We start from the raw sequence: 576,716 nt of genomic DNA on the forward strand, positions 1-576,716 counted from the left end.
GATGCAGTACATTTGAGGGGTATGTAGAGGTTGCGGTCTTACAATATCTTGAGTGTGGCAGGGTGACAAATTGTCCATGGAAGCCAATGTTGTCATTTGCCAAGTGTGTGATGTTCTTCCTAGTAGGTTGCCTTACATGCTTACCTATTGTTATTTGGAACGTTCAGCATAATATCTGCATATGTCCAGGTAGTGGGACAATGGCCATGTCCTCCACCATAGTACAGGTTCTGTACTTTCTTGTTGTGTGGGACTCACCAGCCCTGGTAATTTACGGATGAATAATAAAGCATGCCGACTCACTTGCATGTGGTGTGTTCCTTTGTCCCAAACATTTGTTTCATACACTTTTTATTCTTGTCAGTTTTGGCCTTCATTTTTGTCCTTTTAACTGGTGAAGGATCTCTCCCTCAATTCTTTGGACCTTGGTTATTCCAGTGAGACTAAAATGAACGATGGTTTATATATTGATTACAACCAATAAATTGTTTCTTCAGTACCTTTGATTATTCCTTTCCCCCATTTTCAATTTTGAACAACTGATGGTTGCTCACAAACTGTTTTGTCCTGATGATGACCAGATAATTGAATATGGTTGAAACGCCGTTGACGCCTTCATTGGCAAAAACAAGAGGAAGCATTGAGTGTTGTTTGTCTTTGTGATCCCACAAACCTACTTTTGTACATAATTTTTTCCTTTTTTGCCTTGATTACTATTTATGTTACACTTTAGTTTGTCCTTTTTTTTTTACATATGTTGGTGTAGCCTTTGGAGCACCTTTTGTATTATTGAATATTGGAATTTCTTATTTATGAAAAATATAATTTTTGATAATTGTTTAAGGGTACTGAATTATTGAATCATTTGAAGTTGTAAATGTTTTGTTTTTGAATTGGGAACCTGAACCACTGTAGCGTTCACAATGTCCTCCACCATGGCAGCATGCTAGTTGACTATCCCTCATCACATTAGACTGGTTTCTGGGGCCCACAATGTCTTGTCGGATGTCACCATGACCAAAATCAGGGCACAGGTTTGCACACGCTATACATGATTGAGCAAGGGAGATTGTGGCAGATGTATTTGACATCCCATGCTTGAATGCCATATGTGGCAGGACTGGCATTGTATGGACAAAGGAGAAACTTAACAACAGTGGCAACATTTTATAATTCTATAATAGGCTACGATTGTGAATCAGAGGGTTTAGGAACTGTGACCCACAAAACAAGAATTCTGAACACTTGATGGATATCCTTTTGTTGGTTACAAAGCCATGGCAACAACAGGACATAAAAGCAGGACAGAATGATGACAGCCTGAAAATGAGTGTGAAACGTAAAGTAATTGAAGCTGGATAGACCTTGACTGCACATTCATCATAGGTCATGGTTTGATGATACAAGTGTGAGGGATGTAAAAAGTCAACTTCTAAATATGGATTGGATCTTAGTGCAAATATGATTTAATGTGATAACAAAACAAATGAGACAGAGTAATTTAGAAAGCAGAAAAATTAAGATTTAACATGGAACTCAGTAATGGGTGGAAGGGCAAGAGAATGAGCGTAGGCAAAGTAAGATTGGATGAATGGAGGGGAAACTAAAATTGATAAAAGAAGGCAAGAAGGGACGATGGAAGGGCTGGAGGTAGATCATATGACTGGACAAGCCAAGTGGGAATAAATAATTCATTGTGAGGCTGATCAGATTATTTGAACGTGGACAATGAGCAATACCGAAAGCTAGGAGGTGAACACTATGTTGAGGGAATGGACCAAGGTGATATTTGACTGAAAAAAGATTCTGCTGCACATGGGATTAGTTGATATGATTCAAATGTTGTTGGGACATCCATATTTGGAATAGGTGAGGTATGTAGTGATCAAATGTCACTGCTGAATGTACACTTTTACCACATTACTTAAAATGTACAGCTGCAATATCCAACATTGTGAAGCATTGGAATAATGGGGCTCAGTTACAAGCCTCTTGCGCCGCAGGTGGGTCACTTTTTGTGATGCACCAGCAAAGCGACCTGCTGCCCCCTACTTACTGGGACATGTAAAGCTAACCTGCATGGCTTTTCATGACCTTGGAAATATGGCACATTTAAACATGAAACTTTGCATGTTAGGGCCGTGCCATGAGTGTTGCTATAGGTGTTCCCACACAACACCTATGCATTTTGCAACATATCCAGCTTTATAAGAAATTGTAAACCTGGAAATGCATCAAAATGATATGCCTCACCAGGGGAGGCGTTGGGATGCGCAACAAGAAGATATGTTTTCAATTCTCCGTGTTTTTCCTCTTTCTATGCATTCTGCAACAACTCATTGGAAGAGAAAATCACCTCTTGTGATTGTTTTTGTGCACAAAAACTATCATCCCCGTGACGCAGGCACCCTTGCACCATGGTGCAAGGGTGCCAGCATTGGTGCATGTCAGAGCAGAGTTATCCATCATTTTGTTGTACATATGAAGCATACCTTTGCTTCAAACTTAATGCAGCACAGCGCAGCCAGATGGCTTGTGGCACTGCACTGCATTAATTGCTTGTAGATTTAGCCCAATGAGTTCTGGAAACAATATATGCACCATGCAATTTCCTACATGTGCATTTTAAGGTTGTTGACCTACATGATTGAGTGACTTGAGGTGTGTGGTGTGTTCAGTTTGTACTTACCAACAAGCAGTCCATTTCCACAGATACCATTCTAGAACCGCTGGTTGAGGACTGATTGGCGGAAAATATATGAATCATAGACACCGCCTGGGTACTTGGCTATGACATTCAGGAACACACCAAGATGGTCGACTATTGCCTGCACATTCATGGAGTATGTGTGCTTCCTATTTCTGTAGATGTGTGCAGTGTCCACAGGAGGCACAAGTTGCACATGGGTGTAGTCTATTGCCCCCAACACATGCGGAAAACCAAAAATGGATAAAAGCCTTGCTTGTTGGTGAGTTGTTCTTGCGCAGTGGTGGGAAAGCGGAGATACTGCGGTGTCAGGCTGATGATGGCATCCAGGACAGTGGGGAGGAACCTGGAGAAGGATGCATGGGAAACTCTGGCCACTCTTGAGGTGGTCGGTTGGAACGTCCCTGAGGCCAGCATGTGTAGCCCAGCAAGTAGCTTTGTCTGTGGAGGGATGTTTGTGCTGCGCTGGGATGTGGCCTGCAGTCTTGGTGCAGTCTGGTTGAGGAGGTGTCGAATGGAGGACCTTTTTAGCCTGTAATGGGCTCTGACCTCATCAGGCCAGAGGTCTGTGAGGGTAATCCTCTGGCAGTAGACCCGCTCTCTTCAGTGGCACTGCCTCTGTGGTGGTGGTGGTCTTCTTGGTGCTCAAAGTTGAAGTAGCAGAAGCTCCAGGGCATCGTTGAGATTGCCAGTGATGATCTGGGATTGTCTTCCTTGCACCATTTTTAAGACCAGGTAAGTATTGACATTAGAAAACTGCAGCTATTTCGACTTAGAGGCAGTCTTCTGGGTTTTGCGACATACTAAGGATTCCTTGTAATTGTCGCGTTGTGTGTTTTGCAGGAGTTTGTATGCTGGAACACCTACCTTGCATCTCTTTTTTTGTAAGTCACACAAACAAAAGTGGCGATGTTGAAAACTCCAGTTTACGCAAAATAATTGCAGCTAACTTGAGTTATAGGTAAATATTAAATACGACAATAAAAAAAAGCTGTAACATCAAAAAATTGATGCTACTGAGGCGTTAAGTTCTTGTAAATATGCCCCACAGTGTGCACAGGGCTAGAGAGGTGTTAACTCACAAACACAAATTTAGTTTGTGCCAGTGTTGGGATTGTTTGCTTTCTCACGTTTCCACACCCAGTGTATGCAGGTATCCTGAATGGGCGCAAATCAAGCTCACTGTATGTACCTCAATGGCAGGTACACACACCGTGTGTTATACACAGTTATACACACGGTGACTGTGCGCAAATCAAGCACCCACTGTGCAATGGCAGGTACACCCACAGTGCCCGCATGTTTCCTGCGAGTGTGAACATTTGGGGCAGCGGCAAACCATTACTAACCACACAGAAATTGTACACACAAAGCACTCTGAGAAAGCTGCCTCCCCTAAAACATTGTAAATCAGTGTACTTGCATAATGATTTGCATACAGCTCGTGTTCATACACTGAATACGCTAATTATTGCAGTGGATCGAGTGGGCAGGAGGCAGGGCTTCTGTTTAGGGTGCTTCTGTGACAAATCTGTGCAGCTGAGAAAGGGGGGCCCGGGGTTAGGCAAATGTATGTTTTATTTCGGTGGTAGATGGAGCACGACTAAACCCTGAAATATCTCCGTACTCTTTGGCACCCATACACAACACTGTGTATATTTAACAACGCACACAATCTTCATCAAAAGGATATTTTCTGCATTCTCTGTGCACAAACAACGCATGCACACTCATAGATTACCAGAGACTAACGCAGACAACGAAAAACCAAATATACTCAACAGCACCAATGACCTGGCACACATACGCATGCATGGATAGAGTCTTCTAAAGCAATTATCACACGCTGCTTGCACTAATAAACACAAGCGGCATCACACATTACATGAACTTGTAAAGCAGCATTCTCCACTGGTATGATGGTGCTGGGTGTCTTGTTTAGTGATACCCAACTCCATGGTACTTAATTTATCGACTTCAGAAGGATAACATACTGAATGGAATCTCCAAGATCCTAATCTGTGACCATATGGTCCAACACAGATTACAAAAAAAGGATGCATTAATCCAGTGAGCGGCGAGACTGATCCTTAGCTACTCGTCTCACAGTGTGCCCCCAGAAGCTGCCTCTAGCATAACAAATGCACACATGTGCTAACCGATGCACGCACATATATTGTGAGTGTACGCATTCAATTTGTATATGTAGCCATCTCTCTATAGTTTGAACTACTTATTATGTGCTGGAAAGGGTGTTTTAGGGGGCATTTACTAATAAACAATGGAGGGAGTAGCAAACCTTGTGGTTCCTTAATTCCAATTTCCAAGGTGTATGTTAAAAGGGTACGCGGCTAATAATGAGTCTACCGACTACTAGCTCTTTGGCTAAGGTAACGAATGTTGGATGTGATGGAGCAGGTAAAACAAAATGTTGTATATCTCCCCTAATTTACATTAAATTAATTACGTAATCTTTCTAAATCTAACTTGTACTAATTGGTTTGAAGTGAAATTTACTAACCAACTTTTACACCTTGATAAACACGAGATACACGTGGGACTAAAATGCTAATTGCATGGCAGAACAATTAATTAATTAACTATGGCACGCAAACTAACTTTAGATTGTGGTGAAATAGAAAATTGCATGATTTATGTTGCTTTTGTGATTGTTTGGACTTCCAGAATTACCAAATGGTGAGTATTTTCACTTTAAATGTCGTTACCGCTAGGGAAATACTAATATATATTGGGATTAGTGTGGGTTTAAACATTAGAATCTCCATTTCTATATTTTAATTACTGTTATGTCTGTTTTTGCTTAAGTTGGCATTCGGGCCTACTAGGCTGCAGTACCTAAGATGGAGTATCCCCCGTGAACGCCACCATGTGAGCGCGATGACTTCTGCGCAGAATCGGATGGCTCTGGAGATCTCCAAATGACCTCAGATCTGTGACACCGTGTTCCTTGTCAAGGATGAACGTGTTTGGCTGCCAACTGACTATGCTGTGAGAACAGCGAAGAGGAAAATACAGAACCTGTACTGAAATGCCTTCTCTTCTTCTAAACATTACATTTGCAACATTCGCCTGGGAAGAAAAGGGATATTATACAATTTGCGCCCTCCTATTCCATGTCTCATGGAGAACCAGTTTACCCTGGGAAACTTTTAGAAAACTTGTAGATAACCCCCCACTGTCCAATCAGAACATTTCTATACCCCTAAATTTGTTGCACGTTAGCATGAAGTAAGAGGGAAAAGGGATATAAAATGCACTAATCCGCCAAAGGGGGGTGGTCATCGGGCCGATCTTTCATGGCGTTGGGTCTGCATTGAGCTGGTGAAGATTTCTATGGTTTGCCTTGGATTTCTTTGATTTTCGGGAAGTTTTTTCCTTTGCTGTGGGTCGGACATTTTATCCCGGAGATTGTACCAGAGAATATGGATAATTCTCTGTTTGCTCAGAGGGTCGCCAACGTTTGCTAATTGGTAATTATTAAATGCGCTTTCTAAATCTATGCTTATTTACCAAATTTTCGATTTCTCTTTGAAATAAACTGAATTTATACTATGACCTGTAGTGCATAAATGCTAATGCAGAGAAAATTATTATTAGATAAACAAAAATTTGATTAATAAGAAATGAATTTGTGGTTCTTTAATTGATTACAGACAATAATCAAATGTTTCCTAGGCTTTAATTGTGTTTTAGCTGGTTCTAATTCACCATCGACCAAGTGGTGGAGTGCCTTGATGTTAAGGTCAGGATTCTGTAGGTGCACATGTATAAAATGTATATAATGTAAAGAAATGTAATCCTGATAGGTAATAAGGTACCCACATGTCCAGCGCTTTTTCTCTGATGTACGGATTCGAATGAGACGAGTGCGTGTTGGTGTTATGGGCACCACCAATGGATGAGTGTATGGATGAGTTGTTGTGATTACAAATCTATGACATAGGGAGAATATGTAAATTTTGCCCCTTTGCGCTGCATCAGATTTCTTGGTAGCAGATTGATGGTTTTATTGCATTGGTTTGGTGATTATTGATTTATGTTTAACACTTTATGTTGAGTATTGTCTACGTTAAATGTAGTCGGAAATTTTGTGGCAAGAGAAGTCACATTGAATTGAACATTGTCTGGTTTCAAGAATTGTGATAACACAGAATTGTGTTGTATTAGGGAAATCTCTGTGTGAATGTGAGTGAGTGGCATGGTAATAGGTTCTCTTGTGAAACTCTGGCCTTAAATCTCAGTAGCATTGTAGTCTCCACATATATTTTATCCCCAGAGAAACAGTTTACCTTTTGCTTGGTAGAAGGGTAAGGTAGAGGGAAGTGCTACTTTATCGGCGTAACGGAAAATTCTGTGGTAGGGTAGAGGTAAGCGCTGCCTACTGGAAAGACAGAATTCTTGTGTAAATGAACAAAACTATCTCTTTGGTTTAGCAAAACAGGCAATGGAGATGTTTTATGTTGTTACTAACAGATTTTGATTAAAGAAAACTTAAGAAAAGTTTGCCGATAACATTTTGTAAAGGAGGGGCCAGCAAGAGGAGTAGCGAGAAAGGCTGACGTCAGAAAGACCGCGCTGGGATTGGTCAGCTGTAGAGACACGAAGCTTTTACTAATTTGTGCGTTAGTGTGAGATGCGCTGGGAGTGGAGAAATTACCGGTGTGACGTAGACGCCCAGGATTGGTGCGTTAGTGTGAGTCGCGCTGGGATTGGAAGTTTTCAGGAGTGACGTAGACGCCCAGGATTGGTGCGTTAGTGTGAGTTGCGCTGGGATTGGGCAGAATACGGAGAAGCCGTGAAGGAAGCGATTTGCAAAGCTTAGTGGAATAAGAACTTTGAAAAATAAAAATTATGTACTACGATCCACCTGAGAAAGAGAAAAAATCATGGTTTGGGAAGATTAAAGACCTATTTAAGCAGGAAAAGCAGATTGTGACTAGGGAAGGACAGATACTTCCTCCACCGAAATCGTCTGCATCTTTTATTGTAGTGAAATATGGTTATCATACATGTATTTGGTTAGAGAATTGGGCAAAGTATACCATAGAGGATGGAGTACTAGCATTTCCAGAAAATGGTTCATTTAGTTTGGCAGTATTACAAAATTTAAGAGATAGGATGATGAGGTTAGAACCGAAACCCAGTCCTACCCAATTCGAGGCTTTGACTGAATGGGAAGAAGAGATGTATGAAAGGGAAAGGTATCGGAGTGGGAGAAGGTATAATTACATGTTTGGAAGACATTGTGGTCAAGAAAGTCATGATGACAGAGTGAGAAGATGGCGAAATGCGAATATGACTGATGGTATGTTTCCTCTGAGAAATGCTGAAGAGACGAGTGGCAGGAAATGTACAGAAAAGAGAAATAACACAGGGTCAGAAAGTTACAGATATGGAGTGAGTGAATCAGAAGATGAAGTGCTGGAAGACAGGTTTTATAAAAAGCCACCTCCATGTCAACAGAATTCCATGATAATGACTCCGAGTGCACCGCAAAAGGAGACTATAATGGATAAAAATTGAGCAAATGCCACCTAATTTGGAAAAAATTAATCCATTTAAAGATTCTGAACTGTCACAACCCGTTAGAATTGGAAATGAAAATTCAGCAGAGTTAGCTAGAAGTACACTGGAATTAACTGAGAAAATTAGAGAATTAACTAAGAATATGGAAGCAGTGACAGTACCTGTAACTATAGGACCAGTGATACCTGTTTTTGACAAACAAAAAGATAGTGAGCATTGTTTAACAGTCCCATATAATTGTGGTATGCAAAAGGAGAAAGAAAGGAGTGGTTCTGGAGGAAATGAATGGAAGGGTATGGCAGGTACATCAGGATTAAGTACCCCTAAAATTTTTACTGTAAATCAAAGTCCAGCGAGTAAGAAACCTATGACGACAGAATCCGCAACCGAAACCCCAGAGAGAATGATAGATAAAATAAGAACAGAGACAACCCCTGTAGAACCGACATCGGAAGAATTAAGTGATTGGTTAAGAAGTTTACAGAAAAAAGATACAGGACCACAACCTTTAGATGTAAAAATTAAAAGCATACCAAGATGAAGAGTTGATGTTTTTATGTAAAAGCATAACTTGGAGAGCAAGGACTTTGCATGAAAAGTTAGAAGAGGCAGCAAGTGAAATGGGAATCGATTTTGAGAAAATAAGGTCACTACAAAAGCCATACAGGGTAGATTGTTCTGAAAAGGATATTGAAAACTTGAATACTACAGGGAGATTGACCCAAATTATAGAACTGATTGCATTGCTAAGGAAATGGGGTGATGTGGATCAATGGAAAAGTAGATGGTTCAGAAAGAGAAAGGAAACTACAGATAAGGCCTTTTCAGCATTCCCAGTGAGAGAAAAAGAGCCAGTGGTAACAGAATGTCCCATGAGAGAAATTCCTGGAGGAGGATATGTGCATGTTCCATGGACTAGACAGGATATTTTGTCATTTACCAATGATTTTCCAAAGTTAAGAGAAAAACCAGTTGAATGGTACCGACAGGTAGAAAGGTTTGTCAAACTTTCAAAGGTGTTGTGGATATATCTGAATGGTCTTTTTGATATAATTGTACCTGCAGATTTATGGGCAGAATGTAAAATTACAATAGATTGGCCAACGCAAGAGTATCCTAGGGATACTAAGATAGGAGCCCCTGATCCGGAAGTAATGAAAAAATATGATCAGGTAATTACTTTTTTGAAAAATAAAGTACCTCCGAAAGAAACTGACTGGGTAAAGATTAACAGAACTCACCAGGAGGCTAAAGAAACAGTACATGCGTATTATGAAAGGTTATTGTTGGCTTTTAAACAATACAGTGGAGATGAGAAATTAAGTGAAAAAGATTTGAGTCATTTTGTGGACAGATTTGTTTATGGTTTAAAGCATGAGGTTAGTGAAATGATTAAACAGCATACAGTGGATTGGCAGAACAAAAAGATAGATGAAGTGTTACGACATGCAAAATATTTTAGTGATGAAATTGAAGCTAAACAGCGTAAACTGAAAGAAAAGGCAATGTGGGCACAGGTTAAGGTAGCCGAACGACAAGAAGCCCAGTTGATCGAGCAAGCTAATGGTATGGGACAAGCAAAACAAAAGCCTAATATTGGAAAAGGAAAAGGACAGATCAGCATAGAGGAAGCTAAAAAGAAATGGCCACGTCATAATTGCAGAAAATGAGGGCATTGGAAATCCGAGTGTAAATTGCCACTGAGAGCTAGTGGTGATAATTCATCATTGAATCCACAGGTGCAGAATGAGGTGAGTTGCCAACCGCCGCGACAGCAGCAGGTTGTTTCCCAACAGTGTCAGGTGCCAAAGCCACCTTTTCCACAGAATGTAAATCCTCAAAGATGCAGTAATGAGACAGGATTCTACACCGAAGAACAGGTAACAAAGCTACCGCGCGCTGGTGCCGTTTCACAGTATTGGCTGCAACGCGATGAAAGTGAGTCAGCAGAGAATTATTGCCGGTGCCTAGGAGAGGAAGAGGAGTGCGTACTTGGCGCAACTCTAGAGGTAGACTAGACAGGACCCTTTGTGGATGGAAAGGTGAATGAAGTAAACATTACTTTCCTAGTGGATACTGGTGCTACTCGTTCAACTGTTATATCAGCTGAAGTGAAAAATCTTCCTCTCTCGGGTGAAACAATCCAAGTAGCTGGAGTTTCAAACAGACAAATAAAAGCTTATCTTACTGATCTTGTAAAGGTTAAAATAGGGAACTTCACTGATATGCATTGATTTGTCGTATGCGACACTAGCCCTGTAAATCTGTTGGGGAGAGATTTGTTGTGCAAGATGAATTGCACCATCTTTTGTACCCCTGATGGTATAGCTTTTGAAACCCCCAATGAAGACGTACTGTATAGAATGGCAATGGCAAACTTAGAACCTGAAATTACTGAGGCATTTGTTGTATTTGATCCGGAAGGGTTGCCTCAAGAGTTGAAAGAAAGGGTAAAAACAGAAGTGTGGGATTTCACAGGAGAGGATGTTGGATTAATAAAAAGGGTAGAACCTGTGAAAATAATTATAAAAGAAGGAGCAAATTACCCGAATATTCCTCAGTATACATTAACACCAGAGATAATTGCAGGAGTAACGCCTGTAATAGACAGAATGATTGAACAAGGAATTCTGAGAGAGATAATGAGTAGTCCATGTAACTCTCCAATCATGGGTTTGAAAAAGCCAAATGAGACTTTTAGGATACTACAGGATTTGAGAAAGGTGAATAAAATTGTTGTTCCATGCTGTCCCATTGTGCCGAGCCCTTCAGTAATTCTATATCAGATTCCCCATGATGCAGAATGGTACACAGTCATTGACTTGTGTCATGCTTTCTTTTCTATTCCATTGCACCCTGATAGCCAACACATTTTTGCGTTCCGGTTCGGTGAGCATATTTTGGCATGGTGCCGTATCCCTCAAGGGTATACAGAGAGTCCATCAATATTTAATCAGATTCTAAAGAAGTCACTGGAAGATTTAAAAATGCCAGAAAGTTCAGTGCTTGTGCAATATATCGATGACCTATTGGTGGCATCGAAGACGCGAGAGGCATGCGTGGTTGAAACAGTTGCACTGTTGAATCATTTGGCCGAAGGAGGACTCAAAGTATCCCCATCAAAATTACAGTTTTGTCAGAAAGAAGTACAATACTTAGGTCATAAGATTGAAAAGGGCCTGAGAAAAGTGACTGTGGACAGAATTAAAATAATAAAAGGAATGAGAGCACCAATGACACAGAGAGAAGTCAGAATGTTTCTTGGAATGGTGGGATATTGTCGACAGTGGATCAGCAACTTCTCGCTGATTGCAAAACCACTGGTACGTTTGACAAAAAGTGATGTGAAAGATCCCCTTGTGCTGAATAAAGAAGAGATGAAAGCTTTTAAACAACTAAGAGACAGCTTGTGTGAAGCACCAGCTCTTGGAATGCCTGATTACGAGAAAGAATTCGAGCTCTATTGCAGTGAGAGAGATGGGTGTGCTCTCTCCGTATTAGTGCAGAGACATGGAAGATTGAGACGACCGATTGCGTATTTTTCAGCTGTACGATGCACTAATGTGAACCCATCGACATTACTACCTGATGCAGTGAATGCGGAGGTGAAGGATGATGTTGATCATGATTGTTTGGAAGTGCTTGATTTTTGCACCAAACTGCGTCCGGACATAAAAGATGTGCCTCTGAAAGAGAGTGACTATGTGATGTTTGTGAATGGGTCATGCCTAAGAACTGGAGAAGGGATTTTGAGTGCTGCATATGCTGTGTGTACTGTAGCGACTGTGTTGGAAGCATCCTGTTTGAGAGGAGTACGATCTGCTCAAGTTGCTGAGTTGTTTGCACTGATTAGAGCATGCAAGTTGGGAAAAAATTTGCGAGTTACTGTGATTACTGACAGTCAGTATGTGTTTGGATTGGTGCATGACTTTGGGCAAATCTGGTCCCAAAGACGTTTCTTGACGTCGAGTGGAACTCCAATCAGAAATGCAGAAATATTTGGAAAATTACTTGAGGCGATACAGCTGCCTAAACAGATCGCTGTTATAAAATGTGCCGCACATAAAAAGGGAACTGACTGTGTCAGCAGGCAATGAGTTTGCCAATGACCTAGCACAGTATTGTGCACAAACCCAAACTTCATTAAATCGTAACAGGGAGAAGGAAATGGATTTATGTCCCTTGCTTTTTACTAACACCGTAGGTACATGGGATGAAGTGAGAGATACAGTGGATAAAATCAGAATGTGCACCACGAGAAGCAGACAGAGTTTGGGTTTACCGTGATGGAAGACCAGTAATGCCTAATAGCATGATCTCAACCATGGCACGGATGTACCATGGGCAGGCTCACATAGGTAGGGATGCCATGATTAGACTTTTTAAACAGACCTGGTATAATGCAAAGTTTCGGCTTATAGCTGAGAGCCTTTGTCAGAGATGCCTTATATGCCAGCAATTTAATCCAGGAAGGAAAACTGTGGTGAGCTAGGGAACCATAGGACGGGAGGGAGGTCCTTTCACTCGAATGCATCTTGATTTCATTGAAATGCCCTCATGTAATAGGTTAAGATATGTACTGGTAATTGTCTGTCTGTTTTCACGTTGGGTGGAGGCTTATCCGACCCGAAGGAATGATGGAGTTACTGTAGCAAAACTCCTACTGAGAGAGTTCATTCCTAGGTTTGGTTTCCCAGTAACGATTGAAACAGATAGAGGAACTCATTTCCAGAATGAAATTATAAAATTGATTTGTGAAACATTGAATGTACAACAAAAACTGCATTGTGCCTACCGACCAGAGGCTTCTGGAGCAAATAAATGGCACCATAAAGAACAGATTGGGAAAAATGTGTTTGGCCACAGGTCTAAAATAGCCAGATGTCTTGCCTCTTGTTCTCATGACAATTAGATCAATTCCTGATAGGAAGACTGGTCTGAGTCCCCATGGAATTTTCATGGGCAGAGCAATGAGACATGTTTTCATTCCTGTCAACAAACTACTGCCTATATCTGATGACTTTGTCTTGGATTATTGCAAAGGATTGGCTAATATGGTATATTCTGTGTTTCATCAGGTTGGACCAGATGCGACCACTCTTGAAAAGAAGCCAGCTCATGACTTAAGTCCTGGATATTGGGTACGCACCAAAGTACACAGAAGGAGAAATTGTTTGGTTCCACGCTGGGGAAGACCACGACAAGTGATTATGACAACAACAACTGCTGTGAAGTGTGCAGGGGTGAAGAACTGGATTCATGCCAGTCACACTCTTTGAGTCCCAAATCCGGAAGATCAATATGAAGAGGAACAACGAAAAGTATCAGATACCAGTTCCGAATCAGAATCAGAAGAAACGAGAACAAGACAAAACCCAGAAGCAGCAAAAGCGGGTTTAAGGCAAATTGTTGGGCAAGAAAATATACCACTAAGAAGACGCTTTGAAATTTATGATACCAGTTCTGAATCTGAGACAGAACCAGTGGGAATACAAAAAAGAATAAATGAGAATACTGGAAAAACTGAACAAGTAATCTTTGGAAAGGAAGTCCCGAGTACAAGCACAAGAGAAATTCCGCCCGAAATCATAGAGATAGAAGGTGAGGAATTAGATACAGAGGGTGAGTTAATTGTGAAAGACCCCCAAGGAGGTGTAGGGACACAACACACACAGGTAGATAAAGGAACATTTAGCCAGCAGGAAGATCACGTGGAAGAAACATGAGGAGGGATACCTGAAGTCTTGAGGATAAAATCCAAAGAAAGTAAAATCCAGACAGATACAGAATCTGAAGAAAGTGAAGAAGAAAGCAAAGGTGGAAGAACTTTAAGGAAAAGAGCTTGGAAAACAGAGCGAGAAGGGATAGGAACAAAATTAAAAAGGCAGTTGAAAGAAGATATTTGGCCCAACAGAATCAAAAGATTGAGATACCGACTAACCAGAATAAAATCTGCTAATGCTGAACAAGTGAATGAAGTGTCTAGTCAAGAAAAACAAGAAGACACTGATCAGAAACACTTGCAAAGAGGATAAAGAAACCGAACCAGAAGTACAAGTCACCGGAATGGACATATGTGGCACTTCCTGATATACAAGAGGAAGCTGATAGGGTAAACAACCTTTACAACGCAACTTTTACAACGCACTACCATTACAACGAAACTGTTACAACGCAAGTGGATTTACAACGCATGCCATTACAACGCAAGTCTTTACATCGACTTGCGCTAGATGGCGTGCTAACATTACAAATAGTGTAGTTTACTATCCCAACCCCTTCCCTACTGTTAAGTGGACTGGAGTTGGAATAGTAAATTACACTTTTCTAATGTTAGCACACCATCTAGCGCAAGTCGATGTAAAGACTTGCATTGTAATGGCATAGCGTTGTAAATCCACTTGCGTTGTAAAAGTTTTGTTGTAACAGCACGCGTTGTAACAGCACGCGTTGTAACATCATACATCCGCTGATAGCCAAGAAAGTCTAAGAGTGACTGTGGAGAAAGTGGACGAAGGAGAGGAAGATTCAGAAATCCTGAGAGTTATCTTGTCTGACACCAGAGAAGAAACGGATGATCAGGAAATTCTGAACAAGGACTTTGAACCTAAAGAAAAAAACGATTCATACATGGACTGAGTGGCAAAGGAGAATCAAAAGGAATTAAATCCCTGACAAGACACATGGCCAGAAAAGAACCAAGTAGGCCACCAAAGCCTTAGGTTTAGACAAAGGTAAATTGTTGAAGAAAAGAGGCTAAGTCAAAAGACACTGATAATGACCAAAATGGCAAACAATGAAAATAGAAATTCAGCATGTGGGTTTCTCCGAAGATGGTGTAAAATGTGTTTTTATTGTACAGGATTATTAATGCTTGTTTGGATCATATTAGCAATAACAATTTCATTTAGAGTAACATTTGCAAATATAGATAAACATACAGTAAACGGAACTAATAGTGAAAAGGCTGATGAAAGTCATGTTACAAAACTGGTAGATAGAACAGAACTACACAAAGATAAGTCCATAAACAATTTTTCTAATAATGTTTTTTCAAAATTACTGTAGGAATATGTGAAAACAATGGAGGTTAGAGACTGTTATGTTTGCATGCAGTTACCTGCATCTGTATCAGAAGGTGTTACTTATCATCACAATCCTTTGACATATGGGATAACTTGTAGGGTCCTAGCTAGTTTGTTTTTATAAAACAGGAAAATTAGAATACTATTACACTGATGTAGATAATATTTTCTCACAGATTCCTGTAGTTCCTGAATTAAACAAAGTGATTCCTGGTAGAATACTAGGTGAGTTTTTCCTGGAAACAAGAGAATTAACTTTAGAAGAAGTGTTTAAGAATAACCTTACGTGTAGTTTAAAAAGAGAAGAGAACATTTTCCTGAACATGATAGAGGAGAGGAGAGTTAAAATGCAAAAGAAGGCGTCTGGGGGAAAGATGGAAACAACATTTTGGGATGTTGGGAAGGAAAATCATTTAAAGGTAGAAACAAATCCAGCAATGGCTTTAGATTGGCCCCAGCCAGGGAAGTTGTGCATTAGTAGAGATAATACTGTATATGATAATTATTTTGTAGGTGCAAGTGAATGCCATGACTTATATAAAATCATGGGAGGATGGGGATTTAAAGGAGGAAATGATCCTGTATTCCCTGGAATATATTACATCTGTGGGAACAGAGCTTATTATAGGTTACCAGACCACTGGTACGGGAACATGTTACCTAGGCCTGGTCTTTCCAAAAATATTTCATGTGGAAAGGGGAGATGACGGTTTGCATGAAAAAGGTAGACAACTAACACGTAGACGGGGAGAAAGTTGGTCAGAAGTTATTGGCGATATTTTTGGAGCACTGATATCGGCAGTTGGAATATCTCGGAATGGACATAAAATTAGAAAATTGTCTACAGTTGTGGATCAGTTATCAACAAGCACAGCTGGAGGGTTCTTAATGGTGAATACCGAAATGGTTGCCATGAGAGCGATGATTATGCAAAATCGACTTGCCCTTGATATTATATTGGCCAAAGAGGGAGGAGTCTGTGGAATGCTTAAAGTGCATCATAGTTGTACTTACATTCCTGACGAAAGTTAGAGCCTAAAGAAATACATTAAGAATATAACTGATTTGCATGAAGAAATTGTTCCACTGGAGGTTGAAGGTGTATGGGAGAAACTTGGTAAGGGTTTTTCCACTATTAAGAATTTATTAACAAAACTAGGTAGCTCCTTTGTGGGGAAAATACTGATACATGTGACTTTTGTGATTGTTTTAGTGTTAATATTAAGATTAGGATGTGTGTGCATAAAAAGAAGAAAAATACAAAAGAAGATAAAAAGAGGAAATAAGAAAAGGAAAGAGAAAGAAATAAGAGAAAGAGAGATAGAAGACATAGAACTAGAAGAGTTACAAGATAATATGTACAAGAAAACAAAAGAGAACGATATGGGAAACACTATGATGTAACCTAACAAATGCAAGTGGGACTGAATATATCCATTTCCATAGAGAAATTTAGAAAATGTAGTGATTAGTGGTGATGTTAAAAATCCCCAAAGGGGGGATTGATGGAGCAGGTGAAAACAACATTTTGTATACCTCCTCTAATTTGCATGAAATTAATTATGTAATCATTCTAAATCTAACTTGTACTAATTGGTTTGAAGTGAAATTTACTAACCAACTTTTACACCTTGATAAACACGAGATACACGTGGGACTAAAATGCTAATTGCATGGCAGAACAATTAATTAATTAACTATGGTACGCAAACTAACTTTAGATTGTGGTGAAATAGAAAATTGCATGATTTATGTTGCTTTTGGGATTGTTTTTGCTTCCAGGATTACCAAATGATGAGTATTTTCACTTTAAATGTCGCTACCGCTAGGGAAATACTAATTTATATTGGGATTAGTGTGGGTTTAAACATTAGAATCTCCATTTCTACATTTTAATTACTGTTATGTCTGTTTTTGCTTAAGTTGGCATTCGGGCCTACTAGGCTGCAGTACCTAAAATGGAGTATCCCCCGTGAACGCCACCATGTGAGCGCGATGACTTCTGCGCAGAATCAGATGGCTCTGGAGATCTCCAAATGACCTCAGATCTGTGACACTGTGTTCCTTGTCAAGGATGAACGTGTTTGGCTGCCAACTGACTATGCTGTGAGAACAGCGAAGGGGACAATACAGAACCTGTACTGAAATGCCTTCTCTTCTTCTAAACATTACATTCGCAACTTTCGCCTGGGAAGAAAAGGGATATTATACAATTTGCGCCTTCCTATGCTAATTCTCATGGAGAACCAGTTTACCCTGGGAAACTTTTAGAAAACTTGTAGATAACTCCGGACTGTCCGATCAGAACATTTTTATACCCCTAAATTTGTTGCACGTTAGCATGAAGTAAGAGGGAAAAGGGGTATCAAATGCCCTCATCCGCCAAAGGGGGGTGGTCATCTGGGCTGATGTTTCATGGCGTTGGGTCTGCATTGAGCTGGTGAAGATTTCCATGGTTTGCCTTGGGTTTCTTTGATTTTCGGGAAGTTATTTCGTCTGATGGTTTCATCTTTGCTGTGGGTCGGACAGTTTATCCCGGAGATTGTACCAGAGAATGCGGATAATTCTCTGGTTGCTCAGAGGGTCGCCAACGCTTGCTAATTGGCAATTATTAAATGCGCTTTCTAAATCTATGTTTATTTACCAAATGTTCGATTTCTCTTTGAAATAAACTGAATTTATACTATGACCTGTAGTGAATAAATGCTAATGCAGAGAAAATTATTATTAGATAAACAAAAATTGAATTAATAAGAAATTAGTTTGTGGTTCTTTAATTGATTACAGAACATAATCAAATATTTCCTAGGCTTTAATTGTGTTTTAGCTGGTTCTAATTCACCATCAACCAGCCCAACTAATTGGTCCATCGACCAAGTGGTGGAGAGCCTTGATGTTAAGGTCCGGATTCTATAGGTGCACGTGTATAAAATGTATATAATGTAAAGAAATGTAATCCTGATAGGTAATAAGGTACCCACATGTCCAGCGCTTTTTCTCCTATGTACGGATTCGAATGAGACGAGTGCGTGTTGGTGTTATGGGCCCCACCAATGGATGAGTGTATGGATGAGTTGTTGTGATTAAAAATCTGTGACATAGGGAGAATATGTACATTTTGCCCCTTTACGCTGCATCAGATGCAACGGAATCTCACCTGCCCCCTCAGCTAAAACAGAAAATATGCTCCTACCAAGCTTCGCACAGCACCATATGTTCCAGAGTAGCGTGCTACTCGCCAATAAAGCACTTCAAAACCCCATCAAGGGGTAGCAAGTGCTATATAAATACAAACCTGTTTCCCTCTTCTATCCCGCAACCTACCCTTCTCTATCCAAATAACTGAATAACATATCCACCACTCAAATTACTTCATACTTCACTATACTAATTTTTAACACTAATCCTTTATGGGTTCCAGAGTAGCGTCCTACTTACGAGAAAAGTGCTTCAACACCCATCAGGGATAACAGGTGCTACATGAATGTAAACCTTTCTTCCCTTTTATCCCTCCGCTACACTTCTCACTCCAAATAACTGACTAATATCCACCACTCAAATTACTTTCATATTTCACCATACTAATTTCAGCACTAATCCTTTATGGGTTTCCGGAGTAGAGTGCTTCAACACCCCATCAGGCGTAACAAGCGCTATATACATACAAATCTTTCTTTTTCCCTCCTCTATCCTTCTGCTATCCTTCCGAATCCAAATAACTGACTAACCTATCCACCACTTAAAATGTTCTTGCATGTTTCACTATACTAATTCAACACTGATCCTCTATGGGCCCTGGAGTAGCGTGCTACTGGCCAAAAAAGCACTTCAACGCCTCGTCAGGGGTAGTAAGCGCTATATAAATGCAATTACAATACAATACAATATGTCACTTGGAAAGGTTCTTCTCACTCACCCCTCGACCGGACCTCAGACTCAAGGCTAACATTTTCGGCAAGGTCGACAGGTCCATTGGACACAGTGATGCAGATCAACAACACCAGCACTTCCGCATACCCAGGTGAATGGTACGTCTCTTCCTTTCCAGCTTGGAAACCAAGGTTTACTGCACCCAAACAACACAGCAATCCCCTAATGACGTATGAGCTGTTTTTTTTCTAGATGTAGGCGGGACCTTAAGAGAGGCAGGATGAATGTGGCAGAGCCTGTTCTCTCCGCTGAAGTACATTTTAAAATGATCGAGTAACACTGTGCATGGTTTGCCCCGAAACCTGCTTTTCTGCCATACGTCCACATTTTAAAAGTGGTGATAAACTGCACTAAGTGTATCAACAGAACCAAAACTACTGAATCCGATCCCTTGATGTGTGCTGTACGTTCACATTTGAAGAGGCAATAAACTACATTAAATGCACAGAGGCAAAACTTTACTGAATCTGACCCCAGATGTCCAGAGCAGGAAATAGAAAAAGTAGTCCCCAAAAGAACATATCAACACCTGCAGAGTAAGGAAACTGTAGTTGCCTGGTGCTCCTGAGCGAAAAACTGAAATGATGTATCGAGAGCACCAACCAATGAGGAGCCAGCAAAGAAGAGTGGTACAGGAGTCAGCCTATGGTAAGTAGCAGATGGCATTACATGCCGTATAGTGACTATATCAGTTCTTGCAGACAGCGCATGCGCGCTGACGCTCGACCAAAAATACGGCTCCCACACTGATCAGTGATGTCAGTCCCTCGGACACTGCCTGATTACCCTATAAACTAGACCGACGCTGCTGTAAGGGTTGCTGGTTTTTATCCCTTGTGACTTTATCATCATGGTTCGTCATTTCTGCAATCCTTTGCCATCCCCCATACTAATCATGGCCAATAATGTGCCATGTATACTGCTTCTATGAACGCATCCTTGTTGAAATGCTTCTGAACATAAATGAATCACCTAATTTGTTCATCAATACAGCTCTTGATAATGTGACTAGAACTGTTCAGATATATGCAGACAAATGGATCTTTCAAACCTCAGGCTTTCATTTCACAAAGTCCTGCATTCTGAGAGTTGTAGTCCATGTTCATTTCAGTTAAACAAATTCCACAGGACATGAAAGTAATGATTTGTGAAAGGAAAGCCCAGAAGCTGTGCTGTGACTGCATGGAGCGATCTGCCAACTTGAAACCATAACCGATGTCACTATTTTGTTTGCCAAGATCCAGGCCAGTTCATCCACCTCAGCCAATGATTTGTATAGCGATTGGATTCAAAGTGCTAGGAAGCTAGAACAGAAAACTTCAATCAACGAAAACTATATCACAGATTGAATTTTGCCAAGTCCTAGTGAATAATTATTTATGAAGAGAAAACCAGAAAAAAGAATGGTCCTAAAAAGTAACACTTGAGAAGAATGACATCTGGATAAAGCACAAGGAGAATGAGGACTGGCTACAACAGTGGGACCCTCATTATGAGTGGCTCGATAGTTCTGCTGGGGCCAGTAAAGGCAGTTGCTGGTACCTCTGAAATAATGGGGTCCACAGAAATACAGTGAATATGTGGCGTTTCACATAGCTAAAAGTGACTGAAATGTCTGGTAAATCATTGGGACAATATAACATAACATAACATGTATTTGTAAAGCGTACATTCACCCGTAGGCATCTTGGCGCTGAATAACAAATGTTTATTGTTACCCAACTCAATGGTACTCATTGTATTGATGTAAGATGGATGAAAGGCTGAGTGGACCCACCAGGATTTGAACCTGTGACCTTGAGGTCAAACACAGGCCCCTGCAGTGGAGGCATTATTCCACTGAACCCCCCAGACCCAGCTAATATGAGTAGGGTGATCAGATAGCTCTATTTTTTGCATAAACCTTTTTTTTTTTCAGATACAGACAGAGTATACATCTTACATCATCATTTGCAATTGTTTATCTTTTAGTGCATAACATTGCCAGGATAAAGTGCAGTTAAGTTGGCTGAGTGTCTGGGTGTGCATTGTCCGGCATACATAGCCTGTGTGTTTAAGAGAGGTCTGGTCTTATAGCAAACTATTTGGTTCTTGAGCTTCATTAGTGTAATTCTGCTGTTGTTGTAGCATAACTGTAGGTGTAATTTTCAATAAACCAACAGAGGGTATAACTTGGGGAATGGGGTTAGGGGTGGGGGTTTTCAGGGCTTATAGCACCATGTTGTTTTCGCTGGTCTGAGTAACTCCAAGTGTATCTCTCCCACCAAGGCACGTGTGGAGCTCGAGTAGAGGTAGGTGGGGGGTGGGACCCACTTGGGTGGCTGTTTGTGAGGTGTGGGACGGTGTGGGGCTTGATGCCATCTGAGTAGCTGCCGTGGATTCCGTGGGGGTCATGTGTACCTGTTTAAAACCATTGAGGAGCATCGTCCACTCCATGGATATAGGGTGACGCCGCGTGCCTCCTCTAGTCTGATTCTTCTGTGGCTCCCCATTTCATGACTGCCCCCTCCATGCTTCTATCTGAGGACCTGTAGGTAAGCGCCAATGTAATGTGATGCTTCGTTTCGCTAGGAGCAGGGCCAGTACCGCAAATCGTGTCTCTATCTTTTTCTTTTTCTGGCGTTTAAATATCCCCAGGGCACTGGCCTCCCATATGTCTAGGCCTGTCAGGCCTGTGATTGTCTGTATCATGGTGTGTACTTCTGCCCAGTAGGTCTGCAATGTGGGATAAGTCCATAACATATGCACAAATGTGGCGTTGGGTAGGTGGCAGCGTGGGCATTCAAACTGTGTTGCGGGATAAAAATGTTTGAGCCGTGCCAGTGTGAGATACGCTCGCTGTAGTATGTTAAACTAAATGGTTGCGCAAAATGGTGCTCTAGGGCTGTGAGCCATTCATTATCGTGCAGTGCCCGACCGAATTTCTCCTCCCATTTGCATCGAAGCCATGTCAGCGGTGTGTTCGTGAGGTCTATGATAGATCTATAGATCCATGTGATAAGGTGGCGCCCTGCGCCCATATTCAGTATTGCGTGCAGTGTGGGGTGCGTTTTTCATTTTCCGTTCGCCAAGTCCAATGTTTTCCTACAGTCGGATATGAGTTGTTTGTGAAGGAGTAACTGACCAGAGGGTATCCCGCTACCTTCAGTCAGGCTTTCAAAGGTTTGCAGGTCCCTGGATGTATAGTGTTCTCGCCCCTTGGGGAGGGCCGCCAGTGGCAGTAGTGGGGAGTATAGCGGTGTAGCGCGAGAGACGATGACGTCTTAGCATGCAGGATAGGGCAGCCTTCACCAGAATGGGATGGGTTGAATTGGGTTTGGGACCGGGAGTAGGATTCGATGTATCGCTGGGACCGTCAGAGGCCCTGATTGTGTATCCGTTTCCTCCAGGTGACACCTGGCTGTCCAGTGTGAGAGCCATTGCAGCTGTGCTGCGAGGAAGTAGGCTTCAAAGGAAGGGGCGCCTAATCCGCCTCGGTCCATTGGGAGTTGCAATGTTGCTAGAGCCACTCTGCGCATCCTCTTTCCCATATCACCGATATGAGTAAGGAATTCAGCTCCCGGAAGAAGGGCTTAAGGAGGGATCACTGGGAGATTTGCAAAGTAGTAGAGGAGACGGGGTACCACCACCATCTTTGATAGGGCCACCCTCCCTATAGGGGCTAAGGGTAACGTTCGCCAGAAATTGATCTGGGTTTTAATACTTCTCAGGGCTCTGTAGTGGTTGCCCTCAAGGAGATCTCTCGGGGTATGGTATAATCTAATTCCCAGGTATATTGGGGTATCCCCATTCCACGCCAGTCTGGCCTCCCCTGCATTTATTTCCCGTAGGGGTGCATCCGAGTGAAGAGGGTAGATAGTAGATTTTCCCCAATTCACTTTCAGTCCCGCCACCCTCACGAAGTCATCCAGTGTGGCCTAGAGCGGAGTGAGGTCCATGGTAACATCCCTAATATAGTTTAGGAGATCGTCTGTGTATTAAGATATGCTATGGGTATGGCCCTCTAGTGGAATGCCCCAGAGTATGCCTCCCTCCCTGAGCTTAATTGCTAGCGGCTCCATCGTGAGGGCGAACAGTAGGGGGGAGAATGGGCATCCCTGACGTGTTCCGCGGGTCACCCGGAGAGGGGGCAAAATATGTCGACCTATGCGGACCAGGGTCGTGAGGTCAGTATACAGCAGTTTGACGTACGCCATAAGGTGAGGGCCTATCCCCACCCGCCGCAAAACCGCGAATAAGTACTGCCACGCGAAGGTGTCGAAGGCCTTCTCGAGGTCCAGCACTAGGCACACAGCGTGCGAGAACCCGCCCTGTACAACGTCCTGGACATGGAATAGCCTGCGAATGTTCTGGGAGGTGTTCCTCCCGGGCACAAACCCACATTGGTCGGGGTGTACTAGGTGGGGAAGCACCCCAGTGAGTCTGTCCGATAAGATCCTGCCCAACACTTTTTAGTCCGCTGTGAGCAAAGTGATCGGCCGGTATGACGACCTGAGCAAGGGGTCCCGATCTGGCTCGAGTACGTTATCAGTGTAGATTCACGCATTGACATAGGGAGTGTTCCCTTTTCTGAGGTAGCTTTGTAGACTATGTCTAACTTCTGGGCTAGTTGGGAGGAGAATGTATTGTAGTATTCTAGTGGGAAGCCGTCATGGCCGGGGGCTTTGTTTTTGGCTAGGTGATGGATTGCACTTTTAATTTCTGCCGGCGTGAGGTGTTCGTCTAAGGAGGTCCCATCGTCATCCGCCACCTGTGTCATGGTGATAGAGTGTAAAACTGCATGGATGTGTTCCTCCCTGTCACGCATTGGCTCGCTATAAAAGTCTGTGTAGTACTCGTGGAATGTTAGCATAATCTCCGCCTGCGTGTAGGTGAAGTTGCCTGCCGCGTTTCTTATGCTGGTGAGAGGTTGTGTGTCTAGGTTCTGCCAGATAAGCCAGGCAAACAGGGTCCCGGCTCGGTTCGCCTCTCTGTGGGCTCTGGCAGCATGGGCTCGAAAGTTGTATCTTCCCAGATCTGCGCAGGCTTCTGCATACGTGGTCTTGGCTTTTGCTAATTGTGTGGGGGGTATCGCGTGTCTGCTTGGCTGTTTGTATCATCTGTTCTAGTGTTTTACGTACTCCCGTGATTTGCCTTATGCAGGCTCCCCTCATGACCAACTTAAAGGCATCCCATTCTAGTGCCCTGGGGTTTGTGGTGTTTGCGCTGTAAGAGAAATAGTTCTGTATGTTTTCCCTTTGTACATGTTGGAATACCGGGTCCTCAAGGCTGTCCTGTGGGTGCTGCCAGGTGGGGATTAGTGGCAGAGGAGGGCGCCATTTGAGGGTTATGACATGTGCATCATGGTCCAAAAGCACCCTACCCAGGTAGTCCGAGTGTTAGATCATGGGGAGAATCGTGTGCGTATGCAAGAACCGGTCCAGCCATACTCACAGATCATGAGGGATGGAGTGTTTAGTTGTCAGCAACCAGTGATTAGACCATGTTCCAAAGCGGGCTGTTTGTGCATGGGCGTGTGAGGTCGGGCAAGGAGGGTGGGATCTATCTAGGTTGAGATCTAATGTGCAGATGTAGTCCCCTCTCAATTGGTAAATTGGGCCAAGCTGTTCGATAAGATCTCCCAGAACGCTGTTTGCACTGTGTTGAGTGCATAGATGCTACCTAATAATATTGGTTTGCCGACTAGAAGATCCTCTAGCAGAGCGTATCTCCCTTCGGTGTCTATCTTTCTACCAGTCTCCAAGAAGGGAATCCCCAGCCTGAGCCAAATAAGTGCTCCCCGTGCGTACGCTGAGTAGGTCGTGGCACAGAATGTGCCTGCCATCGCTTTTGAAGCTTTTCAAGTTCCCCCTTTGTAAAGTGTGTTTCTTGTAAAAGTATGACCTGCGCTTGCTGGCCTTTGATGCAGGGCTGGACTGGGAACAAAAACCGGCCCTGGCAACCAGCTCGGCTGGCCCCAATGGTGGGGGGGAGGGCCGAGCTGTTTGCTACGGCCGGTTTCGGCCGATTTTGTTACAGGGGCTGAAATTTCAGGCCCCCCGTAACAATGACGGCCCCCAAGGGCCCAAAACTGGCCCCCAACATGGCAGCCTACCGGGCAAATGCCTGGTGCCTGCCACGGCCAGTCCGGCCCTGGTTTGATGTACGCATGGATAGCGTAACGCTTCCGAACTGTGTGTATACCCCATGCGTTTAGAAAGAGGAATTTAATGTCTGTCGGGGGTGGTCATGGTGGCTTGTGAATCGCACAATGGTGGGGGTGTTCTGGGGGTCCTGATTGGTGCTCCATGGGTGGGGTTGGATGCACACGGTGTGAGGCCTGGGTGTGCCTGCAAGTGCTGTAGCCCTTCATGTCAGGGTGGGTGCGGGTTGGGGTGCGTTGAGGGGTTGAACCATAACTATTTAGGGTTGAAGACCCAATACTAGGGATCTGCTGCAATGGACAGCACATCCAAACTTGTACTAACGAGTATCCTCTACTGTTTCGTGAGGGGGGGTGTGCCTGACTCGTGCGTACCTCGAGGACCTCCGCGTGGAACGGGTCCCATAGGCCAGAATGTGTGGTCAGTAGAGGCCATGGGGCACAAGCAGATTTGGGGCATCCGTGATGTGCATTATGTGTTGGTGGGCTAGGTGATGAAGCTTTACTATTGTGGAGGTTCAATGTGCGTATTGTTACGAGTGGACTTTATATAAGTGTGTCTGCTGTTTGCGGAGTGAATGTTGGCAAAGTCCCTGAGTTCCCGTCGGAGTTGCTTCATTCGTTGGGGGTCTTCTCCGGGCGTGAAGATGTTTGGTCTATCTTCATTGTCCGAGGCTGAGAAGTTCACCCCCAGCTCCTCCACCGCCTGGATAGCCTTTCGACGCTCCGCTATGATTTGCTCCAGATCCAGTAATTTCAGTGTCTTATTCTGCAGCTGTGTTTCTGGTTGGTTTTGGGCGCTCTTTCCTCTACGCCTTGGGGTCCTGGAGGTTTTTAGCTTGAGTGTTCGGGTTTTCCTCTGGCTTAGATTAGTTTGTAGGTTCAGTTCCATCCAGTCCATAGTTTCCTGCGGGTCAGTGAAGAAGATTGAGGCGTCATTATGAATAATTTTGAGGCGCTTCGGGAACAGCAGGGAATATTTAACATTCTGGTCCCTCAGCAGCCTCTTCACTTCAAGGATTGATGACCTTCTCCGTTGTACTGTCTTGGAGTAGTCGGGAAAGAGCATGACTTGCTTGTCCTCCACCGCAATGGGTCTATTCTGTCTGGCAGCTCGGAGTATGGCATCCCTGTCGCAAAAGTGGAGGAGCTTTACTAACATGAGTCACAGGAGTGAGCCCCGAGGCGGTCGATGTGCCCTTTCAACCGAGAAAAAAGCGGTAAGTTCCTCGCGTGGTGTGAAGGACCGGAGCCAGGTTTCTGCATATTCGATGGAATCTTTTCCTTAACAGATTTAAAATGTGCAGGTTGTTTCGCCTGGAGTGGCCTTCCAGGTCATCTGTTTTTTCCTCTAATATCACTACTCGGGCTTTGAAATCTTTCATGGAGTCTTGCTGTGCTTTGGCCTGGGGTTGCAGTGTGGATAAGGCTTTTTCACAATCTGCTACCTTGTCCACTAGTCTCCTGTGGTCGTCACGCAACAGGTTGCGATCCGTGGCTAGGGTACCAAATCACTCCTCCATGGTGACGCGTGAATGCTCTATGGCCGCTAGGACCCTGTCAAGCTGTCTGACATGGCAGCGTTGGACTTTGGGTTTGTGTCCTGGGCTTCTTGGGTTGGGGACTTCGATCTTGTCTGGTTCGGGGACTGCGGTCCCCAGGTTGATTTTGGGCATCCCATAACTGTGGGTTGGTTGCGTGGTCGCCATTCCCCCTTATACTGCGGTCTTGGGGCACCTGTGACGTTCTGTTAGTAGTCCTACTCAGGCGAGAGATGGCTACCGAAATTCACCTGGTTGGTTTGTGGCCACCAGGTGGCTCATTCCAGCGACTGTGTGTGGGAAGGGCCTGACTTCTCTGACTTTTCCGTGGACGCACTACCAAGTCTCCTTCGTATCCGTCTAGTGTGGGCATAGGTTGTTCCCCTTCTGTGCGTGGGCGCTGTTATTCTTGGGGGGAGAAGAAGGCAAGAGGGGGGCAATGTAGTGTCTGTTCTGAGCCCTCTTCTGTTCTTGCGTGCTCCCCGTTCAAGGGCACTGTGCGTCTGGGTGGTTGAAGGCTCTTGTTACTCGCCCTATTGGTCTGTTGCCAGCAACACCAATTTTCTAATACACGTCCCCTTCACACTTTCTAATTGCTGATGGCTGCGGTCCTGCCTCCCGAGATAGATTGCAGGCACTGGAAATGGGGAACCGAGGGTCTTGCTCCCTGCCACTCTCCTCACCCCATCCACGTGTTCGAGGGCCCCCCTCTGAAGTTCCCCAGTTTCTATTTAATTCTTGGCTTCAAGTACTTCTGGCGTCGAGAGTTGTGAGGATGGGGTAGGAGGTTGTTATTGCAGGGTCTACTAGAGAGGCGGCTGGAGAAGTGTCGGGGCACCCCGGCAGCTTGTTGGTTGAGCAGTCACTCCGCTCCCTTGACCTGGACCCCGGAGGAGCCCCCTTTTGTCTTATCCAGTGTCTATTCGGACCTCCAAGCCACTTAGTGTTACAAGGGATCCCCCCCCCCCTCCTCTGCCTACTCCTCCATGACCCTCTCGATGAGCAGTGTGGCCTATTCCGTCCGGCAGCGGGATCTGGGGTGTGTTGCCACTGGTGATCTATTATCCGTTCCTTCCTCACGTTCACCGGTTCTTCGCGGCAATTCCTCGGTGGCCGCGAGCCCCCCTTGGAGTCTCCCCCCGACTATTTAGTACTGGGGCTCTAGTCCTTCTGTCGCCCACAGAGTCGTAGGGGGAGGGGGGGGGGGGGGGGGTTTGTTGATGCAGGGCCCATCACCCGGGCAACTGGAAGAGTGTTGGGGCTCTCCAGCTGCTTGCCACTTGAGTCAGCTCGTCGCGCCCTTGGCCTGGATCTTGGAGGGGCCCTCTTCGCCAGGTGCAGTGACTGTTCGGGGCCTCCAGGCCACTCTGTGCTACTAGGGGCTCTCTCCTCCGCTGCCCATCCCACCAGGCCCTTATTAGCAAGCTGTGTGGCCTTTTCCCACCAATGCACCGGGTCTGGGGTGTGTTGCTGTTTACTGTCTGCTCTTTGTGCGCTGCTCACACTTACCAGCACCTCGGCGGCGGGGTCTCCGACTCCTGGCCCTCCGCTCCTCACTCGGGGGTCGTGTGCACGTCGCCGGCCCCCTGCTATTGATAGGCTGTGTCTGCCGCTGGTCTGGGGTCACGGAGCTCTCCGATGCCGCTCGATCCACTTCAGCAGATACTGGGGGCTGCCATTTTGGGGTCAGGCATCCCGACCTGGCGGCCACCCCAGTGCGGTTAATCACCTCTTTCGTTCCTTTTTCACTGTACTGCTCGGTGCCCGCTCTATACAGCTCCCTGGTCCTTTTCAAAGCCCCCACAGCTGCGGATGGTTGACGCTTGTCTGGATAACGAGCGGAGCCTAAGAGAAACGTGTCTGCCATTGTGGCTGGTTAAGCCACATCCCGACCAGATAGATCTATGTCATCGGAACACCACTTTTCCATTCTTGGATTTTCCTGGACTTTGCTCTTACATGTTAGTGTATTCTGGGAGTTGAAGTCCTTGTTCATTTTAATTAAGCCAATTCGGCAAACACTCCTGATACCACTGATATGCAAAAGCTAAGTCCAGCAATGGAAAGGTGGTGCTCTAGTGACGGGGAGCCATCTGCTGACTCCAAGACCAGGGGATTCTGAGGTGAAATTACAGATTCACCAGTAATCGCACATTCCCTAGGGGATTTTCAAGGTTCAACTAAAAAAACTTGGAGTTGGCAGGATCCACATATAGAATTATAGATGGGTAACATTGAATTATGGGGATGTTTTTCTCCGAGCGGTTCTGAGTGACATCAAATAGACAACGAGAGTGAAGCTTGAGTTGTCTATGATGTCACATAGAACACTGAAGTGAAAAAGGATGTATGACGTTACAACGCATACTTTTACAACGCATGCACTTACAACGCAATTTTTACAACGCAACATCCACTACAACGCATTCCATTACATCGCATGACACTGCAACGCATTTTTAAAAACTACCTTTACAACGCATTCCATTACATCGCATACTACCTTTACAACGCATACCATTACAAAGCATAATATTACATTGCATTTAAGGTAAGTATTGGATAGTATAGGGGTAAAAATTACTATTCTTACTCCAGGGGGTGCAACAGTAGGGTAAGTGTTGGATAGTATAGGGGTAAAAATTACTATTCTTACTCCAGGGGGTGCAACAGTAGGGTAAGTGTTGGATAGTATAGGGGTAAAAATTACTATTCTAACTCCAGGGGGTGCAACAGTAGGGTAAGTGTTGGATAGTATAGGGGTAAAAATTACTATTCTTACTCCAGGGGGTGCAACAGTAGGGTAAGTGTTGGATAGTATAGGGGTAAAAATTACTATTCTAACTCCAGGGGGTGCAACAGTAGGGTAAGTGTTGGATAGTGTAGTGTAATATTATGCGTTGTAATGGTATGCGTTGTAAAGGTAGTATGCGATGTAATGGAATGCGTTGTAAAGGTAGTTTTTAAAAATGCGTTGTAGTGTCATGCGATGTAATGGAATGCGTTGTAGTGGATGTTGCGTTGTAAAAATTGCGTTGTAAGTGTAGTGCGTTGTAAAAGTTGCGTTGTAAAGGTTGTTCCCCGGTGAAAAACATCTCCATAATTCACTCTTTACCCATCTATAATGTTATGTTATGTATGGCCTCCAAAATCATCTGCCAATTGGCAGATTTCTGAAATGCAAAATCAAATGTAGTTCTTGCCCTTTTGTGCTTGTAGCAGTCAATGTTTAAACAGTCCACCCAGAGGATGAGAGAGCAGAGATAGCCTTTAAAATGTAGATGTGAATATCTCACTTCCAATGGGATGACATTAACACCCTTTAGATAAATAAATGGGCTTGCTAAAAATGTATTTACCAGAGGAAAGCAAAAGCAGCAGCAAGTGAAGTATCTGTACAGACACTGATAAAAGAAAAAGAACGTGCTGGCACCCCTTTTCACCCTTCCTCAGTGTAGAGGCTGTGTGAGGAACATAGGACTGGAGATAGAATTTTCACAGCTGCACCTGAATGTAAAAATACCAAAGGATTTGGGAGCGTCTAAAAGAGGGAGCATCACAGAACACAGGAATGTGCTCCAATTTAATGCTGGAAGAAATACAATTGGATACAAACTACATAACAAGCATTTGGAAAGCCACTAGGTCTCACTTATGCAAGAGATACTGGCCTTGCCAGTGTATTTTGGCCATGTCGTACAGAAGCACAAAAGGGCTAATAGAAAGATGCTTGTTAGTATGTTGTGCTGTTCTCATAGTCATATTGCAAAGGAAAACCTTTACAAATCTCAAATTACAGAATGTGTGTCATACACAGTGAGTCAAAGGGGAAGTGGCTTCTTTCCAGAGAAATTGCCTTTGTGGTGAGGTCAGAATTTCCAGGAAAACATCTGCTGAGTCACAATTAATGCACTGCCTTCATCTGCACAATGAGTTTGCATCTTTTTACTTACCACTGTGAAAGGAAGTCCTGCAAGTGGCTATTGTTTGTAGCTGGTGTAAATCTGTGATTCATTTATCACAGGTTGGAGTGGATTTCCCCAGCAGCGTCAAGCCAGCAAATGGGAATCACATGAGGTGTAGTACAAAATAGATGGTGTCTTTAATTACTACAATGTCGAATGCAACCCTAAAGGGAGTAAGCAAATTTCAACAAATGAAAGGGAGAGGGGTGGGGAAGGGGCAGTAACAATAGGCAAGGAGCGACAGGGGTGGGGGATAGGGGAAAGGGTGAACTGACAATGGAGGAACAAGGAATAACGACGACGGAAGCAACAGCAACAATGACAATCGACGATGAAGCAACAAGGACGAGGAAAGCACCAAAGGACACTGATAAATGAACCAGTACTTAGGGCCCAAATTACGAGTTTGGTGGTCTTGGAGCAGGCAGCCACGCCAGCGCCCTGCTCCAAGACCGCCAAACCCGTAGTCAGCCCACCCGCTGTATTCCGACTGGAATACAGGTAGGCTCTGTAGAGCCATGAAAACTGTGGTAGTGAGGAAACTTGTAATCTGCTTCCCCGTGCCGCAGAGCACTGCCAGCATATTGTGGCCTGAGACCACTGCAAGATCGTCGTCGGATCAGAGATCCACGGCAATAGCAGCGTTCTCATGGTGGTCTGACCGCCAAAGTCGTTATACAGCAGGTGGCCCGCCGGTGCGGCAGTAGCTGCTCTGCCACCACGGGTTTGGCGGCCCATCGGACTGCCAAACTCGTAATTAGCCCCTTCATCTGTGCTCCATCATGGGACAAGCATGCGGAGAAGAAAGAAGATGAAAGTGAAACCAGGAAGCGCTGACCAAAGCAAAGCACAGAAATGAACATGACGATGAAGCCAACCAATAGTAAGTAATGGGCGGGCTCTAAGCCCTTTTTTAGGCATTTTTCTTGTAAACAATAGGATCGGCGGCGTGGCCAAGATGGCAGATGGGTAAGATGTCTAATTCCGTCTCTCCATCCCAGTCGCTGATATAGTCGTCCAACTGCACTTTGGCGGCCCTGGGGGAGCTGCAGCAGGTACCTGAGGCCCTGGTCGACCCTACAGATGGACTGTTGCCCAAAAATTGAACCATGCCTGCGCCTAATTTAGAAGCGTGGCTGCAGGCGCTCTACCCGGGTAGCTCCACAAGCCTGACAACCTGGGTCAGCCCTCCATCAGATAAACAAACCTCGGAGGCCAGAGAGCAGTAATGAAGGGGCCCGCGCCTTACGGCGCAGTTATCAGGTTGCGGGAGAGCTGCTGAGCGGGGTGTGGTTGCGGACCGGACTGCCCTGGGATTGGCAGCTGCCTGCCCGCCCGAGGAGGGGGCCCGGCTGTGGTGCCCTGCAGCTCTGCAGCTCCCAGTCGCGGTAGCTCCGTCAGGCATGCCCCGAAGGAGGAAGGCGATCGAGGCACCGAGGGCCAAGAAGAGTGGGCCCCCAACACGGAATGCTAGATATGGTGATGCCTACAGCAAAGGTATGACAGCCCAGCCACCTCAACTAGGCCTCAAGCACCCTGCCGTGGGCCCACCTCTCTTGTGGGATCAAAGGGAGGGACCAACGAGTGAGCTTGCGCGCTACCAGAGGCAGCAGATCCCCTAACCATCCCAGACCTGGACCACTGCCACGCTGCCGCATGGGCTCCTGAGGCAGCCGAGGACCATCAATGCACCACCACCACCGTCTGATGGCCCCTGAACACGCATGGAGGGGCTAGGCCAGCTGCTTCACCCTGGGGATGCAGCCCTGGATCAGGCTGACACCCGCCTGTGCATCGAAGGGCCTTTAAAGTGGGCTCACTTGAAGTGGACCCTCATACAGTACAGATTGGCGGGGAGACAGGGGACTGGGAGAATTTACAGCTACAACATCCCACAATGAATGCCCTAGAGCTAAAGAGGAAGAAACCGGTGGAGTTAGGGAGATAGTGGCGGCTCGCACCAAAAAAGATCGCACCATCAAGGATATGCTCTCGAGGGCCGCTATGGGCCCAACGGGAGACCGCAGTGCTCCCCCTAATTCTCTGCGGACCCAAGAGGAAGCTAAGGCGGAGGAGCCGGTGGCCCACTCCTTCCTGGAATCCCTGTTTATGTCCCTCAGGGATGGCTTGCAGGCAGTCAAGCGGGACTTATCACAGGACATCAGAGAAGTCTGGCTGGACCTGGACTCGCTGGGGACTGGAGGAGCGGGGGGATGGCCGGGAGGAGGAGATGGAGTCTTTACATCAAGAGGTTATCCGACTTCACGAACAGCATCTGTATGGCCCACGCTGATGATCTGTAAAATAGATCCCGTCGAAATAATATTCAGATAAGGGGTGTGGCATCCAAAGCCAAAAGCAAAGACATTTTCACCTACGTTGGAGACCTCTTCCGCCATATTTTGGGGGCATCTCCAGAGACAGTTGTTAAAATTAATTGCGCCCACATGGTAGGTAGTGTGCGTCCTGAGGTGGCCCCTCTAGTAGACACTCTAGTCTGTGTTCACGATTTCCCTGTAAAGGAGGAAATATTGTGCAAGGCCCGGGAGAAGCACCCTCTCCGCTTCCGGGACCAGACACCTACACTCTTCCAGGACTTGGCAGCAATTACACTGCAGTGATGATGTGAGTTCAGACCGGTCACACAGCATGTACAGAACATGGGAGTGGCCTACTCATGGGGACACTCCTTCTGCATCATCTTCCACCTGGAAGGAAGACTTCACCAACTGCGATACTTGACAGAAACTTGCCAGATCCTCGGCATTGACCTCGCCATGTTGGGATGGTTGCCTGCGTCCTGCCCTTCCCGCATGAGGAATCACAGAAATCGTAGAAGGGGCTGCGGTGTGGAGAGGGGGCGACGTGACAGGACCCCGTGGAGATAGCAGAGGTGCAGCAAGCAGAGCTGAGGTCCATTGCAGAGGTCCTGGCCAAGACGGATGAACCGTAGGGTAACAGGCAGTTATTGGCATCTGCCTTGCATGAGGTCCGGGCGGGACAGAGTGGAGGTTGGGACTACTGGCCTCATTTTGGACCCCATCTCTGACTCTTTGGAATTGAGAGACTGTCACCCATTTCAGCGACTCATGTTTCAAATGTTTGTTATTTCTGTTTATATCTTGTTGGGGTCTCCTGGTTGGGGTTTGCACTCAGGTTCACAGTGGACACATCTTGCACCCTGCACAACACTTTTGCGGACACAGATGCTAGAAGCTGGCTCATGTCTTTGACATGTGCAGTCTCACGCGATACACCCTACACTCATCCCCAATGCCAGCTGCGACTCTTTTTTTTCGATATTCAAGTTTTTATTGTTTTTAAAACACATAAAACAATTCAGCAAATACACGGAAATCATTGGTTTGAATTCATTTTTAAAAGCAGTGCAACCCACTATCATGACCCCTATAAGACATGCACATACAGGAGAGGAGACCGGGCTAATCAGGACCCTCCACATTGCCCAGCCACTTCCCCCACACTCTACGATATTTCTTGGCGCACCCCTTGGCCATGTAAAGGGTTTTCTCCTGGGTCGCGCACCGGTCCACCCCTCTGCGCCACCTCCCCAGGTCGGGCGGGTCGGGGCTTTTCCAAGCCGCCGCTATGTCCCGCTTGGCCACCATCTTAGCAGTATTAAACAATAACTTTTTGTTTCTGGACCCGCCCAGCCCGTCCGTGATCCCCAACAATGAGTGACGTGGATAATGAGGAACCTCCCAGCCCAATACCTCTGTTAGCTCCACCTCAATAGATCCCCAGAAGTGCTCCAGGCGGGGACACAACCAAACCATATGGAGGAAGTCAGCCAGGGCGTGAGTGCATCTCGTACATGATGCATCTGGGCGCAAGTCCGCTCGATAGAGGCGCAGGGGAATGAGATACGCAGTATGTAGGTAGTAGAGCTGAATCAGCTTGAGTTTGGCAGAGATGGTGACTGTTCTGGGGGCCATGAGGGCATCACGCCAATCCACCTCGTCAAGGGGGCCCACCCATTGAGCCCTCAACTTATCTAAGGAGGTGGGGGTGTTGTTAACTAGGGTGCGATAAATGCAGGAGACCCCTACCTTACCTAAGTCGCCCATCATCGTCTGAGCCTCAGAGGGGCTATATTCGGGCAGCCTTGTGTCGTCCACCATGTGCATATGGAGGGCATGTCTCAGTTGCAAATATTTATAGAATTGGGACGAATGTAGGGAGTAACGGGTTTGGAGCTCCTGGAAGGACATCATATGCCCCCTAGCCCATACGTCCCCTAGCTGTGAGATGCCAATAAGGTCCCAAGTTTTAAACCCCGGTAGTCCGCTAACCTCCCGGAGCCAAGCCCCATGCCAGAGGGGAGTACACTGGGTCAGCTTACATGTCCATCCGGTGTGTCGCAGCGAGGCCCGCCAGGCCAGTAGCACGAAGCGCGTCACATCAGGCAATCGGGATGAAATGGGCCCCCAGTACATCATGGCCTGGATGCCAGCTAGACCAAGTTTGCTCAGCTCAAGCCTGTAGGCTGGGTCAGACCAGCCCCCATTGAACCAGTCGTGGACTACCAAGAGGCGTACCGCCAAGAAATACAGATACAAGTGCGTCATCCCCATACCCTCATCATAGGAGGTAATCCGGCAAACAGACAGAGCCACGCGGGCCCTACCTCCACTCCAGAGGCATTTGGTAATTAGACTATCTAGCTCCCGGAACCAAGTCCTGGGAAAACAGAAAGGGGTGTTCTGTAGGACGTAAAGGAATCTGGGGAGGATCATCATTTTAAACAGGGCCACCCTCCCCAGGGGATTTAAGGCAGCGCCTTCCATTTATGGTGGTTTTCCTTGGCCTTCTGGACCAATGGAGCCACGTTGAGGGACCAGCCCAGCTCGGGAAGGAGGGTAATCCATATCCCCAAGTATTTAAAGGATTGACGCCGAAGTGGTAAGTTGGACTGCCAATCAAAGCACTCCCTAGAGAGATGCAGGGGGACCAGAACAGATTTCCCGGGATTTAGCCGCAGCCCTGAGGCCTGCTCGAAAGAGTGCAAGATCTGGAGGCAATGTGGTCCGGAAGAGGCTGGGTCCGCCAGGAAGACCAGGACGTCATCCGCATGCAATGCAATCTTGTCTGCTTCAGTGTTGGGCCACTCCCATCCGTGGAGACGATCCTCAGCCCGCACCAGGGAAGCCAAGGGCTCCATCGCCAGGGCGAATAGCAAAGGAGAAAGGGGACACCCCTGTCTAGTGCCCCATGCGATGGGGAAGGCCTCTGACAGTACCCCGTTAACCAGCACCCGTGCTCTCGGGTGAGCATACAGGACACGAACCAAGGAACGGAAGTGGGGCCCAAACCCCATCTCAGCCAGCACGTCCTGTAGGTACGCCCAGTCCACCGAATCAAACGCTTTTTCAAAGTCTATGGAGAGGAGCGCTAAGTTTGGGGTAAGCAGGTGCCGGTGGGCGAGAGCCAGCTGCAGCCTCCGAAGGCAGTGGCGGATCCCACGCTGAGGCATGAACCCACATTGGTCCGGATGTACCAGTAATGTTAAGTAGGGTTTCAATCGCTGGGCCAGAATGGAGGCATATAGCTTAATTTCAGTGTTGAGGAGGGAAATGGGACGGTAATCTGCACATCTACGGGAGGGCGGCTGGGATTTCGGGAGAACCACGATGGTGGCAATGTCTGTTTCCCATGGAAAGGAACCTCTCTCCACAGCTTCATGAAATAAGTTGGCCAGGTGGGGCGCCAGGGTTTCCCGGTATGCCGCATAGTATTCCAGAGGAAGGCCATCTGGGCCCAGGGTCCTACCCGGTAAAGCCCGGGTGATCGCCTCTTCTATTTCTTTCAGTGAGATGGGGCGCTCCAAATCTTTCTGAGCAGTCTTATCCAGTCTAGGGAGACGCACCCTACCCAGGTCAAGGAGAGCTGAGATGGACAGCTCAGGGGAGAGCGCTGTGTACAGCCTCCGATAATAGGCAGCGAAGGTGTTGGCTATTGCCACGGAGGCACGCTACACCACTCCAGCTTTGTCAACCACCTCTGGGATAATACGATTCAACCTGGGATATGTGGCCAGCCTGTGCAGGATCGTGCCATTGTTGTCCCCCCAACCGTAAACTCTTGCCACCGAAGACCACGAGAGGAGCTTAGCCGCATCCAGGGACAATTGTCGAATTTCATTTCGAATGTGGGCAAGTTGTCGGGCCTGGGCAGCATCCTCTGGTGTGGATAATAGCTGTTCCAAGCAGAGCGCCTGCGCTTCCTTGGAAGAAATCTCATGCAACTGTGATTGCCTCTGGGCCTTAAGCTTCCCTTTAGCAACACCCCGTATAGTCGCCTTCCCTGCCTCCCATAGGGTGCCCGGGGAGGCAACAGAACCCTCATTAGTAGCGAAGTATTGTTTAAGTTCTTTCCCCACCACCTTCTTAAATTCTTTGTCTTGGAGAAACCAAGCATTCATCCTCCATGTTTAGCGGGCCGAAGGAGGGGGGGCCCCTGTGCTAAGGAGTATTGGAGAGTGGTCGGAAATGCCTCTAGGCAAAATCCAAACGTCTAGAGTCTTGGTAAATTCGGGCGCGGGGACAAAGATCGCATTGATGAGCGCTTGGGTGTGGTGGGCCGCAGAGGTATGTGTAAATTGGGTGCTGCGGGGGTGCCATGTGTGCCATGCATCGCTGAGTCCCAGGGATTCAGACCAGTTCTGCAGCTGTTTCGCACTCGCCTTTCGGCACCTGTTATGTCGAGGGCCGGGGCTAAAACTGCATTGAAGTCACCCGCAATAACCATGTTGCCGGTGGGCTCATTATTCAGCAGGGCAGCAGTGTGTGCAAGTGTGGACGCAAGCATTGAGGGGGGAGCATATACAGACATGAGAGTGAGGGGAGAGCCAGCCAACGATCCGCAAACTGTCACAGATGAGCCCTGAGGATCATGAATCACTTGGGAGAGGACGAAGGACAGGGTGCGCCTAAGGATGATGGCCACCCCTCACGAGCCCCTGGAGAAACCGGAGTGCCATACTCTATCGTACCCATAGCAAGCTAAGAAGAGGCATCAGTTCCCTAAGAGGTGCGTTTCCTGGAGCATGAGGATATCTATGTGGAGGCGCTGTGCATACCTTAGGACCGCCGTGCGTTTGTGCGGATCCAACAGGCCAATGATGTTCCACGACAGCACGTGGAGGGAAGCCCTAGGTGAAGTGTTATCAGTCATGATAGCTGTTACCTGGCCTGGGACGTGCGTATTGACGTGGGTGTGCATACGTGCTTGGGAGTCCGCGGTGGTGTGCGCATACACTTGCTACGGGGGCATGCCCTTCCCTCCCATTAGTGGTTTGTGTCATTCCATGGTAGCTGAAACAAAAAACAGCAAAAAACATAATAACGTATGGGAAAAAACCATCCCAACCCCCTCCCATACCCCCACCCCCCACCCTACACTTCAGGAACAGAAGCATCTGTCGACCTCCCATTAGAACAATACGCAAATTTACAGGGTGAACAACCAAACTAAAACGCTTAGGACTGGGGAAGCGTGGAGGACCCCTCCTCATGTTTGGATGCATATTTACGAAACCATCGGGAAATTGGGAACTGTTCTGGGCCAGGGTGCTGTCTCCGGCCGCGGAGAAAGGCCCGTTGGGCAGAGACCGGCTCAGTCAGGGTCCTTCTGGAGCATCGGGCTACGTGAGAGGTCCGTGTCCAGGAGGTCAATCATGGGAGACCGGGGCGAGGCACCTCCGCCATCTTGTCGGCCGGAGGAACCAGAGCGCCTCCCAGACCATGCTCCCTCTTCAATTCGGATTGATTGCTGTGAGTGGCCCGGCAGGTAATCCGAGTGGGCCCGCCTCCGGTCATGGCGCCTGCGGGATCGATTACACGGAGGCTGATGAGCAGAGGGTGCGTGACGGCCAAGTCTGCCCTCCGCTCCCCCCCGGTCCGGGGCGTACTCTCCAGCCCGCAGAGGGCGCTCTTCCGTTGCCCAGGTCCAAGCTTCCGTCGGGCTGTCGAAAAACAATGTCTTGTTTGCGTATACCACTCGCAAGCGGGCCGGAAAGAGGAGCCAATACTGAATGTTAAGTGCCCTCAGCTTTTGTTTAACTTTTCCAAAAGAGCGACGCTGGCCCTGGACCTCAAGGGTGTAGTCAGGGAAGATCATGATGACACAATTTTCATGGAGGAGCCGCTGCTGCTTGCGGGCTTCAGACAAGGTGGCATGTCGGTCTTTGAAATTAAGAACCTGCATTATGATGGGGCGGGGAGATGCACCCGGCTTTGGTTTGGGGGCCAGGGACCGGTGAGCTCGCTCAATCGCGAACCAAGGGGATAGGGAATCCCCGGGGACCCATGACCTCAGCCACTTCTCCAGGAATTCCACCGTGTGACCCTGCTCCACTCCCTCCGGGGAGCCCACCAGACGGAGGTTGTTGCGTTGGGCCCTGTTTTCGCCATCCTCCGCCCACAGATGCAACTCCTGAGTGTGGGACTGAAGTCGGGCCACCTGCCCCTTGAGTTGCTGCACGTCGTCCTCCACATTGGAGATCCTGGTCTCAGTCTCTTTAATCCAGTCATTCGCATTACGGAGGTCCTGCCTGATGAGAGTCATGTCCACTCTCACGTCTGCGATTTTGCCCTCCACGGAGGTCTGGGATGCGTGGATGGCCTGAAGAATGGTGGCCAGGTCCGCGGACGGAGGAGCCCCCTGCCCAGTCGCTCCCCCAGTCGCCCCTACGTCCGGGGTGGTAAAGCGGTCCATTTTTGTCTGGGTGGCGGGGACCTTCGCTGATTTGTCTGTTCTACCCATGATCAGCCCCTTGGAGGCGCGTGTTCCCCAAAGACCCCTTAACCGGCCCCCACAATAGGAAGCCGACAAAGCAACATAGGCGGGCTAGGGAGCCGTCAGATATGAGCAGCTGGCACGAAGACCCGGGACGGCCCAAGCCGCTGGACAAGGGGTGCGGCCCACGAAGAGGGAGAAAGGACAAGAGTCGTGGACAAGGGCCGTATGCTGGTCCCCCTCCGTCACAGCCACAGAGCGGTCCGCCAGGGCAAACTCACAGCCGACGAGGAGATCCAAGAAGGGCAGTGGATCCCTGACTGGAGGGTCGATGCGGACAGTTCTCCCCAGGAGTATGCTGGCGGCCCAAGGAAGAGACTGGAGGTCCCTCAAGTCCCGTGGCTCGTGACTACAGCCAAAGCTCCCAGAGAACCACCAGACCGCCGTTCACTTCCCTCAGAGTGACACCGCCACCGAAATGGCAGCCGAGAGGAGAAGCCCATCAGTCTACGCCGTCACCACCACTGCCCGGAAGTCCTAGATGGCACGCCAGGAGTGGGGAGCAGGGGAAGGGGTGGGGGGGAGAGGAGTCCCGCGAACCAGGGCCCCCCCCTCACCCCACCTGCTGCATGGTAGGCAGCCGAACCCACGCCCCAGGACCAGACACCACCGCATCCCCCACTCCTTCCCTGCAGGTCGGTTCACAGGATCACACCCTCAAGTAGACGATGACCGGCGGAGCCCACAGCAGCGGCCCCGATCGCAGGACACAACAGGAGCACAGGCAGGCCTTCCCCACGTGAATTCTGACGGGGGCCCGTGGCACCAGTGATGTCCCTCCGGGGCCCAGAGGCGACTGGAGAACGCCACGCCCAGAAGGCTGCCCCACCGGCGGCCGACCACAGCACTGGTAATGATCTTGTGGGCCTCAGTGTATTCAAAAGGCCGTCTCCTCAACAAGCGGCCCAGCAGATGTAGGCCCACCATGCCACCGACCCCCGTCCGGGTCTCAAGGGGGCAGTAGGAGGGAGCCGCTGCCAGCAGACCCTCCAACCAGCACGGGCCTGAGCCCCAGGAGTGACAGGGGATCAACCCCCCAGCAGGCCGCATCCACACTGGGGCCGCGGCATCGGCAAAATCGGCTAGAGTCCAAGTCAAAAAGGACCCCCACGGCCCACCACACGCAACGCTGATGAGGGCCCGTGGCGCTGACAACGCCAGGCCGCGCAAGCAGAGGCTCACCGGCAGTACTCCACACCTTAGTAGGGGCCAGCAGCGCCGGATGCAGCAGGCCAGGCCTCGGGCAGCAGGAGGATCCAGCAGGGTCCACAGGAGCGTTACAGGCGGCCCGCGAGCACGGAAGCAACTCGCGGGGCCGCGGTGCCTCAGCCACCTCGATCCCGCCTCAGGAGAGCCAACCAGCCCAGGTCAGCTGCGCCGGACCTCCACCGTCTCCCTCCGGCTATGTGGGGCAGCAGGCTCGGGACCGGCGGGTCACGCAGGGGGAGCGGCAGTCCGATCCAGACGGAGGAGAGCCCACCGAAGAGGCCACATGAAGAGCTCCCCCACAGGCAAGCAAGGCCGGTCACGGACTGCGGACTGGGAATGAACCAGGTCCCTGCGTGGCTGCAGCCGCCATCTTAAGGATTACTCGCGTCATGTCGGAAGGCCAGAGCAGCTCGCCCCACTCCAACAGCAGCGCCCAATGGCTCACGAGGAACTTCAGAGGCCCCCCCAGCATCCAGGTATGCGATGCAGGGTGCCAGGCGGTCCCGATGGCAGCGGATGACCGAGCGGATGACGGAGGGGTCTGGAGCACACCTAAGGTGCGACCGCCATCTTGGCGCTCGTAGCCACGCCCAGTCACCAGATGCGACTCTTAAGGTACTTACTCTTCATGCATTAACAGCCTGGTAAATGGCAAAGCAGTTCTGTCATGTTTCGAGAACTCAGAGGCAGATATAGGCCTGCTCCAGGAGACACATCTCCTTTCAAAGGATTGCCATTGGCTCCGCTCTGGGGCATTTCCCCACCAGTTCTTTTCCTCCGCATCTTTCAAGATGGCAGGAGTGGCCATCTTAGTAGCATGCTCCTTTACGGGGAAAGTGGGTCACACGGAAGGGCAGATTGCTCACCTACCAGTTCACACTTGGGGATAGGTCTTTTATAGTAGGGTCTTTATACGTGCCGAATGAGGGACCGGAGCACTTTCTGCACACAGCGTTTGTCGAGGTGGTCTCCATCACAGACAAAGAAGTTCTGTTGGGGGGGACCCTAATCTAGTTTTTAACACCAGTTTAGATAGGTCAGCACTACAACACAGGAAGACCGGGGCACTATCGAAGAATGGGCATGGGTGGGTGGGGGAACTGGGGCACTGAGATCTATGGAGGGATTTCCACCCAGAAGCGCGTGAATACACCTTTATCTCCCATGCACACAAAACATACGCTAGATTAGATTACTTCCTTGGCACAACGGATGTACAGGGCCTGGTCACGGGGACTGAGATTGTTCCTGTGGCACTCTCCGACCATTCTGCAGTCACGCTCTCACTGTCCTTAGCTCCAATGGACTCTCCACATGGAGCCTACGTGAAACATTCTTGAATCGTCCCGAAATGGTATCCCAGGTTTGAACAGTGATCATGACATATCTCACTCTTAACCACACACCAGAGGTCTCCATCGCGACTCTTTGGGAGGCACTTAAAACAGTCATTAGAGGGGAATTAATAGCCATCTTGGCCGCCAAAAACAAACTGCATAAGGAAAAGAGAGATAGTCTTTCTGCCCACATCAAAGAACTTGAACACGTACACCAACGCACTGGTGTGCCGAGAATATGGCACAAACTAACTGCACTGCAATCCCAGCTGGCTGGCCTAGACCTTGACCGAGCGGAGTATGCGGCACTCCGCCTTCGTCATTCCTACTATGGCGGGGGGCAAATACAGCCAGCTTCTGGCCAACAAACTGTGTGCTAAGCAACAATCGATTGGAATACCCTTTTAACATACCCATGATAAAGGACATATCACGAATAATAGGGACATAGCTGATTCCTTTAAAACTTTCTACACGTAGCTTTTTACAAGGCAACACCTAGACCCTGCGAATAGCGCTGCCTATCTTCAAAGAGTGAAGACATCTGGCCTCACACTAGACTAAGTGGAGGCACTAGACAACATACCCCCTGAGGAGGTCATATCTCTCGGTTAAAACTTTCAAAAGCACCGGGCCCAGTTGGGTATCCCCCATCTTTTATAAAACATTCTGCCACGCTCTGGCCCCCATCCTCACCAGACTTTTCCACTCCTTTGCAGAGCACGGTGCGATTCCTATGCAGATGCTGACTGTGTCTGTTACTCTGATCCCCTAGCCCAGCAAGGACAAGCAGCAGTGCAATTCCTACCAGCCTATCTCCTTGCTGAATGTGGACCTTGAACTGTTAACAGGTATTTTAGCTGGTAGGCTGGGCCCACTTATGCCCTCGATGATGATAGACCAGGACCAGGCTGGGTTTATTCATCACAAGCTAACAGGCGACAATACAAATGCATTCTACACATAATCGAGAAGGCAGCACGGACCCCAAGCAAGCTCATGCTTTTAGCGATTGACGCTGAGAAGGCCTTTGACAGAGTGCACAGTTCTTTTTTTAGAGCGAGTCCTAGTCCCTTTCGGCTTGGGCAAAAAATTTAGAATGCGAGTCTTGAACTGCTACCATTCACCCACTGCGACAGTATGGGTCAACGGCTATATTTTTTATTCCTTCTCGATAGGTAGGGCACGCGGCAGGGATGCCTGCTGTTGCTCCTTTTATTCGCCCTTTATATAGTGGCCCTAGCCCAGAGAGTAAGAGATGGCACTCAGATCACCAGAGTCATTTTTGGAGGGGAGCAACATACAATAAGCCTATACGCCGATGATGTCTTGATGACTATACATTAGCCCGCCACAGCCCTCCTAGTATACTTGGAGAAATTAAAGGCATTTGGCCGAGTGTCAGGCTTCCAGGTCAACGTAGAGAAATCGCAAGCGTTACGCTTCTTGATAACCCCAGATTTGGTAACCCACCTAAAGACAAAACATCCCATTCAGTGGAAGGCCACTGCACTCCCATAATTGGGGATTAAACAGGCGCCCACTCTTCAGCTCACCTCACCTCCTTTGTGAATTATCAATCCTTCTATCGACAGGTCAGAAGCAAGCTAGCCGGCTAGGGACATCACCAGATATCTTGGCTAGACCGATAGCAGCAACCATACTCCCCAAGATACTCTACCTATTTCAGACACTGCCGCTTGCCCCACCGAAGGGAATGCTTACTAAACTACAGACAGAACTACTCCACTTCATCTGGATGGGGAAGAAACCCCGCATGAGCCAATAGCTGAGCTTTCTCCCACCCGAGAAGGGGGACTTAGCATCTCAGATTTCCAAATGTATTTCAGGGCAGACCAGATGTGGTATCTGGTGGAATGGCACCAACCCGAATCTGAGAAACACTGGCTCTTCTAAGATAGGGCGATTGCAAGTACCTCTCTCTGGAAGGTCCCCTTCCTTAAAAAAGTACACAGACTGGGAAACTTATATCTCTCCCCTATCACACAGGTGACATTGGAAGCATGGTACCAAACGAATATCAAATGTGGTCTGACCTCCTTCCTCTCCAGATTTCACCCCTGGGCTTGAACCAGGTAGCGTTCACATTATGGAGATGTTCTGAGTGTCGCTCAATGGGGCATCTGCTAGATGAAGACGGGGTGATTCCCTTCCACCAACTAAGCATAGACTTTTCCCTCCCTGAATCGAAATTTGCCTAGCATAGTAACGGTAAGTTTCAATTCTATTAAGGACACGGAGGCGAGGATTATGCTATTTCCTTCTTCGCTTTAATAACATATTTTTTCCACAGCAGCCAAAAATAGAAACAATCAACATTTCTATCCTCAAAACAAGGAAAACGATCTGGAGAGAGTAATCACGAGCACAACCAAAGTTCGTAAGACTACAGCTCCCATCAGTCACAGTCTCATCCAAACGTAGTCCTTCCTCAGTGTTAGCCTCCAGTAGAAGGTCTGCCACATCCGTTGTCCCTCCTCTTTCTTCGCGCGAACGCCTCCACGCTATTGGTCTTGTTTGGAACCATCATTCCCTAGAAGCAAAGTACAAGGCGTAAAGACCCTGAAACTGCATAATGCGTCACCACAGCATTGTGAAACAGCGAGCAGACATGACAACATCATGCAGTGTAACAAAACATCTTACTTACTGCCATACGGGAGGGTTCGCACAGATTGTGCCAAGGGAGGGATAATCCTCGCCTCCGTGTCCTTAATAGAATTGAAACTTACCGTTACTATGCTAGGCAAATTTCGATTCTATGGCAGGACCGGAGGCTCCGATTATGCTAGTTCAAAGCTTACTTACCACCAAATGTGCTAAATCCACCACCGGTTTAAAATAAAACCGTTTAAAAGTCGAATCCGAAGACCAGTCCGCAGCTCGCATTAAATCCTCCAAGCGAGCCCCCAGGGAGAATGCTTTCGACGCCATTGCTCCTCTGGCAGAATGAGCACCAAACTGCTTTGTGTCAATCCCCGCCTCTTGCATGACCCACCGCACCCACCGAGCAATGGTGGGTGAGGAGACTGCATTGTGTGGTTTTCGTAATGCAATGAGAAGTTGTCTCTCGCCCGGAGGGCGTAACTCAGAGGTTTTATCCTCATAAGCTTTCAAACAGTTCACGACACAAAGTTTGGGCACCTCTAGAAAGGCCGGATACGATATTGACCTTGAAGCGGACTTCGTTCGGCGGCCAATTGTAAAAGTCACGCCATCCGGAGAGAACACTCGCGCCGAAATGTCCAGCGCACGCACATCCAAGACCCTACGACAAGAGACTAGACACAGCAGCATGGCTAGCTTCGCCGAGATCTCCTTCAAGGAGAGGTACTGATTCGACTGCCAAGATAAGAACAAGTTAAGAACCACATTGACATCCCATAAGACGGAATAACGAGGTTCCGGGGGCAAAGACAAACGAATTCCCCTCAAAAGACGACAGACAAAAGGGTGTTCACCCACCGGCACACCCTCTATAAGACAATGGGCCGCTGAGATAGCCGAGCGCATTGCGTTAATGGTTCGATATGCCAGGCCGTCCGATGCCATTTCGGCCAAGAAATTCAGAATGGGAACAATGCCCGCGACCACGGGATCCAAACCCCGTCAAAGACACCAACGAAACCACTTTGTCCAGGCGGACCGATAGTGTTTGGAGGTGCTTGCGGCCCAGGCCTGTGACAAGAGGTTCTCAGCCGATCCCGAAAGGCCTGGGAGCGACCAGCGTCGCCGGAAAGCCGCCATGCCATCAAGAGGAGAGAACCCTGAGCGATCAGGTGGTGTTGTTCCCCGTTCGGATTCAGAAGAAGATGAGGAAACAGGGGGAGTGGGATTGGAAAATCCCAAGAAAGTTCCAGAAGAACTGGAAACCAAACTTGGTACCTCCAAAACGGCATCACCACGACCATCTCCGCTTTCTGCCGGCGAGCCCGCGCCGCCAACCTCACAATCATGGAGAACGGAGGAAACGCGTAATACTGTTCCTGACTCCACTCCTGCAGAAAAGCATCTGTTGCCTGCGCCAGAGGGTCCGGCCTCCAACTGAAAAACCTCGGAAGTTGATGGTCCAGACGGGACGCAAACAGATCCACCGAGAACGGGCCCCAAAGGGTGGCTAACCACTGAAAAACCTGAACATTCAGCTTCCATTGACTGGAATCCCGTAAATGCAGGGAATGCCAGTCTGCCACCTGATTGGCCTGACCCGGCAGGTACTCCGCCGTCACAGATATGTGATGATCCAGACGAAACCCCCAAAAGTCTTTCGCTAGGTTTGCCAGAGCCTGCGACCGAGGGCCCCCCAGGCGGTTGATGTAACGAACCGCGGAGATATTGTCCATTCTCAAGAGGACGCAGGAGCGAACCCTGTCTCTGGTCCAACACTGGATCGCGAACGACCCTGCCAGAAGCTCCAGACAATTGATATGGAGCCTCTGCTCTTCTAATGACCAAGCGCTGCCAGTAGAGAAGTCGCCGCAGCGAGCGCCCCACCCCGACCTGCTGGCGTCGGACTCTATCACCATGTCGGGGGCGGCACCGAAAATGGCTCTGCCATTCCAGGCATCCATATGGGCGAGCCACCAGGACATTTCGTCCTTGACCTCCTCTGACAGAGACACCTTCTGGTCGTACGACACGCCCCTCCGAAGATGATGTGCTTTCAGGCGCTGTAGCGCACGATAGTGCAGGGGACCCGGAAAGATAGCCTGGATGGATGAGGAGAGAAGACCCACCACCCGGGCAATCTGACGGAGGGAGGTGTGGGACTTGGAGATAGTCTGTCGTAACAGGTGCCGAATCTTGGCCAACTTCCGCTGGGGAAGGCTCAAAGACCCGTGAACCGAATCTACTACGAACCCCAAGAAGACTATATTTTGAGTCGGGTGTAAGATCGACTTGTCTCCGTTGATGATGAAGCCCAAGCTTTGCAAGAGCGACACCGCTTGACGCAGATGAGAAAGTAACCGCTGCGGGCACTGTGCCATGAGAAGGATATCGTCCAGATATACGATCATCCGCACCCCTTGGCTTCGCAGCAACTCCACTACCGGATGGAGCACCTTCGTGAAGCACCAGGGTGCCAAGGACTGCCCGAACGGAAGGACGGTAAACTCGTAAACGTGCAGTCCCCACTGAAATTGCAGAAAACGGCGATGAGGAGGGTGGATCGGGACAACCAGATACGCGTCTTTTAAATCCAAGCGTGCCATCCAGTCTCCCTGAAGGAGCACATCCCGAAGGAGGTGGATTCCCTCCATCTTGAAATGGCGATATATCAGCCAGCCATTGAACTCCCTTAGATTGATGACCGGTCTGCGCCCCCCATCTGTCTTCTCCACAAGGAAGATATTGCTCAAGAAGCCCTGGGGATGCAAAGTTGACCGACAGATTGCCCCTTTGCGGAGCAGAGCGGAGACTTCCTCGTCTATCAGACTGGCATCGGCCGCGGAAAAACTTATAGGATGCGGAAGGCCTGCCTGGCGGGGTGAATCGTAAAACTCTATGTGGAATCCCCGAATGGTCTGCAGAACCCAAGCATCGCTCGTAATGGCTCTCCAGGCCTCCCTGAAGTGCGCTAGCCGGCCCCCAATTTGAACTTGGGAAGGGGAAATCAGACTTACCGCCACATGCGGGTCCTCCGGCGGTGTTCTTGTAGCCTCCACGACCCCGGAATTTCTGTCCTCTGGTCGGGTAGAAATTGGTAAAGTTGGCGGAGATGTTATATTGACCTCGTCCGGAGCCTTGTCCCCTACCAGGGTTCTGCTGTGCGCCACGGCTGGTCGCGCGGCCCCTGCCACGACTGGCCCCGCCAGAAAAACGAGACTGAAAGACCCGCTTAATATTGGACTGGGCCTTGTCCAAACTCGTGAAGGTGGCCACAAACTTGCCCAATTCCTTCACAAAAGGCTCGCCAAAAAGCCCTCCTGCTGCGACCGCCCCTGCCTCGGACGAAGCCAAGTCGCCTAGCTTGGGGTCCAATTTAATCAGGAAAGAACGCCGACGCTCCGTCGAGAGGGCACAATTGGCGTTGCCCAGAAAGACCACCGCCCGCTGTGCCCAGTTCGAAAGAACGTCGGGAGAGATGGAGGAACCTGTCGCCTTGGCCTCCTCGGCCATATCCAAAATCTTTGTCAAAGGCCCTATCACGTCGAGGAGCTTATCCTGACAGGAGCGCCAGGAACGGTCTATGCCCTTACGGGGGTCCTTCATACACTTGGCCAGGAAGGTGGCCATCTTGGAATCTAATTCCGGTGTAAGGGCCACCTTCCCGTCCAACGACGGCCTAGGGCACTCCGCCCTCAGACAACTCTTTCTCTAAGGGCTTCCGGAGGCGACTCTCTACAAACTTCGCCACCTTGTCACCGGGTGCCCAGGCCGCCGACCGCGGATGAATTATGTCATACGGGTTCAGCATGCCCGAGGCATCCTGCGGCAACTCCGCAACAGAGCAAGTAGGGCGCCAGGACTGCGAAGACCCTTCTTCTTCGTCAGAATCCGCCAGCGAACCTGCGTCCGGGGAGGGGGAGTCCGGAACTACGGACGCTGCAGGAGTTGGGACCGGGGATGGCGCCGGGGGCGACAGGGGCGCCTTCGCTAGAAACGCACACTTTAGACGGTCAAACGCGTCCCTGTCTACCCCCTGCGGCTCCCCGGATCCTCCCTCCGTGCGACCCTTTTTAGGTACAGGCGGCCCCTCCCCCAGGGAAGGGGTAGAAGTGGAACCCTGGGAAAAAGCCAATTTTGCGCACTCCGCAATAATGCGGTTAGAGAGGTGCTCTTCTATAGGCCCCATCACATCATTCACACATCTATAAATGGAATTATCCACCGCCTCAAAAAACTGGTCGTCCAGGGGCAAGTACTGAACTTGCTCCTCCTCTACAAACTCCGAGTGGCTCATAGCAGCTAGGCAGCACCACTTCGTAGCCCACCGCCCAAGGAACCGGGCGGCAATCACCCTTAACGTGAAGACAGGGCAAGCCTCCCCTTGGAGTATCAAGGGAGTTCAACAATGGGGGCAGGAACCCCTCGGTGGTATGTGTGCAGCCTGGCAACTGCGTAAAGATTTGGGCAGTGTGACACACCGCAATAGAGGCCGCACCCGCCTCACGCGCGCAGCCCCCACTCAGTGACGGGGCCCAACCGCCACCCAGCGCGCCAAAAGCTCCGAAGAGCGAAGTGCGGATAAAATGTATGCCCGCAGGCAATCACCGCGGCACTGCCGCTATACAGACCCCCGCCGGGGCGTACAATTATAATTGCGGGAATAATACGGACCCCCACCGGGGCGTTCAGGTGTGGCGGCGCGGGGGACAAGGCTCGTCGGACCGCTGGTCTCGCTTTGCGCTCCGTCAATCAAGGAGACGCGCAGCGGGACCAACGAGACGCGCGAGCTCCCTCTGGTGGCGGTAACTATCTACCGCAGAGGTGGAGTGTCCGCGAAAGGAGCGAAGGCGCTCCCGCGGCACCAGGGAATCTGAAAGAAAGTCATATAACGAAACCCCGACAAGGAGCCTGAGAACCGCTAGGAAACGGTCCCGAAACCACTATGAAAACACTTTTAACACACCAAACCGGCGAGGAAAAGAAAAACGACTTATCTGGTGCTGCGGAGCAGCGAAGAAAGAGGAGGGACAACGGATGTGGCAGACCTTCTACTTGAGGCTAACACTGAGGAAGGACTACGTTTGGATGACACTGTGACTGATGGGAGCTATAGTCTTACGAACTTTGGTTGTGCTCGTGATTACTCTCTCCAGATAGTTTTCCTTGTTTTGAGGATAGAAATGTTGATTGTTTCTATTTTTGGCTGCTCTGGAAAAAATATGTTATTAAAGCGAAGAAGGAAATAGCATAATCGGAGCCTCCGGTCCTGCCATAGAATCTGAAAAACTGCACTACCTACAACTCTGTCATTTGCTGTTACACCCCAGCAACAAACCCAACACCCAGAGGTACCTCACGCCATATGAGAAATTACTAATCACCCACTCTTCAGGGAAACATATCATCTCCGAGATTTACACAATCCTGATCCAACTCCATAAATGTGCATATAAGGCCAGCCAATACAGGTGGGGCGAGAGCTAGGCCGGCAGTTGAGCGAAAGGGAATGGATCGACATGTATTACAGGGCAGGACATACCGCTAGCAACACCTCTCTCACCGAAATCCTTGTTAAAGTCACTTCAAATTGGTACCTCACACCAGTCTGACTACATAGAATGAACCCAGACCGTAGTGCTGAGTGTTGGAGGGGCTGTGGAGCGCAAGGGACCGTAGTACACATATTGTGGGTCTGCCCTCGGCTCCATTTACACTGAACCCAAGTTATTGATGAAATCGATGCTCACCTTGAAACAGAAATATCCAGATTTCCCTCCTATTTTCTGTTATGCCTACCAAACCCCCTCACATACCCCTTGAGGTCCAGACGTGGCTGCCCCGAGAGCCCTGGCTCTAGGGGCAGCAATACATAACACTCTAGCACTCAGGGGCACACTGCAAGCACCTACACACACGGGTTGGCTACACCGGTTGTGGCATATTCTTGGCATGGACAGAATTTCTTTGACGCTCACAAACCAAGGCGCATCCTTTGGGAAACTATGGCGCCCCTATCTGTCTCTCCTCGCACAAGACTTCTGGGAATTGACATGCCCTAAGTATCTTTGTCTTTTACGATTGCCAGAAATTAACTATAATGCTTAACTGGCCGTGGTTAAAGGTTGTGTTGATTGTCCTCTTGCACCAATGCACATGTGAATTGGATTTAGGGGGGGCGGGTGTGGGGATGAGTTTTGGGAATATATTTTTTTCCGTGTACATTAAAAAATGCCTCGATATGAGCACTGATCTTCACTCAGAACACACGTTATGACGTAATTTCACTGTCAATGGCATTATTTGAAATAAAAGATTTGAACCATAAACAATAGGATCTCGCAAGAGACCGCGCATGCGCGCTGTCTGTCGCAAGACCTAAGAAACGATTCATCTGCTCTTAAGCTGGACAGAAAAGCAAGAAAGTATGTTAAAGGACTTCATAATACCCCCACAAGGAGAGAATAAATGTAATAAGCATTGTGAAAAGGATGGAAGACAATTCGCTTAGGGGCATTTATGTAATATTGGAAAAGAAAACACAATGGACTTTCAAAAATAAGCAACAGAAATTGCTGTCTCTAATTACAAGCAAATGTTAGTGTTACATTGCGGGCCCAATTAGTGGAGGAGAACTGAAACTAAACAAAGAACCAGAACGTGGACTGGAGATCGATTTTTCAAAGCTGTACGAGACTGTAAAATACCGAAGCATAATGTTCAGTGCATGGAACAAAGCTTAAATGTACAATAAAGCACTGTGAAAAGGTTATAATACAAAGCAATGCAAATAAGAAGGCAACAGCTGACCAAGGTCAAGCACCTCAATTCCAATAATAGCGTATATCAAAGGTCAAGTGCATCAACTCCCCGCATCCGCTTTTGGAAGATGCCAATCAATAGAACAGTTCAAACAAAAAATGGAAGGTGCACTCTAATGGAAGTCAAAAGATAGAAAGTATACTTGAAGTCCAAAACGATTCTTCTTTTATTCGCAGTTGTTTTACTAAAAACGGCACACAGCCAACGTGTTTCGTTCCCTAGTGCCACGGGAACTTCGTCAGGGCTGTAACAATCACAAAGACATTTTTTATACATAAATATACATTAAAAAAATATACGAAACAAATGACCAAACCACAATGCAACACGTAAAAAAAGATAAAGTAAAAAGATAACATTAGTTCATAAACATATATATTTTAAAGAAAACACAACAGTTACTATAGATAATGGACAAAGCTGTATAATTGAAGTTCACGAAGAAAGAACATGTAATCGTGAATATTTAATCCAAAGGTAATACTCGAGAGATAGTACAGGTGAAAGATAGAGATGAAAGGAACATGATAGGAATAAAACAGAAAAGTAAGCAAAGAAAAAGTGAAAGATACAAATCAGCCCAAAAGTCAAAATTAGATTACACATCGAAAAATAACCAATACGTGAAAAAAGAAAGGCAACGAACAAGAATAACACAAAGAACAAACAAGCCAAAGGGTCGTGACCCATACGACAGATCAGAGAGAGAGAAGTGACCAATCTCAAAAAAGAAAGAAAAAAGAATAAAAGAAGAGAAAAGGAAAACCTAAAGTCGTCTGAAAAGGATAGTGAAATAGATCTTTAAATACTGAATAGAATCAAGAATCTTCTAAAAGTAGTAAAGGAGGGCATCTCACCTTACTAAAAATATCAGAACACTTTCAGAATGTGCGTCAAAATTCAATTTCAGTGCTTATGGCGTATGGAAACACTAATACGGATATTCAAATTCAACCAAACCAAGTTTTCCTAAAGAGATTTTTGTGGTAAGTTATCACGACAACAATAGTAATAAATGCAGAAAGGCACAAGTACCAATAACATAGAGAAACCCAATATAATATGCCTCACCTGGAGAGTAAACCAGTGGTAGAAAATAGTCAACTCATATCACGAAAATGTTCCTAATAGTCAAAGGTGGCAGATGTGTATATGACATTAGATGATCCCTGAAATGATTAAATTGAGTAATTACCCAAAAATCAATATATAATAAAGATTAAAAAATGCTAGTTTGATTCGCAGAGTGTGCATAAACCAAGCAGCAAAGATAAAACACCTCACCTTGATGAAGGGGGAATACAGTACAGAATAAGTCGCCGATACAGGAGCGGTAATATTCACTCAAGTAATAGTGATAGAGAACCATTTGTTCCCACTATCAGATTTCTGAAAGATAGATAGGGTCAATTAATAAAACCCGAATCATCCAAATATGGACAATTCAAAAGTAAAAGAGATAATCAAAGGACCTTATTAAGGAAATTGGAAAATTATTAAGTCCTTAGTAAAACCTAATTCGTTAGCACCTTAAAGGTAAGGTATAGAATAAAGTCCCATATCTAAGGTATACATTCACATGTGCTAACAACAACAGTAAAATTATGATCTCAGTATCGTAATTAGTAGCCAAGGTTTACATGTAACATGTTATGAGTAAAAGTGCACAAGTGCACATATGAGCGACAATCACATTCCTATTAAGCGAGGTTTGCATAGTAATTGTCCGCAATAAGACAGAATTGTTCTTCTAAGGAAGCAATTTAAAGTATGGCCAGAGTACTATAATGAGATAACAAAGGTCAGCTTAACGAAAGGAGCGAGTAGGGATATAAACGGGAAAACAACCCGTTTCTGAGTGTACCACGCAAGTTACAAAAAATAAGGAAAACAGTATAGTATGTAACGCGCAATTTAGAAGGGCGACAATGGAGGCATTAACCAACAAATATTACGAGGCAAAAAGACAGCGCGTCTATGTAAGCAAGCACAACTGACCCCGGCAATTAGCACAGGTCAGATTAATGAGAGGAACAAGTAAGAATGTAAACGGGAAAGCAACCCGTTTTTAAGTGTACCACGCAAAATGCAAAAGATTAAAAAAAAACACAAAAGAGTGTGTAACGTGTAATTTAAAAGGGGGGCAGTGAAGGCATTAACCAACAAATATTACGGAACAAAAGAATAGCGCGTCTATGTAAATAACCACAACTAAACCTAGCAAATGTAGTTTACCTCGTCAGCAAAGGGAAGTTAAACAGCCTGATAACCGTGGACGGCGCGGATCAGTATAAAGGAACCCGCAACTTCACATCCAGTTTAAAAAGAACCCGCTGTCAGAATTAATGGCGTAAACGCGCTACAGACAAGTATGACCATAAACGCAGGACCAAAAACCGGTAATGGAAGGTATCCATATCATGGCGGCCATATTAGAATGCCCAAATATTCCGTTCTCACTAGTGACAACCTGGTAACTGAGGACAGTACGAATTAATATAGGGAACGCCGCAACTTCACATTTAGTTTAAGGAGAATGCGCTTTCAAAATTCATGACAAAAACGCGCTGTAAACAAGTATGACCATGAACGAAGGACCAAAGATCGGTAACAGGAAGTGTCCATATCATGGCGGCCACATTGGAATGCCAAAAAAAATCCATTCTCGCTAGTAACAACAGGGTAAAAGACTACCAATTAAGATTGAAGATCTGATATCGGAAAAAATCTTGCCAATTTGGTAGGCAGAAAAATAAAGATTTGGTCATGAATATTCGGGAATTTATCCCAATGGTATAAACAACGATGTATGTTAAAAGGACATAATGAAACGAACCTAGAAAAATGCAAATTTAGGTCCTGTGGGGGCCCTATTTGGAATGTGTAGATATTGAGTAGCATGAATAAAAAGGGTATGCTAGACTATGTTACAAAGCAAAAAGTCTCACCCATTACAGGTATCTATTCAAAAAGTTGAATAGATGGACCATAACCATCTTCCGTCAGATAAGATACAGACAGTATACACTATAAAGATGTATTAGTAGTGTGCATATAATATAACCATAAGAAATGTAGTTACTCAATATGCTATCTCGCAATGGCCCAGATGAAAAAATATAGTAGAGAATTGCAGAAAAAGAGCCAGAATAGGGACAGAAGGGGCAAGATGAACAACATTGAGATACTGTTAGTATACTTCGTAGGATAACATCTGGTCTATAGTATGCAATTTTCCGATAACATTCCTTTTTATGTTGCTAAGTAAGGAAATAATGAAATTCAGTTTTAGTGTTATGACCCATCTGGGTCGCTTTCAAGCGACAAATCCATGTTGCCTCCCTCTGTCTAACTTGTAGCCCCCGATTTCCACCCCTAGCCCCAAGGGGTATATGGTCAATACGATGAAACCAAAAAGAGTTGTCCTTAGGATGGGTTTCCCTGCAATGTTCACTTACAGGGTAACGGCTATCTCCGTTGAGTATTGCCCTGCGATGTTCTTGAATTCGGATCTTTAGTGGGCGTACTGTACTTCCCACATAAATAATATTGCAATTGCATCCCAACACATATATTGTATGTGTCGTGTTGCAGTTGATAAAATGTGCAATATTGTGTGATTTAGTGGTATTGTAAGTGAAATTGGTAGTTTTGTTTCTCCCAAACAGGCATACATTACAGGACCCACAGGTGAAAAAACCCATTGGTTTTGGAGGTAACCAGGTAGGACTTTGGTTGGTCACATAGCTAGGGCACAACGCGTTGCGCAACGATCTGCCCTTACGATAGGTTATGGAAGGTCTATTGGATAGACATTTGTTGCAGCTAGGAATGTCTTTAAGGAGGCTCCAATTCTTTTTTAATACCGTATAAATCTTATTGCTGTTGGTATGATATTGAGTGACAAACCTAACTGTCTTGTCTCTATGGGCAGTGACATTTATTTTAGGTTTGTCACGCAACGTGTCTTCCCTTTTGAGTTGTTGTGCCCTTTCAATTGTCCTGTCCAGTACTTTTTGATTGTAGCCTCTTTTCAGAAATCTCCTTTTTGAGTCAAGCACATTCTCATGGTAGGTATTTTCCTCACTGCAGTTCCTTCTTAACTGTATCATCTCCCCATAGGGAATATTGTTAATAACTGACCGTGAGTGTGCACTTTCAGCATGCAGGACTGCATTGCAGGCAGTTTCTTTTCTGAAAAGAGTACTTTGTATAATCCCTTCTTTTATGTAAAACTGTATGTCGAGAAAATTGTTTTTCATTGTATCATGTGTCATAGTCAGTTTTACATTAAAAGTATTGTCATTTAGATAGATGTAATATTCATTTAGCAGTTCAATGGATCCAGACCACAAAATGATGATATCGTCAATGTACCTCCCCCAGAACACGAAATGTTCGGTCCAAGGGGAGGCACGTCTGTGCCAGGCATACTCCCTCTCAAACCACCCCATGAAGAGGCATGCGTAAGAGGGAGCAAATTTTGAACCCATGGCAGTCCCAAGTATCTGATGAAACCAAGAAGTACCATGTAAAAAGAAATTATTGCTTAAGATGATATCAATCATTTCTAACAACATTTCGTTGTAATCAAAATGATCCGCACCTTCTCTATCCAGAAAAGAGCGTACAGCCAATATTCCAAAGTCTTTAAGTATACATGTATACAAGCTTTCAACGTCAAAAGTGACAAAGCAAAGTTCATCAGACCATTGAAAGTCGTTAAATTTGACCAGAATGTCTTTGCTGTCCCTGATGTACGAGGGAAGGTCTAAAACATGTTTTTGAAGTTTACGGTCAACAAATTCTGAGAGTTTTTCAGACGGAGAGTCAATTCCAGAAATGATAGGGCGGCCAGGTGGAAAGGTGCCGCCCTTATGAATTTTAGGTAGGATGTAAATGCAAGGATATTTCGGATTATCAATCCTAAAATATATGAACTCATCTTCGGACAATAAGCCAACATCTCTCCATTCACATAATCTCATATTAATCATAGTTGTAACTTTCTTGATGGGATTACTGGCAATTTGCTCATAGCAAAGAGTATTACTCAACTGTCGGTCAATCTCAGACATGTAATCGCAATAATTCATGACCACAACATTACCACCCTTGTCTGCTTCTTTTATAACAATCGATTTGTCTGATTGTAATCTATTGAGCGCTTTTCGTTCACTGGCAGTGATGTTGTGGCTGATACGTTGTATACGGCTAGCAGGTGTCTCCAGTTTGTACAAATCTTCACTTACTTTATTGTAGAACATGTCAATGTTTGGATGATAATTAAAAGTGGGCACAAATTTAGATCTTGGTTTCAGACCACTATCAATATTGGAATTTTGTTCGATTTCCAAGTTATTAAGTAAGGTCGGCATATCATAGTTATCATCATCCAAATTGAGCAAGAGTTGTATATTGCGTACATCCGCAATAGTGTGGGTGGAACGCTCTTGTCTGATCAAAGGTGTTGTCTTTGGTGTTTGTTTAGAAAAAAAATCTCTTAATTTCAAAGCTCTTACAAATTTGTACAGATCGATATGTACTTCAGTCATGTCCCCAACCTGGGTGGGGCAGAAATTCAAGCCTTTACTCAGAATAGCCATTTCATCTTTGTCAAGAATTTTATTGGACAGATTTACAATCTTAAGTTCAAAATCATTATTGATATCATCTGGTCTCATGAGAGTACATAGTAAATTCCCATTCTCGGTTAAGGTTTTGTTGATGTGTTCAGTTTCTTGGTAGGCCCTCGTCCTGTACCTGCCCTTTGACCTCCTACCTCCCCTCCTGATTTGGGTTGTTCTCTTTTTTGTTGGAGTCTGCTGCTGATCCTGAGTTTCGCGAGCTCCTTCTGAAAGGAAGAAGCTCCTTCTCCTAAAGGGACTTCTTGCTGTACATTGGAGGCTACACTGCTCACGGAGGAGGAAGAAACGCTACTCACGGAGCGCACATCATCTCTCTCTTCCCGATCATCCCTAGTTCTTTTTTATCTTCCCCTCCCTGGACATTGTCAAATTTTTTCGCGAACGTGTAGATGCGTCCGTCATTGTAATCCCTATCATCTCTCTTGATTTTTTTCAATTTCTTTTCTTTCAAATAGGTCTGATGTTCGTCCATTACCCTTTTCAAAATTACAAAAAAAAATTCAATAAGATCTTTTTCCTCCATATCATTAGTTTCTTTTTCTAGGGCTTCAATATCCAGCACACAGGGGCATCTGTTTCATTTTGGAAAGGGACACACGAAGGACTTCCAAAAATAAGAAACATACAGAGCTTGGGGAAAAGCTTGAATATATGATAAAGCACCAGAAAAAGGAAGCAACACAAAGTGCAGGGAATACATGTGTTTATAACTAGAAAGGAACACACAAAGGAGGAAGCAATAAAGCAAGTACTGTCATTGAGTGCTCAAAGAAAAAGAAAAATGTTCCCTGAAATTGAGTAGTGGAAGGATCGAAGGAGGAAAATCAGTGAGATGGTATAGATGTTATAGTTCAGAGGCGGGACAAACACAAGCTTGACAAGTTGGGACACAAAAAGCCATAGAATAAGAAGCATGCAAATGAGAGTGACAGTAAAGTCAACCAACAGTAAGCAATGGACCAGCTACAATCGGCCTGTATGTTCTTGGTAAGCCCACATTACGGGGCATATTTACAAGCCTCTATTGCCACAGGGACGTCACTTATTATGACGTTCCTGTGGTGAAAAACCCCTTTGCCTTATTTACAAGGCCGCATTAAGGCACTTAATGTGGCTTAACGCCGCCTTATAAATACAGCCCCCTTACACACTACACTTAGCGTTTAAGGGGCGTGGAATGGGTGTTGCACTGGGCGTTCCACTGCAACACCCATTGATTTTGACATGCCCCCTATTTACAAGGGAAACCCTGGTCTTAACATGGCAAAAAGAGGAGAAATGCTGAACTATTCCTCGTTTTTGCTATTTCTATGTGTGCTGCATTGTGCAGCACACATAGAAACAGCAAATCGCCATGAATGATTGTTCATGTGCAGGGAGGTGTCCCTTCCTGCACATAAACAATATTTAAGAAATGACAATTTGCAACTTCTATGTGTGCTGCACAATGCAGCCCTGAAGAAGCTGAAGCCATACCTGTTTGGCACTCACTTCATTGTTCAGACAGACCATTAGCCCCTCCTATGGCTAAAGCAGATGGAGGGTGAAAACTCCGTGGTCCATTTCCCTACAGGGGTTGGACTGGACTATATAGTGTAACATAGACCTGGGAGTAACCATGCCACTGCAGATGGACTCTCCAGATATTTCCACATAGAAAATGAAGACTCTCCTTAGGTTTGGGGGAGGGGTTGTGTAGGAAAGTAGGATCTGCTTCATATGGTTACCCCCGCTTTTTGCTTCATGTGATAGTGTTTTTGACTAATCTGGCTGGGATCCTGCTAATCAGGACCCCAGTCTACATGCTTTCTCCTCAAACTGTTATGTAATGTACTTAGGTACACTCCAGATTGGTTACTGGGGTACCCTTGTCAGTCCCTAGTATATGGTACCCAAGGCATAGGTACCCCAGAGGCCTCCCATGGCTGAAGCATGTATTATGCGACCCATGAGAGGTCATGCAAAATGGAACTACATACCTGCCATTACAGCCTGTGTAATATGGTGTGTGCACCACTTACTTAGATAGGTTTACTATAGCTAAGGGTCACTATGCTTAAAACCTATAAGTCATCACTATAGCAGGCCTTGACAATCCTGAAGGCAGGGTGCTTGGTTTTAAGTGAGAGGGTGCCACTTCATGAGCAGGACAAACGTGCAGCCTACAGAGTCCATTCTCCCGGGTTGTTAGTGCTACATCAATTTACAACATATAGAGTGGCATTATGCGACCGTATGATAACCAACTCTAAAACGGCTGAAAGTAACCCTATCGTGTTTGGTGTCAAACATTGTGGAATGATACCCCTGCACCAGTAACCGGTGTGGGAAGTATGATTCCAACCCACAGAAACAAGCTTTGTGAGGTCCCTGGTGTTCCCAATACCAGCCTTCTAGTCATGGACCAGAGTGGAAATGGGAAGCAACAATGATCTGTCTAGGAGGATAAAGTTTTAAGGCAAGGCATATTAGCTCCACTTTTGTTTTCTATCTATATAGACGATTAGCCATGCTTTAAGCAAGGCTTGCTGATTTCCACAGCAACTTGGTGCAGAGGCTTATTCTTCGTTGTATTATGCAGATGATACAGTTTTATTAACTCGTACTCCTATAGGTCTTCAGATACAATTAGATACTTTCTCAGAATGCTGCAGAGTGAATGAGTTGATAATAACTGTTTCTAAAAAAAAAAATGATTTTTTTTCCCAACAAAACTATACAGAACAAAAATCAGAAGTGGTGGCTGAATGGTGCACAATTAGAGGTGGTAAAGGAGTATAGGTATTTGGGTTTCCTTTTTAAATATTTTTTTATTTTAAAGCACATGTTGATCAACAGGAGCAAAGAGCAAGGTCCATAGCGGGTGCATTGCATAGAATGGACTCGAAACAGGCCCAGACTGGCTGTACCGGGCATCGGGCATTTTCCAGGGAGGCTGGAAGGGTGGGACCCGGTTTCCCAGTGATGGGGGCCGGTTTTGTTACTGTGGGCCGGTTTTGCAGTAGTGAGATAATACTGGCCCCCAGTAACAAAAGCAGCAGTGTTTCACACTGGGGCTGGTCCGCCAAAATTGCCAGAGCTGCTTTCAGTGGGGAACAGCCTTTACAGCGACATGATTACCTCGTTGTGCCTTTACCATGCATATTTTTACAGCGAGTGTGCATTTACAACGCATGCCAATACCATGTATTTAAGGTACGTTTGGGGGGTCCCCCCACAAATACATTGTTTTTAAATCTAAAAACAATGCGTAGTATTGGCATGCGTTGTAAATGCATATTCACGGTACAAACGTGCATGCTAAAACATGTGTGGCAAAGGCACGAGATGTATTTACCTGCGTTGTACTGTCGTACAACCCTTTGGGTTCCCAATCTGGCCCTGACTCTAAATTGGGGCATAACTTCTTTGTAGTTGTTAAACAGACCTATGACTAAAATATGGTGAATTTGCTCTTGTGTGGTTGTGAAGTAGTCCTGGAGAAAAACCCTAACAGCTTTCGTATAATAGAAATTACAATTTAGAAAAGATGGTTAGGCCTTCTGAGTGGTACAGTTAATAGTGTACTGACGTTGGAGCTGGGCTTGACAAATATAGTATATAAGTATCAGCAAAGGATTCTCAATTATGGGGCTTGTGTCTTTAATGCAGCTGTGGGTTCGCTGAGGTAGTTGATTAAAGATTATTTACAGCTCAATAAAACAGCACTATGGATTGTAAATGTACAGAATACTAAGGACAGTCTTGGTTTTTTGACATCTTTCGATAAACAGTGTATATGAGCAACCCAAGGAAAGAGTGCACTAAGGCAAGTAGTTAAGGACAAATCCAGACACTGTGATTTAGAGGATGTGGGTATAAGAGTTAAGTTGTCCCATTTATTGGACACTGATTACTGTGGTGCTCCACAATATTACAGAGTACTTTTGTTAGAAGGTGGTCTTTGATGATCAGGCATGGCCAGATGTCAGCCTTTATACAATGGAGAATCTCTGAAATCATGTTAGAATGGATACACTTCTATGTTCTTTTGCTAAACTCTTTCCGTTGACCTTGTGTCACCTAATTGTTTTTTGCAGAACTCTTCTTATGGAGAGAAGTTTGTTACTCCCAATTTCAGAGTTTTATGTTTAAATTGTTTTATTGTGCGCTTAAAGACATCAATATATATTCCTGACTCGGCGTCAACATTCACCCTTGTCAGGTGCATTGCAACATTTTCATATAGTCAAACGAACTTATGTAAAATAACGAACCCCCCTAACTCCACCTCCCCCACCCCCCCCCCGAGCCCTTCCTTGTGGGCCTGCTTGTTTCGGATTCAAAGAAGATTTAAGTATCGTCTGCTGCTTTTGATTCACTGGGGGTGATTCCGGATTGAGGGGTTCCCATCAACCTCAACACTCTAAGGTATCGGGGCATGTAATCTCAGTGAATTCTTGCGATAGAAGGGCAAAGAACGGTCCTCATAGGCCAGTAAATGTATCATCCCCTGGGCTCAATGCTGAGGAGAGGCGTTCCATCCCAGCAGACCTCAGATCCTATGTAGCCAGTCTAACCTGTGTGGTATTCCGTCAGTGCCCCAACACGCTAGAATTGCTTGATGTGCCCCTCAGAGTGCTAATGTGATTTGCCTATATCGTCGGGATTGGAGTGGATATGTGAGTGGATTTAGGAGTCCCAACACAGTGTATGACGGAAATCTAGGTAACTGTGTGGAGAAATATGTATCAATGTTAGCAAGTACCTTCTCACAGAATTGTGACAACTTTGTACGACCTCACAGTATTTGTGTGAGTGTGCCACTCTCTGTGAGGCATCTCCAGCATTTACCTTCTCGTGTAGGATCTATTTGATGGAGGGGAGCTGGGGTCAAGTACCAATATGTGGCTATTTTCACTGCTGTTTCTGTGCTTGCTGTGTTACCTGTTGTACGCCTGGTCCTGTGGTAGATATCCCCCCAGTTCTCTGCCCAGCTCTCTCTCCCATCTCTGTTGAGAAGCAGACTTGCCCCCCCGGCCCAGGGCCTAGTAGCATTTTGTAGAGGTCTGACACTAATCGTTTGTCTGAGATCCTGCTTAGGATTAGGAGCCACTCCTTATATATAGTGAGGTGTCATCGCTCTACTTCTCTAATCCTGCGGCTTAGGACCCAGTGCCTGACTTGGGCATATCGTAATCTCTCTTTTTCTGGTAGTATCCCCTCCACCCTCAGGAAGCTAAACGGAAAGGGCCCATTCTCATCAAAAAGATGTCCTATGGATCTGCACCCCTCCTGTTGCCAGGCCCTGAATTTCTGTTGCTGCATCCCGGGTGTAAAAGCTAAATTCCCCACAATAGGGGTCAGTGGAGATGGCCTTCTTCACCCCCACTAGGTCCCAAATCCTGAGAGTAGGAGCCGCCACAGCAGATGAATATAGACTAGGTGCGCACCTCATTTTATACAGAAAGGGGAGTTTCCACAAAATGGTACCAGCCAGATACCTGTCCATAAACAGCCAAGTCTTCACCAATTCCGGTCTAGACCATTTGACCAAGAATCGTAGCTGCGCCGCTTGAAAGTAAGTGACTGTGGATGGAATCCCCAGGCCTCCCTCCATGGGGTCCCTGATACTAAGCTCCCTCCGCATTCGGGGCTTTTTATACGCCCACATAAAGGAGTGGAACGCCCTCTGGAGCTCCTGCAACACCCCAGGTGGGGGCCAGAGCGGTAAAGTTAAGAATAGATACAATATCTTGGGAAGAGCAGTCATTTTCAGCGCTGCAACCCGCCCCAGCCATGAGAGCGCATAAGGGTGCCATCGGGCCAAGTCCGCTTTAATGCGACTTACTAAAATGGCATAATTAATTTTCGTGGTTTCGGGTATGGTTGGAGCTAGGTGGATCCCTAAGTATGTAATGTCTTCCCACCATGCAATGGAGAATGTATGAGACAGATAAGTCGGAGTCTCTGGGGTGACCTTTAAGCTCAGTGCCTGAGATTTGGAGATATTAATGCGAACGCCCGATACCTCGCTGAACTGCTCTTTTTCCGCCAAAAGTGAGGGCAGCGTCGACCTCGGATCGTCCAACAAAGCAATGACATCATCTGCGTATAGGGTAATGCTATGATCTTCCCCCCAAAGCGCATACCCCTCACCGCTGGATTATCGCGGATGCGCTGAGCAAAGGACTCCATATACAAGGCAAATAGCAACGGCGAGAGGGATACATCTCTGCCTTGTACCTCTCCTGATGGGGAAAGTGTTCGATGACCTGCCATTAACCCTGACCGAAGCAGTTGATAGCTCATAGCCACTCAGCACCCACAAGTAGAACCTGTCCCCTAACCCAAAGTGCTTGAGCACTGCTGTGAGGTACGGCCAGTTCACCCTGTCGAATGCCTTCTCAGCATCGATTGCTAATAACATCCATTTCTGCTGTGTGCGTGGTGCCTTGTCAATCAAATCCAGGAGGTGTTTGGTGTTATCTGCGCATTGTCGATTGGGGACGAAGTCCGACTTGTCCGGTTCGATTAAACCTGGCATGAGAGAGGAGAGGCGGGTCGCTAGAATCCCAGTTAGTAACTTAGCATCAATGGTTAATAATGAAAAGGGTCTATACGACCCGCACGCCATTTTATCTCTACCTGGTTTCGGTATAACCGTGATAGAGGCCTGAAGTATAGAAGGTGGGAGTGTGGCTGCGCTCACATCTGTGTTAAAGAATTTGGTCAGCAGAGGAGCCAGAAAGGTGCCATATGTTTTATAAAATAATGCAGAAAACCCATCTGGGCCCAGGGACTTATTGAGTTTCAGCTTAGAAATGGCAGTTATGACCGCCTTCGCACCTGCATTCAAGACCTGCTACATCCAAATCAGTCAGGCTTCATGCCACAGCGCTCCACCAGACACAAAATCAGGCGAGCCCACAACGCTTTTGCGGAGGCCCCCCACCTGGGTCGCCCCGCGGTGGTTCTGTTGGAGGATATTGACAAGGCGTTTGACTCGCTGAGCTGGACTTACCTTTTTAACTCCTAGAGGCTGTTAACCTGGGTCCCCGGTTCATAGCGTATGTGAAGCTACTGTATACGGATCTCACCGCCTCGGTTCGTGCGGCCGGATGCTGCTCGGCCCCCTTTCCTTTACATAGGGGTACACGGCAGGGGTGCCCCCTATCCCCGCTCCTATTCGACTTAGTGATTGAGCCCTTAGCCGCATGGGTGCGCCAAGACCCCCTCATTAGGGGTCTGGTTGGTCCCCGGAGCACTCTGACAGGATTGCGCTTTATGCAGACGACGCCCTGTTTTTCATGTCAGACCCGTGGGCCTCGGGGCCCGTGTCCTCCAAATTCTCTGTATCTTCGGGGAGACCTATCCAAATCTACACTGTTTCCCATTCACGGCGAGCAGAGGAGTCAAGCCTGGGCTTCAAAGCTGATTATCGCAGATACGGGCTTTAAGTACTTAGGGATCTTTGGTTCGCGGTGTCCCAGCGATGCCTGGACGCACAACATTGCCCCGTTGCTCCCTGCCGTTCGGGACTAAATGATGATTTGGTCCCAACTACCCCTATTGCTGTACGGCAGATCCTCAATTTTTAAAATGGTGACCCTGCCGCGCTTACTTTAAAGGCTCCAGAACTACCCATACCCTATCCCCCGTCATGGTTTACCCAAATCAATGCACTCTTGAATAGATTCCTCTGGCAAGGAGGCGCCATCGGTGTGGTGCTCACAACATGTATACAGTCCACGTATTGTGGGGGTATTGCGGCAGCAGTCGTCTGCGCGTACTACTGGGCCTCGCACCTCCTGGTGATCAACGAGTGGTGGTACAGTTCCCAGACAGACCCGGCCTACGCAGTGGAACTGATGACCATGGCGGGTACCCCTCTGCTCCATCTCCTATGCAGCAGCTCTTCCCTGAATGCACTTCCCCCGCCTTGCCGGATAGTCGTTCAGACATGGAGATGGGTGGTTTGGTCCACGGGTTGGTGGGGTAACTTGACGGGCGCCACTCCCCTCTGGCAGGGAACTCATCTTTGGGCGGTTTCGGCGCTTGTGGGATTCCGCAGGTGGGACAGTATTGATATATCTACGCTCGGGGACATTATGCAGGGGACCACACTTAAATCCTTTCAACGGCTGCAGGCTGATTTTGACCTTCACAAATCGCAGTACCATCACTATCTGCAGCTTCGTCATGCCCTGACCCCCTGATTTGGCCGCTAGAGTCTCTACCAGAGTTCCACCCACTTGAGGGCCGCCTGCTGATGGGGATCTGGGGACCACAAAATCCGGCAAACTTACCAAACACTCACTACACATTCCAAGACCACAATTCACAAAACCCGGGAGGCATGAGAAGCAGATCTGCTGGCCCTCACGGACGACGACTGGGCCGAGGCGTTGGCTAGCCCTCGGTACGCCGCCGTCTCTCCTAGATATAGGCTAATCCAATTTAAATACCTCCATAGGATATATTACACTCGTCTCCGACTCTGGAAAATGGGGGCAATCCATTCCCCGGTATGTCTCCGTTGTGGTGTAGAAGAGGGGCTGTTCCTACATACGGTGTGGAGTTGTGGGACACTGCAGCTCTTTTGGTCCGGCGTGCCGTCCTGTTTGGGGCGAGCCCTGGCGTGGGATATCCCGTCGGACCCCAGACCAGCGCTCTTACACAGCACGGAAGATATCAGGGTAAACCGGTATAAAAGACACCTCTTATTTATGGGTCTCACCTTAGTTAAGCGGGACATAGCACAGCATTGGAAGGACGCGTCCCCACCCTGTATATCTAACTGGAAAAAGGCTCTGGACAGGTCTGCGGAGACTGTGGTATTTCGGGCGAGGGGGTGTCCGCAGAAACATGGGAAGATTCGGTCTCGGGGGGCCACGTACAGAGATATAGATCTGCCTCCAATGTCGCAGTCCGCTGACCGAGATCCTATTGAACGGTTGGTGGTGAATAATTTCCCTGTCTAATGTACCGATGTTAAAGAGACGTGGCTGTGAATTTTCTTGGCTTATATATGCAATGTTCCTTAAGTATGTATGGTGGCATTAGGGAGGTGGAGGGGGGGGGTACGTGTTTTTCGTGGTCTGATGTTCTGCAGACTGTTGGGGAGGGTTTTATACAGTACCCAGAGACATTCTATTGTGCATTTCCTCTGTATTTTGCTTGGCGGGCTCCGCCCCTCTGGTACACTGAAAATTCAATAAAATTTGTTGTTAAAAAAAAAAATGGCAGTTATTACCTCTTCTATTTCAATCAGACGATCAAGAAAGGCCACCTGTTCGGATGTAATCTTAGCCGTGTTAGCGGTTTCCAAATAGGAGTCTATAGAACGGAAAAGGAAATCCTGGGCCGTGTATAAATCCCTATAAAAGGTACCAAAACTATGTGCAATGTCTTCGTCTTTGGTAACTGTTCCCCCCACTGCCACCTTCAGCTCTTCAACGGTGTTGGCTTGTTGCTGTCCCCTTAATTTGGAGACTAGGGCCGCCCACATCTATTCCCTCCCAATTAATAAGCATGCTTAAGCCTCAATAGAGTATTCTGTGTAGTCCAGGTCTAGATCTGCTAATTGCTTCCTCGCGACTTCCAGTTGTCTCCACGCCCAGGGCGCTGCAGTGCGGTAGTGTATGCGCTCCAATTCGCTGACTCTAGTCTGTAATTCCTCGCGCTTCTCCCGTCTAATCTTTTTAGCTGCCGCTGAGATACCTATGAGGACCCCCCTAATAACAGCCTTTAGAGCATCCCAGACAAACGCAGGGGTAATATCTGGGTGATCATTAAACTCTAGATATTCTGCAATGGCTTTCCCCACTTGCTGAACTGGCTAGAGGCGACGGAGCATGGATTCCCTTAGTCACCAGACCCCCAGAGGTTTCCGGGTGGGAGGGAGGGTTAGGTCCACCTGCACCGCCGAGTGATCCAATAACGACAGAGGCTCTATGGTTATCGCCTATACCGCTTGTTGTGTCTCCCTGGTGCCTAAAAATGTTTCCAGCATTGCATAGGTTCTGTGTGCATGCAAGTAAAAGGTATAGTCCCTCGACCTAGGGTGGGCCTCGCGCCACACTCCACGAATGCCTACGTCTCCTAACCACTGAGCCCCCTCCTAGCTGATCGACCCCACCACTCTCCGTCTCTGCAGCGACTAATCCAAGGCATTATCAAATACTATATTCAGGTACCCTCCAACCAGTATCCGCTTACTTTGAGCCTGCAACACCCCCCTGCAGACCTTTAACTAGAAAGCGTTCCTGCCCTTCATTAGGAGCATAGATTGGCCCAATAAGGAAGGTGTCAGCGCCCATGTAATGTGGTATCCAAGAAGACGGCTCTTAACTTCTATTGCTTTCGTGCCAACTTTCCCCTAAAAGGAACTAGAGAATAAAATGGCTACCCCAGCAAACTTTGTGGCTAGGGAGGAAAAGAACTGTTGAGGAAAGGCTCTGCTCTTCAGCCTGTGCCAATTCCCCCGCAGTAGATGTGTGTCTTTAGTAGATGTGTGTCCTGCAAAAGGCACACATCAGCTCCAGTACTGTCCAAATAAGAGAGGATCGCCTTCCTCTTAGTGGGGTTGTTCAGCCCTTTAACATTTAAAGTAACAACCCGTAAGGTTCGTGGGTCCCCCATTGTAAGTGTGTGTATTTTAGGACAATCCAATCACCATGCGTAGGCCTCCCGGGCGTTGTCCCTCTCCCCCCGCAGGCATGATTAGATGAATTTGAATGCTTTGGAATAATGCAGTTAGCAAGCACCCAAAACATAACCCCAAAATTAACCCTGTAGTAAACCAAAGTCTCTGGGTTGAGAACAGCATCCAAGTGGTCATCCCTACCCAACAGAAAAATGTAACCGCAGGGGACATTGTGGAACCATTAAAAGTCCTCCGCTCCACCCCAGCCCCCTCCCGCCATGTTACCCTGTATGCTCAGTTGCCTCATGCTGGGTCTGTACTGTTCGTGTCTTCTGAGAGCTTATCCAGCAGAGATTTTGCGATGGTGGCTGGGTCCTGTCCTGCCCCATTGCCACTCATAGGCACCGTCTTCCACTTTTCTCTAGTGTTGCGGCTCTGGGGACCCTCCTGCAGGTCGATGTGAAGGAGTTAAGCAGCCGTCGTAAGGGAGCGAATTTGCTGGAGTTGGCCTTGCTATTTAAAGATTAATCAAAAGGGGTGGCCCCAGGAGTAGGGGACCTTTTGATCTCGTAGAAAGCTGGTGATTGGCGGGAACTCTCTGTGTTTTAACAGTGTCGACACCGCAAGATCCTGATATAGACAGATGGTATGACCCCTAAATTGAATATCTGCTTGGTCACGGGCCTTCTTCAAGATTGTTTCTTAAGGTTGAAAGCTATTCACACATGTGAGAATGTCCAAGGTCCGTGCCTTCCCCGAAACCCAGCTCTCAACTCTGTGCGTTCTGTCGAGTCAAATGGGTGCAGTCGGGGGGCCCCCAACATGTGCGTGAACAGGTCGATCACAAAGGCCTCTATATCCTCACCCTCGCATTCCTGGGGACCTCCTTTATATGGATGTTGTTCCTTCGGGAGCGGTTTTTCAAATCCTCCGCATGAGCCTGAAAATCTAGTTGTTGTTCCGAGAGCCAGATAAATTCCTGCTGCAGTTGTTGGATCTCTTTGTCACACGATGAGCCCTGTTCCTCCAGATCGTCCATCCTCTGACCGATGTCCATTACGGATTTTCTGTAGGTCACTGGCGAGGTCCCGTTTAAGCACCTGGAGATCGTCCTTGAGTCCCATAAAGAGAGCCCCCATGTAGGATCGAGTGACCGGTCCCTCCGGATCTTCAGGAGAATGGGTAGGAAGCCCTGGTCCGTTCTCCTTTAGTCTCCCCATCCTGTGGAGGTCTGGTCTTAGCAAATAGGTCCTTTATTGAGCCTCCCTTCTTTCCTCTACCAGACGCCATCTTGCCCTCCTTCAGCCTCCTCCACGTGTCCCAGGAGGCCTGCGATGCTGGCTCTCTCGCCTAAGTGGGACCAGCGCTGGATATGAAATGTGATACTGTCCTCTGCAACTAAGTTGGTTCCAGACTCTAGTTTGGCCAGTCCACTCCCTGTTACCCCCTTCAGCACGTCAAGGGGTGCTGAGTAGTTCAAATGTGCCTGTAGCCGCTGACCCATAAGCCGCTGTATCTCTGTGGGAGTCGTGTTAGTTTGTGACCCTTCTTCTTTTTATCTGGGGGTGTCTGCTTGTATCTTACCAATTTCTTAGGGGGGAGGGGACAAATGCGAACCTTCTAGTCCCAGTAGGCCCTGCTATGACTCAGCGTGCACCCCAAAATGCAGCACCCTGGGCGGGGCTTACCACTCCACTGCTCTGCCTTTGATCTGCGTGTCCCTGTCACACATCTGCAGGGCCAGGCACGGGCCTCTATATATCGGCCGCCAAGGTTCAGTAGCCTTGGTTGCTGCAGCAGATGGTGTAGGTCGGGATAGGAGCACTGGGGGGCCGCCGTCCTCCTCGAATGCTGGTGCTGCTCACTGCTCAGTGTCTCCTGTGTGGCAGCACCGGGAGACACGCTCCGTCTTCGCTGCGCTTGCCGCCCTCGTCTCTAGGGTGACCAACCGTCCGTAAATTTCACGGACAGTCCGTAATTTCGGCCGTCTGTCCGTTGTCCGTGAAGGATTCTTTAACGGACGCCATTTGTCCGTAATTTTAACCGGTCGCACCACCCTGAAGCCGGCACAGCTTCCACCCACCTCCCTTCTTGACTGCGATGCTGTACAAAAGCTCAGATATCCAGCAGCATTGGAGAGGCACAGCGGGATGGCAACCCTCACACCTTCCGCCGGTGATGAGCTGTTAAGAGGTGTTTGAAGGTGACTGAGAGGAGGGGCTGCAGCGTCAGGAGCAGGGGCATCTATTCAGATGCAAACAGCCCTGAATGCGTCATGTTTCTGCAATTTAGAGGGGCCTCACACATTCCCTTTCTGCCCAGGGCCCCAAACATCCTAGAACCGGCCCTGATTACACAGAGGCAGCAAGTGGTTCAATTACTGACACTAAATTGTAAGCAAACCTCGGTTCTTCAAACATGCAGTCTATAATGTAATTTAAAAAAAAGAAATGGCACAATCGCACCCACACTGATTAAGTATGGAGGACAATCAGTTAAATCAGTTGTCTTGGAGTATCTCCTGTAAGTACTGTACATCACAGTGGGGGATGGCAAAGCTAACATTTTGGAAAGAGAGCCTGTCTTTTCGTTGTCCTGTCCAGGAGGGGGTGAGGAGCCCTATACCACCCTGGAAGAGACCAAGATGATACTAGAATATTGCATGCCCACCCCTGCGCCCACCCTGGTGTATCCTGTTTTCCCTCCTGTGATGGCTCCTGCCCGCCCAGTGATGGCTCCTGTCTCCCCATGTGGTGGCTCCTGTCCCTCCCCCCCCTGTGATGGCTCCTGTCCCCCCTGTGGTGGATCCCGTCTCTGCCTTGGGTGGCTTCTGTCCCAGTCCTGGAATGGCTCCTGCAGCGAGGGTGAAGTTCTTGATGGGCAACTTCTCAAAAAGGCTCAGCTCAAAATTAATATGAAAAGTTGGGCGAGTGAGTAAGTGAAGGGATGGGTGGATGGCTGGATGAATTATTGAAAGGGTGAATGGATGAATGAAAGATTGAATAGATGGATAATAAGAGAGGATGGATGGATTGATGAGTGAGTGCAAGGGTGGATGAGAGAAAAGGTAAATAGCTGAATGTATGGGTGGAAGGGTAGCTGGGTGGGTAAAAGGGTGGATGGATGAGTGAAAGGATGGATGAGTGAAAGGATGGATGAGTGAAAAGGTGGAAGATGAGTGAGTGGGTGGATGGATGAGTGAAATGGTGGATGGATTGATGAATTGATAAGTGCAAGGGTGAATGGATGGACGGATGAGTGAAAGGGTGGATGTAAGGATGGATGAGTGAGTGAGTGAAAGGGAGGGTAGATGGACAAAAGGATGAATAGATGAGTGAAGGATTGAAAGGATAGATGGATGAGAGAAAGGATGGATGAGTGATAGGGTCAATGGATGGATTGATGAGTGGATGAGTAGATGGATGGGTGGGTAGATGGGTGGAAGGAAGGATGGCTAAGTGAAAGGGTCGATGGAGAGAGAAAGGGAGGATGGATGGATGACTGAAAGGGTGGATGGGTGGAAGGATGAGTGACTGGGTGGATGGATGAGTAAGGGAACGGATGGCTGGATGGGTGAAAGGGTAAATAGCTGGATGGATGAGTGAATGGATGGATGTGTAGAAGAGTGGATGGATGAGTGTACAGATGGATAGGGTGAAAGGATGGATAATGGATCCTAGATATAGGCTAATCCACTTTAAATACCTCCATAGGATATATTACACTCGTCTCTGACTCTGGAAAATGGGGGCAATCCATTCCCCGGTATGTCTCCGCTGTGGTGTAGACGAGGGGCTGTTCCTACATACGGTGTGGAGTTGTGGGACACTGCAGCTCTTTTGGTCCGGCGTGCCGTCCTGTTTGGGGCGAGCCCTGGCGTGGGATATCCCGTCGGACCCCAGACCAGCGCTCTTACACAGCACGGAAGATATCAGGGTAAACCGGTATAAAAGACACCTCTTATTTATGGGTCTCACCTTAGTTAAGCGGGACATAGCACAGCATTGGAAGGACGCGTCCCCACCCTGTATATCTAACTGGAAAAAGGCTCTGGACAGGTCTGCGGAGATTGTGGTATTTCGGGCGAGGGGGTGTCAGCAGAAACATGGGAAGATTTGGTCTCGGGGGGCCACGTACAGAGATATAGATCTGCCTCCAATGTCGCAGTCCGCTGACCGAGATCCTATTGAACGGTTGGTGGTGAATAATTTCCCTGTCTAATGTACCGATGTTAAAGAGACGTGGCTGTGAATTTTCTTGGCTTATATATGCAATGTTCCTTAAGTATGTATGGTGCGCATTAGGGAGGTGGAGGGGGGGGGGTACGTGTTTTTCGTGGTCTGATGTTCTGCAGACTGTTGGGGAGGGTTTTATACAGTACCCAGAGACATTCTATTGTGCATTTCCTCTGTATTTTGCTTGGCGGGCTCCGCCCCTCTGGTACACTGAAAATTCAATAAAATTTGTTGTTAAAAAAAAAAAAAAAAAATGGCAGTTATTTCCTCTTCTATTTCAATCAGACGATCAAGAAAGGCCACCTGTTCGGACGTAATCTTAGCCGTGTTAGCGGTTTCCAAATAGGAGTCTATAGAACGGAAAAGGAAATCCTGGGCCGTGTATAAATCCCTATAAAAGGTACCAAAACTATGTGCAATGTCTTCGTCTTTGGTAACTGTTCCCCCCACTGCCACCTTCAGCTCTTCAACGGTGTTGGCTTGTTGCTGTCCCCTTAATTTGGAGACTAGGGCCGCCCACATCTATTCCCTCCCAATTAATAAGCATGCTTAAGCCTCAATAGAGTATTCTGCGTAGTCCAGGTCTAGATCTGCTAATTGCTTCCTCGCGACTTCCAGTTGTCTCCACGCCCAGGGCGCTGCAGTGCGGTAGTGTATGCGCTCCAATTCGCTGACTCTAGTCTGTAATTCCTCGCGCTTCTCCCGTCTAATCTTTTTAGCTGCCGCTGAGATACCTATGAGGACTCCCCTAATAACAGCCTTTAGAGCATCCCAGACAAACGCAGGGGTAATATCTGGGTGATCATTAAACTCTAGATATTCTGCAATGGCTTTCCCTACTTGCTGAACTGGCTAGAGGCGACGGAGCATGGATTCCCTTAGTCACCAGACCCCCAGAGGTTTCAGGGTGGGAGGGAGGGTTAGGTCCACCTGCACCGCCGAGTGATCCAATAACGACAGAGGCTCTATGGTTATCGCCTATACCGCTTGTTGTGTCTCCCTGGTGCCTAAAAATGTTTCCAGCATTGCATAGGTTCTGTGTGCATGCAAGTAAAAGGTATAGTCCCTCGACCTAGGGTGGGCCTCGCGCCACACTCCACGAATGCCTACGTCTCCTAACCACTGAGCCCCCTCCTCGCTGATCGACCCCACCACTCTCCGTCTCTGCAGCGACTAATCCAAGGCATTATCAAATACTATATTCAGGTACCCTCCAACCAGTATCCGCTTACTTTGAGCCTGCAACACCCCCCTGCAGAGCTTTAACTAGAAAGCGTTCCTGCCCTTCATTAGGAGCATAGATTGGCCCAATAAGGAAGGTGTCAGCGCCCATGTAATGTGGTATCCAAGAAGACGGCTCTTAACTTCTATTGCTTTCGTGCCAACTTTCCCCTAAAAGGAACTAGAGAATAAAATGGCTACCCCAGCAAACTTTGTGGCTAGGGAGGAAAAGAACTGTTGAGGAAAGGCTCTGCTCTTCAGCCTGTGCCAATTCCCCCGCAGTAGATGTGTGTCTTTAGTAGATGTGTGTCCTGCAAAAGGCACACATCAGCTCCAGTACTGTCCAAATAAGAGAGGATCGCCTTCCTCTTAGTGGGGTTGTTCAGCCCTTTAACATTTAAAGTAACAACCCGTAAGGTTCGTGGGTCCCCCATTGTAAGTGTGTGTATTTTAGGACAATCCAATCCCCATGCGTAGGCCTCCCGGGCGTTGTCACTCTCCCCCCGCAGGCATGATTAGATGAATTTGAATGCTTTGGAATAATGCAGTTAGCAAGCACCCAAAACCTAACCCCAAAATTAACCCTGTAGTAAACCAAAGTCTCTGGGTTGAGAACAGCATCCAAGTGGTCATCCCTACCCAACAGAAAAATTTAACCGCAGGGGACATTGTGGAACCATTAAAAGTCCTCCGCTCCACCCCAGCCCCCTCCTGCCATGTTACCCTGTATGCTCAGTTACCTCCTGCTGGGTCTGTACTGTTCGTGTCTTCTGAGAGCTTATCCAGCAGAGATTTTGCGATGGTGGCTGGGTCCTGTCCTGCCCCATTGCCACTCATAGGCACCGTCTTCCACTTTTCTCTAGTGTTGCGGCTCTGGGGACCCTCCTGCAGGTCGATGTGAAGGAGTTAAGCAGCCGTCGTAAGGGAGCGAATTTGCTGGAGTTGGCCTTGCTATTTAAAGATTAATCAAAAAGGGTGGCCCCAGGAGTAGGGGACCTTTTGATCTCGTAGAAAGCTGGTGATTGGCGGGAACTCTCTGTGTTTTAACAGTGTCGACACCGCAAGATGCTGATATAGACAGATGGTATGACCCCTAAATTGAATATCTGCTTGGTCACGGGCCTTCTTCAAGATTGTTTCTTTAGGTTGAAAGCTATTCACACATGTGAGAATGTCCAAGGTCCGTGCCTTCCCCTAAACCCAGCTCTCAACTCTGTGCGTTCTGTCAAGTCAAATGGGTGCAGTCGGGGGGCCCCCAACATGTGCGTGAACAGGTCGATCACAAAGGACTCTATATCCTCACCCTCGCATTCCTGGTGCTGCTCACTGCTCAGTGTCTCCTGTGTGGCAGCACCGGGAGACACGCTCCGTCTTCGCTGCGCTTGCCGCCCTCGTCTCTGACCGGCAGCCCCGTCGCATCAGCCCCGGGCCCCTGCTGGTAACCACGAAAGGTGGGCCTCCGCCCAGGGCCCGGTAGCTATTTACGGCCGCGGAGACCAGGCCATTACCTCGTCATCCAGTCCCTTCTCATGGGGCCCGACCCCCTCTGTCTCTCGGTGCCTCGTATGGGGGCACACCACTCCGCCGACGTCCAGCTCCAGGTGGCATCAGAACCCCCCCCACTAGGCTGCGTCTCCAGCCAAGTCCGTCACCGCTGCTCTGTCAGGTGCTTCAGTCCACCAAATCAGCGATGCCGGTCGCGGTCGCTGCACCCAACACTCGCTACTTGCTGGTCGGACCCAGTGCTCAATATTCGGCGGGAGGTAAGTTTGGGCTCGGCAGGAAGGAGCGGAGGAGAAAGGCGACTCACTCCGTCGCCATCTTGGCCACGCCCTGCAATTTTTAGAGTTTTAAAGGTAAATTATGCTTGTGACCTTTTAAAAATAATCTTAGTCTAATTATGGAATAGGAACTTTTTTAGACTTTGTTTTCAATCAGCTGGAAAAATTGACTGAGTTGGTTTTAGAAAAGCTACTTTTCAATTTTAGATTGATAATATGTTATGGATTCTATGCACCATGGAATGATCATAGAAGGGTGATACATTACTGAATAATGTACTGTCATTTTTGTGTTTTATTGAATTGATCTTTATATGTGGGTATTGGGTGTAGCATTGCGCTACAAATAATCACAAGCACTACTGGTGGTTGTAACTGGAGCTTTATTCTCTGCATCCAGCCTCAGCCCTGTCCCTACTCTAACTGCCCTCATCCTGTCCTGACCCCTCCTCTTCCCCTCAACCCAACTCGCTCCGCCCCCAACTACTAGACTGCTAACTTCATTACATCTCCCCTTTTCTTAATAAACAAACAAACAGTGCTTCAATCCATCTCTACAATGAGTCTCTTTGGTGGCTGGATATCACGACGTGGCCGCAATGACATGTTCCCAGTGGACACACTCGGCATGGGCTCACTCTGCTGACCTCTGCCTTCTGTATCACCAAGGTCAGGTTCTTCAAGTGCGGGAGTGCCAGTCGGGCTCATCCCAGGTCCTTTTATGTCTCGCGGACACCTCTTGAAGTGGGAGACGTTCCGGGTGATTCTGCGCTGTTCACATTCCGCCGTCAGCATAGTGCCCTTCTGTTGGGTAACTAACAGTGGCTCGTCACGGAATCGGGAATCAGTCTTTCTCTGCTGCTCCTGCTTGACGAAGACATGATCCCCTTCATGCAAGGATGGAGACCTCGCTCTCCTTTTGACATCAGCATACAATTTCATTCTGTCCTTGTTATGCTTGTTAGTCACAGCCATTTCCTGGTGAACGTGATTTGGTGATACCGCTTGCAAGGCACCTTCCCATGTCGGGATGCGATTTCTCATTGGCCGCCCTAGCATGAGGGTTGCAGGGGAAGTTGTCCTGTAAGCTCTGAGAACTTCATTCAGAGCTGCCTGCAGTTCTCTCTTCTCAGCAGTGGCTTGCTGAAATGTCTTTTTGATCGTAGCCATAAATCTCTCAATGGTGCCATTTGCTTGTGGCCAGAGTGGTGTAACTTTTCTGTGCTTGAAGTCCATGTGTTTTGCAAAAGCACTGAATTTGTGTCCATTGAATGGGGGCCCATTGTCTGTTTTGACTTCTTTGGGGACACCCCATGTTGCAAATATCTCATCTAGCACCTTGAGAGTGCAGGAAGCGCTTGTAGACGATATTATTTGTGCGATGGGAAATCGTGAATATTCGTCAATTATGGCAACCACATATTTTCCAGACTGCAGCGGTCCATAGAAGTCCATGGCAATTTCTTGCCACACTCCACTGGGTAGGATGGTCATTTTTAGTGGTGCCGGTGGATTGCTTTTGCTGGTCAACTGACAGAGGTGGCAATCCTTCAGTGTAGACTCCACCATGTGGTCCAGAAAGGGGAACCAGACGCGTTCCCGTAGAGCTCGCTTCATAGATACTACTCCTCTGTGGCCTTCATGGGCCAGATTGATAACTCCCTGCCGTAGTTGACTGGGGATGACAAGTCGTTGACCTCTTAGGATGACTCCATCGGTGGTGACCGACAGTTCATCGCATGCCGGAATGCTTGTATCTCTTTCCGGATTGTAGAGTCTGTGTCTTCTTCTTGCGGGTTGTATCTCCATCTATTAGTTTGGATCCGGTGGAGTACCATTTGCAAGATAGTGTCTTGGGCGGTGACTTCCCGAATGGCGTCCATGGGAATGGCAGTGTGAGAAGTTGGCCTGGTATATGATGTTCACTAGTTAAAGTGACCACCTTGTACCATGCCAAGCAACCCTTATGGTGTGGTTGTAAGTCAACCTTTTCGGACTAGCTGCCCTAGTGGTAGCGTAGCCTAAGCAGTCTTTGAGGCTAAACTCGTTAAGCGTGTTAAGCAGGCTGTTTTACCAAATGTAACCCCCTTTATACCAATGAAAGGACACCACACAGATATATATTCAAAATATATATGTATTTATTTCTCAAAGTAACCCCTAGTCTCTTTATGAGCACAGGAGCACAAATCGTCAAACAAGATTACAGTAGAATACACAGAAGTTGCACTTTATATGGATAGGCCCTGGTGGCCGCTCAAACCATATACTAAAATAGTGGTATAAGTACCACGAACAGAAAAGGGAAAAGGCCTAGGGCCTCTAGAATCGCTGGGCCTACAAGGAGCTAACTTTAGTTAGTGACCAGGAGGTCCACGGGTTGCGTGTGCAGAGCAAATAGTCACACGCGTGCTCCCATAGGTTTTCAATGGGTGCGTAAAAGTTACAAAGTTACTGCAAAAAGGATCTTCCGGATGGACTATGAACTCAAGATTGGAAACACAGACACTAAAGATGATTCTCTACACTTGGGCACCGGAGTGCCAGCTTTACCTCACCCACAGGAAGCGGGTGCATAGGTCTCGAAGTGCGTCGGGTTTCTTCTCTCTGTTCAATGGAGCCTGAAGACAAAGATGCTGCAGGCGGTCGGTCCAGAAGAGATGCGGTGGATCCAAGAGTGGATCGGAGTTGTAGAAGACCTGTAAGCAGAGGGGACAGTGTTCACAGTCACTAGCCAGTGACCAGCGTGGCACCAGGTGGGTACCAGGTGATGTCGGGTGCAAACAGGAAGAAAGGTGTAGCTTGTCTCTGCAGCCACGTGGTCCCTGAAGGTCGACGACGTCCAGGAGTCGGTTCACGAGCTGTCCCACGCAGGTTCTCGCTGTCGGCGGTGCCGGCGACTTGATCGAAGCAAACAAGCCTTGGCAAAAGCAATTGTTGTGGAAAACGAAATAAGCTGATGGTTCTGACCAGCAAGGTCAGAGGGATGGCTCCTTTGGAGGGGAGCAAGGGCCAGTCTGGGGCAACCAGACCAGCAGTGTAGTTCTTGAAGTTCGTCGCCAAGTTGGCCACTAGCCAGCGGGCCAGCAACCGGTTAGGCGCGTCGAGTGGCAAAATGCAGAAGGGCCCCACGCAGATCGTGGAGATGCTGGAGGGCTCACCTTTGGTGCAGATGCTGCTCGGGTGTTGGGCTTCTCAGATCCCAAAGCACAACTTGGAGGGAGCCTCGGTTGTTGCACTTACAGCTTGTCGTGGTCGTTTCAAGATGGCTGGCTCCACGTGTCTCGTTGCCTCCACGGGTCTCCTCTTTTCAGGGACTGTGGATCGGGCGGTGAGAGGTCTGGAGGTCCAGGTCTTGTCAGTCTCTGGGCTCGGGCTCCGGCGGGAGGCGGCGGCAAAGCAGACGTTGATTCGCTGGATGGTGCTTGCGTTAGCAAGGTGGTCACTCCCTGACCACAGGGGAGATTTCCTTCAGTCTTCTGTGCAGCAGAATGTCGAAGTTCCCGTCTTCTTCTTAGTTTCAAGTTGATTCCAGGATGTCTGAAGTCTTAGGACACAGCTCCTACCTTTATTCGGATTCTAGGGGCCGGACTACCTGCTAGGTCCCTCCCTATGGGTGGGACCAGGAAGGGGGGTGGTTACACCCCCAATCCTTTGTCCAGCTCGCCCCAGGCCCGGGACTGGTGTGCCCCAGGACCAGATTGAACTGGCATATGCACCGAGGCTCCTTGTGAGCCTCAGGCATGTCTGGTTTCTTTCAAGCCCTACCTGACCAATACACAAAATCCTGTCTGGGGTGGTGCACGCACCTCCCCTGGCAGGAAACCCTTTGTCCACACCTCCCAAGCTGGAAGGACTCCCAGCAGCAGGAGGGCAGACTTGTGTCTGTGGTGGCAGCATCCATTTTGTGGAGCTGAGGCTATGTCTGATTTTACCCGGGTTTCAGGTACTGTACATGTCGTGTCCCTCTAGAAGGGTGGAATGCTAACCCCGTCGCCAGAATTGGCGAGGGGTTAGTATTCCAATTCGTATGACACCTTACTCGACATGTTTTGATAAAGCCAAACCAAAGTTAGCATTTAACCGCGAGGTTCATAATGCACTTAAGAGTATATGGTATGACGATATCTGGAAACAGTAGAAGGAAGTTGTTCCGACCACTGCAGACAGGCTCAGCTCATGCCAGAGCACTATCTCACATGGAACGAAGCACTCTGCCTTCAGGATTGTTAAGGCCTGCCATAGGAGTGACTTATAGGTTAACATGTGTCCCATTTAAGGTTAGGTATAGGTATACTACACCTAAGTAAGAGGTGGTTACACCAACTTACCCCAGCTGAGTGATCAGCCAGTTGTGTCAAATTTGTTAGGCCAGGTCAGGGGTGGCACAATACATGCTTCAGCCCCTGGTAGGCCTTAGATACACCAATGCCCTGGGTACCTAGTGTACACTGGTACAGGGGCTCACAGGGTGATCCACTTCCAATTGGTTATGCACCTAGGGTGCATAGTGTAAATTTAGTAGAGAGAACAGCAGGCTGGGGGTCTGATTGACAGGCCCACAGCCTCAATATGTCAAAAACCAGTGAAGCAAAAAGCAAAAATTTGGGGTGACCATAGGATAGCAGACCCTACTCTCCTACAGGTAGGTGGCAATGCTTGGTCAGCCACGAAGTGGATATACTCCTCAGCAATCGATGGTTTGGATTCTGACGACGGCTGAGGGTGGCGGGACATGTAGTCAGCCGGGTTCTCCGCCTTCCCCGGTTTATGAACAATAGTGAAAGTGTACTCCTGAAGTCTGAGACCCCATGTCTCAATTCTCGGAGGCATCTTGGATTTCGGGTTGCCGTAGATGGTGATCAACGCCTGATGATCAGTGATCAGGGTAAAGTGCTTGCCATATATGAAGACATGGAAGTGTTCGCATACCCAGACTACAGCAAGACTTTCCTTCTCCGGCTGCGAGTACTTCTTCTCGGGATCAGACAGGCTGCGGCTGGCATAGGCAACGATCCGCCTCTGGTCAGAGTCATTATCATACTGAGCCAAGATGGCCCCCAATCCAACAGGGCTGGCGTCGACGGTGATCTCAGTCTTCTGTTGAGGGTTGAAGTATGAGAGGCTGTCGGCCGACTCCACAGCGCGCTTGATGTCCTTGAATGCCCGCTCACACTCAGGGGTCCAGTCAAATGGTTGACCAAGCTTGGTAAGAGTCCGAAGGGGGTGACTGATGGTCGCATAGTCACGGATGTAGCGGGCACAGTAGCTGGCCATCCCTAAGAAGGACCTCACGTCATTGACATCCTGCGGGCTCTCGGTATTATTCAAGGTCGCGATCTTGTCTGGGTCAGGCATCATGCCCTCGTCTGAGAAAATGTGGCCAAAGAATTTCAAAGTGGCCTGGTGAAATTCACATTTCTCCTTGTTCAGCGTCAAATTCGCATCCAACAGGGCATGGCAAACGCGATCAAGAGCGATGTCGTGCTCACGAACATCAGACCCATAGACCAGGATGTCGTCGCTGTAGTTTAAGGTGTTGGGGATGTGCTGAATGATTTGACAGATTGCCTCCTGAAAGATTTCCGCGGCAGACGAGACACCAAAGCTCAGCCGCTTGTACCTGAAAAGTCCTAGGTGAGTTGCAAACGTGGTGATGTAGCGAGATTTGGTGTCTAATTCCAGCTGGTGATAACCTTTGTTCAGGTCAAGCTTCGAGAAGACCCTTGCGCCATTCAGCGCAGCAATCATATCGCTCAGATGCGGTCCAGGGTGTCACTCCCTCTCGATTGCGGTGTTGGGTAGGCGCATGTCAACGCACAGTCTCACCTTGTTGGGAGTCCCTTTTTTAGGTACGATGACCACCGGCGACACCCAAGGGGTCGGGCCATCCGTGCGCTCAGTGATGTCTGCGGATAGAAGCTCCTGAAGTTCGTCCTCAACGGCACTTTGAAGATGAAAGGGAACACGCCGTGGGTGCTGCGCAACGGGTTTGATCTGTTCGTTAATGTGCAGCCAAATTTAACAACCTTTCAGCTTGCCTAGGCCTTGAAATAATTTGGGAAACTTGCTGACACAGTTCTGATTGTCGTTGACTTTGAATAAGACTTCTACCAGATGAAGACGCTCTGCAGTGGGGAGGCTAAGTAGGCAGTCGGCTTCAGGCCCTTTGATGACATGTATGACCGCCTGTACGGTGATGTCGTCATGGGTGAGAGTTGTGTGGAATTTACCCAGACAGGGGAGTGGTTTTTTGGACATCCACGTGAAGACGCGGACCGGTGCAAAAGTTAGTGGGGGTCTCGGGACCATTTTCTCGTGTTCCGTAACTGGAATATAGTTCAGCGAGGCTCCGCTGTCCAATACAAATTTGGTGTCGTGATTCCCCACTCTAATGTCTAGGCGTGGATACTTTTTCAGTTGATCAGGGTCCGCAATCATGTTCAAGTATTCCACAGTGTAGGTCGAGTCTTTGGAGTAAGATGATCTCGAGTCCCGAGATGGGGATCTGCGTTCCCATCGTGACCTGCGTGATTCCCGGCTGGAATCTGATGAGCCTGGGGACCGCATGGACTCTCCTTGAACAACTCGTATGTGATGTTTCCTTGTGTCTGAGCAGGACGATCTCGTTGTTTCACTTCGCCTTTCCTTGTGATAGTCCCCGCACATTGCTTCGAAGTGGTTGGATCGCCCACATTTCCTGCATCGCTGACCCATGGCCGGACAGGTGTCTATATGAAGATAGTCATATCCACACCGAAAGCATTGTTTAGTCCTTTCTGGCTTTCGGTCCCTTCGCCCTGGTTCTCTTCTCCTGTACTCCGGGCGTCGTTGGCGAGACGACAGACTAGGTCTCCATTGATTCTCCTGCGAATATTTCCTTCTGCTACGAGGTTGTTCTTGAACGCGGTGTGCTTGCTCATGACTGACGTGTCCTGTTTCAATGGTGGCAGCGTGTTTCTCCGCTTGGTCGTATATACGAGTCATTTCTTCAATCTCTTCCAATTCGTGGGGTTTCCTCAGTAGCCGTCTCCTGAGTGTTTCTGAGTGACAGCCGGCTATGATTTGCGATTTGATGGCAGCGTCAGGCGAGAAGGTTTCAAACTCACAGTGTCTCGACGACCGTCGTAACCGGGTGATGAATGCACTCATTGCTTCCTCTTTTCCTTGACGCGCTTGGTGAAACTCGTGGCGCTCATAGTCCACGTTTCTTTTATGGAGGAACTTCTTGTTCAGTGCCTCACGCACTCTGTCATAGGTTCCAGTATCTGCAGGCGAAAGATCCTTGATGATTTTGCTTATTTCCCGGCCTGCTAGGTTGCGGAGGGCAATTAACTTCTCTCTGTCTTCTGTCACTTTGGATCCCTCGATATAATCTTCGAAGTCTTCTAACCATTCTTGCCACTTGGGGCCCATACTCCCTCCCGTGGTCACGGTCAGAGGTTCCGGAGCTCGCAGGTGTGATCCTCCCGCAACAAGGGGCTTCCGCTGTGGTGAGGTGTTGGGGGTCGCCATTGTGTCGTTGTTTTCTTTTCACCCCTTTGTTGGTGCCTGATTCTTTATTTATTCTCACCAATGCTTGTTTATTTACACTTGACAATGCTTGTTTACTTCTTCTCGCCAGTGCTTGTTTCTTTGCTCTTGTCAATACTTGTTTATTTCTTCTCGCCAATGCTTGTTTATTTGCTCTTGTCAATGCTTGTTTATTTCTTCTCGCCAATGCTTGTTTATCTGCTCTTGTCAGTGCTTGTTTCTGTTACTGTATGCCTGACTTCAAAATGGCCGCTCAACAACAATCAAGGGGTCTGTCTTGAAAAATGCCTGACTCCAAGATGGCCGCTGTCACTGCCTGCACACGAGGCTTTCTCTCATGGCTCACTCGGTCCTCTTTCACTCTGGACTCACCGGCGGGCAGTTTCAGAGGGTAGCACACATCAGGACCTGCTTCTCCCCAACGGCGGCTACTACCAGGTGAGGTTGGTGTGGGCTCCCGCCTTATTCTGCAGATTCCCGCGTTTCTTCGTGCGACAACGTGCCAAGACTCACTCATCAGGCGTGAGATATTCCGACATCGACGGGCACTCAAGCCCGGACTTCAAGGCGCTCGGCGGCGCTCGCCAGCGGGCCTTCAGGGACGGCGTCCTCTACGCTGGGTACTTCTCTTTCGCTCTCGGGGTGCAAGGCAGGGTCGGGGTGGGCTCCCGACTTCTGCGCTTACCAGCCTCACCCAATGCACACGCTTCTGGCGTGAGTCGCGCTTCGGCGCGATCGCAGCGTTCTCCTCGACGTTGCCTGGGACAGGGTGTCTTCGTGGGGTTCTATGAGCGGTGGGGCTTGGTCATCCCACCCTCGTCGCCAGTTGTAGCATCGCGCTACAAATAATCGCAAGCACTACTGGTGGTTGTAACTGGAGCTTTATTCTCTGCATCCAGCCTCATCCCTGTCCCTACTCTAACTGCCCTCATCCTGTCCTGACCCCTCCTCTTCCCCTCAACCCGACTCGCTCCGCCCCCAACTACTAGACTGCTAACTTCATTACATTGGGTTATTATAGAAATGTAATTTATGAATTGTATAATGTGTTATGCGTTTTGTTGGAGTTGCCTTGGCATAATATTAAACAAATTAAATAAATAAACATGCCTAGTTAAAGTAATTTTGTCTTTGATTTAATAGGACCAACATTGACCCATGCCAGGTAGGGAAACCAGGCACTGCATCAGGAGCCTGCAGCTCCAGGTAGCCTCAGTTAATTTGGAGGAGATCCGGAGCTCAACAGCATTAATTATGGCAGATTTTTTTTAAAAAAAGCCTTTGATTCTGTTGAATGATACTTTGGACATCAAGTTCTGGAGAAATGGACCTTTGGTCACCTCTTTAGAGCTTACATAAGGCTGCTGTACCAGTTGCCATGAGCACGGGTACGAATAAATGGGTTGCCGTCTGAAACCTTTCAGACAGAGAAGAGAACAAGACAGGGGTGCACCTTTTCTTCCCTACTCTTTACTCTGATTATGGAGCCACTGGCAGAATAGATGAGGAAAGATACACAAGGATGGGACATTAAATGGTCGAGGTGTTATGAGGATCGAACTACACTTTATGTGGACAACGTCCTGTCGATGTCCAATGACCAGGGAAATCTATCCTGCGCCTAATTCATTTTCACTATATCCCCTCTTTCAAAATGTTCAGGCTATGTTATTTGTTGGTTCTTAAATTATCAATAATATTTGTCTTCTATTAATCATTTGAAAATATCGATCTGTCAAGGTGTTAATTGATTGTGTAGCTTCCTCCCTCTCATAATTTTAAAGGGAGGTGAACTATTAGAGTAATTTGCAGGTGTTCCATGTGCTTTTAACACCCTGTTAACTGCTTTTGCTACATTAATATAACTGGCACCAGCCATATGGACTGTACCTTTTACTAAGCAATTCATACTTTCCATCATTCCGTTGCTCCATGGATGGTATGGTGTCGTATTTAGATGTTTTACACTGTTTTTTTCAATTATTCTTTAATTTCATGCAATGTAAACTGGACACCATATTCTGTGACTGTTATTTATGATACTCCTTCTTTTAGGCATATTTCTTGTAAGAAGTTTATTGTATTGTTTGTAATGTCTTTCAATAATTTGAATTTTATCCATTTACTTTTGTAATCCACCATAATGGTTGCAAATTTCGAGTTCTGTAGTTATCCAAACATGGCCCTATAAAGTCTGGATTTAATTTCTGCCATACGTTTTCAGGTGTCTCCACCAAAGAATAGGGTGCTTCGTGAATACATAGCCTTTTTTTCGCTCTGAATGTATACTGTGCATTGGTAAAATCGTTCTTCCACATCCTTGCCTATTCTAGCCTATCTGTAATTTTCCTTCATCCTTTGTGATGTCAATGTCTTTCCAAGGAGAACTTGATGTTCTAGCTGAATCAAGTTTATTTTTAAGGACACCAACGTAATTAATTTATCTCTTTTTAAATCAAGTCTTCCTGTATGGATAATTCGTCCTTTACCTTCCAATATGGTTGCATATTGATTTCAGTGTTTTTTCTCTGTGGCTCACAAAGCGCTCGTTTTTTCAGTTTTAGTTGCATCATTCTTTGAATTATAGTGTTTGTATTTCTTTTTTCCACTCTGGACTTGTTGGTGATTCTTCGTCTTTTTCTAGTACTTCTACACACGTTGCTATTTTTTTTTTCATATTGTGCTTCGGCTTTGCGTTGTGTACAAAAGCTCTTGCATCTTGGACGCTAATCTAGCCAATCTTGACAATACTTTATTCGCTCCTCCAAGGTCTAGTACCTTCAGTAACCGTTTATGATCAGGACAAAGGTGACATTCTCTGCCCCAAAAGTATGTTTTAAAATGAGTTGCAGCCCAAACACACACTAGTGAGTCTCAATTATTGCATACTTTCTTTCAGTTGTTGTTAGTGTTCCGAAGGCAAAAGCTATCAGCTCTTCTCCCATCTCATCTTTCTGAGCATTGCACCAATACCATAGTTTTTAGCATCTACCATTAATATAGTCATTTTAATTTGATTAAATGGTTTCAGGATTCTGGCTTGTAAGATTTCTGTTTTGATGTTACTGAATTCTCTCTTCTGTTCTTCACTCCATTCAAATGATTGCTCTTTTCTCCACAGTTTTTAGTAATGTCTCCGTCTTATAGCCATAGTGGTATAGAAAAGTGACATAATATGCTGTCAGTCATAGGGATGATTGCAATTGGTCTTTATTTTCAGGTTCAGGAGCCATTCTTATTGCCTTTAGTAAATCTTATTTTGGTCTGATACCTTACCCAGAGAGTATATGTCCCAGATATGTCACTTTCCCAATCCAATTTGGCATTTATCTTAGAATAAAACCTGCATTTCCTAATATGCTCAATACTCTTACAAGTGCATCTTTGTGTTATTCTTCCTTCCCACAAACCAGTTTTTAAAAAATGTTTTAGAGCCACGGCCCAGTTTTTAGAACGGCAAAGTTTTGCGACCCACCTAGCTTTAATGGACATTAGGCAGGCGATGTTTTAAATGTAATTGTAGCCATGCTTTCAAAATGTTGTGAATTACCAAAATAATATAATCTTTACATTTTTTTTCGTTCCTCTCTAACAGCAATTATTTGTAAATGTCACAACCTTGACCACGCCCTTCGATATGCCTTTATCGAACTGTGGCCAAGATATTGATCTGCCCATAAAAGTGGCAGTTGGTGAACTGCACCAGAGCTGGACCACTTTTCAGAGTGGAGTGCTGGCCTGTGGCATCTGTTCACTAAATTCACAAGGGTTCTTAAAAATCCTAAGTGTTGATACAAGTGATTTTAGCAAATTTGAAAAACCCCTTCATCTGCAGAGTAAGGGGTAAGATCTCATATCCAATTTGGTTTTAAAACGTGGCGCATATGGCAGTTTTATATAGCAGACACACTGCCCAAGGGCATTGGTGCGCTTTAGATGAGCATCTAATGACATTACATAAGGTCAAATTCATGTTATTCAAAGCACAAGAGTGATTAGCCCAGAGCCAACACCAGGACACAAACCTTATTTCCCAGATGGATAGTCAGCAGCTCTGGTCATAAGGCCACATCCATATTTCTCAATTTATGTGTGAAAGTCATACACAATTGCAATGATTGTGTATGATCACATATAATGAGCACATTCTCTGTTGAAATAGCTATGTAATGTAAAAAAACAGCAGCAAATACTACTGGAAGGTTCACCAAGAGTCTTCCTTGGAAATATTTGCAATGGTTTATTTTAAAACTGGACTTAGAGACATAGCCAGCCCCTTCGCACCAAGGGTCCTGGAACAATTTTCCGAGTGGGGTTGCTGAGATCATTGTTATATCACTGCAGTTAAAGGGATTGTGAAAAATCCTAGCTTCACACTAAGTGAAACAACTGTATTCAGCAGGAGAGTGATAAGTGTGTAGTATGTAGCTGGTGGTACATTATGTACACATTGTCGCAAATATATTACTAAAGCATTGTGCGGTAGCGCACTGTCATTTACAGACAGCACATTGTCCATTGAAATGGCCACTACATTTTCACAGACATACAGTTTTACTTTTAAAACTATAGCACACAAATGATACTGTGTGCAAATTGTGTTTCAGTGAATATGTATCATTTGTGCTTCACCAAGTAAAATGCCTTGATTTGTTTTTATCCTATTTAAATCTTTCTTCCCATCACAATTCAGCATTAAAAACAAATGCTTCCTTTTTGTTTTCCTAACTGAAATATAAGTACAGTTAATTTACAGGTATTCAAATGCGTTGTGTGTTACAGAAAATAACATTCTAAATAATTTTCTTTCACATTCCTTGTACCCCTGCAAGATTGTCACATAGTTCACTTTAAAAACGCCTCTCACTTTGTAGTCAGAGGAAGAAAAGTAAACCTCAGTTCTCAAGTTAAAAGAATAAGCAGCAAGTTGTATGAAGAACCTGCCTGACATTTGACCTCTGTCTTTATATCTGACAAGATAAAAACAAAATATAAAGATATATTTATTTATTGCTCTTTCACATCCCTCCAGAAATCATCTGTCATCTCGAAAATACTGAACACATCTTTTGTTCTTGAACAAATTGTGCATCAACCTTTGGAATGTAGATGTGGATGTGGCTAATTCAAATTGAAGTAATTTGAATGTAAATGTTTTTTCCGAAGTTACCAGTGTGGTCATGTGTTTGGATCTGGGTGCAGTTGTATCTGATGATCAGATGACTTTAAGTCCAGTTTGCTGTGCACATATGTTATTTCAAGAGTGGTAATTATTTCATTTTTTGTGCATTTGATAGATGGTCGCTGTCTACCTGAATGTTCTTATTCACATGTGATAACTGATTCAGGAAATGCAATTTGCCATCTTTTCTTTTGGGTATGACTATTTATGAATGCCATTCTGTGACCTTTACTTGTTCGATTATGTTTTCCTCTTCCATTTGCTTTAGAATCTTCTTAGCCACCTGTTTTATGGTTAGGGGAATAGGTCTCATTCAGTGATGTACTGGTACAAACTCTGGTTTATATTTTAACATAGCCCTTGAAACTTCCAATCTTTTTGTCAAATAATCCTTTATGATGCCTCGTTATTTCATCTATCTCCCTCTCTACAATTAACACTTGTTTAGCATATCTGGATTTCCAAGTCAGTGTCTAAATCAAACTGCTGCTTCCACCCTAATATTGCTGAGCCCTTTTCTGCAACATAAAGATTGATCAAATACTCTCTGCCTATAAATTATATGTTTGCTCCCCAGGGTCCCTCTAAATCTATGGCTCCTCCATTGCATCCCACTAACCTCAGTGTGCTGGCGTACAAATGTTTATGTGGCCACATCTTATCGCACATTTCCTTGGCTAATATTGAGTACAGTGATCTGGATTCCACTTCCAAAGCCACTTGTTTACCATCAATGTTCACAATACTTTGTTTTGTGATCATGGAACTTATGTTCTGCATTCCCAGCACCACATCTTCCCCTTCTTTCTCCACACAGTTTACTCTTTTGCTTGACTTCACTGTGGATATGAACATTCTGGCGAAATGCCCTCTCCTTATGCATTTATCACATCTTTTGACTTGTGCTGGGCAACTTTTGTTGTAGGCTAGATGTGTTGAGCTGCCACATCTTCCACAAGTTCTGGTGTCCAACCATTGATTTAGTTTTTGTTTATTTACTTGCACCTTCCTTTCTCTAATATTGTTTTTGCTTTCAGTTCGTGTTTTTATTACATTTAAGCTTCCTCTTCCTGTTCAATGCTTTCACGCGTCTTCTTGATTGTTCTTGTAATTTGATTATATAATTTGGGTCAGACAATGCCGAAATCCTGCTCAAAAAGAGTTGCTCTTGAATTTTTATGTCTCTACACTAGACTAAAAATTGATATTGGACTAATTGATGAATCGTTGTGCCAAATTCACACGTCGGCCAACTCGTTTAACATATTTCCAAATTGATCTATGCTTTCATGCTCTCTCTGTGGTCTTGTGTAAAATTTGTGGCATATCATCACTAGATTCACTTCCTTTGTATAATGCAGATCAAGCTGTTTTATTGCTTCCTCATATGCATGTTTAATCACAGTGCCAGCTGTATCCCTTCCTGTCTCATGGTAGTCAAAATCCTCCGCCCTTCTGTGCCCAGATTAGTAAGTAACAAGGTTTTTTGTTTGTTAGAACTGAAGTTAGGGCAATACATTGCTTCTGAGTAGTTTTACAATATTTTGCCCAATCTGGCGAGTAAGTTAGTGGCTCTACAACCATTTTCATACACACGGGTGGTTTATTTATTGACACAATGCTTATTAGCACACTAATATCTTCTTTTTTTGTTTTTTAATAAAATAAATTATTGATAGCTTGTGACAAGTTGTCATGGCAGGTACATTGCAAATAACACATTCAGATTCTGTGAAGTCTTTGTACAAAATTAGAAAAGACAAAAGAAAAGGAACAGGAAAAACGCAGGTCATAACAATGCATTATACAGATACGAAAACAATACTCGGGGAGAAAAAAACAGAAAGAAAAGGAAAAAGGGAAGAAAGAAAGAAGAGAAAAACAAAACAAACCGGGGGGGGGGGGAAGAAAGAGGAGCACCTGGACAAAAGACCTAGTAACTTATTCTGCTCCAACCATCTAGTGATTGGAGCCCAGATTGTCCTCCCCAATTCTCGTCTTCTGCACCATATCAGCTTATACACGGCAGATTCCATATTATATAATGCCAGTAATCTGGCCCGCCATTTGATAAACGTAGGAGAATCAGAGCTGATCCACTGGGAAGTTATACTTAGTCTCACAATAGCCATTGCTATGAATACAAATCCAATCTCAAAACGTGTCCGAGCATTGCCCTCCAGATTCCCTTCTAAACCCAAAATGATTAAATCAGATGTTAATGTAACCGGAAAATCAGGAATCAGGTTCAGAAAGGATTCAATATCCTGTAAATATTTTGCTAGATAACATATGTATGGCATCAGCAGCCCATGTCCCACACCTGCTACATGAGCTGCCCCGTAAGCCCCCCCACTTGGAGACCTTTCCAGGAGTGTAATATAAGTCGAAGACAGACATAAAATGTTGGGTCCTCAAGCTTAAGCATGCACTTTCTGCTTTGACAATACAAAATGCCAGAATTTCCAGGGGTATAGCCCGAAACAGATATAAAAACTTTGGAAAGATCAGCATTTTGATGACATTGCAGCTACCATGCATTGATAAGTGTAAACGATCTAATCTCTCCAATGTTTTGTTCACATTACCGATCACTGGCAGAATATTTGGCTCTGGTATACGCGCAACTGAAGCAGTAATCTTCACCCCCAGATAGGTAGCTATAGAAACTTTTAGACTATCTGCCGGGAGCATTGTATCTGCATGCAAGATCTGGGTTTTCTCAATATTTAATTCATATCCTGAAACAGAACCAAATTGTTCAGCCAGGTCCTTCACTACCGGGAGAGCAGATCTTATATCGGTCGTAAAAATCGCAATATCAACAGCGTACGCCAATGATTTAGATTTATACTCTATATTATTGACTTTTACTGCTTTGATGTTCACATTCGCATCCAATTTATTAAGGAAAGGATCAATATATAACGAGAATAACAACGGAGAACAGGGGCATCCCTGCTTGGTACCTCTGCTTATGTCAAATACATTAGATTCTTGTCCAGATACCCGGATTCGAGCTTCTGGTAAAGCATAAAGTGCCTGAATTGCTTGGATAAAATGATGAAGGACAGCCCACAGAAACCTCCAGGAGACCCTGTCGAACGCTTTCTCTGCATCCAACAGAATCATCCCAAGGGGTGACTTCGTGGCCTGAGCCCAATTAAAAAGGACAATGGCTCGCCCAACATGGTCTGTGGTGACCCGGGCCAGGAATGAACCCATGTTGGCGAATAGAGACTAAGGGCCTTATGTAGGTAAATTACATTTACCGATTCTTAAATACCGAATTTTACCGATTCGGTATTTATGAATCGGTAAATGTAATGTAGGTAAAAAAATACCGATTCGGTAAGTGTCGGTATTTTAGAATCGGTATTTACCGATTCGGTAATGGTAACCTGTATCTCATTGATTCCTATGGGCCAGGAGGCCCATAGGAATCAATGGGAAGCCAGTTACCATTACCGAATCGGTAAATACCGAATCGGTAATGGGGGGAGCTCAATCAAGGGTGGCAGGGTGTCACATTGACACCCTGTTGCACCCCTGATTCCTGCATGTGTGCACATGTGGCACACATACATGCCCTGAGGGCATGTGTGTCTGCCACATTGCACACATCTAAGGGCCAAATAATGCATTAACAGAGACATTCGTCATTTACCACCAACTTTCAGTTGGTGGTAAATAACGAATCCCCACACCCACCACACACTCCCCCTACATCTCATTTCTGTATTCGGTATTTACCGAATCGGTAAAATTACCGATTCGGTAATTTTACCGATTCGGTAAATTACCGAATACAGAAATGATCCCCCTACATCTCAAAAGCCTAAATACCGGTCGGTAACGGTATATTTACCGAAAATCGGCCGTTACCGACCGGTATTGGGCTACCTACAAATGGCCCTAATGGAGCAATGATCTTACCCAAACTTAAAGCTAAAACTTTAGAAAAAAATCTTAGTGTCAGCACTAATAAGCGAAATAGGCCTATATGATGAAGGACTAAGGGCCATATGTAGGAAGCCCAATACCGGTCGGTAACGGCCGATTTTCGGTAAATATCCCGTTACCGACCGGTATTCAGGCTTTTGGTATGTAGGGGGCACATTTCAGGATTCGGTAATTTACCGAATCGGTAAAATTACCGATTCGGTAATTTTACCGATTCGGTAAATACCGAATCCTGAAATGATATGTAGGGGGAGTGTGTGGTTGTTGTGGGGATTCGTTATTTACCACCAACTAAAAGTTGGTAGTAAATGACGAATAGCTGTAAAAAAGCATTTTTTTGCACTTTGAAGTGTGCAATGTGGCAGACATACATGCCCTTAGGGCATGTATGTGTGCCACATGTGCACACATGCAGGAATCAGGGGTGCAACAGGGTGTCACTGTGACACCCTGCCACCCTTGATTGTGCTCCTCCCATTACCGAATCGGTATTTACCGATTCGGTAATGGTAACTGGCTTCCCATTGATTCCTATGGACCTCCTGGCCCATAGGAATCAATGGGAAGCCAGTTACCATTACTGAATCGGTAAATACCGATTCTAAATTACCGACCCATTCCGAATCGGTAAATATTACCGATGGATTACCTACATATCATTTACCACTTCATAAATACCGAATCGGTAAAATTCGGTATTTATGAAGTGGTAAATGTTAGGCTACCTACATATGGCCCTTAGTGTTTTTTTTTTTTTTTTTAAGACTATAGTGGTCTTCCGCCAAGAATCAGGTGTCTGACCCTTTTGAGCTAGTTGAAATAGAGACTCCAGCTCCGTGCGGAGTACTTGCCGGAATGTTCGATAAAATTCTAGTGGTAGCGCATCTGGGCCCACAGCCTTGCTAGTGGCTAATGAGGTTATTGCATAACCAACCTCTTCCCCAGTGATCAGGACAGCGAGAATCTCATTTTGTTCTGGCGTGTTTCATGATCCCTAAAAAATAATTCTAAAGATGCAACAGCCATATCCCCTTTCTCTGTATATAATTGTTGGTAAAAATTCTGAAATACCTTCAAAACTCACACCGGAGAGTCCTGAATCTGATTCTGATGATCTTTAACTCTACAGATCCTATTCGCGACTCCCCTCTGTTGAATACGATTGGCCAAGAGTCCCCCCGTGTTTTCCCCACATTCATAAATATCCACCCGGCGCTGTGCATATATAATGGCAAGTTCTTCCCCAAAATATTGGTGAATCCTGATACCCCAATACGCTGCAAACACACATCAATATTTTGCGCCTCCCTTATTTCCCTCATGAGGTCTGCTTCAGCCATCCTGAGCTGTTCCACCCACCCTCTAATCTTTTCCTGTATCCCCCTCTGCCGATACAGAGAGAAGCTAAGAGTCTCTCCCCGCACGGCAGCTTTGAAGGAATCTCATACTGTAATTTCTGATGCCGTACCTCTATTTATATTTAAAAATTCCGTTATCCATTTGGCCATGTGCACGCAATATGCCTGGTCGAATAATAGCTTCCTTTCAAATGTCCATGTCGTCTGGAGTCGGGGGGAACTACTGACGTGAAATTCAACGACTAACGGTTTATGGTCAGACATTATCCTAGGATGAAGCTCAATACTGCCCTTCTCGGCGATTTGGTTTGAGATAAAAAATAGTCCAAACGAACAAATGTATTATGGGGGGACGAAAAAAAGGTGCACCCTGAATCTCCCAGCCTATGTCTATTCCAAACATCAGCCAGTCCATGTTCCCTAATGAGTCCCTGTAGTGCCTTAAAAGTCCTACCCTTTCTACGCTGATACGGAATGTTACTGAAAAAATCAAAACTGCTGTCAAGATGAATGTTGAAATCCCCACAAAGAACTAACGGAGATGGCCATAAGGCCAGTTCTATGCTTAAAAAGTTCAGCATTTCTGGATCATCCAAATTCGGTCCATACAGAGAGCAGATTGAAAACAGGGTATTATTAATTCCAGCTTCCAGAATCGCCCACCATCCTAATTTATCCTCCTTGAACCGGTTGCATGTTATCGCACCATGCTTTGCTAAAATAGCTACACCCCGAGTGGTAGCACCTTGACGAGTACTAGCGAATAAATCGAGACCCAAATCCTTCAACCAGCCACGATTGTTCCAGGGTATGCGAGTTTCTTGCAAACACAGCACATCTATCTGCATATATATGATGAGCTTAGCCAACAAACCTCTTTTCTTCCTATCATTAAGACCACAGAAGTTTAAGGAGCAGATTCGGATTTTACCCTTTCTATCCACCATCCTTATAAGTTACAAGCACTTTGACGAAGCTCCAAAAATAATACAAAAAACGTAGGTAGCCTGTCCAAAAGACATTGTTAAATGCGTCCAATTTAACATAGAAATAACTGCCATGACAATGCATAAAAAAGGACAATAGAGAGCCCCTACCCACCACCCTCACCCCCCGTGCTCCAACCCCTCAACCCTCCAACCTGGAGCCCCCCACCTAGCCCCCCGCCTACCCCCACCACAAGAAGCATACGGACCAACGATCCCTGGTGATGAAGAGCTGAACCACCACCCCTTCCACAAAGTTAACCCCCCCCCTTCCAGTAAAGTATCCGACATACTATAACTGCACAACACTGACACAAACAGGGCCATTTACAAAAAAAAAAAACAGAGCCGGTAAAGAGAAAAAAGGCAGAAAAAGGAGCTGAAAAGAAGGAAATGCCGCCTCAGGGGCCCGGAGGCCATAACTAGACAATCCTACTCAGCCTACACTAGAGAACCAAAAAAAACTCCAATTCCCATATAATTTCCATCACCTACAGTGATGACAAAAATTATTTTGCCTGAACTTCAGACTGAAAGAAGTGTGTTTGCCCCTAAGACACCACCTTTAATTTGGCCGGGTTAAGCAAAAAAACCTGAGCCCCCTTTGCCTGAAACAGAGGGATTAATTGACGCAGCCGCCACCTTTTCTCGACAGTCGCCTGGCAGAAGTCCGGCCTCACAAAGAAATCACAACCCTTGCCCACCCTTTTCCGATCAGGTCTAGCCAAATCATATAAAGCCTCCCAGGCCAAAAAATTATTAAGGGAGATAAGAATTGCCCATGGCCGATTATCGACTTGACCCCCATTTCTGCGTTGATTAAAAGGGAATCGGTGAGCCCTCTGCAATTCGATTTTCCAATCCCAATGCTTAAGTTCTGGGAGTGCTTCCTCAAAAAGTTCGATGACAAACTGCCAGACATCTGTACCCTCCTTCTCCTCGGGTATACCCAAGATTCGCAAGTTATTTCTTCTTGCCTGATTTTCCAGGTCAAACAATTTCCACAGTGTGTCATCTTTCAAAGTTTTCATAGACTCGGTCACCGTTTTCTGTACGGCCACCTCGTCTTCCAACAGAGAAATTCAGGCCTCCGCTTCACCAATTCTCACAGCAAAATCAGAGCAAGTCTTTGCTACCTCGCATATGGAATTTTGAAGTTTGCAACACGCACCTTGGGTGCGGGAGCTCTCCTCTAGTCTCCTCCCGATAAGCCATAATACTCTGATATATTGTGGAGAGCGTAATTTCCTCGGGGCCACTTACATTTGCACTGGCCGTTCCTGAAGGAGCCGCTCCATCCATAACTACCTTCCCGTCCAAATTTGGTGAAAAAGAGTAGTCCCATATCATTGAGCCACCGCACCCAAGATCTGCTCAAAGAAAGTGACTTGATCTTTCAATTTACGGACCGTCCGCAGATTATACGGAGACTTTTCACCATCGTCTTCCCCATGCAGACTACTGATGTCGCTCTCTTCCCCTGTCCAGTCTTTCCCACAGCTATCGTCGCCTGAGGAGTTAGACTGATCCAATAAAGAAATAAATGTATCAGCTGAGTCCTCCTCTTTCGTTATTCCTGAAGCAGCAACCTTGTGGGGTATCTGAAGATTAACTTCCAATTGACCAGCCCCTTTATCAGTGCTATTCCGGTCCACTATCACTTTTGCAAGTCCAATACTCGTAGAAATGCTCGTCAAAACTCCAGTTCCCACAATGCATTGGGATTGCTGATTAATCGTTGATCCATCTGAGACCCCCAAGGAACTACCATTGCCCAACAAAACTTCTTGGTTACCGGCCTCCCTGCTGCCACCAGGAAGGCTGTCTGTGTCCTCAGGTGCGCAATCACCCCCACGGCCAGATGTCTCCCCATTTACTTATTTCGCTGTTAGTTCATTAAAAAGTGCTTCCCTACCATGGGTTGCATCTTCCACAGATATGGGTGCGGCTGCCAAGAACGACAAATGCGCTCCAGTTCTCAAAACCGCTGTTGCGCCGGCTGCTGGATTGCGCAGTACCCGGCTCTTCCCACTTTGTGCTTTGAAGAGGGCAGGGACTGTCTGCGGTCCTCGAGCTGAGACACTGCTTTTCCCAATTTGGTCCCCCACCACTGATAGTCCTGCTAGTGCACCCACAGCAGACCGGCGTCCTCCGGTATCAGCAGTCGCCACATCACCATCCAGGGCAGACTTCGCTGGATTTCCTGAACCCGAGCCCGTCACCGGGCCCGCGAGTCTTGCCGCCCCTGGTGGACGCTTTCGGCGGCATCGGAAAAATTGAGCAGGTAAGCGAGGCAGGAGGAGCTGTCAAGGTAGTGGTGCACACAGAAGCCAGTCTTGAAGGCAATGGCAGCCCCCACAACCAAAACCACGAGCACCAAATCATTTAGGAATGCCAAGAAATGTAGACTTTACTGCCACACTGCATAGCTCCGGTCGGAAGCTATGAAAGAGGAGATTAGCAGGGAAGGAGTCTTTCGGTAAGCTCACTCGGCCGCCGCTGCGACTGCCATCCGCACTAATATCACAGAGGAAAAGCAATTAACTGTGTGATTTAATTTTCAGAGTCAGAGTCCAGTTTGTTATCACTGTTCTCTTCTCTACAGAGATAATTTTTATAATGTCCTTTCAAGCACTGATATTGCAACAATCTATGGCAAACCAAGTGTGCATACAATAATTATTGTTTGATAACTGCTGTCCTGTCTTATTGGCTCGTAAACAAAATATTCTCCCCCTTCAAGAAATATCTGAAGAAATTCCTTTAGGAGCTGAGCTGAGGGGTGAGGTTAAGGAAAAATGGTTACAACCTTTCTTTCTTAAATACAGCCTATCTGGTACATACCGGGCATCAACCTCACACAAAAAGGAGTGGGAGGGGCTCATTTCCTTCAACTTCTCAAGTTCAATATGGCCACCAGCACAGCTCACTCACTCTGCTCTGTCTCATTGCCTCACTATGTGGTGCCCACCACTGACCCAATGTTGCCTTGCTGGGCACCAAGATGTTTTGACGGCCAGTCTACCTGCCATTGGGTGCAGCACGGTCAATGTATCCTGTTTTTTTGCACCAATTAACAGGACTGGGATTCATAAGGCCCAGAGCTACCATTAAACCTTCATTATTAAGTTAAGATAAGGACATTACATCTGTGGAGCTGCGCCGGGAGGGCCATTATTCACCTCCTCACAACCCTCACTCCATTTGGCATGGACCGCTTCACCTTCAATGTTTTGTCTCTCAAAGAGCCTTGCACCATAGTAAACATAAAATATATCACTACCATATGCTCTTCAGAAAAAAAGTAGTCATGGGAAAGGCCGTGCTCAATATACCAATAGATTCAAATCTCCAAAGCAGAGTGAAATTATGGACCATATTAAAGTTGAGGTGTGTAAAAATTGTGTAATTTGCTTTTGTGTATTTAAGCAAAATTCTCAACAAATATATAAACTAATGCTTAATTATGCGAAATGCAAAACCAACATTTGGAGCTATTTTTTCAGACATAAGGATATATTTTTTGCTAACGAAGTACAGAAGAACACAAATGCCTTAATAGTGGCTGCATAGTACTCATGCACATATGCTAAATTTTTACAGCAAATGTTGCATAACTATACGATGTTGTGTAATAGCATAATTTGGGGAATTTAACGTAACAAGCGTAAAGTGAAATTGCATGAGATTACACCAGTGTAACATAAATTTCATCCCGGCCTATATTAAAGGAACAGGAAGGTCCAACAGCGGAAGTGGAAATGATCTATTAATAATCACTGTAGGTTTAATGTCGTCCCATATTGCAATAAGCGCAGATTCTGTGCTTTGAATAGGGCTAAAATCCTATGTGGATATTAGAGAGAAGATTATTCTATTTTTTCTTGTCTGATAACTGTACTAAAGCAGTTATTACAGCGTGTTTGTCTAGGCGAGGAGCATTGAATATTGGATGTTAGATGCGAGCATTGGGTTGCTGCCAGGTTTGTGTTAGAATAGATTTGATGTGATCAGTTTTGAGTTGTTGCAGGAATACACCAGACACCAAGGGGTGTTGGTTGATAGCTCTGGCTGAGATGGCAGCTGATAGAATGCCAGTGCTCCAGATGCATCACAAGCTTTTATGATATTGGTGAAGTCATCAGTAGATAAAGAGTACATGTTTTGAGGCATTAGTTGAGAAGATGAACAAGATCTGTGAGTTGAGCTACAGGGCCTCCTTGGTTTTTGCCCTAAGATATCTATTCAGATCTTTAGTTTTGGTGAAGTCAGTAGGTAGGGAGTTTCATAGCTCCTGAGTGTGGTTGATTTTTTAAGATTAAGATTCCAGATTTGGGAATTCAGTGACTATCTTGTGAAGTTCCTTGGTTTGGCATGATACATTATAAATATCATGATAGTGCAGCATGTTTGCATTTCTGACTCCAGCTTTATAGATTCTGGAGTGAGATTGCAGATTCATTATGCACTTGGCATTGTTTGTCCTTTTTCCAGTTCTCTTGCCATAGATCTTTTGTCAGATTTGAGAGATTTCCGCTCTGGTGGCATCCGTTGTGGGCACAGAAGGTGGCATGATCCTTTTGTTCCCAAACAAAGGTAGAATGCACACCATCCTTAATGCATGTTCAATGTTACTGTTCCGCTCTAAGCAATATTAGGTGCGTGCTATCCCGGAGCACGCTCTATCCGTGTGCGTTATAGTATATCCCAAAGCAGTAGGAGCCTCGTCAGGCACCCTGTCCCAGGATGCACTGCAATACTATCTGTAAACCTTTCGATAAAGTTGAATCACTTTTGTCCATGTTCAATTCATTTTATTTAATCCATGATCTTCACATCATCCATGTTTTTGAAAACATTTCTCCTTCCATTCTTCACTTCAGTTCAACGACTGCCTGCCAGGCTTTACTTATGAGACACTCTGAGATTCAAAATTCCACATAATGAAACAGGGATGTTTAAACCCAATGCATTTCGGACAATTATTGCCCTTCTTTAGGGATAACTACAACAAAACCAGAGTAAACCCAAATGTTATAGATCTATACTACTTTCACATTGAGAAGACTCCTGCCCCATAGTGCCATAATATAACGTGAATAACCTCTGCGCAACATGACCATACCCTATAACCCGTGACCTGTGCTCCAATTGGAGGGGTTGGAAGACAGGATATGAGGATAAAGGGAAAATGCTGAAACACATTGATAAAAGTGTATAATTCACCCTAAATTCTTGGTGAGAATGGTTCGATTTTTTGCATATTTGTGTCTGGTATTTAACATGGTTGATGACAGCTTTCAGGTCCAGAAGTGGTGTTTAGAATTCTTGCTACTGAGAGACCCCAGTTGACACTTTTGTGATTATTGATTTAGGTGCATTGACTAGATTAGGTGGAGCAGTAACAATATTGACTATGAAGTTCCATCTTTGATTTGTAGACTACTAGTTATAGCTGGATCAGCAGACTTATCTACCAAGATGATGGACAGATCATTAGCAAGAAGTTTGCTGGAGGTGCAGTTTAAACACAGCATATAGGGTCAAATGTACTAAGCCTCATTTGCAAACCAGTGTGTGCTAATTGCACTGTCTTGTTTGCTGGCCGGGCTATGTTTTGCGTTGTGACTGAACATTTTCCTCCTGCCTCATTAGTGTCAATGATGCAAGAGGCAGTTTGAGCCCCCCTGTGAAGTCTGAGAATGCAGGGATGACCCTGGAGAACGTGCTCCCCTGCCTGGAAATCCAGATACAAAGCTGTAGTGTTTTCTTTTTTTATAATTCTTTTTTTAAACAAATCGACATAAATTCACCATTCAAAATCACGAGCAAGAGACCTTACAAGTTCCATATTTCCAATCGAGTACACAGTAAATCAAGTCACAGTTTACAATATAAGACAAATCAAGGGGTCTCAAGAGTCTCAGGGTCCAGCAGGGGAGTTGATGGAGTACAGATATCGCCTCTGTAGTGGTTCCATGCCCCCCACACCCTACTCCATTTCCCAGGGCACCCACGTGCTACATAGACCGATTTCTCCCAGAACATGCACCAGTCTAAGTCCTCCTCCCACTTTCTCAGCGTAGGTGACTGGTGGGCTCCCCACTGCTGTGCAATATTCCTTTTCGCTATCATGAATGCCAGAGTTGCCCATTGTGTAGTGTACGAGGTGAGATCCGCAGGTTCCCAGATGTTTAGGAGATACCTGCGAGCCTCGAGCTGAAGGTCAACATGGAGAACCTCCCGTAGCGTGTGGTGTATGGCTTGCCAGTAAGACTGTATGTGTACACAATCTCATAAAATGTGTATAAGAGTTCCGGTCTCCCCGCACCCTCGTCTGCACTCCCCGTGTTCTGCTCTGCCCATTCGTACCAAGCACGGCCCTGTGATGTAAACCCTATGTAGTATTTTGAGCTGTACCAGACATAGCCTTATCTGGACTGCAACTTCTCTCGGGAAAGAGACCGTCTCCTGCCAATCTCCCTCATCCAGTTCCAAGCCATTACTGGCCCATTCTTCCTTCAATAATTGTAATGGATCTTCCATATTATTAATCAGTTTTTTATAGATCAGGGAGATGGTTTTCTCACTGAGGTGTCCATCAAGTAGTCTTTCCTCCAAGGGGGAGGCTTCTGGAAGTGTGGATTTGCTGACAACCTGGGTGAGCAAGGCATGCCGTATTTGAAGATACCGATAGTATTCGGTATCCGCCAGGTGGTACTGCTGTTGGAGGGAGGTGAAAGGAAGAATAGTCTCCTTACCCCAGATATCTTTGATCTGTGAAATTCCAATAAGGTCCCATTTATCGACGCCCTTGGACTTCCATAGACTCCCCAGCCTCTCGGAGTTCCACAGTGGAGTAGCCAGGGTGAGTCCACGGTCCCATCCCAAGTGTTTGTTAGCCTTATGCCAAACATGGATTGAATGTGCAGTCGGTCCCGTGAGAGGGTACTTGCGGGGCCTGGCAGCTGTAGTATTTTTGACCCACATCTCAGCACACATGACTAGGATGCTTGGGTGATAAGGCCTTTCCATGATCCGAAGTGAAACCCAGAGTGGAGATCTGTGGGAAGAGAACACTTAGGGTGCCTCTCTTTCTTAGGATAGTGACTTCTGTGAACTCCTCTGTTTGTAGAAGACTGACTTTGGTAGCAGCAAAGTGCAGGGGAGGCTTTGTTTCTCGCAACCTTCCTGTGAGATCAGCTAACCGGCATCTCCCTAATTTTTTTTATTGTTCTGCCAGTCTGCTATGATAGTTTTCTTGGCCCATCCATGACGCACATGGATGTTTGCGTGTGCGTGCACTACGCATTTTTATATTTTGCAAGTGCATGTGTTGCTTGTATGGATAGGATGCATATTGAGAGCAAAACGGTGTATGTGGATACAGTGACAATGGGTTCCAGTTTGTATCAGGCATATTCTGGTGGTACGTAAGATGGAGATTTGAAGGGACATCCACGACAACAAATGCATATGGCTCTCCCCATGACATTCCAGAGATCTCTTTCAGTGGTTGACAGAGGAGTGTTGCTGAAATTAGGAAAGGAGACAGACATCTCCTTGGAAGCTAAGGGGTTCCATTTTTTTTTTACTTTTATTTATTGGTTTTTACTATGAATACATTATTGATGTCAATCCAAGCACATACTATAAGTTACATGCTTGATACATAATTTGCAGTCAAGTAGAAATTAAATGATGAGTTGTGCAGTGCATCTATACCTTTCAGGTGGTGTTTGTCAGTGTGCTGCTTATAAATAATCATTGATAGCATGCTCAATTGCCAACTGTTTGAGCCTAAATCCTAAATGACATAGACTCCTTCATTTTGTCAACTCTCACCAAGAAAAAAATAACATATGGTATAACTAGTAACCCAAACAACTGCTCAGTGGAGATCACCATGGAGTTGATTACCTAGTCAGCCGGAGGGATGAGAACACAACGAAAGTATTCAAAGGTACTATATCATGTTTGAAGTGCAGTAACTGTAACAACATTATAAAAGGTACAGACATCACTCATCCTTCAAAGGAAGAAACAAAATGAAATTAAGAACTACCGCCACATGTGAATCCAAGAACGTTATATACATATTGAAATGTCCATGCGGTTTAGCAGACGTCGGCAAAAAAGAATGAAAAATCGAAATCAGATTAACCGAGCATAAAAGTAACATAAGGACCAAGAATGAGATATCCTCAGTGGTGATGCATTTCAATACCCAAGAACACAACATCAGTCAGTTGAGATTCACAGTGTTAGAAGTGGTCAAAACCGGAGAAGATGTGGATAATAAAAAAGAGTTATCAAAGATTTTCTATAAAGAAACTGGATACAATAGCTCCAAAAGGACTGAATGACTGCTTGGACTATGCATGTGTTTATAAATAGGGGGTTGTATTATGTTTAATCCACTTATTTAAATTCGCTGGTCCAAGGATCCAAGACATGATGTGATGTGTTTTTTTAAGTATACTTTAGGGTATTTTGTCTAATCACATGTTCTATTTCCATGGGCATTATTGAGGTTTATTGATATGATGTGATCAGTTTGTTTGACTGTACATATTTTCTTAACAAACACTGTTGAGACATTGTCAACACTTGAAAATATATTATTTAAATCTACGGTATTTAACCACCTTAGCTAGATTTCAAATTTGGATTGCTTACTTGGTTATAGAGACTTTACGGTTAGACATTCTCACTCAGATATGTTGATAGAAAGATTTGGTTCTTTGATACTCATATTTTAAACAAGCTCAGGCACGGGAGACCAAGTTTAACTTTATGGGACTGTTTTTTAGTTTTATAAACATTGATTTGACAGGTGAAGAGAACGCCTTTTTAGAAAGAACATTAGGCTTGTGTTGCAGTATTGGATGATCCAATTACAGTACAATCCATGTTGACATTTCAACATGGCGTTTAGATTCAAGCTCAGTGTGGATGATTACCACGCCTTCCATTTTTTAAAGTCCCGTTTCGATGACCATTACGTTTGAGTCTGCCCATCATAAATAATTAACAAATGATGGCTGCTCCATTTGAATGCCGATAGACTTGTAAGACAATATTACTGTCTGGTAAGCACCTATTTTATTAACACACAGTGATTTTTTTTCATCCAGGCTTTGATTCCAGTTGTAATTGTTGTAAAACAAACTTACGAACTGAGAACGCTTCCTCTGATTAGATTATAGAGAACAACCTCATTGAGATGTATATATTAGGTAATTCTTTTAATTTTTACTTTTTCTGTATTTTTCCTAAAAACATGATTACACACTGTTTGCCAGAGACATCTTTGAAATATGGTTGATTTTTTCTTATATATGCATAAACAACATTGAGCAATTCCCACATTTTTCAGTTATCAATTGCGTATGCACACACAATTTATTGAATTCATGAACTGGGAGCTGGGTAAATAATACAACTGATATAAGTGAATACCTGATATGTAGGAATTAGCTTGTACTTAGCATTTAGGAAGATAATACCTTGAGGATTTATTTATAAATTATGAAGCATCAAATTAAAAAAAATTGATTCTTTGTTAATTAATTATCAAAACAACATTGTTCTTTTTTACGTTCCATAGGAGATCCCCGATGAAGGACCTTCGAGCGTCCAAAATGCATTGAGGATTTGATTAGCACTAAATCACATGGGGACATTTGGAATGCACCTCTGGATGCATACATATGGAATCTATGAAAATAAAGACATGGAATAAAATTTGGAAACTTGGATTACTCAATGGATTATGAATGTTTTACTCATTGTGATGAACAATAGTGGACTCAAGTATTATATTTAAGAAACCCATCGGGGACAAAAGGGTGGTGCTAAAGGGAGACACTATCCTATCTCAGGATTAGTGCTGTTGAAAATTATCAATTTGCATCTATGTTCAGAAAGTGACACCCTACAAACACACCATTATTTCTCAAGAAACAGAATGATTGAAATCATATAAAAGAAAGGAGTGCGCTGGTACTCACAGTATAATTGTTTCTTTATATAATCCCAGCAGGCATATATTGGCTGCCTGAAGTTGTTGGCAGCCTAAGTTGCGCTCCAGGTCCCGCGTAACCTGCATCCAGGACCGCTCAATGATTGGGCAGCTCCACACCATGTGGAAATAGTCTGCATCAACCAGGGAGCATCTGGGGTAGCCCAAGTCTGTGGTGTGTAGCATAACTTCCAATCTGTGTGGGCCGAGATATGTAGAGTGCAGGCAACTGCACTGTATGAATTTAAACCATGTGTTGCAGGTGTACGTAGCCAGTTGTTCTCTGGGAAGTGCTAACATCCAGAAGGTAACAGGTAGTTAACGTAGGGCATTCTTATTTTCCTCAGTGGTCCTGTTTTGAGTTGCTCCTGGAAGGAGACTACCAGTTCTAATCATGTGGAAATGATAAAAGTGCAGAACTACCTTGGACCAGTGATATAACTCAACTTCTGGAATACACAAGGACTGTCTTCAACATGAGCATAAAGATGTGGATAAAACTTCCAGTTAGTGTGCTCATATTCCTGACCAGAAACCTGGGGTTGCACACCAGTGGCAACCAGGATATTTTCTTTGAGTACTAAGATTGGGGTGCTGACTGCCAGCTCACTTTATCAGGTTCAGGATCAATTATCGGGAAAATAGTTTATTAACCTGCCAAGAGGGGCTGCCTGTAACTAATTTTGAAGAAGTAGTCTGGGTAGCTGAGGAGGGGATTGGAGGTGCCCATGTATAAAGAAGACGCTGCTCAGAGGCACCGACGTAACAAAACTTGAGGGGGGCCCCTGCAAGGTACGTGGAGGGGCCCCCTCTGGACTCAATGAGGAGCTCTCCAGCCAGAGTATTGTGCTGAGGGTGCCCCCAGTAGCTTGGGGACCCCCCGCAACGCGGGGGCTGCGCTGGGCTGTGTTACGCCACTGAAGTCAAGATTGTAAAAGGGCTCGGCAAAATGGAACTACACCTCTACTGTGAAAACAAAGGGTGGCCTGCATCGAGAAGCGTCATGAGGCCCGGATGTGTTTTTTCCAACAGAGGCTGAACCACCTGCAGTGCATCCACCTAACGACCGTGAAACAAACTCAATTTGGAACACTTCGAAACACAACTAACATCCAGTGGAATTCTGGAAACAATAAATTCTGTTCAAAACCTATATGAGTGGCTACAGGAAGCTTTTGATATCCTGATACCACTCAAAACCACACCACAAAAGAAAACAAGAACCTCTGAGAAATACAGAGATAAAAGACATAAAACTAAACATTAGAAAGCTGCAACATGCCTGGCTCAAAACAAAGAACAAACAAGACAAACTTCACCCACAGAAAATTAACAGATTGTACAAGTCAGCTTTCAAAAAAGCAAAGAAAATGTACTATTCAGACAGGATTCAAAATGCTAAATGTGCAAATAAAGAATACTATAAAATACTCAATGAATTTTCTAAACCAAATTGCCTAGAAGGAACTCATCTCTTTACTCAAGATTTCACAGACAAACTGGCAAATCATTACACGGACAAAGCAAACAAGTTGGACTTAAAACGGAGACAAAGCACCAGCACTAACCCTTTTACAAAACAACAATCCAAGAATACTCAAACTCAGCCTCTCCATCCTTCCAATACATTTCCCAAGATGAATTTATGGACCTGGTCAAAGCAAGTAGGCCTGCTGGCAGCCCTTCTGACCCGTGTCCACCGTAAACTTTCAAGACAATTCTTCTAACAACCTCTGCTGCCACTCCAGTAAGAAGAATCATCAACGATCCCTTAACCTAGCAGAATATTTCCAAAAAGTCATACATACGCCCTTTACTGAAGAAAACAAATGTGGACCCGCTGAACCCGGACAACTACAGACCCATTACAAATGGACCTTTCCTGGGCAAACTGATAGAAAGAGCAGCGTTCGCCCAGATGTCAGAATTCATTGAAGACAATGCCATACTTTCAGAATTCCAAACAGGAACCTGTCCGGGAAGAGGCATAGAATCTGCCCTTCTTGCCATCTGGGATGACCTGAAGAACACAGTTGACTGCAACGGGGTTGCTGAGCTACTCCTCTTGGACTTCTCGGCTGCATTTGACCCGTTGACCATGACACTCTGATACAAAGACTCTACGAAGCTGGCATAGAGGAGACTGCTTTAGATTGGATCACGTCCTACCTTTGAAACAGAACTAATGTCATCCATACCCCACCTTGCTCATCCAAACCGTACTCCACAAAAGATGGGGTCCCTCAAGGCTCTATCATCTCGCCCATGCTTTTCAACAGCTACATGAAGTCATTACCGGTACTGATCAATCAATTTCAACTCCCGTGCTATAACTTTGCAGATGACACGCCAATACTCCTTCAAGTGGAATGCCCCAAATATATTGGAAACTCGCTAATTTTCAGTTGTCTTAGAGCCATGGATCAATGGATGACTTGGAGCCATCTCAAATTGAATGCTTCCAAAATGGAAATACTCTCCTGTGGCGAATGGAAACATTATGACCCACTTGCTGTCTGGCCTGATGAACTGGGATTACCGCCTAAAGTATTGAAGGAAGTGAGAAACCTCGGAATTACCATGGACTCCAAGCTATCGATGAATGCCCAAGTGGACAAACTAGCAAGATCAAGCTTTGTTACTATAAAAACTCTGCGATGAATCTTCCCCCATTTGGAATTCGCACACAAGGTCCAAACTACCATCTCCCTTGTTCTGTCCAAACTCGATTACGCCAATAGCCTCTACCACGGATCACCTTTAACGACTATGAAAAGACTACAACGGATTCAGTACTCGGCTGCCAGCCTACTCTTGCATATCAAACTGCGATACCACATCTCCCTTGCCTTGAAAGCCCTGCATTAGTTACCGGTTGCCAGAAGATCCACGTTCAAGCTACTTTGTATCACCCACAAAGCGATACATGGAATAGGACCGCTCTTCATCAGGAATAAAATCACCAAACACATTCATCATAGGAACCTCCGCTCTACAGTGGCACCTCGCCTCAAAATCCCCAGACACAAGAAAAAAGCCATGGGTGGCACATCCTTCTCTGGTCAAACAGCCAACATATGGAACTCTTTACCCCCCAACATAAGATCCACCGACAACCACCTTATCTTCAGAAAACTACTCAAGAATTGGCTCTTCCTCACATAAGCACCATACGCAAGCAGAAATATGCAGCATATCCCGCTGTATATAAGTATTTATTTGTTTTATAGATATGTACATATATATGTGTATTGCTTTGTATGAACATGTCGAATAATTATGTTTAAATAAATAAATAACTAAACAACTTTTTAAGTACAACACCTGAAAACCAGAGTTTATCAAATGCATCTTTAATCTACTTGTACTTACTTCTTTTATGCATCTATATACCTTCCATGTACTTGGATCTATATTTTATACTTTCCTCCAAAAACAAAAAGCATATTCAATGCACTACCCTATTTCTCACTCTATACCTCTATCAATATCTTTAATCTACAATACTTACTTCCTTTATGCAATTATAAGCTTTCCATGTACTTATGGATCTATATATTTATTACTTTCTTCCAATTCAGCATATTCAATGCACTACCCTATTTCTCACCCTATACCTCTCTCAATATATCTTCTACCTCAACTCTCTGACTCATCTCAGACCTCTTTCTACTATTTTTTCCAAAGCACTACCCTATTTCTCACCCTATACCTCTATTAATATATCCTCTACATCCACTCTCTCATTCATCTCAAACCCCATACCACTACAATGATCCCCAAAATAGCCATTTCCAGACTCTCCCCTACTGTACCCCTCCTTGCAGCATCTGACACCTCTTTTACTATACTGATCCCCCAAAACAAGCCTTTCTAAACTCTTCCCTCTGATTATTCCCCTCCACATCCCATTTTACTCATCCCAAGCCTTCCACTACTGCTACGAACTCCCCCCCCAAAAAAAGAATAAATCCTTCACTCTTCTATCCCTCCACTATTCTTTTCAATCAAAATACCAGAATAACATGTCGACTTCCCAAATTTCATATTTCACTGTACTAATTCACCACTAATCCTTCATGGGTTCCAGAGTAGTGTGCTACTCGCCGAAAAAAGGGCTTCAACACCATTAGGGGGAGCAAGCAAAATATAAATGCAGAACTTTTTCCCTCTTCTATCCCTCCACTATCCTTCTCAATCCAAATAACTAACTAATATCCACCTCTCAAATTACTTTCATATCTCACTATACTAATTCACTACTAATCCTTTATGGGTTCCGGAGTAGTGTGCTACTTGCCGAAAAAGCGCATCAACACCCCATCAGGGGTAACAAGCGCTACATATATATATGCAAACCTCTGTCCCTCTTCTATCCCTCTGCTACCTTTCTCAATCCAAATAACTGACTAACATATCCACCACTCAAATTACTTTCATATTTCACTATACTAATTCAACACTAATCCTTTAATGGGTTCCGCAGTAGCGTGCTACTCGCCAAAAAAGCACTTCAACACCCCCATCAGGGATAACAAGCGCTATATAAATGCAAACCTTTTTTCCCTCGTCTATCCCTCCGCTATCCTTCTCAATCCAAATAACTGATTAGTATCCACAACTCAAATTACTTTCATATTTCACTATACTAATTCACCACTAATCCTTATGGGTTCCGGAGTAGCGTGCTCCTCGCCAAGAAAGTGCTTCAACACCCCATTAAAGCTAACAAGTGCTATATAAATGCCGCTCTCTCACTGAGGACCCCTCCCTAGGCAAAGAGCAGCTTTCTGCGGCCGGAGAAAACGTGTTGGGAGGAGGCAGAACAACTGATATGCATCTTCAAAGAATACTAATTAAATTTTATTTTAAAGTAGGAGTCAGAGAAACACGAATCTGTGATGTTAAGTGTGGAGAGCAGCGAGCGTGCGAGCTCCTGTCATGCAATCGTTCCTTTATTGCACGTGGTAGACGGCAGGCAGTGTTCCAGTCTTCTTCATTACGGTTTTGGGATATTATGTTGTCACCCACCCACTCTCCCTCTTTCTTCCCAGTGCTTTTTTTTTTTGCCGACCCTCAAAATCTGGATTCTTTTCTCACGCCCCCCACTTCACTTGCATATTGTCACCAGTGGTTACAGCGCACCACAATTGTGCCCAAGGGGTGCTGTTCCCATAGACTCATCCAAACAAACATTTTAACTTTGTAATGCTTGCAGAAGTTGCTCCGATTATTTAGCATCCTGCTGTTAATAACAGTGCTGGCAGCATAAGCAGTGATCCTGTTATAAAGAGCCGTTTGCAGTATATTTTAAGGGTGAATAGAATTCTTGTGGAGGGGGATTACATTATGTACCACGGGTAACATCATTTTTGCGCCAATTCATTTAGTGATTTTCCCTATTTCGGGACCTGGAGGAAGGGGCTGGGGGGTGAAAGCCGGTTGGCTTTCTGTGCTGCCGGCTGCAGCTGTCTCCCTGTGTTTTTTGTATCACACATAGCAGAACAACTGATATGCATCTTCAAAGAATACTAATGAATTTTTTTTTTAAAGTACGAGTCAGAGAAACACGAATCTGTGATGTTAAGTGTACGGTCGAGCCAGTCGGCTCGTCGGAAATAGGTCGTCCACAGCCCCTCGGGACGTGTCCCGTGCTTCCGGTTTGTATACCACCGCTTGCAGAGGCACGCATTTTTGACCCATTTCTTAGCCATAGACTAACCCTAATATTTGTGTGTATTCGTTCTGAGGTAAACGTGGAGAATCCTTTACTACCCATTTTATGACGGGACAGCCTGCCCATGGTACAGCGTAGAGGGCGCTCTCCATCACAAAGGGGGCATGCTCGGTGGGTTGGGCGCGTGCAGCCGAGATCTGTTGTATATCGACCACGTCGCAGACTGAATCCCTTTGGTGCAACTCAGGATTGAATTCTTGGATTAAAGTAGCATCGTTGATTGAGGTAAAACCGTGTATTATTTCAGTGCCAGTTTACCCCTGTGTTGGTAAAGTCCCCTACATAAATGGCAGGGACATTATGCTACCATTTTGAGATCGTGTTTGCAGGCCAAAGGTGCCGAACGCATAAGTGCAGAACTGAGATTTCCTTTATAGAAACAGGGACGTAGAAGAGTAAGGCTACAAGTTCAGTTTTACACATCTCGCAAATTCATTACATCTATCTTCCATTTTAAGACAAACCAAGCATTTGAAATGCAATAGGTCTGGCATTACTGAATGTTTGAGCTATTGGTGTATTATTAGCAATGCCAATAGCTCAAACTTTTATAATGCGAGACTTATTGCATTGCAAATGCTTGTTCATTACGCTACTCGAAGGGAGGGGTGACAGGATACAAGGCGATTCGAATTCAGAGGGTATCATTTAGCGGAGATAAGAAGACAGCTTGAGAAAATAGGGACAAAAGGTGGGGACCAGCAGAATTGGGTGAGGCAGCGTCGGATTGGTAAGGCGGGCACTCGGGCAATGGGCCGGTATCGGAGTTGCAGCTGTGGGCCGCTTTTCTGGACAGCATAGTGGCCGATTTAGGCTGGGTCTGTGCTGTTCAGATGCTGCCAGCGGCCCAGTGAGGACCTGAGCGGCCTTACCAGGCAGATGGGCCTCTATTACTTTCCTTTGACCAACAGGGCGGAGGTGTCCCAGTTTCACTGGCCGGCTCATTAATGTATGCAGATTTAGCAGGGCAGGGGGCCTGAGCAGAAGTGTCTTCTCTTGTATTCAGGTGTGGTTCACCATTGTGAACTAATCCGTGCGCAGAGTCCTGGCAGTATTTGCATTTTTTTTTATCGTAGTGAAGTTAAGAAAACATGCTTGTTTTAGCGACACCCCCCTCTTCTTTTGATAATAATACTGACGCAGCGTTTTGAGAAAAGGCGCAATCCGCTAATGTGTACCACTTTTTTTTAGGGTGCCCGGGCCTATTTTGCATCTCAGTCCAACCCTGTAGAGGCACGAGAGACTGGCAGTAAGAAAGCTGGACGGCGTCGGCGACAGACAGGGCGAGCGAGAAGAACTAACAGGAAACGTTTGCGAGCGAAACGCGGGGGCGCGAGGGCAAGGTCCGACGGCGCAGGAACTGGGAGCAAGGAGGGCAAAGGAGGGACTGACGGGAGAAGCCGAGGGTGAGGCATTGAAGAGAGGAGGACCCAAGGTGCAGGAGAAAGGAAGAGCGCGAGTGTCAGAGAGGAACTGTGGGAGGGGAACGAGGAGACAGATGGACGGAAGCGAAGAAGAGAAAGGGGAGGGAACAGAGACAGACGGGAGGAGTAAAGAAGGTAAAGGGTGGGTTGTGGGCGGGGAGAGGGAGGGGCGTAAAGAAGGAGAACAGGACAGAGAGGCACATGGGATCAGCTGAATGCGAGAAGATCCAGGAAGAGAGGCCAAAAGACAGGGGCAGCTGCAACCGGCACCGGGAACTCAGCGGCCCTTCTCCGTCATCTAACCAGACACCCCCAACGAGCCTAGCAGACCCCCCCAGCCCTTCTTACAGCAGCCTAACAGCTCCAGGCCCGCTCACTGCACACACCCCCAGCCCTGGTTAAGAACTGAGAACATCCCACCTGTTCACCCCCAGGGCACCACCTGAAGCCCCCACTAGGAGCCGAGTGTCCCGCCCGAGTAGCACAGTGAACCCTTCCGGTGGGGGGGCATCAGATCTCCAGGAGCAGCTGCAGGGTCTCCGCCTCTCCTTCCATCGCCAAGTGACCATTAGAGCCACCCCATACCCCGGGTCAGCAGCCCCACTGGGTCCACCACCCAGCAGAGTCTCCAACCCTCAATCTGAGGAGACTCTGCCTGTGAGAGTCATAGCAGCTGATCGCCAGAGCGAGTGAGTTCCAAGTAGGATGCTAGTAACCTCCTCATGTCCATGGGTACGCTGAGCCCCGCGGGGGTGCTGCTCATCACTGCCAACGTGGGCTCTCTCTTCGACTATGTGAGTTCTTGAGGGGGGCGTGATTGGGCAGGGGGTGAGAGAACTGGAAGCAGGGAGGCGCGGGCGAGGGTCATCACTTACAGAACGTGTGATGTTGATACTGGACCTATGGCTGCAGGGTCACATTTTTGAGTGGCTCAATGTATACAATCAATGGCTGGAATCTAGATACAGGTCAATGACTGGATGTAGGTATGCATCAGACACTGGAAGCATATAATGGATCAGTAGCTGCTTCTTGATAAAGAATCAAAGGTTGGATGTCCCTATATATCCATGCCTGGATGTGTATGGATCGATGGATGAATGTGGGTATGGTTCGGTGTCTGGATGTGTATGGATTGATCGGTGGCTGTAAGTATTGGATCGGTGGCTGGATGCCTATGGATCGGTGTCTGGATGTGTATGGATCGGTGTCTGGATGTGTATGGATCGCTGGGTGGATGTAGGCATGGATCGGTGTCTGGATGCGTATGGATTGATGGGTGGATGTAGGTATGGATCGATGTCTGGATGTGTATGGATCGGTGTCTGGATGTGTATGGATCGATGGGTGGATGTAGGCATGGATAGGTGTCTGGATGCTTATGGATCAATGGGTGGATGTAGGTATGGATCGGTGTCTGGATGTGTATGGATCGATGCATGGATGTAGGTATGTATCATTAGCAGGATGTGGATTGTGGATCAGTGGTTGAATGAATGTACACAGTGTGTTGATATCTGGATCTCGAAAATAGATCAATGTCTGGATGTCGACATTGGATCTGGGCTAGAAGTAGATTGTGTATCAATGGCTGGATAATTGGTCAGTGACTGTCATTGAAGAAGAACCATTAGACGTGACAACAGATAAGATACATGAAGTGTGCCCGTTTTCTGTCTTCTGTTTAAACAAGCCCTCTATGCGGTCGCCATCATCTTTGACCATCACATGTTAGTGCTCTTGTTCTCTGTATTTCTTCCTGTCTTTTTACATGCCTTGTCCTTATATGTCCCCTCAACATCAGCTGTGTCTTTTTTTTTTTAAGATCTTTTATTAAATACAAAGCAAATATAAATACAGTGAAAGTAAGCAGCATATACCGTAACATTGAGACAAAGACATATAATAACAAACTCTCAGCTATTCTTCCGATATCATCGGTACCCCGCCGTTCCCCCAACAGTTCACAGAGCAGCGGCAAAGTCCAGACGTCTGTGCAACCACCCTTCAAGAATGGTACCCACAATTGGAGCACATAGCTCCCCCTGATATGGATTCCACTTCTGCCATATTTTGGTCCATTTGTTCGGACAACCCCTGCTTTCATCGACTGCCCTCTCTGCCTGCATACACCAATCCATGTCTTTCTTCCAAAGATTCAGGAGCAGTGCTATCAGCCCTCCACATCCATGCTATATTAGGTTTAGCGACCATCAAACCCAGTGTCAACCATAGTCGATCCATACAGGTAAGGTCTGTTTCATGTCAGTTATTTAGGAGTCACCATTTCGCGTATAACCCCATATCGCAGCTGTGAGTCTTTTAAGTGTCTTTGCAAATCTTTTCTTCAAAACATATGCTGTGTTTAACACCTTTGCCCTTCTGTTGTCCTAACATGCCTCCTGTTTCCTCCATCAAATCTCATGCCTTGGCCTTTAATTGTAGGAGTGGGCCTGCTCCACTACCCCTTTAACCATAAAATGATGCCTCTTCAGGTATGTGAATGTGTGTCTCTCTCTCTCTCTCTAGTTCAAATGATTGAGTCTTAGCTAAAAGGACTTGTGCTTTGCACCATTTATTGCTTGGTCATCTGCCTGTAGGCTGTCTCCAGTCATAAAACTAAATCAAAGCTGCACCACTTAAGAATACACCAAGTCCGTATAGGTAGATTCAATCAATCGTGCGCGACTTGAAATAATATCTTCTTTATTGTTTCTTTCTTTATTGTACAAAAACAGCCAACGCGTTTCGTCCTGTTGCACAGGACTTCTTCAGTGCATTCTTCAATATCCGAAATACCAGATGAAATGGTCCAAATAGTGCTAGGCTAATAGGCCATTCCAGTATCCAACGGATTAGTGATCTCAAATTGTCATAACGAGGTCAGAAAAAATTCTAGAACGCATTCCAGCAATTATTCCAGATGCCAACGATCTTGTTGGAATCAATATTTTAGTGTGACATTATAACCACAAATGTGTAATCCGAGCTCCTAATATTTGGGACAGCACCTCCGCGGGGGTGACCTGGCCTACTTTTGGATGCTCGGGGATTATACCTTGTGCCAGCCGTCATTAGCCTGCTGCAAGGTTTGTCCTAATTGACCTCTTGAGGTGACAGGTGTTGTGCTCTACTAATGAGAATGTGGTAAGAGCTAGTGACTATACTGTGGTGGTTCTACTATCTGTTCCATTCTTTTAGGTAGGGGCCCTGGTGATGAGTTTGGCCATAGCTGTGCTAAGAGGTGTTCTGAGGTCCTTCTTTGATTTGTAATGATATCCTGGATAATATCGGAGATCCTGAGTATCTTATGTTACCCCACTCTGGCTGGGTCTTGTCTCTTTGGCCTGGGATTCTGTGCACCCAGGCAGGTTCTTGAGGTTTAATTGATATGCCAGTTTTGAATTGCAACAAAGATGTAGTGTGAAAGATCAATTATGTTGATGAGTGAAACACAGTTTGATGACCCTGTTCTGAGCTGCCATAGTGATCACTTTGCTAAATCACTGTATATCTGCTTTGGGAATGCCAGTTCTGTATATAGATTAGTAGTATAATTCCCTTTTAGTTTGAGGCCCTCGCAATTAACAAAACAGTTTAAAAATAAAAAACGTTCGATGTACTTATAAATGGCTTTATTGATGTGTTGATTAGGGTTTTCTGAGAGCTGTTTAAAATTCTTTCAGCTTCATAATGATATGGGGCATGGTTCACAAAATAGTGGTGAATCTGTACCCACCGGGTACTCCTAGGCATGATTGCAAGTTTACAACTTGGGCTTAATCCCCAAAGTGTCCAGGAATGCGCCTGTAAGGCTGCGCCATTTGCACATTTCCAGGTGTATTCTTTAGAAAGTCACGTTCTGCTGGAGCAAAGCATTGACAAATGCAAGATTACTTTTTATGAATATCTTGCACTCTTAAATCCAGGAATCTTTACTCCAATTCCAGCCATTTGCACTTATAAATCTGTTTTACAAGCTCAAATACCTCTGTGAATCAGGTCCACTGTTTGTTTTCTTTTCCTCTTTAAATGTAATTACTCGTTTAGTTTCTTTAGTGTAAGCATTTTTAATGTGGCATTTAGCTAATTGTTTGTTGCAAAGGGAGTGTGCATTATTAATGTATTTGGAAGACAGCCTGTTCCTCTTTTCTTTAGTCCTTGAGTCTTGTTCTCTTCATGAATACGTTGTTGTCTTATTTGCTGAATAATTATTTGTTTATGAACGGATTCCTGTCTTCTGTATTAAACAATTCCAATTGATAATCTTTCACATCGTATTTACCTCTCAGTCGGCACAGAACTCAGTGGTTGGGCTTCAAGAGAATCTGAATCACTTTATTTGAATTTGCCGCTCATTAAGCGTACAAGTCATGTTTTGGTGTTATGGAGAAACTTGATCACACTGTTTGTATTTTTAACCTATTCGATAAGGAACTCAGGTTTTGGCCAAATCCAATATTTCAGCACAATGAATTCCGCTCTTGAAGGATGCAGTCACTTTCAACCTCAGCAGCTCAGATTATTGTATGTCAGTGCAATCTGTTAAATTCACGGAGATTGCATTAAGATGATTGGGGAAAGGGAGGTCCGTTACATACAATCTGTGGGGAAGTAGGGGCACAACAGGAATGCTAGTGCATTCATATGTTTTTGAAACCTTTGAAAATGTACTGTATTGGTGTTGGTACAGTGTAAGATCTTGTTTAGGCGATGGAATAAGATAGCTGGTACCAACCTAACGGCCGCCCTCGACTACTCCCCTCCAATTTTAGATAGCAACAACGAGGTGGCAGCAACTCAATTTAATGACTGGATCCTGGGAGCGATCAATCGTATCGCCCCCGTACAGGTTGCTACACTTAACAGACGCCCACCGGGTGCACCCTGGTATGGACCAGAGTTTAAACGGCTAAAAGTAGAATGCAGAAGGCTCGAGCGTCAATGGAGAGTGGATTATAGTAGGGTCAGCAGGGCAGCCTATAATGGTGCCTTGAATAACTATAAACAGGCCATTTTGACTACTAAAAAAGCTTATTTCACCCGGAAAATCCTGGACGCAGGCAATTCTGCCAAAGAACTTTTTAAATCCGTGTCCTTCCTGGCCAAACCCCAGCAAGCTAATTTGTTTATTCCCGATCAGGCCTTTTGTGATCAGTTAGCGGTTTTCTTTCACAACAAGGTGCAGACAATATATGAGGACCTGGCCATCTCATCAAACCCAAAATCTGCATCAGGCAAGCAGCAGATACTGTGTGAGGAGCAGAATCTGCGGTGTAGCCTCACGTCCTTTGGTCCCCTGTCAGAAGAGGTGGTAACAGACATTTTAAGGTCTATTAAATCAGGGTCAGTTACCGATCCTTGTCTCCCGCCAACTATGCATTTGGCGGCGGAAAGGATCAGCCCCACCCTCACGTCTTTGATTAATCAAGTCCTGGCTGCTGGGACTTATCCTGCTGCCTAGAAGACGGCCAGTGTCAGACCTATCCTTAAGAAGGCCTCATTGGAGCCGGCAGAATTAAAAAATTATCGACCTATCTCTGGCCTACCATTGGTAGCCAAAGTTACGGAAAGAGCTATAAACGCTATCCTAACTGAGTACCTAGATACACACTGCCTGCTTGACTTCTCCCAGCACGGCTTTCGCCCTAAACACTCCACTGAGTCGGCCCTTATCTCTGCAGCTGAGGGAATTCGGGCAGCGGTAGACGGGGGAGGGAGGGCAATTCTTGTCCTTCTTGATTTGTCTGTCGCTTTCGACACCGTTAACCATACGGTATTGGTGCGGCGACTAGAGGAGGCTGGGATCACTGAGCGGGCTTTGGCCCTCCTTTCCTCGTTTCGGGAAGACAGAAAGCAGAGTCTGAACTGGGCGGGCTTACAATCGGGTAACTTCATCCTGCCCTGTGGCGTCCCAGAAGGTTCAGCTCTGTCCCCTACCCTATTCAATGTGTATGTTAGACCATTGGCCAGAGTAGTTAGGAAACATGGATTCACCCTTGTGTCCTATGCTGATGATTCAAAATTGGTGATATCAGTATTTGACAGACCAGAGCAAGTAGCGGCAAGATTTAACACCTGTCTGAAGGACGTTATGGAGTTGATGCGCCAGAGTTTCCTAAAGATAAATACTGAGAAGACAGAAGTCATGGAATTTGGCAAGGGTTCCCCATTGTGGAGTACTCTGTGGTGGCCACCGGAGGCCGGGGAGTGTCCTCTACCGGTAACTAAGGTGAGGAACTTGGGGGTGATTTTTGACGATAAGCTGAACATCTCAGCCCAGGTTAATAGTTTAACCTCATCTTGCTTTCTGAGAAAAATCTTCTGCTTCATTCCCCAGGCGCTGCAGAAGACGGTAATGGTTGCTCTTTTTATGTCCAGATTGGACTATTATAATGCTATGTTCCTGGGCATTGATAAGCACCAGGTCAGCAAGATCCAGTCACTGCAAAATGCTGCTATCCGTGTAATTTTAAAGCTACCTAGGGGTCACCCAACGTCCAACGGAAGAAGGTCATTACACTGGCTTCCGGTTCAGCAGAGAATTGAGTTTAAGACGCTCTGTTTGGTGCACAAGGCACGGTTTGGAGGGGGCTCCGTGGACTGTCGGGATAGGTTTAAGCCTTACACCCCCTCCCGGGACCTACGTTCGGCCAACCTTGGCCATATATGCACCCCTAGATACAGACTGGCAAGATGGGGCGGCCGCTCATTTGCCAGCTGTGCTATCCAATTATGGAACAAGTTACCTGTGGCTATGCGATTTCAACAGAATCTCCCCTCTTTCAGGAAGGCCCTGAAGTACCAGTTGTTCAATATTCACTAGCTACTAGCTCCCTCTTCCGTTGACTTCACACACCCCAGCGCCAAGACGCCTCATGGCATTCGAGCCCTCTATAAGCTTCTTTATACTTATACTTATACTTATAGGGAGATGGTTAGAGCTAGACGTTATTGTAACAATGATATGCATTTTCTTACTTGTATCGAAGATATGGAGAAACGTTTTTTGCAGAGAGGTTACCCTAATCGTGACATCATGATAGCAGAGGATAGGGCCATGAGAATCAAAAGGGACACAACTTTGAAACCTAGAAACATTGATAATCAATCCTCTGCACAGATCAGATTAATCACTGATTATAACTCTGTGAGTACAGCATTACGTAACAGCATGAACAAACATTGGCATATTCTACAGACGGACGTAACCTTGCAGGGGTTCTTAACCATCAAACCCCAGATGACATTTAGAAGGGGCAGAACCTTGGGTACTTTATTGAGTCCCAGTTATCCTGTTAAAACGGAATCAGAACCATGGTTAACACAATTTTCAAAAGGTGTTTTACAAATGTGGTCATTGTGGAATGTGTAGGTTTGTGGACCACAAGAGGAAGCTATTTAAAGATAGTATGGGGAAGATGTATACTATCATGACAATATCAATTGTGGTACAAAATATGTTGTTTACATCATCGCATGCAAATATACTAAAATGTATGTTGGAAGCACTATAAGGGCATTAAAAGATCGGGTTGGAGAGCACATGCGAGCGATTAAGCACAATGATTTAAGGTATCCTATTGCTAAATATGTTAACAAATGTACTGCACAAGGTCCTAACAAAACATTCATGTTCTATGGCATAGAACATATAAAACCAGATCCACGTGGTTGTAATAGAGAGCTGAAATTATGAAGGCATGAGGCGCGGTGGATTATGCGTTTGCGAGCCGTGGAGGAGGGGCTCAATTATGACAAGGAATTATAATATTTTCTTGGTGACTAATGGCTGTAGTATGTATGGCATTCCTCGACAGGAGATATTTGGTAGAGTGTTAATTATTCGTACCTTAGGCGTGAGGTATTGTTGACTATATTTACAAATATGGCAACATTATACAAAACTTGTATTATAAGGTTAGTTGAATGTGACATTATTATACATAGAAGTTTAATAGGGGCACTTTTTGGTGAAGGCTTTTGATTTTCTTTACATATTATAAGGTCTAGTAGAGTACGTTTTTTTTCTTATTTTTGGACCATGCTATTGTTTGGTATAATGTGGAGGGTGTAATAGTGATTAAAACAATGGTATTTTAATATTGTTCGCGAACAGTGAGTTTTTTTATAATACTCTTTACTTTATGGTCTCTTTATTATATTAAAGCGTGACATGGAATTCAATCTGGGCACACTAACCTTTCAGATTTGTTAGGGATAATTACAGATTGATCGATATTTGACAATGACACGAGTTCGTTAATAGTTGACTCACAGCGATCGGTTTATTGCAATATGGCGCCGTCATTTTCGTGTGTGTTGTCATTTCTCTGTTGTTTATTCTCCCATTCTATACCCGAAGGGGTAGATGACTGGCTTCAACGTTTCTGGCTGGAGCGAGTTAACACTGGGGCAGCATGTAGTTGTTTCAAGCGAACATTAACTTATTTTTTGGAATACTATGAGTCTGACATGATTTTGTTGTAAACCAGTCCACAGCGATTTGGCCATCTTAAAATGGCGCTGGTGTTTTCGTATATTTAGTCACCTCCTCACTTTTTATGTATGCTTATTTGAATACCGGAAGGACTTGTTGTCCGTCTTCAACGTATCGGGTTGTGGCGTGAGAATACTTGCACAACAGGTATGTATTTTTAGTGGTCATTTACTTATCTTTATACTCTCTTTTTTTCTGACGTTTAAGTGTAGGGTAGTATCGAAGCCGTTATTGATATTCGGTTTTCTTTTCAAATGTTTACAGGGCACCCCGTACTGCAGGGACCTGTTGTAATTATCGGAGGGGAAGTCTCCATTTGGATTAAGAGTAAAAGGATATTGAGATCTTGATCTCGCTGGCTTATTTTACCAGCGTGTATCTTGGAGGACATATTTACATTGGATCTGGAACAGTGGCTTTTCTAGAGACTTACGGGTAAGCAGAACTTTGGGTATATTTGGTATCAATGTCTTATGATAAGGAGATTATAAGAATAATTACGTTCCGTTACAGGGTCAAAATTAATAATAAGGGAGTGGAATATTTTGTATAATAAAGGACCGAACAAGCCCAAGGAGACAGAATCTTTTTGTTTCTTTACATTATTGCATTATTTTGGTGTTATAAGTTACGTGTGCTTCAGTAATTGTTAAATGTTTTGATCAATCTAAGATTGAATAGTTGGAGAATTTGGGTGGAAGTTCTCCCCTTCTGAATGCACTGCTTACACATGTAATTGTCTACCATTAGATATATTGTTGTAAATTTGTCATGAGCGCCTGAAGATCCTTTTCATCCTTTTCTGTTAAATTGGTACAGTGTATGTCAGCAAGGAACCTTCATGGTTTTACTTTCTCTTATGGAGTGACTGCTTGTTCCAAAAAATGTATAACATTGTTTGATCTTTTGGCAAATGGTTGTTCTAATGTATGGTTTTTATAGTCCTGATTTAAGAAAAAAAAACTTTTATTGTCACGATTGTAAGTAATTATCAATACATTATTTGGTGTGAATTGATTTCAGCCTTCCTTCATAAACCTTATTTTCTCTTTTGTATACTCATATTCATCTGTTCCTCGTGATTCTATAGTTCATTTATTTAAGAGTTTTATATAGCGCTGGTTAGATCCGAGGGTATCGGAGTGTATTACATCAGTATATTTCACATCACACAAAAAAAACAAGTATAGACAGGCCAGCTGAGACTAAAAAATCAAGTCGGTGGTTGAGCACAAGGGAGGGGGAATAGCAGGGAAGGGGTATAGGGAGAGTGGGGGTGGAGAGCCTGTCACGGTTGGTAACCCCCTAGTTGTTGTGCTGGTTGAGGAGGAGCTGCATTGACAGTCTATTGAAGCTCAAGAAGGAGGGATTTGTCATGATATCATTGGTATTGTATAAGTGAACATTTTCATTCCTTCTTCATGAACACCTTCCATTGTTCGTGGACCGATTCATTACTTTTCCAATGAGTTGATTATTTCTTTCTTCAAGAAGCAATGCTTTATTTCTTCATAAATACACTAATGACTTCTTTTTTAAACTATTATTTTTTCTTCATGACCATATCTTCTTTTTTATGAAATTTACTTCTGCCTTATTCGTAAAATTTCCTTTTATTCTTTATCAACCAACCTGCCTTTCTTCGTCAACCTACATTTACCTTTTTCATGAACGGATTGCTTCTTCCTCAAAAACGGTTTCTTCGTAGTTCTTGAGTGAGCTTTTTTTTTTTGATTCATGGATCCTTAGTTTCCTTCTTAAATTATTTCTGCTTTCTTTGATAACTGGCTTTTTCCTTGGTTACAAGCATAGTCCTCACTTCTACATAAACCATTCCTTTGCCTCTTCAAAAACTGCCATATTTGTTAACCCATTCCTGACAACTTGATGAACCAATTCATGTTTTCTTTATTAAATGATTCTTGTCTTACTCATGAACTGATCTTTGACTAAAATTATCACACTTTTGTTCTGTTCCTATTTCTCCTTTGTTTATTAACATAATCTTCTTTTGTTATGAACTGATTCTTCCCTTCTACTTAAATTGATTCATTCTTGTTTATTACTTTTTCCTCCGTGCTCTGTGAACCATTTTGTGTCTTCTTCATGATCTGATGCTAGCCTTCATCTTGAATTGATCTGAGCTTCCTTCATTAATATTTATTGGAGAGATCACTCTTATCTTTAAAAAGCGATTGCTGTCTTCAAGCCAATTCCCGCTTTACTTATGAATTTTTTTTTTTTTTACTTCTTCATGATCTTAATTGTACCTTTTTAAAGAACTAATCATGGGGGAAATGAGGCCCAGGCAAATCGAGTTATTACTTCCCCAGCCTACAGGCAAGAGTCACAGACAGGTTGAAGCTCCAGGCATTGTAACTAATAGCTCTCCCTAGTCCCACCCTGTTAGAAGTTAGATGGGTCAAATTCAAGGACAAATCTATTCCTTCACTTAGGTCATTCTCATAGGCCGGAACAGCAAGATTTCTTGATCCTCCATGCTTTACTTAAGCTGCTTTACAGAGCCTCCACACCCCATTTCACAACCAGGCTACTGCACAAGTGCTCTGGGGCAGAAGTGTACCCTTACAGATCACTATTCTCTCCTTCGAGAAACTACAACAAGTACATCCCTCCTTCATCAACCAGTTCTTTCTTCATTGGCTAATTCTTTTCTAAGTTGTGCATCAGTCCTATCGGTCCTCATAAATTAACTTCTTTATAAAGATATTCTTCTCGTCTTCATGTACCAACAGTTTCAACTCTTTATGACCCTGCTCTTGTCTTTTTCAAGAAGGGTGATGCCCTGAAACCGGTCGCAGGATGCTTGTTTCCGGTCCAGTGAGGTCCTGGCTTGGCAGTTCGGGCTGGACTGTTCCCACAAGGAACAGGGTCAAGACTGATTTGCATATGGCTGGGTCCAAACTGGGGTGGTGTGGTGAGCAAAAGAATGATGGATTAAACACAGATCTTTGTGACTGGGGGTGAATGTTTGCATTGTCCAGCATTCCGTCCATCAATTGTTTCTTTTGTGCTTGTCTTTTTCATAAGCACACTCGGTTGTTTCCTTTTCAAGAACATATATTTTCCTTTTCCTTGGATCATTTCTTCCCTTCTCTTCTACTGATTGTTGCCATTCTTGTGACCTAATTCCTGACTTTTTTCTTTAATTAAATTGTCTTCTTTATGAACCTGTGTTTCCCTTCATCCTGAAGAGAATGTTCCTTTCTTTATATTCAAATTATTTCAATCTCCAAAGGCTGAATCTTCCCTGGTGCTTGAATCAGCCCTTTATTTCCCATGAACCATTTCTTGCTTTCAAACTGTTTACCCTCACCCTGAAAAGATTCTTCTCGTCATCAAGAACCTATCTTTTCCTTCCTCATGAAAACAGTCTTTCCTTGATGATTATGTATTGCATGCCTTATTTACGAACCTATCACGGTCTTATTTTTTAGCCAGTTCTTGCTGCAATTGTTGTCAATCCTGCCTTATCCTTGATCCTTTTATATTCTTCCTACATGAACCAGTGGTTTCCCAGAATTGTATCTTGTATAGATTCACCTTCTTAAATCTATGAAAGATACCAAATCGTAAGAACTACATTTACAGATAGTTAACTTTTTTCTCTCGCTTGTTAACCCATTCTTCCCATGAGCATTTTCTGACTCCTTTGTGAACACGTTGTTCTTAATGTAGCTATTTTCTAATATTCATTTACCGGTCAATTCTTGCATTACTTATTATCTCATTCTTCTTTTTTGTCTAATGCACATACAGCGGAGCTCGGTAACCCAGAGGCTTCTGTAGCATCAATGAACAATATCCTGACTTTGACAGTTTTCTCATGTAATAACGGAAAAGGAATAATGAAGGGACGTGCATATGACATACAACAAAATTAAACAAAAAAACAGATAACACCCCCCACCCCACACCCCATCGCACAATCAACCCAGCAAAACAGCATGTATGATCGGAGCTACAGTTCTACCCTCGCTATGAAAAATGTCCAAGAGACACCATGCCGCCCGGTACACGTATGATACAGACCCCCCCAAGACAAGGGAGGAGAAGACTACAACCCACACAATCCCCGCGCTGGAATGTGCTCCAATTCCAATCCCCTGTAATCCGCCCAGCGCTTCCAGATTTTATAATGTTTACGTGGGCATCCCCGTGCTATAAAAATGGGGGCCTCGAGGCCTATACAGAAATCCAGTCCTGCCTTCCACACTGAGACGGAGGGTGCGGCAGTCACCTTCCAGGCCCTAGCAATGTTGCGCATAGCAATAGCTGCCCCGCGTGGGGAGGCCAGGGCCTCCGTCCAGTCCTCCTCCTCAAGTGAGCCCACATCTTCCTCCCATGCCCCGCTGAGAAATATGGTGACAGGGGGCCCCCCTGCCTGGTGCCTCGACCAATGGGAAAGACCAACGAGGCAGAACCCGCCACTCGCACAGACGCCGTTATGTCTGTGTAAAGTCAAATAAGAGAGAAAGCGAGGTCCTAGATTCAATCCGTGTAGGAGGGCGAATAAATACTCCCAGCTCAGTGAATCAAAAGCTCGATCCATATCTGCGAGCAATAAGGCCGCGTACCCCCAAACTCCCGGCTGCCGTGATTGCTGTATGAACCCTACGAATATTATGGCGGGTCGCCCGCTGGGGCATAAACCCGGCTTGGTCCGGATGAACAATAGACGAGACATGGGGACGGAGGCGATTAGCAAGCGCCTTGGCCAGAACCTTGGCCTCGACGTTTAGAAGAGAGATGGGACAGTAAGATGCATGGTGTTCGGGATGCCTGCCGGGTTTGTGGAAAACCACCACCTCAGCATGCTGCCAGTCCCTGGGCAAACGACCAAGCTCCCTGGCCTCTTCCACAACCTTGCAATAATGTGGACCAAGCTGCTGGAAGTACCGTTTAAAGAATTCATTCGGGGAACCATTGGGACCTGGCGCCTTACCAGGCCGCAGCTCCTGGAGAGCAGAATTCAGTTCATCCACCGAGAATGGCCGGACAAGGTCCGCGCTTACCTCGTCAGTCAGAGCTCTGTGTAAGAGATCATCCAAAAATCGGCCAATAACCTCTGCCGACAAACATTCCCGGGGAGCATAGAGGTCCGCATTGTCAGGTTCCTCCGTTCCGATGTCCCCGGGGCTGTGTTGATGCTCTAGGGGGGCCTACCTCTGGATGACCCCAAGTCCGGCGTGTGGGTGAACACGGACTTTTGGGGTGATCGAGCGGGGGAAGGAAAGGGTGGGGACTGCAGGGAGGGAGATTTGAAAAGCAAAGAACAGCAAGACACCTATGAGACCCTTTTCTAAGTAGAAGGAGACACTTGCGTCATCATAAACATCAGCGTTTACACACCTAGATTGCCCCCTCACCTGTAAAGCAAAGAAGGTACGTCAAGACATATATGGGAGAGCAAGAGGCAGTGACCAGTGGTCTCAGGCAACTAATACAAATGAAAAGAGAGATCATAGGTATGGATTGTCACTGCAGAACACACACAGGGAACATTTCATCTCTTTCTCATCTTCTCTCAACCGTGTACCCACTTGTGAATGCCCCTTTTTGTTCCAAGCCACCGTAGTTGGCACCACCCCGTCGGAACGAGGCTCTCTCGTATGTCTGAGTAAGATAGAAAAGAAACAATAATGATGACTGGCGGTGGGGGCTTGTCTGATAGCCCGTCCTCCTTTGCCAGCAATACCTGCTATTTACAACTGAACGTTCCTCATTTGTTTCAGCACACCTGAGGCTGTTTGACTTTCTATTCCGCACTAGACTATGTACATACATGCAGTACTATGCCACCACTGGATTGTTAGTCTTTGGCTCTCTCACTTCGAGAGACAGAACTGGCTCTTTACATGCATGTTACTACTCGTCTGGCCAATAGTATACCACTGCTCCTCTGCATGAGACCTGCCGGTCTCTCCAACAGAGGGGCGATAATTTGCAAAAGTTCCGGGATAACTTCCCGACTATGTTTCAAGTTTGCTGAGACAGCGTCTCAAACTTCGGTTCGAGGAAGAGCCGAAGGAAGAACTAGGCATACAACACGCCTACCTCGGGAGTGATGACTCCGGGGACTCCTGCGTACCGCTACCTACTCCTTCTTCTGATATGGCTCCTTCACCGACACTCAGCGCTTCCTGGTCGCGTCTTGATTCCAAGAATTATCGGCTCCGATGGAGTCGACCTTTCCCCTCTTACGTCCGCGACGGGCGTAGCGCGAGTCACGTGCCGCGTCTCTCGCAACGCCCGTCGGGAATTGTAGTCTGCCTTTAGAACGTAATCGGCTCGCGGTTAATACCTGGCCGGCGGTGCGCTGTCCTGTGGATCCTGACACGCATAATAGACCGCGAAACTTTCTGCGATGTCCGACGGATCCGAGATCGGTATTCCATCGGACCCGACAATACCCGGGCTGACCAGGGAGCCCGTCGCACCTTGGCACAATCTATGTAAGAGTTTGCTCGACTTGTCCCCCCACTGATATATCCTGCTTCGGGTTGCCAGCCATGCCTGGCGGGCTTCATCTAGCAAGAGGGACGAGTAATCCTGTTGCGCCAGCGACAACTGGCGGCGGACTAGCCGCCCCCCTTCGTCTCTACTGCGCGCATCCAGGTCCAAGATTTTAGCTTCTGCCCGAATAAGAGATTCCCTGCGGACCCTACGTGCCGCCGGGCAGAAGATGTCCACCCCGCGAAGTATGGGCTTCATCGACTCCCACAGAGACGCTGCCACCGATCCCATATTGTGCGACAAATACTGGTCTATGGCGTCCCCCATGTGTTCCCTATACTCCGCATTTTGGAGATTCCATGTGGAAAGGCGCCACCGGAAAGGTCCGCGTGCAAGGCCAGCACGCAGGGTAATGGCCACAAGCGAGTTATGAGAAAGCCCTCGAGGTAGAATATCGGCCTCCGCCACCCTGCCAGCATCCGCCCGAGACACAAAGATATAATCAATACGAGAGAAGGAGTCGTGGACCGATGAGAGATAGGTGAACCCCCGGAGTCCCGCCATGCAACCGACGCCATGGGTCATCCCAATCCTGGCCCACTACGAGGGAATGAAGCTTGGTGGGATTGCGAACCATCGGTGCCCCATCGGGCCTCTATCTATCAAGAGCAAGATCTAACACATCATTCCAGTCTCCGCCAACCACTGCCAGGCCCTCCGGGATGTCTGTCTACATGATCACAAGTTTCTCTACAAAACCCCAGGACAACGGCGGTGAAGCATAGACGCTACCCAATATCATGGACTCAACCCTCAACGTACCCTGAAGGAAAAGATATCTGCCCTGTGCATCACCCCACGTTCTAATATGAATATAAGGGACTCGTCTGTGGATCAAGACTGCCACTCCCCTGGATCCCCGCACAAAGCCTGCATGAAACACTTGTATATATCCAAAGCGCTGAAAACAGAGTGCTTTAGTCCCCATAAGGTGCGTCTCTTGCAGCATCAAGATGCCGGCGCGCTTAGCCTGCTTAAGGATAGCTCCGCGCTTAATCTTTTCTAGCGCCCCTCTGACATTCCAGCTCAAAATGCGCAGGGACCCCGAGGAGTCTAATGGTCTACTCGCAATGGCGGCCATGCAAAAACATCAGAGACATGAAGAGCCCTGGTGGCCCAAGACATGCAACATAGCCCGGCCCCAACCTGCAATTAAACAGTGCGATGAAAGAACAACAACAATTCCCCTGAACAACCCAACCAACCCCCTGCCCCCACCCTATACCTCAAAAACAGTGAAGTACCTGTCGCGGCAGGCAGAGCAGGCAGACCCCAACAGGAGGTACCACCCCTCACCCGCCAATGGATCCCCAAACTACAGCCCATCGTCCCCTAGCCCCTACCCCTGTCTGGAATAACCAACAGAAATACTGGCCCTCATCGGCATCCTCTGGCCACTTCTAACATCTCTAAGAATCATAGATGCACAGACACAGAAATTAATCAGTCAGCTGGTGCCGCTTGATCCGAAGCAGATCCCACACGTGACAGAACATCGCTGGATTTGGACCGCCTCCTGGACCTGGAGCGGCGAGGCCCCCTCACCCGGCACCCGGCACCCGGGCACGTTCTGGACCACTCCGCTGGAGGATGAGTCACATTCTCTCCCGGGCGGAGAGTGGGGGTGCAGCCGCACCGTCTCATCCGTCCAACGGAAGGCCTCCTCCGGGGAGTCAAAAAAATATGTAAGAGAATGATAGACGGACCGGGTAGAGCAATGCATATGGGAGTTTGAGTTCTCGCAGGCGGGCCTTAGCTGCGAGGAATGATTGCCGCTGTTGTTGGGTCTGTAAAGTATAGTCAGGGAATATCAGGATACAAGCATTATTATACAGCAAAGGTTCTTGGGCCCTGGCCTGCTTCAGGATCACATCCCAATCGTGATAATTAAGTGGTTTTGCAATCACTGGCCTTGGCCGAGCCCCCGGAGGAGGCTTCTGCATCAGGGCCCTGTGTGCACACTCCACCACAAAGCACTTAGACAAAGAGTCGGGGGGAGGGGTAGCCAGCTCTCCAGCCACTGGGTGATAAACCTCTCCATGTTTCCAGACTCACACCCCTCCGGAAAACCAACAAAGCGGAGATTGTTGCGTCGCGCCCGGCCCTCTGCATCCTCCACCCTGGACGCCAAACCCAGCTGAGCAGTCTCCAGAGATGCCACTCGTTGTTACAGGGTCGTCACCACATCCTTCACTCCCGAGATCCGTGTCTCAGTCTCAGTGATGCGTGCCACCGCATTCCGCAGGTCCTGGCGCAGCAACATAACGTCTGAGCCCACCTCCCCTATTTTTGCATCCAGAGCATCCCTGGATTGGGTAATCGCCGCCAGGAGGGCGGCATTGTCTGGAACATTACCCTGGGCCTCACCCGCCACCACTGCGGAGCCTCCAGGGCCAGCAAATTTGACCAGCGTACTTTGCTTGGAGGACCCTCCATCGGTTTTGTCTCTCGTCATGGTGAGCCGGGTATACCTTCGTGACCCCCCTTCCCAATAGGCAGGCGCTATCACCGTTCACCCCCGGACGGCAGGGTAGCGTAAGTAGCACAGGTGTGACACTGCTGTCTGGCAGCGGTCCGTGCAGCTCGATCCAACTGCCGATGCGGCCGTCAAGGTGCCCTCGCCGATTGTCCGGAATCCCCGGTGGCCAAGCGGCACCGCTTCACTCCGCCCGGCAACGATCCCCAGGTGGGTGAATCCCAGTGCCCAGCAGTGAACCTGAGGGCGATGGGGGGTCTGCCCGGGAGTCCAAAAAGCACAGCACAGGCCCAGTTCAGTATGCCCCAGAGCCTGGGCCACCAATGGTAGCCCCCATAGATCCTCCAAGAGGCCCCCGGGACGAACAGGATGTGCCCCAGGGCCACTTAAGGGACCCAGAAGGTTCAGCAGGTCGCGGTCGCCAACCCGCACCCCCACGCGGTCCGACAGCACCACCGAGCCCCCACACAGACTTGGAGAAGACGGAGGAAGGCGGGGGATCTAGACCCACGAGGAGAAAGCAGGCCACTGCCAACGGGCCACCGCAGCATGCCCCTGGGCCCAGCGGGGGATACGACCACTCACCCCGTGTCACCCGGGTCCTCCCCGCAGTCCGATCTGGCTGCCGAACAAAGAGGAGCGAACCCCGTGAAAGCCGGGAATCGCCGGAGGCACAGAACGGATGGGCGGACCACGATGGACGGGCCAACCCCCGCAGCCCAGTACTCCTCGGAGATGCGTCCGGGGGCCACGCACCAGACCCCGGCCCCCAGATGGCAAACCAGGCAAAGCCCCAGGCAGAGCAGCCCCCCGCCGACTGCCAACACCACCAGGCTGGGCACAGGTACCGGTGGGCCTGCCACAGGATCTGCAACGGGCCGGGAGCTCCACAGCCGGGTGGTCCAAAATGGCGGCAACAGCAGCAAACTCCTCCCTGACCGTCTACACCCTCCCCCTTGGTCTGACTGACCGCCGAGCAATGGGAGGGGAAGGGGGCCGCGCCGCCCCACAGGGAACACCTGCCAGCAATCAGGGTGGAGCAGGTTGACTCGCTCCGCGCCACCAGCGGGGGTGCCGCACCATCCACAACCGCTCTGCCGCTGCAGGATCCACCGGCTGGGCCGCACTCGAGGCCGTGGTCTCAGCGCCGCCCGCAGGGCTCAGGGCCGATCTCCGCCACACCGCCGCTGCAGCATGCTGCACCGGTCCACAAACACCGCCAACAAGCGTCGCCTCGTCTCCCCACCACCAGACACAGCAGGCGGGGGTATCGTGGCCGGAGGAACAGGATCAGTGGAGGATGAATGAAGGGCTGGACGAAGCCTACTTAGGACACGTCCGCCATACTGGCTTGCTAAGCCACGCCCCTCTCTTGTATTCTTCTTGAATATAATTTACCTTCCAAACACTCCCATTCTTTTCTTCTTTATTAACTGTTTCTCACTTTCTCAATGATCAGATTCTTTCAACAACATTTTCAAGCCTTTTCATGAACTGATTACACCTTCCCAATGTAGCTATTTCTGCCTTCTCCATGAATCGATTTTCATCTTTTCATAAATGCGTTATTCATTTTCAAGTAGGTCCTGCATGCTAGATTAACCCACTCTATCAGATTAACCTCTAATTGACTTCTTTGTAAACTATTCATGTAGAGATGTATGTACATGGTATTTTTCAATAGCGCAAACCTAGCCATGAGGCAACAGAGTGTACATGGTCAAAGACAATCATAAAGTCAACAAATGAGAGGAAGCAAGGTTGTGGACGGTTAATGCATTGTGATGTAGTGTTCTTTAACGAGGGGTATCTTCAACTTTTTTCAAAATTGAAACCGTGTTCGGGCAGTCTTTATGGAGACAGGGATGTTGCTCCAGTTTCTGGTTGCATCCCGGCATCTATTTAATTTTCTTCATGAAATGTTTCTTTCTTCTTCATAAACGGACTCTTCCTTAGTCCACAAACAGATTCCACCTTCATGATGAATTGGTATGTTATACATGGGTCCGTACCTATCCGCTATCCTGAGCAGACTTTCCAAAACACTGTTATCTACTTCAATTACGTCACGGCAGTGAGAAACAAAGCTTGTTTACCACTGCTTTGATGTTCCAGTGTTCATTGCTGGAGCTGAAACCCATCTCCTTCAGTCCATGACTATTTGTATGTTTTAAATACCAAAATTTGAAAGAGCCTAGTAGTGGAGGGGTGTGGACCCCATGTATTACAGTAACCTGTAGATGGGCCAGTGTGAATAAGGATATTTTTTTTCACCTCTTGAGTCTGAGTGACATTATAAGCACATTGAGCTTTGCTCTTGGTGTGTACTTCATGTCACTCATAACTCCTCAATGAACAACGTCCCCGTTTGTCACTGTTACCCATCTATATTTCTATAGCTTTGCTTCTTTATGACCAGAATCATGTCTTCTTCTTGAACTGATTCTTTCTTCACAACTGATTTCCATGTGTACACAAACCCATTATTGTCTTCTTCATGAACTTATTATTTTCTTTACAAATGATTTCCTCTTGTACACAAATGCATCTTTTTCTTCATTGACTCATATTTCCCTCCTTCATGAAGGTATTCTTCTTTTTTTCATTGACTAACTGGTGTTTACCTTCTTTATTAAGCTATTCTTGCTTTAATCATTAACAAAGTCTCTCCTTAAAGAAGCTCTTCTCTGCCTTTTCAAGAAAGCATGTTTGTCTTCCTAATGGATCATTTCTTGTTGACTTCATGATATGATGCTGCCTCTATCAATCCATTCTAACCATTTCTTGACTTAAAGCTATTCCTCGGTATTTCATCCTCCCCAAATCTTTCTCCACAGACTGATTCATCATGAATCTATTCTTTCAGCTACAGTAGGAAAGTCTTGCTGTCTTCATAGAACTCTTCTCACCTTCTTTATCGACTACTTTTACATACATTTTTGCCTGTTTTATGCATTGAGTGTTCATATGGCAATAGCCTTTTCTGTCTTTTTCCCAAACCTGTTGATCACTTCTTTCACAAACTCATTCCCCCTTTCTGCATTAACAAGTATTGTATTCTTTTAGAACAAGCCCTTCCTTTTTGTTACAAAACTATTTCCTATTTCATTATCAGACAAACTACTCTTTTTCACGGCATACTTATTGTGAGAAGTTGGCCTGGTATATGCAGTCAGATTCCACCTTCCTACACTTATCCTTTCTTGATATATCAATTCCTAATGAATCTTGGGATAGAAATTGAGGGTGGTGATCACTAATTGGCTCCTGGTTAATACAATTTTGCCCCTCTCGAGCGTTCTCCTTGTGATTACCATGCTGTGGTATCAGTACCTGCAGCTATGGTCTGTTTGTTCAGAGACCGGCAGTTGGAGGCTGAAGTCTCTCTGGTCTGTTTCATTTCACCAAAGTTAGGGCAACCTTCAACTGGGCAGACACGCCTTTAAATACTTCTCAGTAACTAACAATTGTTTGATAATGCTGAAATAATCAAATGTTTAACCCCTTCCCCGCTCATGACGGAGCCGCTCCGTCATGAGCCACGGTTGCCGTGTGCTCATGACGGAACGGTTCCGTCATGTCACGGCCGTTGGCGGCCGCTCCGCCTACGCGGCGCTGTTTCCCCGCCTGTGCGGGGGGACAACGCAAATGGGCGGAGTCATGACGGAACCGTTCCGTCATGAGCACAGCTCAACCGTGGCTCATGACGGAGAGGCTCCGTCATGAGCACAGCGCCACCGCGCTGCCCCCCCGCACCCCCCAGCGCTGCGGCGGAATTCCCGCCGCAGCGAAAGGGTTACAGGCATTTAAAATAACTGAAGCAATGTTCATCAGATATTCACATGTATGATGTTACCATAAGCACGATGGGGGGTAAAATAAGTTTATTGATGCTTAATTAAAATCTTACCATAAATAACATCAAAACACCAAAGCAAAATCTCTAGGACAAACATTACAATCAAGAGAAGGTAAACACATTTCATAGAAGCTAAAAAAAGGGTTAGCTGCCTTTTTGTTAAAAAAAATAAATAAAAAGAAGTAAAAGTTGTAATAAAAAAAGAAGTCGCTGTACCCATAAACTTCACTGTGCAAGGAGTCATTTTAAGCACAATTTCGTGTACATACAGCCCCGCTCTTCTTTTAAAAGTCTAGTTTTCCCCTAAAATGGACCGCATTTTGATCAGATACATGGTTGATACGTTATGCACTGAGAACTGTACATTTACGTTATGTACGCAGAAATGTACACTCACGTAAAAATACTACTAAAGTCTGAAGGTTCCTTAGTAAATAATTTTTTTAATGCAGCTAATTGAAAGGCCCCCTTTCTTTATCATTGCTGAAAAAGCATTTTCAGACATGCATTAACAGTAACTGAATGTCTAACAAATATCTCTCCATATCAGCGGAAGTGAATTCCAAGATGTAATGGGTTTCATACAATAGGGTTGAGAGATGGTACACATAAGTGTCTGTCCATTGTTGGCTCAGTATCCAGCATTCTCGGGCTGTGGGTGTTTTCCGTGTCATTCCTTTAAGGCTTTGAGCTTTTGTTGTGGTCTGTGAATGGCATATGAGGCTTCACTTTAAAGTCGTAATTGCTCCTAGATAGTCATGGTCAGTTCAGATTCTTCCTGGTTACATCAAAAGTGGCAACACACAAGTGCTATGTGCAGTTCCTGCTCCATGAATCCCATTAATATCCCAGCTGAGCTATCCTTCCTAACCTAATTTTATCTTCATAACCCATTTCTTTCTTTCTTCCACAAATGTGTGCTTGTCTTCTTCATAAACCAAATGTTCCCATTGTTCTACAGCAATTCCTTCCTAACCTAATTTTATCTTCATAACCCATTTCTTTCTTTCTTCCACAAATGTGTGCTTGTCTTCTTCATAAACCAAATTTTCCCATTGTTCTACAGCAATTCTTGATTCATTGCTGGACACATTTTTATCTTCATCATTAGCCAGGTGCACCCCTTCCTCCAGCGCTGATTCTTCCTTTTTCGTATACCAATTGGTTACCTATATATTAGGGGTAAAACATATTTGAATTTGATCTGCAATTTTGATTAAGGCTTTAAGGGGTTTATTCACAAAAACGGACTTCTTGCATGCATAGGTGAATAGCTAAGACTCATAATTTTTCTACAAATGTATTGATTTAAAGACAACTTTGGACCACTAAATGGAAAATTATTACGTTGGTAGTTTCTCTCTTGTAAGCCTGTTAGGTGTAACCTTACTCTTGTTTATTTGCGTATTTGCTCACACTTTTCTTCTCTCAAAAGAGCTTTTTTTTGTGGTAAAGAAATCCCTTTTACTGGACCCATTAAAAAGATTTTTGGGCAAATATTGCAGCACTATATTACAATGCTGATTGCTAGGTTAAAATATAATGCGCCCAGTACAGTTACTTACATAGCTCTGTGCTACTCTGCAAATGACCATGATCAAATAACACACAAATTACTGATCTAAAATGTAGCTTAACCTCTTCGCTGCGGCGCAAATTCCGCCGCAGCGCTCCCGCAGTGCTGACATTCCGATCGCGGGCGTGGTCATGACGTCTCCCGGCCGTCGTCCGCACACGCCCATCGTGACTCATGACGGCCGGGAGACGTCATGAGCACGGAAGAGGTTAAAGTAGTTGGTCAAAAGATTGAACATGTTTTCTTAACCTTTAACATAATGTCCATTATATTGCAGTTTCCACTTTCTTCCTGTATCACTCAAGTTTCTTACCTTGTTACTCTCTTATCTTTTAAATCACCTCTGCCTGTCTCAATAGCTTTCTACGTTTGTTTCTTACCTTGTTACTCTCTTTTCTTTTTTTTAATCACCTATGCCTAGCTTAATAGCGTTGTGCCCTTATCTATTGAGCTCCTTCCCTTGTTTCTCAAGATGTTTTGTTTTTGTTGAAAGAGTCTTCCCCTTTTTGTTCTAATGGACTGTTGGTTTCAATGATATTCTGGATTATTCCTTTGTCATACTGTACAAAGGAAATTATTAATGTTACCATGGGCTGAACCCATTAAGGACTACTTGGATGTTTTCTTTTGCCATTCCATCCAGGATATGACATGTTCCAGCAACATACGGGCTGGAACACGTGTTTGGTTGATCTATCAAAGATCTTTAATATACTAATGTGCAAGCCCAGTCAAAAACATCCTAGATACTGTCACAGTCATCCTCCATTAAGGAACACAGAGGAGTGCATCCTGAATCATCTGGTTGCCCGGCCTGCCACACATAAGACTTAATATTACAGGTTATGTCGAGTGCAGGCCAAATAATTAATATGCCGGTTTGGTTCATGGACAAGCATCATTAATGCCATCTTACATCATGCCATGGATAGGATTCACTGCAGGCCCCCTGGTTCATCCGTTTGACAGACTTGACCAAGAGCATTTACGACCATATAATGGGAAGAAACCATCAATAAATGATCCTGCCATGGGTAGATCTCTTTTAGGTCCTGTGGTATCTTGCTATAGGTATACAGCAGTGACCGTATTGTATGTCTTTTATCAAGTACAGATGTGTTCTTGGCTATCTTCTTGTAGAAAATAGGCCTGACACTGCCTTGCATTCGAGATGCTCCAACTACTACCCAATAAGATTCTGCACACTCATCAACCAGACAGCTTTTATATAACACCTGTGCTATCATCTAGTTTTTCTGTATCTCTTGTTGACTCACGGAAGACCTCTAGCAAGGCAAAATATATGGCAGTAAATGTAAATATAGTTACTTAACAGTTACTCACTCAGATATTTGGCCATGTATACATTACCAGTACTTGGTGAACACAGGGCACCATATGTGACAAACGACATCCACCGTCTACACAAAAACATAACTGGACATCAAGAGTGTGGTTCTTTTCTCCCAAGATCTAGTTTCTTGCGTTTCTTTCAACAGTGAGTGGACTCCTGCCTTCTACCACTCCACGGTTACCAGCTGCATGTTTCTAATGCAGGCAGACCCACTTGGTAACCCTTTTAAATATTTTACTACAAGGCTCAACTCCTCACTTTCAAGTGAGGTGATGCACTGATTTCCATACCAAGCTCTTGCAAAGCTCTTCCTTCAAGTCACCCATTGATAAGACGCAAGAGAATTTGATCCCTTGGGATACGTGGATCTTTTACTGTCTTTGTTAAGGAAATGTAACGCATGATTCTGGGACTTGAAAGGTACATGCTTGAGAGGTCGCCTATTCCATGCCTATTTATAAGTGCAGGAATGACTGTGGCAGGTCCACTGTGGGTGCTCAGTCTCTATTCTCAATTGTTTGAGAATTTAGGTTTGATTCTTGTCTTTGGGCCTTCTCTCTCAGATCAACTGCAACTTTCAGATCTAGAGTTTTTCATGAAGTCCAGCAGTGCTCTAGTTGGATAATTTTCTTCTGTAGATCCCTCCCATCTTGCCACCTCATCCAAGGTGGCAAGGCTGCAAAGTGAGACGTTAGCATACCACACTCTTTCTCACGAGTTGGGGTCCAGTTATGCGTTCAGCACAGATTTGTTGTGGCCTCATTAGGCCTTGGATGCGTTTGTCCCTCATTCTAATGGAGTTTCCCAACAATTTTGGTTGCACCCCTTCTCTCCAATAAACTTGTGCTTTGATTGTTTTCATTAGTACTTGTGATTTAGAGGTGACATATCCGTTTCATTGGTAAACCCATAAATACTTAGCGCTGGGACTCCCCGTTGCTGGGGCAGCCATGCGCTCTATAAGTGTAGATAACATAACATACTGTGGCATCCTCAGCAATTTATCTGCAACTCTGCATTCAGATGAAAAATTCCAGTAAATGGTGCTTTTCCTGTGTTCCTAGCTAATACTGTCTTTTTCATAGGCCGAGCACAGATTTATTGTGATTTGAATGTGACAGGTGGAGATTTCTTGCAGTGTAGGTCGTGTATGGATTCACGTACTCTACACAATCCTTCCATCCCGTGGCTGGATCAAGAAAGATCTCAAAATATTTTGAAAAGAAAAACATTATTTGGGGGTATTAGCAGGAGTGTGATCAGGAACGGGTGTGGTTGACAGAAGGCCAATGATCAGCTTATCTTCAATGTCACCATCAGATGTTGTATTCGTAATCGCATTTGGTCTGTAGATCAGTGCATGGGCAATTTCTTTAACATTCCTGTTGACAATCTGGCATTGTTATTATTATCTTATTTGAACTTGCTCATAAGCAAAGTTTTTAGATTCATCATGTATGGTACAATTCTTATACATCTTATTTGATAGCTTGAGTAACCTCTTTGTGGACTTTTCGGCACTCTTCATGGATTGAATAGCATGGAAGTTATTTTGAAACAGAAAGATTACAAGCAATGACAACCAGGAAGAAAATGTTCATGTTTTACCATTCGACCTTGCTGCTGGTAGCTGCAAGTCTTGCCAGTGCTTTCCGCTATGAACCCTGATGCTCTAATGAACAGCTAGGCTGGTAGCAAAGGTGGACAGAATACGGATTAACATGCAGCACCAGATTAGTATTAAAGAGCATCCAAATGGCAAGAACCTTAAAACTATGCTCTGTGCCTCTGCTTGCATCCGAAATCATCTGCTGAAAGTGATAAACACTTCAAGAGACTGCAACCTTGGGGTCCAGCTTCAAAGAAGGTGGCAGTTATAAAACTTGCCATTTTTCACTCCAACAATTACTAGTTCTTTTTGTTGTTTCACTGTCATTGACCTAAAACCATTTGCAGTCACATGAACATCATCAGCTTTGAATCATGATCTACAGTGGTCCCAGTGCCAACGTATGTTGACAAAGCACTAGTGGGAATCGAGCAATAGATGGAAATTGCCTGTTTCTCATGACATGCTCTGACACATATGTTTAAACGTAAAAGTATATGCATAAGGCCTAGAGATTGATGACAGTTGAAATGGCTGAAAACTATCTGGCATTGGACAGTAGACCCTGAAATTTCCTACACTGGGATATGGCTCAGTAGGCATACACCAAACCAAAGGACCACAAGTCCATTTGACATTGTAACTTAGAGAAAGATTCGGGTTCAGGATGGAGGGTGACTGTGTTGATCCAAGGGTGGCTGGTGCAGTGTAGTTTCTCCAATAATAAACACACATCAAATAATTGTAAGATGAGACTGCGTGAAAGAATTTGGCCTGATGTCTTGGAGCCTTCCCTAAGCCAACTTGAAAAACAGTTTGCTTGGAACAAGAGCATCACCGACAGATTCAACTTCTGCAGCTTTATTGTTACTTGAAAATTTGAGCAGCTTCTACAGAATGTGTTGTTGATGCCAGCAGTTATGCATGTGATTGGTAGGCAAAGATCCAAGAAGTAGACAATGCCTCCAGCACTGCCACCCTTGTCTTAGGAAGTACATGCACTTGTAGATGAAGCTCTTCAAAATGTTGAAGGAACAAACACCTTGAAGCAGTGAGCGCATTTCAAAATAGAAGAATATTTCTCAGCCGCAAAAGTCACAAAGCAAACTCGAAGGGGCTTATATCAGTAGTGCTTATCTGTATAATAATGGTCAATACAGCGATAGGGAATCTAATAGTAGCAATAGGGGTGTCTCTCTGCACATGACAAAGTATTTCCTTTAATGGCGAGCCTTTGAAAAATCCAACTGACAGGGGTGTGGATTTTTTTTTAAAAAGTACTTGTCCAAGGGGCAAAGTGCTACGGAAATATTATTGTCCTGTAATAAAATCCACTTGTCCCCTTTACTACCTAAATCATTTAGCTGCGGCTTTTACTAATCGGTTACAGCCTCCTAAGTAAACTTGCCCTCTGCTTTTGCCCATCAGTAGTATGCAACCACACAAATCCCTCACAGCAACCTATAAGCTTACACATTCCTCTCACCATAAAGGCTAAACACATCCCCTTTCCTCTCAATTACACTCCATAACCCTTCCACTGACTCATCATAGGCTCCATCAAACGTTGCTGCTGTTCCTTCACACTATAAGCTTTATCACGTTACCCATTTCTCTCGATACAGACTGAATAGTGTTTTCCCTCTCCTCTCTCAGTACAGGCCACAGGTTCCATGCCCTATTCATCCACTACACAGAATACAGGTTTCATGCTTGGCCCCTTTGTCTCCAACTCACTTCATGTTCTATGCCCCTAGGGAGAGATTATTGCTGTGGTTCGTGAGCATGTGGCAAAAATGACAGGTGGCAGACTTACTAGCCAGGAGAAAAGAGACAGATGGCGGTTGCAGTGAGTTCACAGAGTGGAAATATGAAGGACCCGAGTTGGAGATGGGGAGGAGGGGGGGGATACAGTGATGAATTAGTGTACAAGAATGCAAGGAAGTGTGCAAAGGGGATGCTGGGAAGAGAGGTGGGCAGGTTTGTAGAACAGGAGTTGAGGGGCTAAGCATGAAGTGAGCGGCAGAAGGAAAGATGAATGCGGCCAGAAGGGACTATACACACTGACCTGAGACTTGCATGTAGAGGAGGGAAGACAGGGTGGCTCACTTTGCAGCGTCCCCGCTTTAGTGACGCCTTGCATGCTGCTTGTTGCTCCTCCAGTGAATCCCCTAGATGTCCCCGGTGGATGTAACCACAGCTCCGGGCTGACCCGTAGACTGACCAGCTTGCTGGATGCAAGGGTCACTGGAGAGAGGCGCGCTGTCAACACCAGCACCAGCTGTAGTCAGTTGTTGGTTCTGGACACCAGTCACAGTAAAGAAATCCTCAATGGAAGGTTGCTGTCTAGAGCCTCGGTCCAAGCCAGTCAGATCAGTGCTACTGAGTTTCCCCAGATTCTCAGCATCATGCAGCATCTCCATTTTCCTTATGCCAGGTTTCAGGCTTCCCTGTCCCTGGCCGATGCCCTCACGTTCTTTTCCCGTATGAGGAGCATCAGACAGCAGAGACCCTCCTCCACTCACTCCCGGGTGTTATGTGGAGACTTCAGCGGCATTGTAGAGAGCGGCTCCTTCTGGTTGTCGTTTGATCTGCAGAGCGGAACACTTCTGAAGTGCCGGTAATCAGCATTTGCGCTGCCGGGTCTGCCAAACAGGCCAGTAACACAGACTCTGCCGTTTAACTCCCACAGCCAATCATTGGTTAGAGCCCAGTCATGGGCTTATAGCCAGTCAGAGGCCTCCAAAGGTTCTTTGGCTTTCTGCCAACATTTGTGATTGGCTGTGAGCCCCAGAGTGCCCACAGATCATTTATTATTTATTTGATTTATTTGATTTATTGTTTACTTTCCTTTGGACAAAATAGACATTAAATCTTCTTGCACGTCATAAAAATCAACTTGGTTCGGGCGTCGGGCGATATGATTTCCCGCCCCTGAACTGGAACACTTGGTTGAAGAAGGGGTGTGGTAGAACAAATATACTTGCCACAGATAGACGGGGGCTATGGTATTGAATTTGAGGCTCAATGGAGAGTGTACTCTTTGGGCTTGATTCACAAAGGTAAATTTATACTTTTGTGTAAGTTTATGATTTTTTTCAGTTCACAAAGGAATTTTATAGCTAGTATCTTTATGACTGCAGAGTCCCTGAACTTGTGACGGAGACTCCACACATAAAAATAGAGGCAGTCGTAAAGATACTACTTGTAAAATTGGTTTGTGAATTGTAAAAGAATCATAAACTTACACTAAAGTGGAAGTTTACCTTTGGGAATCAGGCCCACAGCGTTATCTTTAGAATGAACATCTGCACTGTGTGTTGGGTCTTTGTTATCTGAACATGTTTGTCGTCAAACAAAAGTTCATAATGTGTACTATGAAGGAGGCCATTCCTTTCCTGTCAGAAGGAGTATTTATGACCTCAACAGATCTCACAGGCATTTACATTGAGGTTCCTATTCAGCACCTTGGGAAGAACTATCTTAGGTTTGTTATAGAAAGAGAACATTAGAACTTTAATGTGTAATATTTGATAATCAAGTCCGCACCCATAGTATTCACCAAATCCCTAGTTGTTATCACTGTACAACTACAAAACAAAGTAATTCATGCCTACCTTGCCGGGGTGACTGGTTGCTCGACAAAAGATGATTATCAGGGGTCTATTCGACTTGGACGGTTGAACTGTAAGGATTTTATTCTCCCACACAGTCTTGGTTTCACAGTGAATGTGGGAGATCTATTTGGATCTGATCTCAAAAAAATAAGTTTCAGGGATTACTTGAATAGAGTTGGCACAGTGTTTCAGCCCTGCTGTTCTCAAGGTCAAAATCTCAACTCTTCTCGAACTAAAGATCTTTAGGTTACTGTTCAAGGTGTTCTAATGTGCATTTCTCATTTTCATCAAAAAGTTGTGTATGTGGCTGTTTAAAAGATTTCTAGAGAATCAGAGGACAGAAAAAGGAGTCTGGGAGGATTAGATAGTGTGACCAGGAGCAGCGAATTGTAAATTAATAGATATGTCCAAAGGCAAACTGTTCAAAAACGACATCCTTATATGATGAGTGTGACTGATGCATCTCACAAAGTACGAGAACAAACTCTGGGGAGTGCATGGTCTGTGCACACACCCAGAAATCATGCCGTGCATATTGATGGACATGCAGGGGGATCCCTGTATCACTACAATTAATTGAACATATTAGTTCTGACCAAGGTCCATTACACTACAATAAACTATGACACAATCAGGGAGGGCAGGGCACATTCAACATATATGGCCCTGACCATGTAGAGATGGGCACCAAACAACCATGTACAACAGCAAACTGTGAAATTTCAAGCATATCATAAAATAAAATTGTTGGTATCTTAAGCTCCAGCTAGAGAAATATCCTGAGCGGGAATCAAAATAGAGCTACTAGCAAATATTTTGCGAAGATAAAATAATACTGTGAGAAGGTGGCCTGATATATGCTGTCCACAAGTTCTAGTGGGCACCTTGTATCAGTCCAAACAACCCCTTATGGTGATTGGTTAAAGACAACCTTATGTGAAAGCTATCCTAGTGGTAGCTATGGAGAGCAGCCTTCAGGCTAAGTCTTGAAGGAATGTAAAGCAGCTTGTTTTACCAGTCTATAATCTCTTGAATGACCAAATGAAAAGACAACCACACCAGATATATATTCAAAATATATGTATTTAAGGTTAAACACACCCCTCTAGTCTCTTTATGAGACTGGAGTTCGAAGAACATCGTTTACAAGTGATCAAGCATCAGCAAAAGCACAAATACACGTTTGAGCCCTAGGGGCGTACCAAACCATATACTACAAAAGTGGTATAAGAACCACGACTGAAATAGGCACTATGCCTATTGCCTTTAGAATCGCTGGTACCCCAAGGAACCACCCAAGGTAGTGACAGGGGACCCACGGTAACTGTATGCAGTGTGGAAACACAACCGCAGGTTCCTATTATCTTCTATGGAGAATGTCGCGGTTGGAATTTTAAAGATTAGGGACACTTCTAATCGAGTCAGGACCAAACCTTTTTGGACTTAGACAGTTCTAGGGCTAGCACCCACGAGAGCACCGGAGTACTCGAGTTCCCTCACCCAGGGAAGCCGGGTGCATAGGTGTCTTTTGGTGTCGGGTCGCGTCGTCGATTTCAATGGAAGCTTGCAAAGAACTGCTGCTGCCGTGAAGAGGAGAAGTGTCCGGAGAGATCCAAGCCTGGATCTAGGATGTAAGGAACCTGAAAGCAGAAGGGGACAGAGTCTGGGTCACTAGCCAGTGACCTAGGGCAGGATGGACCAATGCCCACAGATGTCGGGTGCTTCAGGTGAGTTGATGGGTGTCTTGACTCTTCAGCCACGGTGTCCAGGAGGCGCCGACGAAGTCCACGAGCCGGATTTGAGCTGTCCCACGAAGTCTGTCGAGTGCTGCGGTGTCGGCGACCAGAAAGGACCAACAAGCCTTGGCAACGACAAGTCACAGGAATGCAGAGAAAGGACTGCGGTGCAGACCAGCAAGGTCTGATGGACTCACCCAGCGAGGGTAAGTAAGAGCAAATCTGGAGCAACCAGAAAAGCCCAAGCAGAAGTGGAGTTGCCTTCGTAGGGACCTGCTAGCCAACGGGCTAGTGATCGCGAAGGAGCCTCGAGCGATCGCACTTGAAGCTGGCCCACGAGTCACTCGTGGAGTGGAGGCCAACAATCTTCGGTGCAGGAGGTGCTCAAGGCTGGGGCTACTCGGGGCCCAAAGCACAACTTCAAGGATGACCAGGAAGGTAGTGTTGCTGCAAAAGTTCACGGTGTCCAGGGGTCATGGTTCCACGTTACCCACGATAGCCACGGGCCTCAGCTTTGCCGTGGACTCAGGGTAGCCTCGGGGAAGTCTGGAAATCCACCTCTGGTGATGCAAAGATTTTGGCGTCCGGCGGGAGCTTCAGCAATGCAGACCGGTCAGTTGCTTCTTTGGTGCCTGCCAAGCAGGGGAGTCACTCCTTGACCCCAAGGGAGATTTCTTCAGTCTTCTAGTCAGGATAGAACGTCGAAGGTCCAGGATGTACATTGCAGAGTTTCGTCCAGGGTAATCTAAAGTCCTAGGGACTGGATTCCTATACTTATACTAAGTTTAGGGGATGGACTAACTCTAAGGCCCCACCTATGGGTGGACCTGAGGTGGTTACACCCCTTCCCCTTTCTCCAGTTTCGCGCCAGAGCAGGGGCTGAGTGCCCCTGCAACCGGTTCGAACTGGGCTATGCACAGGGACACCTTGTGTGCCCCAGGCAGTGTCTCAAAAGCATTCTCTGAATGCACCCACCTGCCCCAATACACATCAGCCTGTCTGGGGAGGTGGGGACACCTCCCCTCGACAGAAAACCTATTGTCCAGGCCTCCCCTGCCGGAGTTTCGGTCAGCAGCAGGAGGCCAGACCTGTGTCTGTGGCAGTGGCATCCATTTTTTGATGCCAGGGCTTTGGAAAGTTTTAACCGGGTCTAGCCAGTGTGAACATGTCTCTCCCTCTAGAAGGGTGGAATGCTACCCCCGCCGCCAGGACTGGCGGGGGGATAGTATTCCAAGATGTTTGACACCAAATACGACATGTTTTGATGCAGCCATTCCAAAGTTAGCATTTACCGCGAGGTTATAATGCACTTAAGAGTATATGGTATGGCTGTATCACAGAACAGCCATAAGGAAGTATTTCCGAATGCTGCGGAGGGGCTCAGCTCATGCTTGGGCACCCTCTCACATGAAACCAATCACTCTGCCTTCAGGATTGTCAAGGCCTGCCATAGGAGTGGCTTATAGGTTTATATGTGTCTGTATAGGGTAGTGATATAGGTAGCCTATACCACATGAAGGGGTGCAAGCACACCCTTACCCAGGCTGCAGTAGCAGACCTGTGGTTTCCTTTTGGGGTGCTTCCCAGGGGTGTCATAATACATGCTGCAGCCCCTGGTAGGCCTCTGAGGTACCTATGCCCTAGGTACACAGTATACCATATACTAGGGGCTTATAAGGCACTCCAGAATCCAATTAGATATGTACCTAATGTACATGGAAACCATTTTAGAGAGGAAGCAGCTAGGCTGTGGTCCTGATTAGCAGGGCCACAGCCAGATTAAGGTCGAAAAACAGTGAAACACCAGCATAAAGTGGGGGTAACCATGTGAAGCAGATCCTACTCTCCTACAAATACATCTAAAAAAGTCTCAGGATAAATGATTCACAACAATAGTCACACCAAAGAACCTTAAACTTTACCCATGATAAGGAGCAGAACCTGCATGTTATGTTCACAAACAGTGTCCTGTGTGCCATCCCACTGCTCACTCCATTATCAAGACCTAATAATGTTCTCATTACATTTCCCACTGATATACTTTCTAAACAGCCACATGGGGCCTGTCAGCATTCCAGACTGTGCATTTTTCACTGGTACCAGTGAACTTGCTACCCTATGCTTTATGTTACAACGCAGTGATCAAATTAGATTCAGTCCTCCCAATAGAAACAATCAGACCACACAGTATGTTATGTCAATAACAAATGTTTTTTCGCTGAGCTGGCAAGGCAAAAAGAAAAAGACATTCCTGGAAAGGCGAGGGTGGAAACCTGGCACTCCCAGTGGAAACTCCTATGTCGTATCCCTGACAGAGGCTATTAAAAGGCATCCTCAGTCGAAAGAAGAGGAACTATTCACAACTGCTAGGAAAGCTGGCCAGTGGCCAAGAAACAGTTTCCCCCTTTCTTGGTCTCTAACCATACACAACTCTGCTCCTTCTTTTAAACCTTTGCAAACTTGTTGTAGCAACCAGCACAACTACTTAATTAACAAACTAAAGCACCCTTGCTCGCCAGCCTCCAGCCACTGCCAGAAGCATTTGTAAAAATCTGACGAAATCTAAAATACTGCCCACCTCATACCCGTGGCCAGAACTACTCCTTGTCAATACCTCAATCCAAACAAAATTTTTCAATTCCTCTCTCTTGCAACATAGCCAGGAAAAGCCCCTGAGACAAGACCTACAGTCTGAAAGAATCATCAGACAAGAATATGGCTGTATATTTTGAAATTATCTACTAATCCCCCATGATCAGATTAGAGAAACAGTTAATTCAAAAGCTATTCTTATGCTAAATTTACGTGTGTTAATTGATGTAGTTAAATTAGGGACTCAACTGGCGTAAGGAAATTTCAAAGTACTGAAATTGACAAAATCATTCTCTTCCGAGCACTTACAATCCATCTAAACTAGGCCACATATATGATTACAAATGAACATTGGGATCTCTTCAGACTTTTCCCTCTCCTGTAATTTTTGATACATAAATATTGCTACTAGCAGAAATCTTACAGAGACGACTAACCCATCCATGTATGCAGACGATAAATAGCTATAGATCCGCTTCTAATAACCTTCCATATATATCAGTATTTCTTTTTTTGTATGTTTATTTATTAGGCTTGTACCGATAACACAAGTTAACGTTGTTACATAGCTACAAAAGCTCAGTGTATCAGTTCTATGCCTTAGCAGTACTGGTGCATATGCTTCAATATCCAGTTATTTTCGTAGATGTATAAAGCATTACAACTGTAACAGTCAAAGTGGCCCATTCTCCCATGGAGTCTGCGGTCCTAGGCCTCCCATTCACCAAACTCGGCACATAGAGGAAGTACACATCAAATACCCATCTTCGTTTCACTTTCATCCGCGTCCTCTACCTCCTCGCAGCGAGGTTGTGCCTCCAGCGGCGGTTCAGCAGCCTCCATCTGTCCCAGTGTGTGAGAAACACCCAGGCTCGGTGGGCTCCGGTCATACCTGCACACTGGTCTAGGTCCCTCTCTTCACGTTTGTCTTGGTGCGCTTTGCACAGTCGACACTCCTCAGCCAGTGTTCACTCTTGCAAATTTGCCTTCCATCTCTCTATGGGGGAGGTCTGCACTGTCTAGTGTACAGCTATGCGTCTCTTGGCTAATACAAAGCCAAGCGCTGCAAATCTGGTGCAGATCTTTTTACCTTTTGGGGTGGGGGTGAAGTTTGAGTAGACTTGTCTTGGGTGTCTGGGTCACCTCCGTCGTTACTCTAGTAAGACTGTCCACAACCATTTTCCAGTAGTGTTGTAAAGTTGGGCAGACCCAAGTAATTTGGTAAAACCTGTTGGCCTAGCTTCACACCCTGGGCAGGTCTCAGGTTTTGCAGGGAACATCCTGTGGATCCTTTGTGGTTTCTGGTGAAGATAGTAAAATTGCATGAGTTTGTATCGAGTAATACTGTCCACTTCCTGTTCCTGCGTGCATGCCCTTGCCGATTCTAGACCCAAATGCTGTTCAGGTAGACCCACCTCCCACTCAGCAGTGCCTGGCATATTGGTATTCCCGACACAACTTTGAGCTTGGATTAAAGCAAGTAGACTTGATTTCAATAGAACAATGACTGAAATATTTCTCATTGGTGGCAAACCAGGTCAGAGTCTTCTACCAACATTTTTACTTTATAGTATATCCATGAATTTAGGCACTGTCATTGATACCAACCTATCTCTACTTTGCACTATTAAACAACAATGGCTAGGCTGTATGTCTGCGCAAACATATGTTTTCCTAATAAGAATAATAAATAATACTCCTGAGCTCCGTAATAGGAAATCAGAATTCAAAATGTTCCAAAATTGTCCTTTTAATTTTCTTTATTTTCATCTTCTCATACATCTAGCAATGTTTTCATTTCTGTAGCCAACACGTGTTTTGTTATTTAGGTACATCAACCATTGACTTCCTCAGGACTACAACAACAAATTACAAATTGTACATCAAAACCAAGAACAGCTCTCAAATGTTCTCCATCACTGCACAAACGGTGTCGCGTTATTGGGATTAATGTGTTCTGGAAGCTAAAACCATCCAATTCGGGCAAGAGGATGCACCCGACAAGAAAGAAAAATAAAGTAATTCATAAATTCGTGTTTAAGCAGAAAAGTGACCATAACCTACAAGGAAAAGGAAAAACCTATCAGACTTAAATCCCAATAGAAACCGTGTGTGTCCATGCTAACGCTAAAATTCCGAAGTTGATATGGACCATGCATGAATAGAGATCCCATAATCAACACTTTTACACAGTAATCTAACCTAACACAGATTCCAATACTGTGTATAAGAGAAAAAATCCACAGTAATGTTGGTCACCAGCATCTATATCCTAAAACGTTACAAATTCTTAATCAAATATATTATATGCCACAGGTATACACTAAATTAAAGATACCATCATGTCCATAGGTCTCACCTAATGTATGAATTCACCAGACATATTTTCAATGGCAATGTTGCTCATGTAAGGTTCATATATCTAAAAGGGAACATTTAATTAACCCTCCCTTTAAACAAAGTGAACACGTTACTAATCGGGACAGTACGGTAAATAAAACAATGCTCTCAGTCAAAATCAGTCTGAATCATACACATCCTCTGGTATTCGTGGATGTACATGTCTCCTATTTACCACGGTGCAGATAATATATCGGCCTTACGCATACCATCTTACAAGCTTGCATCCTTCAATATTCACATGTGTCCCATATTAACTAGAACCACCGTCTAGGTGAGACAAAGTCTCATTTTAACCATTTCACAAGCTTTACGTTTGCCATACCACAAGTTCACATCCTTCAGTACTCTCAAGTACCCCCTAATAGTATGCAGCAAGGTACAAGTGAAATTATAACTATACGTTTTCCCTAATACAAGTTACTGAGATTTACCTGGAAATTATACAGCATATAGTTCTATCCCCTTATACTTACAATAAAAACACCCATCGGTCCCGTAACAATATCACGTCGACATCATTCAAACTTACCTAACGCAGGAGAGTGCTCCAACTTGTGTCGTTATTGGCGTTTCCAATATACTGCATCTTAAAGTGCCTATTTATACCCACAATCAACAACAGACTTTGAACTTACTGATTGCACGAAAGAAATCGGCGCCATCTTAGAGTATCCTAGATTCACAGAATCACTAAGTCACGCGTAGCATAAGCCAACCATTTATTATAAGTAGGGTCTTGACCAAACTTGTTCATACAACATCATTTAAAACCTATACCCACTTATCGCCACTGTGTGTGTATCGTGAAATTATTATCAATGACAACATTCCCAAATCACGCCATCTCCGTGTCTTTTCGAACTAATCTTCAACAGCAAACTTCAATCATAGAAGCAGCAAACGTAAAGTAAGTCTCTACTTTGCACCTCAAGTGAGCTGTGTCATTAAGCAAAGGAGATGCTTCCCCTGGCAGGCAAATGGCATCACTCTCCTCCAGACAAAAAGATCTTACCAGGAAAAATGCTGCACCGAAAGTGAATGCCTGTAATTCACTTTACCCAGGAATGTACAAAAGTCTGATTAGCAAACAGCAGTAAGTATACAGACTGGCAGCCAGGAGTTCATTTAATGCTGGAAAAAGAGACCACAACACCATTTTACTTAAAGAACTCCATTGGTAATGAACCTCTAAGTTAGAAGACATCAAAGTCCTCTGTTTTATGCGTCAAGCTTTTTGGAGTGAAATCCTTTTGTATCTGCGGGCTGGCATCAACTAATAAATATTCTTTTTCCCCTTTCCCACTGATTTGCAAAGTGATTTAGAAAATGAGCGTATCCTTAACAAAGAGGTGCCGGAATCCTGCATGATTCGCTTGTACCTGAATATGAATGTACCCATTTATAGAAGTGCTGCTGTTGTCCCTCTTATAGTCAGGAAAGGCAGAAACATTTGACTCGGAGGCATCTAAGTTTGGAAACATCTTGGAAAGTGGCCTTTTGAGTTTGCTATATGACTGCATGGATGGTTACCAAGAGGCTAGGAGGCCTTAATATGTCATACTCCAACTGAAAGTGTTCTTGTTTCTTGTTTCAGGCAGGAATTACAACTAATGTAGTTGTTATAGCAGCTTATTGGATCTGCACTTTTCTTTCAGCTGTTTCTTATAAAACCAGGCACAATGGAACCGTGAGATTATTTTCAAAGATCAGGTTTTTAATGTTCCTAAACATTTTTGCTCCAAGAGTGTAGAAGTGACACGCTCTTTGCTTTGACAAATCATTTGCCATGTTATGTATGGCAGTGGTTGTTCTTAAACAACATCTGCCTTTACTACATGCGGTCGTTTCTTTCTGCATCAGTCTTATTTCCACATCCACAATTAACTGAAGTGTTTTATTAATATCTGATGCAAATAGAGCCTCACCTTACTATATCAACAGATCTACTGAAATTCAAACTACAAGGCTCCTGTGCGGTGTAAAGTCTCTTGTCGTAGCAGGGTAGAAATCCTTAACTGAAGCTGAATGAAACTTCCCTCATAAATGGTAGAGGAGGCACCAACCTTAACAACAGACGGTGCACGGTTCAACCCGGGACCTGGTGATAGGGCTGTCTGCAGCACCGGAAATTAGATCTTATTAGTGAGACGACACTATGAGGAAGATACTGGTGTTTTACTACTACTATGTGGAACCGGGTCTTAGCTTCGAGACCACTGAAGTAAGAGTTATCTGCAGGTTAAGGCAAAATACTTACTCTATGCGAGGACAGTTCCTTGGATCAAAAACCGCAAGAGAGATGAGAAATCAGCATAATTGCAGGACCTAACATGCAGAAGTGCACACTGAGAGAAAAAGAGATGTAAAACAATTCCACTTCAACCAGTCCTAAACCAAGAAAGTCCATGAGAGATATTAGATGGGTCCCTGAGGAATAAGAAGGGTATTTACTTGCTATGGAGGCACGGTTGATCAGACCGGATTTCCTTTTGTATTCTGGAGGCAGAAATATGAAGTAATCAGGACCCAGGGGATAGTAATCTGTCTTGTAGGAATTAACAGCATTGTGTACGCTTCGAGGAGTAATATTACCCAGGAGCTGGCAAGGTTTGTTTGACCCTTCAGGGTGGTCTGACTCTGTTTTTGTCTGTTGCTCTTTCAAAATACCAAAGGGATCGTAATGGTAAATCCCTCAAACCTATGTGTACAACCAAGTTATACGATACCTTTGCATTTAAAACCAAAACACGGTTTCGTTGATGGGATGTGCATTCGTCGGGCAAACTGAGAATACAGGTTACTGCTGGTAGAAAGTGGTGGAATGCTGATTATGTTCTGGAAATAAAGCTCTACTGGACACATATTTCTCCTCAGATAGTGAGCGACTGTCTTATGCTTATCATATCCCTTAATGGTTATCCTTCGTGTTTTACAGTGTCTTCAGGGACCGGCATAATTCCACCGGATATTGTCACCATTTTGTCCATTCTTTCCCAATTGGTCAAATCATAAATCTATCCTCAGTTTTGTTCTGTTTAATCACCCAAATGATGCCTATTTATACACATACAGTGGACATAATCAATGAAAATTTTAGATTTCTTGAAGATATCGCCACATGTTCAATTAACTTTTGCCTCAGAATCCATTCAGATTTCTCTCCCTGTTACCAGCCTCGTATGCTTTTGTGTAGGCTTCCGCAGTCTTGGATTGCTTTCACGTCTTTACTATAATGGTTTTTCCAGTGGATAGTCTTTCACCGGCCGTGCCTTTAAGCTGTATTGGTTCCAGATACTAGCTTTACAGATCTTCAGCAGGCAGGCAGGATGTGGCAGCAGGGCAAAAAGACCAAGCAATCTTTGCCAAGGGTGTAGAGAGGATCACTTGCACCAGTGAGTCTCCCAGGTAGAATCCGTGGTGTGGAGAGGATCACTTGCACCAGTGAGTCCCCCAGGTAGAATCCGTGGTGTGGAGAGGATCACTTGCACCAGTGAGCCCCCCAGATAGAATCTGTGGTGTGGAGAGGATCACTTGCACCATTGAGTCCCCCAGATAGAATCCGTGGTGTGGAGAGGATCACTTGCACCAGTGAGTCCCCCAGATAGAATCCGTGGTGTGGAGAGGATCACTTGCACCATTGAGTCCCCCAGATAGAATCCGTGGTGTGGAGAGGATCACTTGCACCATTGAGTCCCCCAGATAGAATCCGTGGTTTGGAGAGGATCACTTGCACCAGTGAGTCCCCCTGATGGAATCCGTGGTGTGGAGAGGATCACTTGCACCAGTGAACCCCCAGATAGAATCCGTGGTGTAGAGAGGATCACTTGCACCATTGAGTCCCCCAGATAGAATCCGTGGTGTGGAGAGGATCACTTGCACCAGTTAGTCCCCCAGATAGAATCCGTGGTGTAGAGAGGATCACTTGCACCAGTGAGTCCCCCAGATAGAATCCGTGGTGTAGAGAGGATCACTTGGACCATTGAGTCCCCCAGGTAGAATCCGTGGTGTGGAGAGGATCACTTGGACCAGTGAGTCCCCCAGGTAGAATCTGTGGTGTGGAGAGGATCACTTGCACCATTGAGTCCCCCAGATAGAATCTGTGGTGTGGAGAGGATCACTTGCACCATTGAGTCCCCCAGATAGAATTTGTGGTGTGGAGAGGATCACTTGCAGCAGTGAGTCCCTCTGATAGAATCCGTGCTAGTCTAGATATAACAAGGTTGTGCTGAGACAGTGACAAGCAGCCATCTCTACTATCAGAAAGAGAAAGACAGACAGACAGTCTCTCTCTCTCTCTCTCTCTCTCTCTCTCTCTCTCTCTCTCCACAATAGATAGTCTGCATAGGGAGTTGTCAAACATCGACCAGTGGTTACTGAGAAACGCATGTTCTTCACCTTTCATTAATGCTGTTAACAACCAAGCAGTCATCTATCAAGTCTGCCGGATGACGTCACCCAATCAGATCACTTAAGTATACCAAATGCAAAACCACAAGTGATGCAGAAACCAGACTATATTTCTTCACTACACCGTTTACACTTATTGGATTATATGGAATACCTCACAAGACACCACAGTGAGGATGACCGATCTTGTGTCCTCCTGATGTGGTTGATAACATCTGAAACACCTCAGCCCCCCAAAGCAGCGGTTTTAACCACAAAGGATTCGCTCATATTTTCTCAGGCAGAGATAAACTCAAATCTTAGAAATAAATTGAGGGACTGGCAAGTGAATTCAATCCTAAACTCTTGTTAATGTGCCACAGTCTTCACAAAGTTACAGATCTTAAACAGAATTTGTTTAACATTACAGGTTTTGGTAAATGCACAGTGCAGTAACCGTTCTAATGGTAGTGTTCTTAATCGATAAAACTGGACAAATTAAAATAAATTGTTTAATTGATTGTAAATGTTTAATGTGGCATTCATATAAAGTTTCTGGTTGCGGGGTGTAATTGTGAGCCTCTTCTGTAATTTGAGCTATGACATATCTAAATATCATATACTTTGTTCTAGCTATTGGAGACCTTCGTGACTTTGGGAACATTGATTCATTCCAGTAGTTCTGCTTGGGGCAAAAGGAGACCAGGCACCTTTCTTCATTACCTAATTGTCTTATGTTATACTTTGTTTTTTCTCTATTCCTTTTAAATACAAATAAAACAATATATTAAGACAGAAGACCACATGCCCTGAAGAAGCATTCTTACATGAAACGTGTTGACACTGTTTCTGGAGTTCATGGCTGGTGGATTCATTCAAAAAAACAATACACAGTACATCAATAAATGTTTGTTCAATTTGGCTGGAATTACATTTCCATAGCAGTCTGATTGATTTTCGTATATACCAATAAAAAGTAACTACCTTTAGCCCAGTTCTTAGTGCCTGATCAGCACAAGTAAATGACAGTAATACTATTCTCTGCTCCTTCTTTGAAGAAATACCAACCCTGTTCCCCAACACTGATCATCTACAGGTGACCACCCTTGCCCCCGAAATCCAGCATGCCACTTCAACCCCGATTCTGGGCATCTGTAGCTGGCCTACCTTGCCCCTATCGCCTAACTATATGTTGTCACTGGAAGACTCTTTTCCAGATACTTGTATCTGAAAAGTGTGTGTCTTTTTCTCATCAACTATGATCTCCAGTTATTCTGTCTCTACTCACTGCTTCTCCTTCCACTTTCCATCCCTTTGTCAGGTTCCTACTTATTTATAAGATTTATAATTTATAATAGTTTGTCAGAGGGTTCTGTTTTTTTGATTTGATCTATGTATTTCTAATGTATTTTTCATACTATGGTATTCACTGGATAATCTCCCTTGCTATGTTGTTCACTTTACTACTTTATTCCCTCCTCTTTATTCTATCCTTTTTGATTTTGCACTCTTCTGTTACCAGTCCATTCTGTTTCCATTACCGAAAGTCAGCTGAGACTCATAGAAGTCTGCTTGTTCGGCGAAGGTACCCTTTCTGTTTTTTTCTTGAACTAAAATAAAAACAAACCCGTTGTGGTCCGAACGAGATCCTTGTAGGTCCCATTTAATGCTCCTACACTTCTCTTTGTTACATGTTTTTCTTTTATCAGTCCTCTTGAATGGTGTAGGTGTCAAATAGCTCTATACAAAATATAAATAAAAATAATAGTGCGAAAATTGAAACTTTCCTTGATTGACTGGAACACATACCTGCAGGTACGTTCTCTGCGCTATCCTTTGTGACAGTTTGTGACATGGCAGTAACTCAGCACCTGAATAAAGGCTAACGGAAGCTGCCGTCAGTACTGGATGCGGATCCGCTTGCCTTTACCTGAGCGCTGGGCATGAAAACATTTTGTGGTATATCCCAATTTTTTCCATTCATCATTATACTTAACACTTTGTTCTTCATTCCGATTTCATCATAGCCATGTAATCCCAATTGACCTATGTACCCAGGGCATTATTTGACCGTTGCCATGCCGCGTGTCAGTTCCAGTTAATCTGTGACATATGCGTCGGTTATAATTGGTTGTCATTTCTGAGTAACCAGATAGAGGCAGACTCTATGCCAAGATCTGATACACTGAACAATAGGATTGTCAATGAACACCAATACTTTAGTCCATTGTTCACAGTAGTTGTTTTACTCAGACTGCTGCGCGGTAATGTATGTATAAGATTGCAATTGTTTATCCCGGCAAGTACGTGCTCTGATAATCTTTTTTTTTTTCCCTAAAAGTCATTTTATTCACATTTTAATACATGGGGTACAAGGACAGTATCGTGCAGTACCTACCCCTAATACAGTAAGAATAGCTGCCATCACTGCAGTAATAAGGTGTACATAGAGTCATAAGATATGGTAGAAAGGTCGGTTCACACTCAGGCAAATTATGATTTAGTGCTAACCTGTATAACCATTCTGCGTACTTAAGTCCCAGGGTACGTTAGGAGCAAATTTGAGGAAAGTGGGAAAAGTAAGAACAAGTAAAGAAAGAAGCAAATATAATATATTACGAACCAACTAACCGCGGAGGTGTCGTATCAGTCTAATATAACAGAGCTTTGTGGTATGGGGATATGATACGGTGGTGTTGTCATAATGACCCTGAAGACATTTTTCCTCTGGACTCAGACTGGCTATGCACATATTATGGTTTGGTCTTTCATGGTCTCTCTTCATATATAGGACATTGGAAGGTGGCTTAATTAAATCAAAACTATGGTAAAGAATACTTTACCAAGCCCTGTACATTAGCTTTCGAGACCACATTTTGACATTCAACCGGGTTTGGTGCCACATTGAGCCTACATTCATACAATCTGTAGTAGCAGGCAAACTAGTTTGGGTGCCCTTCTTGTAAATTTCTTGAGGTTCCTACACCTCTCTCTGTAATATGTATTGATCCATAAGGTCTAGGAGTGTAAGTGCTGTCTTGTGGTCTTTGCTTGTGAACACAGGGCGATAGCTCTGGTATGTGCACATTCTGTTTAGGAGTTTTATAGATCTGCATCTTGACAGGTGGTTGTGCAGTAGATTTTGGGTTTCGCCAATCTCCCATGCTTCAGATAGATTGGTGGTTGGTTGGCACCTTGGTGTTGCCAACGCCCTTTTCCAGTGCAGAGGTTTTAATTTTATTCTGAAATCCACCTCTGAGGAGGGAATCATTTATGAGATTCTTAATTTCAGGTAAAGACTTGAGGAGAGTTTCTCAATACATGATTCTGGCCATGACTCTGCGGGCTGATTGGAAGAGTTGAACTTTTTTGCTGACTTCACTACTTCAGTCTCGTTTTGGGTATTAAGGTCAGTTACACTGACATCATCATCGGTTGACATGTGGCAAATCTGAGGAACGTTCAGGTTTGTTTAGTATGCCCTTACAGCGTTATGCCTTTTTGGTTTTCAGAAAAGAAAAGAGGATTTGACATTGTTGTGGTTTAGTGCAGTGGGAGATTATTAGGGTTTGTGAGGTTTTGAAAATGCAAAATATTGCCTATATTTGTTTGGTCGGTTGATCTGACCGAAGAAGGAAAACAATGATGCCCTTTGGCTGCTTTATATTATTCTCTATTATTTATTCTGCTGCAAGTCTTTTCTACCTTGATATAGGACCGAAACAGCTACTGTTCTATTTTCTGGCTTGTCCTTATTAAGTAGGCAAACTCTAAAATGTACAATTTGTTTACAATTTCATTAATTTTGCTATGTAGTTTCAGTTTTGGTTTTCATATAGATGAAGAAGTATTTATTGTCTTCGCTTTGTAAAGTTTCTCTGGGTTTGCTGCATCTCATTTTTTTATCTGTACTATGTTATAGATCTTTGGAAATTAAAAACCTTATTTAATTCTTGGTGTTAAGGATGCTCTATCGCAAGAGTGACGGAGTACCCTTACCACCAAGAATGTGGTCCGCCCACCGAATTTAGTTGTCGGCTGACATTTGGTTTAATGACGGAATCGACTACTCCATCTCCACCTTGAGTAAACCCACTCATCCTACGGCCCAGTGGAGTAAGGACTTCCACCCTCCACAGCATACAACATAGGACAATGTGAGAGCCAACTTTACTCACTGGCTCCTTTCACTTTGAATTACTGAACAAAGCCTGTGTACATAGTTGACACCCACATAAAAATAGTTCCTCTTTAGTGATATACCTGTTTTCAAGTGTGATTTTTCTTTTCAGGTGTTTCTATATACTAACTTTAAATAGCTGCTATTCAGTTGCCCAGTTAGATGGTGATTTATTTTTGGTCTTATTTTTAGGGTCAAGCCTGCGACTGCATACCCTAGCGCATGCGTTCGCTTGCGAGACGCTGTTGTTAACAAAAGGGCTTGGAGCCTGCCTTGTTGCTTGCAATTTGTTGGCTTGCATGGCACTCTTCTTTACAGCCTTGTAACTGGTCACTGCAGGCCAGGCCTTACATCAATTCCCTTCCTTTGTGTGGAGCATGGACCAAGCACTGATTGATTCAACTTAATCCGTGCCCGTCCGCTGCTCCCGACATGATTGAGGTACTGTTTTGTTCTTTTTAACTCCCAGTGCCCTGCAAACAGAAGGTGTGTGACTGGCAAAAACATGCCCAGCAGGAAAAACTAAATTGAAAAGTTTTATTTTCTGTGGTTAACTTTTCTTTTATTTTACCATTTCTTCTTTTCTCACTTGCACTCATGTTTTTTTTTTGCCCCACTACAATCCAAAACAATCTGTCCTAGTCCAATCTACTCCACAACAATCTACCTCACTCCAATCCGCCCTACTCCAATCCAAAACAAACTGCTCCTCTCCAAACCAAATAATCTTGCCCACTCCAATCTAAAACAATCCGCCCCACTCCAATCCGCACATCCAATCTGCCCCACTCCAATCTAATCCACCTCACTCATCCCAATTCAACGCCTCTAATCCAATGCACCACACACCAGTCCAATGCAATCTACCCCATTCCAATTCAATTTACCGCACCCCAATCCAATCTGCCCCACTCCAATCCAAAACAAAAAACAATCTGCCTCACTCCAATCCAAACCAATCTGCCCCACTCAATCCAAACCAATCTGCCCAACTCAATCCAAAACAATCTGCCCCACTCTAATCAAAACAATCTGCCCCACTCCAATTCAAAACAATCTGCCCCAATCCAAAACAATCTGCCCCACTCCTACCCAAAACAATCTGCCCCAATCCAAAACAATCTGCCCCACTCCTACCCAAAACAATCTGCCCCACTCCAATCCAAAACAATCTGCCACACTCCAATTCAAAACTATCTGCTCCACTACAATCTGCCCCACTCCAATCCTAAACAATCTGCCCCAATCCAAAACAATCTGCCCCACTCCTACCCAAAACAATCTGCCCCACTCCAATCCAAAATAATTCGCCCCACTCCAATCCAAAACAATCTGCCCCACTCCAATTCAAAACTATCTGCTCCACTACAATCTGCCCCACTCCAATCCTAAACAATCTGCCCCAATCCAAAACAATCTGCCCCACTCCTACCCAAAACAATCTGCCCCACTCCAATCCAAAACAATCTACTCCACTCCAATCCTAAACAGTCTTATCCACTCCAATCCACCCTACTGCAATCCAAAACAATCTGCCTGCTCCAATCCACATATTCTGCCCCACTCCAATCTAAAACAATCTGACCCACTCCAATCCAATTCACATCACTCCATTCCATTCCATTCCACCCCCTCCAATCCAATCCACCCCAGACCATTCCAGTCCAGCCCAATCCAATGTGCCTCTCTTCAATCAAATCCACCTCACCTCACTCCAATCTGTCCCATTTCAACCCAAAACAATCAGCCCCACTCCAATCCAGTACAATCTGCCCTACTCCAATCTAGAACAATTTGCCCTACTCCAATCCAGAACAATCTGCTCCACTCCAATCAAAACAATCAGCACCACTCCAATCAAATACAATCTGCTCCACTCCAATCTGCCCCACTCCAATCCAAACAATCTTCCCCACGCCAATCCAAAACAATCTGCCCCACTCCAATCCATTGTGCCCAACTATAATACAATACACCCAACTCCAATCCATTGTGCCCAACTATAATACAATACACCCAACTCCAATCCAGTGTGTCCCACTCCAATACAGTGCAGTCCACTCCAATTCAATTTGCCCTTCTTCAATGCAGTCTGTCCTCTCCAACCCAATCTGTCCTCTCCACTCCAATCCGCCCCACCCACTTTAATCCAATCTAGCCCAATCCAATATACCCCACTCTAATCCACCTCACCCAAATCCAATCCACTCCACCCTAGTCCACCCCTCTCCAGTCTGACCCACCCCAATCCACCCCATTCTAGTCCCACCCACCCTACTCCAAATCAACCCACCCCACTCCATTCCACCCAATTCCAGTCCTATCCAATCCAACCTTCTCCACTCCAACCCAACCCACTCCACTTCACTCCAATCCACCCATTCAAGCCCATTCTGATCCAATCCATTGCAACCTAATCCACTCATCCACTCCAGTCCATCCCACTCCAATCTAATCCATCCTAATCCACCCAGTCCTGTCACCTCCAGTCCACCTTAATACACCCCACTTCAAACCACCGTAATCCACCCCACTCCAATCCACACCAATCCAATCCACCCAACTCCAATCCACCTACTCCAATCCAATCCACCCTACTGCAATCCAACCAACTCCAGTCCAATCCACCCCATTTCATTTCAGTCCACTCAAATTCAATCCATGCCACACCAATCCACCCCTCTCCAATTCACCCTACCCAAATCCAACCCACCTCAATCCAATCTAACCAAATCCAATCCACCCCACACAATCAAATCTACCCCACTCAATCCACCCCACTCAGTCCAATTCACCCCACTCAATCTAGCTCACTCCACTCAATCCAACTCACCTCATTCAAATCCAATTCACTCCAATCCAAAACAAAACACTCCAGCCCATGTCACCCCACCTCAATGTAATCCATCCCACCTCAATGCAATCCACCTCACCACACTCCAATCCACCTCACTCCACTCCAATCCATCTCACTCCACCACTCTCCAATCCACACCACCCAACCCAACCCCACTCCAATCCAACCCACCCCACTTAAGTCCACCCTACCTCACCTTATTTCAGTCCCAATCCTCCACACCCTATTTCAATCCACCTCACTCCAATCCACCCCATCCCGTCCCCCACTCCAATCCACCCCAGCCCTCTCCAATACAATCCACTCTACTCCTGTCCACTCCAATCTATCCACCCCACTCCAATTCACTCCACCCCATCCAATCCACCCCACCTCAGTTCAGCCCACCCCACTCTAACGCAATCCAATCCATCCAGCCCACTCCACTCCAGTCAGCCCACTCCACTCCAATCCAGTCCATACACACCACTCCAATCCATCCCACTCCTATCCAATTTACCTCACTCCATCCCAATTCACCCCTCTAATCCAATCCACTCTACCCCACACCAATCCAATCCACCTTACTCCAAACCACCTTAATCCACCCCACCCCAAACCACCTTAATCCACCCCACCCCACCCCAATAAACTCCACACCAATCCAATCCACCCCACTGTAATCCAACCCACTCCAGTCTAATCCACCCCACCCCACCCCAGTCTAATCCACCCCACTCCAATCCACCCCCTCAAATCCAGTCCACTCCAATCCACCCCACTGAAATACACCCCAAAAAATCCACCTCACCTAATCCACCCCCACTCAATCCAATCCACCCCCACTCAATCCAATTCCCCCCACCTCAATGCAATTCATCCCAATCCAATCAACCTCAACCCAATCCAACCCACTCCACCCCACTTCAATCCATAACACCCCACTCCAGTCCATTCCACCCCACCTCATCCCAATCCAACCCACCCCAATACCAACATACCACACCCCACCCCAATCTACACCACCCCTCTCCAGTCCACATCACTGCGCCCCACTCTTATCCAATCCACCCCATTTCAACCCACTCCAGTTCAATCAACCCCACTTCAATCCACCCCCTCAATCCACTCCAATCCAACCCACTCTACTCCAAACTATCCCACTCTACCCCAATTCAATCCACCTCACCCCAGTTCAGTCCACTCCTCCCCAGTTCATCCCACCCCACTCCAATCCATCCACTCTAGTCCTATCCACCCCACTCCAGTCCAATCTAATCCACTCTATTCCACTTCAGCCCACTCCAATCCACCCAACCCTAGTCCTATCACTTCAGTCCAATGCACCTATCTCAATCCAATCAAATCCACCCACTCCAATGCACCTCACCCCATTTCAGTCCACCCCATTCTACCACAATCCAATTCACCCCACTCTGCTCTAATCCAATCCACCCCACTACCTGAGTCCACTCCACCCTGTTCCACCCCACCCCGCTCTATGCCACTGCACTCTACAATACTGCACTCTGCAACACTCTGCCACTGAAGCATTGAACTCTAGTCCCCTCTACTCTACTGCACTCTGCGACACTGTAACCCGACAAATCAACTCCATGACACTTTTACTCCCCCACTCTGCAACACTCTACTCCTCCACTCTACGGCATTCAACACCACTAACTTTTAGCCATGCTGAACAGCTACCACACTTGTGTACAACATCACAAAAACATCTTGCCAAAGCCAATAGCTCTTGTATGGGCGAGACATATTGGCTTTGCCAATGCTTGGTATTACAGTTATAAAGTGAAATTGTGAGATTGTAGCTGCTAGAGATGGAATGCGTAGCTAGTGATTTAGTCCTGTCCAATAATAATAACAAATAATAAATGCATCGCTCAACTGAAAGGATTTTGTATTAAAAAAGCACTAGTAAAATGGCCATATCAGTGAATGGTTTATAAATTACAATTCTTTAATGCAAGCATATAGTGGTCACATCTATGTGTCCACACGTTTTTTTATTTTTCTTTTTGTGCCACAATCTTGCAATAAAACAAAACATGTTATCATCAAACCAGCCTGCCAACGCCAGACAGACCTGATTTGTCAATCCTTGTTTTTTTAATTCTTCTTGCAAGACGTGCGGCTCAGGTTCTGCACCTATTCGCTTCACTTGCGTGAGAAACGACAGTGCCATGAGTTATTTAAAGTGTCTGGTGATAGATGTGAAGCCAGCAGCAATGACAGCGGCTGTTTCCACATCCCTTCCAATCCGTAAATAAGCACCAGACATAGTCCCAATACAAATAAAGACCGAATGCAAGGTTCCATCACCATGCAATTAAAAGACCAAGGGCCATATGAAGGTAATTTCTATTCACCGATTCCTAAATACCGATTTTTACCGATTCGGTATTTAAGAATCGGTAAATAGAATGTAGGTAAAAAATCGGTAAATTTTACCGATTCGGTAATATTCGGTATTACTGATTCGGTATTTACCGAATCGGTAATAAGGAATACCTTCCTATTCATTCCTATGGGCCTGGAGGCCCATAGGAATGAATGGGAAGCCATTGACTAATACCGATTCGGTAAATACCGATTCGGTAATAGGGGGAGCAAATTCAAGGGTGGCAGGGTGTCACATTGACACCCTGTTGCACCCCTGAATCGTGCATGTGTGCACATGTGGCGCACATACATGCCCTAAGGGCATGTATGTCTGCCACATGGCATTTCTAGATAAAAGGTATCCAGTATTTACCACCAACCTGTAGTTGGTGGTAAATAACGAATCCTTAAAACAAAAAAGCACTCACTTGAGTGCTCCCTACATAGGATTTAAGGATTCAGTAATTTACCGAATCGGTATTTTACCGATTCCTTAAAATACCGATTCGGTAAATTACCGAATCCTTAAAACAAGCCTCCTACATTGGAAAGGGCTAAATACCGGTCGGTAACGGGAAAATTACCGATTTTCGGCAGTTACCGACCGGTATTTAGCTATCTACATATGGCCCCAAGAGAGCAATGTGGCCGAACCAATCTGCGAAGGATTTTGCTTGTGCATGAAATTAGAACCTATATCAAGAAGGTGGTTTGTTTTCCTAGTGGTTGAAGCATATTCATAACCAGCATGTTGTTAAAAAAATATATAATAATTGTAAAGTGAACAAAATATATTTTGCATTCTGAAAATATGCGGAATAAAGAATGTTCTATGAATACTTCTATATAAGGCACCTGATATTTATCTGTACATACTGACATTTATGCGCTGGTCTTGTGCTTTCTGCAGTGATTTCTGTCATTGAGATTTGCATAGGTTGCTGACCTGCCCTGGTCTTGAAGATTATGTTACAGATGGAGTCTGATGTGTGGTTGTGGAGTTGGATTTTCAGTAGTGTAGCTCTGGTTATTATGTTGCTTTTGTGTACATGTTTAATCTTATCCATGTTATAGTGGTTAGCGGTGTTTGGGGTGTGGAGCTGGAGGTCTTTACCAATTCGGTATATGCCATTTAGTATGTGCATTGGCCCGCCTTGCATGTGTCTAAGATATGGAGAGAAATAGTGTCTTGTTATGGTCCACATTGTCCCTTTAACCATACAGACTGTGGGGTGTACGATGCATGTTGGTTTGGTGTTTTTATTTTAAAAAAGATTTATTCGATTTTTCATCAAAACAAACATGAGACTCAGTACTTCAGAGTGGCAATAGCAATTACACACGGCGATCAAAAATATTACAACAGAATACTAAAGGCCAGCAGACAGATTATTTCCAGTGACAGCATATTATCAATCCGCACCCCCACACCAATCAGCCTCTCCCACCTTAGTCCCGATGCATTTAAGTATGAAGAGACCCCCAATATGTACACTGCCTAGTATATCGGCCTTGGGCAATCAATCGTTGAGTAACTATGTGTCAGGAGTCGTCCCAGGCAGCTCTTGGAGTCACTTTCAGTAGTAATAGTGCCCTCCGCCTTGGTTGCTAGATAGGTTTTGTACAGTTCCCAGAAATTTTTAGGTCTGCTTCGTGGCGGTAGAGGTCGCTAACATTTACCGTTTGAGTGCTACATTATAGCATAGGAGGGCTAGAGCGGGGTCTGGGGTGAGTGTCAGTTCAGCCACCTGTCCCAATTCCTTAAAAACCAACTGGCACATGCATCAACAATGCCATTTGCGATTCCTTAATAGCGAAAAATAAGGATTCGCTAATAAGGAATAGCAAAAGGCTATGCATGTAGAAATCGCTTACAAAATAGCGATTTCTAAACATTCCTTAATTGCTACTCGCAAATTGCGAGTCGCAATTAAGAAATACCTCCCCATTGATTCCTATGGGCCTAGAGGCCCATAGGAATGAATGGGAGGACTTTCTCAATTTGCTAATCTCAATTAGAGAATCGCAAATTGCTCATGCTATTTCAAGGGTGCCAGGGCGTCAAAAAGACACACTGTTGCACCCCTGAAATCTGCATATGAATACATCTTGCACACACACGCCCAAAGGGCATGTGTGTGTGTAAAATGGAACTTTGAAAAATGCACTTTAGTGCATTTTTCAAAGTTTTTGCAAATTACCATGAAGTTCAACTTCATGGTAATTTGCTCCCCCTATTAGAGAAATCGCTAATTTTTAAACTTTCATGCATTGCATTTAGGGAATCTCAATTTGGGATTCCTTAAATGCAATCGCAATTTAAGGAATCGCTATTTAGAGATTCCTTAAATAGCGATTTTTGCATTTGGGATGATGCATCCCAAATGCAACAATACCGGTCGCAAAGGGGCAGATTCTGCTAATCTGCCCGTTTGCGAGCAGTTTTCTCGTTGATGCATGTGGCCCCAAATTGTAAAAGTTGGATATCCCCGGGCAAAACCAGGCCAGGTGGAGAAAATCAGCTGTCTGCGCGATACAACGTTCGCAAGTAGGCCCTTCTCGCAAGCCGTATCTGTGCAATCTCTCTGGGGTGTAGTAGACACGGTTGAGATATTTAAAGTGAATCAATCTATGTCTACCATTCAATGAGATGTGCTTTGTGCTGGTACAGCAGTAGACGCACATATTGTCGTCTATGTCCCGACCCAAATCTCTTTGCCAAGCTAATCAGGCTTTAGTGTAGTGATTTTCTCTATAGGACATGAACAGTGTATAGATTTTGGACACTATCCTGGAAGACGACTTCGTCTTTATGATGTAGGTCAAGGCTGGCAGCTCAGGAGGTTCCATCAAGTCGTCACCTAAAATGTGTAGCAACGTTCTAAGTGCACTCTACAATAAATCCCGTAAAAGTACAATGCTGGGGCCGACCGTGCATACGGTACACATTTGGTTTATTGCGCTCCGTGCGCTTGGTTGGGAGGGGGTATTAACGCAACGCACACCACTTTGGGACACCCGACGGTTGGGCAAGCTCAGAATCAGCAAGGGTTTGGACAGATGGCACCTCATAGGTATATCAAAGAAAGGGAACTTCTGGCGAAAGGGTAGGGTCATTTCATTTTCCCAACTTCAGGAGACATACGAGTTGGCAACGTCAATACACTACCGATATTTACAAATTAAACATGCACCTTGAAATTTATTCCGTCAGGCACTGACCTACCCGAGTCCTCGCCACTCGAGGACAGACTGTTGACAGATCATATGACCAAACAAGCCATTTCCCTCAAATATCGTAAAATAATTAATAACCAGAGTGATCCCACGTCCCCCCTTCGTGAGAAATGGCAGGCTGAGCTTGGGGAGTTGGACGACTCGGACTGGCAGGAGGTGCTGCCATCCCCGCGCAAAGTGGCAATACCCTCTAAATTGCAGTTAATTCATCTCAAAATACTGCATCGAACATATTACGCGAGAACGACACTGCACAAAATGGGTAGGGCCGACACCTCGTTGTGTCTGAGGGGCTGCAGGACGCCAGGCACTTTTTATCACACCTTGTGGGACTGTCCTAGCATTAAGAGCTACTGGGAGGGCATCATCGGTACGATCACACAGGTTTGTGGATCCACCGTCTCCCCAGACCCCAAGAGGTGTCTTCTCAACATTTGGGAGCCGACAGACCTTAATCACGCGGCTCAGGACTGGGCGACTTTGGGTATGATGCTGGCTAAACGCAATATTGCTCAATTCTGGGGGGCGCAGGTCAACCCTACTGAGAGACAGTGGTGTAAAGACATGAATAGGGCCGTGGTGGTGGAGAAGGCGGTTTTCATCCACAGAGGGTGCCCCAAGAAATGGACTCGAATATGGGGGAAGTGGAATGCCTTCAGAGGGAATATCTGTACTTCACCCCTCGAAGAGTCGGACCCAGATCTGAGCGATTGCTGGACACCACCGGGGTTATTCTTATACAACCTGTCAATATTGTGTGTTTAAATGGGTGGGCATGTGTGAGATATTAACAGTGCAAATCTAAAATGTAATTGTACAGGTGATCGGTGTAACTGTGTATTTGTTACAATTGTTTGGCATTTAGTACTCAGTACTCTCAATATAAAGACCAATAAAAGGCTGCCACTCACGGCCTCCACAGACCTCCAGGCTAGCCAGTATGAGTAGACGTAGCAGGTATCAACCCGGGGCACCAGCTTGTGATCCTAGCAGGCATACATGTTGCTTTACCGGGCCTGCAATGTCCCCAGGCCAGCAGCTCACACTGACTCATCAGGAGTCTCGTCTTCACTCAGGCAGGCCTCATCGCTCGCAGGTAGACAAAATGGCCGATGTACCAGCCGCACCAGTTCCACAGCAGCCAGTCTCTAAAGGTACTCACTGCGCCACCGGCAACAGGACCGCGCTCCACTTCACGTCCGCGCGCTCCGGGGGGCCACTTCCAGCTATCCGAAACTCCGCAGTCCCGCCTGGCGCGAAGGCATCTCCCGGGAAGGTCAAGACACAGGCGTCCCAGCAGGCCACCTCGGCGGCGCGGTAATGGCACCTCAATCCCCAGCGATTGCTTGGTTCTGTCGCATCCAACGGCCAAAGACCACTTCAGATGGCCCCTTCTCAATGCTGGCCCGCTGCTTCCGCGCCTACACCAGGAATGTTCTGCAGCAATGTGGCCGCAGGGTCGCGGGCGGCCACGCCTCTTTTCACGACAGGCTGGGGCTCACGGTCGCTCGCAGAGCCGCAGTAGGCCACGTTCGTCTTCTCAGGAGTGCGTGGGAGTACGGAGGCCAGAGGCGTCTCGTTCCACTCGCGTGCCCTTCCAACACTTGCGGCAATCTAAGGTAGGTTGATATCGTAACGTAGATGCAGGATAAGTGCAGGATAGTGTGACGACAGTACGGAGCGTTTAGCTCAAACGACCATCTTCGTGGCGTGCAAGCTCCGCCCCCATTGGTTTGGTGTTTATGTATTGTTCTAGAGTGATCCATTGTTTTATGACGAGTGGACTGCTGTTGCGTGATTGGTGAGGTCCAACTGTAGAATGCCTATGTACTGTTGGATGTGCTCTGTTTGTCCGAACTGTTATTATAGTTAGTACTATGTGACCTCTGAGATACCCCGCTATATGTACTTATGAAATATTTGATTTATTTTGGGCATTTGGTCAGTGGTCTGCAGTCTCAAACACACAAAAGGGGATGGGAGGATGCTTGCAATAAGTTTAACCACTGGCAATCGCACGGGGTAGCATTTCAACCCATCATTCTTTTGCCCACCATGTCAAATCAGATTAGACCTGGCTATATGCAAATCAGTCTTGACTCTGCTCTAATAGGATCAGTCCAGCTATCCCAAGCTACTGCCAGTGGTTAGACTTATTGCAAGCAGCCTCTCATCACCTTTTGTGTGTTTCAGTGTTCTGCTGTCACCTTGTGGAAGGTTGTGTGCATATCCAACTACTGGTTGCATATGCACAGCTCTGCCTTTTTGTGTGCAGCTCTAAGTGTATTGTGTGTGTGTGTTGTTTATTATCAAGCATGCTGTTGAGAGCTTGTTGATATCCAACTATTTTGTTTTTAACACAAACTTTATTGCTTTTCCAATAAGCATATTTTGAGGTGCTCCTACATCATAATGGCATCTTACAGTTATGTGGTACAAGTATGAGCTATAAAATTGCTATGGATACCAGCCACTTGGTGTGTGACCAAGGGTATATATTCAAGGGGATGTGCCTCTGGAGTTGCACCTCGCAGAGTCTGGAAAATGTTGTTCCAACCATTCCTAAATGCTCTCTGGGTTATCTAAAAAATGGGAACGTTGGTCGTGAATTATTTTAAGTTCAGTTGGGGATAAAAGTGCATAAGTGAGGCCCGCAGTATGTAGGTGTCTTTTAATGTCCTGAAAGGAGACATGCTTACTCTGTACAGCAATTGTGTAGACTGGGTATATGGAGTTACTGATGAGAAAAGGTGTTTTTTCTCGGGCCGTTTTTAGTAACACATCTCGGTCCCGTTGTTGAGGATCTTGGCTACAATAGGTTGTGCAGATGCACTGGGAATGGACTTCCTGGTGAGGACTCAGTGGGCCTTTTCAATGGTGAACATGTCACATAGGCCAGTATGGGCTATCACCCTCTGCAGCCAGTCCTCGATGTATTGAGTCACGTGGGGACCCTTCGGGGATCCACACAATCCGCACATTGTGTCGCCGGCTCCTCCCTTCAGCATCCTCAGCTTGTTCTTGGAGGTGTTCCACCATTTGGCGCAGTTCTTGATCTGCGCATTATGGTCCTTGTTGCTCGGTAGTAAAGCGGCCAGCATGGTCACGTTAATTTTCACCCTATCCGCCAACTTACAGTGGTTATCCTATAGCAGGCTAATGTCGGTGGTGATTATCTCTTGAAGGATAACATCCAGTTTGTCCACAGGAAGTGTGGCTGGCATGTTGCTATCACTGAGGGAATGAGTCGGTGAGCATTCAATGGGCGAGGAGTGGGAGCGAATGGGGGCTGGTGGAACCCCATTCTTGTTTTTTTGTACGCCCAATTTTACCTGATCAGGTGATAGATGGTTATGGTGGTACAGGGAGTAAATCTATTTCGCCGTGTGTGGTGTATGTGAAATTAGATTGAAAAAGGATTCAGTGCCTGTTGTGTGTAAAGTGCCAGCAGTACCTTTCTCGAAGCAGTCAATGAATGATGAAGTATAGAGACTTAAAAAGGAAGGTATAATTGAGGATGTGGAAGCATCTCAATGAGTGTCACATGTGGTGTTGTCACAGAAGACCTCCGGAGAAATCCGGTTCTGTGGGGACTTGAGGAGATTGTACCTAGCGGTTTTATTGGACAGGGACCCTCTATCAAATATTACTGACATTCTGACATAGTTGAAGGGTGACAAAGTCTTTTCCACATTGGACCTACGTACATCATATCACCAGATTAAACTGGGAAATAATTCCAGAGACCTGACGGTGTTCATTACACCGTTAGTGTATATAAATGTACCAGAATGCCTTTTGGGTTGATCTCTCAGCCTCAGCTTTTCAGAGAGATATGGAGGATGTGTTAGGAGGGCGGGTGGGTGTCAAAATATATCAGGATGATGTATTGGCTTTTCGGCAATACACGGGAGGAGCATAACAATTATTTGAGATTGGTGCCGGAAAGAGTCACAGAAAGAGGTCTTACATTAAAAGAAAGAAAGTGTAGATTAAACTGCATAGAGATAGTGCACTTAGGACATATGTTGTCAGAAGGCGGAGTGCAGCCCAATGAGGAGTTGGTTGACACCATCAGGATTATAGCAATCCCAGAAAACAAGTTGGTGAAGTTTTTAGGTATAGACAAATATTACCATAAATTCATTCCTCATTTTGCTGGTCGGACATACAACATAGGAAAACATTTAAAAAGGGGTGTAAAAGATCTGAGGGAGGCCTTATCTAAGACCCCTTCATTAAAAGGTTTTAACAGACAGGATAACTCCATCTTGATCACGGATGCAAGTGCAAAGGGTTTCGGCGCAGACTTGAAGCAAGGGTCAGCTGGTGATGAAAAAAACAGTATATTCATATCAAGGAGTCTGAAGGGCCCGGAACGCTGATATTCAGTAATAGAAAGGAAGGCTCTCTGTATCTTTTGGGCTATCTGGAAATTAAAGACATTTTTGTGGGGTAACAATTTTATAGAAAGGTTAGATCGCAAACCACTTAAAGAGATCTTTGAAAAGAAAGGTTTAGATGCCGTCTCAAGTAGGATTTAGAAATGGATTGTATCCCTACAGGAGTTTCATATCAGGGTAGATTACATTCCTTGAGTAGAAAACCTAGAGGTAGATTGCTTATGAAGATTGATGGAGGTAAAAGAAAAATAGAATGAAGAGGAGAAATAGGGAAGAGGATCAGTAGGACTTGGAGGATTGTAAGGCAAGCGAGGTCACTGATGGAATTCTAACTGAAAAAGTTTGGAAGGATCAGCTAGTAAAGAATGTGAATTTGATTCAACTGAGTAAATAGATTGAAAAAGAGTGGAGTGAATGCAAAAACTTGACAACAGAATGCCTAAAATTTTGGGAGGTAAGGAATAAATTGTCTGTACACCACGGGTTGCTTTGGAGGGACACAAAACTCATTCCTCTGGCAACTGAAAGGAGTAAACTAGTAGACTTGGCACACCACCGTCATTTGGGAATCCGCAAGACCAAAGAGAGGATCAGACTGAGTTTTTGGTGGCCTGGTTTAGACAAATAGGTGGAGAGGGCTATCAGGGATTGTCTGGACTGTAAAAATAGCGATAAAGTCTGTAAAACAAGGACACAACCCATGGTGGTAAAGACACAACCAAAAAGGCCTTGGGAACAAGTGACATTAGATATCCTATAACCTGTAACTAATAAGACAAGGCAGTGCTAAGTCTTGGTGCTAACTGACTTATTTTCAAGGTAGCCGGGATGTGGATTACCCAGGGAGTAGAAACAAAGAATGCGGTCAGGTTCCTGAAGGATGTGTTTGTGAGGGAAGGCATTCCAGAATCAGTGCCAACGGATAATGTGTTATAACCAGACTTTTCTGAAATTGACATTTTTGTCAAAGAGGGATCCAGAATAAGAAATGTGCCCTTTATCACCCAGGATCCAGTGGGGTGTGGAGATATTTAATAGAGTGCTGAAAGAGACAATCCAAATAGCCAAAAAGGATGCAAGTAATTCAGTCTAGGGTTGAAATATACGGACTCTCTCCACGTTCAGAAACAGGGAGGGTCCCGTGTGAACTGTTTAGAGGAAGACAACCTAACTCGCTGATGTGTCCGACATGAATTGGGAACCTAAAGTAAAGGAAACTAAATGTGGAGAATGAGTGGAGAGAGAAACAGCTGGAAAAGATGCTTTGGAGAAAAGAGCTGTATGATACCAGGCAAGCGGTGAGACAGACAGTAGTAGCTGTGGGAGATTGAGTCTGAATGGGGTACCACAGGGATTACACAGAGCATCAAAGTTTGGGGCACCATAGAGGGTAATTCCATTATTTAAAAATGTGGTGAAGTAGAGGAGAATCGCATATGGAATTTGAGTAGGAAAATGGGTTGATGGAACACAGGTAGGATAGGAGTGAGGGACAGACAAGGAAGACCCTTGAGAAAACAGGCACACAACACACAAGGGAAACCTGTGAGAATAAGGATACATAAAAAGCTGAAGGCCAGTGCCTTCGCCAAAGCAGTCGGGTGGTAAGATCACCTCAGTCTGAGGGATGTTATGGACTAAGGTGATGTGATGGTATGTAGGCAGAGATCTACGGTTGACACCAGGCTGAGTGACATGCTGGCCAGTTTCCTGTAAGTCCGGTAACTTTAGTTTTTGTATGATTAGTGTTAGTAGTTCTTTTTGTAAATGTAAAATCCGTTAAACGCTTCATTACAAAAAAAGGAAGTTGTGTGGTATCTTGCAATGTCTGTGGGACCCGGGGAAAGGAGTGTAGAGTGTGGAAGGTTGAAGGGCCTCGGAAGCTTGGGTGGGGCTCTGGGTTCCACATGTCAGTTGAGACAGACACCAGATGCAAGTGGGTGGATGAGGCTTTTGGAAGGTATAACTTAAAATAAATCATCCACAACTAATGGAAGAAGTGTCTTTTCTTTAGCCTGCTACCCAGTTTGGTTGCCTAGAGTCTTAGCGGGTGTGGTTGTCTGTTCATCTGCCCTCACTACCCACAGGGCATTTCGTCTTTTTCCTGGCCCTGTCCTGTGTTCATTGGCTCTCCAGTGCCCTGAGACGGCGTGAATGGAGTTTCAGCCGCTCTGTTTTTGCAGCAGGCCTTATCAAAGACCAGAAATCTGCAGAGGAAACCGGTGTGTTTGCCGGTTGTCTGGATGTCAGGAGGAAGTTAAGCTTCCCTAATTACTAGTTTCTTGGTGTACTGTCTCTTTTGCTTTAACATTGTGGCTTATAGGATGACTTCTCCCTTGTTGCATCCAAGCCTTTATTAGTTCCCATTTCTCTTTTGTGTTATGAGCAATCGTTTTTAAACAGAGGTCTCCTGGAAACTGCGAAGTTGTTCGTTGGTTTGCCGCAGCCCTGCACTTTTGTGCTTGTTGTCTCAAGTGGCTACTGGTGGTCTTACCATCTTTGCTTTGCCATGTTCCTGGCTTACTGTTGTGGCCTTATAATGCGTGGTGGGGGTGGGGTGGGGGTCCTAGAGAGAACCAGGTTGCTCGGTCTCTGCTAAATTCTCAGGCTATCCACATAAGAGAGATTTACACAGTCAGTAGCTGTCAAAATCCCACGTGGCAACTGGCAACAAGCCTCTTGGACTCCCCTGTTCTAGAGCAAGATTTGCTGGGTTACATTTTTGTTGTTGTTGTCTTTTTCAGAGTTTATTTGGAACATTTCTGATATCTCTCACTTACCTCATAGCTGTGCTGGTAACATACATGCATTTGGGGAGATTTGTAGGGTCTTTATTCTACACTAAGTCAGAACTTACTCCTTAAAATACTGTCTGCCTCAACAGTTTTCATACAATCTCTTGTGGCTCATGTGAAAAACAAGAGGCTTCTTTGTCACGTTTTTATACCACTGCAGTGAGGCTTGTGGGTGTGGCTTTTTGAAGTTTTGTTTTGTCATTTCTAGATATGTAGGTGAATGGGAAACTGATTGCAAAGCTTTCCGGATTAAACGTTTAAACGTGATGTGTTACTTCCATTCTTCGTCACTCACCTTACTCTACTTGTCCACTCCGCTCGCCAGATTTTTTAGTTCTCTTGTATTCCCGTGTTCATTACGCAGTGCCTTCCATTGGAACGCTCTTCCTTCTTTGATTTCCCTCTCTCGATCCCTTTCTATTCAGGCCTTTACCCCCTTCTCATTCTCTTTCTCACGATCCCACTTGCTCTTAATATTCATTTAATGGGTATTTGCTGTCATTTCTTGTATCTTCTTATTCTTCTATTTTAATGTAATGATCCTTATGTTTCCAGATGGCTTGTAAAATGCCTCTTGTTTTCCCTCCCAGTTGTTTTCTCTCTCAATGCATCTCAATCTTTATTTTTCCTTCTCTGAAAAGGGCATTTAATTCCTCTGTATGTTTCTTCTTAGTCACAAGGGAGGTATTTTAAAAGTTGAGGTTTTGCGTCAGAGCAGAAGTAACACCTCCCACTGGTTATATCAAAGCCAAAAGGATTCCGTGTTTCTCCTAGTGACATCATTGCGGTTTGACTATAGACAATCCTGGTGTCAGCATGTTCTTTTCTAAAGCTTTTTTGGGCTAACCTGAACAAAACCACTAGATGGCAGTAAAGTAATATGCATTGTAGATCTCGTGGATATGTCCCCTTACAAGCTGCACACAGCGATGCAGGAAAGTAACTTCTTCATGGTCCTGTTCTGATACAGACAGCTCGGATAACTAGACCTCAGTACCCCATGTCTCCTTTTGTTTTCAAGCAGTGTGTAAGCTGGAACACTTTTTTGACAGTTCTAGGATTCTTGTAAATGACTCCTTAACCCAACAAGCATCTGAGACAATCACATCCCTCCTATCCCTAATTAATCCTAAACCTTTCTGACTACTGTGAATTTACAAACATCTTAAACAAATTTCCCCCTTCTTTTTAGGTCTCGCCTGGCGATAGCAGCGCATGCGCTGCTCTCGCCATGCAAGTGCCTTTTGCGATCGATTCTTCCAAAGCTTTACATGCACGCGTACGGATAGACAAAGATGGCTGCTCTCGCCATTCATCCAAAGCTAAACGTGCACGCATGTCCGTCGCCATCTTGTGCCAATAGCTTTCTATTGTCATGGCAACCAAGCTTCTCATCAGAAGCTTCGTCACACTGCCTTGTTTTACTACCACAGATCTCTTGAATGTGGAAGGGAAATAAAACACACTCCGCGAGGAAAGGCGAAAGACGCAGCTGCTAGAGACATTTTATTACTGCGCTTTGTTAGGTGAAGGACTTGCATGACTACCGGCTACACGGGGGAGACTTTAGCATAAAAGAGACACTCACTCTGTCCACTCGCTCAAGCACTATGGAAGCTGCCGCTGGTTTTTGATCTCGTCTGCCTCTTCGCGTATGGACATAGGGGGGCGGTGCAAGGAGGTAAGAGGCTAAAACTTCCGTCCCAGAGCTGTGTGTACTCTGTGCCACGATTTGTTTAGAATCGATGCGCCGGACGGGGGCCGGTGCAGTGCTAACTGTGTTTAGCACCCTCGCTCCTCACGGAGTTAGAACCGAAAGAAAAGCACACACAGCTCAGTACACAGCACCCTCTTTCCTCTAATCACAAACTGCATTTTGTCTTTGGAAGCAGAGGCGGTCTCTGGGCTGCGCTCGCCCGTCGCATCTGGTCTAAATCAAAGGTTTAAAAATACTACAAAGCCATCGCATTACATTTTCCTCTCCCTTGATTTCTCTGTTCCTTTCTCCACGGCGCACCTGCTAGTGTTTTGAAGCAGAAGGCTCAACACCACCCCCCCCCCCCAACCCCCACCCCTGTGAGAAGCATCAATCAGGCACATCCCAATGATTGGAATAGGGCTAAGAAACACAATTATTCCCCTTTTCCCAGGAAATCTGTTTGTGATCAAAACGTGTATCTAGTGAGAGGAGGTGTTTGAGGTGATTGTTTGGGGGTGTTGTGCGAATCGGGAGTATATTACATGGCTGTTTTGGAAGGTTTATTATGTAATCTGAAACCTGGAAGGGAGGCAAATGGGGATGTTATCAGAAAAGAAAGGATGTGTTCAAAGATGTTTGAGTTTCTTTGTATGCGTGTGTGTGTTTATTGCTGAACACGTCTCTTTCTGTGTGCTGGTGCCTGTTTATATGAGCGCGTTTGTTTCTGCCTATTCGGGTGTTGGTGTCGTATTTCAGTTTTTCATTTACGTTTTTTGTGTGAACTTGTCTATATTGGTGTGTGCTTTTGTGTGGGTCTTTTTAAATGTGCAAGTTTGTGTGTATGCATCTCTTTATGTCTCATATATAATATATAAGGGTGGGTGTGCTGGGGGTCTGTTTCATAAGCATGTTTGCGTGGCCACTTATGTGGATCTGTTACTCTGCGAGCATGTGTGTTCTGTGTGCGTGTTTCTGTTTCTATTTCTGTGCTTCTTTCTGTGTCTGTTTAGGCTTGCCTGTTTCTCTGCGTTTTGTTGGTATGCTTGTTTCTGTGTGGGTTTTGCGCATGAGTGTTTTTACTTTCAGTGTGTGCTTCTATAGACCTATTCTTTTTCTGTTTGTGTTTGTTTCCGCCTGTCTGTTTCTTTTTGTTCGGTGTGTTTCTGTGCCTGAGAGCTGCATCCCTTGGGAAAGTGAGGCCTCGCATATACATTCTAAAAGATAAAATAAACACAGAGCGGCCGCAAACAGGCACGGCTTCCTGTTAAGTGGTGCGGGAAACTTTTCCATGTGGAACTGTTCAGGCGCTGCAAGGCCGCAGGAGAGTGGGCGGGCGATGCTGAGATAATGGGGGCAGAGGGGGCCATATGGAAACCGCTGAGGAGAAGCTGTCCGCAGGCGTTTCTAAAGGACTTTACTGCGACCCTTTACCCCAGAAGCAGCCTGCCCCTTCTCCAAACCAGGTAACACCCCTGGCGAAGGTCCACAACCGGCGTCTCCAACGAGTACACTCCCAAGGCCACATCTGAGGGTGCACTGGGGGTGCTCATGGGGTGCTCCTGTCTAAGGGTGCTCAGGAGGTGCTATTGTCTACGGGTGTGCGGTGGGGACACCTGCATATGAAGGGTTAGTTTGTGTCTCCTTATGGTGCCCTCGGTGTGCCCATTCTAAATACCCGATGGGTGCATACTTGCCTATAAATAACTAATTGCTGCTTGTGTCATATTGGCGAACACACAATTCGTTTTTTTGGATGCTCAGATACCACTAAGTCGTCTTCAAAATACATTACACGCCAAGGTGTTTGGCAATAATAATGGAGAAGGCTTGTTTGGTTCTTACTTTCCCTCCATATTAAAAACAAGCATTGAAAATGCAATAGGTCTTGCCTTTGATTAAGTTAAAACAAATAAATGATGGACGGAATGCTGACAATGCATACATTCTCCCCCAGTCAAGAGATCTGGGTTAAATCCATCGTTCTTTTGCCCACTACACCACCCCAGTTTAGACATGGCCATATGCAAATCAGTCTTGACCCTGTACCTCATGGGAACAGTCCAGCCCGAACTGCCAAGCCATGTCTTCCCTGGACCGGAATCAAGCATCCTAGGACCGGTTTCTGGCTTTCAGCCGTCATCAGCCAGGATAGCTTGACTCCAGTGGCGTAGTGAGCACGGGTCCCACGTCTGGGAATACCCATCCCACTTAGGGCGAAAAGCGTTACAACAAATAAATGATGGACGGAATGCTGACAATGCATACATTCTCCCCCAGTCAAGAGATCTGGGTTAAATCCATCGTTCTTTTGCCCACTACACCACCCCAGTTTAGACATGGCCATATGCAAATCAGTCTTGACCCTGTACCTCATGGGAACAGTCCAGCCCGAACTGCCAAGCCATGTCTTCTCTGGACCGGAATCAAGCATCCTAGGACCGGTTTCTGGCTATCAGCCGTCATCAGCCAGGATAGCTTGACTCCAGTGGCGTAGTGAGCACGGGTCCCACGTCTGGGAATACCCATCCCACTTAGGGCGAAAAGCGTTACAACAAATAAATGATGGACGGAATGCTGACAATGCATACATTCTCCCCCAGTCAAGAGATCTGGGTTAAATCCATCGTTCTTTTGCCCACTACACCACCCCAGTTTAGACATGGCCATATGCAAATCAGTCTTGACCCTGTACCTCATGGGAACAGTCCAGCCCGAACTGCCAAGCCATGTCTTCCCTGGACCGGAATCAAGCATCCTAGGACCAGTTTCTGGCTATCAGCCGTCATCAGCCAGGATAGCTTGACTCCAGTGGCGTAGTGAGCACGGGTCCCACGTCTGGGAATACCCATCCCACTTAGGGCGAAAAGCGTTACAACAAATAAATGATGGACGGAATGCTGACAATGCATGCATTCTCCCCCAGTCAAGAGATCTGGGTTAAATCCATCGTTCTTTTGCCCACTACACCACCCCAGTTTAGACATGGCCATATGCAAATCAGTCTTGACCCTGTACCTCATGGGAACAGTCCAGCCCGAACTGCCAAGCCATGTCTTCCCTGGACCGGAATCAAGCATCCTAGGACCGGTTTCTGGCTATCAGCCGTCATCAGCCAGGATAGCTTGACTCCAGTGGCGTAGTGAGCACGGGTCCCACGTCTGGGAATACCCATCCCACTTAGGGCGAAAAGCGTTACAACAAATAAATGATGGACGGAATGCTGACAATGCATACATTCTCCCCCAGTCAAGAGATCTGGGTTAAATCCATCGTTCTTTTGCCCACTACACCACCCCAGTTTAGACATGGCCATATGCAAATCAGTCTTGACCCTGTACCTCATGGGAACAGTCCAGCCCGAACTGCCAAGCCATGTCTTCCCTGGACCGGAATCAAGCATCCTAGGACCGGTTTCTGGCTATCAGCCGTCATCAGCCAGGATAGCTTGACTCCAGTGGCGTAGTGAGCACGGGTCCCACGTCTGGGAATACCCATCCCACTTAGGGCGAAAAGCGTTACAACAAATAAATGATGGACGGAATGCTGACAATGCATGCATTCTCCCCCAGTCAAGAGATCTGGGTTAAATCCATCGTTCTTTTGCCCACTACACCCCCCCAGTTTAGACATGGCCATATGCACATCAGTCTTGACCCTGTACCTCATGGGAACAGTCCAGCCCGAACTGCCAAGCCATGTCTTCCCTGGACCGGAATCAAGCATCCTAGGACCGGTTTCTGGCTATCAGCCGTCATCAGCCAGGATAGCTTGACTCCAGTGGCGTAGTGAGCACGGGTCCCACGTCTGGGAATACCCATCCCACTTAGGGCGAAAAGCGTTACAACAAATAAATGATGGACGGAATGCTGACAATGCATACATTCTCCCCCAGTCAAGAGATCTGGGTTAAATCCATCGTTCTTTTGCCCACTACACCACCCCAGTTTAGACATGGCCATATGCAAATCAGTCTTGACCCTGTGCCTCATGGGAACAGTCCAGCCCGAACTGCCAAGCCATGTCTTCCCTGGACCGGAATCAAGCTGTACTGGGGTGAATGTATGACATTGTTCTGCATTCTGTCCATCAATTGTTGTTTTTGCATTTGTCACCCCGAGTGGGACGGGTATGCTCAGACGTGAGTCCCGTGCTCTCCATGCCACTGGAATCAAGCTATCCTGGCTGAAGAGGGGTGAAACCCCGAAACCGGTCCTAGGATGCTTGTTTCCAGTCCAGGGAGGACCTGGCTTGGCAGTTCGGGCTGGACTGTTCCCATGAGGCACAGGGTCAAGACTGATTTGCATATGGCCTGGTTCAAACTGGAACGGCATGGTGAGCAAAAAAACGATGGATTTAGGCCCAGATCTCTGTACTGGGGTGAATGTATGACATTGTTCTGCATTCTGTCCATCAATTGTTGTTTTTGCATTTGATTAAGTTAAAGCCATTTGCTTTGCTAATGGTATTGTATAGCAAAGCAAATGGCTTTAACTTAATGAAAGGCAAGACCTATTGCATTTTTAATGCTTGTTTAGCCATCTTCTTCTAACTGCCCACTCCCACAGCTTACAAAAACAAATTACTTGCCCTTTCAAACCCGCTGCCATCACTCGATCCCTACTCTAAAACCTACTAAACACCCAAGAAATCAAGAGCACAAACCCATTACAACTAACACACAAGGGGAAAAAAACCTTATTACTAATCTGCTAACTAATAACTCTAATCTTGGGTTCCAGAGTACAGTGATATTAGCCTAAAAGCACTTCAGCACCTCGTCAGGGGTAGTAAGCGCTTTAGAAATACAAATTACAATTACAATATGATTTTCAAATGGCAAGCACAGACTCCAAGCATTCCTTATACATTGAACATACATTTCCCGTTGCTAGGACAAGTAAGGATGCCCTTCTGCACCGTGCATGGTGCATACACTGAGCCATCAAGCCGGGCCGGGAACCGAGAGGTGTGCAGGAGGCCAGAGAAAAAAGACCCCGTGAGGTGTGTCGATTGTCCTTGCCTCATCGGCATGTGGAGCGTTGCGCAGGGGGCCTCGGAGAGCTTAGCAGTCTGAAGAGGAGAGAGGCGGTCAAGCCACAGAAGCGGCTGGTTTCGCTCATGCCCGCTCGTTAACTCCACAGTCGCTTGCCAGGTACAACCCCAATAAACCTCCTGAGGGAAGCCTCGGAGTCGTCGTTCCCGGGGGTTGCGGTTGGTCGTGAAGAGAAGGCAGCACCAGTGTGGCTTGTGGTCAAAAGTATATACGCCCTTTATTTGCACATTTGCTCATTGCATTGTTTGGTTATTGGGAGTTGATCTGAGGGGAGCCCTAAACCCCTTGTTTTGTTTGTGGACCTTTAACATGTCTTCTCCCCTCTCCGCGCTTCTGGAAATGTCTGCTCGAAGCCCGGGCCGGGGAAAGTCAAGGCGGACTCAATGGAGGCCCGGGACAAACTCCACCCTGGTGCGGGAAGCCTCCTAGGGCGAGAGACCGCGAAAGGGGGGCGACCAGGATTGGTCGCCCCAGGGCAGCAGACTGCCCCCCCCCCATGAGGGGAGCACGATAGCAAGCCGTGAGGGGGTTTAAGAAGGGGGGGGAAAGGCCACCCTATGCACATACGCCCCCCTGCCCGAAGAAAAGAATCGTGAATTCAAACCCCCCCCCCCCCATGCAGGAGCCACCAAGACAAGGACAAAATCGCCGCCGAGGAAGAGCAGCATACCAACTTTGTGGCATGGGACGTCGAGGGGTTGCCCGGAGGAGCAACGATGGTCGGCGGTGTAGTATCCGGCGGGATACATTCTAGTGTTTCACCCACACTGAACATCCACCCACCACAGGCGTCACCAGTCAGGTGACCCTGTCAATAAAAGGGGCCGGAGTGCACGTGCTCCAGGCCAGTTACCACACTATACTGCTCAGTGTCGGTGTCCGTTATTTATCACCATGTGGGCCTGAGGCCCAAACACTACACTGGCGACGAGTGGGTCTTATCCCACGCGTGAGAAGGCAGCCGCCTCCTGATTCCTCGGGCCGATGTTTAGCTGACACTCCTGAACACGTGCCTGCCAGTCAGCCCCTACAGTCGTCTGACTGCTATCCCAGTGTCAGCCTTTCTCACTGGCCGGCCCTGCAACGCTCCCTCGACGAAGGAAGGGGGTCTGCTAAGGAGAGTGCCAGGCTTGGTGGGACGCAACAGTGGGCACTGCGCTCGGCGCTGCGGGAGATGTAAAACCGCCCGAGCCAGCACCACCCGCGTGGGGGGAGAAGATAACACCATCCTCGGACCTGCAGGATGCCCAGGTGAGAAGAGTCTGGTGCGACCCTACCTCGCAGCCCCCGACGCACGCCACCACACAGACGAAGTGAACCGGCGGTCCACACAGACACCTGCCTCCCTGCACGACTGCTCATTGCCCCAGGGAGTGAATGACAGTGCCCGCTAGTCAGCGGACGAAGCCTGCACAATCATCACCCCACAAACCCTGATGATCCTCCAAGAAGGATGAGCGCTGTCACGGTCAGCGGAGACCCTGCGCAATGCCGCCAACAAGAGAGACCTGAAAACACCGAAGAGGCACAGCAGCGCTGAACCAGAGCCCCTGTCCCCGTACCTGAGCAAGCGAGAAGAGGCTCCCTGCCTGCCGCCAACAGTTCCAGCCACAGGGGAGCGCCGCAGAGAGTGAGAGCCTAGCAACGGCTCTGACGTTCACCACGGGCCAGCACGGCTGGAAATTGTGGGAGAGATTGCTGCAGCCGACAGAGTCGGTGGCGCCACCTGTCCGCCGGCATCAGGAAAAGTAAGGAAGGCCAGCAGGGCCGCTCTCCACGTGCACACCTCCCTAGACGCCTGCCGCAAGCCGACCGGAACACAGTGTGACCCCCAGGGAGGAGGAAAGACTGCCGGAAGTGAGCCGCCGCAGCAGCGCCACCTGGTGACTGTGTGACCAAAGCGTCCACGCAGGAAAACCCTACACACAGCAGCCCTGTCCAGGACTGAGTGCAAGAACTTTGTCAGCAGCCAAAGCCCTCAGCGATGGCTGTGTGCCTCCGTGGAGCCCACTGGTTACTCTCTAGCCCTGCAGAGCTACTAAGCAAGCCCTCTCTGTGCTGCACTGTGGTCCTTAATGCCCTGCTAAGCCTGCAGCGTTAGGACACCTGCCAAGACCCATGCACAAGGTCGCATTGCCACCCGGTGGCCGCCAAAGATATTGCACCTGCGCAGAACGGCTCCCACCTAAGCACAGCCTCATCCCATGCATAAGTTCCTCGGATATGCCCCCTACTCCCGGGCACTACAGATGAGACATGCACACAGGGCACCAGGTGCAACACTGGGGGAAGGAAGATAAAGAACAGGAGAAGCTGGCAGAAGAGCGCAGTTGGGCAGGTGACAGAGCATCCGCGGGCAACCCCGCCGCTATAGCCTGCTGAACAGTGCGCAATGGACACCGAAACCCCCAGCCTGCACAAATGCAGAAGCTGTCCCACACCCGCATGGATGGCGCGCAGGAGGAGAAGTGATGCCGAGGCCTGAGTACAGCACCCCTAGTGGCCACATGCCTGCACCGCTGCGCGTGAACAACGCACCAGCCTTAGAGTTCCCCCATGGTTGCCAGCGTCCTCAGCACACTGGGAGGCCTGCAGCGCGCCCTCCGTAGTGTCGAAAGGCATACCGCCAAGAGCAAGGAAACTTCAGCAACCGTAAGACTGTCCCGGACTCACACTACAGGTGGCGACAGTGCCACCGCACAACTGTTTGAGAACCCTACCCAGGCACACCCATTCACAGGCAATGCATGCTGAAGAGCCTGAGCACAGCTCCCTGTGCCACTGCAGAGATCAACCGAAGGACGCCCCCAACAACTCAAAGAAAGTGAGCTCCAAACCCACAACTAACGAAGAGAAGGCTGCAGCCCAGGACCACCCCAGCACAAGAACGAGCCAGGAAGCGAAAGGACAGCGGAACCCAGCAAGACGGTGAGCCCCGAGAGAAGCGCCCGAAGGCGGGGTGCATTGCGCCCCACCCCAACAGGTCGCTCAGACCTTCGAAGGGAAAAGACTGTTGCATAGCACTGAGCGCTCCCAGAGAGCCTGAAAATTCTCCAGCCCAAGCAACGCCGACCAAGCTCAAGCACTAACACCAAAGACGCTGCAACACAAGCCCCCACCATCACGAGTGGAAGGCCAGCCATAACTGCATCCCCTCCAGAGAACTGTCCCCATCGGCAGCGCAAGAAAAGACTGGTGCACAACACGCACCGCCCGTGGCTACTCAACGCCACCGACAGCGCAGAGATAGCGTCATTTGCTCCTCCCAGTGTACAGGCACACCACGTGCCAGAAAAGCATCTAAGAAGAAGACGGAGCACGCAAAGTGAGAGGCGTACAGAAAGCCGCGCCAGTGAACCTGACTGCAACATAGGAGCCTGTCACGCAGAGTGGCCAGTCTGGACGAACACACCGGAAGAAAGGAAGAAGCAGGCGCCACGATAGCACAGCCTCGGGGGTTAAGCAAGATGCCCTCGAGTGAAGAGAAGTGGGACACCACGAGATCCCTGAAGAAGGGATGGTGCCAATGGAAGTCCCCAAGAAGCACATGCAAGTCCGACTGATGGGAAAGGCCTGCAACCTGCCCACAAGAGAGAAGGGGAGACCGTCATAAGATCGACGCGACCAGTGAGATGTCCATGTGAAGCAAACATGAGACAGGTGGCAGGGTGCCACATCCAAGGAAAAACCTGGTCGGAAGAAGAAGAGCGTGGCACGATGCCATTCCGCAAAGGAGGAAAGAACAGTGGCATGACGTCACAGGGCAGACAACCACCACAGGCACGCAAGATGGAACAGAGAAGAGCGACAGGACTGAGGAATCACACCAGCACTGAGGAAGGTATTCATCAACACAAGCCAGCCACCGGGGTGCAGCGACGTCACTGGAGACAGCTCCGCGGGAGGACCTACCGTAAGCCGCTAGCAGCGCAGTCTGCTTCCTGGCCTCACGCTTCGCAGTTCGACCGTCCTCTCACCTGTCACCGGCTGCTTGGTATCGATAGCACCACACCTCGCAGTGCACCTGCCCGCAGACAACGGAGCAGTGCCACTAAGTCCCTCAAGTCCTCCTCACTCCCTAAGGTCATCCCGACAGAAGAGCGCCGCCTGTCTGCCCCCCTGAAGAAAACTAAAATCCTGTTACTACCTTCCAGGTGCATCATCACCAAGGAGCATCGCACCACCCTAGTTAATCCACACACACCCTGAACAACCGGAGCTCAAGGAGGCGAATCACCCAGGAACAGTCTGTGCACCCCAGTCAATCTACAGCCTGCCGTAGTCGAGCACACCCGGCCATTGGAAGATCCGCCCTTGGGGACTACACAAGACTCGGCCGTGGTCCTGTTGGGAGTTCTGCAGCAACCCCTAAGAGTGGCCTGCTCAATGTCCCGCACAGCCCACGCAGTCCCATGGCAGTCCAGGGGACAAGGGCCTCGACAAAGCTCCCGTGAAAAGGGAGTCCGAGTAGGAGAGATGGGTCGGCCGTAGCTCCACGTCAGGCACAGGAAACACGAAGGTCACGGCTGAAGAATAGTCACCCACAAGATTGCCAGAGGAAGGGGCAAAACCAGAGTCCAGACGGCGAGGACACCCAGACGACACCACCCTCAGAGGCTACATGAGCGACTTGGCTGTGAGTCCGTTGGCAGTCCCCCAGCGACGCCTTCGTGCGGCTCACACGAAGCCCTGCATGGTCCACACGGTCCCATGGCAGCCAGCAGGAAAAGCCCTCCAAGAGGCTCCAGTGGCAGAGGAGTCCAGTCGAGAGAGGCAAGTCGAACGTCGCTCAGCCGTTAGGAGTAAGGAGTCACCAAGCACGACACCCCCACAGGAAGGCCTCACTCACAGAGATCGTCTCCGACACCAAAGTGGATTTCACCACAGCTCCAGATGCATCGACAGGGAACTTGTATACATAAACTTCACCACCGCGAGACCAGGCCGGTCTACAGAACATCGCCAAGGCCGAAGAAGGCATCCTGACCATGCGGTCCAGAACTCTAACACTGCCCAGCAGACGGCCTGAAGAGACTCATTTGGTGGTGATTTTTGCTTATGTGTTTTCGTACAGGTTGGACTTTTGTTTTTCTTTTCATTGAAATTTGGGAGGGATGTATTATCCCGCGGAATACATTCTAGTGTTTCACCCACACTGAACATCCACCCACCACAGGCGTCACCAGTCATGTGACCCTGTCAATAAAAGGGGCCGGAGTGCACTATACTGCTCAGTGTCAGTGTCCGTTATTTATCACTATGTGGGCCTGAGGGCCAAACACTACAGGGGGCAGCAGGGGATAGGCCTCATTCATCCATCGACTGCAAGGATGGGGGGAGGCATCAAGGTCGGTGCCCGGAGTGAGCGGGAAGCAGCCGAGTGATGATACAGAAAAGAACAAAGAAGCAGGACCATGCGTGCACGGCACCTGCAGCCACTACGGCGGTGTCTAGGGCGGGTTGCGAACCACGTGGTGGGTGGGTGCGGGCGGCAGTGCCCTCCGAGACAAGGGACGATTAAGTAGCGGAGGTAAGCATGAGCCGAAACCCGTAAATCAGCCGTAAGCGAATGCGGACACGGCAGTGGGGCGCATCGAAGCCTCCGGTTTAGGCCGCGTTATATGGAACTTCGCTGGGATGCCACGGTTAAAATCTAGTGCAACACAAAACAGCCATGGAGGCTCCAGGGTTTCCCGCCTTTTGCGGCGAAACTATCATGGCACTGCTGGGGCTGCAGTGCGGCCTAGAGGGATTCCCTCGGCTCCGCCGCCTTGCTTGCTAGTAGCAGAATCTGCTTCATTTGAGAACAGCGTGTGCTAAGCGTGCAGCAAGGTTTCGGGGAGTGCTGCGCTATGCTGTACAAAAGGAGATAAGGTCCGGGGTTATGATTCGGTGTTGGTGCACGCTCCCATGCTGGTACACAGGCTGCAGGCTTGCCCACTCACTTTTATTATCTCGCGTGGCCGTTGTGCCAGATCAGGGAGCAGAGGCCCCCGGCAATCACAGCGCTAAGGCAAAGGTGAGCAGGGGAGCTGAAGGCTCCGTTTACCAATCCTAGTGGGTGTAAAGAACAGTATATCCGCCGCTGATATCGCTCAGGACCGAGCTTACCCTATACAGGGCCGCCATATGCTTGGTGCGCAAGCCGTATAAGATGAGGCTTCATGGTTCCATGTCCAGGCTTGAGTGAAACGCTTATTTCTGGGAGTCAGCTGTGGCTGTAAGGCAAAGCCTAAAATACAGGCCAGTAGACAACAGTCACCGGTTCAACACTACAAGCGAGGTTTAACATGTGGTTTCACGGATACAGCTTCCTCTCCATGGCTCAGGATACTTATGAGCGGCACTATGGCACAAATATAGAGCGTTTAGGGGAGACGGCTAGGAAGGCGTGTAGGGGTTGCGGGTCGGCTCTCATCAGTGCCAGGGTAAGATTAAGTGAATGGTGGAATGTCTTGGCCTTGGCGCCCTGATACCCAGTTGAAGCTGCAGACTATAAACATCAGAATGCAGCCCAAGCAGTGCAGAATAAATGCTCACACCTGAGTAAGTTGAGGTTTCTGAGGTTGTTGGTCAGGTCTCAACCAACCTTCAGTTTGTAGTTAATCCGTACTTCTTTGGAATGGTGAAAAACATGTGTCAATATAAACATCGGGATAATTTTTACATACATGGCAGCAGAATCTCTGGTAGCTTCATGCAAAGAATCCGTAGTTCACTCGCGACTGTTAGTTTGTTTCACCATTTTCCCCAAAAAATAAAAATAAATTTAAATGCACAAGTATATATTGCAAGCGGATAAAAGTCAGAATGTAACACCAAGCAGTGAGAATTTGGTTTTAGCTGCAGGTGGTAGACGCATCAGGTGGGCAAGGATCGCGACTGAGGAGGCGAAACTGGCGGAATTATACCACAGCGTCTCCTGCTCTTTGGCGGAGGTTTCCCACCTTCTGTGTCCTAATGGAGATATTTTACAGCATTATCTCTCGGACCTGCAGGACATTCATACTAAACTTCTGGGTTGTTTGGCTGGTTACTTTTATAGCTCTACCATACAGAGGCCAAGGACCCCAAAGAATGATCACTGGTACAACAAAAGTTGTAGGTTGGCAAAGTCTGTTCTGATTAGGGAAGTAAAAGAGGGTTCTCAGGCAACCATCAGAGCTGCGAGGGTTCATTATAAAAACCTGATAAAAGCGGCTAAATCTGAGTGGGAGGACTCAAAGTGGTTAAGTATGAAGTCAGCACTAGAAGCTCGTGACTTAAGGGCATTTTGGAATCTTGTCCGAACGGGTTTGGCAGAAAGTCCGTCTGCTATCATTCCCAATCTTAGCGAGGAGGTTTGGCTTGAGTACTTCAAGCCCCTCTATTCGCTCAGTAATACCAATAGTAGATTAGATTCAGTAATCCGGCCAAATGATATTGTTGTGGCGCATCCGGAACATGTGATCTGGAGAGCCGACCCTTCGCCCTTTCGGAAATTGAGTTGGCTCTTAGTACCCTATCTGTGGGGAAAGCCCCGGGCCTTGATAGGATTCCGGGTGATCTATATCGAAGCGAAATAAAAATCTGGGCTCCCTACATTCGGGTATACTTCAATGCTATCTTGCAGGGCCTTGAAATTCCCCATACATGGTTAGGAGCCGAAATTATACCCATCCACAAAAAATCTTCACCTCTGGACCCGGCCAATTATCGCCCCATAAGCCTGATCGATGTTTTACAGAAGCTGTTTGCTCGTGTGCTCTTAACAAGATTACTGACTTGGATGGAGGAATATGAAATTTTAACCTCTTCAAGCGGGCTTTCGAGCAAAAGTTTCCACCATTGATCAACTGTTCAGGCTACAGTTGATCTACTAGAGGACAGTTTCTATGGGGGCTGGCAATTTGTATTTGATCTTCGTGGACCTTCGGTCCGCGTTTGAAATGGTCCAAAGAGAGAAATTATGGGTATTATTAATGGAGATGGGTGCTCCCCCTTATCTCTGCCATTTATTTAAACGTATGCATGAAGGTACTTATGCAAGGGTGAGATACGGGAGATGTGGGCAAATTTCGGGCCCATTTCCGGTTGAAAAGGGTGTGAGGCAGGGATGTGTTCTGGCTCCAACACTATTTTCCCTTTTTATTAACGGGTTGATTGAGTACTTATTGTGTGCTAATAATCTGGATTCCCCAATGTTAGCGGGGCGTAAGATACCTGCCCTAATGTTCGCGGATGATACGCTCTTACTGTCAAAATCATTTATGGGCATCCAGCGTTCCCTAGAGGCATTTTGCTCCTTTTGTAAAATCAGGGGTCTGGAATTGAATTTATCTAAAACTAAATTCATGGTCTTTAGCTCTAGCCCAGCCAATTGTCCTCACCCCCAGATGGATGGTACAGAGTTGGATCGTGTATCCACATTTGATTATCTGGGGGTTACTCTTAATGACAAAATGAAATGGGGGTCTCATATGGCGAAGGCCAATTTGAAGTTAGCACAAACTGTGGGGGGTATTTTGAAGGTTTTTAATAATACCTCATCCAAACCCCTGGGCCCTCCTATGGAAATTTATAAATCTCAAGCTAGAGGGGGTGCGCTTTATGGCGCAGAGCTATGGGGACATTGCAGCATCGCCCCTCTAACTTCAATTGAGAACTCTTTTATTAGGCGACTCCTGAAATTACCTATGAGTACCCCCTTAATCCCCCTAAGATGGGATTTGGGTTTAGTTCCCATTGAAGAGATTGCCCTGAACCGCCCACTCCTGTATTGGAGACGACTCTGGTCTACACCCGAGCTTGTGAGTTATAGGCAGGATCTTGGTGATATTTTGTCAAGAGGGAATCTGGGGAAAATCCCATGGCTGATGCATGTTAAGAACCTTTGCTACCTTATAGGAAAGGGGGTTTTGTGGTCGGCTCCTGAAGAGTCTTGCTGTATGTTAACTAAGAAATCATTGATTGTGGCCTTACAGCAGTATCGAAAGGAAATCCTATTACACTCTTCCTTGGGTAGGCTCACCAACACCTTCTTGGACATTAAGACTAGTCCCCATTTTGAAGCATTTTTGGACGTTATTCAGCCCCCATTGGCCAAGAAACTTTACATTCAGTTTAGACACAGCTCACTACCACTAAGGGCTTTCACCCATAGATGGTCTAATGCGCCTTGTCTCACGAGCTCTTGTCCAGAATGTATTGATACTTGTGAGTCAGAGTTGCATGTTGTCCTCTTTTGCCCTCTCTACGCCACGGCAAGAAAAAAATGGATTATTCAACTCTGTAAGTCCAGGGGCCTTAGGGACTATCAGGAAGTGTTTAGAATCCTCAAATATGACACCACCCCTATGATAGTTTTTGCAATGGCTAGATTCCTCCTTTCCATGTGGTTCTCTAGGTGTAAAAAATTACAAAATGTGAGGTATTAATTTGTCCCCAATGATGATTTTTTTGGGATGTAGAGAAAGCATGTTTAGATATGAGACTATTTAAGGAGTGAACATTGTCTTATTTCGTCCTTACTAATAATGCTTGCAATTGTGTTTTAATGGGATTTTAATTCTAAAACAAGGTGTTTATGATGGATTATATCTAATGCAATTGATTTTAATCATTTTTACTGTAAATAGTTATTTATGTCTTTTTATGGTATTATACCGAAATAAAAGCTTTTTGACTGACTGACTGAAAAGTCGGAATGATCCATGAAACGAGGCTGCTGACTTTGGGCTGGGAGACCCAGGTTCGATCCTCTGCATGGGCCCCCCCAAAAAATGTAGGCTGGCGTTATCAAAATGTTTCCGGGCCAGGCAGGTATCTGCTGCACCCCCAACCAACGCTACTGAACGGCATCCGCCAGTGTGGCCCATGGAGGTTTGCAGTGCAGCCCGGCCTTTCATCCTGCAGGGTCTACACACCCGGCTGGATAAGAACATATTTGTTTTTTTTAGGCGTGTGTAAGCGGGTGTCTGTTGCACCGCACGACATTTGAACAGCACCGGCCTGTGTTGCCACAAATGTGGACAGTGCAGCCCCGCCTTTCATCATACAATTCAGTGGATAACAAACCTTTATTAATCATGAGAAAGCAGGGTAGATCAGCCTTTCATCCTTCTAGGCACAGTGCACATTGCCAAATAAAGCGAATCATCATTGTGGTTGGGTGGGCAGGTGTCCGTTGACACGCCCTCAGCGGTGCAGAGTACATAATTGTGTTAACAAGATGTAATAATAATAATAATCCACATTTGTAAAGCGCAAACACCCGTAAGGGTCTCTAGGTGCTGGGGGCCGTCGGGAAGATTAAGCAAGCTATTGCCCAGAGTCACATGGTGCTGGGCTAATCTGCCGCCGGCGCCGGGGATCGAACCGTGATCCCCAGATTTCGGAGGCAGTCACCCTGGCCGCGGGGCCACACCTCTTCCAGATGAGGCATAACAACTTGAGCTGCCAATTGTGGGATGGGAAACCAGGTTCGAGTCCCCTCATAGGCTCAACGTTTGGTGACTCCGGGCAAGTCACTCAATTCCCCAGGCATATAAAAACATGAAGATGCCCTTGTTTTCCTGCAGAGGACGTGGCATAACAACTAGAGCTGACAAGGGAGGGATAGGTAACAAGGTTAAAATCCCACCTTACTACAACATCCGGTGATGCTGGGCAAGTCACGTAATTTTGCCCAGGCATACAACAAACATAAATATGTCCATGTTTTCTTTCGGGAGGGCTACAGTCTGCCATACATAGCGAGTTCTTGTTCTATGTATTTGCTATCAGGTGTCCTTTGTACACTTACAAGTTGGTGCATAGGCCCTGCTTGTGTTGTCCGCCTAAGGGACAGCGCATTTCAGCCTTTTATCCTTTTGGGTCGCTACAGTTGGCCATAGGAGTCAAGTTATTACTACATGCTTGTGGGCAGATTTCAGGGCATGTTTTAAAGGCCTGCAACACGGGGAGTATTTAAGGAGATCACTCAACTGTAAATGGACGCGTCACCAAAGGCCTTTGGAAAAGGCAATGTTAACCACATGAATCTTAACATAAGCTATTTCAACAGTATTTTGGTAAAAGAAATGCCGGTATTACCTTTAACAGGCGCATACTAAGAACACATAACATAGGGTAAGCAATAGTTTCAGGGTTAGAATGCCTCTTTTGAGTCTTGGCAAACCTACTATCTTGCATGTTTTAAGGGTCTGCAACAACCCTTCTCTAATCTTTTCGCATACTGAGAAGTGTTTGAAAACTACTCCTGACAATGGAATACGTAAACCTTCTTCCAGATTTTCGCAGGAGCAGATCTACACATACAGATGTGCCCATGCTAAAATGCAGCTCACAAATATTTTCCAGGAATAATATTACTGGTCCTACTTCTGTAAATTCTCGGGAATTCACGAAAGCAGTATAGCTGTACATAATGCAAGGACATATATCATGGCTGCACTTTTGAGACCTTCTCTAAAGATCGGGCCCCTAATTTGGTCTGGCGTTGACTATGACCTTTTGAGTTGATAAAAACAGGGGGCCAAGGGCGGCTTACCGCCGTAGAAAGAGTAGATGTGATGCTCCCGCAGGCCCTTTGGGATGCCTCACGGCACGGGCACCGAGGGAGCGAAATGGAAGGACTCAGCCTCAGGATAGATAGAGTAGATGCCCAAGCAAGGTCCTTGGGATGCCACACGGCGGGAAACTTTGGGAGCAGGGAGGGCCCACGAAAGGGTCCAGGGCAAGCGGGACAGCACTTTCAGCCCTGGCAGGTCCCGACGGACACCCTCCAAGTCGGTAGCAAGTTGAAGCCTTGACCCGTGAATCAGAGGCCCAGACAGGTGGCCCCTCCTTTCCCTGGAACTTGAGGAGGCTAGGTCCACGCAGCAACAAAAAATAATTGCAAGGACAATGAATTATGTTTGCATGGATACTAAGAGAGCAATAGGATAACCATGATTTTGCAAATGTCGATCTCTCTGTAGCGGCAGGCTTCACTGTGAGTGACAGCAGTCTGCTCTTCCACGCGGAGCATAACGGCATACAAAGTAGTGTTGGATGATTCCTTTGCTTTCAAAATAAAAGGTTCGTAAAAACGCCTGTAAAATGTAAGGTACCCTTTCTTTGCAGCATCATTTAATAACATGTGGCGATGCATGCTAGTATTTCCCCACAATATTCATAATGGAAAATCCGTGTAACCAGTTTCAATAAGATGATGGGAAACAAAGATAAACATGCCCTGGTAAAGCCAGTAGGTCGGAAATTGGCAGTCAGCCTTTCATTTTGCCAATGACTTGTATTGGTATGGGTCTCTTGTAAAACCTTATTGGGGAGGGAGCTGCAGGGCCTTCACCACTATAACAAGCATGGGCAAAGAAGCAAAAATGGTTGTTGGTCTCAAAGGGCACACGCTGCCACAGTAGTTTCTGGTACTGACTGTCAAATATTTGCATAAAATCAGAGAGCATTTTGGAAGCATTATACATAGCGTCATATTGCTAAACTTTGAAAAACGTGGTAAACTATTTTAAACTGGAACCACTGGCAGTAGTGTAGTCAAAGCTTCCAACATTTACTTAGAGCACTCACCCTAATAATGAAGGCTGTCAATTAACGAAACTTAAATGCAAGTTAGAACAGCATCACCATAGCGACAAAACTATTACCTTAACCGCAGACAGTGCCCATACCCTGATCCATAATGTGGCACTGCAACTGGTAGCCAAAAGGTTTTGTGTAGCAGAAGGTTGGGCATACTTGCCCCAAGGATAGAATGCACATGAAAACTCATTGCCCTGACCCCCAAACAATAGGGACTGGGCATTGGGCTATAGGAATTCCACATCCCGCAGTGAAACAAATTCAGCCAAGGTAGTACCAGTCCAACAGCGGTGGCTTAAGGGTAAGGGCCTGAGCATGCACACGGCTAAATGTTAGGAATTCCCCAGTCTTTCCGTATACAAACGCTGCAGAAAGGGGAACTGGGGTAGGGACCTTGGTCCAATGCGGTAGGTCTGAGTCCTAGAACAGAGGGGTTTCTCTTGAGGAAGAACGAGAAGGGAGAGCAGGGGGGAGCTCCCTCCGATCGGATAACCGTAGGTAGCGTGCCGGAGATGACCCTAGAATGATAGAAAAAGGAGATAAATTGCTAGCGGTAGATGGAAGGCTCACACAATGTCCTTGGGATGCCTCACGTCAGGGGCACTGAGGGAGCCAGTGGCGGCAATCAGCCACAGACAGAGTAGATGTGATGCTCCCACTGGGCCCTTGGGATGCCTCACGGCAGGGGTACCAGAAGGAGCGAGATGTCAGAACTCAGCACCAGGCTGAAAAGATGAAGTGCTCACACAGTGTCCTTGGGATGCCTCACGGCAGGGGCACTGAGGGAGCTAGTGGCGGCAATCAGCCGCAGACAGAGTAGATGTGAGACTCCCGCTGGGCCCTTGGGATGCCACACTGCAGGGACCCGGAAGAGCAGGGAGGGGCCAAGAAGGGGGTCAGCAGACACCCACCAAATCGGTAGCAAGCTGAAGCCTAACACCGCGTAAACAATGGCCCAGGTGGTTTGGCTCCTCCCTAGAGATTGGCCTGCCTGAAGGCAGACAATAAACAAGAATGGACTAAAAGGACTATAATTGCAAAGACAATATAAGTGTTAACAGAATGTTATGCATGAGCATGAAATTGGCAATATGTACAATATATACAAATGTTATGTTATAATAAACTGCAACCTTTTAAGGCACCAAGCACATGGTCACTGGTGTATGTCAGAGGTTAAGAGGGACGCAGCTGGAAAGTTCAAAGGGTGGGGGAGGTGACTCGCTGCCTGGGAGGAGTTAAGAGATGCGTTGCTTTGCAATTCACGAAACTAGCCCACACTTTCAACATGTCTTTTTTCCATCCTGTCTCCTTTCTATCTCTCCCAGAATGCAGCCGGGATTCTGTGTTGATGCTCCTGAACAAAACCCATGCAGAGCTTTTCTCTGCAGAACGTCGAGGTGCTATGAAAGGCACAAACATCAGGCTTGGACTCACAAATTACGTTCTGACCTTACTGCTGGCGGGAGCTCGTGCCGGAGGGTCAGTTCATCCCCCATCACTCCCCACCTCAGAGTCGTGCTGGCTGTAGGTGGTGTCGCAGGGATTAAGGTGCAGCACCTGTATGGAAAGCAATTGCGACTCGGCCTCCCCCGCTTTGCATCTCTGGACCCATGCGCCCGGGTCAGGATACACCTCTTGCAAATCTGTCAGCAAACCAGCTGCAACAGGGAAAACAGCACATGTGAAAGGATGGGGCACGTGTAGGGGGGGCACGACACGTCTGGGGATTCAAATCTGTGCAGTGATTTCCCGCGACTTCCGAACAGTACACAAATAATATGCAACATATTCTAAGATACGCCAGCAAAATGCACACCTTAATATTGAGTGGCCCTGTTCCTGTAAGGCTGCCCGGGGGGGGGGGGTTGCGCAGCGGCCCGCCCCTTTGAGGGCGGCCGCCTTAGTGCCACAGGAAGGCACAGGGGTGGGAGGTCGTGTCCCTGGGATAGACCAAGGGAGACCCCAGCAGATAGCTGCTTCCGGCGGGGAGGAGCCAGGGGGGTACATATTCTGTCTCCACCCCCTCCTCGCCCTCTTGTCCGCTCGTTCGCCTTGGGCCGAGGTCGCAGTTCGTCGTCGCAGAATCGTCGTGTGCGCGCTCAGCCTGCTACAAGCTTACGCGGTGAGTTTGCCGATGACCTTCCTCTCGCCCCGGCCCTGTCCCTGGGCAGTACCAGGAGACGGGGCCCTGTGGTCGGTGTACCACGGGCGGGGGGGGGAGCCGTGTGCGGAGTGCTGTCGGTGTTGCGTGGTTGTGGGGGGACTAGGGGGGCTGCAGGGTGGAGACGCGGTTCGTGTCTCACACTGGTGGTGTGCGTCAAGATTCCATCATGCGTTAGCAAGCGATGCATAGGAGGCCCGGTTTGTGGGAAGTGGGCCCAACTGACCCTTCATCGCGAGGCTACTGGGTCCTCTGTATTCACACCGTTCACCTGCCCGACATTCTTGCAACCCCCGACGTCAGTACCCCCTGCCAACACGACTAAGTCTCCTGTCCGGAGTACGCCACGGGTGGGCTCGGGGGGGGGGGGGCTTCGCCCCGGTGGGGTTAAGACCCGGTGAAGCCCCAGGCCGCCACCACTGCCGCTACCAGTGCTGCCACGCTCCCTGGTGTTCCGGGTTCGGTTCCCGGTCAGGGAAGGTGCACTTTCGGTTGGGGCGGGCTCAATGTAGATGGGTAGGGTCACCCACTCAGGGTACGAAGCTACACTGTTCTCGGCCTGTTTTTCCCTAGCCTTCTTTGGTGCCTTTAGGATCGGGGAACTAGTGGCTCGCTCAAAATCTGACTCCTCGGGGGTGGCTTTGAACGTAAAAGACGTAGAACTGGAGCCGGGGTGCCTGAAAATAGTCATGAGACAGTCCAAAACTGACCAGCTAGGGCGGGGGAGGTTATTTGTGCTACACAGCTTGGGGGATGAGAGATATTGCCCGGTAGCTTGGGTCAGAACCTACCTGCCGCTTCGCCCGCGGGGGGCGGGTTACCTGCTGGTGCATCCGGATGGCCTCCCGGTCACTAGATTTCAAGTGGACCACATCCTCAAGGCCTGCCTAAGGCTGTCTGGCCATGAGGTTAGGGACAAAAAATTCAGCAGCCATTCGTTCCGCATAGGTGCGGCCACCACAGCGTTCCTGGCAGGACTGCCCGCAGAAGGTATCATGAAGGTGGGGCGCTGGCAATCGCATTGCTTCAAGCGATACATTCGGCCCTAGGAGTGGCCGTGGGGACAGTGGGACACATTGGTTGGGCTGTCTATTCGGGACCTACAATCCTTTCAGGCCTCCCCCCTTTCGCTGGCTCCTGATTGACGTATACCTTGACTGTAGATGTGCTGATGTTTTGCTGATGTTTTCCGCTTAATAAACATATACTCAAAACCAATTTTCTCTTTATTAGGTATGAAGGTGTGGGTAATTGGTCACTCAATTATTGCAAGACTGGCACATTGGGCGGAGGCAAGAGAGTGGCAGAATGGCTTTGCCAACACGGACATCACGTGGTTGGGTTTCTCAGGCTTGCGCTGGTGCGATCTGTTACGGAAAGTGAAGCAGAGACTCCGGGGAGGGTGGCTCCCGCCCAACCTCTTGGTGGTTCACCTGGGGGGGAATGACCTCACATCACTAGGAAGGAGAGCTTTGCTACAAGACATGAGGGATACTTTCTGCAAGTTGAGCGTGTTGTTGGGGCCGTGTGAACTGTGGTGGTCTGAGATGACACCACGCGCGATTTGGCATGGTGCTCGCTCAGGTGACGCCATCGAGGTGTCTAGAAGAAAAGTTAACAGCACCATGCGCAAGTTCACTGAGCAAAGAGGCTTTGGCTTCATCAGGCATGGCCTTCTGCACGCCAAATCAACGGGATGTCTGAAAGGCGATGGGGTTCACCTCTCGGATCTAGGCATGGAGTTGTTTTTACTGGATCTAGGGGAAGCACTGGCAGCTGCGGGTTGCGAATAATAGGGGACTTTGGTGGGGGGCCCTGGTAGTGACGGTGGCCACTCCCAAGGCTGTGGAGGAGTTACAGGGCGATCCAGGGTCTGCACATACCAAGGGGTATAGCATGCAGCAGCACCGCGTGGTGCTAAGCCAGGATACCCAGGGATGTTTAGCGTGTCCACTGGAAGACCGACGGCGCCCCGCTATCCGACAGGCGGTTGTGGGTCTGAGCAACCGGGGGCTGCCATGTATGCTCCGCCCACCCATCACGGGGGGGCGTGTGAAGCAAGTGGACTGGTGGTCCACGGATGGGAGGGGGGGACCCTCCCAACATTAGGTATACACCAATTGGCGTTGCCATGGTGACTCTAGGCTTATCAGACGGGCAGGCGGCATAGGGGCTGGCCTGCCCTGGGATCGCCCGTAAGATAACCCACCATGTTTGCATATTGCTTATGCTAATAAACCTGCAGCAATATTTCTCCACTTACATTCAGTGTCGTGTGTTTTATTTATGTACTTATGTGTGTTGTGATAACTGTTGCCGATATTGGCACTATTATAGATACACAAAGTGACCCAAATTAGTGTGTGTACAATCTGTCCCCCCAGGTGTGCGTAATGTAGTCGTCCGCCCTTGTGTGTGCCTGTGTCCGCTTTGTGTGTGCCTGACGAAGATTTCCTTTTTTAGGTAGTGCATAGAGGCAGCTTTAATTGTTCACAACACAAGCCTCGTGTAATAAAAGAAAATTTAAAAAAATACATACATATATGCCTTGTGTTTCCCCTCTTCCTCTATTGGTCTGTAGACCTATCATTCATGTTTTGTTTCTTCACACTACAGCATAAAGCATTGCATAGGGGAGGTCGGCACTGTGATTTGCAGCATTTCCTCCTTGTAGTTTAAACATGTCATCGGATTCAAAGTCGATCATACCCTCTTTTGCACAAATAAGAGTCATATTTTCTGTGATGTGCATTAAAACTAAAAAATTGTTTCTGTACCTACCCGTGCCCGCCAGACAGCTCTTGCACGACACCGTTCTATCAGAATTATATGCAAGGGTACTTTTTTTTAATATACTTTTATTGTAACCATCTGGCCACCATGTTTAGCTTCTGGTATGTTTTCATTTTTTTCATCTTTTTCTTTTTCTGGACTATCATGGCAATACAAAATTAATAATAGTAATAATAACCATAGCACCAGCTTGGCAAAGTCAGATGTATTTTCTTTGCCAATACTTGCTTTTTCGCACAATCACTGGAGTTATAAAAGTGCAATCTAGACTGGAATAAAGATTTTTTTTTCTATTTGTAACTTCATCGTGGCTTGTACTTGAGATGCATTTGGAGATTTCCATAAAATATTTGCTTAAGCTCAAAGGTTCCTCTCTTGGTGTTGTGATTTTCACACCTTGGGTGACCATATGTAAATACTGCCTACACTTTTGAGTACTTGCGTCTTTGAGGTATATGATGTTTTTTGCATACATACCATGTAGTCCAGTGTGTGTCTGTGCGCACAAGGATCTGTCACCACTTTACTTTTGTTTTCTTTGTTACTCGATTCTTACCAGCGAGGAGTACTCACCTAGCAGTGATGTCTTACTGTTTTTTGGGAGTTCCGTACAAGGAACTGTGAAAGGATTGTCCAGCTTTCTTAAAAGGAGCTGAGAAGTCACCACTAGAGAGCTCCCTTCCAGAGATGTAAAAAGCATTGGCAAACCCAATATGTCTCATCTTTGGAAACTGTTGTCTTTGGCAATTGCTCCTAGTGGTAGGGATACTGTGCAGCATTGTCAAAAAAGAAAAAAAAGCAGCTATGGCTGTTGCTTCAGCCCACTGATGATGCACATGCATCAGAATGCATGCTCGCACCAGCAAAATGATGTTGCCGCGATTTACTTTAATTTTTATTTTTTATTTACCAATCCAAAATGGCAGACAGTTCTCGGAATGATAAATGGTATGTTAACACGTTCGCGAATTGGTTTCATGGCGCTGAAATACAAGTAATAAAATACAAAGATTTTTAAGTACCAAAGCGTCAATTTAAAACAAAAAAAGGTCACTCATGTTTGGGGCGGTGGGGATAATGGCGGAGAAGGTGGTAGGGGGTAGTGGAAAAGTAGCACACGAAGAACAGGTGGCAAAGCTCAAGAGGGAGTGAACACCATAAAAACATGAGAGCAAAAGAGCAACACAGGTTGCAGGTTGTGGGTAGACAGTACAGTGACAAGAGCTGTGTGGGGGTAGATAAGCAGATGAACAAGCAACACTGAGGTGGATATGGGAGACCAGCACCCGAGGGAGACAGCAGGAAAACACATGCACTCTCGTGGAGTATGTAACAAAAACATAGCTCCCTAAAGTGATCTATGGAGGGACATAAGTAAAGGGAATACACTCCTGAGGAGGGATCAGCACTGGATGGACAAGGCAAGCTATCGAATAAGAAGCAAGCAAATGAAAGTGACAATAGAGCCAGCCAATAGTGAGCAATGGGCAGGCTTTAGGCACACTGTAGGATCTTGGTAATCTGACAATAGCAGTTTTGCAACCAAACAGTTTGTGCTGTCTTGTAGGCATGACCTAAAAATGATATAATCCGGAAATCTGGGTGCAAGAACATGTCGAGATAGGCCAGAGCAGTATCCCACCAGGGGATATCATTACACTTGACTTATAATTGGCCCCTTAACAGTAAATTACAGTTGATCAGAAGAAACTGCATAAGATTTACAGAAAGGAGAGGGAAAACTGGAGAGTCAGAGAAGGCACAAGCACTAGGAGTGGCACTTGAAAACGAAGGAGTGCTCGAAACTGGAAAACAGAGGTCGCAAAGCTTAGATTGCCAGAGCCACATAAAGACAAGCATAAGCTCTTCAAAATAGGCTGCTTGCAGTAACAGAAGACTCTGGACAATGAAGGGATAGATGAAGCAACTTGTAGCTTCACAGAAACGGAGGATATGCCAGCACCACTCTGGAAGAGGGCCCAGGACTCCGATTGAAAGTATAGTATTGTAGACAAAACAGAAAGCTGATACCTAAACTTCTGCAGGGGACTACAGTACAGGTGAACATCTTAACCATAAACCTGAAGGATGTATTTGAGGTCTGTACCGGTAGACACGCCTTTTAACAACTGAGATTGGGGGCTTCCAAATACATATCCTGAACAGGAAGGCCTGTAGTGATCCTTCTTTCACTGCTTTTGTAGGTTGCTCCAAGCCCCATCAATGTTCCCGGCTTGGAACTCGATGGGAACAAGTGCGTGCTCAGCAGTTGATGAGAAGAGAGCGGGAACTTGGTTCTTCGATTGTTCCCTAGCCCGCCCTACCGATCTCATTTTGATTCTTTATTAAAATACTTACCTTTTACTTCATTTTTCCTGCTCCATTTTATCGCCGCTTCATTTGGCGGAGATGGGCGGGATGGCACTCTGGTTGGTAGCAGCGTATGCTATAAAGAGACTGACTGCGGTTAATCCTACACTGCCATGTGAGGCGGGCATATCAACTTCGGTTTGGGTGTGGTGGAGTTGCATGTCTCCACTGGCTCCCCGTGCATTTCAGATCCTATTTCAAACTTGCTTGTTTTGCTTTTCAGGCTTATGCCCGTTCCGCTCCTTATTTCATTAACTCTCTCATTGCTCCCCACGTTCCTAGTCGCACTCTCCGTTCCTCCTCACTTTCTCTTCTCCATGTCCCTCGATTCCGTAAATCCCGCATTGGTGGCACTCGTTTTTCAGTCCTGGCCCCCCGGTTTTGGAACAGTCTTCCTCTTTTCCTTCGTTCTATTCCTATTTACTCCCACTTTCGTAAGGCCCTTAAAACTTTTCTGTTTTCCCAAGCTTTCCCTAACTAGCTCTCTGGGACTGTCCTTGTGAGTCTGGACGAGGTGTCAGCGCCAGGAAGCCGCTTGGCAGCAGTGCGCTTTAGCAAATTCTTTTTTCATTTTCATTTTTCATTTTCATGGAGGAGAACAGCTCGTAGTCGATCAAGACCTGTACTGACATTCACAAGGAGTGGTCAGCTGGAGAGTGCCATACTTCACTGCCTCGCGAATAAGATTTCTGTTTCAAACATCAATATTGAATTAGTAATGGCCAGGTGAGGGAGCTACCAAATAAATTAGAAAAACTAAAAAAACTGAACATGGCTCACATAAAAGAAAGAAAATATTTGGGGAAAAAGAAACCATATTTGATTTTTTTGTTTTTGGTTTTATTGCGCAGTTTTCAAGCCAAGCTTTGAGGAGAAAACGCTTAAAGATGTATATTATAAGTAAGTGTGCAATTCTACAAAAAAAAATGTAAGAAAGAAAACAGTAGTTAAGACATTTAGGCTAGCAAAGTTAACATGACATACTACAAGTAAATATTTATACAAAACAACAGTGGATGCAGCAAATAGACCCCATTTTTCTTAGACAATTCAGGTGAACCCCCCATTCAGTGGCCTCTGTGGAAAAAAACACTCAAATTACATCAAAGATTTTGATTGTACCAATTTCAATTCTAACAGGCGCAAAGCATTATTACTGACTTGCTTATGAATAAAACGCAAATGAGCTTTTGAGTAACACAAACTTAGAAAGGATTCCCCTGGGAATGTTATAGTAGAGACGTATGAGGAAGCAAACTAAATAAATTTGGTAGTCCCCAAATGAGAAAATGAAAATATTGAACAGTTCATAAATGTGTTAAAACAACTGGCAGTGGCAAATGACTTCGGAGCCAAAACAGAACAATTAGTGAGAGACCAGTTAATAGTACTGTGCAAAGGCGCTAAGTTACAAGAATAATTATTTCTTAGTAGAAATGCTACACTCAGCACTGTAAGGATGCACAAACAATCTATGTGATGTTTAAAACAATTGAAAATTGAAACAAAAGTGGTATCGCAAGTAAAAATAGTAAAAGGTGCATCTAAAAACACCCAAAAAGAAAATTCCAAAGAAAGGAAAACTTTACACAACATACAAAGTTTTCTGAGAGACAACAAAAAGTGCTGTTATCGATGTGGTAGTGACCGATATCTATAATTTAGTAAAAACTGCCAGCAACAGACAAAAGAAGTGATAAATGCAATGGAAGGGCTCACTTTGCATGTATGTGTAGATCAAATAATGAACTGTACAAAAAGTAGATTACACAGAAGAAAATGAAGAAGATGGTATATCAAATGATATACAGCACATAGTTCTAAGCATTGGTGACAAAGTCAATAAAGGACAGCAAGATAGCACACAAATCAATAAACCAAGTTGTGAGGTAAAAATTGATAACAAACAAGTGACATTAGAAGTGGATTCAGCTCACTATATACAATTTTACCCACAGATACATGAGAAATGTTGTGTCCTGACATGGACTTAAAAGATAGTGTTGCCAGATTGAATGGATACAATGAAGGAAGTATATTGGAAAGGTAAAATCGACTTTAAGGACAGATGTTATGTCTCAAAAGTATATGTTACCAAACGAGAACTGGCTATATCAGGATGGAAATCGCAGTATGAACTGGGCCTAACTTTAAAGCCGGGAAATGGCAAACAATTGTTAACTGCACTAAAAATAAATTGGTTTGTTAATAAAGAAACATGAAAGCCTATTTGCTAAAATAATCTGCACATTAAAAGCCCGTGAATACAAAATTAGAATAAAAACAAATTGTTTACCTATATGCCATCATATGAGACCGGTACCAGTATCCGTACACCAAGATGTAAAAAATGTGCTCAAAGAATTGGAAAAAGATGATATTATCATACAAGTAGAAGAAACTGAATGGCTTTCTCCAGTGGTCATATCAAAAAGAAGGGATGGAAAAATATGTTTTCCCAGTGATTTAGGCACAGTGAACAAAAATATAATTTTAGAGAGCTACCTATTACCCAACATAAACTAAATGTTAACCACGCTGGATGGAGCAAACATACATAGTAAACTAGACTTAAAATCAGCGTATGGTCAAATGTAACTCCATCCTGATTCTAAACTCATCATGGCATTTAAAACATCAGAAAGTACATTCCATTTAAAAGACTTCTATTTGGTGTGGCAGTGGTGACATTGATTTATCAAAGACATATGCATGGTCTGTTTGGAGAAGAAAACGTGATCAGTATTTTCAGGACGATATACTAGTCTATAGAAACCCCCAAAAAGGAACACAATGAAGCATTAGAAAGAATGTTAGATATCCTGGAAAAGCTGGTTTCACTTTAAACAAGCATTGGCATAGCCAATAGGTCTCGCCTTTGGGACCTTATAAGTGTTTAGCCATGCAACAGTTACATAACTAAATACTTATAAGGTCCCAAAAGCGAGACCTATTGGCTATGCAAAGCGGCCGTGCGGTCCCGAAAGTGAAAGTGATCGCGATCAAAACATCAAAGCGGCCCTGCAGCCGCGAAAGTGAAAGTAATCGCGGTAAAGCGCGGCGCGCGCGCCCGCGCACATGCACTGTAGCTCTAGGCTGGCCTGGTAGCACTTTTTGGAGCCCTCTCAATAAGTCTTGCCAGACCAGCGCATGCGCTGGGTCAGGCGAGACCTAAAAAGGAAGTGTCAATTTGGGATGCGTGAGGTGGAATTCTTAGGGCATATGCCTTCAGGGAAATGCATTAAACCTAAAACAGACTTGCTAAAAGCAAACAGAATGGCACCAGACTGGAAAAAAAGAGCAGTTGAGATACTATTTAGACAGAACACTACTCGAAACTTGTATTACATTACAGTACTAAGTCAGTCTCAGAAAGGGACAAGTATTGGAATGGACAAGTATTGCAATAGGATCAAGAACAGAGGGATGTTTTTAATGATGTGAAGAATCACGTATTGCAAGCAAACCAAAAATGTTAAAACTATTCAACAAAACAACCTTAATGAGAGTGGATGTCACCAACTGTGGATTACGAGCACTCGGGGTCAGGTAGGTCGAAGCATAAAAAGAAGTCGAAGAAGCATCGTCGCTCTTCGACTTCTCCTCGTCGGTCGGCTGACTCAACGAGGGACGTGGGTGGTGCCCCTACCGCGGCTCAGGGCGCGGAGCCCGAAGAGTCAACTCCGCGTTTCCCTCCCTTTCTGGGGCCCGGAGCGACTCCCGCCCAGCTTCGTACGTTCCACGAGGTGATGCATGCCATGTTTGGGCGGCCCGAACGGGCCGGTGCGCTTGTGGGCCCCGCAGACTCGGTTGGGGGGCCTAGGCCTTGCTTTTTTCTATTTTCATCTTCCTCCCTTGTGTGTTTATCTCTCTCATGCTCTGGATGAAAGTCCATTGAGGAAAATAAGTGTCAGTCCCCAAAAATGAGTGCCTGTGGGTCCTACCTGCAATCACTGGCTCAAATTAAGTGGCCAATATATATATATTTTTTAAATAACGCATTCAGGACACTGACCTGGGTGCCCATCCAAGGATCTGAGGGTGACTTGTGTCCTCTTCAGGCCTTAGAAACAGGTCCAACTGGGCCCCATGAACAAATATACAAGAGTGGGACTGCTGTCCTCCTCAGGCCTCAAAACCGTTTTCACTTTGCTCACTAATACTTACTGGCAACCCCAGTTAAAAATTACTCTCACAATGCAAGGCTCTACAAAGTCTTCGTATGAAGATGACTACACGTTCTGTCTCCCCTGGAGTGACGAGTACTATGAGGTGGTCGATGCCTCAATTTGCAATGTGGTTTCAAATGTTGTCGCCCCTCTGGAATGTAAACTGATACCCTGAGAGCAGAATGCCATGCAACTCCTGTTTGACAGGGAGTCCCTTCATCGGCTGGTAATCAACCAGCAGGAATCAACTAGTGGCTGGTGTTCCGCCACTTAAAAATGGAGAAAATCCATGTACTGAGTGATCTGCTATCGCCGGGCAATTGGATAGAAAGGGTGGATCTGAATCACGTGTATCTATTAGTCCCCATCTTCCCTCCGTATCGAAGATTCCTGCAATTCCTATGGAACTCTCACACATTCAAATTCACCCTACCGTATGGTCTCACTTTGATGCCGCTCTTGACCGAAGCCAAAGAGGAAATAGAGTGGTGGGTCGCCCAAATGGAGGCTTGGAACGGGAGAGCAATCTTCGGCTTCAATCCGGATCTCATCATTGACTCAGATGCCAGAAGGATAAGATGGGGAAACCGTTGTGGTGAGTTTTCTACAGGCAGAAAATGATCAATTCAAGCACAGCAATTACATTTAAATTGCATGGAACTTCTTGCAGGCTCCTTCGCAGTACAGTGCTAGATCAGAGACAGAATTCAGGGCCAGTTCCTTCTAAAAATGGACAATGTGGCAGCAGTGCATTACATCAATCACCACTGCGACACATAATCCTATCCGACTTAGCCAATAACTTCTGGGAATTTTGCCTAGACAGTCAAGTCTTGTAGATTGTAGAGTACCGGATGCTTAAAAAAAAAGCAGCAGATTGGCAATCAAGATCTCTACGAGTTGTTCGAACCTCAAGGCTTTCACTGTCGACCTGTTTGCCGTGAGACTTGAACATCAGTTGCTCACATTCTTCTGTTGGTGGCCGGACCTATTGCAATACCGCTGGATGCCTTCCTCAAAGACTGGAGCACGGAACTGGGATACACGTTCCCACCATTTACAATGATATTAAGATTGGTGGCCCAGGGCAGGAAGCAGCAGTCGGATATAGTAGTGGTGACCCCAAATTGGGGATCTCAAGTGTGGTTTCCGGATTCTTCTGGAATTTTATTGGGATTTTCCAATCCGACTCCCGCCTTCTCACAGATCTGCTCCGGGAGCTGTTGAGGAACACTCATCCCCTGCTAACACAAGACACTCATGGCATGGCGGTTTCAGGGAAAGATGGCAAATCCCAGACCTCTGGAACCTCGCTCAATCCTTCCTATCCAAGGTTTGGACAAAGGGAAACGGTTAGACGATACAAATCAGCTTGGTCACGATGGTGTATGCAGTGGTACATGGGTCTTGTGGGGGCAGGTATGGTTCATATCCTGAGTTTTCTAGCACACATGGATCGCAAAGGGATGGCTTATCGATCCGTGAACACCTTTTGATCCTCTGTTTCTGCAGGTCACCTCCTTATAGAGGGCCCTCCAGTCGGTGAACATCCGATGATTCAGAAACTGTTAAAAGGCATCTACTTGTCCCTTCCTCCTGAACCAAAATATTCTGCCATTGCAGACATAAATAGGGTTTGGGATGTCAGAGTCCTGGACTTTACCAGATGTATTCACCCCAGAAGGGGTCACTTTTCATTTTTCCAGGAGAACAAATGGATTGTTTGAAGTTTTGTGTGGTGTGTTGCATCAAAGCCTATGAAAGTTTGAAGGAGGAACTGCGCCCTCCGGGACAGAGACAACTCTTAATTGCTATCAGGAAGCCACATAGGGCAGTCTCATCCTCACCCATCGCCGGGTGGGTTTGATGGATGATGCAGGAAGCAGGCAATGACAATAAGAAATTTGGTGGGCGTTTAGCCAGGGCTGCAATGGCTTTAACGGCATTTGCACTGGGTGCTAGACTAGAGGATGCTATGAATGCGGCACACTGGTCATAGAAATTAACCTTTCAAAGGTTCTATTTCAAACCAGTCCTTGATATGGCTACCTTAGTTGTCAAGAAGCTTTAAACTAGCATAATCCTCACCTCCGATCCTGACATAGACTCAGAGATATTTTAAGACATGGGAAAATTGGGCTTTGGTCCAGGGCCCCAACTTTTCAGAGGGCCCCTGCCCCAGGGGGCAGCGCTGTTTTGCAGAGAGTCGGGCCCCGATGAACTTGAATACCTTTTTCCTTTAATTTAGTTTTAATGTGGGTGATGTGTGAAAGCCTGTTACAAACATTTTGCAGATAAATGTTGTGTTTATGTTTTATGCAACATCCACAAAAAGGTTCTTGTAGATTAAAACAGGACCTTACATAGGAGAAATGGTAGGGTGCCACAGAGATTATTTGTAGTATGAACTGCTCCGGTGTTACAATATTGAAAACACATGCCACTATCCCTGAATATTAGAGGTAAACACGTTTAGGATTTGGACAAGTGTGCATGTGCACTGTCAGGGACCAGGCCAAAGAGGGAATGAAAGAGCTGAAATTGGATCATAAGTTCAAAGCTGTTCCGAACAGGGGCCCCCAAAATACGTTTGGCCCAGAGCCCCCAAAATCCTTAAGATGTCCCTGTTTAGAATATAAAATTTGCTCGCTATCGTAGCCGAGAGGTTTAGTTCTATTAAGGACTTGGAGGCAAAGATTATTTCCTCCCAGTGATCAAGGGTAAATCCCCCACCCAGAGGAAGAGATGAGGGAAGATAAATAAAATAGGTCTTCAGAGTAAGTAAGACTTTCCGACAAATGTTCAAATGCAAGTTAATACAGTATTTCATTGGACATTACAGTTCTTCATAGAATTGATCCTTATATATCTGTATTAAATGCTGTGATGGTATAATGTTGTTCGGTACTTACAAGAAGAAAGTTTTTACTTGTTGTAATACTTCGTAGAGCCTTATAAAGCACTATTATGGACAACGATGGGCTATGATTGGTTGTGGTTCGCTTGTAGTATTCCCTTAGTTCTCGTGGGAAAGATTGTTTGCTTTATATGGCTGCTGGAGAAAATAAAGGAAGAAAGTAAAGCATAATCTTCGCCTCTGAAGTCCTTAATAGAATTAAAGCATTTGGTTACGATAGCTAGAAAATTTTATATTTATGTAGTTTGGTGTGTGCGGTTGTTGCGCTTTACTGTACCTGCTGTGTGTGTGTGTTTGTGTGTGTGTGTAACTTTCATGGGTGCGGCATAGTCTGTAGCTGTACTCTGTGTTGGGGTAGCTTGCTACTCTGGTGCTCGGATACACTCGCCCAGTAGATTAGTGAATGTGTCCTGCTACTGTCTCGTTTTATCAGTTCTTTGTGTGAGTGACAGTTGTGCGTAAAGGTGTTGCTACAGATGCTGTATTGTTTGTATTGATGAGTTGGGCAAATAGTGCTCAGTAAACCTTTGGCTTTATAAATATTTGTTGTTTTCTGTCTCAGGCAGTGAATGCTCAAGAATGTCTTGTTTTTGTTTTCCCAGCCTGCAGATCTCCAGCAAAAATGGCTGCAGGAATTCTACATGGTAGGTAGTATACCTGTTCCAACTCCCTTAACTGTCTGCTCCTAGAACCTGTCAGTATACCTCTCATCCCAGGACCTCTCCATCGTTCTGCTAAACCCACTGCCCTTTAATAATTTTCTACCCACGGGATCGCACCACGATTCTTCGGAACAGGTGCCCTCCAGAATTTTCTGTTGCCAATGATCCTTCACCCCCACCCCAGTAATAATTTGCATCCAAAATTCCATTGAATCTTCTGCGCCCAAGGCTCCTTATAATACTTTGAAACCAGGACACAACATAATCCTTAGTTAGCAAGCCACCCCAGAATCCTCTGACACCATGGCTACTGCCATAATGCCTAGCCCTGAATCCCCGCGCTTTTGCTTCCAGGGCCCTCTTAACAGCTAACTAGATATTTGCTCCCAGGATACTTGGATAATTATCTGCTCCAGGGTCGTTCCACAATCACCTATGCTAGTTGAAGGCCCCCCCCCCTTAACTCCAGCTCTCAGTGCATCACAATATCAACCCCCTCCCAAAACCTCCATTGCCTCCTGTTCTAGAGACACTCTGTACACCCCGCGATCCCCACAGCCAGGCTGGTATCCACTGCTTCTAGTTTACTTTCATGATCCCCTGCTCTTAGCATCTCCTAGAAATGACTGCCCGCAAGGTCTTTTTGTAATCTGCTGTTCCTGCTTTCATCAACCACAGTGTCCTTAAATAGTTTCCTGCTCCTATGTCCCCTGAATAATCCATTGCTCTCATGACCATTGTAAAATGTCCTGCCCCTAGCACGACTATAATCCCACCTTCCTAGGCTCATGCAGGATTCTCTGTATTGTCCCACATTATCCCTAGTCCCAAAGCCCATGAAAAACTCACTCTTTCTTCATCTTGGCTCTTTTCCTTTCCCACCCTTGCAGGCACTCTTCCAGGATTGCAAATTACTTCTATATCTGTCCTTTTGGTCCTGGCTCCAAGTATACATGTATGTGTCAGAGGTGGCTCACTCCTTTTCTGGTTTGTCTTCATATCCTCACCAATTACTTTTTTCTAATTAATTGTGTGTCTCAGAGCTTGCTTTTCTCATACTCAGCAAACTGTTAATACCGGGCCCTCCTCTGATACCTCTTGATTACTTTTGGATCCTTTGTCGCTCTTTACCTATCCTTTTACCTGCTTCAATTTGGGGTAGCTTAGCTTAAAGCTGTAGCTTTGTGACTTATATCCGTTAGGCACATACAGTGTGTAGTAACTGATCCCCATAACCTATGCACATGTTGTTTAGGACACAGTCATCTGATGCCCGCCTGAGCTCTATCTACTGCCATCAGTAGGAGAGTAACTTCAAAACTAGAGAAATTGCATGCAAAATCAGGATGTGCCGACAATAGATTTCATCATTAGGGAGAAGTGCTATGAGGTGCATCTGCGGGCTTCCAAGAATCCCCACACATGAAGATCACCCTCACTGGACCCGTGCAACTGGTCAGAGCACCCCCTACCTGGCCGGATGGAAATGTTTACCTCACTGCCAGACAACATTTTGCGACTAGATCCTGCTGCCGTGGTCAAGGGAAGGTGTGTGAAGCACCAATTAGCTGAAGGCCCTTCTAGGTGCAAACACTCACAGCAGACTTCGTTTCTCCAACAAAATGAGGACTTCATCTGGGCATTGAGGTTCCCAGCACTGCAGCATGGAAAGGTTGAAACAGCTATTCCTTCTGTGCACAGCGCTGCAAGCACGTTACACCAAGAGGTTGAGCAAGACTCCCTTTTTTGGACAAAGGTTTGTAGGCCCAGTCTCCGTTCACTTTTGTGACTCCAGAAAGTCATGCCCACCCTTCCTGGCCAGCCTTTACAGCAAAACCCATCTGACAATAAAGAATCCATTCTGACCTGAAAAACTTATGCTCTGACCCCTCTCCTTACTCACATGTGAGCCAATATCCCTAGATCCCACACCCAGTAAGTCGCAGTTATGAAGGAAAGCCAGTGCTTAATTTGAGCCGGTGCTTTTCGGTGCTGAGCCCTGGCACTTAATTGGTTTCCGGTGCTCGGCACCTGATTGCCAACACCAAACTTAGGGCAGTCTGCCACAAGGTGGCGCGGCTCATGTTGAGATGAGCAGTATACCAGTTGTTTAGGAAAACAATATACATTAAAAAATTGCTAATACCTGCCTCCCCAGCCATTCCTTTGGCTTTGGGGCCCTGGAATAATCTTAACTTTCGCATTTACATGAGAGAGATGGTTAGTACTTGTTTTGGCAGGAATGACCAGGGCGATGGGTGGTGCAAGCTGCAGTGGCCTCCTGGTCAGAGCCCTGGCACTTAATATTGTACAAATTAAGCACTGAGGAGAGCGACACCCCCTCAGTGAGCCCAGAACCTTGTTGCTTGTTGCAAGTCTGAATGTATTAACCTACCATCAGTCCACCTCTTCTTCTACAAGGTAGCCACTTCTGACACCTAACTGCAGAACGTAATCCTAACACTGGAGTCTCACTGCACCAAGAAGTACAGGGCCCCACCACCCTCTCTCTGACTCCCGATCTTGGAGGAGCAGCAGTTGGTGCCAGTCTCCCAGATACAGGGGCTGGAATCTCTGCCGTGTCTTCCAGCACCTGTTGTCTGCTTCCTCAGGTCTCAATGCCCCTTGGCTTCTCCAGTGGCTGTCCTCCCTTCAGGTGTAGGCTACTCCTAGGCAGACTAGTCCGACTCAGCTGACCTATTGGACCATAAGCAGCTGGACCAGGGGTTGGAGAGGCTCACCCAGCTCCCTTCAGACCCAGGTGCAGGTTGTGCCAATGTTTTGTCTTCCGCCCTGAGCTTTGGTTTCTTCTGTGATGTGCTGGTTGCTAAACTGAAGGTCAATGTGCCTATCTTGGTCCATCAGCTTAAAACACCAGTGTATCTCCCATCCACTCTAGTGTTGCTCCCACCATCCCTAGTGTAGGTCCTGCAGGCACCAGAACATCCATCTTCTAGGCCACCTCCCTACAAGATAACATGCTTGGGGGAGTCCAACAAGGATAGAGACTGGTGGCGATTACCAGGAGGACCCACACTTGGGTTTACGCTCCATCACCATCATGGCCTAAGATTTGGAATTACTGACCACTGAAGCCATCACACCCCTGCCAGAGTGCACTGATGTGCTGATGACAGGAGCCTCTCCACCACCAAAGCTGGCCTGTCCATTGAGGCTTACGTTCTCAAATAAGTGGAGGAGATTTCGAAAGAAGTCAATCTCTTAGCCTGGGATTTCAAAGCAGTGGGCCACTGACAACTGGGCAGTCTGTATCTCTGTAACCCCTATTGCTCAGTCTGCTGTGATGGCAATTAAGTAATGTGTCTGGAGACTTGTGACAAGGAAATGTACTGGTCCGGTAGACTTCCCCAGAGACAGGCTAACACATGCGCCATCATGGCAAGCTATGGACTGCACCTGTGGCACAAGGTCATCTAGTACACTGCTATGTTCCTGGACTGCAATCAAAATGAGTATAAAATTGTGCCCCACCTACGAAAGGAAACTGTGTAACAAATGTTCCTGACGTTGAACCTTAGTTATCAGTGCTGCAGCTGGGAGCATCAACTCCCATCTGTGCATGTGTCTGCAGTCATGGCTCAAAGGCGCAGATTTTACACTGGAGGCCCATGAAAAGATGATCAATCTCCACATTAATGAGAAGCACCGGTCAGTGTCTTGACAGCTGAGTTCTTTAGCAGCAGTCCAAGACAGTCAACGCCAAATGTCTGATTGGGATCCAAGTGGTATTGCTGAAGTTTTCCCCTCTCTCCCTCCTAGCAAATGTCTGACTTCCAATCGATCAAGGCAAGGGTACCTTTCCCTCCAAGACCCGACTGGAGCTTTCTCTTTCCCCAAGACACCGGCGGGCAAAGAAGAGGTACTTTAGAGGGAAGAACAAGTTTGATTTGTCAGCCTCAACGAAATTCCCAATAACCTTCCCAGGGCCAACTACCTTCTGCTGCAGCATCTGAGGAGGCCCACTCCTTTGCAGTGAAGGTAAGCCTTTCTCTCCACGAACACCACTGGACCCAAATAACATGAATCCTCTAATTGGTGAACAAGGGTGATGTTGTACAGCTTCCACGACCGCTCCCACCCTGGCCACCATAGCCCGAGTCAGCATTCCAGGATATTTTGCAGGTAGTAACTAGGTCTGCCTTGACAAAAGGGTCAGGAATATTATGCCCACTGTTTCCTTCTAAGGAGGAAAGGAAAGGGATTGTATCCCATTGTAGACCAGACCTACCTAACTCAGTTCACCCCCCTATGGCAAATCTTTCTGCTGACAATGGCTCAGTTGCTGGTTGCTGTCCAAAACTATGACGCTTTGGTCAATGAACCTTCAGGATGTCTACTTCCATCATGTAACCTTCAAGGAAACCAGGAAGTACCATTATTTTACAGTTGAAACAAGCTCTACCGTAGAGGGCTCTATGTCACCATTATATGTGAAGCTGATTAACGGAGGACATGATATGCTCAGGACAAGTTAATAGAAAGGGTTGACTGCTGGGTCATCCTGGCACTTATTCTCTAATAAATAATTCACTGTGGCTCCCTCTTGCCCAACGCTCATACCTAATGAATACATCACAGTGTCTTCCTAAAAGACTGAATTCATAATTAATGTACATTGTATTGTGCCTCCCTCAGGCCCTACATCCATATCTAATGCACACATCATTGAATCTCCTAAAACCTGCCAGTAAGATGTGACGTGCACATAATTTTTACCCTGGACCCTGCACTCATACTCTAGGGAACCAATGTTTGTATCTCCAAAAGGCCCTGCGCACATTCCTTCTGTAGATATTGTGTTTGTCTTCCTCATACCCTGCACTCATATGTTATTGTGTTTCCCTCAGACCTTGCACTCGTTCTGTACTTCTGTCTCTGTCAAACCCTGCATTCCCATCCTAACATACTCATCATGGTGTCTTCTTCTGACCTGCCACTTGCATCATCATGTCTCCCTCAGATTCTGCCCCGTCTTCCCAATGCACTCATCATTTATCTCTCAGATCCTGCGCTCATACCTAATCACACTGAGACCCTGCACTGGCACCCATCCTTCATCCATCAGACCCTGAATTCTCACCTGAATACACGCATCATGGTATCCATTAGAACCTGCACTCTGACCCTGATCACCCCACATTTTGTCTTTTCAGACTTTGGACTTGCGCAGACCAGGATTCATCGCTCTGCATTGGCAGGAGGTCGGCGGCAAGAACTACAAGCAAAACATGCAGAGTGTGGAGACATTCATCAGGTAAAGCCATAATCCAAACAACCTTGTCCTCCCTCACTCCCTCTGTCTTTGAAGAATGCTCTTTTAGTTCCCCCCACACAGATGCTTTTTCTCTCTCACTTATGTCCTCGCTCTTTCTGTAAAGAGATAAAGAAGCTAAGCAAGGATGGGGCATTGTTTAGACTTGTGTAGCTGAACTCTTATTATCTCACCTGGTGATGAAAGTGAACAAAATACACTAGTAAACTTTTCCTCATCATAACTTAAGTTGGCTAGGCATGCTGTATATACCAAAACTGAAAGCCGAGGGTGGATGAGGTTAATTAGTATCCATAGTCAAGATGGCAGCTCACCCTGGCAACTCCATTGAGATCAAGATATCTGGCAAGACCTCCCTTGGAAATCCTACAAGGGCGGAAGGAACGAAACCATTGAGGAGTCATGTAGAAGTCTAACAGGAGCCGGAATCCCTGTGGAAATTGCCATTGTCCAGCCTGTCTGCCTGCTAGTCATTTACGCCTTCTAAAATCAGGACAGTGCATGGAGAGGTGAACCAGAAGCAGATAGGAGGTACAGCCCCCTACAGAAGCTCCCCCTGCACCTGAAGGTGCCAGATCAGATAGCTGATAAGATACTAGCACCAAGGGCACTCTGTAATTATAAGCAAAGGAGGACCCACTTATCCATTATTCATTGTAAGGGAAGAGGTGTTTGGTTGGAGGACCCTCTAAATATCTGTAACTGTCAACAAGCCCTCAAGCTTCGAACTAGCCTGGCACAACTAGCACTCAGCGTGTCCTTCCAGCAGCAAATGCTTTCTTTAAAAAAAAAGAAAATCTTTCTTGCTTTCTTTGTTTATTTCTTTCTTTTCTAAAGGGCTGTGTGGAACAAGCCACAATTGCTGCTTTATTATAGCTTTTAATTGGCAGATTAACACCCTTTATTTGAATGACATTTGTAAGAGCTAGTTTCATTAAATGTTCTTTACACATTTTCAGAAATAATGTCCAGTAACCTGCTTACCTGCAATTGATTGTACAATTACAAACATCTGTGATAATTTTACCTGGTAATACTGTTTACCTTACAGTAATCATCAGATATGTCACCGAAAGCTTTTGCCTGTCATAGATGAAATGCAGTAATAACAGGCGGGAAAAGGTTTCAACGTATTATTGTTAGTGTACCTGAAATGGTGGCTGATATTAATATTACTAGCCCAGCCATTTTCAAAGAATTAACTAAATTAGTTCATAATATTCCTTCTTGGTGCTGTTATGTGTTCCTGCTCAGTGTATAACCCATGCCCTTGCCTCTGCCAGGGTCCTTGTGTAGCTCCTTTTTGGAGCTGGCCTTGAATTACGACTTGGAGTCTGTCCTGAGCTTCCATAGAGGCCTAATACACGTGGCCTCCTGTGCTCCCTTTTCACCCCTCTCTGACTTGTGGAATAGATGTGCAGCTTCCAGCAAACTAAGTTGCTGGGCAGAAGGAGGATCAGTGAATGCACCTTAGTAAGTGGATTGTGGGCATGGGCTTGTATGTGAGTATATGAGCTTGCATCTTTGATGAGTCTTTCGATTTGTATGCATGTGCATATATGTCTGAGTATATATGCCTGAGTGTGTATATTTGCCAAAGCACATTTTCATTTGGCAAGGTGTGAGCCTGGTTTGTCTGTATGTTCATGTGTGTGTGTTCAAATAGGTATATGATACAAAATGGCACGGAGCTTCCGCAGGGACAAAGATGGCAGCTCCATAAATGAGCTCCTAGACCGGGACCCTCATTCTGCTCAACCTGCCCACCTGCAGCTGTAGTCTTTGAGGAATCGTTGCAGCTTATACTATGGGCACCAATTGATGCTCCAGACGAAGCGGTGGCGCCAAGCAGATCTGCCTCAACTCCCAGTTCTGACCTGTAAACACCCAAGATGGTGCCGGCCATGAGATTTTCCGAGGCCGGACCAACCCTGTTGGCCAAGCCAGCAGGGAACCCTTTGCCTGATCGTATAACTGTGTAGACAACTCTGGCTCCCGCCTTGGAGCTCATTGATGCCGTTTTCGGCTTTGCGGAAGGGCCCTCAAGACAAGCGGCACCTTGCTCCACCCATGCTGTCTGCAGAGGTTTTCTTGGCACCTCCTATTTCTCCCCCAGAGAGTGGAAAACAGCGGGGAGCTGCTACTGCTGGATCTGCAGGTGCATTCTCTAAAACCCTGATGTGACGGCTCAGGTTTGGCTTGAGTTAAGAGGGTCGCCCCAGGGTATATTTCGGTTCGAGCGATTGGTGCAAGATGACCACAATGATGCCCCAAAATGCAAGACTTGGAATGTGAACACCTCAACCTCTGTTACAAAGCTTTCAGCAACTGGGACCCAGGGGTGAACTCTCAGGTCACATTATCGATATGGCTGTCAGCCTCCCCAACAACCGCCCCAATCCCCTCCCCCCATGCCTGCTGCAAAAGCGGCATTCAGAGGTGGGAGCAGTGACCAGCTGCAAAAACAATAAATCAAGCTACCCAAAGCATTTCCATTAGCCTCAATGGCTCCTCCCAGCCACACACACTTGCCTATGCCGCCTAAAAAAACACCCAAAGAAAAGTTACAGGATTCTTTAAAGCTGCATGGGTCGCTTCAAGAGAGAAGAACCGGAGATGACGCAGGGTGGTGTTGGAGGGAGGACCACCGGGGAGTCAGGGGGCCCACTCCGGGGTACCTTCCTACCGCAAAGTTATAGCCGAGCGCCGCTGAAAAGCCTCCTAGGAGAAGTCTTTCTCCTATGGTCGTACTAGGCCCAGTAACACCACCACACAGGACTCCGTATCAGTTGCTTATCTAGGTACTTTATCAATAGTAGCACATTCGAAATATTTACAGGGGGATCGAGAGATCCAGAAAGAGTCTCAATGTCTTTGTAGGGACAGGGTAGCGGGACAGTCTTAGTACCAGCCTGGTACGGGGAAGCTCTGCGCCAGACCTTGCGTTGGGCCGAAGGTGGCTCCGGGGATCGGAGCGGCAGGTGCTGGTCTTAAAGCAGCTCGGACGTGGAGAGCCGCGACGGTGTCTGCAGGGCTCGGGTGGTAGTTCCGCTTGGGTCGAGCCGCGACACAGTCAGCAGGGCTCCGGTGGTAGGTCCGCTTCGGTCGAGCCGCGACGAGGTCAGCTGGGCTCTGATGTCAAGTTCATCAAGGTCGGGCCGCGACAGCGTCAGCAGGGCCCCAAAGGTTCGTGAAGGTCTTTAAGCACGGTGGAGCCGCGACGTAGTCAGCAGGGCTCAGAGCGTGGTTCCAGGATGAGTCTTTCTCCGTAGGGTCAGCCGCGATCTGATCAGCAGGGCTCTTGACTCCGGGATACAACTGCTGTCCTGTTGCAGGGTCGCCCCAGATATAGGTCTGGAGCCCTTTGATGTCCGGACCCTTGCGCCCGGGGGGCGGAGAGGCCGGGTCGGGAGCGGCCAGACGCTCAGCAGGAGAGGCGCCAGGCCCAGGAGAGCTGTGGGGCAATCGTACCTAGGTGTGGGAGGACGGTTGGGGGTCCCATCGATACTGCCCTCCGCCGGGAGTGGGGAAGTGTTCACGTGGTACCCCCTGGCCAGTTGTTGGTGCCTTGATGTCGGGGCTTGCTGGGGCCGAGGCCGGGTTGAGCGGGGTCACGTAGGCTGGTGCGCAGAGTCACGTACAAACCAAAATGGAGGAGCCCCGAGGTGCAGGGGACCTCGTGCGGCTTGGCGAGGGGGAACAGGACCACGCCACGAGGCCGGCTCCAACAGGTGGTCAATTGACAAGAACGTCGCCAAGGCATTGATGAAGGTGGAACTTCTTGTGTGCCTTAAAACTTTCAAGTCTGAGCCCCAGAAAGAGCTTAAAGTCAACACTGCAGTGGAACTGAATGCCCTTAAATCTGACTTAGGAGAGAAGATTGCCACTCCATGGACAGACATGGATTCAGCATTTTCCAGGGTCTTGGAAGCAGAAGGCAAATAGACTATCTTCAGGAGAAAACTTCGATGCTAATGGACAAATGTGTATGCTTATTCACTCAGAATAATGCTAGTACTAGAATGATTGAAAATGTTGAAAACCGTTCTTGAAGAGACAATACACAAGTATGTGGACTACGTGAAGGTGCAGAGGGCAAAAACTTGGAACCTTTATTTACATGCCTTTTCGCTGCACTCTTGGGAGATACCCTGACCCAAATCATACTCAACAGGGTTCATCGAGTGGGCTTCCGCAGGACTGAAGAAATGAACAAGCCACATGATATATTTTCAAATTTGCTACAGATGTAAAGAAAATATCCTGGAAGCAGCAGGGTCGCAAAAACAAATTCAGCATCAAGGCCACACCTGTTCGGTGTCTCAAGCCATCATCCCAGCGACTCTTCTTCGGCGACAACAATTCCAACCCATCGCAGAGCACTTACAGAAAAATAAAATTCAATATTACTGTCTCTACCCCTTTGTCGTAGCCTTCAAGTACAACAGCAAAACTCACTAGGTCTCTGAATTGCCAAAGCCTGCCCGCATCCTAGGAATTTCTATAGATACCATGGAAACAAGTTCATGCGATTCGCTGACTTCGCAGTTAGGGGATCGTCTACGAATGTCTGGGCCCTGGCTCACTCTGCGACCTCAACGATTCCGAGGCTCAAGAAAAGACAGAATCCCGACGAAGCCAGATTTCAAGGATGATGAACCAAATTAGGACTGACTCATTCATACGGAGCCAGGCCGTGACCACAATCCTGACACTTCAACCACTATGTATATTATGTTTGCTGGAATTCTATAAGATGACAGGCCTGAACGTAGGCCTATTAATCCTCCGGATATCCCGGACATAACCCACAGATATACCCAACTCCAGAACATCGGTGTACACACAAAACCCCTGGAAAGTGGGATGGGAACCGGTCAGAAAGACATGGGCCCTCTGTGCACAGTGAAACAACTTTGTTACTGTTCTTGTTCACTATGTTTTTCTGTTTTTGCATTGGTTTTTCATGGAGTGGAATGGAAGAGATATCGGTGACACTACAGCAGTCAATCAAACCACTCAAAATGTTCAACACCTACCTATTGCACTTCATCACCTTGTGGGCTACTCTTGGGATTGGGGCGGCATATACAGCATAAAATCACACACCCTACCCATTTATCATCATCAAGATTCAGTCCCTAAATGTCAAATGGCTTGATGCCCCTAATAAGGGCTCTAAGATTTGGCAATTCGTGACAGTATGGCATTGACGTAATTGCTTTACTTGAATTGCACCTGTAACACAGCAAGGGAAAAAAATTAAACAGAAGCTATATCCACTTGATTTCTATTCTTCTGGTAACAGCAAGTACATTGGAGTACCCCTTTTCGCTCAAAGGATTTTCCCTTTCTTTGCTCTTACAGTAAAAAAGATAAAGAGGGTAGATACCTCTTTGCGATAGGCACTGAAGAGGGAACCCACCTCAGTATAACAGTGGTATATGCCCCAGCGTGTGCCAAGACGACGTGACAGCTTAGCAGGCTTTGCTGCAGAGATTATTGTGCTTTTAGGAGATTTTAACTTGGTCTGGAAACTTAGGGGGATTTTCACGAAACTCTAGAATGAATTATGAGACCTGGGCTTACACGATGTCTGGTGAGAACACCACAAGAAGGAACAGGACTGTATGTTCTTCGCACATGTGCATAGGACGTACTCCAGAACTGGTTACATATTTTTGAGCTCCTCACTACTCTCATGGTCCATACACTCAACCATAGGTACTATCAATATCTCTGATCATGCCCACATTGGGGTAAAGAACTGCTTGGGAGATTTCCCCAAACGGTGGCCCAGATGGATTTTTCATACTTGCCTGCTGATCCAGTCCTTAAGGAGGAGCTCAAAACGCACATCACAGCATATATTACCAGAACAATTACACCAATTAGATATTTGAGTCTCATCTCTGACACGTATTTAAGGCAGTCCTCACAGTCTCGATTAGCAAATATGCCTAACTTAAGAGACATAGGGCCTGATTCACAAAGGTAAAATTAGACCAAAAATCTAAGTTTTGACCTGAAGTGGCATCATACCAGCCTACTGCCCATGGATGTAAAGGTTTTCACAAACATCTTAGCAACTCTTCTTGAAAATATTTACCCTGACCAATCCGGTTTCATCTAAAATCGTCAAACACACGGTAACCTCAGAAGAGTAGTCCACCTGGTGGAAAAGGCCAAGCAAAAGTCAGTACCAGCTATTCTGGTTACATTAGATGCAGAAAAGTCTTTCGACCGGGTAGACTGGGGGCCATGTTTAGCCCCAATTTTACTGTTTGGCCTTGGTCGGATATCAAGCTGCCTTCACAATGATAGTAGTAGTAAAGTTGGACTTTTGGTTTTTCATGGTTTTTCTAGTCAGTTGGAGGCCCTCACATTGCTCAAGGGAACGTGTTGAACGTGAACAAATCTGACTAGAAAAACTGTGCTATACTCAATTAATGGGTCTATGTATCGATGGTTTTTCTGCCTTAAGGTGGTTTCTATTGTCATTACGCCCTCTGTTCCAGCTGTAACAGTTCTCTTCCACAGGGAGGGGTGAAGGAGATGGGCATTGAGGTATACTCTATTTGTTTTCTCTGGTATTTTTCCCTTTCCTATTTTTCATATTCTGTATTTACCACTAGACTTTTGTAGCACAGAAACACTTGATGCAATCCAGTACAATGCTGGTCTGTTTATATGTTGTCTCTGTATTTTAAATGGTGAATGTTTCTCAATAAATATTGTTTAAGACATAAAATAGGTATAGTAAATATGCAGTAAATCCCCCTGGTGTCCTACCCTGGTATATTAACTTAGTCAGATGTATATAATAAAATCAATTGTTGGCAAGGATATCTATGGTTCTGTGCAAGCTCACCTACAGGACTGGTGCGCCACCTAGTCGATACATTAAAATTCTTAAAGGTTCTTTTCGTAGGGAGCCATATATTATGATTTAATCAACAAATAGGCTAGAACACAGATTCAGCTCACATTTCAATCTAATATATTTTCATAAGCTGCCATAGCGCGTTTTTTCAACAGTATGTATATTTTATACTGCAAACATATTTTTCCAGTGTTACCAAACCATTAAACAAGCGTAAATAAAATATTCTAATAGGTAGAACATATATCATCAGATGTGGTCAGCCAACATGTGTTTCGCGTCTTACACTCACCGCTTCTTCAAGGTTGATATCATAAACACAAAAAGCTCTTTAAGTCAATTACATTCTTCTCGTTTATGCTAAAATTACATAAGCTCAAACAGTGTCATTAACACAACACATTACAAAAAGAAACAACAAGACCTAACCAACAGATAAGCCCATGGTTATTTACAGTCAAATTCTCTGTTCATAGACATCAGCCAATAACACAATACATTCTTTTCTTGTGTCTTTAAGAATTTTTTGACCTAACGCATATATGTCTGTATATTCCTTAAGAGGACAAATGTGATCATGATTCATACATTATTTTTAAAATCCTATTTATTGACACTCAAAACCCCATTACATTTCTGGTTCCACTCACCTAAAATGTTACACTTAGCATCCTTTCTGTGAATAATAATAGCTTTCATAAACGATTGTGGTTGAAAGAACTGTGATTCGGGAACACACTGAAAAACACCACCAGAATCCTCAATACTTAAAAAAACATTGACATCAGGAAATCCTATTAATACCATTCCTGGGCCAGACCATACCTGGGCCAGATAGCACGCACTTCCTTGGTCTGCGTCATGGTGCACTTTTAACTGGCCGTGCTGGATGCAGACCGGACCAGTGAGTTTTATCACAGTGAATACACAGTTTCCAGTGCAGGCGTGAAACTGTGGTTGTACTGGGAAAAGTGCATTAGCGAAAGGTGAAGCTGCGTTGAAGCAGCAGGTCTGTCCTGTCTTTCACTTTTCAGGTGGCAACCCAGTCTGTGTTTTAAAGGAGGGGCTGCCCTGGACAGGCAGCTGCAGTAAGTGGGTACACCCACCTGCAGGTGGATATTTGTGGGATCCCTTTCCTTATTTCCCAGTGGCGCTCTTGAGGGCTCACTGAGTGTGCGCTGCCTCTGTATGGTGCACTAGCAGTGCACCTCCCGGAACCTCTCTGCCTCTGCACCAGCATTTGCACCACAGCCAGGGGCAAAGGGAAAGCATTTCCTTATTGCAAGGAGCCTTGCCCCACTGCAAATGAGGGAGTGCCTCCTTGAGTTTGCAGCACCTGTGCACTACAGAAGTGACCCGAAAGCATCTGCCTCCCCTTCTGTAATGCCAAAGCACCTGGGGGATGGGTGAGGCTTCTCTAAAAGCAGACACACGCCTTTTGCATCCCCAGGATACTTTTAATAATGGAACCCCTGGTATCTACCTAGCTACAAAGATGCTACCTCTGGTTTTTCCTCTTATTGCTTAGAGCACAAGCTGTGCACTCTCACACTAACTACTCAACACCACTCTCAACTCCAAGTTACCTAGCTCAATCTTTTCTGCTTGAGGATCGACCCCAGCTAATCTTAAAGGACCAATTCCAGAAATTGATTTTCATAGTCACAATGGAGGTGTAACACAGGCTCCAGTCCTGATGTCAGCTTGCCCGCTGACAGCTCTTGTTCAATGCACTGCTGGGCCTTCGACTATATTGGCTCTTGTAGACAACATCTCACAATCATGTTTTTCACCAATTCCAATTTCACATCCTCCATGCATTTGTTCTCCGATATTCATTTGTAATATGTTATTTTACTGCCTCCTCCACATATTCTACCAATTCGCCAACCTCAAAAGTGTCTTCTAAACCCCTCTTCTAGTCTTCCATCACATAGACCTTTATTGACAATAGCTGGATATTCATGCTGAGTATAGGATGTTGCCGTGTCTTTCTTTTGTTCCTGTACGTTTCATCCAGTACAAGCGTTTAGAGATCTAGGGGTGATCTTTGATGAGGATCTCATCTTTCTCTCACATGCCAACAAGGTGGCAGCTTCCTATTTTTACTATCTGAAGATCCTAAGGAAAATCCTTCCGTAAAATTCTAAATCGGCTCATTATTCAACATCGAAGCAATAATAGGTTCTCCTCATGACTATGCCAATGCACTGTGCCTGGAATCACCATCATATGTACTGCAGTGACTTCAGCTAGAACAAAACTGTGCTGCCCACCTTTTGCTGGGCCTTCTTTAAGCAAGCTCATATTTCCAGATATCTTTGGGCTTTGTATGACTTATGAACAACAAACGAGTTACCTTTAAAAGTCTGTGTATTGGTTTCAAAGTACTTTGTGGTCAGGCCCAGAATGTATTAAAACTTTACTCTCCTGGTATTCCCCAGGAAGAGCATTGCAGCCCTCATCAGCGTACCTATTAACCATCTCAAAGATTAAAAAAAAAACAGGCAAGGAAGTAGATATTTTGCTTCTCAGGCAGCTGTCAATTGGAACTCCCTGCCTTTGGATTTAAGAAGGGAAACTTACCTGTTTAAGTTTAGGAACATCTCAGAACTTGGTTATTAATTCTAATTCTGTTACGTATTTGTTTGTACTTCCCAGCATCAGGACGCCTTTAGGTAATAACGCGCTTAATAAAAATAAAAAATGCAATAGAGTACAATCCTCTGCATCTCATGCACCAGCCTTCCTGTGTGAGTTATCATCGAACCCCTGATGCTTTGACTGCCAGCTCCTTCTTTTCATCAATTTCCATACGGAAACAAAACATCTTAGTAGTTATCCAGAAATGTATTTGGCTGCACTGATGAAAAGTAGATACATAGGAAACCTTTAACTTGCAGATTTTTTGTTGGAATCATTGTATGTGGCTTGAAATGGAGTGATTGTTACCTACGTGAATTATCCGTGCTCACACCCAACTGGAGATCCCTCACCGACAGTATTTATTTCCAATACATTGTGACAAAACTCAATGGGTGTCACAAAGTTGATGTTTGAAAATGCATGCTCCATTCAGGACCCTTATTTCAAATAATCTGTGTTGACAATGCTTTACATGTTCTCATCGCTACTTACCTCTGAGATCTAAGTCTGTAAAATCAATGTAACTCCAGGCATGCATAAGATGTAAGAACCTTTAGAGTCTCTGTAAAGTGAGTGCTATAGGGTTCGAGTCTGAGATGTCTGCTAACCCTACGGTCTCAGATTGTGAGATGTGTGTAATTAATCATTTTCTCATGGCGCCTTTGCTAAGTAGATTCTCTTTTATATTATATGATTGAGAATCTACTTGGAGGGGAACAGAATGGAGAAATGAAGGAAGTCAATGTTAGAACTGAAGAAAGATGATATGTGCATCTTTAAAAGATGATAGGCTCTGTCAAAACCACAAACCTGGATATTATACCTGCCCGTAAAACAAATTTTGTGGGTAAATTGTACAGAAAAAAATGCATTGTTTTGAACTAGTGTTTTTAAATGGTTTTGTTTGGAGAGGGTTGAGAGGAAGTAAACTCTCCTCCTCAATTTTCCTGTGGAGGGTTGGGTTTGTTTGGCAAGCCAAATAGTGGAATATTTCATGAGTACTCTTTCAAAACTACCTGAAAACCCCTCATCAAATTTAGTTGAATTCTAAATTACATGATTGAGATCAGGCGCGCAACGCCCATTGGGCTCAAAGGGCTTCAGCCCCCCTCTGTCGTGTGTGTCAGCTTGGGCTGAGACAGCTTCCCAGGCACACACACAGCCGCACCCGAGTACTTCACAGGTCTTTAAAAGACTATTTACTTGTTAATGAGGATTTGTTGTTCTTTCACCCCTTGTTAGAGCCCTGCATCTTCACTCAGCTGATTGCTGGAAGAATTAGCTCCCCCCGAAATTTTTATTAGCCCCCCCCCCCCGAAATTTGTCTCTAGTTGCACCTCTGATTGAGATGCATTTACAAACTGAAACATTTTCTAGGTTGAATGTGGCAAAAGAAGTGGACGACATCAGTCTTGCGCACTCTGCATTTATGGATGGTGTTTAGGCCCCCGATTTACAAAGGTCACCGCCTGTCCCTGCTCATTTGTATCTCCTGCATACTTTTGGAGAATGTCATCTGATTACCAGGATGGGTGGACAGGTTACAATGAGATTTTCAGGTTTGTGAGCCTTAAGGTCAGCCAGGTCTGGTTTCAGACGCGTCAGGGCAACCTGCCTACCTATGCTGCTCCCTAATTAGGTGTTCTTCTTTGGTTCAAGCCATAGATGAACATCAGTGAAAAGCTTTCTGAGACGCAAACAGACTGTAGGTGCCTACCGTTGCACAGGCGTTCTTCTGTCCCAAACTAATATTTCTACAGACCTGAACACAGCATAGGACCGCAGGGGTCTGGTACCCCAAACAGATCAGCTGAACGTGGACTGTCTGTGTCAGACATGAAGAAGTTTGAGCCCTAGAGCCAACAGTAGGCTTTTTGGCAGTTCTTAGCGCGTCTTGCCGTTGGATACATTGTAATGCAGTGCAATCCACTCCATCAAGCATCATTATGATTCGAGGGTGGAGCTGTGTTCTCCCTTCACCAGGACTCCGAGTAGTTCTGTTCCCTTCCAGCACCATGGTTGGTAAAGTGGAGCACCACTGATCTCATGCTTGATGGTAGTGCAATGTGTAGCTGGCCTTGTGGTTTGATGGTGCTGCTGAGTGTGCCAACGAAGAGGTGATTGATTGAAATGCTTTGATTGTGGTGCCAGATTGTGAGCTTTCCGGAAGTTGTTTGTATGTCATTCCTGTGTATCTTGCACACACCCTTCCAGTGGGCTGGCAGGGTGCTTGTAGGTTTGGCAGGCAGGTCCTGTACTGGAGGGAAAGTGCTGTTGGGTCGTCTTGGGCTGTTATTCTTTTCCGCTCCGATGTCCATTTCAGAAGAGCGGATCATGCTATACCTTTTCTGTGAGGTTCTTGCTTTGCATTACAGGACGATGGTGCAGAGCCCAGGCTTCTCAGAGTATGACCGCTCCCGGAGCTACATCGACAGCAACTTTGACGATACCAGCGGCTTCACAGTGAGTACAACAGCAACAGTCTGGTTTCTGGCTACCACCACACACCTTCCTCCCTTGCATCTGACCCATTTCCCTTGAATCATCTGGAATCCGGCACACACATACCTACTTATACTGGTGCCTCTGCTGCCTGACCTGCCTTCTTCACATCATTCCCTCACTCCATCCACTGGTATCTCACAATTACACACGCATTCCTGCCCTTCTCTGACCTTCCTTTTCCTAAGCAGTTCAGCTGGGGACCAACAGGGATCCGTGTCTTCAGAGTGAGCCCTTCTCCATGACCACCCTGCCCATGCCTAAAGCGTACCCTCCCTAATGCCTAAACCGAACAGCCCTTACATCTAACTTTTCTGGAGACCGGGCGCACAGGCATGTGATATTGTGTGGAAACCCTCCTCATATGCTTCAGGCATCACTACCCTGGATTGGCACCCCAGGTAGAAGCCCTCGGTTGCCACAAACAATGCAAAACTGGACCCAAATGGTCTGTCACTGCTTTGCCCATTGGACCCCTCAACAGGGCACTTTACCGGAGATCCTCTTATAATCACCAAAGGAGGACTGGGAAAGATAGTGTGTCCCAGTTGGTAAGTGAGAAGATTGGAAAAAGGAGCTCGCAGGGGACGTTGGGTATTGTAGCGCCACCCCGAGGAGCAAGCCTAATGAGGAAGCATGCCACGTTCGGGTGGGTGAGGGCACTCGCTCCTACGAGCAAACACGTCCAGTGACTATTACCAGACCCCAATCGAGAGTCTGATTAGTCAGTGTGGAACAGTATACCCTAATTTATACTAAATGATTTCAGAGGAGTCTGTATACTATACCAGAATTCTCCTTGTCCTTCCAACTTTATAGGATTAGAGGGAATGGACAAACTGGCCCTTTTCAAACAAAAAAAGTTAAAGACAAAGAAAGACAAAAACTGATCTCCACAGACCACTCAGAAAAAATGAAAGACCTCAGCCTAACAGTGTGCGCATGGCGCAAAAATCCCTAAGAAATGAACTTTTAACTTTATGCAGTAAGCACAAAGAATACACTAAACTCATTATAGAAGCAAAGCCAACTTTATCGAATCAGAACTTGACGCCTTAATAAATCATCCAAGAAAAACTGTTTGCCTTCATCCGGAATCTTACCAGCCCACACGAGGACCATGTCATAACGAATACCAAAGAGTCATAAAAAGGATCAAGCTTTCTCTGGATTTAGCAACTGACCCTATTCCAATTAAACAACTAACCTGCAAACTCCCACTTAGATGGTCGAGCTTCAAGGAAATAATTCAGTCTAATGTCATCACCAGCCTAAAACCTTCCAGTCACTTTTTGGACTACATCCTCTCCAGAATACTCATTACCGCCTCTTTGTCACCCCGCCTGACCAGGGCGAAAAGTGACTCTTTTTCACAAAGAATTGTCCCTGAGAGCCGCAAAGTGGCCGGATCATAGCTTTCCTCAAAAAACCTAACGCTGACCCTGAGGGTCTGAACCCCTACCAGCCACTATCCAAGAGCCCACTCATAGCTAGAATCATGGAAAGCTGCATGGAGAAACAACTGAAAATCACCATTGAAGAAAACCACCTGTTTGATCCCAACCAATCTGGATTCAGAAATGGGTGTAGCACAGAATCTGCAATGCCGCACTTAATTGATGACATACTGCCAATTTTAGACAATGGAGAACCCTGCCTGCTTATTCTCCTGGGCTTGTCTGCAGTGTTCAGTACTGTCAGCCATGTCTCTATTCTACAAAGTTGAAGGAATAGATGGGTCTGGAGGGCTCAGATATATCTTGGTTTGAGTATCACCTCTCCAGTCGTTCTCAATACGATAGGCTGGCAACTGACATCTCAGCCCCCACACTCCTTGAACAAGGGGTCCCTCTAGGCGCCAAACTTTTCTCCTAGCCTGCTCAACTTATACATAGATCTCCTAACCACTCTCCTCAGCAATCCAAACATGTTTTTCAATTTATATGCCGATGACACCCAATTATGAATAAAGGCAGTGCTTAATTTGAGCCGGTGGTTTCCGGTGCTCGTCACCAGAACATAATTGTCAATACGGCACCTTTGATAGTCTGGCACATGGTGGTGCCGTTTGTCTAAGTTAGAGATGAACACAACAACAGTTGTTCACAAAAATCAATATATATTAAAATGACTAATATATGCTGCCCAAGCCATTTCTACAAATGTAGGGGCCTGGAATAGTCTGAATTGTCACACTTGTAGGGTGTGATGGTCAGTAGTTGTATTGGTTCTATCATTGACGGTGCTGGCAGGGGCAGGGGTTAGTGCGAGCTGCAGTGGCCTCCTGACAAGAGCCCTGGCCCTTTTTATTTTTACAAATTAAGCACTGCTTGAAGGGCTCCTCCACTGATGACATAGCGGCACTGGGAAGAATAATGAAGGAGTTACAAACAAGGATGACAAAACACCTTAAAATAATCCCACACTAGACGGAATTCCTTCTCACCTCCCCTCGTCCCTATCCCTATCCCTATACAAACTTGTTTAGACACATCAAACATTCTGGATTGTAAACCATTGTTGGGACTGGGAAATCTCTAAGCTTCACCATGTACAAGAACCTAAACACACATCAAAACCCTAGGACTGCGCAACTCCAAAACACTTGTATCAAAGATCAAACCCTTCATTCCAGCCGAAGGTTTCAAGACCAGAGTCCAGTCCCCAGTCCTCACAAATGTGACTATGGTAATGACCATCTGACCGACATTCCCAATATTCACCTCACTGCTAAGAACCGCACTCAACTTGGCAGCCTGCCTGGTATCTGGCTTCAGAAAATATGCTCACGCCTCAACCAGGCTGATCATTCTTAATCGGCTCCTCCAGTGCCGGACTAAACACTGTGGAGGCCCCGAGGCAGTCGAAATCCCCCCCCCCCCCCCCCCCCCACGGAAATCATCTCCTAAAACGCACTACACCTGATTTTTTTTTACAAACTGACAGCTGCCAGTATATGAGTTTAGGATTGGGGCCCATAGGCCAGTGCCTATTTTGCAGATTTGGTAATCCGGAACTGGGCTCCTCTTTGAAGCCAAAAGCCAGTTTAGAATAGAGTTTTTCATCCACAAAGCTCTCGACCGAGAGACTCGAAATGATCCACCGTGCGAACTAATCATATCGGGCGGATCCCGAGAACTTACAAGTTCAGACTTGATCCGTCGTCTTCGAAGAATCCCATAGGCTGATTCAGTCCTTTGTCGGGCAGCCCACCAAGGATCTGAAGCTCTGTCCCCCATCTCTAAGAACCACCCCTCTAACACCATCTTCAGGAAATACTTTCAAACAATTCTCTTTCTTTCCTACTTCGCCCATGATCAACCGCCATTAAGATACTAGACTACCGACCTTGGATCTGGGAAACCAAGGTTCGCGTCCACATCCTGTGATTCTGGGCAAATCACTTAATCTCCCCGTGCCTACCAAAAACATGAATGTGTCCTTGTGTAACGTAACTGGTGCTTGTGTAAAGCGCTCCAATACCTCAGGGTCGAGTTTGCGCTATATGAATCTATTTAAAAAAAATAAAAAAAATACTCCTAGCTAGTCTGCACTTAGATACCAGTAGTTAGTCTGCGCCTGGATACCCTCAGGGGTGACAAGCAGCGCTCTAGAAATCTACTGATTGATTGGTAGTCGCTTGCAGAAGGTGAGGAAGCATCGGATGAATCACAGAGGACAGACTAAATTACTCTGATCCTCTATGATCCAACCGAATATCATTCTTTGTCCCTGGTTTCTTTTGTCCCACTTTCAGATTCCATAATTGTCATCCTTATACTGCATAATCTCACCCCTCCTCCCCAGTAAGGACAGCTCATTTCCCTAAACCTTCTTAGTCACTATATCAAATTCATGATGTAAAGCGCTGTGATAAAGATGGTTCTGGTTGACGCCACATAAAACCGCAACTAAACAATGGTGTGAAAACAGTAGGATCGACTAAATAACATGACAAATGTTTTTTAATAACTTAGTTAATGTAAATTTAAGGTAGACTTTTATGAAGTCCCAAAAGCCTATTCAATATATCACTTGAATTGGTCCCATAAAAGGTATTATCAATCATCTTCACGAAGTCTATATTTAGGTTAGTAACACAATGGACCACCAGATGGCGGTATTGCTCAAGAAGGACAAACCCTGCAGCTCGCTCACCAGAAAAAAATGGAAGTGCGTTTCTTTGATTTATGTATACTTCTAAAATATGCATAGTATTTTGCAATTGCATTTATAAAGTGCTTAGTACCCCCGAGGAGGCGTTGAAGCGCTTTTTGGCTAATAGCACGCTACGGCGGGCCAAGTGTTAGAAATTAGTACAATGATTACTTATAATTTGAATAAATCAACGATTGTGGTATTCGCATTAGTTAATAATCTAATGATCTTGTGGCCGAAGTTTATTGTTTTTAGCCTTGCAGCCTAGTCCAGAGTTTGGTCAATTGTTAACAGTGCGAGTGATTGTGGATGTGGAGGGGATTAGTTGAATTAGGGTTGAGTTGAAGTTAGGGACTGGAAAGTTACTTTAGGGGTTCAGTGAAATTACATTGTTACATAGTGGGGGTAATAGTCAGAGCGGAAGTATATATGCTGATGAAGACAGTTTGGAAGATGTGTGGATGGATTAGCGAAGATTGGTAGATTGTGTGCAGTGGGGAGAATACAGGGGCCAAAACAATCTCTCTTAGCAAAGGATGATTTATAGGACTGGAGCAGATAGATTAGACCAAGGCGAGTCAGATGAGGGAAAGGGATTGCTCAGATTCGGTATCTGCTTTGTAAAGAGGTGTCTGCTGTGTTCATTGAAGTGGGATCTAGTCAGCTTCGTCTCCTTGACGGTTGATGCTAAGTAAGTAGTAACAGAATGACTTAGACAAGCAATGATCCTTGCTAGGAGGCATTTAGCAATACAAGTGACACAAGCAGGAGCTGGCTGCATGGCTGGACTGGAAACCAAAAGTAGCACTTAAGATATGGGCCAGTATGCTGCCATTCTTGCACATTTTCATCATATTCTTCCTTTCCCCCCATATTCCTTCCCATATTTGACCTTTTTATGTTCTCCCATCCTTTCCCTGGTTCCCTCTCCTCAATCTTGCTCTTACCAGAACATCTCTGTGACTTCCACTCTCGCCTCTCCTTTCCTTTCTTCTGCACCCTTCTCACTAGTGATCATGCCGTTTCTTCGTTCTTACTTCGATTTTAGTCTTCCCCCTTTCTCTTCTGTTTTTCCTTGTTCTCCTTACTTTCTTCCATCATTTCCTTACTGTGTGACCCTTTACACCTTTTCTCTCCATTCTTCGCTGTTTCTTCTCCTCTCTTCTTCCATCTCCTTCATTGTCCTCCCTCCAAATTCCCCCTTCCCCTCCTCTTTTTTCCCTTTTATTCCAAAACCTCCATTCTTCCCGTGCATCTTTCTTTTCCTCCCTCTACTCCAGAGGTCTTCAAACGTTTTTGCTCCAAGCCCCCTTAAGCAAAATGTTTTGATGCTGGCCCCCCTTCAAAACGTCATGGCAAGATTTGAGGGAGCGGGTGGAGCAAGGCTGGTCGGAGAGGGTGGGAATTATGAGGTCATTTTCTGGGCTACTTTTTCTTTGGCTCATATTCCACAATAAACATGAAACTTAAAAAAAAAACAAATCACCAAACAGAAGTTGACTAAAACACAACTACTCGCCCTCACACTTCTAGACCCCAATGCCACAGCTGTACTAATAATACATATGGCCGTGAGTAGCAGGCTGTCTCCTTTGCCTCTTTCACCACTTTTCCACCATGCCTGACCATCACTCCAATCTTGAAACAGACTCTCTGTCCCTTTCAGAACAAAAGGAACTTCCACGGATTGCTTGCCTTTTTGCAGCACGGAAGCCCTCAGGCCTAATGATCGCAATGAAAATGAGCCACCATTCCTTTTTTGAAAAGAGAGAGCCATAATTGTGATGCAATGGGCCAATCACCGTTCTGGTCTTGAGTGCCACTGCGCCTGCTTTACTAATGAGAAATTGTCCTTTTAATGTATTCATAAACATTTTTGCACTGGACACAGTCTGCCTACCTATTACTAAAATGTATTTTGAAAGCACTTGTTTTAGCTTAAACACTGTGGGGCAGATTTACAACTTCTGGCGCATCTCTGCAAATCAGCAGGGATGCGCCAGAACAGATGCGTCACGCAATCCCCCCCCTTGCGCCACCACGAATGCGTCGCATTTACAATGCGGCGCACCATGGTGCAAGGAGGGGCAGATGCGTGACGCATCTTGTGGCGTACGGGCGGCACATTGCTGGAGTCGCGTCGCAAGCGCGACGCAACACCTGCAATGCACAGGGACCGCCCATACTTAACGTGGTGCGTCACTCGCCTGCTTCAAGCAGGCGTAAGGATTTGACGCAGCAGCGTCGTAAAACTGACTCGGTGAAATCTTGTACATTTCACTGCGTCAGTTTTACGGGGTTTTCCTGCGAGGGAACGCCCACCCTGTGACAGAACACCCACATGAAACCTGACGCAGGTTTCATGTGGCGCAGGGCTTTAAAGGTTGTAAATAAGTCGCAACGTGGCGCATGGTTTACGCCACCGCTGCATCACAAAAGTGACGCAACAGCGGCGTAAAAGTGTCGCAAGAGGCTTGTAAATCTGCCGCTGAATCATTTTGTCGCAGCCTGTTTTATACTCTGGGCAAACGGATTTATGATTATGTTATTGTGTGGCTGCAGCATTTTCTGCATTTGCCATACAATCCGTCGTCTGATGCATAATCTGCAGATTTTAACAAAAAAAAATTGTTTGTAGCTCAAATGGAACAGAAGTTACTAAAAACATGGCAATATATGTCCTTGCGCAATGGACAGCTCATCAGAAAAATTGACTAGCCATCTTTCAATTGCATATTGCTGTATTTGGGTGTTTAACTGGTGCTAATCAGGTTATATTTTTGCCCAGGCAGTGGTACAATGTGTACAAATTGCAAAAATAAAATAATACTATCACAGAATGTGCCGCATTTGCTGCATAATTTGCCTGTTCTTACTGTTTAATTTAGTCAACCCTCCCGCATAATTTGGTCCTCCGCTGCCACATAATTCCAGTAGCTCTCTGTTTCTATTTTACTCAATACAATTTTAAATAATGACATATATTCACAGTGCTTGCTGTTACCTGTTGGGACTTGTTAGCAATATATACACATAATTCACTCTTCTGAACCGCGCCATCTTGGATTCAATTTTGTGACTATATGGTCTCACATTACTTTATATTGGATTTATTTTTCACTTAAACATGTGCCATTATTTTATATGCCGTTGTCTACAGGTGATACAAACAACAAAATACTTTAGAATATTGTGTTCATTTTAGACGCATCTTTAAGCCTGCACCACAGAGTTCAGGGTTACAGTTGCCATGTTTGTTTCATGCAGTTGAAACGCTGGATGTAAATGAAGATAGTCTGCAAAGGCGACTAATAATCAAAGGCTGCCTTCCAGGCCATCTTCTTTTACAAGTACTTGCAGGCATTTCCACTCCCCTGGGAGCACGGCCACGGCCCCCCAGGGGAGCATGCCACAGAGTTTGAAGGCCTCTGCTCTACTCTTTAAGGCACAGGCAGATAGCAGGTGTGCCATTGCCTCCGAGTCCGGCACTTGCTAGGAAGGGTGAAGCCCAAGACCATACAGATACAAGTCTGAGGGTCTTGAGACATAGGTTCAAGACAGCATCCGTCACCTTTTCTGATTTAACAAGATGCATCAGTGTTAAGCTACTCTGGGTGTGAATGCGAGAGTATTGGGACCAGGGCTTTAAGTGAGCCGGGTCTCACCGGGTCTGAGCACAGGCAGTTTTTCAAAGGGGGCCTCGAAACGGGTCTCTATCGGGCTCTGTTGTGTGCCCTGGCACAGGCGGTCAGTTTTTTCCTGACTGCAGTGACAGCAGGCACATCAATGTGCGCATGCTCACACTGCTCACTTCTCACTAGTGGAGAAGTAAAGCATGACGTCATGCCAGGTGAGCGTTGTAGGGGAAGGGAAATACGTTAAAGAGTCATTTTCTCTCTGGATTTCCCTTCTATTTTTGAAACGCAGGAGCAGCAACATTGTCGTGGTGTCACCAAGGCTTTCGGTGAAAGCTTTTTCAATATTATATACAAGCCTTAGTTGCTGCTTATTGATCTTATGCAACTAACACCCATTGACAAAGCCAATAGTCCTGACTTGTTGTAAGTATGATGTTACTTGTTGTATCATATATCCGGATGCAATGGCAGAAATAGCACAATACTAGTCGGGTGGTGCACTAGTCTAAGCACATATTTTTAGCCAATGTGTTGTTAAGCCACACCCTTAATTACATTGGCCATGTCCCTGTGAGAGACCCCCCAGTTTTTTCATCCCACTTAAAGCCCTGACTGGGACCATAGCAACCTATGTTCCATCTGCCCCGCCACAAAGATTCTTTGTGGAAAATATGATGCAAACAGAAAATGATCCTGCCTGGGCAACATATGAGCCCCATTCTAACCTTTGGTTTGGCATTGTCAGCCCTCTTTCACTTGCGAGCCGGCAGCATTTTGCATTCTGAGTCATACAGGTTCGCATGTCGTATTATACCTCAATCAATCAATCAATCAGGGGTTTATAAAGCGCGCTACTCACCAGTGAGGGTCTCAAGGTGCGGGGGGGGGGGGGGGGGGCAGCTCCGGTTCAGTCGAAGAGCCAGGTCTTGTGGCTCTTCCTGAACGTGTTGGGCTAGACAGAAGTACTCGGGAAGTGCTGTTGATATAAAGCTAAGATTGAAGGTCTAACGCTGGCACGGGGTGACTTTGAGGCTATGCTAAATCTGCCTTTGAAATACGATGTTATCCGGCTGTGTTTGGGTCATGTGCAGAAAGTCCGAGGGACCGGTCTGCTGCCAGTTAACTCAGTATGAAGAGACCCCGAATGTGAGGACAGCACCAGCTCAATTGCAGGACAAAGCAGACACGTTCAAGGGAGTGCTGTGTCAGAAGATATAATAACATTTTAACGAAATGTTGAATTTCCCCAAGAAATCCAGAAAATGCCCCCTCACATCTTGAGATAACCCAGCACGGTAGGAACTGCAGGTAATTATTTCGAATTCTGACAAAGCCAATTCAAACATTCATTGTTTTGATGAATCAAGTGCCGTTATATTGTGCAATGATAACATCTGTTGTTTACAGTGCTTAGAAGCAGCACTGCTGCAGTATGGAAGGTTGTATAAAAAAAACAAGCTGTTATTAAATGCCCATGCTTTCCTCACACTGCAGGGCTGTTCCAGTACTTCTTGAGTGACTCCTTTGCACCCCCTATTCCTGAAGCACTTTATGGGAGTCTCATTCATTCTAGGAATGCTTGACTCTCACTCCTGAATATCCTTCCCAATTGCAGTCCCATTTGTAAAGCCCTTTTCTTTATTTACTAACTGGCATCGATTATATAAGGGGTAAAGTACCCCCTGCCATACACTATGAGGATATTGCAAGTCACTACGAAGTTCCATAATCATATAGAGAAACAAGGCGAAAGGCTGAGTTCCTTCGTAAGGTTATGGAACTCTGAGGTGACTTGCAATATCCGTATTATGTGCGCCAGGGGGTACTTTAGCCCGTATAATACATGGTCACAGTATCACCATTCCAACAAACCACTTAAAACCTTGATGAGTAGCTCTTTCTTATGAAAAAGCGAGCATGTTTGCAAACACGAAAAATTTAAATAAAACCTCTAATACAAAATGAAACACATCAAAATCCTGTTAGATATTTGTTGCTAAGAGATGTTAGAAACCGTTCAATACAAGTCCGTTTTTTAAACAAAAGAACAGCTTCAGAACCTTGGAACTTGTTGAAACGTGCAGAAAGAGTCTAGCTTTTCTCTATACAAGGAGTGCAAAAAATAAACATATTCTCTTGTCATTGTAAGCTATTAAAACAGAGCAGAAGAAAGAAAAGCAACGTTCCATTTGTTGCTTTAAACAGCTGCTTTAATTATGCCCCGAGACCTGGCTTGCCTTTCACCTCGACTGCTGGCTCTGGCAGCAGGTATTGTGACATCAGAACTCATCTGTAATAACCTTATAATATTTGAGTTCTGACATCCTTTCTTGATAATCAGCGACTTGGTGCATCACAAGTTGCCAATTATACAGAAATGAGTGACCTCTGTTTATGCAAGGATTACAGAATCCCATGTACGATATATAGAATTATATATGGGTAACAGTGAATTACAGGGATGTTTTTCACAGAGTGGTTCTGAGTGACATCAAATAGACAACGAGAGAGAAGATGTTGCTTTGTCAACTGTTGCTACTGTCATGTAGTTCCTACCAATCCGTAGGACCTGCGCATTGTTCGTACAATATTAACTAGGGGCTTGGTGTCAAGACTGATTCCAGACACCCCGCACGATATGTTAGCCTATAGACCAGCTAGCTCACTGTGCCACCCTAAGCCCCCTAACCTACCAGGGAGCGAATGGTTTCTGGCTACCACTAAACATGACATCCCGACCCCTCAGACATTGTGGGAACAGTACAAAACCTTTTGCTTAGTCACTCGTGCTCACTTATTCTCAGAGAAATTTACAGAGAACACACAGTGGGACGTTTTCAATAATGTTTATTGTACCAACGTTATTCTTGCATAAAATACATGTGCTGCGATAATTAGCAGACAGAAGCAGATGAACGTGATTACAAACACCAATAGCAAAAATAGTAGATATAGTTCTATCATGGTACTAAATAGTTGTATATGTGCAGGCATATAAACAAGGCAGTAATGTAGCATACTCCTACTATGCAAGCCCTACTCTGAGTGTACCTAGAGTGTGTGTGCAGGTGTAGAGCCAAGAATCCCCCCAATGGACGATCCAACCCCATTACCTGATGGGATAGAGTGAAGAGCCCATCGTGGTCACGAACTGGACACCCCTCACAAGATGTCAGTTTGCTGTGTGGTGATTTCTCAGCATGCAAGGACCCTCAGTGTCGGCGGAAGCCGCTCCTCTAGTAATCTATCGCGATGCTCATCTTTTATACTAGAAAGCAGCCTTGCGATGTACGCATAGATTAGTGATGTCGTAGATATGTAGAATAGCCCTGTCGCCCCGTGGATGAAGATAGTGATGATATTTGTACGTAGGAAGAAACAAAACCTTCTGCATGATGTTCAGGGCGTTGTGATAGTGTTGTGCGAAGCTAGATATAAAACAAGTTTAGATTTAGAGAAACAAATCCAACATTGGCATGCGTGCAAATGTATGCAAAAGGTCACAGCGTGGAAATGTTATCTGTGAGGAGAATGTAAGAAATAAGATGCTTCGCGACACGAGCCTCAGGGCTGACTCTAGGGCGGTGCAACCGGTGCCACCGCACCGAGGCTGACTCTTCGAGGGGCAGCCATATCTGAAAGTATTTTAGGGTTTTGAAAGCACGTGATGCTGCATTGGTGGCCTCTGGCAATTTTCATACAACAATAAAAGCGTAAAGATAACTCCGGTGATTAATGTTCTTCCTGGAGAGAGAAGGAGTTTTGTCTAGTGGAAGTTTGAACTCATTCTATGGTAGCACAGAGGGTTAATATCCCTGCTGCAAAGAATGTGTACCATGCAGATCACAAAATGCATATAGTTGAAATAGATCAGTGCCTTTTTCAGAGAGATCCTTTTGTTACTAGCAGTATAGATGTTAAAATCCTAACATGGAACAGTGAACTAATAACTGTCATCAAAGAGCTTCATGCAAACTGCACGGTATAGATTAGAGCATTATGATTTTTTTCTCCGTCTTTCATTATTCTAATGTTTCAAAAAGGGTTCATCTCGGTAAAAAAAAATGCTTATTATTAAATGTAACCCCAACCATGGGGTTATGTTTTAAATTCCGAGTCTGTGCTTCTCCAGACCAAGCGCTCTTAAACTATACTGCCTATCAGTATGGATGACATGTTACTCACCTTGCAGTCTTCTGGCGTATGTAACATTTCCTATACACTGAGTTACACACATATGATTGATTGTCTCTGTGTAATGTGATGTAAAGTGCTCCGACACCCTAAACTGGTATAGGTGGCGCTATATAACTAATCAAATACATCTGATAGTGAGAAAGTGGTATGGAGACTTCAGGGGGCACTGTTAAAGGGTGGTAGTGAGGGAGTCCGTGGGGGGGCGCCATCAAACATTGTCGCACAGGGCACCACCAATGTTGAAGCCGGCCCTGATGGGCCTAACCTAGGAATATAACACTACATCACAGCTATGTTAAGCAGTGAATTACCAGATTTAGAATCTGGTGTAAACGATTGGGGCATCCTATGGCAGCCATGCATAACCTATAGAATTATAAATGGGTAACAATGAATTACGGAGATGTTTTCACTTTGGGTTCTCAGTGGCATCAAATAGACAATGAGAGCGAAGCGTGGGTTGTCTATGATGTCACTCAGAACCCTGATGTGAAAAATATCTCTGTAATTCACTTTTTACCCATTTTAAAATGTTATGTTATGTATGGCCCTCATAATCACCCGCCCCTGCTTTCAACTGCTATGCAATGGCAGAGGAATAACGGGAGAGCCATACTTAACAGGGTCTCTGTTATATACCCTGTCTCAAAGGTTAAAAATGAAACCTTTCCTGCCATCCTTGACCAACCTCCGCACCTTCCCTGCCTTCCTTTTGCTGCTGCAGCTGTACTGTCTACTTTCAGTCAAAGCAGACAAGCAGAGCTGCGCCGACAGGCTCCCTGAGAGCCCCGTCAGCCTGGCCTGGAAGGCCTTTATGACATAGCAGCAGTGGGTAACACGTTTTGTTATCAACTGTTGGTACATCATAGCAGAGAGTTAGCAGATTCAGAAACTGAAATATAGGATAGAAACTCTCTATGAGAGCCATACATAATCGAGAATTGTCAATGGGCAACAGCAAGTATTGGATGTTTTTCACTGAGGGGCTCTGAGTGACATCAAATACATACAAGAGCGAAGCTAGAGTTGTCTATGCTGCCACTTAAAACCCCAAGGGTTAAAACATCCCTGATATTCACATCAATCATCTCTCCTGTTCCCCCGCCAGCCTCTGCTTTCGACTGCTGCGCAGCAACAGAGCAGTAATAGGAGAGCAAAGCATAACATGGCCTTCCCACTCTGCCCCAAATGTTTTAAAAAGCTTGCCTGCTCTCGCCATCCTACGCAACTGTCTGTGCCCTCCCACCCAAACCTTCCCAAATCTGTGCTAAAACCAGTGCTGCACTGAAAGGCTTTCACTCTGCCCTAACGGAGCATCCAGGAATCCCAGTGGGAAACAACTTTTGTTTCCCACTGTCACGTTATTGCAGTGAATAACCAGATTTAGAATCTGGCATTCACGATAGATGCTTCCTGCTATACGACTGCCCACGGAGTGCAGCCTGTGCTCCAAACCCGGAGGTAGGGGTTGTAGACTGGAATCGAAGGGCACAATAGGGGAAAGCTCCATAAAGAATAGATGCCTTGAGTGACCCACAGGGTGCCATGTCTTATGGGCTGATACCCCAATAACAAGCATTGGCATAGCCAATAGGTCTCGCCTTTGGGACCTTATAAGTGTTTAGCCATGCAACAGTTGCATAACTAAACACTTATAAGGTCCCAAAAGCGAAACCTATTTGCTATGCCGTGCGGCCGTGAAAGTGATCGCGATCAAACATCAAAGCGGCCGTGCAGCCACGAAAGTGAAAGTAATCGCGGTAAAAGTGGCGCGCGCGCCCGCGCACATGCACTGTAGGTCTAGGCTTGCCTGGTAGCACTTTTTGGAGCCCTCTCAATAAGTCTCGCCAGACCAGCGCATGCGCTGGGTCAGGCGAGACCTAAAAAGGACCCCAGAATGACTGCATGCCTTCATGCCTCTGATCTAGGCCTGGCAAAATGTAAATTACACCGGTATGATTCGCATAATTTCTCGAATGTTGCATTACACTTTCTAAGTAAAATTCCCAACATTACACCATTTTCTGTAATTAAGCCACTGTTTGCAGGAAAATTATAGAGTAGGAGTGAACCACGCGAACAACAAGACACTCGTCTGTTGTTTGCGACACTTGTGTTGGTTGATATTTTTTGCACAAAATTGGTCCTTGCATCAAAAATGGATGAGAGGTTGCATTTCACTCTAAAATATAGTGCTAAATAATGGATTTGAATTTCGCGTAATTACATGTAATTTAGTTATGCAGAAGTAAATTACTCAAATTTTGCACACCCCTACTCTGAATCATGCATAATCACAAATTGATGAATTCTCCTTAGTATCAGTCAGCCAGGGCTGGAAACGTATATGTACATATCTAGAGAGAGTGAGACAGAACGGTTTTAGTAGAAGAGATGGGGGACAAAAGCACTGGGGGAAGGATAGTATGCACTGGAGGAGATGGTGAGAGTAAAGAAGTTAGAGTGATGCAGAGCAGTGAATGGGAGAGCAGGGCGGCAAGAGAGGAGAGCGATTAAGGGACAAAGAGCAAAAGATTCAAGAGGCAAACAATTTAAGAGGAAGCATATAAAGGTGTGAGAGATCTAAACTCATAAGAGTGTGTCAGACAAGGAGTGTCTACAGAGTAAAAGGAGTGATTTAAAGATCTTAGTGAAAAAGGGAAGCAATAGAGTATGGTGGGGAGAAAGAAGAGAGTGAAGCAACAAAGAGTATTGAGTGACTGCGAAAAGGAAGAAATTAGGGAAAGCAGCAAGTCTTTGGGATCAAGGTTAAGAAAAGTAGACCGAGAGAAGAGAAAATGTATAGAAAGTGGGGGTGATTTGTGTAACCTGATTGAAGAAGAGGCTGAGGGCTACAGAGGTGACACTGGGAGGCTGGAGAAGGATACGAATTAAAGAGGTGTATGAGAACATGATGTGTCTCACAATGAGCAGAGCAGCGGGATTGGCAGCCACAGGACAGTGCAGGGCTCCGGGGTTAGAAGGTAGCACAAACCATAGCGTTTGAGCCGGTGCTGTGTCCACTGATGAAGGATGTCATCATCACAACTGATTTTATGGCAAGACTGGAGGCTAACAATATTGCAATCTCCTTTATTACCACCATACCATCAAAAGTTGCAACATTTTTCTTGCAATAAAACACTGCAAACAACAGAGGAATGCACTGTGGTTGTGCCTCATTCCTGCGGTTCACAGACTGAGGCTACTGATGCAGGGCTAGGCAAGCTCAGAGCAGGTCCTGCCAGTGTCATTTCACCCTGCTGTAATGCATGGTATCCGGCAACTAACGCTTCCGGTTGCCAATGATGCGGCAACCGACGGCTCACCTTATCCTGTCTTTTGTACGGACACGACTGAGACCCTGGATTTATGTCCCTGTCCCACTCTCTGAACGCTGTGAATGAGGTGGGTGGAAGATGGGCACTGGCATGCGGCATAACCCAGGGCCCCATGGTGCGGGGCTGGACTGGGAACCCAAAGCAGCCCTGGTAATTCCTGGGGAAACACTGCCTGGCCGCAGGAGGCTGGAAGCGCCTGCTTACTGCTTTTGTTACTGGGGACCGATATTCCAGCATACCTGCAAAACCAGCCCCCAATAACAAAACAAGCCCCCTCCACTGCAATACCAGACCCCACACTTCCAGCCTCCCGGGGAAACGCCCGATGCCCGGTCCGGCCCTGATGCAGTGTCAGTGCGGTCTTGCACAATAAAAACCGGCAACTGCTGCTGCCTGACTTCGGTCTTCCCTGTGGGTCTGTGATCGACGGGGGAAAAAAGCAACAAAGTTGCTCAATTTTTGATTTATTATTATTTTTTTAAATAAAATGTTATTGTTTTATTTTATCAAAATGGACCGCATATTTCTCGTAGAAAAGACATGGTACAGCCATGTGTCCGTTCCCCTCCCCTGCAGCACCGCCCCGGCCCGCCCAGTCCCCTCCCCTAATGCCATGCAGTGGGAATTGAGGTTTGGGCCTCAGAGGAATGAGATACAGTGAGCCTAGAGAAATTGTGAGGCACAGAGCAAAAGAGGACATTGGCCAGAGCAGGGCAGATGTAATCATTAACAAGCATTGGCATAGCCAATAGGTCTCGACTTTGGGACATTTTAAGTGTTTAGCCATGCAACACTTGATGTTGTTGCACCAAGGATATTGTGCTGGATAACTAAACACTTAGAAGGTCCCAAAGGCGAGACCTATTGGCTATGCCAATGCTTGTTGTTTTTCACACTGGAGTAGCGACAACATCAGTATCATGGCAGAACCAGCAATTTATAGGGAAATCACTAATATATGCCCTGTCACAAGCACCAGCACAGGTAGAAGCACTCGTGATCAGACCGCACGGGGTGCATTTTTAGAAGCTTTCTGGTACAGCTGAAAAGTGCCCGATAGACTGGCATGTTCAGATGCTTACATCAGAACTTGAACGGTGAAGAGCAATACACTGGCACAGAATTTAAAATGGATGGTATTCTTCTTTGTATAGGAATCTGTATGCTAGGTGGGGAATTATGTATTGGTGAAACATTCTATTGTGCTTGGCACAAATGACTGCCTATTTCACAATCAAGATTTTTGGATCGTCACACAATTTCTTGATGAAAAATACATGCTTATATACTTTGCAGAGATATTTCTCCTGGGTACTGCGACAGACTCTGAAGCACTGCATCATTCCATAAGGTTTCCTGCTAACTATATTTAAGTCTTACGTCTGTTTGGCCAAAACCTATGAAAAAGAGTGGTGCAAAATGCATCTCCTGGACTCACTCCTGAAATTTTCTATGGAGCATAGGAGACATGTGGCCCTTCTGGCAAGTTCACCCCTAGAACTTTTTGCATTTATCCTAGCCTTTTCCCTATGGTGTATTAGTGGATTTAGGCCTCTAGGCGCTTTAACACTGTGTCCCAGTGTAAAGTGCGTGCGCTCTGGGTTACATTGAGTGAGACTGACCTGCCCTCCCATAGGAATGCATGGGGGATCTGAGTGACCATGTTAGTTCCTGATGCGTGGGGAGTGCAGGGCCGAGTTTGGTATGTGCGAACTCGTGAGAGTGAATGCTGCGCGATGATGTGTGCGTCGTTACTAGGGCTAGTGTAGAAGTGCCACTTCTAGACGCTGGCATAAATGTGCAGTGACTATCTGGCTTGTGATTGGCTGGTGTGTCTGTCTCCAGGAGTCAGGATAGGTCTGCCCCGGTGGTGGGTGGAGAGATCTGCATGTTGATGGCAGGGAGGAGTACACCTGGGACCTGAATAGGGCTGGGCTTTCCCTACACAATGCTGGCTCCACCCCCTGTGGTGCGTCTAATGTCCCTGGCCTGTCCTGTGAATAGGGAGAGGGGCTGAGCAAAACAAAGTGCTCAGGGACCAGTTGCATCTGGTTCGCCCCTTCCCTGCACCTTTGGAAACAAAGGATTTGGTGTATAAAAGAGGGGCTGTGACCCCATGAAAAGGTTCTTGTGCTTGACTTGAAACAACCAGGGACGTGCTGCTGCTGGGGTCCAGGGGACGGCTTGCCTCCCTGGGCCCTGCCCAGCCCCTGGATACCTGGAAGACTTCTGGGACCTTTTGCTGCATTCCTCTAGCGCCTGGGAGCGCTTTGCCTTGGATTTTGGCCCTTTACTTTAGAAGGAGCGTGTATGCTCTGCTGCGCTCAGCTGCCGTCTTGGTCCCCAGAGGGAATCCTCAGCGTAGGGATTCCCCCGTGATACCGGCCTTGCGGGAGCCCACTCCGCTTATGTGAGCCCTGGCGGGTGCCCACCCCGCTTCATCGTTATTTTACGTTGCGGGTGCCCACCCGGCACTTTTTGCTGTTTCGCGGGTGCCCACCCCGCTGCTAAACCGCCAAGTACTTTACTTCCTAATGCGGGTGCCCACCCCGCGTTTCCCCGCTACGGAGGAGAGGAGCGCCGGAAACAGAAGTCCGGCCATCCGCCTGGTTGTGGGTGGGGCCGGCTATGCAAGCCGGAGCCTCGCGGGCTCCACTTCCGCTTCCCCCGGCCGGGGAGAAGCCGCGCAGAGCCTTGCGGGCTCTGGTCTGTAGGGAAACCAATGCCCGGTGTGCGGGGCTCTCCTAGTGAGGAGGAGCCCTGCAGATGCCTGCGCCAACCACTACGGAGTCCCGGGTCCCAGGAGGGGGCCCGGGTGAAGAGGCGTCAGGAGCATCACGGCGGGAAGAGTCCGAAGCCCTGGGTCCCAGGAGGGGGCCCAGGTGAAGTCTAAAGGGAGCCCCATGAGCACCTCCAGCCGTCCGGAGCCTCGCCGGCTCCAGGTGAAGCCCCGGTGAGTGGGGGCAAGATGGGCAGTTTGGTGCCAATGAGGGCACCGGGTCATTGCGTGAGCGAACCCGCCGTTGCGGGCGCCTCCAATGCTGGGTGCCAGTTCCTCGTGTGGGGGCATGTTTGTTTTGAGCGCCCGGCCGCTCCAACGGGGGCCTAGTTATTTTAAGAGCCCCGTGGCTCCAACGGGGACATGGTTATTGTAAGAGCCCCGTGGCTCCAGCATGGGCATAGTGATCTCCAGAGCCTGTGCGTGGCTCCCATGACATGTGCACCAGTGTCTTTAGAGCCTAGGTGGCTCCAACGATTGCCTCATGATTTTAAGAGGGCCCAGAGGGGTCTATACTGATGGCCTGATTATTCTAAGAGCCTAGGAGGCTCCAATGGTCGCAATGATTTACCTACAGAGCCCCGTGTGGCTCCCACGTGGGGCATAGTTGGCTGTAAGGGCCAGAGGGGCCCGTGTTTGCTCCGCCCTGTATACAGATGTTCACAACGCCAGTGCGCTCCACAGTACTGGGGGGACATGTTGTTTTAGAGCCTAGGTGGCTCCAACGTTTTGGACATTATTTCCAGGGCCATTGAGAGCCCATGCCTCCTATTTGCCTTCCACAGCTGCGCAGCACTTAGTGCCAGCTGCAGCGTTTAGGCCCTGTTCTTGTCCCCAGCTGCCCAGCAAGTAGTGGGCAGCTGCTACGTTTAGGTTCTGGTGCAACCTGGACCCTAAGGTGATTTAGGTGTTATTGGGCTTTATATACTAATGCGTTGGGTGTTAGGAAATGTACTGTGTATAGCATGTTTTGCGCACCCTGTGTTTTATACCTCTAGATAGGCTTTCTGCCTAGGAGGTTGTTTTACCTGTTTAGGTTGATGTTAGGGAGATTATACTCCCCTGTGTGATGTACGCCCCTAGTATAGTTATACTTAGGGGGTTAGGTCTAATGTGTTAGACTAATGAGAAATTGCATAATGTGTTTATGCCCCTGTGATGGATGCAGGATAGGTTTTATACCTGATTCTAGTGTGATGATACTGAGGTCATTATTGCGCCAGTAGTTACTGGTCGTGCTCTACCGTGATAATTTGTGTTACAGTTAGTATATGTTCTGCATGTACAATTGGTGATTTGTGCTGATTCTGACAGTGGTCCATGTGGCCCTGTCCCGTGTAAATAGTCCCTTGTAAAATTCTGCCCAGTGCCAGTTGGCACAGTGTAAATATATGTGATTATCATCTAATGTGTTTATTATAATACAAAGGCTATTTTTATATATAACCTTGTGTGGAGTTTCCTTTGTGGTGGGCCTAGGGTGTTGTTGCTGTGTGCACGCGCAAACGCTTTACACATTGCCTCCGGGATAAGCCTGACTGCTCGTGCCAAGCTACCAAGGGGGTGAGCAGGGGTTATCTTTGGCGTTTAACTCCCCAGCCCTGACTAGAGTGGTGGTTTCTGCCTGGCTTTGGCGCAAGCCCTAGCTAACCAGAAATCCCATTTCTAACAGTAATCAAATATTAAAGGTCCATGAAAACTACGCTTAAAACCAAGGAAACCTCTGCAGCCTGAGGTCTTCCAGAGGCAGAAAGCGGTGCTGCTTCTAGGTTAATACCTCTGTGTCATCACTTTAATAATGCAGAGTTGATGAAGATTGATATGCTATCTTTATTACTTGACCTCTCTCAGAGGCGGACAGTTTTGGCAAAAGTGAAAATTTGGAAAGGAATGTAATGTGTCACGTGACCCATGCAATGGTTCAGCATGTATCATGCATGCCTGCATCCTGACGTTGGATGCAGCATCTGGGAATTTATTAAGGAACGGAGCAAGGCAGCGCACAGGTGCCTTGGGCTCTTCCCCAGAGATCAGAGCTGTTGCCTACTTCATTGGCTGCCTAGTGTTGCAAAACTATAATCTTTGCATGCCTTTCATACAAAAATATTACAACAGGCGGATACATAATGTTTATGCAGTATTTACACCAGCATTGCAAAAAATGAAAGAACTCCAATACAGTGTGATTGTATTGAAGACAAAGAAGATCGTTTTAAATGATTGGTTTTATACATTGGATATTACAATGCCTTTTATTTATGTTTTAAAAATAAAAGGCATTGTTATTTGCAATGTCAATAACTCAGACTCGCGTAAATGCGAGACCTATTGCATTGCAAATGCTTGTTTTGCTAAGTGTCTAGCTGTAGTTTTTGAACATTAGCTCTGCCGTCACCTAGGGAAACATTGCAAACATATACATTTTTAAAAACTAGACACCCTGGAGAATCCAGGATGGGGTGACTTGACTGCCTCAAACCAGGTTCTGTTACCCAGAATCCCTTGCAAACCTACATAATTGTAAAAAAAAACACATTTTCCCCACATTTCTGTGGTGGAAAGTTCTGGAATCAGCATTGATCCACAAATTTCCACCCACCCCGCGTTCACCAAAGTCATCCGAGAGAAATGGTACCTCACTTGTGTGGGTCGGCCTAGTGCCCGCGACAGGAAACGGCACAAAACGCAACGTGGACACACCTCAATTTTGCAGAGAAAAATGACCCTTTTTTGGCAAAGTGCTTAGCTGTAGTTTTTGAACCCTAGCTCTGCCGGCACCTAGGGAAACCTACCAAACCTATACATTTTTGAAAACTAGACACCCAGGGGAATCCAGGATGTGGTGACTTGACTGCCTCTCACTAGGTTCTGTTACCCAGAATCCCTTGCAAACCTAACAAATTGACAAAAAAACACATTTCCCCCACATTTCTGTGGTGGAAAGTTCTGGAATCTGCGTGGATCCACAAATTTCCACTCACCCCGCGTTTCCCAAAGTCTTACAAGAAAAATGGTACCTCACTTGTGTGAGTCGGCCTAGTGTCCGCGACAGGAAACGTCGCAAAACGCAACGTGGTCACACCTCAATTTCGCAGTGACAAATGACCCTTTTTTGGCAAAGTGCCTAGCTGTTGTTTTTAAACCATAGGTCTGCCGGGACCTAGGGAAACCTAGAAAACCTATACATTTTTGAAAACTAGACACCCAGGGGAATCCAGGATGGGGTGACTTAGCTGCCTCCCACCAGGTTCTGTTACCCAGAAACCCTTGCAAACCTAAACAATTGTCAAAAAACTCACATTTCACCACATTTCTGTGGTGGAAAGTTCTGGAATCTGCATGGATCCACAAATTTCCACCCACCTCGCATCCCCCAAAGTCTTATGAGAAAAATGATACCTCACTTGTGCGGGTCGCCCAAGTGCCCGCGATAGGAAACGGCGCAAAACGCAACGTGGTCACACCTCAATTTTACAGTGAAAAATGACCCTTTTTTGGCAAAGTGCCTAGCTGTAGTTTGTGAGCCCTAGCTCTGATGGCACCTAGGGAAACCTACCAAACCTATACATTTTTGAAAACTAGACACCCAGGTGGAATCCAGGATGGGGTGACTTGACTGCCTCCCACCAGGGTCTGTTACCCAGAATCTCTTGCAAACCTAAAAAAGTGTCCAAAAAAACACATTTTCCTCACATTTCTGTGGTGGAATGTTCTGGAATCTGCGTGGGTCCACAAATTTCCACCCACCCCGCGTTCCCCAAAGTCTAACGAGAAAAATGGTACCTCACTTGTGTGGGTCAGCCTAGTGCCCGCGACAGGAAACAGCGCAAAACGCAACGTGGTCATACCTCAATTTTGCAGTGAAAAATGACCCTTCTTTGGCAAAGTGCCTAGCTGTCGTTTTTGAACCCTATCTCTGCCGGCACCTCCCACACAAGTGAGGCACCATTTTCACCGGGAGACCTGGGGGAACCCTGGGTGGTGGGAAATTTGTGTGAGCTCGGTGATGCCACAACTTTCCCACACAAAAATGTGTGAAAAAAGTGATTTTTTCAGCTAAAATTGAGGTTTGCAGGGGTTTCTGGGTAAGGAAACTTTGGGGGATCCATACAAGCCATACCTCCCTGGAAGCCCCCGGTGTCTACTTTTCAAAAATGTGTGGGTTTGGTAGGTTTCCCTAGATGGCCGCCGAGCACGGGGCCAAAAACACAGGTGACCCCCCCTTGCAAAACCATATCTTTTTGACATAATTAGTTGTTTGTTTCTACAGCGTGAGAATTTCGGCACAATATTGCAAGGAAAATGTGACAGACATTTTGAGGTTTGCAGGACATTGTGGATAAAATAACTTTTTGGACTTCACAAGAGAGATATCACCATGAACTCCCATGGGTTTACGACAATATCTACAGTTGGTAGGTTATTCTTAGATGGAATGTACATCTTGGCAGAGAAACTAAAAAGACAAAGATTCCTGCACAGCCATCTATTCCTCAAACACACACACATACTGGTTGGATTTGGCACGAGGGCGAGTGATGGTTCAGTATATAACATTTTATTAACGAGAGATTTCACAAAAATGAAATGCACTGTCAATAATTAAATAGACAAAAAACCGAACCAGTGACTCGCAGCTCGTGAGCTGTAAAGCCACGGCAAGGCACCAACCGCTTTACAGGCCATTCACACACCTTTCATACGTGATACACACAAGACCATTCACACCACCAGGCACAAAAACAACACATTACAACATTCACAAAAAGGGACAAGGTACACCCTGCTTCAGAAAGACAAATATTACTGCACAGCCATCTAATCCTCAAGCACACACACATACTGGTTGGATTTGGCATGAGGGTGAGTGATGGTTCAGTATATACAATTGTATTAGCAAGTGATTTCACAAAAATGAAATGCACTGTTAATAATTGAAAGGGCGAGAACCATTGACACAGCTCGTGAGCTGAAAAGCCACGACAAGGCACCAACCTCTTTACAGGCCATTCATACACCTTTCATACGTGTGACACATACAAAACCATTCACACCGCCAGCCGCGAGCCCATCACATTACAACACTCACACCAGCAGACAGCGCCATTCAAGGGCCCATCACTTTCACACGCCCACATTCCTGACACAGCAACCACACAAGCTGATGGATTGCGTGGAGTGGCACTCAGCTAGCAGTGTGTGTAGTGACCAGCAGCAAGTCACTACTCCCACACTGCCAGCCGAGCGCCAGTCCACGCACACCGCTAGCCAAACACCAGTCCATGCACACCGCCAGCCAAGCGCCAATCCACGCACACTGCCAGCCAAGCGCCAATCCATGCACACCGCCAGCCAAGCGCCAGTCCACGCACACCACCAGCCAAGTGCCAGTCCACACACACCACCAGTCAAGCACCAGTCCAGGCACACCGCCAGCCAATCGCCAATCCATGCACACCGCCAGCCAAGCACCAGTCCACGCACACCGCCAGCCAAGCGCCAGTCCACGCACACCACCAGCCAAGTGCCAGTCCACACACACCACCAGCCAAGCACCAGTCCACGCACACCGCCAGCCAAGCACCTGTCCACGCACACCGCCAGCCAAGCTCCAGTCCACGCACACCGCCAGCCAAGCTCCAGTCCACGCACACCACCATCACATTTAGGCGTTTTATTAGACAAAAATAAAAACACAAACAAATTGCAAATAGATACAAATCTGCTAACACAAAATCGGAAACTAAATATATTGCACTAATGCCAACCTTGAAACAGAATCAAATTTTTTAAAGAATACAGACCAGGCAGTTCACTTTACCACTCATGGATGCTCCCAAAAATGATTTTGCGTGTGGTACGCACTAAAACAAGCAGGGACACACAGCCCAGGGTTAGACGGACACTCGGGACAGTACACACGAGTCTCCTTCCACGTACCTCTTCGCCAACAGACTCTACATCTCCTAGTGGGAAAGTCTTTTGAGGATGTGGGAGGAATTAAATTAGGAAAGTGGCGATCTTTCAATCGAGCCACATCCTCCACCACTCCAACTCTAGGAACACTTGCCTGTTCCACAACAACAAGGCTGCCTATCACAGATTGCTGAAGCTGAACAAAAGTCAACTTTGATGCAGGAGAAAGCATTGAAAGTTGCTCAATTAAAGAGATGGATGGCCAACTTCTTATACCAAATGTAAGCCTTACGAATAGCAGTGTAAGGTTCCAACCTCTGATCTATTCTATCAACACCACCCATGTGCTTATTGTAGTCTAAAATGCACACAGGTTTGCGCACTTCAGAAATCTGACCCCAAACAGCCACAGGTGAAGTACTCTCATCATGGATGGTAGTCAGCATGTACACATCCCTCCTGTCCACAAATTTCACAGCTAGTAGTTCATCACTACGCAAGAAATTGCACTGTCCCCTCTGAAGTTTTCTGCAAACAAGCTTTTTTGGATAACCTTTACGGTTAGAGCGGATAGTGCCACAAGCAAAAGTGTCCACTTTGAACAATTCCTTAAACAATTGCACAGCAGTGTAGAAGTTATCAAGGTACAAATGGTGGCCTCTGTTAAACAGTCCTCGAGCAAGATCCCACACAATTTTCTCAGAAACTCCAAAAGTGGACGGAAAACCAGGGGGCGTCAATAGTGGAATCCCTACCAGTGTACACACGGAAATTAAAAACATATCCTGTCCTACTCTCAGACATCATATACAGCTTCATTCCATAGCGTGCCCTCTTGCTAGGGATGGGCTGCCTAAAAACCAAACGGCCCTTGAACAAGACCAAAGACTCATCAATAGATATTTCTTTCCCTGGAGTATAGATCTCAGAAAATCGATCTACAAAGACGGTCACATTCAGGGTGATCTTGTGGCAACGCCAAAGAATTATCAACAAAATGCAGCATCCGTAGCAAAAGTAAATACCCGATCACGAGTCATAACTGCAGGAAATATGGCCGTTGCCATTAAGGGACTGGTAGACCAATATGAAGCCATGGACTGCTTCCTTATCAAACCCATCAATAAAGTCAAACCCAAAAACTTCTTCATCTCTTCCAATTTGAGGGAGTCCACCGGGTAGCTCTAGAGAGGGGCCTAATTTTGTCACTGTTGTCCCTCAAAAACTGTTCAGCATACAAATTAGTCTGCTCAACCATCTCACCCAAAACTACATCATCCATAAACAACTTAAAAAACTGTATAGGCAAAAAAGTTCACAATCCACTCTACACCCTGCATCACCACTGAAGGCAGGCAACACCGGCTGCACTATGTTTGGATCAACTCAGAGTCCAGCACTTCCAGTAGGAAGCCTAGCAGCCTCAGGCTGCAATCCAGACGCCTCTTGCACCATCGGCACAGCAGTATCCTCCTCTAAAACAGGCACTTCATCCACACTGAGAGTAGCTTCATCTGCACTGAGAGTACCTTCATCATCCGATGATTCCATGTAGAGAGAAAACTCACTGCCTGAATCTTCCCCTCCCTCCTCTCCCTCAGACGCACTGTCAGTCTCATAATACTGCTCAGAGAAAGATTCAAGAAGCATACCAAACACCTGCTGAGCAGTCATTCTACGGCTAGCCATACTGCTTAGTAATAAAAGTAACCTGTCAAACAAGTCAACAACAACAAACACTTTGTAAAATAAGTAATAAACATAATGCACCTTTATCAGAAATACCTATATACTCCAAAACTATACCACTCACTTGCCAGAAGCATCTAAATTCACCACCACCTACTCTGCACAGTATGGATCAACAATATCCCACTAAAAAAATAAAAATTACACATAAGACAATGCAAAACACATCGCAAAGAATTCCATGCACAAAACACTAACTAAATAAGCTGCCATTATGACACCACTTACAAAAAAATTCATTCATACATGACGAAAATACTAATTTGGAGAAAATACAACAAAAATGTTTTTCTTACCAAAAACATGCAACTGCGCAAAACTGCAGAACACCACTGTCGAAATCGCAAACAGGAATTAAAAGCTTTGCACTACAATAAAAAGGAGAATAAAACATTACAATCACATATGCAAATAATGCACCAGTCCACACACAATCCACCAGCCAAGCTAAGGGGTAGGTGAGCCTGAGAGTATAAATAAAATATTCACCCCCGTAAAAGGGGAGCAACCCTTGCCCTTGAGGCAACTCCCAAACACCATTTATTTTTAAAAAACAGGTGTCTAGTGGCTTCTGCCCCCCTAGAGGGCAGATGGGCCTAAAAACATACTGCTATTCTGCCACCCAAAGAGGGCAGACATGACCACAATCATCCTCCCATAAAGGATGATTGTGGGAGCGACCCTTGTCCAAGGGGCCGCTCCCCAACATTAAAAAAAAGCCCAGGTGGCCCTAAAAAAAGACAAATCAGCCGATCTGTCCCTCAGGGTGGCAGAAACGGCCAAATTAATGCTCACCAAATGGGAGCAACCCTTGTCCAAGGGGCCACGGCCCACAAAAAAATCCCTGGTGGTCTAGTGGGCCCAATTTTTTAAAAAACATGGCGATCTGGCACCCTGCGGGGCAGACACAGCCACAAATATTGACCCCAAAGGAGAGTGACCTTTGCCCAAGGTGTCACTCTCCACAAATAACTCCCTGGTGGCCTAGTGAGCCCTACATTAAACAAGCATTTGCAATGCAATCGTTCTCGCCTTTGGGACCTTATATGTACTTAGCTATGCAGCACATTAGCCTGCGCCCTGAAACATCTGCTGTTCTTTGACATGGAGGGAAAGCAAGCACCAAACTGCGTGACAACCCAAGTATTGGAACACACAAGGAGAAATATTGCCTTTCAGCGGGAAATGGTATAGTCCAAAGCTCTGTTTTTAATGTAAAATGTGGGCCTTCGGTGGTTATATCACTGAAAATACAAGATTTAAAAAATATATTATTGTCTATGGGTGCTCGTGGAAGACAATTTCTATGGACTGAAAACTAGAGAATGCTGAAGTGATTCTGGTATTTTACTGACCTATGCTGGTCGTTTTCTATCAAGAAAGTTACATAGAGTCAGTTGATCAAAAACAAAAGTCCCTAAGCGGAAGCAGACAAGTCCTAGGGCTGATCTCCAAAGCCCACAAACCATATAAACATATAAGTATATACTAAAGTATATACAAGAGGTTTCGAATGCTCGACCTCAAAATGGCGAAATCTGCCCCCCCCCCCCCATGGAGTCAGACTGCCAAAATCATAAGCCCCCAAAGGGGAGTGACCCTTGCCCAAGGGGCCACTCCCCACTAAACACTCCCTGGTGGTCCAGTGGGCATTTTTTTTTTTTATAAAGAAAATCTGCCCCCCCCCCCCCCCCAGGGGGGAGACAAAGCCTGAATACATTTCCCCCCAAAAGCGGAGCGACCCTTGCCTGGAGACCAACTTTCACCTCGACGACCCCAACAACCCCAACACCACCAACTTCCTCTTCCACGAAAGCATCAACATCGGCCTCACCAAACTGGGCATCAACCCCACACACAGCGCAGTACACACACTTGACACCATCTTCACAACCAGTGACAGAGTCAAGTACAGCCATGTCATCGAGCTCACCTGACCAGACCACGCCATTGTCCACTTCATCATCACATGACCCCCCGGTACCGCCTAGTACCCCTCACCGAAGCTAGAACAAAGTATCAGAGAACCAGTGGACGAACACCCTCAACACATTTCATTCCGATTCCTCAACCAACCTAGACCAGGCTGTCAAGAATCACTAAACGCAATTGCAAGTGATTTGAAAGGAAATGGCGAACCTGCAGAAAAACCACACACCGAGCTTCATTTAAAACACACTAGATCTCCAGTTTTATGGATACCGGATGTACGAACCATTCAAAAATATATAACATATATTACTGAAGGGGTTGGTTGGTTTAATCGCAAAAATGTTTTCAAATCAACTCTCAACACACATTGCTTCACAATGAAGCAATCACACTGATCATCTGTTTACTCCGAAAGGATGGCGTAAATGCAGAAGTATTCTTATTTTTAACAAAAAACACATAAATATCTGGATAGCTTGAGAGTGGCTAACCACTTTCAGAATGGGCTCTCATGTATCTGAACCGATGTGCGGTAAAAAAATTGTCTATCCAACACAGAGTCTTCTATATACCAAAACATCGCATGGAGGTTTCATGGTTCTAAAGAACTGCATTGGAGTTTGGCATCCCTAAACAAAGTGTGATTCCATTATTGTGAGTGTCTGGTTGATTTTAAAACATTTATGCCGTTGAACCACAACCCCTTCAGTTTTATTCATACATGTATGTGTATGCGTATATGGAAATATACACATGTGTGTGTGTGTGTGTGTGTGTGTGGGGGGGGGGGTGTGTGGGGGGGTGTCTGTGAAGATATAGTTTGGACCTAGTTTCCATAGGAAAAGCATTTTTGTTTTGCCAATAACTTTGGCACCGTTTGATGAATCCTCACAAACTTTTCAAAACTAGTTTGCCACTCACTTCAACTGCTGTCTTGAAAGCTTTGAAGAGATCCGTCAAGCGGGGTGAAGTAAAAGGGGGGTCCCAAAATGCTTTTTCAGCATGCAATTTCCCCAAAGAATTTGAGACACAGCTACAGCCTGAACCACTGAACAGAATTACACCAAATTTGGCAGAAAGGTAGATATTGGTTCAGAGAAGTGCCTTTTTCTGATTTGGTGTAAATTTGTTCAGTAGTTGTGGAGTTATTAAAAGAAATTTAAATTTGTATATGTAGGGACGCAGATCCTCTGAGGATCCGACGGTCCCCAAGCTGAAATCTGATTGACTGCCTACACTTCAACCTTGAAGTGTTGCTGCCATCTTGGGACTCTGCTTCTGCCGAGTTCCACCAAAAACGTTTTTTCTAAAAGCGAAGGGTGCAAGGTAGAAATACCCTGACCCCCTAGGGCTCCTCCTCTTTTTGTTGCGAATGCGCGATGGGGTCGCAAATTCTTGGTAAATGTTTTTTAAAAACCAAGCGCTCTCTCCCGCGCTTGTTTTTATTATATCCCCTAGGTGGGCCAGGTCCCAGGGACATGCAACAAAAATAGGAAGGGGGAGCACAGGCTTCCCCCTCCATGGGCTTATAAAAGTCCCTGGGACTGCCACCTCCCTGTGGCAAATGAGTATAAATAAATGTGGGTAGGCTCACACAGCCCCTCCCCCGCAGCCCCAGGCACTGCCACCTATCCAGGGCAAATCACAGTAATATAATGCATGGCAGACCTGTGTTGCCACCCCATAGCCCCAGGGACCACCACCTCCCCAGGGCAATCTATTTAAAATAAGGGGGTCCCCGGAGAGTCCTACCTCCCTAGGGCTGAAATAAATTAATGTATGGGGTCCGTGGCTAAACTCTACGATGGAGGGGACCGTGTGGCCTACCTTGTGGGGCCATTATTGGCCCTTGGGACTGCCACGTCCCAGGGCTGGCTCCTGCTACCTCTCGAGGTGCCCACCCTCGAGAGGTCGCGGTTTGCTTTTGCTTGGTGGGAGATGACAGCACCCGCCAGGCAAAAGCAAACATAGCTATCAAACAGCTCCAACTTGCAAAAAGGAGAGTTTTCATCTGTTTCTTTGCACCCAAATATGTGTGCAGGGAAACAGATGAAAACACTGCTCCCGTAAACAGGGAGCTGCTATTTAAAGCAGCTCCCTGCTTGTGGCAGCAATGCAGGCTCCTGTAGGAGGTGGGGAGCTGGGACAGTGGGGCCATGAGGCTCCCCCAGCTGTTCCATTGCACATTGGGTGCCCTGGGGTACCCAGGAGACATGGCCGGGCCCTGGGAGATGGGGTCCCAGGGGCTAAAATCATCCCAGCGAGGGAGGTCGGACTGCCCCCTCCCACATTTGTTTATGGCTGTGTCCCAGGGGATGGTGCCCCAGGGCTGAAATCGGCCCAGGGAGTGGAGCCACACAGCCCTCCTCACCCATTTAAATAATATATGTTTAAAGGCTAGACCCAGGGGATGGGATCCCCAGGCCGGAATCAGCCCCGGAAGAAGGGCCACGCAGCTCCCCTCCCCATTTGGTCATGGTCAGGCTTACGGAAATAGGGTCCCTGGGGCGTATGTGGCCTGGGAGTGGGGCTGTGTGGCCCCCTCCCACTTTAATGAATGTATTTGCCCTGGGAGTTGATGGTCCCCAGGTCCATGTGGCCCCATCACAATTTTTGAAATAAAAGCCCTGGGGAGGTGGTGGTCCCCGGGGGGAGGGTCTGCGTGGCCCTCCACATTCATATAAATATAAGCCCCAGGGAGGTGGTAGTCCCTGGGTCATACAAATGCCCATGGAGGGGAACCGTGTGCTCCCCCTTCCTGTAATTTTAAAATAAATGGACATGCTTTCGGGAGCTGACCCACCTGGGGGCTTTTCCTAAACAAGTGCAGGAGCCCGTGCTTGGTTCTTTTTTTTCTCCATTTTTGCCGTGAGACCCACTGAGACACTCATGCACCCACTCAAAGACTCACACACCCACTCACAGACCCACTCAGTGACTCACACACCAACTCACAGACCCAATGAGACACTTATGCAGCCACTCTAAGGCCTGCTCACATACTGACACACCCACTCACACACATTGAGACACTCACGCAGTCACACACCCACTGAGACACTCATGCACTCAGTCACACACTCACTCTAAAAACTTACAGGCTAGAGTTAGAAAATAAAATTAAAAAACCTTTAAAATTGACTTAAAACACCAAAGGTTACAGGGACGTTATAGGTAGGAAATAGATTTTTTTTTAAAACCTTAGAAATTCACTGGCAAAACAAACATTACAGGGACCTTATCGTTCGGAAATAGAATTTAAAAAAACATAGGAATTCACTGAGAACACCAAAAGTTATATGAACGTTAAAGTTAGGCTCAGATTTCACTCGTACAAAACCAGTGAAATTCAGCAGTTATAGTTACTTGAGCTAACTATAACTTACGCCCTCACAATGCACTACTTATGACCTCACATATTACACCACTCATGACATGGTCAGTGACACCAGTCATGACATCTCAAATGACATCACTGATGACATCATCCATAGAACCACTCCTACACCGACTAACACTCCCATACAATCTCTCAAACACCCACACAATTAACAAACCTATTCACAGAACCATACAAGTACTCACACAAACACTCACTCATCCATAGAGCCACTCACACACACACACACACACACACACACACACACACACTCACTCACGCACACACTCACCCATAAAGCTACTCATACAATTCAAATCAATTCAAAAATGTTATTCGAATACCGGAGGTATCCATAAAAGTACAGACAAATACAATTGAACGGATACAATAAAATAAGTAAAAAGTACGATAAAACTGTTAAAAGTTCAATTCCCCGACAACTGCATTAAAAAAAGCATTTCCAATAATTACAACCAATATAATCAGTGTTCATCGAGTCACAAGCTCTGACCACCGCTCTCAGAAAAGCACCTACATGGATTATCACATCATTGTCCGTTAGTTGGAAAAAGACATTTGAGACTTCTCTGATATTTTTAATGGATTATTTTCTCATGAGGGCAATCAAAAAATGCCTAGTATACTTTACAGAAAATCCACACAAAAAATGTGAAATGCAACATTATTTGGGCGGAATTCCCATCACAAGGGCATGGCAAGAAATCAAGATCAGTGTTGTAACCTAATGGAAAACACAAAGAATATTTCATTGTCCCAGCCCTATAACAGAACAATAAGCTCCATTCCCAACGCCCTGTTGTTCTAGTCATATATCCCGCAATCTGGCCTATTGGTACAGAATCTATGTAGGCAACAGCACTTTGTTTCCGTCTCTCAATGAGCAATCATTCTTTGGTAGCTAGATCATACAAAGCCTGCCGTAACTGTCTTTTATTGATGTTAAGATGCCTCCAAGGAACAGAGAAAGACTGCTGCAGATTAACTGAGCGCAAGTTAGATTCCACGCTAGCAAGCCAAGGGATCATATGACTGTTGTCACAGATGAGGCAGTCTGTAATGATGTCTCTACTGAGAGTTGCCTCTTTGTTTTTCCAGACGGCCAAACATAATAATGGTGGGCAAGCTCTTATGTTGTATTCTATGTGCAGAATGCCCAATTCGCTGTGGCAAATTAAATAGAAGGACGAAATGGATGCCATTAGAGCCTTTCTGCAGAACCTATTTTCTTCAGTCTGGTTTGTGTTGCATTTATGAATACCCCAAACTTCATCCCCATACCCTGCAGTTCCACACATTGAGTTTTATAAATTTGTAGTAGGGGCAGTATAGCGTCCCCACCCTTAGGTTATGGAAGACTTAGTAAAGTGGCAATTGCCTTAGTAAGTTTTTTCCTGCTATGTGCTGTGTCTAGTGCCCAAGAGCCGGTAGCTGCGAATGTAATGCCTAGATAGGAAAAATGGCTAGTGCAGTTAAGAGCGCCATTGCCTATTAAAAGGGTAGACAAACCAAGTTTCTTAGGGCCACAGGCCATAATGTATGATTTAGTAAAATTGATCTGCAGGTTAAGGGAGCCCGTAAAATCAACAAAACCTTTAACTAAAAGTCTCAGGGCTCTCTGTGTGCATGCCATCAAAACCGCATCACCCACATACAAGAGCGAGGCTAATGTGGAGCCTTTAATTTTTGGTACATCTGTTGTGATACTTATTAAAAACGGGTAAAGGTTATTAATATATAGAATAAAGAAAAGTGGCGCTTAAAGCTACTCATACAACCAGTCACTTATACATACAGGCACTCACAGAGCCACGCGCTCACCCAAACAGCTACTCACATACCCACTTATTCACCTTTTAATCCACTCACTCATCCATACAGCCTCTTAGCACAGCAACTCCCTCCCCAATACAAACACCCCCACACTCACTCACATACACCCATACAACACTTACATACCCATTCACACATCCATATAAGCACTCACACATCCGGTCACTCACCCATACATCTATTCACACAGACACTTACTATAGTACAGCCAGTCACACACCAACTCACTTAACCAACCAGCCACTCACTCACCCATACAACCACTTACACACCCCCTCACAGACCTATACAGTCAATCAGACACTCACTCACACACCCATACATCCACACATGCCCACTCACCCACCCATACAGCCACTCACACATCCATACAGCTGCTGACACACCTACTCACAATAAAATCACTCACACAGCCACTCACTCACCCACACAGCTACTCACAAACCTACTTATACACTGATACAGCCACTCACACACCCCACACTTATACAGATAACCAATCACACATGGAAACACACTCACTCAGCTGCTCACATAATATATGTTAGAAATAGTGTCACTCATTAGTAGTAAAGAAATTATACTATTTTATCTTTTGTAGTACCTTGGTGTATATGTTTAACCATTCCATTCATAAACTTTATTTCGACCACTAGGGCCATAAAAGCAACAAAGAATTACAGACAATATTAATAATAAAATGTCACATCAAAACAAATCGCAAACTTAGGTCAACATAATCATGTAAAAATAATAAAGACAATTTAGTCAGGTAGTTAACAAATTGTGGAAAATTTCCTACGTTGCAGCCATAAGGCATTTAAAAAGCGTGAGACTGCAAAAACAATTGGGGGATGGGTGTCATATTTCAAAACTCGCAGGGCTTTTTCGCACTCTCTAAAACCAAGATTGTTGCAGATAGGTTTTACCCAGCGTTTTCTTTGCAAATAGTACATTGGGCAGAAGAAGAACACATGTCTTTCATCCTCCAATGTGTAGCCACAAGCAGGACATGAGGTATTATTGTTGGAGTCCCATCTGGAGGTAAAGGACCTAAGTGGTAAAGTGCCCATTCTTAATTGGAGATACAGCTTCCGAGCAACTGGGGGGAAAATCACATCCAAAAATAACTCCCTCCCGTAATTAGGTTTTATCTGGAGGAACTGGGCAGTCAGCCTACCTACATTTGAGTTCATGTGTAAACGTGATAGGAAGAAATGTCTGAATTGTTCAACCAAGTTGGTTTTGGAAACAGCCAGACAAGAACTTTCTGGAGTATCCCAAAGTTCCTGGAAGCCAATCTTGGCACTGGTGTCCCTAACGTACATTAACCAAGGGATGTTCAAATTTTTAAGTATAGGCCAAACCCCCCTAAATTCGTTTCTATAAGATTCCAGGTCCGGATTGGACCAGAGTCTCTTCCAGTAGTAGACGGGCCGCACAGCCACCACCTTTTCCATAGGGAGCAAGCCCAGGTCAAACCTAATAGGGACCAACGGGGAACTAGATGGTAAGCTCAACAAATTCCTGATAAAGGAGTTTTCAACCCTCGAAAGGCTATCAGTTTTAGAATGGCCCCAGAGTTCCGCTCCATAAATTGAGGCAGCTCTGGCCTGAGTTTTAAAAATTTCTATCACTGGCGCAGCTGGTTTGAAAGCCGAGCCTTTAAACAATCTAGCCATGCCTCCTGTAGTTTGGGTCAGCTTTAGTGTGGAATTAGCAACTTGACCTCCCCATCCCAGATCTTCTTGAAGTATAATTCCCAAGTAACCAAACGTTTTTACCCGTTCGAGGGGAATACCATTTAGTACTGGGTTAGGGCGAGTGTGTTTGGGAGGGTTAAGTATCATGAATTTCGTTTTGGCTAGATTGATCTCAAGACCTCTATCTCTGCAAAAGTCTACAAAGCCATCTAGAATACGCTGTATTCCCATGGGGGTGCGTGACAATAGCAGAGTATCGTCAGCAAACATTAGGGCTGGAACTTTTCCCGTGACCAACCTAGGGACATCAGTGTCCTTTATAGCTAAAAGATGTTTAATTAGCCCATTGATATATAGACAAAACAACGTTTATAAACTTTTAGAAAACACTCACTGAATGATGTCATCAGTGATGTCATTTGAGATGTCATCAGTGATTTTCATTATTGATGTCACTGACCATGTGATGAGTGATGTAATATGCGAGGTCATAAGCAGTGCATTGCGGGGGCACAAGTTATAGTTAGTTCAGGTAACTATAACTGCTGACTTTCATTGCTTTTGTACAAGTGATCTGCAGAGCTCTGATTGGCTGCCAACACTCCAACCAGGAAGTGTTGGCAGCCATCTTGGGACTCTGCTTCAGCCCCAGGGTCCCGGGGCATACCTATGCCCCGGGGACCACCAGCTCCCCAGGGCTTATGTTTTATTAATGTGGGGGGGGGGGGTGCCCAGACCCCCCCCTGGGCCCCAGGGACCACCACCTTCCTGTGTCTATATACAAAAACTAATATTGGGGGGCTGTGCGGACCTCCCCCCCCGGCCCCAGGGACTACCACCTTCCTGGGACACAAATGAACATTAAAGAGGGAATCGGCGTGGACCCCTGGCCCCGGGGTGCACCACCTCCCCGGGGCTTCCTATTATTTTGAAGGATGGGTGTCTTGCAGCTACCCTCTTGGGCTGTTCTCTGCCACAAGGACCACCCCCTGCCCGGGCAGGCCCTTGAAAATTAAATGAGGGGGGCAGCATGGCCCCCCTCCGGGAGCCGGCTACTGTCTTGTGTTACGCCGCTGGCCATGGTTCAGCCCGCAACGCTGCCCGCTTCATCGCTGTGGGCAATGGTACAGTCCGCAACGCCTCCCACGAAACCTCCCTCTTCTTGGCCGTGTCGCAGTGCTGCACAGCAGGCCGCTGTTACTGTTTCGGCGTCGCAGGTGCACTTCGCGACACCGATTTCTTTTCTAAGTCAGGCACACTGCAGCTCCACATGGCGGCCCGTTAAGAAACATTTTGGACCATAGGTATACCGCATCTCCAGTTCTGGAACTGCGGTTTCCAGTGACTTAATCCTTGGGTATCTTACACATACCTTTTAATCAAATACAAATTCCTGATTTTGATTCTTCTCTTGGAACCATCTTGTTGCCTTCTTCTTCCCATGATTCCTCAGTCCTGTTTCCCAGAGAGCGATGGGAAGGTTTTTGTTTTACCACTCTAAGATGGTGGTCTTTCCTATTGCATTATCTTTTCCCTATCCATGATGACAACTGTTTATTTCCTATTATGTCACTTCCTGTCTATGGGTACAAGGAGATGAATCCTTCATTCCTTGCGTTGAAACACTCCTTGCTCCTGCTGGTGGGCCCTCGCTCCTGTTGGTGACTTTTTGCTCCTGCTTGGTGTATTTTTTTCCCTCCTGTTGGTGTACTTTTGTTTCCGGTTGGCGCTTCCAGTTCCAGTTTGGATTCCTTGAAGCCTTCCTCTCCTATTTGGAATTCTTGTCTTCTGTTGTTCACTCCTTGCTACTGTTTCCACTTATGTGTGGGTGATTTCCTTCATTTCTGTTCCTGGAGTCTCTGCCCTCAACAGAGGTTTTTCCCTATGTTTTTTTTTCCTCTTGGGACTTTTTTTGGAAGACACAGTCTGGTCTGGCTTTTCATTGTCGGCAGCACTGTGGCTACCAGAAAGGGTTGCCCTTCCCTCAGACAGACCAGAACCCTCAAGAACCGAAGTCAGGAGCCGCTCCAACACGCCGGAACTGGTAAGAACATTATAAATCGTGACACCATGTCCCTGGGTACCCACCGCCGGAACATAACTGTGTGCTTTGCTTGGTGGGCGCTGTGACAGCGCCCACCAAACAAAAGCCAAAACTCTGCTTCAAGCAAGCAGGAGCTGTCAAACCACTCCCACTTGCTGGAAGTGAAGTTTTCATCTCTTTCCCAGCGTGCAGACATGCAGGCAGGGAAACCAGATGAAACTATTGCTCCCGCACATAGGGAGCTGCATTTCCAGCAGGTCCCTGTGTGCAGGAGCAATGCTGGCTCCCGCAGAAGGTGGGGAGTCAGATGACACCGTGAGGGCCTTGAGGACCCCTCTGCCGTCCTATACCACACTAGGTGCTGGAGTGCACTGGGCTGAAATCAGGCCAGGGAGGGAGCCCACCCAACCCTGCCCCCCTCCCCCCCAAATTATGTCATGGCTGGATCCCAGGGGATAGGGTCCCCAGGACAGTCCTGGCCCTGATGCTCATTTCACTGAAATCAAACCTCAACGGAAGGCACTTACAAAAATAAACATAGCAGGTGCTCCTGTGGAGGCTACACTTCTGTAAAGAACAAACGATCCGAAGTCCTGGGCTTGGCGAAGGCAAAGCAAGTGTGTTTTCTCAGCAATTCCATATTGAAAAAATATCTGAAATCCTTTGTGACGGTGACTGCGTTGTTGATCTATTGGAGTGTAATGTGTATGTGACTGTGACAAGCAGACCTTTTGTTATCCTGTCCTGGTGAGATCAAAGTCTATGGTTTTGCCTTTAAATTACTATGAGTATTCAAATGTGAAAATCACTTGGAAGCTCCTTCTGTTTGGCCCCACCCTATCAACCTTAGGAGTGTGCAAAGGTCTTCCTGCCTCTTGTCAGGATGATGGACAGCTTAACAAGCTGCCCTCTTGTGCGTTTCTCGCCGATTTTAATGACGCGTACTTGATGCTGTGGAAGATGAGGAAATCTCCACCAAAGAAAGAAGGTCTTACTTCATATTGGTTGGTGGAGATTTACCTCTTTGTAGTCTCATTGTCTTATCTATAGAAGGATTCATGTTATCACAGATTTCTGGATAAAGATGCACCTGGAACGATGACATTGCCAAAACACACACAAGGTCACTGAATACATTTCATCTTGCTCCATTACGCAGATGTAGTGTAGAATACCTACTGGACTTCTACCCATGGAGGTAGCAGTTAGTAATTAACCAGTAGAAAAAACCCCACTTGAGTAGATATTTTGTGCAAAACTGTGGACTCTTGTAGGATAAAAGGGCAGATGTGATCCAGTTGTGGCCGAATCATTGACACACTCACCCAGACACTTAGACACCTACTCACAGACGCACTCAGACACTCACGCACCCACTTACAGATCCATACAGCCACTCACATATCCACTCACAGACCCATTCAGACACTGATGCACCCACTCACAGACCCACTCAGACACATACACCCACTCAGACCCACACAGAGGCTAATGCACCCACTCACAGACCCACTGAGACACTCATACTCTCACTCAATATCTGACTCACACATTCATGGAGGCACTCGCAAACCCACTGAGACACTCTCATACCCACTCAGAGACCCACTGAGACGCTCATGCACCAGTAGCGGCTCGCAACGGGCGTGCTGCAGGGCGGGAGGGGCAGGGTGGAGCGGGGTAGCAAACACGGACTTAGGACAGAATGGAGAAAAGTAATTATTACATTCCTCCGTTCCGTCATATGTCTGTGTTTGCTATCCCCCTCCCTGCCATTCCCCCGCCCCGCAGCACGCCCTATGCGAGCCGCTACTGTCATGCACCAGTCAGACACTCATGCATCCACTCATAAACCAACTGAGACACTCATGCGCCCATTCACACACCCAGTAAGTCACTTATGCAGCCGCTTCCATACCCACACAGACACTCACACACCATTTGATACACTGACACACTCACTCACACACCCACTGAGACAATCGTGCACTCACTCACACATTCACTCTCAAGGGTTACAGTTAGTAAATAAAATTGTAAAAACCTTAGAAATTTACTTTAAAAAACCAAAAGTTACACGGACGTTATAAGTAGGAAATAGAATTTTTTTAAACCTTACAAATTCACTGAAAAAACAAAGGTTACAGGGACGTTATAGTTGGGCTCAGATTTCACTTGTACAAAACCATTAAATTTCAGCAGTTATAGTTACCTGACCTAACTATAACTTACACTCTTGCAAGGCACTTCTTATGACCTCACGTATTACATCACTCAGGACATCACTGATGACATTTCAAATGACATCACTGATGACATCAACCACAGAACCACTCACACCCATACAACCTCTCATACGTCCACTCACCTTTCCACACAACCACTTGCATACACATTCAACGACTCACACACACCCACTCACTCATACAACCTCTAAAATTGCCAAATCACCCACCCGTACAGCCACTTAGGCACCCGATCACTTACTATATAGCCACTCACACACCCACTCCCTCACCCATGCAACCACTTACACTAGTATTCACTCACCCATAGTCACTCACTTACTAAAACAGCCACTCACCCACACAGTCACTCACACTATCACTCACTCACCCATACAGCTACTCACATGTCCATTCACTAATCCAGTTAATCACTTACATACCCAGTCACACATCCATACAAGCAGTCACACACCCACCCACTCACTCAACTATACAGTAACTCACACAGACACTTACTATGCAAAACAGCAACTCACACACACTTGCCTACCCATACCTTCATTCAAACAGCCACTCACACACCCACTCACCCACCCATAAAAAGCCACTCATACAGCCACTCAGTCACCAGAACAGCCGCTCACACATTCCCCCAACTATGTAGGCACTAAGGCAGCCACTCACCGACCCATACAGCAATCACATTCAATCACTAATACAGCCACTCACACACCCATACATCTACTCACACTCACCCTTATTCACCTATACATTCACTCACACACATACAGCACTAGTCCACCAGGTACCTCCAGTAAGCGCCACGGAGCTGCGTTGCAGAGTGTTGTAAAAGGGCGTGGCCTCTGAACACCTCTCTGCAACACAGCTCTCTGGCGCATACTCGAGGTACCTGGTGGGCTAGTTGGCCCACAGGGACCCTCAGGATTGAAGAGGAATTAATTCCCCAACTTAAAACGCGCCACAGGGCGTGTTTGTAGACATGTCATCTCAGGCCCCGGCCCCTTCCTTCACCATTGTGCAAACGCGCCTCCTGGCGAGTTGTAAGCTGGGGAATTAATTCCTCTTCAATTCTGAGGGTCCCGGTGGGCCTACTAGCCCACCAGGTACCTCCAGTATGCGCCACTGCACTGCGTTGCAGAGAGGTGGTCTAGGACGTGCCCCTTTTTACACCTCTCTGCAATGCTGCTCTGTGGTGCTTACTGGAGGTACCTAGTTGGCTAGTTGGACCTTAGGGACCCTCAGGATTAAAGGAGACTTAATCTCCCAACATAAAACGGCCACAGGGCGTGTTTGCACAGTGGTGAAGGGAGGAGACGGGGCCTGAGGTGACGTGTGCAAACACGTCCTGTGGTGTATTTTAAGTTGGTGAAATAATTCCCCTGCAATCCTGAGGGCCCCTGGGGGCTAACTAGCCCAAAATGTGCTTCCAGTAAGCGCCACTGCGCTGCGTTGCAGAGAGGTGGTATAGGCCGTGCCCCTTTTTACACCTCTTTGCAACGCAGCTCTGTGGCGCTTAATGGAGGTACCTAGTGGGCTAGTTGGACCCTAGGGACCCTCAGGATTCAAGGGGACTTAATCTCCCAAATTAAAATGCCCACAGGGCGCGTTTACACAGTGGTGAAGGGAGGGGGCGGGGCCTGAGGTGACGTGTGCAAACACGGCCTGTGGCGCATTTTAAATTGGGGAATTAAGTCCTCTTTAATTCTGAGAGTCCCTGGGTCCAACTAGTCCACCATGTACCTCCAGTAAGCACCACAGAGCTGCGTTGCAGAGAGGTGGGCTGAGGCCATGCCCCATTTCACACCTCTCTGCAATGCAACTCTGTGGCACTTACTGGACATACCTGGTGGGTTAGTTGTCCCCCAGGGACCCTCAGGATACAAGGGAACTTTATCCCCCAAATTAAAACGCCCACAGGTCGTGTTTGCACACGTCATCTCAGGCCCCCCCCTCCCTTCACCAGTGTGCAAACGCACCCCGTGGCGCGTTTTAAGAGGTAGTTTTAATCCCCCTGCCCTATTATATACTAGGGGCTTACAGAGGAGGTTATGCTAATCACAGGGGGATGCCAACGCATAGTGTTCCCTAGTGTATGTAGGTGTTTTCACTGTATTCTAAATGTCTTTTAACGTAGCACTGGCTCTAGGACTGGTTAGTCAGACTCAGTTACCACCAGTACCCGTCTGAAAAAGTTGAGGGTACAGGATGATTTTGCAACAAGGCTTCTTTCTGCTCCTCTGTTTGTTCTTTCTGCACGTTTTCTTCCTTCATGCACTTTCTTCGTCTTTGAGGACTTCTGTTGCTTCTTTCTGCATTTCGGTTTTTTTCTTTCTGTGCGTTTTTTCTTCTTTCTTCACATGTCCTACCTCTGTAGGCATAGTTAGAATCTAGCATTTAAAAAACCTTTGAAATCCACTGAAAAAACCATAGGTGTCTGGCACGTTATAGTTAGGAATTTGCATTTAAAAAACCATAGAAATTCACTGAAAAAAACATAGGTTTCAGGGGCGTTAAAGTTAGCTGGACATTTCACTCGTACAAAACCATTGAATATCCCCCGTTATAGTTAGTTCAGCTAACTATAACTCGCGCACCCGCAATGCACTGCTGATGATGTCACATAATACATCACTCATGACATGGTCAGTGACATCACTCATGACATCACTCATGACATCACTGATGAAATCATCCTTGTGATAGAGTGGCAGACCTCCTCTCACCCTAATATAACATTTGATACACACATACAAAAATAGAAACTAAAATTTTCAAATTGATGGATATACCAATACCAGTTACAACAACCTATTCAGTAATTCTAAGATCTACATACACATCCACTCATTCACCAACAGTCCTATAAAGTCACTCATACATGTACTCACTCATCATATGTACTCATACACCTATACATCCTGTTACACACCACCACTCATCCGTAGAGTTACTCACACACATAGTCATTCATGCTAATAAAGAATCAAACATCCATTTACTTGCATATACAGTTATACACACACCACCACACTTACTTCTACAGAAACTTACACATACTTACTCGTTTGAACAATCATTTATAGAAACACATACTTATTCATACAGGAACTCTTCCAATCTCTCACTCTCACATATACTCACTTATATACACCAATACTCACATATACTAGTTTATAATATATGTAGTTACTTATAAAGACACTATTGAGACATTCATTCACTCACTAACACACCCATACACCCTCTCATCCACCCATACAGTCCTGCACACATACTGTCTTTAACACATACAAACAGTGACACACTCATTCATGCATCTATGCACTAAGTAATACCCCCCACTGAACTATACAGACACTCATACTGATACTCGAAAAACCAAGTAATAACCCATGTAGACACTCATGTAGCTACTCACCAACCCATGCAGTCACTTATACACAAAGTGAGAGACTGATACAGATATTTACATATTTAAACATTACTCACTAACCCTTGTATTCACTAAGATACAGTTAATCAGTCCGTTGTACAATCAATTTTACAAAAAAAAATTCATCCATTTAGACACTTATATACCCATTTATTCTTCCATCGACCTTGAGATATACATATATAAAACATATTTAATTTTCAGAAAAACACACATTCACTGGAGGATGTCATCAGTGATGTCATTAGTGATGTAATTTGAGATGTCATCAGTGATGTCATGAGTGATGTCACTGACCATGTCATGAGTGATGTAATATGTGACGTCTTCAGCAGTGCATTGCGGGCGCGCGAGTTATAGTTAGCTGAACTAACTATAACGGGGGAATTTCAATGGTTTTCTACGAGTGAAATGTCCAGCTAACTATAACGCCCTTGAAACCTATGGATTTTTCAGTGACGATATACATATATATATATTCACTGAAAAAACCATAGGTTTCACACACGTTATAATTAGGAATTAGCATTCAAAAAACCTTGCACATTCACTTAAAAAACCATAGGTTTCACACATGTTATAGTTAGCTGGACATTTCACTCGTGAAAAACCATTGAAATTCCCCCGTTATAGTTAGTGCAGGCAACTATAACTCACGCGACCGCAATCCTCTGCTGATGACGTCAGATATTACATCACTGTATTTAGACACTTATTTACCCATGTCTTCTTCCATACATTTTTAGCTATACATATATTACAAATATTTTTTTTTCAGAAAGACACATATGTCATCAGTGATGTAATATCTGACGTCATCAGCAGAGGATTGCGGTCGCGTGAGTTATAGTTGCCTGCACTAACTATAACGGGGGAATTTCAATTGTTTTTCACGAGTGAAATGTCCAGCTAACTATAACATGTGTGAAACCTAAGGTTTTTTAAGTGAATTTGCAAGGTTTTTTAAATGCTAATTCCTAACTATAACGTGTGTGAAACCTATGGTTTTTTCAGTGAATTTGTACGTTTTTTTAAATGCTAAGTTATGTATTTTTTTTTAAGGTTTTTCACCGTTCGCGTACCGTACGTGCACGGTGGGCTTCGCGCACCGTGCGCGCGCTAATTACGCAGTTCGCAGAATTTTTCCGTTTCTACCGTACGCGCACGCTACGCGTACTCCGCGATTTTTCGCAAAAAAATTAAAGGAAATTTTGGCCCTTGGGGGTCCTTCTGGGACCCCCTGACAAAGGCTAGGGGGTCAGGAACTGTCCATCCTGCCCCCTTTTCACGTTCTCCACCTTTGTTTTTCACCCCCTCAGACTGCGAGAGACAAAATGGCGGCCGACACTTCCTGGTTTCGACCGATTTGAATGTTTACTAAGATCTAACAACCAATCAGAATCGCGCTCGCGCACGGCAGCGTGCGCGTACAGTAAGTTTTACCGTACGCGCACGGTGCGCGCTTATAGATATATATATGCTTTTAAATGCTATTTTCTCAGGAAATACTGAACAGATTTACACCAGACCTGCAAAAGGCACATCCCTGACCTGAGGACTACCTCTCTGCCAAATTTCAAGTAATTCTGTTCAGCCGTTCGGGCTGTAGCTTGGACTAAAGGTCCTATGGAAAAATGCATGGGGAAAACGCGTTTTGGGACCCCCCCTTTTTCTCAGCCCCCGCTTGACTAATCCCCCCGAGACTTTCAGGGAAGGAGCGGAGCGGAGCGCCCCACCTATTTTGAAAATTTCGCGAGGATTCGTCAATCGGCGCCAAAGTTATTCCAAATAAAATGTTGCGGATTTCTATGGAAACACGATCCTAACTATAACTATCTACTGGCGACCGCCAGTAGATAATATATATATATTCCAACCAATCCCGACTTCATTTAAAAATCGGACACCGACACAGGAGTATGGTTTCGCTATCCAGCTTAGGTTTATTCTTCTTACGCTTGACGCGTTTCGGCACACCTGCCTTGTTCACATGGGTAGTCGCAAGTATTCAATCATATTTAAACAGAGGTTACAAGATCACATGATCTCTTCTAGAGTAGACATGGAAAAAAGACTGCCAATTTGCTTATGCGCTTCTCATAGAGAGTAAATAAAGTTTTGTTTAAAATACATTCTTTCTATTACACACATTTTTTTCGTTTCTTTATCTCTCTCAATTTATATGACTTTATGGATATATTATAACTTCATAAGTCTCCAATGTGACAAAAAAAAATTTCGATCACATTTGCATTAATAATCATGCAAAAATACAATATACACTTGCAATTACTCTCATCCTGAGAGTCTTTTAATTGTAATAGAATCATACAATTTATTCTCAATACTCTGTCTTTATATTCTGTGTTTGTATTTCTCACACAGAATGGTCTCATAGACGATCTCCTGGGCCAGTGCCCCTGCCTGGAATCCATTTGTTTAATTGTTCAATCAGGCGAGTTTCATTACAAAAATATCCCAGTCAATTTGCCAATAGACCCTTATCAAGGGAAGTTGAAAAAACATATATTAAAATTTATATAGGTCAACCACTTTATAAGACAATGTCTGTAAAATTACACAGCTGATCAAGAAAAAATTCAATAAATGTGCAAATGTTGCTAAGTAATGTGCTAGTGCTTTATCATGTGCAAATATCGCATTAAATAAAGTGCAAGTGCTTCACAGTACTTGTTATATGCAACAGAATTTAAATAAGGTGCATTTTTACCACAATATATTTTTTTAATTCACTTGTTCTGCTTATTAAGATGTTATTTAAGACCTATTATTCCCCAACTGATAAAAAAGACAAGAAGTCTATCATGACAAGAATTTCATAGATTTAGATATAGAGAGCACTGTCTTTTTCCTATTACCTCTGAAAGTTAAAATAAAAATTAAAAACTATAAAATCTTTTATAACGGTATACCAATTTATACCAAATGCACATGTAGATCTTCTTCAGCGTTTAATCCATGTGGATTTTTGGTATTAAACATTAGTACGTATTTTGACTCTAATTTGCTCAGTTTCTTTTCTCTGTCCCCCCCTCTTTGATTCTTGGGGACCTGATCAATGGCAAAATATACCAATTCGTTGGCATTACCTTTGTGTACTTCATTAATGTGACGTGCTACCACATAGTTTTTATCGTTACTGTTTATCGCCCTTAGGTGTTGTAAAATACGTACATGGACCATGTGGATTGTACTGCCTATGTACATTTTAGGGCATAAACATCTCAGAATATAAACAACAAAATCACTTTTACAGTTCAATGGTTTTCCTAGCTTCCACGGGCTACTAATATATATAAACTCACGACGGGTGCAACCAGATGAGCGGTGGTGAAACCCGCTTGTTTCACAACAACTGCCAAGGTAATATTCGGTGCACTCACGGGGTGTAATACAAGGCTTTATTCATCACAAACACGTTTCAGCACTTTGCCTTCCTCAGTGTGATAAAGCCAAAAACAGAAGAACACAGTGTAGACTCATTTAAAATGTTTGGCAATGTGATTGGTTGTTCTGTGGCCAACACTCACACCCGTCCTGCCAACATTTTGTTGTGACCAATGGCAGGCGAGGGTTTTTCAAGGCACAGTGTTTCAATTACTAACTTACCGCAGTGAAAGGCAGCCCAAAGAGGAAACATCAAAATGTTGGCAGGACAGGTGCGGGTGTGAGGGTTGTGACATCCAATGAAGCATCAGTCCGAATGGTTCAATGGAGCATTATATATATATATATATATTATACACACACACCACTATTCCTTTATGGGTGCCGAAAGTAGCGTGCTGCTTGCCTCAAAAAACGCTTCAACGCCCCCATCAGGGGTAGCAAGCGTTATATAAATGCACACCTTTTCCCACTTTTATCCCTCTACTATCCTTCTGAATCCAAATTGCTGACTAGCATACCCACCACCTAAATTACTTTCATATTTCGCTTTACTAATTCACCACTAATCCTTTATGGGTTCTGGAGTAGCGTGCTAAAAAAAGTGCTTTGACGCCTCGTCAGGGGTAGTAAGCGCTATATAAAAGCAATTAAAATACAATATATTTTTTCTTCCTCTACTTTTGGCGTGTTGCCCTCGGGCAGCCTGACCGCTGGTAATGCACGTAGTCAGGCTACGCAGTTCGCCAAATTAATTTCCTTAAAAGATGACTTGGTTTCACCGAAACGCATTGATGTAACCTATGTTCGCCTGTGTGACAGCAAATAAATGTGGCTATTTAACTTGCACCGGAGTGCCGTTGACTCCTTTTTAGGTCTCGCCTGAGCCAGCGCATGCGCTGATCTGGCGAGACATTTAGTGAGTGGGCTTTAGAAATCCAACCACAAGCTTTTGCTTGTGGCCTAAAGCTTGCGGTTACGCACGCGGGCACGCGCACAGCTGACATCTGCCTTTCCTATCTCTTCCCCATTAAGCGTCATGCACCATCTGGCTTTCCTCGTCATGGCTCATTAACTCTCTCATCATGGCTAATTAAACTTTAAGCGCGCCACTCGCGGGACGCTGCATTCCTAATTTTCTAAAACTTTCAGCGCACCACTTTATCTCCCTTTTTCGGCTCTTTCCGATCCTCGGTGGCGTCTTTTAGTGGCCTCTTTCTGTGCTTTTTTCCCTCCGTCTCTGTACCGTCCCTCGCCCTTTCCAGCTTTCTACTACCCACTCCCTATTCACTCCTCATGCTCCCGTCTTCTTCTAACTCCTCTGTCCCAGTTGTCTAGTAGAAACTGTGATTTTGCACAGTGCCTCGAAGGGGAATGCTGTGAAGCTGCAAGCATTACATTGGAAAATGCCGAATATTGTGAATAAGATCCCAAAACAAGACTGACTGTCTGACATCCAAGCAGGAGGGTATGCGCGATCAATAGGATGCAGTGACCTCCCTCCTCTTTTTGAGGGAGCCTTAAACTAGGCCTTAATTGTAACTCATTACAAACAAATTGCACATTTAGCGAGCCCACTCCTTCAGTCAACAATGTGCTTTCAGGTGACCCAACTGGACTTTGTAACCCATACTTCCATTATGAACGCACATCATTTTTATCACATTTTTACGTTTACACACTGCCGTGGCGACAACCCACCAAGCAGTGAATTACAACTGTAAAAAAAAACACAACTGTTTTGTCCTTGTCGTTGGTGAAAGGGAACTTGAGAATTCCCTCTCTCGACAACACAAAAAGTAAAACCCAAGCACCCCCCACCCTCCAAAAGGCGAGGAAGGAAGACACGCACTGAGGCGGGTCGCTGCATTCATTCATTTATATTTGGCAGCATTGTGTGTACTTCCTCACCTGCGGCTGCGGTGTGGCGCCCCCGGCTTCAACAAATCCCATCAGAATGGCAGCAAGCCTTCGGCCTCGTGCCCCTCACCCCCCCCCCCCTGTGGGCACAGGGTCTCTCCTCGCCTGGCTCCAAGCAGCATTGCACCTGCGCCCTCCCCTTACAGAGACACCTGCAGAGGCCGCGCTTCTGCTCGGGTCTGGCTCTCACCGTCTCTGATTACCGCTGCTCCCCTCTGGTCACCACTCCCTCTGCCGTCTTGGGGGCCGTCCCGCTGACGCGCTGTACATCGATGTGTGGCAGGCACCTCACTGTCCCTTCTAGAAAGCGGTCTCTCCTTTCACGCTGCCTGTCTCTCTCTTGACAGTGTCTCATCTCTACCGCTGCTTGTTTGTCTCCTCTCATGGTCCCGTCGTCTCATTCACCTTTCTTTAGTGTTCCTAGAGTACTCACCCCTCTCGTTTTCGCCCTCTCTCTGTCTTTGTCTTGCAGTCTGGGGTAAGTCCCCCCCCGCATTACTTTCCTCGTCACCTTGTCTTGTCATTGTCCTGCTCTTATCGCAGTACATTTCTTTACTTGAACTCCTGGTCTGCTCTTATCCCGATACGTTGCTTTATTTGTCTTTCTGTCCCGTGTTTGTCCTGTCTTTATCTCAGAGAACTGTTGTTCTTGTAGTCCTATCCAATGTCTGTCCTGCTCAAAATTCCCTGAATTGGTTTTCATGTATTTTTGAGACCTCTTGCTATCCTGCCCTTATTCTCGATGTATCGCTTTATGTCGCCATTCCCAGTCATTGTCATGTACTCCTGTTTGTCCTCTTCCTGCTTCAGTGCATTGCTTTTCTGTCATCTTGTCGTTTGCCTGCAATATTCCCGTCCCAGTGAAGCGCCATGTTTCTCTCCCAGTGAAGCGCTGTGTTTCTCTCCCAGTGAAGCGCTGTGTTTCGCTCCGAGTGAAGCTATGGTTTTATCTTCTGCACGAGGAGGAAACACATGGGAGCCCCTTAGCATCCTGCAAACAGCCACACTTCTCTACTGCACAGCTTAGAAACATTGGCAAAGTGAGTAGCTCTACCTAAACACTTATAAGGCCCCCTCAATGCATAGCCGATAGGTCTCGCCTTTAGGACATTATAAGTGTTTAGTTATCCAGCACCATATCCTTGATTAAACAACATCAAGTGTTGCATGGCTAAACACTTATAAGGTCCCAAAAGCGAGGCCTATTGGCTATGCCAATGCTTGTTGAAGAAGGAAGCCGTCTTTTAGTGATCTAAATAGAATACAAAGGGCCATAAAACCTGAAACCGCTTACGGAAACCCTTGCAGGGAAGGATGCGACATAGTTCATACTCACACACATTAAGATGAACGGCATCCAGATTAACACTGACTACACCTTCAGGCGGAATTTCCCCTCCCCCACACATCTTGCTACACGGCCATAAGAACTATATTACGCTGCCCAGTGGAAGATGGTATAACCCACCTCTTGAAGGCTTTCTGTTCGGAAAACCCACAAATGTTGGATTTCAGTCTGGGAAAGGGCCACGAGACCTAGGAATTGGGGAATGGCTGGCGTCCTATATATCACTGGACACAGTCTGACATACCATGCTTGGCGAGGGCGGCTCGGGTTGGGGGCCCACTACGGTGCATCGAATGTGAACATGAAGTGGGCCTGGGTGGTGGGGGGGCACCGGGGGTGTTACTGTACGGAAATTACCAGGGCGGGAGACTCCATAATACCAGAGAGAGGGAGACTGGACTCACGCCTGGCCTGGGTCTCAGCTAGAACATGTCAGTGATTCACAAGAGCCCAGCCTGGCCTCTCTGGGCATGCTTCTTATTCACACAGATTAGCGGCCCGCTGTAGTGCGGGACCACCCTGTTTGTGACAGGAAAGGGCGTCCTACATTTATTTGTGTACTAGTTCCATCGCGTATTTTGTTATTGCATTCCAGCCTATGTTCTTTTTTAGGGCGAGCCACTGTTGCCCATGTTTCACATGTTTGGGGACCGTATACGGCATGCGGTATGCAGAATGCTTGGGGGGAGAGACAAGGGTCAAACCAGGACCGGTAGGGGAAGACGGCGCTCTGGATTCGGGTGGTATGTGGTGCTGTTATTGTGAAAAGGCCCACAGTGTTGTTTCCTGTGCTCCCCTTTTCTGAGGCCTTGCCTCCCTCCGTCGGTATAGTTAAGGGGCGCTGCTGCGCGCCCCTCCCCACACCCCACACACTTCTAGAGTGGATGCCAGGCAGGTAGAGCCCACACAGGACGATCCATCTCTCCCCTGGATCGCGGCTCCCTCCAGTCGATTCGTCCCTCTCCGATGGGGAAAGTTAATAAATTTAGGTCTAGATTAAAAGTATTGATCATGGCATTAGGAGACGATAAATAAGAGAAGCAGCCGGTGGCGCAGCAGGGGAGGCCGGCCGGTGGCAGGCCGCGCCGGGCCCGGGGACTGGGCCCGGGCCCGTCCGGCAGCCGCCATGGATTTCCGATCACTCCCGCGCACCCCTCGGTAGCGGCCGCCGCTATTAATGGTCTTTTGATTAATAATCACTTGTAAGTCAATACATTTTTATTAAACTGTGCCGGCTTCTGATTTATGGACCTCGGCGCGGTTTGTCCGACCCAAGACGAATCCACATTTGAAGCGTGGCGGCACCATCCATCTCACAGGCCCAGGTTGGTGGGGGGGGGGGGGGGGGGGGAGTTCGGGGAAGGACCCGGCTTTTGAGGCGCGCGGAAGCTATCAGCAAAGCCTAGGGACCGAGTCATGAGAAGGGTAGGGGTGGGCCGTGGCCTCCAGACCTATCGAAAAGTTTGGTATGTTCCAGGGAGAGTGCGTCACCCTCAGCCACATATTTATGCCAACATAATATCCTACGGACGGACACGACTTTAAAGAGGGCAGCTTTCTCCAGCCATGTTCGACTAATCTAAAAGTTTACTATCGGCGCTAAAGGGCCCCAACAGTGTGTGAATTCCCCAACGGTGTGAGATCCCAGCTGTATGAGCTACCCGCAGCGATCTGAACTCCCTCTAGCAGAGCAGTGGGGACACCCCCAAGCATTGCAAGCTTCCATTGGCACTGTACGAGATTCCCAAGGCAGATTGAACTTTCTCTTGCACAACAGTAGATTCTCCCAGCATTACAAGCTTCCTCCAGCAGTGTGCGAGATTCCCTCAGCATTGCAAGCTTCCCCAGGCAGTGTGCAAGATTCCCCCAGCATTGCAAGCTTCCTCTATCAGTGTGAGATTCCTTCAGCAGTGCGAGTTTCGTCTGCCATTGCTCTCTTGGTCTCCTATAATGCGAGCTTCCACCAGCCGTGTGAGCTTCATCCAGCAGTGCCAGCTTCATCCAGCAGCGCAAGCTTCATCCAGCAGCGCAAGCTTCACCCAGCAGCACGAGTTCCCTCTGTCATTACTCTTGGGCTCCCACAATGGGAGTTTCTCCAGCATGGTCTTTTTCCCGCAGCACTGAGAAAAACTGTGAGTGCTGCAAGCTTATTCCAGCAGTAGGAGCTTCCCCAGCAGAATGAACGTCCTGTAGCAGAGCAATGTGAGATTCCATAAGCATTGCAAGCTTCCTACAGCAGTGTGTAAGATCCTCACAGCTTTGTAAGCTTCTCCCAGCAGTGCAAGCTTCTCCAGCACTGCAAGCTTCCTTGGGCCTTGTAAGCTTCCTCCAGTAGCCTGAGATTCCCTCCATGAGTGTACGATTTCCCCATGTGTGTAAGATTTCCCCATAAGTGTAAGATTCTCTTGGCTGTATGAGCTTCTCAAGGCAGTCTGAATTTCCTCCAGCAGAGCGGTGTGAGCTTCCCCTAGCAGTGCAGGTTTCCTTGGGTTGTGTAAGCTTCCTCCAGTAGCCTGAGATTCCCTCCATGAGTGTACGATTTCCCCATGTGTGTAAGATTCCCCCATAAGTGTAAGATTCTCTTGGCTGTATGAGCTTCTCAAGGCAGTCTGAACTTCCTCCAGCAGAGCGGTGTGAGCTTCCCCTAGCAGTGCAGGTTTCCTTGGGTTGTGTAAGCTTCCTCCAGTAGCCTGAGATTACCTCCATGAGTGTACGATTTCCCCATGTGTGTAAGATTCCCCCATAAGTGTAAAATTCCCCCATAAGTGTAAGATTCTCTTGGCTGTATGAGCTTCTCAAGGCAGTCTGAACTTCCTCCAGCAGAGCGGTGTGAGCTTCCCCTAGCAGTGCAGGTTTCCTTGGGTTGTGTAAGCTTCCTCCAGTAGCCTGAGATTCCCTCCATGAGTGTACGATTTCCCCATGTGTGTAAGATTCCCCCATAAGTGTAAGATTCTCTTGGCTGTATGAGCTTCTCAAGGCAGTCTGAACTTCCTCCAGCAGAGGGTGTGAGCTTCCCCTACCAGTGCAGGTTTCCTTGGGTTGTGTAAGCTTCATCCAGTAGCCTGAGATTCCCTCCATGAGTGTACGATTTCCCCATGTGTGTAAGATTCCCCCATAAGAGTAAGATTCTCTTGGCTGTATGAGCTTCTCAAGGCAGTCTGAACTTCCTCCAGCAGAGCGGTGTGAGCTTCCCCTAGCAGTGCAGGTTTCCTTGGGTTGTGTAAGCTTCCTCCAGTAGCCTGAGATTCCCTCCATGAGTGTACGATTTCCCCATGTGTGTAAGATTCCCCCATAAGTGTAAGATTCTCTTGGCTGTATGAGCTTCTCAAGGCAGTCTGAACTTCCTCCAGCAGAGGGTGTGAGCTTCCCCTAGCAGTGCAGGTTTCCTTGGGTTGTGTAAGCTTCCTCCAGTAGCCTGAGATTCCCTCCATGAGTGTACGATTTCCCCATGTGTGTAAGATTCCCCCATAAGTGTAAGATTCTCTTGGCTGTATGAGCTTCTCAAGGCAGTCTGAACTTCCTCCAGCAGAGCGGTGTGAGCTTCCCCTAGCAGTGCAGGTTTCCTTGGGTTGTGTAAGCTTCCTCCAGTAGCCTGAGATTCCCTCCATGAGTGTACGATTTCCCCATGTGTGTAAGATTCCCCCATAAGTGTAAGATTCTCTTGGCTGTATGAGCTTCTCAAGGCAGTCTGAACTTCCTCCAGCAGAGGGTGTGAGCTTCCCCTAGCAGTGCAGGTTTCCTTGGGTTGTGTAAGCTTCCTCCAGTAGCCTGAGATTCCCTCCATGAGTGTACGATTTCCCCATGTGTGTAAGATTCCCCCATAAGTGTAAGATTCTCTTGGCTGTATGAGCTTCTCAAGGCAGTCTGAACTTCCTCCAGCAGAGCGGTGTGAGCTTCCCCTAGCAGTGCAGGTTTCCTTGGGTTGTGTAAGCTTCCTCCAGTAGCCTGAGATTCCCTCCATGAGTGTACGATTTCCCCATGTGTGTAAGATTCCCCCATAAGTGTAAGATTCTCTTGGCTGTATGAGCTTCTCAAGGCAGTCTGAACTTCCTCCAGCAGAGCGGTGTGAGCTTCCCCTAGCAGTGCAGGTTTCCTTGGGTTGTGTAAGCTTCCTCCAGTAGCCTGAGATTCCCTCCATGAGTGGACGATTTCCCCATGTGTGTAAGATTCCCCCATAAGTGTAAGATTCTCTTGGCTGTATGAGCTTCTCAAGGCAGTCTGAACTTCCTCCAGCAGAGCGGTGTGAGCTTCCCCTAGCAGTGCAGGTTTCCTTGGGTTGTGTAAGCTTCCTCCAGTAGCCTGAGATTCCCTCCATGAGTGTACGATTTCCCCATGTGTGTAAGATTCCCCCATAAGTGTAAGATTCTCTTGGCTGTATGAGCTTCTCAAGGCAGTCTGAACTTCCTCCAGCAGAGCGGTGTGAGCTTCCCCTAGCAGTGCAGGTTTCCTTGGGTTGTGTAAGCTTCCTCCAGTAGCCTGAGATTCCCTCCATGAGAGTACGATTTCCCCATGTGTGTAAGACTCCCCCATAAGTGTAAGATTCTCTTGGCTTTATGAGCTTCTGAAGGCAGTCTGAACTTCCTCCAGCAGAGCGGTGTGAGCTTCCCCTAGCAGTGCAGGTTTCCTTGGGTTGTGTAAGCTTCCTCCAGTAGCCTGAGATTCCCTCCATGAGAGTACGATTTCCCCATGTGTGTAAGACTCCCCCATAAGTGTAAGATTCTCTTGGCTTTATGAGCTTCTGAAGGCAGTCTGAACTTCCTCCAGCAGAGCAGGGTGAGCTTCCCCTAGCATTGCAAGCTTTTTTCCGGCAGTGTCAGCCTACCCCACTAGCCTGAGCTTCCCTAGCAGTGTGTGACATTCCCCCATGATTGCAAGCTTTCTCCATGATTGTGGGATTCCTTCAGCAGCGTGAGTTTCCTCTGTGATTGCACTTGGACTCCAGTACTGTGAGCTCCGTGCCGGCTCGAGAGCGGTGCGATCGGTGCCACCGCACCGGGTGCTGACTTGGGGTGGGGGCGTCATTTTCACTAGTAATATTATCATTTTAAAAGCACCAACCTGCTGGTGCGTTCTGGTCTCCTGCAATTTTTGTAGGCATCAATTAAAACGTCAAGATAACTCCAGTGAATTATCGTGTTCCTGGAAAGAGACCAGAGATTTGTCTAGTGGAAGTTTTGACTCATCCAAAGATAGTGCAGAGGGTTAAAATGCCTGCTGCTAAGAACGTGTACCATGCAGATAACAAAGTGCATGTAATGTAAATAGGTCAGTGGGTTACTGCTTCTGTAAGAGAGCTCCTTTTGTTACTTGTCATTTGTAAGTCAAAATTGTAATATAGAACATTGAGCTATTAACTGTCCTCAAAGAGCTGTGTGTATACTGTAAGGTATATGTTAGAGCTATATGTTTTTTTGCCCAGTCTTTCATTATCCTAATCGTGTCAAAAGGATTTATTTGGGTGGAAACAATTCTTGTTAATAAAGATAACCCCTAACAATGGTGTTACATTTTAAATTCTGAATTTGTGCTTTTCCAGAATAAAGTCTCTTAAACTATATTGCCTACCAGTATCGATGACTTGTTACTCCTACACTACACCTTGTAGTCCTGTCTGATCTAACATTTCTTATACACTGATTTACACACCTATGATTGTCTCTGTGCAATGTGTGTGTGATATAGAGGTCTCTGACACCTTACACTGGTATGAGTGGTGCTATAAAACTAAATGAATCCGAGAGACAGTGTTCTGGAGACTTCAGGTGCACTGTTAAACGGCGGTGGTGAGGGAATCCGTGACAGAGGTGGTCATGGAGGGGGGGCGCCATCAGACATTGTCGCTCAGGGCGCCACTAGCACTAAAGCCGGCCCTGTGTGAGCTTCCACCAGCAGTGTTAGCTTCTCCAGCTTTGTCTGTTTCCTGCGGCACTGAAAGATTCCCCCCCTGTGGTGTAAGTTTTTCCAGCAGTTTGAGCTTCCTCCAGTGGTGTGAACTTCCACTAAGAGTGTGAGCTTTCTCTAACAATGTGACCCAACTAGAGTCGACTCAGCTTCTTACAGGAATTTGAGCTTCCCCAGTAGTGTGAGCTTCTTCTGACAGTAGGTGTTTCCTACAGGAGCATAAGATTCTCCCAGCAGTGTGTTTCCTCTGTCAGTACTACTGGACTCCAAGGATGCGCGTTTCAACCAGCAATATGAGCCTCAGCATCAGTCTGAGGGTCTTGGGGCAGTGTGAGCTTCCTCCAACTGTGTGCGCTTCCCCAGAAGTGTGAGCTTTCTCCAGGAGTGTGAGCTTCTCATACAAGTGCGAGCTTCCTCCAGGAGTGTGAGCTTCTCACAGAAGTGTGAGCTTCCTCCAGGAGTGTGAGCGTCCTCCAGGAGTGTGAGCGTCCTCCAGGAGTGTGAGCTTCTCACAGAAGTGTGAGCTTCCTCTAGCTGTGTGAGCTTCCTTCAGGAGTGTGAGCTTCTCACAGAAGTGTGAGCTTCCTCTAGCTGTGTGAGCTACCTTCAGGAGTGTGATCTCCCCACAGAAGTGTGAGCTTCCTCCAGGAGTGTGAGCTTCCTCCAGGAGTATGAGCTTCCTCCAGAAGTATGATCGTCCTCCAGGAGTGTGAACTTCCCCCCAAAAGTATGAGCTTCCTTCAGGAGTGTGAGCTTCCTCCAGGAGTATGAGCTTCCTCCAGAAGTGTGAGCTTCCCCCAGCTGTGTGAGCCTCCTTCAGGAGTGTGATCTCCCCACAGAAGTGTGAGCGTCCTCCAGGAGTGTGAGCTTCCTCCAGGAGTGTGAGCTTCCTCCAGGAGTGTGAGCTTCCTCCAGAAGTGCGAGCTTCCTCCAGGAGTGTGATCTCCCCACAGAAGTGTGAGCGTCCTCCAGGAGTGTAAGCGTCCTCCAGGAGTGTGAGCGTCCTCCAGGAGTGTGAGCTTCCCCCAAAAGTGTGAGCTTCCTCCAGGAGTGTGAGCTTCCTCCAGGAGTGTGAGCTTCCTCCAGAAGTGCGAGCTTCCTCCAGGAGTGTGATCTCCCCACAGAAGTATGAGCGTCCTCCAGGAGTGTGAGCGTCCTCCAGGAGTGTGAGCTTCCCCCAAAAGTATGAGCTTCCTCCAGGAGTGTGAGTTTCCCACAGAAGTGTGAGTTTCCTCTAACAGTATACTTTTCCGCCAGAAATGTCAGACTCTCCTGCCAGTTTGATCACCACTAGCAGTTTGTACCCCCCCAAGCAGTGTGAGAGCCCTCCAGCAGTGAAAGCTTCCATCAGTTGTGTGGCCCTCCCTGGCCTTGTGAACTTATTACAGCAGCGTGGGCTTTCCCCGATACTGTACCCTTCATACAGGCTTGTGTGCTGTTCCCAGCAGTTTGAGGCAGCAGTGTGAGCTTTCCCTAGCAGTGCGAGCTTCCCCTAGCAGTGCGAGCTTCCCCTAGCAGTGCGAGCTTCCGCTAGCATTGTGACCTTCCATCTGCTCTTTGAACGTCTTCCAGCGTTGTGGACCTTCTCCAAATGTGTGACCTTCATCCAAGCTTGTGAGCCTCTCCAGCAGTTTGAACTTCCTTTAACAGTGTGAGCAGTCACCAGCAATTTTAACTCCCAGGCAGATTGAACATTGTCCAGGTGTGTGGGCATTCTCAGCTGTGCACGGGCAGCAAACGTGAGTGCTTCCACCGGATATGGTTTGTCAGTCCCTTCGATACCAAGTTCTGCCATACATTGGGTGTACGTGCTGTAGAATCATAGCAATGTATCTCTTCCATGCACAGCCAAGGACCCTGGGGTGCCCTGTCAGTGGCATGGAATGGGAGCAGTGGTCAAATCATATATCCATCAGCTAAAACATTACCTTTGACACCCAATGTGCACACTCATCTGTAGCTCTAGGGAGCTCCTGCCATTCACTTTACTACAACTAGCTCTCATACCAAGTTAACGGCCTCCAAAACACCCAAAATACTGCACATTTATGGCTTGCGCAGAACTCCGAACATTACCCATCGCCCCAGCAATCTTCGCTGAATGCTTGGGGAAGACAAGATGACTTTCAAGACACGTTATCTCACTTTAGAATACCTTGATAATTCAGTACCCATCTACCGATAGAATAAAATGAAAACATACACGTCTTGAAGGCCCCTGGTCTCATAACGACCTCAACCTCCTCACGATCCCCAAAAGCAACTACAAATCCGAAGGAGACAGATGATTTTCAATGGCCCATCCTCACCTCTCGAACAGTTTTCCTCAACAGCTCCAAAACATTAACCTCCTACCATTCAAAAACCTACCTAATGTAAACGTCCCTGACACCTTGCACTCTACTCTACCTCTCTTCCTCTCTAGTGCATAGAAGTAATTCAGTTGTGCTGTGTGTGGTATGAAACTGTATAAAAATTTTAATAAATAACAAAAATGAGTTGAACTTTTAGGCCACATGGTGACAGGGCTAGTAAGACAGGGTCATTGGGATACATCAGGGTGTCTGATGCCTCATTCTAACTAGAGGATTAAAGGATTGCAAGCACTGATATAACGCGAGGGATTGGTGATCTAGAGACTAAACAAGAGGGATGTCCGCACAACGCCTTCTTAGCTCATTCTCTATACTCAAAGTTGTAGAGTAGTTGAGGCATTGGTTAATCTCCTTGCCAGCCATAAGCATGCAGTAATAAGAATAATGGATTGAGTAAAGCATTTGGGATGCACAGAGGTAGAATTTCCTCCCACAGAAACACTTGAGTGATTATATCGAAGGCATTTTTGACGTTGATAAAGCTATTCTTTACAAATATTATGGTACTTGTCTTCCAGGAAACATAGAATGTAAACTTGGTCTTGGATTTGTCTGACTTTCCTGAAATATTCATGTTGCAGAGAGAGACTAAATTGGCATCAACGAAGTACCATATTTGGGCAAGTCTCAGTCTTGCTAATACTTTATTGACCGGAGTTTAGCAGTGGAATTAAACAATAGGATTTAGGAGGTGTTGTGGCCCTTTTTTTAATATAAATTTGAACCACAGTAGAACTCACCCAGCTTGGTAGAAAACACCCTGGGCCATAGAAACTGTAAATTGATTTAATGAAAAAGTAGACCTCCCGTCTGATGCAAACTTCAACATTGCATCAGTGATCCAGTCCTAGCTGAAAGAATAGACCTGGGAATTGCCGTACATTCAACACGTAGGTACAGGCAAACTCTGGCCTAGTCCACCTAAATCTTTAGCCATGCAGGCTGGGTCTCTCGCTGTGCCCAATTAGGGGTAATAGGTGACCTGCTTCCAGGTTGCTGCCTTTATCTTCGGAAGCCCGCAATAGACCATGAATCTTGAGTTCTTTAGCGATAGTTGCCCGGAGGGGACTCAAGGCACTTGCTATTAGGAACCTCAGTCTGTGGGATCTCCCAGAGTGTGAAGACTTGTGCATGAGATCAGCCGGCCACTTCAAGAATTCTGTTGGAGACCCTAAGGGACGACTATATTGTTCAGATAGTGGGGTATCCCCTGAAGCTAGAGATAAATTCCTAGGAACATTTTTTACACGTGCCAGATATACCCTCCTTCCCTTCCTTGTGCTGCAGTGCCCACTCTTGCTAAAAGAGGTCAGTTGTGTGGACCCCATGGTACAGAGGGGCTTTACGCCTGCTGATCAGAGATGCGTTATGAATATTTTTCTTTGATACACCCTGAAGATCTGTTAGTGGGCAAATCATTGATGCATAGTGAGTGAGTCGGGAATCCAATGTCAGACAAAAGTAACATCTTAATGCCCTACTGTAAAAGGGAACACACTTGAATCATTCAGGTAAGGCAGTACACCATTGCCTGTCCTTTGCCGCAACTCCACCATTTCACAGTGCACTTCTTTGCAGACTGAAGTACGCCCCTTGTTTGGTTTTCTGCTTTACATGGCTATTGTCTGTGTGTTGGGACCTGTGGCCCTTTGCCCACCTGGATTGAATCAAACCAGTTGGTTTTTGGTAAGGAGAGTGATAGTCCACATGCCATACCAATAATTAAAGAGATGTTTCTGGTCTTGTTGTGGGGTATTTGAGATCTTGGTGTGGAGAAAGGACGATAGCATTACCAGGCAGGACTCAGAGATTACAACAACTCTCTCAGATTCTTTGAAGGGTACAGGGATACTGCGTCCCTGTTTGTATTTCTGTTAGCATGCTGTTCATGTACGGGGGTAGTTCTCTCGATGTTTGGGATTTTTAGGAGTATGTGGAACACGTAAGGGGTTTGTTGGGGGATTATTCTGAGAATTGCTGACATGGGAGGGGTTGTTTGGGGGCTTACCAGAGGAGGATTAGTAAGGGTTGCTGAAGGGGTCTGCTGAGTCTGCAGAGTGCAAAAAGAACAGATGATGGACGTAATGCTGAACAAATCAAACATTCAACCCCAGTCACAGATCTGGGTTAAACCCATTGTTTTACTGCTCGCCATGCCACTAGATTCAAGCTAGCCTGGCTGATGAGGGGGTGATACCCCGAAACTGGCCCATGGACCTGGCTTGGCAGTTAGTGCTGGACTGTTCCCATGGGGAACAAGGTCAAGACTGATTTGCATATGACTGGGTCCAAATTGGGGTGGAGTAGTGAGCAAAGAAACAATGGATTAAACCCAGATCTGTGACTGGGGGTGAATGTTTGATTTGTTCAGCATTCCGTCCATCATTCCGTGGGGATTGTTTGAGGTATTTTGCTTTAGGTTGAGACACAAACATTGTGGATGAGAAGGCTTACTGGTAATTTGTAGAGGAGTTGTTAGGGTTTTTTGAGGGATTTTTGGGGGAGGGGAGTGCTTTTTGGTACACTTTTTGCATTTATAGTAATTGGTCTGGAATTGTCAGGAGATATCTTGACCGTGAACATGGGAAGGATTCTGTGAAGTTATTAGGGGTTGTGATAGGTTGCTACAAGGCGATTGATAGTCTGTTAAAACATGTTCAGCAGATTGTCAGAGGGTTCTTATAAGATTGATAAGGGGTGCTGTAAAGGTGTGGATGATGCTGGAGGCCATGTCATGTTACATGTTGTTGTTGTGGTTTGTCAGGTGATTTGTTGTGAGGATTGCCTGTTGGGTCTTTAGAGAGCCCATTACAGTTTGGTTTTTTTGGATGGGTTGGTGCAATGGCACAAGCAGTGCAATGGCCTACCAATTGTTGGCAAATTCTTTGTGGATTGCTAGTGTTTGTGTCGCTCCAAGCACCATAGGTGTATGAAAAGAAAAAAAGTTGTCTCTCATTGCTAAGTTGTTGTTGGGATGGGAGAGTAGGCATCAGCGCTTTTGGTGTTGGAAATTAAATGACCTCTATCACTTGTTCAGTTAGGAGCAGTTTTTTGGGGCTTGAATAAAAGCCTTATGCAGAGGTTGGGATTAAATCAATGAACTCATCCGCTCCTCACATCTTAGGTTACTTTGGGTTGTGTGAGTAATCTCACATTCTTGTGCTAATTTGAGGTGCTGTGAAGCTTTTGTTGTATTTGGGGACTCTCCCGTCCAAGCTTAGTCCGTTTATCCAGCCATCAATATGATTCACAGTTGTCTTGGGGATGAGTAGGCCCATGCTTTTTCACTGTTATGCATTTTTGTGGTGGACAATTGAGGTTTTGCAGTAGGGTTGTAACGGTTGAAATTCACGTGGATCAGGACCATACCCACCAGGGCCGTGATTAAGCCAGTATTATGATCTTAGTTTCGAGTGGAGGTATGAGAGTAACTTTGGTTCTAGTGTGGTGATGTAGTGGTGTGCTGGTGGAATGATCACTTTTTTTGTGGAAGATGTGAATCCTCTCATCAGGGCAACTATCCATTCATTACTTGCATCTTAGCTTGCCGAATGGGAGTATGCGTGGATATGTCCTTGTCCTGTTGATCTGCTGTTGTGAAGTTGTTGCTATGGAGTTGGTTGGGAAGCCCTTTCACATGCTCGCCTGGGCTCATTGAATCTGCCATTGACCCTATCTAATATTGTTGGGGGTATTTTGGAGATGTTGGGTTGATGGCGGGCAACACCATGCCCTTATGCTGGTAAAGCAATTGCTTATGTCAAGGTGCTAGGAGGTGGTGCGTGTGTTTACGTGTGCGGTTGTGTGCAGTTGATTTGAGGTTGTGAGCCACATTGATTGATTGAGTCTATTGTCGGACACAGTAAGGAGTGGGAATTAATGTATGTAGTGTTTAGGTATTTGCATGTTGTAGGATTGATGGGGTGGTGGTGTAGAATAATTTTGTTGGTGTGGGGTTGTGTTACGGGATAGCCTGAGTGTTGATGTGGAGTTCTTCGAGGTTGGTTTTCCCTTTGTCCAGCTAAAACACTTCTATTGACTCAGCCACTGCTCCCATCTTAGGATGTGGTGTTGTTGTAATACTAGTTGGGTGTCTTGGGGCTACTGTTCTGTGTCTGGAATGGAGTTTTGTCGGGCACTAACTCCTTCTCCCTTTATTCAGCGGTTGCTCATTCCTCAGGTTGCTCTGCAGTGCATATGTGAGTAGTTCATGTCCTGTTGCATCACCGCGATGCTGTCAAGGTGCTGTAAAGTTGTATGATTATTGAAGAAGAGGTTGGAGTTGTCTCGTGTCCATCATGAGGACCAGTGGTCCTGCCCTTGCATATCTCTGTGTATTGGTCGGGATGACTAGGGCCTTGCCTTGTTGATGTGTTTGGGGGTTGTTATAGGTTTGTTGGGGGTGTCGGTGTGGGGGAAGGTTAGTCTCCATGTCCGCAGGACCACTTGCATTGATTCAGTCATTGCTTGTAAGTGTGTTTGAGTACTCCTTACTTAGCGGCTGCGTTGTTATGGGGTTGTTTGGGTGTTGTTGCGGGGTTGTTGGGGAGGGAGCGCCCCGATGCCCAGCTGGGCCCGTGATTGATTCTGCCATTGCTCATATCTCCGGTTTCTGTTTGTGCTTCTGCACCAAGAGCCCCTTTCGACACCTGCCTTATTTTTCTTCCTGCTCTGACATGACGGGCGACAGGTGTTAAACTACTTAATCACTTAAAAATTGTTTTAATTTTCTGTTTTTTATTGATCTCGCCCGCGCCAATTAATCAGCTCACTGGAGCAGGCACTTAGTGCATTAGGGCCTGTCAGGCCGTGCCGGGAGGCTAGAAAATGGAGAAAAGATGCTGCGGAGGGAGATGTGCTTTTCTTCACACTTTTGGGTGGGAGCTGAGGGTCCGGGAGCGGGGGCACGGGTGGGGGTGGGGGGGGGGGGGGAGGCTTATTGTCTCCCTTTGCAAAGCACATTCTCAGGTTCAGAAGTTGCTAGGGAAGCCGCTGGGGAAGCCACGGGGAGCACAAGCGAATATGCCTCACCCACCCCTACATCTTCCCTTCCCTTCACTCTCTCTCTTTCTCTGTACTTCCTTTTTTTACTCTCAGATCTTCTTTCTCCTCCTCTCCTCTTGATTCTCCTCTCCCATGCCCTCCCCTCATATGCCCCCGCTCCCTTTCTGCCCTCTTCTTTACCTTCTCACATGTCTCTCTGTTTGGCATCTCCCTCTCTTCTCTTTATTCTTTTCTGCCTACCCTCTCCCCTGTTCTCTTTCTGTCGTCTTCTGCCCAGTCCAATCTCTCTCTCTGTATATACTCTTCTTTCTTTATCCACTGTACCATCTGCTTTTTGTTTTCTTTGTTGTGTCTTCCCTATCTGCGATTCTCCTCTCGTTCCTTTCTAATGCTCACTTCTGTTCCTGCCCCTACTTCTCTACCTCTCAGCTTTTTTTGTATTTCCTCTTCCTTTTTTATATTCTTTCTCTCTCCTCTGCTTTGCTCCTTCTCCTTAATCCCTTCGCCTTGCATTATTCCACCCTTTACTGTTTCTCTGGATTACTCTGCTTCAGGTGTATGCCTTTGACATCTCTTATAACTTTACTAAGGTACACTTATGTTTCACACTCTTGATTTAATTTGCAAGTTGCTATTGTGCATCTTTAAGTCCTTTTCTTGGGGTTCAGGGGTATTCCGTGGTCGCGGGTTGTATCCCATATGGATATTTTTCATTTCCATCAGTGTCCTAGGATCGCAATACATCTGCACTATAGCTGGATGGATAATTTACTTCCTTTGGCTACTTGACTCACTCAAGGTAGCAAGGACGAGCAGTCAAGGCTTACTCCGTGAGGTGGAGGGGATTAGAAACTTAGCTGCAGTGTTGCGCCCTAAGTAAAACTCATCGCCCAGCCACTGCTTGACTTAAGGAAAAAAAGGACTTTATTAAAATGGAAGTTAAGTCGAACATTTAAATCTAAGATACAAGAAATATACAAGAACATTTGCTAACACCTTCTTGGCCGAGATATAATCCTAAACATTAAAATCATGTGGCATATGTTTTCTGTTAACGTTGTCCCTACGGCAGTGTTGTCCACTGAGGTTGGTTTGGGTCAACTTGGAGAACTTCTTAATGAAGCTTTCGGGGCTGTAGTTCCTAGCAGGAGATACAGGGGTGTATCTTCAGGGTGTGTGGGGTGGAGCATCCTTCAAAGATATTATCGCTCGAGGGTGTTCTGTGGCTCAGTCACATCAGTAGTAGAGGGTGACAGTGGTGTACATGTGATAAGTTGACAGGGCTCAGGACATAGGTCAGAATACACTCTGATGGGTCCTTGTCGCACTGTCTGTCACACTGATCCAACATGCAAGAACGGCGAAACTTTCGTGTTGCGTTCCAACTCGAGTACTATTTGCGGTCGCCCTCAGGAATCAGACATACTCAAAAGTGGTCTCTAGCATGCATCACCAACTTTCCTCTTCTCCCACTGTCAGTTCCTGCACTCTCGTAATTCAGACGGCTGCAGGGAATGGCTGTTTGAGCATTGTGATGACATGGGGTCCGAGTGAAGTCTGGTTGCCTCCTTTATATCCCCTGACCACTACAATTCTGCATCCCAATCCAGAGCTTCAGCAGAGTTCACTTCTAAATGCTGCAAAAGCTGCATTGATGTGAATCCATTTAGTTTCTAATCTCGCATGGCACCAACATACCTGCTAGGCAGCGTGAGAGTAGAGCCAGCTTTAGAACCAACATCACTTTGCATGATGTGGATTTCTGATCCCACACTTAGAATGTTAAAACTAATACTACAAGCCCCAGAATGCAATACAGTCTCGCCTGACAGCCTAGGACTGCCTGACATTGTCACATGACATGGTGCCTCTTGGAAGCTATATACCAATCAGTCAGGACCGGTGTCAGGGGACAGGGAAGTCAGTAGGACCAAGGAAAAGAGTCAGGAGATTGGGGAAGATCGCAAGTCAGCAGAGTCAGATACCAGGTTAGGGCAGAAATGGAAGGTGAGTGGAGTTAGGAGTCAATGGAGTCAGCAAAGTAGTCATGAGTCCGAGGCAGAACGCGATTTCGACCTGGAAAACAATGGACTGTGAGCTCCCTGGAGCCAAAATAGTGGAGACAGAAGAGTGGATTTGGGAGACCGTGTGATCAGGAGAGAGCAGTCAGTGAAGGGGAATGTAGTGAAGAGAAAGGATCCATAGAAGTGTATTCAGGAGACTCTGCCAGTAATCAGTGAAACTAGGAGTCAGAGTCAGGAATTGACAAAACAGATTTAAGCACAGAGCAACTAGAAACCAATTGAGTTCATTAAGTCAGAAGAGAGGAGTCAGGATCAGTGGAGGCAGGAAAGAGGAGTCAGGATCAGTGGAGGCAGGGGAGAGGAGTCAGGATCAGTGGAGGCAGGAGAGAGGAGTCAGGATCAGTGGAGGCAGGAGAGAGGAGTCCGGAACAGTGAAGTTCCTTGAGTCAGGAGAGAGGAGTCTGGATCAGTGGAGTCAGGAGAGAGGAGTCTGGATCAGTGGAGTCAGGAGAGAGGAGTCAGGGTCAGGAGAGAGGAGTCAGGATCAGTGGAGTCAGGAGAGAGGAGTCAGGATCAGTGGAGTCAGGAGAGAGGAGTCAGGATCAGTGGAGTCAGGAGAGAGGAGTCAGGATCAGTGGAGTCAGGAGAGAGGAGTCAGGATCAGAGGAGACAGGAGAGAGGAGTCAGGATCAGTGGAGTCAGGAGAGAGGAGTCAGGATCAGTGGAGTCAGGAGAGAGGAGTCAGGATCAGTGGAGTCGGGAGAGAGGAGTCAGGATCAGTGGAGTCGGGAGAGAGGAGCCAGGATCAGTGGAGTGAGGAGAGAGGAGTCCGGATCAGCGGAGTCAGGAGAGAGGAGTCTGGATCAAGTGGAGTCTGGATCAGTGGAGTCTGGATCAGTGGAGTCAGGATCAGTGGAGTCAGGATCAGTGGAGGCAGGGGAGAGGAGTCAGGATCAGTGGAGGCAGGAGAGAGGAGTCAGGATCAGTGGAGGCAGGAGAGAGGAGTCCGGAACAGTGAAGTTCCTTGAGTCAGGAGAGAGGAGTCTGGATCAGGGGAGTCAGGAGAGAGGAGTCGGGATCAGGGGAGTCAGGAGAGAGGAGTCGGGATCAGTGGAGTCAGGAGAGAGGAGTCAGGATCAGTGGAGTCAGGAGAGAGGAGTCCGGAACAGTGAAGTTCCTTGAGTCAGGAGAGAGGAGTCAGGATCAGTGGAGTCAGGAGAGAGGAGTCAGGATCAGTGGAGTCAGGAGAGAGGAGTCCGGATCAGTGGAGTCAGGAGAGAGGAGTCTGGATCAGTGGAGTCAGGAGAGAGGAGTCAGGATCAGTGGAGTCAGGAGAGAGGAGTCCGGAACAGTGAAGTTCCTTGAGTCAGGAGAGAGGAGTCTGGATCAGTGGAGTCAGGAGAGAGGAGTCAGGATCAGTGGAGTCAGGAGAGAGGAGTCCGGATCAGTGGAGTCAGGAGAGAGGAGTCCGGATCAGTGGAGGCAGGAGAGAGGAGTCAGGATCAGTGGAGTCAGGAGAGAGGAGTCAGGATCAGTGGAGTCAGGAGAGAGGAGTCCGGAACAGTGAAGTTCCTTGAGTCAGGAGAGAGGAGTCTGGATCAGTGGAGTCAGGAGAGAGGAGTCAGGATCAGTGGAGGCAGGAGAGAGGAGTCAGGATCAGTGTAGTCAGGAGAGAGGAGTCCGGATCAGTGGAGTCAGGAGAGAGGAGTCCGGATCAGTGGAGTCAGGAGAGAGGAGTCCGGATCAGTGGAGTCAGGAGAGAGGAGTCCGGATCAGTGGAGTCAGGAGAGAGGAGTCCGGATCAGTGGAGGCAGGAGAGAGGAGTCAGGATCAATGGAGTCAGGAGAGAGGAGTCAGGATCAGTGGAGTCAGGAGAGAGGAGTCCGGAACAGTGAAGTTCCTTGAGTCAGGAGAGAGGAGTCTGGATCAGTGGAGTCAGGAGAGAGGAGTCAGGATCAGTGGAGTCAGGAGAGAGGAGTCCGGATCAGTGGAGTCAGGAGAGAGGAGTCCGGATCAGTGGATTCAAGAGAGAGGAGTCAGGATCAGTGGAGTCAGGAGAGAGAAGTCAGAAATCAGTGGAGTCAATTGAGTCAGGTGAGAGGAGTCCGGATCAGTGGAGAGAGGACCGGTGGATAAAGGAGTCTACTATCTGTGGAGTCAAATGAGAGAGGAGTCTAGAGCAGTGGAGTTCAAAGCCCTTCACAACCTCGGACCCAAACTCATCAACAACCGCGTCTCCTTCTACACTCCCCCGCGCACTCTGCGCTCCACCGGACAGGCCCTGGCAGCCGTACCCCGCATCCGCAAAGCCACCGCCGGAGGAAGATCCTTCTCTTTTCTAGCAGCGAAGACCTGGAACTCTCTGCCCAGCCACCTTCGCGCCATACCTGACCACCTCTCCTTCAGAAGGCAGCTCAAGACCTGGCTCTTCGAGCACTGACCCCCCCCCAGCGCCTTGAGACCCTTGATGGGTGAGTAGCGCGCTTTATAAATGCGATTGATTGATTGATTGATTGATTGAGTCAGGATCAATGGAGTCAGGATCAATGGAGTCAGGATCAGTGGAGTCAGGATCAGTGGAGTCAGGATCAGTGGAGTCAGGATCAGTGGAGTTAGGAGAGAGGAGTCAGGATCAGTGGAGAAAGGATCGGTGGAGAAAGGAGTCAGCTATCTGTGGAGTCAATTGAGTGAGGAGAGAGGATTCAGGATCAGTGGAGTTCATTGAGTCAGGAGAGCGGAGTCAGGATCAGTGGAGTCAGGAGAGAGGAGTCAGGATCAGTGGAGTGAGGAGAGAGGAGTCCGGATCAGTGGAGTCAGGAGAGAGGAGTCAGGATCAGTGGAGTTCATTGAGTCAGGATCAGTGGAGTCGGGATCAGTGGAGTCGGGATCAGTGGAGTCAGGATCAGTGGAGTCGGGATTAGTGGAGTCGGGATCCATAGAAGTGTATTCAGGAGACTCTGCCAGTAATCCGTGAAACTAGGAGTCAGAGTCAGGAATTGACAAAACAGATTTAAGCACAGAGCAACTAGAAAACAATTGAGTTCATTAAGTCAGAAGAGAGGAGTCAGGATCAGTGGAGGCAGGAGAGAGGAGTCAGGATCAGTGGAGGCAGGAGAGAGGAGTCAGGATCAGTGAAGTTCCTTGAGTCAGGAGAGAGGAGTCTGGATCAGTGGAGTCAGGAGAGAGGAGTCGGGGATCAGTGGATTCAGGAGAGAGGAGTCCGGAACAGTGAAGTTCCTTGAGTCAGGAGAGAGGAGTCCGGATCAGTGGAGTCAGGAGAGAGGAGTCCGGATCAGTGGAGTCAGGAGAGAGGAGTCCGGATCAGTGGAGGCAGGAGAGAGGAGTCCGGATCAGTGGAGTCAGGAGAGAGGAGTCAGGATCAGTGGAGTCAGGAGAGAGGAGTCCGGAACAGTGAAGTTCCTTGAGTCAGGAGAGAGGAGTCTGGATCAGTGGAGTCAGGAGAGAGGAGTCTGGATCAGTGGAGTCAGGAGAGAGGAGTCTGGATCAGTGGAGTCAGGAGAGAGGAGTCCGGATCAGTGGAGTCAGGAGAGAGGAGTCCGGATCAGTGGAGTCAGGAGAGAGGAGTCCGGATCAGTGGAGTCAGGAGAGAGCAGTCCGGATCAGTGGAGGCAGGAGAGAGGAGTCCGGATCAGTGGAGTCAGGAGAGAGGAGTCAGGATCAGTGGAGTCAGGAGAGAGGAGTCCGGAACAGTGAAGTTCCTTGAGTCAGGAGAGAGGAGTCTGGATCAGTGGAGTCAGGAGAGAGGAGTCTGGATCAGTGGAGTCAGGAGAGAGGAGTCTGGATCAGTGGAGTCAGGAGAGAGGAGTCTGGATCAGTGGAGTCAGGAGAGAGGAGTCAGGATCAGTGGAGTCAGGAGAGAGGAGTCAGGATCAGTGGAGTCAGGAGAGAGGAGTCCGGAACAGTGAAGTCAATTGAGTCAGGAGAGAGGAGTCCGGATCAGTGGAGAGAGGACCGGTGGATAAAGGAGTCTACTATCTGTGGAGTCAAATGAGAGAGGAGTCTGGAGCAGTGGAGTTCATTGAGTCAGGATCAATGGAGTCAGGATCAGTGGAGTCAGGATCAGTGGAGTCAGGATCAGTGGAGTCAGGATCAGTGGAGTCAGGATCAGTGGAGTCAGGATCAGTGGAGTCAGGATCAGTGGAGTTAGGAGAGAGGAGTCAGGATCAGTGGAGAGAGGATCGGTGGAGAAAGAGTCAGCTATCAGTGGAGTCAATTGAGTGAGGAGAGAGGATTCAGGATCAGTGGAGTTCATTGAGTCAGGAGAGCGGAGTCAGGATCAGTGGAGTCAGGAGAGAGGAGTCAGGATCAGTGGAGTGAGGAGAGAGGAGTCAGGATCAGTGGAGTGAGGAGAGAGGGGTCCGGATCAGTGGAGTCAGGAGAGAGGAGTCAGGCTCAGTGGAGTTAATTGAGTCAGGATCAGTGGAGTCGGGATCAGTGGAGTCGGGATCAGTGGAGTCGGGATCAGTGGAGTCGGGATCAGTGGAGTCGGGATCAGTGGAGTCGGGATCAGTGGAGTCGGGATCAGTGGAGTCGGGATCAGTGGAGTCAGGAGAGAGGAGTCAGGATTAGTGGAATGAGGAGAGGAGTCAGGATCAGTGGAATGAGGAGAGAGGAGTCCGCAATCAGTGGAGTCAGAGAAGTGGAACCAATAATCAAGAGTAGTCCGGAATCAACAATCAGATGTCAGTGGTTTGGTGGTGTCAATAGAGGTAGATTGTGAGCAGACCCCTTCCTATTTGTGTCATCATCTTGTTGCTTTTACTTAACTGGACCTAATTTGCTGCACTCTCTTCTGGAGTATTTCAGCAGTTTTCATCTCCAAGCGAACTTTCGAGACACACCCTAGAGGCCTCGAGATTGAGGGATTTTGGTGCAGTGGTGCCCCTAATGGAGACAGATGCTTTAACTTGTTATTGCCTTTTGTAACCTAGATAACACTCTAAGATGCTTTGCTACAGGAAGTTAAACTCACCATGCTCTCCAGTTTGTAGCCAAGGTGACCTCTGCCCTCCCGCCACAGCCTCCAGTGGGCACTAGAACATTCTATGGAGCGCACCATAAATGCATTACCAAGCTAGGTTACTTGAAACCTGTAACTTGTAAGTGAAATTCAGAACACTGCATCATACACCGCACTTCCTGAGGTGTCTCTTCAGGACTGGAGGTCATAAACTTCAGGTGTCAGGTTCTGTGGCATGTTCTATTGCCCGAGAAGTATTTGCTAAAAACTTTGTTCCAGCTCTTTTTTAGACAACACAGAGAGATCTCAAAGCTAGGACAACTTTGACGGGCAGCTGCCAAGGTACTGGCACCTCTAGAAAACCCTTATGCTATGCACCCAAGCCCATTCACCGGCTTCGCCTGTGGTACTATCTCTTTTAGTTTGTTTCACCAACTCCTGGTTACTGTTTCTTGTGCTTGGAAGCAGGGGCGGCTGGTGACATTTGAAAATGGCGGGGCATAAAAGTGCTGGAGGAGTGCCCCGTAACATAACCTGGACGCTAGCTTACCACTTCGGCGCAAAGGTGGGAGATAAAGCTGCCAAGCCAGAACACCCTAAATTAACATCCCAAACATGTGCATTACCGCCAGCTCCCAAAGGCATAAAGTCACGTCAAAACGCACTCTGAAACTAGGCCCAAAACACACCTTCCCCTCCATGGATTTTCTTCAAAACACTTGCAATCAAAATTAGACCGTCCCAACTCTGATCCCAGCTAAGCAAATCCACTCGGAACCACCTGCAACACCCTACAATCGGACCCCAAAAACATGCAAAACTCACGTTTAACACGGGCTCCTATGGCAGCTCTTTCCCTTCCTCGACTTTGCCAAAAAACACCCTTCCCATCGATCGATTCCTCCCAAACTTCCTGCACACCCATGAATTCCCCCTCCCCACCACTCACAGCAGCCCCGTTCCTGTCGATCAACTGGAACCCCCTAAAAACCACTTCTCCACCACCCCAACACCGCCCATTGGATAACATCACACTTCCACTACTTCGATCATCTTCAAACTCACTGGGACACTAGTTCCAGCCATTCCAAAGAATCGCAGCAAGAATTACACAAATCCATCCACTGGAAGGGGTACGACTTTTCACCCAAACACAAGCCCCCCGCAAACCCACAAAAACACCACCATTATGCACGAACCTGAATCGGGCCCTGAGCCCTAGACTCCGGGAACCCTAGCAAATTTCAACCCTAAACACCACCCCAACCCTACCACCTAACACTAAACACCGCCCCAAACCTACCACCAGCAGCGGGAGAAGTGAATAAAATGAAAAGATAAACTTCCCTGACCGCCTCTGCTCCTGGTCCGCCGTCCGCGTTGGCGCCTCTGCCACCTTCAAACTGGAACACCACGTCACAACGTCAGCACTGGTGTGGCAACCCCTCAGCCAATCCTGGCGCTGCTGCAGCGCCAGGATTGGCTGAGGGCCCAGCTTACGCCACGCTCTCCGCCTGCCCATTAGGAGACCGAGGGGCTCCTAATGGGCATGCGCAAGGCAGTAAAAACACAAGTACGCATGACTGGGCACGGGCTAAAAATTACTCTCCATGCCCACTCATGCGCACTTGTGCTGCCTTTCCATGGCTTGTCTGACAATGCATGTCAGTCAACATGACGCCGGACCGCCCACGGTCCGACGTCATGCTGACTGACATGCATTGTCAGTTCTCCCCACCCTCGGCGTCTCTGAACTTAAGTTAACTAAGTTCAGAGACACCGAGGAGGGAGCTGCGGGCGGGGGGGGGGGGTGGGGGGGCAACGTCCCAACGCCCCAATGGACGCACCGCGCCTGCTTGGAAGTGATTATTCTGGAATTCTTTTCCCGAATCCTGGAATCCTCCATTCTACATTCTGGAGTCCTTTATCCTGCAAAGAGGATTTTTATGCTTAAGGCTTTTCCTCCCGAGACTGTGGATGCTTCTCGTGGGCACCTGTTTAGCACATGTTCCCCTTGTGTGATTACATTATGGCTTCAGGAACTAGTAGCCCATACCTCGGACAGACCAAGTTCCAGCTCTGAAAGTTCTCTCGGCATCCAGCTTTGAACAGTATTGAACTCTGACTGAGACTTACTTCCTCATCTTTAAGGGCGGTGGATGGCCACAATACAGTAAATGGGGAAATGGGAGATGGATGACCAACACTGCAAAAGGGAATGCGTTGTAAACCTTCCCATCGCCAGGTACACATATATCTGAGGGGATGGGGATATCAGGAAAGGTATATGTGCACGATGGGATGTCTGACATTGACATCAGAATTTCAAACGCAAGAGGGACTGCATTTTGTGCAGCACACAAACACAAGGTACATATGGACTGCACCATCTTATGTTATCTACAGGTCCCAGTTGCAAGGAAGGCAAGATGCCAAAGTTGTGTGGTGGATCAGCCATTACTAGCTGGAGTTGGTAGGAGGTTTTTCCTCAGTGGTCCAGGTAAAAAGGCCTGTACCCCGGACCATAGTCTTGCTGCCATCACTGTCTGTCACCACATAGCCGGAGTTGAGATCACGGTAATCACTTTCACTTAGATTTATAAGCTCACCTTAAATAAGACGATAGCTCTGATGTCAACCAAACCAAAACATCATGAAGCGTCCCAAGTGGGTTTGCACGCTTGATGAGCTCCCTGTAGGAATAACACAGGGAAAGCACGGGTAGGGCAGCTGTGCACAACTTTCATCCAACAGTACCTTTGCATTCTATGCATCGTCTTCCCATGAGCTATAGTGAGCTATGGTGATTTCAGGTCAGTTTAGTACACACCAGCTTTGGGCACTGTATTAAGTACTAGTTTGCTCCTAGCCCCCTAAACAAGCTTTGCTCTCAACTATATATACACTTAATTTCCATGTGTGACATAATTATTATTATAATAATAATTATTATTTTGTGTAGACCCCATGACTATCCCAAGGGTTTCCCACCACTTTCCGGACAGCGGGAACAACTTTGAAAAAGAGCCAAAATAACCAAGTTTTCAGTTCCATGCGAAAGTTGGATAAGAATGCACACCTCCTTAGAGACTCGGAGAGAGTATCCCATAGCTGAGGGCCCAAAGAAGAAAAGGAGCGACCACACATCCGGGTCCGTCTGATTCTAGGGACTGTGAAGAGAGAACGGTTGCTCGAATACAGGGTATGGGAGGGGAGGAAGGGGGCCATCAATTTTTGAGGTTTTGTGGTGCTTATTGTGAACTGATTTTGTGCATAAAACAGAGGGCTTCGAAAGTGATTCATTTGTCCACTGAGAGCCGGTGAAGGTTGTGGAGGAGGCTCAATGCAGAAAGGTGTGTGGGGAGATGGAACAGGAGCCTAGCGGCAGGGTTCTGAGCCGCCTGGATGCGTCTTATCACGGCCTTATCTGCCCCCAGGTACAAGATATTGTCATAGTCTAACCAAGAAAGTATCATGACTTTGAGAACTGTAAATAGCCACAGGATCATTTATAGATATTTCAAAATGGCCATACATGTGGAGGCTGCTTTAGCCGCCTGTGGCTTCATGGACAGGGTGGCATCAAACCAGAAGCAAAGGGTTTTCACCTTGTTGGTAGGCACAAGAAGTGCATCCCCTTTTCCTCATTTTACAGTTTTGTGATTTTTCACATGACATCGCCTTTTCCCCAGCGTATGCACCGCCTCCTGTAGCTACTGTGAACAGCTGCGTTATTTTCCTAATATGACATTACTTCTGCTCCCCTAGATGTACACAGTTCCATTTAGATCATTTGTGCAGTTATCAATTTTGTCTCATGCGACATCACTACCCCTCATGTGAACGGCATTGCCTCACATAGCTGCACTGAACAGTTATGTAATGTCCCTAACATGTCACTTATCATCCAGTGGGAGTGCACCTCCCCTTTATCTCCACTTGACAGTTTTGTCATTCCTCTTGTGATACAGTTCTTTCCTGTGTATCACAATATGTCACTGTGGCCAAGCACAGCTTTTTTCACATAGGCCTATTTCGAAGGCTGTTTATCATCCTGAACTTCCCATAGAAGATCCAGGCAATGATACCCTTGGTGCTTTTGAGAGTAAACTCCATTATCAGGTTCTACCCGAGTCTGCCCGCTCACTGTCTAGAACAACCCCAAAGGTTGCAAAACAACCAGATTAAACACTGTGCATATCTCTCCAGGTTTACTCAGTTTACACCAGCTTGTGCTCTAGGAAGAGATTCTCTGCAATGCTGCCTCCATAACACAGAGTGTGGAGAGAATAGAGTACCTCTCTTCCTGTAAGTACATTATCCTGTTGGCAACCAACCGGAATACTTTGTTCAGTGTTTAGTCGCAGTATCAAGTCTGGGAGAGCCATGCAAGGGGGCAGAGCCCTCAGCGTAGGCGGCAAAGGTTAGGAAAGACCTTCTACTTGTGTTGGAATCCGTTGATGATCAATTACCTTCTAGCTAAGAAAGCTAAGGACATTCGTTCCCTAGGCTAACATTGAGCTTAGCAATATGAACTTTAACCGCTGTGCCCACATACGTTTGATGATCCAACACATTTAAGCCATTATTGTGGAGCCTCTGAAGATCCCCATCATTTGACCTTTATTCTGGCGTCTTCTGAGTATTTCTGACCTTTCCCTCATTTTTTAAACATTTGATGAACTCAGCATTTAACCTGCATTCCTGTAGACCTCTCATGTCTAATCCTAAACACACACTCCTGAACACCTCTGATGCGCATCAACACTTTCCGATGACTATCAAGCTTTAATAGTTTTTTTCTGTAAACGTTTGATGAACCTTACTTTTAATCATTATTCCTGAAGACTTCCATAGTCCCTCCAACTGACAGACCATTTGCCTAAAGCATTACCTTCATCATACTCCTTGTTTTAAAACTTAATTTCTGAAGGCTTTTAATTATCTACTACCTGTAATGTTACTGGCACTTCTTTGATGACCTATAATCTTTAACTTGGTCACTGGACTGTCAACGTCTCTTGTGTGGGGCTCTTGCCAGCCTTGGAGTCAGAACTTAAGCCTGGCCTAGTGTGAATGGGTCCTCTCTGGTCTTGTGGGAGGGACCTTTGTTGACATTGGGGAAAGCGGTCTTGGAATAGAATGTTTTCCCTGCCTTGAGATTCAGTATCTTGGGGGCAGAAGTCTTAGTCATCCTTGTGAGCTGAGCCCTCGTTATCCTTTGAAGAAGGTTTCTCTATTGAGTGTGGGATCTTGCTGTCTTTGGCGACCAGGCCCACTGCAGGCCCTGGAGAGGAGGGGTTCTCACTAGTCTTGAAAGCAGGGCAACTCATTGACCTTGCGGCTGGTACAGCTGCCCCTGTGCCGGCTGGTACAGGGGCCTATGCAACATTATTGGGAAGAGACGGAGTAGTCCGCCCAAGCTTAAGGGATAGACTGCTGCTTGTTCTTATGGGCAGGGGTCTTCAATCCACATAAGTACAGAGCTCCATGTCGGGATTTGGAAGGATCCTCTTTAGCTCTGGTGGCAGTTTTTCTCTCTCATCAGCTTTGAAGATTGATTTCCTGGTTGGCTTTATTGACAGGATCCCTCATTGGTCTTCCTCAAGCAGGGTATATCCCTTTATTTCTAATCTCCCTATGGGCGGTAGTAGTTCTTGCCATCTTTGGTGATGGCGTTATCTTTGTTCTTGAGGAAGGAAGTGGCCTCTGGAGTCTTTGTTGGCTGGTATCTTTGTTAACTTTGTGGATAGGGTTTTGTCTTTGGTTTTGTTATCTCTGGAGTGGAATGAGATTGGTGTTTGTCCATTTTTGTTCTGGGGTTGTGTTTTCTATCACACTGTAGTAGCCTCTTTATTGATACTTTTCCTTATTCTCTCCCTGTTTTACCCGCAGGCTCTGGGAAGCTTGTACTTCCTGCACCGCTCTCTGGGGGACACTTTTGAGTTCGATTTCCGAGGTAAGCATTCTGCCATAAAAAGAAGACTATAGCTCACGCTCTATCATGTCACTTTCATCCCCCCTCAAAAGTTTTATTATGTGGGATCTGGAGAAGTCATCTATATTGTGTCTGTAACAATACATGGCCACAATTTGTAGGGTCTGAAAACATCCCAGGATCTGCCTCTTTAGAAATGTAATAATTATTCTTCCACTAAAGATTCTATAAAATCCCCACCCCAAAAGAACCTGTAAGATCCAAAGGGTTGACGCTATATGATGGCAACCATTGCCACAAACCACATCACAACTATTGTTAATTGATCTATGACAGCATTGGTAGTAGAACATTGTCCTGTGCCTCATTTCAGACATTGCTGTATTTTTTAGGGACAATGTTAAGTTGTGGGGGCAGCTTCATGGCACTCAGATGTGTTCCTCTGATACTGGGTTTCCCACCACGCGGTCAGTGAGGAATCATAAGGCATCTGTGATTGCCAGACAGATCTGGCACGCAAGCTTTGGGAGCACAAGGAGGTAGCTCTGCAGATTTGACTGCTATTGCTGGGTTAAATCCACTAAACTGGTGTAATACCATGCTGTTTGGGGGGGGGGGGGGGGGGGTCGTCTGGGCACTTTGGCTGATTCAGTCAAAGTTTTCAGAGTGCCTGCCATTGTACCCGAGTCCACCTCAGTTCATAGTTGTCAATGGGGCTTAGCGGATAGATAAAGGGGACAGTAACTCCAAAGTGCTCAGCCATGGATGCCTTTTTTGTGTGTGCCACCAGACCACTGGAAGCTTGTGCATAGAGGGATCCTGACTACATGCACAGCCATGTTTCTCGGAAATGGGTGGCTACAATTGGCATTTTTAAATGGACCAAGGGTCATGGTGTCCCAAGAGTGTGATTGGATAGGGTTAGGGTGTCTGAAGGCCATTTCTACAGAACCACTGATCACAGTCACAAAAATGCTTTGAGTGTTGGTCCCTGCAAGCCTGTGCAGCCCTTTGAGAAGAGATTGAGGCTTTCTGGCTAAAGACTCTGGGAAATGTCTCGGGGGAGCGAGGAGGTCTCGAGTTCAGTCTCTGGCACGTCCACTGGTGTTGGAACTTGAATTCCTCACCAGCCATAAACTTTCAGGGCCCCAGCTAAATAAATATCTTGACCAAAACGGGGCGGTATACCACATTTGGGTTAAAATCTGGATGAAAAAGTGGAAGGTTCCCAGAGGACTTAGCGTTATCTTGCTCATGGTGGCCCTTTTAACATGTGTTCCCTTGGTCAGCAGGGTGCGCCTATGTATAGTTAACCTGCCCTTATAGATATTTATCTGCATTTTCACTTTAGACCACCTTAATTGTGCTGAGTATGTTTCGTCAGAGACCTGTTTATGTGACAGTGTATTGTCTCCTCTTTCATGACCTCTTAATATGTTCATGTATGGTATCCAAGCCTCTTTAATATGGCTGTGTGTTGTACCCCTCTCCTTTTCATTGTTGTGTACGTGACACTGACCCCCTCCCCTGTTTAACATTAATGACCACGTTCCAAGTGCCCACTTCCTATGTAAAATAACAGAATGCTCTACTCTCCGCCATAAAGCCTTGGGTATGGCCCCCTCCCCAAATCCACTTAGCAAATCTGTGTATGTCGCCGTGGCAACTAGAACATTTATTTCTGTATGCCCCCATCAGCTGGATTGGTCTTTGGCCCTTTAAAAGGTATTTCTAAATTTCCCTCCTAATTGGACCCTTAAAAATTGCTGTTTGTGTGTCTGCATATTTTTATGACCAAGTGTCCCTTTCTGCCTCTTTTGTCCTTTTTATAGCTATGTATTTCCGTCTGTAACCCACTTATCTTTTCATATTGCTGTGTATGATTTCCACCTCCTTGGCAGTGCTGTGTATGTTACATTTTCTCACAAACATTTTAATGTGGTTGTGTGTTTTCCCACTCCCAGGTCCCATCACTGACTTGGTTCAACTGGACCTGTTATTATGGATGTCCATCCCCTGTGTGTCTCTTACCTGATCCTCGCTAGGCCTCTTTAACATGCTCCCCACATACACTCTCTGATCCACTTTTGAATATTCCTCTCTCTTATGGGGTAGTGGAGAGGAAGACTGGCTGGTGTCCATTATGGCTGCTCTTCTGATTTACAGAAAAGAAGTTCCTGCAAGTGACTGACCAGAAAACCCACATGGGCGCCTTGGACACCTGCCCCACGGTACAGAAAGAGAAGTTTAAACAGAATTTTTGGCCAGAGGTGAGTATTGAAGTCCTCTCTATGTCTTACATTTTAGGGGTTTGCACATACACTATAAGTTTGCTGTGTCCTCAGAAGTTTGTTTACTGTGACACCGCGCCTCCGTCCTGTTCCCAAATCGGTGCTTAATTTATTAGGTGATTGCATGCGGAGGGCAATATCAGTCATTTTTTAGGTCTGTAATTTATTTTTTAGCATCAAGCTTTGTCTCAGAGCAAGAGAGAGGAGGGCAGAAAAGAGAGAAGGGAGGAAGAAGTGAAAAATTGAAAAACCACAACAAAGGGAGACAGAGAATAAACATAAATTGACAGTGAGAAAAAGATGCAGGAAGTGTAGTGTGGTGGAAGGAAAGGCATGACTGGCCATAGACACCCCTCTCATTCATTCAGCCTTGTGGAGTACAGCAGCAGCAGCAGAACTAGAATCATTATAAAAAGTAGGCTGCTCCATCTGAATGAGCTCTGGTGGGGTTTGGTGTGAACGGTTGCCTAAAGATGGTGCATTGGGAGAGTGATTTTATGGATGTTGCCTTTGGGGATGTCTGTCATAGGATGATCAAAAATACAAGAGGTGATGGGAGGATGCTTGCACTAAGTTTAACCACTGGCAATTGCTTGGGTAGCATTTCAACTGATCGTTCTTTTGCACACCATGCCACCTCAGATTAGACCCAACGATATGCAAATCAGTGCTGACCCTGCTCCAGTAGGAACAGTCCAGCCCAAACTAAGACAGGTCCTCTCCGAAAAGGAACACAAGCAACCCAGGAAGGGTTTCATCTTGATTGGGACTCTTCGGTGGGTGTAGCCCTGGTGCAGGTCCAAGACTGATTTGCTGATAGCTGGGTCAAATCTGAGGTGGCATGGTGGGCAAAAGAACGATGGATTGGAACGCTACCCTGAGCAAGCATCTCCCCATCACCCGTTGTGTGTTTGATGTTATAGGATGATGTTTTTGGAGAGGTTTGTCTTCAGATGAGGTCTGTGGAAATGGTTGCCGTCGGTTGGTATTTCTGGGTCTGTATAAGGAAAGGAAGAATAGATGTTATTTTCCACAGGCACATCTTAGTTACATTATGGCTCAGCAGTCCAGAGGCCATATTACAAAAAGGGCCCAGAGGGAGCAGCAGGCCTTTTTGCCTGCTTCGTGTGCCTCTGGGGCATTTTGACATTATAGAAGAGGCTGCAGATGCCAGTCCGGCTCCTTCTGTATTACGGATCATGCCAGGAGGGCAGGTGGGTCCCTTCACTCCCCCTCCTTCAAATGCAATAACTGGTCAAATGGGAAACGGGATATATGGACCAGCGGCTTTAAACAGCAAGCCCCCCTTTCGCTAATGCGTTGTTATACGTGCCTGGTCTGAGAACAGAGCATTCCCCGTTATGGGCTGCGCTGCCCTGGTCGGCGCCCGACATACCCAGTTAAAAGTGCACTGTGGCGCAAACCGAGGTAGTGTGCCCTCTGTGTAATACAGGCCCAGGCCTACTCACTGCCAAAGATACAACAAGACACTTAACATACCTGGGTCACTCTTGGTAGTGTGTCAAGTTCAAGAGAAAGCCTCCTGCAAGATCATCATGCATGTGTGACGTAGAAGAGAACACAGAGTGGCACAGTTTCTAACCAGTCCATCCCTAGTCAGTTGTAAAGAGTTTGTATCATAGCAAACTGTTCAAAGGGCTGCAGGTTAGGCCACTAATGATTAATAGACCCAGTCACAGTTGTAGTAACGCTGGCAGTTGATGTACTAATTGTTAAGGTGGTTTCCATAAATGCTGCACATAAGAGCAGCTCTAGCTGGAGGAAGCTTCTTTCACCCCCAGTCATAGTGAGAGGATGCCCCCATGTACTACAGTGGAGCAGTGCAAGCCTGTGGCAATGGTCCAGAATTCTCTGAAAGCACCTCAGTTCTAATAAGAATTTTCTGGGGAGCAAAAACTGAGATCAGGTTTGTAGGGTACTCTCTATCTCCATTACACTCTGTTTTTGTTAGTTTGTATTATTCTGATTTTACACAGTGCAACATCTACACATTTTCATTGCCCCAGCATGGTAGAGGGTCCCTTGTACTGTCCCTGTGACAGCTTTTTTTCTCATTTTTTCATTCTATGATACATGGTAGTCTGCACTCCCTGTATAAAAGCTTCTCTCCAATTTCCTTATTATGGGCAACTTGTGACCCCTAATGCAATGATGTGTAGTTCAGAAATAAGGGAACCCCAGTAAGTGAACCTGGGGTGGGTGGCCTAATGAAATTATGTAGCTGCTCAACTGTAAAAACTTATTACAGTTGAGGTATGACGTCATACCTGCTGCCATAGTCAGCAGCCTGGGTGAAATTCAAGTAGTCACAGATCATCATTACAGTTGCAGATTAAAATGACTTTTCATTTTTATGATTTGCATTTCTAAAGAATAGTGACAGTGCAAAGGATAGATTCATGGTGCCATGTTTGGTTTTTGCATGCTGTGAGTCATTGTAGGAAAGATAGAATCTCTCTCCATGTTCCTAAGCATTCCGAGATGCAGCATTTTTTTTATCTGACGTAAATTAACTATTTGGTGTCTTTTTGCATCAAGTTACTATTGATTTTTGTGCATCAAAATACTAACTTCTAATTGGTGTGTTTAAATTTGCAATGCAGATTTTATTTTTATTCTTCGTGTCTGCAATTAATATTATCGCTTTTATATGACAGAGTAAGATGCCAAGGATGTATGTACACAATTTGTGGGGAGGGTGATAGTGTGATTATGTTTTTTTTATAAATAATAAAATATCCTATACCGTATGATAAAAAGATATTTCTAGGTTTTTGGCAGGTGTTTCAGGGATCTTTTTGCATAATGGTTCTCTAGGAGTTTTCCAGAAGTGTCTGAGGTTTTGTTGTATAATTTTCTCTAGGAGTTTGCCAAGGGACTCGGGTATGTTGTATAGTAGTTTTCAGTGGGTTTGTAAGTGTCTCAGGGTTCTTTTTGTGTAAAGGTTCCCTAGGAGATTGTGTGGTATTTCAGCGGTGTTGTTGTATGGTGTTCTATAGAAGTTTGGCAGGTGTTTCAGGGATCTTTCTGCATAATGGTTCTCTAGGAATTTACGTGATGTCTCTGGTTTTGAGGTATAATGGTTCTCCATGAGTTTGCTTGGTGTCTCTGGGGTCATGTTGTCCAATGTTCTCTAGAAGTTTACCAGGTGTTTCAGGGATCTTTTTGCATAATGGTTCTCTAGGAGTTTGCCAGTCGTCTCCGGGTGTTGTTGTATAATGGTTCTCTAAGAGTTTGCCAGTCGTCTCGGGGTTTTGTATAATGGTTCTCTAGGAGTTTGCCAGAAGACTCGGCTATGTTGTATAAAAGTTCTATGAGAGTTTGTGGGTGTCTCAGAGTTCTTGTTGTAAAATGCTTCTCTAGGAGTTTGTGTAGTGTCTCAGGGGTTTTGTGGTATAGTGTTCACTAGGAGATTACATGGTGACTGTGGTCTTGTATAATGGTTCTCTAGGAGTTTGTCAGGAGCCTCGGGTGTGTTTTATAGTAGTTCTCTGCAATTCTGTAGATGTCTCAGGGTTCTTTTTGTATTATGGTTCTCTATGAGTTTGTGTGGTTTCTCAGGAGGTTTGTTATATAGTGTTCACTTGGAGATTGCTTGGTGACTCTGGGGCCTTGGATTACAATTCTCTGGGAGTTTGCCTGGTGTCTCTAGCTACGTCTTGTGGGATGTTTCTCCAAGGTCTTGCTTTGAGGATGTGTTTTTGTGAGTTTGTTGGGTTTCCTTAAGTGAACTAGTGGGTGAAGCTGTATTATCTGATTATCTCTTGACTGATGAATGTCTCTTTCATTCCTATAGTTTTCTTGGACACGGAAAGGATACATGAGGAGTCGCTGGAGGATTCAGGGCTGGTAGGTTTTCTAAATTACATTATGCTACCAGTAGGGAACAAGAAGGAATCCATTCAAGACTCAGATTTTCAGAGTGGAAATGTGGGCTCATGATTTCGCCCCTTATGCTAAATGTGTAATCTTGTGACAGACATCTTGGCACAGCTGCCGCGCACTGCCTCATATCACCTCTTTGTGTGCCTCCTTTAGGTTGTGGGTGCTCTACGCATGCACGTGCTGCAAGTGCTTACACATACACAGGCTCCAAAATCCTAGAGATTGCACCCAGCAACTTGTAGATTCAATCCACAACCTGTTGTGTGTCGTGGATGGAATGCAGTGTGCATGTTTGGGATTTGTGGTGTGTGCCAATGATGAGGTACACACTTGAGGTCGGTGGTGTGCGCCCTAAGTGTCTGGTGTGCACCCACGATATAGGGCGCGCCTTGAATAAGCAGTGTATGCCTGAGTAGGTGGCATACTGGAAAGCTGTAATCTTCTATTGACACAACATTATTTGTCCATCTTTTATAGCTGAAAAGGCACTTTCCTCTGCAGGAGATTAATGCTATTTGTTTGTGAGCTGACATGTTCCTGAGTTGGGCCTAATGGGTGACTTTTGGACTATTATATTTCTCGGAAGCAGCTGGAGATCAAGCCAGCCGGTGCTGTCCGGCTGGAGCCAGTGCCAACCATCAGAGGCCTGTGCCATCCAACCGGTGCCTGTGCCGCCTAACCAGAGACTGTTAGTCTACTAGACTCTGTACTACTCATAAAACTCTGTGCCACTCTGCAAGCCCCCGTGCCACTCCCTAAGAAACTATTTATCTGCCAGGACCTTATGCCAACTATTAAAAGCATCCCCCCTCTCTGATACACTGTTTCACCAAGGAGGACCATGTGCCAGTGACCAAGACCCTTTTCAGCAGGCCAGGGAGTTATGCCAACCATCGGAGACCTGTGCCACACTGCTGGCACGGTTCCACCAAGCAAGGCTTTGTGCCACTGCCAGGACCTTGTAAAACTGGTCATGAACCAGTGCTACCCGAAGACACCTGCACACCGGCCCTGGCCATGTTCCTAAGGCCAGGACTCTGTGACAAAGGGCTTATTCTGCTGACCAGGAGCCTGGTTCTACACAGCAGGAAGTTTTGTCTCTCAAAAGAATCGTGCACTACCCAAAAAAAGGAGAATTTACCTCCTGTCAGGACTCTACTACTACTTTCCAGGACTCTGTGACCTGCCAGGAGTCTATTCCAGTTGAGAAGGGAATGGTGCATCTCAACAAAACATTGAGCCTCCTGCGGAAGCTTACGACAGCCGTCTCCAAAGGCCTGTCCTGCCCCCAGGGACATGCTGCTACCACCGACACCCTAGCTACGGCCCCACCAGAGTCAGCTCTTCTTGAACTGTCTCCTGCTGCTCAGTAAAAAGACGCTCTTGGACTGTTCGTCACAGCTTGCTGCATGGAGTGTTCAAGCACCATCCAGCCCTCCCACAGTTTCCTTCCACTACTGTTCCATTACCATCCCTACAGCTCCCCACATTTAGCACTCCCACAGTTTCCCCACTGCTACTGCGCCAACACATCCAGCACTCCTATTGTTATTCCCCAACACTGCTCCATCACCATCCCTACGGCTCCCCAAATCAGGAACAGTTTCCCTGCCATTACTACTCCAGCACCAGCACTCCTACAGTTTCCTACCACTACTGCTCCATTATCAGTTCCTACAGCGTCCAAAGCCCTGCACTCCTACAGTTTTCCCACTAGACCCAGCTCCAGGATTTGGGATCTAGAAGGGCCATGCAGAAGCATGAGTGGGCCATTAAGATGAATTGTGTTGTCCAGAGTGTCCCAGGTGTCTGAGAGCTGGGTCTAGGCATGCTGGCTGGTATTGTACAGATGTGATCTGCATACCATACCTGGTGCTGGGTTATGTCTACTAGTTTTAACTGTGTTTTTCTAGAGGTTTTAACCTATGTGCTTGATCTCTTCTGCTTTCTCCACCTCACCCTCGTTTATCTCAGTCTCTCCCTCTTCTCTCCTGACTTCTCCCTGCTGCCCATTTACCTCACCCTCAACTTCCTCACATCTCGCTTTTGGCACATCATCCTTTTCTCTGTCCACATTATCTCACTGTTTCCCTGCTGTGCCCTTCTCTTTCTCCACTTCACCTTCATATGTCTCTAACCTCACCATACTCTTTCTGCCTTTTCCTACTTTCGCTCTCCCCTGACCTTGCCATCTTCTCACTGTGTGTCAGCTTACTCTCACTCCTCTTCACCCTTCTATTTCCACATTACCTTTCTCTAGCCGGCTCACTTTGCTCTCTCTTCCTCGCCCTTCTCTCTCTCTTCCTCCCCTTGTCTCTCTTCCTTGCTCTCCTCTTACTCTTGCTCACCCATCCAAACTACTTCCTCTGGCTCATTTTTCATCCTCCTTCATCCTCCTTTTACACCATCTTCTTACAATTTTCTACTTTATGAAGCTCATCGCCCATTCCTCTTCATTAATCAACCCAAATTACGTCTCTTACCTTTTAAACACTCCTTTACTCTTGTCCACCTGGTTCCATATCATTCTTTTCTCTTATTCGTCCCATGTGTTTTCTTTAATCATATTTTCTATCTTCATGTTCTCCTCTGTCACCTCTATCTCTTATCTAATTACCATATCACCCTTTCCTTTGGTCAAGACAGTAGCATCTTTGATCATGTTTATTACCCACTGGAGCCACAATTCTGAAGGTGGTTGTGGGTGTTTTACGACTTCCGATGAAAGGATATCACTGCTTTCATAGCTGTGACATAATCTTTACCTGTCATCTTTAGTAATATAAGTGAGTTATGCACGCTACCTTTCGAAATACCCAAAAACATCATATTTACTGGAAGTGTAAATAAGTGTGCTGTTTATCCAGATCAAAGACACCTTGCAGTTTAGAATTTTTATATTGATGGTAGGACATCAGTGGGTTTTCTTTTCGTATAGTGCTTACTGCCTGTAGGAAAGTTGACTATTATTTAGGGTGAGTGACTGCCCACCTCAGTGGATAATAACATTTGTCAAGGTGAACCCTAAAAGTCAGTAAATTAAACTGAGCTCAACCCTTGGTAGTCGTGGCACAAAGCAGACAGGCTTAATTTAGGGAAATGTGTGTTCGAGGCATGTGGGCTGCTGAATTCATATCTGTGCATAGATCGCCGCCTAGTGTTGGGTTCGGATGTTTGCACGTTGTTGTCCTGGAAGAGTCTTCGAAGTATCCTGGGATAGGTGACTCCTCCCCTGGACTACAGTGCGCATGGGCATCCTCTCCATCCTCAGATTGTTTTTCGCCATTGTGGCAGTGATGGAGTAGATACAGAAAGTGATGACCATGCTTACAGTAATTCTGAGAGCTGCAGCTGCTACAGGCGCCGGGGAGGAGGGAGGGCGATATGAATGTCAGCAGCCCTACATGCCAAGAACAGATGCATACTGGTAAGTAGCATATTCAGTTCGAGGCATGTGGGCTGCTGAATTCATATCTGTGCATAGAATGTATAGCAGTGCCCTCTATTAGCGGCGGCAGTGCAAGCGTCCATCACACACACAGCACAACCTGAACAAGCAGCAGCAGTGTTAGCTTCCCTCACACACATAGCACAACCAAAACAAGCAGCAGCAGTGCAAGCGTCCATCACACACACACAGCACAACCTGAACAAGCAGCAGCAGTGCATGCGTCCATCACACACACAGCACAACCTGAACAAGCAGCAGCAGTGCAGGCTTCTCTCACAGACACATAGTATAACCAGTACAAGCAGCAGCATTGCAGGCTTGTTCATAGATGACACAAGTACAAGAGAAACTGCATCCGTACAAGCTCTCCTCATACGTACAGAACAGGCAGCAGCATTGCAAGCTTCCCTCACATACTTAAAGCACCCAAAAAGCAGCAGCAGTGCAGGCTTTGCTCACACACATCACACAAGTATAAGACAAGCAGCAGCAGTGCAAGCTTTCCTTATATGTACAAAACAGACAAGCAGCAGCGGAAGCTGCCCTCGCTTATATATAGCACAACCAAAACCAGCAGCAGCAGTGCCATCTTCCTTCACACACAGCACAACCAAAACAAGCAGCGCAAGCTTCCCTCACACACAGCACAACCAAAACAAGCAGCAGCAGTGTTAGCTTCCCTCACACACATAGCACAACCAAAACAAGCAGCAGCAGTGCAAGCGTCCATCACACACACAGCACAACCTGAACAAGCAGCAGCAGTGCATGCGTCCATCACACACACAGCACAACCTGAACAAGCAGCAGCAGTGCAGGCTTCCCTCACAGACACATAGTATAACCAGTACAAGCAGCAGCAGTGCAGGCTTGTTCATAGATGACACAAGTACAAGAGAAACTGCATCCGTACAAGCTCTCCTCATACGTACAGAACAGGCAGCAGCATTGCAAGCTTCCCTCACATAGTTAAAGCACCCAAAAAGCAGCAGCAGTGCAGGCTTTGCTCACACACATCACACAAGTATAAGACAAGCAGCAGCAGTGCAAGCTTTCCTTATATGTACAAAACAGACAAGCAGCAGCGGAAGCTGCCCTCGATTATATATAGCACAACCAAAACCAGCAGCAGCAGTGCCATCTTCCTTCACACACAGCACAACCAAAACATGCAGCGCAACCTTCCCTCACACACAGCAAAACCAAAACAAGCAGCAGCAGTGCTAGCTTCCCTCACACACATAGCACAACCAGAACAAGCAGCAGCAGTGCAAGCGTCCATCACACACACAGCACAACCTGAACAAGCAGCAGCAGTGCATGCGTCCATCACACACACAGCACAACCTGAACAAGCAGCAGCAGTGCAGGCTTCTCTCACAGACACATAGTATAACCAGTACAAGCAGCAGCAGTGCAGGCTTGTTCATAGATAACACAAGTACAAGAGAAACTGCATCCGTACAAGCTCTCCTCATACGTACAGAACAGGCAGCAGCATTGCAAGCTTCCCCCACATAGTTAAAGCACGTAAAAAGCAGCAGCAGTGCAGACTTTGCTCACACACATCACACAAGTATAAGACAAGCAACAGCAGTGCAGGCTTTCCTTATATGTACGAAATAGACCATCAGCAGTGCAAGCTTTCCTCACACACATAGCACAACCAAAACAAGCAGCAGAAGTGCAAGTTTCCCTCACAGACATAGCACAACTAGAACAGGCAGCAGCAGTGCAAGCTTACCTCAGACACATAGCACAACCAGAACAGACAGCAGCAGTGCAAGCGTACCTCAGACACATAGTATAACCAGTACAAGCAGCAGCAGTGCAGGCTTTGTTCATAGATGACATAAGTACAAGAGAATCTGTATTAGTACAAGCTCTCCTCATATGTACAGTACAGGCAGCTGCATTGCAAGCTTCCCTCACATAGAACAAGCACATAAAAAGCAGGGGCAGAGCAGGCTTTGCTCACACACACCACACAAGTACAAAATAAGCCATAGCAGTGCAAGCTTTCCTTATATGTATGAAACAGACAAGCAGTAGTGCAAGCTTTCCTTATATGTACAAAACAGACAAGCAGCAGTGCAAGCTTCCCTCACACACATAGCACAACCAAAACAAGCAGCAGCAGTGCAAGCTTCCCTCACACACCTAGCACAACCAGAACAAGCAGCAGCAGTGCAGGCTTCCCACATTCACATAGCACAAGCAGCAGCAGTGCATGCTTTGTTCATAGATGGCACAAGTACAAGAGAAGCTGCATCAGTGCAAGCCCTCCTCATGCGTACAGAACAGGCAGAAGCATTGCAAGCTTCCCTCGCACCCTTCACAGGTAAAGTTCAAGCACCAGTGCAGGCTTTTCTCACACACATGGCGCAAGACAAGCAGAAGCAGTGTGAGCTTTCCTCATATGTATGGAATAGGAAGCAGCAGTGCAAGCTTCCCTCCCACACATACCACAAGCACAGAACGAGCAGCACCAGTCTTTGCTCACACACACAACACAAGTACAAGACAAGCAGCACTGGCTTCGCTCACATATGATGCAAGACATGCAGCAGCAGTGCAAGCTTCACTTGCACACATAGCATAAGCACAGAATAAGAACTGCAGGCTTCCCTCACACAAAAGACACAAGTACAAGACAAGCAGCACTGACTTCACTCACACACAAAACGAGTACAAGACTAGAAGCAGTAGTATGAGCTTTCTTCATATGCACACAACAGGGGGCAACTGTGCAAGCGTCCCTTGCACATATAGCAGACACACTGGACAAGTAGCAGCAGTGAAAGCTTTGCCCACACCCACATCACACAAGTACAAGACAAGCAGCAGCAGTGCTGGTTTTCCTCATCTGAATAGAACAGGGAACAGCAGTGCAATCTTCCGTCACACACATAGCACAGCCAGAACATGCAGCAGCATTGCAGGCTTCCCTCGCATACATAGCACATCCAGAACAAGCAGTAGCAGTGCAGGCTTTGCTCATGGATGACACGAGTAAAAGAGAAACTGCATCAGTGGAAGCTCTCCTCATACGTGCAGAACAGGCAGCAGCATTGCAAGCTTCCCTCACACCCAAAGCACATTTCAGTCAGCAGCTAGTGCAGGCTTTTCTCATGCACTTGACGCAAGACAAGCAGGAGCAGTGCAAGCTTTCCTCATACGTACAGAACAGGCAGCAGCATTGCAAGCTTCCCTCACACCGAAAGCACAAGCACAGTACAATCAGCAGCAGTGTAGGCCTTTCTCACACACTTGAGACAAGGCAAGCAGCAGCAGTGCAAGCTTTCCTCATATTTATGGAACAGGAAGCGGCAGTGCAAGCTTCACACACAGCACAAGCACAGTACAGGCAGCAGCAGTGCAGGCTTCACTCACACACGACGAAAGACAAGCAGCAACAGTGCAACCTTTCCCTCATGTACAGAACAGGCAGCAGCAGTTCAAGCTTCCTCACACACATAGCATAACTACAGAACAAACAGGGCAGTGCATGCTTTGCTCAAGAGCACACAATTTAGTCACAAAACAAGCCTCCACATTGCTAGGTACTCAGTGCACTTCAAGCACTTCCTCTCATGCCTGTGCTAGATGAGCCTCCTCAGCATACAACACAGGGATACTCTGGACCCACATGTTAGTAGCATCAGCAGTGCTTTCTGTAGGTTGAAGCACGCAAAGATACTCGATTTTCTCTGCAACCACAGTCTGCACGAGAGCCATTTAGGATACCTTTTTATACACAGAATCGTGAATCATACCTTCATCCTGCAGAGACAGATCATCTAGTTTGAATTAAAAAAAAACCTGGAGGGGAAATAGGTTCTTACTTTGAACCATTTGACACAGTATAAATGTTCAATTACTGGGAACAAAAGCTGAGTCATAACACTCAGGCAATTGTGGCACGGAATCTGCCCATGTGCCTGGTGGATCTGAGCCACCGTGCTCTGGCCCTCAAAATGGTGCCACCAGCAGCAGCGTGCCAGAACCCGCCGGTCGGAGTCAGAAAAGCAGTTAAAGTAGTTCTGCCCTTCTGCGTGTGCTTACTCCTCTTCATGTGCCTCGAAACATCCTTTACAACGCATGCATTACTCCGCATGCCATTACCCCACATTTTTTACACCCGCAAAAACTTTTACAATGCAGGGCTTTACACCGCAAACTGTTACAACGCATTCCCCAAAGTAACGCCCCCATGGAGTTAGAATAGTAATTGCGTTGTAACAGATTGCATTGTAAAGCCCTGCGCTGTAAACGTTTTTGCGATGTAAAAATGCACAATAATGGCATGCGGGCTAAAGTGTCCCATTCCCTGTACCCTCCTGCTTGCATCAGGTTACTCACCCGCTCCTTGGTGTGTCTCGTCCCTCCTATTCCCAGTACCAGGCCTCTGCGTTGTCCCCTTCCTGCCTCATTGTGCATCCTCTGGGTAAGCTTCCTCCTTAGCCCGTGCCATAGATATGCTTTCCTTCTCTGTTTCTGCTTCAATCCTTTCCTAGTTGTCCTCCCTCTATTCCTCCACCCCTTGGTACACCTCACCGTGTGCCCTACTCCCATCTTTTGGTGTCCACGCCCCCTTGTGGTGTCCTTTTCCTGCATCCACGGTTCCTCTTGCAGCCACCCGACCCCCGGTGTAGGTGATGATCTTCCTCCTGGACCTCACCCCCCTCTCTTTCATTTCAGGGATTTTGATTTGGTGAACATACATCTTTTCCACGACGCCTCAAACCTGGTGGCCTGTGATGCCAGTCCCTCTGTGTACACCGGGAACCGCAAGAGAGCCCTCGAGCATGTCATCCAGAGGTAAGAGACCCTGTGTAGTCACCCAGTGTTGGGGGAGCCCTCTAGCAAGCCCTTCAGAGGTAGGAGCACCCTATATATGTCACTCAGTGTTGAGAAGAGCACTCGGGCACGCTAGTCAGAGGTAAGAGCACTCTGTATGGTCACCCAGTGTTGAGAGAGCCTTGTAGCTCGCCGTTCAGAGGTAAGAGCACCATGTGTAGTCACCCAGCGTTGAGAGAGCCCTCTAGCACGCTTGTCAGAGGTAAGAGCACTGTGTGTAGTCACCCGGTGTTGAGAGAACCCACTAGCAGTGCACGCACTTAGAGGTAAGAGCACTGTGTGTAGTCACCCAGCATTGAGAGAGCCCTCGAACACGCCTTTTAGAGGTAATAGCATTCTGTGTAGTCACCCAGTGTTGAGAGAGCTCTCTAGCACGCCACTCAGAGGGAAGAGCACTCTGTGTAGTCACCCAGTGTTGAGAGCCCTCTAGCACGCCTCTTAGATGTAAGAGTACTGGCTGTGGTCACCCAGTGTTGAGAGCCCTCTAGCACGCCTCTTAGATGTAAGAGTACTGGCTGTGGTCACCCAGTGTCGAGAGCCCTCTAGCACGCCTCTTAGATGTAAGGGTACTGGCTGTGGTCACCCAGTGTTGAGAGCCCTCTAGCACGCCTCTTAGATGTAAGAGTACTGGCTGTGGTCACCCAGTGTTGAGAGCCCTCTAGCACGCCTCTTAGATGTAAGAGTACTGGCTGTGGTCACCCAGTGTTGAGAGCCCTCTAGCACGCCTCTTAGATGTAAGAGTACTGGCTGTGGTCACCCAGTGTTGAGAGCCCACTAGCACGCCTCTTAGATGTAAGAGTACTGGCTGTGGTCACCCAGTGTTGAGAGCTCTCTAGCACGCCTCTTAGATGTAAGAGTACTGGCTGTGGTCACCCAGTGTTGAGAGCCCTCTAGCACGCCTCTTAGATGTAAGAGTACAGGCTGTGGTCACCCAGTGTTGAGAGCCCTCTAGCACGCCTCTTAGATGTAAGAGTACAGGCTGTGGTCACCCAGTGTTGAGAGCCCTCTAGCACGCCTCTTAGATGAAAGAGTACAGGCTGTGGTCACCCAGTGTTGAGAGCCCTCTAGCACGCCTCTTAGATGTAAGAGTACTGGCTGTGGTCACCCAGTGTTGAGAGCCCTCTAGCACGCCTCTTAGATGTAAGAGTACTGGCTGTGGTCACCCAGTGTTGAGAGCCCTCTAGCACGCCTCTTAGATGTAAGAGTACTGGCTGTGGTCACCCAGTGTTGAGAGCCCTCTAGCACGCCTCTTAGATGTAAGAGTACTGGCTGTGGTCACCCAGTGTCGAGAGCCCTCTAGCACGCCTCTTAGATGAAAGAGTACTGGCTGTGGTCACCCAGTGTGGGGAGCCCTCTAGCAAGTCCTTCAGAGGTAAGAGCACCCTATATATGTCACTCAGTGTTGCGAAGAGCACTCGAGCACGCTAGTCAGAGGTAAGAGCACTCTGTATGGTCACCCAGTGTTGAGAGAGCCTTGTAGCTCGCCGTTCAGAGGTAAGAGCACCATGTGTAGTCACCCAGCGTTGAGAGAGCCCTCTAGCACACTTGTCAGAGGTAAGAGCACTGTGTGTAGTCACCCGGTGTTGAGAGAACCCACTAGCAGTGCACGCACTTAGAGGTAAGAGCACTGTGTGTAGTCACCCAGCATTGAGAGAGCCCTCGAACACGCCTTTTAGAGGTAATAGCATTCTGTGTAGTCACCCAGTGTTGAGAGAGCTCTCTAGCACGCCACTCAGAGGGAAGAGCACTCTGTGTAGTCACCCAGTGTTGAGAGCCGTCTAGCACGCCTCTTAGATGTAAGAGTACTGGCTGTGGTCACCCAGTGTTGAGAGCCCTCTAGCACGCCTCTTAGATGTAAGAGTACTGGTTGTGGTCACCCAGTGTTGAGAGCCCTCTAGCACGCCTCTTAGATGTAAGAGTTCTGGCTGTGGTCACCCAGTGTTGAGAGCCCACTAGCACGCCTCTTAGATGTAAGAGTCCTGGCTGTGGTCACCCAGTGTTGAGAGCCCTCTAGCACGCCTCTTAGATGTAAGAGTACTGGCTGTGGTCACCCAGTGTTGAGAGCCCACTAGCACGCCTCTTAGATGTAAGAGTCCTGGCTGTGGTCACCCAGTGTTGAGAGCCCACTAGCACGCCTCTTAGATGTGAGAGTCCTGGCTGTGGTCACCCAGTGTTGAGAGCCCTCTAGCACGCCTCTTAGATGTAAGAGTACTGGCTGTGGTCACCCAGTGTTGAGAGCCCTCTAGCACGCCTCTTAGATGTAAGAGTACAGGCTGTGGTCACCCAGTGTTGAGAGCCCTCTAGCACGCCTCTTAGATGAAAGAGTACTGGCTGTGGTCACCCAGTGTGGGGAGCCCTCTAGCAAGTCCTTCAGAGGTAAGAGCACCCTATATATGTGTAACGCCCTGAACGTCTCAGGATCGTTTAACAGACACGACAATGAGGACGCAACCACTTGTGAAGGGTTAGTTCTTTTAATGAAGGCAAATAAAATACAAAGAACAAACAAAAGTTATAGTCACTGGAATCCTCCAGGCTAAGTACGTTACCAGCCCACAGCACGGATGGTCCTAACCGTCCTCTGCATATACGCCGATCCCGGCGTATGCCAACAGAGGGCAGAAAGAAATGGCCGACAATGCCAATCGGTAGGCTGTGAGGGGCACGAAGAGTGTTGGGGAGAATCGAGGAGTCAGGGAAACACCCAGCCGGGGTCTCTACCTGAAGGGAGCAGCCGCTCAACCTCTTCCTCAGACTGCACCGGGACGCGGAGTCACCTCCTGGTGATGCGTCACCGATACCCCAATCACAAGCAAGAAGACTGAACCGAGAGCAGCCGCTCGATCGATCCTGTGGACTTCCGAGTCTGTAACGCGGCAAACACCTCCTGGTGTGCGTTACAGCTGGCAGTCCCTGTGTCTCTGGTTGGGCTGGGAGTTACGACTCCAACCAGCAAAAGCGCCACTGCGCTTGGACTCAGCCGAGTCAAAAAGCGAAGCTCAATGGTTGACCGGTAGAGCTTCCGGGTCCTTCACAGGTGACGATGGGGCAAGACACGGCCCAGGGAGTAACGACTCGACCTACCTCCGTTCTTGCCTTACTGGAGCACCACTCCGGAACACTGCTCTTCACGAAGCAGGTACGTCGGTGTAAACACAATATCCGACAGCCTTGTACCTCCCGGTTCCTCCCTTTATAGGGCGTGTTTTCCTTGAGTTATGTAACAGCTCTCCTGTTTACATAAGGGCGTGTTTCCCTTGAGTTATGTAACAGCTCTCCTGTTTACATAAGGGCGTGTTTCCCTTGAGTTATGTAACAGCTCTCCTGTTTACATAAGGGCGTGTTTCCCTTGAGTTATGTAACAGCTCTCCTGTTTACATAAGGGCGTGTTTCCCTTGAGTTATGTAACAGCTCTCCTGTTTACATAACCTCTCAACCGCTAAGCATCCTGGGAGATGTAGTCCGTTTTCGCTGGTTACCGTTTTCCTCCCCTCGTATGACCGGAATTCTTGACAATATGTCACTCAGTGTTGCGAAGAGCACTCGAGCACGCTAGTCAGAGGTAAGAGCACTCTGTATGGTCACCCAGTGTTGAGAGAGCCTTGTAGCTCGCCGTTCAGAGGTAAGAGCACCATGTGTAGTCACCCAGCGTTGAGAGAGCCCTCTAGCACACTTGTCAGAGGTAAGAGCACTGTGTGTAGTCACCCGGTGTTGAGAGAACCCACTAGCAGTGCACACACTTAGAGGTAAGAGCACTGTGTGTAGTCACCTAGCATTGAGAGAGCCCTCGAACATGCCTTTTAGAGGTAATAGCATTCTGTGTAGTCACCCAGTGTTGAGAGAGCTCTCTAGCACGCCACTCAGAGGGAAGAGCACTCTGTGTAGTCACCCAGTGTTGAGAGCCCTCTAGCACGCCTCTTAGATGTAAGAGTACTGGCTGTGGTCACCCAGTGTTGAGAGCCCTCTAGCACGCCTCTTAGATGTAAGAGTACTGGCTGTGGTCACCCAGTGTCGAGAGCCCTCTAGCACGCCTCTTAGATGTAAGGGTACTGGCTGTGGTCACCCAGTGTTGAGAGCCCTCTAGCACGCCTCTTAGATGTAAGAGTACTGGCTGTGGTCACCCAGTGTTGAGAGCCCTCTAGCACGCCTCTTAGATGTAAGAGTACTGGCTGTGGTCACCCAGTGTTGAGAGCCCTCTAGCACGCCTCTTAGATGTAAGAGTACTGGCTGTGGTCACCCAGTGTTGAGAGCCCACTAGCACGCCTCTTAGATGTAAGAGTACTGGCTGTGGTCACCCAGTGTTGAGAGCTCTCTAGCACGCCTCTTAGATGTAAGAGTACTGGCTGTGGTCACCCAGTGTTGAGAGCCCTCTAGCACGCCTCTTAGATGTAAGAGTACAGGCTGTGTTCACCCAGTGTTGAGAGCCCTCTAGCACGCCTCTTAGATGTAAGAGTACAGGCTGTGGTCACCCAGTGTTGAGAGCCCTCTAGCACGCCTCTTAGATGTAAGAGTACTGGCTGTGGTCACCCAGTGTTGAGAGCCCTCTAGCACGCCTCTTAGATGAAAGAGTACAGGCTGTGGTCACCCAGTGTTGAGAGCCCTCTAGCACGCCTCTTAGATGTAAGAGTACTGGCTGTGGTCACCCAGTGTTGAGAGCCCTCTAGCACGCCTCTTAGATGTAAGAGTACTGGCTGTGGTCACCCAGTGTTGAGAGCCCTCTAGCACGCCTCTTAGATGTAAGAGTACTGGCTGTGGTCACCCAGTGTTGAGAGCCCTCTAGCACGCCTCTTAGATGTAAGAGTACTGGCTGTGGTCACCCAGTGTCGAGAGCCCTCTAGCACGCCTCTTAGATGAAAGAGTACTGGCTGTGGTCACCCAGTGTGGGGAGCCCTCTAGCAAGTCCTTCAGAGGTAAGAGCACCCTATATATGTCACTCAGTGTTGCGAAGAGCACTCGAGCACGCTAGTCAGAGGTAAGAGCACTCTGTATGGTCACCCAGTGTTGAGAGAGCCTTGTAGCTCGCCGTTCAGAGGTAAGAGCACCATGTGTAGTCACCCAGCGTTGAGAGAGCCCTCTAGCACACTTGTCAGAGGTAAGAGCACTGTGTGTAGTCACCCGGTGTTGAGAGAACCCACTAGCAGTGCACGCACTTAGAGGTAAGAGCACTGTGTGTAGTCACCCAGCATTGAGAGAGCCCTCGAACACGCCTTTTAGAGGTAATAGCATTCTGTGTAGTCACCCAGTGTTGAGAGAGCTCTCTAGCACGCCACTCAGAGGGAAGAGCACTCTGTGTAGTCACCCAGTGTTGAGAGCCGTCTAGCACGCCTCTTAGATGTAAGAGTACTGGCTGTGGTCACCCAGTGTTGAGAGCCCTCTAGCACGCCTCTTAGATGTAAGAGTACTGGCTGTGGTCACCCAGTGTTGAGAGCCCCCTAGCACGCCTCTTAGATGTAAGAGTACTGGCTGTGGTCACCCAGTGTTGAGAGCCCACTAGCACGCCTCTTAGATGTAAGAGTCCTGGCTGTGGTCACCCAGTGTTGAGAGCCCACTAGCACGCCTCTTAGATGTAAGAGTCCTGGCTGTGGTCACCCAGTGTTGAGAGCCCTCTAGCACGCCTCTTAGATGTAAGAGTACTGGCTGTGGTCACCCAGTGTTGAGAGCCCTCTAGCACGCCTCTTAGATGAAAGAGTACTGGCTGTGGTCACCCAGTGTGGGGAGCCCTCTAGCAAGTCCTTCAGAGGTAAGAGCACCCTATATATGTCACTCAGTGTTGCGAAGAGCACTCGAGCACGCTAGTCAGAGGTAAGAGCACTCTGTATGGTCACCCAGTGTTGAGAGAGCCTTGTAGCTCGCCGTTCAGAGGTAAGAGCACCATGTGTAGTCACCCAGCGTTGAGAGAGCCCTCTAGCACACTTGTCAGAGGTAAGAGCACTGTGTGTAGTCACCCGGTGTTGAGAGAACCCACTAGCAGTGCACGCACTTAGAGGTAAGAGCACTGTGTGTAGTCTCCTAGCATTGAGAGAGCCCTCGAACACGCCTTTTAGAGGTAATAGCATTCTGTGTAGTCACCCAGTGTTGAGAGAGCTCTCTAGCACGCCACTCAGAGGGAAGAGCACTCTGTGTAGTCACCCAGTGTTGAGAGCCGTCTAGCACGCCTCTTAGATGTAAGAGTACTGGCTGTGGTCACCCAGTGTTGAGAGCCCTCTAGCACGCCTCTTAGATGTAAGAGTACTGGCTGTGGTCACCCAGTGTTGAGAGCCCTCTAGCACGCCTCTTAGATGTAAGAGTCCTGGCTGTGGTCACCCAGTGTTGAGAGCCCTCTAGCACGCCTCTTAGATGTAAGAGTACTGGCTGTGGTCACCCAGTGTTGAGAGCCCACTAGCACGCCTCTTAGATGTAAGAGTCCTGGCTGTGGTCACCCAGTGTTGAGAGCCCACTAGCACGCCTCTTAGATGTAAGAGTCCTGGCTGTGGTCACCCAGTGTTGAGAGCCCTCTAGCACGCCTCTTAGATGTAAGAGTACTGGCTGTGGTCACCCAGTGTTGAGAGCCCTCTAGCACGCCTCTTAGATGTAAGAGTACAGGCTGTGGTCACCCAGTGTTGAGAGCCCTCTAGCACGCCTCTTAGATGTAAGAGTACAGGCTGTGGTCACCCAGTGTTGAGAGCCCTCTAGCACGCCTCTTAGATGTAAGAGTACTGGCTGTGGTCACCCAGTGTTGAGAGCCCTCTAGCACGCTTCTTAGATGAAAGAGTACAGGCTGTGGTCACCCAGTGTTGAGAGCCCTCTAGCACGCCTCTTAGATGTAAGAGTACTGGCTGTGGTCACCCAGTGTTGAGAGCCCTCTAGCACGCCTCTTAGATGTAAGAGTACTGGCTGTGGTCACCCAGTGTTGAGAGCCCTATAGCACGCCTCTTAGATGTAAGAGTACAGGCTGTGGTGACCCAGTGTTGAGAGCCCTCTAGCACGCCTCTTAGATGTAAGAGTACAGGCTGTGGTCACCCAGTGTCGAGAGCCCTCTAGCAGGCCTCTTATATGTAAGAGTCCTGGCTGTGGTCACCCAGTGTCGAGAGCCCTCTAGCACGCCTCTTAGATGTAAGAGTACTGGCTGTGGTCACCCAGTGTCGAGAGCCCTCTAGCACGCCTCTTAGATGTAAGAGTACAGGGAACAGCCATTACAACGCGGTTTTTACCACGCAGTGCAGTTACATCGCATGCGTTACAACACATGCGATGTTACAACGCTATGCCATTACAACGCAAGTCTTTACATCGACTTGCGCTAGATGGCGTGCTAACATTACAAATAGTGTAGTTTACTATCCCAACACCTTCCCTACTGTTACGTGGACTGGAGTTGGAATAGTAAATTACACTTTTTTAATGTTAGCACGCCATCTAGCGCAAGTCGATGTAAAGACTTGCGTTGTAATGGCATAGCGTTGTAACATCGCATGCGTTGTAACGCATGCGATGTAACTGCACGCGTTGTAAAAACCCGCGTTGTAATGTCATACATCCAAGAGTACAGGCTGTGGTCACCCAGTGTCGAGAGCCCTCTAGCACGCCTCTTAGATGAAAGAGTACTGGCTGTGGTCACCCAGTGTCGAGAGCCCTCTAGCACGCCTCTTAGATGTAAGAGTACTGGCTGTGGTCACCCAGTGTCGAGAGCCCTCTAGCACGCCTCTTAGATGAAAGAGTACTGGCTGTGGTCACCCAGTGTCGAGAGCCCTCTAGCACGCCTCTTAGATGTAAGAGTACTGGCTGTGGTCACCCAGTGTCGAGAGCCCTCTAGCACGCCTCTTAGATGTAAGAGTACTGGCTGTGGTCACCCAGTGTCGAGAGCCCTCTAGCACGCCTCTTAGATGTAAGAGTACTGGCTGTGGTCACCCAGTGTCGAGAGCCCTCTAGCACGCCTCTTAGATGTAAGAGTACTGGCTGTGGTCACCCAGTGTTGAGAGCCCACTAGCACGCCTCTTAGATGTAAGAGTACTGGCTGTGGTCACCCAGTGTTGAGAGCCCTCTAGCACGCCTCTTAGATGTAAGAGTACTGGCTGTGGTCACCCAGTGTTGAGAGCCCTCTAGCACGCCTCTTAGATGTAAGAGTACAGGCTGTGGTCACCCAGTGTTGAGAGCCCTCTAGCACGCCTCTTAGATGTAAGAGTACAGGCTGTGGTCACCCAGTGTTGAGAGCCCTCTAGCACACCTCTTAGATGTAAGAGTACTGGCTGTGGTCACCCAGTGTTGAGAGCCCTCTAGCACGCCTCTTAGATGAAAGAGTACAGGCTGTGGTCACCCAGTGTTGAGAGCCCTCTAGCACGCCTCTTAGATGTAAGAGTACTGGCTGTGGTCACCCAGTGTTGAGAGCCCTCTAGCACGCCTCTTAGATGTAAGAGTACTGGCTGTGGTCACCCAGTGTTGAGAGCCCTCTAGCACGCCTCTTAGATGTAAGAGTACTGGCTGTGGTCACCCAGTGTTGAGAGCCCACTAGCACGCCTCTTAGATGTAAGAGTACTGGCTGTGGTCACCCAGTGTCGAGAGCCCTCTAGCACGCCTCTTAGATGTAAGAGTACTGGCTGTGGTCACCCTGTGTGGGGAGCCCTCTAGCAAGTCCTTCAGAGGTAAGAGCACCCTATATATGTCACTCAGTGTTGCGAAGAGCACTCGAGCACGCTAGTCAGAGGTAAGAGCACTCTGTATGGTCACCCAGTGTTGAGAGAGCCTTGTAGCTCGCCGTTCAGAGGTAAGAGCACCATGTGTAGTCACCCAGCGTTGAGAGAGCCCTCTAGCACACTTGTCAGAGGTAAGAGCACTGTGTGTAGTCACCCGGTGTTGAGAGAACCCACTAGCAGTGCACGCACTTAGAGGTAAGAGCACTGTGTGTAGTCACCCAGCATTGAGAGAGCCCTCGAACACGCCTTTTAGAGGTAATAGCATTCTGTGTAGTCACCCAGTGTTGAGAGAGCTCTCTAGCACGCCACTCAGAGGGAAGAGCACTCTGTGTAGTCACCCAGTGTTGAGAGCCGTCTAGCACGCCTCTTAGATGTAAGAGTACTGGCTGTGGTCACCCAGTGTTGAGAGCCCTCTAGCACGCCTCTTAGATGTAAGAGTACTGGCTGTGGTCACCCAGTGTTGAGAGCCCTCTAGCACGCCTCTTAGATGTAAGAGTACTGGCTGTGGTCACCCAGTGTTGAGAGCCCACTAGCACGCCTCTTAGATGTAAGAGTCCTGGCTGTGGTCACCCAGTGTTGAGAGCCCTCTAGCACGCCTCTTAGATGTAAGAGTACTGGCTGTGGTCACCCAGTGTTGAGAGCCCACTAGCACGCCTCTTAGATGTAAGAGTCCTGGCTGTGGTCACCCAGTGTTGAGAGCCCACTAGCACGCCTCTTAGATGTAAGAGTCCTGGCTGTGGTCACCCAGTGTTGAGAGCCCTCTAGCACGCCTCTTAGATGTAAGAGTACTGGCTGTGGTCACCCAGTGTTGAGAGCCCTCTAGCACGCCTCTTAGATGTAAGAGTACAGGCTGTGGTCACCCAGTGTTGAGAGCCCTCTAGCACGCCTCTTAGATGTAAGAGTACAGGCTGTGGTCACCCAGTGTTGAGAGCCCTCTAGCACGCCTCTTAGATGTAAGAGTACTGGCTGTGGTCACCCAGTGTCGAGAGCCCTCTAGCACGCCTCTTAGATGTAAGAGTACTGGCTGTGGTCACCCAGTGTTGAGAGCTCTCTAGCACGCCTCTTAGATGTAAGAGTACTGGCTGTGGTCACCCAGTGTTGAGAGCCCTCTAGCACGCCTCTTAGATGTAAGAGTACAGGCTGTGGTCACCCAGTGTTGAGAGCCCTCTAGCACGCCTCTTAGATGTAAGAGTACAGGCTGTGGTCACCCAGTGTTGAGAGCCCTCTAGCACGCCTCTTAGATGAAAGAGTACAGGCTGTGGTCACCCAGTGTTGAGAGCCCTCTAGCACGCCTCTTAGATGTAAGAGTACTGGCTGTGGTCACCCAGTGTTGAGAGCCCTCTAGCACGCCTCTTAGATGTAAGAGTACTGGCTGTGGTCACCCAGTGTTGAGAGCCCTCTAGCACGCCTCTTAGATGTAAGAGTACTGGCTGTAGTCACCCAGTGTTGAGAGCCCTCTAGCACGCCTCTTAGATGTAAGAGTACTGGCTGTGGTCACCCAGTGTCGAGAGCCCTCTAGCACGCCTCTTAGATGAAAGAGTACTGGCTGTGGTCACCCAGTGTGGGGAGCCCTCTAGCAAGTCCTTCAGAGGTAAGAGCACCCTATATATGTCACTCAGTGTTGCGAAGAGCACTCGAGCACGCTAGTCAGAGGTAAGAGCACTCTGTATGGTCACCCAGTGTTGAGAGAGCCTTGTAGCTCGCCGTTCAGAGGTAAGAGCACCATGTGTAGTCACCCAGCGTTGAGAGAGCCCTCTAGCACACTTGTCAGAGGTAAGAGCACTGTGTGTAGTCACCCGGTGTTGAGAGAACCCACTAGCAGTGCACGCACTTAGAGGTAAGAGCACTGTGTGTAGTCACCCAGCATTGAGAGAGCCCTCGAACACGCCTTTTAGAGGTAATAGCATTCTGTGTAGTCACCCAGTGTTGAGAGAGCTCTCTAGCACGCCACTCAGAGGGAAGAGCACTCTGTGTAGTCACCCAGTGTTGAGAGCCCTCTAGCACGCCTCTTAGATGTAAGAGTACTGGCTGTGGTCACCCAGTGTTGAGAGCCCTCTAGCACGCCTCTTAGATGTAAGAGTACTGGTTGTGGTCACCCAGTGTTGAGAGCCCTCTAGCACGCCTCTTAGATGTAAGAGTACTGGCTGTGGTCACCCAGTGTTGAGAGCTCTCTAGCACGCCTCTTAGATGTAAGAGTACTGGCTGTGGTCACCCAGTGTTGAGAGCCCTCTAGCACGCCTCTTAGATGTAAGAGTACAGGCTGTGGTCACCCAGTGTTGAGAGCCCTCTAGCACGCCTCTTAGATGTAAGAGTACAGGCTGTGGTCACCCAGTGTTGAGAGCCCTCTAGCACGCCTCTTAGATGTAAGAGTACTGGCTGTGGTCACCCAGTGTTGAGAGCCCTCTAGCACGCCTCTTAGATGAAAGAGTACAGGCTGTGGTCACCCAGTGTTGAGAGCCCTCTAGCACGCCTCTTAGATGTAAGAGTACTGGCTGTGGTCACCCAGTGTTGAGAGCCCTCTAGCACGCCTCTTAGATGTAAGAGTACTGGCTGTGGTCACCCAGTGTTGAGAGCCCTCTAGCACGCCTCTTAGATGTAAGAGTACTGGCTTTGGTCACCCAGTGTTGAGAGCCCTCTAGCACGCCTCTTAGATGTAAGAGTACTGGCTGTGGTCACCCAGTGTCGAGAGCCCTCTAGCACGCCTCTTAGATGAAAGAGTACTGGCTGTGGTCACCCAGTGTGGGGAGCCCTCTAGCAAGTCCTTCAGAGGTAAGAGCACCCTATATATGTCACTCAGTGTTGCGAAGAGCACTCGAGCACGCTAGTCAGAGGTAAGAGCACTCTGTATGGTCACCCAGTGTTGAGAGAGCCTTGTAGCTCGCCGTTCAGAGGTAAGAGCACCATGTGTAGTCACCCAGCGTTGAGAGAGCCCTCTAGCACACTTGTCAGAGGTAAGAGCACTGTGTGTAGTCACCCGGTGTTGAGAGAACCCACTAGCAGTGCACGCACTTAGAGGTAAGAACACTGTGTGTAGTCACCCAGCATTGAGAGAGCCCTCGAACACGCCTTTTAGAGGTAATAGCATTCTGTGTAGTCACCCAGTGTTGAGAGAGCTCTCTAGCACGCCACTCAGAGGGAAGAGCACTCTGTGTAGTCACCCAGTGTTGAGAGCCGTCTAGCACACCTCTTAGATGTAAGAGTACTGGCTGTGGTCACCCAGTGTTGAGAGCCCTCTAGCACGCCTCTTAGATGTAAGAGTACTGGCTGTGGTCACCCAGTGTTGAGAGCCCTCTAGCACGCCTCTTAGATGTAAGAGTACTGGCTGTGGTCACCCAGTGTTGAGAGCCCACTAGCACGCCTCTTAGATGTAAGAGTCCTGGCTGTGGTCACCCAGTGTTGAGAGCCCACTAGCACGCCTCTTAGATGTAAGAGTCCTGGCTGTGGTCACCCAGTGTTGAGAGCCCTCTAGCACGCCTCTTAGATGTAAGAGTACTGGCTGTGGTCACCCAGTGTTGAGAGCCCTCTAGCACGCCTCTTAGATGAAAGAGTACTGGCTGTGGTCACCCAGTGTGGGGAGCCCTCTAGCAAGTCCTTCAGAGGTAAGAGCACCCTATATATGTCACTCAGTGTTGCGAAGAGCACTCGAGCACGCTAGTCAGAGGTAAGAGCACTCTGTATGGTCACCCAGTGTTGAGAGAGCCTTGTAGCTCGCCGTTCAGAGGTAAGAGCACCATGTGTAGTCACCCAGCGTTGAGAGAGCCCTCTAGCACACTTGTCAGAGGTAAGAGCACTGTGTGTAGTCACCCGGTGTTGAGAGAACCCACTAGCAGTGCACGCACTTAGAGGTAAGAGCACTGTGTGTAGTCACCTAGCATTGAGAGAGCCCTCGAACACGCCTTTTAGAGGTAATAGCATTCTGTGTAGTCACCCAGTGTTGAGAGAGCTCTCTAGCACGCCACTCAGAGGGAAGAGCACTCTGTGTAGTCACCCAGTGTTGAGAGCCGTCTAGCACGCCTCTTAGATGTAAGAGTACTGGCTGTGGTCACCCAGTGTTGAGAGCCCTCTAGCACGCCTCTTAGATGTAAGAGTACTGGCTGTGGTCACCCAGTGTTGAGAGCCCTCTAGCACGCCTCTTAGATGTAAGAGTAGTGGCTGTGGTCACCCAGTGTTGAGAGCCCACTAGCACGCCTCTTAGATTTAAGAGTCCTGGCTGTGGTCACCCAGTGTTGAGAGCCCTCTAGCACGCCTCTTAGATGTAAGAGTACTGGCTGTGGTCACCCAGTGTTGAGAGCCCACTAGCACGCCTCTTAGATGTAAGAGTCCTGGCTGTGGTCACCCAGTGTTGAGAGCCCACTAGCACGCCTCTTAGATGTAAGAGTCCTGGCTGTGGTCACCCAGTGTTGAGAGCCCTCTAGCACGCCTCTTAGATGTAAGAGTACTGGCTGTGGTCACCCAGTGTTGAGAGCCCTCTAGCACGCCTCTTAGATGTAAGAGTACAGGCTGTGGTCACCCAGTGTTGAGAGCCCTCTAGCACGCCTCTTAGATGTAAGAGTACAGGCTGTGGTCACCCAGTGTTGAGAGCCCTCTAGCACGCCTCTTAGATGTAAGAGTACTGGCTGTGGTCACCCAGTGTTGAGAGCCCTCTAGCACGCCTCTTAGATGAAAGAGTACTGGCTGTGGTCACCCAGTGTTGAGAGCCCTCTAGCACGCCTCTTAGATGTAAGAGTACTGGCTGTGGTCACCCAGTGTTGAGAGCCCTCTAGCACGCCTCTTAGATGTAAGAGTACTGGCTGTGGTCACCCAGTGTTGAGAGCCCTATAGCACGCCTCTTAGATGTAAGAGTACAGGCTGTGGTGACCCAGTGTTGAGAGCCCTCTAGCACGCCTCTTAGATGTAAGAGTACAGGCTGTGGTCACCCAGTGTCGAGAGCCCTCTAGCAGGCCTCTTATATGTAAGAGTCCTGGCTGTGGTCACCCAGTGTCGAGAGCCCTCTAGCACGCCTCTTAGATGTAAGAGTACTGGCTGTGGTCACCCAGTGTCGAGAGCCCTCTAGCACGCCTCTTAGATGTAAGAGTACGGGGAACAGCCATTACAACGCGGTTTTTACCACGCAGTGCAGTTACATCGCATGCGTTACAACACATGCGATGTTACAACGCTATGCCATTACAACGCAAGTCTTTACATCGACTTGCGCTAGATGGCGTGCTAACATTACAAATAGTGTAGTTTACTATCCCAACACCTTCCCTACTGTTAAGTGGACTGGAGTTGGAATAGTAAATTACACTTTTTTAATGTTAGCACGCCATCTAGCGCAAGTCGATGTAAAGACTTGCGTTGTAATGGCATAGCGTTGTAACATCGCATGCGTTGTAATGCATGCGATGTAACTGCACGCGTTGTAAAAACCCGCGTTGTAATGTCATACATCCAAGAGTACAGGCTGTGGTCACCCAGTGTCGAGAGCCCTCTAGCACGCCTCTTAGATGAAAGAGTACTGGCTGTGGTCACCCAGTGTCGAGAGCCCTCTAGCACGCCTCTTAGATGTAAGAGTACTGGCTGTGGTCACCCAGTGTCGAGAGCCCTCTAGCACGCCTCTTAGATGAAAGAGTACTGGCTGTGGTCACCCAGTGTCGAGAGCCCTCTAGCACGCCTCTTAGATGAAAGAGTACAGGCTGTGGTCACCCAGTGTCGAGAGCCCTCTAGCACGCCTCTTAGATGTAAGAGTACTTGCTGTGGTCACCCAGTGTCGAGAGCCCTCTAGCACGCCTCTTAGATGTAAGAGTACTGGCTGTGGTCACCCAGTGTCGAGAGCCCTCTAGCACGCCTCTTAGATGAAAGAGTACTGGCTGTGGTCACCCAGTGTCGAGAGCCCTCTAGCACGCCTCTTAGATGTAAGAGTACTGGCTGTGGTCACCCAGTGTCGAGAGCCCTCTAGCACGCCTCTTAGATGTAAGAGTACTGGCTGTGGTCACCCAGTGTTGAGAGCCCTCTAGCACGCCTCTTAGATGTAAGAGTACTGGCTGTGGTCACCCAGTGTTGAGAGCCCACTAGCACGCCTCTTAGATGTAAGAGTACTGGCTGTGGTCACCCAGTGTTGAGAGCCCTCTAGCACGCCTCTTAGATGTAAGAGTACTGGCTGTGGTCACCCAGTGTTGAGAGCCCTCTAGCACGCCTCTTAGATGTAAGAGTACAGGCTGTGGTCACCCAGTGTTGAGAGCCCTCTAGCACGCCTCTTAGATGTAAGAGTACAGGCTGTGGTCACCCAGTGTTGAGAGCCCTCTAGCACACCTCTTAGATGTAAGAGTACTGGCTGTGGTCACCCAGTGTTGAGAGCCCTCTAGCACGCCTCTTAGATGAAAGAGTACAGGCTGTGGTCACCCAGTGTTGAGAGCCCTCTAGCACGCCTCTTAGATGTAAGAGTACTGGCTGTGGTCACCCAGTGTTGAGAGCCCTCTAGCACGCCTCTTAGATGTAAGAGTACTGGCTGTGGTCACCCAGTGTTGAGAGCCCTCTAGCACGCCTCTTAGATGTAAGAGTACTGGCTGTGGTCACCCAGTGTTGAGAGCCCACTAGCACGCCTCTTAGATGTAAGAGTACTGGCTGTGGTCACCCAGTGTCGAGAGCCCTCTAGCACGCCTCTTTGATGTAAGAGTACTGGCTGTGGTCACCCTGTGTGGGGAGCCCTCTAGCAAGTCCTTCAGAGGTAAGAGCACCCTATATATGTCACTCAGTGTTGCGAAGAGCACTCGAGCACGCTAGTCAGAGGTAAGAGCACTCTGTATGGTCACCCAGTGTTGAGAGAGCCTTGTAGCTCGCCGTTCAGAGGTAAGAGCACCATGTGTAGTCACCCAGCGTTGAGAGAGCCCTCTAGCACACTTGTCAGAGGTAAGAGCACTGTGTGTAGTCACCCGGTGTTGAGAGAACCCACTAGCAGTGCACGCACTTAGAGGTAAGAGCACTGTGTGTAGTCACCCAGCATTGAGAGAGCCCTCGAACACGCCTTTTAGAGGTAATAGCATTCTGTGTAGTCACCCAGTGTTGAGAGAGCTCTCTAGCACGCCACTCAGAGGGAAGAGCACTCTGTGTAGTCACCCAGTGTTGAGAGCCGTCTAGCACGCCTCTTAGATGTAAGAGTACTGGCTGGGGTCACCCAGTGTTGAGAGCCCTCTAGCACGCCTCTTAGATGTAAGAGTACTGGCTGTGGTCACCCAGTGTTGAGAGCCCTCTAGCACGCCTCTTAGATGTAAGAGTACTGGCTGTGGTCACCCAGTGTTGAGAGCCCACTAGCACGCCTCTTAGATGTAAGAGTCCTGGCTGTGGTCACCCAGTGTTGAGAGCCCACTAGCACGCCTCTTAGATGTAAGAGTCCTGGCTGTGGTCACCCAGTGTTGAGAGCCCTCTAGCACGCCTCTTAGATGTAAGAGTACTGGCTGTGGTCACCCAGTGTTGAGAGCCCTCTAGCACGCCTCTTAGATGTAAGAGTACAGGCTGTGGTCACCCAGTGTTGAGAGCCCTCTAGCACGCCTCTTAGATGTAAGAGTACAGGCTGTGGTCACCCAGTGTTGAGAGCCCTCTAGCACGCCTCTTAGATGTAAGAGTACTGGCTGTGGTCACCCAGTGTTGAGAGCCCTCTAGCACGCCTCTTAGATGAAAGAGTACAGGCTGTGGTCACCCAGTGTTGAGAGCCCTCTAGCACGCCTCTTAGATGTAAGAGTACTGGCTGTGGTCACACAGTGTTGAGAGCCCTCTAGCACGCGTCTTAGATGTAAGAGTACTGGCTGTGGTCACCCAGTGTTGAGAGCCCTATAGCACGCCTCTTAGATGTAAGAGTACAGGCTGTGGTGACCCAGTGTTGAGAGCCCTCTAGCACGCCTCTTAGATGTAAGAGTACAGGCTGTGGTCACCCAGTGTCGAGAGCCCTCTAGCACGCCTCTTAGATGTAAGAGTACTGGCTGTGGTCACCCAGTGTCGAGAGCCCTCTAGCACGCCTCTTAGATGTAAGAGTACAGGCTGTGGTCACCCAGTGTTGAGAGCCCTCTAGCACGCCTCTTAGATGTAAGAGTACAGGCTGTGGTCACCCAGTGTTGAGAGCCCTCTAGCACGCCTCTTAGATGTAAGAGTACTGGCTGTGGTCACCCAGTGTTGAGAGCCGTCTAGCACGCCTCTTAGATGTAAGAGTACTGGCTGTGGTCACCCAGTGTCGAGAGTCCTCTAGCACGCCTCTTAGATGTAAGAGTACTGGCTGTGGTCACCCAGTGTCGAGAGCCCTCTAGCACGCCTCTTAGATGTAAGAGTACTGGCTGTGGTCACCCAGTGTTGAGAGCCCTCTAGCACACCTCTTAGATGTAAGAGTACTGGCTGTGGTCACCCAGTGTCGAGAGCCCTCTAGCACGCCTCTTAGATGTAAGAGTACTGGCTGTGGTCACCCAGTGTCGAGAGCCCTCTAGCACGCCTCTTAGATGTGAGAGTACTGGCTGTGGTCACCCAGTGTTGAGAGCCCTCTAGCATGCCTCTTAGATGTAAGAGTACTGGCTGTGGTCACCCAGTGTTGAGAGCCCTCTAGCACGCCTCTTAGATGAAAGAGTACAGGCTGTGGTCACCCAGTGTCGAGAGCCCTCTAGCACGCCTCTTAGATGTAAGAGTACTGGCTGTGGTCACCCAGTGTTGAGAGCCCTCTAGCACGCCTCTTAGATGTAAGAGTACTGGCTGTGGTCACCCAGTGTCGAGAGCCCTCTAGCACGCCTCTTAGATGAAAGAGTACAGGCTGTGGTCACCCAGTGTTGAGAGCCCTCTAGCACGCCTCTTAGATGCAAGAGTACTGGCTGTGGTCACCCAGTGTTGAGAGCCGTCTAGCACGCCTCTTAGATGTAAGAGTACTGGCTGTGGTCACCCAGTGTCGAGAGCCCTCTAGCACGCCTCTTAGATGAAAGAGTACAGGCTGTGGTCACCCAGTGTCGAGAGCCCTCTAGCACGCCTCTTAGATGTAAGAGTCCTGGCGTCACCCAGTGTTGAGAGCCCTCTAGCACGCCTCTTAGATGTAAGAGTACTGGCTGTGGTCACCCAGTGTCGAGAGCCCTCTAGCACGCCTCTTAGATGTAAGAGTACAGGCTGTGGTCACCCAGTGTCGAGAGCCCTCTAGCACGCCTCTTAGATGTAAGAGTACTGGCTGTGGTCACCCAGTGTCGAGAGCCCTCTAGCACGCCTCTTAGATGTAAGAGTACTGGCTGTGGTCACCCAGTGTTGAGGGAGCCCTCTAGCACGCCTCTTAGATGTAAGAGTACTGGCTGTGGTCACCCAGTGTCGAGAGCCCTCTAGCACGCCTCTTAGATGTAAGAGTACTGGCTGTGGTCACCCAGTGTTGAGAGCCCTCTAGCATGCCTCTTAGATGTAAGAGTACTGGCTGTGGTCACCCAGTGTTGAGAGCCCTCTAGCACGCCTCTTAGATGTAAGAGTACAGGCTGTGGTGACCCAGTGTTGAGAGCCCTCTAGCACGCCTCTTAGATGTAAGAGTACAGGCTGTGGTCACCCAGTGTCGAGAGCCCTCTAGCACGCCTCTTAGATGTAAGAGTACTGGCTGTGGTCACCCAGTGTCGAGAGCCCTCTAGCACGCCTCTTAGATGTAAGAGTCCTGGCTGTGGTCACCCAGTGTTGAGAGCCCTCTAGCACGCCTCTTAGATGAAAGAGTACAGGCTGTGGTCACCCAGTGTTGAGAGCCCTCTAGCACGCCTCTTAGATGTAAGAGTACAGGCTGTGGTCACCCAGTGTCGAGAGCCCTCTAGCACGCCTCTTAGATGTAAGAGTACTGGCTGTGGTCACCCAGTGTTGAGAGCCCTCTAGCACGCCTCTTAGATGTAAGAGTACAGGCTGTGGTCACCCAGTGTTGAGAGCCCTCTAGCACGCCTCTTAGATGAAAGAGTACAGGCTGTGGTCACCCAGTGTCAAGAGCCCTCTAGCACGCCTCTTAGATGTAAGAGTACTGGCTGTGGTCACCCAGTGTCGAGAGCCCTCTAGCACGCCTCTTAGATGTAAGAGTACAGGCTGTGGTCACCCAGTGTTGAGAGCCCTCTAGCACGCCTCTTAGATGTAAGAGTACAGGCTGTGGTCACCCAGTGTTGAGAGCCCTCTAGCACGCCTCTTAGATGTAAGAGTACTGGCTGTGGTCACCCAGTGTTGAGAGCCGTCTAGCACGCCTCTTAGATGTAAGAGTACTGGCTGTGGTCACCCAGTGTCGAGAGCCCTCTAGCACGCCTCTTAGATGTAAGAGTACTGGCTGTGGTCACCCAGTGTCGAGAGCCCTCTAGCACGCCTCTTAGATGTAAGAGTACTGGCTGTGGTCACCCAGTGTTGAGAGCCCTCTAGCACACCTCTTAGATGTAAGAGTACTGGCTGTGGTCACCCAGTGTCGAGAGCCCTCTAGCACGCCTCTTAGATGTAAGAGTACTGGCTGTGGTCACCCAGTGTCGAGAGCCCTCTAGCACGCCTCTTAGATGTAAGAGTACTGGCTGTGGTCACCCAGTGTTGAGAGCCCTCTAGCATGCCTCTTAGATGTAAGAGTACTGGCTGTGGTCACCCAGTGTTGAGAGCCCTCTAGCACGCCTCTTAGATGAAAGAGTACAGGCTGTGGTCACCCAGTGTCGAGAGCCCTCTAGCACGCCTCTTAGATGTAAGAGTACTGGCTGTGGTCACCCAGTGTTGAGAGCCCTCTAGCACGCCTCTTAGATGTAAGAGTACTGGCTGTGGTCACCCAGTGTCGAGAGCCCTCTAGCACGCCTCTTAGATGTAAGAGTACTGGCTGTGGTCACCCAGTGTTGAGGGAGCCCTCTAGCACGCCTCTTAGATGTAAGAGTACTGGCTGTGGTCACCCAGTGTCGAGAGCCCTCTAGCACGCCTCTTAGATGTAAGAGTACTGGCTGTGGTCACCCAGTGTTGAGAGCCCTCTAGCATGCCTCTTAGATGTAAGAGTACTGGCTGTGGTCACCCAGTGTTGAGAGCCCTCTAGCACGCCTCTTAGATGTAAGAGTACAGGCTGTGGTGACCCAGTGTTGAGAGCCCTCTAGCACGCCTCTTAGATGTAAGAGTACAGGCTGTGGTCACCCAGTGTCGAGAGCCCTCTAGCACGCCTCTTAGATGTAAGAGTACTGGCTGTGGTCACCCAGTGTCGAGAGCCCTCTAGCACGCCTCTTAGATGTAAGAGTCCTGGCTGTGGTCACCCAGTGTTGAGAGCCCTCTAGCACGCCTCTTAGATGAAAGAGTACAGGCTGTGGTCACCCAGTGTTGAGAGCCCTCTAGCACGCCTCTTAGATGTAAGAGTACAGGCTGTGGTCACCCAGTGTCGAGAGCCCTCTAGCACGCCTCTTAGATGTAAGAGTACTGGCTGTGGTCACCCAGTGTTGAGAGCCCTCTAGCACGCCTCTTAGATGTAAGAGTACAGGCTGTGGTCACCCAGTGTTGAGAGCCCTCTAGCACGCCTCTTAGATGAAAGAGTACAGGCTGTGGTCACCCAGTGTCAAGAGCCCTCTAGCACGCCTCTTAGATGTAAGAGTACTGGCTGTGGTCACCCAGTGTCGAGAGCCCTCTAGCACGCCTCTTAGATGTAAGAGTACAGGCTGTGGTCACCCAGTGTTGAGAGCCCTCTAGCACGCCTCTTAGATGTAAGAGTACAGGCTGTGGTCACCCAGTGTTGAGAGCCCTCTAGCACGCCTCTTAGATGTAAGAGTACTGGCTGTGGTCACCCAGTGTTGAGAGCCGTCTAGCACGCCTCTTAGATGTAAGAGTACTGGCTGTGGTCACCCAGTGTCGAGAGCCCTCTAGCACGCCTCTTAGATGTAAGAGTACTGGCTGTGGTCACCCAGTGTCGAGAGCCCTCTAGCACGCCTCTTAGATGTAAGAGTACTGGCTGTGGTCACCCAGTGTTGAGAGCCCTCTAGCACACCTCTTAGATGTAAGAGTACTGGCTGTGGTCACCCAGTGTCGAGAGCCCTCTAGCACGCCTCTTAGATGTAAGAGTACTGGCTGTGGTCACCCAGTGTCGAGAGCCCTCTAGCACGCCTCTTAGATGTAAGAGTACTGGCTGTGGTCACCCAGTGTTGAGAGCCCTCTAGCATGCCTCTTAGATGTAAGAGTACTGGCTGTGGTCACCCAGTGTTGAGAGCCCTCTAGCACGCCTCTTAGATGAAAGAGTACAGGCTGTGGTCACCCAGTGTCGAGAGCCCTCTAGCACGCCTCTTAGATGTAAGAGTACTGGCTGTGGTCACCCAGTGTTGAGAGCCCTCTAGCACGCCTCTTAGATGTAAGAGTACTGGCTGTGGTCACCCAGTGTCGAGAGCCCTCTAGCACGCCTCTTAGATGTAAGAGTACTGGCTGTGGTCACCCAGTGTCGAGAGCCCTCTAGCACGCCTCTTAGATGTAAGAGTACTGGCTGTGGTCACCCAGTGTTGAGAGCCCTCTAGCATGCCTCTTAGATGTAAGAGTACTGGCTGTGGTCACCCAGTGTTGAGAGCCCTCTAGCACGCCTCTTAGATGAAAGAGTACAGGCTGTGGTCACCCAGTGTCGAGAGCCCTCTAGCACGCCTCTTAGATGTAAGAGTACTGGCTGTGGTCACCCAGTGTTGAGAGCCCTCTAGCACGCCTCTTAGATGTAAGAGTACTGGCTGTGGTCACCCAGTGTGGAGAGCCCTCTAGCACGCCTCTTAGATGTAAGAGTACTGGCTGTGGTCACCCAGTGTCGAGAGCCCTCTAGCACGCCTCTTAGATGTAAGAGTACTGGCTGTGGTCACCCAGTGTTGAGGGAGCCCTCTAGCACGCCTCTTAGATGTAAGAGTACTGGCTGTGGTCACCCAGTGTCGAGAGCCCTCTAGCACGCCTCTTAGATGTAAGAGTACTGGCTGTGGTCACCCAGTGTCGAGAGCCCTCTAGCACGCCATGCAGAGTTAAGAGCTCTCTATGTACGTCATTCTTTGGTAAGAGTGCCTCGAGTGTCCCCTCTAGTGGTGAGAGCGCCGCTATTGTGTCATCACGAGGGTAGAGGGCCCTGAGCAGGTCACCCAAAGATAAGAGTGTACAGAGCACGACTGGCAGTGGTAAGAGCCATCCCTATGTCATTCTGAGGAAGAGCACCCTGCACACGCCCTTCAGTTACAAGGAGGCCCCGAGCACCTCTTCCGGGTTTGAGAGCCCCTAGCGTGTCACTCAAATGTGCGAGTAACTGAGCACGTCATCCAGTGGTAAGAGCACCCTGCACACGTCATCCAGTGGTAAGAGGGCCCAGAGCACATTTTCCAGTTTTGAGAGAGCCCCTAGTGTGGCATTACGATGTGAGAGCACCCCAAGCGTGTCATCCAGTGGCACGATGGCCCAGAGCCCATTGTAGTTTTAAGAGAGATGATTGAAGCCGATACCACTTGATTGGTGGTGTTTGTCCGCTCACGCTTTCTGTTGTCTGCATGGAATTTAAGGAGAAGTTTGAAAAATGTATCGTATCTCACTTCTTTGCCGGATGTGAGTGTGGGAGGGGTTTGGGGGTTCACTTAGGATTTTAATAGGCAATGTCTGTCAAGAATTGCTTCTTAAATTATTGTATTTATTTCGTAGGGGTTATCGGTGGGTTTTTGTTTTGGATTTGTGTTGGGATATGTTTACAATGTGACGTTATTAAGTGAGGTTCTTTGTTTTTCTGGAGTTTCTTCTGAAATAAACGTAATTGTCTGACTGACTGACTACCCAAAATTACTTTTGATTGTGCTGAATTTGCAGCACTTAGTATGAAATGCTATAGTAAAGTAAATAAAGTAGCTTGTACCACCTTAAGGATGCTCAGGAACCCGACAGATTTGAAGGCAGTGGACCTAGCATGGTTCCCACTTGGGTTCATTTTCTAGTTGCGAACAAGCTGGCCATATCTTCACCCCTGGCTGCTTTTGCTTGCCGGCCTACTGATCAGCGACCAATCCAGCCATTGCGATACCATGTCAGACCAGTATCAGCCTCCCAAAATCAACCAATCGATCAATCAATCAGGGTTGGTAAATCGCAGCTACTCATCCGTGAGAGTGTCAAGGCGCTGGGGAAGGGGGGCGGCTCCGTTGAGTGCTGGGGTTATCTGAAGAGCCAGGTCTTGAAGTCCTTTCTGAACTGGGGCAGTGTGGGACCTTGCCGGAGGTGGAGGGGGAGGTTGCTCCAGGCTTTAGCCACGTGGTAGGAGAAGTACCATCCTCCAGTTCTGGTCTATGTGGGACGGTGGCCAGAGAGATCGGCTGATCGGAGGTGTCTTTTGGGCACGTGGAAGGAGAGGCTGTTGTTCAGGTATGTGGGTCCGGTGTTGTGAAGGGCCTTGTATGCATGGGTGAGGAGTTTGAAAGTTATTCTTCTTTCGACTGGGAGCCAGTGGAGATCACGGAGGTGTTGGGTGATGTGATCCATGGAGCTGGTTCAATGTCAAGACAAGAGTGGCACAGAAGATTGACCAAACCAGACCCTGTTACACCAATGTGGTCAGGTAAACATTGCAGAAGTTTTAGAGCAGCCTGGCTAATATGCTTATTTCAGGATCCCACTTAGCACAAGACCCTGTTTCCAAGTAAAAAAAAAAGATCATCTAGGACAAGAGAAAATATGGCTGCTTTAGCATTTGGGCCCATTTAGTGGCATAGCCCTGTTAGCTGTCTCAACATCAATAAACCAGGCAGGCGTGCATCAAAATCTATAAATATATTTTGCAGCACAATTGTTAGATCCTGACAAAGCACAGTACCTCGGGAATAATGTCCACTCTGTGCCCCCTGCAATTCTGATGGTCAAGTACAGGGAAACAGTCGGTGGCGAGTGACACCGCCTTCCAGGTGCATTGTTTCCAGCACCAACCAAGAAATCTGCATCACAGCCAAAGTAGCCTCTGTGGGATTCTGTGCCCAGCACCTCTCCCCTTGAAACGGATGCCTCCCTTGGTCACTTCTGCCGCGTAGATCCTCTGTGTGTCAAGCAGGCGCCCATGCATCGTAAATATCCTTTTTGACCTCCCTTGGGCTATGTCTAAGACGAACGCCAGTGCCTGAAGCAGGAGAACCTGAGTTTCAATCATTGGACCTGCCGAAGTATGAGCAGCCAAAGTCCTCTGCAGCCACTATACCCTACCATGAATCTGCACAGGATGGAACGACCTCGCACCAGCAGAAACAGTAAACCACCAATGTTCAGAGCAAAGCTAGAGACTTTGCTATGGGACCCCAATCGTGATCTCACCAGAAGGCAGGGGTCTCAGAGGAGCCAGAAACTCTTGACTGCAGTAATCAGGAACGAGTATCAGGACTCTTCCAATGCTGTTCAAGGCTTGTAGGCTCCATGGCACGGGTACAACCGGTCTAGCGATGTTGGGAGATAAAACGAATATCAATAAATTATTTTATTTAAAGATCATGGCCTTATTTCACCAATCTCATGGTTACAGAACCAGCAAAAAAAAAACAGATATACTGTGAAAAACAGAGCCACAAGGGTGGCTGATTTTGAGACCTATTGCTTACAACATAGCTAGAGTGGTCTTTGAGCCCGCCCCTTTCAGCCATTGGCTTTCATAAACCAGATTTTTTTTGACAGCGACTTGAGACTTTGTCTATCACATCCTGGCTCAGCCCAGTAGAATATTCATCCCTCAGCTATTGGCTGTTTGGGTGTATCCTTTTGTCTCAACTTAAGTGTACGCCTTGAAGTGTCTTAGGGACTAATTTATTACAATAGCCTTCCCTGTCCGTTCCTGTTGGCTCAGTAATGTGTCTCTCTCGCTAATCATGCATTACTTTATTAAACCCAGACCTATTGGGCTTCCCAGTGCTTGTTATGTCAGCCCTCAATCAGACTCATTGTGTGGAACTCCTACTACAGGGGCCGCTGACAGCTATCCATGATGTTGGGTGGCCTATTGGGTATAATTGGTCATAGTATATTTACTCCCTCCCTGCTACCTACAGGACCTGGAAGAAAGACGTGACTGCATCTCAAGGTCCGGATTAGAGCATGCTGAGGGCTAGTTAGAGACCTTTGAGAGTCTAATGAAGGTTCAGAGAGCCTCTTAAGAGTACCTCGAAGGTCGGCTGGAGAAACTCAAAGACCTGATCAGAGCCTCTCGGGGGCTGTATTAGAATATTTCATGGGCATGTTTAGAACATCTCGAGGTCTTGACTAACATCTTGAGTGCCAGAGCATCTCGGGGGCCACTTTAGAATTTCTTGGGGACCTCGCCAGTGCATCTGCAGCACTGGATTAGAGTGTCTTGGGAGCCCAATCAGAGCATTTTGAGGAGCTGATTAGAGCGTCTTGAGGACCTGAATAAAATGTCTTACTGGCTCAACTAAAGCATCTCTGGAGCCTGATTAAAGTGTCTCGAGGACCTGCTTAGAACATCTCGAGGGCTGAATTAGAGCATTCATATGCCCTGATTATTACCACTGGAGGAACAGACTAAAGCGTCTCAAAGCTCAGTTCAGAGCGTCTCAAGTAACAGATGAAAGCATCCCGAGAGCCTTTTCAGACCTTCTTTATGAACTGGTTTTTAGTGTTGCCAGGGCCAGTTGAAGGCATCTCGAGGTCAGGGTATAGCATCTGTTGATTAGAGCAACTGGCGAACAGGATCAAACCATCCAAAGGGTTGGATCAGAGAATTTTGGGGGCTGAAGCACTGCCTCTCAAGATTGGGAGCAGTCCATCTCAATGACCCGTCAAGAGATTCTCGTGGAGGATCAGATCGTCCCGATGACCGGTCAGAGTATTTCATGAAGTGGATCGGAGTGTCTTGAGGTTTGGATCAGAACATATCGATGGCCGGAGCAGACTGTCTCGGTGACTGGTCAGAGTTTCTAGACGACCAGGTCGGAGCAGAGCTTTTCAAGGAGTGGATCGGAGCATCTTGAGTAGTGGGTCAAAGAATCTCAAGGAGTGGATCGGAGCATCTTGAGTAGTGGATCAAAAGCGTCTCAAGGATTGGATCAGAGAATCTCGAGGACTGGAGCAGAGTGTCTCAACGAGTTGGAGCATCTCAAGAAGTGGATCAGAGCATCTCGAGGGCTGGATAAAAGCATCTTGAGGACTGGAGTAAAGCGTCTCAATGACTGCCCAGAACGGCTCAAGGGCCGGGTCAGAGCTTCTCGAAGGTCTTGAGGACTGGAGCAGACCATCTCACTGACTGGTGAGGGCGTCTCAAGGGCCAGATCAAAGCTTATCAAGGGCTGGAACACTACATCTCAAGAGTCAGAGCAGAGCGTTTTCGATGACCGGTCAGAGTATCTCGAAATCCAGATTGGAGCATCACAAGGGCAGGCCAGGACTGGCTGTAAGAGGCACCGGATGTTTTCCCGTGGTCTGGCTGGGCGGGGGCCTGTTTTACTGTTGGTGGGTGCCGGTTTAGTTGTTGGGAGCTAGGCCATCCAAGTTTCTGCCTGCAGCACTTCAGAGCATCACAAATAAATAATGCAAAACAAGTGGTCTTTAAGCATGCCGGTCGGATTACACTCGCTTCAAAACCATTTGTTTTGCATTTGGTGGGTTCCTGTCGCCTGCAGGTGGTCAAGAGTGGCACTGACCATCAGAGCTTTAGGGGGAAGGTGGTGAAGGGTCACCTGTTGCTTGTTGCAGAGAGTCCAGGACAGTGCTTAATTTGAGCCGATGGGAGCCACCATCACCAGCAGACTTTTTCCTGGAGAAAGAGAGGGAAAAACAAACAAAGCGGGAAGACGGAGGAACGGAAATATGAAACAACTCCCACAAAGGGAGAAAGTAGGAACCTGCAAGAATGAGATAAAGAAACAGTATATGTCTGATAGTGGATTAGAGCGGCATAAGGTGGATTTAAGGCCACCTGCCTTTCTATTCAGAGAGCTGACATTCAATTTGCACCAGCGCGGGCTTCTGAGCAGAGCGTTGGCGCACTGGCACGCTTTCATTTACAAATTAAGCACTGGTCCGGGACATATTTAATAAACACTCTTGAAAAGTCAAAACTGTGTATTTTTTTTAGACTTTGACCATTCTAGTCATGACCTTAGAAACATTCATGCCCTTCTGCCACTACGCTAAGATGCTATTCATTTTGTCGTTTGCCCCCTATATGTGGCCTAGGATGCTACTATAGATGGAGTAACATTAGTCTATTGTTTTTGTGCTGCGCACACCCTGAACTGATGTATTTAAAGGGGCTCTCTTATGATGAAGGAAAAGGAGGTGTTGTGAAAAAAAGGAATTGCCTAGGATCACACAATGTGGTGAAGTGGAAGCCTTAATTGATACAAGTTTTCTGGTTTCACATTGTTCAGTTCGACCACTACATGGTTATCTTTTTCACTCATCCTTTTAAGATCAAAGCTTAAAGTTTTGTGTTTAATTCTTTGAGGCGCTAAATCAGCGCACTGTGTTAAATACGCCTGGGCTAGGCATGTTTCACAAGGACTGGTGGTGGTAGTGTTTGCAAAGAGTGATGCTTTATTACAGAAGCTAAAATAAAAAAAACGAGCACCCACCCTTGCTCGTTGTACTAAATCTTGGGGGAGGGGTAAAACTTAGCTTCCCACCCCCAACTCCCTTGCAGTGGTCAGGTCCGCTTACTACAGTGCTCACTGTGTGCAGTGTGAGGGCTGGTCTGATCAGATGTGCCAGGGCTGCCTTTGGTTCCCAGTCTGGCCCTGGTGAGGGCCAGAGCAGAGCATCGCATAGCGGACAGGCCTCGGAGCCCACTGGATGTATCCATGGTGAGCTAGAGCACTCGTAAGCCCAGGGCTGCTGCTGGTGCCTCAATCACTCTCGCCCTCCCCCCCACTAATTGCAGGGGGCAGAATGGGAGCGAGCGAGAGAGAGGAGAGGGATGGAGAAATCAGAGAGAGAGGGTCAAGAGTGAGAGGGAGAAGGACATAGAGAGAATGGGTGGATCGGAAGAGATGCAACTGGTGCTCATGTAAAGCGATCCGATACCTTTGGGTCGAGTTTGCGCTATATATTTATTTATTTCATTTATTTATAAAGTTTTATATAGCGCGAACAAGATCCCAAAGGATATCAGAGCGCTTTACATTAGAGAGGAGAGAAGGACAATAATGCAAAATCAACAACAGATAGGGATAAAAACACGAGTGATCATAGATTACACGACAAATGCCACATGGAAGTTATATTAAACAATTGTACAAGGGTAGCGAAGGAGGGGCACAGTATGTCGTAAAGAAGTGTAGTAGTAAATGATGGTACCATGGAAGTAGGAACAATAACATCGGGCAGGAGAGCCTAGCCCACTTACTGAAGGAATTTATTCATCAGGAATCTTTTGACTTCCAGTTTGAACACCGTTGTTAAGGAGATTCTGCGTTCTTCCGGTGGGAGAGAGTTCCATATCTTTGGAGCAGCGCCAGAGAAAGCTCTGTGACAAGTTCTCTTTTTGTTAAGGATAAGTGGTTTCAAGAGGAAAGTAGTGGTGCTTCTTGAGGCTCTTACACCACAGGATAGTTCAAGTTTTTGTGCCAGGTACCTGGGAGTATTGAAGTGGATGGCTTTGTGCGTCATAACGGCAATCTTTAACTGAATTTGTGCTTCGTAGGGGAGCCAATTTAGAGATTTTAGGACTGGCGATATGCGCTCATTTCGTTTGGTGCATGTAACCAGTCTAGCAGCAGCATTCACTGATGCCCTTAGTGGAGCCAGGGTGTATTTGGGAAGGCCACAGAGGGTAGCACTACCGTAATCTAGCCTCGGTAGGACAAGCGCTTGGACCACCTGCTTGAAATCATTAAGTGGAAGGAAAGGTTTGATATTTCTGAGTGTCCTCATCAAGTGGTTTGCTCCCTTACATGTATTGCTGATATGATTTTTCATATTAAGGTGCTTGTCCATGGTGACTCCTAGAGATTTGGCTGAGTCTACGATGAGAAGAGTGAAGTTGAAAGCAGTGAGGTGACTCAGCCAGAGGTCAAGATTGGGGATGTGGTTCGGAGGGGAGATGAGCAGGAATTCTGTTTTTGAGGTGTTGAGCAGGAGATGGTTCTCAGTTAACCAGTTTGAAGTATACGTTAGGGTAGTGTTGAGTGAGATGATGTTTTAAGGGGATGAGATTTTCAAATAGAGTTGCGTGTCGTCGGCATACATGTGGAAACGAATACCCGTGGAGTTTAGTGAGTTAGCTAATGGTTCCAGGAAAAGGTTGAAGAGGATAGGAGATAAGGCAGATCCTTGGGGGACCCCCATGAGAACTGAGGAGGGCTGGGAGAGAGAATGATTTGCCTTGACTCTTTGCGATCTGTGGTGGAGGAAGGACGAGAACCACTGTAGCACCTGATCACCAAAACCCATCCTGTTTTGCAGAATGGATAAGAGTGGATCATGATTAACCGTGTAAAAAGCGGAGGAAAGGTCAAGGAGGATAAGGAGGCAGGATTTGTTTTGATAGAGTATTTTTAAAATGTCATCCATAACATGAGTGAGAGCCGATTCGGTGCTGTGCCCCTTCCGAAAGCCGGATTGATGCTGGTCTAGGAGTTGGTAGTTCTCAATGTGAGCACAGTGTTGGGATTGAACGCATTTTTCAAGGTGTTTCACTAGGGTGGGGATGTTGGAGATAGGTCGGAAATTATTGAGATCAGTCATGTCAGCGTTAGGTTTTTCAGTATAGGAGATACTTGAGCTGCTTTTAGGCAATCGGGGATCGTGCCTTGTGATAGGGAAGCATTTACAATCCTTGTCCAGGTGGGGATGAGTGCATTCTTGATTTCCTTGAAAATGGCCGGGGGTAAAAGGTCACTGAAGTGGTTGGATGGGTTGATATTCAGGAGGATCTTTTTGATGTCTTGTTCACTAAATGGGGTAAAGGAGTCACAAGACGCATTGTTTTTGGCGTTCAGGTGGGTAGAGTTGAGCTTTTCTAAGAGGTCAAGTGGTGATGCTGCCCTGGAGGAGAGCAATACAGCCTTCTTAGAAGCGAGGTCAGTGGAGATGAGTTTTGATTTCTCAATGAAGAAAGCAGCAAGCTCGTCACAAGATGGTGGGCTGCCTCCAGGTTCAGAGAGGTTTGGACCTACAACTGATTGCTGTTTGACCAATTCGAAAAGTTTCTTGGGACGGTTTGCTGCTTGATCCAATTGGTGTCTGAAATAGTTAGCCTTGGCGCTCCTGATTTGTTTGTAGTAGAGGCTCCTAACATCTCTTAAGAGTTTGAGTTGGTCTGAGGTGGGGTTTGATCTCCAGGAACGTTCAACTGCCCTAAGGTTGCGACGTTCCGTGTTTAAGTTATCATTATACCAAGGTTTGGATATTTTTGTTGAAGCATTTTTATGTTGGATTAGAGCAGTGTCATCCATGATGTTGGAGAAGGTCGAATTGTAAGAGTCAGTGAGTAACTGCACCTCAGTCAGGTCCGCTTGGGAGGAGAGGGCAGATGTACAATGGGCAGCTAGCTCAACAGAGTTTATTAATCTGAGCTCCCTTTTCCATATCTTTGATTTCATTGGTTGAGCCTTCCTCAACAATACCTCCTTGTTGATATAGAAAAGGATGCAGTGGTGGTCTGACCAGTCACATGGGGTAATAGAATCCAGGGTGACGGTCTGCCCTTTCGAGATAATGAGGTCTAGAGTTTTTTCTTTATTATAAGTTGGTTGGTCACAGTGCTGAGTCAGATCATGATCATTTAAAAAAGCTTTAAGGCTTGATACTGCAAGGTCTTTGGGGTTTGCCCAGTGAAGATTAAAATCACCAAGGAAGATTTGGGACACAGCTGAGTCAACATTGCTAGAAATGATTTCAAACAATTGCTCAAAGAAGGGGAGATTGTCTCCCCGGGGGTGGTAGAAGGTGTGAAGTTTACAAACCAGCAGGTTCTTACTTGAGATGCTGAGACAGAAATATTCACAAGAGGAGGGCGTAAAAGAAAAGAGGAGCTGGTTTGAGCACTTTTGCCAGGGCTGCTTTTGGTTTCCTTGTTCGGCCCTGCGGGCTAGAGCATCAGAGGGCTACAAGAGAGTGTCTCGATGACCAGTCAGAGCGTCTCGAGGGCAGTATCTGAGCTTCTCGAAGGCCGGAACAGAGCTTCTTGAGCGCCTCAGTAGAGCTTTTGCAGCATAGACGTCTTCTAGATTCACATACTGTGCATATGCCACCATCTAGTCAAGCTGTAAAACTATTATTACAGGTAAGTAACTAGTTTCTTCACCATGACCAGTCAGCACCTCGAAGACCGGAGTTCTGCATCTTGAGGGCAGGATGGGAGCGCCCCGAGGACCCCATCCGAGCACCTCTAGGAGCTGATCATGTCTTGAGACCCGACTAGAGCTCCTCCCAGGCCCCAGCCTCCGCGCAGCCCCCCTCCTTGGTCTGATCACACCGCACTGACTGCGGCTGCGGCGGGTAATTGATCGCTTTATTGGGTGATCCCTCTGGTCTCATTACACTCCGCGATTGATTCACACAGAAGCGCTTTGGCAGAAGGATGTGCTTGAAAATTGTACTATTTATTATCGCAGCTTTTATAGCTCTCTTATCGCTGCTAATATTTTGCTGATTAGGTTAATTTCAGTGGGCGAGCATGGCCAGGGTTCAGCAGGTGCAGCCTGCAGCCGGTTCACTCCAGGGTGGCACAGAGGGCTAGACTTAGAGAGGAGGGGTAACAGAAAGTGATGTCACAAGGAGAGTCCACTAGTGACGGAAATTCCACTGGTGGATTCTTTTCCCATTGTAGCAGTTCAGCCGAAAATCTTAGAAATTTCCTTTACCACTGAAAAGTTCAGTGGATTTTCCTTCAATATGGGGGCAGTGCAGAGGAAAAAATTCCACTGGTGAATTCTTTTCCGAATTTCTAGTTTCCTCCTCTGATCTGAGAATTGTCTTCACCTCCAAAACGAGGTGCATTGGAACCTCCTGCACTCTAAGGACAGCTTAGAGCTGGAACTTATGCCAGAGGACGCCCCTGCATATTTTGCATTTCCTCCACAAATCAGGATTTTTCGGTGATTTCCAACTCCAGATGAGACGTGAGTTCTCCTGTGCACGTGGGTGCTGTTTTAGGGACATCTTAAGGATTTTGGGGGCCCTGGGCAAGACACAGTTTGGGGGCCCTTGTTCAGAACAGCTTGGGATTTATGATCCAATTTCACCTTTTTTGTGCCATCTTTGGACAGGTCACTGCCAGTGCACAGACATACTGGTCCAAATTCTAAATGTGTTTCCATTTAATATTTCGGGATAGTGATGTGTCTTTTCAATATTGTGATATAGCAGCAGAACCACTGCCATTTCTCATTTATGAGGTCCTCTTTTGATCTAAAAGGAACTTTTTTTATGGATGTTGCATGGACCGTAAACACAACATTTCTCTGCAAAATGCCTGTAATAGACTCCCACACATGACCTGTATTAAAAATAAAGGAACTAGTACTTAAAATAATCTATATTTTAAAAAAAATTCAAGGTCATCAGGGCACGACTGTGTGGAGACAGAGCCAGGGCTTTAAGTGGGCCAGGTCTCACCGGGTCTGAGCACCAGCAGTTTTTTTAAGGGGGCCTCGAAACGGGTCCCTATCTGGCTCTATTTTGTGCCCTGGCACAGACGGTCCGTTTTTTACGAGCGTTATAGGGGAAGGGAAATCCTTTAAAGAGAGTCATTTTCTCTCTGGATTTCCCTTCTCTTTTTGAAACTCAGGAGCAGCAACATTGTCGTGGTGTCACCAGGGCTTTCAGTGGAAGCTTTTTCAATATTAATACAAGCCATAGTTGCTGCTCATTTATCTTATGCAACTAACAACCATTGACAAAGCCAATAGTCCTGACTTGTTGTAGGTATGATGTTACTTGTTTTATCATATATCTGGATGCAACGTCAGAAACAGCAAAATACCAGTCGGGCTGCACACTATGCTAAGCACAAATATTTAGCTTACGTGTTTTTAAGCCATGCCCTAATTACATTGGCCACACCCCCTTGAGAGACCCCCCAGTTTTTTCATCCCACTTAAAGCCCTGAATAGAGCTGAATCTATCAGGGGCCCCTTGAAAGGCTGGGACCCTGGGCCAGAACCAGAGGCCCAACTAGAGCCAAATTCCGGGTGGGGGGGGAGGGGGGGAGGGCAGAGTGAAGGTGAAGGGGTGAAAAAGCAACAAATCCTCGGTAACACATAAATTGGTCTTTAAAGTCCTGTGAAGTACTCGGGGCGGCAGCGATAAGCTCAAAAACTGTCTGTGTGTGTGCCCAGGAAGCTCCCTCAGCTGGGCTAACACACACATCTGGGGTTGGGGGGGCTGAAGCCCGTTGAGTCCTATGGGCATTGCGCGCCTGGCCAGAGCCCACTTTGCCCATGCCTTAAAACGTCGCTGGCTGGAAGTGATGACTAGATTTGGTGCGGTTTTTGCTCAGTCCATGACAGAATAGAGGCCAGACTGACTTAATGCATTTACACAATGAATGCATGGCTGCGTGTGAGCACACGCATCAACAAACATTCTCATGAAAGGCTGCACTATTGCATGTTGCGAATATTTAAAGAAAGTCTGAATAACCCATTTTCATGAGATGGTTAGTACGAGGCATCAGGTCAGCAGCCTTAGCATCACATAAATATGAAATGAAGCATATATTTAAGTGTCCAGCATTAGTTTGCCAAGACATGCCATCCCGGATATAAGTGCATTCGATACTGTTGTCGTGTGTTGAGGTGATGAGGCTGTGTCTTACTTGGTCTTGCAATCGACGTCTGCAGTTGTCACGATGTTACCTGGTATTTTGTGAGTGCTGCAGCAAAGGGATCTGGTTAAGTAGATTAGGCGAGGTTAGTTTATCCTCAGTGGGTTAGGCAGGCCTAGACTGTGTTAGGTTCGAATGGGGTGTATTGCATCAGTTGCTTCAGAATGTATACAGTGCTTCCCATGCCCCTTTGGAAACTTGAAGCTCTTTCTTGGATAGGCCGGTTGCGTTATTTATATAGCGCTTCTTACCCCTGACAAGGTTGTCAAGCGCTCCTATTTGGGTTCCTGAGCGACCTCTGAGTGTATGGTTAAAAAGGTGTTGTTTGTGCTTGACCTATACGGGACATGTTTCTGTGGTGCGTGAGGACAAATGACTTGGTATGTGTGCTGTTGCTGTGCATACGCAAGGGTGTTGGACTGAGCATCAGAACAGATGCAGCCACACACGCAGGCATTTAAAATCTTTTGGGATAGGCAACATCATACATACAAACTCCTGTTGATGTGCTTCAGGGCGCATTAAGAGATTGCTCTTTGTGAACTGGCTTCTAAGAGGGGGAGCTGTTTTCTTAAGCATGAGTTTTGTTTTTACTGTTTATAGTCGGCCTTCTTTTACTGTCATACAGGCATTCTCAGGGGTATTGGTGCACTACCCGGAGAATCTCTTCTGTCATTGGCCTACTGTGTCATCAACATGCAATTGATACTGAAGTCATTAATGTACAATTGACACAAACCACTAAAGAGAGAGCCAGGGGTACACACGGCAACCCTACTACCTCTAAAACAAGATAGTACAAACACAAAAGAAGTAGGTTGCCTTCACCAACACAGCGAGCAAGATCCCAAAGATTGGATGCGGATACTGTCTACTGCAGGCCACGTGGGGGTTTTAGACCAAGGAGGCCGTCCTTAATGGAAGAGGATGCCTCACACACAAAATTGTGTCATGCTTCATCATAGGCATCCTCTCCCCACCCTGGTAAGATGGTACTACCAGGGCGGACTCATCCTCCGTGAAGACATGGTGGTAGGACGGAGTTCTTACGTAAAACTTGCAGGACAAAATCGGGATCCAGTTTAATTAAAAAGACCTTCAGGTGCCTCGTTATTGCCTTTATTATTATTGAGAACCTTAGGTACACTAAAAACAAATCAAATGGTGGAACCCTAAGAAAGTAATGTCTCTAGTCCATCTTACAGTCTGTCAACATGTTTCTGCCCATATGGATAACCTAATAGGTTAGGGGCCTTCGTCAGGGCTGTTCGGGCCCTATAATAACATTACCAGGTGTCCCCTGTGTACCTACATGCTAGTGTGTGGGAATACACCTAAGAAATAACCCAAGTGAATCCTGCCTGGGATACTCCTATGTGCAATTCGTCGTACACCCTAGACTTTAGGGGATACCAGGTACCAAGCGGCAGGGAGCGGATCGGCGTAGGTGTTCCCATGTGGCGTTCCTTCTGACGAATGTGTGACTATGCAGGCCACCATCCCTCCTTTGACCGAGTCTCTGCTATCCCCTAAAGTCTATTTTGTTAGGTGTATTCCCTCGCACTAGCATGTAGGGACACAGGGGACACCTGGTAATGTTATTATAGGGATCCGACAGCCCTGACAAAGGCCGAAGTTTGAATGTAGTCAGTAAGGTCACCAAAAGACCCCATATCACCGGGTACACCATGTTTCAGTTGTCGATACTGCTGTTTTCAGGTTTGTTGGTCTACTTGGTGTTTGTGGAAGCCAGGAATTCGACTCCCAGAATACATTATGTTGTTAACGGCAGGTCCTCCAGGACTGGAAAATTGTCTTCCTGATGAAATGGTGTCATCTCGTGACCCTCCTGGTATATGGAGGGGACCAGAGGCTTCCAGTTTGGGATTATTCATTAAGGGAGGGGCACACACAATGCTTAATTTGTTCCGGTGGTAGGAGGTGGTGAGCTTTGATACTAATTTTTGGGACCAGGGCTGCTTTCTCAAAATAGTCTTTGATGCAGTGCAAGAAAGAGAAAGGCAGAAAAGAGTGCATTAAGGTGGAAGAGAAAGACAAGAAAACAGTGAGAAAGTGAGAAAGCCTGGGTAAAAAGAAACCTTCATGAGTGATATGAAGAGACGGAGAAGTATAGGGTGGCCTCCGGTGAAAAAGTTTGGAAACCTTTACTTGTTTTTATTTTTTTATACATACAACACGGTGGACTGTACTGCTTGGGCCCAAGTCTCAGGGACACGCAGTTCACTAATGGGATTTTAGAAATGGAAACCTACATTGTTCTAAACCTCTCTGTGGGTAAGCTGTTTAGGAATCATTGACCCTTTTCAGAGGTGGGCGAGTCACTGAAGGCTTGAGCCAGGTTCAGAGCTGAGCTTTCTTCATGTGGCTTCTGCTTTCCACCCACACTCAAACCCCAGGCACCAAGAATTAAAGGCAAATCATTAACTTTTAATGAAAAACAGGAGTGAGAGAAAGAGATAACTTATCTAGAGGCAGAATTGCAACAGGTGAACCTAGGAATGCCTGGTGCCAATCTTGGCTTACCGCTTGACAAAACTGTGTGATCCTAGGCAAATATTTTATCTACTTTTCTTCATTATTTCATTTGAAAGCATCTTGAAATGTGTCAGTTCAGAAAGTCCCCTGATCAAAAACCTCTAATTTTTTATTTAATTGACTACAATATAGAAGAGTCTAGGCCACATACAGGATGCACATGACAGCTCACTTGCCTCTTAGTTCACTAGTGGCACTGCCGCCTGGCAGAGGTGAGTATGAATGTTTCTAAGGTGAGGCTTAAAAATTATCACTTTTATTAAATTCCTCTCAAAGCAATGTTAAAATGTGATGTGTTTCATGTGTAACGCTTCTGCATGTTAAAAAAAATACGTTTTGAATTTTGAAGAGACTATTACATTTTAGATAGTTGCACGGTTTACAGGCCAAACGTTTTCAGAGCTCGGCTCGTGCATGGGCTCTTAGAGCCAAGCCAAACCCTTGGCTCGCTCATTTGTAACACTTTTACCTCCTCGGAAGCCTTTGCCTGGAAACGAATTCTCCATTTCTGTTTTTAAATAAACACATTTTCAGAGAGGCACACGTCTCCCAGGGAATGTTTAACATGAATTACAGCTTTAAGTAGGGTGACCAGGCGTCCCGGTTTTGCCAGGACGGTCCCAGTTTTTCACCTGCTGGCCTAGCAGATTTCAAGAAAATTAGCTCATGTCCCGGTTTTTAGAGAGGGTCGACTGAAAACGGTGGGAGGTGTTTTTTATGTTTTACAAAGCATGGATAGTTAGCAGTTGTTTCAAGAAAGCAATTTAATTAACAGGCAAGCTACTGGGTTTAAAAATTGGAATTTATGTATGTTCTTACTGCCTGTTCTGTAATTCTCTGCTGAGGAGCGCTCTCATCGCTTGAAGTAAAATTGTAGTCCTTCTTCTATTTTTGTGAAATGTCCCAGTTTTTGGCTTTAAAATTCTGGTCACCCTAGCTTTAAGGGAAGGCAAGCGCCTTGTGTGGTCCGAGGGGCCCAGCCCCTGTACGTTGTAGAGTTTCCTGCTGGCCGTCCACTAGGCTCTCCTTGTCCTTCCTGTCTAGTCAGTCCCTAAATTATACTCCGCGAATTACCGTTAAGCGAGCCTCAGCCTGGATTTGGCAGCACCTCATAGCGCCCTGACTATCCAGGATAAGCAAGCGGCACACGGATTGCCGCATGTGTCCTGTCCCACGAGGCACCACCCACAAAAGGCGGGTGCTCCCTTCCTGCACATACCCTCAGAAACACCAGTATACATGTCACGGACACTCCAGTACTCGCCTATTTATGGGCGAGAAAGCCGAAATCCAGGGTGATGACTGAAATCCGCACTGTCCTAACGTGATTCTCGCGGCCGGTATTCCCGCGGTTTAGCGCCGCCTTCTGGACGAGCGGGATTTATTGCAAGCTCTTCTGAAATCTTCCTGAATAATGGGTTTTAACATTTCTGGCAGATTTTTTCATCAGTGGCTCGTGCTCTCTGCCCGTGGGAATCCGCGGGTTGGTATCAATATTGGATGCTGCTTCGGCGAGCCGGGTCCGTCCCGAGTGATGGAGAGATGCCGGGATTCCACAGATGAACAGTCAAACTGAGCACGAGCTCTCCAGGGTGGCGCCCTTGTGTGAGACTGACCCTCCCTCGAGGCCAGATGTTTCTAAGATTGATGGGGATTCTCTCAGTTCAAGCAGAAATGTATTCAGTGGAATTGCTGCATGCTTTCGCTCTCTGCTGTGCTAATGTTGGGGTGCGTGATCTGCTCATATTGGAGTGTGGGTTCTGCTAATGTATTGTGCGAGTTTCGATAATGTGTGGTTTGTGGAGTCTGATACATTCGGGGGTTTGATTTATACTAATGCTTGGGTGTGGGTTTTGATAATGTGTGGTGTGTGGAGTCTGATAATGCTGGGTGTGAGTACTATTGTTCGGGTGTGGGGTCTGCTAATGTGTGGTGTGTGGAGTCTGATAATGCTGGGTGTGATTACTAATGCTTGGGTGTGGGGTCTGATAATGTGTGGTGTGTGGAGTCTGATAATGCTGGATGAGAGTACTATTGTTCGGGTGTGGGGTCTGATAATGTGTGGTGTGTGGAGTCTGATAATACTGCATGTTATTACTACTGATCGGTGGTTTCAATCTGGCCTTCTTGTAATACTGGGACATTCTTCAGGACCACCACCAAAGGGGCTGCGGCCGGGGGAAGATGTAAGACTCGAGAACCCTCTAAAACTGTTATATTATCCAGTCCCTCGCGCATCCGTGGGTACCCTCGGCCATAAGGCCCTAGTATAGCACTAACCCGATTTACTGATGCACGGGCAATTGGCTGTTGTACATTTTCACCTACTTGCCCTATGCATGGTCTACTATCCTCCCCTCCCCGAGCACCCTAAATAACTAGACTAGAGCCACTAGGCACATTCTGTATCTCACCCACTTCACTTCACATATTTGTTGCTCCAACTTCATGGTTAATAGACACAGTACCAATGTTCCCTGACGACAATGACATTAGCCTGGTTGACGGTAGATTTGATGTTTTAGAATTAGTTGCTACCGCATTTCTCAGCTCTTTAGATGTAGATAATCGATTGGCTTGTGTCAGTAAACCCTCTATAGTACTATGATTTGTCATGACCTTCAATTCAAAATTATTGAGTCTCTCCTCGATCTTAGTCAACCTGTGGATAATAGGAGTTAAAAATGTTGTAATGAAATCCCCCAGTTTAATCCACATAGCCTCATTAGCTTCAGCAGAGGAAACACCCGTTGTCCCTGAGGTCAAAATTCCAGGCTCACTAAGAGCCGATTCCTCCGTCGCTACCATTGTTGAAATAGTACTTCCTCCATTAGTGTTTGTCCTTTGGGTTTTCTCCGATTTCTGTCTCTGGGGCCCCCCTCCCCGCTTCCTTTTAAGCGGTGGATCTGGGATTGGAGCGGGAACTTTGTTTTTGCGTTGGGTTGCTGACCTTGTGGCAACACGTGGAGGTGGGCTGCTTTGGGTGGATACTACATCTGTCTGGACTGACTCCACATGGTAGGATATATTATCAGCGACCAGCGATGAAAATTTTTCCAATGCCCATTACAAAACTGACCAGCATCACTTGCCTTATCAGGGGATTCAGCGTCTACAACCAAAGAACGATCAGGAGTACGTGCAGACGCTATAACGCCCAAAGACGATCGTTTAGACAACTGGGGATCAAGAGATAGACGACGCTCCTTCAGTGCTATCTCATGAGCGAGGACCGTGCTGGCTCCGATTAAAAACTGGTCCAAAGACCCACCATACTTCCTGAAGGCGGCCCAATTCTCCCCTTATCCTCTCGCAGATTCATCCTAAGGTGTATATTTAGATGAAATGGGAAGTAAAATTAAACAAAACACAGCAAGCTTCTTCAGTGTACTCCTCTAGTTAACACCAGTATGCTGACGAGGACTAACCTTATGGGGTGAGCAGTCTCGGAGAGTGGGCCCGGCCTCGTCCAGTCTTGAACGGGCTCAAACGCCCAACCTCCTCCAAACACGAAGCGGCGAGCGGTGAAATAGTGTGTAGCAGGCTCAGGTGCGGGCAATCAGCAACAGGCCCCCTGGGACTAGCAGTCCTTGTCTGAGACACAGCAACCTCCTCTAAACACGAAGCGGCTCCCCTGTTATTACTAATGCTTGGGTGTGGGTTCTGATAATGTGTGGAGTGTGATAATGCTGGGTGAGATTACTAATGCTTGGGTGTGGGTTCTGATAATGTGTGGTGTCTGATAATGCTGGGTGGGAGTACTATTGCTTGGGTGTGGGGTCTGATAATGTGTGGTGTGTGGAGTCTGATAATGCTGGGTGTGAGTACTAATGTTGGGGTGTGGGTTCTGATAATGCGTGGTGTGTGATAATGCAGGGTGTGAGTACTATTGCTTGGGTGTGGGGTCTGATAATGTGGTGTGTGGGGTCTGATAATGTGGTGTGTGGAGGTTGATAATGCTGGGTGTGATTACTAATGCTTGGGTGTGGGTTCTGATAATGTGTGGTGTGTGGAGTCTGATAATGCTGGGTGTGATTACTAATGCTTGGGTGTGGGTTCTGATAATGTGTGGTGTGTGGAGTTTTATAATGCTGGGTGTGATTACTAATGCTTGGGTGTGGGTTCTGATAATGTGTGGTGTGTGGAGTCTGATAATGCTGGGTGTGAGTACTATTGCTTGGGTGTGGGGTCTGATAATGTGTGGTGTGTGATAATGCTGGGTGTGAGTACTAACGTTGGGGTGTGGGTTCTGATATTGTGCGGTGTGTGGAGTCTGATAATGCTGGGTGTGGTTACTAATGCTTGGGTGTGTGTTCTGATAATGTCTGGTGTGTGGAGTCTGATAATGCTGGGTGTAATTACTAATGCTTGAGTGTGAGTTATGATAATGTGTGGTGTGTGGAGTCTGATAATGCTGGGTGTAATTACTAATGCTTGAGTGTGGGTTATGATAATGTGTGGTGTGTGAAGTCTGATAATGCTCGGGTTTGAGCTCTGCTAATGCTTGAGTTTGGGTTCTGATAATGTGTGGTGTGTGGAGTCTGATAATGCTGGGTGTTACTAATGCTTAGGTGTGGGTTCTGATAATGTGTGGTGCGCGGAGTCTGATAATGCTGGGTGTGAGTACTATTGTTCGGGTGTGGAGTCTGATAATGTGTGGTGTGTTGAGTCTGATAATGCTGGGTGTAATTACTAATGCTTGAGTGTGGGTTATGATAATGTGTGGTTTGTGGAGTCTGATAATGCTAGGGTTTGATCTCTGCTAATGCTTGAGTTTGGGTTCTGATAATGTGTGGTGTGTGAAGTCTGATAATGCTGGGTGTGATTACTAGAGCTTGGGTGTGGGTACTGGTAATGTGTGGTATGTGAAGTCTGATAATGCTGAGTGTGATTACTAATGCTTGGGTGTTGTTTCTGGTAATATGTGGTGTGTGGAGTCTGATAATGCTGGGTGTTATTTCTTCTAATGTTGGGGTTTGGGTTCTGCTAATGTGTGGTGTGTGGAATCTGATAATGCTGGATGTTATAACTAACGCTTGGGGTGTGGGTTCTGATAATGTGTGATGTGGGGAGTGTGAAAATGCTGGGTGTGATTACTATTGATTGGGTGTGGGTTATGATGTGTGGTGTGTGGAATCTGATACTGCTGGGTGTGATTACTAATGCTTGGGTGTGGGTCCTGATAATGTGTAGTGTGTGGAGTCTAATAATGTGTGATTTCTTCTAATGTTGCGGTGTGTGTTCTGCTAATGCGTGGTGTGTGGAGTCTGATAATGCTGGGTGTGATTACTAATGCTTGGGTGTGGGTTCTGATAATGTGTGGTGTGTGGAGTCTATTAATGCTGGTGTTTGATTTCTACTAATGCTTGGGTGTGGATTCTGAAAATGTATGGTTTGTGGAGTCTGATAATGCTGGGTGTGATTTTTTATAATGTTGGGGTGTGGGTTCTGATCATGTGTGGTGTGTGTGGAGTCTGGTAATGCTGGGTGTGATTTCTTCTAATGTTGTGGTGAGGGTTCTGATGTGTGGTGTGTGGAGTCTGATAATGGTGGGTGTGATTACTAATGCTTGGGTGTGGGTTCTGATAATGTGTGGTGTGTGGAATCTATTAATGCTGGTGTTTGATTTCTACTAATGCTTGGGTGTGGATTCTGAAAATATATGGTGTGTGGAGTCTGATAATGCTGGGTGTGATTTCTTATAATGTTGGGGTGTGGGTTCTGATAATGTGTGGTGTGTGTGGAGTCTGGTAATGCTGGGTGTGATTTCTTCTAATGTTGTGGTGAGGGTTCTGATGTGTGGTGTGTGGAGTCTGATAATGGTGGGTTTTCATTACTACTAATGCTTGAGTGTGGGTTCTGGTAATGTATAGTGTGTGGAGTCTGATAATGCTGGGTGTGATTACTAATGCTTGGGTGTGGGTTCTGATAATGTGTGGTGTGTGGAGTCTGATAATTCTGGGTGTGATTTCTACTAATTTTGGGGTGTGAGTTCTGATGTGTGGAGTCTGATAATGCTGGGTGTGATTTCTTCTAATGTTGGGGTGTGGTTTCTGATAATGTGTGGTTTGTGGAGTCTGATAATGCTGGTTGTGATTTATACTCATTTTGGGGTGTGGGTTCTGATGTGTGGTGTGTGGAGTCTGATAATGGTGGGGTTTGATTTCTACTAATGCTTGAGTGTGGGTTCTGGTAATGTGTAGTGTGTGGATCTGATAATGCTGGGTGTGATTTCTTCTAATGTTGGGGTGTGGTTTCTGATAATGTGTGGTTTGTGGAGTCTGATAATGCTGGTTGTGATTTATACTAATGTTGGGGTGTGGTTTCTGATGATGTGTGGTGTGAGGAGTCTGATAATCCTGGGTGTGATTTCTACAAATTTTGGGGTGTGGGTTCTGATGTGTGGTGTGTGGAGTCTGGTAATGCTGGGTGTGATTTCTTCTAATGTTGTGGTGAGGGTTCTGATGTGTGGTGTGTGGAGTCTGATAATGGTGGGTTTTCATTACTACTAATGCTTGAGTGTGGGTTCTGGTAATGTATAGTGTGTGGAGTCTGATAATGCTGGGTGTGATTACTAATGCTTGGGTGTGGGTTCTGATAATGTGTGGTGTGTGGAGTCTGATAATTCTGGGTGCGATTTCTACTAATTTTGGGGTGTGAGTTCTGATGTGTGGAGTCTGATAATGCTGGGTGTGATTTCTTCTAATGTTGGGGTGTGGCTTCTGATAATGTGTGGTTTGTGGAGTCTGATAATGCTGGTTGTGATTTATACTCATTTTGGGGTGTGGGTTCTGATGTGTGGTGTGTGGAGTCTGATAATGGTGGGGTTTGATTTCTACTAATGTTGGGGTGTGGTTTCTGGTAATGTGTAGTGTGTGGATCTGATAATGCTGGGTGTGATTTCTTCTAATGTTGGGGTGTGGTTTCTGATAATGTGTGGTGTGTGGATTCTGATAATGCTGGGTGTGAGTACTAATGTTGGGGTGTGGGTTCTGATCATCTGTGGTGTGTGGATTCTAATAATGCTGGGTGTGATTACTAATGCTTGGGTGTGGGTTCTGCTAATGTGTGGTGTGTGGAGTCTGATAATGCTGGGTGTGGTTACTAATGCTTGGGTGTGTGTTCTGATAATGTGTGGTGTGTGGAGTCTGATAATGCTGGGTGTAATTACTAATGCTTGAGTGTGGGTTATGATAATGTGTGGTGTGTCAAGTCTGATAATGCTCGGGTTTGAGCTCTGCTAATGCTTGAGTTTGGGTTCTGATAATGCGTGGTGTGTGGAGTCTGATAATGCTGGGTGTGATTAGTAATGCTTGGGTGTTGGTTCTGGTAATATGTGGTGTGTGGAGTCCGATAATGCTGGGTGTTATTTCTTCTAATGTTGGGGTGTGGGTTCTGATAATGTGTGGTGTGTGTGGAGTCTGATAATGCTGGGTGTTATTTCTTCTAATGTTGGGGTTTGGGTTCTGCTAATGTGTGGTGTGTGGAATCTGATAATGCTGGATGTTATTACTAACGCTTGGGTGTGGGTTCTGATAATGTGTGGTGTGTGGAGTGTGATAATGCTGGGTGTGATTACTATTGCTTGGGTGTGGGTTATGATGTGTGGTGTGTGGAATCTGATACTGCTGGGTGTGATTACTAATGCTTGGGTGTGGGTCCTGATAATGTGTAGTGTGTGGAATTTAATAATGCGTGTGATTCCTTCTAATGTTGCGGTGTGTGTTCTGCTAATGCGTGGTGTGTGGAGTCTGATAATGCTGGGTGTGATTACTAATGCTTGGGTGTGTGTTCTGATAATGTGTGGTGTGTGGAGTCTAATAATGCTGGGGTTTGATTTCTACAAATGCTTGGGTGTGGATTCTGAAAATGTATGGTGTGTGGAGTCTGATAATGCTGGGTGTGATTTCTTATAATGTTGGGGTGTGGGTTCTGATAATGTGTGGTGTGTGTGGAGTCTGGTAATGCTGGGTGTGATTTCTTCTAATGTTGTGGTGAGGGTTCTGATGTGTGGTGTGTGGAGTCTGATAATGCTGGGTGTGATTACTAATGCTTGGGTGTGGGTTCTGATAATGTGTGGTGTGTGGAGTCTGATAATCCTGGGTGTGATTTCTACTAATTTTGGGGTGTGAGTTCTGATGTGTGGTGTGTGGAGTCTGATAATGCTGGGTGTGATTACTAATGCTTGGGTGTGGTTTCTGATAATGTGTGGTTTGTGGAGTCTGATAATGCTGGTAGTGATTTATACTAATTTTGGGGTGTGGGTTCTGATGTTTGGTGTCTGATAATGGTGGGGTTTGATTTCTACTAATGCTTGAGTGTGGGTTCTGGTAATGTATAGTGTGTGGATCTGATAATGCTGGGTGTGATTTTTTTCTAATGTTGGGGTGTGGTTTCTGATAATGTGTGGTTTGTGGAGTCTGATAATGCTGGGTGTGATTTCTTCTAATGTTGGGGTGTGGTTTCTGATAATGTGTGGTTTGTGGAGTCTGATAATGCTGGTTGTGATTTATACTAATGTTGGGGTGTGGTTTCTGATAATGTGTGGTGTGTGGAGTCTGATAATCCTGGGTGTAATTTCTACTAATTTTGGGGTGTGGGTTCTGATGTGTGGTGTGTGGAGTCTGATAATGGTGGGGTTTGATTTCTACTAATGCTTGAGTGTGGGTTCTGGTAATGAATAGTGTGTGGATCTGATAATGCTGGGTTTGATTTCTTCTAATTTGGGGTGTGGTTTCTGATAATGTGTGGTGTGTGGAGTCTGATAATGCTGGGTGTGAGTACTAATGTTGGGGTGTGGGTTTTGATAATGTGTGGTGTGTGGAGTCTGATAATGCTGGTTGTGATTTATACTAATGTTGGGGTGTGGGTTCTGATAATGTGTGGTGTGTGGAGTCCGATAATGCTGAGTGTGATTTCTACTAATTTTGGGGTGTGGGTTCTGATGTGTGGAGTCTGATAATGGTGGGGTTTGATTTCTACTAATGCTTGAGTGTAGGTTCTGATAATGTATACTGTGTGGAGTCTGATAATGCTGGGTGTGATTTATACTAATGTTGGGGTGTGGGTTCTGGTGTGTGGTGTGTGTGGTTTGGTAATGCTGGGTGTGATTGTGATTTCTACTAATGTGGGTTCTGATAATGTGTGGTGTGTGATTTTTACTATTGCTGGGATGTGGGTACTGATAATGGGCGGGGGTGTAGATTCTCACAATGGTGGGTGTGATTTCTACTGATGCTGGGGTGTGGTTCTGATATTGTGTGGTTCGAGTTGTGATAGTGGATGGATGTTTGGTAGAACTGTCATGGGCAAAGACTGCAAATCAGCTTCGACCGGCTCAAGGTACCCAGAACCGTGATGCAACATAAAATTACAAGGAAGGTGACTGGATTGTTCACAGTTTGCTTGGTAATTCCCTCCACTGTCCCCAACAGATGCACAAGAGCAACTTTTACAGCCCCTAACATAGCCCTCTTACTGGATGAAGCCATCGCTATTATTTCAAGCATGCTCAAATACAACTCTCCTCACGCACTCACGTCACTTCCACTGATAGCCATCCTTAGGCATCCACAAGTGGGCGGGACTGCAAATCTGTTGGAACCCCAGTTAAAACCTTAAGTTGGAATGTAGCTGGCCATGTTCAGAAACAGAAAACTTCCAGCGATTGGTGCAACTTGGTATCAGATTTTTCTATCAGCATTTTTCAGGAAACGTGGGCCACTGATTCAGTCTATTTTCAAGGGTACAATGCATTCTGCATTCGTGCAATAATAGAGTGCCAGAGGCAGACCCTCAAGGGGTCTGACAAATTGGTAAGCACCACTTTGACCTGTTCGACAACTAAAATATCTACTAACCTCAGGGATAGGCAAAAACTGCTACTCTCTTTAAAGCCGAACACAACTAATGCTCTTCAGCATCTACAATGGAGGAAGCAGAACAGGACCGGCACTGTGACTGTGCAGCAATTAGATGCCTACTTAAAATCTTTACCGTAACGTTGAGGTGTGGTTTCGGATCATTTTGAGATGTGGGTTCTGAAGATGATAGGTGTGGTATCTGATAATGTTAGGTGTGAGTTCTGATAATGTTGGGGTGTGGGTTCTGATATTCTTGTGTCTGATTTCTGATAATGTTTGAATGTGAGTCTTATAATGTTGGGGTGTGGATTCTGATAACGTTGAGGTGTGGTTTCGGATCATTTTGAGATGTGGGTTCTGAAGATGATAGGTGTGGTATCTGATAACGTTGGGTGTGAGTTCTGATAATGTTGGGGTGTGAGTTCTGATAATGTTGGGGTGTGGGTTCTGATATTCTTGTGTCTGGTTTCTGATAATGTTGGAATGTGAGTCTTATAATGTTGGCCGTGGGTTTGTATATTGTTGGGATGTTGGTTTCTGATACTGTTGAGTCCTAATGACCTTGGGCGAGAGCTCTGCTGGTAGTGAGTTTTGTTAATGCTGGGCAGAGCTCCGTTAGTGGTGGCGTGTGTGCACTTCTAACGGCTGGGGTGTGCGTCCTGATTATTTTGGAAGAATGAGTTGTTCTAAAGTTGCTTTGGGTATTCTGCTAATGTTGAGATGTCAAGCGTGTTCATGTTTTGGCGTAAGTTGAGATATATTTGGGTTTAATTCCTGATTTGTCTGTTACAGAGTCACTGATGACCGCTTCCCTCGTGTTCCTTTCTTCCTCTTTGGAGATTTTAACTTCAGGTTGGACACTGGGAGCCTCATCCAGGTAGGTGAAGACCGCAGAGGTGGGCAAGGTGAATGAAGAGAAAGAGAGAGAAATGTGGGGCAGAATGGTCAGAGATGAGGAGAAGATAAGTACTGTAGAGAGAGAGCAGAAACATTATCTTATAGAGGAGATCGGAATAGTGCTAAGGAAACGGAGGAGGAGAGGGAAGGCAGGGAGTAGAAGAGAGAGAGCAGAGCAAGACTAGTGACTAGACGTAAGGAGCAAAAGAGGGGAGGATTGGAATGAGAAGACTGGAGCAAGGAGAGGCTTGAGTAGGGAACGTTTCTATTCTAACTCACCACTCTTCGTTCAGACGCTCAGCAGCTGTGGAAGGTTACAGATGGTGAAGAGCGACAGTGGCAGTGTGCTGGAGAAGATTATTTGTGAGGAAACGGAGGAGAACCAGAAGGTAACCAACCAATGAAAACTCTTTTTATGTTATCAGAATACTGTATGGACAGTGCAGAGCCATGTTTAAGCCGCGGGGCACTATCTGTGGCTAACCAAACACGTCTATTTTATCAAAGCATTAGTTGGCGAATCTAGGTCCTTGCTGGTGGAAAGCAGCTCCTTTGAATCAGTCAAAGCTTTGCCTGACCAATCAAAACTCTTTCAGTAATATACCTGGGTGTGGGCTAGTGGAAGTTAGGTCTGTTTGTCCAACGAGAGTCGTGTCTGACTGACTGAGGCCTTGACTGTGCCATCAAAGCCATGTTTAACTGACCGTCCCAAGCGTCATGAGCTGGAGGTTTGTACTTTTGACCACGGCGTTTGTCCCAGGGGTGAGGATTAGGCCTTACTCTAGCAGGATGGCAAGATTTTTTTTATCTCTGCAGTGTTGTTGGGGCAGGCCCCAAGTCAGGACACCACCTGAAAGATGCTTTGTCCCTGTCGAGGTCTCCTTGCATCTGAGGCTCCATTCCAATCATAGGCGTTTCTTTAGCTCATCCAGTAGTTGATGTGCCTGTGGCTTCAGCATTTTATGGGGCTTCAGTATGTTTCCTGGGCTTCTTGATCCATGCTGCACTCGAAGGTGAACCTGGCATAGTTAGCTCTGATCCGCACACCAGGCTTTCAGAATTGTTTTCAATCCTAGCATCTGAGAATCCAGGAAGCTTTCCAGGTTAATTGACCAATAGGAATAACGGAGCAGTTGTTTTCTCTAACTATAAATTGTTCTTTGTCACACATGGATCCCTCGGCGTTTGATGACCCCCCTCATAGCTGTGACAAGCGAGCGTGGACCTCAGGAGACCAGGTCTGGGCGACTGCGCAGGGTAGCGCGTGCAAGGGACGCCCTCCATGCGGAAGTATGTGTGGTGCAACCAGTAACCTGAGTGGATGACGCAGCAGTAGATCCGGGAAGGGGGGGGGGGGGGGGTTGTTCACATGCTAGGGAAGTTCATGTTAGTTGCTCCTGCTGGCTGCAGTGAACGTGGGATACTGCAGTGAAAACCTCTTCATTTAAAAACTGCTTGGAATATATCCGGGCGGAAGCTATAGGAAGCCTTTCTCTGTGTGTGCCACATAGTCGTTCACTTCCGGTAAGCCTCGCAATCACAGGTGTTTTTTTTACCTCATTCACCGATGTAGTCAGTCGAAACTTCACCAACACTGTAACCATTCATAGGTACTGTGATGACAAACTGGAGGGTGGGGACCTTGTACAGTAATGTGCAGTGCTGCAGTTTCGCGCGCTGACGTGTGTCAAGTGAATCGGATTACTGGGCGCTTTATGGCCGTTTATTGCCTTGTGCTGATTTGTTTTATGGACGTATTGACAAGGGAAACCACTCATAAAACAAGGAGGCTTGTCTGCAGCCTCCCAGGCATCTTTGGCCAATTAGCCTCGTCACTGCTAATACGGTGTCACTGCGAGTGAGACAAATGTGTCAGAGCTTAACAGCGCGCGAGGCGGGGCCCCGGCAGTGCAGCAGGTGCAGTGGCACAGGAGAGCGAAGCGCCCACTGCACCCCGGTCAAATCTCTGGGAGGGGGCCATTTTCCCTGCGTGCATCAGGGCCCAGTGAACCGTTTTTTTTTTCTTTTTTGAATGGCGGGGCGGTTGAGGGAAGGTATATGCGGCCTCATGCAGCAGTCGGACTGGCAGCAGAAGTGTGTCTCGGCTGCTCTCTGTCGCTTGTCTAAAGAGTTCATCTAGGGTTTGGGGCGGAGGTCGTGGTGAGTGGGAAGAACGTTCTAAACCTTTTTGTTTAAATTTCACCTAAACAGTTCCATACCTTTTGTAAAAAAAAAAAATAATAAAAAAAAAAAAAGAACAACTGTTCCCGAACGGTTATGGGGTGTTACCAGTTCTGGGATGTGTTCCTTTAATAGAAATAAAAAAAAAAACATAAAGCGTTTGCACCAGGTATAGTGTGATGGCGTATTAGTAAATATATAACTTTTTAAGCACTTAAAAACACAATCTTTTTGGACATTATGCAGCAGCTTATCTAATAATGTGTGTAGCCTATATTCTACTGTGTGTGATACATTTTTTAAACTAATGACTTGAATATTCACAGTGCTTTTTTCAGAGCCTGTGACCTCATAGAACTTTAAATACATGTTCTCCAGTGCACCACTCAGGATTCAAATCAATAACGGTCCAGTTACACACACAGACATCTGAAGTGATGACATTAACCAGCTGAGCTTTCCTACCAGAACAACGCATTTCCCAGAGATTAGTTTAACTTGCGTTTCTTTTTCATTTAAAGTCTGTCTATTATATTTTAACATGCTGTTACATGTAGATGAAAGGCCAACAAAATAGGAAAATAATATTTAGTTCCTATTGCCCACGTCTCTGACCCTGCCTCCATACTCTTTGAACCCGCCAACTTTGTTCTTAGGATCACAGTTCCCATACTTTTTCACCAATGCATGCAAGGCACAGTTGCACCTTCCTGTTATGAACTCCCCAGCTAACCTTTATAGGTCTCGCGCCTAGCGATGCACTGCGCAGCAGTGCTCGCGCAGCGCAAGACATTTTATAAGGGAAAACGGGGTTTGGTAGCTGACCTAGGAATCGCACATGCTCGTGCGTGTGCGATTCCTTTTGTGCTACGCGATTGGCCTTAGCTTGCGTCTTATTCTAAAAGACTGCACGCAATTGGCCAGAGGCCGGCGCATTGCTCCGCCTATAGCCTATTGGTGTCTATTACGCACTTGGTGCACGTATTAGACACCAATAATCGTACATGGTGCATGCTCGCGTACCACTTGCGGGCTTCTGTTTTTTTTCCAACGGAAGTGAAAGCGAACGCTTTCCCTGCCGCTTGTTTTATATCCTACTTACTTTGTGTCTTCTCTGTTCTGCTTTTGAAGTGCGTGTGAATGAGCTTGGCTTAAAGCCCATGTGTACCGGTACCCTCTTTGGACAAAAAGAATTTCCGGTACTCAAGCGCCGAAAATGTAGAAGTGCGGGTACTCAGTACCGGCCCATTTTAAGCACTGCATCGGGTACTGGAAGAATAAGGGAACTAAGGCCACTGCCCTACAGGCCTGGCTTACAATGGAACTAAAGACAATTACAGACGTGCCTCCAGAGGCATTTCCAGGCACGAGCAGAGCAATGGAACTAGAGACAATGAGCGGCAAACCAGGGAGCGCTATAGCTCTGCCTCTAGGCACAATATGAACAAGGGCAGCAGACCAAGCCACGATTCCCTCTCGGGGCCTGCTGCAATGAGAAGCGGAGACCACACGGAACACAAGCCCCCCCCCTCTTCACCCCCCGCAACAGAAAGCAGTGTCGGAGAGCGTGGAGCGCGAGATATCACAGAAGTCACCATTAAACCGCCTGCATACACCGTTAGTGTCCAGGGAGTGCTGTGATGCGCTGAACAAGTGACCTCTAGCTAGCAGGACCAGCGCCCCGGGTGGGTGGCTCTTTGTTATTTCTAAAGTCGTCCCGCCTGGGTCACAGTTTACACAGATAGCAACGTTTAACTGCAACTCTCTCTCTACCATAAGACAAAAATAAACAAGTTAATGTCTACTGTGCAAAATACTACACTTGTGAAAGGCCGGCCACTGTTTTCATAAAATGATTGTAAACTCGTACAATACAGTTCGTCAGCGTGACTAGGCGTTTATGAGCGCAGGTGAAAGCGAGACAGGGTTACAAAGGGTGACTAGCTGACTGAACTTTGGCAGAATGAAGGCGCCCTTGATACCTACCGCGTGAAAGTCGATGATTTGAAAGCGCTCGGAAGGCCTTAATGATGAGATCTATGATCTGCAGAGAAAGATTTGACTTATACTGGGCCTCTCATCCTTCCAAGGTCGATAACGCAAGTACCAGTTTCATCTGGTTAATAACGTGCCCACAATCATGTTCGGCTACAACAAAGTCGTGAGTACTGTTAACTCTGTAACCAGAATATTTTACATTCCGTTGTTAAGTATTTTAACGGGTGTTGAGGGGGAATTCGAGTTGCAACAGGAACTAGATACAAAGGGCCCCTTACACCGGAAGACGACGCGATTGGAGAGCGAAGACGGAACAACAAAGGACAAGTTAGAAACACGCTACATTTCTTTTTCTTTTTTTTTGCATATGTATATAGCGCGAACTCGACCCGTAGGTATTGGAGCGCTTTACATGAGCACCGTATTTACATTACACAGTCAGGCATGGGGAGATTAAGTGATTTGCCCAGAATGACAGGATGTGGACGTGACCTCGAGCACCAAAGTCGGCAGTTTAGCAGACGGACCACATCCTCTCCCATTCTTATTCCAATGTCTCCTACGTGGCACACAACAACTGGCATACTCAGGGAACACGCAACTGCGGTGCCGGAGACCCCTTCATGGTGGGCATAGGGCGGAGCAACGCTCCCCCCCCCCCCACCCCACCCCCCCCCCCCACCCCGATGGCTGGCACCAAGTCGTGACCCTGATGCACTGTGTGGGTGGGGACGGGTGCAAGAGTAGGCAGACAAGACATGCCACACTGCCCCTGGGAAGCTGTCGTGAATGTCCTTTGAAATCAGAGCGGGGGGGGGGGGGGCATGGGGACGGCACAGCTCCAGCTGCCGATCAGATTTCTATGCAGTCGTGGCAGAGGCAATCCGAGCTCCCGGACAGGCTGAGTGGCCTGACAGGCCTCCCAGCCCCCACTCGTTGCCTCGCCTGCGCATATACCTTCACGCACCTCATCCTCTATTAGAGAATCATTATACATTTTAAAGTTTCCCATTGAAGTTTGTCTGCTTGTACCTCTTTATGTATGTCCAGTGCTTTTTGACAGGGCGTTGGAACCTGCTTTCCCTTATTCATATTTTGTGGACGTGGGTGTGTGCATGAATCTAGCATAAACTCAAGCTGCAAAACTATTGTTAGAGGCAGCCCCCCCCCCCTCCCCACACGGCCGGTCTAGAATTATGCACTGCACAACCGGATGCCACTGAAGGCTTCACTCGGCCGTCCTACCCATGGATGCAGCAGACTCAGCCCGGGGCTGCATACATTTTGTGTGTTTAAGGCGGTAACCTCACTCAATGGCGCCTCTGATAGTTTCATGTTTTGGAATTTTCACCTAAAGGCCATTGAAATCAGGTTAGATTACCCTAATTAGTAAATGGAAGCAAACGTTACATCACCTCGGATGCCTTTGGTTGTCAGGTGAAAGTCCAAGACTGAAGAGAAACTGTGCTTGATGACACAGAGTCGGACGGAGAATAGATACAGATGAGGAAAAAGGAGTAAGATTTCAGGACAGACCATGAATTGAACGAGAAAATCAGGGGATATACTGGGTAATAGATGGGTAATCATAAGGTGTTGCTTCTATAAACGCTCATAAAGCGGCCCGTGTGGAGCCAGCCATAATTGTTTGTATAGCGCTTCCATATCAGAGGCATTTTCAGAGAAGTTTCTGGTGTACATGGGTGTGCGTGTGTTTTCATTTAACCCGGGGACATTCACTGTGGAGTTCCCTCTTCTTGTAGGGTTCATGAGACTGCCAGCTTTTTTGGTTTTGGCACGTTGTGGGGTTACTTTAAGTTTAATACATGAGTGTACCAGGGATTGGTTTTACATTTGAAAGCTCATCTTTGGTAATGGAAGGCCTGAATTGTCTCAGGAGTTTTAGTTAGTGGGAGGCATGTCTGAAAACAATTTTAAAATAAGACTCCAGTTTGAGGGTTCTTGTCTAATACAAAACAAGATGGTTTAAAAACATGTAAGCTAAAGATCTGTGCTTAGCATAGTGTGACCCCCGACAGGTATTTTGCTGCTTCTGTTATTACATCCAGATACATACTACAACACATAACATTACACCTACAAGCCAGAACTATTGGCTTTGCCAGTGGTCTACGAGCCATGCTCATGCCACACATTTATTTATTTAATTTATTTTGTGACTGTATGTAGCGCGGACTCAGCCCGTGGGCATCAGAGCGCTTTCCAATAGGGAAAACTGGATGGTAAATAAATAAATCACCTCTGCGGACGGTGCACGTGAGTGTGTTTTCCCATGTGTGCTTGTGTTACCATACCGGCTCCCTTACCTCCCACATCAGATTGTTGTTCTTGCACAGGTCCACGTGGTCTGGTGAGCTGAATGTAAGTGTGTGTGCACGTGAGCGTGTTTTCACACGCACCCATGTGTGTTTGTGTCACCACGCCGGCTCTCTTATTAGCTGCAACGCCAGTAGCTCAAACATTCACTACTGCGAGACCTATTACATTGCAAATGCTTGTTTTATTTTCATATTAGCCCCTTCTTTTCCTGCTGTGTATCTTTTTTCCACATGAGACCCCTCCCATGGCCCTTTTTGTTTTTCCCGAAAAGAGTAGCCTTGTGGGATGGCTAAATGAGGGTGGACCACAATCAGTGCTTTTCTTCCGTGGCCCACCACTGCGTGGCACCTGCCTCCTTTGTTGTGCTTTCATTTTCTTTTTCTTAATGCAGGATGCCACCATGCTGCCACATTTCTGCATTTTCTTCCCCTCCTGCACCTGCTGCCGTGTGTTATCTCATGGTGCAATGCAGGCAGATAGACTGGTGGTGAGGAGTCAGTGGCAGAGTCTGATTATCGCAGTTTGCTTTGTGTACTGTGAATTATTTTTCTCTTTCCGCTCACTGAGCTGCAGATTACACACTTGTGCATAGATCGCCATCTGGTGTTGGGCCCGGATGTTTGCAGTTTGTTTTTCCTCTTGGAAAGTCTTTGGAAGTCACGAGGCCGGTGACTCCTCCTTTGGATCGTATTGCGCATGGGCTTCGGCTCCATCCTCAGATTGTTTTTTTCCGCCATCGGGCTCGGATGTAATCTTCGCGCTCCGGTTCCAAACAGCTTCCAGTTTGACGCGCAATCCTCACCCCAAACCGCTGTATTATTTAGATCGCGATCTCCCCCACTCAACGCGCCTTCTCATCGGCACGGACCTTCGGTTCCAGTCGTCGACGGCGGCCTTCGGGCCTCTCCAAGCTTCGGACCTGGCTAATGCAAAGGACTCTATTTAAAAAGTGCCCTCGATGTTGGTCCAAATTTCCCCACACCGATCTCCACGAGGTATGCAATCTCTTCCGCTCCCCTGAACACGAGGCTCGAGACTGTCCAGCGTGCAAGTCCTTCCGGTCCAAAAAGACTATTCAGGACCGAAGAGCCAGAAGAACTATGGCGCACTCCTCGACGACGATTCCGGACGACATCTTCGGAGAAGGCATCGACGCTCCAGAGCGTTACACCGAAGAGGGCCTTGTCAGCGCTTCCGAGGCCGACGACTCAGATGTGGAGGACATCACCCCGGTGCAGAGGGTCGTGAGTACTAATACCCCCCCACACCCCTGCCGGCACCGAAAAAGGCTCCGGTCACACCTTCGCCTCCGGGCCTAGGCAAGACCAAGGTCTCTGCTTCCAACACCCCACCTTCGGGCCCGGTGAAGAAGAAAAGCAAGCCTTCCGGCGGCTCGGGCTCGAGCCAGCCTATCCTCGGTGCCGAGAAACACGCTTCAGCACCGAAAAAGAAGCCGACCTCCATATCGACACCGAGCCCCACACCGAAGCACTCGGGGTCGAAACCCAGCTCTTCGGCACCGACACCATCTTTGGTGCCGACCAAAGCACACAAGGCCACCGGCACCGACACTTCGAGGCCGAAACCCATCTCAGCGCCGACCAAGCGTCCGGAGGTTCCCAAACCAGGTTCCAAACAACGAACCGGCACAGAAAAGCCTAAAAAGCCAATGGCCCCGACGCCTCCGGCGCCGACGGACCGACCAGCCTCACCGGACTTATTTACACCGGATACCTTGCAAAAAACACTCACCAAGGATCCAAAAACTGGACATTTAACACTTTCTTCCAAAAAGAGACATTTGGATAAGCCTGCTCCGCCTCCAAAGAGGAAGGACTCTGCTACCTCTCCGTTCAGAATACCTTCCCCACCTCTTCCACCTCCTCCACCTTCTCCACCTCCACCCCCTCCGCCTTCTCCACCCCAACCTCATCGTTCTCCCACCCCTCCTCCATACGATGATGATCACGGGGACCCATATGATGACATAGGGGATGTCCCCCAGGACCTACCCACAGGGGACCCCACTCCTACAGGATCCCCAGACCCATGGGACGACTACAATATCCCTGATATCCCCAACATCCCACAAGATGACCTTTACCCCTCCAGACCATCTCCACCAGAAGACTCATTGGGGTTCCATCATCTACTTCAAAGGGCGGCACACTATCACGGGGTAGACTTGCATACCGACCCCGTGGAGGAAGATTTCCTCCTTGACACATTCGACACCACACATAGGTCTACCTCCATATTACCTATGCTTAAAGGAGTGGTAAAGCATGCGCCAGAAGTTTTTAAGGACCCAGTTAGGGCCAGGGTCATTGACCCACGCATAGAAAAGAAATACAAAGCTGCCCCCACAGATCCCTCCTATATCAGAGGGCCAGCACCACTAGATTCTCTAGTGATGTCCACTGCACGTAAAAGGGCAAATTCCCAGGCGTCAGGCGAAGCACCACCACCTGACAAAGAGTCAAAGCTGCTGTACGCATCAGGAAAGCGCACTGCGTCACAAGCAACCAATATATGGCGTATCGCCAATACTCAAGCGCTATTGGCCAGATATGACAGGGCACATTATGACGAGTTAGAAAGCATAATGCACCACCTCCTTGAAAAGTATAAAGCTAGGGCCAACGAACTAATTCAAGAGGGTAAGACTATTACTAACACCTCTATATGCTGTGCCTTAGATGCAGCAGACACAGCTTCCAGGGCCATCAATACCAGCGTCCTCCTCCGTCGTCATGCTTGGCTAAGAATATCAGGGTTTAAACCGGAGGTACAAGCCTCCATCCTTAACCATCCCTTTGACCAGGAACATCTATTTGGCCCAAAGGTGGATGAGGCCCTAGAGAAAATGAAGAAGGATACGGATACGGCGAAGTCTATGGGAGCCTTACAGTCACACCCTCCTAGACGCTCCTTTCGCCGCTCTTCCTTTCAAAGTACATCTAGAGGCTACTCCTCAGACACCGAGTCCACTTCATACAAATCCCCCACTCAGTCCACCTTCACGAGGGGTTATCAAAGAGGCGGCTCTAGGGGTAACAATAATAAAGGCAGAGGCAAAACAAACAACGCCCGCACTGCCACAACGCCTACCCAATGACTTCCCCCCGCTCCCCCCAGACCATTCCACTCCGGTCGGGGGCAGACTCCAACATTTCCTTCCTGTCTGGGCTACCATTACCTCAGACAAATGGGTAACACAAATAATTTGGTCAGGCTACTGCCTAGAACTAATATCTACCCCCCCAAACATTCCACCCAGGCAGCGCCCAATGTCACAAGAACATTTAATACTCCTAAAGCAGGAGGTAATCTCCCTCCTACAGAAACAGGCAATAGAACCCGTTCCTACCAACCAACAAAACAAGGGAGTCTACTCCCTATATTTTCTCATACCAAAAAGGGACGAGACTCTGCGGCCCATCCTAGATCTCCGGCCCCTAAACACATACATACACTCCGACGATTTTCATATGGTAACGCTTCAGCAGGTATTTCCGCTCCTCTCCCAAATCGACTTTTTGACCACCTTAGACCTAAAAGACGCTTATTTACACATTCCAGTGCACAAAGCTCACCGGAAGTACCTCAGATTTGTAGTGGATGGACAACACTTCCAATTCAAAGTGCTCCCGTTCGGAGTCACAACAGCGCCAAGGGTATTCCCCAAGTGCCTAACAGTGGTAGCAGCACATTTGTGAAGACAACACATCCACGTCTTCCCATACTTAGACGACTGGCTGATAAAAGCCAGGTCATACAATCAGTGTGTACAACACACGTCTACCACCATTCAACTAATCCACCAGCTGGGCTTCACAGTAAACCATCAGAAGTCCCATCTCCAACCATCCCACATAAAACAATACCTTGGTGCCACCATAGACACCTCAAGAGCACTAGCCTACCCCAATCCTGCCAGGATTGCAAGCATTCAAGCTCTACGCACAAAATTCATAGAACAACACTCCCTTCCAGCTTGAGTGTTTATGCAACTAATAGGGATGATGGCCTCTTGCATTTTCATAGTGCCTCCCGCAAGACTCCAGATGCGTCCTCTCCAAGAGTGCTTAGTGCGCCAATGGAACCAGGCCCAGGGTCAATTAACAGATCTGGTGTTGGTAGACGGTCGCACCCATCGCTCTCTGCAGTGGTGGAACACCACAAACCTTTCCAAAGGTCGACCGTTCCTGGACCCGGTTCCTCAAATAGTACTGACAACGGACGCATCGCTCTCCGGCTGTGGAGCTCATCTACTACATCTCGCCACACAGGGCAAGTGGACACCTCAACAAAAGTTACTCCATATCAACCATCTGGAGTTACTATCAATCTTCTTAGCCCTAAAATCTTTTCAAACTCAAATTTCAGGCAAGGCAGTCCTGATCAGAACAGACAACATGACAGCCATGTATTATATTCAAAAACAAGGTGGCACACACTCTCCACAGCTCTCTCACCTAGCACAAAGCATATGGAGATGGGCAATACCCCAGAAAATCTTTCTCCTAGCTCAGCATGTCCCAGGAGTCCAAAACACAGTGGCAGATCTGCTCAGCAGACAGACGCAACAGATCCACGAGTGGGAGCTTCACCCGCAAGTTCTTCACCCGTACTTTCAAATGTGGTGGCATCCACAGATAGACCTCTTCGCCACCCACGAAAACGCCAAATGCCTAAGCTTCGCCGCCAGATACCCACACCCATTGTCCAAAGGAAATTACTCCATATCAACCATCTGGAGTTACTAGCAATCTTCTTAGCCCTAAAATCTTTTCAAACTCAAATTTCAGGCAAGGCAGTCCTGATCAGAACAGACAACATGACAGCCATGTATTATATTCAAAAACAAGGCGGCACACACTCTCCACAGCTCTCTCACCTAGCACAGAGCATATGGAGATGGGCAATACCCCAGAACATCTTTCTCCTAGCTCAGCATGTCCCAGGAGTCCAAAACACAGTGGCAGATCTGCTCAGCAGACAGACGCAACAGATCCACGAGTGGGAGCTTCACCCGCAAGTTCTTCACCCGTACTTTCAAATGTGGGGGCATCCACAGATAGACCTCTTCACCACCCACGAAAACGCCAAATGCCTAAGCTTCGCCGCCAGATACCCACACCCATTGTCCAAAGGAAATGCGATATGGATGAACTGGTCAGGCAGATTTGCGTACGCTTTTCCGCCTCTCCCACTCATTCCACTAGTGGTGCGCAAACTACAACAACACTCCCTCACACTAATCCTAGTAGCTCCAACGTGGGCCAGACAACCGTGGTATACCACACTGCTGGAACTATCTGTAGTACCGCACCAAAAACTACACCTCTCTCCACACCTCTTAACCCAGAACCATGGAGAGATCAAACACCCGGACCCAGCGCAGCTCAACCTTGCGATCTGGCTCCTGAAATCCTAGAATTCGGATACCTAAATCTTCCCTCTGACTGTATGAACGTCATCAAAGAAGCTAGAAGACCTACCACTAGAGCGTGCTACGCCGCTAAGTGGAAACGTTTTGTTGTTTATTGCCATAACAACACCATCAATCCACTGGACGTGTCCATTCAACACATCATAGGCTACTTACTCCACCTACAAAGGTGCAATCTAGCCTACACGTCCATTCGACTACACCTCGCAGCTATAGCAGTTTACCTACAAAACAGGCAACATCTATCACTCTTTAGAGTGCCTGCCATCAAAGCCTTCATGGAAGGCCTTAAAAGAATAATTCCCCCCCAGAGTGCCAGCCTCACCTGTGTGGAACTTTAAATATCGTTCTCACAAGGCTAATGGGGCCTCCCTTCGAACCTCTGCACAAATGTGAACTACAATTCCTAATATGGAAAACCGCTTTTCTTGAAGCCATCACTTCCCTTAGAAGGGTCAGTGAGATACAAGCACTTACCATTCAAGAACCTTTTCTCCAAATGCACCATAACAAGGTTGTTCTCCGTACCAACCCAAAATTCCTCCCTAAAGTCATTTCTCCCTTTCATCTAAACCAAACAGTAGAACTACCAGTATTTTTCTCGCAACCACAGACCGTTGCAGAAAGGGCTCTCCACACACTGGATGTCAAACTAGCCTTACTCTACTACATTCAAAGAACACAACCTTTCCGTAAGACCAAACAACTGATTGTTTCTTTCTCTCCACCGCACAAAGGTAACCCCATCTCAAAATCGGGGATAGCTAGGTGGATTGTAAAATACATTCAAATCTGCTACCATAAAGCAAAGCGAACGCTATCCATTCCCCCGAAAGCCCATTCTACACGAAAAATAGGGGCTTTCATGGCATTCTTAGGGAACATCCCATTAGATGATATCTGCAAAGCAGCTACATGGTCAACACCGCACACTTTCACCAAACACTATTGTGTAGATGTGCAAACTAAGCAACAAGCTAGTGTGGGCCAGGCTGTATTCAAAAACGTTATTTTAAACCACTGCAACAGATACGGGTGGTCGCCGCTAACGGTGGGTACTGCTATATAATCTATGCACAAGTGTGTCATCTGCAGCTCATATACCTCGAACGGAATATGCTACTTACCAGTATGCATCTGTTCTTGGCATGTAGAGCTGCAGATCTACACTCGCCCACCCGCCTCCCTGGCTACCTGTATCTGTCCCAGTTTATCTTATTTAGATAGCACACACATGGGCATCTTCTCTGTTACTACTACGCTCCATCTTTCTCTGCTGGCGAAAAACAATCTGAGGATGGAGCCGAAGCCCATGCGCAATACGATCCAAAGGAGGAGTCACCGACCTCGTGACTTCCAAAGACTTTCCAAGAGGAAAAACAAACTGCAAACATCCGGGCCCAACACCAGATGGCGATCTATGCACAAGTGTGTAGATCGGCAGCTCTACATGCCAAGAACAGATGCATACTGGTAAGTAGCATATTCCTTTCTCTGTTATGATCAACATAATGTTTCCAAGAGTCTGGCACTTTCACTACGCAAGGGGGGGAGAATTGTTAGCTGTGTCTTCTGCATACAAGTAACTGGTCTGACTCTGGCCTGGGAGCTGAGACCTACACAGGAGCAAGCCCTCTCGACGCCACTCCCAACATCACTGGCACCTCCTGATGATCCAGAATTCATTGTTCTATCCGACTCAGAGATGGCACCACCACAGCACCATTCAACACCAGCTGGATGGGGCTGTACTCGGCAGAGCTCCTACTTCCCTCCAATGAAGCCCTCACTGACATTTTCCTGGGAGCCTGAACCTGTTGCCACTGCCCTGTACCTGTCGACCCAGCTCTCCTCACCCAGCATTCTACCCCCGAAAGCCTGTTGGTGCTGGCCTTGGCTGCCAAAGCCAACCCTAGCACGTTCCCTACCACACCACCTGACAGAGAATCCAAGATGCTGGACTTCTTCGGGAAGCACATTTTCTCTTTAACCAGCCTAGCATTGTAGTCGGTGAACACCACATGCCTCTTGCGCCAGTACTCCCACACCTCGTTGGCCTCATTTGCACAAGTGCTGCCCACAGTCCCGGAGGGGGCCTGGCTCGTACTGAACCAGACCATACTTGATGGGCATGATGCAGCAAAATTCACGATCCGGTATGGATTCGACACCATCAAATCGGTGGGCACGGCCATCACGTCCACGGTGACACTCCCCTGCTACACCTGGTTGTGATCAACTGGCCTCTCGGGAGGCGTCCCCTCGACACTGTTTGACAAACATGATGGTGGGGTTGAAGCACATCTTCGGAGGTCAGGGTTTCTAGCAGTGGCGGCCGGCATGTCACGCGGGTGGTGAGGTGGGCGCGCTGGGGGTGAAAGGTAGAAGGGGGGACACGGGCTGCAATGTTAAAACAAAAAATAATAATACTTACCTTGCCGCTGAGTCCTGCGTCTCTGCTCCTGTTCTCCTGCGTCCGACTCCAGGAACAGGAAGCAGGCAGCCAGGCTCCCTCCCATAAGCCAATCACTATGCTGCAATGCATCGTTGTGATTGGTCTGAGCGCCGTAACACTGCACTCAGCCAGGGGCTGGAGGGGTGCTCATGTTCTCTATGCAGGCTGTAATGCAGCCTGCATGAAGAACAGGGAAGGGCGCATGACTGTTTTTGGCAGCTCGAGAGGGCCTACCAAACAGTCACTGCACACTTAGGAGTGGGCAAACCACTCCTCTCCTGCTCTGCAGCCCCGTCCCTCACGCAAAGCTGACGCAGCAGGAGGAAAAAATAAAATGATAATGATATTACGTTATTATAATTTTATTTTTTCCTTTCTTAACTGCTGAAGAGTAGTGGGGCGACGCTCCTACGCCTTAGCGGAGGACCTGCCACTGGGTTTTAGGATTCCCCTACCTCAATGACTGGCTGATGAAGGCAGGCAGTGGTCACCCACCTCCAGATAACAGCAAAGCTCCTCCATTTGTGTGGGCTCACTAACAATGTGCTGAAGTCACGCTGGACAGCTTCTCATTTGCTCCCCATCATCGGAGCCATTCTGGACATCTTCAGTTCCATGCTTTACCTCCAGAAAAGAGAGTCCAGGACATTTGGGGTTTGATCCTGATGTTTCAGCCTCAGTCCCGGATCTCACTGAGACTGACTTCGAAGCTTCTATCTCTGATGGCCTCCTTCATCCTGCTAGTGAATACCCCAGGTTACACACACAGACTCTGCAGTGGAACCTGAAGTTCCAGTGGGCACAGCACCAGGGGAATCTCCCAACTTGGTCTAGATTTCAGAGGAGACTGCAAAAGACCTGCAGTGGTGGTTTCTGGACCATGATTGAGTCAGCAGCAGACCCTTCTCCACCCAGAGCTCACAGTGGTGACTGAAGGGTCCATTCTAGGATGGAGTGACCATCTGGAGGAGGTGGAAATCAGAGGACTCTGGTCTCCAGAGATGGCACAGCTCCACATCAACCTTCTGGAAATAAATGCCATCAACTTGGTGTTGAAAGTCTTCCTACCAGCCATCAAGGGAAGGCTGGCCCAGGTATTCACGGAGAACACCTCTGCCATGTGGCACTGCAACAAGAAGGGCAGAGTGGGATTGTGGACACCATGCCAGGAGGCCCTTTGTCTCTGAACATAACCGAAAGCCAGTACATTTTGCTGGTTGTACAACACCTGGTAGGATTTTTAAATACCAGAGTGGACAAACTCGGCCATTGACGCCTTGCTTATCACAAATGCCATGTGCACCTGGTGTTAGAGGAAGGACTCTTCAGAAAAAAGTGAACACCCTATTTGCCACCAACGAGAAGACACAATATCAGCACTTATGTGTTTTGGAGTTTCCAAAGCAGCTGTAGCTCGTAGACCTATTCTGTTTAGAATGGAACTCAGGACTCCTGTTCATCTTTCTGCCATTGTCCCTACTGCCTCGAGTTCTCAAGAATATCAGAGCTGACCAGGCCCAAGTCATCATTGTGGCTCCGAAGTGGGCAGGGTGGGTGTAGTATCCAGATCCCTGGGCATGAGCATCTGTCCTCCAATCTGGCTGCCCTTTCGGGAGGATGTACTGTCGCAGCAGCAGGGCAGGGTCTTGCACCTAAACCTGCGTACTTTCTACCTTCATGCTTGGAGATTGAGCGGCGACAGCTGAGGGTTTTCAGCATTCCTTACGAGATCTGCAGTGTTATTCTGGCAGCCTGACGTCCCTCAACAAAGACCGTATATGCCTGCTGTTGAGACAGATTTGTGCCTTGGTGCTCCTCTCGACAAGTGTTTCCAATTTTTGCTTCTGTTTAGGAGGTGCTGTTGTTTTTGTTGTCTTTAGCTCAGCAGGACATTGCCATGGGCACTGTTAAAGGTTACCTTTCTACCTTTTAGTCTTTTTTGTTGTTGCCTGATCATCCCTCTCTGTTAAAGTTGCCAGTTATGATGCACATTTTAAGGGCTTACATTAACTGTTCTCACTTAACCCTTTTGTTATGCCCCAGTGGTACTTTAATTTGTTCTTAACATATCTTAAGTGTTCTCCATTTGAACCCATGCATAGCTGCCCTCTAAGAATTCAGGCGCTTAAGACAGTCTTTTTAGTGGCCATTATCGTTGGCCAGGAGGGTGAGAGAGCTTTAAGCTCTTTCTATTAACCCCCCGTACACCAGGTAATACCCTTTCTACTGAAGGAGTTGACCCCTTTCCATGTTGGCCAAAACTTCTCACTGCCGACATTTGACGCGCCACCTCATCATTCCAAGGAAAAGGAGAGACTCCATCATTTGGACCCAAAAAGAGCCCTCTCCTTTTACATCAGTCGCACCAAAGAACACTAAGGGGTCGATTACGATGTCATTCGGAAACCATTCCGACCGAATCGGTTCCGGAATGGTTTCTGACTGAATTGGATTCGGGGAGTCTCTCCGACGATTACTATTGTTCCGAACACCGTTCGGTCGGATTCCCATTGACTTCAATGGAAGCCTGTGGTCCGACCGAATACACAGGCTCCCTTTGAAGAAAGGGGTGGTTGGGGAAAATCGTGCACCCTGTGGCGGGCTCCTCAAGGTGCCTGCCACACTGTGCATGGTTGGAAAGGGAGAACCCATGAGTATCCCCACGGGCTCGATTCGGAGGCCACCGGGTGAAGGTGGGCCTTCTATGCGCCCCCCAAAGTCAGCTTCAGACAGCCAATCCGTGTCGGAACAACCGATTCGGAAAGGCTTTCCGAGTCCAACATCCTAATTACTCGTTCGGAAACGCGGTCCGTAGACCTGTATGAGTCGGCTCCGAACGACTCGGTTACTCCGAATGCCATTCCGAAGCGAGCCGGACGGTCCAAACGGTTTCCGGACATCATAATCTGTCGTCCGAAAATGTTTAAGAGTCGGTTGGAAACAAGGCTTATGAATCTGATTCAAACTAATCGAATGCCGTTCGAAGCCTTTCCAAAAGACATCATAATTGACCCCTAATTTGTTGACCAGCAGTTCATTGGGTTCACTGGTGCGAAAAAAGGCAAGATGGTGCAGAAACAGACATCTCTCGATGGATTGTATTCTGCATAAATCTGCTACACACTAACTATGCAGCAGCCTCCTGCCTGACGGCCAGTGGGCTCATCCCACTAAAGCCAAGGCGCTACTACTGCATCAGCATGTGGGGTGCCTGTCCTGGACATCTGTCAGGCTGCTACATGGGCGTCACTGCACACATTCATGGAACACTACTGCCTGGATAGCCTGGTACGTCGAGACAGCTATTTTGCTCATTCAATTCACCAGGACGTTTTGGTTTAAGCCATTTCGCAGACCCACCTCTGTGTAGGTATTATTTTGGTATCTTTTCTAAGGTGAGGAATCTGTGGTTAGTAGTCTCTGTCAGAAGAACAAGTTACTTATCTTTGGTAACGCTCTTTCTGGTAGAGACTCTGTCTCAACGCAGGCTCCTCACCGACTCTCCCATCCTCCACGTTCTCCGAACTGGGCTGTTCAACTGAAAGATTTTATTTGATTGAACAGTGGTTAAAAATCATTCTGATTTTGGTATGAAAATAGTCAGTAAAGAAGCCACTGTCATTGCGCCGGGGGCCACCTACATAGGCACGGTGCATGTCACTTCTGACACGGATTATGTTGACCCAGAGCAGCCTACACCACCTACCGGCATACCGAGTTACTGCTCACAATTTTCCAGATCCAGTTTAAAAAAAAAACATTTTATTGTGAATATTATACACAACAAGCAGAGCAGTTCACAATTATTGACCGTTACATAGCTTAGATGACATAATATAACAAACAATAGCACTGTACCTAGTAAGTGGAAATATAAATACCGTGGTACCCATCCCGTCACCGTTAGCAGTTTCGAAATCACGTGCCTCACGTAGGGGATTGCTCCTGGTGTGCCTGCTTTCTGTTTGTCATTCGCTCAAGTCCGGGTCCGAGTCTTCGGGTGGAGGGGCACATATATTACCCCGATATGTGTTCCACTTCCCCCATACTCGTGTCCATTTTCGGGGGTATCCCCTATTGATAAAGACTGCCATTTCCACCACCATGGCGCTATCGAGGTCACGACACCACTGCTGATGGGAGGGTATCGTTGGGCTCCCCAGTGCTGTGCAATATTTCTTTTGGCTATTGTAATACTGAGGGTTGCCCAATCATGTGCTGCGTGGTTGAGATCTGTGGGGTCCCACACATTAAGTAGGCATCTCCGAGGTTCAGGGGGGACCTCGAACCCACATACCTGGGTGATCGTAGCCATAACCGCCCTCCAGTATTGTGTAATGTGGGGACAGGCCCATATCATGTGGTACAAAGTACCTGTGAGCCCACAACCCTTCAGGCAAAGTGGTGTCTGCCCTCCCTATTTTGTGTAGTTTCGTTCTCGTGTAGTATGTTCTGTGCAGTATTTTGAGTTGCACAAGTTTTAATCTGGAAGGGGTCGCCACCTCCCGTGGGGACGCCAGCGCCTCCTGCCATTCTTGTTCGTCCATCTCCCCCACCTCCGCCTGCCATCTCTCCTTTAGGGTTTGTGTGGGATCTTTCTGATTGTTGATGAACTTTCGGTATGTTAATGAGATTGCCTTTTTAGATTGTGAGTCTGTTAATAAACGATCCTCGAGTGGGAAGGACTCTGGCAGTTCGGCTCACGGAGGTATGGCCTTCATTAGGGCGTGCTTAATTTGAGTGCATCGGTATTGTTCCCTTCCTGCCATCTTATACGTTGCCTGTAACTGTGCGAATGGAATCACCTCTCCCTTTTCCCATAGGTCGCCAACCCTGGAAATGCCTATGAGGTCCCATCTTGTAAAGCCCTTGCTCATGCGTAGTCTGCCAAGTCTGGGGGAGTCCCACAGTGGCGTATGTTGAGTTACCACCCCTTCCCATCCCTGCGCACGTTGCGCCGCGAACCAGACCTGCACTGTGTGGGCAGTGGGTCCTATTAGTGTTTTTTTCTTTGATTTGTCATATAAGGCACCCAGTAGTCCGTTCGTACCTAGAGTGTGTCTGTCCATGCGCAGAGCTGGTTCGTCCTGTGGGGCATGTAGCCGTTGATTAATCACTATGAGCTGGGATGCCCAGTAGTAGAACAGAACGTTGGGCAGGGCGATGCTGCCATCGTACCAGCTCCGAGTTAGTTTATACATAGCGATTCGGTGAGGTTTTCCTTCACCATAGGATGTAGCCCACCTCCGCCTCGATGGCTTTAAAGTATGAGTGGGGAACTGGCATAGGTGTATTTTGTAGTGCATATAGGAACCTAGGGAGAGCCATCATTTTAAACAATGCCGCCCTCCCCAGCAGTGTCAGTGGGAGGGAGTGCCAACTTTTAACGTCATTCTTCAGCCTCCTCAGAGGTGGGAGTAAATTACGTTCTATTAATTGCGAATGGTGGGGTGTGATGTTTATACCGAGATACTTAAAACCGTCTTGTGCTATCTGTCTCGCAGCTCCCCGGGGCAAGCGTGGGGGGGGCTTTGAGTATATATAGCACCGATTTGGCCCAGTTGATTGAGTAGCCTGAGACCCTCCCATAGGACGCACAAATGTCGAGTAGGCAATTAATGGACCGGCTCGGATGTGTCAGATATAATAATATGTCGTCCGCATATATGGAGATACGGTCCTCCCATCCCTCTGTCCATTTCATACCCTGAATCACCGGGTCCCTCCGTAGCCATGCCACCAGCGGTTCTAACACTAGGGCAAACAACAGTGGGGAGAGGGGACAGTCTTGCCTAGTTCCTCGCCCCAGCGGAAAGTCCTCTGACAATCGCCCATTTACCACTACTTGTGCCAGTGGCTGTGCATAGTTCCAGATCCAGTTTGACGCCTGGACACTATTGTAAGGGGAGATATCTGTGGTTAGGTAGAGCCTTTACCAGAAAAAAGTGTTACCAAAGGTAAGTAACTTTCTTTCTCTGTTCTTTTCTGCCCATTATTGAGGTTTGACGGGCATTGTGGGTAAGAAAAGTTTGAGGGATCAATGTAAGCCAGATAAACCTGAACTCATGTGCGTGACTAGTTTTTAGGAGTTTCCGGGTTTTTTACGGTTCCCTGGGTGGTGGCTGAGCAAAGGCCAAGAATTCACAGCTACCTAGATTTAAAAAAAGGATCGATATTGAGTGGATAAATTTAGTCAGTCCAAGTAGCGTTTTGAGGCCTTTCGCATTGTGGGCGCTGGGCCCACGCACACACACACCGGGTGCCATTTTTATTCAGAGAAGGGTGGGATCCCAATGAATATCTAGATTGAAAACGTATTTCGCTGAAAACACTTCCGGACTCTTTCCAAGCAGACCTACAAATTCAGCATGAGCTGCAACTGTTTTGTTAAGGTACAAGTCTATCTCTAATCTTAGCTCAAGGAAGTTTTTCAGTAATACTGATTGATGAACAGTGAAGCCTTTGTTCCAATTCACAATAGACTTCAGTTTTGGCTCAACGCTGTTTGTGGATACCATGGCAATTATGCTTTGACTCCTTGATCTCCTCCTCACAAGGCTTATCATAAACAAGGCCAAAAATTTAAACAAAGCTACGCTTCTGGAGTTTTAATTTAGTTTCTTCAGAAAACAAAATGATCTCCAACAGGTCCCTGGGAGTACCTCACCTTTTGTCTCAGTTTATTACTCCTTTCCGTTAGTGCTCTCCTGACTAGCACCTAAGGTATACAAGCCCTTGTCTTTTCCACTCTCTTTAGGGTCTCAATTTGGAAGCCTACCTTCAGACATGGAAGGCTGATCACCATTGGAATCCTTTGATTGTATTGATCCCCCTCTTGCTCAGGGGGTTGAGTTCCAGCTGCCACAGTAAGGCCCGTAGTCCTGTTAGTGTTGACTGAGGCCAGCCCTCCCAACTGGGTCACAGGTAAAAGTCAAGGGAGAAGCTCTGTATTATGAAGTAAACCTGATTCCTTGCTTGGCTTTGTAACCTGTAGGGCCTGAGCCTGTGAGCCTCTTGCAGGTGTTATAGAAGCCGTCACTCACCTCGCTGGGTTGTGGTGGACTTAGTCTCTCTAGGCCTTGTTCTTTACCATCACCAAGTCCTGTATTTCCTCCCTCTTCCCTACTTATTTGGGACCTCTATTGAATTCTTAGGGACAGGAGGAAAGGCTTGCCCTCCGTGCTACCCCTCCCCTCAAGGGTGAACCCCATTTCATATTGCCAGGTCCTTCGGGTGCAACTTTAGGGGGCCCACCTCCCCTCCCCCAGCCCACCACTTACCACTTTTGCTGAGGAGGCCAACTGGAGCTCGCCCCCCGCACCACGGGGGCTTATGTTATACCACTGGGGCCTAGACAGGTATATATGGGGAGCCAGGCAGGCAACAGAGGAATTTAACACCTCTGTTCAGCTACCATGTGTCTCGCCTTCCTTTTATTGGCTTTGTGACAGTGCAGAGCCAATAAAAGAAGGAGAAGCCTAATGTTCTTTTACAATTTTACAATTAAAATGGTCTTAGTTTTCTCTGTCAGTCTTTTAAAAATTGGGGACTTTTACAAAAGCACCGGTCTCGCAATTCTTTTGCATATATCGCGAAATCACGATATCCCGAGGGGGTCTGTTTGGAGTGTAGTGTGAGCACAGAAGGCCAATGGCCTGGTAACGAGTTGAAGGACACCTGAGTGGGTATTACTCCACGCACTGAATGCAATTATTCTGGGTGAGGCATTTAATAGGAAGAGTCACAAACAACTATTATGAGTTTCTGCCCTGGGAATGAAGCATAACATGCAGATGTGATATTTATTGAACCAAAATCTGCATGTTTTGCCTCTTTTCTGTTCATTCCCCCCACATATATTTCACCAGTATTTTTTACTTGTGAACTATAGCAATAGAAAAGTGCAAGAGTGTGATAATTATCACACAACTCTTCATTCTGATCCCAGTGCAACCTTCTGTTTGCCCTGGGATTTGAATTTGCGGGTTAAGTCGTATTCAGGCTTAAGTGGATTAAGGAATGATATTTCCTGCAGCCGGTAAAATCCTCGGAATTTATACACTCAAGCAGAAGCCTGAATTAGCACTGTTTTATATATAGTATTTGTAATCTGCCAGATCTGTGTATGTCTGGACACAGCATGTATCAGTTTACAGCAGTGCCCTTGATCCAGTGTATATATAGATGTCTTTTTGTCAGTAGCCTGATAAGGCTTAGACGTCTGGGGAATGTCTGTGGTGTTCCATAACTGGGCACTCGTTGGATCTTGTTGCAGTGAAAAACAAAGTCATGTTACCAGCAACGCGCATAGTGTCCAGCAAGAATGCCTGCTTGTGGGGGACATATTCGACAAGTGCTGGGAAGTCTGCAGGATGTATGCCTCACCTAGCACTTTAATCAGGAAGCTAAATCAGGAAGTTCCTAATAAACTCTACTACTAATGCAGGCTTTGATAACTAATAGTTACGCTTGATTTATATGATTTGGATTACTTATTGTTTTCTCATTAAAAATATTGCTTACTGCATACAGGATGAAATCTAGGTCGTGCTTGCTAAACTTAGGGAAGAAACAGCTTTGTATGTATATACTTCGAGTCAATTAATTTTTGCGTTAATAGAGGAAATTTAGATTAATTTGTTGATGTGTAAACGCTCAGTGATCCTGGATTTCTCTCTTCCCACCAAGCCCACAAGTTGTTGATGCTGTGTAGGTACCAGATATCAGTCGAGCGGTGTCTCTCAAGATAATAGCAAATTCCATCACTTTGAACTGATTTGGTGAGACAGTGAATGATCTCATCAAACATTTGGTGGAGTGTTATAGCCTAATCTATGGAAAAGTGCGCCCTGGACTGCACTGGTGCAAAGTTTTGAAGCCATCAAGTTTGATGAAAGAACAATCAGAAAATATATCCTCAAACGTTGAAACTTTAACTTGCCCTTGATGGTATGGGAGTTTTTGCCAAAAAATACAGCAGGGCTTGAAATGTTAAACAGTAATTACTTGGGGAGGATAGCACATTAAACTGAAACAAATGAGCTAGTCTTGTCTGAAGCAAGTCCTGCCATTACCCAAGTGGTGATGTTCTTCCAGGTCTCTCTGTGTACCCTGAACACTTGATTTAAGGGTAGCGCCTTGCTTTTCCAGTGAGAATGTGAGGGTAATTGTTGTCAACATAGGACAGATAGGAATATTAGAATGCCCTGCAGCGCTGTAGTTCCATGCTCGGTCCAGGACAGCTGGATCTTTTTCAGCCACATTGTCACCTACCAGTCAAAACAGTGATGCGCCTACTAGGGATGATAGATACAGAATGGGGGGATTGATTCAATAAGGGTAACGGAGGCCGGAATCAGTTTATACCTATATACAAATATTTGCCTCTGAACCCATAGATCACCACAATGTTTTGTCAATCAGTCCTTTTTATTGACTGAGAATAACAATCTTATTTTTCTTTTTTACATATGCTTTAAACAGAGTTAGCTCTTCATCATTAGACTTCCTTTTATCTTACATTATTCACACATTTATCCTGTACATAATATTTACACATTTCGACAAAGACATAAACATAAATCAAATACTATAACGTTTGTGCAAATTTAAATCTCCACTGATTATGTATCTTCGTAATACAGTACAAAATTGTCCAACTATTTACATCTTAGGGACCTTAAATGAAGTGGTCCTCAATTTCCTTAGTCTTTTTAGGTCCTAAGCAGGGTCAGAAACACTCGTTCTAATATTTTTATAAGATAACCTTACAAATGTTATGTTTCCTATTTTGGGGAAGCAATGAAACTTTATTGACTTTCCCTCTGTGTTCTGGTTCTCTGCTTGTCTGTTGCCTACGCGTTTCGACCTTCGTGTGTGGACCTGTGCGTTCTTGGTAAGGTCTTCCTCAGGGCTTGTAATGTTGTTGAGTGGACATCTTTCTCCGTAGTTCCTACTGTAAAAATTTATCTTGAAATGGTGGTATTCGTTATCCCGGGTGTAATCCGAGTTGAAGGGGATGCTGCTTCGATTCGGTTCTGGCTTCCGCTCTATCTGTTCCTATAGTTTCTGTTAATTTTTCAGAGAGAGGGGATCTTCAACTTTCATTTTCTCGCCACTCGCTTTCTCCGCGTCCTCGCTTTCGCCGGACGCGGAGAAAGCGAGTGGCGAGAAAATGAAAGTTGAAGATCCCCTCTCTCTGAAAAATTAACAGAAACTATAGGAACAGATAGAGCGGAAGCCAGAACCGAATCGAAGCAGCATCCCCTTCAACTCGGATTACACCCGGGATAACGAATACCACCATTTCAAGATAAATTTTTACAGTAGGAACTACGGAGAAAGATGTCCACTCAACAACATTACAAGCCCTGAGGAAGACCTTACCAAGAACGCACAGGTCCACACACGAAGGTCGAAACGCGTAGGCAACAGACAAGCAGAGAACCAGAACACAGAGGGAAAGTCAATAAAGTTTCATTGCTTCCCCAAAATAGGAAACATAACATTTGTAAGGTTATCTTATAAAAATATTAGAACGAGTGTTTCTGACCCTGCTTAGGACCTAAAAAGACTAAGGAAATTGAGGACCACTTCATTTAAGGTCCCTAAGATGTAAATAGTTGGACAATTTTGTACTGTATTACGAAGATACATAATCAGTGGAGATTTAAATTTGCACAAACGTTATAGTATTTGTTTTATGTTTATGTCTTTGTCGAAATGTGTAAATATTATGTACAGGATAAATGTGTGAATAATGTAAGATAAAAGGAAGTCTAATGATGAAGAGCTAACTCTGTTTAAAGCATATGTAAAAAAGAAAAATAAGATTGTTATTCTCAGTCAATAAAAAGGACTGATTGACAAAACATTGTGGTGATCTATGGGTTCAGAGGCAAATATTTGTATATAGGTACTAGGGATGATGGCATCATGCATAGCAATAGTGCCACATGCACAACTACACAAGAGACCACTCCAAGAGTGTTTAGCATTGCAATGGTCTCAAGCGAGGGGCAACATGGAAGATCTAGTGTTGGTTTCACCCAAGGTCCATCAGCCACTACAATGGTGGTACACCTCAAACATACTAAAGGGAAAAACCTTCAAGGACCCGATCCCACAAGTAACAACCACAAGCAATGTATCACTCATGAAGTGGGGTGCTCATATGAAGGACATTGTGGTTCAGGAACACTGGACCTCACAACAACAAACACTGCACATCAACATGTTGGAGCTTTTAGTGATCTATATGGTTCTAAAAGCATTGTCACCCTGAGCGGGACAGGTATGCTCAGACGTGAGTCCCGTGCTCTCCATGCCACTGGAATCAAGCTATCCTGGCTGAAGAGGGGTTAAACCCCGAAACCGGTCCTGGGATGCTTGTTTCCAGTCCAGGGAGGACCTGGCCTGGCAGTTCGGGCTGGACTGTTCCAATTGGGCACAGGGTCAAGACTGATTTGCATATGGCTGGGTCCAAACTGGAATGGCATGGTGAGCAAAAAAACAATGGATTTAGGCCCAGATCTCTGTACTGGGGTGAATGTATGACATTGTTCTGCATTCTGTCCATCAACTGTTGTGTTTGCATTTGTCACCCCGAGTGGGACGGGTATGCTCAGACGTGAGTCCCATGCTCTCCATGCCACTGGAATCAAGCTATCCTGGCTGAAGAGGGGTTAAAACCCCGAAACCGGTCCTGGGATGCTTGTTTCCAGTCCAGGGAGGACCTGGCCTGGCAGTTCGGGCTGGACTGTTCCAATTGGGCACAGGGTCAAGACTGATTTGCATATGGCTGGGTCCAAACTGGAATGGCATGGTGAGCAAAAAAACGATGGATTTAGGCCCAGATCTCTGTACTGGGGTGAATGTATGACATTGTTCTGCATTCTGTCCATCAATAGTTCTTTTTGCATTTGTTACCCCGAGTGAGACGGGTATGCTCAGACGTGAGTCCCATGCTCTCCATGCCACTGGAATCAAGCTATCCTGGCTGAAGAGGGGTGAAACCCCGAAACCGGTCCTGGGATGCTTGTTTCCAGTTCAGGGAGGTCCTGGCCTGGCAGTTTGGGCTGGACTGTTCCAATTGGGCACAGGGTCAAGACTGATTTGCATATGGCTGGGTCCAAACTGGAATGGCATGGTGAGCAAAAAAACGATGGATTTAGGCCCAGATCTCTGTACTGGGGTGATTGTATGACATTGTTCTGCATTCTGTCCATCAATAGTTCTTTTTGCTTCTAAAAGCATTCCTAGCAAACAATATAGGGTATAATGTCCTTCTATAAACAGGCAATATGCCTGCAATCTATTACATTCTGAAACAGGGGGACCCATTCCGTACAGCTGTCACAGGTAGCGCAAACCATATGGAATTGGGAATACAAACACAAGATCCTCCTCCTAGCTCTATACATAGCAGGCCAAAAACTCAAAATGCCAAAGATTAGCATCCAGATACCCGCACCCAGTATCCACAGGGAACACACTATGGATGACCTGGTCTACGCTTTGCCTCCTTTGCCATTCATTCCATACATGGTCAGGAAACTCAGACAGACTTCATTGACCCTAATACGGATCGGTCCCACATGGGCTTGACAGCTATGGTACAGAACACTACTAGAGCTATCCCTATTACCTCATGAGAAACTACCCAACTATCCAAACCTTCTCACTCACAGCCGGGGCAGAGTGAGACATCCCAGTGCATAACAGTTCAACCTTGCAATCTGGCTCCTGAGGTCATAGAGTTTAGATACCTGAATCTACCTCCAGAAAGCATGACTGTTCTAAAGGAGGCCAGAATGCCGACCACATTGCTATGCAGCAAAATAGAAACAGAACATCTAGTCTGTTACCTGTTACATTTACAAAAGGCATATTTGGCATATACATCTACAGTTAGCAGCATTGCTGCATGCCTAAAAAACAGGAAGCACCAATCACTTTTCTGCATTCCTATTGTCAAAGCCTTCATGGAAGGATTAAAACGAGTCATTCACCTCATACATCTCCGGTACCAGTGTGGAACCTGAACATTGTCCTAATACAACTCATGGGGCCACCGTTTGAACCTCTACATAACTGTTAGATACAATTCTTAACATGGAAGGTTATCTTCCTTGTAGCAGTAGCATCTCTACGAAGAGTTAGTGAAATACATGCGCTCCCTATTAAAGACCCATACTTCCAAGTGTTCCTAGGCAAGGTGCGTTTATGCACAAACCCAAAGTTCTTACCTAAAGTTATTTCACCTTTCCATTTAAATCAAACTTTGAAGTTACCGGTTTTCTTTCCAAAATCAGGGACAATTGCAGAGCATGCTTTACATACTCTCGATGTTAAACAGGCAATTCTGGAACGTACAAAACCCTTCAGGAATACACAAGAACTGGTTGTTTCATTTTTAAATCCATGTAAATGAAATGCCATTTCAAAATCAGTAATAAGTAAATGGATCGTCAAATGTATACAAATTTGCTATGCTAAAGCAAAACGAACATTAACAACTATGCCAAGGGCTCATTCTACAAGGAAAAAAGTAGCAACCATGGCATTTTTAGGGAATATTCCTCTTAGTGACATTTGCAAAGCAGCAACATGGGTGACCCCACACACATTTACAAAACACTATTGTGTGGATGTTCAAGCAAGACAACAAGCTCTAGTTGGACAAACAGTCCATCAAAGGTTATTTCAAACAACTGCATCATCTCATGCCTAAAGCCACTGCATGAGGGGTACTGCTTTACAATCTATGCATAGCATGTGTATCTACAGGCAAGACATGCTACGAATGGAGTATGTTACTTACCCTGTAAGCATCTGTTCATAGCGTGTAGTGCTGCAGATTCATGTGCACCCTCCCGCCTCCCAGCAGGTATTAGATGGTGAGAAAAATGAACGCAAATACAGCATCTTAACCTCTTCAATGCCCGTGACGAGCTGGTCTCGTCATGGGCCGCGGTCGCGCTGTGCCCATGACGAGACCAGCTCGTCATAAACCCCGCCCGCTAATACAACTGCCGGCACAGGGCGGGGAAAGGGGCGGGCACTGAAGGGGTTAAACAGCAAACGCTAACTTAGCGGACTATATCCTCACTCCGTATATAGCAAGGGGAAAAAAACATTATCTGACAAAGGAGCTGTCGAACATGCAAAATACCTCGAGGGGAGGAGAGACGACGCTGATCATAAAACTTCCTAGGGGAAAACAACTTGCAGAGTTTGGGCCCAACACTAGATGGCAGGAGTATGTATAGCATGTGAATCTGTAGCACTACACGCTACAAATAGATGCTTACAGGGTAAGTAACATACTCCTTCTCCAGCTTCTCAGGCTATGTCTGAGCATTCTTAGTACCCCTGATTCCTGAGCAAAGCATAGTCTTAGCTATATAGACATTAAAGTTCTTCTGTGCTGTCCCTATGTTTACAATAGAGCCCCAGTTGCACTCAGTGAACTTTAAGGTGTCCTGTACTACTGGATCTTACTGGATGCCACTCTTAAATCACCACGGCACAGCACAATCCGTAGAGAGGGAATATTAATATTAGAAAACATATAGGAGTCTTCAGACAAGGGTATGGGCAATATATCTACTATGTCTATTGCTTCAAGTAAAAGTGTGGTAATGCAGGAGGAGTTGTTGGTAGTGTCAATAAACAGCGAGCTAGTTTGTATTAGTATGTTTCATGCCTCCAGGCATTAACGTGGTTAGGATTATCTGTCAACTGCTGTATCAACAGAGCTCATTTAGGACACAAAGTCAACCCTGTGTCTGTATGAAAAGATGCAGTTGTAAGGTGTTGTTAAAGTTACCTGCCCATATAGCATAGGAGGCCACAGATTCTGCACACAGATTGAACACTCGCTGATAAAGTGCACAGGAATCTGAGTTGAGAACACACATAATGATGAAGGTGAAGGTTGAACAGTCAACAGCACAACAACTCGTCCTTACGGGGGTAGCAAAAAATTTCTTCACCCTAAAATGAAGATTCCTATTTGTTAGAAGGTGGTTCTGACACTATGGGCCGCCTGGATGTTTCGCTTTTGAATACCTAATTGTTGAGCTTTTACTGTGGGGAGCCTCATAAATTGGGACTCACCCACAGTGAACTCAGGATGTAAGAGACTGCATGGGGATTTTACTGGTGTTCCCCTAGCTTGACCAGGCCACTGCGCAGCAGCTGGAGTAAGGGACACCGGGCTGGTTACATGCAGACACGTGTATACGCGTGTGCACACGCATGTACACATGTGTCTGCATGCAGTAATGTTATCTTTCCTTAGACGTGTCTGGGGTTAGAGGAAACCTAATGGTGACAGGTCTACTGCTTGGCAAAGCTTACATGATCATTTCAGATATGTAATTTGTAGTATAGCTATACTCAGACCACGCCTTCTAACATTTGGCAAGGTCTTCCTGGCTGGCTTTCACATATAGGTTCAGACCACATGTGCTCCATGTGAGGATATTAGTAGTAATAATAATAATAATCCACATTTGTAAAGCGCGAACAATCACCCGGGAAGATTAAGCAAGCTATTGCCCAGAGTCACATGGTGCTGGGCTAATCTGCCACCAGGATCGAATCGTGATCCCCAGATTCCGGAGTCAGTCGCTCTGGCCGTGGCGCGACACCTCTTCCTAGTGGTGGTGTAGAACGAAAGCCACATGCATCTGATACAAAAGAGCAGTTTAACGCAAATACCAAACAGTCCCATGAATCCTTTCAATATCAATGATCAATACCATTCTGAAAAACTGCAATCTTCAGTGATTTCTGACCCACAAATGTTACCAAAAATAGAATCAGGGTAGAGTAAAAATCTAAAGGAAATCAGATAACCTAACCACCCATACACAGTCTACGAAGAGAAAATTATATTTCAAATTTTGCACATTAAATATTGTGTGGATTCACATGGTGTGCATCTATTTGGATATCTAGTGGTTGGGTCCAGAATCATGTTTCTTCTCTTTCCGCTTTTTCTTTTTACCCTCTGGACATCGTCATCCACCATTTGGTGGTAATTCCATCCTTGTGTGATGCCAGACGTATGCCCCATAAGTTCCTGTGCATGGTCGCCATTTTCAGATTACTTTTCCTGCCATTGGGTTTGTAAGTACGATGGAGGTGCTCCAAAGAATTCTTCAGAAAGACCGAAAACACCAACGTTTTCCCACCAAAAACACCAAACAATCACTGTAAGATATGAAAAATGGATGGATAGGCCCCTCCGGTTAGCAACACTTGGTCGGAGAATGCCGCGGCATGGCGAATACCCTGTTGAAGTTCTGCCTCAACTGTCACCACAAGTTTGCTGAATGAGACCCGTACGTGGTGTGCAACTTGTGTCTCCCGAAGGCCTACAGTGCCTAAGACTGCATGCCCCATGCAGAATTCATCCCAAAGATGCTGAAAACAAGACTCAAACAGCGTCTGGTGCACTACGCTGTGGTTAATGCCCAGAGGACACAAGAGTCCCAGAATGACCTAGGGCTCTCCAGCGAGGAGGAAGAGGAAAATGTCAAAGAGCCCGAGACAGCACATGGAGGAGAGTTGGACCCTGAGGAAAGCGACTTCGATGTCAAATAGCTGGAGGCCACGAAGAGGGTGGCTGGAGACATCAAAAAGAAGAAGCCGCAAAAGGTAACAAAGACACTGAACGGCGCAGACTCGAAGTCCTCAGCGTTGATATCAAAACATTCAATGACTGAAGGATTGGTTCAAATAAAAAGAGCTGCATGGGTCCCGAACAAAGGACACCAATAGGGGCAGACCTCTGAACCAAGCTTCAGTGCCAGCAGAAACACGAGAAAGGGTGAAGGACAAGGATAGCGAGCCGAAGACCAAAGAACTGCTGACCTCGAAAAGAAAGGCATCTTTAATGGCTGAACAATGAACGTCTGAGGTCGAGTACAAGAAACGCGAACTCAAAGCCGAAATGATGGCACTACTGCTAAGCAAGGAGTTTGAGGACTCCTTAAGGGGTTTTATCATCCCACAGAAACCCTTGGAGCAGAGAGAGACAGAGACTGATCAATCGAACATCAAGAAACCCTTGATGCTGGAACCACACGAAGAGGAGTGGAAGGAGTTCTTCGATTATGATAAAGATGAATCCACCACAGTCGAGGGCCAGGGCCAACTCAATGACACTTGGGAAGATCTTGCCTCTGAATCCTTAGAGGAGGGTGTCAACAACTACTCCTCAAGGCCTTCTCCACATTATGATCAGTCAATGTACAATGAATTTATCAATAGGGCGGCAGACACATTCAGGGTCCAGCTCCTTGAAACACTCATGCCAGCACAGAAGGCAAACCTGAATCTGCCTATGCTTATTTGCATCCTGGACCAAGGTAAGGAAACATTCCGAGAACCAGCCACAGCAAGGGCTGTAACCCCCTGAGTGGAAAAGAAATATAAGCACTCCATACAAGACCCTCAATACATCAAGAGAAATGTGCTTGTGGATTCCAAAATTGTGGTAACAGCAAAAGGAACAATACACCCACATCAAACGAGCTACTACCAGAGAAGGAGAGAAGAGGATGGACCTTGTGGGCAGAAATATGGAAAGGGAAGCTGCTACGTAATGGAGAATTGCCAAGTCTAACGCACTTCTGAACCACTGATCCTGGAGGAGTTTAAGAAGAGAGTCAAGGCAATCATCCAAGTGGGCAAAACATTGCAAATTCCTGCCTCAAGTCAGCACTGGATGCGACTTACATGGCCAGGAGACAGATCTGCGTGGGCACAACCCTGAGGACCCATGCCTGACTAACGGTCTCACAATTTAAGGCCGGAGGTACAGGCCCCTGTAATCAAGATGCCCTTAACAGGAGAAACCCTCTTTGGAACAGCTGTGCACAAGACACTACAACAACAAAAATAAGACCATGAAACCAATCAACATGCCCTTAACAGGAGAAACCCTCTTTGGAACGGCTGTGCACAAGACACTACAACAACAAAAATAAGACAATGAAACCACAAAAGCAATGGGCACATTGCAGTTCAGGGGATCCTTTAGGAGAGGAGGACTACCCATTAGTGACCAACGGGCAGAAGAGGATTCCCTCCAACCTCCCAACAACGAGATTTCAGCCAGCAGGCTATGCACCAGGCCACCCACCAGCAGTGGCAGCACCTGGCAAGACAGCCCTTTCGCAGGAAGCCAAGAGGAAGAGGCAATTACACGAGAGCAGGGAGCGAAGCAAACAAGTGACTCTTGGTCCACAACCACACCGCAGAACACCAGTGGGGGGAAGAATAGGAGGATTCAAGGAGTGGAAATCAATCACCTCAGACGAATGGATACTAAATATAATAAAGTATAGAACTCATCAAGAGGCCGAATCCATTTCCCTCCAATCGAAAATCATTAAGGGACCAAGAACTCGTACAGCTGTGGCAAAATGTCAAAGAGCTCATCAAAATAAGAACCATAGAAATAGTCCGGCAACTGGAGATGGGAAGAGGCATCTACTCAGCGTACTAGTGCCAAAATAGAACTTAACCGTGAGACCAATACAATATCTCAGATACTTAAACAAATTCATACGAATGCACCACTTCCAGATGACAACACTATAAGAGTTAATCCCACTCCTAAGCATGGGATATTACATTGCCACTATAGACCTAAACAAGCCTGCCTACACATACCATGAAACTAATGGGCATGATGGCGTCTTGCATCCCATTCATACCACAGGTAAGATTACGTATGCGAACCACACAAGAATGACTCAAACAAATGGTCACAAGCCTCGGGGAGCTGGGAGGATCTAGTGGCTGTAACTGCAAAGGTTCAAAAAGAAGTAAAATGTTGGCATACAAAGAATGTAACAATAGAGGGATACCCTTCAAACTACCAACTCTCTCGGTGAGCATAACAACGTATGCATCCCACAGGGGGTGGGGAGTACATATGGACATCTTAAGGGTCAGGGACCTCTGAAGCCCAGCAGGTGCTGTGAAACATCTAAACCTGCTGGAACTGAAGACCGTCTTCGTACCAATTAAAGCCTTCCAGGCGCATGTAAAGTGACAGACCTTGCTGATTAAGATGAACAACCTGACTACAATGCTCTACTTCAACAAACAAGGTGGAGCAAAGTCCTTCCACTCTCCACATTAGCACAGGCGATATGGAAATGAACACTCTAATGAAACACAACCCTGGTGGCAATATACCTCCTAGAGGAACAGAACACAGAGGCAGACGGACTAAGCAGATAAGCAAATACCTCCCTCGAGTGGGAACTAAAACAAGAGATACTGGATGACATGCAGGAGATGAGGCACACCAAGCATAGACTTGTTCGCAAGCCCAGAAATTGCAAAATACCAAGGCCTTTCATCCAGATATCCAAACTACCAGTCCAAAGAGAATGCCCTGCCGATAAACTGGCCAGGGAGATTTGCATATGTCCTTCTGACGATTCCCCTGATCCCAAGTGTACTGGACAAATTCAGTCCGGCAAAGATGTCACTCATACTCATCACCCCACAGTGGGCCAGACAGACATGGTACTCAGACCTACTGGAGAAATCCAAAGAGCAAATCATACCCATAAGAACATCACAGGATTTGTTAACCATGCAGAACAGGTGGATATGTCACCCAGATCCAGCCACGCTCAACCTAGCAGCTTAGTTCCTGAATACCTAGAGTTAGGGCACCATCAAATTCTTCACTCTACCAGTGGTGAAAATATTCCTGGAAGGATCAAAGAAGGTAGTACCACCGAGAACTGCACCAACACCACTGTGGATCTTGAACATTGTACTCGCACAGCTGTTGACAGAACCTATGTGCAAGGCAGAACTAAAATTCCTAACCCTAAATACTGCCTTCCTAATACTGATCATGTTACTACCCAGAGTGTGCGCTCTACAAGCGCTCACCATTCCAGAGAGCTACTTACAAATCCACAAGGACAAGGTGGTACTAAGAACAAACCCTCAGTTTCTACCAGAGGTAGTATTACACTTCCATGTCAATCGGAACATCCAACAACCAGCCTTCTTCAAGGAACTCAAGAATCAGTCCGAAAGGCTGCTTCACACCCTGGATGCGCGTAGAGTACTCCTGTACTACCTACAAGAGAGAGGGACACTAAGAAAGGGGAACCAACTCTTCGTCTCTTTTGCAAGCTATAGCACACCAGTAGGGAAGGGAACCGTCCCACAATGGATAAAAGAGATAATCCAAACCTCCTACTCAAGGGCAGAGTTTTGCCTACACTGCCTGGGGCGCATTCTTAGCAAATGTCCCATCAGTGATATCTGCATGGCTGCCACATGGTCATCCGTACACGCCTTCACAAAACGCAAGCACATTTTAACCCAAACTCCCCAGAGAGACAAATGCTGCTGCAACATCAATGCACAGCATGTGAATTCAGACAAGGATTCATGCTGTTAGATGAAATGGTTACTTACCAGTAGGAGTAGTTTTGAACTCCCGGGCAGCAGCAGGGATAGGGAGGAGTGTGACTTTCCAACGGTTCTATGCTTAGTATAAACAACAGGACATACTTGATCTTGGTCACAAACCTTGGCTGTTACAGACTAGAAAGTTTTCCCAACAGCTTTTACCTGACATGTAAAGTCTAGAAATATGTCTCTTTAGGCTCTTGACATTTGTGAATATCTTTCTTCCAGGGCATTTCTTGATAGAATCCCAACTTCCCAATTTTTCTGCAGCTCAGGCATTTAGCAAACATTAATCCGGGAGGCTTGTCAGATTCTGTATTAGGATTGAGAGATCAATGTGCCCCACAGAACGAAATGGGCAGATGCATCATCTGTACAATCAGATCAGCAATCAATTTCTCAATAAATAGTCACCCGCAAAACAAATCCAGAATATTCACTTTTAAGCATGGCTTCTGAGACTTAACGTAGCATAATTCACAAGCTTCCCATTGCAGTGTTTGACTGAGAGAGGGTTCACAGGAGTGGGAGGGGTGGAAGAGACGGAGCTGGCCAGCTGCACCAACACGTTCATATTGCTTTATTTTCCTGAGAGTTAGTCTGTCATATAGAGTTCTAGCCCATAGCCGATGGAAGTACACATCTGAAAAGGCCTACTGCACAGGTTATAGACCCGCGCCTTGGGAGAGTGTTTATATTATTTTTTTTTTTTTTTTTTTTTTTTTGAAAAAGTTTTTATTGAACAGTAATTCGGTTACAAGAATGGGCCTACAACCACCCGGGCCGGCCGCTAGGTACATAAGGAAATATACACATATCAAGGCTACAGTCAGTTCCCAGGGCACTGCCCCGCAGTGGCTCAAGATAGTTCTCGAAGAACAGCAAGCGTGAGTCCAACAATAACAGAAACAAAATGAAAAACAATAAAAACAATAAAAACAAAAGGCGAGTTATGAGGGATACCAGTGCGGCTCAGGCTCCCCCCGGGAAACTCCAGTCAGAACATTTGAGCAATCCGCTAAAGAGAGGAGTACCGGGAGGCCGGGGACGGAGGGGGGGGGGGAAGGGGGTCAAGGGAGATGAACGTCCATATGTAGTTGTTACAAAAAGCGCCAGGAGCCGCCAAGGGTCAGGGGGACATGGCGATATCAGTGTCCACCAGGGGGGGCGTACAGATGCCTCCGCGATACGCATTCCATTGACCCCAAATTCTACCCCATGCCCCCGGCTTGCCACGGGCCACATACACTGTCTTCTCCCGAAACATACACCAGTCCATATTCTCCTTCCATACTGACACGGTGGGCGGCCGTTGAGCGCCCCAAAGTTGCGCTATATCCCTCTTGGCAATCATGTTCCCTAGGGCCGCCCACCGAGTCTGAGCCGCGTTGTAGTCATTGGGCTCCCACACATTCAGGACACAGCGACGCACCTCCGGCAGCAGCACAACCCCGGTGACCTGTCCCATAACCGTGTGGACCCGGCGCCAGTAGTCCGCCACCTCGCGGCACTCCCAAAGGATATGAAGAAAGGTGGCGCTGAGCCCACAGCCTCGCTTACAGAGCCCGTCGTCGGAAAATCCCATCGTGACCAAGCGCGGACCCGTGACATACACCCGGTGGAGAATCTTGAGCTGTACCAACCGGAGACGAGCCGGAATGGCAACCTCCTTGGGGGACGACAGTGCAGACTGCCAGTCTTCGTCGTCCAATTCGACCCCATCCCCAGTCCAAGCCTCCCGAAGGCGCACCAGGAGGTCCGCCCGGTGATTAATCAATTTTTTATAAATTAAAGAAATAGTACTATCAGGGACATGTCCGTCAAGTATGCGGTCCTCGAGGGGCGAGGAGACAGGGATCTTGGTCCCCTCCCCGAAGACCGAGAGCAGGGCGTGTCGAACCTGGGCGTAGCGGAAGAACTCCCTGTCGGTCAGCTCGTATTCGGCCTGGAGCACCGCGAAAGTCTTGACCGCGCCCTTGTGCCACAGGTCTCCCACTTTGCTGATACCAATCGTGTCCCACTGGTCAAACCCCTTGGTGGTCCACAAGCTGCCCAGGCGGTCGGAGGCAAACAAGGGAGTAGCACATGTCATTCGCTCACTCCAGCCCATGGCCGCAGTGGCAGCCCTCCAGGTCCGCACAGCAATCTTAGTAGGACCCGTAAGGGTCCGGTCAGCCAGGTGGGAATAAAGTGCCCTGTTGTAGTTCCCGCCGGGAAGTAGGAACTTGTCCATCTCATACGCCGGATTCAAGCCGGGCGCATACGTGGCGTGGTTAATGGCAGATAGCTGCGAGGCCCAATAGTACCTGCGAATGTCAGGAAGCGCGATGCCCCCGTCATACCAGGGGAGAGTGAGCTTGGCAAGAGCAATACGCGCCCGGCCGTTCCACACCAGTCTCCTCTGCAGGCTCTCCACCTCCCGAAAGTAGGCCACTGGGATAACGTCGAAGGAGTTCTGGAGTGCATAGAGGAACCTGGGAAGGGACATCATTTTAAACAGCGCGGCCCGACCCAGCGGGGACAGGGGCAGCCTGCACCACCGGGCCGTGTCCTCACGCAGTCGCCGAAGTGGACGCAGGAGATTCTGCTCATAGCGAGCCACCGGGTCCAGCGAAACGTATATCCCCAGGTACTTAAAGCCGCTCAGAGATATTTGAATCGGGAGCCGAGGCGGCAGGGGAGGAGGACCACCAGAGATGGGATAAACGCAGGATTTAGACCAATTGATCGTAAGACCCGAATTGTTCCCAAAGGAGGTCAGAACGTCAAAGAGGACGCTGAGTGACTGCCGCGGTGAGGTGAGGTACAGGAGAATGTCGTCCGCATACAGCGAGACCCGATCTTCGAAGCCCGGGCCCCACCGGATCCCTCTAAGCGAGGGCTCCCAACGGAGCCAGGCAGCGAGTGGCTCCAGGGCGAGAGCAAAAAGCAACGGGGACAACGGGCACCCCTGCCTCGTGCCCCTGCCGAGGGCAAAGGGCCGAGAGACCCGCCCATTCACCACCACTTGAGCCATGGGTCCCGTGTAAAGGAGCCTCACCCAGCCAATAAACCCCTCTCCAAAGCCGAATTTATCCAAGACGGCCCAGAGGAATGGCCACTCAATAGTGTCAAATGCCATCGTGGCATCCAAAGAAACCAGCACGGCCGGTTCAGTGAGGAACTCCGCCCTGGCGAGGACCCCGTGCAGACGACGCAAGTTAAGAGCGGTGTTGCGGTGCGGGATAAAGCCGCATTGGTCCGGATGAATAAGGTCGCACACGACACTCAACAATCGATTGGCCAGGACTTTCGCCAGGATTTTAGGCTCCGCATTGAGCAGTGAAATAGGCCGGTAAGAGGTACAGCGGTCACGCGGCTTGCCCTCCTTGGGGATAACGACTATAGAGGCCAAGCGCTGGTCGGCCGGAAGGGAACCCGCCGCAAGAGAGTCGCGGAACATGCGGCTGAGGAAGGGCGCGAGCTTATCAGGACGCAATTTGTATAGTTCAATGGGCAGACCGTTAGGACCCATAGCCTTGCCCGAGCGAAGGGAACGAATCGCGGTCGCTATTTCATCCGACGATAAGGGGGCGTCCAGCCGCTCCCGGTCCTCAACGGACAGGCCGGGCAGAGCAATATCTCTCAGTAGGAGGCGAGAGTCATCCTCGTCCCTGTCAGTCACCGGGGAGTACACCGCCCGGAGGTGGTCAGCGAAGCATTCCACAATCTCATCCGGCTCAGTCACACACACACCATCCGCAGCACGCAACTCGGGGACCACACGATTCACTCTCTCCTTTTTGTCCAGCCACGCAATCAACTTTCCCGCTTTGTCCCCCGCGTCATACAATCGGCCCTGCTGCTCCCTATACATAGTTTTGGCCGCGTCAGTGACCAGGGACCTATATTCGAACTGTTTCAGGCTAAGGGCATGTAGCCCGTCCGGAGTAACATTCGCCTCCAAGGCCGACTCCAGCCCCGAGATGTCAGTCTCCAGCTTCACCACCGCCTCGCTCCTGACCTTCTTGGCCACCACTATCTGGGCGAGGGCGTGTCCGCGTATAACAGTTTTAAAGGCTTCCCAAAGGGACAGCGCAGACAACACCGACCCCTCGTTTTCTCTGAAGTATTGGTCCATGGCCTTAACCAAGCTGTCACGAGTCACAGGGTCCCGCAGGTACCAGGGGTTAATGGGAGCTATCCGCCCTGCGGACCGCGACCCGGTGTCAAAGAGAAGCCACAGCGGAGAATGGTCGGAGATACCACGCGCCAGGTGTCTGACCTCTCGAATCCGACCAGTCTGCGCCGCGGGCGTAAGGAAGTAGTCTAACCTGGAGAGACTCCCATGCGCCCCCGAATGAAAGGTGAACTGGCACTGGGTCGGATGCATTAGTCTCCAACTATCCACCAAGCCGAAGGTCTCCAACATCCCGCCCAGCCATGACTGGGCAGCGGGGAGGGTCCTCGGTGGGTGACGATCCAGTTCACCCGAGACCACAGAATTAAAGTCCCCGCCCATGAGCAGGAGGCCGTCCGGGAGGTCAAGCAGCATTCGACCCAAATCAGTAAAGGTGGAGTTCTGGAGGCCCGGGGGGACGTAGACTGAAACCAGGGTAAGGGGCTGCCCCTCCCACCTCCCAATCAAACACACATAGCGCCCTCTGTCATCCGAGACTATCCTCGTGATCTCCACCGGAAGGGAGGTTCGCAGGAGAATGCCCACCCCCCTGGAGCCAGTTGTGAAACCAGAATGGGCTACGAGGCGGTATCCCCCCCTGTTCATCGCATGGCAGACATTGCCGACCAAATGCGTCTCCTGGAGAAACACCACATCAGGAGTCAAACGACGCAAATATTGCAGTACAACACCCCGCTTAATACGGTCCCCCAACCCATTGACGTTCCATGACATAAGCCTCAACCCGTCTCCCCCCATCCCCTCCAATAGATCAAGAGGCCCCCAGCCCGCAGCACCGCTCCCAAATATGGATAAAAATCAATACCTCGCCCTGTAAACAAAAAACACACAACTAAACAACCCCTCTTCCCCCCCAACCCCACCCCAAGTCCAACGCCCCCCACCCTGCACCCCTGCGGGCCAAAGACCCCCCCCAACTTGCAGTGTGCCTGTCGCCCCACTAACCCCATTCTACAAAAAGACCCCGGAGGAGGAAAGGGACCCGAACCCGCCCGCACCCCTCACGGGTCCTGGTAAAACACAGTATGCAAAAGAAGTAAGACCCAACTGTACAGTGCAAAACCGCAAAAGCAAGGACCAAAGGTCAGTCTAAGGGGACCCGTCACCTGCGGTGCCCCCAGAGGGCCCGGGCCGGCCACCCATGTCCGGCAGCGAGTCCAGCCAGTCACTTGCGGCCGCAGGAGAGTCAAAAAAGACTGTCCGTTCTCCATGCTCCACTCGAAGTTTCGCCGGGTAGATCATCGAATACTTCAGGCCTAGCTCGCGGAGACGGCGCTTCACTCCTTGGAATCCCATCCGCTGTTTCTGGACCAGTTGCGTGAAGTCCGGGTAAAAGTTGATGGTCGAGTTCTCGTAGCGGACCGGGCCACGGGTCCGCGAAGCCTGCAGAATAGCATCGCGGTCCCTGTAGTGGAACAGTTTAGCCACGATAGGCCTCGGGGGGGCCCCCGGCCGCGGCCGGCCGCCCGGAACTCGATGGGCCCGCTCCACAGCGAAGAATTTGCTTAGGCCAACCGGGGACAGCTGTTGCAGGATAAGTTCCTCGACCACGAGGTCCACCGGGCGGCTGTCGGAGGACTCCGGTACCCCAATGATGCGGATATTGTTGCGTCGGGCCCGTCCCTCGAAGTCCTCAAGCCGCCGGGCCATATGGTCGTTGACCAATCTAATGTCCCCAAGCGCGGCCCGCAGATCCGACACCTCCGCACCCAGGGTGGAGGTCCGTGTATCAAGGGCCTGGACCTTCTCGTTGGTTTTAGAGAGGTCGGCCCGGATCAGGGTGACGTCGATCGCGACAGTGTCGATCTTACGGGCCAGGGCCTCATATTGCGTCGCGATAGTTTCCCTGATGCCCTCGATGGCGCCCATAATATCCTGTAGGGAAGGTTCCGCAGAGACGGTCGTGCCTCCCCCTGCAGCATCCGGGGAGAGGCCAGCAGCGCCAGGGGACCCCCTGCCCTGGGTATAGCGGTCCATGTTGTTGCTCTGGACCGCTCCCCCGCGCAGTGAAGCCTTGGTCTTGCGCCCCTCCGGACCCCCTTTGCCCGCCATGTGAGCGCAGTCTCTCAATGGGACCTCCGATCAAGGGGAAAGGACCAAAAACTGTCGGTGTAGGAGGCGTTAGGCCCGCCAGTAGCAGATGGAAGCAAGCCTCGGGCAGAGGCCCAGGAGGCACCTCGCCACCTTGAGCACGCACGCCAGATGATCTCCTGAAGGCCAAAACCGAAACCGAAAGTGCTGAATCGGTAACTGGCACCGCGCTGAGGCCGCTGTTGTTCAATTGCAGCCCGGCCCCACGGGTCACCTTCACCCCGGCCACCTCCGTCGGGTGGGTCCCAAAAGTTCCGACGACGACAACTCAGGATTCCCAGGTCCGATTAGAGTTTTGAAAAGAGATATATGATCAGCTGGTCTTCATCTCCCAGATTCCATACACCAAATCAGGATAGTCTCAGGATATATTCCGAGGAGCAGAAAGGGTCCGGGGAGCCCTGTGCTCACGCGACCATCTTGGATGCGCGCTAGGCTCCTCCTCTAGTGTTTATATTATTGAACTGGAGGGAATAAACAAGTAGTTGCAGAAGATAAAAAATAAGATATTTATATACCATATTAGATCTTTATGGTTCGAGGCATGTGGACTGCTGAATTCATATCTGTGTATAGATCGCCGCCTAGTGTTGGGTCCGGATGATTGCACATTGTTGTCCTGGAAGAGTCTTCGAAGTACCACGAGATAGGTGGCTCCTCCCCTGGACTACAGTGCGCATGGGCATCCTCCCCATCCTCAGATTGTTTTTTTCCGCCATTGGGTTCGGATGTGCTTATCTTAGCTCAAGTTAGGAAACCTTTATTTAAGGCCAAAAGCCTTTAGATATCGGCGGTATTGTTTGCGTTCGGTATCGATAAATTGTTATACTTATTCACCCTTCTCGGACCGAGTTTCGGTCCAAACATCGATCGACGTTCGAAGATGGAATCGAGGACTCCCTTCAAGAGATGTCCTCTATGTCATGCGAAATATCCACACATCGATGTCCATCCGGTGTGTAACAAATGTTTATCACCGGATCATGATGAGTCCAGGTGTATGGCCTGCGCCCGGTTCCGGTCGAAGAAGACGCTTCGGAATCGACGGGCGGCTCGATTGGAGGCCAAACAATCGACGCCTAACCCGGTTAACATATTCAGCACCGAGGATGAAGAAGTCGAGAGCGTCGAAGAGATAGACTCGAGCCATGCTTCGGAGCATGAATCCCAATATGACGACGATGATGAAGTGCTCTTCGAGGACGAAGAAGTCGTCGACGAGGTAGGAGACGACGATGAGGCCCTTGGGGCCGAGGAAGATAGCTCAGGCGAGGAGCAAGGCCGACCCGTCGATGCGGAGGCCGAAGGAGGTAGTCTTGATAAGGCTCAGGTCGAGGGATCGCCTGCGGGCCTTACCCAAGATCAGTCGGATCGTTCTACAGCCCCGCCTCAAGGCCCGGCTTCGAACATTTCCAAAGAGCCGGAAAAATCAAAAAAGACTGCAGTCGATTCAGTGAAATCAAAACCAAAACTAGCACCGGTCACATCGAAACCGAAAGTGCAACTGGTTCAGGTCGGATCGACGGCATCGAAGCCCTCCAATACGTCGACACAGAAGAAGGACGTCGGAGCTGACCAAAGAAAGAAGGACTTAGGTACCGAGAAACCACAAAAGGACTTCGGCACCGAGAAACAGAGGAAGGCCCTCGGTCCCGAGAAGACGCACCGGCCTATAACACCGAAAGTTGGGCCACCAGCGACCAAGGTCAAGGTGGTCGATCCGGCTACATCGACACCGCAGAGTGCTGAGACTGCCAAAATCTCGGATCCACAGGGCATCGATCCCAAACTTCGGATCGAAAACCCGAAGACTGGAAAGACAACGGAGACCGCGTCGAGGCCTGTCTCCAAAGAGCCTGTCGGTTCCAAAGCACCATCTGCATTCACGTTGCAGCAGGTGTCGGAGTCCCTAAAGCGCATAAGGGAACGGGCCACTCTCGAACCGAAAACGGGTCCCGAACCGCACAAGGTCGCAAAGGCTCACTCAGCGCCGGCACCGATCAAGTTCGGATTGCCACCACCAGGGACACCGAAGATGTTCGAACTTAGGAAAAGTATCGAACAACCTAGAACAGGGCCCACGGAAAGGACCGATGTCGAAGACTCGCAGGACCAGTTTATCGACGCCGACACTGGTAGGCTGTTGTTCCGCAAGCGGAGAATTGTTCCAGAAAAGGCTTTAGACTCATACAAAATTCCACTAAAGAGGAAAATGGCGTCAGGTTCAACACCAGTACTTGTAGAACCTTACCACACCTATGACCAGGAACCACCATCCTTTTCTCCCACACACTCGGAGACAGATGCGGGAGAGGGCTATATTGGGGATGATACCACTTATCCTGTGGATAATGACCCCGATGAACAACAGCAAGACCAAGATCAAGCATGGGGAGACCCTAATGACCCAGGAGACCCACAAAATGCTCCTGACACTCATCTTTATAATGTCAAACCATCTCCCACTGAAGATGCTGCTGCTTTTAACGCCCTCATTGAAAGGGCGGCTGCCAATCACGGAGTGGAACTTCATTCTGACTCTGTGGAGGAGGATTTCTTGGTGGACACGTTCTCCACGTCAGAAAGAACGGTCAAGACTCTGCCAATGTTACAAGGGGTTATTAAACATGCTAAGGACATCTTTAAGGAGACAACCAGGGCACGGGTATTGAACCCGAGAATAGAGAAGAAATACAAACCAGCCCCAGGAGACCCAATGTACATTAAGGGTCAATTGCCGTTGGACTCCATGGTAGTTTCTAATGCTCGAAAGAGAGCTAACTCGCAAACTACAGGTGATGCTCCTCCTCCAGACAAGGAGTCCAAAGTGCTAGAAACATCAGGCAAAAGGATAGCAGCACAAGCAGCAAACATCTGGCGCATTGCCAACACTCAGGCACTCCTGGCCCGATACGACAGGTCACACTACGATTCCCTAGAAACACTGCTAGAACACCTACCAGATGAATACAAAGATGGAGCGGAGCTCCTCATCAGAGAGGGACAACTCATTACAAATGCGTCCATCAAATGCGCACTAGATGCAGCTGACACTGCAGCACGGGCGATCAACACTAGTGTGATGTTGAGGAGGCACGCATGGCTGAGAATATCAGGTTTCAAACCTGAGATTCAAAATAATATCTTGAATCAACCAGTCAACCCAGACTTTTTATTTGGCCCCGAGGTTGACGCTACACTGGAAAAGATTAAAAAGGACACTGAAACTGTGAAATCTATGGGGGCTCTACAGTCGCAGCAGTTTCGGAGTGGCTCCTTTCGTCGCCCCGGGAATAAAGGAGCAGCTAGAGGTCCGGGGTCCCAGCAGCAGTACAGTAAAGGAGGTACCCAGAGTACCTATAATAAAAACAATAGGGGTGGATATCGTGGATCCAGCACCAAAGGCAGAGGACGAGGACACAACAACACCAGGTCCTCCGGCACTAACAAACAGTGACGTCTTGTCACTGCCCCCCGCCCACATAACACCGGTCAGGGGGAGAATCCGACAGTTCCTGCCAGTCTGGAGATCCATCACCACAGACAAGTGGGTCACAGATATTGTCCAGTACGGTTATTGTCTGGAATTCACATCCAATCCACCCAACATACCACCAATACACCGTCCTATGTCCGCAGAGCACTTGACGTTATTGCAGCAAGAAGTACTAAGTGCGCTGCAAAAAGACGCCATAGAGCTCGTGCCTGTGGAACAGCGAGGGTCACGGGTGTACTCTCTGTACTTCTTAATCCCAAAAAAGGACGGGTCTCTCAGACCTATACTGGACCTGAGACCTCTCAACCAATACATTCTGTCAGAGTACTTTCATATGCTCACCCTCCAGCAGGTTCTACTGTTACTCAGTCAGGGAGACTTCCTAGCAACACTGGATTTGAAGGATGCGTATTTCCACATACCCATACACCCATCACACAGAAAATATCTCAGGTTCACTCTTCAGGATCAGCATTATCAGTTCAAAGTACTCCCTTTCGGAGTAACAACGGCGCCCAGAGTCTTTACCAAGTGCCTAGCAACAGTGGCTGCACACTTAAGGAGACAGCACATTCACGTCTTCCCTTACCTGGACGACTGGCTTGTTCAGGCAAAGTCAGCCCAGCAGTGTGCCAGCCACATATCCCACACCATACACCTTCTTCACAGTCTGGGATTCTCACTAAATTATCCAAAGTCACATCTTCAACCCGCCCACGTACGGCAGTACCTGGGCGCAACCATAGACACTCTGGCAGCCAAAGCTCAACCAAATTTAGGGAGGATCAACAGCATGCAACTGCTGATAAAAAAGTTCAGACCTCAACACTCCCTTCCAGCACGAGTGTTCATGCAGTTGATAGGCATGATGGCCTCCTGCATCTTCATAGTCCCGCACGCGAGACTACATATGCGCCCGCTTCAGGAGTGCTTGGCACGTCAATGGAATCAGACTCAAGGACAGTTGAAAGACCTAGTGTTGGTGAGCGGTCGGGCATACAACTCTCTGCATTGGTGGAATCCACAAAACCTTTGCAAGGGCCGACCGTTCCAAGAGCCTGTTCCACAGATAATACTGACGGCGGACGCGTCTCTCCAGGGATGGGGAGCTCATGTACTCAATTACACGGTGCAGGGACTATGGACGACACAGCAACAGAAGATGCACATCAACCTTCTGGAACTGATGGCAATCTTCCTGGCAATGAAGGCATTCACAGTACACTTGTGCAACAAAGTCGTGTTGATCCGGACGGACAACATGACTGCCATGTACTACATACAGAAGCAAGGAGGAACACACTCTCCACAGTTGTCTCATCTGGCTCAGAGCATGTGGAGGTGGGCCATTCAGAGAAACATTTTCCTCATGGCGGAACACCTCCCGGGCAAGGACAACCAAATGGCGGATCTGCTCAGCAGACACAGCCACCAAATGCACGAGTGGGAGCTACATCCATCAATACTCCAACCGTACTTCCAGCAGTGGGGTCATCCAGAGATAGACCTATTCGCCACAAGGGAAAACGCAAAATGCCACAGCTTTGCCGCCAGGTTCCCGCACCCACAGTCGCAGGGCAATGCGATATGGATGAACTGGTCAGGCAGATTTGCGTACGCTTTTCCCCCAGCGCCATTAATACCACTAGTGGCACGCAAACTAAGGCAACACTCACTGACACTCATCCTGGTTGCTCCAATGTGGGCACGCCAGCCATGGTACACCACGTTCCTAGAACTTTCCGTGGTGCCGCCTCAAAGACTGCGGATAACCCCCAAACTTTTAACACAGAACCATGGCGAAATTCAGCACCCAGATCCGCAACAGCTGAACCTGGCGATCTGGCTCCTGAAGTCTTAGAGTTTGGCTACCTGAACCTGCCCCCAGAATGTATGACTATCATCAAGGAAGCCAGGAGACCCACAACCAGAGCTTGCTATGCGGCTAAATGGAAAAGGTTTGTCATTTACTGTAAAAACAATGACATTAATCCGCTGGATGCATCCATTCAAAACATCATCTGTTACCTGTTACACTTATACCGATGCAATCTGGCATACAGTTCCATCCGTATACATCTAACCGCAATAGCAGCCTATCTTCAAAACAGGCAGCACCTCTCTTTATTCAGAGTGCCTGCCATCAAAGCCTTCTTGGAGGGACTCAAACGAGTGATTCCTCCAACACACCCACCGGCACCGGTGTGGAACCTGAATGTGGTCCTCACCAGATTGATGGGTCCACCCTTTGAACCTCTACATTCATGTGAGATTCAATTCCTCTCCTGGAAAGTAGCTTTCTTAGTGGCAATCACTTCGTTGAGAAGAGTTAGTGAACTCCAGGCACTAACCATTCAAGAGCCATTCATACAGGTTCATACAAACAGGGTTGTACTACGTACCAACCCCACATTCATGCCTAAAGTGATATCGCAGTTCCACATGAATCAGACTATTGAACTGCCTGTTTTCTTTCCAAATCCAGACAATGTCGCAGAGAGAATGCTCCATACACTAGATGTAAAGAGGGCCCTCATGTACTATATCGACGGGGCAAAGGATTTTAGGAAAACAAAACAACTGTTCGTTGCCTTTTCTCCACAATACAAGTGCAGCGCCATTTCCAAAGCAGGGATAGCCAGATGGATCTTTAAATGTATTCAAATTTGCTATGAAAAAGCTAAACGCACATTAAGGATTCCTCCCAGAGCCCACTCCACACGAAAGTTAGGGGCGTCCATGGCTTTCCTGGGGAACATTCCTTTAGAGGAAATATGTAGAGCAGCCACTTGGTCCACTATACATACATTTACTAAACACTACTGTGTAGATGTGCATTCAAAACAGCAGGCAGCTGTAGGACAGGCTGTTCTCAAGACCCTTTTTCAGACTGCTGCAGCTGGCACGGGCAGCCGCCGCTAATGGAGGGACTGCTATATAATCTATGCACAGATATGAATTCAGCAGCCCACATGCCTCGAACCGAATATGCTACTTACAAGTATGCATCTGTTCTTGGCATGTAGGGCTGCTGATATTCATATCGCCCACCCTCCTCCCCGGCGCCTGTAGCGGCTGCAGCACTCAGAATTACTGTATAGCATGGTCATCACTTACTGTATCTACTCCATCACTGCCACAATGGCGAAAAACAATCTGAGGATGGAGAGGATGCCCATGCGCACTGTAGTCCAGGGGAGGAGCCACCTATCTCGTGATACTTCGAAGACTCTTCCAGGACGACAACGTGCAATCATCCGGACCCAACACTAGGCGGCGATCTATGCACAGATATGAATGTCAGCAGCCCTACATGCCAAGAACAGATGCATACTGGTAAGTAGCATATTCGTTATATCACTGTGGGATCAGGGCTGCCAGCCTTCACAGCACATGGGCAATAGTGATGTGGATGGATTTAGGCCCAGATCTCTGTACTGGGGTGAATGTATGACATTGTTCTGCATTCTGTCCATCAATTGTTGTTTTTGCAATAGTGATGTGGCGCATTCTCATGTACTAGTGTCCTGGCGAGCAGCTTGAGGATATCGGGATCAGCCTGAGTGAGGACATTATATGTCATGCACAGCTCGTAGAGCATGATAATGAATGGGAAAGGATGCGAAAATCCAGAACTAGGCTTGGCAGCACAGGTGAAGAGCCTACGCTGCCCAGGTCTTTGCTGTGCACCTGTTGGGGGTCTTCCAGTTTATTGGACATTCCACATTGTTGGATATAGTGTCAACTGGATGTCTCAGATTGATTGCTGAGACTGGCATTGTATCTCCTGCCACTCAGAAATATAGGTTGTGGGCACAAATGATGCCCCTTCTCTAGTTTAGGTCTGGTCGATAAAAGACAAGTAGAACAAGCCTTTGCAGAACAATATGCCTGGCTTTAAGGTGCCCATGCCTGAAAACACAGTCATGCACTAATGCTGTTGGCATCGGTTGCCTGCACAAATGCTGTTCAGCAAGTTGAAGCTATACCTTTTGACTTTGCCAATGCTGTGGGGAAAGTAGCAAAAAAGATTGCTTTCTGTGTGGTTTGCATCAAGCAGATAAAGAATTGAAGGTGACTAATAGTGTAATGATTGAGTGTACTTTTCAAATATAAACTACTCCTTGTGCATTGCAGTGGAAGCTTTTTCTGGAAGGTGGAATGATAAACCATGCAGTCAGTAGTCTGAGGTAAGAGAGAATTACTCTGAGTTCCGGTCTTCCTCATCACAGTTCTTACTGGGTGAGATGGCCTCTCTGAAGGCAAAAACAGTTTACTTAACCAAGCAAAACATAATAAAACGGGCAAAATGGACGACTTCCTTTTCCTGAGCTAATAGGATATAGAGTATCTTGACCCATCACACTTTCTGACCATTCCAAGTTGAGTATTTCCGGCTGTACCCTCAATCCAAGGGAGGGTTCGGGAAGGCAACATTGGGCTGTAATGAGGAAGAACAGGACTCAGAGTAATGAAGATTGCCGGTAAGTAACCGGGCCATTAATGCCTCAACTGTTTTTCTCATCCCAGTCAATACTGGGTGGGATTACACCCTAACAGTATACAATAACTAGCAAACCTGCTTCAACAACAGACAATTGCGACAACTAAAATAATTTAATGCACAATAGTATACCATTTAGGAAGCACAAATTGCTGCATCCAGAGCATCTTCTTCACATTCAGAAGAACTCCCAACCCCGTTCACTTGGAGACATGAATGTCTTTTGAAAGTATGTGATGAAGCCCAGGTGCCACCACACACACGTCCTTTATTGCAGCACCTTTCAACATGGCCCAGGATCCAGGCGGGCCTCAGGTCGACCTTCCTTAAAATGCACATAGTGGTGCTTGAGTTTGCTTCTCATATGCTAGAATGATGGGTTACTTTATCCATTTACCTATGGTGGCAATAGTTGGCTGCGACCCCTGACTAGATATCCCAAACTTCACAGAGATTGTACTGCAGTCTGATTAGTGATGTTCACTCTGAAAGAATGAATCCTCTCCCAATGAATAAAAGCCTTGATCGTGAAGAGTGTAATCTGAATGTCTGCTGTTTTCTGACATTGACAAAGGTCTGATGATGTGTTTTTCTCCGGTGCTAGGTGCTTCTTCATATCAAGACAAAACTGTTCGAGTATCTGAACCAGGCTGTGTTTAGAGAAGACAACGGCAGAGCTGTGAGTACAGTCATTCCAGTAGCCAGGGTACACTCGGCGTTAATGGAGAGTGGGAATGGGGCCTGGTCAGAGTCTCAAGAGTCGAAGGCAGGTGGAGCCTTGTATTAGAGCCACGATCACATCTGGGCGTGTTGTGGCCAAGAGACTCTCTGAGCTGCACAATCTAAAGGCTGACCTGTACATTTGGACACTTGTGAGCATTGCAGGCAGTATGGAGTCAGAGGGCTGTAGATGTTTGCCCTGAGGTCTGTGGCAGGGCGCCCTGAAGACTTGAAACTTTGCCATTGGGATTTAAGGGCTGGGGCTGTTTGCTTTGTAGTCATGGAGCTGTGTTCCTCGCTCGAGCTATGGTGGGGGCTCTGACAATCAAGTTTGAAATCACACGTCTGTGGCTATGTACTTTGGATCCAAGAGTTATGCCTATGCAAGCTGAAGTTTGGGGGGAAAACTTGGAAGTGGGAGGTTGTGGGTATGAATCTTGAGATCTTTGAGAGTGTGGCAAGACACTGTGGACATGGGAAGACTGACTGCGCATAGTGGATGTGGGGCTGAGACTATGCACCTTGAAGTGGATGCATAGCCTGGAGTCACTTTGAAATTATGAGCCTAGTTGTGTAGTTTGGAGCCTGGCACCTGAGGCTCTGTGGTCCGATGTTGGGGGACTAGGCTGCACGCCTTATATTTATAGGGTGTGGCTGTGACTTCTAGAGTTGGGGCAACAGCAGCACACTCTGGAGTTAGGGAGCAGGTAATGTGCTGTCTAGTGTCAGGGACAGTCGCTATGCGCTCTAAAGTTGGGTAACAGTGGCTGTGCACTCTGGAGTGGTGGAGCAGGGGCTGTACAGTACGGAGTTAGAGAGCAGTGACTGTGCACTCTGACATCAAGGACACTTGCTGTGAACTCGGGAGTTCAGGAGCAGTGACTGCCCAGTCTGGTGTGCTTGCTTTGCCCTCTGGCGTGGAGGATCAGTGGCTGTGAACTCTGGAGTTGGAGAGGAGTTGGCACCCTGGAGTCAGAAAAAATGGACTGTGCACTCTGACGTCAGGGAGAGTTGCTGTGCACTCAATGTGGAGATCAGTGCATCCTGGAGTCGGGGAGCAGGGACTGCAAAGTCTGGTATCGGGGGCAGTCAGTGACTGCACATTCTGGAGATGGGGAGCAGTTACTGCGTACTCCAGCATCAGGGACAGTGGCTCTGCACTCTGGAGTTGGGGAGCAGTAACTAGGCACTCTGGGGCTGGGTAGAAGTGACCCAGCAGTCTGGCTTCAGGGGCACTTGCTGAGCACTCTAGAGTGGAGAAGCAGTTATTGTTCTCTCTGGAGTTGAGGAGTTGGGGAGGAGTTCCCCTCTGAAGTCGGAGAGCAGTGACTATACTCTGTCGTCCGGGACAGTGGCTGCACACTCTGGTAGGGAGCACTTTGCACACTGGAGCGGGGGAGCAGTGACTGTGCAGTCTGACATCAGTGGATGTGCACTCTGGCAGGGAGCACTTTGCACTCTGGAGCGGGGGAGCAGTGACTGTGCAGTCTGACATCAGTGGATGTGCACTCTGGCAGGGAGCACTTTGCACTCTGGAGCGGGGGAGCAGTGACTGTGCAGTCTGACATCAGTGAATGTGCACTCTGGCAGGGAGCACTTTGCACTCTGGAGCGGGGGAGCAGTGACTGTGCAGTCTGACATCAGTGGATGTGCACTCTGGCAGGGAGCAGTGCACCCTCTGGAGTTCGGGAGCCCTACACTCTGGCGTCAGGGACACTTGCTGTACACTTTGGAGTTGGGGAGTATTTGCCTTCCTCTCTCGAGTTAGGGATTATTGACTGTGCACTCTTTAATCAGAGACTCTTGCAGTGTTTTTTTGAGTTGGAGAACAGTGCACACTCTGGAATCAGGCAGCAGATACTACAGATACTACAGAGTCGGGCATCAGGGGCAGTGGTTGTGCACTCTGGCACAGAGGCAGCTCCTCTGTAATGGCAGAGGAGCATCGCCCCACTGCTCAGAGCCAGGAGTTAAAAAATAAAATGATAATAAAACTATTATCATTTTATTTTTCCTATTCTGAGCCGAGCGGCCCAAGTTTAGGACATGGTGGGGCCATTCTCTAAGATGGCAGCAGGGAGGAGGAGAGTTGTATACTGTACGTGCTCATTTCCGTTTGGACTGCCGTCTCAGGATGGCCAAACCAACATGCACACTTGCACATCCCCCAACCTAGCTGTATTGCACAGCCAGGTGGAGAAAAGGAACAGACTTCCAGTGCCTGAGTGAGCGTTAGTTCAGCCCGCTAAGGCCAATCCTGGTGCTGCTCTCATGCTGGGGTATAGCATGAGAGCAGTGTTAGTATTGGATAGGGAATCTGGGAGCCTCTACAGTGCATGCAATCCTGGAAGAAGCTGGACTCTGGCAGCGGCAGGTAAGCAATTAAAAAAAAATATATTATTCCCCTTCTAAGCAGCTGCCACTGCTCTGGCAGGGAGCAGTGTGCACTCTGGAGTTGGAGCAGTGACTGTGCAGTCTGACTTCAGGGACAGTGGATAAGCACTCTGGACTTGGGGAGCAAGTGCTGATACTGTGGAGTTGGAACTTGCGCCTGAACACCCTAGAGTCGGAGGGCTGGAACCGTTCTTTTTGGGGTCAGATACCTACTGGATAAACAACAAGGTGATGGATAGAATGCTTAAATTAATTACAGCCACTGGCAATCACTCTGGCCGCATCCCAATCTAGAAGTTTTTACCCAGCATGCCACCTCAGTTTGGACCCAGCCATATGCCAATCCGTCTTGAGTCTGCGCCTCATGGAAACAGTCCAGTCTGAGCTGCCAGACCAGGCTCTCTCTGAACCAGAACACGAGCAACCCAGGACCAGTCCCAGCCAGGTATAGGTTGTTTACAGTGGCACAGTGAGACAGTTACAGGGCTCTGGAATGTCAAGGGATGGCTTAGGAGCTCTGGAATGTCAAGGGAGGGCTTAGGATGGGGCCTGACCCCCTCCTCACGCCCCACTGGTTTCAAGGGAGATAGATGTGCTTGGGTGGAAACGGTGCAATGGGATAACAGATGGGGCAGAATTCAGACCTTTGGTGACCCCGCCCCTCTGTGCTTCCTTCCAGTTGCAGGCCTATGACAAGGAGCTGCTGCCATTCCAGAATGTTCTGTTTGAGGAGCCAATTCGTTTCCCCCCAAGGTATGTGCCATTCTTTAAAACAAAACTTTTTTGTTATTTATTTTTAGCATTTTCGGTATAGTTGGGTAACATCAGAGTCGCCTCTGGGTGCTTGGGGCTTAGAACACTTGAATGTTGATGAATTGAGAGCACAACCTTTTAAATTCTTCTGTGGCAGCACTAGATGTTATATCATGTCTGCCTACAACCCCCAAGCTCCTCGCACTGCCTTATCTGTGTCTCACGCCTGCATAGGAGGACGGAAAGTAATATGGGTGGACTTGGACTTATGGAGAGCAATGGAAGTTACCCTATAGTCCTCCCTCACAGCCTCATCTCACTAAACTCTGCAGATCTGTTGGTCACTTGTGAAGACTGACGAGGCTCCATGTAAGAGTAAGCCTGTGTGTGCAGCTTCTCACAGTGATGTACTGGCCTATCACTGCGGAAGATCCTGACTCCTGGTAACCTTATGGTGAGAGCTGCACCATCACAGGACCTGTATGAGTCTTCAGTTTGGTTCCTTGGAGCTGGGTTACTTCATGTGCCACAGGACTACTGCAATGGAATGTTGGGAAGATAACACACTTCCATAACTGTAACAGGCAAGATCATGTCTGAAGTTAGTGGGAGCAGAGTCTTTCCTCTGAAGCACGAACAGTGTCTCAGTACCAATGGATTGAGAGAGAAGATCATGTGTTATTGATGCTACTTTCAGCTCCCAACCAGAAGAGATCATATCCCCCTCAGCTCCTAAACAGAAGAGATCATACCCCCTCAACTCCCAAACAGAAGAGACCATATACCTCCTCAGCTCCCAACCAGCCAGAAGAGATCATATCCCCCTCAGCAGCCAACCAGAAAAGATCATACCCCCCTCAGCTCCCAACCAGAATAGATCACACCCCCCTCAGATCCCAACCAAAAAAGATTATACCCCCCTGCGCCCCACCAGAAAAGATCATTCCCCCTCAGAACCCAAAAAGAAGAGAGCATACCCCCCTCAGCTCCCAACCAGAATAGATCGCACCCCCCTCAGATCCCAACCAGAAGAGTTCCTACCCCCCTCAGCTCCCAACCAGAAAAGATCTTACCCCCCTCAGATCCCAACCAGAAGAGTTCCTACGCCCCTCATCTCTAAACCGGAAGAGTTCCTACCCCCCTCAGCTTCCAACCAGAATAGATCGTACCCCCCTCAGATCCCAACCAGAAGAGTTCCTACCCCCCTCAGCTCCCAACCAGAAAAGATCTTACCCCCCTCAGATCCCACCCAGAAGACATCATACCCCCTCAGCTCCCAACCAGAAGAGATCATACCCCCCTCAGCTCACACCCAGAAGAGATCATACCCCCTCAGCTCCCAACCAGAAGAGATCATACCTCCTCAGCTCCCAAACAGAAGAGATCATACCCCCTCAGCTCCCAACCAGAAGAGATCATACCCCCCTCAGCTCCCAACCAGAAGAGATCATACCCCCTCAGCTCCCAACCAGAAGAGATCATACCCCCTCAGCTCCCACCCAGAAGAGATCATACCCCCTCAGCTCCCAACCAGAAGAGATCATACCTCCTCAGCTCCCAACCAGAAGAGATCATACCCCTTCAGCTCCCAACCAGCCAGAAGAGATCATACCCCCTCAGCTCCCAACCAGAAAATATCATACCCCCCCTCAGATCCCAACCAGAAGAGATCATACCCCCCTCAGATCCCAACCAGAAGAGTTCCTACACCCCTCATCTCAAAACCAGAAGAGTCCCTATCCCTCTCAGCTCCCAACCAGCTAGAAGAGATCATACCCCCCTTAGCTCCCAACCAGAATAGATCATACCCCCCTCAGATCCCAACCAGAAGAGTTCCTACCCCCCTCCGCTCCCAACCAGCCAGAAGAGATCATACCCCCTTTAAGCTCCCAACTAGAAGAGATCATACCCCCTCAGTTCCCACCCAGAAGAGATCATACACCCTCAGCTTCCAACCAGAAGAGATCATACCGCCTCACCTACCACCCAGAAGAGATCATACCCTCCTCAACTCCCAACCAGAAGAGATCATACCCCCCTCCGCTCCCAACCAGAAGAGTTCCTACCCCCCTCAGCTCCCAACCAGCCAGAAGAGATCATACCCCCTCAGCTCCCAAACAGAAGAGATCATACCCCCTCAGCTCCCACTTAGAAGAGATCATACCCCCTCAGCTCCCAACAAGAAGAGATCATACCACCTCAGCTCCCAACTGTAAGAGGTCATACCTCCTCAGCGCCCAAACAGAAGAGATAATACCCTAATACCCATCAGCTCCCAACCAGCCAGAAGAGATCATACCCCTAAGCTCCCAACCAGAAGAGATCATACCCCTCAGCTCCCAACCAGAAGAGATCATACTTCTCAGCTCCCAACCAGAAGAGATCATAACCCCTCATCTCAAAAGCGGAAGAGACCACACCCCCATCATAACCCAACCAGAAGAGATCATACACACCTTAGCTCCCAACCAGAAGAGATTATACCCAGCCACAATGAGAGATGGTGGGATCCTAATGAGGATCTCATATGGTCCCAGGCATTATGGAAAGTTGTCTCACTTTAATTTCAAGATGGAAACTAAAGCAACATGGAGAAAGGAACTTTAACTGCTGGTCACATTATTTATGGAGGTGTAACTATGAACATATCCAAGTCTAACTTTGCTTGCCTGTTTGTTGATCATTCAGACCAGTCCTTTGAAAACACTTTCCCTCTGTCTGTGTCAGGCTTTAATGCAACACTGGTTGAGTACATTGTACCCATTTGAGTAGTGCCTCACGCTCACTTGTCAGTCTTGTCAATTTCCGGCGATGTCACCTGTATTCCAGAGTAATTGATTTAATATTTGTTGTCAGTCCGCGGTGGGATATTCACTAATTACCCTCGTTTTGTTGTGTGCATTAAAGATTGCAGCTTCCACCCTCCATATATTACCCATCCGTGCAGATTACAGTGAATCACATTGCGTGGTCTGTGCGGCATCTCTATGTTCCAAAGTAAATTTCCATAATATGTGTGCGCTGGCGCCAGAGTGCTTGCTGAAATTCTCAGCCTTTTGGCTGAGAAGCAGGCTTTGACCACTGGCTGCGAGTCCGGGTTATGGGACACGCAGATATGGATTTGTTATAGATGTTATTGTGATTTGATAGGAAACCTAAAAGATCATATTCACAGCCTTTAAATGTGATACGTTGAGTAGCACTTTAATCAGTCCAGAGAGAAAATTGACCCATTTTGTTAATTCAAACACATTGTTTTGTTCCTACATAACACATTCAAAATTATTATTTTTAAATCTATCTTTATTTTAACTAGATCATTGGGTTCGTTAGTAACTAATGGTTAACTTGTACATATCCGGTTAGCTAGACTTAGCATAGGTCAGTAACATAGCATTTCCTTGATGATATTTCACCGCCACTGAGGTATCTAACATGGGTCCAGTCCGTCAGTGTGGCTTTTGTTATTCTCCATTGATTACTCTGAGTCAAAAGCATAACCAGAAGGGGTGCGGAGACCAGGTGCGATTATACCATGGCTTGTACAACTCAAAACAGTCTGAATGTTTACCCCTAGAATTAGCCACCCCTTCCTAAAAACAAGGAGCAGCGCAGCGCGCCCCATGTGAAATTATGTTAGTCTTCAACGCACTGAAAGTAGGACATGCGTTCAAGAGGGCCTTTCATCAAAACTCAAAATTAATGTACGCCCAATTGGAGATAATTATCAGAGTGGTGACAAATGGGGCAAACACGTGATGCAAGGGATCCTAGCAACAGGCCTGTGCTTCTGAAGATACTGTTACATCCCCTTGACACAGGGATTATACATGCTCAGGTACTCAGTTATTTGCTGTAGATTGTTCAGGGCTCAGATGGACTTCCATCCCACTTTGTTTACCACAGTCTGTTAGAGAGGTCCTACTAATGACTGGCTTGAAGGTTACATTCTCCTCCTAAGGTCTCTTTACCAAGCATTAATCATCTGTTAGAGCCAAACAATGAACATGCAGACACCAGACCTGCCAGTGGACTATTCAAAGAAAACAGTTAATGCACTTGCAAACAGTACACTGCAAGTATATATTAACAGGCTGCTGGGGGTTTCTTTGCAATTTTTGAGTACTGATGAAACTTAAAGAAGCACTCAGATTTGGTAAACATGCGTACGACTGTCTAGATCACGAAATGCTAGCTTTTAGGTGATTTTTTTGGGTGGCATGGGATGTGACTTAAGATGGTCCCCCTCTTCTAGCTGTTTTGTGTGATAGGTTGTTCTACAAACTCTGCCTCACAAGCTAGTGCTATTGGCGAAAGGGACGAACAAACGTTTTCAAGGCGAGTAGGCTTACATAAAGCCACATACAGCAACCAGTGTAGGGCTACACGAAAAGAAGAACCACATCCACCATAGTGGGTACCGGTCACCTGTGGAGTGTCCACGTTCTGGGTTCGTCTCGTTTTTTAAAGACTGCAGAAAAGCAGTGATTCCCATTAGACCAAGATACAAAGTGTTAAAATAACCCTGCCTGAACATCACCAGTGCAATAAATACCGATTTTTGCAACTCGACAGGGATAAAAGGCACAACCTTCTTTAATGTTTTCAAAAGAAAAAAAATATTGATGAAGTTAATTTATTAATCTGATCCTTAAAAGGTAGTTTAGCATCAAAGACTACCCCACGTTTCCTGACTTTAGATACTGGGGAAGGGGGAACCCAAGGCCTGAGACCAAGGATTGATTTGAAAAGGACGTGTCCTTTCCAAAAAGAAGGACCTCTGTTTTTACTGAGTTCAGCTTTAAGCTATTTCTGCTCTTCCACCCAGCAATAGCACGCATGCAGCTGTTGAACCGGTCAGCAATTTCATCTATATTACTAGAAATAGAGACGACAATTTGGGTGTCATCTGCATAGGCCACTGTGGCAAATCCAAAAGACCGAATTAGTTTGGCTAAAGGAGCCACGTAAATATTAAAGAGCGTTGGGCTCAGTGAAGACCCTGGAGAATGACACAAGGCAAACCAAAAGATGTTAGATTAAATTCCCCAAAAGTCATGGTCTGCTCTCTATTTGTCAGAAATGAAACGGGAAGGTCAAGAGATGCACCACCACCCCAATACCTGCTAAGCGCTCCAGCAGGACTTTGTGGCGAGCTGTATCAAATGCTGCAGATAGGTGAAAATTCTGAACCCTAAAAGGCTACCGCTAGACCACCCATTCAGCTACAATAGCTGATCAGCCGAATGTCTGGAAGCGTATTGTAGTGGCTTGCACCATACATAGGGAAAAATCTAGAGGTTTAATCTGTGTTCATAAGCAGCAGTAAACTCATGATCATAGCAGTGTGATAGACTAGAGCATACGGAGTAAATAATGCAAACAACAACAAGCATTGGCATAGCCAATAGGTCTCGCTTTTGGGACCTTATAAGTATTTAGTTGTGCAGCACAATATCCTTGGTGCAATAACATCAACTGTTGCATGGCTAAAACGTATAAGGTCCCAAAGGCGAGACCTATTGGCTATGCCAATGCTTGTTTGGCTTAGCACTCAATATTGCTAATGACCCTTTTTCACTCACTTGACGAAAGTAAGTGCTATGTGTGCCTCCTCACTTTTAAGACTGGGAAAATAGTATCCCAAACGAGTTACGCTACAATGAAAAGTAATGTGTCCAGTGCACATGCATACTTTGCTTTTCCTGTGACTTTTAGTAACTCAAAAGATCTATTGTATCACATGTACCATCATTACAGACTTTTTCAGCCAATAGTATGTTGCATTGTGGGACTAATAGTTTCATTTTTTTTAGTATACATATGGGCCCAAAAAAAAACTATCATGCAAGTGCAAAAAGCCAAGGTTGACACTATACAGTACTTCTTTAACTTGCTCTTAAGAAAGGAGTAGTTTCTTTTCTGTAACTCCAGTTCTGTAGTAGGGGTATCTCTGTTATAGTCATAATCTAGTGAATAGTCCCGCCCATGTGCGTGGACCCCGGAGCAATAAAAAATAATCTCTAAAGGCTGTGACCGACAGAGGACCTCAACTGTTTAGTTCGGGCGGGTGGGTAGGGGGAGTTAGGCGGGATTATTGGGAGGGGGGAGGGGGTTTAGAGTTTACGGCCACAAAACGGGACTGTGCCCAACGATATGCGGGAGGAACACGCTAGGGCCTGGCCGCCGACAGGGGACCGCCCCACAGACAAGGTTCATGGTTGAGGAACAATTGGTATGCAGCTGGTACTGTACCAGTGATGCACGGCGATGCCCGACCTCCGGGATGTGGGATAGCCGATACATTTGGAGGGATAAATGCGAAATGGTGGCCGGCCCCTGGTTGGTGGCGCAGAGCTATGTACGTTAATGTGCCTTGTTTGCAGTCAATAAATAAATTTAAAAAAAATAATAATAATAATCTCTAAAGGTGACAAATCATGCAGACCTGCATACACCTTTAAGAGAGAATTTAATTTAAAGACAGATAATGCAGCCTATACCCACAGGCTACACTGTCCAGTACTTCAACTAGAATTCCACCAACATCCACAAACAGCACTGCCTGCCCAGCTTTTCCCCACATAGGAAAAAACCCTGCCTCTACCAGCAAAAGCCTCTGGAATGATAGAGAGGAAGGAGTGGACAGACAAGCCCCATAGGCTGCCATTATGTGGCTTAGAACAGGATACTGTGCCTTTAAGAAAACTTTCCAGATTTCCAGAACTTTCCCCAGTATCCCAGAATGCCCAGCAGGTCCCTTTTACTTTCAGTTCTTTTTGAAGGCGTGCCAGACCTGTAGCATTCCTTACATTAACATTTATCTCTCCACCGGGGAGGAGGGCGGGCGCTTATGACTATAACAGAGATACCCCTACTACAGAACTGGAGTTACAGAAAAGAAACTACTCCTTCTGTAGTAGGGGATCTCTGTGTATAGTCATAATCTAGTGAATAGAATGGCAAGCCCATCCCCACACAACAACAGCGGTGGAGAACAAACAAGACAATACCACTACTGTGCGAACAAATTTCGCAGCGAAGCCTGCCCAACCTGAGCATCTGCCCTGGCATCCGAGTCCAGACAGTAATGCGCAGCAAAAGTATGGACCGACTTCCAAGTGGCCGCCTTGCAGATTTCCGCAATAGGAACATTACGCAGCAAAGCCGTCGTGGCAGCTTTGCCCCTGGTGGAATGAGCCTTAGGTTTACCCCCTAAGGTCTTATTAGCCTTTTGATAACACAATTGTATGCAGGACACAATCCACCGAGAAATGGACTGCTTAGAGGTCGCGAGACCGGTCCTGACTGATCCATAATTAACAAACAATTGGTCAGACCTACGAATATCCTTGGTCTTATCCAGATAAAATTTCAACACCCTCCGAACATCCAGGGAATGGAGAGACCTTTCCGCTGGCGAAGAGGGATTCTGAAAGAACGTAGGTAAAGTTATGGTCTGGTTGACATGAAAATCAGAGATAACCTTAGGAAGAAATTTAGGGTGAGTACGCATCACAACCTTAGCAGCATGAAATACAGTATAAGGTTCTTGACAACATAATGCCTGAAGTTCACTCACCCTGCGGGCCGATGTAATGGCCACTAGGAACGCCGCCTTCCAGGATAGGTGCTGCAATGAAGCCTTGTGAATGGGTTCAAAAGGCTCCTTCATCAGTCTGGACAGCACCACATTCAAGTCCCAGGAAGGCGAGGGCAGTCTGACGGGAGGAAACACTTTCTTCAAGCCTTCCAAAAGATCCTTGACCACAGGGATCTGAAAGAAGGAAGCCTGTGAAGGGCATTTCCTGTAAGCAGTCAAAGCAGCCAGATGAACCTTAATGGAATGGAAATTAAGGCCAGACTGCGCCAAATGTAAAAGGTACGGAAGGATGACATCTTCCTTACATGTCATCGGATCAAAGTTCTTGGACTTACACCAGATACAGAACCTCTTCCACTTGTAGGCATAAGATGTCCTAGTGGAAGGTCGTTTAGACTCCTTCAGTATGTCCATACAATCGTCTGGTAGATTCAGATGGCCATATTGCACTATTTCAGGAGCCATGCCGCCAAACTCAAAGACGAGAGGTTGGGGTGCACCATCCGCCCCTCGAACTTCGTGAGAAGGTCCGGCCTGCCCGGCAACCGCATGTGAGGAAGGAGAGACCGGTGAAGTAGGTCCGTGAACCACCACTGTCTGGGCCATTCCGGGGCGATCAGGATCATCCGCGCCCTGGACTGGGACAGCTTGATGAGCACTGCCGGAATCAGGGGAATGGGTGGAAAAGCGTACAGAAAGCTGTTCGACCAATCGATCCATAACGCATTCCCCAGCGTCCCCCGCTGGTAGTACCTGGATGCGAAGTCTCGGCATTTGCTGTTTTCGGCGGTGGCGAACAGATCTACGTTTGGAGTCCCACACCTTGCGAAGACTTCTCCTAGTACTTTGTCGTTTATGACCCATTTGTGGTTCTCCTGAATCAGCCTGCTCAGAGCGTCCAACTGTGCATTCTGTACCCCTGGCAGGTGCGTGGCCGTAATCGTCAGTCCTCGGGCCAGAAGCCAGTGCCAGATCGCCTGCGCCTCCTGCGACAGAGTGCGCGATCTCGACCCCCCCTGCTTGTTGAGGTAATACATAGTGGTTGTATTGTCCGTCTGTATCAGCAGCGAGTTGGTCTGGAAGGACGGAAGGAAGGCCTTCAGTGCCAGGAAGACAGATCTGAGTTCCAGGAAATTGATGTGGTACGTCGATTCCAACGGGGACCACTGTCCTTGAATCTGCAAGTCCCCGGAATGCGCTCCCCAGCCTTGGAGAGACGCATCCGTCACGACACTCTCCGTGGGAATGTCCTTGTGGAAGGGAACCCCCTTGAGGAGGTTCTCCGCCGCACACCACCACTTCAGAGACTGAAGAGCCTGTAGAGACAGTCGTATCTTGTCGTCCCAAGAGCCTGTCTTCTGATCCCATTGATCCTCCAAGCACTCCTGCAGTGGTCTCATGTGTAGCCGTGCGTGAGGCGTTAGGAAGATACAGGAGGCCATCGATCCCAGTAGCGAAGACACCTTCCTCACTTTCGTCGATGGAGCAGCTCTGAGGTCCTGAGGAGTGATAACCGTCTCTCCTCCGAAGGAGACACGCTTGCTGACCGCGTATCGATGGAGGCTCCCAGGTACTGTATGCACTGGACCGGAGTCGGGACCGATTTGGACATGTTGACGTGTAACCCCAGCTTGTGCAAGAGAGCGCACGTCCACCGGAAGTGTTCTTGCGCTTCCGAGTAGGATGATGCCTTGATCAGCCAATCGTCCAGATACGGGTAGACAAACACCTTGTTCCTTCGCAGGTGTCCCGCCACCACCGCCATGCACTTCGAGAAGGTCCTGGGCGCAGACTTTAGCCCGAAGGGCAGTACTGTGTATTGATAGTGATTGGCGCCGACTTGGAATCGCAGGAACTTCCTGTGCTTCCGTGCTATGGGTACATGGAAGTACGCATCCTGTAGATCTATGGCACAGAGCCAGTCTCCCCGTTGCAGCTGAGGGTAAATCTGATGCAACGATAGCATGCGAAACTTCTCTCTGCGAATCCATTTGTTTGCCTGTCGCAAATCCAGAATGGGCCTGAACTCGTTCTTGTCCTTCTTGCGAACGAGGAAGATCCGAGAGTACAGACCTCTTCCCCTTTGAGACAGAGGTACCTCTTCTATCGCCTTTTTTCTCAACAAGATGTCTGCCTCCGCCTGGAGCTCTCCCAGCTGGAACTGAGAGCTTACCGGCGGAATCGCTGGAGGCGGGCTGATGAACCGAAGACTGTATCCATTGCAAACAATATTCAGCACCCACTTGTCCTGAGTAATTTTTTCTCCACTCTGCCGGAAAAAGTTGAATGCTTTTTTCTCCACTCTGCCGGAAAAAGTTGAATGCTTCCCCCCACTGGAGTGGGTAAGTTGAGGGGGAAGTAAGCGCTCAGGGCCAAGACCCGGCCGGGCCCTTGGTAGTGGTAGCCGCCTGCTGGCCTCCTCTACCCCTCTGGCGTTTCTGGAAGGGCTTCCGGAACTGCTGCTGTTGGTGCTGCTGCTGTCCCGAACCCTGCCCATCCCCTCTGCCCGTAGACCCGAACCGCCTCTGGAACGGGCGCTTCTTCTTCTCGGCCTTGTCCAACCCGACGGCCGTCAGGGTTTCCGCCTCCGCCTTCATGCGGGCCATCTCATCATCCGCATGTTTTCCAAACAGGGTTTCCCCCGAGAAGGGCAGGTTGGCCACTCTGTGCTGCGCCTCTGGTTTGAGGGACGTCAGGCGCAGCCACGAATGCCGCCTCTGGTGGACGCCATGACAGTAGGCGTGGGCGGCCAACAATGAGACATCCGCCGCCGCGCCGATAACCTGATTCGAAACCAGCATGCCCTCGCGCACTGTTTCCAAGAAGTCCTACTTCCTGTCCCGGGGCAGCAGGTCCGCATACTGCTGCAGGGACTCCCACAGGGCCCGGTCATAACGCCCCAATAGAGCCCCTGCACTCGCCGCCTTCATGGTGGTGGCGGCGGTCCCACACACCTTCCTGCCCGCAGAATCCAGCCAGAGGCTTTCTTTATCAGGCGGGACCGTCGATGAAGGAGCGGTCGCATGTTGTTTCCTCGCCGCCGTCACGATGATCGAATCCGGCTTCGGGTCCACCCTCAAAAAGGTAGGGTCCGACTCCGGGGCCCTATACTTTTTTTAGGAGCCTTGAGGGGGCGGCTTTCGTCACCGCGGGAGTGAGGAACAGCTCCAACGCGGGCTCCACCAGTCCTGGTACAAGAGGCAGCAGAGGGCGAGACAGATGTTTCTTATGAAGTGCCTCGAATATCACGGACGTCGTGGGTGTTGGAACCGTCACCGTGATACCCAACTTCGCTGCCCCTCTCAACAGCACCTCTTGGAAGGAGACCAAATCGTCCACCGGAGACACTCTAGTCCCCGGCGAGTCCGACAGCGTCGGGGAAAAATCCCTGGTCGAGGACCGCGTGTGCGACCTGGACCTGTGCCTCCTACGGCGTCGTCCTTAGTCCGACGATGACCGTCCATGGCTCTGTGATCTTCTCCTCCTGAGAGAGCGGGAGCGCGACCTCTTCGGCTTCGGTCTGCCCGCTGGTCTAGCCGGTCCCGGCGACCGCGGACGTCGCGGCTTCGGAGTCCCCTGCGGCGGAGTCGGGTACCTCGGAAGGGAAACCGACCGCGGAGGAATCGCCAGCGGCCCCAACAGAGTGCGTGGTAACGACCGAGGTGGGGGCGGCGGAGGCAGCGGTGCTGGCTGCGGATGTGGAGGCGGTGGTGGAGGCGGTGGCGGCGGTGGAGGCGGCGGTGGTGGTGGCGGTGGTGGCGGTGGCGGAGTCGGAGGTGGTGGAGGAGGAGGCGGCGGCGTAGGCATCCGAGGAGGCGTATACACCACAGAGTACACCGATCCCGATGACTCTCTCTTCCTCGATGTCGATCTTCGCCTCGACGTCGATCTTCGCCTCGACGGCGACCTTCGCCTCGACGGCGATCTTCGCCTCGACGGCGATCTTCGTCTCGACGGCGATCTTCGTCTCGACGGCGATGTGCGCCTCGACGGCGATCTCCCTGACGTCGATCGTTTTGACGTCGAACCTCTCTTAGACGGCGACGGCGACCGTCTCCTCTTCACCGACGGCGAACGGCGATCCCCCCTCGACGGCGAGCGCCGACGCCGGGTCCGATCTTGACGCCGACTGCTGGACGGCGACGTCGACGGCGTCGTCGCAGAGGATGCCGATGTAGTCGACGGCGGCCTGTTCAGGTCCCTCGACGTCGACCGTCGACGCCGCTTCTCCCCAGAGCCCTGGGGAGACGGTGAACAGATGGTAGTCATCCCCCTCGACGCCGCCGTCGACGCTCTCGACGTCGACGGGGAGTGGGGACGCTTACTGGTCTTCCTGCCCCTGGGGAGCCCCCCAGAGGCCTCAGTATGGGCCAAAGCAGCCCCTCCAGACCCACCTGGTGCCTTCAGTCTTCTCTCCTCCAGGACTTGAAGCCTGATTTTCATTCTGTCCCTCAGGGTCCTGGCTGAGAACGAGTGGCAGATTTCACAGTCTTCAGGCACGTGGGACTGGGGAAGGCAACCTATACACACCTCGTGTGAATCTATTTTAGCCTTTTTTCTACCACACTCCGGGCACTTGTCGAACAAGCCAGGCATGTTGACAGTACCAGCTACTAAGCACTTGAAAAAGTGACAAAAATTGACAAAAAAGTACAATAAACCCTTGAAAAGGGGAGAGCTCAATGCTCCAGGGTCCTGCTAGCAGGAGCCTTCAAAAAGAACTGAAAGTAAAAGGGACCTGCTGGGCATTCTGGGATACTGGGGAAAGTTCTGGAAATCTGGAAAGTTTTCTTAAAGGCACAGTATCCTGTTCTAAGCCACATAATGGCAGCCTATGGGGCTTGTCTGTCCACTCCTTTCTCTCTATCATTCCAGAGGCTTTTGCTGGTAGAGGCAGGGTTTTTTCCTATGTGGGGAAAAGCTGGGCAGGCAGTGCTGTTTGTGGATGTTGGTGGAATTCTAGTTGAAGTACTGGACAGTGTAGCCTGTGGGTATAGGCTGCATTATCTGTCTTTAAATTAAATTCTCTCTTAAAGGTGTATGCAGGTCTGCATGATTTGTCACCTTTAGAGATTATTTTTTATTGCTCCGGGGTCCACGCACATGGGCGGGACTATTCACTAGATTATGACTATACACAGAGATCCCCTACTACAGAACCATTTATACATTAATGAAGGGATCCGTGCCTTCATTGATTATGGCTCATATACTGCTTAAAGATGCTATAGAACTGGCCGCATCAGGGACAGTAATTCATGCTGGTTTTTTTGGCAATGTTATCCCTAACAATAATAAACACTGTTGCTAATTTTTCCATTGTTCTTTAGAAAACAAACTTTAATTCAAAAATGCTTCCTGGAGGCTAGGTTGATGCTAATTGCTATTAAATGCTTCGTATTGTGTTGCAGCTCTTCCTGATTCTTGGATGGGTGCTGAGGTCGTTCCGATCTTCAAGAAGGGGGGCCGGGACGACCCTGCTAATTACCGGCCCATAAGCCTAATTGACTCTTCCTAGAAAGTGGCGGGGAAGGTGGTTCTGGGGAGAGTGCTTCAGTGGGTGGATGACATGAAAATTCTCTCAGACCTACAGGCTGGGTTTAGATCAGGCACCGGGACTATTGAGCAGACATTTAGACTGATGCTCTTGTATTGGAAAGTGGTTGTCCTGGGCAAAGGCAGTTTGTATCTTGCCTTTATTGACTTACGTTCTGCATTTGACCTTGTCCCTCGGGGCTGTTTGTGGAAGGTTCTGTCGGAAATGGAAATGCCCGCATATTTATTATCCTTGGTAATGAAGCTCCACACAGGAAATTTCGCACAGGTGAGGTGGGGCAAGCAGGGGGAGAAGACAGCTAGAATACCGGTGAATAGGGGTGTCCGCCAGGGGTGTGTGCTTGCTCCCACTCTGTTCACCTTGTATGTGAAGGTGTGGTGGAGTATCTTTTGGAAAATCCTACCGATTCACCATCCCAGGCGGGCAGGAGAATACCCACCTTACTATTCGCCGACGACACCCTTCTTATCTCCAAATCCCCGATGGGCTTACAAAGTCTCCTTGACAGTTTCCAAACTTTTTGCGAGAAAAGGGGTCTTCAAATTAATACAGATAAAACTAAATATCTGATCCTTAATCCCCCGAAGAAACTTGGAAAATTTCCAATTTTAAATAGGGTGCCTTTGGAAAGGGTCAAGGAGTTTGATTACCTTGGTATCCGTCTCACTGATACTATGCGGTGGACTTCCCATCTCCAGAAGATGTTGCTGAGTCATAAAAGGGTGATAGAACTCTTCTTAAAGAGCAACGATTATCCACCTCAAAACCCATCGCTCCTGTGTTGGACATCTACACAGCCAGAGGGGTTAGTGCGACCCTGTATGGTGCCGAGCTACGGGGTTTGCAGAACACTGACCTGCTAGCATGTTCAGAGAGTAAATTTCTGAAAGACTTGTTGTCCCTCCCTTATAGTACCCCGTCCTTACCTCTATTCATGGATATGGGCTGCCGCTCTATTAGTGATCAGGCCAGGCTTCGCCCCTTGCTCCTCTGGGCGCCTATGGAGAGTCCCTGAATTAGTGAGTTATGCAGATGGGCTGAGGGAGATTTTATCGCTGCCCGGCTGGTCAAAAATTGGGTGGTTAAGGGATGTCAAATTTTTGCTGGGGGAATTGGGTCTCTGGGAGTCATGGTATTCCAGGTCTGCCCCTCCCAAATCCGCCTTGAAGAAGATTTTTTGGAATTGGGTAGTGGGTAGGAACAACTCTAACCCAAATTTATGTAGATCTTCCAGTGAATTTTTCTTGGTTAAGGATGTGTCGTTTCGGGAACCCTATCTCAACATAATTTCAAAATCCAGAGACAGGGCCTTGTATATCAAATTTAGAATTGGTGTTCTACCAGTGGGAGAATTGACTGCCCGCTGGAAAATCCCGGCTCAAACTAGTCCCTTGTGTGTTTTCTGTTCACAGAGGACTGAGTCGGTTGCTCATCTATTGTTTGAGTGCCCTGCCTACAAAGCGCCTAGATCCAGGTGGTTAAAACCATTATGTAAGGAGTTGGGTACTAGGCACTATATGGTAGCCTTGAGAATATTGAAGTCAGACACACGGCCCCTAATTGTGTGTGGCATGGCAAAGTTTTTAAGTTGGGCCTGGGTGATCAGATCAAGAAGGCTCAAATTAATTGTTTAATTGGAGGATTTTAAATCTATGTGTCCAAGGTAATTTATTAATGTTATTTGTTTGTGGCATATTTTATTGATTGTATTGTATTGTTATGGTTTTGTTTGTCTTTTTACCATATTGTATGTACTGCTTTTTAAGATAAGATTTTATCGAAATAAAGCCTATTGACTGACTAATTGAATTACACAGTGTTGCCCTTAAATGAGCTAATTCTTGGTTCCCTTAAAAACAGGTCTCAAAACTTACCAGAACTGGCTGAGCTGAGGTTGCCGTTCTTTGCAGATTTGGGGGCATATTTGTACATGTTAATAAGTCTCTCACTCCACTAGTACTTCTGCTGCTATACTGCTTACAAAACTCTGTTTATGGTGCTTTTCTACAAGTGATGTTGGTAGATGCCAAGTGGGCTCATGACAAGTTTCACACCTTCAGTCAGTCTAGACTTTTAAGCCAAGAGTTCTTGGCATGCTTACATTGTTTAGCCTAGCCTTACTGTGCTAAAAGCAAAACTACATGTCCCAGAATACAATATAAATTCTGAAAAACCACCGGGACTGGGAAAACGTATCACACAGGACATGGATCTACTTGGCAGTGGTGGGTGTTTTGGCTACCTCAAGTGAGTAGACTAACGTTATTGGGAAACATATTTTACTGCAGCCAGAAAAAGAGGATCATAAAGGCAGGTTCTTCTCATGTGTACTCCAAGGGTACAGTCAACAGTTAAAATCATTCCTATTTCAAATAAGCTGCAGTTAGATAGCTTAAATAAAATGATAAGGAGTTCAAAGCGATTTAGAGGAGATGCAAATGGGTGGCTTTGCACCCTCAGTGATTTAACCAATCAGTTACTGGTATCAAAAGAAAATCTGCCTGTATCTTATGCTTTTAGTATTGAATGCCTGTTGTCAATCCATGTATTAACATGTTTCAATCTAAGTTCTTTTTTTTTTTTTTTAAATAAAAGTTGATAAAAACAAATATTATCAAGCCCACCTTCTGGGTCAAAAGTACAGTGGTGGACCGTTCCAACTTTTGCAAGATTGTCCAGCGTTTCAGATGCCTGTCTCACTTCAGTCTTTATGACAGCAGCTTAAAGCTTCAGTGGGTCATGTTTCAGGCACTGGTGCGGAGTGAACTTTGGTGCATTGCCTGAAGGCTTTAAAGTGTGTCAGTGCTTTATAATTGCAGACGAACCTCATCCTGTGACTTCACTTCTTTTGATGTCCGCGAGGCCACAGGTAGTGCCCAATAAATAGCTCAGCTCCCCTGACAAATTAGGATGTTTGCTCTCCTACAAGGAGTATCCTGCGGAAATCCAACTGGGGAAAATTTCTGGTCGATAAGTAATTTCGCACAACTTGCAATTCTGAACAGGGCGCAAAATGGTGTTAGTGTATTATTTTAGACAGCACAGCTCAAAAGCAGAAAGAGGCAAACCTTTCTCACTGTACAGTCAAAAAATAAAGCACTAATATAAGGAAATGTACTAAATAAATGCATTTACGTCACTCGCTATAGGCGAATAAAAATATGTGGTCGGCTCTGCACTGAGTGTCTCTACACTGAGTGAGCCAACCAATCATCGAAATTAGCAGGCCAATCTTAAAGACGACCGAAATGAACCCGAAGTGACCAATAATAATGACCAATAGAATAGCATGAATCCTGCACAACAGGGTGTTGGATGACGCATACATCTTTACAGATCACTAATCATTTTAAAGGAAAAGACACTACTGTGTAATTAAAGCACATTGAGTGCATAGTTTAACTTACAGGGGTGAAAACAGTACCTTAATTGTTGTACACGGCTGTGCTTTTATTCTGCAACATCGTATTTGGCTGCCAGGACCTGCAAAGCGTCAACCCGCAGTAGCAGGAGCTTGAACGCAAAAACGGAAGTGTCTGGCTTCGAGCCCAGTGGCGCCTGTTGTCTGTTCCCTCTCTTCCGTGCAGTAAGGAAGGGGGAGGAGCGGGTGAGAGAGGGGAGGAAAGCCGGCCATGCGAGGAATGCTAGAAACTAGGATAGCAGCTGTGCGCGTGCACGACATCGCGAACGCAAGCTGGGGGCCTGAAAAAAGCCACTAGGTTAGCACTTCCAAAACCCGCTTACTAAAACTCTCGCCAGAGCAGCTCTATAAGCGCTGGCTCCGGCGAGACCTAAAAAGGAGATTCTGCTGATGCTGAAGCAGATATCTTCTGATGTTCACCCTTTCTAATGTTCACCGTTAAAGTTTGCCTCAGAATAATAATTATAAAAGTAAAGTGGAATCCAATTCGAGTGCCCCTGGTTATGCCATGGCACAAGATGGGGTGAGGAAAGCCTCTTAGTGAAAGGGTATTGCCTGAATTCCTGTGCCTGGAGGGTGGAGATCGGACATTGAAGTACGCAGGATACAGAGCTATTTTAGCAATCTGATTAATTGTGTTAACAAGGAGGTGTTTATAAGCACTGCTCTTTGGTAGATGTTAGAGGTGAGGGGTGGGACTGCAATTTCTGTTGATCAAGGGGAGGAGGTTTCGGAGTCTGGCCCACCCTTTGTCTGTCCCTAATTGCTGCTTCAGAAAGGGTAATGCGAGCTAGGTACAAGATCTCACGCTTCATTGTGCCCATATTTTTGGTACTCCTGCCTATGATCTCACATTGTGCCCACATTTATGGTACTCCTGCCTATGATCTCACATTGTGCAAGGTCACCAAGGACCAACTGACCACCATACTTGCCCTAGGACCACCTGCCGACCCCACCAACCCTGACACCGCCGCCATCAACCTCAAACAATGGATCAGCGGCTGCGCCAACACTCTCAACCCACTCAACCCACTCAAGACCTCCACAGCCAATCACACCAACAAGAAAGCCGCATGGTTCACCGATGACCTCCGGACCTCCAAGCGCACCTGCCGGAAGCTGGAGAGAAACTGGCTCCAAGAGCGGACACCAGACAGCCACACCGCCCACAAGAACGCCACCCGCAGACACCACCAACTCATCAGGACCGCCAAGAGGACCGCCTTCAAGGACCGCCTCGACAACAACGCACACAACTCCAAAGAGCTCTTCAGCATCATGAAAGAACTCTCCAACCCCACCTCCAACACAAGCGACATTCCGCCGTCACAAGACCTCTGCAACTCTCTGGCCACCTTCTGCCACCGCAAGATCACAGACATCCACAACAGCTTCAACTCCGACACCCCCACATCAGCCGTCGAGACCACCTGCCCGCAGGCCCCCACACGAAGAAACAATCAAGACCATGAACTCCATCCACTCTGGATCCCCATCTGACCCATGCCCTCACCACATCTTCAACACAGCCAGCACAGCCATCGCAACCCACCTCCGGAAGACAATCAACATCTCCTTCGAGACAGCATCCTTCCCGACTAGCTGGAAGCACGCTGAGATCAACGCCCTTCTGAAGAAACCCAAGGCGGACCCCAAATACCTCAAAAACTTCCGGCCGATCTCCCTGCTCCCCTTCCTGGCGAAAGTCACAGAGAAGATTGTCAACAGACAGCTGACCCATTACCTCGAAGACAACAACATCCTGGACTCATCCCAGTCCGGCTTCCGGAGCAATCACAGCACCGAGACCGCCCTCATCGCCTCCACCGACGACATCAGGATCCTGATGGACAAAGGAGAAACAGCCGCCCTCATCCTCCTGGACGTATCCGCAGCCTTTGACACGGTCTGCCACCGCACCCTGGCATCACGCCTCCACGACGCCGGAATCCAGGAGAAGGCCCTGGCCTGGACCACATCCTTCCTCTCCGGCAGAACCCAGAGCGTCCGCCTCCCTCCCTTCCGATCCCAGACCAACGAGATTATCTGCGGCGTCCCTCAGGGTTCCTCCCTAAGCCCGACGCTGTTCAACATCTACATGACATCGCTCGCCCGCGTCGCTCGACAACACAGCCTCAACATCATCTCCTACGCCGACGACACCCAGCTGATCATATCCCTCACCGAAGACCCCCACACAGCCAAAGCCAACCTCCACAAAGGAATGAAGGTTGTCGCCGAATGGATGAAGGACAGCAGGCTGAAGCTGAACTCAGACAAGACGGAGGTCCTCATCCTCGGCCCAACCCCATCAGCCTGGGACAACTCCTGGTGGCCCACTTCGCTCGGAACAGCCCCAGAACCCACCGACCACGCACGCAACCTGGGGGTCATCCTCGACCCCGCCCTCTCCATGACCAAGCAAGTCAACACCATCTCCGCGTCCTGCTTCAACACCCTCCGGATGCTCCGCAGAATCTTCAAATGGATCCCCTCCGACACAAGAAAAACCGTCACCCAGGCCCTCGTCACCAGCAGACTGGACTACGGGAACGCCCTCTACGCAGGAACAACAACCAAGCTCCTGAGACGGCTACAACGCATCCAGAACGCCTCGGCATGACTGATCCTCGACATCCCCCGACGCAGCCACATCACCCCCCACCTGAGAGGCCTGCACTGGCTCCCCGTCAGCAAGAGGATCACCTTCAAACTCCTCATCCACGCACACAAAGCCCTACACAACACCGGACCAGCATATCTCAATGACCGTCTCAGCTTCTACACCCCTGCCCGCAACCTCCGCTCTGCCGACCTCGCCCTCGCCACAGTCCCACGCATCCGGAAAATCACCGCCGGTGGCAGATCGTTCTCCTACCTCGCCACCAAGACCTGGAACACCCTCCCTACAAACCTACTTCAGACCCAGAACCTACTAGCCTTCAGAAGACTTCTCAAGACCTGGCTCTTCGACCAGTAGCAGCAGCAGTACCCCCCCCTCCCCTCCCCTCCCCTCCCCCCCAGCACCTTGAGACCCTCACGGGTATGTAGCGCGCTTAATAAATGTTATGATTGATTGATGATTGATTGTGTCCATATTTTTGTTACTCCTGCCTATGATCTCACATTGTGCCCAAATTTTTGGTACTCCTACCTATTGTGAGAAGTATCACTCTGAACAAAGGCAGTGGCCCAAGAGCGACAAAGAACCAAACCTTTTCCACAAGCACTTAAACAGCACTATAGCTGCAGGTTGTGTATGTTGCAGAGAGACATGTATCAATTAATATTCACTTGTTAATCTCCCAGCAGTTCTAAGTGAGCCTTTCGTCGGGCTAAGAATGATAATATCAGAAAGAGAGGGCACTGGAAACAAGAATCCTACACCTTCGTACCTCCTACAGGCATGTCCTCACATTCAGATTATTTTTAAGACGCGTCACTAGATTCCACACACGTTCATATATATTTTACCAACTGTGAGCACCAAGAATCTCTTGGAGAAGTCACTGATTTCCAGGGAAGAATGCGCTTAAACATTACAGTTCAGAGCACAACATTCTTTCCAGCAGGGAGCTTTAGGAAAGGTCTACGACAAGCATTTAGGAGATTATGCTCTGTAGAAAAAACGTCAGGGTTTTTAGGATGATGAACTCTCTAGCGACCATTGACATGGACGGCCCGCACAGGGAGAGTTATTATGAGCAATTCCAATATTATGGAAATTAACAAAGCAGCACTAGCTAGCTTTTATGTTTTGAAAACAAAAGCCATTTTGCATGCACTCTAGTTGTCTTCACTTTTCTTTCAGAAACAAACAGTGCAAACATGATCTTTTTTTCAAAACTGATACAAATGTACGTACAAAATTCACTTCCAGGTTTCTTTTTAACTTTGTTTTTAACTTCTCATCCATCATAAACACTGCTGGGCAAGTGGTAGCTGCAAGTTTCTTTGCTGTGCCACTTCCAGTACCTCATCAGCTCGGTGCCAGGCTATGTATTCTAGAAATATTTTCACTGCCATTTTCTAACATTATCGACTGACTCATTAATTTTTAGGTCTCGCCTAGCGAATGCAGCGCAGTTGCTTCGCTTGGCGAGACTCTATTGCTGTGGCTTTTCTTAGCGAAGGGAGACAAACCATGTGCGCGCACGGACATCCGATGTGCACGTGCATGGTGTCTCCTCTGCTTCACACGCTCCCACCTGCGCGCCCGCATGGCGTCTCGTCTCTGGCTCCCACCGCGCGCTCACAAGCGCATTGCATGCTTTCACTTTCCATACCCCGTCGGCTCCACGGAGACAGCTTGTTTGTAAACGGCCTGCTTAAACCTTTGTGCACACTAGTATATCTCGCCTAATCTCTCTCATATGACCCCCCTTCCATCGTTGTAGGTCTTTCTCTCCCAGCTTGATTTCTTGAATTTCTCTCCTCGGGAGCGTAGCTGTCATGGTGCATCGGGTGCAGTGGCACCGGGACCTGTCCATGCGAGTAGACCACTGTACCCCAATTGTAGTGTTTTTTCCTACCTGACAGAGGGACGGGCTCCCACTGGCCTTGCATGCATTAGGGCCCGTGGTAACCTTGCTACTCCACTCTCGGAGGTCCCAATATCAAGAAAGAGAGATGATATGAAAACAGAAACAGCCCCCTCCTTCCTCCTTGCCACTCTCTGAGGCCCAGTTTTACATTTGCAGAGAGCTCTTGTAATCTTATAATGCCACTTGTGTGCCAGTATCAGTGCAGTGGCAGAGAAATGCTGAAATACAAATGTACAAGGTTAAAACATGAATGCGACCGTGGATCGCCGGCAAGGAATCAGCTGGTTTATAGCCGAACCCGTTAACACAGAGTGTGCTCAAAGTACATCATGTGTTAAATCGTCTTATACTTGTCGTCTGAATTGCACCATAACTGTCATTTAATTTTGGCACAGAACATCCCGATCATCTTTAAACGGCTTTGGATGTTGTAAATTTGATTTTCATGAAAATACGTTGTTTTTGCAGATGGAGTGCCTCCTTGCAGTGCCATCTGCACTGTGTGTGTGTGTAGGGGGAGGGTAGACTAGAAGAGATTTTCGTAATTGAAAATGCGCTGCCAGTTTGCAATTAGCCGGTATTCTTTTTCTAAAGAACTGTGCACTTTATGTTGTTAAAATAATGTGCTCTAATCTTGTAGGTGTAGTTCGTATTGTACTGTTTTTTTGCCACTTCTGTGACTTGGTTTGTTGGGCATTAATTCTTCTAGTTCATGGCATTATGTGGTAATAGCTGAATGCTTGCAGGTAGATTTGTTTACTTCATTGATTCCTTTATATGTTGCACACGTACGGTAATGACTGATTCTCTGAAGTGATCACTTTAGGTACTCCAGTAGATCCCTTTTAGAGCTGTGGCGGTGGATCGCTGTCTCACCAGACTCCCTCAGGTCTCGGAAGACTCAGCAGTGTTGACTGTGGATGGGCTGGGGTAGATAGTTGGAATATGAGCTATGTGCAGAACCAAGGCAGGCAAGGTTTTTTTTAGGTCGAACCTGGGCAGCGCAGGCATGTTGTATTGGAGCATGGGCTTGAGGCCCTGCCCACTCTCCGCCCATATTTGTCTTTGGCTTGTGTCATAGGCCTTCGTAAATGGTAGCTTCTGATTTGTTAATAGGCTTGTTAGTCCCTCCTTACTATCGCCTTGACTTCATTTGTTCCCTCCCATGAGGACTGGCCCTTATACTTCAGTTGTTACACGGTACGTCTTATTTAGTCTTTAAGCACTATATTCTTTAATACGTTTCTCCTACTGCAGGCACGACATGCTTTCCTGCAACATTCAACATTCAGTGCGCCATGCACGCTTTCACAGGCTCTTTTACAAAAAAAAGCATTTGTTTGTCAACTTGACAAACAAATGCTTATTTTGGTAAAAGCGCCCCAAACACGATTTCACTTTCATAGCGGCCATGGACATTTCTTTAGACACGGCTCGTCTAAAGAAAGTGGAGTGGCCTCTATTAACGTGAAAGCGCAGCATGGGGCACTTATACACAACAAGCATTTTCAATGCAATAGGTCTCGCATTTTAGAAACTTGGACCTATTGGTATTGTAAATGACAATGCCTTCCATTAGTGCAGGTTTTTAAAGTCATAAATAAAAGGCATTGTCATTTACAATGCCAATAGTTCAAAATCTCGCAATTGCGAGACCTATTGCATTGGAAATGCTTGTTAACTCCTTCCTTTCAAAGGACTGTGCTCACTAATGCACATAAAAGACAACGATGTGCATTCGCTTTAATTCATGTCACCAACGTCAATTCCAGTTTCCACCTCACGTCACCTGCCCTCGACCACTATAGCAATACTGCTCAGGCTCGCTCCCAACGCACACTTGTAAAAAGTCCCCATAGTGCCAAAAAAGAACAGTGTCGCAGACGCAGAGTAAACCTGCAATTCTTACATCTGAGCCACAGCAGCAAGCAGAGTATGCAGCATCCCAGGAGGCGGGGCAGACGTCAGCAATCTTACTTTGCTCGAGACATGCACTCGTACGAAGCCATGGTGAGCTGGTCTTGAGGATGCCTCCGTCGGGGGGGACGGGGGGGTTTGGATGTGCACGTGACAAATCCTATCCACAGCTCAACATATATAGAATGTCACTATCATACTATGAAAGTTTGGAGACTCCTCTGAGGGCCTGACGTGCTGTGCCCACGACAGACACTGGCAAGGTGTTTTAGCACCAGCGTCTGGCCCCTCAAAGTTCCCAACACTTAATTTGAGCCGGTGGTTTCCGGTGCTCTGCACCGGCACTTAATTGTCAACACCGGCACTTATGACAGTCTGCCACAAGGTGGCACTGTATATTTAATTTAGAGATGAGCACAACAACAATAGTTTATTCATTAAAGTCACATTAAAAATAACTAATTCCTGCTGTCCATTCCATTCTTATAGCTTTGAGGGCCTGGAATGGGCTGAACAGTCACACTTGTAGGAATGTGATGGTTATCTGTAGTGTTGATACTGTTATTGGCAATGCCGGCAGGTGCAAGCTGCAGTGGTCTTTTGACGAGAGCCCAGGTACTAATTTGTTTTACAAACTAAGCACTGGCAACACCCAAAACTCCGTAAATTTCATAGCACTCCAAAGCCCACAATATGTATCCCACAGTGAAGACAATACAGAGCACTGTCTTACCAAGCTTCTCCAGTAATGCTTTCAAAATTGCACCACAATAATACCCAGTTTCTATATTCCGAGCCACCATACTTTTCTACATACATCTCTTCAAGCTATTCTGCAACAGTCTGTTTGCTTTCTTGTCATTCTCATTTGCTTGTTTTTTATTCAGTGTCTTTCCTTCCTCCTTTACTCTTTGTCTCTCCCCTGGAGAATTTCGTCTTTATCATACTTTTGACTGGATGACTTGTATCCTTTGTAAAAGAAAACAAACACTGGGGAAAGCTTGTGAAGTTTAACACACATTTAATGCAAAAATAGCCAGCGAGCATCAAAAGGAATCTTTATGCAAATTGCCATATCAGCGGACCAGAGCTTGTCTTCCTGGTCAGTTAGAGCATGTACTGCTAAATTGTATACATTTAAGTACTACATTTATACACTTTAGCTGCTCAATGCATTTGAATGGTGATAAGAATATGTGGTACGGCCAAAACTACAGAGAGACACTTGTGAAAAGATGCCGGACTCTTCTCAGGGGAAGTTTGGGAGAAGTACTTGAAGGCGATATAGTAAGCTAGAGCAACAAGCATTGGCATAGCCAATAGGTCTCGCTTTTGGGACCTTATAAGTATTTAGATAGGCAGCACAATATCCTTTGTGCAACAACATTAACTGTTGCATGGTTAAACACTTATAAGGCACCAAAGGCGAGACCTATTGTCTATGCCAATCCTTTTTATTTATTTGTAAAGGACAAGCAGTGCGATCAGGCTCCGGCTGCCACTTAGAGGTAGACAGAGAGAGGTGTGGAGAGAGAGAGAGAGGTGGAAAGAGAGAGAGAGAGAGAGGGGTGTGGAGAGAGAGAGAGGTGTGGAGAGAGAGAGAGAGAGAGGTGTGGAGAGAGAGGGAGGTGTGGAGAGAGAGAGGTGTGGAGAGAGAGAGAGGTGTGGAGAGAGAGAGGTGTGGAGAGAGAGAGAGAGGTGTGGAGAGAGCGAGAGGTGTGGAGAGAGAGGTGTGGAGAGAGAGAGAGGTGTGGAGAGAGAGAGAGAGAGAGAGAGGTGTGGAGAGAGAGAGAGGTGTGGAGAGAGAGAGGGGTGGAGAGAGAGGGGTGTAGAGAGAGAGGGGTGTGTAGAGCGAGAGAGGGGTGTGTAGAGAGAGAGAGAGAGAGGTGTAGAGAGAGAGAGGTGTGGAGAGAGAGGTGTGGAGAGAGAGAGAGGTGTAGAGAGAGAGAGGGGTGTAGAGAGAGAGAGGTGTAGAGAGAGGGGTGTGTAGAGAGAGAGAGAGGGGTGTGTGGAGAGAGAGAGAGGGGTGTGTGGAGAGAGAGAGAGAGAGAGAGAGAGAGAGAGAGAGAGAGAGAGAGAGAGAGAGGTGTGTAGAGAGAGAGAGGGGTGTGTAGAGAGAGAGAGAGAGAGAGAGAGAGAGAGAGAGAGAGAGAGAGAGAGAGACAGGTGTGTAGAGAGAGAGAGAGGTGTGTAGAGAGAGAGAGGTGTGTAGAGAGAGAGGTGTAGAGGTAGACATGGACTGCAGGAGAATTCATTTCCTTGGATGCTGGGAGGCATGGAAGGCATGGCAAAAGCATCCCACTATAAGTTGCAGAACTCAGTTTGCTATTGTCCCCAGTGACTCAGCCATCATGCGTATTCTTTTACTCCTTGAGGCAAGCCTACGTTTTAGCATCTGCAAAATTTTCATTTTGGCTTTTTCCTGAAAATATGAAAGTTTACCTGGCATAAGGGAACGCTTTTTAAGTACTTACAAAGAAAAAAAAACTCTGGAAAAATAGCAGCCTGTTCTAGTGAGCACTAATCTAGGGCCACCTGAATGTACTTGCATGTGCAGACCGTTTATTGGATAAAATATAAAAACTCAGCTTCAGACGAAACTCTTAACCAGCACATGCAACATCCACACAGAATAGTAAGGAGCTGTGAGCTATGACACGCCACGCCGAGGAGGCCCAGGGTGAAGATGCAACCTTTCTGCGGCCTTCTGGGCCTGTGCGCTGTTATTTTCCGAGGCCACTGGTGAACTTTGTGGAGTAAGACGATCCATTTCATAGCACCAGTCCTAGATAACACCAATATTAGTGTGTGCAGGTTCTTCTCGGGACCGTAAGTCCAAGGTAATATTTACATTGGGTGTTCCATTAAACAAAGACAGCTGTACCCTTCCTCACATGTGGTTAAATATTAGAAAATGCCATACCAGCACCATAAGTGAAGGTGCCCTTTGTAGTCTTCTCTGTACCCTCCCTCGTGAGGCTGACGTCAGCTAGGCACTCTTCAGAGGGAGGCAACTTCACATGCCAGTGCAAAGACACCACACGCTGGGAAGCTCACACCCTGGGGAGTGGAGGAGGGAGGCTATAAACAAAAGGCATTCGACGTCCGGCGTGATAATCACATCACCACCAAGTTGGACCCTGGGCACAGTCCAGCCAAATTTTTAAAGCCAGAATGAACTTAACCATTCCCAGAGACACCCAGCTTCCAAGGCTGAAACTAGACGGAGGACAGGACAGAGGAAGACATAGGCTTAAAGTAATGAAACTTACTGGTAAGACTAAAACACTCATTCAGCTGAAAACGCTTGACTTTGACTTTGACGACTGTTAACCAGTGGCAACGTCTGTGATCCATGGCTTGCCTCTACTACCCCTTGCACTATGCACTGTCCTCTCAACCCCCTCTCTCAGCAGTCATGAAGGCAGCAGCAAAAACATAAATAACCCGGATCTCAGTGCCTGAATACTTTCTGTAGCTTCCACTTACTGCAGTTTCTTCAACTCTCAGAAGCACAAGCAGGAAGTGGGATAAGGGAGGGGGTGGCAAATGGTGATCACTTTCGCCGCCGTTTTGATGTTCTCAGTGGTGTTCTCAGTGGCCGCGCGGCTCACTGAGAACATCAAAGCCACCGCGAAAGTGATCAGCAGGCAGACAAATGGTGCGCGCGCCCGACGCACATGCACTGTAGTTGGCGGCCTGTTTACACTTCCAAATCTCGCTTTCTATAGCTCTCGCCAGAGCAGCGCTAAAGCGCTGGCTCAGGCGAGACCTAAAAAGGCTGTTTCCAAAGAATCAATCTGCAGTTATTTCTCCATTGTGCCAACTTCCAAAAGAGCCTATGCTTATTAAAACACTTAGACTAATGTGTAAGGTACAACAAGGGATAACAAAATGGCAGTGCATTTAAAATGCGAATAACTGCATAATAATGCTAAGGATTTAGAGTTCTTTGAGCCAGTATGGTGGGATGGGATTATGCCCTGCATGATGTACAGGCGTGTTCCCTGCCCTCCATGCCTAAACTGCATACCAGTGATCCTTATTTTTTGTGTTTTTTTGGTCATGCCCCACACTAATCCCTTGTGTGTGCATTGTTCTAAGCCTGGTCTTTTGACCGTGTTATGTTCTGGACCAAGAGTCTGATTTAGAGTTTGGGGGATGGGTTACTCTGTCAGAAATGTGATGAATATCCCGTCCACTTTATTACAAGTGCCATAGAATATTATTGAACTTGTAATAAGGCAGACGGAATATCTATCACATTTAATACGGAGTAACCCATCTGCTAAAGTCTTAAATCCGGCCCCTAGTCTTGAAACCGGAGAGGTGCACCCTAATAGTGACAGGAAACTACTGTCCCTTTCACATGTTTTATATGTGGTGTGCTGTGGTGGCAGCCTACCATAGTTGGTGAATTATAGTGACAGGCCTTTACCTGTGAGACATAAATGCAATCTCACAGGCCCATTCACATAGATTCAGCTGCTCCTGATGAACGTGGAATCCTGAATGTGAAATTCTGTGCGTTGTACTTGTGCATGTGTGCTAGACGTGATATTGGGCCAGGCACATGTGATACAGGCCTGCAGATTCCATTTTGGCAGCCCACAGCCTGGACTAGAGTACTAGATGGAGGAGAGAATGTTTTTTCTAGACAGCACTGGTATCTTCCAGATAGGAGGGTGCGTGCCAGACGCTATGATTAGGAAATGGGAGACAGGCTTTCCTTTGAAATGCCAGGGCCCTCCATGATACATTGGGCTGTACATGACACTGACTGCAGCTGACTTTATGTAGATGGCAGGGAGTACAGGGTGGGCCTGCAGTGTCTGTTGTTAGAAAATCAGTCCTTTGAAGGGGCACAGACTCTCTCCATTCCTGATCTGTCAGGAGGCGTCATAAATAGCTGGGTGCAGCCTGCTCTCACCTCTTTGTACTTCTGTGGTGCATACTCCACTGGGAGACTGTCATTCTGGTCAGAGCATCCTTTCAGACGGAGACCAGGCCTGGAAGGTGAAAGGGATCCGACCCAAACCGCTTCCAAGGAAGCAGATCTAGAGTGCACATCCTCCGTCTGTGAAACAGGGATAAAGACGGAAACTCAAGACCCATTGTTGTTCGTTGTTCTCTCCTCTCCTACCAAGGAGGGGATACTCTGGAGATTAATCGGGGACCACTACGCAGCTACGGATTGGCTGCTATGGCCTGGTTTCCGAACTGAAGGAGGAATTACTGGGCTGTCTTGGGTGCCAAGCTATCCTACCTCTGAGCGTGGAAAGGAAGCGCAAACACTGCAGGAGGAATGGATCATTGAAGGGACTGCTGTAATTAACCCTGACTTAGGGTCTGTCCAACAGAGACTGCTAAGAAGTGCTCCAAAGTACTCACTGTAGTGCTGGATCCGATAGTGCGACCTTCTTTTATCCTCTTTGTAGCCATCAGGCATCTAGAAGGAAGTCCTTGTGTGGCAGGCAAGACTGAAGCCGATATAAGTGCCTACTGGTGTTCTGTGTGCCCCACAAAAGGACTGAGTGAGCGCAGTACTGCCAATGTGTCATTGGATTGTAGCAAGCCTGTAAGATTAAGTGACCCAAGAGGTGCCCATGCAGAATCAAGGGTATTTCTTTGAGGCCCTGTGTACCAAAGATAGCGCCCGACATCCGCTATGCTGAAGAATCATCATCTGTGGTGGCTTGCGGCCATCACGTTCAGGAGGGAGTGCCAAGTACTAACCGAAGTGTTGGAGTGAGCGACATCTGGAATCAGTGTACCCTCCAGAGTGAGCCGCGATCTGCAGCCTGCTGCCCGGGAGACGACCCCTGTCAGAAGGTTCTGCTCCTGCTGCGACCCTTGGAGCGATGCGCTGCGCGACCAGCTGCCTCATTGCTCTTGAGAAGACTGCAGTGTCTGGTCAGGAGGCTCCTTGTGCCAGTGAGATCCCGCTGCCATGGTAGGTCCTAACGCGATCCCTCGCGGCTACTGCATACTTGGTGAGAGACTGAACAAGCCTAGGCCTGAGAGACTGAGTGCTAATACTAGAGCAAAAGGGTGGAGAATATGAACTGCACCCACCGAGCTACCTCAAATACTGAAGGTAAGGAGGAGCCCAGAGACGGGGAACCATGAGGGGAAGGTGGAAGAGACTGGGACCCATGAGGGGAAGGTGGAAGAGACGGGGTCCCATGAGGGAAAGGTGGAGGACTGGTCGGACTGAAGCTCCTAGGGCACAGACTCGCTCCTGTGAACCAGGTATTCGAGTATTATTGATTGTGCAGTCTAATTCTGTGTTTTCTGTTTAAGAATGCACTTGTCTTTTCTATGAAGAGAAGCACTAGGCTGGGCATAGATCTTGTTGTGCTGCTGGGGTTTGTTATTGAATCTTGAGCCTGAGTAACCCCCACACTGACCTCCCAAGGAAGCCTGTGAGTTGCTCGCCCTCACTACTGCTGATAGTCATCTGCAGAAAGGATTGTACTTGGCCCAGTTTCCGGAGCTACAGTAGGGCAGCCCCCAAGACACCATTGGTAAAAGGCCTCAAGCCCCATGGTTGTGGCCAAGTAACCCCTGCCTGCCTCTTATGCTCCTGAATGGGGTCTAACACGGTATAAAACAAATTTGCAGTTGTTAATGCAAAATAAAGGTGTATGACATTTTTACATCCTCACTTCCAATGCTTACATTTAGGGAACTATTTTCTCCTTTTGCTTTTATCACTCCATGAGAGTGTGTATGTTTTCTTGCTCTCTCTCCCTTTATACCCCTGCTCCGCGTTCTCCATGTTAGTGTCTCACCCCTGCACACCTCTCCTCCAGATATTCTGTTGTTTCCCCACCTCCATCCAGCTTTTTGTTTAAAATAACTGTATCCACCATTCATCACCACAGCTTGTCAGTAGCATTTTCTTGATCTCCCCCCACTGTCATGTTCCATTGTTGTAGTCCTGCCTCTCCCCATTTTTTTTGTTTTGATTTTAATTTTTAAAACTTTTGAGGAGGGCCAACCAATGTAATTTGCTATTGGCCACTACTTTTTGAAAATGCATTATCTTGCAAATGTTTTTATTTACCACCCCAAGATGGGCATCCACTATCCTGGAACACTAATTTAAAAATAAAATAAAAAGTGGGTGCATCCTGACGTATGTGCTTTAATGTGTGGTGATGCATGCATGCATATCTATCCCTACACTTGGACCACCATAACATCACGACGCATTAGTTTTCGCTCATGATGACAAATACGTGCATAGATAATTGTGCTTTTTTCTGTAAAAAGCATTGGCAAAGGTGATATTTTTTTCATTGGCAAAACCTTATGGCATGGCCTATTGGTTTTGCAAATGCTTGTTTTTTTCCTAGTGTTTTGGAGAACTCTTTGAAAGGGGGCAGTGAGCACAAAAACATAACTGGTAAGCTCATATACGAGCCTCCTTCACTCAGCTGGAATGTTTTGAGAACGATAATTACACTTTATAATACAAAACTTTCACATATTTCTGTGTTACAATGAGTTCCTTTCAGGTAAGTGCTTTGAGCATGCCTCACATCATCTGAGATAGTGGCTCTTCCAGGTCAGTTTCCACTGATCCAATTCTCTGTTTTTCCATCTTGCTGCATCTTCAGTTCCCCTTGCTATCTCTCTTTAATAGTTACCCTCTCTGTGTAGCCATCTCTTTCCCTTGTTGTCGGTGCTTTCCAATCACTATATATTCCACCTCGGAACTCAAATTCTACTATTTATCTCCTCAGTTACCCATACAGTGAAGATGACACTAAGCCTACTGAGTACGAGAACACACGCTGCCCATCCTGGTGCGACCGGGTCCTGATGTCTTCTAGTGCCCACAGCCGCCTAGAGCAGGTGAGGATGCTTCTGTGCCACTGTACTTCCCTGAAACTAATCCTATCTGTTGATGGCATTCTATCCCTCACTTTCTGCCCCACTCTTATTCTCTCCATCGCTTTCTCGCTCCATGTCTTCCACCACACTTAAGCCTGCATTACAAGCTGCACATACAATTCCAATCCCAGTTCAAACAAGACTTTGCAATGGGATTTGGATTCTGAGTTGTGTGATAATTACCATAAATCACTGTTTCCCACTGTTAGATTTTGGCAGGTCAAGCCTACTGAAATGTATGAGGGGGAAGACCCCTAAAAAAGGCAATGCATGAAGAAGTTGATGTGATATATGACAATTTTGCATGTTATGTCTCATTTCCAAGTTGTAAATTTGGAATAGAAAGTATTTATCACACCTGGTAAATACCTTTACCCAGCGTAATGGTTTTTCCTCACCCTGTTCCCCCCCAATTTGGAATCAGGACCTAGACTCTCCATTCCTTAAGTTTGGTGCCTTCTTAGCTTTTCTTCCCTTCACTCTCTCCACACCTCTCTGTCCCTCTATCCCTTAGACTCTCTTCCTTGTTATTTCACCTCACCTCACTCTCTCTCCATCCCTTCTCTCAATCCCTCATTGTCCCCATCACTTGAAAGCAATCTAGGACCACTTTCCTCACCACTCTGAACTTTGCATTCCTCATTTTCTCCATCCCTCACTCTGCCCATTCCTTACTTTTTGCACCACTCTTAGCCTGCCATCTGACATTCACTACATTTCTGTCAGGCACTCAGCCCTTGCTATCTCACCCTTCAGCCTCTCCCCTGTTCACTTTCTTTTGTCACTCTCTTCCTCCTTCCCTCCCTTCCTTTCATCCACTTGTCTTGTTATTGTGCCCCCCTTACATACACATACAATGCATTTTAAGTTATTTACAGAAAAGGCCTCACAGTCACAAACATTGCCCATCTTTGCAAACTATTTACAGAAAGAGGCGTAGACTCTCCATACCGCACCTATCTAGCTGTAGTTTACATTATATCAGAGTGGTGTTATGATCAGGGGAAGACAGCCTCTTGGATCCCCAAAAGTGGATATAATCTACACACTTGTGCATCAAATAGATCAGTCCTCACTGTTTGTTAATATATCAGAATGTTATCTTTTACCAACCAACGCAGGATTGATCAACTATAATTTTCAATTTTCTAGTAATTTACAATCATATTTCATAAATTAATTCAAGATTCTTCAGCCTTGTTGTGTGTTGATGAATTCTTTTTATTGAAAATGTACAAAATATGCCCATCTTTGTTTTGAGCAGGAGACCAGGAATGGTAGTCAGACGGTGTACGACAACTTTGGAGCAAGTGTCTGCATGGGAGATCACAAGGTAAGTGGTGTCATAGCCTTGGAGCACCATGAGGAATTCTAAACTTTAACCTATGTGTATGTGAAAGACACACACACATATGTGAAAGGGGAGGGGCATCCTTATATTGGAGCTGACTCAGCCTTTAGTTTTTTATGCTTGGTCTGTTTATTTGGGAGGCGTATTTAACAGAACTTGAGGCTGGTCCTTAGCTGGGAACTGAATGTGGGGGACTTTTGCCTTGCATCTGGTGTGATGAAGTCTTTAGTTTGGAGCTAGATGTGGGGGAGTTCTTGACGCTGGTTCAAGTGTCGGAGACAACTCTTGACTTGGAGCTTAGGGTCGGTGCTCTGTACCTCAGAGCTGAGTTTGCAGAGTCCATAGCAAGTCTCTGAGTTTCAAGGAGTCTTTAGCTTGGGTTTGTGGACCAGAGTACGACACAATTGTGATTGGGGTGCATGGAATGGGTCTTCTGCATTGCAAATAGTAGGGGTGCATCATTCCTGTGGGGCCAAGCAGTGAAGAGAGGTGACAAGGGCAGGTTTGGATGATAAATCCTTCAAGTGGAAAAATTACTGGAGTGCAAAAAATCCTTATATTGGAGTACAGTAGGGATAGGGGAAGTCTTTAGGGTGGAGGACAGGGAGGATATGTAAGTCCTTGTGATAAAGTACAAGTGGGCATGAATGTTTGGTCCTAATTTCTCTCTTCTCTTTTCACAGCCTGTCTTCCTCTTTTACCAGCTGTCAGGTTCTACATAATATTTTGGAATCGAGTGACAAGAAAGGTAACTAACTTCTGTGGGTGGTGTTGGATGGAATCTAGCTACTCAGGGTGTGGCTTTTGTCTTCCTTTTTGGAAGACACTTGCACTGGTCTTATCTCGATCAGAAATGGAAAGCATAACATTCTACCAAGCCTCTTGTGGGGGAAGGAGCAACTCTTAGAAGATGGCTTGAGCTAAAGGAAAATTAATCCTGGGCAGACACTTGGAGCACCGTTAAGAGGAAAACAGGATAACGGGTCTGTAGTGTTCTGAGCAGTCAGGGTGCTGAAAGGAATAACCATTGTTTTATGTACAGGAGTTTCGGGCCAAACGTGGGACTTATTCCTGTGCCCATCAAGAACTCATGAGATGTTAGGTCTTCTGCAGCACTGTGACTCTTACAGGTTCACAAGCTTGAATGAGTAATTCCAAAATAACTTTGAAATCATATGCAACCCCCCTCACCTGCCCCCATTCATGATGCTGTTTTAAATTCATTTTCTGGCCTCGAAGATGGTATTAAAATCCTCAACCTATATTCTATTTGTTTTATGCAAATGGATCATTTCTTTACTTCTCCAACATTGGATCTTTTATATATTCACATGCTTGAATAATTCCCTGTCATCAGGCGGGGAATCCATGGTACATTAAAATAGCTGTATACAGTGTTAAAATGGCCATAGGTTTGAAACAGCAACATGTATTTAGTAGCACATCCACCTCATTTGAAAGAACCCAAACTTCAGCCAATGAAGTGTAAGCTTAAGCTCTCTTACTCCCTCTAGAAGTCACCATAACTCAAATGTCTACCGCATGTGGTGTGTGAAGGAGTCCCCTGGAAGAGCTCTGCTCTAACCTCTCAGTGAACCTGAAACTGTTACTATTTTGATCTACCCTGGATTTGAACCTGCCCTGTCTTCAGCACAGAGGCACTGTAAGTTGTTTTTAGGGTAGATTTGGTCTTTTCTGGACCAGGGAGATCTTTTTATTAAACAGCCAAATGCCAACAACAGTCATCGTAGCAAACCAAATTTCCTGTAAAGTGTGCATTATTGGTTTGTTGGGAAATCAATAAACATTCTCAGTCTATTTAGTGCCATTGTATTATTCAGTGTATTTGTATCATAAGATGTGGTATATGCAAGACTTTCACTACTAAGACTATTAAGGACAGAGAAATTAGGTTACCATTGTTTCTTATAGCTCAAAAGAATTTCCACCATCTAAGGGGAAATGTCCTCTCTTCAGGGGAAGATTCTGTGAAAAGTGCCCCTCCAAGCACTTTCACTTAAAAAAGAAGAGAGGTCAATGGAGGCAATCCTGGATCTCAGGCAACTAAACAGATTTCTAAAGAAACAATATTTTCTGATGTTTATTCTACAAGTAGTCCTCTGATGATGCAGGAAGGAGGATTTACGACCTTCCTGGATTTTCGGGATGCATACTTCCACCTACCCATTCACTGAAAACACAGAAAGTACCTTTGAAGTTTGTAGAAGGACAACACTACCATTTCAAGGCACTACCTTTCGGGCTCAAGTCAGCACCTCAAATATTTACCAAATGTCTCACACCAGGAGCAGCCTTTCTCGGTCAAATGGTCAACAGGTGTTCCCATAGCTGGGCAACTGACTCGTGAAATTACCATTAAGAGAAGTAGCACAGGCTTCTACGGCAGCCTGCATCAGTCTTTTCGGAGATTGGGTCTCATTGTTAGAGGGGAATCATCTTTACAACCCCAAACAAATATACCATTTCTGGGTGCAGTAGCCAATCAGGAACCACACCAGGGCTGGTCATTTTTCAGGGGGCATCTCAAAGATGCCATCTGAGTGCGTTTTACATTAAATCCCACACTGGCATCCGTGTGGGTTTAATGTGCTGAGAAGTTTAGTACCAAACGTCCCAGTTTTCAGTGGAGCCATCAGGGAGCTGTGGACTTCGTAATGACAGACTCCCAACCCCTATATTCAAAATGGCTTCACTGCACTTACAAAGCTTGTGAATGGCACAGACACTGTAGGGGCATGTTGCTCATGCAACAATGCCCTCACCGGTGTTATGGTGCACCCTGCCTTTGGGGCTGTAAGACCTGCTAGAGGGGTGACTTACCCATGCCACAGGCAGTGTTGGTGGGCATGGCACCCAGGGATGGGTGCCATGTCGACTCTTCAGTTTAGTCTGCACCAAAACACGCAGTCTGCAATGGCAGTGTGTGGGTGTTCAGATGAGGGGTCTCTGAGGGTGGTATAATACATGCTGCAGCCCTCAGAGGCCCTCTCTGGCCGCTAGGCCCTTGGTACCAGGGGTACCTTTTACAAGGGACTTACATGTGACCCAGAGGTGTGGCAATTGTGAAAACAAGGGTACAGTTTTGGGAAAGGACACAGGCCCTGGGAACCTGATTGGCAGGGAACCAGGGCACACTTAGTCAAGTTGGCATCATGTATCTGGCAAAGTCAGGGAGTAAACGTGACAAAAGGGGCACCTTCTGACACATACTAATCCAGAGGAAGGTCACTCCTTTCTTGTAATCTGTGTACACCGAGTGAAAGAGGGATCCATTGGAGAAACCACACCGACCTCCTGGAGCCCTGGCTGGCCTCAATGAGTCAAATGAGTTCTCATCGTGACCTCAAGGGCAACCCAGCCATGTAAGAATGCATGGCGGATGACCAGATGTTCGAGGCTTGAAGGGACCAGTAGTCTGTCTTGAAGGAAGGAAATCTGGTCATGTCATGTCTTATGAAAAAGTATTCTGCTCGCCCTTGGAGTGGACAGGACACAGGTCTGAGCTCTCGGAACCAGAGCTAGGTATCAGCCAAGGGGCTATGGAGGGGGCCTCACAGAGCTGTGACCTGGGACCCAGTCAGAGCTTCTGAACCCGGACAAGCAGGGGAGACCCCCTGGTGGCTGCAGGACCCCATCCTGGTTCTGCGACATGGCAGGCCATAGGGCAGGCCATAGAACGAAGTCCATGGCTAGGGGCTTCCATTCCAGGGCCCGCCTTAACTTTCACCTGGGGCCCATCAGAGCTCTTTATCTCTGGCCTGCTGGTCCCCATCCCGGGTCCGGTGAGAGCTTCTTATCCCGAGCAGACAGCGGAGGCACTCTGACGTCTGTGGACCACTGGCAGTTTCATACCCAGCTGGCCTACACATTTTGGCCCAGGATGGGGGGGGGGGGGGGGGCTTCCCTTGTCCCAGTCGAAGTTCTGACCCAGGGCCAAGTCAGAGCACCTGAGCCTGAGCGAGCAGAGGAGAGGTTCCTGCGAGATCGCATTCCAGGCACTTTGCGGCATGGCAGGCCGGAGAAAGGAGTTCATGCCAGAGGTTTCCACCCCTCGGCCAGCCAGAGCTGTGACCCAGGGTCCGTTGAGAGTTTCTGAACCAGGACAAGCAGGGGAGATCTCCTATAGCCTGTGGAACCCCATCCCAGGTACGTTGCACTATAGCGGGCCAGAGAAAGGAACCCTGGTCAGGGCTTCCACCACTGGGCTAGCTGGAGTTCTGAATTTGAGCCCAGTTAGAGCACCTGAACCCGGACAAGCAGGGGAGATCACGCGGTACTTGCAAGACCCCGTCCCATTCACTTTGCAACACGATGGGCCGGAGAAGGGAACCCAGGGTAGAGGGCTTCCACCCCAAGACCAGCTGGAGCACTGACCTGAGCCTGGTCTGAGCTTCTTATTGCAGGCAAGCAGAGTAAGCCTCCTCCGGCATCCAAGTCCCCATCCTGGGATCCAGTTGACACTGTGGGCCATGGAATGGATCCCAGGGCCAGGGGCTTCCACCCCAAGGCCTGCTGGAGGTCTGACCTGGGGCAAGTTTAGAGCCCCTTCTACGCAGGGGCGCCCTCCCCTGGCCAGCAGGTCTCTATCTTGGGCCCTTTGCAACAAAGCACACGGAAACTAGGTCCTTGGGGTCCTAACCATTGGCCCTCCAGAGCACTACCCAGTCTTATAATTAAGGCTCCCAATTTTTCGTTTTTACTGATTGTTACAGAGAAATACAGACAGAAATCAATGTGTTTCCTGCCTGTGTATATTTTTAAAAGTGGAAAAATACAGAAAATTCTGCTTCTAATGAGTGGCTTCCCATGCTGTATGCTGTGAATTTGAAGACAACAGATGAGCAGATAGATAGCATGGGGAGTTAAAAATCAAGTTAAGATATCTTTAAATACAGGCATATGTTAAAACATATTTGCAGTAAATTGCTGATATTTACCTGTAGTTGTAGTGTTTTGGTATATTTTGCAGCTGAATTTGCTAAAACGTGACAGGCATCAAAGTATGAGTGCATGTTTATGTATGTATGATATGCTTTATTCGATACAAAAATATATCATAAAAGCAGAATCAGTCCTTATACAATTCATAAAAACAACTTGACATAAAACTAACAATGACAATTCATTGCAAATTGATAATTAAAAAGTAAAATTCATTTTATGAAGAAGTAAAAAATAGGGAAAAGCCTATAAAATTTGAGTATCATAAAAAGTAGTACACAGCAGTATGGTACAAAACAATTCATACAAGCCTAATCCATATTTTTTGATGCCAAAAACTTCGAGCGTAACACCCGTGCACATCCCAGGTATTTGGCTGCCCCACAGATCACAGTAAGGGAGGTAGTATCTGTCCTGAGGACACGTAGAACAGACAGATAGTTTCTTGAGCCCAGCAATATACAAACAGGTTTTAACCACTTACTTCTTATGTGTCTGTATACTGGGCCGGCAAACATAAAATGGGCAATGGACTCGGTACGAGCTCCACATCCTGGACATGGAGCTACTACTGTTACTACTGCAGATCGGTCATTCCCCCTCCAGCTCACTATTAGGTCATTGATGGGGAGAGTTCCAATTCTCAATTTCATATACAAGGACCTATCTCTAGGGGTTTGGATAAAATCGAGATATGCTCAAAGTATGAGTGCATGTTTATGAGTTAAATAAATGTGGAAATGTATGTTTTTTTACTCCATTTAATCGTAAAGCACAAAATAAATATGAATAATGACTAAAAAGATGGCCCAAAAATAAATACAGATTAATACAGATGGAATTTTGTTTTTAAAACATAAAACCGGGAACACCTTCGGGAGCACTCCAAATGACAAGAGGGAACATTCAAGATAATGTATCCTGCCTCCTGGAGGTCTGACTGAGCTTAAAACCTCAAATGAACCCTCATTGGGCCTTCCGGGACAGCTCGGAATTCTGAACACTGAATCATGTGAAGGAATTTACGCATTTTGTTCATTTATTTTAAGTGCAAAATATCACCAGTACCATTGGCATGACACATTTTGCTCCACCCATGTAGACGTGGTAAATGACCCTACATTAAATTATGCCTGGGCCCAGGGCCGGCTTTAGGGCAGTGCAACTGATGCGGCCGCACTGTGTGCTGACCTGGGGAGGGGTGCTGACCTTGAGGGGGGTGGGGGAGGAGGCACTGTGCTTAGCAATAACTTACGATTTCAAAACACCTTCTGCAGAGTTCCTTGTGCATCCAGCTTTCAGGCAGCAATAAAATTGTCAAGATAACTATTCTGATTAATATTTGTGTTGGAGAGAGAGAGAGATCGGAGTTTTGTCTAGTGGCATAAAGTAGCACATGATCTGTATTTTGTATGGCGAGCTAAGTGGATTACTGCTTTTGTCACAGAGATCCTTGTGTTACGGTAGAACACAGGATGCATCCCTAATATACAACAGTGACTGTTACAAACTGTCCTCAAAGAGCTGCATGCAAACTGCATAAAATAGTTAGGACGTTATGTTTGTTTCTCCAGTTTTTAATTATCTAGTCCTAGTGTTGCTAAAAAGGATTAGTTTGGATAGATATACATTTTTATTAGTAAGCCAGCCTTTACAAGTGCTTGAAAACGAATGAAATGTATGTGAAAGAGGAGCTACGGAGAGATGAGGGGCACTTTTGCCCAGTGGTAGTCAGGGAACCTGAGGAGGAGGTCATGGGGGAGGCGACAGCAAAACTGATTGTCGCACCAGGCGCCAACAGCACTATAGCCGGCCCTGCCCATGCCTACCAGGATCCTGAAGGGAGATGTAACGCTTCATGGCCTCATCAGGTGTATGAAGCGCTATATAAATTAAACGTTACATAACATCCTGAATGTTAAAATGGCATTATGTTGCGAGATGGGTAGGACTATGTCTTCTATGCCTGCTAAGCAGCCATTTGCAGTTTGCAGTCCTTTATCTGCGCATAAGGCCATCTCCCAAACAATATGTGAAGTGGGTGGCTTCCGGTTGTTATCAGAAGCCAGCAGGCCCCTCCTGGAAAGGCCTGTAGGTCAGTTTACATTAGATAAAGAAGCAAAACCCTTGCTCATAGACAAGGTCCCACTGTCAAGGATAAGTAAAGCGGATCACATTGTGGGGACGGAATATGGTTCTGTGGTTGAAGAGGCCATTCTTGCATCCTTTGAATTCTGTAGTATAAACCTTGTGAATCTATTTAAGATCTCAATGTTCAAAAATAAGTTACAGGCCACAAACTTGTATGTATGTTCCATGTTTCTTTAAGGTACCTAACGGGAAATTAGCGACACACATAGCCACTTAGCCACATGCCATTAGCAGAGCATATGTCTCCCCTCCCACTGTTTGTATCTGTTAATATACACTGCCCTCCAGACTGGCTGAACCACCTGATTGAAGACCGTAACGATGATGCTTAGGCACTAATTCCTCTTCTGCTTTTACTGACACAGAAGAGCACCTAGGCCCCTCAGATTAACTCAACCTTGATGATTCAGCTGTGTGGTTGCCGGTGTTAGGTATTGTGGACAGTGGTGCATCTGTTATGTGATCCTCACCCTGGCTATCTTATGATCAGCTCCGTTAGGTCCTCCTACTGGTGGGGGGAGCAGATATTGTCTGTTCCAAGCAATTCATGGACTATATGCAAATAAAAGTCATAGTGGTGGACTTTTCCAAGAAGAGGATGATCCCCTTACAGTCAGGGCTTGTGTGTACCAAACATGTGACACTGAAGAGATCACTGCCTTGGTTACGACAATACTCATTCCCTTACCACTTCCGTGCCTAATAAGCACTTTACCAGAAGAGGCCTGCCTTGGGTCCCATGTATGGCACTCTGAGGAAACTACAGAGGCTTTGGGTATGGCCGAGCCCCGGGACCTGAGTAATGTTTTGATCCTGATGTGATAAACCCTTTACCCACAAATATGCCACTGGGTTTGGAGGGGAAATATGAGGCAACCAGAGTGACAAGACCTAATCTAATTTAAGTGTTGGGCATGAACACAGACCCCAAGAGCCAGACAGAGGGGCAGAATCTGCTGGAATATGTCTTGTCCAAAGCAGGTGATGCCTCTGGCAGAGCCACACCCTCCAGCTCCCTCTCTTCAAATTTACCTCTTTGTCTTTATAGGTTGTCTCTGAAGATCCGCCATCTTGGCACAAGAAGCAAGAACATCTACAGAGAATACTGGGCCAGCAACTGGCAACATTCCACAGCACCCAGACTCCAAGAACTCCATTGCTTCATGTGTGACCTCTCACTCTGATGCATCATCTGTGACCAGTTGTTCAGCCGACATCTAGAAACAGACCTTGGTCATCACTACAAAGACTATGACTTCAACAGTGGAAATTACTGGTCATGGGAGGGATTCTAGGCAACATAGGAAAGGGCAGTCTAGATGTGCCACCCCACACTACTCAAAGGAGCATGTGAAACTGACTGACAATAATCACCGTTAAAGGCAGTCTCCATTCTCAGCGTGCATAAGGAAATAAGATTAGCATTATTTCTTCTCTAGCCTCACAGTGTGTAGAGAGGCTTGTGTCCAGAGAAACTAGCTAATTGTTCGTACCATTCATGAATAGACATTGTCTCATCTGTCAGTTCGGAAGTTAACAGGTGACGTATACTGTTCCATCCAAGAGAATTCGTACCTTTGAACCCACAGGAAGAAGTGTGAAACTAAGAAGCTGCTCTTTGTCCCCCTGACAACTGATCTGAAAGCAAAGCCCCAGGGAGCAAGTCTGAACGCCTCAAGAAAAGGTCTTAGAACCCAAGGAAGCGGATCTGACAATGCCAGCCGGGGAAGAATGTCTGGGATTCCAAAGCATGAGAACCCATTAGCAAGTCTGAGAACCCAGGGAAGCTGGTTTGTACAACCAAGGAGAGCAGGCATTAGAAACCTGTGGAATCAAGGGAACCCTAAGGCATGTCTGAGAATCCAATGCAAGCATAGCTTAGAACACCAGGAAAATGAATCTGAGGATCTCAGTGAAGCAGGTCCTAGAACCCCAAGAAAGAAAGTTTTAGAGGCCAGAGATGCAGGTCTGAAATTGCCCTGATGCTATCCTGACGACCTCTAGGTAACATGTCTGAGAAGAACAAGAGAGTAGTCCTTATAAGCCTATGGAATAGGACTGAGGAGTCTAAGGAAATGGAAAGATGACCCTTGTATTGCAGCTTTTAGAAATCCCTAGGAAGTGGGTCTGACAACAAGGGGTGCATTTCAAAGACACCATAGAGCAGCTGTATGAGGGCTCCAGAAAGCAGGATGGACAGCCCACTGCAAACCCATTTGGGAATCTGAGGGAAGCAGGTCTGAGAAATCCTGGAAACAAGTCGGAGAATCTGAGGGACTGAGAATGTAGCATGTGTGGCTGTAGATATACATGCTCAGCATACTCCTGCCATCTAGTACTGGGTGCTGATTCTTTCAGATTGTTTTTGTTAGAAGACCTTTTTGGTCACAAGTTGTGTTGTGTCCCCTCCTTTAGGCCCACATGCACCAAGATAGAGACTTCACCTCAGATTGTTGTTTTTTTACTTTGGGTTCTGATGTTTCAGTGACATCTCATGGACCATCGATGATTTCCCCGGGACCTTTAGTGCCAGTCATCAAAAACTCTGATCCAGCAACAGAAGGACACCTCACTGCATTGGCAGTGATGCAGGATTGCTCTTCAAGTTGACTCGACACTACCTCGTTAAAAGGAACAGATCATATTGAGAACGATTGTTGATGAAGGGTGTTTTGGAGAAGGCACCCTTCCAGTTCTGTCCTAGATGCAGTACAAAATACCTATGGTCTAGCTAGCATCCTTTGTTTAATCTCTGCTTGTCTCCAGAGCATGAGTCCGGCTCGGCGTTGAAGATGTTGAAGTGTGAGAAAACCTTCCGCTTCTGCCATGAGCGCCTATGTGCAAACCACATGCTGCAGCATTAGGACCCATCTGAAACTCCAGTCTTTTTCACATCAGAGATCGAAGTGGAGAAAATCCCTTTTTCCCAGGGCACTGAGCTCAGGACAAAAACACCTCTTCACACCTCTATCTCTCCACACGCACTCAAAGAGCAGCCCTCTGAGGATTGACCCCAAAAATGCCCACTCACAAAGTTCAAGCAGCACTTCCAGATGAGTTGTGTGTCGAGCCCCGAGATGAGCCAGAAGAGACCTATCAAACCTGAAAGACAACTCCAGGAAAGCCTTGGCCGAGGTGTATTCAGCTGAGGTACCAACCCACACCTCCTCAAATCCAAATCTCGGAGAAGCCACCCTCGAAGTCTAAATCCTTTCCGAACCCATCTTTGAGATTGACCTCAAGACCTGACGGGAACAAGCCCTTTTTACCCTCAGGCTTGATTTTCCTGATTTGAAGCAAAGGAAGATCTTTGCCAAACCACATCAGTGACTCCCACGCACATCAGCCAGGGAAAAGTAGAAAGCTCATCTTTGAGGAGCAGATTTCCCCCAAACTTGAGTTGTATCCCATCCCTAAAAAAGTCATGGGCTATGCCACCAGTCGGCCACCGCCCCCTTTCCCCAAACTGCAACCACAGCCACCACTTACACACCATTACCACCTCTGTGGCCTCCCACACCAACATCATCTTGTCATTCTCTGCAGCTGTCTATTCCCTCAGACTGACTCAAATCAGGATAACACATAAGAGTCTTACGACCCATACCATGACCCGGCCAATCTGGAATCTTACCTTGTTATGCCGCAAACCCGCCATCAACTCCACTGTGTATTGCACAGTTGTCAAAAGGGCAGTGCAGTCCTAGAAGTTAAAACCCCATTTGGCTGAGAAGGAGGGGATGACTTCTTGGGTCGAAACCCTTTCCAAGACAGAGATCTTTGCAGTACCTCCCTAAGATGAAAATCATGACCAGATGCACCTAGCAGAACTTTAAGGACCAAGTCAAGAGTCAAAGTGAGGGCCATTATCCTATATGCTGGAATAAAAGTACAAGCCTACACCAGATTAACCAGTTTACATCAGGGGCAATATCCCATCTGTCTTCTTAGAAGTCACACTGCAAGGAGAAGGGCCTAAACTCGAGCAACTGGGGATGCTCCTCAGGACAAGGAGAGCAAAATTGATGTTGCTGAAAAATGGGGTGGCTATGGGGGCAGCCACACAATGGAGGATTGACATTTCATTTGGACTACTCTCCAGGTTTGCTACGAGTGGAAGGAGTTGATAAAGCACCTCCATGAGCCCTACCAAAGGAGGAGGCAGGAACCAGTCAAAAGGCAAGTTGATTTCCTTTTGAGGCATCACACCTGGCTCAGGTTTTCTAGTTTTATGCCAGGGGTTGAGCATCACCTGACCAGTATCCCTATTGCTGATGAGCATAAGTTCAACCCACAGGTTAGCAGTTTAATGGAAAAGATTAAAAAGGATCCAGAAACTGCAAAAGCCATGGACGCTCCTTAGACCCAAATGCTCAGGTCTGCCTTTCTTAAGCAGCCGGCAAGCAGAGGTCCCAAGTCAGCTACTCCTCTTCAAATGGCGGGGGTACCAACATCAGCAGTTCTTTCAGGACACTCCGTGACCCAAATCCTTCACTACAGAGGAAGACAAAGATAGCGGTGGCTCTGGCAATGGCGCCTCTATCTCCGAAGAATGGCTCGCCCATCATTCTCCTCTATCACACCCCACCTGTCTGGAGAAGAAAAAGTGTATTCCTTCAGCTAATCCTCCTCAAAAGCTGGGGTACCAACAACAGCAGTTCTTTCAGGGCACTCTGTGACCCAAATCCTTCACTAAACGTCCATTCTATGGCAACAAAAGAGACAAAGAAGTGGCTCTGGCAACTGCACCTCTCTCTCCAAACAGTGGCATGCCCATCATTCTCCTAGATCACACCACACCTGTCAGGGGAAGACTCAGGTTATTCCTTCAGCAATAGGAAGAAATAACCTCTGACAAACGGGTTCTCATTAGTACAGGTACTGTTGAGTTCCATGCCACCAAACATACCCCCTTGTCGCCATTCAATTAGTCAAGACCAACTTGGACTGTTGCATGACTAATTTCAAGCACTTCTCGCCAACGGTGCCATTGAACCAGTGCTTCTTTGCGGGGCAAATAGGTGTGCTCCTGCACTTCATGGCAAAGAAGGATGGAACTTTGCAACCTAACCTAGAGCTCAAGCTCTTCAACTGGGACATGCTGTCAGAGCTGCTCATCAAAGGGGATCCCTTAGCGATCCTCTCTCTGTAGGATACAAAATTCCACATCCCCATACATCCGACGCCTTATAGCTACCTGTGCTTTGTGGAAGTGAACAACTTTACCAATTTCGGGGTTATAACTGCCCCAAGGATATTTACCAAATTTCTAGTGGTGGTAGCAGCGCACTTGTTCAGAAACACCATTAATGTATTTCCTTATATGGACGATTGGCTGACAAAGAACGGCATCTTTGAAAGGTGCCTCACACAGACTTGGACAACATTGAACCTTCTACAAATGCTACGGTTTACAGTCACTGCCAAGAAATCGCATCTCATGCCACAGCAGATCCAACCCTGTCTAGAGTGTGTGTTAAACTCTGTCACTGGGAAAGTCTACCCATACCAGGAGAGAGTGATGGTGTTGGCCTCTTTTCAGAGAACATGTCCTCTTACTGTGTGAACTATAATGAAACTGTTGGGGATGATGGATTTATCCATAGCAGTAGTGCTGCACCCAAGATAGTGCAAGCGTCTGTCGTAGAAGTGTCTGGCAAGGAAAAGATCACAAGCGGAGGGCCACAGCGAAGACCTATTGTTAATAGGTCCCAGAACCTAGCGCTGTCTCCTGTGGTGCAAAGCAAACATTTGATGCTGGGCAGATCTTTTCTTGACCCTCAACTGCAAATGACCATCACCAAGCATGTCTCACTCATGAGGTGGGGAGCACATATCAGCCATGTGACTGTTCAGGTTGCCTGGACAGAAGAACAGTAGGGTTATCACATAAATCACCTGTAGCTCACAATAATCCATTTCGCACTGAAAGCTTTCTACAGTCTAATTCGAAGCAAAACAACCCTGATAAAGACAGACAGCATGACAACAATGTAGTACATCTAGAAGCAGAGGAGACTCCCTTGTCCCAGCTGTCAAAAATAGCCCAACAGATTTGGTATTGGGCGGTTCAGAATCACAGAGCATCTGCTTGGGATGGGCAGCGATTTTGGAGACTTTTTATGCAGGACTCATTAATATGTCCACAAAAGGGAAATCAATCCCCAAGTACTTCAACAGCACTTTCACAGGTGGGGCTCTATAGCAGTCTATCTGTTTGCCACCACAGAGAATGCAAAAAGCAAACATTTTGCCTCCAGGTACCCACAGCCGCGGTCCATGGGCATAGCACTATGGATGAATTGGTCAGGAATATTTGCCTATGCTTTTCCTCCACTACCTCTGATCGCATATGTTGTGAGTAAAATGAGACAATTATAGACCTTCATTCTGGTTGCACTAACGTGGACGAGGCAACCTTGGCACTCAATGTTGCTGGAAATGTTGGTGCACTCTCACAAAAACCTACTGCTGAGACCAGATTCCTGACTCGGCATCAAGGACAGTTCAAAAATCCAGACCTCAGGCAGCTGAATCTAAGAATTTGGTCCCTCAGATCTTAGAGATTTCTTTGCTTAAATTCCCAGAGGAGTGTATGCAGATCCTGTGCAAGAAACGTAAACCCACGACATGTGCATGCTATGCTCCAAAGGTGAAAGAAATGTGTTGATTAATGTTTGGGGTAACACATAGTTTGCTACACTACATCTGCTGTTTATTGCATTTGCAAAAAGCTGAATTGGCATGCACTTCTATCCGTTTACATTTGGCTGCAGTGACATCGTACAGGCAGAATAGAGAAAAAGTATCTCTTTTTTAAATGCCTGTGGTGAGGCCTTCTTTGAGGACTTTAAAAACGATTTTATCCAAGGCCGCCTCCAGCATCAGCCTGGAATCTCACTATAGCTCTATCAAGACTGATGGGCCCTCTGTTTTACTTTCTTGCCACATGCAGTTTTCCTCTTGGACAATCGCCTTCCTAGTGGTTATCACATGTCTGAGGAGGGTCAGTGAGCTGCTGCAACTATTGGTGGAAGAACCTTTTATTCAGATTCAAAGGTATATAGCTTCAAAAACCAACCCCACAGTTCTACCCAAGGCGTTGCCCCTTTCCATGTAACCAAACAGCAGAGTTGCCCATCTTTTTTCCACACCCAGAGACTGTGGCAGAGAAAGCCTTACACATCTTTGATGTCAAGACAGCGTTAAGGTACTGTATTGATAGTACAAACTCCATCACAAAACAAAACAACTGTTTGTTGCTTTTGCAAAATCTCACTTAAGAAAACTTATTTTTAAGAGGGGTATTGCTATATGAATTTATTAGGTGTATCTTCACTAAGAAAACCTTATTTTTAATGGTGTATTGCTAACTGGGTTAATAGATGTATCATTGATAACCCGGTTTTGCTAAAGCCGAGTTTAAATTGCATACAGTACTTGTTGATTCCACCTGCAAATAGCACGCTACTCTTGCCTAGGGAATATTCCTAATGCAGACATCTGTAGAGCTGCCACATGGTCAACACTACACTTATTCACAAAGCACTGTTGTGTGGCTATATAGGCCCATCAGAAGTCCTGGACTGGCCAAACAGTTTTAAGAACTTTGTTCCATACATCTGCATCATCGGTTTGTTAGCCACCGGTTGGGAGGTACTGCTTTACAGGCTATGCAGGGCATGTGTATCTACCGACATAGAAGCCACAAAATGAAATTGTTACTTATCTTATAACCATCTGTTCGTTGGGTATAGTGCTGTAGATTCACATGTGTCCTCCTTCCTTCCTGGAAGCTAGCAGTGATCCACGATATTCACTATGAGTATTCTTTGACAATGGACAGCACAATCATTTTGTTCCTTCACTACACTCCTCTAACATTCAAGGACATCTTAAGGATTTTGGGGGCCCCGGGCCAAACAAAATTTGGAGCCCCCTGCTCAGAACCACCCTGAATGTATTCCTTTTCAGCTCATTCATGCCCGCAGCATCTATGGTCTGATCATTGACAACCCTGTTTGTTGGCCCCCAAACCTTTAAGTGGGGTCCCCAGTCCTTTGCAAAGTTTTCTAATATTTATGAGATATTGGAGACCTGGGAGCCCCTTTCCATATTGTGCAGGTGGACCCATCATTTTTGCGTTATGTCACTGTCTGGGACTTTCCTGAATGCTTAATCATGGGGCCCCTAGAAAGGTGAGGGCACTGGGCCAGAGCCCCCTTTGACATGCCTCAAAACGTCTCTGCAGTAGTCGCCTGCTGTGGAAAAACAATCAGCGGTGGAGTCTTTGTCCTGGTGCATTGTGGGCTAAGGGACGGGTCATAACAGATCTCATGACCAAAACTTCTTAGAACAAAAACAAGCTGCAAATAAATGTACACAACATTTAATGGCAGCTTGTGACTCTACAGCACTAAAAGCTATGAACCAATGGTTACATGGTAAGTGACAGCCACTACCTGCTACAAACAGATAGTTACAGGATAAGTACCATTTTTATTTCCTTTCACCTGGGTACAAATTATTGTTTTCCCCAAACTGACTCAACGGACGCAGAAGGCCCCCTCTGCCAGTTAAACAAGTGAGGGCCAGAGAGCCTATGCATTTTAGTAAGCCAACATCTGGAATGCCTCCCAGAATTATCTTCTCTCTTTTTCAAACTTTGTATGTCCAACATATTGGCAAAGCATCTTTTCATAAGGTTGTACCGCCCTCCTTCACCAATTAGGTAGGATTCTGATCCCACGCCCTCGCAGGCCAGCTGCTAATGACTGTGTTTTCCACCTCGAGATACTGCTTTGCCTCATCTTCCCACCAGGTGGTTCGAAACATCAACATTCTGCTTGTTTTCGTATAATGTTATATTTTGGTATGTTTGCTCATACATTTAAAACTCCAAGTGACACTGAGAGTAGTGTGAAACAGAAATCAGAGGTACAGTGATAGAGAAATTGGTGAGACAGTGGAAAAGAAATTAAGGAGACATAAAATGAAATGTGAGGGTGAGAATGATATGCAAACCTGAGGGCACTGAAGAAGATATCACAGGGTGGCATGGAAAGAAGTCAGGATAACCGTAAAAAGGGATACTGAATACTACTGAATACTGAAATATTTATAGAGCGCACGAATGCCGAGGCGTCTTGGCGCTATAGAGACATTGAGAGCGGTGGAAGCGGATCTCAATTGGAAGAAAAGAGCCAGGTCTTTAATGCTTTTCTGAAACATTGTTTGGATTTTTGTGAGCGCAGGTGAGAGGGCAGAGAATTCCATAATCTAGAGGCCTGGTGCGAAAAGGACCTGCCACCCCACCGCGCTCTTCTAATTTTTGGATGGCATATCAGATCATGATTGGCTGATCTTAGCGTACGCGATGGTACATAGCGAGGAAGAAGTTTGGACAAGTCATCTGATCCTGTACCATATAAGGATTTATGTACCAGGCAGAGAGCCTTGAATTGTATTCTGGCTCTAACTGGGAGCCAATGAAGTTCCCTGATGGCTTTTGACGTTGGATGACGGTAGGGCAGGTTGAGCAGAACCCTAGCGGCGGCGTTTTGAATAGCCTGGAGTTTGTTAATTTGTTTTTCCCCTGTGCCCAAGTAGAGTGCATTACAGTAATCTACTCGGGACATTATCAGTGCGCCCATTACAGTCTTTTTTAAAGTTATAGGGATATAGGGTAAAATTTTTCTAAGAATCTTGATGGTGTAAAAGCAGGTTGAGGTAATCTGGTTGATCTGCGCTTTACAAGAGAGATCTTTATCAACCAGGAAACCGAGGTTTCTAACTTTGTCAACTGGATTCGGGCAGGCGCCTGCCTCCTGAGGCCACCATAGGCTGCTCCAGACAGGTGGTTTTTGCCCAAATTCGATAATCTCGGTTTTATCCGCGTTTAGTTTTAGGAAGTTACAGCTCATCCAATTTTTCACATCCAGAAGGCAGTTTTTAAATCGTTCTGCCGTGGCTTCGATGGTCTGGGATACTGACACTACAATTTGAGTGTCGTCGGCGTAGGACACTAATTGTAGGCCATGAGATTGAATAAGGGCAGCTAAAGGAGTGACATATAGGTTAAAAAGGGTGGGCGATAATGCCGAGCCCTGAGGGACCCCGCCAGGAAGGGAGAATTCATCAGATCGTAGATTTTCCCAAAATACCTGTTGGATTCTGGAGTCCAAAAAGGAAGTTAGCAGAGCAAGAGCCTTTCCAGTAAATCCTAAGGTGAGGTAAGGATAGCGGTGAAAGAGAAATGTAGGGGTCAAAATTAAGGAGCAATCGCTCACTGCGGCAGTGAAATAGAAAGAAGTCATGATAGCTGTAAAAAGTGGCCAGCTGATGAAAGAGAAATCTAGAGATCAAAATTAGGTAGCAATCACGGTAGCTGTGAAAGTGACATCAAAAGTGCAAAAAACTTGAAACTGAGTCAATTCGAAATCAGCGGTGTCAATGAAAGGGTAACCTATAGGACAGTGAAAGGAAATTGGGTGTCACAGGGAAAGAAAGATGAGAATGGAAGAGTAAGCAGTGAATGCAGTGAAGGTGAGATGAGAGAGGTGATATTAAAGAGAAACCAGGGTGTGCAGTGGAAGAGAAATAATTGGACAAGCAGTGGAAAATAAATTGGGTTGCCAGTTAAAGAGATATGAGGATGAGAATGAGATGGAAACTTGGGAGCAGTGTAGGACAAACCGCTGAATGACATGAAAAGAAATGTGTGACAATAAAAAGCGATCGGGAGATGAGAAAGTGGGGGGCGTTAAAGGAGCAATCAGGGTGACCGTGAAATTGACTCAAAAAGTCCTGAAAATGATTAACTGCTTAAAAGTGAAATCATTGGTGTTAATGAAAGAAAAACTCGGAAGAGCAGTGAAGAGAAAATGGTGTCAGTGCAAAATACATGAAAATTAGGGGTATAATACAGGCCCCTGCAGCGGGGTCAACCTTTAGACACCCCCCCCCCCCCCAAAACCTATGAATATCTGTGAAACATGGGAGTATCAGGCCCCATTTACCACATTCTTTAGTGGGAGGTCATCATGTTCAGTGAAAGAAACAGTAGGTTGCAATGAATGGGACATTGGGTGCGGACCACCCCTCCGCCCACCATGCATACAGCAGGAGACGTGCCCCTTGGGTGGAGCCCGGCTTGTAACCATGTGCGACAGATGTAGGTGCCTTGAGATGGCTTTGCTTGCACGAGGCTACACAACGGGGATCACTACCTCAGGTATTACTCTCAAAAGGTGCATTAGTTTGTTTGCAGGGCATTAAATAAAAGCGTTATTTTAGATACTCTTGTTCTGCTCTTCAGGAAGTGCCTCGATGCTCATGTGCAGCGCTCTCGCTCTCAGAAAGTAACCCTTTCTCATGGTCTCTCCGTCTCTGATTGATTTTACATGTGGGTTTCTTGTATCTATACGGACCGGAGGTGATCTGTCAGAATTGTGGGTCCTTTCCATTATTTATTTATTTCTCTTTTAATTTTGCTGTTTATTGTATTTTTATTCTGTATCTTGGTGTTTTAAGGGGGGAAAAAATCACACAATAAACTTTTAGTCATAATTCAAAATCAGTGTTGAGTCAAATGTGCGTTTCTCAGTTTCCAAGAGGCACAGTTTTGGAGGCGAGTGAAATGGAAAATCCACTGCCTTCTGGAGGAAGGCCTAAATCAAGAGAAAGGTTGCTTTTGAAATTCCCTCCACCATTTGAGAAATCAGTAATGTCGCCCCAGTCCGACTTGTGTTTAAGAAGAAACTGCATTCGCTTCAGATCAGTGGACTTCACCCGATTTGTTTTTCAGAAGCTTTCTAAACTGTAATTCGGCATTCCAAGCTTCCCTTACCTTCTTTTCTCTGCAGTGGTCACACCAGGAGTATGTACTAGACAAAGGGCTGTGTGTATATTGTCTAATCGTAAAAAATGAGTCATTTAATTATGTACAAAATGTAAATCATTCCTCGCCTCGTTGTCTCAGAGTCAAGTAATCGTAAAATATGTGAGTGTGTGCCTTTTATAATGCAATCTAGATTGCACGCTCACTCACACACCTGCTAGAAATGCCATACAGTGCAGTCCCTTTGCGAACCGAACACAGCCCAGAGTCACCTGTGTAAAACAATGCACAGGGTTTGCCTGTATAAATCAACAGACGGCCTCAGCTCCCCCATGCAAACCCCCATACAAATGAGCGCCATCAGTTCAAACACAAATGCCATTCACGGTCACTTGTGCAAAAGCACCTAAAGGCCAGATCCACCCGTGTAAAATGCCACACGTGATAGCTTTGCTTGTGCAAAATTACATGCAAACAAGTGCCCTTGCAGACTCCCATAGATCCCAACATCGCTTGTGCAAACACTGAGACAGTTCAGAGATACCACGCGACTCAGTGTCATTTGTTGAAAACATGAGCCGCCCTGTGCAAAGCTCTTAGAAATGGGATTTTTGGTAGGCTAGGGCATGTGCCAAAGCCAGGCAGAAACCACCACTCTAGTCAGGATAAGGGAGTTACACTCCTAAAATAACCATTGCTCTCCCCCTTGGTAGCTTGGCACGAGCAGTCAGGCTTATCTTAGAGGCAGTGTGTAAAGCATTTGCAGATAACCAACAGTAATACAGTGTAAGCACTACAAAAGGACACCACACCAGTTTAGAAAAATATCCCACATTTTTATATACTTAAGACAAGACCAAAAACGATAAAAATCCACAATAGAATACTTTAAAAAACTCAGGGGAAACCCGCCAAAAGATGCCAAGTCTAACAAAAGCTATCTGCAAATCAGGCCCCCCCTTTGGAAATGCCCGTATATCGCAGTCGAATGTGTGACGGTTCCGCAAGCCGGAATCACGATGTGCCTTCCCAGCGCAGTCATTAAAACAAATGCGTCTTTAGGAAGTATTCGTTCAGCACATAATAAGGATTTGTCTTAGGGGGCGCTGGATTTTGGAATAGGGTAATTTACTATTCCAACTTCAGTATGCGTAACAAAAGGGAAGGTGTTGGACTTTAAATACAACACCATTCCACCAATGCGCCCCGCTAAGGCAAGTCGTTATTACTAGTTGTGTGCTGAATGAATGCATACTAAAGACGGTTTAGTTCTTTTGCTGGCGCTGTAAAGGCCAGTCTGAGGGATGTTTCCCATCACAGTCACCACATCTTTGTAAACCAATCAGGCTTAGGCACCGGAGCGGCCATTACGGCAAAATAACACGAAGTCCAGTGTAAAATAACACACCCTATCGCTGTCTGTGGAAAACGGCAAAACTACATGCCCAATAAATACCACACATAGTCTAACATCTCTACAAAATTGCATGTAGCGTAGGGTACCATGTACAAATCCCCTTACAGCTCAGAGTCACCTGTGTAAAAAACAATGTATTCCAGAGACACCTGTGGAAGATCCCACACAGTTCTGAACCATATGGGCAAAAGCATGCAAAGCCCAGTTCCCCGTATGTAATGCCACACACAGCCTAACATTGTCTATTAAAAATTATAGGCAGCTTAGATTCCTTTGTGCTAACTCCCATGCAATCCAAAGTCACCTGTGTAAACACCAGTCCCGTTTAAAGTGACACGTGCATCTTCCCACACATCCCAGATTCACGTGTAGAACCACACGGAGCTCAAAATCGCCTGTGAAAAACATATAACATAGCGTACCATTATCTGTACAAAAGCACTTGCAGCTTAGAGTCCTATGTGCCAACTTCCATGCAACCCAAAGTCACAGGTGCAGACATCAGTAGAATTACATCACACACCTGAATCACATGGGCAAAACCAGACCGCTCAACCACATGCCCAATGGGCGCTACACATAGCCTGACATCGGTGCAAAACTGCATATTGCTTAGGGTAGCATGTACAAATCCCCATACAGCTCAGTCACCTGTCTAAACACCATTGTAATTCAGAGACACCTGTGCAAAATCCAACACAGTTGGGAACCCTATGGGCAAACGCAGAGCCCCTGATGTAATGCCACACACAGCCTAACATTGTCCATTCAAAATTACAGGCAGCTTTGGGTCCTATGTGCAAATTTGCATGCAGCCCAGATTCACCAGGGCAAACCGCAGCACAGTATGGAGTAATCTGTGGAAAAAAACAGAGGGAAGAACAGCTCTCAGTCCATAGTCAGCTACGCAAAGTCACACAGAGCCCAAAGTCACCTGTGAAAAACCACACTCTCTCCAGAGTCCGCTGCGCAAAAATACACTCAAGAGCTGCGGTCTTTAAACTTTTTAATGCCACCCCCCTTGTAAACAAAATAACAGGGGGAGCAGAATTTCTCACAATTATTCTATTAAATTCGTAATGTTTAAATATGTCTAAACATATTTAAACAGTGCAGTCAGGTTCTGTTACCCCTTTTAACAATGCAATCAAATATATGATTGCCAAATACACTAATCTTGTGAACCAGGACTTATTAAGGTGTGAAAGTATACACAGTGTGATTATAAGAAATGGGGGAGGGGGAAAAGTGGGGGAGGAATAATTTGAGTCCTTTCCCCTGTGACACCTACTCCCAGCCATGGTAAAAATGACAAAAGATGTAAGTGATGGCCCATTACAGTGTTTTACTGCCCCTCATTTTCTTTTCACTTAAAACAAATCACTGTTATCAGAATGATGCTTCTCTTCACTGGAGGCTGGCACCCCTCCCCCCTTTCAGGATCAATTAAAGCCTCCCCAGGGGGCCAGCTCTCCAGTTTGAAGGCCTCTGCTCAAGAGTCAGCTGTGCAAAGTTGTGTAAACCCACACAAACCTCAGGGCCCCTCCTGTCAAAAACCCATGCATTCTGTGGCCACCTGCAACCCAAAGCCACCTATGCAAAACAGTATTTTCTAAGGCACCTGTGCAAAACAACATACAGCTCTTGGTGAGTTATGAAGAATAACACAACCATGGCCACTTCCAAACTACAAACAGCCAAGAGTCCCCTGAAGCTTCTTATGCATACTCCCATAGAACCATGAGTCACCTGTGCAGAACTACATGAATCTCTGGACCACTTGTGCAGTGTTACAGAGCTTGGTTCTTATTCAAATCCCCATGGAAGTCACAGGGGCTACTGCAAAACACCAAACAGCTTAGGTGCACCATAATCAGCCTAGTCCTCTCTTCAAAGTCCCAGACTCCAAAGGCACTAATGAAAAAACACAAATAGTCCGTATCTATGTCCAGAGGAGTGTGTGAGTGCATTGAGAGGGTGATCCTCCTCTACAGACACCCTCAAACAAATGACCTTTTAAGGAAAAATGCCCTTCTCTACAGAGAGAGACACACCCCTCCCCTTTACACGCATTGTTGTATACAGCCACTTTTTTCTACACACAGCTCTCCCTCTACACTCACTCATGTAACCTCTTCTAAAAACCAGCTCAAAATAGAGATGCTAAGACACTACCATACATGCAGACATAGGTCAGATTAGTCCATTGTAGAGCTGCATTGTTTCCGGCATACTTGGTGTCCTTTCCAGTACTGATTGCACCACAGACTCACCCTGCCTCTTTTTTAAGTCGAACACCACAAATTCATCTGGGGGGCATTCTAAAAGCTTTCCTGGGAATGCATTCTACCTATTGCTTAGGGAATGCATTCTGCCTATTGCTTATCATTGGCTTTGTAACAAACATTTGGATGCTTTCTGTTTGCTGGCTTTATTTGTTTTAGTTTTCCAGCCGTTGTTGTCCCTCCCATGGAGCATAGCCTATTCACCATCGCTCCTTGTATTCCTCCACGAGTGCTCGCTTTCTGTAAATAGGTCTTTAAATGTTATTCTTGTCACATTTGCTGTGCTTTGAAACACAGAGGTGTAATGGCAGGCTCTGTCTTCTGAGGGACCTTGGTGCTTACTCTTCTGTCTCTGATTTCAGCGTAAGAGGATTTATGTGACAATCCTGCTGTGTACCTATGTGAGAGGAAAGGCTGTAGGATGTTATTTTTTTCTCACACACAACACAATTTAAATGTCTGTAAATGAACTGTGCGAATATTTCACAATATATCTGAATTAGTAAAGCACAAATAAAGCACATTTTTTGTAATTCTGAAGTGTGGTGGAAACAAATATTTTAATATGATCAAAACATAGCAATACACTTGTTAATACCTTTTCCACTCATCATAGTTTCTGCGCTGTTTAATTTTATCAGTAAAACTGTATGTTTGTGCAAATGTAATGGTCATTTCTATTGAAAATGTGTTGTCTGTAATGGAAGTGCGCTACCACACCATGCATACTCCACTCTATGCACATACACTTTATGACACTTTACGTCAGTCCACTCTACAACACTCTACTCTGACGCTCTACTCCGCTCTGCACTATGCCCCTCTGCAGCACTCTACTCTACGATACTCTGCTTTCCGTCACTCCTCTGTACGCTACTCTATGCTACTCTACTCTGGTCAATGCCACTCCACTCTACGCCACTCCACTGTATACCACTCCACTCTATGATACTCTACTCCACTCTATGCACTCCACTCTACTCTACTCCACTGTATGCCACTTCACTCTAGGCCACTCTATTCCACTCTATTCCACTCTGACACTCCTCTCTACGGCACTCCACTCTACCACACTCCACTCCATTCTACTGTACGACACTGTACTCCACTCTATCACACTCTATGGCACTCTACGCAACTCCACTCCACGCAACTCTTTGCCATGACACTCCACTCTACTCCAAGACACCTCACTTTACAACACTCCGCTCTCCATTCTACGTCACTTCATGCTACATCACTCCATTCTGACACTTTACTCCACTCGACTCTACGTTATGCCAGTCCACTCTATGGTACTCTACAACACTTCCCTCTAGCTCATTCCACTTTATGCCACTCCGCTCTACAACATTCTACGCCACTCTACTCTATACCACTCTACACTACTCCGCTTTACGCCACAATACTCCTCTCTGTGCCATTCCATGCTCCGCCACTCTATGCTGCTGCACTCCACTCTGACACTTAACTCCACTCTACACTTTGCCACTCTGTCACTCTACAACATTTTCCTCCACTCTATAGTCATCTGCAGTACGCCCCTCTACTCTGACACTGTACTCCACTCTGCACCACTGTACTCCACGATATGCCACTTCAAACTCTGACACTTCACGGCACTCTACTTTAGGCCCCTTCACTCTACAACACTTTACTCTACGCCACTCCACTCCACTCTACGCCATTCAATGCCACTCCACTCTATGCCACGCCACTCCACTAAATGCCACTCTAATCCACTCTGTGTCACTTCAATTCACGCCACTCAACTCTATTCTAGGACATTCCAGCCACTCTATGCCACTTCACTCTAGGCAACTCCACTCTACGACACTCCACGATACTCCACCTTATGACACTCTAAAACATTCCACTCTATGGCACTCTAATCTACACCACTCCACCCTGACACTCCACTCTACGCCACTCTACTGTACTCCACTTCATTCCACTCTAGGACACTATGTCATGACACTCTACGGCTCTTCACTCTAGGCCACTCCACTCTACCACACTCTGTAGCACTCTATGTCACTCCACCCTACGACACTGTGCCATGCTATGACACTCCACTCTACTCCACGACACTCCAGTCAACGACACTCCACTCTATGACACTCTATACCACTCTACATCACTCCCCTCTATGACACTGTACACCACTATACTCCACTTAACGCTACTAAACTCCATTCTACACCACTCCACTCTGACACTTTACTCCACTCTACAACACTTCACTTTAGGCCACTCCACTCCGCCACTCTGCTTCACAACATTCTACGACACTCCACTTTAAGATACTCTATTACACTCTATGCCACTCTACGCAACTATACTCCAATCTATGCCATTCCATGCTCCGCCATTCAACTCTACGCTACACAACTCTATTCCACTCCACTCTACAACATTGTACTCCACTCTATGCCCCTCTACTCTGTCACTCCAGTCTGTCACTCTACTCCACTCCACTCTGTGCCACGCTGCTCCACGATATGCCACTCCAATCTATGGTACTCCACTCCACAACACTCTAGCCCCCTCCACTCTATGACACAGCACTTTGCTCCACTTTACACCACTCCACTCCACTCTACTCTATGACACGTTATGCCACTTCACTCTAGGCAACTCTGTTCCATGCCACTGTACTCCACGCCACTCTGCAGCACTCCACTCTACGACACTCTGTGCCACTCTCGCCACTCCACTCTATCCAACTCCACTTTACTCTATGACAATTTACGCCACTATATGCCACTTCACCCTAGCCAACTCTGTTCCATGCCACTGTACTCCACGCCACTCTACAACACTCCACCATACTACACTCTACAACACTCTACTCCTCTCTACGCCACTACAATCTACTGCACACTAATCTAGGACACTCTACGCCACTCTGCTACACTCTACACCACTTTACTTCAATCTACTCCACTACACTCTACTACACTTTACTCCAATCTATGCTATGCCACTGTACGCCCTTTCACTCTGCATCACCCCACTCCATGACACACTTTTCTACTCTACGCTACTCCACTTTATGCCACTCTGCGGCATTCCAGTCTATTTTACTCCACAACACTCTGTGCCCCTCCAAACTATGCCCCTTCATGCTACGCCCCTCTACTCTACACCTCTCCACTCTATACCCTCCGCTCTCCGATACAACACTTTATGACACTTTACACCACTCCACTCTGTGATACTCCACTCTACTTCACGGCACTCTATGCCATTCCGCTCCACCCCACTATATGCCACTTTACTCTGGCCAACTCTATCCCACTCTACTGCACTCCACTCTAAAACACCCCACTTCACTCTATGCCACTCTACTCCATTCTACACCACTCTATTACACTTTACTCCACTTTGTGCCACTCCACTCCACTCTGTACCACTCTACGACACTGTATGCTGCTCCACTCTACATGACTCCATTGCATGAAACACTACTCCACTCTGATACTTTACTCCACTCTACTCCACTCTTTGCCATGACACTGTATAACCCCTCTACTGTATGTTATGCCCCCCACTCTACACCCCTCAACTCTATGTCTCTCCACTCTGTGCCCCTCCATTCTGCACCCCTCACTTCTGCCCCACTCTACATCTCTCCACTCCACTCTACTCTACTCCACTCACCTCTACTTTACTTCACAGTACACTCAATCCACTTCACTCTACCTCACTCCACTCTAATCCACAACACTGCACTCTACGACCCTCCACTCTATGACACTCCACTCTAGGACACCCTACAACACTTAAGAACCCTCCACCCCTCTCTATGCTACTCCCCGATTATCCACTCTGCTCACCTTTACTCTTCTCCACTGTGCTCCACTCACGCCACTCTACCTCACTCCACTCTAATCCACGGCACTCCACTCTACTCTACAACACTCCACAAATCTGCACTCTACAGTACGCCACTCTGCTCTGCTCTGATCTACGCCACTCTCCTCTACACTACAAACTTTTTGCCATGCTAAACAGCAGCTGCACTGATGTACAACATGGCTCAAACACTTTGGCAAAGCCAGTAGCTCTTGCATTTGCCAGACCTAATGACTTTGCCAATGCTTGTTTTTCTTTTCCGCTTGCATTCCGCTTTCAGATTGTCTCACACCCCCCCCCCCTCTCACACACACACACACACACTGTTTGGTCATGCATCTCTTGGATATTTGGATTTGTGATGATATATATCTGGGACTAACTGTATTCATTAACATTGTATATTGTACAATTATGTTTATGCTTGATAGGGGATGGTCGTAGCTCCTAACCCATCATATGTTGGTTATTGCCTAACAAGTTTATGGAGTATTCAATTTTGAAAGATATAGCTGTATAAAAAAAACAATAAAGATATTTATCAAAAAATATAATACATTCAGACACAGGCACCTCTGCTTATACAGGAACAGCCGCCCCAGCACAGACAAGCCACCCACATGCAAACACACCCACACGACACAATACTTCAGATGCAGCATAACGATTTCAGTTAAGTTTATTTTGTGCATGTAAATTACTCTGTAAATTTCAGAACCTGACAGGCCTAGTCACAGCAGGCAGCAAAGATTCAATAAGGTAGAAATCTATGAATGTCCGATTATGTACATATGTACATGTGAATGACTGCGTATCTGCGTTCTTGCAGGTGTGTGTATGTGTATACCACAATGTACGTGGATACTTATGTAAGTGTGCATGTATGATTGTGTATGTGTGCTCTATTGTGTGCCATTGTATGATTGATAGTGCAATACTTTGTGTGATTATATGTATATGATTGTGTGCATGTAAATGTGGGTGTGGTTAAATTAGCACGTATTTATAAATACATGACTCCTGTAATGCACGTGTATGTATGTAAGTGTGTATATATGTATGTATGTCTGGAGCATTTGTATAACGCAAACCTAGCCGAAAGTCAGCTGAGTGCTGTACAGGGTAATAAGCAAAAATACAGTCAATGTGTTTTTGGAGGGGTAGCTGGTTTTTAAGAGCTAAAGTGCATGGTTGCGTATATGATCGAAGCTTTTGTGTGCACGATTGTCCGTCTTGCATTTAATGTAACATTTAATGGTGCTCACTGCTGTTTGGTAAGTGCACCTGTAAGTGAATAGATGAATGCACATTGAGGTTTTTGCGCTTTCATGTTTGTTTGTGTATGTGCACTTGTGTGGTGTTAGGTGTTTAAATGTTTGCTTGTGTGTATTTTGCAGGAATCCGAATAGTGTATTTGCCCATTCATAAAAGAGCGAATGTGTCCTTGGTAATATCTTTGTTTCCATGCGCCTATGGGTTTTTGTGTGTGTGGTTCTACCTCTGAGATGTGTCTGTATAGGTGTATACTGGTATGTAAGACTCGGTCTTGGAGTTGAGTGCAAGAATATCTATGTGTCTCTGTTGCAGTCTGTTCAGATGTATGAAAAAATGTCTGTGTTGTAGGTGTGCTTGAGCCTCTGGTGTGGCTGTGCAGTGTCTGTGTATGATCATTCTCATTGCAAATGTGGTAGGTGTACGCGTAGTGGGGGTTGTGTGTGGGGGCCCTCACCACACTGCATATGGAGAAACTGTCTGCTTCCTTGGTGTAATTATTTGTGCTTGAGACTCTTGTGTGTCTGGGTCACTAGATGTAGATATGTGTCTGTGTGTGATATTTCTCATTGCATGCGTGGTAGATATGTGCGTGTTGGGTTAACTTGGAGTGTGGGACCCTCACTACACAACGGACGGAGAAGCTGTCTCCACCCCCATCTTGGTTTCCCCATCTAGCACCCTTAAGTGTCTCTTGGAAGTCAATCTGAGGCCCTTCTTTACTTCCACATGTGTACCCAGGGAAGAGTACTGTCGCTTTACTCTCAGGCCCCTTTTGACACCCGGGGAGGGGGGATTCCTCTTCCGCTTACAGCTTGAGCATGAATTGGACCTTGATGTATTGGATTTCTTCTGCACATGATGGTTTGTAGGGTGTGTGTGGCCTGTTCTGTCTTTACTAGGTTATATTGTTTCATAAAAGATATTTCTGTTCTCCCATCGTTGCTGGAGTGTGCAGCGGTCGAGCTGAGCTCAGGTGAGGGTTTGCATGGACTGGAGATGTGGGCGTGCGCTAGGGATATCCATGCTAGGTTGCGCAGTGGGAGTGGAGGAGAGACTCCAACCCTTTGACTTTGAACTGAAGATGGTGCCTGGCGCTGGTGGAAGGTCGTAGCAGGTGAGAGAGTTGTTAGCCTTTTCTTATAAGTTAGAATTGCGTCTGGTATATGTAGTTGATGCTTTGGGATGCATCAATATATCCAATACATTCTAATTCGCACTGTGGAGCCCTATGTTGTGCTGCGCGTGTCTGCGGCTGGGGTCTTGCACTCTAGGGTTTCAGGTTGAGTTTGCAGGCACAGTCCGGAGCTTACACTGTGGTCCCTGGTCTGAGCTCAGAAGTTGTAGTTCAGAACACGTCCTGCACCAAAGTTTGAGCTCAGCAAATGTATTTTAAGTCTTGGACTCTGGGGTTTCAGACTGAGCTTAGCACGTGCAGTCCAGATGTGGCATGGAGGGCCCAAACTGAGCTTGGCAGCCTGTTAAAGGTTGATCTCATCAGATGAAGTCCATTTCTTGCGCCCTTGGTTTTCAGACTGAGCTTAGCGCGTGCAGTCCAGATGTGGCATGGTGTGGCCCCAAGCTGAGCTCAGCAGGAGCAGCCTATCAAACGTTGATCTCATCACACGCAGTCCATGTCTTGCGCTCTTTGGTTTTAGACTTAGCTTAGCACATGCCGTCCAGATGTGGCACTCGGGGGGGGGGGGGGGCAAGCTGAGCTCAGTAGGTCCAGTCTCTTCGTTAGCGCAGAGCACAGACCCCACCCTAGGCCTCAAGTTTAGCTCAAAATGTAGTCCAGCCTGGGTTTGCAGGCCAAGCTTAACAGACCAGATGTTATATTGTGAGACCCTGGGCCACGCTCAGCAGATGTTGGGCAGGTCTTGCACTCTGTTTTGAGGCTGAGCTGTGCAGATGCGGGGCAGGTCTTGCACTCTGTGTTTTGAGGCAGAGCTCAGCAGATGCAGGGCAGGTCTTGCACTCTGTGTTTTGAGGCTGAGCTCTGCAGATGCAGGGCAGATCTTGCACTCTGTGTTTTGAGGCCGAGCTCAGCAGATGCGGGGCAGACTTGCACTCTCTGTTTTGAGGCTGAGTTCAGCAGATGCTTTGCAGGTCTTGCACTCTGTGTTTTGAGGCTGAGCTCAGCAGATGCTTTGCAGGTCTTGCACTCTGTGTTTTGAAGCCGAGCTCAGCAGATGCGGGGCAGACTTGCACTCTGTGTTTTGAGGCTGAGCTCAGCAGATGCTTTGCAGGTCTTGCACACTGTGTTTTGAGGTCGAGCTCAGCAGATGCTTTGCAGGTCTTGCACACTGTGTTTTGAGGTCGAGCTCAGCAGATGCGGTCCAGGTTTTGCACTCTGTGGTTTGAGGTCGAGCTCAGCAGATGCGGGGCAGACTTGCACTCTGTGTTTTGAGGTTGAGCTCAGCAGATGCTTTGCAGGTCTTGCACTCTGTGTTTTGAGGCCGAGCTCAGCAGATGCGGGGCAGGTTTTGCACTGTATTTTGAGGCCGAGCTCAGCAGATGCGGGGCAGGTTTTGCACTGTGTTTTGAGGCAGAGCTCAGCAGATGCGGGGCAGGTCTTGCACTCTGCCGTTTGAGGCCGAGCTCAGCAGATGCAGGGCAGGTCTTGCACTCTGTGTTTTGAGGCCGAGCTCAACGGATTCGGGGCAGGTCTTCCATTTTGCATTTTGAGGCTGAGCTCAGCAGATGCTTTGCAGGTCTTGCACTTTGCGGTTTGAGGCCGAGCCCAGCAGATGCGGGGCAGGTCTTGCACTCTGCGGTTTGAAGCAGACCTGAGCAGATGCGGGGCAGGTCTTTCATTTTGAGGCTGAGCTCAGCAGATGGAAACTCAGTCTTACATCTCAGAACTCCAGATTAATGCAGCAGATGCCTTTCACACTTCACTCTTTATCAAACGTTGAGCTTAGCAGATTCAGTCCAAGTCTTGCCGTCTGCGACTTCTGGCCAGGTGTAGCTGACGTAGTCCAGGTCTGACATTGTAGGGCCCCACTCTGATCTAAGCAGATGTGCTCTAGGTCCTGCACTTGGGTTTCAGGGGCTCCACTTAGCAGCTGCAGTCCTGTGTGTTATTGTGCACTAAAGCTGGAGCCCAGTAGGAGCAGTCTGACACTTATACTGTGAAACCCTAGCCGGAACGCACTGGCGTAGTCCAGGTCTCGCACCGCTGGTGTCAGGCTGAACTCAGTACTCAATCCTGAAACTGTCGGCTCCCAGGCTGAAATTAGCAGATACATTTTAAGTCTCACATTACAAGGTCCCCGACTGAGCTCTGCTGATGTATCCTTACAATGGGCTACTGGCTCAGCTTAGCTGGTGCCGTCTCACATAAGGGCTTGTGCTGAGTTCAGCACATGCAGCCCAAGGCTCACACTATACGGGCCCACTGAGCTGAGTAAATTCAGGCAACATCTCACACTATATGGCCCCAGCTTTATCTTAGCGGGTGAACGTCTTCCCTGGCAGATCTGTGGCTCCATGGTGAGCCCTGCAGCTCAGTCCATGTCTTTGTCAGTGGTTGTAGGGTCATTAGGTTTTAAGGTCCCACGCTGAGCTCGTCTGATGCAGTCTGTCCATGTAAACAGGCAGTGGGACCAGGACTAAGCTTAGGTGCCATCCATGACTGTCGATCACAGAGGACCCTTGGTTGAACCCACTAGGTGCGTCCATTCTTGTGTCAGCTATCTAGAGGGCCCCGGCTGCTCTCCGTAAGGATAGTCAGACACTACAGGCCACTGGGCTATCCTCTCCGGGGATAGTCAGGCTCTGCAGGGACTGAAGTTGAGATCAACCGGTGAAGTACATACCCGTGTCAAAGGTTGATGCATCGTAGGCTGTCAGCTGGTACGCTCATTGGAGCTGCTGGTTGAACTCCACAATAGCAGTCAGTGCCCATGTCAGACATCGTGGGAGCCAAGGCTAACCTCAGCAAGGGCGGTCAGACACATTTACTTACTGCGAGGACACCGGCTGAGCTCAGCTGATTCAGTCCGTTCCAACGTTAGATGTTATGCGGCCCCAGGCTGAGCACAGAGAAGGCTGCCCGGTGCTTCCTCAACAGCAGGCGGATTTTCTCATCATCTGAATCAGGGTCCAAGGGCCGGTTGTATTCGTCATCCTCATTCTCTGACGCTGTGCGATCCCCAGAACCCCCACAGTTATGCTGAGTGGATGATGATGGCTCCAGTGCACTTTTCTTCCGCCATTTTGTCCTTCGATTCTGGAACCAAACCTGCAATAGAAATATATTGCTTAGATTCTGAAAGATGTGGTTGGCTGACACAGACCTAATTTTTTGTTTGTCAGTCTGTCCAGGACTCTCGCCTTTGGTGCCGTGGAGCACTACAGCACTGACCCATGTCTGACTTTTTTTTAGTATATTTTTTATTGGCATTTCAACAAGCATGGTTGCATGTACAGTAGTTCAGTAAAAACAGTATAAATATTATACGCCAGGCTCCTGCTCCAACTACAGCTATGATAATACAGTTGAACACCTATGTCTAACTTAATATGTCAGCGGTCAAGATAACATAGCACTGGCTCACCCCTCCCCCGAAGACTTGTCTGAATTGCTCTTTCCACCTAGCAGGCTCAATTGGTGCTGTTAGCCAGAGCTCATGTGTTCAACATATTCCTGGAGATCAGAGTTCATGTTTACAAAACTCATGCCCTCATTTACAACGTGGTCATAAGCCAATAGAACGTTATAAATGTGCAGTAATCAGGTAGCCATATATTTTTACTGCTGCATTGTGTTTTTACTTAATCACTGGCATTAACTTTCATGGCACCCGGCGATATATGACTGCAGTTATTACCACCAGTTAAAGACTTCAAAAAACCACTCATAAAAATTTGTAATTTGCCAATAGCAAAAATTTTATCATTGGTTATTCCCCTTCTTTGCCCCAAATCCTCGAAGTACAGAGGTAATGCTTTTGGGGAACATTATTACTATATGGTGTTTACTACTGTACATATCAGGGATTTCAAAATTAAGGGGTGAAAAGACAACTTAGGGTCAGATTTAGAGTTTGGGGGACACTACTTTTGCAAACAACAGAGTGGGGCCTTCGGAAGAAGGACTTTACACCATCTGCCCTATTTAGAGTGGTCGATGTAAAGTCTTTTTTTCCTGCCCGTCACTGATACAAAAGACCTGGAAGTGATGGACAGGAAAAAAACAATAACGACCCTCGCACCCTGTGAGAAACCTCCCAGAGAGTGGGGGGGCATTGGGTGTTTTTTTTTTTTCTTTAAAAAAAAAACTCCCGCTTTGGGAGGTTTTGGGAAAAACAAGAAAAGGTCACCCGTCAAACTTTTCCTACATTGATAGGAACCATCATAATGGTGGTTTCTGTCATTGTAGAGAGTTGTCCGCGGGTCTGGTGGAAAACTCTAAACTTGGTGGGCGGTGGTCCCTTGGAATGACACGGTTATTGTCCTCCGTCATTCCGACAGAGTGATGTCCATCTGCAAAACTACAGATCAGGCCCCAAGTATGCTTTTCAGTATCTGAGCTTGACCAGTGCATGCCATTGGCCTAACTGGCTTAGTTTCTTTACAGGCATTTCCTAGTATTTTGCTAGTGTAGCTGGTACTGAATTCCAATAGATGAATGTTAGGGACTAGTCATTTCCCTGCTTCTAACAACCTAATGCCATTCTTACAGTCACTCATGTTAACCTTCTTGAATGGAATATCATCATTGTTCATCAAAGACACACACATCCTAATAAACTTACGTCAAATGCACCATATTGTGAGCACCAATGTTACCTTTTTTGTTATTTAAATGCATAGTTCATCACAGTCTTCCCAATATATTTATAACATCCAAATTATCATTAAAAAACCATCATAGAGGAACACTACTGAATAAAAAGGCATTGTTTTAAATATTTATGTAGTTCAGCCGCATCACATTAAAAGTTCCCGAATACAAGAACAAAGGGCCTTATTTAGCCTTCGCCAGGCAGATGGCTTTCCTGCCAGGTCAGCAGTAGCTGGATGCGCTTTGCCCCCCAGTGGAGGTCTTCCACTATAGGGGCCTGTGCAGGTCCCGTGCCGCAGCCCATGGAGGTAAGAGCGGTGGGGGGGGGGGGATTTCAATAGACGACGACGGGGGAAAATTAAATAAATAATTGAATTAGCGGGATGTCCTCCAGTCATCGCCTGAAAGACATCCCGCCAAATCCCCGCCTGCCTGTTGCAGATCTCTCCGCTTTGAAGAAAGTCACCGCCAGTTGTTCATAGCAGTGAGGTTTGCAGAGCAGGCATCATGCTGAAATCAAAGATAGCAAACTCCCAAAGCAAGAGTTGTCCTCTGAACAAACAGTGAATGATTTATGTGCGGAGCTTTCTTGCGTGTAAAGCTTTTTATACATGTGTAGGTCCTGCCTCCATTCCCAGCATTCACTGCTATTACCCATTTCCAACCACAGGCCATCTCCTCATGACCGGAAATCCGAAGAGGTTCAAAATGGCGACATTCTCTGTTCGGTCTGTGTTGTGCATCTTTGAAATCCACCACCACCTTTGTATCTCAAGACCATACAAGGTAGTTTTACTCTTCCACAAAACACAAATCAGGCCAGATCCCTGGTACAAGCCCCACGTGCGGAACGATTAGAAGTCCATGTTTAAGGTGGAACCCAGCCGTCTGCGTTCACAACAAGCATTTACAATGCAACAGTCTCGGCATTGTTAAAGTTAGAGCTATTAACATTGCTCATGACAATGCCGTTTCTTTAAATGTTTTAAAAACAAAAAACATAAACAAAAATGTCATGAGCAATGCCAATAGCTCTAACTTTACCAATGCCGAGACCATTGCATTGTAAATGCTGCAACCCCACTTTGTCAATTAGCAATCTGTGGGTGATGAGACAAAATATTATCAATTGAGTTTAGTATGAATTGCCTAAAACAAAATAAAGAAAGACTTTGCACATTGGGTGATCATTAAGTGAGGAAGAAGCCCAATGCTAGTATCACAGACCCACTCAATGCCTTATAATTCAAAAAATGTCTTGCATTCTCCAACTAACCAAATGAATATACTTGAATAGTCTAAGCTTAAGCACATGCTTCTCAGTTAATGCACTCCACCTGCCTCCCTATGTAGGTATCTGTGCCCTCGTATCAACAGTGAGTGTTGCAAAGGGAACGGTGTCAGCTTTTTTGAAACACTGCTTAAACAAATACGAGTAACCAAATAAACAAGACGCGTGGCCGTGAGACGTGCTTTGTGGTGGGGGAGGGGCGGAGAGGTGCCGCGATGAAAGCCAGATGGGAGACTAAAGCCAAAAGGACCGAGGAACACAGGGGGGTGGCAAGACATGCGCGAAGAAAGCCAGGGCACTGAAAGCTGGTGGCTAGTGTGCACCTTACATTTCTGCCATTTCCTTATGAGAACAAGTGCTTGTTTCTGAGAAGTGCCGGTACTCTCCAATTAAAAGTATTCCATCTCGGAAGCTCCTAATCAGAGAAAAGGCATTAGAACAAACACACTATGGAACATAGTGCTGTCCTTTGGCTACACTCTGCTGCAATGAATACGTCTTGGAGGTACTGCAAACAGTACCAAATCACATTTCAGCATTTCTTTCCACCAAAGAGGAGAAAGTCAGCCAAAAGGCTAACTGCCTGGAAAACAGCTCTGGCTCGCGCCTGCCAAAGAATGAAGGAACAGAAGCGGGAGTGGGGCCTGGCAGGGCCTCACTGTGCTGTGCATCTGAATCTCAAACAGGACAGGCAGGCGCGCTGTGGGGGCTGGCCACTGTCTGGAGACTTGCCGTAGAACTAAATCATGAGTGTTTACCAAACATCGAATTTACTTGAAAACATATTTTCAGAAAGAAGTTTCAGGGTATTTTAAAGAACAAACTTGGTTAGCAATTTATACAATAAATGACATTTGAATATGGCATGAGTCAATTGAGACTGCTGGTTATGTCAGGTTCACAGGCAGCAATGGTAAAGCGCTCTCTAGCTTTACCCCTTCATCTAGCTTGCTCTTCCCCGATGCTACTAATTCGAGCATTAACAGTTTTCTTACTCTGGGCACAGGTTACCTGCCCGTAAACACGTTTCAGCACACACGCGGCATACCAAAACACCCATTTTGCGAGTGTCTTCTTTTTGAGTTTAGATTGCATTTATATAGTGCCCAGCCGCCCACTACCCCAGACGAGGCGTCGTTGTGTGCACGAGCACTCTAGCCTTTCTGCAGAGCCCGGTGTAAATCAACATTGTGTGTTTCTCTAACCCGCACACACTGGGATGTGACCCCTGTGACACAGAATGCCCCGCTGCACCTTGGTGGTAGATTTGCACCATAGATATCCCCAGTAATACTAAGTGCGTCTGTAAACGCCGACAGCCTAAACACGGGCGGTAGTCATGTTTGCACGTCCACGGTGTGAAGCAGACGGAGTGAATCAAGGTTGCATCAAACGTGGTACAGGGGAATCATTTTCATTACTTAGTAACAAAAAAAATAAAATGAGGCCGTGGAGAGTGGGTGGACTAAGAAATACAGGAGATGAAAGCAATGCTGGTGTTGTAACAGAATAAAAACGGCTCTGAAACACGGTCCACTTAAATGATCAGTCTGTTAAAGTGTTAACATCAACACCCTCCTCAGCTCTAATACATACCATATGTTCCGCACAGTCACCGGCTCCGCCTGGAGTCCCTTCACCCCTGCCTGCTGCAGCCAAGGAGACACTTCGGGTGAAAGTCTGTCGAGAGACGGGGAAGTGGACCTGCTGGAGGCCACTGCAGAGCTCTGAGTATTGCATGTACCAGGGCACCACACCCACCGCATGCACACGGGCCATCTGCAGCCGAGAGAGCACACTGCCTTTACAACTCCCGCAGAGCCATTCCAGCGCAAAACCAGGACAGGGTGAGGAGAGGTGAGCAGACCAGAGCAGCAACCGGACGAAGGGGGAGCGGACGAGCACACGACTGCCTTTCTCTGAGGCAGAGCAGAAATGCCTCGGAGAAAGGCAGCGGCATTTTCGGATTCGGGGCGTGTTTGTCTTGTCTCTCCTTTCTGCAAAAAACACGCCCCCCGATCCGAAAAGGACGGGGCCTAATCAGAGTGACTGACCTCTTCTCCAGTGGCTGGCCAGCATTTACGAGGCCAGCCAATGGAGAACAGGGGAGAAGAGGGGCTGGTTCAAGCCCCTCTTCTCCAAGTCATTAAATTTCCGACTTCTGGTTCTGCCTTTCGGCAGACCGGTAGTCCTCGACCTAAAAACTATTCGGGTTGTCATTTTACCGATCGCCTGTCAGCTCAGTGAGCACTGGGAGAAGAATATTCCATAGGAAGCCTCCCTCGTTTACACTCCTTTCTAGAGGCCTTCAGTTGCTCATGGTCACCTTTTCCTAGCACACTGAAATAACCAAACGTGACATTGCTGTGCTATGAAACAACAAATACAGATCTAAAAAATGTATTTTAAATTCTCTAATCTCTGCTAGGGCTTATATTACTGTCTGTGTCAAAAGATGCCATTTATAAGAAAACATGTATCATAGCGTACCTTGTCACCTGCGACAAAGAGTAGTGTTTTTACTGTTCGTATGGACGGGCTACAGTGTGCCGCAGTTCCATACATTCTGGAATGGAACCATCAAACAGGGGAGAGCTAAACAGCGCTTAAGAAGGAACATGTTCCAAGTCAAGCAAATGTCACCTCAGTCGAATGCTCATTGCCTGCCCTTGTGGGAAGTTTCTACAATGTATAGTTGCTCATAATTTGGTGTGGTGGAAACTCCTAAAGTAGAAATGTACTGCTATAAAAAGAAACAAAATAACAGGCCTACCAACTTGGAAACATTTTTGCCACGTGAGAGGAGGAGGGCCCTTCGAAGGGACAGGACTTTGAGATGGGCGGTGGCTTTCAGGCTATTGGATAGATGTACCATGAAGGGACATTAAAGGTGGTGGGTCGGATGAATTACAAATGGCAGGTATAAAGAGAAATGTCCAGACATTGAAGTGAAAGTGCAGTATCTGGCGCTTTTAGAAAAAAAAAATTCTTTGTCAAGTTGACAAACACATGCTTTTTTTGTGAAAGCGCCCCATGCCGTGGTTTAATTTTAATAGCGGCCGCGGACCTTTCTTTAGATGCAGTTCGTCTTTAAAAAGGGGCGTGGCCTCTGTTAACGTGATAGCGTGGCATGGGGGCATTGTTCGCATTATAGGGTCACCAACCTGCATGGGTGCAAATTCAGGACGATGAGAGTAAATATTCAGGACAAAGGGTCAAAATTCAGGACAAAAATTCAGAACAGGAGTTCAAAATTCAGGACAAAACTTAGGGACAAAAGGTAAGTTTTACAGACACATCAGAGGTGGTCACGCAATAGTATATAAGTAAGTAAATAGACAACCACTTAAGTGCAAGTCAAAATAAGTTTATAGTAGGTTGAGACAATTGTGCACTTCACAGTTTTAGGTGTCGCCTGACCCAGCGCATGCGCTGGTCTGGGGAGACTTTTAGTAAGGGCTTAAAAAAATAATGCCATGGCCGGCCTACAGCTCGCGTGCATGTGCGCGGGCGCGCACTTACGAGCAGAGGCGCCATATGGCTTTCCTCGTCATGTTCATTAAGCGCTTCACTCGCCGCACTCGATCACTTTCACTTTCGCGGCCGTGTCACTTTCACAGCCGCGCGGCCAATGCTTGTTATTTTTACCATCTGGTTCTTGTGGTGAATATTCACCAAGCATTGCAACAGTTATCAAGGGTATCCTACAAGGCTCAGTCACCCCCCAGCTCCTGCTGTCATTAAATCACTAATATCCGGCTTCATCTAATAACGGCCGCTGCTCTAAGTATAATCTGCATTCAGTCAAAGCGATTTAATTTTTAAATCACCCCCACAGCCCTCTGAAGCATACTATAGTGGTTATTGAGTGTGGTGCACAGATCGGGCCCAGAGGTCTTGCATTTACCCGTGATTTGACTGTTTTAATAAAATTGTCACCTGTGGATTGCCACAAAAGAGAGTGGGCCCGCCCTCATCCGTCCACAGACGGGCCCACTCTTGGCCTGGTCTTCTCCCGGGCACGCGCCTGTGTGTGACCGGCGCGGGGTGTGCAAGCATCCTTTTATGCCGCCTCCTCCTGGCAGGGCCTCATGGGAGTTGTAGTGCTGCTCCCTGTGGTACTGCTCCCATCGTTTGGTGTTAGTTACCTACCTACCTAGTCACTTACAGATTTCGCGCGCCCTTTTCAAATCCCTTTACATACTTGTCCATTCGTCTGCACCACGGATGCCTTTCCGTGAGTTGAGACGAAGTTGCGACTAACTGCAGGTAAGCGCCTAGCGTACCGCTGCACTTGGTGCCTCTGATCTAATTTAGGAGGAAGTTTCATTGTTAACTCCTCTCGCGGTGTCTTTTCACCAGACGCGCTTGTACAGACAGGCCAGGGTGAAGGTTTAACGCGCTGCAGCCTGATTGAATGATTGCTGCCCTGCCAGACAGCATGTTTCCTAGGCTGGGGGCACGGCTAGGTTCTGGATGCATTTTTCCTATTTACATTAATTGTTACCGACAAGGTTGGCGTGGAGTTTTATGCAAGGCACTCCCACGCCGCGCATATTCCTGTGTAGCATGCACACCATATCCGCATATCGGCCGATGTTGTTTTCCATTAGAGACCCTGACTCCTGGGTTGATTATTCACTTTAGGCATGGTAATTTTTAAAAAATCATCGTCATCTAACGGTCTTTCCCCATATGGGTGGACGCAGACTAGCAGTCACCAGAACACTTATAAGAATTCCCCTTGGCGCATAACATGTCCCTTTCGGACAACTTTTGTCCTTGGTGACTAGGACCCCTTTTTATATACTATTCCTAAATGCTGCCTACCTTTTCATGCATTTAATACGTAATTGTGGAGGACATTACACAAACGCGATTATGACTGCACCTGAATTTATGTTTTGCGAACCCTGCGGTCACATTTATTTTAATTTCACTTCCTTTTTTTCAATTTCACTCCTTTGTTAAATTGTCTTTCACACCGTGTGGTGTCATGTATTTTTGCTCTGATCAGTAATGTTTCTGAACAGAGCTTCTGTTTAGAATTAAATGTTTGTTGAATCTTCGTTCCGACGTGTATTATTTTAACTGAGCTGGTGTCACGTACCTTAGCTCCGATCAGCAACGAGAGAGTGATTACACGTCCATCACTGCTCCCCCTTTACCTGACACCCCGTCCTTTAGGATCAAGAAAATGAAACTTAGGAATTTGGCATCTTGCATTACCTTAGTCCCAAACATGCAGTTGCACATGCACTCTCTGCAAGAGTGCCTTGCAAGATAGTGGCCTCATGGGACCGAACAGTGGGACAATCTAGTATTAGTGGAGTTTAGTTTTCAGAATTAACTGCAACGGTGGAACAATAAAAACCTACTGTGCAAGTATTTTCAAGTGACCATCAACACAGATACCTCGCCCATTGGGTGAGGTGCTCACATGGCGAAGCTCACAATTCAGGATCAGAGGTCTCTGCAGCAACATACTGGGACTAATGCCAGTTCAGCTAGCATTGCGTGCCTATCACACCCCTAGTAACAAGACTGTGTGCATTCACACAGACAACATGACCACCAAGTACTCGCTTTTGGGAGCTTATAAGTGTTTAGCCATGCAACAGGGGGGAACAACCTTTACAACGCAACTTTTACAACGCACTACACTTACAACGCATTTTTTACAACGCAAAATCCATTACAACGCATTCCATTACATAGCATGACACTACAACGCATTTTTAAAAACTACCTTTACAACGCATTCCATTACAACGCATACTACCTTTACAACGCATACCATTACAACGCATAATATTACACTACACTATCCAGCACTTACCCTACTGTTGCACCCCCTGGAGTTAGAATAGTAATTTTTACCCCTACACTATCCAACACTTACCCTACTGTTGCACCCCCTGGAGTTAGAATAGTAATTTTTACCCCTATACTATCCAACACTTTCCCTACTGTTGCACCCCCTGGAGTTAGAATAGTAATTTTTACCCCTATACTATCCAACACTTACCCTACTGTTGCACCCCCTGGAGTTAGAATAGCAATTTTTACCCCTATACTATCCAACACTTTCCCTACTGTTGCACCCCTGGAGTTAGAATAGTAATTTTTACCCCTATACTATCCAACACTTTCCCTACTGTTGCACCCCCTGGAGTTAGAATAGTAATGTTTACCCCTATACTATCCAACACTTACCCTACTGTTGCACCCCCTGGAGTTAGAATAGTAATTTTTACCCCTATATTATCCAACACTTACCCTACTGTTGCACCCCCTGGAGTTAGAATAGCAATTTTTACCCCTATACTATCCAACACTTACCCTACTGTTGCACCCCCTGGAGTTAGAATAGTAATTTTTACCCCTATACTATCCAACACTTACCCTACTGTTGCACCCCCTGGAGTTAGAATAGTAATTTTTACCCCTATACTATCCAACACTTTCCCTACTGCTGCACCCCCTGGAGTTAGAATAGTAATTTTTACCCCTATACTATCCAACACTTACCCTACTGTTGCACCCCCTGGAGTTAGAAAAGTAATTTTTACCCCTATACTATCTAATACTTACCTTAAATGCAATTTAATATTATGCGTTGTAATGGTATGTGTTGTAAAGGTAGTATGCGTTGTAATGGAATGCGTTGTAAAGGTAGTTTTTAAAAATGCGTTGTAGTGTCATGCTATGTAATGGAATGCGTTGTAATGGATTTTGCGTTGTAAAAAATGCGTTGTAAGTGCATGCGTTGTAAAAGTGTGCGTTGTAACGACATACATCCTGCAACAGGTGATGTTGTTGCACCAAGGATATTGTGCTGCATAACTAAATACTTTTAAGTTCCCAAAAGCGAGACCTATTGGCCATGCCAGTGCTTGTTTCAGTATGCGCTCAGCTTTGAGTTACTGTGCAGGTCTTTTTGTGGTATTTCATATGATAATAATCTATGTATATGGTTACTGCACTTGGTTGTCCAGTCTGATATTTTGTTTACAATTCATGGCCCTGAGCAGGCATGTTTGGTGAGAGAAATGGTTGGGAAGATCTGCTCGGATAGACATTGTGTGATGTAAAGCAGCACGCATAGGATGCAGCTAATTGGAACCAGCAGTACTGGACTATAGTTCCGTCCTCCGAATGACCAGCTTTATTTGTCAGATCGCTTCAAGCATTCCATTTCTGTTCAGCTGGTGATGACTTGCATTGAGTACTGAGTGATGGATTAGACCGAAAGCGGACAGGTCTTGTATAAGGGTAAGAGCATTAAGCACGAAAAGGGAGTTATTAACCAGACTTCATGAGCTATAATTGGCTGCACACTGCTGGGTGTAATGGTATTATTGTGGATCAGGGCAGTTAGATAGGAGTTTACGTTGCTATATCATGCCCTGGCTAGCCATATATCAGCCCTCCTTATTTTAGCTGTATATTAGAAATAGTATACTGATTGGGCCATTTCATTTCTGTGAGCTTTAAACTGCAGATTCTCATTGATGCACAGAAGTGTGCTACAGACTAGAAACTGTGGGGCATATTCTCAAGGAGTTATCGCAGAGTTATCGGCACTTTATTGCAGTCAAAGGCGTGATAAATTTATCGCCCCATTCACAAGCCGGTGCAAACAGCCGATATCACCAGTTTTCCTGCAATAGCATCCTCAAAAAACATCGCCACAGATGACCCCGGCAACTATCACTAATGAGATGCAGAGTAGGCGTTCCCGAGCAAAAAGCTGCGACAACACCACTCCACAACATTCTCAACGACCAGCCAGATGGGCGATAAGATCCCAAAACAGGTGATAAGGCAAGTTAGCAGCAGTAAATTAACACCTGCTCTGACATGGTGTAAAGTCGGACGACAGCCGGCAGCAGCCAAGGGAGCACAGCCCATAGCCAAACAACAGATGCCCCGAGCAACTGAACATGTAGCTCGGACACCCAAGAGGGCCACAACACCCACCGCCACCCTCCCCCCCCCCCCCCCCCCCCCCACCCTGGACAAAGAGAATGGACATCAACTCCACGAAACCATGAACCAAACAAATCGCCTGAAGTCGCACAATCACAACACCTAACATACAGGTGTGGCCAGAAAAATGGAACTCATACATTCATATCATATACTCCAAATGGAACCTTTATTACAGATTAAACAAAAAACAATACTGCAAAACAGAAATACAGATAAGAAGGTGTGTCATATGCCCATCAAAGTACAGAGAAAGAGAGAGCGAAAGAGAGAGAGGGGAGGAGAGAGAGAGAGGGAGAGAGAAAAAGAGGGAGAGAGAGGGAGAGAAAGAGAAAGAGGAAGAGAGAGTGCCGACACTGCGGACCCAGGCCTCACTGCTCACCTGCAGCCACTGGTGTGTCTCCAACCACGTGCCGGTACACACTGCAGTCCCCCAGGTCCCTCATCTGAAACAGTTGCCAGAGACATGAATGGCAGAGTCCATACAGTTGCACACGCCATCATCGCTTGCCCACCCCTGCGTACACAGGCTGCTGCACCCCAGACCCTCCCGCCGCCCAGTTGAGATTGCCCACCCCTGCACAACCAGGCCTCACTGCTCACCGTCCGTCACCGGTGTCTCCATGAGGGCCCATCACATGCCGGTGGGAGCACCAAGCCCTGGGCTCATGACCATGGCACCCTCCACATCATGCAGCCCTGCACCGCGGGCCACCAGGCCACACACTTGATTCTAAGTCTTGATTTCGCTATGGCAGAGAACATATCAGTGCACCCGACCTCATCGCAAGCTGCACACCCACTCAGTCCTAGAGGTGCCACTAACTCTGTGAACTGCGAGGCGACGCCACGTGGCGGTAGGCCTGCACTGCATGCTGGCTCAGGCCTACACTGCGGTCCAGCAGGGCTCACACTAATGCCACCATTCTGGACTCCCTGGATGGCGCATCATCGCAGGCTGCAAACCCGCTCCGCACTTAAGGTGCCCCTACCTCAGTGCACCGAAAGACACCATCCCGTGGCGGTGTGCCTGTGCCTGCCGCAGTGTATCCGGTGCCACCAAGTCTGTGCACCGCAAGCCATGGACCATTTATGATTGAGTCCCGTGGTCCAGACGCCAACATGTCACCCCCGGCACTGGACAAAGTGCTGTGCCCGGGCCCTAGGCCCTCAGGCAGAAATGATAACCATACGGAGACACCCAGTTACAGCGTGGAAATGGCGTCCAGCAATTCGCCAGGCCCTTTTTATTGGCAGGGTCACATGTCCTGTGACGGCTGTGTTGGATGGGTGTGGTGTGGGTGTAAACCAGCAGTGAGGGAGTGGCTGTGGCATGCTGACAACTAGACCTGTGAGCAGCAGATCCCTACAGGGAAGACCTGGGACATGTAGCGTTGTCGTCCCCCCCCCCCCCCTCCCCTGTGAGCGTAAGCAGAGTGGGCTGGCCTGGCTTATGCCAGTCCAGCGTAAGGGTGTGAAAAATGACCCCGGGCTCTGGGCATGGTTCCGTCCATGGCTGGACAAGGAAGTAACTAGTGCGCATGTCTCCGTTCTAGTGTCGGCGCCACCCAGCACGCAATTGGCAATGTCACCCAAGTCCCACAACATGAGCAACATGGACGTAAGGTGAAATCATTGACCCTACGTGCATCCATACCTCCACACTTGCAAGATCATAGACATGACACATCGATGTGAAAATTAATGTTTAATGCACATTCAGTGGAGTGTTGCAGCTGGAGCACTACAGGGCCATGCAAACCCCACTTCACATTGTTAGCCCGTGGAGGGCCAGCCAGAGTCCTTCAGGGAATGATAAGTACATCAGTAGAGGAGGAGTTTAGTCCGCAGTCTGATAGCTGTGTCATTGGTGACCAAACAAAATGGCAGTCCTTGTCGAGGTCCAAGATGAGTGTCGCAGAGTGCATCGGGGGACAGTGGAAGGTGATGATGCAGAGGACAGAACCAAGCAGAAACAGGCCACATGGCGGAGATGCATGCTACTGCGTCCTTCTGACAACGGAAGCAGATTCATCCGCATTTTCGTCCTCTGCTGTTGCATGTGCCTCGCATGTGGGTGGTGATGTTCTGTCTCTAGCACTGTGTGGCTGTGACACCTCAGGGGCCGGAGATGGAATGTCCACCGCACTGTGTGGCACTGACACATCAGGGGCCGGAGATGTGGATGGAGTGGTAGCAGCAGCATGCCTCAGCGCCAGGCCTCATGGCAGCAATGCCATGAGGATGGTCTTTAGGGCATTGAGGGACCCAGCTACCTCTCGCTGGTGTGCAGCCATGGCAGTCGCCCTTTCCGCCCGTGTCCGCTCCCTGTCCTCCATGAGCCTCTGCATGAGTCCCAACTCCCAGGCGAGCTCGCTGGAGCCACTCTGACTGGACAGTCGTTCTTGTCTCTGAGTCAGGACTCCGGCGATGTCAGCCATGGTTCGTTGGAGGGCATGGAGAAGAATGTGGGTGTCTGTCAGGAACTGTGAGTGGTCCCTGATGGGACGCAGACACCCACGTATGGCGTCTAGTTTGTCTGCCATGCAGTCAAACCCCACCTGCACCTGTTCAGCCAGCTTCTCCTGACACCCCAACACACGGAGTTGGAAGGCCATGTGTTCGTCGTGGGGGTCCTGGGAGGTAGCCGCGGTGGTGGGTGCTGCCTGCTGTGTGTACTGTGCAAGGGGTGGGTTCTCCTTGTAGCAGCTGGGCTGCCCTGCTCCTGGAGATGGGGTGCAGAGGCTCTCCGCGAGCTGTTGGAGGGCGTCGGAGTCGAAGGTGTGGTGGTCCTCTTTGTCATCAGAGAAGAGAGGTTGGGACTGCTCTGCAGGAGGTGTTGAATTTCCCTCTGCAATGTGAAGGGGAGATGCAGTTAACATTGTGTTCACATGTATGTTGACGCATTGTACATGTTTACATGCAGACTGAATGACAGTGTACATTGTGACTGTTTGTGGGGAGCTGCCTATATGATGCGGGACAGTGGACATTTCGACAACATCACAGATGTGTGTTTGTACTTGTACATTGTCAACTCACATTTCCCTGCGATGCCATATGTGATTGGCCGGTTTCTGCACACAAGCGGCACCAGTTGTGTCCTCTGTTCTGGACGTGTTGCGGATTGTGCCACATCATTGTCAATGTTGATGTGCTCTGCATGTGATGTGTGTGTGCCGCATTTTGGGGGAGTCGCCCCTGCAGCTCTGATTTGGCTGCCCCTTATCCCTTACATGCGGTATGCCTCTGACTTCTGTGCTTATACAGTGCTGGGATGTTGCATTCTTGGGTGCATTGGTATCTTGGTGGAAGTTGGGGGGGTCTGTGGCATGGTTTGTCCGAAGATGTGCTATGCTTACTTGTGCATGCGTGCCATTGTGCCCATCTCCCCCCGTCCCCCCAGTCCCTGGTCGTTATTCACCCTGTTACTGTTGTGTCCGGTCATGTTGAGCAGTGTCCGGGCCCCCAACTCCTACCACTGTCTCCCCACTGATGACTGTGGACACCATTTCCTCCTGTGGCGCTGGACTCCCACCTCCAGTCTGCATTGCTGCCTTCCGTTTTCTTGCGAGTTTCTGCTTGGTTTTGTGCTTGACATCATTCCAGCGCCTCTTAACCTCTTCCATTGTCCTCTTCAGCACTCCGACTGCATTCACCTTGTCCACGATGGTCTGCCATATTCCATTTTTAGTTCCCAGTGAGACAGTGGAGGTGACGAACAGTTGTTGATGTTTTCCTGCGGACTGAACCGCTTCTTCCTACTCTTTTTGTCCTAGCCCTTCCCTGACCCCGAGGTCCCAGGCTGGTCCTCCGGGGGGCTTGTGGGGTTCTGGTTGTCCTCTGCACTTGCTCCTGCTGACTCCATTGTACTTCGCTGTTGTTTGGCTTTGTATGTGTTTTTTTCCCCCACTTGTATAGTGCATTTTCCCGCATGTCGCGTGGGGATTGCAGGCCTGTGGCTGGTTTTCGCTGATTTTTGTATCGCGATTTGCGTCATGGCTGCTTTTTTCGCGTTTGGGTTTCACATTTTTGAGGCAACGTGTTGATTTTAACGCGTTCATTTGACCCGTTGTGGTGGGTCTATCGCATGGTGCCGCCGTGTTGGGAATACCACATTAACACAGTGTTATTTTCCCGCGATAGACTGCGATGTGAAGTGTTGCGTTAAGCTACTTTTGCGGTAGTTATCACACGTTCTTGAGAATATCCCCCTGTATTCACTGTTGAGGCATTATTGTAGGGCAGAAGAAGGCACTATCTTTTACATACAGAACATTTTCTATTGAAATGGAAGCAACATGCCATCATTCAGGATTACTGATAAATTTATATGGCGCACAAATACTAATGTGTGGAAATGTGGTTTCAGCAAATATGTACCATTTGAACATCACCAAGTAAAGTGTCTTGATTGTTTTGATCCTATCAAAACTCCGTTTCCAGCACACTTCTGAATTACAAACAAGTGGTCCATTTGTCATTTCCCAACTGCTGATATGTTTTGAAACATTTGCATAGTTTATTTACAGTATAGTCTTAGGGTAACACCCAATATACCCTTGAGGGCTTGGGCAAATTTAGTTGCAAAAGTAGTGTGCCAACAAGGGATTTTGTTTAGAGGAGTTCCCACTGGCGGACGGGATTTGAATTCGTTTTCACTCTGACAAAAACATTATGCTGAATTAAGAACCTCAATCCAGGAAGGACCAATTGGCCCCCTTTGACGCATAAGAACAGTATATTCAGAATACTGACTCACAGTGCTGTACTATTCCTGCATAGACATAAAAAAGGAATACTCTTACCCAACTAAGACCGGAACGAGCACAACCAAAATCGATGAGGAGATGATATCACCTCTAAATGAATGCAACGATTCATAAGAGTCCCCTTTTGAAATCTCTACTGTCCTGAAGATGGTCTGACGGATTGACGCCCTTACAGACCGAAACGTCGACTACATTGTCCATTTCCACATCATATATGTACAGCTGATTGCTCTCCAAACATGAGATAGATCTCTGTGTTCTTTATTGGATTGGATATTTTTTGTGTCATGAACTGTGGATAATATTTGGTTGTTTTCTCCTTTCATGTTACACTGTACATTTAATTGTCCATTGTACTCCTTTTTATTTATTGATTGTTTATATATAAAAAGCCAGTGATTCTTTCACTAAAAAAGATACCCCGTGTGTGTTTCATATCTTTGATCAAATTCAATCAAATAATATGTGGTTGAGTATCAGTCTTGAACTCATCTAATAATTAATTTGCTTTGTACAAAGAAACTTAACTCCTCTAAACAAAATCCCTTGTTGGCACACTACTTTTGCAACTAGTTTATTTACAGATATTTAAAAGTTGTTGTGTGTTACAAACAAACTGACAGCTCACAGCCTTTGTTTTCGCACCCCCAAGAAAATTTGGGAAACATGGTGCATTCTACAACACATTTGTCATATATCAATTGTATTAGCTTCTAAAGTAAAGCAAATAGCGACTTTACTGTGCACCAGGATATGACAATCTTTGATGGGGCTCTTCAATGGGTCCCTCGCTATCAACAACTGTGCCTCTCATCTCTCCACAGCCCCGCTCTCGCATGTATTTTATTTGTTTTATAGCCCGTCTCGTACCAGCATAAGATGTTGGAGCACTTTACATCACAACACACATACAGCGACAATTAATCGTAAGTGTGTAAATCAGTGTATAGAACATGTAACATAAGGCAAAGGACACTACAAGTTGTAGGATGCACATGTCACCTATACTGGTAGGCATTTTTTGAGAGTGCTTGGTCTGAAAAAGCACAAACTCAGGATTCAGAACTGAACACTGTGGTTAGAGTTAACTTTAATGATAAGAATGTATTCCTACCCTAACAAACCTTTTTTAGCAACATCAGGATATTATTATAATTATTTGGGAATCTTGTATAGCGCACAGCTACCCCAACGGGGTGTCCCGGCGCTTATGTGCGAGCTGAAGCTGTGTCTGAAATCAGTTGGAATCAGCAGAAGAGAAAGGTTTTCAGAGCTCTCCGGAAGGGAAGTTCCTCCTGGATGGTCCGAATGGACAAGGGTAGCTTGTTCCAGTGGAAGGAAGCACAGACTTGGAATGTTTTTCCCTCAGAACGAGCTTTTTCAACTCTGGGGGTAGAAAGGAGATGTTTGGAACTTGAGCGGAGAAGTCTGGTATTGCTATATGAACGGAGGCAGGAGGATAAGTATGCGGAGCCCTTACCCTTGATCGCGCGATGAGCAAGGGTAAGAGCCTTAAATTCCGCCCTTTTGTGAACCGGGAGCAAGTGCAGCCTATGTCGATGGGGAGTGATACGTTCACGAAGGGGGAGCCCACAGACCAGACGGACAGCAGCATTCTGGACTGTCTGGAGGCGACGCTGGAGGCCCAGGGAGAGACCAAAGTACCGACCGTTGGCGTAATCTAGATGGGAAGTGATTAAGGCCTGCACAATAGTTTTCCTAGTGTGGCTAGGGAGGAAATTGATGAAAGTTTTCATCATCCTCATCTTAGAAAAACCAGCCGCGGATACCGACTGGATTTGTTTTTGAAAAGAGAGATTGGTATCCCAGATAACCCCGAGATTTTTGACTGAGTCTTTAGGTGAAGGGGGAGAATTCAGTTCAAGAGGCCACCACAGGTTAGGGTCCAGAGGCAAGGGCTGATGGAAAAATATAACCTCGGTTTTGCAGGCGTTAAGCCGGAGGGAATTGTTATCCATCCAGCTAGCGATGTTACGGAGGCAGTTTTTCAACGGGTCAAAGGTAGATTGGGAGAGGGAGTCAAATGAAAACAGAAGCTGTATATCATCAGCATAGGAAGTGGCCTGGATTCCAGATTGAGCGATGATCTCGGCCAAAGGGGAAAAATAAACATTGAACAAGAGGGGGCTCAGTGAGGAGCCCTGGGGGACACCCCACCTGAGGGGGCGACAGTCTGAGGTAAAAGGGGGAGTGAATACTGCCTGTGTCCGATTGGACAGAAAGGAGGCAAACCATTCCAAGGCCTTGCCTTGTATGCCTTTTGCCTGCAGTCGGTCAAGGAGGACGGGGTGGGAGACGGTGTCGAATGCTGCCGACAAGTCGAGCAACACCAACACCGCTCTAGATCCCTCATCTAACTTCCATCTAATGGTGTCGGCCATCTCAATGAGGGCGGATTCGGTACTATAACCCGACCTAAAGCCGTGCTGTGAGTTGTGGAAGGCACCATTAGTTTCCAGGAAACCAGCCAGTTGTCGTTGTACCAGTTTCTCCAGCACTTTAGCAGGAGCAGGGAGCAGGGAGATGGGACGGTAATTAGCTGGTTCGGCGGGGTCAGCATTTGCTTTTTTAAGAATGGGAACCAATCTAGCGTGCTTCCAGGAGTCAGGATAGATTCCTGTCTGGAGAGAGTCGTTCCAGATTTCATTTAAAAAGGGATTGAGCAGGGGGGCTAAGGATTTATACTGTTTTGCCAGCCAAGGGTCCAGAGGGGAACCAGATTTACATTTAAGTAATTCTGCCAGCGAGTGTTCCGGGGTAATCACCTCAAAGTTAGCGAAGACCTTAGTCGGATTAGAACTGAGTATACATGATTCCAAATCGACAGGGTTAATCTTGCTGGGAAAGGAATTCTGAATAGTGGCAATCTTGTCTTCAAAATAGCTGGATAGGCTGTCGCAGAGGGACTGGGATATCAGGGGTTGACGCTTGAGGGCCAGAGGGTCAGTGAAGGTTCTAACGGTATTGAAAATGACTCTTGAAGACCCTTGTGCCCGGATGATTTTCTCCTCAAGATGGGATCTTTTGTGATCTATAATTTTCTTCCTGTACTCCTTAAGGGCGATTTTATATTTGAATTTGCTGTTTGGGGAATAAGATCGTCTCCAACTTCTCTCGAGCTGTTTACAGGCCGATTTACAAATACGGAGTTCATCCGAGTACCACGGTGCAGAAGGGGTAGCTCGTGAAGATTTAATAGGTCGGATAGGGGCTAGGAGATCAATAGCAGAGGAGATCCAATGATTAAAATTAGACAATCTGGAGTCTAAATCTGTAACCTCCTCAGGGGCGGACATTGAGAGATGAAGGGCTAGATTCTCAGGGGAAATCATCCTCCAGTTCCGACCCACTGAGTTGGACAGGGGTCTAGAACGGTCCTGATGGCGAGAGGAGAAGGAAAAAGGGATCACATAGTGATCAGACCAGATTACGGGGGTGGGGTCACTTAGAAAAGTATCTGTTAGATTAGTACAGATCAGGTCCAGGGTGTGTCCTGCCTTATGCGTGGGACCAGAGATAATTTGGTTTAGCCCACCATCTGATAGGGTGGACAAAAAATTAGCGATGGTGGGGTCATCGACGTTATCGACATGAAGGTTGAAGTCCCCTATAAGGGTAAAATTGGCGTATCGGAAGGAGGCTTGAAGGGCATAATCAAGAAGGGCCGGGAGATGGGAGATTTTAGATTTGGGGGGGGGCGGTAAACTAATAAACCCGAATAAGTGAAGTTAGCAGCTAATTTAATACAAAAAGGTAGTGCCTCGATACACTCTATTTGGGGGTAGGTAAAAGAAGAGATGGACCAGATGGATCTATATATAATTGCCACACCACCGCCGGGGTGGGCGTTCTGTCTATTAGCACACAGGATCTTATAATCTGGCGGGATGGCAAGGCAGAGAGCAGGGTTGGATTCTGCTCCCAACCAGGTTTCAGTGAGAAAAAGAAGGTCCCACTGATTGTCCTCTAATGATTGAGCTACATCTAGAGAGTGTTTCACAAGCGAACGACAATTAATCAATCCAGCTTTAATGATAGTGTTCTTAAGAGCCGAGGAGTGTCGGGGGAGGGACTGAAGGTAAAGACATGGAGGCTGGGAGCGGATGTCTCTATGTTGTACACTACAGGATTTAAAGACAAGTGACGAGGAGTCGGAGATAGGAGTATGTGCATATGAACAAGATTTTAAGTCAAGGCGAAGTAAGGCTTCCCTGCTGTAGGAGAAGGCGTTGGAGGGGCCAGGTAAAGGTGAGGTCTGACTCGTCGCGACCGCGTCCTGAATGAAAGGATAATGAAAGACTGGGAAGAAAACATAACTTTGTAACCTGTACCATGCAGCTCTTTGATGGCAGTTCATAGCTCACTGCTAGATTAAGTAGGTAACCTATGAAATGCAAAGTAACAAAAGAACGTCAGTGATAAAAGTAGTAACCCACTGAGATCAGCACATAAAATACTATTCTTTTATATGCATAGTACACTTTCTTTGCAGCAGGCATATTAACCCTCTGTGCTACCTTAGATGATTCAAAACTCCCATCTCGCTCCTGCAGGTACATTAGTCACCAGACACTGGTGAACCAAACCTGGATATAAGTGATGCCGCTTTTATTGTTCCCTGAAAACTGCTGGATATACAAGGAACTTTGCAGTGTCAGCCCCTAGTAACAAATCTGCCCCCCCCCCCCACCTTTACAACCTCCCAGGGAAACGTCTGATGCCCGGTCCAGCCAGTCCGGCCCTGCTACCACCCTCCAATGGTGCCCCTCATCTTCACATAGATCCTCTCTCATGAGTATTTAATTTCTTTTATAGTGCTACTCATCCCAATTATGTAGGGCAGGGTGACTCATATAAATGTGAAAGTCAATGTATAGGTAATGTTGCTTAAGATAATGGGGGGTTACAAGGTGTAATCATACTTTCATCCATCATTCAGTCTTTCACCATTCATTCTGCCCTTCCATTTGTGTGCCCATCCATGTCCATATTCAACCATTTACAAATCTATCCATCATGTATCCTTCCATCCATCATTTCACTCATCCATCCCTCTATCCAACCTTTTACTCATCCATCCATCCATCCACCCTATCCATCTGTACACTCATCCATCCACTCTTCCACCCATTCATCCATCCAGCCATTTACCCATCCAGACATCCTTTCACTTACTCATTCATCCACCCAGTCACTCACCATTCCACCCATTCACCCGTTCAGTCATCTACCCATCCTACCTTTTTCTCTCCACCCCCTTTCACTTAGCCATCCATACACCCATCTATCTACTCATCCACTCATTAATCCACCCATTGACCCTATCACTCATCCATCCATCCTTTCTCTCATCCATCCACCCTTTCACTCCTTCACTCATCTATCTATCCTTTTGTCCATTTACCCGCCCTTTCACTCACTCATCCAGCCTTACATCCACCTTTTCACTCATCTGTCCATCCATTCACCCTTTCACTCATGTGTCCATCCATTCACCCGTTCACTTATCAATTCATCAATCATTTCATTCATCCATCCACCCATACACTCGCCCATCATCCACCCTTTCACTCATCCATCCATCCTTTCACTCAACCATCCACCCTTTTACCATCCATCTACCCTTCCACCCATACACACATCTATTTACCTTTTCTCTCATCCTTCCACTAACTCATCCAGCCATCCTTTCTCTCACAATCCATCCATCCTTTCATTCATCCATTTACCCTTTCACTAATCCATCCAGCCATCCACCCACCCATTCACTTACTTACTCACTCACCTTTTTACATTAATTATGAGCCGAGCCTTTGTCTGCAGAGTTGCAGACAGAAGAGAGCAATCAAGATCTCCACCCCTGCTGTAGTTCCTAAAGCAAGGGGAGGGGTGGGGGAGGGTTCATCATGCCCCTGCACATAGGCAATCTGAAAAAGTGTAAGGCATGAGTCATGTATGATGCTCCGTGCCAGGACGTGAGGCGACTGACATTGTGTTGTTTCCAGAGCTTGAAGTGAGATGAAACAAGCATTTGCAATGCAATAGGTCTCGCTTTTACGCGAGTTTGAGCTATTGACATTGTAAATGACAATGCCTTTTATTTATGTGTTTTGATAATTGACACATAAAAGGCATTGTCATTTACAATGCCAATAGCTCAAACTCTTATGAATGTAAGACCTCGGCCACCATTGTACCGGCTTGCTTGTAAAGAGGGTCCCTATTGGTATAGGGATATCTAATATATGTGTTGGTACACTGTACCTGTCTACGTTTATGTTGAAGTTATGTGTGTGTGTGTATATATATATATTCTAATAAGTATTGTGAATATATATTGTGAAAATATGTTTTTTTTGTTATGGTTTGGCCCATTAGTTTGGGAATGTGCTAGATGGAATAGGTTTTGAATTATAATTGGTAAGTAAAGACCACACCAGTGACCAATTAAGAAGTTGACTGGCTGAAGACATATCCATTTGTTGCCATAAGAAGACCAACTTTTGTTGCTTCGCGTATTTTGTGCCCGGGTCTTATTGGGATGTTTTGGGCAAACCCCTATTTTTGATACACATGCTTGAAAAGTCAAAGCGCATATGACGTGCTAATGTTGAGCGAAAACATGTGTGCCTGCAGTAGGTGAAACGCATTAAAGAAAGTAGGGCTTACAGACGAAATAAGACGTACCGTTGAACAACCGAAGTAAAAGGGCCAGTCCTCTTCTCACTTCTGCCCCTGCCATTCTGCTATTTATTAGCCATTTCTGGATACATAAACATACAAATGCACTGTAGAAAATCTTGGAGCTGTTTTAGTGACTACTACGGTTCATGTGGCTGTCCCACAATTTGATGAGAAGTATAGCAAAGGCGCACTTTATTTCACTGATTATTACTTTGGCCTAAAAGATGGCTGTCAAAAAGAGTTTCCAAATGTGGCCGGAAGAAACCGTATAGTATTAAACGGGCTTTTAAAGAAAAAAGGTAGTCGCTCAACACATGGTAAACAGTTGGTAAACAAGCCAAGTCGGAAACAAAGCCTGCACGCGCACTTCCCCAACCTAATAAATTGTCATTCATTGGCAGACACATGTAAATGAAATCCCCGTGGAGTTTGCTTTCATAATAAACAGATGATACATGAAAGTCGCTATCCTGAAAGTCGCCTTCAGTGCCGGATCTTAATAGGACTCACGTTTCAGGTCGGCCAACATTTTTACTTGTAAGAGACAATAGCGTGATGAAAGCTGGGAACAAATTAATCCAAACGTAAGTGAGAATGGAAACTGCTGAACTGCTTTATCTTTAAACATGTTAATGAAAAGCGTGGGTGCTTTACACAGCAGCTTTCTGCAATAACACTTTTTTTGCATTTTGGTTTCATTTTGGTTAGAACTGTGATCAGTAATTCAAAAGAAAACAAGCGAAAGTGATCGCGATCAAACATCAAAGCGACCGTGAGGCCGCAAAAGTGAAAGTAATCGCGGAAAAGCGCGGCGCGCGCCCGCGCACATGCACTGTAGCTCTAGGCTGGCCTGGTAGCACTTTTTGGAGCCCTCTCAAAAAGTCTCGCCTGACCCAGCGCATGCGCTGGGTCAGGCGAGACCTAAAAACAAGCATTTGCAATGCAATAGGTCTCGCATTTATAAGAGTTTGAGCTATTGGCATTGTAAAATTACAATGCCTTTTATTTATGTTTTGGTTTTAAAACAAATAAAAGGCATTGTCATTTACAATGTCAGTAGCATAAACTCGCATAAAAGCAGTGTGTGGAGTGCAGCAGTGTGCGGCGTGCAGCAGTGTGCGGCGTGCAGCAGTGTGCGGCGTGCAGCAGTGTGAGGCGTGCAGCAGTGTGAGGCGTGCAGCAGTGTGAGGCGTGCAGCAGTGTGAGGCGTGCAGCAGTGTGCGGCGTGCAGCAGTGTTTTGTGTAGCAGTGTGAGGCATGCAGCACTGTGACATGCAGCGGCGTGCAGCAGTGTGCGGCGTGCAGTAGTGTGCTGCGTGCAGCAGTGTGCTGCATGCAGCAGTGTTGTGCAGCATGCAGCAGTGACTAATGCAGCAGTGTGCAGCAGTGTGTGGCGTGCAGCAGTGTGCCGGTTGCATCAGTGTGTGCCATGCAGCAGTGTGTGGCGTGCAGCAATGTTTCGTGTAGCAGTGTGCGGCGTGCAGCAGTGTGTGGCGTGCAGCAGTGTGTGGCGTGCAGCAGTGTGCGGCGTGCAGCAGTGTGCGGCGTGCAGCAGTGTGTGGCAGTGTGTGGCGTGCAGCAGTGTGAGGTGTGCAGCAGTGTGTGGCATGCAGCGGCATGCAGCAGTGTGTGGCGTGCAGCAGTGTGAGGCGTGCAGCAGTGTGAGGCGTGCAGCAGTGTGAGGCGTGCAGCAGTGTGAGGCGTGCAGCAGTGTGTGGCGTGCAGCAGTGTGAGGCGTGCAGCAGAGACACGTGGAGGGTGAGGCCAGACAAGTGGAGGGTAGGGAGAGACATGTGGAGGGTGGGGAGAGACACGTGTAGGGTGAGGAGAGACACGTGTGGAGGGTGAAGAGAGACACATGTGGAGGGTGAGGAGAGACACATGTGGAGCGTGAGGAGGAGACACCTGTGGAGGGTGAGGAGGAGACACATGTGGAGGGTGAGGAGGAGACACATGTGGAGGGTGAGGAGGAGACACATGTGGAGGGTGAGAAGATGCGTGTGGAGGGTGAGGAGAGAAACGTGTGAAGGGAGAGGAGAGACACGTGTGGAGGGTGAGGAGAGACACGTGTGGAGAGACACGTGTGGAGGGTGAGGAGAGACGTGGAGGGTGAGGAGAGACATGGAGGGTGAGGAGAGACATGGAGGGTGAGGAGAGACACATGGAGTGTGAGGAGAGACATGTGGAGGGTGAGGAGAGACGTGAAGGGTGAGGAGAGACGTGGAGGGTGAGGAGAGACCCGGAGGGTGAGGAGAGACACGTGTGGAGGGTGAGGTGGAGGGTGAGGAGAGAGACGTGTGGAGGGTGAGGTGAGATGTGTGGAGGGTGAGGAGAGACACGTGGAGGGTGAGCAGAGACACGTGTGGAGGGTGAGCAGAGACACATGTGGAGGGTGAGCAGAGACACGTGTGGAGGTTGAGCAGAGACACGTGTGGAGGGTGAGGAGAGACACGTGTGGAGGGTGAGGAGAGACACGTGTGGAGGGTGAGGAGAGACACGTGTGGAGGGTGAGGAGAGACACGTGTGGAGGGTGAGGAGAGACGTGTGGAGGGTGAGGAGAGACACGTGGAGGGTGAGGAGAGACACGTGTGGAGGGTGAGGAGAGACACGTGGAGGGTGAGGAGAGACGTGGAGGGTGAGGAGAGACACGTGGAGGGTGAGGAGGGTGAGGTGGAGGGTGAGGAGAGACACGTGAAGGGTGAGGAGAAACAGAGTTGGAGGGTGAGGAGAGACGGAGGTGGAGGGTGAGGAGAGACGAAGGTGGAGGGTGAGGAGAGACCGAGGTGGAGGGTGAGGAGAGACCGAGGTGGAGGGTGAGGAGAGACCAAGGTGGAGAGTGGGGGGCGACCGAGGTGGAGGGTGAGGAGAGACCGAGGTGGAGGGTAAGGAGAGACCAAGGTGGAGGGTAAGGAGAGACCGAGGTGGAGGGTAAGGAGAGACCGAGTTGGAAGGGAATCAGAAGTGGAGGAGAGAGCGAGGTGGAGGGTGAGGAGAGACAGTGGTGGAGTGGGGGGGAGGGGAGGATATCACTTTTACTTCCTCTCCTAGTGTAAGGTAATGCCCCCACCCCACAGGCCCTGCCGGGGCCGAGAGCAGATCACTGTTCGCATCAGCCGTCACCCGAGACCGCTCCGTACTTGTTGGTAAATAGAGGTTCACTATCTGTTGATAATGGGATTCACTTGGGGGGCTGACTTACCTCCTCCACCCCCAGGGCCAACACTGAGAAGGCATCAGAGACCTGGTGCTGCCTATGCTGCAGTACTGCGAGAGAGAGGGATGGGGGGGCGGGCAGAGGAAGAGGAGTGGGGTTAGAGAAGGGACAGGTGGAGAGAGAAAGAGGAGAGAAGGGACAGAGACAGAAAAGGAGCAAAAAAAGAATTAGAGAGAGTAAAGAGGAGAGTTAGGGAAAATGAAAACATTACGAGAGAACATGTAGCAAAGAGGTGGAGAGAGAAGATGGGAGAGAGTAAGGACGCAGCCAATAGATAGGGCAGAGACAAAAAGAATCGAAACAATACAAAAGTGTTTTCCAAACTCGTAAATAACCACAGGCCAAACAACTGATCTGCAATGAAGCATCCGAATCCGGTATATCATGACGTTAACCATGCAATAAAAAATAAATAAATAAATAAACACACAAAAACACGTATACACCATGTTGACCCTTTTCCATGCAACGTATTCTAAAACGCCATTCTCATTCATACATTCACAGCAAACCTGTTCACAAGAGTGACAGAAAATGTGGTATTAGTGTTACATTTTTGTTTACATCCATACCCGCTCACTTATGCAATTAAAGGATTCATGACCACACGGTTAAACAAAACGTACTGATTGGCCTTGCCGTGAAGGAGAAACACGTGTTGACACACACTCCCGATCTGTGAAACGTTCACCCCACTTTCTTGAAATTGAAACCAGTGCATGTGTCCGACGAACTTCCTGCCGCTTATCTGAATGCACCAGTGGCAGAAGATAGTCCCCATCTTGCAACAACACAATTAAAGGGAGGCATGTCTGTCTCTCCCCACCGCCACATGTCTCTGAGTCTTACTGTCTCATGCGAGATCTCCCTCTAGGAGACAGCTGACACCGACTCTTCCCCTGAGACAGTACGGGAGATGCATGTGTGTGCATAGTGTGTGTGTTTATATGTATATATCTGTGTGTGTATGCATGTGTGTGTGTTTGTATGTGTATATGTTTGTGTATGCATCTGTGTGTTGGTGTGCAAGTATGGGTGTGCCATTGTGTTCATTTGTCTTCATGGATGTGTACACATATGTTTGTGTGTATACCTATGTCTGTGTATGCATGTTTGTGTGTATGTATATGTGTTTGAGTATGTTGGTGTGCGTGCTTGTTTATATGTGTATGTGGGGTTGGTGTGCATGTATATGCATATGTTTATGCATGTCTGTGTGTGTTTGTATATGTTCATATGTGTGTGTAAATGCATGTGTGTGTTTGTATGTGTGCATAGTTGTGTATGCATGTGATCAGAGGGAAGAGTGCACTTGAGGGCAAAGAGGAAAACATACAGGGAAAAGCACGTGAGGGCAGAGAGAAAAATACAGAGGGAAGAGTCCATGTGAGGGAGGAGAGAAAAATAGAGAGGGAAGAGCTCATGTGAGAGCAAAGCGAAAAAAATACAGAGGGTAGGGTGCATGTTAGACCGGAGATAAAAACATAGAGGGAAGAGAGCATGTGAGAGCAGAGAGAATAATATAGAGAGAAAAAATGCAGAGGGAAGAGTACATGTGAGGGAAGAGAGACAAATACAGAGGGAATAGCATGTGTGAGGAAAGAGAAAAATAGAGAGGGAAAAGCACATGTGACGGCAGAGTGAAAATACAGAGGGAATAGCACATGTGAGACCAGAGAGAAAAACATAGAGGGAAGAGCATATGTGAGGTCTAGACGCCTTACACAATTGGCGCCCTGAGCAGCATTTCCTTTTCATGCCCTGGCACAATCAATCTTACATTCTATGTCACGTCACTCAGGAGTACAACCTCGAATGCTAAACACTGACCAATGAAATTACGTGGCGAAACACCAGCCTATTCAGTGTCATGGACCCCAGGGCACGTAAGTAAATGACCCCCCAACCTCCTCAATATGCTACAGTTATATTAAATACACGAATTATCAGCGTTCGTGGGCCCTGGTGCCACTGCACCTGCTGCACCAATTGAAGAAACGCCCCTGGGCAAAGGTACACAAACAAGGAATCAATGACTGCCGACCTACCGGAACCAGTGCAAAATGATAAAATAAAAATACTTTCCACAGAACATTTACGATGGAATGCATAGAAGCGCTGACATTATAGCATTATTAATAGAAGATCGTTGCTACACGTTTGTTTTTGAAGTGTCGAATTCTAACCTGGAGAGTGAGGATGGTATATTTTAGGAGGGCTGAAGAGGCGCATGGCGTGGGATCGCGCTAGCATGCATCACAGCTCACAAACCTCGGACAAATTAGGGGCAGCGGAATGTACAACATACAGAAAGTATGTGCATCACCACGTCGTTACAAAATTGCAGAAACCTGATGATTTGGTTAAAACATGGCCACAATGTTATCAACTACTGCAGAAGAAAAGATGGCCGAATGGGAAACGTGTGGAAGGAGAGGAGTTTTCTTGTTTGAGAACAAGGCTGTAAGATTACGACGACATTTAAAAGTCAATTGCTTCACTTAAGGCGAGAGTTTATTATTAAAGTAAATCAAAGGGAGTGGACAAAAATAACCTGTTCCTAGTCAGGAAAGATGGGTCTAATGAAGCAAAGGTGACCCAAACAAGATGGACTTACAAAGGGATTTAAGGACAGTGAAAAGGAATCGAGCAGAGCATCAAAGGGCTGGGTGAGAAGGGAGGTGGGAATGCAAGGGTCAAAGCGGCGAAAGTGAAAGTAATCGAGCAGAGCATCAAAGGGCTGGGTGAGAAGGGAGGGGGGAATGCAAGGGTCAAAGCGGTGAAATTGAAAGTAATCGAGCAGAGCATCAAAGGGCTGGGTGAGAAGGGAGGGGGGAATGCAAGGGGCAGCTGTGCACGTGCACGCCATCGTGCACTCAAGCCCTAGGCCAGCAAAACCATGTGGGTAGCACTTTTGAAAGCCCACTTACAAAATGTCTCAAAGAGACAGCTTTTGCTGTCTCAGCGAGACCTAACTAGGGGGGGTGTCTCTCCAAAGGAGGTGTTCGATGTAATTAAGGGCGTGGCATAAAACACCTAAGCTAGGAATCTGTGCTTAGTTTAATGTGCCGCCTGACTGCTATCTTTGTTACTTCTGTCATTGCATCCAGATATATAATAGAACAAGTAACGTTACACCTACAACAAGGGAAGCCAGAACTATTGGCTTTGTTAATGGTTGTTAGTTGCATAAAATAAAAAGCAGCAACCATGGCTTCCTTGAATATAGTAATGAAAATGCGTCAGTTCTAAAATGATGAGACTCTGAAAGAACTATAATCCTTTCCTTTTAACTTCTTTCACCGCCTTCCTTTGATGAGCTGGATTCTCCCGTGGCAGCAGCATGGGCGTTTTGCACTTCCATTTGACAGAATGTTCTGCCCTAGACCGAGGCTGGAGGAGGCCACCACATGCTGTGCCAGCCCAGACTGACCCATTGTCATTCTGTATGTGGCAATCAGCCCCACACAGAATGACAATGGGCGGGGTGGGGCCGCTCTTGTGCTCAGAGGAGTGCGAGGCGGCCCCATCAGAGAGCTGAGGCCTCTCGAAGGGGAACAGCTCTGCTCACTAAAAGGCCCACAATTACGGAAAAAAGGCATCCGTAAAAGGGATCCTCACGGACAACTGACGTGAGATCCAAATTACAGACAGTCCGTGAAATTTACGGACTGTTGGTCACTCTATATGTGAAACGTCTCATGTTAACACACAGTTTCTGCCTGTCGCCCTCACTCTGATGTAATCTGGAAAGAAACACTGACCTGTGCTGTCCAAAGACATACTGATCTAGTGGCTAACTGCACATTGTGTAGCAGAAGGTCTCCCTTGTTCGATCACATTGTGTGATCCTGGGCAAGGCTGTATTTCATGTTCCTTGTCCCGTAGGTGAGAACTTTCAAATGTGTGGGCTCTGGCTGTGCTCGGGTCTAAGAACCTCTGGGGCAGATTATAGAGAACTGATGCATCTCTGCATATCAGCAGAGATGCGTCAGCTAAGTTGCGTCACGCAAGAAAATGCTTGCGCCACCATGGATGCGTCGCATTTAGAATGCGGTGCACCGTGGCGCAAGGAATGACAGATGCATGATGCATCTGTCGGCGTAAAGGTGACGCAGTGCTGGAGTCTTGTCGCAAGCGCAATGCAATTCCAGCACTGCTCAGAGGCAGCTTATATTTGCAGTGCTGCGTCACTCCTTACACCTGCTTCAAGCAGGCGTAAGATTTTGACGCAGCGGCGTCGTAAAAGTGCCTCACTGGAGTCTTGTAGATTTCACTGCGTCACTTTTACGAGGCTTTCTTGCGCGGGAACGCCCACCCTGCATACATTATACCTCACACAGGAATAATGTGATGCAGGGCTTTACAACGTGACGCATCTCCCTAGATGTGTCACGTTGCAAATTTGACGCCACATGGCGCATTGTTTGCGACGCCGCTGTGTCACAGAAGTGCCGCAACGGCGGCATAAATGTGTCGCAAGGGGCTTGTAAATGTGCCCCTCAGTTTTGATTTGATGGCCTATAATGTTGTACTACGTAGGATGGAAATGGGTTCGCTTTTTAGTCACTACAAAATTGCCACTAGTGCTGTGGCAGAAATGCTTCTCAGTTCAAACTAACTTTAATACATTTTGTGCACGCCCGTGGATGATGTCATAACGCTTCAGTGAGTCAAAAGACATACACGTTCTTGAACTTGAAGGCAACTTGCCATACTCCCATATCAACACTTCAGTGCAGGAGCTTCCGTGAGGTTTGTTGCATGATTGTAAGCAGAATATGTTCAGGGCTCCTAAAGTGAACAAAGCCATAGGTGCTGGTCTGACCTGACAGTGGGCGGGCCGTTTGTGGTTATTTTTGGGCCGTTTTGCTGTTATATTCTCTGTTATTAAACAAAGGTCCCCCCCTGCCCCCTTTAAAGTGACCCATGTTTGCCTATATGGGCAGTTTGAACTGGAAATGCATAGTTATAAAGCAAACACAAAGAGATGAGGGACGAGAGCTGAAACTTTTCAGACACTCACCCCCAGTCACAGATCTGGGTTGAATCCATCATCATTCTTTAGCTCACTTCGCCACCTCAGTTCAGACCCAGCTATATGCAAAACAGTCTTGACCCTGTGCCTTATGGGAACAGTCCAGCCCAAACTGCCAAGCCAGGACTTCCCTGAACCAGAAACAAGCATCCTGGGACCGGTTTCTGGGTAACACCCTACATCAGCCAGGCTAGCTTGAATCCAGTGGCAAAGTGAGCAAGGGACCCAACTCTGGGCATACCCTGCCAACTTAGGGCGAACAAAGCAAACCCAAAGAGATGATGGACGGAGCGCTGAAACTTTTCAGACACTCACCCCAGTCACAGATCTGGGTTAAATCCATCCTCGTTCTTTAGCTCAATTCGCCACCTCAGTTCAGACCCAGCTATAACCCCTGTCACTTCTTCAGCTCATCAGGTCCTTGGTCCGACCCCTCTTCATTTTATTTATTTCTTGGACTGCCTTTTCCATGCTCTGGCCACTTTTTCTGTCTCTTTCTTACTCGGTCTTTTCCAAAGGCTGTCCCCCTCCTCAGGCTTTTCCCATCTCTACAAATAATGAATTCTGCTTGTGTCTTCCTCAAAATGTCATCACTTTGGCCTGAACCTTCCTAAGGGTGACCATTGGTTAGTCTCTCCCTTTTGTTTTACCATTGACTTGTTCTCTCCTTTGCTTGCCTTCTCTTCACTTTGTCTTGTCCTCCTCACACTGTCCCTTCCTTGGCCTGTTCCCTTGTTGAATGTCCCTAGATGGTGCATTTCTTATTTAGGACTTTTTGTTATTCATCTTACTGTTTCTTATTTAGGCCTTGCCCTCCTCGGTTTGACCATTTTTCAGTCAGTTAATTTCTTAAACTGTCCCCATACTGGCTTATCTCTTCCTAAGCCTTTCCCTTCCTTTATCTGTACTTTACCTAGCTTCTCCCTTCATTCCTCCCCAAGTTTGTCCATTATCTCCCACTCCCACTCCCACTTTGAGTTAGTGCAATCCATCCCTGCACCTTCCTTTGCTTTCCTGCTTCTCTGCCTCTCTAGTCGATAGCAACTTCCCATCTTGGACTGTTCCATCGCATGCTATCCACTGTTCTGCCTGAGTCTAATGTAGCCCCTGCCTGCAACTGACTCCTCTGCAATGCCTGTCCCCTCCACTACTTCGTTCTTCCTTGGCCTGTCCTCCTTCGCAACTTGTCTACTCAACTTGGGAAAATACGGACACTTACCTTGACCTGGGACTCGCTCATGCCCAAGGAGTAGGCGAGGCGTGCCCTTTCGGGCCCAGCCAGGTACTTGGTCTGTTCGAAGGTCTTTTCCAGTGCAAAGATCTGGTGTCCGGTGAAGGTCGGGCGTGTATGCTTCTTCTTCAGGGGGTTATCACTGGGCACTGTGGAGAACAATTAACTGGTATGAGAAGGACTGAAGATCACAATAGAACCTTGATGTAGTGAGCATGGTGAAGCGAGGGTGCAGTGAAACAGAGACCAGGGTGATCCCAGGTGTGGAGGAACAGAGGCCAGGATGATCCCAGGTGTGGAGGAACAGAGACCAGGGTGATCCTAGGTGCAGAGGAACAGAGACCAGGGTGACCCCAGGTGCAGAGGAACAGAGACCAGGGTGACCCCAGGTGCAGAGGAACAGAGACCAGGGTGATCCCAAGTGCGGAGCAACAGAGGCCAGGATAATCCCAGGTGTGGAGGAACAGAGACCAGGGTTATCCCAGGTGCAGAGGAACAGAGACCAGGATGATCCCAGGTGTGGAGGAACAGAGACCAGGGTTATCCCAGGTGCAGAGGAACAGAGACCAGGGTGACCCCAGGTGCAGAGGGACAGATACCAGGGTGATCCCAAGTGCAGAGGAACAGAGACCAGGGTGATCCCAGGTGTGGAGGAACAGAGGCCAGGATAATCCCAGGTGTGGAGGAACAGAGACCAGGGTTATCCCAGGTGCAGAGGAACAGAGACCAGGGTGACCCCAGGTGCAGAGGGACAGATACCAGGGTGATCCCAAGTGCAGAGGAACAGAGACCAGGGTGATCCCAGGTGTGGAGGAACAGAGGCCAGGATAATCCCAGGTGTGGAGGAACAGAGACCAGGGTTATCCCAGGTGCAGAGGAACAGAGACCAGGGTGACCCCAAGTGCAGAGGAACAGAGACCAGGGTGACCCCAGGTGTAGAGGAACAGAGACCAGGGTGATCCCAAGTGCAGAGGAACAGAGACCAGGGTGATCCCAAGTGCAGAGGAACAGAGACCAGGGTGATCCCAGGTGTGGAGGAACAGAGGCCAGGATAATCCCAGGTGTGGAGGAACAGAGACCAGGGTTATCCCAGGTGCAGAGGAACAGAGACCAGGGTGACCCCAGGTGCAGAGGGACAGATACCAGGGTGATCCCAAGTGCAGAGGAACAGAGACCAGGGTGATCCCAGGTGTGGAGGAACAGAGGCCAGGATAATCCCAGGTGTGGAGGAACAGAGACCAGGGTTATCCCAGGTGCAGAGGAACAGAGACCAGGGTGACCCCAAGTGCAGAGGAACAGAGACCAGGGTGACCCCAGGTGCAGAGGAACAGAGACCAGGGTGATCCCAGGTGTGGAGGAACAGAGGCCAGGATAATCCCAGGTGTGGAGGAACAGAGACCAGGGTGATCCTAGGTGCAGAGGAACAGAGACCAGGGTGACCCCAGGTGCAGAGGGACAGAGACCAGGGTGACCCCAAGTGCAGAGGAACAGAAACCAGGGTGATCCCAGGTGCACAGGTACAGAGGCCTGGGTGACCCAAAATGTGAAGCTGCAAGAGCAAGGAGACCCAGAGGCCCAGCCTACCAGACAGCACAGACCAGAGTGACCACAGGAGGCTGAAGGACAGAAACCATGTTGACTTTACTATGAAGAGGAGCAGACCAGTGAAAACACAGGAAAACCAGCCTGTCTGATCGCAGGAAAACCTCAGCCTGCAGAGATTATCAGATACCAGGATGACCGTATTATTTTATTAAGTTGTTTAAACACAGAGACCCCGCCAAAGGGGCAACAACACTGATTTTAAAGCATAAAAAAAGTTCAAACAGAAAACCCATCAATTACAAAGTACTCAAAACTAAACTTTTTAAAGGACACCGATCAAATTCAAATGCAAAAAGCAAGAAAAAACGTTTTCAATTCACACCCCAACTCCTCAGTGAGATGGCCCTGTTTGACAGAGCCTGGAAAAGAATAGCAAAGCCTTGAGGTCACTGCGTAGAAAGCCTGCTGTGGAATGTTGGTCCTACAGACCTTGGGGATCGCTGGAGAATCCTCGCTCTGGGTGGAACAAGATCTACTGTCCAGCCCTAGTTGGTTGGACCGGGAGGAAGGAAGGATACCTCAGAATCAGAAGTTTGGAGACTAATCAAAGACCGGCCAACTTAAAAAAAGTACCTTGTGAGAGAGAACGGAGAGGGGTGGGTTCTGGAGATGGAGTGGGGCCCTGAGCCCATTACTGTTTGACCAGCCGTTGAGGAGCCTATGAAGGGGGTTAGGCCATGGAGAGGAGATTGGGCTTTATATCAAGCACTGATAGAGACATTTCTGTCCTCCTCCAAAAAACGGAAGCTCCTGAGGTGGCTGACAGTATCTGGGCTAGTTAGCAAAAGCTGCTGTGGACGATAGTGGTGGAGAACCTTCATACGTGTGATATCGGCTTTTCACCGGGTGACTGTGTGAAGGGAGTGGACACTGTGATACACAATTGCAGCGGAAGAATTGGCAAGTCTGCAATCATCCCCAATTTAAATTAGACTGGAAGTTTGAAGGCATCGAATGTAGGGTTCACATAATAGGAGTAATCCAGTTAAATCTTCTGGCACTAATGATTTTGTAGGACCTCCATTAGGGTTATTCAGGAGGCATTGAAATACTGCATTTCTGGTGTCTAACTGGCACAAGGTCAGAGCAATGCTTGGGCTAAGAGTGCTCCTAAGAAACCCTTATGAGTTGTGGCCCATAAAAGTAAGGGCCCACCCTAATACACTCTGGATAGAATGCTGCGTTTGACCAATTGCCTTTCTGCATCAAAACCCAACGATTCGGAGGTGAGCTTGTGAAGTGTTTCTTTGATGAAGGCTTTCGCATCAATGCTCCCTCTAGACAGTTCTTCAATAAGCTGCCCAGGCATATCATAGCAAAGATTTTGCAGGGCCTGGGCAAAAAACATAATGCAGGGGAATTAATCCTTCATTTAAGTAGAAATAAATATTCTCCCAAAAATACTCTTCACTAAGTATCCAGCATCTAACACCACCTAGTGGTTTGGCCACCATAAGATATTTCAGTCTAAATTGACCTGCCAGGACTGTTTTTTTTTTTTTAAATTATACATGCATTTGGTGGAAAGAGTGAAGGGCGCTAAAAAACATGAGGCACTGGACAAAGAGCCTCCTCTGCCCCTCCCTTGTGATGGTCCTGGCACTGCCCTACCTGAGGCTGGAGTAGAGAGCCTACGACCAATGGTGTTCTGAGTCCATGTGATTTGAGAGTCACAATATTGCCTCTTCTCTCTGCCGCTTCTCCTTGCACTGAGTAGACTTCCATTGACACCCTGGGGTACCGCTCTCTGTTGTTTTCTGTATCAGACTACAGAAGGTAGCCCATAAACCCCAAGGAGACTAGGGCAATAATCTGTAACAAACAACCGTGTCTCAAACAAGGGTATTATTTTAAGGTCACGTAGATGTGGAACAATTAGTTGCGACGGATTAAATCCAAAAGGGGAGAAAACCAGGGAGACATTTTCTTGTGAAGGTAAATTGTATTTCAATCGATAAACATGTTGGACATATTAAACTTCATATGTGCAAGCACATGGGACGGTAGCACTACGTTACATGTAACCTACAAAATACTGATGGCCTAAGACTTCTGCAGGCCGAAACGCTGTCGATTTCTACAGCGGAACTCCTGGCGCTCATTTAAATTTTTGTATTCATGTACCATTAACTGCCTGGGTATCCCAAATATGTAAAGAATTTTAAAATCCCACTTGTCTCTTGTTGCGCCTGTCACTATCGCGGTATATACCATATGAAGTATGCAGGGCGCAGGGGGGCCTTATTTCCTGGTATGCAATGCACTGAAAGCTTCATTGGTGACTGTTTTAAGAGATGTAAACTACTAACTACTGAGCTGTCTCCTTTGTTGGCCCGCCTTGACTCTGTAGAGACCCAGCTCGCAGCCATACAAGCTGACTCTTGCCTCTATCTACTAGCCAAACCTCCCAAGTGCAAGAGCTTTCTCAAGTCTCAATTCAAAGGGTGAAGCCTCCGCAGGAAGCAAATGCATCTCAGTTACCCCAAGCACATCAACTCCTATTTAATTGGAACCCTGGGGGTAACTCAGCGGGCAAACCCAGCAGCCTAGATGGACACGTGTAACAGAAAACCTTACTGGTAGCAAACCTACCTATTTGGGTACATCACACCTTGCCTACCCCAGCTACCACCCGAAGGCACCCCGTATATAATTATTTTTAAGGACGTTCCTTTGTTGCCACCACAAAGCAGAGAAGATTATACGTCCCTAAGGGATAAATCTGTTTTCTGGCTGAAGACCAACAGTGGCTGGTCCCAGGACTTACAGCAGGAACTTGTATTTGTAATGAGGACAGTATGGCTCAGGAGTCACCCTAAGGATTCCCCTGGGGATTGTGTATAATAAACTTTAAGAACCCCCAAACTGTTTAGCAGTTGCTGAAATGTCTTCCATCCCCTAAGGCCAAAATGAAGACATTCCCACGAGGGTACTTCTACAGTCCCAACCTGTTATTTGCCCAGCTCAGGGCAGCTTCTCATCAATATTCCTACCGCAAACACCTACAAATCCCTGTCAACCTTGGATGGCCAAGACTGACGGTACCTGGACATTTCAGGTACCCTTCCCGGGAGGTCAGCGCATCATGAAATTAAACAGGGCTTTTCCGACCTTGATACATCTGCATCCCTAAGTCTGCCTTCTGGAACATCAACAAATATCGTAAATCATGCTTCCAATGAAATTCCTATAGTAGATTACACACATGCAATCACTAGGAACTCATCCATGAAGCAAGTAGGCACTCTTCCCCAAGAGCTTCTAAGTATATTTTCAAGGAACATTGGAAGACTAAAGACCAAATCGATGGATCCTGCTTGGCTGGAGTATATTGATCAATTTCATATGTGTATGTTTCAGGAAACATGGCTAACACATCCACCATTTAAGTTTGGTTATGTTGATGCCGTTCCTTCTGCATGGGACAGGGCATCGGGGAGTCTTTTTATTTGGATTAAATTAGCATTAACTCTGCACATAGAGCCCATGAGTATAGTCTCACCTGATATCATGGGACTGAAGATCTCTTTACCAAAAGTAAAATTTGTACTTTTTCAAGAGCTATCTCAGGGCACAGCATAGGAACAAAGAATCACCTACGCCAACTAGTTTGGTCCAGTACATAAATTCTATTAGTCCAATGGATATGCTTGTTACTGGGGGTGATTTTAATATTACTTATGAGCTCAATCATGCCAATGATTTGGTAACGGAGGAAGAGGTTGAGACCCAGGTATCCTGTCTCTCATAATTGATTCTTATGGCCCATGCACAGTGCCTCTCAGATGGCCCCGTTTGCAGTATCAAATAGTCCCCAAGCCTGTAATGGCAGATCTGATTTGGATAAGCAAGGGATGTTCACCTTTAAGAGGGGTCTATCCTGTTGAAAAATTGACTATTTCCAGATCAGGGTCTCAATGTGGAAAAAATGGTTGATTTTAAAATAAATGTCAGGGAAGAGAGCGACCATTACCCCTTGATTCTAATGCCGAGGGGAGTCCTGGAGGAGACGCAGGTGGGTCTGAAAGCCCAATTATATCACCAACGGTGGTCAATTACCATAGGTCAAGTAAATGGCTGCTGGTATTGGGCAACGTAGAGACCCTAACAGCCATATACAATGCATACCCTATGGCTTTTACTAGTTATACTCTCCTCCCGGTCACTGATATCCCTATAGCTGATATATAAGACAACCTGGCTAGCATCTTAAAAAGTTTAGAACCAAAGCAAGGGGTTCAACTCTACCCCGATCGAAAAGTAAACAGAGCAACCCCTGGTATACAAAGGAATGTAACAGAGCAAAAAAGGACCTCGTAGTCCAAGCATCAGTCAGAGATACGGTAGCCACATCCCAGTACAAGGAAGCCCTAGTAGTAGCCCAGCATAATAGGGATGATATAAACTGTAGTGTTATAGTTGTGGCAGCAAAATCAGGTGATAATGGACCTTTTGGAAAATCGTAACCCATGGCAGTAAGGACTCGGAATTACAGATTGAATGTTATTTTAACCCGAATGACTGGGTGGGACATTTTGCTAAATTATACTCAACCTGTACGGATGAGGATTATTTACTTACCCTAGAGCTTTGTAACCATGAAAACATCCCCCGACTACAGGGTACTTCACCAGACCCATATTTTTCACTTATCGAGACTGAACTAGCCATAGAGGCCACTAAATCGGGCAAGGTCCCTGGTCCCGAAAAAATCCCAGGTGAGCTACTGCACTACGATCTAACAATTTGGGTCCCACATGTCAACCTGTTATGTAATGCTATAGCCTCAGGAGCCCCGATCCCCGACACCTGGAAAGGGGCAGGGACAGTCCCCATTTACAAGAAAGGGGACCGACACAACCCAGGGAATTACAGACCCATTAGCCTCCTGGATAACGTAGAAGGTTTATGCAAGGCAGCTTTTAAAAAAGCTCTCAGAATGGATAGAGGCAACAGGGATCCTGTCACCCTACCAGGCAGGATTTAGACCCAGAGTAAGTACGATAGACCATGTTTTGAGGCTCATCCTTATTATTTGGAAGTACACAAAACTGAGAGATGGCCACCTGGACATAGCCTTTGTCAACTTCAAGGCAGCCTCTGACCTGGTCCCCAGGGGGCCATTGTGGGCCTTGCTTGAGAGACTGGGAGTCCCTGACGATCTTCTTACAAAAATAATTTGATTGCATCATGGTAATTATGCTCAGGTTCGCGGGGGCCCCAGGGACAACTCACCAACCAACTCCCCATACGTAGAGGGAGGTGTGTAGCAGGGTCGTGTGTTGTCCACCACACTTTTACGCCTCTAATGTACACATGATTCCCCAAAGTTAGATGGAGTGTGTGTCCCTGCACTCTTATTTGCAGACGACACGCTGTTAATATCACAAATGGCCATTGGTATGCAACACTTATTGAATACATTTAGTGCTTCTTGTGGGGACAAATGCCTGGAGATTAACACTAATAAGACTACATTTATGGTGATAAGGCTCCATAAGTCTTTTAGAGGGCCCCTATGTCTACAGCAGGAAGAATTAGAACGTGTATCAAGATTTGAGTATCTTGGTATCATGTTAGACAGCAAAGTTTCTTGGGGTCCACATATACAAAAGAGAGGGGCAGTACTCTAGCAGCATGTTATGGCTATTTCCAGAAAACACGCTTTTTGTTATTTGGTAGAAATCCATTCAGTAGTACTTGAGATTGTAAAGGAAAAACAAATTTGCATATCTAGGAACGTGGATCCTCCTCGGATTTGCGAATCCATGCGCCAACAGTAATGCTGTGATTGGCTGGCCACAACCTGAGAGGAAAGTTGCTTCCGCCATTTTGTTCATCAGGACTCGGTTCCCATCAGGGAAGATAAAGTTAGGAAGTGATAGAACGGGTCAGGTTAGAGGTACCCTGACGCCATGGGACTAATAGAGGAGTCTCTGAAGGGCGCCTCATGGGCAAGAAATTGTCCAAAAATCTTTCAATTTTTTTTCATCACCGAGGACCCGCGAATCTTTCCGGATCCTTCTGGATTCAGGTGGAGCCGCAGATCTAGACCCCAATTAAAAAAACATACACTTACTCACTGACCCACATACTTACTCACTCACTCATACACTCAGACACCCACACAGCCACTAACACACCCATGCTGCCACTCACACACCCACTTACAGACCCACACAATTTTCACACACCCACTTACATACCCACACAACCACTCACACACCCATACAGCCACTCACACACACCCATACAGCCAGTCACACACCCTCAAAATCACTCACACACCCTACACAGCCACTCCTAAACCCACTCACAAACCCACACAGCCAGGCACACACGCACTCACACATCTACCACACACTCCCACACCCACTTACACTTCCACACAACCACTCACACACCCACTCATACACATCCTCACACACTAAGGTTGCAGAGATGTTATCATTAGGATACAGCATTATAAAACCATAGAAATTCACTGAAAAAAACAAAGGTTACAGAGATGTTATAGTTAGTAAATAACATTTTAAAAACCTTAAAACTTCACTGAAAAAATCAAGGTTACAGGGAGGTTATAGTTAGGTTCAGATTTTACACACACAAAACCATGAAAATTCAGGAATTATAGTTATCTCAAGTAACTATATCTCGTGCCGTAAGGCAACTATAGCTAATGCCCTCGCCGTGCACTGCTAATTACCCCACATATTACTTCACTCAGGACATCTTCTATGACACCATTGATAACATCACTGCAACATTTTCAGCGAAATTATTGATGAGAAAACTGTGCATGGCGGGGGCACAAACTATAGATACCTTATGGCTCGAGATATAGTTACTTAAGATAACTGTAACTACAACTGCTGCATTTCTGTGGTCTTGTGTGTGTAAAAGCTGAACCTGACTATAACGTCCCTGTTACCTTTGTTTTTTCAGCGAATATACATATATATATATATATATATATATATATATATATATATATATATATATATATATATATATATAACATGTATGCTTTGCATTATATGTGATTGATTAATTGTGGCAAAGTGTGCTATATGTTGTTTTGCATTTCAATATAGTTTTACACATGTATCATCTAGTAATGAAATGTATTGTTTGGTAATGGGGCGATTATACTGCGCGTTTGAATTCGAGTATTTCGTCTGTGTCTAGTCTTTGTTAAGAGTATATAATGACATTTTAAAATGGTGTCCCTTAGATTGAGAAAGGCAGGTTTCACTGCCGAAACGCGTCTTTACCTGTGCGATGCTGGGGTGACCCACTACATTAAAGATTTGTCTCAGATTTTACTCACCTCGAGTACGTGCCCTTCTTCTTGCTTGGAGTTGGATGGATGGAATATATATATATATATATATTTTTTTTTTTCAAGGTACGTAGATGCGGAGTGAAGAATAGTAAATCCTTCCCGCCCGCTGTGCACTTACCTCTTTGATATTTTGCCCCTCAATATTTTTATGATATTCTGTCCCATTGAAATTCTCCCTTCGATATTACGTAGTACATTCCTATCAACTCTCAAGAGTCTAGCCTTGCACCCCCTATAATGCATATGAGCAGTCAATCCCATCTCTGCACAAAAAAACTGTCTAATTTTTAGATCACAGCTTAATTGAGATATCACTAATCACCTGTAACTAGAAAACAGTATAATTACTGTAGTGTAATCATTTTTACAGGTGAGCTGTGCCTTACCATGCCTGGTCTAAGCAGACAGTGTGAAAAGTAATCTCCTGCTGCGTCTTACTCTACTACAGGAAAGGTACATTTTTGCCTCCCTTTTTCTTTCTCTGAAACTACAGTCATTAACTGATAACGAGATATTTATAGTTATTTGTTTACTTATTGCACTGCCGAAGGTCACTAAAAGAGAACGCAAACCTATCTGCATTGCTACTACACAATCTAAACCACAGCCATGACTTTGTGAGAACTTGCTAACTGAAAATTAGAGTGTTTATTTATACCTTAATAATTCCAATTCTGTTTGTAATTCTACTTCTAGGAAGCTCCAGTGAGCGACTTGTGTGCTACTGGTAGCTCCTCCGCTGCCGGTAAGTAGCTTTCCGAGGTGGTGGGGGGTCACCCCATTTAAGTACACCAACTAGTGCTGAGTAGCGCCCAGTGGTTAATTTGTAAAAAAATAAAAAACATTCCAGGGCTCTCGTCAGGAGGCAGTTTGCACCATCCTTTTCTCCTGGGAGCGCCGCCTAAAACAGAACCAACCATAAACCATGAAAGTGAGAAGAGAATGTGGCGTAATGGCCAGAGCTGCTGGCTTCGGTGCTGGGGAACCAGATTCGAGTCTCGGTGTGGGCTCAACATCTTGTGGTTCTGGGCAAATCACTTAGGGGCATATTATCAAGCACTGCGTTACAATTATCGCCACTTTAGCGGCAGAAAACTGCCGCTAAAGCGGCGATAATGGGCTTGATAATATGCCGCAGAGAATTCCCGTAGAAGCCCATGTTGACACCAGAACATGGACTTCTATGGGAATTCTCCAGGGCATATTATCCAGCCCATTATCGCCGCTTTAGCGGCAGTTTTCTGCCGCTAAAGCGGCGATAATTTTAACGCTGTTTGTTGATAATATGCCCCTTAATTTCCCCATGCCTATCATAAATTAATGTGTCCTTAACTAGCGCTCATGAAAAGCGCTGGTGTTGCTATATAAGTGTAGGTACGGAGCACCGGAAACCACTTGCTCAAATTAAGCACTGGTAGAGCCACCTCCAGCACATTACAGAATATAATAGTGTCCCTCCACTCGAAGTGCTCTGAGTAGTAGTGGGCCACAGATAGCATATGTGCTTGTACGCGTGCACACAAGCAGGTACACACACTCTCGCGTGTGCTCTCGCTCCCTCTCACTGACAGGGTGGGACCTGCAACATGACCCATCACAATAGTGCAGTGCAGTCCCTAATTATTCAGCCACACTGTGCATGTGAGCGCTTGGCCAGAAAAAAGAATGCAGAGAAAGCTGCAGCAGAGCGCTGGAGTAGCGGTTTGTGTGTCGTGGGAGTTAACTGGAAGGGGCTAAAACTGGAAGGCCCAGATTTTCAAAATCTCACCATAGCGTGGCAAGGGTCGATTAGGAAAGCGTCATATCTACAGACATATGCATGCTATTCTCCTCTCTTCCTAGCGCCGGGACAAAATCAGGCTTCTGAGTGCCATGCACAAACCTTTGCACCATAGTGCAAGGGTGTCTGCGTGAATCTAGCATAGGTTTTGTACTGAAGGAGGCCCTTAAGTACAAATTACTATGCCTAGAGAAACTTTAAAACTTTTCCCACTTCAGGTGCGTGCTGTACAGTGCAGCACACATGCGTCGTGGGAACATTTAGGAGAAATAAAAGCACTACATCTTTCTAACGGCATCTTTAAAGTGGAATTTGTTAATGCAAACCATAGTCTACTATTGTTAGTAGATAGGTTTTTGCAACAAAAACCATGGGTGGTAGCATGAGAACAGCCATGTACCACCCACAGAACGCCCCTTTGATGCTATAGTGCAAGGCAGTGCTAGGCAAGAGAACTTTCCAGAGCAAAACAACTTTTGTGCAGGAAAATAAATAAAACATTTTGCACAGGTTTGCGTCAATTTTTTTAAGCAAACCCAGAACAAAACGTTTCTTAATATGAGCCGAAGTTTGTGAACTAGGTGTAGAGAGATGCATTTAAAGTAAGAGCAGAAATCGGGAAGTTCCTCACTTGTGGGAAGGAGAGATGGATGTGGGAGGTGCACACATATATATTTGTGTGCATGCATGTGTATGTCCGTGTGCATACATGTGGGTGCCATGTTTATTCCTCACTTCAGATAGAGACCTTACCTTGGAACAATTCCTGGTACCTGTGACACCCAGTGGAATCTAGTGGTTCCTATGAAACACAGGGTAATCTTTGCCACACAAGTGGCCATTTCTTTCTTAATATTGGCCCCTCTTGACATAAACGTACTGCTGGAATAACAGCTTTCTTGACATATTTTGGACATGCATGGCATAATTGTGGAGAATCCTGGCATAATGCTGGACACTCGTGTCTTAATGCTGGCTACCCTTCGCATATTGTGTGCATTCTTAGCATTATTGTCTCTAGACCAGGCATAATGGAGGCTCTGGCATAATTGTGGCCATCCCTTGTATATTGTAACCCTCTTTGGCGTAATCAGGGCCACCCCTGGCATAGTGGTGGCATCATTGACATACGTATTCATCTTTGCCCTGATTGTGGTCACCACTAGCACAATGGTGGCTGTAGGAGAGTAGGATCTGCTTCTTATAGTTACCCCCACTTTTTGCTGATGTTTCACTATTTTTCGACTTTAGTCTGTCTGGGCCCCTGCTAACCAGGGCCCCAGCCTAGCTGCTTCCTCTCTAAAATGATTGCATGTACTTTAGGTACACTCCAGATTGGATTCTGGGGTACCCTTATAAGTCCCTAGTATATGGTATACTATGTACCCAGGGCATAGGTACCCCAGGGGCCTACCAGGGGCTGCAGCATGTATTGTGCCACCCCTGGGAAGCCATTTAAAAGGACACAACAGTTCTGCTACAGCAGCCTGTGTAAGGTGGTATATGCTCCCCTTACTGAGATATAGGTTCCCTATATCTCTCCGTATCACTACACATATAAACCTATCAGTCACCCCTATGGTAGGCCTTATCAAGCATGATGGCAGGGTGCTGAGTTTTATGTGAGAGGGTGCCCATGCAAGAGCAGAGCCCCTCTGCAGCCTTCGGAACCTTTATTCCTGGTTTTTTTGTGATGCAGCCAGACCATAAACTCTTATGTGCATTATAACCTCGTGGTAAATGTTAACTTTGTAATGGCTGCACGGAAACATGTTGTGTTACAGTGGCTACCCTGGCATTAAAATGGTTGTTCTCAATATATGCCAGCAATATACCAAAAATGACATGATGTGGCCATCTTTGGTATATTGTCTTTATAAATCTGGGAATGTGCCAAAATCTATGGGAGGGTGCATGGAAAAACATGCTCCACCCAGGGAACGCCTCCAAGTTGAAATGTAGGGTAGCACAGCGCAAGCAGCTGCTATGCGTTACATTTCTTTACAAACCCATGCGTGGCCACGCAATTGAGGCCTCGCATTGCTTTGTAGATTTGACTGAAGCCTTTGCGTTGCCTTTAGTAACGCAAGAACAACGCAAAGGCTTCTTAAATATGGGCTTTGAAGTTTTGGGATTTTCACAACAACCGTTGGCCCTTAAAGGACCAAGATCTCCTACACTCCCCTTGCACAGCGCTGCCAGCTTTTAGCAACATGAAGAGTGTGTAAAGCGCGTGACAGATGTACAGAAATGTTCCCTTTCAAAGTGACATCAGGGTATCCACAGGGTGTGCCACACTCACATTAAGAGGAGCTATTTCTAACATGACAGGAGAAATTGCAAGTCTGACAGAAGCCATTCACACAATGACACGAACATCACCCTTGCATCAGACGTTCCAAGCCAGACAGCAGACATTCACATCCTGACAGAGGCCTGACAGCAGTCATTGCAAATCTGGCTACAGTGATCCAAATCTGAAAATAGACATTCCAATCCAGACAGCAGACATTCCAATCCAGACAGCAGACATTCCAAGCCAGACAGCAGACATTCACATCCTGACATAGGCTTGACAGCAGTCATTGCAAATCTGGCAAGAGTGATCCAAATCTGAAAATAGACATTCCAAGCCAGACAGCAGACATTCCAAGCCAGACAGCAGACATTCCAAGCCAGACAGCAGACATTCACATCCTGACATAGGCCTGACAGCAGTCATTGCAAATCTGGCAAGAGTGATCCAAATCTGAAAATAGACATTCCAAGCCAGACAGCAGACATTCCAAGCCAGACAGCAGACATTCCAAACCAGACAGCAGACATTTCAAATCTGACAGGGGACATTCACAGACTGACACGAGACATTCCAACCTTGATAGGAGATATTCACTGACAAGATATATTTCCAGTTCGACAGCAGACATTCCAGGCCAGACGGCAAACATTCCACACCTTTCAGGAGACAGTTACATTCTGACTGGAGAGCTTTTTAGCTTGTGTGCTGACATCCCAACCCTTACAGGAACATTCAGAGCCTCAGAGGGCGCTTTTCGAAATTGGCAGCAGAAATTCTTTGTGTAACTAAATATTTAAGACTGACAGACAACATTCCAAACCTGAAAGAAAACATTCACAAACAATGACAGTCGACATTTCTAGCCTGACACCATACATTCCAAGCCAGACTGCAGACATTCCAAGTTTCGCAGTGCAATTTCACATCCTGACAACAGACTTTCCAATCCTGACAGCAAATATCTGACAGCCACGATCATAAGCCTGAAAAGACATTTAACGCCTGTCAGGGGAAAATTCCAAGCCTAACAGCAAATATTCCAAACTTGACCTGAAACAATTTATTTATTTATTTATGAGTTTTGCATAGCGCCTGAATCACCCCTGAAGGGGTAGCTCTGCGCTGCGGAAATACGCGAGTAAGCTGACACGGAAGCGTCTAAAACAAAACAGTTTTAACCCCTTCCCTGCTCATGACGGAACCACTCCGTCATGAGCCACGGGCGCCGTGTGCTCATGACGGAGTGGTTCCGTCATGCTGCGGCCGTTGGCGGCCGCTCCGCCCACGCGGCGCTGATTCCCCGCATGTGCGGGCGATTAGCGCGAGTGGGCGGAGTCGTGACGGAACCACTCCGTCATGAGCACAGTGCGCCCGTGGCTCATGACGGAGTGGTTCCGTCACGAGCATGGCGGCGCCACGCTGCCCCCAAACCCCCCCAGCGCCGCGGCAAAATTTGTGCCGCGGCGAAGGGGTTAAGAAGCCTTCTGAATTGGAGATGATCCGGAAATTGCCTCAGCGGAGTGGGAAGCTGATTTCAATACAGAGGAGCAAGGTGCGAAAAAGCTTTCCCACCCATTCTTGACTTCTTCTTAACTCGGAGAACCACTAGGAGGGATTTTTTTCCCGAGCGTAGATCACAAACTAACAGGGACAATTCACAGCTAGGCAGCGCTCATCCACAGCTTGACAGCAGACTTTTCAAAGCGGACAAGAGGCCACCGCTCAAATACATTTCATATTTCCCTATGCTAGCTCACCGTAAATCCTGGTTGGATTTTGGGGTAGCGTGCTACTCGCTGAAAAGCGCTTCAACGCCTCGTCAGGGGTAGTAAGTGCTATATAAATGCAATTACAATACATTTCGAGCCTGACAGCTGACACGTTAAGCCTGACAGGAGAACCTTGCAGCCAGTAGCCGTTTTAAGCCGAAAAGAAGACACTCTCACCCTTAGGGACGGCAGTCGCACACTTTACACACATGGAGCATAGCGAGGGAATTACCTCTGCAGTCTAATCTCCCAACCCATCACTCATAGGCCATGGGGGGGAAAAAGAGAGAAAGGAATTCAATGTGGAGAAAGTCTAACTGCACTTCCATATGGTCAAAATTGATTTCTTTTAATTACAATACTCTGATTGTTCTATTGAGTATCGCCCGCTAAATATGGTACAAGAATATCGAGGACAGAAAATCAAGGGACAAAATATCGAAAGGTAAGCGCATATAGGAAGTATGGATTTACTATTCCTAACACCACATCTACAATGAAGATATATATATACAGCGTAGGTACATAGATGTGTCGTTAGGTATAGAAAATCTTGGGCCAGAGGTACAAAAAATTCTGTTTGCGATTTCCTAATTGCGATTTTTTGCGATTCGCAATTAGGAAATCACAAACAGCTAAATACAACAATGTATCAGACACTGTTTGCAACTCCCAATGGGGTCGCAGATAGACCTGCCTCATCAATATTCAGCAGGCAGGTCGCAATTTGCGAGCCATTGTGAACGGCTACAATTACAGAAAAGGTGGCCTGCTGGGGTCAGCAGACCACCATGTCTGTGTTTACTTTTTAAATAAAGCTATTTTTTTGGTAATGCAGCCCGTTTTTCTTAAAGGAAAATGGGATGCATTTAAAAAATGAAAATGAAAAGCTACCGTTTCATTTTTAGGTCTCGCGAGCCAAAGGCTCGAAGAGACATTTTATATGTGGGAATTTCAAAGTGCTACCCACAGTTTTGGCTGGCCTAAACCTTGAGTGCACGTCACGATCACATGCACGTGCACAGCTGCTCCCACTCCCCCCTCCCTTCTAGCTTTCTTTCACTTTAGCCGCTCTGCTCCACTGCTCCTTCCATTCCCCCCTCCCTTCTCACCCAGCCCTTTGATGCTCTGCTCGATTCTAGCTTTCTTTCACTTTAGCCGCTCTGCTCCACTGCTCCTTCCATTCCCCCCTCCCTTCTCACCCAGCCCTTTGATGCTCTGCTCGATTCGCTGCTCTAGGAGAAGTGGGAAATTGGGTGCTAAACATTTGGTAAAAGTAACGTCCCTTAATTAAAGTGCTTAGACTAAACTCACTAAAGCCTGTTACAGCGCTAAGAAACGGAAGAAATACAATATGAGGCGCTATGTAAAAACAAATTATTGTGTAGGAAATTCCATCCCTCAATTCCGAGCACTAGAGTCCTTGTATTATGCACCATCGACGTGATGAAAACAATGCTTTGGCATGTAAATGGAACATGAATATACATTTCCAATTTTAGTTTAATATTCTCGGCAATTTCCAAGCAGCCATACCGCACTGCCTGCGATCCTCTGTCACTCACTCTAACAGGGGACGAGTGCCCGCCCTCAGTTTGCTGTTGCATGAACCTGATTCATTCCGTGCTGTTGTGCCAGATACCACTGACCCCCCCCCCCAGCGCCACCACCAACGCAGCAGCCCCTGTGTTGCTGCCCCGCTCTGAGCCTCCTAGCACAGCTAGTCCTTTCAGAATTTCACCCTGCACCGACCTTCCCTTTCTAGTACCCGGCCCTTCTTGTGAACATGACCCGGGGTCATGTCCTGATACCTCCCGCCTCTCAGACGCCTATTTTCGGGCGCTGGACAGAGTCGTCTGCGGTGCCAAGAGCCAGCGCCTGACATGTCATCGGAATTCCCTGCATTGCCTCAGGCACCACCAGTGCCCGCACCTCTCCTGGAGCAGTGTGTGTTTATTCCACAGACACACAGTGCAGTTTACACCGTGCACTTCACTCGAGCTGGTACATTTTTTTCAGACAACATTAATCCAGAGGGGTTGGGACCCCAGCAGTTCCTAGCAGCACTTTGTCAATGCAGGGAACTCACGCTGTTCCCTGTATGTAAGCTTTGCGTTGTGACCTAGTGGTGTTAGTTATGTATCCATCATATATCTGTTTTCCTTAATCGTTGTTAAGTGTAATTTTCTGAATTGCAAATCCTACTACATCTCAAAGAATGCAAGCACCAGAATGTAAACAAGCATTTGCAATGCAATAGGTCTCGCAGTTACACGAGTTAAAGCTATTGGCATTGTAAATGACAATGCCAATAGGCATTGTTATTTGCAATGTCAATAGCTCAAACTCGCGTAAATGCGAGACCTAATGCATTGCAAATGCTTGTTTAAGAGTAGGCAGTGGTCCGTGGGACTACTACCTGCTCTTAAAAAATGTTCGCTCTCACATTCACAAAGGGAAAGGGGTCACTTAGGGACCCCTTCCCATTTACGAATCAGTTACCACCAACTTGAGACTGGTGGTAACTGCAAATATTTTGCAACCACGTTACCGGTCGCAAAACATTCCTACATACCAGTGCGACTCGCTATTAGGAAGGGATGCCCTGTACTCGCCCCTTCCTAATAGCGACTCACAAACCCTATTTTGCGAGTTGGTAATAGGTTACTGACTCGGAAAATAGGGTTGGTACATGCCAAAAAGCATTTTACTGGTTGCAAACAGCCTGATGGTCTGTTTGCGACTGCTAAAATGCTTCGTAGATCTGGCCCATAGACTTATGTGCCTGTTGATATTTCTTTTATATTTTGCCCTCGACACTGTGTCCCATCGGTATTCTGGAGTCGATATTCATGGTGCACACACAAGACCCCTTCAAAGATGAAATGATTGGGAACATTAGTACTCATTCATATGGAGGGCTGGTCACTTTGAATTTCTTGCATGAATTGTCCCTCACTTTTCCCCTTTCTCCCCTCATGGGCGATGAAGTGTACTAGTTGGTGGCATTACATTAGATTCAGTGGGCTCTATCATACCACCCTGTGGCGTCCAGCATCTTTTTTAAATAAATGATAAAGTAAGGTGGCTTAGGGGCACACGATAATAATCTGCTACTCTTAACCCCATCACCTAATGGTGACAGGGCTTAATGGCACTAATTTGTTTGGTAGATTTGCCACCAGTTTGGAAACCTGGACTAAGACCAATAATGCCCTAAGGCAGTAGGTTAGCCAGTGGGTCATGGGCACTACTGCAAAGAAGGGAATGCGCTCCCTGACTGCTGTTTGAATCAGAAAATTCAGCTGTAATCAGGATTTAGTGGGCCCCAGTGCCGCTGCACCTACTGCACCAATGGAAGGCACGCCCCTGTCCTAATGGCATAAGGACACCTGAGACAGTCTCAACACATCTTCAGTGAGTGTCAGGATGAAAGGGTTGCTGATACTCGGTGGAGCCCATGACCAATTGTTGACACTCACCTCCTCTTCTCATGTGTCCTTTCCTCATGTGAAAAAGAATGTCACATACCAGTAGAATAATACACGGACCGAAGATCCCCACAATCTAATCTGGAGGGGGTGAGAGGTGAAAAATATAGTATGCGTCCTCGTTTTTATTTTAATTTCCACAACAAGGTATCTTATGCTCCAGGGAGCACTTTGTGTAATTCTCCTTTCGGGTCATAGGCTAAAAATACCTCGAAACACCAAAGTCTCCCTTTTATTCACGGTGTTTCTGATATGATTAAAATAATAATAGGGGGTGTCTATGGAGATAATGATCCTACACCCTATCTGAAAGCGTCAACATGTTTCAGCCCTATATCAAGGAGGCCATTGGGTCCAGGGCTTTCGTTAGGACTCGGAAACTATGCCCCAGAATAAAGTCTTTCTCTGTCAATTAAACCTAACTCTGTTTGGTCAGGACAAAACACAACATACAACGCATTATCTGGCATGCAAGAAGGACAGTAGTGCTCTTATTTTGATCAGGTTCCCCTTTTGGATTTCCCTCTTATATACAGCCAATAGGCCAGATGGGAGGAGTGCGGGACATGCCCCTGCGATCACACATTCGCCAAGGGCAACATGACTCCTATCCACCAGCCTCATCATCTAAATTCTAAAAGGGCTCAATGTAATTGCAGGAACCAAATAACCCCAATGGGATCTGAAAATCTAGAAAGTAGGAGATTCATTGATTTTCTTACTGTTTTCTTACCCTATAATAGCCCAACAATCAACAGAACCTATAGAACATAGAATCAGACACGCATGTAACATTGCAAAGATATGTATAATCATGTAACCATTTACTTCATTCTCAAGCATTCATCTACTTACCCATGTACCCACGCAAACATTCATCGATCATTGGCCCAGTCATCTACCTGTGTGTGGATGCATGTATCTATTTAGCCATGCAGTCAGTAAATAAATATGTACCTGCATGCACATTGTCTGTGGTTTTCTTTTTCCATGTATGTGTGTGTCTGCATGCACATTGTCTGTGGTTCTCTTTCTTTATGTATGTTGCTTGTAACTTAATGAGTGTCTGTCTGCTTGACTGGTCTGGAAATACTGGAGCACCTGTGCTTGTGTTTTCCATGTACTTATTTATAGTCATGTAATTTTGCACTCCACTCTTGAATACAGAAGCCTCCATTATATCATACTATTCACCCTCCCACATTATGAAATATTCTCTGATGACTTTCTAATCTACAATGTTCTGCACTGACTTGCTTCTCTCTCACAGGACAACCTAAAGCTCAGTAGGCTTCCTTCTCATAGTCCTCCATACTCATGCAACAAAGCTCACAGGTTTGGTGAATCACATATTATCACCAATCGAGGAACCATGCAACTGCCTAATCAGTACCCGCTTGACAGACTTACAGCACACACCTAATACAGACCTGATAGGCCATAATCAGGGCCACTAGAATTGTGCGATTAGACGGCTGCGGAGTTCTTAGCATAATCACAGATTTTCTACATTTCCCACATAATCCATCATCTGGAATATGACTCGTTACAACGCGAGCAATTACTCCGCGTGCCATTACAACGCGGTCGTTACAACGACTGCGTTGTTACCACGCAAAGCCATTACTGAGCAAGTCATTACATCGACTTGCAGTAGATGACGCGCTGACATTAGAAATGTATAATTTACTATTCCAACTCCAGCCTACGTAACAGTAGGGAAGGTGTTGGAATAGTAAACTATACTATTTCTAATGTTATCACGCCATCTACTGCAAGTCGATGTAACAACTTGCGTAGTGATGGCATTGCGTGGTTACAACGCGGTCGTTGTATAATGACCGCGTTGTAATGGCATCGGGATGTGATGCCCGCGTTGTTAGGGTTGTTTCCCATCATCTGTTGTATAATCTGCAGATTTCAGCAAAATACATTTTGTTCCTAGCTCAAACGGATCAGAAGTAGCTATTTGCGTGGCAACACATGTTGCTGCTCAGTGGAAGGCCCTTTGCATAGGCTGACTGGAAACCTTTCTGTTGCTTATTTCTGTATTTGGGTGTCAAAGTGGTACTAATGAGGTGAAGCATTTGACCACATAGTGTTAAAGTGTAAAAATTCCAAAGTAATGGGGTAATACTAACACTAAATGTGCCTCATTATGCCTCATAACTTCCCTATTTTTGTCTCAAAATTTACCCAACCCTGCCACATAATTTGGTCCTGCCTTGCCAGATAATTCCTGTGGCCCTGACCACAATCAGCTTTCATCAAAACCCAACAGCACTTTCCATCCAACAGCACCATTTCCATACACCTTTCCATTTGCACATATTATTTGCTTTCCACAAATAGAACACTTGAGACAGAACTTTGACACCCTCAGCCGGGCCGCACAGCATCAAAGTGTCCTAGTTGGCAAAACACCATCTACTCAACAGCAAACACACCCCTCACCACAGATACACTGAAGAAACATTCAGATAAAGTTATTGCCAACATACCACCCCTCACACATACATTTCACAATTCTGATATATCTGACTAGTGACGTCTATCTAGAAAATAATCGATCCAGACAGGGCAACGGACAGCCCTGGACTACTGACCGGGTTCTATGAAAAATGATGAATTATTCCTGAAAAGCCATTCACAAACAAAACACCCTTCAGGCATCTTTGTCCGGATCAAACACATCTAACTTTCACATTAACCAACACAAAGCATTAATGTACTTGGCTTTTGGCAACAAATGTGGATAACCACATGCAACCAATCATAAATAGCATTTAGTCGAAACGCCCGAACGGTATGATAAGAACGCCCAGTTAATTGTATTTATTTATTTGAGAGTTTTATGTAGCGCTGACTAGACCCGGGGTATCAGAGCGCTTTACAAGACACAGCATTAAAAGAAGAATTCACCCCTGACATAGTATTACAAGAGGGAAAAAAGATCAGTACAACATAATATACGTATCTCCATGAGTCTCAAATAATCCAGCACTGTCCGTCAATGTATAGATGCTGAATTGGGTCAGATGACACTGAAAGTGCTACAAAGCCATACTAGTGATTGAAGGGGCTATACAAATGTGGATAACATAATATAGTAGCGTGCCAGATTAACTGAACCATGGAACACTTAGGACAGCAGGTAGGTTGCCAGTAGCGGCCAATGAGTTGAAAGAGTGACAGGCGGGGTGAGGTGGGGAAACAGGGACGGGGAGAAAAGTAATAATTTTAAAAAACACTTACCTGCTCGCCGCATCATGCTCCTCGCTTCTCCAGGCACAGGCTCTCAGAGTGCACTGCGGCCAATCCTCACCCTGCTTTCATGCTGCTGAAAGCCACTTCAGGATTGGGCTGGGCACCGATGATTTGCGCTCCTACACAGACTGGGAGCCTGTGCATGCTCTCTCTAACCCAGCAGTGCAGCTGGGTTTGGAGACATCTTCACTGCACATGTGGGTTTGGCCGGCCTGAGAGGGCTGGCCAACCCCACATGCGCAGTGAAGGCAGTGCCCAACACTCCCCCTCCAGCATGTCACCACCCTGGCCCCGCCCCCAAGCCTAAGCTCTGAGAGAAAAATAAAACAATAATAAACAAGACTTTATGATCATTTTATTTTTCATTTTTTCGGCTGCTGGCAGGTGGGGCGACGCTCCTCTGCCACAGAGGAGGAGCTGCTGCTGTAGGTTGTCCTGTATATCTATGAAAGCACAGCATTTTTTTGTGATATGCCCAGTTTGGGAGGAGCCATTCTAACTTGTCACTGTTCCTCCTCAGCCTCACAGAATCCTTTTTAGCTCAACTAAGGAGAAGGGATGTAGGGGCTAAATCATTGTTTTCACAATACGGAAATCAGAAATCTATTCCTGGCTTTGTCACTCAACAGACAAGCTTGTGCTCCTTAGCAATTCACCGTATCTATCTATGTCTTCGATTGTGAATAAGTGGTGTATATATAATCAAGTGTGCTGACTTGTACTGTCGCATTGGCGTACTTCGGTCACATCCGGAAGTGGGAGCCCTCTTTTCAGAGAGAGCAGTGAGCACTTCCTCGGGGACCATCTGCCAACTCGCCTCTGTCTTGGATAAGTAGACGATCCGCACAACGCGCATAGAAAACTAGGGCCCATATTTATCTTGGTTTTGCGTCGCTGTTGCGCTACGTAAGGGGGCGCAAGGACCACGCAAAACCTAAGTGAGATTTATTAAGCCACACAAGGCCACCTAGCGTGGCCCTGTATGGCTTAATACATTTAGGAAAGCGCAAGGCAATACAAATCGCTGCCTTGAGTTACTCTGCCCCAGGGAGCCATTCCATGGGTGGAGCATGGGTGTTACCGTGCACCCACCCATGGATTTTAGTGCATTCCCAGATTTACCATTAGTGGTAGACCTGGGAATGCGTCGAAATGCTACGCATCCCCAAGTGAGGCGTAACGAGGAGAAATATCTTTATTTCTCCTAGTTTTTCCTATTTCTATGTGTGCTGCATACTAAAGCTCACATAGAAAGAGGAAATTGCCTCTCAGGATTGAAGTGCTAAACAGGGGGGCCTATGCTATGTCTATGCACATCCCAACTCAATACATATCGAGGGTAGCAATTATCCACACAAAGAGTTCATCTGTTCCAAGCACTTTAAAAAAAGAGTCCGTCGAGTGGTGCTCCCATGGTAACAGCACCCAGCCACCTAGGGTGCGCGATTCTGTTCTGTAAGACTGTCTGGGCAATTTGAGAGGGAGGTACCGAAGCACACACTAAATTATTTTGCGTAAATTCCTTGATAATTAAATTGACGTAGTCACAGGATCGAGTTACTCTAATTCATCCGTTTATTAATTACACATTTCTGTGCATGACAAAAACAACTTTCTCCATAGTAGCAGCCGACACGTGTTTCGTCTGCAGGACTTTTTCAAGGCTAAAAGTGCCAACATTCCAAATATGCACACGATTGCAAACAGCACATCTGTTGACCTTCATAAATCCTTCAAATCCCAGGCCAGAGAAAACTAAGTACGAATGAACTTTGTACTAACGAACACTCAAGGAAGCAACCCCGGCCGTGGCACGTACGTCACATAGGAGTTGCTTTATTACTTTTTAGTTACATTAACCGTATGTCCAAATGGGCCATGATAAGCCCGGTATCCGTAAACTGTTCATTGGTACTAAGGTCATTCATACTTAGTTTACTCCAGCCCGGGATTTTTCTGTAACACCCTTCCCTTTCCACATAACCCTCCTGTAATGCTGTCTACTTTTTTCTATCAGAATACCTGCCCTCTTATAACGACCCTGTCTCTCCAAAACTCCCCTCTCCCTCCACCGCTTCTCCCTTTAACACTCCCCACCCTTGTAGCACTCTCAACTCCCTCAAAGTCTCTCTTCTCCCCTCTCCTGTGAGACTTTCCTCTCTGCTAACGAGCGCCCCACCATATCCCTCTGCTCTCCCTCTAACCCTCTCTTCTGCCTCCAAGACTCCCCTCATCATGCTCGTTTCCCACCAACACTGCCCTCCCCATGGAGCACTCTCCGCTCCGCCTAACGCCCTTCACTGTCTCTCTAACACTCTACCCTCTCCTTCTAATACTCGACACTCTCCTCTAACACCGAATCTCTCTACATCTCTCTCCCCTGTCTCTAACACTCTCCTCCCCTGTAACGCTCTTTGCCTCTCCCTGTAACACTTTCTCTCCCCTGGTAGCACTCTTTCTCCTTTTCTAAAACTCTCTTCTCTTTCCCGATAACACTAGCTCTGTGTTTTTCTTAACACTCTTTTACCCCAACACACTCCTAAAACTCTCCCCTCTGATATTTTCATCTCCTTATAACACTCTAGTTTCCTGCGGACACTCGCTTTCCCCTAAAACACTCTCCTTTCTCTCTAACATCCTCCCTTTCTCTCTAACATGCTTCTCTCCCTCTAACACACTCCCTTTCTCTCTAACACTCTTCTCTCCCTCTAACACACTCCCTTTCTCTCTAACACTCTTCTCTCCCTCTAACACACTCCCTTTCTCTCTAACACTATCTTCGCTCTAATGCCCTGCCCTGCTCTAACACTCCCCTCTCTGACTCACTTTTCCTGTAACACTTTTTCTAGCACTCTACCCCCTCTCTTTAACACTCTAATTTCCCTCTACCACTCCTCCTTCCTCTTATGACACTGCCCTCTCTCTTTGACACTCTACCTGCTCTTTATAACATGTCCCTATTTCTGTAACTCTCTTCCCTCTGCCTGTAACATGCTTCCCTTTGTCCCTCCCTCTGTACCACTCTTCACTCGTCCTGCAACACACTTCTCTCTCTAAACCACACTGTTCCACCTGACTCTAACACTCTCCCCTTTCTCTGTCATACTCTCTCCTTTCTCTGTCACACTCTCCCCTTTCTCTGCAACACTCTTCCCTCTCTGACTTACTCTTCCCTCTCTCTGTCACATTCTCCCCTCTCTGACGTACTCTCCCCTCTCTCTGTCACACACTCCCATTTCTCTGTCACACACTCCCCTTTCTCTGTCACACTCTCCCCTTTCTCTGTCATACTCTCCCCTCTCTGACTTACTCTTCTCTCTCTCTGACTTACTCTTCTCTCTCTCTCTGTCATACTCTCCCCTCTCTGACTTACTCTCCCCTCTCTCTGACACACACTCCCCTTTCTCTGTCACACTCTCCCCTCTCTGACTTACACTTCCCTCTCTCTGTCACATTCTCCCCTCTCTGACTTACTCTCCCCTCTCTCTGTCACACACTCCTCTTTCTCTGTCACACAATCCCCTCTCTGACTTACTCTTCCCTCTCTCTGTCACACTCTCCCCTCTCAGACTTACTCTTCGCTCTCTCTGTCACATTCTCCCCTCTCTGACTTACTCTTCCCTCGCTCTGTCACACTCTGCCCTCTGACTTACTCTCCCCTCTCTCTGTCACACTCTCACCTCTCTGACTTACTCTCCCCTCTCTCTGTCACACAATCCCTTTCTCTGTCACACTCTCCCCTCTCTCTGTCACACTCTCCCCTCTCTGACTTACTGTCCCCTCTCTCTGTCATACTCTCCCCTTTCTCTGTCAAACTCTCCCTTCTCTGATTTAGTCTTCCCTCTCTCTTTTACACTCTCCCCTCTATGACTTACTCTGTCACACTCTCCCCTCTCTGACTTACTCTCCCCTCTCTCGGTCACACACTCCCCTTTCTCTGTCACACTCTCCCCTCTCTGACTCACGCTCCCCACTCTCTGTCACCCTCTCCCCTCTATGACTTACTCTTCCCTCTCTCTGTTACACACTCCCCTCTCTGATTAACTCTCCCCTCTCTCTGTCACACTCTCCCCTCTATGACTTACTCTTCCCACTGTCACATTCTTCCCTCTCTGACATACTCTCCCCTCTCTCTGTCACACACTCTCCTTTCTCTGTCACATTCTCCCCTCTATGACTTACTCTTCCCTCTCTCTGTCACATTCTCCCTTCTCTGGCGTACTCTCCCCTCTCTCTGTCACACACTCTCCTTTCTCTGTCACACTCTCCCCTCTATGACTTACTCTTCCCTCTCTCTGTCACATTCTCCCTTCTCTGACGTACTCTCCCCACTCTCTGTCACACTCTCCCCTCTCTGACTTACTCTCCTCTCTCTCGGTCACACACTCCCCTTTCTCGGTCGCACACTCCCCTTTCTCGGTCACACGCTTCCCTTTCTCTGTCCCACTCTCCCCTCTATGACTTACTCTTCCCTCTCTCTGTCACACTCTCCCCTCTCTCTGTCACACTCTCCCCTCTATGACTTACTCTCCCCTCTCTCTGTCACACTCTCACCTCTCTGACTTACTCTTTCCTCTCTCTGTCACACTCTCCCCTCTCTGACTTACTCTCCTCTCTCTCGGTCACACACTCCCCTTTCTCGGTCACACACTCCCCTTTCTCGGTCACACACTTCCCTTTCTTTGTCACACTCTCCCCTCTCTGACTCACGCTCCCCACTCTCTGTCACACTCTCCCCTCTATGACTTACTCTCCCCTCTCTCTGTCACACACTCCCCTCTCTGACAAACTCTCCCCTCTCTCTGTCACACTCTCACCTCTCTGACTTTCTCTTTCCTCTCTCTGTCACACTCTCCCCTCTCTGACTTACTCTACCCTCTCTTTGTCACACACTCCCCTCTCTCTGTCACACTCTCCCTTCTCTGACGTACATTCATTCCCCTCTCTGCCTTACTCTTCCGTCACCCAACCGCACTCTTCCTTCTCCCTGCCACTCCTCTTTTTCGCTATCATGTGTTTCACTACCCTGTAACAATCTTACTTCTTCCACTCTTCCCTCTCCCTATAACGCCCTCCCTTCTCCACCACACTACTTCCTCTCCTTGCAACTCTGCCCCTCTGTCATACTCCTTCCTCTCCTTGCAAAACCCGCCCCTCCGTCACTTTTTCCTCACATCACACTCCTTCCTCTATTGTAACTCTGCCCCTTCATCACACTCCGTCCATCCCTGTAACACTGTCTCTTCATCACACTCCTTTCTCTCCCTGAAATACTGGGCCTCCGTCACACTTCTTCCTCCCATCACACTCATTCCCCTTCTTGTAACTCTGCCCCTTCATCAAACTCCTTCCATCCTTGTAAAGCCGCCCCTTCCTCACAATCCTTTGTCTCCTTGTAACACTCTCCCTTCTTCATCACACTTCTTCCTCTCCTTGTAACTGTGCCCCTCCGCCACACTTCTTCCTCCCATCAAACTCCTTCTCCTTGCACTCTGCCCCTTCATCACACTTCTTCTTCTCCTTGTAACTCCCTCCCTTCTCCATCACACCCCTTCCTCTCCTTGTGACACCGCTCCTCCATCACACTTCTTCCTCCCATCAAACTCCTTCTCCTTGCACTCTGCCCTTTCATCACACTCTTTCCTCTCCTTGTGACACTCTCCTTTCTCCATCACACTCCTTCTCCTTGTGATACTGCCCCTTCATCACACTTCTTCCTCTCCTTGTAACTCTGCCCCTTCATCACACTCGTTCCTTTCCTGTAATACTGGCCCTCCATCACACTTCTTGCTCCCATCATACTCATTCCTCTTCTTGTGATACTGGCCCTCCATCACACTTCTTGCTCCCATCACACTCCTTCCTCTCCTTGTAACACTCTTCCTTCTCTAGCACACTCCCTCCTCTCCTGGTACCACTCTCCCTTCTCTAGCACACCCCTTCCTCTCCTTGTGACACCACCCTCCATCACAGTTCTTCCGCCTCCTGTAAGGCTCCCCTCACCCTTTCAAGCTCTTCCTTCTTCCTGTCGCATTCTTCCCTCTCTCACGCACACACGTCCTTTAACACACTCCCCCTCTTCCTGTAACTCTCTTCTCTTTATTTGCCCTCTCTTTCTCTGCAATTGGCTTTCCTCCCTCTATTACAATCTTCCCTCTTGCTGTGATAACCTTTCCACGTCGCTTTCTCACTCTTCTCTCTCCCTGGCACACACTTCCTTCACCCTGTAAGACTCGTCCCTGTCTCTTTGACACTCTTGCCTTTCCCTGTTAACTCTTCCCTGACTCTATCCACTATTCGCTTTCCATGTTCCTCTTACCTGTAGCATTCAGCCCTCTTCTCTGTTACAGCCTTACCTCCCAGAACAACACCTCACCTGCTACTACCCATCGCTTTATTTGCAGTCATTTCTTTTCTAACCTTCCCTTTGACCCACATCGCCTGCCCACACCCCCAGGCTCACTCACCGTTCGAGCACTGCCGACCAGGACTTCCTCCTCGCCAGTCCTGCCTGGTTTCTCCCCAGCAGGTCCGTCCACGGGCCGGGAATTCGCTGCAGCCCTTCGACATGTTTGTCGCCTGTGGCCCATAGTACACGCCCTGGGTACCCAGGCCTCCGAAACTGCCCACACTTGGATACCCGGCCAACAGGCTGCCATTGGGTGCAGGCAGGGGCCTGCCCAGAATGTCGCTGATGCCATGCGGCGTGCCTGCAGCCAGGTGGGCACTCAGGGTCTGCGGGCTAAGCTTGCAGCAGGGGTTGTGTGCGGAGTACTGGTACATGGGTGCCTTCATCTCCGAGAACTGTGCCAGAGAGGTATTGTTGAGGACGAAGGTGCCCGGCATGCTGGGTTCCATGGTGCCCGCTACTGGGCGATACAACAGGGAAGGTTCAATTTAAATCAATGAGCAAGTCCACAGGTGAATCGAGAACATCCTGTGTGAGGGGTGTCACAAGGATTCTGCCATGGAGTCAGAAGAGGCTGTGAAGAATACGATGATCTATGATGTGATCTAGTTGATCCCACATGCACAGTAGCACTTCTGATGTTAGAACAATGTTTTTGGTTAAAGGGTTAAAGATAATGAATAGAAAGCCAGCGGTCCTATCACAAAGTTAGGGCTCCTGGAAGATCGCCGTTGTTCCAAACAGGTTTCTCGATGAAGGGCCACTTTTCTCAGCTGAGGGATCTCAAATGAAGTCTGTTGTCACCTTTTAAGGTCCACGTCTACACAGGATGATAGATCCCGAAGGACGGACAGTGTCCATGGTTGAAGATATCCAATAGAAGGCCTGGTCTCTGGTTATAAGCTCTGTGTTCCTGAAGGGTGGCCACTGTTTCCAGCTGAAGTTTCCTGATGGAAGAACAGGGGATCCCGTTCAAGATTTCCAATGGAAGATCAATGTTCTCAATAGGAAGTCAGTGTTCATTTTTGATGCCATCTGGTGTGTTTGAAGTTTCCCAATGGAAGGACATGAGGATTTCCAAAGGAAGATCAACGTTCTCGATAGGAGGTAAGTGTTCCAGTTGGATGGCCTCAGTTTCTGATTGAAGTTTCCCAATAGAGGTTTTCCTAGTTGGAGATTCAAATGCTAGAGCAGGGTACCAAATAGGTCAGTGTCCCTTTGGAATGACCATCATTCCCAACTGAAGTTTCCCAATGAAAGGGCAGTGTTCCCAATAGAAAGTCATTCTCCCTGTTGGATGGCCACTGTTCCCAGTTGAAGTTCCTGTTGGAAGGATAGTGTTCTCGGTTGGAGGTTTCCGATGGCAGAGCAATGTTTTCGATAGAAGGTCGGTGTTGCTGTTGGTTGGTTGCTGTTGGACGGTCTCTCTTATTGAAGTTTCCTGATTGAATGACAGTGTCCTCAGTTGATGATACCCAATTGATGGCCAGTGGTCCAGTTATAAGGTTGGTGCGACTATTAGATGGCTTCTGTTCCTGATTAAAGTTTCCCAATGGAATGGCAGTGTACTCTTTGAAGATACCCAATAGAGGGCCAGTGGTCCGCTTAGAAGGCCAGTGTGCCTCTTGGATGTCTTCTGTTGACAATGGATGTTTTCCAGTGCAAGTACAATGTTCTCAATTAAAGATTCTTGAGCGCAGTGTTCCCTTCTGATGGTCAGTGTTCCGGAGTGAAGAACCATTCAAAATCGAATGTCAGTCTTCAGGTTAGACGGCTAATGTGTCCAGTTGAAATTTCCAGTTGAAGTTCCAGTGTTCATAGTTGGAGTTTCAACTTTGAAAGGAAGCAAATTTTTCCCTTTAGAAGGTAGATGAACCCATTGGAAGCCTAGCACTCCCAAATAAACGTTCCCGATGTAGAGCCAGTGTTCCCACCAAAAGTGGAATGTTCCCCTTGCCTCTGTGTACCCTGCGAAAAGATACCTTTGAGGTGATGGCCTACTGCCCTGTGACGACTCACAGCCGTGATATCTTCCAATCAGTTTTGTGACCTGAGTCTTGCCGGTCTCTCACTGTACTTGTGTGACGTCATTGAGTTCTGTGCTCTCTTGGGGCTCTCCCAGTTCGCTAACATGGAGTTGTTTGCTCTCTTCTATTTTCCTGGTGCTGTGTTCCAACAGTGCTGGGCTGCCTTGCTTCTTTTGTACAGAGTTAGTTGTCGCTCGTCTGGCCCTTGCAGGTTTGCACTATGTAGCGTGCTCTGCAGAATATTTGACCCCCACCTGGTCCTGTTCACTATCTTAGGGCTTTCTGTGTTGGCGGTCCTTCTGTTTGGTGCCCCTATAGTCGCTTCTGTGCAGTACCAGGAGTTTGGGCTCCTAGTAGGTACTTATGTCTCTGGACCTTGACTGGTGATGGATGCTGAAGAAGGGGGGCAACTCAGTTTTGTGGGGGGTGGGGGTACTCTTGCGCCCAGTGCTGAACCATCAGTGTCCAAACCCCAGCTGGTGCTGCCTCTGAAGCTCCTGTCTCTCTGCCCCCTTGTGAAGTTGTATAAGGAGGATGGGTAGCTCCTGAGCTGCGGATCTATGGGCGCCTGGTCTTAGCACTTGGCTTTACTACGCAGCACCTCTGCCCTCTGCCCTCTGACCCAGCTATGTCCCACTCAGGTGATACAGCTCGCTTCAGTCCCTGCCTGGAGCTACCTGGTGGTCCAACTCTCCATGGACGCCTGCCTGGCAGATCTCCTTCGGGCCCTGATGCCTGATGGTGCCGCGCTTTCAGATCCTTGCCCGGTGATGCCTTCTGGGACCGCGCTCTCCGAATCCTTCCTTGCCTCCTGCCGTCCCAGTGCTACCTCCGTCTCCAGACCCTAGCTTGATGAAGTTTGACCCGGTGGGCTGCAGGCTCCTCTGATAAAGCTCAGGTGCATTAGTCCAGCGTGCTGCCATTGGCCGGGGCGCGCCTCCTTGTCTGTGTGCGCAGGGCGCGCCATATATTGGCTGATATCAGATTAATGGTGGATTGATAGGTTAGCAGAACATTCATACTTGTCGGGTGTGTGGTGAGGAGACGAGGGTGGGGGCGTGGGGGAAGGATAGGTCTCCGGTGCAATATGTTCCCCTCACCGGCCATCATCATTGTCAGGTGTGCGAGAGTGGAACCGGGAGCAGTGAAAAAAGGGGACTATTATGGAACACACATACATATAAATATATATATATTCATACATATATGTATGCGTGGGTGTATATATATATATATATGTGTATATATGTATATATATATACACACACACACACACACACACCTATGGAATTTTCAATCTTAACTATATCGCTTCCATGAGTATACTCTGTGCAGGGTAAGAAGGTCGGATGCACACGTCGCGTGACATCTGAGGGAGCCTACCTACATGAAAGGTTTTTTGCTTTTTAGTGACCCTTGGAAACGTGCATCCCCAAGAATGAACGTAGGGATCAGGAAGTGTCCTCCTGGGGTTGTGTGGAGCAGAAAGTTCCGGGTCGGGGGGCAGGGGGTGGGGCTGGATTTAGAGACCTGCACGTCTCGCGTTTGACGCCCTTTGTCCGTCTGTTTTTGATTAATCGATGAGTCGATAGATTATACGTCCTGTGTCCGTCTGTTTTTGATTAATCGATGAGTCGATAGATTATTTTTCCGTTCAGATCGTTTACTAACCCACATGCGGACGTATTCGCTCAGACTGTCGTTCAAGTGTTACAACGCGCACGTTTTATCCTCACTCAGGTCGAAAAGGAAGAGCTCTGACGCAGGTTTACAAATATTAAATCGGCATGGTTTTGCCATGCGGGAGAATGGAAAGCCCTGGTATGGCGGTTTGGGGTGGGGGGGAGGGGTTCCTTTGTTGAAAGCAAAATCCAGATTTTAAACCAACCGACAAACGGCCACACCCCATTCATACTGTACGTGCATAGCCTACATTCAAAGACCTTCTTCCTTTGCTCAATTGCCGAATGTGGTAATACCAATACATGACTGGCACGTCGAGAGCCTGAAAATAGTGACCCCAAAACATCACCAGTGAAGCGGCCACGTCAGTGAATGTATTTTAATGTGAACGTTTTTCGGCAGACCAGGTTTAAGCGGCTGCTTGTGGTTTTCATTTTAATGTGTGGCAAATTATTCTATTAAGACACACAAAAAGCACCTATTGGCTGTGCCAGTGCTTGTTTGCAACAGTAGGCACATACACACTTTTGTATGTTTTTTACATGTCATTTGTTATGAAGTATGTTGCAACGTTTTTAGGTGTTTTGTTAACCAGCACAGGGCTTATTTTATTAACCTTAGAAGAATGAATGCCTGAGCTGGTCACAACACAACTCACATCTGTGATTTCAAGTTTACCTTCAGGTCACTAACCACAGAGCTCTCTTACTAGATTTTGCTGGTATTTAAATGAATTATTTGCTGGAAAAATCAAGGGTTAAACGAGTTCTATACAAATATATGTGTACACACCAACTCGGGTGCTTGATGCACTTGCTGGAAATTGGTGTACGATCAGCCGGTCATGTTTATGAATCGTTGTAACATTTCTTAGAGGGTGAATGTGCCTGCTGCGGAGCACGGTCGAAAGCCTGCAGCTCACTTACTCGAATCCTAATAAGGGAGCACAGTGGGTTCTTGTGTGGCCTCCAGGTGGATTATGTGCCAGCTGCAAACATCTGCACGCAACTAGAAATGCATAAGTATTATTCACTGGAGGCCTAACTCAAACGTTTATTGTTTTTAGGGGGATTGGATGAACAGCATTTACGGGGACACTCTTCATGTTTTTCTCATGTTCTTGTATCATCAGACATATTTTCTTTGAGAATCCTTTTTTTGGGAAAGCTTGAAAACCTCGATTTGTTCAATATTAGGTCAACACGTGGGGCCTGTGTATCTTCATTTCCAATGATGGCTAGCTGAGTAAAGGGGAAAGGAGTAGTGGTTGAAGTGACTGGCTGGTCACTGTTCTAGTGTCTCTAAGAGTTTGTATTTACCAGCCACTTTCCAAAGACTGGCATCTAACATCACCCCACACCCATACATCACAGGTGTCACCAGCCAGGTGACCCTGCTAATGAAAGGGGACGGGCGCATATGCCCTGGGCAAGTTCCAGAATGTATGCCACTGTGTCTGCGTGGTTATTATAAGTGCATGGGGGCCTGGGGCCAGAGCCTTAAATTGGCGATGAGCCGGTAGGGCCCGTGCATGAAGCAGCAGCCTTGAAGGTTGTTGTGGGAAAGTGTAGCCTGTGCCATGGCTCCCCCGCCAACAAGCTGCAAGTGGTATGCAAGGAAGATGGTGCCCGCCCTTGTAAGACCATGTAGCAGCTGAGTGCTGTGAGCCTACGCCAGTACTGAGCATGGTACCCCCGTATACAAGGAGGGACGTGCTGGCCAAGTGTTCCGCCTGTCGTGACCCCTGTGAGGCTGTTGCGGATCAGGCAAAGTGGCTGTCAAGCTGGCGGACATGAGGTGAGCCCGCGGGGTGGAGGAGGTGCAGTGGAGCTGTGGCGGTCCCCTGGAGTAATAAGGGGTGGAGTGCCAGGTTGGGTGCATGGATCCTTAATGCAGGAGCTGACCGGGAGCCCTACCCACATCTGAAGTGCCAGCTGTGTAAGAGGAGCGGCGTGCGTTGGCACCTGACAGCGGAGAGACCCGTCTCACGTGGTGCAGAATGGGAGTAAAGTATCGCTATCCACCTCGTGTAGGAGGCACCTGCCTGGTACTGGCTGGTATTGCAAGAGACAACCCCTGTTAGGAAGTGAGCCACGGGGCACATCACGTACAGAGTAGGTGTTGATAGCGCACCGTGAGATGGCAGACTCAACTGGTCGTTGAGTACCGCAAAATCCATGCAAGTTGCGGCGGCCTGGCAAGCGGAGGCGGCAAGTTGAGATGCCTGCCAGCAGGAGGCCCGAATCGGCGTTCCCCAGCCCTGTGCTACACAGCATATCCCCAGTGGAAAGGGGAAGTGATAGCTACTGAAGCCATAGATCAAGAGGTGCGCATTCCCGGATGTCTTCCTGCTTGTGATGATCGGGGAGGTGGGGGGGGGGAGGCACCCTCCCGATGCTGATGCTCGCGCTGGGCCTTTTTAGCATGCCATTAAATATTGAGGCACACACAGGATATGCGGTGTGGCGCGGACTGCCTCGCGGCTCCCCCCATCTTTATTTTATAGACGCACTCACGCCGGCCGGCGTGAGCACAGGGGCGGTGATCGTTCGGTGCGCACCAGCGATAAACGCTGGTGTGCTAACCGTCACATCCCATCTCAACTCAGTCCTTGACTGGATCAAAAAAAGTCTCATGGTCCACTTACTTGACAGGCAAAATCTCTCAGACGAGTGCTCGCCGGAGGATTCCCTCTTAGGGCATACCTGGCAGGGCCCTGGCTGGTGGTGGAGACAGGGACCGGTGTGCTGGGTCCTGGAGGCAGGCTGGGGGTTTCACAGGCAGCTTCCAGGGTCACCTCTGGGCGGTGGCTGTCAGCTTCTTGGGGCTCACCTTGTCTGGCCTCAGGCTCCTCGGCGTGGTCTGCGACAGCAGGGGTGGGGTGGGGCCTGTCCACTTGTTTGAACCACAAGATGTTGCGGGTCACTGTTTCTCCCGCCTTCTCTACAGTCACCATGGTCTCTTGCTTATTGATCACTGTCCAGTATCCTTGTTCATACCGGGTCCGGAATTTTCCCCCGGGTCTCCTGTCCTTCATGATGACGGTGTCTCCTTGTTGTAACTGGTGAAATGCAGCTCTTCGAGCTTGGCTGGCGGTGTTGTTGCGCTGCTCTCTCCTCCGGAAGGCACCTGTTTCGTCTAATCGGGGGGAACAACCCAGGCACAGTGGGGAGGCCGTTTCGGCGGGTGTTCATCTGGACATCCAAACAGGCTGAACATTTTCTCTAGAGCAGGGCCAACATGCAGGAAGGCGGTTGATTGTACGAATTTCTACCACTGGGTTTTTTGAGTAGCTGTCAATGAGGGCTAGTGTGACACGTCTGTCAGGGAAACTACCAAAATCCACGCTTACTTTTTCCCAATAGCGTCGGCCGTGTTCTTCTGTGAGTATGGGTGCTGGTAGTTCAGGCCCGCTCGTTAGTTGGCAGGACGGGCACCTCTGGACTGTCTCTTCTACTTGAGTGTCCATCCCTGGGAACCAGACCTTCTCTCTCATGCGGGCTTTCATCTTTTCCACTCCTTGATGTCCCCTATGGGCGAGTTGCGTTGCTCATAGCTACAGGGGTGCCGGGATGACGATACGGGGTCCTCTGAGGAGAATATCCCCTTGGGTGAGGCTTAGTTTGTTTCGGACTCTCCACATGTTCATCAGTCTCTCTTTCTCTGGGCTTGACCAAGTGTTTGCAGCTTGTAGAAATTGGCGCCACAGACCTCCTTGGATAGTTTCTCGGACTTTGGTTATGACTGGGTCTTGCTCAACTGCGGTAGCCACTTCTTCGAGCGTCAGTACTCGGGGGCACGTCAGTGTCGCGATCATGTCCAGGTGTGCCTCCGTGTCGTTGTTGCTGGGTTCTTCTTTGCTTTCTCCTGTTGGGTCTGGGTGTTGTGACAGGAAGTCGGCCAGGTTCTTGGCGCCGGGCCGGTAAACTACATCCATGTCGTAGTGTTGGAGCCCGATGGCCCACCTTTTGATGCGTTACGGTGGGTGAGGCGCTGAACCTTTGAATAGCGGTACCAGTGCTTGGTGATCCGTGACCACAGTGAAGGGGTGTCCGCATATGTATAGGTGGCAATGTCTGCATCCCCATCGGATGGCCAGGGCCTCTCTCTCGATTTGAGAGCATCGCTTCTTGGTCAGGGATAGCGCTTTGCTGGCGTATGCTCAGGCAGCCCACTGTCCCGGTTCTTGTTCCTGAGTGAGGACGGCCCCTAGGCCTATGGGGCTGGCGTCTACTAATATTTCCGTCTTATTCGCTGGGTTGAAGTACACCAGTGTGGTATGGTCGAGGAGGGCTTTCTTGACGGCTTGGAATGCTAACTCATCAGCTGGACCCCACTGCCATATGGCGTCTGTCCTGGTGAGGTTTCGGAGGGGCTCTGCAAGGGTTGCGAGGTCTGGAATGAAACGTCCACAGTACATGGCCATTCCCTGGAAGCTGCGTACTTCTGTCACGGAGAGTGGGGCAGCTGTGGTCTTGATCGCTTGGGATTTCCGTGGTTCGACCTGTATGCCTTCTTGGGTGAATGTGTATCTGAAGAATTCTATTCTTTGTTGGAACAGCAAACACTTCTCTCTGTGGAGGGTGACGCCGTGGTCTAGGAGTCTCTTCAGTGTGGCTCTCACGTGCCGGTAGTGTTCTTCCGCTGTCTTGGAGTGGATGAGGATGTCATCACTCATGTTTACGACGCCAGGTAGTCCTACCAGGATTTCTTTGACAGCGTTCTGGAATATTTCCGCGGCAGAGGATATTCCGAACTTCAGCCGTTTATACCTCCGGAGACCTAGGTGCGTGCTGAACGTTGTGATGTAACAGCTGTCTTTGGCAAGGGCTAGTTGGTGATAGCCCGCATTCAGATCCAGCTGCGAAAACCATCTGGATCCGTTCAGATCAGCCACGATGTCATTTTGGTCGGCGATATGTGGCGCTCGCGCCGAATGGCCTTGTTGGGAGGGTGCATGTCAATGCAGTGTCTGATCTTCCCTGGTTGGCGAGGCTTTTCCGCAATCACCATGGGTGATACCCACGGCGTGGGCCCAGATACTTTCTCTATGACCCCTTGGTCTTCGAGTTTCTGCAATTCCTCCTCTACCAGAGGCCGTAGGTGGAACACGATTCTCCAGTGTCGTAGGGCCGTTGGCGGGACGGTGGGGTCTATGTGCAGTCGGATGAGGGTTCTCTTTATCTTCCCTAGTCTATTGAACAGGTCTCCAAACTGGCGCAGTAGTTCCTCTGTCTGGTCTGCTTGTATTCTCTTAGCGAACATCACCAGACCCAGGTCTTCAGCTGCATGGCTACTGAGCAGCGTGTCCACTTCCTGGTTAATGACATGGATATCGATGGTGAGCTCAACGTCTTCTGACCGCACTGGCATGGTCATTTTGCCTCGGCGGGGTAGTGGCGAGTCGCTTCCATACGCAAAGATCTGGGCCTTCAAAGGTCTAAGCTCTGGTCTGGGCCTAAATTTGTTGTACTGCTGGACTCCCATTATCATTACTGAGGCACCTGTGTCGATTACCGCATTGACATCTGTCCCTGCGACCTGTACTGTGCAGCGAGGTTGGGGTCGCCTCCGGGTAAACGAGATTAGGTACGTCTCTCCTTCGTCATCTGATGTGGACTCGTCTTGTTGGTAGATTGTCGGTTCTTTCTTCTTCCCTCTAGGGTGCGATGCTAGCGAGACCTGTGATAGTTGTCGGACCATCCTCCTCATGTGTTTCGGTCGGTTCCCTTCCCTGCGCTGCGTTTTCTTTCTGCATACTGACGCGAAGTGGTTTGCGATGCCGCAGTTGGTGCAGGGCTTCCCCTGTGCCGGGCATGCCTATGCGGGATGTTCTTCATACCCACAGTACCCACATTGGTTCTTTGGGGTCTGCGGTTGGCAATCTCGAGGTCTGTAGGCCTTGTCTCATGTTCTGACTGCGTCAGTCTTCTCAGTTTTGACGGTGACGTATTTTTCCGCCCCTCGCACTAATGCCATGTCCATTTCCTCCGCTCGCGCCGCCAAGTCGTGAGATCGCGCCAGTACGAGGATGTCGTTCATCAGTATGTTCGGTTGCCTGAGTATGAGGCCTTGTAGAACTTTGCTGGTTATCCCAAGGATCAGCTGGGCTCTGATTTCCTCTGTGGCTCTGTCTCCCGCGAGGTGGGTGGCGGCTAGTTCCCTGAGCCGTGCGTGAAAAGCGTCTACTGACTTGCCCTCTCTCTTGTTGGCTTGCCTTAGCTTAAAATGTTCAAAGCCTGGGTTCATTTGGGGATTGAAATGGGCATTTAGGACTGTGACAGCTGCCGCGTAGTCCTCAGGGGGTCCTGTATTCGGTAGATGCTTGAACAATAGGTGGATTTCCTCCCCAGCATAGTGGAGTAGCAACGAGCGTTTTACCGCGTCATCCTTTTCCCTCGTGGCGATGAAATAGTTTTCCAGACGGCCTAGCCAGGTCTGCCACCTCGGTGCGGCCGTGGAGGGGTCCGCTGACTCACTGAATGGAGGCAGGACTCCTGAGGGCGGGTGATGGGGAGCTGCTGGCGCAGGGGCCGCCTGGCCAGCGTCATCTTGATCCCCCATAGTGCTAAGCTTAGGTGCAGAGGACCGGCCTGACGAGGACGTTGGTGTCATGTGGTGGATCTAGGCGTACAGGTGCTGGCACAAAAGCACTGGGTATCGTGTGGGCCTTACGTGTTTTCAGGCGTATGGCACTCACCAGGCCAGTGTTGTGTCCTTTTAGCTCCCCCTGGGTGCTCACGATTCACACCTGTAGTGTGGGGCCGGAGACTCTCTTGGTAGATGCAGAGGCGGGGAGGGGGCAGCTGTGTTCTTTGCTGTAGCCAGGTGGCTGCTCGTGAAGGAGCTGAGGCGAGGCAGGGTGCTTTGGGATGTCGCCTCGTGGGCCAGCCACACTCTGGAGCAGGCCAGGAGCGGCGTGTGTTGCTCCCCGCCCTCGTCGCCATTGTGATGATCGGGGGGGGGGGGGGGGGGCAACCTCCCGATGCTCACGCTGGGCCTTATTAGCGCGCCGCTAAATAATGAGGCACACACGGGAAATGCGGTGTGGCGCGGACTGCCTCGTGGCTCCGCCCATCTTTATTTTATAGACGCGCTCATGCCAGCCCCGCGTGAGTGCAGGGGCGGTGATTGGACTGGTATTACGCCCGTGATTTTGACAAGAGAATACAGGACCCATCGATACAGACGACCTTTACCCATTTTTACATAACGCCCTGAGGAAGCCCCAGGCCGGATGGGCATGTAAAGGGGTGAAACACGTGTTGGCTGTCTCTCACTCACTCTCATGGATAGAGTGATTGCACCTTAAAAACTACTAACAAAATGATCTTTTGTCTGACTGGAATTTTTTCCTGAAGAATTAAAAAAAAACAGTCTTGCTCTTACAACCACTTTGAACCTTGTCCACATATTAGGGGGTTAGGGGTTTCCCCCCTGTCAAGAGCAAGTACCATAACAAAATCTTTGCTCAACTTACGGTCAGTAAAGGATCGGGACCTTTTACCCCTTATTTCACAAAACTGTGCAAGGTAACCGGTCTGCCTCAGACTCCGTGAGGACAGCACCAGGAGTGCCCTGCTTGAGAGGTGCGTTGGGAGGCCAGAATGAGGCAACTCGCTGAGCGCGACCCAGCTGCCTGTAGTGGGGCACCGCTGACAAGTGAGAGAAAGCGTGGAGGACGGTTTTCTCCCTCTGGTAGTGAGAGCTTGTGCGGCCTGCCCAGAATTGGCGAGACGGGTGAGAGGTGACTATCGGGCCAGCAGTGAACTAACTGAAAAAGGCAGCGGAGAAATTAGGCTGCCGGCTGAGAGTGTACGGAGAAGTGCGACGCTGCGGCCTTACCTGGCTGCTGACTTGCCTGGAGTGAGCAGGTGGGGACACTGTAAAATATGGTGAAGCACGAGGGCCCTGCCCGTGGAGAAAGGAATCACTGTGTGAGTGGGGCAGCATCTGTGGTCTCCAACTCCACAAGGCCGGCAATCAGAGAAAGTAGTGCTGCAGCATAGGAGGAGGCAGTCACAGGGCCACCTAGAGGTCGCGCGAGGCACTGTGACCTGCAGGAAGGAAAAAAAAAAGGACAATGTACAGAGAAGTCAACTGCAGAACAGGAAATACTCTGCGGCCCCCAGTTAAAGTACAAAATACACTTGCATGAAGGGAACCTCGAGGAGAAAGGCTGCCAGGGAGTGTGAGGAGGGCTGCAGTGATGCCTACTGGCCAAGGTTGGTCACTGCAGCAGTAAAGTACCACTATGGAAGATAAAAGGCCTGCAGTGCTTGGAGGACTGCCTGGCACAGAACTGAAGCTGCTGGCAGCACCAAGGAACAAGAAATTTGAAGGGATAAGAGATGATGTGCCACCACTGCAGAGGACCCCAAGTAGCTTAAGGCTGTCCTGGCCTGGAACATACAGTACCCCAGGGGTAGACTTCTGTGCAAACCATTGAGGGGTAGTAGCAAGTGCATAAGAAAGGGATGAGGAGAAATGTTGTTCCAGAAGAGAAAAAATGTGAGTGCAAGGCGCCAGGGGAGAGCGCCAAAGAAGAGAAAGACAGAGCATGAGCTCAGAGGTGCATGGAGGGACAGATCAGCCAGCATGGACGGGAACCCGGGAGCTGAAGAGCCCTATGATAAAGAGAAACTGTGGCATCACACGGTGTGACAGACCCTGTGAAGTCTACCTGAGTGGAGGTAGGAACAAGCGCTACAACAACGTAGCCTTGAGGCGCAAGGAGTGGGTCCTCAAGTGAAGCAGTGACCTGTGCGAGGTCCACGAAGAGAAGACCTTCATGAGGTCTACGAAGACAAGACCTGTTACAGGTCTACAAAGAAAGGATGTTTGAGAGATCCACGGCGCAAAGACGTTACCGGTCCCACAGTTAGGACAGGACGTGACCAGGGAGGTCCCGGTGAAAGGAAGATCACTGCTAGAGGCCTGGTCAGGAGAGAGAGAGTGGCGAAGAGAGTCAGTTCTAGGGGTAGGACATGACCAAGAAGGTCCTGGTGAAGTGCACGTCACATGGAGAGACCTGGTCTGGAGGAAGAGGAGAAGGGAAGAAAAGAAGATGGAAGAGTAGAAAAGTGTGACACAAGGCCACAGTACTAAAGTACGAAGAAGAAGAGAATGGTGAGTAGTAGACATCTGGCACACGGCAAACTAGAGAATAAGAACTGTGAGTGTTGTAGCAATCAAGTGCACCCCTAAGAATATCCAAGGAGCACTGGACATCTAGAGTGGAGCCCTGTATCTATGAAACACCCACAGGTCAATGAGGCATGTATGGCACCATGGAAGGCAAGCCACCCAGGAACCAGCTGTGTGCACCGGTGAGCCTGACACCTGTTGGTGAGAGCAATCTCCACCATTTGAACACCTACCCTTGGGATTGTATGTGTGTCTTGGATGTAGGCATGTTGGGAGTTCTTCAGTGACCTCTTAGCAATGCCTATGAGAGGCCTGCACCTTTCACACAGTCCAGTGGCAATCCAAGGGCAAGGGCCTCCAGGGATTCCTGTGAGAAGGGAGTCCCGCCAAGAGAGATGTGTCTGCAACCACTCCACTACAGGTATCAGGAAGAAACAAAAGCATGTATGGAGACGGGGTCACCACAAAGACTGCCCTGTAGATGCCCAGTAGATGCCTGTGCACCAGAGTTTGAATGGCAGGAGTACATCGACCTTGGAACAACTACTCTTGAGGCGGAGCAAGTGACTTGAAGGTGGGACTGATGGCATTGCCTCCATGGCCTTATGGTGTGGCATGGGAGGGATACTGCGCAGTCCACACAGTACCGAGGAAGCCAATCAAAGAGGACCTCAGGGGACTCGCATGGGAGGGGAATCCTGTGAAGAGAGGAAAGCCGGAAGTTGCTCCTTTCGGGCAGCTAGAAGCATTGCGGCATCTTAGGAAGAATCTTCAACAGTCGCCGGGATGTCATCTGTCTTTAGAGGCTTGCTATCCATGGACCCAGGGCACATGTGAAGACGTATCAGTAATGGACTTCACCATTGCTCCAAATGCACCCTCACAGCGAACATTGTAAATAGACTTCCACGCAGTGAGACCAGGTGGGACAGGACCCATAGTGCCCAGGTAGACTGAGACAACTTGGACTGGCGAGTGAGAAATTTGGACTTCATTTACACTGCCATTAGTGCCCAGAGTAGTCTAGTTAAAATGACGAAGGTGTGCCATGATGCCTGTTGCTCCCAGCTGCACCTGTCCACTTATCCCAACCTGCAAACAACCTGAATATACTCAGTGCAGTTTTGTTTTGTTATTTTGTTCTCTCTCACAGGTTGGACTCATCCCATTTTTAATAAAGTTTGGGAGGGATGTAGTGACTGGCTGGTCACTGTTCTAGTGTTTCTCAGAGTATGTATTTACCAGCCACTCCCTGAGGTCTGGCTTCCAACATCACCGCACATCCATTCATCACAGGTGTCACCAGTCAGGTGACCCTGCTAATAAAAGGGCCAGGCGCACGTGCCTTGGGCCAGTCACAGAATGTATGTCACTGTGTCTACGTTGTTATTATAACTGCATGGGGCCTAGGGCCCGACCCTTACATTGATATCCAACCTTACTGGCATCCATCACATACTCCAAGACACTCTCTTGACAAAAGACACAGCAACAGCTCAAACGCCTGAAAAAACACCTGAAATCAGGCAGACCTGATACAGCAATGTAAATACAGTCAGTGTTGTCTAAAACCCAGTAGCTTCCCTCAACATCTTGAACAGGTGCAGCACCAAGGCTGGGATTACGCAGTACCTGGTGCACACACCTTCAAAACCTTTTTGAAGAGGTTGGCCCATGTGTGACTTTCTTGAGCATGTTAAGTTAGGTTGTGGCTGTACTTATCCAAAGCAACAGTGACCTATCAGGTAACAGCTACTTCTCAATATTTGGAAAATCAAAGAATCAACACAAACCAGAGTGACAGCATGCAGGTCTTTCAGGATGCTGATGTGGAAACCATATAAGTGAGAAGGGTGCTGGAACTCACATATTCACTCACTTATCCACCTTTATATTCCTCTCAGTGAGTTAAGCACCTGCTTCAGAGATCATGTCACTGATATCTTAACTGCACATGTTCTGTGAGTGATGGCAGCTTGCACTACTCTGCCCTGCTGAATATGTTCTGCGGAGAATGGAAGAGTGCAGTTGCTCCCTTGTGTAAGAGAGGAAAGTTTGCTTTGCTATTTTCATGCTGTACCTGTCCGTGGAAGCAAAGCTTGCACTGTTGTTCCTTGATTTGTACGTGTCCTGTAATGAGGAATGCTTTGCCGCCCTAGCCGTACCTGTCCTCTGAAGGAGGAACGCTTGCACTGTCTCTGACCAAGGTTAACCAGTTTATGAATTAAGGCTGTCATCACTGCTGTTGCTCCACTGTATGTAAAACATATGCTCTATTGAATGTTCTTCCATAACTTGCCCTATGATCCAGTAACTATTTTACAATATTTGATGTTAGATACCAATAGCCTTGAGGAAGGTGTCGGCTCCACAGGGGCATTTGAGCACCGAAACATGTCAGTAGAAAAAAAGAAGCAAGTCTATATATTTACCCTCTGGCTTTAATCTTGCAGTTTGGAGACATCAGTAAAAAACATTTTTAGCTCACCCACACACAATTTAAATATAGATGTGACAGTTTAACAAATGGAGAACATATGTTGATATAAGGACGTAACCTCGCCAGTAGCAGCTGAGACTGTGGAATAGTGGTGGAGCAGGAAGGGGGTGTTGCTGGAAAGAGGTCAGGGTGGAGTGGGACAAATACAAATATTAACTTACCTGCAGCCGGCACGTTAGGCTTTTCTGCTCCTCTTCTCGCAGACACAGGCTCCCAGACTCTACTGCGGCCAATCCTGGCGCTGCTCTCATGTCATGAGAGCAGCATCAAGATTGACCTGAGCACCGAGGATTTGCGCACCCAGGGAGACTGAGAGCGCCTGTACCTGCTGTCTCCAGCCCAGTAATGAAGCTGGGTTGGAGAGCGCTTCAGTGCGCTTGGCGGTTTGGCCGGCCTGAGAAGGCCAGCCAAACCGTCATACGTACTGATCACAGTGCACTACCACTCCTCCTGCGCCTATCATCCCCCATGGCCCCACCCCCAAAGATTTGGCAGGAAAAGGAAAAAAAATAAAATAATAAAACGTGTTTATTATCGTTTTATTTTTCCTTTCGTGCCGTTTTGAGGCAGCTGGCGGGGGGGGGGGGGGGGGCACGCTCCGGCTGAACCACACCCATACTAGGAAAGCTATATCCAGAAGTCTGTACATCTACTGTACAGTAGCACTCTGTAATGCTTCCCAGTGCTAGAAGTGGAACTCATTGATCACGCGTACCACACTAGGTAGGTGATGGTTTATCCTCCTAAATGAGCACATGAATGTATGGTAATTCCATAACGGGTCCGATTGCTTCATCCAGGAATATTGTTCTTCTTAATAATACTGACATTTATAAAGCGCGAACAGCTACCTCCAACGGAGGTGTCCCGGCGCTATAGCAACAGGTGGCCCACACAGGTGGCATAGCAACAGAACCCTTGAGAATTAGTTTAGGCTGAAGAGCCACGTTTTTCAAGTTTTCCTGAATACTGGTCCAGAATCAATGTGACGCATGTGGTTCAGCAGAGAGTTCCATCATTTGGCTACCTCCGTCGTGAAAGATCTGCCACCGAGCCGAGCTTTCCTAACTCGAATGCAAAGCAGGTTATGAGTATTAAACCTCACTAGGCGATTTTGCTTATAAGTACGAAGCAGTTGTTTCAGGTAACTAGGACAGTTACCATGGAATGTCCGGAAGGCTAGGGTGAGTGCCTTAAACTCAATTATTGTTTTCACCAGCAACCAGTGCAGTTCTTTGATATGCAGAGAGATATGATGACGAAATGGAACACATCTTATCAATCTTGCAGCTGCATTCTGTACCATCTGTAGTTTCCTGACAAGGTACGTTGTCAGGCCCGAATAAAGGCCATTGGCATAGTCCAGTCTAGATGTCACAGTGGTATGGACTATGACCCGTCGGCATTTCTCCGGCAGCAGATGTAAAAACTTTCACAATTTTCTCAATTTACTAAAGCAGGAGGCTGTCACCTGCTGGATTTGGCCTGCAAAAGAAAGATCTGCCTCCCACTTTACTCCCAGATTTTTAACAGTGCCTGCCGGAATGGGCAATACGCCCATTTCCGCCGGCCACCACCAATCTGGTGCTGGTGGCTGGATCTTACCAAAGAACATCACTTCCGTTTTCTCCGCATTAAGCTTGAGTTTGTTGTTATTCATCCAAAAAGCAATGTCTTTCAAACAGCCCTTGAAGCACTTAAAGGTGTCCCCCGAATGATCATTAAAAGAAAACACCAGCTGAGTATCGTCGGTGTAAGAGATCGCCTTCACACCCCAGTTGGCTATAAGTGAGAACAGTGGGGCCAAATAAATATTGAAAAGAATTGGGCTCAGTGCCGACCCCTGAGGAACCCCACACCATAAATGCTTGCGATTGGACTGATATGGTTGGAGAGCCACCCTTTGTGTACGGTTGTTAAGGAATGATTTCAGCCAAGCAAGGGCTGTTCCACCAATGAGTCGTTGAAACAGTATTAAGTTGTCCACCGTGTCGAATGCCGCTGATAAATCCAGGAGCACCAGCATGGCTGATGCCCCTGAATCTGCCGCCATCCTCACTGACTCCTCTAATAAAGCCATCTCCGTGCTAAAATCAGCACGAAAACCAGATTGGTTATCGTGCAAAATATTGTTGCTCTCAATGAACTTGGCCAGTTGTCGCTCCACCACTTTTTCTAAAAATGTTGCTGGCGTAGGTAGCAAAGAGGTGGATTTATAGTTGTTTAGTTCACCTAAATCAACATTAGCTTTTTTTTTTAAGAGGCAAGAATGTGGCTTGCTTCCACAGGCCAGGGAAAATGCCAGAAGTAAGAGAGGTGTTCCAAATGTGAGACAACACATGGATAGAAGAGGGCGCCAACTCTTTCCACAGTTTAGGGGGGCAAGGGTCCTCCGGTGACCCTGATTTGCATCTCTGGATCTCTACCAGTGCCTCCTGCTTGGAAGAGAGGCTTGGGTCTATTTCTATCAGTCACATCTGGTTTAACAGTCTCTACTTCCGCTGAGAAAGAATTATAGACCGCTCCAATTTTGCTGTCAAAAAAATCAGAGATTCTTTCACACAGTGAAAGAGAAGGCAGTGCTTCAATCACTAATTTGTGCAGTTTAAGAAAAGAATTAACAACCTTAAACATGTCTTTGCTTGAGTTATCAGCATTGCTGATACACGTTCCTATATAGTCCTTCCTAGCCTCTCTCATCAATTCATGAAGCTCTTTCAGAGATTTCTTATATGCCACTTTAGCCGCAGCACCATAATCCGCCCTCCACTGACGTTCCAGGTGTTTGCACCTGCTTTTGTGTTTCCTAAGAGTCTCTGTAAACCAAGGGGCTGAAGGGGATTTTCTCATTGATTTAGTAACTCTGGCTGGGGTGGTGGACTCCACCGTTGCGGAAATCCACTTATTTAGCGCCATTGTATCTACGTTAGGGTCTATAGATAATGGTGGCTGGCTATTCAGCAAAACTGGGCCTAGGAACTCATCAGTCAGTTTATTCCAATTTCTCTTTGAAAGGTAACTGGTACTCTCGGGCAGGCTGGATCTTGCCACTCTAAATGAAAATGGGATCAAGCAGTGGTCAGTCCAGGCCATTTGGCTAGGCGCTTCCATTATCAGGGACGGGATGTTGGAAAATACCAGGTCGAGGGTATGCCCCGCCTTATGAGTAGGAAATTTCACATGCTGAATCAGATTAGCACCGGAAAGAGAAGAGACAAACTGTGTTGCCTGAGGACAACTTGGATCGTTTACATGAACATAAAAATCCCCTAGCGCAGTGAAATTTGTAAACAATAGAGACTTCTGGGCAATGTAATTGCATAATTCCAGGTGTATACTTGTCGTGCAGTCAGGTGGTCTATAGACCAATAGTCCTGCAAAGGAGGTTGTCGGGCTGGTCTTATTGCAACAGTTAAGCACTTCAACTACATCCATGTTGAGCAGAGCTGAGGATGCAATTTCCCACGAGTCTTATAAAATAATAGCATCCCACCCTCCTCTTTTTCCTCCCTCCCTGTTCGCACAACAAATTTTGAAGCCAGGAGTGGTTAACACCACTGCTGCTAAGGCATCTTCCTTCAGCCACGTTTCTGTCAGGAACAACACCTCCCACTCGTTCTCAGCAAGTAGTAGCCATATATCCTCTGCGTGCTTTACCAACGAACGACAATTGATTAAGCACACCCTCATCACATCGGTTTGCCTGTTTTGCCCCTTCTTATCGTTCTTCCATCACTTTTACCTGGATGTCCTATGGTGTCACTTAGCCCCTGGTTACACCCAGTGCACGCGCTAGGCAGCGCCTCGATAGCCAAGTTAAAACAGTGTAGCCTAGGACAACGTGTGTCCCTTAGGACCAGAAGATGATTTCTGGACCATTAAATTTCCTCTTTGCTGACCAGCCAGGCAGCATGACTGGCGCTGGCTGCGATCCGGTCGCGGACGGGTGAAGAGGGGCTTGCCTTTGGTGCGCCGGTGGCGCGCCTGTTGGGCGCGTCCGCTGCGCTACCAGGCACACATGTAGGTAATATACTGCCCCAGTAGCGGAAATGAAGGAACAGGGGGAGGAGTCACGTCCCTCCACACAATCGGCGCAGGAAGCCACGGTGGACCGGGGACCGGCAAGTGCCTAAGGTACAGTGCAATCAGCCAGACGAAATTAAAAACTGGGCGTTAATAAAAAAAATGTCAGCATACAATCAGTAGTAAAAACACAGCAAATATCGCCTCTAAAAACTCGAGTAGCATTTGCCTACTGGCGCCCTGCTTTCTGTCGCTTCTTGCATGTTTATAGAGAATGTACAACAGTCCTTTAACTCCTTCATGTGTTAGCTAGCTGTGCTGCACTGGTTTTGTGTGTGAGAGAAAATCATGTGATGTTCCTTGTGCTATTGCCACTTGTCGTTACTTACATGTTTGAAAAGGTTGATTTACTGCTGTCAATGCTTTACCTTTGTTGTGAAGCTCAGAGCAAAACCTTCCACTGCAAAAAATCCAAACAATTTGCATTGCCAATGCTTGTTTTAATGCATGATGTGAATGAACGTGTGAAACATCTCAGAACCTGTGAGCAGAGTTTATTTTTGTTTTTACCTGCGAAACAAGTATTTTTTGTAATGGACTAGAGAACTCTGTAAACAATTTAAAATATAGTTGACAAGTGGCTCCATGTCATGAATAAGACCTTCTGCCTATTATGGCATTCTAGTTAACAGCACTTTGCATGCTGGTGAAAGTGTTAAAAGCAAAACGACAAGCCCCACAATGCAACATGCTGTTAGCTGAAAACCCAGACAAGCCAGGTATATGTCATAGAGTCACTTGTGAAATGTAAAATAAAATGTAATTACTCACATTCCCCCTTTTTAGGTCTCGCCTGACCCAGCGCATGCGATGGTCTGGCAAGACTTATTGAGAGGGCTCCAAAAAGTGCTACCAGGCCAGCCTAGAGCTACAGCGCATGTGCGCGGGCGAGCGCGCTGCGCTTTACCGCAATTACTTTCACTTGCACGGCCGCTTTGATGTTTGATCGTGATCGCGATCACTTTCGCGGCCGCACAGCCGCTTTGCATAGCCAACAGGTCTTGCTTTTGGGTCCTTATAAGTATTTAGTTATGCAACTGTTGCATGGCTAAACACTTATAAGGTCCCAAAGGCGAGACCTATTGGCTATGCCAATGCTTGTTTCCTTGTAGGTAATCAGAGGTTCAATAGCCCTTTTGGTGAGAGGTCAGAGATAGCCTTTCAAGTACAAATTCAGACATCTCACTACTGATGCGCCAGCTTTAAAACTCCTTCGAAAAAGAAATAGGCATTCTAAAAAGAACAATGCGAGCAGCAGCTGAAGTTATCTGACGAGACACGAAGAAAGGAAAGAGTGTGTGATCCGTAAACCCATTTGTCCTATTTGTGGCTTAAAGGTTGGTGTGATTTGGATGAAGCGCATGCAATGCACCAGTGATGCGCACTGCCTTGAACAGGTGCAGTACGTGCAGCAAGAGCTGCCCCACGAGGGCTGCAAGTGCTAAAGCCGGCTGGCTGGCAACTCTAATGCTGGATGATAGGGAGCTCAGTTTTAACTATGCTGGTATGCAGGCTGAGGGAGTCTCAGCCAATGGCAGACTTACAGTGATTGTATGCCGAAACACCGGCAAAAACATTTTGCCCAAAAAAGATCAAGGATACAAATTTCGACTTTAGATACTTTGAGGCATATTTATGAGAGGCCTTGCGTAGTGTTTGCACCATGCAACGTGATACATGTGCAACGCAAACCTCTATGACAGATTTATGAAGCCACACAAAGTCGCTTTGCATGGCTCTGTGTGGCTTCATAAACCTAGACTAGCACAATGCAGCACAAATCGCTGTGTTGCACTAAGCTCCCTGGGTACGCATTCCATGGGCGTTGTGGTGAATCTTCCCACGCAACTCCCATGGATTGTGATGCTTTCCCAGATTTACAAGAACTTGTATACCTGGCAGTGCACCAAAATCTTACGGCTTCCCAGGGGAGACGTAGTGAAGAAAATATCTTTATTTCTCCTTGTTACTTCCTCTTTCTATGTGTGTTGTATTCTGCAGCACACATAGGAAGAGTAATATGCCTCCCGGGATTGTGTTTATGCAGAAGGGTGTCCTTTCCTGCACAAAAACAGTCCTGCATGCAAAGCAGGCACCCTTGCACCATGGTGCAATTGTGCTGCATTGGCCCTAGGCAGTTCAAATGGTGCCAGCACAGAGACAAGGACAGGAATGCATTGTATTTTTTAAATACAGTGCATTCCTGCCCTTTTTCTGTCACGCAACGCAGCAAGATGACTTTCTGCACTGCATGGCTTTTTTGTAAATATGCTTGGATCTAAATTCAAAAATATCAAAGATTACAGTATCGTCAAGAAAAAGGCAATCAGGTCTAATTTGAACTCTGATACACTATATTAACTTTGAAACATATATAAACTTGACAAATAATATTACTATAAAAAAAATTATAACTTACAAATATATAAAAATAAATCAAAATAATTGAAAATGCATAAATATTATATTTAAAAATATAATTAATATTTAACCATATATAGTAAAAAATAAGTAATATTACAAACTCTAGCTATTAAAAATTGTAAAAGAAGTATACAGTAACAGCATAAAAATAAATTAATATACACATATTCCTACAAAAATAGTAATAACATAATTTACATTAAACTAACATTATATTTAAAAAGAAATTTAACAAAACAGATGAAACAATTACACTTGGAGGGGTCAGATTTACTATTCCCTCTCCAACATAAGTAACAGTAGGGAAAGTATTGGATTTTGAAGGGATTAGAACTAATATTCTGAACACTTCTAAACAAGGGTCTGGTTGCAGACCTCGTGGCCTGCCACCAGACCATGCAGTATCTCAACATACAAGTTAAATATAATTTGGCAACATTATCAAACCCTGGGGGCACCACATGCCTGTGGTACAGGGAGATTATAAACTTCTAATCTGGGTAAATTGAGTGCACTCAAAAATAAAGGATGTAACCCAATCAAGAATCGTCCCTCCAAACTATGGCTTGTGGATGTATGATAAATGCTATTTTCAGTAATTCTTCCTTAGAATGATGAATTAATATGGGACAAAAATTACATAACTGAGAATTGAAACATAAAGATTATGTTTGTTCATAAGAGAAGTAAATATCTTAATTTTAAATTGTGAAGGAAAAACACACAGTCATAATGATTGGTTAGAAATTAAAAAGGTTGAGCATTGTACTTTGCTAAGTCTCAGAATAATTTTGTAGCAATAAACCTTGTATAAAAAGCCGGTTTTAAATAATTAAATAACTTTGAGAAATCTTTTGGTTTGATACCTTAAAATCATTCCAAATAGGAATATCATGAGACAGAAATGAAGATGCAAGACCCTCACAGAGGCCCAATTAACAAACTCCATTTTTTGTGCTATGGAAAGTAGTACTCACTGAATACTTTCTTACTACAAAATACAATTCACAAACCTACAGATGGAGATCTGCACCTCTCCTCTCCTCTCTTTTGTATGGGGATCTCTGCCCTGATGGCAAAGATCTTGGCACACATAAATATACTATTTCGTAGTCAATGACGTTGTACAAAAACCAACGTATATATTTTTTCTATGCTTTTAGTTGCACTTGTCTTTGACCTGTTCTGTTACGGATGAATATGTGAAAGCATACTTGATTAAATGTAGCTATATTGCCCTAAATGAAGTCTCTCTCACTTGATGGGTCGCGTGGAATAACTACTATAGAAAAGTGTATGTTTGATCAGGGCTTTAAGTGGCCTGGGAATTTGCAGGTCTCAGACCCGGTAAAATTTTAGAACCACATCAAAACGGCCCCCTATCAGGCCCTATAATCAAGCCATTTACTCCCCTGGGAAAAGCACTGATAATTTCAGTACAGACAACGTAATAAAAATTGAGGTAATCGGCGTCAGTGATTTAGCTCCCATTTATATTCCACTTTTGTTTTTTTTTTTTACAGAATCTTGCCCTTCATTAGAGTCTTAGCTATATCCAGGATGTTGTGTTTTTGTGTTTTTCTTTGTTCGTTCAGCATATTCTCTTGCATAGGGCATGCTTTACAATGAGTTGCCCCCAGGTATTTATAATGGCCACGATTAAGAGGTCTAGAGTTGAGGCTGAAGGCAGCGCTAGTTTCTCACAAGGCCTGTCAGTGGCTCAAAAAGGTGTTCAGGAGGACCTGGCTAGCCAACACCCAAGATGGCCGCACTGGAATAAAGCTCCGGTTGGCCACCGACTAAATCCCCCCCTACATCTGTTTCACTGATCCATTTGCCTGCAATTCCTGACGCGCCCTGAGACAAGGATCAGTCCGATCCGTCGCTGAGATCAATCGGGCTCCATTTGCCAGAACAATTGCTGTTGGAAGTTACCGGCCGGGAGAAGAGCGTAGATCCAGCCGTGTCGTCGCACGGCTTAACCTGCCGCCGGCTGGCACGTTGGAAAGATGCCTGACGAGAACGGACCCCGCGACCAGCGGCTGCCGATTTGCTCTACACCCTTCAGGCTCGGAGGCTCACGCGGACCTCAATTAACCACCGGTGAGTGAAGAAGACCTGTGGCGCTCAGGGCATCACGCCCGGGGTGCGTACGCCACACGCAGGTCCGCGGCACTTCCTTAGCGGCTCCCGCATGAACTTTAGACAGAGGCCCCCGTCGCTGTGCACTCAGCTGCGCCTATGAACAGTGTTGGGGCCCGTTGGTGATACGGGATTATCAGAGACGTTTTCCCCATTTCCCCCCCCCCCCCCTCCTCCATTTTGCAGTTTGATTCTGTTACGAGAACGGGAGCGGCCGCCTCCCTGATTTTCTGGCCTCCTCACGCGCCAGTGCTGTGAACCCATTAACCCCTTGGGAGATCTGGAGCTTCCAGTGGCTATACTGCGCTAGCCTGAGAAACAGCCGCCGCCATTTTGCGCTATGAACTGCTCTCTAACGAAGGGTCACTGGAGCAGCTGAACTGACCTCACTTGTCTGCTGTCCTGTATACCCGGCGCTCAACGCTCCCCTGGTCCGACAATTCCCAGTCAAAGGGGTGGAACGGGACACAATGGCCACAGCTAGAGGCCCCAAGCCATCCACTATGCATAGACTGTCGAAATTTGCCCAGTCCAAGCCAGAGGAAACCGAGGGGAAGCAGGATGGTGTGGAGGCGAACCACAATCTGATGATGGGGGTCCGATACTATCAGACATTATGGAGGCGATCCAGGGAGTCCGTACGGCACTGGAACTCAAGATTGACACTGTCTCTATTGATGTCAACCTTATCCATGCCGATCTGAAGAATATGGGGGAGCGGGTGAAGGTCGAATGAAGGATCTATCGTCACACTAACGCACTCCACGACGTAGCTGGAACCGACGGTCAAGCAACTGCAGGCCCAGACGTCCGATCTTGAGGCTCGATTGGAAGATTACAAAGGGCACGCAAGGAAAACAACGTGCGTATCCTGGGGGTATCCGAACGGGCGGAGGGGCAGGCCGCTGACCTGTTAGTTGAAGACTTGATCCAAAATCATCTACAACCCCGGTCCCTCTCCAAATACTTATCCGTCGAATGCGCCCACAGGGTGCCTGGAGGTCCTCCGAAGCCGGGCGCTCCGCCGCGTCCCATCCTGGCATGGAGCTTCAATTTTCGTGACCGGGACATCATCCTTCAAGCTGTGAGGAGTGGTCCTCCTCTAAAATTCGAGAACTCGAGCGTAACCTTTTTCCCAGACTTCACCTATAAAGTGCAGCAGAGGCGCCGCTCCTTCCTGGAAATAAAGTGAGCTCTCAGGGGCCACAATTTGAAATATGCCATGCTCTTCCCTGCAAAACTGCGAGTGCAATCAGACGGTAAGTCACTGTTCTTCCTGTCCCCGGAGGAGGCCTGGGACTGGCTGGAGAGGTGGCGCTCCTCCGTAGACCGTGGTGGCTCTTCCCGGAATCAACCTCATGGATCCGATCGTCCTCGAGGAAAGATTGACTGAGTTCCTACAACACAGGAATTGGCAGAAATGGGGTCCACACCCCGCACTTAGTGATCAGCTACAATACTGACTGTGATGCCCCTGGCCATGCTCCTTGGTTTTAGAGGATGGAAGGCACTCGACATTCAAACATTGTTTAACACATGTGTTGTCTCCCACAATGAGCGCTCTAAGACTATTGTAATTGTTTAATTGTGGCCTGGTTTTGGGGGGGGGACATATCACCTGGAACGATTGGTGCTACGTGCTCCTGGTATGAAGCTACGAGATCCTTTAGGTTTCATTTTGGGCAACTGTAACTGTTCTTAGGGGGAAAGAGGGTCGAACATTGGGGTAGATTGGTTGTGCAGCGTTCCCCTCTACATGGTTCTAGTTATGGGTCTACAAGCGCTCTGCAAATTGGGGTGGTGGGCAGTTTTGAGTCCACATGGCAGGGTGGGGGGGGGGGGGGGTTCCAGGGTGTTTTATTAAGGTTTTATTTTTCATTTTTGTTCTGTTTTATGACCAGTCTGTCTATTACGATCACATACAATTGTAGAGTGGTTACTAGCACACACAACGACATAACCTGTATACTTCTAATATGCTTGGGGGGTGATCCCTCGCACGGGGTTCACTCTGTGGTCCAGTGGGTCTCCCCGGGAGGTTCTGTCGATTCTCGCCAGGGGTCCTGCGTGACTCGCCTATTATCATTTCCCGGTGTCGTGATATGTCCCATTGCGCACTGTCATTTCCTGGGCCCTGTGGCAAGTGGGGCTCTCGTTCTCCGACGCAAATGAGTGATACTCCTATAGCCTCTGCCTCCCTGGGTCGACTCAAAATAATCTCCTGGAATGTGAACGGATTGGGCGACCGGATAAAAAGGAGGATAGTCTTGTAATATCTGAAACGTCATACCCCTGACCTTGTTTTGCTTCAAGAAACACATATTCCTGGCACCACATATTGCACACTCAATCGGTGGGCCTATAAACTGCTTGCACACGCGGGTTACACATGGGGTTCCAGAGGGGTGGGCATTCTTGCACGTGCCTCCCTTCCCTGTCCGGTTCAAACAATTGCATGCAATCCCACTGGCCATTTTGTCACAGTATCTGGACGGTGGGAGGGTTGCTCCCTCAACGTGACCTCCCTCTACATACCCCTCAAACTCAAATCCTCCACCCTGACTGATTTGGGCCCCCACATGTTGACTCTACCCGAAAGAGACATTTTACTGGGGGAGATTGGAATGCCGCCCTGGCTGGGGATTTGGATCGCTTACCACCCCGACAACGTGAACCACAGGGGAAACTCATGTCTGACTTTCTTCGAGTCCCGGAGATGCGGGATAAACTGGTACAGCCACATCAGACTACTTCGCAGAAAACAAGGGCTCCGTCGAATCGGATGTGACGCTATGGGAGGCATATAAGATGGTTTTTCGAGGGTGTGGGGTGGCGGCAGTGGCTGGCCACCAGAAGGAGAAACGTAAGAAACTAGAGGATATAGAACTAGAGGTGGCCAATCTCGAACGCGAACTCATCGCATCCGCCTCCCCCGACACTTCCCACAGACTTGCAGTGAAACAAAAGGAGTATAATGATATAGGCAGGGAGGCGGCCCATGCGCACTACCGAACCACTCAATATCGTGTATATGAAATTGGAGATAAGGCCAGTAAATTGTTGGCATGGCTAGATAAGCGTGAGTTGGCAAATCGGTGGGTGGCTGAAATTGAGGCTCATAATGGTGCGAGACGATGCGACCGGGATGGGATTGCTGGGTGTTTCGCTAACCATTTTGAGCAACTCTATGTCCCCACATCCACCTCCACACAAGAAGAAGCAGCCGACCTGCTCTCCCCCCTCCCCTGCCAAGGTTAGACCCTCAAGATGTTACAGACCTCGACACCGCCTTGACTCATGAAGAGGTGTCTAAGGCGATGGGTGCATTGCGATCCGGGAAGGCCATGGGTCCTAGTGGCCTTCCAATCGAGCTTTATAAAGCAGTCTCTTCGGTACTGGCTCAGTTTTAGTGCGGATGTATGATGAGAGTGTAGAACGTGGAATGTTGCCCAAAACACAGCGATTGGCTAACATTGCGGTCATACACAAAAACGGGAAACCCCTGGCTCTATGTGGTTCATATCGACCGATTTCCCTCCTCGACCTTGAGGTCAAGATCCTGGCCAAACTGCTGGCCCTTCGCTTCTCGCCCCATCTCCATAAACTAATACACCCGGACCGATCCGGCTTTATGCCGACTAAAAATACGGCGCTCAATCTCCGTCGCCTCTTCGTAGTGCGGGGCAGAGCCCCCACCATACAAGAAGATGCGGTAATTGTGTCCTTAGACGCTAAAATGGCGTTCAACATCATGGAGTGGCCTTTTCTGTTTGCTTCTCTGGAAAGGTACGGCTTTGGCCCACAGTTTACGTCCTGGGTGCGTCTATTATACGCTAAACCCTTGGCTTGCGTCTCGGTAAACGGTGGCAGGTCGGCAATTTTTGAGTTGGGGAAGGGCTACTCCCTTTCACCGCTGTTATTCGCTCTGGCACTAGAGCCCTTGCCGTTATGGATCAGAGGTGACCCCTCTATCCGTGGAATGAATTGGGCCCCGCATTGGTCGGATAGGATCTCCCTCTACGTCGATGACATTCTCTTATATTTGGCCAAACCCCGATCTTCACTTCATGTGGTGCTACATATTCTCACTCTCTTCCAGAAATACTCAGGCTCCACCATCAACTGGAACAAGTCATTGATCTATGTCCTCAGTAGGGAGCCCCCACGGCTTCCTCCAGGCTGTAATGCTGGCATAGTCACGGACGGCTTTTGCTACCTGGGCATCTATGTCACGAAAGATGCAGACGTCTTTCACCAAAAGAACCTCCTTCCTCCCTTGCGTCGCCTCCGGACTGACGTGCAGCACTGGAAGACACTGCCCCTTACTCTACTGGGTAGAGCTGCCCTCTTCAAAATGATGGCACTTCCCCGTTTCCTATATGCCCTGCAGAAATCACCCTACCCCGTCCCGATTAAATATTTACAAACAATTGATTCTGAGGTCCGCTCACTATTATAGAAGGTGGCACCCCCCGAATTGCCCTGACAAAACTCACGCGCAGCTGGTACGACAGGGGTAATGCTCTTCCTGCAATTAAAACGTATTACTGGGCCTCCCAATTAGTGGTTCTCAACCACTGGGATCACCGTCCCATTACAGACCCAGCGTACAGAATGGATAGGTTCAATATGGCAATTGTGCAAGAAGGTAGTAGTGTTCCCAAAATGGGAAAGGACCGCACATCAAGCAAATGTCCCAAAAGTCAAGTAAAAGGTGTCTGTCATGAATAATACCTATAAGTCTAGTGGGGTGCTTAGTAAGCCGAAAGCACTTACTACCCTAAAGTGCCATAAGCAAATTGTGGACACAAAATGCCGGAGAGTTATCAAAAAAGGTTGGCTTATACAGCACTCCCATAAGTAATACACTAGGTGATTCACACCGAACAATTATCACAGACCAATAACAATATAATGTCTATTATCTCCAAAGTTCTTTTGTAATTTGCAGGATACACAAAACAAGAACTGGGGGTCTAATGACAAACAGCACAAAAGTGATAAACAGAACTAAACCTACGTGCAACAAACCAAACCAAGCCAAGAGCAGAGCATGGATTACCATCAATCTTACTCGGAGGACAGAGCAAATAGTGAGAGAAAAGTAGCTCTCATGATCAATCATATCATCTGGTGATCCAACTATTGGCAGAGGTGTGTCCCTTGATCATGGGGACTGCCTCGCTAGTTTGAAGCTCTGTTGCTCAGTCAGGCTGATGAGTATTAGCCAGCGAAACACCAGATGTAGAGAATTGTAATGAACAAGGATAGTAATCCTATAGTGTGCAGTGCAAAGAAAAGGAAACAGTGAGGACTAAAAAAGGTTGTGTAGAGAGGATAAACCTTAATATTCCAAGTGCTCTGCACACCTTAATTAAAAGGGTGTAACAAAATTATAGCAGTGCTAACAAGTGACTGCTATATAGAGGTCAAAATGTTTCAGCCATCCGGGTTTTACTGCCCACGGCTTTCGTCAGGACCTATGTTTCACTAAAACATGCTACTGCAAAAGATACACTTCTAACGTGAAAAGTGACCACACATATCTACCATGTATGGGGTTAAATAAGATTGAAATGAATACAACCTTAAACAATCTAAATCCTCTAGATCGCAGGGAGTAGTCATCACCTAGAAAATAAAACAATTGTTGCACAAATGTCTATGCACACACATCAAAAAAGTGCTGTCATTAAGGCAAGAATGTGTCTTTACATTAATTCAAAGCATGTATAAATTGCTTACCCCACGTACTCTGGGATTGTACCTCACCTACCCTGGAACCTTGCTCGGGTGTGGGAGGCCCCGCTCTATATCGTGGGTAACAAAAGGAAAAAAGGAAAAAACGGAAAAAAACATTTTTACTCTGTTTTAGCTTATTTGATTTTTATTTGTTGTTTTTTCTGTTTTAGAATACACGAGGAATCGACTAGTATACCCCGGTATAATTCTGGCTTGACGCTCAGAGTGAAAACGCTCTCTTTTGAATCTGATCCATAATTTGCAGGATATCCAAAAGTTCCAAATGATGAAGTAAAGATCCACCAAGCTTCTGTGTGTGTTGTTGATTTTATTGTTCTTCAGTGCATGTTCGATAAAGATAACAGCCAACACGTGTTTCGTCTGTACCAGTTGAGTACAATGACTTTCTCAAGGCAATAGGAAAGTGCGAGATGCATTCAAAGAGATTTCCAATCTGTGTAGCTAATAAGTTCAAGATCCACGAAAAGTGTCCAATTAATGAATCCTCCGTTTGGGCAAATCGTGCTTGAAATGTATCCCTTCAGTTTGGAATGTAACCAAAGCGTAACATGTAAAAAATCAAGAGCAAGACAATGAAATTTGCTGCACGCAACTTGCTCTGAGCCCCCTGGAGCAAAATCAATATTCAACGGGAGGTCACGTAATGGTGAGCAGGCACAGCGTAAAGTAACATAATCACGTCTCCAAGCTTGTACCCAGAGATAAAATCACGCGCATGATAACGCGTTATCATGCGCGTGATTTTATCTCTGGAGGGAGGCCCTGGCATCTTCCAGGGAGTTGGCAATCCGTTCCCGCTTTAAGCTTATACAACTTAAAATACTCCACAGGGCTTACTACACCAACACAGCACTTGTTAAAATGGGTCTGACGATCTCCCCACTCTGTCCCCGAGACTGTGGCTCCTTAGGTACTTTCTTGCATCAGTGGTGGGACTGTCCAATTCTTCAACAGTATTGGAGTGAGGTTTTGTCCACTATGTCCCGAATATGTCAGAAATCAATAGAACCCTCCCCTTGACTCTGTCTTTTAAACATTTGGGACGCCACCGACCTCAATCGCACCGAACAACTGTGGGTTTCTCTGGGCTGTATCATAGCAAAACGCAATGTAGCCAGAACATGGAACGGGGGAGTTGTGCCCTGACACAAGGACTGTGCCGAGGACATGGACTGGTGCATGCAGGCCGAAAGGGTGATATACGAGAGCAGAGGATGCCCAGGCAAATGGACTAAAATATGGGGCCCCTGGAACGAAAGCAGAGGGTTTTTATGCACCCCCTTTGACGATGATTCCCCATTCAATGTTGTTAAGGAGACACTTCAATGATCTAATGTCACTGTGTGCCCGTATCATTATCTGTATTATCTCTTTTGAGTTTATTGATTATATGTATGATGAGTTTAGTTTCTGTGATATGCTCGCGTTGATATTTTTATTGTATTATTGTTTCTTTAATAAAAAAGATTTCTAAAAAATAAAATAAAAAGGTGTTCAGAATACATGGTCATCCTTTCCTTGGCTTTTCTCAGGAGCGCACACAGGCAATACACTGACAAAGCCAATAGTCCTGTCTGGTTTTAGGTGTCAGCTATTTGTTGTGTTATATTTCTGGCTGCAATAAGAATATGCTCAGAGAGACACCATAATAATGGTCAGGTGTCACACAATGGGAATCACAAATTTAGTTGATGTGGGTAAGCCACGCCTCTAAATACACAGGCCATGCTTCATTTAGAGACCCTCTACTTTTTTTCATCCAACTTTAAGCCTTGTGTTTGACTATATTCATTTTGCTTCTCATGAAAGTTGTGAAGGAACTTTATAAAAGGTGTGAAGGAGTTTTATAAAAATATGTAATACTAAGATGGCATAGCTTTGAAGAAAAAGTATTTGTGTGAGCTGGTGCCATTATTTTTATATATCATATTTTTTTAATTATGAGTCTTTCTAAATCTGTACTTTATAGCCCTGTTATTTTAGTTTTTGTATATGAACGTGTGTAAATTAGCAAGTGTACATGGCGTGCTCCAACTTTGTTAGCGTGTAGTGCCTTGAAGCAGGGGGTCTTACTGCACAAGCGGGTTATGGGTCTGGAGATGGGGTGTAATGCGTATTTCTTATTTTGAAGGCAACATCACTCAAGGCAAGGAAAGAGGGTTTTTACCATGGATTAAATAGGATATCAGAAAACGTGCTCTAGCTGTGGATGTTGCTTGAAGTGCTAGTGTACGCATCGTAAGAGCTATGAGTGAAAAATTGGGGTATATTTTCAAGGCGATAGCGTCACCAGATCATTACTTTTACGGATGTTCTGGTGGTGAAATGCCCTTCTCCATATTTACAAAGTGGTGCTAAAAGCCCCCTTGTAATTACAGCCCCTTACATGCATCACTTTGTGTGAAAGGGGCATGCAATCGGTGTTGGTGTGGGCATTGCACCGCAAATACTCATAGCATTATGATGCTGCCCCAGATTTAAAAGGATGTGTAAATCTGAGGCAGCCTCAAAAACTAAAGCCATGCAATAGCAGGCATTAGAATGGCGCAACTAGTAGAAATACTTGTATTTTTCCTTGTTTTTTCTTTTTATATGTGTGCTGCATTCCGCAGCACACATAGAAAGAGCAAAATGCCACCAATAATTGTTTATAAGCAAGCAGTTGTTCCTTCCTGAACATGACCCAAAGCATAACGAACGTGAACATGCCGAACCTCTTGGAACGATTGTTTAATATATCGCCATCTGACCTCCTGGGCGGACTACGGCAAAGAAGAGACTGCCCCTTATCTGGTAGCAAGCAGCAACAGAAAAAGATAAAATCACTGTTCAAAGCAAGGACGACCTAAAGTACACAGGAGTTTCTCGATGGGAGAATTTTATTTCTCTTCCACAAACGACTAGGGTAATTGAAGAGCAGCGGTACTAAGGATATAGAGGCCATTAAATCGCGCTCTTGGGCGTTTTTGACACACTACACCAGGAGTGAGAAATAACTCCGTTAACACTCTGAGGAGGAAAAAATCCCTGATTTTTTGTGTCCTCAGGAAGGTGGTTTTTAAATTGAACTACATACCACCGAAACGCATCAACGCCATTTCACTTGAATCCAACTACAAGGAATCCTGGGAAGGAATAAATAGTTATCTACCAGTTTATAAAAACGGATGTATGATGTTGGATCAGCTCATGCAACAGCTCATGTAGAACTGTGCAAAAAGGGTCCCCTGTTTTTATTTTATTATTTATGGGTTTGATTTATTGCAGTTTTTTCACCGGTTTTTAATATTAGTATGTATTGTGTTTGTTTTTAAATTGCATGCGATGTATGAATTTGATTGATTCTTTGAATTGTTTTGAATTATTGTATGAATACTCTGGAGTACAGAGTCTTTTTACAAAAAATAAAAATTACTTTGAGCGCTACATCTCGATTTGAGGTATATATTTAGAATTAAGTCCTCTTTCTTTGATTGAACTTAACGGTTTAAGCATGGTGTATATGGTGTGAAAGTAAGTGAAGTGTTGGTGTTATTTTTCTATCCAGGGGAAGCTTTATTTCTCCACTGTTTTACAATGCCCTGTTCCATTGGACAGTGGGGCCACCTCTCTAGTTTAATCACCTTCCTGAACATAAACAATCATAAAATAATGACGATTTACTACTTCTATGTGTGTTGCATAATGCAGGACACATAGAAGTAGCAAATCGCAATTATTGATTGTTTATGTGCAGGATGGGACACCATCCTGCACATAAACAATCATTCTGTGCAATTCAGGCAACCTTGCACTAAGGGTGGGCGTAGTGGGCGTAGTGGGGCTACGTGAAGCAGCGCGTAGTGTGCCTAAATCTACGCACACTCGCGCGCTCCGCGTAGCCCCACTACGCGCCGCCCGCCTCCCGCCCACCCTCCTTTTAAATAATACCCTGCATGTTAAATAATTAAAAGTAAAGAGACTTACCTGAAGTGCGGCATCTCCGGGGCTCCCTCTTCCTTGTTTCCAACTTCTTGTGACAAATGCGCATGCGCGGACGCCCGCGCATGGGCATTTCTCGCAATAAATGCGCATGCGCGGGCGTCCGCGCATTTGTCACAAGAAGTTGAAAACGAGGAAGAGGGAGCCCCGGAGACGCCGCGCTTCAGGTAAGTCTCTTTACTTTTAATTATTTAACATGCAAGATATGATTTAAAAGGAGGGCGGGCGGGAGGCGGGTGGCGGGCGGCAGGCAGCTACGCTTCGCCCTGGCATGTGCGTAGCGCTTGCCTGCTTCGCCTACTTCGAAAACTGCGAAGCAGGCAGCGCTACGTACACTACGTGGGCGAAGCGTAGTGTAGCGCCCAGGGTTACCTTGCACCCCTTGCACTATGATGCAAGGATGCCTGCGTTGGTGCTAGGAGAAACAGTTCTGGGTTTTGACTTGATGGCAGCAAGGCCAAGTCGACTAATAAGTACCAAACTGAGTGCCAATGCTGCACAAGGCTTTTGCCTAACCTTTTTACCTGTGTATTGAATGAAACAATCACATGATTGACTGCTTTTTCGGTCAGATTTAATCGAAAGGAAGTAACTCAATTACATCATATTTTCATTTTTCAACATCTGATATTTCTTAATCATAAACTGCACCGTGATTTGAACAATACCCTTATTATACAATTTGAATACAACAGTTTTATAAGATTTTGACACCTTCTAAAAATGCAATACTTGGCAAAAAGACATTCAACTCTTCAACATTCATACCCACTCACACCCATTCATATTCCTCATTATGTACAAAACAAACTAAGTGAAAACCGTGTCGAATGACACGTGAAGGCCATCCAGAAAAGTTTTTGTACTCGCGTTGGTGCTAGGCAACTAATTTTAGTGCCAGTGCTAGGTAAAACACAAGGGGAAACCTTATAGTTGTAAATACAGCCCATCCCTGCATTTTGGAAATATCAGAGCATGGAGCTGCCAAATTTGGCACAGCTCTGATCTGCTACATTTCCTTGTAAATATGCCCCATAGAATCCATGTGAATGCTTGTACTTTGCACAGACTTGAAAGGCAGCCAGTGAGGGGCACTAGGGATTGTAGGGGTGGAAGGATCAGTAAAGTGTTGCTGTATACAATTTGTTTTATTGTTCACTTGATGCACGTGTGTGTCAAGCTGATGTCTGAAGGTGTGTTTGCCACTTCCAAAGATGATCGAAGTGTGGTTACCACTGATGTAAAATGTCCTCTGAAAAGGTCAGATGAAATGTGCAAGTGGGCTGAGTGCAAGGGATATTAACAGAAGGGGTAGCCTGGAGCACACTGGCAGGTCTCCCTTGACTGAAGGAGTTACAGAGAAGTGTGGCATTAGGCAGACTGCTTTTAGTTTTGTCCGAGAAGCTGTTGCAGATGCACTTTTGGAAGACTTTAAAGATGAAGTGGTCATGGGCTGAAAAGCCACAGATAAGTCAAGCCAGACTTGTCTTTGTCCATGTGCATTTTAAGATTAGGGAACACGGCAGCTTTTGGATGGTTTTAGGCGAACTAGGTTGTGTCAGTCAAGTTGTGGCATTCAAAGTATTCCTGTGATTCCCAGTGAACCACTTGTTCAAGTAGTTTGTCATTGATTGACATGCCAGTAGTTGGTCTGAAGTCCTGTAAGTGTGAACAGCCTACTCTTTCTTTTTGAGTTGTGTTTTTATTTTTTTTGTAAACCTTTTTATTGAGTTTTTCAGGTGCAAATTGAGTATACAAGCGTAAACGACATCATTGCTGTTATTCATCTTTTAGTTACATTAAATTGCCAGTTTGAGTTGTGTTTTTATGTAAGCCATCTTGAAAGTTTATCAGTCTGTCCTCTGTTCACTTTGTAGTGAAACAAGTATGGTGCAAGTGTCTCTCCTGCCCCAGAAGTATGCACTGTACAGTGCCAGAGGGCTTCGCTTTACGGAGCAGGATCACGATCTGTGAACTGTGGTTTAAAAATAAAAACTGCGTAACCTTCTCTCTGGCTCTCCTACATTGCCTCTGTATTTGAACCTGAGGAGAACACCTTCTCTGATGGGTAGGTGGGAGACATATCAGGCCTCTGTCAATTCCTAGCAAAGCCTAGCACACATCTTCTATCCTCCTTGTGGTCCACCAACACCTGTTGATAGGTGAGCTCGGATAGACTGAGGTGGGCTCGGTTTGGTGGCCCTCTCCAAACTGGAGACAATTCATATTTCTGCGGTCTACACTCCCTTCCTTCCCTATCGCAGCAAAAATATGTTGAGATTTTGTGTCTGTGAGCCTCCAAGGATACGACGACAAAATTACCAAGTGAAAAGTTCTCTCAGGGCAGAAAAGCAGCCCAAGTTTCTAATGTGTTCTGCGCAGCAGGCCGTTACTAGCCATGAGCTCTCAGTTACTCACCAGTAATCCTATTACTCTGATTCTACCGTCCTAGGCCTGATTCCCTCCTGCTGCCGCTTTCCGAGCTAGAGCCTCAGCTCTGGCGCAGGAAATATCACTTCTTTATCATCAGAATGGCCCTAGGTATATCCAAAACAAGCTCAAAAAATATTTTCTTTACAGGGCACTCTGTTCAGCCAATCACAATCTGCTGTATGTCCCTAAAGTGCGAAAAATTCTGTTTGGCCGTCCGTTTTAGGCATGCGCACTTAGGTTTCTCTAACCTGGCTGTATTCTACATTCGGGCTACAGAAAGGTACAGGCTCCCTGTGCCTGAGTGGAGTGTAAAACCAGCTCGCTCAGGCCAATCCCCACGCTGCTTTCATAGTATGAGAGCAGCATCTGGATTGGATGGGGAGTCTGTTGCCCTAGGGACTGCCGGGAGCTGCAGAACAGTGGAGCACTGAAGCTGCAGGAACAGGTGTTTTAAAAATGTTTTTAAATCAACCCCCTTCACTCCGCCCGGTGCTCCTGCTGCCCTGCCGCCACGCCTCTCCATAGTGGCAGTAGCCGCGACTGACCCTAAAGGATATTGTGGTTAAAATGGGCGTGGCAAAGTCTGTGTGAGGTGGCATTTCACTTTTTTTGTATAGGGTGACCCAAGCTCGCTGGGGATGGAATCTCAAGATTTTTCTGATTTTAAAAGTAGACATTGCTGCACCTGACTGCTTAGCTGGCTGTTCTGCTCTGTGGGTTGACAGCTTTGCTCCTATCTGATAGTTCTGCTGTTTTTTAGGCAGCTCTGCTCCTAATTGAATAACACAGCAAGAAAACAGAGCTCTCTTTGCTCCTAGTTTTACTTGTTCTTTTAGTAGTTAATTTATAAATGCTGTATCGTTTTCCGAGAAAAGGTATAAAGAAGCTCGCTTAAGATAAACCTGTACATCTAGACATGACAACAAACCATTCTGCACGAATGTGTCACTCTACTTGCCAAGGCTGTGTTCACCTGTATAATTCGAACAGGATCCATTTGTAGCTTTCATGGAGCAATAGTGACATCTGGTGGTTGTTAGGCTACCGGCAGGCGTGTAGAGTGGAACAAACGAAGGTCCGTTCTCGTTATGAGTGGCCATTAAAAAACGCGCTAGTAAGTTCTTTAAATTGAAAAAAATAAGTGCAGCTACTCATCGAATCGAGCTGGTGGGAGGGGGAGGCTAGTGGGCGGGGCTAAGGGTGGGCGTGTGGGTGAGGCTAAGGGCAGGGTATGATACAAATATAATTCTATTATCTGTCAGGTATCCATTTTGCACCTGCATTGCCTTTTTCAGAAGTCTCAAATTTACTATATGTACAGATTTCCTCTGCACGTTGTGGCACAACACATAAATGGTAATTAAAAGCCAAGCGGCTTCAATGACTCACTGAAATATGTCGGTAAGTCAAATGCATTTATAGTGATCTTAAACTATGTTGCGTGGTCTTTTGCCAGAAACGTGTGGACTCGCTTAACGCTGTTATTTTAAGCCCTCCCTGCCTGATTTCTAGCCTTGGATGTGATGTAGGCCAGCATTGAGGGATACTGGACCACCGGTGTACTATCTTTTGCCAGTGATGTGGGGTCTTGGCTCAGTCCGCTCGATCTTGACTCAGCCATTTCAGATCTTTGCATGGTTCTTTGTTGCCCACAGAACACACAGACTATGAAAAGATCAGCGTGAGCTCACAAAGAGCGACACCAAGAGCCTAATTCACAAACATTTGACGCATGGCCACGAGTGAAAAGAAAAGGGCAGGAATCAGTTGTATCTACAACATACGGCGCATTCCTGTCCTTCTCCCATGTGCCGGTGCACAAACAGCAGCCATGCGCCAGCGCAGACATGTGCAGGTGTCATGTTGCAAGAGTACCTGCTTTGCTGGGATGATTGTTCTTGTGCAGGAAGGTACACCTTCCTGCACAAAAACAATCATTGATAGAATGTTCCTCTTTCTATGCGTGTTGCAGAATGTAATGGGGTGTTTTATATGAGGGGTCATTGTTCTTCCACCTATCTTTACTGCCATGGAGGGAGTTTGAAGGGGAGCTCTGGCAGAGCAGATTTAATATGTACACTCATACATTACTGCTTTACCATTACTCTTTAACTAGGTAACACCAATCCTTAGATGTGCAGCCCTGGGCACACTTCCCACTTCCTACAGCACCATAGTTTTCGAATGATCCTCGCTATAGGGCCTCATCCTCAGTTCTGTTATATACAATGGGCATACTGATGAAGTCTATTTTAATTATACGGTTGGTCCACATCAGACCATGCCAAAGGATCCTCAGAATACATTTGTCAGGTGAAGACTGTGCCCACTGACCATCACTGTGCGTGATATTATGCATGCAAAGTGTTGTCAGCCAGCATTATGGGATCCCCGCTCTGTGGGACAGTGGGCATTGGAAGGATAGTATGATAATTTGGGCCATTGTTGTCTAAGGGACAATCATAGTGGGGCTGTGCTTTATTATACTAGGTCCACATTGTGTGATACTGCCACAATGCCGAGTGATCTTGGCCTGCAACGGTGTCTTTAGATGGACTGGGCCAGAGCTGTATATTGAGTTGGGTACTTCTAATGCACAAACATTTATTTACATCTATTAACTGAAAGTGCATACCTAGTTCTCTTCTGTTTTTTCTGATTTTCAGAGCACCCAGTGGTAGTGGACCAAAACCCCTTAGAAACCTAGATTGGGTGTAACTGCACAGACTGAATAAGCTGTGAGAGGATCGATTTCTTTATACGGTGACATGGGTGAGGCTTCTATTTTTACATATGCTCATAAAGAGCGGAGTGAAGACTTGCTTGGAAGAGGCCCCTACTCCAGAAGGTAAGAAGCCGCTAAGCCATGGATGCAGTCAAGCCAGCAACAGCACTATTAGCACTATCAGGTTAATGGCCTTTATGCCTCTGCCATCTGATGAAATAGACTTTGGAATAGAAACATTAATAATGACTTCAGTTGCATCACATACCAAAACATGTATTAGAACATTGGAATGCTGGAAGCTCCATTTAAAACAATGGAGTGCTCCGGGCTTATAATGGCTGGTATAAGCCCGGAGCTCCAACATTCCAATGCTTCTTTGTGGCTGTGAACAAAGGTTTCAGGGAGCCTGAGGGGATTTGAATCCCCTCGCGCTCCCTGAAGGCTTCGTTTTATTTGTTAGAACATTTTGCCCTCTAGTGGCAGAATGTTCTAATAGCCTTATAGCCCTTCGTAGCAGGGCTATACCGGCTTTTAAAGTCCCGCTGCTTT

At 47.0% G+C, this 576,716-nt stretch overlaps 2 protein-coding genes across 3 annotated transcripts; one reads left to right on the forward strand and one right to left on the reverse strand.

Annotated features, from left to right (window-relative positions):
- Positions 1-111,613: 111,613 nt before the first annotated feature.
- LOC146785184 (inositol polyphosphate-5-phosphatase A-like) lies at positions 111,614-454,301 on the forward strand. Of its 2 annotated transcripts, XM_085634048.1 has the most exons (16): positions 111,614-112,243; positions 206,292-206,333; positions 211,526-211,626; positions 223,549-223,636; positions 298,904-298,967; positions 301,113-301,216; positions 305,055-305,107; positions 313,296-313,415; positions 360,038-360,122; positions 360,436-360,531; positions 409,913-409,987; positions 413,102-413,175; positions 443,972-444,083; positions 445,387-445,455; positions 446,157-446,221; positions 453,635-454,301. In XM_085634048.1, the coding sequence occupies exons 1-15, from the start codon at positions 112,172-112,174 to the stop codon at positions 446,193-446,195; spliced, it is 1,194 nt and encodes a 397-aa protein (XP_085490174.1). In that variant the 5' UTR covers positions 111,614-112,171; the 3' UTR covers positions 446,196-446,221; positions 453,635-454,301. The 2 variants fall into 2 exon arrangements, with proteins under 2 accessions (XP_085490174.1, XP_085490175.1); XM_085634049.1 differs by lacking the exon at positions 446,157-446,221 and having other exon boundaries at positions 453,635-453,905.
- Positions 454,302-472,715: 18,414 nt separating this feature from the next.
- On the reverse strand, positions 472,716-540,096 carry NKX6-3 (NK6 homeobox 3). The gene is made up of 3 exons (XM_085634044.1): positions 537,315-540,096; positions 509,280-509,440; positions 472,716-477,503 (listed from the first exon to the last, which is right to left on the reverse strand). The coding sequence occupies exons 1-3, from the start codon at positions 537,703-537,705 to the stop codon at positions 477,273-477,275; spliced, it is 783 nt and encodes a 260-aa protein (XP_085490170.1). The 5' UTR covers positions 537,706-540,096; the 3' UTR covers positions 472,716-477,272.
- Between the last annotated feature and the right edge of the window lie 36,620 nt (positions 540,097-576,716).

This window comes from Triturus cristatus, chromosome 11 (genome assembly GCF_964204655.1).
Source record: "Triturus cristatus chromosome 11, aTriCri1.1, whole genome shotgun sequence".
Classification (NCBI taxonomy): Eukaryota; Metazoa; Chordata; class Amphibia; order Caudata; family Salamandridae; genus Triturus; species Triturus cristatus.

Excerpts from the sequence above, each read along its gene's own strand:
- LOC146785184 (XM_085634049.1), top strand. The coding sequence starts at position 112,172 with ATGTCCATGGGTACGCTGAGCCCCGCGGGGGTGCTGCTCATCACTGCC. Across the intron at positions 298,968-301,112 it reads TTTTGAGTTCGATTTCCGAG|AAAAGAAGTTCCTGCAAGTG; the intron begins GTAAGCATTCTG and ends TCTGATTTACAG. Across the intron at positions 305,108-313,295 it reads CGCTGGAGGATTCAGGGCTG|GGATTTTGATTTGGTGAACA; the intron begins GTAGGTTTTCTA and ends CTTTCATTTCAG.
- NKX6-3 (XM_085634044.1), bottom strand. The coding sequence starts at position 537,705 with ATGGAACCCAGCATGCCGGGCACCTTCGTCCTCAACAATACCTCTCTG. Across the intron at positions 509,441-537,314 it reads TGGTCGGCAGTGCTCGAACG|TGCCCAGTGATAACCCCCTG; the intron begins GTGAGTGAGCCT and ends TGTTCTCCACAG. Across the intron at positions 477,504-509,279 it reads TGAGCGAGTCCCAGGTCAAG|GTTTGGTTCCAGAATCGAAG; the intron begins GTAAGTGTCCGT and ends TTTCTATTGCAG.